This window comes from Canis lupus, chromosome 1 (assembly GCF_003254725.2).
Source record: "Canis lupus dingo isolate Sandy chromosome 1, ASM325472v2, whole genome shotgun sequence".
Taxonomy (NCBI): domain Eukaryota; kingdom Metazoa; phylum Chordata; class Mammalia; order Carnivora; family Canidae; genus Canis; species Canis lupus.
Window position 1 is genome coordinate 57,921,405 of NC_064243.1, and position 573,131 is coordinate 58,494,535.

The window sequence follows — 573,131 nt, forward strand, 5'->3', positions numbered from 1 at the left end:
AATTTCTGGCTTTGTTTTTTTTTTAGGAAGTATGACATCACTGAAGTGATTTCCTTGATGGAAGAGAGCAGAGGGGAATGTTTTTTAAGTTAAGGGAGGGGTGGGGGGGGTGGGGTAGCAGGAGAGATCGCCCAAGTAAAGAAGTTGGCAGCCAAGGAAACTTGAATGCTGCTGCCCTCAGGTTGAGTGGGGTGAGGGATTGGAGTTGGTTTTAGCTGGATTTAAAGACCGAAAGTGGGTATTTCTGACACCCCCATGTAAATGTGTGGACTGAGAGTCACAATCACTTCTGATGTTTGTTGATGTTTCTTCACTGTAAGAGCGGACACACGATGGGGAGAGGCCTGACACCAGCGCTTTAAACTAACTGCATGGTTATTTATGGATTTAAATTTTGGTGTGTCTAATTTAAATTGGTTGTTTGTAGAAATCTGTATAAAACCTATTAAATTGTGTTAGGTAGAATTAGTTCCAGAAGAATTTTTGATGCTTGCACCAGACTTAATATTCCGTTTCATAATTATTTTCCAATACATGAAATGCTGAAAAAAAAAAAAAGGCCAGAACAAATGAGTTCTTGCTAATTTCATTTGCTATTTTTAGCTATCAGAATATAGTGTTTATTGGACTTAGGAGATAAAAATGTTACAAACATTTTTGAGTTTGAGATAAAATCTTAGTAAAATGAACAAAAATAATGATATACTCCATGCCTCATTCTTACTTTTATTGCTTTTTCCAATAAGAAAAAAAAAAAGGAGAGGCATTGGCAAAAGCATACACTTTGGTAAAAGAGTCAAGAATTCATAGAATGACTTCCACCATTGTATCAACTGGAGTTTTGAAGTAAAAATGTCTCCCTATCCCACAAAACAGAAAGCTGTTTCAAATAAATGTATAGAGAAAAAAAAAGGATTGTATTGGTCTCTTTTGGACAAGAAAGCTACGAGAATAACCGATTTACTGTGCTTCAGTGTAATTCCTTAGTTAACTGCAATACCATGTAAAAATTATGATAATAAACATGGTTGCTCAAGAAAAAAGGGAAGAAAAAGATTCTACCTGGGACCTCAGCAATCAGGTCACTCGACTCCTTTTTCAAGACACCCCCACCCCCAACGCTTCTCCTGCAGGTTTGAACAAATGGATCAGATCTCCCCAGCCAGCCTCTCCAACATTGATCCCTCTCTTCTCACCTCCATCCTTTGTCTGGTCCTCACACTTACTAACTTCTAGAGCCTCATTCAGGCGAGTCAAGCACCCTGAAAAACGAATGAGTAAACAAAAAGCAAATCTGCTGGAGGTAGTCAAAGTATGCATTATTTTCAGCAGACAAATTTCCCAATAGCTTTCGCCTGGATCCATTCAGGCTCTGACTCGTGTGGTAGCGTCTAGTTCATTCTGTCAAATGACTGAATATAATTGAGAACTTAGTGTGGGAAGCAGATTAACACAGGCTGCTTTGCCATTATTCTCCAAGGTGAGTGAAAATGACCTGTTTGGCTGTGCAGCTAATCCTCTGAGGAGAATTAAAGGGTTCATAATGTATCTGTTTGATGAATTTTAGCAGTAATATCTGTGGGCCAGATATTTCATGGTGTTTAGAGACGAGACAGTGGATTGTGAGCTTGGGGCAAATTTATTTGTTATTGAATTCTTTCTCTCTCAGCTCATCAATCCTCATGAGCAGACGTGTAGTTTTCAAAAATAGCCTGTCAACAACTTCGGAATCCCCCAGTCGGGTAGGTCCTTGGAGAGGAGATACATTTTCTTGATTAAACAATACACTGTCGCCAGGGCTAGACTTGAAAGGGAGGGGAGAAATGTTGGTGTTGATCATTCTCAACGCTTTTTGCAAAATGCAATTTCTACTTCAGCAAAGCAAATCATTTCTCTTTGCTTACATAACCCAAGTGGCCTGTAAACTCTACTGACCTTTGGGTCATGCCTGAGAACTCAGGTCTGTGAAGATTCCATAGGGCCCACTTCCTTCTCCCAGCTGTCCGTGCATGGTGGGCAGAGGTGAGGCCAAGCTTCGGTCATTTTTCCTGGAGACTTTATGTTATGACTCCTTAGAGCTCTCCCAGAGCACATCCTGCCTCCTGCGCTTCAAGTTCTCAAAAGAAAATATAAGACCTACCAAATTGCTGTACGAGTTCTAGCAATCTTTGGGGGGGGGGGGGGGACTTTTGGGTTTTCTATGTAGAGTATCATGTCATCGGCGAAGAGGGAGAGTTTGACTTCTTCTTTGCCAATTTGAATGCCTTTAATGTCTTTTTGTTGCCTGATTGCTGAGGCTAGGACTTCTAGTACTATGTTGAATAGCAGTGGTGAGAGTGGACATTCCTGTCTTGTTCCTGATCTTAGGGGAAAGGCTCCCAGTGCTTCCCCTTTGAGAATGATATTTGCTGTGGGCTTTTCGTAGATGGCTTTTAAGATGTCGAGGAATGTTCCCTCTATCCCTACACTCTGAAGAGTTTTGATCAGGAATGGATTCTGTATTTTGTCAAATGCTTTCTCTGCATCTAATGAGAGGAGCATATGGTTCTTGGTTTTTCTCTTGCTGATATGATGAATCACATTGATTGTTTTACGAGTGTTGAACCAGCCTTGTGTCCCGGGGATAAATCCTACTTGGTCATGGTGAATAATTTTCTTAATGTACTGTTGGATCTTATTGGCTAGTATTTGGTAGCATGGCAGGATACAAAATCAATGCCCAGAAATCAGTGGCATTTCTATACACTAACAATGAGACTGAAGAAAGAGAAATTAAGGAGTCAATCTCATTTACAATTGCACCCAAAAGCATAAGATACCTAAGAATAAACCTAACCAAAGAGGTAAAGGATCTATACCCTCAAAACTATAGAACACTTCTGAAAGAAATTGAGGAAGACACAAAGAGATGGAAAAATATTCCATGCTCATGGATTGGCAGAATTAATATTGTGAAAATGTCAATGTTACCCAGGGCACTTTACACATTTAATGCAATCCCTATCAAAATACCATGGACTTTCTTCAGAGAGTTAGAACAAATTATTTTAAGATTTGTGTGGAATCAGAAAAGACCCCGAATAGCCAGGGGAATTTTAAAAAAGAAAACCATATCTGGGGGCATCACAATGCCAGATTTCAGGTTGTACTACAAAGCTGTGGTCATCAAGACAGTGTGGTACTGGCACAAAAACAGACACATAGATCAATGGAACAGAGTAGAGAACCCAGAAGTGGACCCTGAACTTTATGGTCAACTAATATTCGATAAAGGAGGAAAGACTATCCATTGGAAGAAAGACAGTCTCTTCAATAAATGGTGCTGGGAAAATTGGACATCCACATGCAGAAGAATGAAACTAGACCACTCTCTTTCACCATACACAAAGATAAACTCAAAATGGATGAAGGATCTCAATGTAAGACAAGATTCCATCAAAATCCTAGAGGAGAACACAGGCAACACCCTTTTTGAACTCGGCTACAGTAACTTCTTGCAAGATACATCCACAAAGGCAAAAGAAACAAAAGCAAAAATGAACTATTGGGACTTCATCAAGATAAGAAGCTTTTGCACAGCAAAGGATACAGTCAACAAAACTAAAAGACAACCTACAGAATGGGAGAAGATAGTTGCAAATGACGTATCAGATAAAGGGCTAGTTTCCAAGATCTATAAAGAACTTATTAAACTCAACACCAAAGAAACAAACAATCCAATCATGCAATGGGCAAAAGACATGAAGAGAAATCTCACAGAGGAAGGCCTAGACATGGCCAACACGCACATGAGAAAATGCTCTGCATCACTGGCCATCAGGGAAATACAAATCAAAACCACAATGAGATACCACCTCACACCAGTGAGAATGGGGAAAATTAACAAGGCAGGAAACCACAAATGTTGGAGAGGATGCAGAGAAAAGGGAACCCTCTTACACTGTTGGTGGGAACGTGAACTGGTGCAGCCACTCTGGAAAACTGTGTGGAGGTTCCTCAAAGAGTTAAAAACAGATCTTCCCTATGACCCAGCAATTGCACTGCTGGGGATTTACCCCAAAGATACAGATGCAATGGAACGCCGGGACACCTGCACCCCGATGTTTCTAGCAGCAATGTCCACAATAGCCAAAATGTGGAAGGAGCCTCGGTGTCCATCGAAAGATGAATGGATAAAGAAGATGTGGTTTATGTATACAATGGAATATTCCTCAGCCATTAGAAACGACAAATACCCACCATTTGCTTCGACGTGGATGGAACTGGAGGGTATTATGCTGAGTGAAGTAAGTCAGTCGGAGAAGGACAAACATTATATGGTCTCATTCATTTGGGGAATATAAAGAATAGTGAAAGGGAATAGAGGGGAAGGGAGAAGAAATGGGTAGGAAATATCAGAAAGGGAGACAGAACATGGAAGACTCCTAACTCTGGGAAATGAACTAGGGGTGGTGGAAAGGGAGGAGGGTGGGGGATGGGGGTGACTCGGTGGTGGGCACTGAGGGGGGCACTTGAGGGGATGAGCACTGGGTGTTATTCTGTATGTTGGCAAATTGAACACCAATAAAAAATAAATTTATTATAAAACAAAAAAAAAAAAACAAAAAAAATAAAAACACTGGGGGGACCTTTACGGATTAAAGAGGCAAAGAGATATGATATTACAATACAATATGGGATCAATCTTTACTAGAAGAAAAACAATACTATAAAAAAAGACATCATAAACTGACTAAATGAAACACAGACACACACACAAAAAAAGAAAATATAAGACGGTGTGTAAACCACAGAAATGTATATTAATGAGATGACGAAAACAAACACAAGATGGTCCATTAAAAGCGTTCATCATTTCCTCCAGAGAGTCAATAAAATGCCTATCGGGCACCTCCAGGGTGCTGAGTACTTGGTTAGGATGAACAAGCCATTTACTGGGCATTCGGCAATGGCATATATACAACAGTAAATAATAGGAGTCAAACATAGCAAGATAGAAGACAGTCAGGGACCACGGGAATCAAAAGGATGGTGATCAAGAGAACCGAGATCAGCAGCAAAACCTTGAAGTCTTCAAAGATGAGGACCAGTTGCCTAGCAGCCAAAGCCTTCATTGTTTTCCTTATGGAGCCAACACGATAGCTTCCTGTTTTTGTTTTTGTTTTTTTTTGTCAGCCGACAGTCCATGCCCTTGGAAATGGGATCATTTAGGCCATAGCAGGCTCCCTCTGCAGAGGTCGAAGTCCTCCTGAGTTCTCCTAAGTACCTGGGCCTCCAGGAATTTGCAGTGTGTGGTCAGGCTAATGAACTATCCAGTCTCCTTTTTGCCTTCAAATCTAGACTCCGGTTTCTTAGGAGGCAACATGACCATTTCTTACCAACGCTCTGCTTAGAATCTACAAAGGACCGATTGCCACAGGACTCCTCAGTGTGCTGTGTCCACACATCTCAGGATGGGGGCGGGAGGCCACTGTCCCAATCCCCAGTGCTCCTAGGAAGCCACTACCCTGGCACGCTCGTGGACAAGAGCCTTTCTCTGAGGGCTTGGAGCTTTTAGCTCTCTCTTCTTCACAGTTGTCAGAGCTGATCGCTCTTCCACACAGTAAGGGCTGCAGCTCACTGCCCCTCTCTTTCCCTTTCCTTCTCTTTCTTCCTTCCCCTCTCTTTCTCTCTGTCTTTCTTCTACAAAAAGCTTTATTGTTTCCATTTGGCTCAAGACTTGGGAGGGGATTCCCAGGTGGTCAAAAAGCTGCCTGGTGGCTGCAGGGCGAGGCTTACCCACAAGCCCCGGCACCAGGAGGATGCCACAGGGGTCCCTCAAAGGCTGCTGGGCTTCAGAGGCTCCCTGTCATGCTCAGGTGAGCCTTTGGAAGAGGTACTTGCCCAGGCCAGCCTGGGGGCCGGCCAGCCTGTGGAGGTTAGTCAGGTGGTCGCTCATCTCCTTGATGAGTTTCACCTCCTCATCCAGGAAGTGGTTCTCCCGAAGTCAGAGCTGCGGGTCTGTGTAGTCAGAACCTGGGGCATGCAGATCCAGAAGGGCCTGGTTCAGGTTCTTCTTCAGAACCAGAGTGGCTTCCATGGCCTCCAGGGTTTTACCCCCTAGCTGTCTTGGGATAGCTTCTGCACAGCTTGGGAGAGGGCACAGCTGCTGCTCTGGTTTTGCATCTTCAAGAGATGCTTAGTATCCTCAGGCTTCTCAATCAACTCTCCGAAGAAGTGGCCCATACCCCAACCCTCATCTCCAGCGACATCCTTGCAGTAGAAATGGAAGCGCAGATGGAGGTAGGTGTGGGAGGCCCGCAGATGCATGTTGACCAGGGGGTCGACAGTGGCCTCCAACTTAATGGAATAATACTGACAAATCTGGGAGCTCACTGTTGGTGGGTAATTAGGAGCTAAGCTCAAAATAGGAGGTTGGCTGGTCTCACAGGCAGAGGGTGATGCAGAAGATAGCTCTGTAGGCTGCGACTGGAAAAAAGATTGGAGGGTGGTCAGGGGCTGGAAGAAGGGGCATCCTTGGGTCTGTTCTATCCACACACTGTTGAAGCAAGAGACAGATCCGCGGGACCTCTGGGCTCATTGGCGCACTGTGGCCCTCTTCATCTCAAGCCCCACCATAATTGAAGGAGCATAGGCTTTGGAATCAAAGAGAACTGGCTTTGAAACACAGCTCAACCCACTACCAAGTGTAGTTGCAAAACTTCTTCATCCATCAACCTCCCTGGCACGCAGCCACTTTGAGCTTTGGACTACCTCACCGCATTTGGAATTGTTCCTCCAGCAAAATCCGAAAGATCTATATTTTCCCCATGACCTTTTTCTAATACTCTAGCTCTCTTACTTTTATTTTTTTTTTAAATATTTAACTTATTTATTCATGAGAGACACAGCGGGAGAGGCAGGCCCCATGCAGGGAGCCTGACATGGGACTCGATCTCCAGACCAGGGATCATGCCCTGAGCCAAAGGCAGATGCTCAACCACTGAGTCACCCAGGCGTCCCTCTAGCTCTCTTACTTTTACACACCTGTTTTATACCTGTTGTGCCTGTTCTCCGATTTGCCTTGCTCCTCCATCTCTCCTTGTTCTCCTTCCTCTCCCTTCCCGTGTCTCAAAGTATAGACACCATCATGTCATTGATAACGTTCTTTGACAGCTTCCTTGCTTCCTTGTCTTTACAGCAAAATTCTACTGCTAAATCCAACCGGGTGATTGCCCCTTCTGGTTTTATACGCGCTCTCTAGAGATCTATTAGGAAAACAAGATTAAACTTTGGTGAGGGGGATGCCTGGATGCCTCAGCAGTTGAGCGTCTGCCTTCAGCTCAGGTCCTGATCCTGGAGACCCAGGATCGAGTCCTGCACTGGGCTCCCTGCATGGAGCCTGCTTCTCCCCCTGCCTAGGTCTCTCTCTCTCTCTCTCTCTCTCTCTCTCTCTCTCATAAATAAAATAAAATCTTTAAAAAATATATAAATAAACTTTGGTGAGTATCCACAAGTACACATTCCCCAGCCTGGCTCGTCACACTTTGACCTACAACATTCTCCTTGCGTTGCCTACACATCGCATCCCCGAGAGCCCCCAGCTGAAGCTCCAGCCAACCTCCCTCACTTCCTGCTGCACCCCCTTTCTCAGTCCTTTCCCGGGTTCTCCCCCAATAATTGCATAGCTCCACATGGTAGAAGGTTCTGCGTCTCATCTCCTATTTGCTTAAGGATGGCATCCTGTTGTCCATCTCTGCTCTCTCCTGTTGCTTTACCCTTCCTCCACCTGCCCACTTTCTCTCTCAAAATATGAGCGTGTTCAGGGTCTTCTCTGCTTCCTATGCTCCCCTTCCCCAGACACTGCTGCCTCTCAGCTTGAGACATTCGTCCTGGTGTTTGCTGTTATAAAGCTCCAGCCTCTCCTTCTTTCTCCTCACTGCCCCCTCCTCCGCCTTCATCTTCGGACCTATGAACAACTCACAGGGCTCTGTATCCTCGACCCTTTCCTATTGTCATCCCGGATCCTCTCCTATGGAGGAATATTAACAACTGGCATGGGTGGGCACTGACAGGTGGGAGCGGATTCTGACCACAGGTCTGTGACAGAGCCATGCCACAGCCTAGCGTGCCATCCACAATCACTTGTGCCCCGGATCTGTGCCACCACCCCACACCTCTTTCATAAATCAAAGTGGACACATTCCCCAGGATGTAGCACGGGCACCATAAATTTGCCATTTGCCAACCTGAGCTCTTCTTTTCCTCCTCTCTCCAAACGTTTCTCCACCTGCACTGCTTGTATGGCCCTATTCTATCTTGAGGACAACCGTTTGACCACCGTGATCTTAGCCTCACTATCTTTGCTGCAGTGAGAAGAATACACGTCTTCAACTGGGAGCGTCCCTGCTAAAATCCTACAATGGCTTTGTACTGCTTTTGGGATCAAAGTCACGCTCCTTAGGGCATACAAGGCTCTTCAGGACATGGCTTCTGCCTGCATCTCTAACCTGACTGGCTTCTCAGCACTTCTCTCATCCCCCCTTAACCCTTTGCACCCTCCACTCTGTGCTAGGTGGAACCCCAAATATCAGCCCCCGAAGTTTCTGCTAGTTTCTGCCTCGTGTCTTTCCACAGCATCTCTTGGCTACCTGGGCCCTCATTGTTACCACCACCTTGCTCTGACCTGCTTGTTAGAATAGCTCCTGCTTCCTTTAAAAAACCTAGTCCCCCCCCCAAAAAAATAAAAAAATAAAAATAAAAATAAAAAACCTAGTCCCCCCTCCCCTGCAAACAAACAAACAAACAAACAAACAACCCTAATCAGAGATGTTATTTCTTTTAGGAAGACTTCTTGAGCTCCCCAGTGCCCAGTCGGGGATAAGCACACTACCCCCTGCACTCCTTATGCCTCATGGTTTCCTCTTCCACTTCGCTTCTCAGAACCGATTGCATCTGTCTCTTTGCCTGCCTAGCTCTTGCCTGCAATCCGAAGTCTCTAAAGGCAGTCAGGTTAGTGGTTGGTGCACAGTAGGAGCTCGAGTTTATGGGTTGAAGGGCTGATTGCACCAAGCCGGAAGATCATAAATGATGAACACCAACACATCGCATCTGTTCACTGTCAGTATATGGGTTTGCTTATCATTTGAAAAAGCTTGAAATTAGCGAAGCAGATAATACTGTCTGGTCTTTGTTCAGTGTTTGGAGAAACTATCAAGACACACCAAGTGTCCCTCAGGAGTTTCTGAGAATCTACCGCTGATGAGAGGGCTCTGTGAGCACCTGCTGCCTCCCTGTGGACACTGTGAGTGCCTAATGAATCCTGACTGACTAGCTCTACCTCACTCCGTGCTTTGCCAAACAGACCCATAATGCTTGAGGTTAGTTTCATTTGCCACCGTCCTCCTTTCTAGATTTTTCTTTCATAGAGTAGAGATGAACATGCCAAATGGACATAAGTAACATTCTCAAATCACCTTGCTTTGTATTTTGGGTGCTCTTTCAAATCCTGCCTCTATAGTAATCATATCAGTAGGAGTAAATAATTTATCTTTGAATGTTGGTCTGTTGCCCTGTAATTTTGTTACATCAAAGCGTGTTCCAGACGCAAATTGTGATTTAGCATGTGTTGTACTGGATCTTGTATTGCCTGCAGCCATTTGATTTAAAATTCAAGAGGGAGATGTTGCACTTACTAGGGGCTAAGTGACCATGTCTGAGGAGGGGTGGTATCCATGTGGGGAAAATGCAAGTTTCATTGTGAGCAGTGAGGAAGCGGTCACCTTTAGTCATTGGAGCAAAGTAATTGGGAGTTAATTAATTGCACAATAATAAAAGACTCTTTCTTTAGAGTTAACTTTTAAATTGTTGTCCAAATTGTGGTTAAACATTCCCTCACTTGGGATCCCTGGGTGGCTCAGTGGTTGAGCAGCTGCCTTTGGCTCAGGTCGTGACCCCGGAGTCCTGTGATCGAGTCTCACATCCAGCTCCCTGCACGGAGCCTGTTTCTCCCTCTGCCTTTTTCTCTGTGTCTCTCATGAATAAATAAGTAAAATCTTTAAAAAAAAATTTAGAATAAAACATTCCCTCACTTGCCCTTCATTCACAACTCTTAGTGCCCCCCCATGGGAGATTAGCAAAAGGTGGATATAATTAATTTCTCAAGTTCTTAAGAGAGAAATTCAAGCCTATTATATTAGAGCATTTTATCCTTCTTGTGCTAATGCTGTTGATGATAATTTGAACTTTGCTTATGATTGAAATGCAAAGTAAACTTCTTCCATCACATGATCCTTGCTGGGGCTTCCTGGTCTTACTGTCTATCTCAGAACATTCTCAGTGTCTCTCTTTCCAAAGCTAACCATCACCGGGGCTTGTGCTGTGTTGTGAATGTCCAAATGGCAAGGCTGGTGTTTATTAATTCCACATTAGCATTAAGGAATGTAAGGGAATTAGCATTTATTGATCACACACAATGTACTAGAACAGTGCTGGGTGTTTACAGATGGTATCTCACTTAATTCTCACCATAATCTAGTTGTGAAGAGATTATTTTCATCCTGTTAGATAAGTACTTTGGGGTTCCGAGGGCTTAAGCAGTTTGATTTGACCAACAGAGCACAGAATGTAGGGGAGCCTGGACTTGAATCTAGTTATGGTTGATTCTGAAAGCTCTTTATCGTTCTGTCATACAGGCTACATCCCGTTATGACTAGGGAGTATCACAGATTTAGCATTTAGTTTCTCTGTTATTAAGTCTTTCTCTGAAAAATTTCATTGTGATTCCCAGTGAATTCTCTATGTCTCTATAAAGTGCTGCAGAGGATACCATGCGCACACATACACATACGTGGGGATGCGTTAGAAAAGTAGAGATGGTTTTGTTTATACATTAGGGTATTTAGCCAATAACACTCACACTGAGAATTCTTCCCTTTTCTCTGCTTCACAATATGAGAGTTTTATAAAAATGGTCTATAACTTACAAAATCAAGGTGTGGATCAACAAATGATTTGTCTGCACAAACTTCGGAGTAGTTGACGCAGTCTGGATTCCTTCGCTCTTCTTCATCTGTCCTCACTGCCTCTGACTTCATTTTCATCTACCTGTGTTGTGTTCCCTTGGGACTTGGTCTCAGTTGATACCAATTCCTAGCGGCCTACTCCACCCCTCTCTCCCCTTCTCTTTTTCTGGGCTTGTCTGTATCCTTTTCTATGAAACCTTTCTCTGTCAACCTTTGTCTTTGATTTTTTTCTCAGTCCAGAACCACCCAGTTGAAGCAATGAGAGAAAGGCTAAATTATTGTTAGCAGTATTTCTACAATTAGATTAAAACAGCAAGGATATTGGTTAATGACTTCTTTTTTCTTTTTAAAACTCATCCACAGTGGTTGGACAATGCTGGTATATGGTGAGCCCTCAACATATATTTCCAGGTTGTTGGTCAGGGCTGCCTATGAGGTGATGCAAACATGGGGGCTACACAAAATGCCATATATATGTTTTTTCTTTTCTTTCTTTCTTTCTTTCTTTCTTTCTTTCTTTCTTTCTTTCTTTCTTCTTCTTTTTAAGAGAGGGAGTGAGGGGGTGGGGAGGAGCAGAGACAGAGGGAGAGAAAATCTCCAGCAGACTCCCTGCTGAGTGCAGAGCTGAGGCTGGATCTCACAACCCTGAGAACATGGCCTGAGCTGAAATCAAGAGTCAGTTGCTTAACAGACTGAACCACCCAGGTGCCCCCCAAATGACATGTTTTAACCGTTGTTGGTTTCCATGTCATGCACTTTGAAAGTGACGAACCCAGTGAATGGGGTGAGGTCTACCGTCTGTCAGGTACATGTAGAGTCAAAATCTTCAGTGAGGAAAGGCTCCTTAATATAAGGAATACTTCGGTATTATTTAAGTACCAAGTTAATTAGATTATGTGATATAAATCATAAAGAGGGGCTCACATTACCCAGTCTTTCCAGCCTTGTTGTTCTTCTGTTCTAAACAAACCTAGTGCTTTGGCCTCCTAACACCTGCTTTGTGCCATCAGCCCCAGTCACAGTCTTTTCTCTATTATCAGTTGCTGAAATTGCTCAAGGCCTCCGTGTGCTCCCAGAGCATGCCATCTTCTGCTGGCAAAGCACTTACAACAGTTTAAATGATGTGTGAGGCTGGGTAATATATCATAAACCCCCTGTGAGGCTATTATATGCTCATTGCTTCAGAGGAACAATGTGGAGAGCAGAAAGCAAAATGCTCCTTTAACATCTTGGAGGGAGAAGGGCTTCCCCCTGTGGCGGAATTTGCTATCATGCTCCCTAAAACCTTTCTTTTTTCTCTTGGACACACGGCTAGATGACATTTCTGACTCCCTTGTAGTCAGATGAGACCATAACTAAGTGTGACCCCTGGACTGTTGACAGAAATGATCTCTGCTCTTCCATACCTGGACCTAGAGGCCCCCAGTAATTCCTCCACTGTCTGTCTTTTCCACTGCTGGCTGCATGGAGAGGACACTAAGGACACAGAGGACAGAGGAGCCACAGAATGGAAGGGAAGTAGGTCTCTGCATCTCCATATGGAAGGTTTCGGGCTAAACACTTTCAACAAACTGTTTAGTGACAGAATGGGGATGGGTGGCAGAAAGACCTGATACAGACAGGTTTGTGGAATCTGAGAAAAGATGTGGAGATCCAGGTCGGCAGCAGAACTCTAGCTGAACTCTAGCTGAACAGGTATGGAGTGAGTCTAGGATCCCAGAACACTATGCGCCAGAATAATTCCTATTCCCACAAGCACAGATCGGGCACAGGATACAGAGCTGCTGGACACAATGGTCTGCACAGATGGGTCGGGGTCACATCTCAGTGGTGATCGCATAAGCTGATATCAAGCACCAGATGGAATACTGGATGTCTCAGCAGATGCAAGTGCTCAGTAGCCTCAGGTGGCCTCAAGAGACATTGTTGCCCTTCCTAATCCCTCCCCAAGAGCTCCTCAACACTTTGTAAGACCCATCTCCAAAATTATATGCTACCCATGGTAAGAAGAGGTCTCTAATGGGCTGAGATGATGTTTCTGTTACTCTGGGGGAATGGGAGCTTGACATGGAAAGTAGATTAAGTTATAAAAAAAAATCAAGAAATATATGTATATATACGCCACTGAGTATGAGGAGCAAGATTCATCTCCACTACCTCCACTGCTTATCTGTCTTCCCTATGAGTTCTATGAGGCAGGGCCTGTCCAGTTCACCAGGTTGTCGCCAATGCCCTGCACATGGCAGGCACTCAATGACTATGAATGTGTGAATAAATGAATGGTCTGGGACCAAAGGGCGGTTCCATTTCTGCCTATCAGTGGTGGCTGTGGAAATAACTTCACATCAGCAAGCACAGAAAACCAGGTTGGGAGAGTCTTCTGTTGGAGATTTTGTCCTTTTCTTCTAAAGGTCAAAAAGCTAAATGTCACTGAATCTATTTCCTGAGAGACAACATTAGCTGCTGGGTCTTAAAATAATAATTAACAATGCCAGAACCCTGTCCCCTTTGTGAAGGCTTACTCTCATCCATGTTAGGGTGTTAAGCTCAGAAGATAATAAGCAGCTGTTTAATGGCAGGCTTTCACTGTGATAGACGTTTTTTATAAAACATGGGCTTATATGTATATTATGTCTTCATAACTTTGATTTCAACCATAATAAGCGCAAGCAGGTATCAATAATGTTTTTATATGAGCTGGAAATAATACATTTGTTCATAATTTGAGAGGGGCTATTTTTAATATACAATGATGTAAGATCATTTCAATACTGGGTTTTCATTTTTTATGACAATTATAATCACAAAAATGATTATCGGCATTGTCATGATGGGGCACCATTGGCTGAGTGCTTACTTGGAGTATCAGTTGTTTTAAAATTAATTTTGAACCTATGGCTCAATTAACCTATGGTTAGTTGGTTTTTAACCTATGCCTAGAGAAGAAGCAGGTGTCCTTCTCCTGTGCCCCTTGGGATCACATCATGAGAGGCACATGGGAGCAGCAGAAAGTCCCAGAGTGGTCTAGAGGAATCAGAGTATTGGAGGCTAGAGTCTCGCTTTCCTGATCATAGCCCAGGAGGGTGCCAAGCTTAAGAAAAGCTTTTAGCTCAGCATGGTAGAGGGTCGAATTATAGGCCCCAAGGGATATGTCCACCCAGAACCTCATAATGTGACCTTAGGTGAAATAAAGTTCTTTCTGATGCAATTAAGGTAAGGATCTTGAGGTGATATCATCCAGGATTAGGTTGGACCCTAAATCCAATGATGAGCATCCTTATTAGAAACAGGAGAGAGGTACAGGGAGAAGAAGGCCTGTGAAGAGGGAGGCAGAAACTGGAGTTATGCAGCCTTAAGCCAAAGAATGCCAAGAGTTGTCAGTGGCCACCAGAAGCTTTGAGATTCTTCCTTAGATCCTCCAGAAGGAGCCAAGCCTGCAATGCCTCGATTTCATATTTCTGGCCTCCAGGACTGTGAAAGGATAAATTTATGTTGTTTTAAGCTCCCCAGTTTATTATAATGTGTTATGGCAGCCCTAGGAAACTAACACCAGAGCAGCAATAGCTAGGCATGGGCCTGTGGGTGCTCTTCAGTCACATCCTGCACATCAGAGCACAGACGGCCCCTAAGTGTCCCAGCCCAATGGGTGCTACTCCAGCAGAGAGCTGGAGCAGCCCAGATGAGGCCTCAGGCCAGCATTGGGGAGGAAAAGAGTGTGGAAGCCCAGGGGCAATGGCTTGGACTCCCTCATTTTTAGTGACAGAAACCTGATGTAGAAGCAGCTGGTCTACTCCGCAGGGCAACTGGTAAGAACCCAGTATAGCAGGTGGCTGCCCAGCTGCCAGGAAGAGTGAAGGACATTGGAGGAAATCCTCAGGACCTGAGAGAAAGCACGTAGCCCAGGAACTTCTGTGTCCACGGCCAAAGCGTGGTGTGAGCTGTCTTTGATGTTTTGTTAACCAGGAAAAGGAGAAGAGATGAGAGAGGAAAGAAAGATTTTCTTAATATTTTCTTTCCCCTGGCTTACTTTATAGTAGGAATACAGTGTTTAGTATATATAATGTATAAAATATGTGTTAACTGTTTACAGCAAGGCTTCCAGTCAACAGAAGGCCATCATTGGTAGTTGGGTTTTGGGGGAGTCAAAAGTTACATGTAGGTCTTCAGCTGTGTGAGTGTCAGTGCTTGTTGCATTCAAGGGTCAGCTATATTTATCCAAAAGAGACCAAGTGTTTACCCAAGGACACTATTTTATACTGGCAAGGAGAATTACTTTTAACTGACATGTTTAACTTTTTCCCTGGTATTTGTCACATAGGAGGCTGGAGGAAATGGTGAGTTACAGAGAACAATTTACTTTTTTTTGCACATCTGAATTGTTTGCACAAATTCAAGAGTAGTATATTTCATCTCCCTCTTATTTGGGATGAGGTCTTCCTCACCAGACTCCTGTGCTTCTCTTGCAAGAACTTGGTGGTTCCAACCCCACCCCAGAAGGCTTCCACATGGCTCATGGCTTAGTGTGGGACCCCAGCAGGAACCCAGCATAAACTCCAGATAACATCTTGCCTAATGTGTATCATACTCAACAGGTGTGAGCTCTTTTCTTTTCTTTTTCTTTTCCCTCCCTGACTTTTGATCATGAAAATTTCAAATATGCAAAAGAGTTGAGAGTAGTTCAATGGACAGTCTCATACTTACCACTCTCTTAGATTCAACAACTGCTAAGATTTCCTCCCTCTTCATATATATATACATATTCATATATAGGCTTTTTTGAAGTATAATTGGCCAACAATAAACACATTTATTTTTTATTCTTTTTTTTAATTTTTAAAGATTTGTTTGAGAGAGAGTGTGAATGGGGGGAAGGGGCAGACAGAAGGAGAGGAGGAGAGACTCCCTAGTAGGCTCCACGCTGAGCATGGAGCCTGATGCTGGGCTTGGTCCCACAACCCTGAGATCATGACCTGAGCTGAAACCAAGAGTCAGATGCTTAACTGACTGAGCCACCCAGGTGCTTTTAGCGCATATTAAAAGTACACAATTTGATCAAGTTTTGCCATGTGTATATACCAATGAAACCATCATCACAGTTATGATAAGACCATAACCTTCACCTAAAAGTTTATTTCTGCCTCTTTCTGATACCTCCCTCCTCCACTCTCATTTCTTGCCATTCATACCCAGGCAGCCCTTGATCTAATTTCTGTCACTATAGATTAATTTACATTTTCTAGAGTTTTATATAAATGAACTCATACAAAATATACTCTTTACTGGAGGGGCTTCTTTCACTCAGCATAACAATTTTGAGATTCATCCAAGTTGCTGCATGTCTCACTAGTTTATTTCTGTTAGTCCCAATGTCCTATTGTATGTAAACCAAAATCCGCTTTTCCATTCACCTGTGGGGGGAAATTTTCATTGTTTCCATCAAATAAAACTACTGTGAGCATTCCTATAGGGATCTTTGTGTGGACATATGCTTTCATTTCTTTTGGGTGCATATTTGGGAGTGGGATACTAGGTCATGTTACCGTCTGTGTATGTTTAACATTTTAACAAACCACCAAGTTGTTTTCCAAAGTGGTAATACCAAGTTACATAACCACCAGTAGTGTAGGAGCCTTCCAGTTGCCCCTAATCCTTGCCGCCATTTGTTATGTTTAAGCTTTATAATATTAGCCATGCTAGGAGGTGTGTAGAGGATTCTCATGATTTTGATTCGGGTTCCTCTAATGTCTGACAATGTTGAGCATCTTTTCAGGTTCTTCCTTACTTCTTTCATACATTTGCTTTGGTGATATGTCTGTCCAAATCTTATGCGCTCTTTAAAAATTGGGTCAATTGTCAAATTATTAAGTTGTAAAAGTTCTTGATATATTGTAGAAAAAATCCTCTATTAGATATATGTTTTGGAAATATTTTCTCCGAGTGTGTGGCTTGCCTTTTCATCTTTCATAACTGTGTCTTTAGAAGAATGAAAAGTATAGAATTTTGCTGATGGTGAGACATGGAGATAGATCCAGGAGGTGCACTCTGACTCTGGACCCAATCATTGCAGAAGCGGTGGTTTCTTGGTCCCCGCATCATACCTAAGGAAGGAGATTCCTGGAGCTAAGGGCCACAGCAGCCGTTTACTGATCCCACAATCATTGGCCTCTTTGCTTCTGCTCCACCCTGGCTTCCTGTGCTCTGTGTGCAGGCGCAAGGTCCCTTTGTAGACTCCCTTCCCAATGGGTGCCTGGTTATGTTTGGCCAAGGTGGCAATGTCAGGAGACTGGGCAGTGTGGGAATAGAGAAGTGATTTTTTTTCCTTCTTTCAGCGTTTGGAGGAAGAGCAGTGGGGACCGCAGTGGCTGACACTGTAGAGACAGGAGCTGGAGCACCTGATCTGGTTTCCTCACCCACAGCTCAGGTCTGTGAGAATTGAGATTCTGGTTGGTTCTGCAGGTTGGTTCTGGCCTGTGGGAGTGCTGTTTTCCCTTTCAGCTCCTCCAGCTCTGGCCAGTTGGGGTTTCCCACAGTTACAGATCTTTGGGGAACATTATTTTTCTTCTTTTTTCCTTTCAGCTGTTCCAACACCCTTGCAACTAATGCCTATGTTAAATTTCCTCTGTTTGAAATTGAGAGAAGTATTTGTTTTGTTTTCTGATTGAACCTGATTGATGCATCTTAACTTCTGAGTGTGGCAGAGAATCCTATCCACTAGCAGGCTGGCTCTGAAGAATTGTTGTAGGAAGGATTCCTGAAGGCTCCACCTAAAGACTCTCCCCCTGCCCTTCTCAATTATTCAGGAAGCACCAAATTTCCTACCTTAAAACTCTTTCTGATTAAAACAGCCAAAGTGATTTCCATTCTCTGTAATAGAAACAACAAGATTCTGGAGTTCAAAGCCTTTAGTCGTCTTTTGAAAACTATGTGTTTAAAACATCTGCACACCCATCTCTCTGGCCTAGCTTCAGGCCATGGTCAGTGAGCCACACATACATTCTGGTGACTAGAGATCCAGAATCTCTGAGTGTCCTGAGTGACTGCTGATTGCTGGCGAGGACACAGGGCCGACAGGTCGGGGGTGTTTGTGGATTTCACTTTGTTGGGTATTTGTGTCCACAGTGATCAGTTATATGATGTTCGTTGTAGGTGTTTTGGTTATTGTCGTTTTTTTCTTTTTTTTCACACAATGACATTAAAAGAAAGGGTAGCAGATATGCACACATTCTAGTCAGACAGATCTGAGTGAATTGAGCTCTTCCAACCTGTGGCCTGCAGGATAATTTCATGTAGCCTCAGTTTTCTCACTGGGATGGGGGTAAAATGTCAGCAACAACCTTATATGATTTTTGTACAGGATTAGGTGAGATAAACTGTGTATATATGTGTAAAGTGCTTAGCTAAGATTGGCAGGAATATAGAAAGTATTCGATTAAAAAATAGCTATTATATTCCAGAATTTGTACATGGTTTTACCTATAGGTAAACCTCTTAAGGACATGAAGGTACAAATTACCAATTTAAGCAAATCCACCGACTTGAGAGACCACCATGCTGTGTCACTGGATGCTGTGCTTGCTTCTTCTGAGACATGAATCCAGAGGGCTGCTTTGAGGACTAGATGAGAACACGGCCACTTACTCCTGCCAGCCACGGTGATGGCTGATTGTTCTGGCTGAGAGTGTGAGAGAAGCACTTTAGGAGGAGCCAGAGGAATCTGCTAGCTGGTTTCATCCACAGACCTTTCCCAGTAGGCAAATGTAGTCACCACCATTTCATAGCATACTGCAAAAGGCTGCTGATAAATGTGCTCCCCTTCTCAGTAGAGTGCAAGTTTTGAGTTTGGGGACGATTTTGGGGGGAAGTCTTAATTCATCAACAATTTTTAAAGAAAGTCTCTCTGAAACTCAAGATGTTTCTGGGGGATATGCCTCCAGACACCCAAGAATGATTCTTGACAGGGAACCTGTAGAGAGAATTTTGGACATCAGGGTAGTCAAAGGGCTGCCATGTCCACTAATGTGGGTACCTTATTTTCTATGTTACACATTGAGGATAGCCTAGTTGGTAGTCGACCCTCCTCTCCTTGCTAAAGGAATCCAATTTTGTTTGGACTGCAGCTTGCCCAGCTTCAGGAGACCAGTCATGACTGAAATAAGTCAATCATAGCAATCTTGTTCCCCTTTGCTAATGATTGGTTTAGAGGTTTAGCCAATGACTTAAGTCAGCTAGGGGATTCTAGAAAAGATCTTCCTTCCGGCTACAGGAGACTTACTTTATCCTTCCTGCTTTGGAACTTGTCAATGTTGTGAGACATTGTGATACTTGGTGCTGCTGCAGCCATCTTGCAACCATAAGGTCAAGAGAACCACAGAGACGCACAGGTAGCACTCTTCTGTTATGACCCCACCCCAAAAGTGCCTATCCCCAGATTTGTGTTTAATGAGATCATACTCAGAGGCCTAGTCTGTTGTATTGCTTTGACCCTGATTCAGTCTGGGTGCAGTATGATGTCCGGGTCGGAATTTGAGAAGATAGTTTAGTACAAGATCCGGTTGGTAATGTTTACTTGGGTGTCCCTCCCAAATTGTTCTTATTATACTTTCCATACTAGACTGTGCTTTAAAATATATGGCATAAGAGTCTGCCTCCATTGATAATTTTCTGTCTCTGAATCAGTCTGGTACAAAGGAAGATAATGTAGAGTGGCTGTTCCTCAGCCTAGTGTGTGTCTGGTAAATAAGCTCACTCACGCAATTGTGTGGGAACAGCAGAGAGTTCCATACTGAGAGGTCTTTAGTTATATCATTGCTAGTTGGTGTAGATGGAGTCATGCCTGCTATCATAGCCTCAATAATTGATTCTACAAATAATGTTCCCTACCCATTTCACCCCCCAAACCCAACAACATATTCCTAATAGTTCTTTATTTTTTATATTGGCTCTTTATAGCATTTTTTGACATCCTGAGGTTTTTTTTTTTTTAAAGATCTGCTGCGTGCTTGGCACAAAAACTGTGTTTTGCTTGCCCCAGTGGCTAATTACTTGAAGTGGGAAAAAAATCTCAACTGCAGACTAACAACATAAGCTTGGAAGTTACCACCCACATGTAAAGCCACTCTTCTTCAAAGAAAATATTTCATAGGATTACATGGATCCACAAAGAAGCTTACACCATACATTTTGGGAGAAGAGGAAGCGGGCTTCCTGTAGAAAGACCTTGTGACCTCTATTTAATCACAATAAAGACCTTGTTATATGTTTATAGCCCTGATTGTGGAGTCAAGAACATGCAATGAAACTGCTAGAAATTTTGGTCTGATAACCTGACTGGATGTACACTATAATAAGAAGTTTTAGAAGAAGTTATTATTCTAACAATTTCCATAAGATACAATATTTATGCATAATATCACTTCAATAACATCATGTAGACTTGAAAAGGATCATCCCTTCTTTTAAGGGAGATATCTTGGTTTTGTTTTGATTACAAAAGTAGCATATGTTCTGTGACAAAAATGCAAACTATGTATTCAAATGTTCAAATGTATAGTGCGGAGGTTCCCTGTAAGCTCATCTCCCAGAGACAACCACAACTATTTAGTGCACAGACTTCCAGTTTTTCATGCATACATAATATATTTATATAAATAGGATCTTACTCAACATACAGTTTTATAAACTGCTTTTGTCACTTAAAATATATATCTTGAACATTTTTTCAACTTAAAAGTTACATACTTCATCTTTTAAAACAGATGCAATAGTTCAATGGGTAGACATCCTTTATTTTATTTAATCAAACAACTACACATTTAAAAACTTTTTTTTTTTTTTACTATTTTAAACAAATATACAGGTAACACCTACATACCTGCATTCTCACATAGTTTGATGATTTTTCTGAGGATATATTCCAAAAAATGGAATGACTTTATCAAAGGATAGTGGCTTAAAATCTTATTACTTTTGCAAATTTCTTTTGAAAATTTATTTCAATTTGCACCCTTGTACACAATGAATGAACACAGCCCCTCTCCCAATATCTGTACCATTGCCAGTGGTAGCAACTGTTTGAATGTTTGTCAATCCGAAAGCAAATATCACTGATGTTTGGTCTCTATTTAATTAATGAGTAGTAAGGTTGAAGATCTTTTCATTGGTTTATTGGCCACTGGTATTTCATACTTTGTTAATCGCTTGAGCATATCTTTTGCCTATCATCAGTCGGAGGAGGGGGTAATCTTTTACATTTGAGAGTTTTTATATATTAAAGACCTCAGTTATTTTTGTTTATAGAAGCTAATTGTTTATTGAAGATTATTTATCCAGCATCTGGAAGGTTGTTCACTCACAAAGTCCCAGTCTTCCTGGGGAAGCAAGTTGAGTTAAATGATGCGCCCCCCCCCCCATTTTTTTTTTTTGATGGCACTTGAGATGTGCATTTACTAGAGTACTTGTCACTCAGTACTGAGTGCCCGGAGGGCTGAATCCTTCCTTAGACATGCAGCTCTGAGAGGCAGGGAAAATCTTTGTTCATCTCTGTGTCTTAGTACAAACAGGACACTCTGAGACATTGAGAGTGGTACCAGCAGCAGAACCAGTTGGTGTCCTTTTTTCTCTGTCTTCCACAGTACAGCCCAGGCTGAGTCTGCAGAGTGGTAAGGGAGCAGCTGTGCTATCATCAGCCCAGTTTGAGGCACTTTCGGTGTGTCAGCATTATAGCAGAGGCAGGTGATGTTTACAAAAGAAGAACTAGACCCTCTTGGTCATTTGCCTGGTTTTCAATTCAAGGGAACTCTCCCCCAAATTGAAAGTAAGGGCCAAAATGAAAAGGCCTCTGTCTGCATATGTGGTACTGTGTATGAATGGAGACCATTAAAGCAGAATGATTTAGCCTTACAAATGCCTCCAAAATGATACATATAGAAAGGACAATGACTATATTTTGATATTTATGCATTTATTTCTAGATGCAAATGTGTATCTAGCTTGTGTAAATTCATTTTGCAACTTATTCTCTTTTTTAGTGATCATGCTAATAACTGAAATTTCTGAAGAGCTGTTGCTAAGCAATATAACTTGAAGCATGTAATGAAGCTTTCTGGTGACTACTTAAATGTAAGAAAGTACTATCTTAAGTTTACTACTTCATTATCCATCTACTTTTAATGTTTGTGTGATTGCATCCTTCCTCCTTTCTTAATTAAAAAAAATTTTACAGTCATCTAAAACTGATAGAATGATCTAACCAAAGACGAAGGGGGAAATCTCTTTCAGGGAAAAAGGGTTTATATAGTGACAAGGAGACAAGACTTTGGTATTCAACCTTGGATTATCTGTCATTATCTAGCTGGGGGACTTGGAGCATGTTCCTCCCTCTTTCTAACCCAAACTTTACTGGAAGTCCCAACCAATGTGGTAAGACAAAGGACATGGAGCAAAAGCAAGGGGAATTTTCTAATTGTACTCTATTGTATACATTGAAAATTTCCAAATGACTTTACAAATTATTAGATATAATAAAATAGTTCAGGGGATCACCGGGTGGCTCAATGGTTTAGCGCTGCCTTCAGCCCAGGGCATGATCCTGGAGACTCGGTATCGAGTCCCATGTTGGGCTCCCTGCATGGAGCCTGCTTCTCCCTCTGCCTGTGTCTCTGCCTTTCTCTCTCTGTCTCTGTCTCTCATGAATAAATAAAAAATAAATAAAATTTAAAAAAATACAGCAAGTTTGCTGTATAAAAATCGACATACAAAAATCATTTGTATTGCCATATCAGCCATAAACAAGTAAAAATATAAACTGAGGAAAAGATGCCATTCTAAGAGCAACAAAAGACAGAAGGTAATCTAGAAATAACTATGTATGAGTTATCCACGGAGAATATTAAAATGCATTACTGAAGAACCTAAGGAAAAAACCTGAACAAGTAGAGGTATATACTATGTTAATAGACGAAAATAATTGATTTTGTTGTCATGAAGATACTCGATGTCATTTCTTCCCCACAAAACTTACAAACTCAACAACATTCCTATAAAATCTCAATAGGGTTTTTTGTGGAACTTGACAAATTGATCCTGAAATTCATATAGAAAAAGGCCAAGAGGCCTCTCATATAAGGGCCAGGAGGAGCTAAAACAATTCTGAAGGAGGGGAGGGGAGGGGAGGCCTCCAGATATGAAGATAAATTATAGCACTATGGGAACACAAGGTGGTGCTTTTTTTCCAGAGATAAACAGGAAGATTAATGAACAGGTTGGTACAAAATAGAGATCAACAAAAACCCATACTCATATGAGCATTTGATACATGACAGAGGCACCACCACAAATCAGTAGAAAAAGCATAGGCCTTATTAAATAGTGACAGTACAATTTAATAGCGTTAGATAAATTTAAAGATAAATTCCAGGCAGATTAGAGATTTAAATATGAAGGACAGAATTTTAAAACTCTTAGAAGAGAATACAGGTGACTCTCTTCATAATCTCTGTTAGGAAAGTATTTCTTAAATATGAAGTCAAAAAAAGCATAAACAAAAAGTTTGATAAATTTGGTTATATTAATGCTGAAAAGCTCTGCCTTTATAAGAAATATTTAAGAGACTCATTTACAACCTACAGACTGGGAAAAATAATAAAAATAAATATAATCAGGCACCTGGCTGACTCAGTCAGTAGGGCATGGGACTCTTGATCTCTGGGTCATGAGTTTGAGCCCCATGTTGGGGAAGGAGATTACTTACAAAATAATGATAATAATTTTAAAAATGAAACTAGCAGTTATTAAAGAAAAGGAAATAAGTATAACTGACAGAATTGGTATCTAGGATATGTAGAAAACATTTATGAATCAATAAAAAACAGGCAAACAGCCTAATAAAAAAATGGGCAAAAGATACATACAAACAGTCAATCATAGTAGAAGAGAACACCTAAGTGGCCAATGAACATATGGAAAACATGAAAAACAGCTCAACTTCTAGGAAAGTGAAAATAAAAACATTAGTGAAACATCTGACATACAGAAGGTTGGCAGAAATGGAAAAGCTTGATAGTAGCAAGTTTTGCAAGTCTTTGGGGAAATGAGAACTCTCTTCTATGACCTTTGGAGCCCAAAGAGATGGGAACTTAGTGTTTACAAGTGTGGACTCTGGAGCTGTGTGACATTATCAAGCTATTTCAAATACCCAAGCCTCTACTTCCTTGTCTGTGAAACACAAATCATAAAAATAGCCAAACTTAAGTAGAGCATCATGGGACCAGGCCCTGTTCTGAGGTACCTCAGAGGGTTTGTGTGAAGATTCTGTGAAAACAGTGGCTCCTCACAGAGTCCACACTGTACAAGTGTCAGGTATTTTCATTTGTTAGCATCTAGTAAAGCTATAGCTGTCCATTCACTTCTATCTGATAATTCCATTTGGAAGTGCAAATTCTTGAAAAACTCTTGCTACATTCGTTCAGGGGAACTTTATAACAATAATGTATTGCTGTGATGTTTATTACAGCAAAAAGTGAAACTACCCAAACAAGTAGGAGGGAAATGGATAAGTAAATTGTGATATTTTCATTCAATTGTGTAAGAGCTACACATAACAGCATGGATAAATGTCAAAATAGAATGTTAAATAAAAAGCAACACCTAGATTGGTATATATGATAAGGTACCATTTATTTAAAGTTTAAACACATGCATAACAACATGATATGCATAACAACATGATACCCATGATTTATGGGTAAATATAATGTATAAAAATATAAAAACAGTTATGAAGGACTTTACGAACTTCAAGATAATGGCTACATGAAGATAAGAGAGGGACATCAGGAATCAGGGATCTAGGCTGATGGGAGCAGAGTCGTATCATCTAGAATATACAACTTCATCTGTTGCTGCAGAAGCAGACAAGTAAGACAGGAGGAGCACTAAAGGGGCTTTCTCTGACCCCTGCCCAGAAATGACACAGGTCGTTTCTGCTCACATTTCATTGGCTAGAAAAACTTACATGATCCCATCCATCTGTAAAGGAACTGGGAAGGGCATTCTTTTGAGGAGCGCTTGTGATGTTTCCCCACACTTGGTCTGCAAACTAAATGTAGACAGACCACACTTAGATCCAGAATATATAACCTTATATTGGTCTGAAGCTCCTCAATAATTCAGTGTCTCTGGATCCCTTGATCATTGGAGCTTCAAGGAATAGATCTGCCATCAAAGCCTTGAATGCCTTCATAGATACCAACTGTTCGTTTTACAGAATCATCAGATGGGATTACCAGGGGTTACCAGGATTTTCTCCCCCAGCGAGTCAAAAGGAAAGTCTGGAGTGGGTCCACATCTTTTGCAGGTTTTGTACAAGTGTCTAGAATATCGTGGGTCAAAAAAGTAAATGTCAAATAGGAATTGTTTGTAATTATTCTTTAAAAAAATTAGGATTATCCCTTAGTGACTTAATAAGGCTCTTTGATTGGAGTTTTTGAATGAGGTGCATGCTGACTGTAGATCTTCCACGAGCTTGGGAGGCTTGGAAAGGCTCATTCATCAAAGCCAGCAGTTTTGGCAAACTCTAAGCCACAGCTTTAATTAGCATTATGTTGCTTTCTTCAGTTTGGATTTTGCATAAGTTAAAGCAGCCAGGGAAATATTTTCCTCAAATCCACCTGCTCGCTCAGCATCACCTACCCCTTTGGTCTTCCATAAATAGCTCAGGATGAAGAGTTGACAGTCTATTTGTTTCTGTACTCACAGCTTGGGTGCCTCAATTGAACATATGGAGAGGTAGGGTTCGGGGGCTTTGTGACTCTTCTTGAGCCAGGGAAGTGAGCACCTGAAGCTGTTTTCTTAGTGCCCTCCTGGATCCCCATATGGCTCTTAGATTTGGAGCTGGCTTTAAAATTAAGCCAGAGCTCTAACTGGCTTTGATGTTGCCCTGGTGTGATCTCCTACTTTTTCTGACTATCTTTAGAAACCAGCACTCTCAGAGCTGCCCAGATCCTTGATGTAGGCACCTGTGTCAATCTGACTTCTAATTAAGTATCAGTGATAAGTAATTTGGGCCTATTATTAAGCCAATTTCTATAAATATAGAAATGAAAGAGAACAAAGACTACTCGGCAGGATATACTGCATTTTGCAGTTAGTTCTCCCTATTATTGGTATATTGTTCACTCACTTCCGTTTGAATAGTGCATGAGGTCTCAGCATTTATCTTCAGTCCTGGAGGCAAGAGGAAGAGGAGCATGGATGAAGGTGCGCCCGTTGTGATGGGGTTAGCTATTCACCATGGTTAGAAACAGCTTAATGCATCATGGCAGTTTGGGCTGATTCTCTTTGTTCTCCTCTGTTTCCAGAAATAGATACCTGACTACAGAGAGAGAACCCATATCTTACTGATCCCTTTTGAACCCATTGAGCCCTTTCAGTGCCTTCAAGGATAAAAAGGGAAGTGGATCTTTTCTTTCTATATTCCATATTCTTCTATGAGCAGATGAGTACAACTGGGTTCACTATAAGTAAGCAAGAGCATGTTGAACACCCCCAGATTCTTTACAGTGGAGTATTTATTACCAGCTATATACAGAGAGCCTCTCACTGCTCCTTTGGCCTCAGCTGCCTCACACAAGGGCTCAACTGGGCAAGATGCGGATGTAGAGACCCGGACACTCGGGTCTGATATGGGCCAATTCTGATGGGCAACATCTGCTCCTGAGGTCCTCATGAGATCTGCTGAGGCTTTATCATGCTTGCATCACAGACATTTCCCTCCTCTCAATACTGCTTCTTTCCTCTTCCTTTCATAGGTGCTGATCCTTCATAATTCCCTTTATGCCAACTCTGTCTCAGCATCTGCTTGTGGATAACCCAACTTGCAACACAAGGCAAAGCTCTTTCCTTTCCAGCCAACCACATATGCCAAGCTCAGCTGTAACTTCTCTATATCCAAGAGCAGCAGCCTATGGTGGTGGTGGTGGGGAAGGGTACAGAACCCGTGGGGCCCTAAAATTATGGATTCCAAAGATATTGAGAACCAAGGATGTGGGTCCTTTGAGTTCATCGAGTCCAGATTTTCAAAAATTACATTTTGAGGAAGATGTTAAGAGAGCACTCCCCCCAACAAAGTTCCCAAGACGAAAACACTTAGGAACGACAGCACACTACATTCTCTTTGGAGGTTTGTTATGCATATTCATGAGAAATTCTGTTGTAAAGAACATAATTTAACTTTAGCTTAATGATCATTATCCCAATTTATTTGATTTTGGAATCCTTCTATTCCCATGAAACAACCATTAGTAGCTCACAGTGCTAGAATTCTTTTCATAGCCCTTTGGGAAGCTTCAATTGAGACATATGTAGAAATTGAGTCTCAAATAGACAAAGTAACTCCCAAAGCCAGCAGAATTAGCTCTTGGTAGAATCAGGACTAGAATGTGGGGCTCTTGATTTTTTTCTAGTTCTTCCTGCGAGGTCTAGCTGCCTCTCTCAGATAATCCTAAGAAGATGTTAAAATAAAAATTTTTTGACCTCATTTTCAGCTGAAGCTCAAAGACAATAAGAGCAAACTACTCCAGGTTCCAAAAAAGTGATGCTAGACCTCTGAGCAAGGTTCCCCAATGGTGAGGTCGACCACCAGGAAGCAGCTCTCACCAGGAGGCTGAAGCCGGAAACTGGACAGTTGTCTTAAGAGAGTGGTTGTTGTGCTGATATAATGGGATGGAAGGAGGTTTGCCTCTCCCTTCCAGCAAAGTGGCAGTGGCCTCCAGGGGCTACCCCCAAAGACTGGTGCACATTTCCTGCCAGAGGGAGGCTGGAAATCAGCCTTGCATGTACAGATCAAAAAGCCATGCTTTAGAAATCCCTGCACTCCCACCAGTGATGGGACAAAAGTGACTTTTTTTTTTTCCATGTGGCCTTGAGAGAGAGCTCACCTGGAGTCCTAAAAAAAAAAAAAAAAAAAAAAAAGAAGAAGGCTTGACTCAAGAGAGCTGCCTAGAGTGCAGAACAAAACAGAAAAATAGGTTTTGTGAAGGTAGGTTTTTGAGATTCAGAGCCAAAGAGGGGTTTTAAAAAGCCATGTGTGTCACTCAGCAATTGGGGGTTCTCCAAGGCATCACAGAGGTCTGGCCCAGAGACCAAGTGGGCTTTGAACAGCAGTGTGGCCAGGGCGAGCTAATGTGGGCTCAGTGTAGGACGGAAGGCCCCCCAGCTCTCCCTTACCTGATTTCTTTTTCCTTCCAAATCACCATCACTAGCTAGTGGGGAAGCTGGAGGACCTCGCAGGCCTAGCAAAGAGGCAGCAGACTGCCCCCCGCCGCCCCAGCTCAGTGCCTGCAGCAGCCGCAAGCTGGGAAGTGCTAGGTGCTAGGAGCTTCCCGGTTGGAGTTTCCCAAGTTACTATTACATTGTACTTCATCGACTATTTCCTTCATAGTGGCTGTTCTGACGCCTCTGAAGTTCCTGGAAGCCCTTTATTCTCTAGGAGAAAGGCTGTGAAACCTGCCCAGGATTTCCTTCAGGGAGGAGGGGTCAGGGTTATGCATAGAAAGGAGCTGACAACAGGTTTGCAGAGGCAGCCCTGGGAAAGAAAAGGCACCATAGGAACCCATGAGACCAGCGTGGTGGTGAAGAGACTGTGGAGCAGGATCACCTCTGTTCACATCCTGCATGTCACTGTTCCTAAGATCCTTAAACTCTGTCCCTCTGTTTCCTGATCTGTAAAATGGGAATAAAAACCTACCTCCTACAGCTATTATGAGAATTCAACTGGCTGACCCATAACAAACTCACAGAATAGTGCCAGATGCCATAATAAATGCTTTATGAATAGTGGCTGTCATGAAGCTAGCACTTTTGTAACTTGTCACATGCGCATGTATGAAGCTCCCAAGAATGACTGTCCCAGAATTGATGGTAAAGCAAGACACAAGTTATTAAGTGAATTTTCTCCCATCTCAAACTAGGAAGGACTGGGCTGTGTCCCATGATCAAGAGGTAAGCCCTTCATCATTCTATTGATAGTTCTACAGATTTCCTTTCTCTCGAGGAAAAGGTATGATGTATGCACAGCTGGCTGTGTAGACACTGGCATAACTCCCTAGTAGGCACTGCTAAGTGCTGTTCTATTTATGAACATGGAAAACTTCACGTCTTCCCCGAGGCCCCTGCACCAGGCCTTGCTGTCCAAGGAAGATGTCATTGGCTCCTTGGCAGGAGGTGCAGTCCTGGTGCAAATCTAATGGGACTGGCACATGCCTGGCAGCATTCGGACCTCGTGCTCTAACGTCAATATTTAGCGTCATCTGAAAAAGATTTCAAGTCTATTTTGTGGATTCATATAGTCTGTAAGTTCCAGCGTCTCCTTAATAGAAAATCTTTTTCGGTTCCTTGCCCATGACTTCAACCTGTACCTCTGCAAAGGAGGGAGGAGTAAAAACTCAGATTTTTTTTCCCCCAATATCTTGGAAAATGAGATGTTTGAAGTTGGGAATCTGTCTTGTGGTTTCTGGGTAGTCAAAGCAGAATTTAAAACAGGAAATTTAAGAGAATTTGACATTTAATTTCTATATTAATGAGTCATGTTGCTTGTTCTTAACTATGATCTATATCCTTAGCAGTTAAAACCAGCAATCCAGTTTGCACCATATGCAGCTGAGTTAAATAGTCACATATGAACAAGGTCAAAGATGTATTTTTTTTACTTTTGTGTTCCCAGTTTGCTTGACTCCGTTTTGTAGTTGCCACATAAATGATCTGAAACACGATTTTCTGGCACTAAGAAAATGACTGAGTCTCTACCAACATAATGACTTTATATATGAATATAACTAAAATATTAAGAATACAGAACAGATATCACCTTGTCAACGCGGAACATATAGACACACATAAATTAACTGGAGGTACATTATTTCGATTTCTTATGTATCTTCATCTGTGAGTTCTTTGAGTTCTTAAAAATATGACTGAAGCTGATGACTGTTAATTCCGTGCCCCCCCCCCCCATGGGCCTTTGGAACAAAGAGCCATTTAATTAGTTCTGTCTTTGTAGGATCCTTGTCACTTCACCTGAGACAGTGAGGGAGGTTTGGCCTGGTTGGGGTATGTCGGAAACCATGCTTCAGCCAACTGTCATCTGGAACGACTGTGCTACTCTGCAAGGTAAATTTTCTGGCAGTTTCTTTCATAGTTTGCCATGTACCTGTTGGGAGGAGCGACTTGTCTGAAGTTCCATTTCCAAAAGGAGAGTGTTTGCAGTAGAGCAGTGACCGAGCACTCAGGGGCTCTATGACGTGGGTTTTATAATATTGACTTCTACATACAGAGAGAAAGCACGTAGAATGTGTGTTTCCTTTACAGTGAATTTGAGGAAATGTGTTTTCGAAAACTCCGCATCTCTTATACACATTAAATAGTAAAATCCAAATAGCTCTTACTGATCATACATATTCTAGGTATGAGAGAGACCCCAAGCAATCTACTGGTTTCAGAAGAAACAATCATCAATCATGTGATTTAACATAGTATAATTGTACCTGAACCTAGCAGCAGACCTACCCTGACCTAAAATATAAGACGTTTAGCCTATTCTTGGTAATAGGTGTTTTTTTTGTTTTGTTTTGTTTTTGTTTCTAAAATAAGCTCTTTGGGCACATCTCAACCAGAAATGGAGCTAATTGGTGAGTCAACTGCTGTAGATTCGAACACACTTCTCAAGGGAGAGTGAAGTCTGATAGGAATGTTGCTAGCCCAAGGGATGAACCCTTAGGCAGAAGAGGCCTGGAGGAAATTCACTCTGTGGGGCTTGGTAGGATTTAAATCAGTCCCAGTTAAATGTGTGGATTCGATTGTGCATCCGCAAGAAACCAGAGCTACCACAGAGACCCGTGGCTCTATGGAGTAGGAAGATGTTGCTTTTCCATTATTGTCTAGTAAGTTTTTCATTAAAACCAGAGAGGGTGACCAGACCGAGAGCTTTATAACCACTGAGGACAACAGGGTAGAAAGAAGTTGTGAAACTAAGGAAGATTCTCTTTGAATTTGGAGGACAACTGAAAACTCACTTGTGGTTTTGTTTGTTTTTTTCATCTTTTCTTTCCTCGGTTCTCCTGATTATTCTGTGAGTTCTGTGCATAGATACAGTGCAATGAACACTGGTGGTAATAGACTCTGTGTAAATGCTAGGGTTGCTATCGATTTTGATTTAAGATATTGTTTGAAGTGGAGTCCCAGGTTGTTGCTGAGGATTTACTTGGTATTTTTAGAGGATTCTCTAGCATTTTGATTTAATTACTGACAGACAATGAAACAGCAACAATTCTGAATGGTGGCTTATGTGTAGAGGTTATAAATTCATTAGAAAGTGAGAAAGATTTATTCCTGAACGTTTCAATGAGGTTTACGTTAATCTTAGTTATAGCAACTCCTTAGGAATTCACTGGGGATTAGTTATTGGCAACTCATTAACAACCCACAGAAGACATTAAATAAAGTCTCAGTGATCAAAAATATACCTACCTCATTCTACTTGTAAATTATAATATGAAAAATAATTCATCCAGTTTTGGTGAATTTTCCATTTATTACCTATTATTACCTGTTTTTTTTCAGATTGGTCCTGAATGCAGTAAAGGTAAAATGTATTCAGTTCATAAGTGGTAAAAAGAACTAAATAAATGGTGAAAAGAGAACTATATTTGTGCATATCAAAAGTGCTCCTGGGTCAGGCTACATGTGTGATATCACAGTTGAGCCTAGGACTGTGCTGTCACATGGGAGAAAGTGTGACAGTGTGACATACTGATCTCGATTTAGGCAGACCCCTTGGGGAAAACTTCAAAACCATTGGAATTTTATGAATCAAGGCGTGAGTGAGGGTTGGAGAGATGGTACCGGGTCATGCTGTTTGGCCCAGGCCCAACTTTCTTCAAGGGCTTTTTCAGATTTTGATGTTGTTTCCAAATCAGCCTGCTGAATATCACAGAGATACAGTTACAGTATTGAAAGATGACATTTATTACCATCTCCCACTTGTGTTCCATTCCCAGACCCCATTGACTATAGTGGACTATGAATTAATATTCTGTTGTATTTTCTATTAAAGAGCTTATTTACTAAAGGTAAACGTTCAAAATGTACAGAAAATTTGTAACATTTTATTTTTAATATAAAGGTAGCCTTGTAAAAAAAAATGGAAGTAGCTTGGTCTCTGTTACATTGTATGTAATTTACAGTCCACTTACAAGTGATTATTTAGCATTTGAAAATTACTAATCAAGAGTCAAAAGTCCAGAGGTAGCAGCTAGTTTAAATCTGCATCAGACGTTTTGTTATAGAGCCAAAGGGATGTTAAAAATAATTGTTCATTGGAGAAATGAGTTATATATATATAAAAGGGACCCAGCAAACAGTCAGTAAATATAGCAGCATAAAATGTATGGAGTAACATCTTAGTTCTAGAACTTCCTTTGATCATGTGTGTCTCCCATCATGGAAACTGAAAGGCTTATTGATCCTATCTTCAAACTTTTGTTAGATCTGCTTTGGAATCTCCTACAGGATGTTTTTTAGAGCCAAGAGTTGTCCTAGTCAGTTGTCTATAGCAGACACTTATTTCTCACAATTCTAGAGGCTAAGAAGTCTGAGGTCAGGTTGCCATCATGGCTGAGTTCCATTGAGAACCCTCTTCTTGACTTGTAGATAGTTGCCTTCTTGCAGCATCCTCACATGGTGGAGACACACACACATACACACACACACATGGGCAGAGAGAGAGAAAGACACAGAGAGAGGTAGAGAGAGGCAGAGAGAGCACACAGACACTCTGGTGTCTCTTCTTAATGAGGGTACTCATTCCATCATGGTGGGGTCGCTCTCATGACTTTAGTAAAGCCTAATTACCTCCCAAAGGCACCACCTTTAAGTGCCATCACACTGGGTGTTAGGGCTTAAATTATGAATTTTGGAAGGGCACAAATATCCGGTCCGTGACAGGGGCACTTTGAGGGAGGACTCTATTAAGCTCATAGGAACTGGTTGTCTGTTTCTTCACCTGCTTGTAAAGACAGGTTTGCATTTGTGGCACAATTCAGTTGACTTATATCCATATCACATACAGTCTGGCAGCCAGGTGGTAGGGAGGAGACCCGTAGTCCTCAGTTCTCTAATTGTCACTGTCAACCTCGGGAGGCCCTGCTCTGAATACAACAACTTCATTCTGTATCTTTCATTAGTCTTTCAAGCTGGAGGAGCAGGTCTCAACTGAATTATATTTTTTCACCAACAAATCCAAACCATGTAAATAGTGTGAAAGTCTATTAATGAACTATGTATGCAAAGAACTTCAGACATGATTTTGAGATATTTCTTCTTGCAAAGAAATCATTCTTTATTACTCTGAGTCCTGAACCGAAGGGATTCTGGTTCAAGGATGATCACAACAGAAAGGTGTGAGGCACTGAACACTGTCGTTAGTGGTATGTAGAAGGCATGAGGACAATCGATTGTTTAATTCTCAGTGACTCAGATTCTTCCATTAACTGTGGAAGTCTATGTAACTTTTTATATTCCTAGCCTACAAGTTGGAAAGGCATTCTTTTTACTTAATTTGAAAAAATAATTTTAATTCAAGTATAGTTGACATACAGTGTTACTTTAGTTTCAGGTGTAGAAAGGCATTTTTTTAGTGTAAGTATTGCAAAGCCTTAAAAAAAAACTATTTATCTGGAACTTTTATCTTTTTTTTCCCCAGTATTAATTAAGCTATTCCATAAGTGTTATTTACAGATTTATGATTTTAAAAGGGGGACAATTTTGAATTTCTTTGCATGGGTACCAGTGTGGATTTTTTTTTTTTTTTAGAACCATTGCAGATATTTTATTGACACTCTTGGCTCAAGGATGAGGTATTTGGAGTGTGGAATGTGAAGTAGAAATTCAAAAAATGAAAGAGAGAATGAACAGATAAAAGATTCCAGGTACAAATTGGTGACAAATTAGTATAATATGACTTAGGGATTTGCTTATGCTAGATTAAGAGTCTTATCCGTTAAAGTCACTGTGTATATGGAGCCTAGTAAATGTGCCATTAGGAGCTAATAAATTCTTACTTGACCAGTGTTTGGAATAATATCTTAAAGTGCCCCAAGGCATTAAATCAGTCAGGCAGGAACTTGCTGAACAAAAAACAGGTTCCCTCTTCCCACATATGGATGTTTGTTCGAGTATCCATCCAGAGACTCTACCTGCCAGTAAGAAAATGAGACCCATTGACTTTAGAACTCAAGGTCTCTCCTGCAATCTTTCATGCGGATGAATCCTAAAGGCAAGCCATCAGACCCCCAACCATGAGGTCCTATGGAATAGAAGTTTCATTTTGTCAATAATTCCACAAACTCTTGAATTTCTTCAAAAGTTTAGCACAGATTATTATTATTATTTTATCTCTAACTTACTTCCTAGTGTCTTTTGATTAGGTGTAGAATATCAGTGTGTTTATTATTATTATCCAGTGTAATATCTTAGATCTCTCTGCTTCAAAAGACAATTTGAAAGTGGAAATCTTCCTTTTTCCAAAGTAAAGACCAAAAAAGATATCAAATGAATCTGCTTTAAAATAACTGAATGGTTTTCATGTTCAAGGCACCGTGCTAAATGCTCTAAACAACAACCAAAGACACATTCCTTTTGCCTTTAAATCTACTGAATACAGCTTTTGCTCTGTGATTATGAAGTGTTCCCTCAGAATTTGAACCCAGTTATCTCTCTTTGAAATTTTAAAAATGCATTTTTACTCCTTTGTCAGGTTGTCCTAAAATTCCTTCTTTTGGTTTCTGCACAATTTCTGGTTTGCCCTTAATTTCTAGTTTGAATTTGCTTCTTCTCCTCTCTTTAGCCATCTTTCTGTTTTAAAAGGATGCTTTCTTCTTTATAATACTCCTCCACCCCAGCCCCCGGATCTCACTATTTTGTGCCGTGGCCCATACATATTAGAGGGCTTTGGGAAGTTGTATTAAGTTATCTCCCGGCTTCTTGGGGGCTTCAGAAGGCTCCTGTTCTAAAGTTAATTATTTGCCCTTTACTAATTTGTTTTTATATCTTTTATGATGAGATAAAATTCTCCATTATTATCTGACCTATTACTTTTTCAATGTTATATAGTTTAGCAGATCAGTTTTCCAATCCAAGTTAATTTTGTCAAGCACAGAACCACCCACAGAGGTTCTGTAGTTTCTTTTTGGCCCAGCAAGTTGTTTTTGCAACATTTCCACATTTTTTTTTCTTAGATACAGTCTATTTTATTTCCCTTTCTTAAAAGGTTTATTTGAGAGAGAGAGAATGCAAGGGGGAGGAGCAGTGGGAGAGGGAGAGAGAATCTCAAGTAGATTCTGTGCTGAGTGCAGAGCCCAATGTGGGGCTTGATTTCACAACCCTGACAATCATGACCTGAGCAGAACCAAGAGTTGACCTAACTGACTGTGACACCCAGATGCCCCTTTAAACCCCCGTTTAAATGAATCTGTGTCCTTTAGTTAGAATTCTTGGCTCCATCAAATTCCATTGGCTGTCCTCATGTCTTCAAGGTGCTAAGATGCTGTTTTAATCACCTTGACTGTTTAGTCACCTTGAGCGGCTGTAACAAAATACCCGGAGGGTATTTTGACTGAGAGGTTAAACAACAGACAATTATTTCTCATAGTTTGAGAGGCTAGGAAATCTACGATCAAGGTGCTAGCAGATTCAGTGTCCGGAAAGGGAATTCTTTCTGGTCTGCAAACACCTGTCTTCTTGCTATATTCTCACATAGCAGAGAAAGTTCAAAAGGGAAGAGTCCCTTTCCTACGAGGGCACTAACCCCATTCTGAAGGCTCTATCTACCTCCATGACTTTATCTAAAACCTAATTACCTCCCAAAGGTTTCACCTCCAGATATCATCACATTGGAGATGAAGGCTTCAATGAACAAATTTGGGGGGAGCAGAAACATTCAGTGCATTGCAAATGCCTATTATATGAAAACTCTGGATTGTTTTTTTCTACAGAAAGCTTTAGGAACACACACACACACACACACACACACACACACACTGTTTGTTTTTTATAAGAAAATTTTATGAAGAAAAATAATCCGGGGTGCCTGGGTGGTTTAGTTGGTAAAGCATCTGCCTTTGGCTTAGGTCATGATCCCAGGGTCCTGGGATGGGGTCTCACATTGGGCTCTCTGCTCAGTGGGGAGTCTGCTTCTGCCTCTCCCCTCCCCCACTCATGCTCTCTCTCTCTCTCTCTCTCTCTCTCGTAAATATATAAATAAATAAATAAATAAAACCTTTTAAAAAAAGGAAAACCAATCTGATTGTGATAATCATTAATATTGGGCAAGATCATATGTCATAAACTTCAAGGTAAAAATTACCTTAAAATAAGACATCTGATCAGTAGATCTTTGGAAGTAAGAGATCATTGCAGTGTATGTGTGCTGATTCTATGAGGATCGCTCTGTAATATAAATTTAATCAATATTTAATTATCTCTTAAATGGAATGAATTATTTGTTCTCCTGTGGTTAAATTTATTAAAAAAAAAATCAAGGTTTTAGCGGTGATATTTGAAACACAAACTGGAGTCAGAAGCTGTCAGTGAATTTACATATTGTTGCTGCATTTATTTCCTATGGGGACACAAACACCTTGCGATGGGGCAGAAAGAAGCAACACTTGTATTTCCTGCCAAGCACAGTCAAATGCAATGTCTTTTTTTCAAAGACAATATGTGTTCATGCCTGATATTACGAAGTTATGAAGAAAACTGAGCCTTTGATTGTTTAAAAATATTAGAAATGATGGCACAAAACATAAGGCTTTCTGCTGTTGACTTTTATAAACCTTTAAAAAATACTTAATAAATAAGAAAATATACTCTTTTGGGTGACATTTCTAACACCATATGTTTTAGTTTGAAAAAAATGTAATTCAGCATCATAAGGAGTAACAATATAAATAACCAAAATATATCAGGAAACAAATTCTTGAGTATTTCTCCTATCAAGTTATTTTCTGAGAAAATTCTCTTTTTTTGATATAGAGATTCACTCTTTCTGTAGATGGCTCTGTTCTCTGCTTCCTGATTAGAACTAGGCTGTCTTATTAGGTGATGGTGATATTCTAATATTAACATGTAATGACTCAAAACCAAATATGTTTTACTGGGGTTTGTAAACTCTTCATTTGTGTGATTTTATCTACATAGAGTTCTGGTCAAGAAGTCATTCAAACAACATTATCCACAAAATCAGCAAAAATAAATGAAACAGAGTTTGCCTTCATTCAATAAATTTTTATTGAGTTCCTACTGTGTGCTAGGTGCTGTTCTAACACAATAAGCCAAACAAACCTCCTTGACCTCAAGAAGTTTAGCTTCTAGTAGGGAAGACACACAAAAATAAATAAATATGTAACTATATGTATATATAGAAAGGTCTAGAATAGTGGTTGGCAAATAATAGGCATTCAGTAGCTTTTACAAAAATCGTTTTTATTGAAGTAAAATTCACATAAAATGTAGTAGGCAATACAATGTCTCCCCTCCCCCCACCGAAGATTTCCGTGTCCTAATCCCTGGAATGTGTGAATGTTACTGGACAAGGAATTAAGATATAGATGAGATTAAGATTGCTTAAAGTAATTATTTTGCGGGATCCCTGGGTGACGCAGCGGTTTAGTGCCTGCCTTTGGCCCAGGGCGTGATCCTGGAGACCCGGGACCGAGTCCCACGTCGGGCTCCCGGTGCATGGAGCCTGCTTCTCCCTCTGCCTGTGTCTCTGCCTCTCTCTCTCTCTCTCTCTCTGTGACTATCATAAATAAATAAATAAAAAAAAAAGTAATTATTTTGCTTTAAGGGAAGGAAATTATCCTGGATCATCAGGATTGATCCAATGTAATCACAATGATCCTTTAGGTGTGAAAGAGAGCCAGTGTCAGAGTGACTCATTGTTAGAAGGACTTAAATGAAAGGGAAGCAGGAGCCGAGGAATGTCAGCAGCCAGGCCCAAGCACCTGGAAAAGGCAAAAAAAAAAAAAAAAGGATTTTCCCTTAGAGCCTCCAGAAAGAACCAGCCTTGCTCACAACTTGATTTCAGACCAGTGAGACATATTTAGGGCTTCTGACCTTCAGAATTATCATTTCCAGAGTTCTTCATTTCTTCTTGTAGGTCTGACTTTCCATGTAGAATTTCCCTTTAATGTAAAGGAGCTTCCCTTCAGCAATTTCTAATATAAAGTTCTGGTTGCAGAAAGGTTCCCTTACTTTTATTTTATCTGAAAAAAAAATCTTATTTCATCCTTATTTTTGAAGCATATTTTTACTTGATATAGAATTAGAGTGTTTGATAGGTCTATAAAGCTGCCTTTTGCTATGGGTTAATTTGCATGTCTCTCCATCCCACAACAAATCCTAATCCCCATTACCCCAGAATGTGGCCTTATTTGGAGATAGGGTCTTAACAGAGGTAATCAAGTTAAAATGAGGTCACTAGGGGGCCCTAATCTAATATTAGAAAAAGATAAAATGTGGATACAGAGCCCTACATCCAGGGAAGACAACGTGAAGAGGCATAGTGAGAAGACAGCCATCTACAAGCCAACAGATTCCCTCATAGTCTTCAGAAGGACACAGTTCTCTCAGGACCTTAGATTTTGGACTTCCAACTTTTAGTACTGTGGGACAATAAATTTGTGTTATTCATCCAGCTAATCCATGGTGTTTTGTTATGGCAGCCCTAGCAAACTAATACACTTCTTATAACATTAAAGATTTGTTTCATTTTCTTCAATTTTTTTTTCTAATGAGAAGTTAGTTGTCATTCTTATGATTACTCTCCTATATGTAACGTGTCTCTTTTTTTCTGAATATTTGAAAGATCTTTCTTTATCTTTTATTTTCAGTAGTTTGAAAATGATGGGCTCAGTGTGGTTATCTTTGTATTTATCCTTCTTGGGGTCATCTGAACATCTTGGATGTACGAATTAATATTTTAAAATCAAATTTGGGAACATTTCTTCCATTACTTTTTAAAAGATTGTTTTTTCTAAGTCATTCTATTTTTACTCCCATGGATGTCAATCATCCAAGGAAATTATATTGTTCCATAGATTATTGAGGCCCTGTTCATTTTTTCCCAATTTTTTCCTTTTTATTCTGCAATTTGAGTAATTTTTATTGATCTGTCTTTATGTTCACTGATTCTTCTGTCACCAAAAAAACCTGATTTTAAACTAACTCAAAATTTTAAATTACAGATTTTGCATTTCTTTAGGTTTCAGATTTCCATTTAGTTCTTTTTATATTTTTCATTTCTCTGCTGAGCTTCCTCATCTGTTTATTCATTCATCGTGCATAATTTCTTGAACAAATTTACAATGCTTTTGAGAGTTTATTTCTTAAATCCAACATCTGGATAATATTGGGGTCTGTAGTTGTTACCTGACTATTTTTTTTTAATTATGGATCGCATTTTCCTGCCCCTTCCCTTGCATGTCTAGTATTATTTTATTTTATTTTTATTTTATTTATTTTATTTTATGCTGGATATCATTTTGGATGATAAATTGTGAGGAGTCAGGACTATTCTGAGTTTTGTTCTGGCAAGCAAATCAAATTAATGGTAAATCCTCTTGACAGTGTCTGGATTGGTTTTAGGCTTTACTGAGTCATATATTTTGGTTTTGTCATCATTCTAGGTCATGACTGCTATTCTTGGGATGGCTACTTACTCTGAGACATGGCCGTTCTGGGTTATCTTTGAATTCACAGTAATCAGCAAGGTCTTTCAACTCTGGCATTGCTGTGACACCAACTCCTCCCAGGACAGCCTGACTTGAGCATCTTTCTTCAGCTCTTTGCCACCCAGGAGCTGCTCTCTGCTATACCCTTGTAGTCTTGTGTTGCTTATGTTTAGTCCAGCACTCAGACCAGTACCCCAGGGTAACCACCACACAGATCTGGGGACCCATCTGCATTGTTTTCTCTTAGCTATACCGTGATATGTGAGTTTCAGTCACTTCAGTAGCCCCAACTTTCTCTGCCCCCTCAGATCACTAAGATCATTGCTCTTCTCCTGGGTTCCATATCCCTGAGTCGCCAGGAAAGTGTTCCAAGAAAGAGAATGGCAGTGTATGTGTAGCTCACTTTGTATTCTTTTAATCATCAGAGCCAGTGCTCTCAGTTGTTCAATGCCTGACAAAATTTTTCATTTATTGTCTGTCCAGTTTCATAGCTGTTTTTTTAGTGAAAGAATAAATCCAATACCACTTACTGCATCATGGCCCAAAGTGGAAGTCCAATTTTCAATACATTTTTATGCATAAATGTTTGCATTGAGTTCATGTTTCTCGTGTTAAATATAAAACCTGGCACAGTTGGGGTATAATAAATGTTTGTTGGATAAACTTCTAAGATTTCAAAGAAATCCTGCCTTCATATTTCATTATAAAAGTGGAAGATAGGAAAGTAGGAGTAGAGGAAAGTATTAGATTTTAATATGACACTTTTTTCTTATTTCAGTTATCTTTTATTTCATGCAAATAGAAATGTTTCCATATCCAGAACTGTTTTATTGATAAACTCTATAGAGGAGATCAAGGCACATAGGCACAATGATTACTTTCTAGCTAGAGAGAAAATTGACATGTATAGCAGACTTGGCTGGGAAGAAATAACCATGTTGTTGAGACCAAAAGAAGTACACATGACCTTCTGTAAGGTGAAAGAAAAAGGTGTCTTGTGAAGAGATTCATATTTTATTTGATTGTGGATGTCATGATCAGCTTTTCAAGGAGCTATGTAAAGGACAAACTTCTCCCCTTTTCAGTAATTTTCACCTTGTTTTCTGAGGGATTTTTTTGTGGTTTCACACCAGGCCCAGGTGGGTCTAAGCAAAATCAGCTAGGGGATCCTGCTTTGGGGTCTTCAAGTTCACTCCACATCACCCACTAGGGTGGGAGTTGTCGGTGTCAAGCTTAATCCTCAGTGCAGCGACTGCCACCACCCACAGCATGTGATGCCTCACCTTTATGCTAACAGAATAGAATGTTAATGCTTCAAGTTTTCATAATGACAGTGCTTTCGCTTCTTTTCAAACTGGGACTCCCTCTAGAATAACTGTTAGGGGAACCAGCTGGGATTCACTGTCATAGCTTGATGCCCACTCTTTTTCTTTAACCCTTTTACTCCAGTTCTCTGCACATTATATGTAGATACAAATCTCTGTTCTTGTTTCCTACAGAAACAAAGAGGCAGCAGAGTTAAAATTTGCTAGTAAATCATGTGACCATCTGTAGTACAAATTTTATTGAAAAACGGACTAGAATCATGCAGATCTCCCTAGCTGCCTGAGTCCTGACATTTCTTCCTTCAGAGAATTAATTTGATTCAAGACTCTGGAAGGCAAGAAGATGAATAAGATATTAATAAGATTGATTTATGCAAAGGAAGCCACAACAATGAATATATTGTGCATTATGCAAACCGGAGGCAATGCACTTCAGAACCAGAGTCACTTGAAATCTTAATTACAATGGCTATATATTGAGGTGCACAGCAATGACAATGGCCCACATTAAACATTTAACCTCAGAGCTATCAAATAGAAAACATGGATTTGAAAGAAAATTTTTAAAAAGCAATTAAAAATCACAGCACCTAAACTGTTATGCATTTATATGTATCTGTTGACTTAACAAGTATGACAAGATGACAAGTGATAAGACACATCTGACGTGTGACTTTCTGCTCCACAACACACCTTATATGCCTAATGAGGCTATAACCTTTTCTGTTATAATACGGCTCACATCCCACTGGGGAGTGAGATGGCCATTAATGTGCAGCTGTTAGCTTCTGTGTGTAATAGATGGATATGGAAGGAAACAACCTCTATTTAGCTGTTGCCTTTTTGTGAAGCAGCAGCGAAATTTCCTACAATAATAGTAATAATAATCCCTTACGTTTATGCAGTGACTTACAGCTTACTAAGTGTTTGAAGAGAAAGGATAACAATGGCTATCATTTACTCAGGGTCGTGTGTCTATGGTTCAGGCACTTTCTTAAGTGCATTGCATGTACTTTGTTGGTTTAACTCTTACAATAACTGTCCGGTAGCCGTTGTTTTTCACATTTTCCAGATGAGGAACCGAGCTTTGAGAGATTAGGTGACTTCACTGAAATCATGTAACTAGGGAGAGGTCAGAGCTGAGATCCGCGTGACCAGAGCCAATTGTCAAAAATGCTGCTAAACTGCCTCGTTCGGTGTCACAGCAAATACATTCTTGGGTTAAATAATTATAGCCGCTCCCTACCATGCTTCCAAAGTGTTGCATACTGGTATGATTTGAAAAATAATGTATTTACATAAAAGGAAAAAAATGGAAAAAGCTGTTGCCTGGCTAAATTTTTTCCCTTCATTTGCATAATTATCCTCCATATTTTCTACAGCTTCATATATTAACACCTCAGACACAGCTTGCCATTCTTTAGCCTGTCGCCTGCTGTCCCCTATCCTGGAAATCCTCCTGGCTCCCCGGTCATGAGACAAGCTGCGTTCAATAGGGGACTCTGTTCTTCCATTACAAATACTCCCCTGTGTGTGTGTGTGTTTGTGTGTGTGTGTGTGTGTGTGTGAGAGAGAGAGAGAGAGAAAGAGAGAGAGAGAGAGAGAGAGAGGAGAAAGACATACAAAGGAAGCAATGGGATTTTCTGTGGCAAAGGTGGTAGCTCCCATGCACTACTTCTGAGGTTTTCCTGAGTCATGCCTGGATATTATTCACATTCACTCACTCACTCACTCACTCACTCACTCATTCATTCATTCAATGAATAATATTTGAGCATTAGCTCTACACCAGGCTTTGTGCTAGACGCTGTGCAGTTACATGTACAGTAACAGATGTATTCCTTGCCCTCAGGGAGCTTATCGTCCAGCTAGGAAAATAGCTATTACCCATTTCAATATATATGAAGGGGGTTTTGCAAATGGTAACAAGGCCTAAGTCAGAGGCCAGCAAAAAACCAAAGTAGCTTTTGGGAATGAAGGAGCGCTGCCTCTGAACTCCTGATGTTTCCCTCTTGACTGGGGGCCATGAATTAGTACAACATCCAGCATTTTTCAGTTTGTATTTCATCCTCTGGATGTCACTCTTCTTTGTCTTCACTTTTGCTGGTCACCCTTTTCCATTCAATCGCACCTGCTTGGTGAATTTGGGAGGAGGACTCAGACACATAGAGCTCCACCCCTTCCATTCCCCTTCTCTTTGGAGCTCCATGCCTTTGCTCCTCCAAGCTCCAGCTCTGCCTTCTGGGAAGGCTTCTGGATTTCAGCCCAGTCTGACTGATGGTGAGTCTGTCTCGTTCCGTGGTGCAGCACTAGAAACACACTGCTGCTGAACATTGAAGCCACATTCTCCCATAACAACTTAAAGAATAATAATGGTGATATTTTCACCCCAGTGCATCTTACTCTCTGGTGTTATTTCTCAAATGGCTCAAGAAACACTTGAGCAGGGAGAGACGGATGTAAATTAAGTTCTGTACAGATCATAGCAAGTATCTTCTAAGACGTCTCTACTTTAGAGGAAGACTAAGAAACATGGAATTATTCTTCTAACCCGACTGTCAAAATGATTACTGCCTGTTATTTTATTTCCTTCAGCAATGTCATTCCTACAGCAATTTTTGAATAAAAGTAGTGCTGGAGTGAAAAGTCAAAAAATTGTCCTGTGTTCAATTATTGATCTCTGATTCCTTTTTGACCTTTACTACTTATATAATTATTCATGGTAAATTTAACTTGTGACTTCTTAAGAATGAGTTTTCCTTATTCTGTAATATGAAACCATGAGATTCATTTCATTTTTTATCATTATATAACATTTTTACAGAAAAGTTTACAAAATATAAATGCCTACCAGCCCATGAGTTGAATTATTGAATTCTTTCAGTTATTGCTGGGCATCCACTGTTCAAAGTGCAAATTCTAATGGGGAAAATGATATGACAGTTTTGTTTTTAAATTTTTTGATTTCTTCACTTGTCAATGAATCCAGGAAGGTCTGACATCAACTAACGTTCTGGTTCTTTATTCTCATCTGAGCAGCGCAGCGCTCAGCAGGCGGTCGGTGACCAGGACTCGGCCTCCCAATGTGTGAATTGCCTCTCACTGACCATGTGGGTGCTGTGAAAACTGCTATTTCCTCTTACCTTATCAGCATCTGTCATCATGATGTGTAAGTGTAGAAGGTTCATAGAAAGAAGCTGTCAAACAGGTAATATTACTACATTTCCTTAGGGACTTAGGAAGGTTAGAGGGAAAAAAAAGGGAAAATTTAATCATCTTTTCTTTTTTTTTTCATTTTAAGTGATAGGAGTTATATTTTCATAGATGAATCCTCCAGTTCATTTAACTGAGAGCTGCTGCTTTGCTTGATTAACTCTAGTCCAAATACAATCAACTCTTCCTCTAAACCATATGCATGTGCGATTTTGACCATACAAATTTGCATTTGCTGGCTGTCGTTCTTGTGTTCATTCAATCATTTATTTAATGCTTGGTAAAGCCTTTGCTAGGTTGGGAGGGCAAAAATAAATAGGAAACAGAATTATCACAAAGGAACAAGCTGTAGAGAAAATTTAGGGAATAGATGTGGGAGGGAGCATGGAGGAGAAAGTGCCTAATACTAGATTGGAGTCAAGAGAGAGGACTTCACTATAAAGAGAGTAGGAAAAAACACTCTGGAAGGAGAAGTTCATATAGAGGATTTGGGGGTTCAGAGGGCACAATGGAACAGGCAGAGGTAAAATTCAGAGGTAAGGAGATATGACCATGGAAGTTTGGCTAGGAGAAATGAGGGTAGGGAAAAAGATGGATGATCTCAAAGGTTTGCATTTTGGAGGACCATGCAGAGTGATGTGAGGAAAATTAACTGGCTTCAAGGTTCCAAAATGAGCTATGTTGGAGATGCCTGGACTTCAGCTATTTTTTAAAAATACTCCTATTTTTAAAATATACTCCAGCTATTGGGGTCAATACTGCTTGCTGTCAATTAGAAAGGAGAAATACTGGAGGGCAAGGATGGCAAGAAAGAGTCTATAGTTCAGAAAATGCTTTTCTGAAATACCTGGGTTGTGATAATGAGAACTATCCTCTTACAGTATATGAATGTGACCTTAAATTCTTTCACATGCTTGTGTCCCTGTGATCTTTTTTTTTTCTAAGTAATATGGAAGCTGTCACATTTCAGGAATCATACCTCTAATTTCTGAATCTACTTCCCCATCCCTCACTACATAGTACAGAATTTTATATATTTTGTTGTACGTCTTAGGTACATGACATAATTTCTTTTGGTTATAAACTTCTTCAAAGCTGGAATTTTAATCATTCTTAGTTATTAGCTTATATTTAGTGATCACTTACTAAATGTTTCTTGAGCTATAAAAACAGAGATTTATTTATTTATTTATTTATTTATTTATTTATTTATTTTCAGAGCTCAATTTAATGGTGGAAGCTGAGAGATTGCTGTCTTCCATGAGCCTAAGGAAGGCCAAGGAACAATGCATTATTTCCTGGCATGGAAACCAAACAAGTCTGCATGACTGTTACTCTTATTACCTTGACCTGTAGACATCCAACATAGATGCTCAACATCTACTTCCACCCCAGGGAGAATATTCTCTGTGAAATAACAGAATATGCCAAGAACTATCAAAGCTAAGAGCCTTAAATATTAATAATTTTTCTCCCCCTTTTCCACCTAGTAATCCTAACTTAGACTTGAAGATAGAAATGAGAGAAGTTTTTCCTTTTCTTGTCTTATTGATGTGGAGGAGGAAAATTGAAACTAAGTATTTAAAAACTAAGTATTTTATGTTTTTTTTGTTAGGACACTTGCCTCTAGGATATTTCAATTTCTGTGAAAACTCTGTATTGATCTCCACATCCCAGAGGGATATTTTTAATGAACAGAGAAGGAAGCAATATGATGGTGAGTGCCAATTACCTGACAGTGATTTTCAGCTCTTTTCTGATTTTTCAAATATGCATTTAAATTTTAAAATAGTTATAGGTTGACAGAAAAATTGCACAGATAGTACAGAGTTCCCATATCCTTCTCACCCAGTACCTCTTATTATAATCTTAACATGGTACATTTGTCAGAGTTAAGGAACCACTATAGAGGTATTATAATTAATTAAAGTACATACTTTATTTGGAATTCCTTAGTTTTCCTCCACTGTCCTTTTCCTTTCCAGAATGTCATTCTTAAAGGTAATGACACTACCTTACATTTAATCATCATGTCTCCTTAGGCTACTTTTAAAAGTTGGACATGTGGTATCAAATAATAGAAGCTACTGTGAGTAAGCCTGTAGTGGGTGGATTTATGTTAATTGGGCTGGAAGTTGGACTATATTAGTGTCTGCTGTTTCTACAGGTGTCAGAGCCTTAAAATTCCTCTAATGGTCTTGGTTTTGTCTCCTTTCTTGACTTGAGACTTCCCTAAGTACTCCCTGCCCCCCTAGAAAGGGCCTGAAGTTTTCAGCCACAAGCCGTTGTTATTATACGGGAGTCCCGTTGGTATTGTGATAAAGTGTGGAAGTGAAATAGCATTCTATCATCTTATGATTAAATCTCAGGCTTTTTTTTTTTTTAAGATTTTATTTATTTATTTGAGAGAGAAAGAGAGCCAGAGAGAACGCATGAGCAGAGTGAAGGGGCAGAGGCAGAGACAAATGATTCCCCACTAAACAGGAAGCCTGACATGGGGCTTGAACCCAGGACCCTGGGATCATGACCTGAGTTGCAGGCAGACGCTTCCCACAGAGCCACCCAGGCATCCCTAGTCTCAATCTTTTAGTGGGCCCATGTCTTGGGGTTGTGACCTTCCTAAATATTTCTCCAGTGGTTTAACTTTCCCCTCTTGCTCCCTACTCCTTCCTCTCCCTGCTCTATTGCCAATCTATACTTTTGAAGCCTTAATTTCCAGTGACTATACATTTCCCCCTTCGGTGTGTACATTCAACAAATATTTCTTTAGAATCTACTATGTTTCAGGTACTGCTCTGGCACTGGGCAATACTTTTAGTATTGAGAAAAAAAAAGATGTTGCAGGGGAAATTGAGGATGATTTCTGGAATGATGTCCTTGATTAGGAGCTAAAGGATGTGATTCAGTTTACAAGTGGAGAGACTGGCTTTAGATAGTAGCTCATATAGTTGATCATGAGAGCTGGTAACAGGAAAGAAGACAATAATTTGACCCAGATGCAAATAGCTTGGTTGATTTGTCTTCAGGAGGGACCGAAGCCAGGAAAGTCATCAGAAACAGACAGCTATTCATTGTCTCTCTTTCTCTCTGTCATTTTTTAACTTCATGGTTTCTTGTAACTCTGCCTGTTTGCTTCATTCTTTATTGTCTAAAGGCTGACATCCAGTGCTTAAGCAGGGCTGTGATAAGAAATGGCTCCACCAAAATTCTCTCAGGTCATTGCCTTCAGAGCGTAGAGCTGCTGTGTCTCAATTTGAAACTTCTGGAAGAGAGAACTACATGATTTTCCCATCTGAGGTTGGGTGTCTATCACTTTTTCAGTTATCAATAGCCAGTAATTTGCCCCACTGCTCACTTTGCAAGGATTGAAGAACAGATATGAGCAGTTCCGTAAGAGTATGAGGAGTTGAGGAAATGATTTCAATTTCTAGCTGTGTGTGTGTGTGTGTGTGTGTGTGTGTGTGCACGCAGGCTAGGTATATTTCATTTCACATCCTTAAAAATATATCTCTGCTCAAGTGAATTTAAGATTTTATTTTGGAACTCAAGAATAGGGCAGCCCAGGTGGCTCAGCAATTTAGCGCTGCCTTCGACCCAGGGTGTGATCCTGGAGACCCGGGATCAAGTCCCACATTGGGCCCCTGCATGGAGCCTGCTTCTCCCTCTGCCTGTGTCTCTGACTCTCTCTGTGTCTCTCATGAATAAATTAATAAAATCTTTAAAAAAAAAAAGAACTCGAGAATAGGGAAATTACAGTTTAAATTGTTGGTATATATTTTCTTACTATGTTTGGGTCCCTTACTCAAAAATATAATTAAATACACATTGCCAGGTGGATTCTACAGTATGGAGATGAACGGTGGCCCTGTAGGTACAAACGTGATTAGTCCTCTATTTCCCATCCTTTTACCCCAAAATGTCTTTTTAAAGCTAGTCTTTCAGCCCAGACGGAATCCGCTGTTATGCTGAATGAGCACTTATGATAAAAACGAACATTTCTTTGTTGTAACACTTTCAAACACCAGCTGAATTATTTAGACAGTCAAACAATATCGGGACTATTTCTGAAAAAACAGGGCTTTGTCCCTTTGGCAAACAGCAAAATTGCTAAAGCAGTAAAATGCCATAGGAAAAAATTATTTTGGGGTTTTATGAATATTAATATTTCTTTAATTATTAAGTATTATAATTGCACAGTCCATCCAGAAAACAATGAGTCTTAAACTTAGAAAACTGCTTTCATTTGGAAAGAGCCCTAAATGAGAACAGAAGTGAGGAAATAGGTATCTTTCTTTCTGTCAGTATGGTTTGTTTGTTTGTTTTTTAAAGATTTTATTTATTCATTCATGAGAGACACACATAGAGAGAGAGGCAGAGACACAGGCAGAGGGAGAAGCAGGCTCCCTGCGGGGAGCCTGATCCGGGACTGATCCCGGGACTCCAAGATCATGCCCTGGGCCAAAGGAGATGGTGCTAAACCCCTGAGCCACCCAGGCATCCCTGTTTAGGTTTTTTTTTTTTTTTTTTTTTTTAAGATTTTATTTATTTATTTGAGAGAGAAAGCATGAGCAGGGGAACAGGTAGCAGGAGAGAGAGAAGCAGACTCCCTGCTGAGCAATGTGGGGCTCGATCCCCGAACCCCAAGATCAAGACCTGAGCCAAAGGCAGACACCTAACCGACTGAGCCAACCTCTGTCATTATGTTTTACTGGCACATGAGGCTTACCAGTTGTCCCTCAGAATCTAGCCTCCCCTTCTTCCTTACTGACAGAACCCTTTGTTTTTATCGAGGCACAGGCAATAGAAAGACTACATTTTTTATTCTTATTCCTTATAGTTGGATGTGTCTATAACTTACAGGTTTCCTTAAAAAAGAGCATTTGTCTCTTTTTTCACCCTTGTTGGTTTCCCACTGGCTGAGATGTGTGCATTTGGATGTGATGGTTCAGCAGCACTATTAGATGATAAAATAGAAGTCACAAATTGAGGATCAAACCTACAGAATACAAGGAACTTGGGTCTCTAATACTTCTGAGCTTTCACGCTTGCGCAGACTGCTTTGTTCCTATATTGGTTCTCTATTGCCACAATAATGCTAAAGAAGAAATGTTCACAAAACTTCAGCAGTCTACAAAAATACTTATTTCTTGCACAGCTGTGGAGTTGAGCTCATCAGGGCTCTCTCCTGCTTCTAGAGGTCAACTGAGATTTGATGGGTCTAGGCTGGGTTCAAATGGGTCCACTGGTATGACCCAGCTCTGCTCCATGTGTCTTTCATCCTCCAGCAGAGCGGTTGAGCACATCCCTCTCTTGTAACGACAGAGGCACAAAAGAACAAGTGGACACATGAAGACCCCTTAGGTTTTTTTTAAATAATAAATTTATTTTTTTATTGGTGTTCAATTTGCCAACATACAGAATAACACCCAGTGCTCATCCCGTCAAGTGCCCCCCTCAGTGCCCGTCACCCCCACCCCCCACCCTCCTCCCCTTCCACCACCCCTAGTTCGTTTCCCAGAGTTAGGAGTCTTTATGTTCTGTCTCCCTTTCTGATATTTCCTACCCATTTCTTCCCCCTTCCCTTCTATTCCCTTTCACTATTATTTATATTCTCCAAATAAATAAGAACATATAATGTTTGTCCTTCTCCGATTGACTTACTTCACTCAGCATAATACCCTCCAGTTCCATCCACGTCGAAGCAAATGGTGGGTATTTGTCATTTCTAATGGCTGAGGAATATTCCATTGTATACAGAGACCACATCTTCTTTATCCATTCATCTTTCGTTGGACACCGAGGCTCCTTCCACAGTTTGGCTATCGTGGACATTGCTGCTAGAAACATCGGGGTGCAGGTGTCCCGGCGTTTCATTGTATCTGTATCTTTGGAGTAAATCCCCAGCAGTGCAATTGCTGGGTCGTAGGGCAGGTCTATTTTTAACCCTTTGAGGAACCTCCACACAGCTTTCCAGAGTGGCTGCACCAGTTCACATTCCCACCAACAGTGCAAGAGGGTTCCCTTTTCTCCGCATCCTCTCCAACATTTGTGGTTTCCTGCCTTGTTAATTTTCCCCATTCTCACTGGTGTGAGGTGGTATCTCATCGTGGTTTTGATTTGTATTTCCCCGATGGCAAGTGATGCGGAACATTTTCTCATGTGCGTGTTGGCCAAGTCTATGTCTTCCTCTGTGAGATTTCTCTTCATGTCTTTTGCCCATTTCATGATTGGATTGTTTGTTTCTTTGCTGTTGAGTTTAATAACTTCTTTATAGATCTTGGGAACTAGCCCTTTATCTGATATGTCATTTGCAAATATCTTCTCCCATTCTGTAGGTTGTCTTTTAGTTTTGTTGACTGTATCCTTTGCCGTGCAAAAGCTTCTTATCTTGATGAAGTCAGGGTTTAAGGTTGGAACTGGAACACCAGCACTTCTGTCCCATTCTATTGGCCAAGGCAAGTCACAAGGCCAGCTCAGATTCAAGATATGGATTCCACCTCTTCAGTGAGAGGAACTACCGGTTACATAACAAAGGGGATGATATAGAAAAGGGGGAAGAATAAGGCTATTTTTGCAATCTTTCTCTTTTTTGGACTTCTTTTACGTAAGAGACAAACTTCTGTCTTGTTGAGGCTACTGAAATGCAGTTTAGCTCAGTTTTGTTTTGTTATGTGTAGCTGACCCTAATCCTAATTGACTTACTGAGCTCCCGTTGGAATATAATTCCATGAGGACAAGGATTTTTGCCTTTTTAAATTCACAGCTGTATGTGCAGAATGGAGCAGTGCTTGTTCCATAGTAGGCTTTCCGTGTTTATTAATAGAATAAATAAATGATATGGCAATTAAGTTTAATATTTTAAAAAAGAACCCGTCTGTAGAAAGAATACAAACATGAAGAAGAGCAACACCCCCAAACAGACAAACAGGATGATGAATAGCTTTAGAGCCAAATTAGACTGCTCTAAAATAAATATTTTTTCAACTGCGGATATGTCTTAAAATAATTTGGTGACTGCAGCAAATACTATAATTTGGCTCAGGTCCCATTCCAATCACTTTTATCTTGACGTCTAGAACCATGAAGACTATAAAACTAAAACCTACATTTCTACATTCCCTAGCAACTATGGTGTTTCAAGAAATCTGGTTTTCTCCAAGTCGACCCGCCTAGAGTTGGTTTAGAGGTAGCAGTGTGCAACACGGAGTGGATGGTAGAGGTGCCTGGTCCTTCCATGTTACCACAATGAGGTGTCTGGCTTGGGGTCACAAGTATCGAGTAATGGGGGCAGTACAGTTGTGTTTTGTTTTTCAAAAGTAGTGTCTTTCAGCTTTTCCCCGTCTGCTCTCTTTTGGCTGTGTGGTAGTCAAACCCAGGACTTGAATGGTTTAAGATAATCTCTAAACTACATACTCTTTCTAAAAGAACTTTTTATTGGCAACCAGCTAGAGGGAGTTCTGTTGTCTGCAATTACTTCCAGAAACAACCAAAGAGTTCATCATGTATGTTACTACCATACTTGCTAGAGTGGCAGTTTTTGGATCTTCAGTTAAAATGTTGTGGAAACTTAATTTTGCTTAAGGATAGAGGTGGGGAAACATCATAAATAGATACATATTGAAGATACATCTTTGACTTTCTGTTTATTTAAAAAATATTTCTTTGGCCAGCAAAAAGAATGTGACATTACCAAATGGAATATAGAATTAAAACATCAAGAAGTGGAAATTATTAATACTCCAAATGGGTTTTACGAAATTGTTTTCTATATCCATGAAGTATAAAGATCAACCTTTATTTTAATTCTTGTTCTGGGGATCCCTGGGGGCTCAGTGGTTTAGCACCTGCCTTTGACCCAGGGTGTGATCCTGGAATCCTGGGATCCAGTCCCACATCAGGCTCCCTGCATGGAGCCTGCTTCTCCCTCTGCCTGTGTCTCTGCCTTTCTCTCTGTGTGTGTCTCTCATGAATAAATAAATAAAATCTTAAAAAAAAAATTCTTGTTCCTTTTTTCTATGTGCCCTTTCTTATATCCTTGAACAGATTTTTAATCGCATGCAGAACACTGATAAACATGAAAATGTTAGAAATAATGCATTTACTTTCAACGATCTTTTTGGTATGGTAAGTGCTTCTAGACAAAGTAAACTGATTTTTTTTAAAGATTTTTGTTTATTTTGAAGAAGTGGACATAAATCTACAGGTAATGCAGAGTTAGAGAAACAAATACAAATTTACACGTGTAAACTTACACCTGGCTCTCTTAACCTCATCATTAATGATGTTTTGCTCTGGGCAATCCTCTGCTATGGGAGGCTGTTGGGGGAATTGTAAGATGTTTAGCAGCATCCCTGGCCCCTACACCCTAGCTGCCAATAGCACACATCTTCCCAAGCTGTGACCATCAACAATTTCTCTGGGCATTGCCAAATGTTGTCCACAGGGCAAAATTACATCCCTCCCCACACACAACCTGTTGAGAACCACTGACTTACACAGATACATAAAACACAGAAGCAGTTTCTAATGGAGCATTTAACAATATTTTTCACAATTTGAAGAACAACATCTTAACGCATGAAATATGCACCCCACATAGCATCTTAGTATCATATTAAGGCTCGTAATGAAATCGATGCATCTTTCCACTTTTTCAACTTTATTGCACTAAAGATACAAAATGGTGTTCTGCACCTCAGATCTAAATGAGCAAACTGTCAACTTGATAAAGACAAAAAAGCCAGACATGTATACAATGGAAAAAGAAAACACAAAGCTAGAGGCACCTAGTAATTACCTGTGATTCATTTTTGAGTCTGTGGTATTTTTATTTTAATTCCTGGGAATAGTCTTAACAGTTGGAATCTGGTCCTGGGGGTGGAATGAAAAATTATATTCTTCTTTTTCCAGCAGCTGAAAAGAAAAATGACTATTTATCTGAGTTCTGTTCTCAAACATGTCGGGTGGCCCTTGGGCTGTCTTGTCACCATTGTTTGTTTACGTGTTCTATGATCCCGGTCTGGGGGTGCTTCAGGGCTGCTGGAGCAGTTCTGAGACCTCAGAAATAATAATTAATTTTTAAACACCCTGTCAAAATAAAAATTTTCTTTGTGGCTCAACGAACATTTGTTTCAAACTCAACATCAAGGATTTTCTATGAGAATGAAAGTTTCAATATTTAAGACTCATAGGGAAAGATTTTTTAAGTATTATGCCAGAATGACAAACAAATGAAAGATGTGGTTATAAACATAGACCTTTGGCTTGGTTGGGTAAATTAGATAAACGACCTTACTTTTAAAAGTACATGTGATTTAACAGAAATTTAGGAGATCCAAATTTTCATCCTGCTTCTGAAACAAGCTAGATCTATGATTTTGAGAAGCGGAAGAGGAGAGGAATCTTTTTAAAAATGACTCTGTGGGCCAGGGGCTCAACATATGTTCTCTGAGATACCTTACTCCTCTACGTCTGAATCCCTCGCCTCCAAATTAGGTTGCTGGTTCTGGCCAGGTTTCTTTTTTTAAAAAATTAAATTAAGTTTTTAAATATTATTATTTTTTCATTTGAGTATAGTTTACATACAATGTTACATCATTTCAGGTGTACAATATAGTGATTGAACAAGTTTATACATCATGCTGGGCTCACTCCAAGTGGAGCTACTGTCTGTCACCATAATCACTATTAGGATCACTATTAGGATATCACTGCCTATATTCCTTATGCTGTGCCTTTTATTCCTGATTTATTCATTACATGATTGGAAGCCTATATCTCTTGCTCTCCTTTACCCCTTTTGTCCAAACCCTACCTTTCTCCCCCTGGCAACCATCAGTTTGTTGTCCATATTTATAGGTCTGATTCTGCTTTTTGTTTGCTTAGTTTAGATTCCACAGATGAGTGAAATCGTGTGGTATTTGTCTTTCTCAGTCTGACTTATTTCACCTAGCAAAATACCCTCTAGGTCCATCCACGTTGTTACACATGCTGGCCAGGGTTTCTAAGGTAAGAATCCATGCACGGGATTCAGGGCAGTCTGTGAATTCCCTAGAATTGCCTGAAGAGTTTTGGGTATGCATGTTCGTGCGATATTCTGTGGGAGATGGTTCAGGGTGCCCATCGGTTTCTCAAGGGATTCAGATCCTAAAAAATCATCAATTCACTTAAAACAAGCTAGGATTGCCCGTGGGAGTAGGCAAATCCAGGAGATATGCTGACATGGAAAGCTCTAAGTACATCTATTTGTGTTCCTTAACTTTTTTTGTATATTATGTGCCAAAATGGATCTGCCTGAGAGAATATGAGTATGAAAGCCCATGTGAGGGCGGCTGGTTCTTCTATCCTATCTCCTCCTTCATAACCTCTGTTTTTCATTTCATAGAGGAAAGGTTTCCTTCCAGTATGGTGCATTGCCACCATGGTGTTAAAAATCCCCACCGTGCCAAACATGGATATTTCAAAGTATTAGTGTTGGGGTTAAGGAATTAAATGACTTAAATGTTTGGATAGTAATTCCTTTGCTTCTTCCAAGGTTTTCATTCAACCAAATTGAAAGAGGACTTAAAATATGAGCTGATAGGGATGGCTAGGTGACTCAGTGGTTGAGCATCTGCCTTCGGCTCAGGGCGTGGTCCTGGGGTCCTGGGATCGAGTCCCACATCAGACTTCTCATGGGGAGCCTGCTTCTCCCTCTGCCTGTGTCTCTGCCTCTCATGAATAAATAAATAAAATATTTTTAAAAAAATACAAGCTGATAAATCATTACATTTTTTGATGATTTGTTCCAGGAATTTTCTCTACACTGTATGTGTATCTTTCTCGATTTCATTCATTTCTGCTCTTATCTCTATTATTTCTCTCCTATTTCCTTTGGATTTACTATGCCATTTTTCCCCTTGTTTCTTGGGGTAACTATTTCAATAATTGATTTTTTTAGTCTTTTTAAATCTGATAAATATACCAAGGCTGCAAATTTCCTTCTAAGCTTCAATTGATGTCCACGAATTTTGAGGGGCACTATTTCATTATCATTCAATTGTGAAGTTTTTCTTATTTCCAATATGATGTTTTTTGAGCATGAATTATTCAGAAGTGCATTGCTTAATTTCCAAACCTTGGTTTGGGAGATTATTTTGGTTATCAACTTCTAGATTATTTACACCATGTCTATAAAACATATCATGAATGATTTCAATTATTTAACATGTTTTATGACAATCTTTTTTTTAAAGATTTTATTTATTTATTCATGAGAAACACACAGAGAGAGGCAGAGACATAGGCAGAGGGAGAAGCAGGCTCCCTGCAGGGAGCCCAATGTGGGACTCGATCCCAGAACCCCAGGATCACACCCTGAGCCAAAGGCAGATGCTCAACTGCTGAGCCACCCATTTTATGACAATCTTAACAAATGTCCCATGAAACCTTATAAAGGACATGGAACTTACAGTTTGAACTGACAGCAATTTTTGTCTTCCCCACTTCCCTCCCTGCTTTCCCTTATGGGCCTCAACCATATAATTATTTTGTGTGGTTAATCTAGTCTTGGTATCTGCTTCTTAGAGGACCTGGACTAAGAGCCCATTTACCCCCTACTGCCTTTTGTGCTGTTGTTGCAATATATTTACTTGCACATATACTTTAAATCTCAGAAGATGTTGTCTTTTATAAGTAAATATTTATTTGAATTTATCCACATAACTTTTTTCTTAGTCTTAGTCTTAGTCTTTAACTCTTCCTACATTTTCATGGTCCTGTTCTCATAAAACCGGGATCACATTTTTATTCTGTGTTCAGAATTTCCTTGATATTTTCTTTAGTGCTGGTTTCCTGCTGATGAATTTTTTTCCTGTTTTGTTCACCTAAACACAGTTTTATCTTGCCTTTATTTCTTAAAGATATCTTTGCTGGATATAAAATTTTAGGTCTTCTTTCTCCATTGAAACTGTGGCAAGCTAATTTGTTAGCTTGCAAGTAGGATACAATGTCAGATCCTTCACAGTTCTTAACAATTATTACCTGAAATTGTATTTTTATTTACTGGCTTGTATGTCATCTGTCTTCTCTAGAATTTAAGTTCTTTGAGGGGAAGGACTTTGTCTCTTTCTACCCTACATCTCCAACACATAAAACAGTTCTTGGCACATAGCAGATACTCAATAAATATTTGCTGACTGAATAAATGAATAAATAAAGATCTTTTCTAGCATAACTTTTTGGAAATCGATAGAGTCATCCCTCATTATATCCTAATACCAAACAGAATCTGTTTTCTCAAAGTTTCTGCTGCCTTGGTAATTTTTCTCCCCGATGGGACTATTACTTCTAGTCTTTTCTCAGGCTACTCATGTTATTTACCATTTCCTCCAAATCACATTACATTTGTTCCTACTGTAGGAGTTTAGCAATGTGGGGAATACAGAAGAGTATGGAGGGTGTAGACTTTAGAGTAAAATTGCTTCTTGGCTTAGTGCTGGCTTCACTCCTATCTAGCAGTGTATTCTTGAGTAGTTAAACTTGTTAGACCTTAGTTTATTCATCTTTAAAATAGGGATAACAATGATGCCTAATTCATATTGTTGACTATAAGCAGAGTACTTGACATAGTCAGTGAGCTGAGTTGTCCATGGAATGTGGATATGGTTATTCCTCCCTGTGATGCTGCTAGTGCCAATTCTATGTATATGCTGTTTGGTGCCTGCTGAGGGAAATTACCCAGCCAGGGAACGATTGGCTCATAACTGTAGAGCTCTTGGATGTACTACTAAATTTTCACTGTTTTTTATTGGCTGTGGATGATCTGAGAACCTGTCTCCAGAGCAAAAGAGGAGCAGAACAACTGGGCAAATCTTGTAAACATTCCAGAAAGTCAGAAGTGATGCATTTTGGTTTCGATCTGCATTTCTTTATTTATGGCAGTTGAAATTTTAATGCGTTTCCTTTCACAGAATTTCCTGATAGTCTCAGGGCTCTGCTTTATTAAAATCAGAGAATAACAATGTAGTTCAAGTCTCATTTTATAAGAGAGGCAACCTGAGATGTGGCGAAATGACAAAAACCTAATAATGGAGATGCAGAGTCTGGCTGGATTGATATTCGTGAATCTACAGCCCAACTTTAGGTATAAAGACCTGAGTTGAGTATGTGGGATTATTGTGTAAAATAGCAGATTATCATTGTGCTGCTAGGTAAGAGAGTCACCATGTAATTCTGATATTATTATTATTATTATTTTGACTGCAAAGACTATCTGAGAAAAGTTTCTGACCAAGCAGAAACTTTGAAGATGGCAAATGCTTCTTTTGTGAGGTGGCACAGAGACTCAGCAAAGACTTGGATTCATCTTTCCCCAAGGCTGGCAGCCAGCAGTCATGGGCAACTTCCAGCTCACACAAAGTCACGGTTCCTCATGAACTCCATGTCAACACCGGTGCAAGCAGTTGCTAACAAATAGACTGAAGAGTTAGTGGTTATGGGTGGATTTCTTGAAATAGATGAACTTCAACAAACAGAAACAGAAAAGGCTTGACATTCTCAGATGGTGTTATATTTACGAGTAGCTCTAGCAAATGAAATTGAACGCTGGTGACAAAGCATTCACCACCAGAAAATAAATAAGTAACAGGAACAGTGCCCCAGGCCTGTGACTGAGGATGGCATTTTGCTGCATCAGGCAGAAATAGGTAAGGCTAAACCTAAACAGTGTGAGACACAATGAATATAAACAGCAGCTTCACAGACACAGAGTTTGTGACAGATGCCAAACGCAGAAACCCATCACCTTTTCCTCAAAGAACATTTTTATGGTCCTCGTTACTATCAGAACCCCGTGTGGGCACTAGGTTGACCATACACCCTACATTCTGGTTTGTCTGGGCAATACTGGTTTATACCTGTTGTTGTTGTGACCCTGCCTGCTAGGATTCCCTTTCACTCTCACAAATGTCCTGGTTTGGGCAATACATTATATGGTCACTCTGTGCATGGCACACTTTTAGGCATTTGGAGGTTAACCAAGAAAAGCTGAGGCACCTGGACTTACTGGTCTTTCTTTTTCTCCTTTGTGGGCATGAAGCGTGTCTCTTGCAGAAGATCAGGGGGTAGGGGGCAAGGGCATGTAGCCTCTGGGCTCCTATAAGACTTAATAGTTGGGTAGGTTGGTTGAATTAACAACTTAACTACTCCAGAGTTTCTTGGGTTTGGGTGAATAATTCATCAGTGCTGAAGTTTCCGTGGCATTTAAAGAATTCTGTAGTCCAGTCAAAGAGAAGTTGTGTTCAGCTTTACCTATTGGAAAACAACCACGCCACAGTTTTTTGGCTGGAAGGCTGACTCTTCCAGCATCAGCAGACCAGCCCTTCTCTTTATGCCAAGAAGTGAGTAGAGGGAGCTAATCCTTTCTATTGTCTGGATGAAAACGTCCCAGGCATGTGCTTTCCAGGGTTAATGAACTTGCAAAGCTACTACTTAAACCTGTGTGTGGACTGAGCATCCATTTGCTACTTATCAGGGAAAGTAATCAATCACCTGGGTCTTGAATTGAATTTATTGTTCGGAGATTTTTAAAAAGATTTTTAAAAGATTTTATTTGTTTATTTATTTTAGAGAGAGAACATGGGATGAGGGGGACAGAGGAAGAAAGAATCTCAAGCAGATTTTGAATTATGAGCCTGACACAGGGCTTGATCCCACAACCCTGAGATCACAACCTGAATGGAAACCAAGAATGCATCACTTAACTGACTGTGCCAGCCAGGCATCCCTGTTTGGGGATGTTTAAGTTCCCAAAGTATCACTCCAGAAATAGAGTTGAGACTACCTTTTTAAATGAGTAATCTATTCCTTGTAGGCATTAATAATAAAATAAAATAATATTTAAGGTTTAAGCAGCATCTTAGATTTTTAAATAGCACCTGACTACAAGACACTCAAAGAAGAAGATTTCTCAAAATGAATTCTCACATTTCGATGAAGAAAGAAATAGATATGAATATCTCCGATCTCTGTAAAGAACAGGCATTACTACCTGTTTAGTTGAGAGGGGGAAGCAAAACATGTTTCAAATATGCATATATCAGTGGTGAAATAATGACATTTCGTTGAGTTTTACATTAAGGAAAATGAATAAAAATGATTAAATCTTTATCTTGTTATGATGATAAGGATGTACATTGAGATCAGGGGCTCAGAGCCCATGCTGTAAAGAAAGATTAAAGAATTTTCTGGCAAATTTATTCCAAACCTTACTCTTAGTTGAATTATCCTGGGTTATCTGTCAGCTGAAAATAATTAATCAGAGTCATTTATCATTCGGAATCAGTTATTGCTCATCTAAACACATACATCAGTTCTAAAGAATGCATTCATTCGTTCAACGTAGATTTATTTACCACCTGTTATGTGCCCGTCAGTTTTCTGAGGGCCGAGGTGAACAAGACCGATGAGACTTTGCTGAACTTTTGTGATTGATGAAAGACAGATGTAAATCTCAAGAAACGGGATGACTCCAGACAGGGTTAAGTACTAATGCACGATGAACTAGAGGCTGGTATAAGCTTTTGGGATTTAGACTAAAAATTTCAGCATGGTGAAATTTAAGCAAATGCAAGGCCAGGGACAGAAAATGTGGCGTAAGAAATATCACTGGAAGAAAATCAGGTATTAGGAGTAATTTCTCTTTTGCTCGCTGCCTTCCTTCAGTGGCAGATGCCTCTCAGTTTTCCTGCAGTTAGGCTGTTTGCTGCTCCCTGCCCAGCTCTTACATTGAGCTCCTCTGTGACCCAAGGACTCTGTGAATCCTCCACCTCACCCAGAATCAGTTTGCAATCCGAATGTGCTCTTCTCGCACATATTTTCTTTGATGCGGTCAACTTTGGCAGATGTGCCCCCAGTTCAGTCCTCTAAGCCTGGCGATGTTATTGTTGGCCTGGTTCCTTTCTGGGAATTGGCCAGGTGCACAGAGGAGAAGGCGGCCCTAGCACCTTGCTCTCCTGGGGCCCGGGACAGCCGATCATCATTACTGGTGAGTGCTGCGGTTGCTGTTTGGTTTTTATTTAGGTTGTTGTTGATGTTGTTATTCTATTTTATTCTACTTTTCAAAACAGATTTTATATATTTATTTGAGAGAGGGAGAGAAAGACAGCATGAGTAGAGGGAAGGCGCAGAGGGAGAGGGAGAAGCAGGCTCTTCGGTGAGCAGGGAGCCTGATGCTGGACCCGATCCTAGGACCCCAGGGTCATGACCTGAGTGGAAGGCAGATGCTTAACTGACTAAGCCACCCACCCAGGCTCCCTGTTCCTTATTATTTTAATAGCTCCCTGTCTAAGTTGTCTGCTCCAGTGAATCCTCCACAGTTACCCAGAGATTGTTTTTGTTCCTCCCTTTTCAGGAACAAAATCTAATAGTTGTCCAGGTTGTGCTCCTGTACTCCCTGCTAAAAATTTCGTGTGGACACACTTAGACCTGGCTTGTTAATTGGCTCTCTTATAGTCACTGTATGGACATAGGACATTTTGTTTGTCTATTCTCTTATTACTGGCCTTTTAGCTTATTTCAACATTGTTTCTAATATTGCAAAGGACATTTATGCAGATCTTCTTCAGGACCAATGAAAGAGAAACTGGTACCAAAATAATTTTGGAATGTTTGAAGTGCATATTTTCAGTAACAGAAATTGCTAAATACACAAAGTGGTAATACAAATTTATCCTCTCTTTGGTGCTTTATGAGCATTCCCATATTCCCATATCATCTCAATACTCCGGTAAAATTTTTGCCAATTTGATCGGGGCGGGAGAGGTAGCATTGAATTGTTTTAATTTACATCTCCCTGATTATAATAAAGTCAAGCATTTGAAATGTTTATCATAATAGGAATTCCCTTTCATATCCTCTACCCATTTTCATTTTGGTTTGTTTTTTTTCTTCTGTTGATTTTTAAGAATCTTGTGTATACTTAATAAATCTTTATGTGTTTTATTGCGTGAGTGCATTGCAAAAATTTCTCCATTCTGAGACTTGCCTTGAAGTCTTGAATTTTGACATAATTAAGAATATTAGTCATTTTTCTTTATTATTTATGACTTCAGCACTTTTTGAAGAAATCCTTCTCTAAGGTCATGAAGACATTCACCCATAATTTTTTCTAAAATATTTTAAGTTTTATTTTCATTTAGGTCTTTAATTCATCTGGGTTTCATTTTTCTAAATGGTATAAGAAGATCTAAGATACTTTTTTCTTTCAGATGGATAACTTTCATCCAAACACTCCTTACTTGGTAGATAAGCCCATATTTTCCTTGTGAACTCATAATGTGACATCTGTCAAATAAGATCTTAGGTATGCATGCATGTATTCTGGGCTCTCTAGTCTGCTCCACTGACCTATTTGAGTCTATCTGTGCCAACACTATGGAGTTTTAATGGGTATTACTTCATGTTAAATCTTGATAACTGACAAAGCAATTCCCCTTTTTATGTACCTCAAAATTATTTTAGCAATTCTTGGCTATTCCACTGGAACAAGTTTATAGAAGTCTGACAAACTTTTTTGGACTTTGACTGGAATTGTATTTAATATAGACTAAATCCGACAGTACTCAGTTCTTTTAAATACTGATTTTTCCTTCCACAAATATGCTATATCTTTCCATTTATTCAGATCTTCTTTTATATCCCTCAGTAAAATTTTATAAATTTTTTGACAATAACCCTGTGTATCTTTTATTAAGTTCGTTTTTTCATAGTTTATCATTTTTCTTATTATTCTATCAAGGACCTTTAATACAATATTGAATTTCAGTGGTGATAGTGGGAATTCTTGTTTTGTTTTTGATTTTAAAAGAATGCTTTTTAAAAAATAAAAAAAAAGTTGAAAGAATGCTTTTAAATTTTCACTGTTAAGTATAAGATTTACTCTGTGGTAGATACCCTTTACTGAGTTAACAAAGAATCATTCTTTTCTTCATTTTATTTAAGTCATGAATGTGTGTTGAATTTTGCCAAGTGCTTTTTTTTTTGTATCAATTAATATCACCAAATGTTTTCTCCTTTAATTTTTTGTTGCGGTAAATAATTCTAATATCTAGGTCAAAACGTGATAGATGTGTCTTGTCTCTTATAAATAGAATGTAATGGGATTTTTAAAAATTCATATATGGCTACTTCCTTACCTTCTAGCACTTTAAGATGCCCTAGACTCATATGTTCCCTACTCCTAGAAGTAGCCATTTCTTCAAGGACTCTGTTTCTTTTTATTGGAGAATGGCCTTTAGAAAGTAGGACTGGACATGAGGTGTGCTCATTGCTGTTGGCGTATTCTAGCCCCCTCAGTGGACAGAAGGAGGAAGTATGTAACTATTTATCTATGCTGATACTGAGTTTTAATTTCTAAATTTGTGGTTTTAACTTCATGCAGGTGGTGAAAAATTGAGCTTAATATCCAGACATGACTTTTAGTTTCAGTTTCTTGAGGGAAGCTCTTTTTCCATTCATCATTCAATGCTGCCAACATGCTTGCCATGATGTGTTCTTGGGCCAGTGAGCATAAATCTTTCCCTCCTTTTCACAAACCAGACTCTTCTTTCTGGCTCCTATATTTAAGCAGTTCCAATGTTCCATGAAACACAGAGTTTGCAGCCTTAGTCATAATCTTCTCAGGCATAAGATTTTTACCGCCTTTCTTCCCGTCTCCTGACACTCCTATTTAGCTTTTGATATGGCTTCAATTTTAGGTTTCTTCATGGTTTCTGGTACCTATGGGTATCTTTTTCTTATTTGGAACTCTAGTAAGGATGAGAAGAGATATTTGATATATTGTATCTAGTATTTTCTTGTGGGATGTGTATGTGTGTGTGTGTGTCTTCTCATTGGCTTCGCATGCTGTGTTGAATAGAAATTATGTCTATGTACAGCTAAGGAAACAAACACTAGAAAATTTCTGTGACCCAAAATCAGATAGAAACTTAGTGCCAGACTATCTGCCCTCTCATCTCTGGTCTTCCCACATTACACTGTTGTCCCTGTGGTAACTACAATAGTTTCACAGAGTTTTAAAACTTTTCATATATGACTCTTACTTTCCCCAAACTAATTCATTTCTAAAAAACTTCCAAAGGGGACACCTGGGTGGCTCAGCAGTTGAGCATCTGTCTTTGGCTCAGGGCATGATTCTGGGGTCCTAGGATTGAGTCTCACATCAGGCTCCCTGCATGGAGCCTGCTTCTCCCTCTGCCTGTGTCTCTGCCTCTCTCTCTGTGTCTCTCATGAATAAATAAATAAAATCTTAAAAAAAATTTTTTTTTAAATAAAAAACTTCCAGAGTTCTCTACCAACTTCACTTGAAATGTTACCATAGAGCTGATGGGGGGGCGGGGCAGAAAAACACAATAGATGGAGAATGGATTCCTCTTCATTCTAGGACAATCTGAAATATATTTAATTTGTCAGCCTAATTATAGAATGCAACAGTGCTTGGGAAACACAAATACCCCCCAAATTGCAGAATTCATCTAGAATCTAGAACTCGAATATTAGTCATGTGTAAAGTCATTGATTTGTTGGAATTTATATAGACAATATTTATGGCCCCTTATTTTAAAAGTATTTTAAATGATTAGATGTAGTGTCTAGATTTAGAGGTAAAATTCTGGACTTTCTCTTGGTAAGGAGGATGCTGATATGGGGTATATAAAAATGGGAGTAAATGTTTGCATTATGGTTAAAAAGCTCTCCCTTCATTGTGCTTCATCGATTTTTCCTTATTGCATACATTGTAACTGTTGATTGCCTATTTATGACTGTCTCATTGTTTAAAAAGTACTAATACTAAGAAAACATTTACATAATCAAATGCTTTCAAAATTAAAAGTCTTTATTGATAGGATAAATTATATAAAATAATATGTTAAGCGTAAGCTTATAATTTTTGTGGAGAAACAAGCAAAGGCAAAACAAACTAACAGAATAACCTCCTCCTGACTTCTAACTAAACTCCTCTATTGATACCAGATGGATATCAGATATAAAACATGACTGATACTTCATTACTCATATTATTTTTAAACAGAAGAAATGACCCTATCAAATGCATTCTAAATAATTCACTGCTGGGATGTGAGAATCACTTAACTAGATTTCTTTCCTTAATCTGACACTGACATAAATGATGTATAATGCTAATTAAAATTCAAGAGTCAGTTATGCTTGGGTAAACCACAGAAGTGGCTTTTTAAGCCTAAATTCTCCAATTTTTTTTTATAGCAAATATCACGTATGGCATCTACTTGTGGGCTTCTCAAAAGTAAATCTTGGGGTACCTGAGTGATTCAGTTGGCTGAGCTTCTGACTCATGATTTTGGCTCAGGTCCCAATCTCATGGGTGATGAGATCAAGACCTGTGTTGGTCTCCACACTCAGTGGGGAGTCTGCTTGAGAGTCTCTCTCCCCCCTTCTCTCTGCTCCTCCCCTAACTCATGTGTGTGCACTTTCTCTCTAAAATCAAAGTCTTAAAAAAAGTAAATAGTAAGTTAAAAGTGTATTTGTTTGTTTTGTGGAAAATTATTAAGTCTTTCAAAATATATTTATTAAGATATAGCCACTGGAGCTATATTTCAGTTGATTCATCCTAAGACCCAAAATGCAATGTACAACCAGAGGATTTTTATTCACCATCATTTGTTATGACTGAATATCAAAGTCTGATTAATGTTAGCTGGAGATGACCGAGTCCATTGAGTGTCAATATTTATACAATTAAAAAATTTTTACTCATCCACATAACCTGGCAAATGTTAATGGAAGTTGCTATTAGGCATGATGTTCTCCTTCTGGAAAAAAACTTAAGTAACCTAAGTGGAAGAGAGAGAATCCCAATCACAATTGTGGAAGAGAGAGAGAGCCCAAATCCAAGACTATTAGCTGTCATTGACTACGAGCTCTTTTATCTTTCATATGAAAAGAGAATGAGATATAAATTAAATAAATTAAATAAATTAAATTAAATAAATTAAATAAAGTATTAATCTGTGGTAGTTGTTCCAAAGATACTTACGCAATAATCAATGAGAGACAGTTTGGAGGTCCAAGAACCGTGTGCACAACTGATGAACTAATGTCTCAAATGACATCATGGGCGTGATGAAATCCCAGTAGTTCAGATTATCTCCTCTACTTTGGGATTCAGGCAGTTTAAGGCCAGGGACCTAAATTCACAAAGAGAGAGCCATCACCTCTGGAATGAAAATTCCTGCTAGAACTTACTTGTTATTTATGCTCACATCTTTACTGGACAGATCAAAGCCTTGTGCTGTGCAACCATCGTCTGTTCTAACAGTACACTCTTTTACATTCCCCCCCCTCCTGCTTTCAGAAACTTTGACAGCAATTTATTAGAAAATAGCATCCATTCCCATAGCAGCCACCATTGTGAACAGATGACTTCCAGGGTGCTTTCCCTACAGGGGTGGGTGGCCTGTACCTGCAGTCAGGCCGGCAGCAGCATTGTGTGCACAGGGTGGCGTGTGTGCCCTATCCAGAGCTCTGCTCAGGCACCTGTATTCATGGCCTTCTGCAGACGCAAACCGTAATGTTCTTGAAAAGAAAGGAGTAAAGTATTTTCATTGTTCTTTTTTACCCTTTGCCTTCTTCTGGTTCTGTCATGAACATGTGTTTTCTCTAAGGAAAGAGGTCACCATCTGACCCTTTGATTTATCCTATAATTCCCAATTGTGCTTCACAGAACAAAAAGCCTTTTCAGGAGGACAGTGGGAACATTTTTCATTACTCTTTCTAAGAAAAAGAAAACTAGCGTAACATAATAGAGTGGTGGTTCTATAGCATTAGAGGTCTACCTGTCTCTTTTACTCATTTCTTTCTGGAAGTTCTAAAAGCAGAGCTTTCTACTTGCTTCTGGTGGGGGGGGGAAAGGATGGGGGGGAGGGTAAATGTGCACACACGTGTGTGTGTGTGTGGTGTTAAATAAGATGAAACAGTTAAATAATTGGAGAAAAAATAAGCCACTTTTTATCCTCCCCACTCCCCTTTGACTAAACATGTCCACGCTAACCAGCTTTGCTAAACATCCCAGCACGTGTCCTTACTGACCTCATCAGACAGCAAGGCCAACACCTAATAATACTCTTTGGTCAACAAACAGGTATTTAGTATTTGGGAAAAAAATCCCTTTGAAAAGATTTGACTTTTCCCTCTTAAAAAACAACCGAGTTATTTAAAAAATAGTGGCACATTAGCAATTGCAATTGTCCCCACCCCCCATGGGATCCCTCCTGCCTGCTTTTGAGGAAGAGTAGCTTCCTCTACACTGAACTTGGTGTTCTCGCTGGAGCGGTGCCCCCACTGCTGCTTAGTTAGGTGACCTGTCTTCAGTTTATTTATGTTTTCTAGATGCTCTTGACGAGTAAACCATGGTGATGTGGGAAGAGGCTTGCCACTTTGACAAGATGATAGCACCCTTTGATGCTGGTGAGACCCCACAGGGAAGAACGGATATTTTGTAGAAGTCTTTTGTGAAGTAAGTGGTAGCCATGTGTGAGATATTGGAAATTGATTGATGTCCAGTTATCAGTACTTAGTGGGCAGTAGCAAGGATGCTGAACACCCTGCAGAGCATGGGATAGCCTTATAAAAGGAAGAAATGTCCCATCAAAATGTTAGAAATGCCCCTGGAGAAAAACCCTGGGTCTAATGTGTTTTGAGAAGGGAAGAGGGGCGCCTGGGTGGCTCAATTAGTGAAGGATCTGCCTTTGGCCCAGGTCATGATCTCAGGGTCCTGAGATCGAGTCCTGCGCTGGGCTCTCTGCTCAGTTAGGACTCTGCTTCTCCCTCTCCTTCTGTGCTCTCACTGTCTCAAATAAATAAAATCTGAGAGAGAGGGGGAGAGAGAGAGAGAGGAAGAGAGAGAGAGAGGGACGGAGGGAGGGAGGTAGAAGGGAAGAATGTTGTCTTAAGTTCTTCTTAAACTCTCCATCTGACAGTTCCTCCTTTGTGTCATACGCACCCTTGTTGCTTCCCATTCCACGATGGGCCACTAGTCACCCTGCTTCTAGTCACTTTCTGACATTCCTTTCAGAACCTGTTGCTCCCCGTCCAGGACAACCAACATCGGGACCAGCTCCACTGTGCCTGTACTCTTCCCAATTCCTCTGTGTTTTGTATTTGATCCAACTGAGATTTTGGCATAAGCAAAGGGAATGACCTTGTAACCTGGAAAATATTTAGAATTTTATATTAAGAATGCTTTTTTCCAGAGTTCAAGGGTGATCTCTCAAGGGAGATCAAAGCACTGACGTTTGTGATCTTGTTAACCATTCTTAAATCTGAGATGCAAGTCTGAGATGCTTCAGTAGAACATTCTCTTCTTTTCATCTCTGACATGTGAACCTATCTTCCAGAAACTTCGTGCCATACCCATCAAATTATCTACCAGCTTTCTCAGCAGCACATTTCCTGAGGTCTTGGGTAAGTCTATCTAGAAACACAAACACACGCGCGCACACACACACACATGCATGCACGCACGCACACACACATACACACATGGTAATGGTATATTACAGCCTCTGGCACTAGTAGGGATTCAATCAAGACTTGTTGAATGAATGAATAAATGGATGAATGAATGAAAAAGCCCCTCTCTCCTCCCTTTGTATTTCTTTTCCTCCTCCTTTTTCTTTTTGCTAGGGTAGTTAGATTTGGTTTCCATTGCTTGAAGTTAATAATCCTGATGGATATTGAATTGAATTGCTTTTTTTTTTTTAATTTATCTTCTGAGAGGCAAAATTTAATCCAAACCCAGTATTTGCCAACGGATAGAGTTTATCAGTTACCCTCTGTTCAACTCTGCCCTTGGGCATTAGATAAAAGTCCTTCTCAGAAATACAGTTGGATAATACCTGATTCATGACCCCATTTCAAATGTTTAGCGGTTTCTTCTGGTGCAGCTCTGTTGAACTGAAATGAGGTCTCCTAGCCTTGCTTTCTGGCTTTCTAGCACTCTGAGTAAATCACATGCACCAGAATTTCCATCCCCATGAATGCTGTCATTAGCTCTTCCTGACACCCTCACCTGAACCTTTCTGAGGACCAAGCCTTCACATATATCACCCCTTCTCTCTTTGTGCCCAGTTGCTTTCTGCGGGTAGCCATCTCTGTGACAAGAGAAAGAGATTCTGAGGGAGAGGGAGAAGGGGGTAGGGGAAGGGACTCTGACTTCTCAAAAAGCATCACTCATATGGTAAGTTGCCCACTTTTTGGATTGCAATTTTTCTGACCCAGTGATTAAACAGTGAGGAGTGGTAAAGTGGTCTTGCTCCTCATTTTCATGTGGGTATCACACAGCTGCTCTGTCTGCTTTGTCTTAGCTGTTAGAGGAAATTCCTCTCAAATTCTACAGATCAACTGAGTATCATTTTTAAGTGGCAGCCTTGGAAATGTATACATCCTTTTTTGGATTTGTTACAAACATTTTAGTAGAAGTTTGGAGAGATCATGTTAGAGCTTAACCTAGAGGCCTCGTGTTTATTTATGTACAAATGATTTTTTAAGTATTTTTTAGTTTGTCCAAATATGACACATACACTCATGGATGATCAAACTAGGACTTGCATTCACACACTTCATGTTTCACTAATGTGATTCTCCAACTGGGAGGTATAATTTCAAGCTCTGAGCTTTCACCATTGCCAGTGTTGAGACTCTGGTCCCTTGATCTTTATTATAAACCCTTCTAGCCATCAAAAAGGTATGAAAAGGCTCAGCAGTTAAGTTGTCGAAATATGCCTCCTACTTTGAGGCCCTCTATTCACTGTTGGACCATTGTTTCCGATGATTCTGGTAACCCTGACATGACTTTCAAAGTTTATCTGAAGCCTTATCGAAGGCAGGCACAACTTTCATTTTCCTCACTAATGAATGCTCTTGAAGTTCTTCTAATTCATTAAAATTAAATGCTTTGAATGTGGGAGTCATGCCTATAATTTGTAAGCATCCCGGAGACCACTTATACACTCTGTGTCTTGCACAGAGGTGATACTTAGTGGCTATTGGTTGATTTGATTACCATCAAGGCTGTGGTTGTTAGGTGTCAAGTGGTAGGCTCACAGATGGGGATATTGAATCTCAGGTCTACCAGTCTTTAGAAAACCATTATGTGAATGGAAGCATTACAATACATATTACATGTATTTATTGGCATTTTCTGTTTGTAGTAAGCACTTCCTATGTGCTGTCTCATCTAATTCACTCATTTATTTATTTAAAAATGTATTATTGAAGTACAGTTGACACACAACATTATATTAGTTTCAGGTTATAGCACGGTGATTCAATATCCAAATGCCTTACAAAGTGATGACTACAATAAGCGTAGCAACCATCTGTCACTATAGAATGTTATGGCAATACCGTTGATCGTGTTCCCTAGGCCGTACTTTCACCTCCATGGCTTATTTATTTTATAACTGGAAGTTTGTTCCTTTTAATCCTCTTCAGCTATTTTGCCCATCCCCTCACCCTCCTTCCTTCTGCAAACCACCAGTTTATTCTCAGTATTTATGACTCTGTTTCTGTTTTTTTTTTGTTCATTTGTTTTATTTTTTAGACTCCACACATAAGTGAAATCATATGGTAATTCTCCTTCTCTATCTGACTTATTTCACTTAGCAAAAACCCCTCTAATTCCATCCAAGTTGTCACAAACAGCAAGATCTAATTCTTTTTTGATGGCTGAGTAATATTTCATTGGGTGTATATACCACATCTTCTCTATCCATTCATCTACTAGCGGATACTTGGGTTGTTTCCACACCTTGGTTATTTTAAATAGTGCACCAATAGACATAGGGATGCCTGTATCTTTTCAAATCAGTGTTTTCATCATTTAATTTACTCTTTGCTGCAGATATTTATTCCATTTGTACCAACAGGAAAGTGCAGGCTCAGAAGAAGTGATTACATGGTCATAGTAACTAGAACAATAGCACCTACGTAAAATTACATGCTGGGAGCTAAAAAGGAAAAATCAGAAGATGATATATTTGGGAGAAATTTTTAAAGTGTGACGAAGCGTAAGCAAATATATCTGCTAGGGAGATAGCCTGGCTCAGAGACATAGCTGGCACTCAGTGGAGACTTGGGGTTCTAGAAGCATAGACTTCAGTAGCTGGAACTTTCACTTATGGGCATTGTCAAGTTTTCTTTTTCCTTTTTGTAATTTATATTCTGAAGAGCTACAGCAGAGAATTTGAGTGATAGCATAAAGGAATTTGGAATTTCTTTGAATGCTTAGCATTTTACGTTATTAATCGTGCTTAAGTTAGGCATCCAAAGGTCCTATCAGACCAGTAGCCCATTCCTGATTAGGGAAAGCCATGTTTCCCCTATTACTGGAGGCCTTGTCCTCTAACTGTCCTTAGGAGGGAAATGTTTCCCGTTCTGTATTTTCAGCTTAACAATCTTCCCCTTGAGGCACTGTAGTTTGATAGCGTAAGACCCAGCCAGTAGATGGATATTTGTCTAGTGCAGCACAGTCCAATGAAATTTTCTGTAACGATGGATATGTCCTCTATCTGTTCGACTACTGTAAGACCCAAGCCACACGAGGCTATTGAGCATTTGAAATGTGGCTAGCATGACTAAGGCATTGAAAATTTTATTTTATTTAATTTTAATTAACTTACAGTTAAATTTAAATGACCACATGTAACTAGCATTTGCCATGTTGGATGACACAGCTTAGCGTCTGGGAAAAAAAAAAGAAATGAATCAGTAATCAGTTTCAGGTTGCCCTCAGTCTGCTCTTCCTACCGAATTCTTGCCTCCACAGAGCTTTTTCCTGTATATGATCGTGTGATTCCTTCCTGTTCTCACCTCACTCAACTAACTTTCTCTCTAATCACTTGTTTCTCAGCATTTTAAAACAATTATCTGCTTGCTTCCAGCAGGAATTTCAAGATTGCTTTATTGGACAATCTTTTCATAGAAGCATTGTTTTCCTCATTTCTCCCAATATTTGGAAAATAAAACTAATAGTTTGCCAAAGCTGTTCCTTTTCATATTACTTATTAATGCAGCGAGGTATTTCCCAAAGTGTGGAGCATGTGCCCCCAGTGGCATGAAAGACAATTTTAGGTGATACGATACTACACATTTATATGACTTTATTACTTATTTTTATTCTAACGACTATTGGGGAAATGTGATTAGTACCTCAAATGTGTAATTTCATGGATATTATTGCTTAACATGAAGCTAAAGTAGACGTTTATATTTTACAAAGAGAGTCATTTACAACAATATTAAGTAAATAGTAGTACAGGTGGTATGCAGATATGGCAAAACTCATTAATTTATTTAAAAAATGTGAACTCTGAGAAATGCAGTTGTTAAATAAACTTTCTGTATTGACTCCATTCCCTGCTGTTCCCTGCACGTTCTCTGAGCTCCAGCCCAGTGCCCAATCACCTGCGAACACATTGAGCATTTCTCCATCAGGCCTTTGTTGATTTGGTTACCCTTCCAAGGCTGCCCTTCTGTCCTGGACCTCTCATTCTTCACTAGGTGAAATTCTGCACAGCCATCGAGGCCAGATCAAATCTTTGTAGAAACCGTCCATGCCACCCTCTTCTTCCTTGACTCCTCCATAAAGTAAAACTCACCTACCTTCTTAACCTCATGGCATGTTATTCATTCTTCCAGCGTAGCGCTTACTTTTGATGGTTGAGTTGGCTTATGTGTGGATCTGTTTTACTCCCTGGGATTGAGAATTCCTTGAAAGGAGAGACATTGTCATAATCATCTTTAAACCTTAGTGCAATCACAGTGCCTGGCACATAGCCAGTGTTTGTAAAATATTTATTAGGGGACAAACTGTGTTTTTAAATCAAACTGAGTTATGTGAAGCCAATTATAAGCACCCTTGCCCCTTTCTGCTTATAGTCAATACATTTGCAGGCAGCCGTTGGCTACACTAGGCTAGTCGATGCTCAGAATGGCAGGTTACATGTAGTATTAGCCAAAAGGAAACACATAAGGATTTAAATCTGAGAGGAAAATGGCAAAGCTTTGCAAAACTAAAACAAATGACTTTGTAAAAATAACTCACACTGCTGCTACCAAAGAGATTTTAGACTGAGAATTTAATTTATTCAAATAATGCAGGCTAACATGCTCTGCTTTATTTCGAGGAAAAAAAAAACATCTTTTTGGTTTCAATTTCAATTATGCACCTTGTCTATGCTGATTTCTGTCATCATTGCTTAATGCTTCTTTTCACTTTGTTTAGCAAGCTGTATTGCAAATATAACATTACATAGCTCTTTGCTATTGAGGTCAGATAAGATATATACAGAGAATATCTGAATACAGTACATTTTCTGCAAACGTCCTTATGTGAATGAGTCATTTACTTATGTCTAGGACAAAGTATTCAAGAGAGCCAGTATTTATAGAAACCATTTCTGTTTGAATAAAAAGTTTACTACACTACTTTCTAGAAAGCTCTTGGACTTTTCTTAAAGTGTTTTTTTTTTTTTTTGGTTTAAATATGCAATATATTTGTTTAGAAAATATTTCCTTTCATATGAGCTTTCCTCCAACTTTAAATAAAGTCTAGTAGCTAAGAGCTTATTCCATCTATATATTTTGTTAACAGAATCTGATTTTTGACAATGTGTGGGACAGATTCCTAAGTCTATTTCTTCATTGTCAGTTAATCATTTGACAAATACTATTATTTGCTGGACTCTGTACCAAGTAGTGGCATAGAAGCTGAATAAGACATGAAGCTTTTAGTCTCCAGAGAACCATATAGGAAGATGATGCTGTGTTTGGTGCACACAAAGAGTGCTGTGATTGTATGAGGACATCTAACTGGATGATGGGGTCAGGAAAGCTTCTCGGAGGAGGCGACTCCTGAGGTAGTTTTTAAACAGTAAGTAGGTCAGCTGGTCCAGGAAAGAAGGGAAGAACAGTCAGATCGAGTGGTATGTGGGAAGGCCCCTAGGCATGAAACAATCCCTGACAGTAGGGAAACAGAGCATTCTTTGTGGCTGTGCAAAGGGTGCTCTCACTGGGGAAAAGAAGGAAATGAGGCCAAAGGGGTTGACATATGGTCAGAATATGAATGGACCTTCCACTAAGCTAATGAATTTGAATTTTGTCCTGATTGCTGGTGGAGCCCTTGATGGGTTCATAGCAGGGAAGTGACGAGTTAGATTTGTATTTTGGATAAGGGCACTCTGGCAGCTTGATGAAGTGTGTACTGAAGTAGGGCCAGACTGGGATAAAACACCCAATTAAAAATGGGTGTTTTATCACATCCACTGATGTGATCCCAGTCACTGTAGTGACTGTACTAAGATGAAAAAAAGCCTGGGCAAGGCTTAGTGATACGAGTGAATGGGGAAGGGCAGGAGGGGATTTTAGGAGATGACACTGTAAGACTTTGTGCCTGTAGGGTGAGTGGGAGTTGCAGTGTTGATGATACCTCCCAGGCTTTGCTTGAGCACCTGGGTCTGATATAATGTTATTCATGGAGCCAGGTGTCATAGCCGGAGGAGGAGGTGGGTCAGTGGGGTTTGAAACACAGTGTTTATAATGCACCTCTGAGACATCAAGTGTCGGGATTCAAGATTATCTGAAAGTTCTGAGGAAGAAAGAGAGGTCAGAGAACAATTGAAAGTACCAAGAGATAGCCAAAGCCAAATATGTGGCTAAGATTATCCAGGGATCATGTTCTGAATAAGAAAAGCAAAGAGCCAAGGTTGAGGCTCTGGACAAAACCAACAGTTAAGAGGCAATTGGTAATGGATGTTATATGTGGTAATTGGTGTTCATTAGGCTTATTGTGGTGACCATTTTATAATATATACAAATACTGAATCATTATGTAGTGCACCTAAATTAACATAATGTTTTATGTTTATTATATCTCAGTAAAATTTAACAAACAAAATAAAAAATAATAAAAGAGAAAGGAATAATAAAAAAATTGAGTCTGTAACTTCAGAAAACTAGATGAAATAACAAATTTAGGCAAAAGCCTGACATTTTCCTGCTATGAGTCCAAATGTGTTAAAAAAAAGAACAATAGTCCAGAAACCAGTCACAAAAGGACAAATATTGTTATAATTTTACTTATAAGAAGTACCTAGAGTAGTTGAATTTATAAAAACAGAAATTAGAATGATGGTTTCCAAGGGCTAAAGGGAGGGGTGAAAGGAATGGGGAAATTTCTGTTTAATTGGAGGAGAGTTTCTGTTTGAGAGGATGAAAAAGTTCTAGAGATGGATAGTGGTGATGGTTGCATAACACTGTGAATATACTTAATGCCATGGAAGTGTACACATGGCTTGTTTGATTTTATGCTGTGTATTTTACCACAAGAAGAAAGAGTGAATAAGTTTTGTATTTATAGAAGATATTTAGAGAAATGGTATGTTTCTCAAATTTCACCAGTTAAAAGAATAAAAAAAAGTAAAATAAAAAGAGAAAGGAAGGAAGGAAGAGAAAGAAGAAAGAAAGAAAAAGAAAGAAAGAAAGAAAGAAAGAAGAAAGAAAGAAAGAAAGAAAGAAAGAAAGAAAGAAGAAAAGAAAAAAAAAAAGAACAGACAATTGGTGGAGAAAGAAGCCTATAGCATAAATGGAGAACCAGAGGTGGGCAACAACAAAAGAAGCATTCTTCTAGAAGCAGGAAGAGTAGAAAGTCAACAGTGTCAAATGCCACAGAGTGTGCAGGTAAAATAAGAACAGAGTGAAGTCCATGGGCTCTGGAAAATGCAGGAGATATGGAAGTTTTTGTTGACCTTAGTAAATGTTGTTTCAGTGGCAGGGTGGGACAGAAACCATGTTTGAGCAAATTAAAGAGTGAATATAGAGCAGAATGGAATTATAGACAAGAATTCAAAGCTCTTCTATATTGAGTGTTTAGAAGACTACTTGGGACGAGAGACATCTTAGTTTTGTTTTGCTTTTAAAGATGAAGGTTCTTCAAACATGTTTGTATGCAGAAAGATAATAAGTGGGATGGAATCCAAGCATGGGAAGAGAAATCAGCCTTAGGTGAGAATGAGGGAGATACATGTACTAGGCAGAAAAGGAGGAAAAAATGTTTTTAAAGAAAGATATTTGTAGGGCAGAAAGAAAGTTGAGGAAATTTTCACTGGATAATGTTCATTGACTCATTGAGGAATGAGAAAAGAGAAGGTGACAGGGGGTTTGAAGAGAGGCAAAGTTCTGTGCATCTTTTTCAGGCTTATGGTGACCGGAGGGAAGGAACAGAGAATTTGAAGGATTGAGCTGATTAGGCCAGGAATTTTGTCGGATACTGTAATTGGAGAACAAAGGAGAGCAAGGAATAATTTAAAAGAATGATTGAAATGATAGTCTAATGGACAGAAGCTATTTAGGGAATTTCAAAATGTTGCAATAAATGGGAAGAAATATGACAATTTACCAAGATTTGTTTATTTTTAAAAAATTTTATTTAAATTCAATTTGCCGACATATAGTAGAACATGCCGTGCTTATCTCATCATTTAAAAGGTAAGCAGGGATCCCTGGGTGGCACAGCGGTTTGGCGCCTGCCTTTGGCCCAGGGCGCGATCCTGGAGACCCAGGATCGAATCCCACATCAGGCTCCCGGTGCATGGAGCCAGCTTCTCCCTCTGCCTATGTCTCTGCCTCTCTCTCTCTCTCTCTCTCTCTCTCTCTGTGACTATCATAAATAAATAAAAATTAAAAAAAATAAAAAAAAAATTAAAAGGTAAGCAACATCTAGGGAGAGGGGGGTATGAGCAAGTTTCCATGAAGAGAGTACTATGTAAGAATCCTGGAAGTGAAGGAGAACGTGTGTTGGGTTCCATTCAGGGGCCTCATCCCTTTGAAGACAGCAGGCTGTAGTAGGGAGGAGGCAGTGGGAGTGGAGTGAATGGATTCAGGAGACATTCTGGTGCTTGAATGAGATGTTGAAGGTGGGAGAGAAATGTTGCCATTAAAATGATTCCTGGGCCCACTTCTAACATATGTGCGGAGGGGCGCTTCCCCAATCACCATCGAGCAATTTCAGACAACAGTAAGATGTCTGAGAATTCAACTAAATTCTGACAGAGGTTAAGGGTTCAGTCCTATAAGAACCCTCCCAGCACCCCTAACACCCACACAACTTCAAAAGCCAGTCATAAATCCCAGGCTGTTACTGTGCTTCTGATGGACAGACTCAGATTGGAGGTTACCACGACCCTCTCTTTAGACTTTAGATGTAAGTCACAAGTCCATATTGTTCTTTATACTTCTGACTGGCTGTAAATCAGAGGTTCCCACAACCGCCTTCTCCTTATGTTTGTTTAATTTGCTAGAGCAGCTCTCAGAACGCAGAGAAACATTTTACTTACTAGATTACTGGTTTGTGATGAAAGGGTATAACTTAGAAACAGCCAGATGGAAGGGATGCATAGGGCAAGGATGGGGAAAGGGCACAGAACTTCCATGCCCTCTAGCTACGCTACTCTCTAGCACTTCCACTTACTTGTTCACTCACCCAGAAGCTCTTCAAACCCAGTCCTTTTGGGTTTTAATGGGGGATTCATTACATAATCATGATTAATCATTAGTGATCATTAATGATTGAACTCAATCTCCAGCCCATCTTCTCCCCATAGATTAGGAGGGTGGGGCTGAAGGTTCTAACTCTCTAATTACAGGGTTGTTTCTTCTGGGAACCAGTCTCCATCTTTAGGTATGGTTCAAAAGTCACCTCATATATACACCAAAAGGCATCTTTAGTGGTCTCATTACTTAGGAAATTCCAAGGGGTTTAGGAGCTGGGAGTCAGGAACCATGGACAAAGATGAAATATATGAGAAATATATTTCTTATGTTAACCTTAAAAATACAATATTTTACTAGCAAAAAATGGGTTTATTTGGGAATAGCAGAGAATTGCAATTCAGGACATGCAAGCTATGGAAGAACCATAGGGAAGACTGGAGAGTCAGTTTTAGGAGGAAACTCAAAGGATTGTTTTGAACAAAAGATCACTGAATAAGAGTCTCGGATTGTGGCAGTTTCTTACTCGCTGTAGGCGATGCTGATTAGTGTATTGTTGCTGGGACAGGGAGGGATCTTCCTTCTTTCTTTCAGGAGATGAATTTCTGTGTGAAAAATGTCCTCCTGTGTCAAGATAAAAACTATTTTCCTCCTCCCTGCTGGTTATGCAGGCTGCAACGAATCGAATGTTCATGAGAGCTCCTCCTTCAAGGGCTTCCATACTCTATTTATAAATCATAATATCGCAGCCATTCATTGGATTAGTGAAGAAGTCATTTCAGGAGAAGAATACTGAGTTCAGTTTTAGCATCTGGGGTTTGAGATGTTCGTGGGATACATAAGTGGAGATGTTCAGTAGGGAGTAATTTATACTAGTCAGAAGCTCTGGAAAAAGACTTTGACCTACATAGAAATTTTAAAATCATGAGCTTATAAATAACAACTTAAGCCATAGAAATAGATGAGATTGCCTACAGAGAACTTGTGGAGCAAAAGAGGATCACAACTAAGGGACACATGGAGAAAAAGGTTCTTGCAAAAGAAATAGAGAAGGAACAGTCAGAGTAAAAAATCCAAGAGTACTGAAACTGAAGAAAGTTTCAGGACAGTCATCTGGGTTATATGTTGTATACATTAAAAATATGAGTCAATAAATAAAGACCGAGAGAAGCGTCTGTAGGATTTAGCAACTAGGAGGTCCTTGGTAACTTTGGAAAAAGCAATTTCTGTGAAGTGGTGAGTGGGAGCAGTGTGGGCAGAAACCTCGCTGCATAAAATTGATGAGTGGGTGGAGGTTAGGAGAAAGAGACAGCAAGTGTAGACAACATTGTCAGAAGCTTCACTGAAAAGGAGAGAAAATGCCTTTAACTAGAAGGTATTCATTTCCTCTGACATAAACTCAGAGGTAGCATTATTATTTTTTCTCTTTTCAGAAGAGAAAGGTTTGAACATGTCTGAATGCTTACAATAAGGAGACAGAAGAAGGGAGAGGATAAAATACAGGAGAGGCAGCAGTACTTCCTTGATCAGGTTCCTTCAAAAAGCAAGAGGCCACAGGATCCAGCACATAGGTGAAGAGCATAGCCTTAGGAAGGGTGGAGGATACCTCCTTTATGAAAGGTGAGAAGGAACAAAAGAGGTAAATTTGTACCATCGGTTGTGGGAAACTGAAGGTGTTCTCAATGGCTTCTATTTTCTCTGGGAAGTAGGCAGATAATGAAAGAAGAGGTGGTGGAGATGGTACAGGTGATGGTGATGATATATACTTTGATATACATATTTTAGAAGGCACTCAGCTTTTTGTGATGATAAGGATCATGGGAGTGAAGAGTTAAAGAAAAGATCCTTTTCTTTACGCCTGGGTGGCTCAGTCGTTGAGCGTCTGCCTTTGGCTCAGGTCATGATCCCAGGTCCTGGGATTGAGTCCTGCATTGGGCTCCCCGCAGGGAGCCTGCTTCTCCCTCTGTGTGTCCACCTCAATCTCTGCGTCTCTCATAAATAAATAAATAAAATATTGAAAAGATCCTTGAAACTAAGGAACAGAGCTCTTGAGGCATTTGGTGGCTCGTTTATTCGAATATTTAAATGAAAGTAGTCATGGGAATAGAAAGAAGGAGAAACAGTGAGTCAGACACTAAAATGATCAGTTAATGAGAGGGATTGGCAGCAGATCTGTAGATGACAGCAATAAGAAGGGGTAGCAGGTCGTCAAGTGTGATGTCCTTTAAAGAAAAGATGTCATTTTTTTAGAAGTGGGAGGAGAAATGTTGTGAAAGCAGCAACAGGAAGCAGGTGGTGCCTACCCTACTTCTGGGACCAAAGGTGAGCAGGATGTAAGGGAAAAGGCAGCATTCACTTGAAAGAGCTGCAAGGAAAGAGATGTCATAAGGGGATATTCAAATTTCAATTAGGCCAAAAACGTGAAGATGCTGAGGATGAAAAGAGTAGTTTTCTGCTAACATATCACAAGTTCTAGAAGACGTAGAGAAAAAGTGAAGGGTGTGGGAAAGGTGGAAGATGATCTCAGAATAAAGGTTATACAGATATCATTGTACCTGGGTGATGGTTGATGATTTAGGAAGCTTGGGGTTTTGAAGGTAACAAATAATCAGATGTGAGACTTGATGGCATACAGATGATAAGTAAAATCATGGGCATGGTGAGCTTATCTTGGACATATAGAGTTACAAGGAAGGGCTCTAGAGACTGAGACTTGAGATATTCTGACACTTGATGGCTGGGTATAGAAATATAGGAGAAGGAGCTTAGAGAGAAGGCCAGGAAGGAATCACAAGGTTAGAGGACAATCAGGAATACGTGGGTCATGATGAGATTCACTGGGAAAATATGTTTTCCAAAGAAAGGATTAGTTAATATTGGCAAAGGTTCAAAGGAGGAATAAATACCCCATTATAACACAGAGATCATTGATAATCTCAGTGAGTTTTGTGTAAAGTCACTGCACAAAAGCCAGATTGATCGAGGAGAAGTGAGAAAACCAGAATAATGAATTAGCAAGTTCAACATTTGGCTTTAAGGGGATGATGAGAAATGAGGGGGGCGGCTCCGGAGCTAGAGAAGGCATGTGTTTTTATGATAGGAGAAACTTGAGTATGTTTGAAAATCTATAAGACAAGGAAGAAGTTTTATGTACAGGAGAAAGAATAGTGATGAGGAAAGTTTCCAAGAAATGGAGAAGCATGATACAATTGGTTTTTGTTGTTGTTGTTTGTTTGTTTTCCCCTCAGAGAACACACTGGGAAATTGGGTTGGGAGGTCAAAGAGTAGAATAACAGAAGAAAGAGTCTGGGAGATAGTTAGTGGTCTTTGTGTGACTCCTTGAACCTTTAATCTCAGATGTTTAGTTTTAGCCAATCATGGTAATGTCACTCCCTTGCCTCAATAGTCCAGGACTGGTATTTGACCCAATCATGGCCAATGGGTAAGAGAGAAGTCTGCTCATGGGTTTCTGGAAAGGAAGACATGGCTCCTTTCTTCTCCTGGATGATGGTGTATTTGGATATGACACCCCAAAATGCAATATACTGGCAGCCCTGAGGGGAACCGAGCTGAGGGCATAACCAATTCATTGAGGCTCCATAGAGAAAGATGGAAAGAAGCTAGGTTTATGATCATATCTTTAAGACACTGTTAACTCTTCTTTTTAAAAAATATTTTATTTATTTATTCATGAGAGACCAAGAGAGGCAGAGACACAGGCAGAGGGAGAAGCAGGCTCCATGCAGGGAGCCCAACATGGGACTTGATCCCGGGTCTCCAGGATCACACCCTGGTCTGAAGGCAGTGGTAAACCGCTGAGCCACCTGGGCTGCCCACTAATTCTGACTCCTACCCAATCCCTGGACTTCTTTTTATACAAAGCAATAAATTTCCTATTGTGTGAGCCAATTTGAGTTAGAGTTTTCAGCTACTAGCAGTTGGATATATCCGGACAAATGCAGTAGGATTAGTCGTTCTCAAGACTTAGTACTGATGCAAGTGTGCTGGCTGACTTATAAGGCTAGGTAATATTCATATTTTGAGATCCCATCAGAAATATGTGGCCTTTATACTGGTTCTAAATAGAACTTTGATGCTATTTATTGTTTCTGGATTGTATAAACCTCAGTGCAGGGTGACAGAGACATTATTTTAGGACTGAATCAATACATAAATAGCTAATGCTCACAGGGTCTTATGATCTTGCAAAGTTCAGCTCTAACTGAATTTACCATGGAAAAAATTGGCCTTCTGTAAGGTTTTTGGCCTTTATGAAACTTATTAATAAGCAAACAATATGGCATGTTCAAGTCTGAGTCACAAAACAAGAAACTGGCATTAGGTACAAAATTAGGAGCTCACTTGGGTTTCCAGGTAAACAAAAATATCACATCCCTATTTTCATATATTTTTAAGGAAGTATAAGTAGAAAGGCTTTAAAAATAGAGTTTAGAAATAGAAGAAAAGTTGTTACTGGGGCTGGAGGTAGACTATTTGCCTTTTCAATATTTGACAATTCGATGTTGAAAGATAGCCAATGTGAGATAACTTACTCTCATTGACTTTAAACAACTATTGACTTGTACAACTACTGCAGGGAAAAGGAAAATGTAGTGCATCCAATTGGATGAAAAACTCAAATATGTTCAACTTTTGATTTGAAAAGTGAGAAAAAAAGCATATTTACTATCTTCCTTCCCTCCCAACTTTGATGCCAAAGTATGTTGACTAGAAAATGATGTCTCACTGCTTATTAATTTTCTACTTCTTTATGTCAACGTAAGACAAGAAAATGTTGAATTGTGGCTGAATTCATCTGTTGGGAAATTGAAGGTTTATCAATGAGGAAATGATAGATATCTCGAGAGAATGGAAGCACAGTTATCAAATTAAAGAATCTGCCTGTAGGTTTACTAGTTATTTGTTAGTTTAAGTAAGAAACTGTTGCAGCTCTTGGTGGCCTCTAGTCTTCCGCCTTAGCTGCAATCTGCTCAGGAAGATGTCTTGACAACACCAAGAACTCAGTTGAGAAAAAAAATGTGTCAGGGTTACACTTCTATATTTTCCTTTCTTTTTGAAACAAAATATTTTTTGATCAAATTTATACCTGCACATGGTTTAAAGAGTCATATCTATAAGGTTTTGTTAAGTAAAACAGTAGTGCTCCTCCTCCCTCTCCACAATTTTTCCCTTCACCATAGGCAATCACTTTCCATTCTTTTTTTTTAAGATTTTTAAAAATTTATCCATTTACGAAAGAGAGAGAGAGAGAGAGAGAGAGAGAGAGAGAGAATGGCAGAGACACAGGCAGAGAGAGAAGTAGGCTTCATGCTGGAAGCCCGATGTGGGACTCGATCTCGGGTCTCCAGGATCACACCCTGGGCCAAAGGCAGGCACTAAACTGAGGAGCCACCCCGGGATCCCCCTCACTTTCCATTTTTTTAGTTGATTCTTATATTGATTTCTCACCATGGAAACAGCAGTTTTAGCTTTCTTTTTTCCTGTCCCCATATATATGTGTATCATTTCATTCTCTCATCAATCAAATGTAGTTATAAATACATTTAGATAAAAATTCAGTGTCTATATGGTTATGGCTCAGAAATACTGTTCAGATCAGTTAGAGAGCTATAATTACTTTTCATCTCCTGCCTCAACAACTATTGGTTATTGCTGAAGTTAATAATTGCCATTTTCTTAAAATTCCTTTTTACTCATTAAATTCAGTTACAACTTCTCTACCAGTTGTCTAAATTTACACTCAAGAGGTTAAGATGCATTAGGGTTTTTTTTTTTTATGCATTAGGTTTTGCTTGTTGGTTTCTTTGTTTGTTTTATCAATTTCATCTTGAAAAGACACTCTCTCTTGGCATTTTCCAATGTGGACTATTTGTCCTCAATGACTTGCGCACACCTATAGTTTTGAGATCTCCTATCATCATCATCACAGGTATTCCCTTTGCTTCTCTCCTGTGTTGGATCTCTTTATTCCTATTTCTCCTTCTTCATGGAATACCTCAACATGGAACACATGCTGGAATACATGTATTTGGTGGAATTCATCAACAAGTACCTTCCTGATAAAAGGTGCATGGGAGGTAAATACTGTGAGTCCTTCTATGTCTGAATGGATTTTTACCTATACTCAAGAAGATTGATAATTTGGCTGGATATAAAATCCAAGAATGAAAATAATTTTCCTCCAGAATTCTGAAGACGGTTGAACTGTCTTCTAATTTCCATTGTTATTACTAAGGAGACCCAAACCACTCTGGATTTTATTTCTCCTCCAGAAGCTAAAATTCTTTATCCCCAAATTATTTGATTTTCATGATAACATACTTGGTATACTCTATTGTGTTTGGCCTTTTTAGACTATTAACTCATGTTTTTGCAGTTTTAAGAAATTATTGCATTATTTCACTGAAATTTCCTCCCAATTTCTCTGTTCTCTTACAAGGAACACCTATTTTTCAAATGCTGACCCCCCTTAACTGACTTTCTGATTTTCTTAACATTTTTATCTTTTTCCACTTTTTTTTTAAATTTCAAAGTGAATTCATTAGATTTATCTTGCATGCCATCTGTTGGGTTTTTCATTCCTCCTTCAAATATTTTAATTTCTAAAAGTTGATTTTGTTTTTTGTATGTGTGTCATTCTGTTTCTACTTGAAGTTTTCAAAATCTTCTCTTACTTTTTGAGGATATAGGTGATGTTTTTTAACTTTATTAAGGCATATTTTGCATATCATAAAATTCACCTATATCGTGCTTACAAATCAATGATTTTTAGTAAATTTATCTAATTGTTCAATAATCATCATAAATAAGTTTTATTTTATTATGTATTGTTTATTTATTATTTGCCGTTTTTTCCCCCAACTTTAAAATTTTTCTCTTGCTCTTTTTTGTTGGGTGCTTTGTTTGTTCAAGTCTGAGATTTGGAAATGTTGATTCTTCGTTAACAAGAGCCAGCAGGAAATATAGGATTCCTTCTCTCCCCTGGCCTGTCTCCGCTGAAGCCACCACCATACCTTGTTGGCTGGGCACTAGAAGAATCTTCCATGTGTGTGGATACTGGATGACAAGGGCAACCTCCTTCTGTGGTTGCAGGGCTTATGAACGCTACAGTATCTTTCGGCTTTACACATCTCTAAAGTATTTTTAAACTATTTTGTGTACATGGCTCAGTGCACTCCTCCCTTTGCTTGCTTTTATAGTTTTCCACCTGATGTGAGGGGTGTATAAACAACATCTTCCATGACTATGATTTTTTCTTGTCATTTACAGTCTCTAAAGTTCTTGTGTATGGTCTGGAAGAGCTGCAGGCTCTTTAGGGAGACACCAGCACTGGGCCTAGCTCAGCTTCTTTTCTTTTCCTGTCTGTGCTTGCTGGCAAGCTTATTAACATTGAGTGCAGTTAGGTTTCTTGTTCCATTATTAATTATCTCCACTTCTAAAACATACTGTAAATTTATGAGCAAGAAGATGTCTGCATGGTTGGGCTTTCCACTGGAAGAGAAACGTTTTAAAGCTAGCATTTCAGACTAGTAGTGGAAGGTTACCATTCACCAAGCAGCTGAGGCTCCTGTCACCTCCCTCAGGATGCCTGGCTCCCAGTGCTTCAGTACTCCACCCAGTGCAGCCACCATCTTGGGAGAGCAGCCTACTATTTGCTATTAATCCTCCCTTCCCAAACTTGTCCCAGGCAACCACTACTTTACATTCTATCTCCATAGATTTGCCTGTTCTGAACATTTGATATAAGTAGAATCAAATGTTCTGTGCTCCTTGTGTCTGCCTTCCTTCACTTAGGAGAATATTTGAGGTTCATCCATCTCAGCATGTGTGTATCAGTCGGTGATTCCTTTTTACTGGTGAGTAATATTTTTCTTATAGCACATTTTTGTCTATCCATTGATCAGTTGATTGACTTTTAGGTTTTTTCCAATTTGGGGCTATTATGAATAATGATTCTAGAAACATTTATATGCAAGTTTCTGTGTGGGTATATAACATATGCATTTCTCTTGGGTAGATACCTGGAAGTGGAATATCTAAGTCAAGTGGTAACTTTATGTTTAACTTTTTAAGAAACTTCCAAACTGTTTTCCAAAGTGGTTCACCATTTTATATTCCTAGTAACAATGTATCAGTGTTTCTGTTCTTCACATCTTGCCAACATTAGTGATTGTCTTTTTTATTATAGCCATCCTAGTGGGTGTGAAATGATATCTCATTGTGGTTTTAATTTACAGTTTCCTACTGACTAATGATGTTTACATGCTTATTAGCTATTCATACATCTTCTTTGGTGAAATGTTTATTCAAATCTTTTGCTTATTTTTGAATGGTTTGCTTGCTTCCTATTGAGTTGTAACAATCCTTTATATACTCTGCAACTGTTTATCTGTATATCCTTCATCAGATGTGTGTTTTACAAATATTTTCCTCCTGATCTGTTGCTTGTATTTCCATTTCTTTTTTTAAAGATTTTATTTATTTATTTATTTGTTTGTTTATTTATTTATTTATTTATTTATTTATTTATTTATTTATTTATTTTAGAAAGAGGGAATGGGAGGAGCAGCAGAAGGGGAGGAAGAGAGAGGGAGAAAGAATCTCAGGAAGATTCTGTGTCAAGCACAGAGCCTGTTATGGGACTCAGTCCTGTGATCCTGAGATCATGACCTGAGCTGAAATCAAGAGTCTGACCCTTAATCAATTGAGCCACTCAGGCACCTCCATATTCTCATGTCTTAATGATATATTTTAAAGCAGTTTTGAATTTTGATGAGGTTTACTTCAACTTTTTTGTTTATGGACCATGCTTTTAGTGTCATATCAAAAACTGCTTAATTCAAAGTCTCAAAGATTTTATCCTATGTGTTCATATAAAAGTTGTATTGTTTTTGATTATGCATTTAATTAATTAATTAATTAATATTTTATTTATTTATTTGAGAGAGAGGGAGAGAGACCACAAGCAGGGAGAGCGTCAGAGGGAGAAGGAAAAGCAAGCTCCCCGAGGAGCAGGACGTGAGGGGCAGGAAGCCCGACGTGGGGCTCTATCCCAGGACCCTAGGATCATGACCCAATCTGAAGGCAGGCACTTAACTGACTGAGCCACCCGGGTGCCCTTAGATTGCCCATTTAAATATGTCATCCAGGTCTGGATGCCTGGATGCACAGTCAATTGGGCACCTGTCTCTTGATTTTGACTTAGATCATGATTTCAAGATCATGAGATGGAGCTCTGCATCTAGCTCTGCACTCATGAGGAGTCTGCTGAGGATTCTTTTTCCCTCTGCCCCTCTCCCAGCTCAAGTTCTCTTCTCTCAAATAAATAATAAATAAATAAAATATTTTAAAAAAATGTCATCCACCTTGAGTTAATTTTTGTGTATGGTGTGAGGCAAAAGTCTACGTTCATCTTTTGCAAATGGATATCCAATTGTCCCAGCACCATTTACAGGAAAGATTCTCCTCAATGAGTTTTTTGGGCAAATCACTCAATTGATCATAAATATAAGGACTTATTTCTGGACTCTCAGTTCTGTTTCATTGATTTCTGTGTCTTTCCTTAAGCCAGTATCATACTGTCTTGATAACTGTAGTTTGATAGTAAATTTGAAAGTGGGAAGTGAAAATCCTCCAAGTTCATTCTTCAAAACTGTTTAGAGTATAAAAGTGAGATATTTTGCATTTCCATAATAAATTTGTAGATCAGCTTGTCAGCTCTTGTAAAAAAAAAAAAGCCTGGATGGATTTTTATAGGGATTATATTAAATCTGTAGATAAATTTGAGGAGTATTGCTGTCTTAACCATATTATGTCTCCTGATTCATGAACATGGGATGGCTTTCCAGTTCCTTAGATCTTCAATTTATTTCAATAATCTTTTTACCACTTTTCAGGTATACATCTTGTACTACTTTTGTTGGATCTATTCCCTAAGTATTTTATTTATTTTTGATCTATTTTAATGGAATTGTTTAATTTCATTTTCAGACTGTTCATGACTAGTGTATAGAAATACAATTAATTTGTGTATAGCGATCTGATATTCTGCAACCTTGCTATATTTGTGTGTCATTTGTGTGTTAGTTGTAATAGTGATTTTTAATAGATTCCTTAAGATATTCTACATATAAAATTATGCCATCTGTGAATAGAGATAGATTTATTTTTTTATTTCCTATCTGGATGCCTTTAAATACCTTTTCTTGCTGATTGAATTGGCTAGATCCTCTAATACAACATTGAGTAAAAATGGTGAGAACAGATATTCTTGGCTTATTCCTGAACTTGGGGGCATTTGGTCTTTAAATACTAAATACGGTTTTTACTGTAGTTATTTTTAGGTGTTCTTTCAGATTCAGGAAATTCCCTTCTATAACTCATTTTAAAAATATTTTTATTGTGCATGGGTATTGGATTTTGTCAAATGCTCATGAAAATGTGTTCTTTATTTGATTCATATGGTCTATGACATGAATTGATTTTCAGATGTGAAGCCAGCCTTGTGTTCCTAGGATAAATCCTACTTGGTCATGGCATATAATCTTTTTTTTTTTTTTGTATGTTGTTGGAGTTGCTTTTCTAATATTCTGTTGAGGATTTTTGCATCTATGTTTATGACTAATATTTGTCTCTTTTTATACAGCCCCGAGCCTAGAATAGGTCTTACATTTTTAATTGGATAAAAAAAGGAATATTTCTTGACATGTGAAAATTATATGAAACTTAAATTTCAGTGCTTAGGTATAAAGTTTTATAGAAACACAGCCATATTCATTCATTTACCTATTGTCAGTGGCTGCGTTCACACTGCGACAGCAGAGTAGTTGCAAAAGAGACCATATAGCCTACAAAGCCTACAATATTTATTGCTTCCTCTTTTAGCAGAGAACATTTCTAACCCCTGCTATGGATTATTAGTAACTTTTTTTTCCTGCTCCTTTGTATATGTAGTAATTTTTAGTTACTTGTCGAATGTTGTGAGTATAGGCAATACAGATCTTGGATGATGGTATTTTTCTCAACAGAACATTAAATTTTAATCAGGAAGGCAAACATTGCCTCTATCATGTTGAGGTTTGATTTTTGGCTCTCTTAGGGAAGGTCTATCATTGTCCTTAGTCGTAGGGCATAGCTCTTACTGCTATGACATGGTCCTTATACTTAGGGTATGGCCTTTGAGTCTTCACCCGAAGCCTTGGGAGTTCACCAAATACTCTCTGTAATCACTGGGCATAAATCCCAACCTCTGCCCTCCCAACAGTGCTCCATCTAAAATCTCTGTCCTGCTCTACCGCTTTCTTTGCTGGGCCTCCCAGAACTGTGCTGTGCACACGTATTTTTCAAGAGTTGGCTCTGAGTGCAATTTTCACACGACATTTTTAGGCTCCTTCTCCCAGGTCCCTCCTTTCTAAAACCCTCCCCAGAAAATCCCAGTGGTATTTGCAGTTCTAAACTCTAGGATCTGTCTCCTCTACCACTCTCTGATTGGGTACTATTTCTCTGAACATGGACATGCCCTCAAGGTGAAGCTGAGATGAATATGGGGCTCATCTAATGTGTTAATATGTTTCATTTTTTTATGTTTCTTTTCTCTAGAGGATCATGATCTTACATTGGTTACTGTCTAATATTTAATACAGCTTTTAGAATTATTCATGGGGACAGTTAATTCTAATGCCATCCACCCCATCGTATTCAAATCCAGATCAATTGTTTTTTTGAATACCTTTTATGCCAGATTCTTTATATGCATTATTGCTAGTCTATGTGCGTCCTGCAAAGTATACATTATTATCCTCATTTTTATTGATTAGAAAACTGATGCTTAGAAAGTTTTAAGAACTAAAATTAACCCAGCTAAGTCAGTGGAGCTGGATTTGGAACCGAGATTTCTTTGGCTTCAATTTCTACTCTAACATAGTTTCTTCCCAGGTAGTCACTGGCAAGTCAGTATATAAATTCCACACGAATCACTACAATTTTATCAAAACTTTGCATTAATATTTTTGTGAATTAAAATGTTTAGAGGGAGAGGTTATTGGTGTCATCAGTTAAAAATGATAAATGAGGTTTATACAAGGATTTTGCTGCCCTATTCAGAGAGAATTGATATCTATATTTAAAATAGTGTTTGTAACTGATCATTTTAAAATATTTTACATGTTTGAATAAACCTTGTACTTCCTCTAAGAAATATTATTTCTTTTCATAATTCCTACGCAAATTTTGAATTTATAATGCTACTAAATGCCTAGATAAGAGATTACTGAAGTCACATAAAATCCTCTTGCAAATGGTAAACTTAAGAATTTTCTTTGTTCTTTTTTCTCCGTGTCTTATATGATAGAGAATGCACTTAGAATCCAATTCATATCTTAACAGTTAAGAATATTTTCTGTGTTTTTTTTACATCAGCCTTCTAAAGAAATTATTGTTGAGGGGGGGTGTCATTAGCTCTGTCTCTTCTTAATGTGGAATTTAAAGTTGCAATGAAACTTCTCTATAATATTTTCTTAAAACCACATATAAATTTTACGTAGTAGGGATGCCTGGGTGGCTCAGTGTTTGCGCGTCTGCCTTCAGCCCAGGGCCTGATCCCGGACTCCCGGGATCGAATCCCACATCGGGCTGCCTGCATGGAGCCTGCTTCTCCCTCGGCCTCTCTCTCTCTCTCTCTCTCTGTCTCTCATGAATAAATAAATAAAATCTTTAAAATATTTTATGTAGTAATACTCCAACAAACCAAAATAATAAATTATCCTATATATTGCCAAAAAAGTTAAAACAGTGAATGTTTCTGGGGCATTCCTATGAAATGAATGTCTTTGTCCCCTCCTCCCTCTCCACCAATTTATATGTTGAAACCCCAATCCCCAGTGTGATAGTATTCAAGGGTGGGTCTTTGGGAGGTAATTAGATAATGAGGGTAAAGCCCCCATGAATGGTATTAGTACCCTTATAAGAGACATGAGAGAGATGATCTTTCTCCACCATGTGAGAATACAGCAAGAAGGTGGCCATTTGCAAACCAGGAAGTAGGCTCTCACCAGACACTGAATCTGTTGGTGCCTTGATTTTGGACTTCTGGCCTCCAGAACTAAGAAATACATGTGTGTTGAGTCTGTGGCATTTTGTTATAGCAGCCTAACCTGACTAAGACAGAAATCATTTACATATTTTTTTGGCTAATGTCCTGAGATATCAGGATGACCATGAGGAAACTGGTACTACTGGATCATGCCATTGCCAAATATGGCAAGATTTTTGTTGTCGGGCACTTATCATGTCACTATGAGAGATAGGCCATTTTATGCCTTCAGAAATGGAATACTTGGCAAATAATACTTAGAAATTTTTTTTTTTTACTTAGAAATTTTTAACCTATCATAATGTAATCTGACCCTGGAAAATTAGCCCTTATTCCCAACTAATAACACCAATCTCCTTCTCTGAGCACTCCATGTCTCTTATCAGGAAAGGTTATTTATAAACCTGCAAACAGTGTTCAGAGTTTCCCCCCAAAGAACTGTTTCCCAAACACAAAAGAAAGAGTCAGTGTGAACAGTCTTTGAAGCCTGTAGCTCATTGTCTGTTTCCTTGCTCTGTGCATCTTTCTTATATCCACCAATACCCTCTACAGACTGTCTTTAACAATGAGGAGCCTTGCTGAAGTTCTGCCAGTTTGATCTCCCAATTATTTTATCCGTTGCTTGGATCTAAATGTAAAGACCTACCCATTCTACTTCTTTCCCTTTCCTTCTGTAAGTTTCCAACCAGCTTTGTTTTCTTCTCTCCTGTGTGAATTCAATCATGTGAATCAAAACTCTGATGCTCTATCATTCTAGCTGCCATGTGTTTATTAGCGTGTTTTGAGTAGATTCAGCAAGATTTAAGAGAGAAAGAAAAAGAGTAAGAGAATGGTACAGATGGGCCACTGGGCACTTGGAGCAACACAAGCAATTCCAGGCGACTATTCAGCAATTTGGAGAGAATAATCAGTCACTTCAGGAGCATGACTGTGAACCTTTTATCCAATACAACACACCAGTACAGTCTATGTGAAACAGAGGAGTCAAAATGCCTGGTGACTCTGAGGACTGAAACACAGGCTAGATCCTACTCTTCCCTACATGAGTGGAAATGTCTTCAAAATGAGCACCATTAAAGAAGGTGGAGCTGAGAGTTAACTGCTACCTCCTAAAGGAATCCAACAAAGCTAGCACTGGGTTAAGTGAAAATCAGATGATGTAATAGTGAGAGTGGAATGGAAATTTTGCCATGGTGTGGCATCATTAACTACACCTGGTCAAAGAGGGGTGAACTGAGCAATGTGATCTTGGAATCCACATGCTTCGGCTATGAAAATATATACAGATCCACAGTCTATTGCCTTTAATCCCCTTTTCTTTTTTCCCAAGCTCATGGAAGATAGATTTTGAGGCCAAAGAGGCAGAGAGAAGGGAAATAGGCCTTCCCCACATCTCTTTTGTTTCATTCCATGTCAGACTCACCATGTGACACATGTGCACTTTTAACACCTGTTTTCTTATCTCTCAAATGCTATTTTGCAGCTTCTTAGGAGATGAGCATGAAGCATGGAATTGGAGGGTAAGAATGGATAGGGCTATATAAATCCGATGCTCCCCTTTACTGGGAAGAATAATGAAAACATAAGGCTTGCGACTGCATTAGGTCTTTTCTTAACAGCAGGACAGAAATTTTACATCTCTCATCTTGTTCCTCTCCCATCCCGGGCTTCTTCCTTCCCGACTCAGGGGAGATTTAGATAATTTGGGTTCAGTGGTCCATCCGGAGAAATGACCAGACACAAATGCAGACCCTGTAGTGCAGACACAGCCCTGAGTCTGAGTTGTGATGTGCCAAAAAAACGTTCAAAAGGAAACAAGCCAAATGTGAAGGAAGAGGACCCTTCCAGTCATTACAAGGAAGACACATGAAATGACCACAAATGTTTTAACAGAGAGATTCCCACTATGATTTACTGCCAGGTTGAGATGAAGTGCATTTTGTTAATATCTCCTACATTTTGTGGGTCCCCCAAGGGTAGACTCATTGTGATCTATTAGAATTTTAATGCCCACGAGGTGACAAGCTTTGGTCCTGTTTGCAACAATTCTTCAGGGTGTCTTGTACAAATCTGAGGCGGAAAAATCTCAGAGCAAAAGGTTCTTGAGAAAGCACAGATTAATTATAAATGGGAAAATGTTCTAATTTGGGTTAAGTTTTGTAGAAAAAAAAAGACCTCAGGGCTATTTCAGGCACTAACCGGGTTTTCTATAAATTGAAATATAGATGGAGGATTTCTTTGGACAGCTGTTTCTTCAAATTTTTAATAGTCAAAGAAAGGGTGCCCCAATATTGTTAAAGGGATGGCATCTTCTTAACCAAACAATGAATCTCATCTTGTCATCCTCTCCTCTCCCTTTTGTTAATCACACATAGCACATTCCTTTCTGGAATGTCATTTTTTTTCCCCCAACCCCATTCTCCTTGGCAAATCACCAGTATTTTTTTATTTGTGCATTTGGCCTCAGTGGCGGTCTTAGCAGGCCTTCCTGTAAGCACGCTTATTTATTTTATTTTATTTATTTATTTATTTATTTATTTATTTATTTATTTAGCATGCTTACGTTTTAACCACGTTCAGGGCAAGTAATTCTACACGCTGCACCAACATGGAGAAAAAGAAATAAATAAAAAATGCCTGTCATTTTTCACAGTCGGATCCCTATCCAGGCAATCTAGATAAAAGAAAATGTGAAAAAAAATACAACTCTCTTAAGAGTCAGTTATTTAACTGGAATCTGGAGCAATTGGCGTCGGAGATGCCCGAGCCGGGAAATCAGTTTCCTTCGAGAGAAATACGGTCTTGTGTTAGGTCTAAGTTTTTTGTGCCAGATTCTCAGGGGTTTGTCTCCCTTTGGGGAGTGGAGCTGCTCTGGTCGGAGCCCCAGTGAAGAAGCCATCAGGGCCCCCTGCTGGGTGGTTTGCCTCCTTTAACTCTTACACCACCACGGGCGAGAAAGGCGCGCGTGGCCTCCGTGCACAAAGGAGACTGTGTCTCAGCGCGTTAAGCGCCAGGTCGCCGCGGGAGGGTCCGCCGGCAAGTTTCAGAGGCGCAGCTGGAAGGCGCATCTGCCTACGTTCCCTGCAGGGCGCTGCAAACACCGAGCCGAGCGATGCGTCGGCCTGGCGTGCTTTCTCTCCAGTTTCTAGAATGAATTCTTCGTGCGAAGTTGTTTCTCCTCCCACTTCCCCCGGGCCCGTTAAGGTGAGCGACGGGGCAGTAAGTTAGGGTACTCGAGCCCGGGGGTTTAATTCGGGGCGGGCGGGGCCCTGGCGCTGTCCCGGGAAGGGGGTGCTAAGGTTCCGCGGGGCGGCGGGAGCGCGGAGCCCCCGCAAACCAGAGAGGGAGGGTCTCCCCCCAAGCCTCACGGCAGCAATGAATGAATGAATGAATGAATGAAAGAACGGACGAACGAACGAAGCAATCGCCGCAACCGCGCGCTAGGGCCTCGGGCGGACCTGCGGGGAGGGTCGCGGCCAGGAGGCGCCTCGGGAGCGCCCTCTGGCGAGGACGGAGCGCGCGTGTCCCCGCCCCGGCCCCCCTTCCCGCCGCCGCGGCGCCCCCGCCCGGCTCTCCGGGTTCACTCTCGGTCTCTCACTCCGGGAGACACAGACGGCAGCCGCCCGGGCGTGCGGGGACCGGGGCGCCGAGGGAGCGACGCGAAGCCCGGAGCCCCAGCCGCGGTCTCCGCGCGGGTGGGCTGAGCCGACCCCCTCCCCGGCCACTTGGCGGGCGCGCCAGGACTTGGGGACGCGGCTCGGGAGGAGCCGGGGCGGCGGCGGCCGAGACAGGGGCGCGCACCCGGACGGGAGCGGAGTGAGCGGCGGGCTGGGCGGCGGCGGCCGCAGCGGCGGGTCCCCGGTGCCCCCCCGCGCCCCCCGCGCCCCCCAGCCTCGCCGCCGCGCGGGCAGCGCCGCCTCCCCGGGCCGCGGCCGCCCGGCCGGCTCCCCTGCGCGTTCCCGGGCTCCGAGCCGGCGCACGATGCGCCCGGCCGCGTTCTGATCGCCGCCGCCGCCGCCTCCGCCGCGATGATCCCCGCCGAGCCGCCGCCGCAGCCGCTGCAGCCGCCGCCGCCGGCCCCGCCGAACCATGTGGTGAGCACCATCGAGAACCTGCCGGCCGAGGGCGGCGGCGGCGGCGGCGGCAGCCTGTCCGCCTCCTCCCGCGCCGGCGTCCGCCAGAGGATCCGCAAAGTGCTGAACAGGTGAGCGGGGGCGCGGGGCGCGGGGCGCGGGGCGCGGGGCGCGGGCTGCGGCTCCCCCTCCCCGGCCCCGAGGCCCCTCGGGACGGGGTCGCAGGGCACGCGGCGACGGTGCGCGCGGAGCCCGCGGGGAGGCCGTGGCAGCTCGTCCCGGAGCGGAGCGCGGCGGGTCCGGGGCGGGAGTTCGCCGAGAGGCGGGTCCGCACTCGCGCCGCGTCCCCGCGCGTGCACATCGCGTTACCCGCTCGACCCCGGCTCTGCGCCCCCGGGACCGCGGGGCGAGGGATGGACGGACCCCCCAGGGGCCCGGGCGCAGGCGGGAAGGCGCGGTCTCCCGCCTCCACGCGGGGCACGGGGTCGCGGCGGCGGCCGGGCGGGGGCCCCGCTGCTCGCCGTCCGACGCTCCGGTGGCCGCTCGCCCGCGCGCACGCGGGGACCCGGGAGCGCGGAGCTGGAGGCCGGGGGGACCCAGGCGGGGCGCGAGGAGCCTGCGAGGAAGGTGCGCGCGGGGGCGGCCCGGAGCCCGGGGAGGCGAGCGCAGACCGCGCTGGGACCTGCGCAGTGGACGCGCCAAGGACGAGGCGTTCTAGGAGGGGAACCCGGGTTGGCGCGTAGACGCGGGCCCTGGCGCAACTGTTGGGTGAAAGGCACTTTTTCTACTTAAGTAACTTGAAATGGTCGGAGAGCTGACGCTTAAAAAAAAAAAAAAAAAAAGAAAAATCGGGTAATTGGTTTTGCGTGTTTTTATTCGAGTGCGTGTGTGCCTTCTGGATGCATCCGTGCGGGGGACTCCTAAGGTCGCCCTGGTCGTCCAGGTTTCTGCGCGGCGGTGCTCTGCGTAGGACTCCGCGGGGCTGCAAGCTGTAGTGGGAGCAAAAAATATGTACAGAAGTGGAAGCTTGGAGCATGGTTTAAATCAGGTATAACAAATCCCAAACCGTTCGAGTCGCCTAGTGAAGACTTGACGTGTATGCGAGCTTTCAGTAGGTTTCCATGTACTAGCACACCACAAGAAATTCACGTTGGAGGAGATTATGAGCTGGTAATAGGAAGTCAAGCCTCTACTTTCCTCCAAGTTGTAGCTTAGGACAACACCTTCCAGAATATTACATTTTAAAAGCGACCAGAGTAAATCAAGAAGATGCTGGCTTGGTACATAGTATGTGGGTTTCCTAGTCCTCATGAACACCTCTGGGTTTTTTTTTTTTTTTTTTTTTGAATTGTAAATATCTTGGCATTGGATGTTTAGATTTTTAAGCAGAGTATGTTAAATATCACTGTCCGTCATCAAACTGGAAGGAAAAAAAAAACCTGGTGCAAGCGTTCATTTTTCTTTCCTTGAGTATAAGTTATTCTTGATTCCGTGCAGATTGTTTCTTGGTATTTAATGAGTCTTAGAGTCCGGAATAAAAAGATCACCGAGGAGACTTGGTTGTCATCATTTCTCAGCAGCCAGTAACTAGCCACGTGGCTCCCGGGCAGAGCTGCGCATCTCCCTGGGTCTCGGTTTCTGCATTTGTAAAATGTGTTTTATAATACCTGTCTTCCTGCTCTTGTCATGAGATAATACTAAAGAAAATACTTGGGCGAGTATAAAGCTCTGCATGAATTCATGCATTCAGTGGATTTTTGTTGCCTGAGGTGGGTCTGTGGGAGCATCGCAAGCAAATGAAGTCCTAAGTACATCAAGAGTAGAACTTTGTGTTTTACTAAGCCTTCAGTGATCTGCGTGACATGAGCTGTACTAGTCCCAATTTTTAGAGGAAGACTTTAGATGGAAAGATTGGGTCAATGACATGTCATCACAGGCGCGTCTGTGAATGGGAACCTACCTAGGGTAGTAGCCTTCCCACTTCAACTAAAACGTTTAGTTGTCTTTCAGAATTCTTGAGAATTTTCAGCATAGTATTTTGTATTGAGTTAATGGTCTTTCCTTATCCTTCAAGGGAGAGAAGAAAAGATTTCTTTTGAGAAGGAGCATCTTTGGTACGGAGACTGAAAAAAAGATTAAATATAGAAATCTCAATGGAATAATTTCATTAGCATGCTGATGAGGTTGGCTTCTGCGCCTTGATTATGTCAACAGGAGGCCATTGGTAGTGGCTGCTGAGTGACTGGGCTCTACAAGCAACAGCGTGGGAGGAAACTGGAATTTTGGAGATCTTGTGCCAGCATTTAGCTGTGGCTCCCCTCTAGTTTGAACCCTCCAAGTATGATGGATCTAGCCAGTAATAGTTATCAGGCTGGGCCACTGGGGCCAAATCATAAGCATTGTCCATTTTCTCAAAACTTATGATCATTTTATCACCCTTCTTTTTCTTCTTCTTTTACTCTTCATTTTTCCTTAATATTTCTGTAGCCTTTACCTGCACTGCCCTATCAACTTACTGTCCTCTGGGTTTCAGTTGCTTTTTTTCATTTGCTTCTGGCATGCAGCAAGTTAGCTGTTAGCAGAAAGTGAGGTTGCAAATCTGGAAGTTTAGAGCCAATATAAAAAAATATCCCTCCAACTTTTGGCATGCAGATTTATGGTTGGCAGCATTCTATTGCTGTGAGCTGGCCAGTAGTCTCTTCAGTGACAGAATGGGACATTGCACCACTGTGAGTTAGCTCTTAGCATCCCATTGGGCCAAAGGGGCAGTGCTGACAGTCTGAGGATGGTGCAGTGAGATGGAGAGCATTAGACAGACTATGAGCAACGTAAGCCCCACGATTTGCTTGCCACTGGTGGCAGTCTGTAACAATAGCTACCTGCCAACTCAGAGGAAGAAATGCAAACACATATGCTATCTATATCTACCCAGCGATAGGTAAAAAGAAAAGTACTGATTAATAATTAATTGTAGGAACTTATTCTCAAGAAGCGTAGAATGAAAATGTAGTGTTACCTTAGTGAAATCTGCCTGACGTTGTCCTGCATCATTTTACTTTCCTCAGTATAGCTCCTTAGCATCCCCCCCCCCAATTTTTATAAGCTTGTAGAATTGGATTGCTGCATTTTGTACATGACAATTGGGTATCTCATTGATAACTCACTTTCTGTAAAGCAATTAGATTAGGATCTAATAGTATCCAAGATTTTGATGAAAAAGGAGGTGCCAGGTAATTTTTAAAAATCAGTTAATGGGATGTGTCACATTCTTCTCCCTGTGGTATTCAAAATTGTTTTGGCAGTAGGACACAGGAAATCCAAGATGATTCCAATGCTGAGATAATTGTTATTTCTTTCATTCTCAAGGGTTTAGAATAATGTATCAGTTCAAGCAAGGAAAACATATGGCAAATTCTTCCTCATTTATTTCTTAGCAGGGAATAATATTTATTACCCTGTCATGGGCAAGCAGTATATGACAAAAAAAGAAAACATCTCAAGGGCAACAGTTGACACTTTCACAAGAACTGCTGAATCCTGGTAGATTTCTTAGAAAGATAGAGGAGTAGACACTAGTCTATAGAGTAGCCAGAGATTTACTCTTCTAAAATGATCACTTAATGAAATGTTTGTGAAAAACAAGTAGTTGCTTGTTTTGTGTTTTGCATGTGTATGGTTTTATTTATCTTTTCCCAGTTGAATATTATTTTCAGATCTTAACAAAAATGACTGTGAATTTCTAGTTTTGACCCACTTTCTTCCCCACAAGACATTCATTGTGTTGTCTCAAGTTACAAAGGGGTTTCTGCCTTTTCGAGTCTTGTAGTAGGGATATCTAATCACTAAAATGGATCCACTAGTGTGACGCTGGGTCATCCATTCGTTTGATTTGGAACCGATTTCCAATTTACGTTTTGATTCATTTTATTAATTTTAAAACGTCTGAAGAATTTTTGAATTGAAAACCAAGAAACATTAAGGAGGATACATAGAGAGTTGGTAGCAAGCCTAAATAAAATCAACATGGGAAGTTACCTGTGTAAGATAGGACAATATGTGCATATCACATATATCATGAGTCATTAAATAAGGTGGACAGAATATGGTAAACTAACAGAATGGCTGCCAAGGAACAGGATGATGCTTGAACTAAGTAATAGGTACAGTTGATGAAGACATAATTTAGATGATCCTTTATCAAGTCAGAAAGCTCTTGTTGAAAAATTGATAGTGAGGCTCTTTCTTAAGCTGCTGCTTCTAACAGATGTCAAAACAAAAGGGAAGACCAACTAGTAATGAGTATAACTGATATACAATATTACAAATGGAACCGGGTGGTGTGATCAAAAACAGACATTTCTAAGATCAGTAGTAAACAAAAGATGTCGAAGGATGCATTTATTTTTAACCAGAGGACAAAATTATGAAAATAAAAGATCATCCCGTATGCTTATTTTTTATACAGAGGGCTTGGAGAAATGAGCATTTATATTAAAGGAATATTTGGTTTATGTGGGATAGAGATGATACATTTCCAAGTAATGTGTAAGAAAATGGACGTCTCTTTGCATAATTTTCCTTTCAAGATCTTCAACGTCTCAGGGTCATCATAATAGAAGTCTATTTTTACCAAACACTGCTGTACATGCAGATGATATAGGAAATTGAGTTGGCTGCTCATATAGTTCTAAGGTTATCTAATGCAAGAGCTGATTTATTATTTAATTGCCATTTCTCATAAAAGTAGAATGCAGAATGTGAGAATACCACCACCAGGTTTTAGCTTAGCTTTCTCATTTGTTTGAGTTCAGGCCAGTGAGCATTCACTGTACATTTTTCAAGCACATTAATTCTTGATTATGTTTCTAAAAAAAGTATTCTTAGGAAGTTAAACTCCAGTAGCCACGTGGAGAAATACCTCACAAATATTTTGCCTATTTCTTGACTGAGGCGCAAACACATACAAGTATACATTCGTTTATTCTTATCTTTAATGGCCAAACCACATGACATGAAATTTACCATCTTAACCTTTTTTTAAAAATTTTTATTTATTTATGATAGTCACAGAGAGAGAGAGAGAGAGAGAGAGAGAGAGAGAGAGGCAGAGACACAGGCAGAGGGAGAAGCAGGCTCCACGCACCGGGAGCCCAATGTGGGATTTGATCCCGGGTCTCCAGGATCGCGCCCCGGGCCAAAGGCAGGCGCCAAACCGCTGCGCCACCCAGGGATCCCCATCTTAACCATTTTTATGTGTACAGTAGTGTTATTTGTATACACATTGTCATGCAGCACACATCTAGAATTTTATCATCTTGAAACTGAAACTGAATCCATTAAACACCCCTTTTTCCCTTCCCACACTGACCCTGGCAACCACCTTTATACTTTTTGTTTCTAAGAGTTTGACTGTTTTGGATGCCTCATATAAATGGAATCATGTAGTATTTGTCTTTTTATGACAGGCTTGATTCACTTAACATAATGTCTTCAAGGTTCATCCACGTTGTACCACCGTGTGAGAAGATTTCTTACCTTTTTTAGTCTGAATAATATTCCACCGTATGTATATACCACATTTACTTTATCCATGTATCCGTTGATGGACATTTAGCTTGCTTCCATCCCATGGCAGTTGTGAATAAAGCTGCAATGAACATGAGTGTGAAAATGTATCTTCAAGATCCTCTTTTCAATTTTTTGGGATATGTACCCAGAAGTGGGATTGCTGGATCCTATGGTGATTCTATTTTTATTTCTTGGATTTTTTCATAGCAGTGGCACCATTTCATAGCAGTGGCACCACTTTACATTCTCACAGTGTATAAGAGTTCCAATTTCTCCACGTACTTGCCAATACTTGTTACTTTGTGTGTGTGTGTGTGTTTTGATATTGGCCATCCTAATGGATGTGAAATAATGTCTCATCGTGGTTCTGATTTGTGTTTCCCTAATGATTAATGATATTGAGCAGCTTTTCTTATGCTTTTTGGCCATTTGTATGTCTTCTTTGGAGAAATGTTGATTTAAGTCCTTTGCTCATTTTTAAATTGGATTATTTGGTTTTTTTGTTTGTTTGTTTGTTTTAGTTGTTGAGTTGTAGGAGTTCTTTATATATTCTGGGTATTAACCCCTTATTAGATATATGATTTACCAATATTTTCTTCCATTCCATTGACTGCTTTTATACCCAGTTGATGTTTCTGTGCTTATTTGTTCTTAATCTCTTACTGAGTGTTGAGCCCTCTTCTGGAGGACACATACATGACAAAATATTATTCTTGGCCTGAGGGACCTCAGAATCTAACTGGGTAACATGACACGTGTTCTGCTACTGAGAGTTAATCATTATAATCTATAACCTGAATTTTTATGAGTAATGTCTAATTATATGTTTCCAGATGCCTAGATACTAAAGTCCTATAAATAAATTGTTCACTCTGCAATCCATGCTGAACTTCTCATTCTATCGTTTTGACCTTATACAGGGACTACTTGAATGCACAATAGTTAGGAAGAAATTTCATAGGAAATGCCAAGGAAAACAATAAAAATAAATATGTTTTAGAAGATATTTTCTTAGAAAAATGTCATGCTCCAGTCAATGGCAATAAATGTAATTTGTTTAAGAATACTCATTAAAATTTTTTAAATATTGTTTTCTACTGGATTTAAATTCTAAACTTTCTCTAATGATAATTTATGTATATGACTCTGTGATGCTTGAAAAAGTACCATTTTGCAAGTTCTGATATTATATACCAAAAATTCTTGCCATTTAAACAAATTAATTAGGGAAACCTACGATGAACTGAATAAACATGGGATTTTACAAAAACCACATCAATCTAATTATGTCAATATTTAGAATTACAGGGCTACAATTCCTAAATCATCCCTGATTTTGAGCTAGTGAAAGTACTGATCTATTGTATAAGACAAATACTTTACTGATTTCTCATTCATTCATTCATTTATTCAATGAATATTTATTGAGTTCTTCCTATAAGTTGGGCACTGCAGGATCAAGGTAGTGAACCAGATAGGTATGGGCTGAAGAGGACTCTTGGGTACCATTGGTAGAGTTTCTAACTGTTATTACCCTTTCAAGATAATTTATCAAGGGAACAATTTAAGTAAAGTAGAAATAACAGTAACATACATCACCTATCAAAAATGATTAGATTTTCAAGCTGATCTAACAGAGGTGTACAAAAACCCCCCCATAATTTAGCTGTTTCACCTCTAGGCAGACTACTCAAGAGGAAGACTGAACCCATAATAAAATTACTTGAAGTGTACACAGAGTCCAGAGGTCGATCTTTCTTGATGAATACAATACAATTTGTTTCATCTAAGACTTTAAAAAAATCAGGAATAGCCATTAATGTTTATCAACCTTAAGAATGTTAGGGGAAAAAGGAGAATAGATTTGAATTTCATTCTGCCATTACAGGATGAGCCTATCAAAGGTCAATACCATATAAATCAGGAAAATAGAATTTCCTAAAAATAAGCAAACAAACAAAAAAAGAAAAGAGAGTTTCCTGACAATATTAACATTCTGACAGATGCATACGCAGGTTTGAGGGACCTTGGATACATGTTCATGTGTTGCAGGTAAGAGAGATTTAAAATATGACAACAGCATGGGGATGAGTTAGTGGAAGGACTGCATGCTTTCTTATATAATTTGATACAATCTATTGAGAGTATTTGAGTTAAAATCAGCATGTAGACAATGGATCAAATTCTTAAATTTTACATTATAAAGTATATATTTTTATATTATAAAATTTATATCACATTATTCTTATAATAATAAAAGTAGTTATATTATCATCCTGTTAGAGAGAGAGAGAAAAACCAATATTTGTGGTCATATAGTTTAGTGCTTTTATAGGACTACAGAGGACAGAGAGCCCACACTAGACTGGTAACAGGGTGGGAAGGTTCAGGGATGGCATTTACCTTTGGCATTGAGAGATAATGTCTTCTGGGGCTGCTATAACAAGATACCATAGATTAGGTGGCTTAAACAATAGTCTTTTATGCCTCACAGTTCTGGAGGCTGGGAAGTCTGAGATCAGAGTGTCAGCCGATTTAGTGTCTGGGGGTGGCCTTCTTGACCTGCAGACAGCCATCTTCTCATATCTTTGATTTGTAGAGCAAGAGAGCAATCCCTCTCCTGTGTCTTTTTATAAGGGCACTAATTCCATCATGGGGGCTCCACCTTTGTGACTTCATCTAAATCCAATTACCTTCTGAAGGTCCCACCTCCAAATACCATCACATTGGGAATTTGGGCTTCAATTCATGAACTTTGAGGGGACATAAACTTTCAATACACATAACAGATGGATAGGAAAGAACCATGTGGAAGAAGAGGGGTAGTAGAAGGGATGAAACCAAATATCGGGTGAGATAGTAAGTGTCCAGTTTGACAATATTATGTGGGGGTAAAGAAGGTCTAGAGTGAAGTAAGGTTGGAATGGTAGGATGGAGTCAGACAATGGGCACCCTTAGGTGCTCCGATAAGGAGTTAGACTTCACTCTGTGGATTATTACCATTGCAGGTTATTGAGTAGAGAAAGGACATGATCAGAGATGTGCCTAAACATGATATTCTGAACCCAGTCTGTAGGACTGATGAAGAGGGGAGGGGTTGGGTGTGGGGGACAAGTTATGAGCTACCATAGCCATTTAGGGGCGAGGAGAAAAGAGTCTAAATGGGATGGAGGCAGGGAGAAGGAAGTTCTGTGGTTTGGACAGAATCTGGTCCAAGAACAGGAAAAGGAAGATTAGATTATTTTGGAGAAAGTACCCAACAGTGTCTGCAACATTGTGGTTATTTAGTATTTGTTTTATGAAAGGTTATTTAAAAGTTGCCTCAAGGAAGGGATCTGCTCATCAGGGCAGAAGAGACACAAGGTGTTGCGTGAACTAGACACACAGCCAGGAGGACAGCAGCCAGCTACTCAGACTGTGGTCCCAGGACCTGCGCTGATTCAGAAACTGTGTAACCAGAATGCAGACATGAACATGAAATCGAGAGTGAGCATTTAGAAATATTCATAGATATGTGATGGAACTTTTATGTCTTTCCTTGTAATATTAAAAATGGGGTCATGTATTCTGATAAGTTTTTGTTTTTTGTCATTTTATTTTTCCAGCAGTTGGTTTTTAAAATTGCATTTTTCAAAAGTATTACCTGCAAGGAATTGAAAGAAGCAACTGGTACCTTATGGTAGAAAGTTTGAGAGGCACTGGTCCCAGCCCAATATCCAAGAGGGGACAACAGTGAGTCTGGATTCAACAGTGAGTCTGGAAGTATATCTGATCATGGAGAAGGGGTTCCTCATAGTGGTGGCATGAGGCTGGTGCTGGTCGTGGCCTTGGAAATCTGGTGATGTGGAGACACTGATGAGAGCTACATTAAGTATCAAGGGCTTAACCCAAACAGCCTGGGTTGAGGCTCCCACCTTAAATGCTGGGCAGGATAACTTTTTAAAGTGAGGGGTGGTACAGCACAGCATCCCGGAATGGGGTATGAGTGGAGATGCTACTTTTCAGGGATCACAAAGTGAAAAAGAGCATATTCTAGGTCTAAGTAACAGAAGGGAGGGTAACTAGCCTGAGTGGCAGAGCCACTGGTAGGGCTTCCCTTCAAGCTCTGAGGAGCACAGACTAGGAGCTGTGCCACCATTCAACAAATAATTATCGAGCCAGGTAAGAGGCATCATGTGGATAATGGGGATACTGCAGGGAGCAAGGCATAAGAGATCTTCACTCTTCTGGTGACAACATTGGAGTTGGGGCAGGCAATGAACAAATACTAAGAAAGATATCCAGTTGTGCTAGATACCACACAGAGGATTAAAGTGGAGGGAGGTGACAGAGAGCCGGTGGGTGGTGCTTTAACTTGAGGGATCAGAAGAGGCCTCTCTCTCTCTCTCTGGTGACATTGAAGCTAAGATCGGAATGGCCAGGAGGAACTGGCCACACGAAGGTCACTCCAGGCAGAGATGCTAAGATGAGACAAGCAGGAATAGTGTGCTGAAAGAGAGGAAGACAGGAGTGCAGGATGGCAGTGAGCAGAGGAGGGGAAGAGCTCCTGGGGAACGGACTCATAAGATCTTTTAGGGCCTCAGGGGTCAGGAGATGAGCTTGGGCTGTATTCTAAGTGGGATGGGGGAGCAACTGGAAGGTATTCAGTGAAAGAGTAGTCTGGTTAATGTTTTAAAGACCAGCTAGAATGGATTGTGGGAGAGGTGAGTGGTTCCTGGAGGAAAGGGATGTTGGAGGCTGGACCAGAGGGTAGCAATGGTGGTAGAGAGAAACAATTGTGTCTTGGAGTGACCTGCGTTGGGAGATGGAGTCCATGGGACTAGATGAGTGACTTGATGAGGCTGCACAGGGAAAAACAAAGAAAAATTATAGCTTGGGGAGCTTGAGAAACCAGGTGAGTGAAGGTGCTACTGCCATGGTCTAAGATGGGAAAGACAGGGGGAGTAACAAATATGGGAGAAAGTCAGGAATTGACTTCCAGCAAGTTCAGTTAGAAACGTTTAGCGGAAATGTGCAGTGACAGCTGGAGTCTGGGATTCTGGGGAGAACGCAGGGGCTGGGGATTTGCATTTGGGAGTCACGAGGGTGGTCCCGGATGAGATCATCTGGAGACAAAGTGTAGAGAGAGGACAAGAGGCAGCCCACGGTCAAACTGGGCAGTGCATCAGCCTCTGAGTCAGAGGAGGAGGACCCAGCAAAGGAACTGGAGGAGGAGTGGTCTGAAGTAGGTGAGAAAACAGGAGGGTGTAGTGTTCGGAAGCCTAAGGGAAGGAAGGAGGGAGGGAGGAAATAAGTGGTGCCCTGTGCTGAGGTAATTAAGGGAAGGACAGAGAAATGGGCAGCGAGTGGCTCAGCAATGTGGAAACCTTGGGGGCCCTGAAAGGCAGAGGTTCAGAGTGGAGGTGCACAGGGAAGCCTGGATGGAATGGCTGGTGAGGGAAAGTGAGGTGAGGGCTACAGAACATAATTTTTGGGAAGTTTTGCCCTAATGAGGGGCAAAGGGAGAGTCTCTTAATAGAGGAGATAACACAAAAGGTCTGTGCGCTGACGGGAAAGATATGCTGTTAAGGGAAAATTGCATATGAGGGAAGGAGGGAACACCTTGAGAAGGTAAGATGGCGGGATCCAAGGGGGAGAGGTTGGCCTTGGAGAGGACCAGGACACTGTCCATGATACGAGAGCGGAGCTGCACCTGTGGGCATGAAGGAAGGAGATTTGGTAGGTTTGGTGATGGGAATAGAAGTCAGTTCCTGGCTGGCTGCTTCGCTTTCTCTGAGAGCTCTGAGGCAAGGATGTCCATTGGGAACGGAGGAGCTGGGTGGGGGGAGGCCTGCAGGGCATTTGTGCAGAGGGAAACGGGCAGCAGTCATTCTGAAGAGTCAGAAGGGGAATATACGAAAGGAGGATAGTAGGATTGAGGGGCAGCGCTGTGTGCCTGATGTTTGTAGAAGGGATGAGGTGGGGGGTGTGATGGGCAGAAAGAAGTCTGCCTTGGGTAGGGTGGACTCAGCGACGGATCTGGGCCCGAGTGACGCGGCCGGCAACAACCATCTGTGAGTTCAGCTTTGAAGAAGTCAGGATATTGGTACGGGACATATTTGGGGGAGCTCAGTAGGATTTGGGTCCTGATTACATTGGGTAATAAGGTGGGAGAGACAGAAGAGGGGATTAAAAGTCACTCAGAGATTTTTGTGTCTGGGCCACTGGCGTGATGGTGTCCCCTTCAGAATGTGACTGATACATGCTCCGTCTGAGGCAACTGACGTAAGTTTGGGGCCTCAACTTCCTCACTTGGAAACTAGTTAAAATAATCCTAGGCCTTCGTTTCCCATTGCATTTTGTGGGGGGGGATTTTTAAATGAAGTAACATCCGGGCTGCGGGCTGGGAATGCTGGCCAGGCGCCACGCCGTGGTCTATCCCGGTCACAAAATCCAAAGGCGAGCAGGCTCTCCAGGGCTCGGCCGGCGTCAGGCCGGTGATAGATGCTGCCCGCCGCCTCCCGCGTGTGAGGACCGGAGTGCAGGCCGCGCGGGCCCTGCTGGATTTCCTCCTGAGCCTTGTCAGTCAGAATCTGAAGGGGAAGCCACCCGTCTGTGAACAAAGCGCAAGTCTGTTTACTTCAATGGGTACTCTTTGTTGAAAGCTAGATATAATTAAAAATATATATATTTTTTGTTCTGTTTTAAGAAAGCCTCTTCTTGTAAGACCGACTTGGCAGGCGGCGTCTGTCCCGCTGTCTGGCCGCGCCTCTCAGAGTGAGACTGCTCCGGAGGTACCTGTGGTTTGTGAAGGGGCTTGACAGGCTCCGGGAAGGGGTTAGTGCCTCTTGAACTGGGGAGGTTTCTAAATGAGCGTGGGCCTAAAAGGCTCCATAGAGGCCGTCAGTGGGACAGACAGAGCGGCTCTGAGGGAAGGGACAGAGCAGCTTTAATGTGCTAATGAGGGGAAGCCCAGATGCCAGCGGGATCAGAGGAGCTCTTTGTGACACTGGGTTCCCGGGGATGGCTGGAGTCTCTGTCCCTATCTGTATCCCGCTGTAGGCAGGAGAAACACTGCGCTCTCAGAGAGGGCCCTTTCCTCAACAGATAGCCTCACAGGCGGCTCTGAAGGCCGCTGGGTGGTGAGGGGCTTCGGAAGATCCCAGGGTCAGGTGACTGCTTGCAAACAGGGAGGCTGTGAGGTGGGGGCAGGTGTGTGTGGGAGGACAGAGGAAGGGGGGTGGGGGGTGGGGGGGAGGCGGATCTGTTCTGGGCCGTGTGTGTCCTCACAGAGAGCTAGGAGGGATCCTTGCAGCTCCACAAAATTAACTGTTGCCCCTCCAGGGCTGCCAGGCTTGGCCGGTGGGATTCAAGCCGGTCTGATAGGAGGGGATCCGTCTTTGAAAATAGCGCAAGGCGGTTTTGAGCTAGTTATGGAGCAAACCAACCAAACACAAGCTACCACCAGCACCCAGTGAGCGCTGGAGTGACATTCGTGGTCTGGTGACTTCATTCAGTGGTTGCTCTGGAATTGCTGGTGGAGAGGGTTGGGAGGCAGGGTCAGGGGACTCGTCTTGAAGCTGACTTTGCAGAGCAAGAACACAATAATTATTAAGATTGAGTGTTTATCGGTAGAGACCCCAGCTATTGATGGAGGGATTGGGTAACCAAAGCTCCCCCAGTCACCTCTTAAGGCTGCTTCTAGATCTCAGCATAATGTCTAGGGTGGTTAATGTCTGGCAAAATGAGTTCCCAGATAAGACAAACAAATGAAATGAAGATGGGATCAATCCATGGTATCCTGACCCTATCTTGGTCTCCTACTTTTCCTTTCTGAATCTTTCTGGGGTATATAAATATCGAACATAATATACTATGTATCTTGCTCTGCAGGTAATGTATATTAGATATTATTTGCAATCAGTCATTGTCTATCCATCTGTCTGTCTCTTTCTGTCTTGCTCTGCTGTTTTTTTTTTATGATAACACACATACAAACCAATTGGTAGATGATCGTTTTCTATTAGAATAGTTTAAAAACAGTCCTCAGATATCCTTACCATGTCCCCCCCCCCTTTTTTTTTGGCTGAGAGTTGGTTGAAGAAGATTTTGGAGCCATACTGAATTGATATCATCTAAGAAAATAAAAATATTCAGTGTGGAATTACCTATGAGCTAGCTGTATATGAAAAGGGTGAATGTGCCTATAGAACAGCCACCCCATAAGAATTCTTCCCCACGCATCCCACATTTCCCCTAGCCATGGATAGTTTTATTACCACACTCCGTGCTCCGGGTGATAATGAGTTGGGTGACTTTAAAAATTTACCTTTATCTCCCTACTGTGATTCTAATAGTTTGTGTGATTTGTGTCTTTCAGGTGAAATTCTTCTCCTCCTCCTCCTGCCCTCTTCCTCCTCCTTGTCCTTCCTTTTGAAAACAATCCTTTTTACCTTGATGCTTCCCATTATTTCCTGGGCCTGATGGGATACATGCATTTTGGATTGACTTCCCTACTGAAAGCTGGGTGCTCTTGATCCTAAAGGAGTATATAGGCAGTGAGGTGCTTGCTTGCGCTGCTTTTAGAAGATTGATCATTTGTAACTCTAATGCTGATAAATGGACTCATTTATGTCCAATGCAAAGAGACCATAATTATTACCTCCCTAGCCTCAAAGTTAATTGCAACCTGAGAGTATGCCTTTGACTATGACAGAAGAAAAGCACCATTTAAAGCATTTATAGCAATGGGTATCAGATCACTCATTTTGGATATCAATTTGTCAAAAGTGGTGATTATATAAAGTATGCAAAAGGGAATGGATGCAGCACGGGCTGCTGTGCCAGGACTGCAGTTTGTTGGGCTATGGGTTGGTGAATTGAGATACAAGACAAAACTCTTCTTCTTTTTTAAAGATTTCGTTTATTATTTAAGAGAGAAAGAGATGGTGAGAGAGAGCACAAGCAGAGGGGAGAGGGAGCCTAACCGACTGAGCCACCTAGGCACCCCACAAAAACCTTTTCTTACCAGATTGTTATCTCCTGTTTCCCTTTGTCACAACCAGACAACAGTTCATTGGGTTTAACAGTTCATTGGGTTTAATGGAGGAGAACCTGAGGGTTCTCCTCCATTTTGGTTGCAACTGGGGAAGCAGATAAAGGGCCAGAGTCTACAGGGCACTCTTGCTAAAAAAGGAATTTCTTCAGGCTGATGCATTCTACCACAAACTCTTCCAAAAGGTGGTTGGGGAAGAAAGACATATACAAAGAACAAAAGATTTTTACAGTGAAATACATAAGGAAATAGAATGCTGGTGGTGGAGTGGAGGGTGAAGGGAAGGCTTGCAGAGAATTAGCCTTGCATTTCTAATACTGCTGTGCTATCTTAACCATTAAAGTAATTGGCTTCATGAGGCATAGAACGTTGATTCTGGCCTCTCTTAAGGAAATGCTAGCAAGTGAACAAGGGAAAAAAGGCACAGAAGACATGTGATGTATTAATGAATCAAAGACACCCTCATTCCATGTCAAATTCCTCATTTTGGTGAATCACTAACTTTCTCTGTGAAACTGTTTTGATCTTAGGAAATGAATAAAGCAAAGCAATGAATGATAGTGCCTGGCACAGAATAGGTACTCAATGGATTTTAGTTTTAGTTTTTTTTTTTTTAATTGACCTGTGGGATGGTAGGGGATATAGAAAAGGATAGAAAGATAATTTGAGTGATGCCAGAGTTAGGAAAGTACCGAGGTGCGCTGCTTCTCATAATTTAAAATTCAACACATGTCTATCAGTGCTTTTCTCCTAAAATTTTTAATTCTGTCTGCCAAGAAATATCCTGTGTGGTAATCAGTTGTAAAATTAAAACGTAAGTCACTTAAAGGTTGTTTTAAGCAACAGAGGTTAAGAAGAGGGCTAGTCAAAACAAAACAAAACAAAACAAAACAAAACAAAACAAAACAAAAAACAAAAAAAGGGCTAGTCTACTTCCTTTAGCATCTTAGTGTTCTGATCTTGAGGACCTTAGTTTCTTATCTGCTCACAAGTTCTGTTGAGGACTAAAAGAAATATATACATATATATATATATATATTATATATATATATTTATATAGACTCAGGGTAATTTGACAAGTTATCTGCACTAGAATAGAATGGGAATTAGCATAATATTTTTCCTAAAAGTGTCAGCTTAGTTGGCTTTTAAATTTCTGCTGTAGACACATAGATGTGACCCATTGAGGAGCAGGACAATGCCAGAGGGTTACTAACTGTAACAGCCTTTCCCCACCCCCTCTAGCCTTTGTTGCATCACTTTTTTGCATCACGTATATATAATACTAATATATAATATATATTATTATAATTATTATATATAATAAATATATATAAATATATTATTATATAACTATATAATTATATATTATATATAATATGTTATATATAATATATACTAGTATTATATATAAGACGTATATATATGAAGCACTTAGAACAGCATTTGACATATAGAAAGTCCTACTCAAAGTTATTATTATTATCATCATCATCATCATACTGGCAGGTATAAAGCCTGGGGGAAAAAAATAGCAAAGAACAAGACCGATTGCCAAGGAAACTGCATGAGAGTAGAGCCCATGCCTGGCTGGTTTACTGCTTTCTGCCCAGTGCTCTGCAGAGCCCTTGAACATAATGGATGTTGGTAATACTTGTTTGATGAATTAATGGTGTACTTATAGTGGTCTGGGAAGGAACAGTAAGAAGGATATATGGTAGTTGGAAGTCCTAGCTCAAAGTAGGCTAGGAGAAAGGAGAACAACATTTTTTATTCCCATCCCCAAATATTTTCCTAAATAATTTCTACCAGTCAGAAATTAATTTGAAATAGATTTCTTCTTCAGATACATCACCCTGGGATAATTAAACAGGATTAGATTTATATCCTTTGGATGTCTGCTGTGGGGAAAGCATAGTCCTAAGTGTGGTTAGGAGATGCAAACATGTAAGATTAGGTCTCTAATCTCAAGTATACTTTAATCTAGTTAATCAGTTATTATTTCAGTCAATCAATTAAGCTGCTTTCCTCTTAAGAGCTGAAGTCAGTCAGAAGGAAGGATAGGATCATTACTTGAAGGTATCTTTGGAACGTGGGACATTGGGCATGCAAGAAGGTCTGGTTGGATTTTTATAGTGTGGGAAGTTGTGCAACTAGAGGGCTATAAGCATTTTTGGTTGGAGGAGAAGAACCCACAAGCATGGGAGAGCACCAGCGATCAACTTTGCTGTTTTTGGAGTTTGTCCAGGGCTCTCCACCAGTATGGTCAAGCATCACCTCCCAGGTTTTCAAAGGCATACTGGTGAATAAATGTTGGAGAATGTATCTGTGCACCAGCTCTAAGAATGTTGACATGTCATTTGAAATCCGTGGTCACTAAATCCCTGTACAGCTCTTATGGTGTATGATGATACTTGACAGTAAAACCCAAAGACCTTCTGACAAATCAAACGAAATTTATTTTTAAAGCATATATGTAGTCTTTCTTCTTTGTGTGCTGGTACCTCCAAATAAAATGACAGGCCAGCCATTTTAAGAGTGGTTCATGTGTGCTTGTGTCCTGGGGGCAAAGAGCCCATATAGACAGTTAAGTTGAATTAGAGAATGATTTGTTACCTCAGCATATTTAGATAAACCCTGCCTGCAAAGGTGGACTCAGGATAATTTGACAAGTTATCTGCACTTGAATAGAATGGAAATTAGCATAATATTTTTCCTAAAAGTGTCAGCTTAGTTGGCTTTTAAATTTCTGCTGTAGAACACACAGATGTGACCCATCGAGGAGCAGGACAGTGCCAGAGGGTTACTAACTGTAACAGCCTTTTTTCCCTCCTCTCTCCAGCCTTTGTTGCATCACTAAGGCGGGACGTTTTATTCACCGTGGAGTGATGAGACTTCTGCTTTATGACATTATCAAAGATCTGCGTACATAAAAAAGAGTAATGAAGTCATTTGGCTTGCATTCTTGCTGTCATTTGTATTGCCTCTGCGCAGGGTTGAGTGAAGCAGTTTCTGTCGCTGCTGTAAGCAATAAGCCTCGAAATGTTAAATGCTGACTCAACATAAGCATGTCTGCAGAAGAAGATGATTAACTTGGAGAGAAGCTAGTGTCAGCAAGAAGAAATACAACCACACATTCAAAAGGGATATGGAGTATTTACATGTGACATCTTCGGGAGCCGTTGCAAATAGAAAGAGAAAAATACAGTGGTGTTAGATGCAAAGAAGTGTACTCCTTTGCTTCTATCCTTGGCAACAGAGACTTTTTCCTCCAAAGTGTCTTGTTGGTTCCATCACTAGTGCATCCATTTTGCCCCAGATGGTTCTTATAAGCCAATTAGTTTTTGGTATTCATCTAGATTCTGGGGCTGGAAGATTGTTGTTTGTCTTGGGGCAGGCACAGGCCCAATCAGATTGAAGGGAAGCACTTACATTTGATGGTGGGGGAAGAGATTTTTCTTTCTCTGTTGGATGTGATCAGGAAATATCCGTCTTGCTACTGGCTCTTACGGTCAGCCACCTTATGACCGTGAAGGAAACCAGCCTTAGGATGTCACCAACACTGAGGACAGCAGAGTGGAGACAGGGAAGGTGCCTGTATCCTTGAAAACAGTGTGGAGCAACTAACTGAAGTGCCACCTGCTTAGAGATTATTGCTCTATCGCTGGACTTCCATTATGTGGCATAATAAATATCTTAATGGTTTAGGCCAGCCTAAGTTGAAATTTGTTTTACTTGCAGTTGAGAACTTTTTTGACTGATACACACCTCTCTCACTCTGCCCTGAAACCAACGACTTTCTATCAATACTAGCCAAGGCCTTTTCATCTCTTTCAGTATGGACGCCTGTGCCAAAGAAGAGCAGAGGCCATCTGCTCCAGTGTGTAGTACGGAGGGTTAATCTTCTAGGATACAGTTGTACAGAGTAGAAGGAAGGGGCTCCTGTGACTGGTGGAGGTCATGGACATCCATACCAGTCTGTGGCACCTTTGGTAGTCCTGAGCTGGCTCAGATTAGACAAATACATTGAGGAGATTGGAGTGTTGGATGATAGACTCCCCATCACATCAGCCATTTATTCATTTGTTTGATAAGCATTTATTTTGAGCCTGCTTTGTGCCAGGCTGGTGCGAGGCACCACGTGTAGGAAAGATCTCACAGGGTATAGTGGAGAAGCATGGAGTGCCTGATATGAGGGATTAGGGAAGGCATCTGAGCATGTGACAGTTAAACTGGTAACTGGAGGATGAGGAAGACTTAGCCAGAAGAGAGAGGAATATGTGTGTGTGTGTGTGTGTGTGTGTGTCAGGGTTTTATAGGGAATGGTGTTTTAGAGTAAACGACACCTCAGAAGAGTGTGCGGGTGAAAGCATGGTGCATTCTGGGGGATGGAAGCAGTTCAGATGGCTGAGGCTCCACATGTTGGGGAGAACGATGGTGGAGTAGGTAGGGGCCAGATCATGGGGGGCTTGGGAAGTTTGTTCAGTTGGGTGTGTTTTACCTTAAGAGCACTGAGCACTATTGAGGCTCCAAGCAGAAGAATGACATGACCAATTTGCATTTTCATAGGCTCTGGCTGCCAGCAGTATACACTGGATTTGAACACAGCAAGATTATTGCACCCTGGGAGGTGACAGTTCCAGAGGAGAAATGACGAGTTATGATGCACTCCTCATCTCTCCCTCTTTCTCTCTCTCTCTTTAAAGATTTTTATCTGTTTGAGAGAGAGAGAGAGAGAGAGAGAGAGAGCACACAAGCAGTGGAGAGGGGCAAAGGGGGAGGAAAAAGCAGATTCCTCGCTGAGCAGGGAGTCCAGATGCAGGACTTGATCCCAGGACCCTGAGATCATGACCTTCACCTGAAGGCAGACGCTTAATCGTCTGAGCCACCTGGGTGCCCTCTAACTGCTCTTTTCTGAAGCCATGGGTCTTGATTGTAATTGCTACTTAGGTGAATTGGGCTTATGGGGTGTTTGATTTTATTTGGCATAATAATGGCATGACCTCGGGCAAGTCACCTATATTCTCTGAATTTTGGTTTCATCATCTGTGAAATTACAACAAAAACACCTACCTCATAGGGTCATTGGGAAGAGTTAAGATAATGTATTTATAGCTCTTGGCACCATGCCTGGAACATGTTAGCCATTATAATTATCAATACTTGAGCTAATAAATATGTAAGGAAGGGGCACAAGAATGAAGGCAGAAAAGTTTTCTGAGTTCCTTTGTAGTCTGGGAGTTGAGAGTCACACGAACATCTTATTTTCTTTGGGAGCAGGACTGGTATTTATTGTATGGGCAGTTTCCAATAGTACTTGCTCCTAGAAGGTAAAGAAATAGAAATCAAGACAAAAAATGATAATGGAAGGCATGCTGAGTTTTGGGTAAGAAAAAGAGGAGAGAAGGGATGTTGAACTCACAGGGCAGGGAGAGGAGGCCCAGACCCAAGAGATGCTGGGAGCAAGGGCTTCCAAAAACCTGTGGCTTCTCTGTAGTGACAGCATTCTTCCCAGACACACCTTGAAGCTCCAGATGAAGGGAAGGAACAGGTGTATTTGTTTTATGGCAGGGGCTTTTGTTTGTTTTTTTAAATCCTGTAGAACAGCTGTCATGTAGTAGATAATCATATTCAACAAATATTTGTTGAATAAATGACTACCGAGAGATGCACGGGCTTCCTCCGAGCTTTGAGTTCTGGGGGCAGAATTTTTGCCTGAGGCATAGGCACATGCTGGGTTGGGTTCCCTTCTTTTGCCACCTACAAAGCAGCCTTGTATTTCTCTTGCAATTAATAGAGAAGCTAATGAGAGAGATTAATCAATGGCTGATGAACTGATTCGTGGAGAGAGATTTCTCAAGCCAGAGTTTGAAAGAGAAGAATGGATTCTTCCCTTGGGCTACGGAGGCGGCTGTGTTTAGTCAGCAGGTGTGGCAGCTTTTAAGAGGCCTTTGGCAGGGTTTCCTTCTGCTTCCATTGCATCCCAGATATGTAACTTTCATTCTTTTCATCCAGGAACATGCTGCTTTATGGGTGTTTGCTGAGTAGAAAAGGGGATTGTGGGAAAGAATAATCAAGAGAAAAATAGATGAAGTGCCTTGCACGGCCTCATCGTAAGTGGGCAGTAAAGAAGAGAGAAGATGGAAATGCCATCCACGGAGTGTGGGTGGAGGAAGGAGATGGCAGGTGGATGCTGCTCCCTGCTGAACGTGGAGGAGATTTCTCTGCATCACTGGAGATGATGCGTTGCTTTCAGCTTCCTTAGTCTGAATCCATTTCTGTACCCAGAGCCTTGGATTATAATTCAAGATGTCCATACTTATGAGTCAGGAAAGAGCCAATCAGTTTTCTTTGTGCATTGCTTAAAAACAAACAAATCCCCTCCAAATGAATTGGGAAAAACACCATGACTTAAAGCTTTACACAGTTCTGAGATGAGAACCGGGCCTCTGGAGCAGTTATTTCCCATGTAAATTTCTAATCACACCTTAGATCCATGCCAGAGACTGAGGAAGTGGGAGCCACCAATAGCAGTTTGCTCTTTGTTCACACGTCCCACTGTGAGATACCATACTTAGGTCTTGGATGAAGACAGCCTAGAAATTTCTTGCTTCTTGGAGAACAGTAGTGGAAGTCAATCAAATATACCAGTGGCTTACTTCAGTGAGCTGTACATTGCCTGCCATTCTGGATCACTTCTGACCACTACCACCAAGGGGTTGGGGAGCACCTAGACAAGTCATGATTATATAAATCAGGAGAGATGTGTGTGTGTGTTTGTGTGTGTATAAATATATATGTCTATATATGAAATAAAAGTATTTTAATACACTATATATTAAATGTATTTTTATGTATCATACATATAAATATCTTATATGTATATATGTTATGTATATGCATATATATGTATATTTATATATGTATAAATATATGTGTATGTGTGTATATATATATATATAGAGAGAGAGAGAGAGAGAGAGAGAGGAAGAGAGAGAAGGAATGAGAAAGAGAGAGAGGGAGAGAGAATTTATTTTAATGAGTCAGCTCACGCAGTCATGGGATCAGGCAAGTCCAAAATCTCTAGGGCAGTACAACAGGCTGGAAATTCAGACAGATTTCTGTTACAGTCTTGAGGCAAAATTATTTTTCCAAGAAACCTCAGTGTTTACTCTGAAAGCCGTCAGTTGATTGGATGAGACCCACCCTCATTATCCAGGGTAATCAGCTTTACTTAAAGTCAACTGATTGTAAATGCCAATCACCTCTATAAATACGCTGGTAGCAACCTTCAGACTAGTGCCTGACCCGATAACTGGGCGTGATAACCTCGCTGAGCTGACACATCAAATTGACTGTCACAGTGATGGTGATGATGATGGCGATAGAGATGTTGGCAGCACTGAGGTGCCCCGGCATCCCTACGTTATCAGTCACTGTGCCAAGTGCCTCACATAGATGATCATGTTCAATCCTCTGAAACCTTCATCTCCATTTTAAAGATGAAGCTATTGAGTCGGAAAGGTGGCTCCCTTGCTCAAAGTCACACAGACCTGGAGTGACATTGCTAGAGCTTGGTCTTGAAGCCTACGCTCTTCTGTGGCATCTGTACAGCGGAGAGAAGTAGATGCCACTCTGTTTCCTCCCAGGGACAGAAACCTAACTCAAGCTGGGCTGTAGCTTATTGTCCCATGTTTTTAAAAAATTTTTTATTTATTTTTAGTTTTGTTTAAATTCAATTTATTGTCCCATGTTTTGGGGAAGTCTAAGGTGACTAGCTTTAGGCACAGCTGGATCCAGGGGGTAAAAGGATGTCATCAGGACTCTGCCTTTTGCTCCACCACATGGGCCTACTTATTTCCTTTAAGTTTTACTCTGTAGACAGGCTTTCTCCATGAGGAAGGCAGCATTTACATCCTCCAACTCAGCGAGCACAGTGGAAAGGGACTTTGCTTTTCTGCGGCCTTAGAGCAATTCCAGAAAATGACTTGGGCCTGGCATGGGTGATATGCTTATTCCTGGTCTAATTCCTAGATCCAAAACCTTCACCTCTGTGTTTGGTACTGCCTGGTTTAACCCTGGGTAGGAAGGCATCATGATGAAAAGTTACACTAGAACAAGCAGGATGAGGGAGGGCACCGCCACCCTCAGGCCTCCTGCCACTGACAGCTCCCTGCAAAGGAGACTACCCAGTGGAAACCTCCTGGGATGGACTGTGTGTGACAGTTTCATGTTCCCCAGGGGTGGAAGTTCATTGAAGCCATTTTTGTGTTTTAAGTGTCTTGGCCTGTTTGAAGGGAAAGTCAGCCCTAAACTATATAGAATTTAAATATAGAAATCTACATTTTTTTCTCTGATTGGAAGCATAGGACCTAAGCAAACTTCTTTTCTAAGCTTTAATGCTAAATTAGCCTCCCAGTAGGTACCCAAACATCAAAGGCTCTCTTTGGGAAGGTAATGGTGCAACCTAATGCTCGTATCCCTTCATCCTTTCTAATTGCAGATCACAGACCCCCTTGAAATATGGTTGTTTGTATTCTAATCTGATCTTTCTTCAATTGTGAGCAATTAGGGGGCAGGGCCCAATCTTTTTTCTTTTAGTAACTCTGGGGTTCGTGGCACAGATTTCTGTCGCAGTGGGCGCTCAGAAAGTGCTTCTGAGAAAGTGAATGGATCTAAATCATTATGGAGTAAAATAATCCCTTGTGCGCTGCACTCAGAGTTCTTCAGGGTACATTTTTAAAGGGGCATAGCACAGAACAGGAGCTAGGGGCACTGATCTGGGTCAGAATGCTTGGGTTTGAATAATTTACCCTGGCTTTTTGTAAACCTCCATACTCCACCTATCAAAAATAGATTATGTTAGGGGCACCTGGGTGGCTCAGTGGTTGAGCATCTGCCTTTGGCTCAGGACGTGATCCCAGGGTCCTGGGATTGAGTCCTGCATTGGGCTCCCCACAGGGAGCCTGCTTCTCCTTCTGCTTTTGTCTCTGCCTCTCTCTCTGTGTCTCTCATGAATAAATTTTAAAAAATGAGAGAGATTATGATAGTATTGGCCATACAGAGATCTTATGAGATCTAATGTAAGCACTTGCACCATGGTTAGTATTTAGTAAGCATTAGCCAACAGAACTATCATTGTTATTTGGTTGTTTTTGATGCCAGAAGGTCACCGGGCCCTGTTTGAACGCAGCAAGCATTTGATTTGTTAACGCTTGTAATTGCACCTCTATCAAGGGTCCGAATTTAAGTCTATTCTAGTCTGCATTGCAAAAAAAAGAAGTATCTTCCAAGACACAGCTTCCCTTTCTCTTTTATTAAAAAATACTACTAGTGTATGACCCGATCAAGCTGTAACAAAACACACACACACAAACAAGACACAAACAGGTGTACAGGTGGTTGTTCTTGGAGGCTCTGGGCCTCAGGACTTTAGTATGGAAAAGCTGTGGCTGATTCACTTGGTCAGGCCCCGAGATACTCTTCTTCCAGGTGCCATATCTGTTTACACGGTGAACGTGGCCCATTTGTAAGTGAGTGGTCGACTAGTGGCTTTAACTCCATCATGTTTACTTTTGTATGATTCAGTCATAGCCTGGAGCATCATTTGATAATATTTTCATCCCAAACGTGTCCAAGTCACCCTGAAGGTGTTTTCACCTTGCCTGGAGATTCAGTGAATGGTGGGAGTGAGGGAAGGTAGGGTGGAGTGTGCCCAGGTCTTCTTGGAATCCTCTCTGGATTTCCACAGTGGGGAGACTGAGACCTACCTGCAGAGATCTTCCCCCTTGCTACATACAGTCCAGACAAAGAAACTACAGGGGCACTTATCTCCTTCATTGTTGCCATTGGTTTCTGAGAAACTGTGGATAAAGAGATGCCCCTAGATGGAGGTGGAAAAAATACTTGTGTTGCTTTTACTATTGTTGCCTAAAACAGTTTCAGTTTTTTTTCAACTGTTGCTATCGCTGTCTCTTAGGAAAGGAAACCAAGGCATAAAAAGTTTAAGAAGAACAGAGCAAGTAGCCAAGCTGAGATTTGAATTTTGAAGTTGGCTTTGGAGTCTGTTATCTTAACCACCACACTACCTACAAATTTGTCAGAAAAGAACACCTTGAAAAGCCTCTCGTGGTCTCTACCCAGATAAATTCACAATCCAAGATGAAAAATGCTAAATGAACCAAATCTCAGGCAGATTGAGGATTGTCTTTTCGAAAGACCAAGACAATTCAAACCCTCCATTTCTAAAAATTCACTTTGTTGTATAACTTACTGCTGTGTGAGCTGTGTCTTTTTAAGGATTATATGAAATGTTGCGGACATGAACATCATTGGGACTTTCAGAAATTGGAGTAGATATTCAGTCCACATTTTCCACAGGAGGCAGTTGGAAAATGAGAACGTGGGGAGGCTCTTCTGAATGTATGTGATTCGGATTCCTGGGCCGGGCAAGCCAGCAGTGTGCCCGTGGTCCTTCCTCTGCACTTACTGTCCTTCCTGCTGGGCTTCTCAGAAGGTGCTGCGCAGAAAGCCAGTGGTAGCAAAACCAATTTCTTATGTTGATTTCGCCTAAGGACAAGCGTAGAACCTGTTTGATTTCTGCCTTTTGTGCTTCATAACTAAGAATTGCACAGACTTCTCCTGATCCTTGTGAAATGAATATGATGCATTATTAAGATATGTCGCAGATGGGGATACGGCACTCATAATGATAGTCAATCCTTCTCTTCCACTTTCCCACTCCTCCTAATGCCCTTGCACCTGATACACTGTTAGTACTTATAAACCTTGTATATTTATATCTGAAGTTATTTCTCCATGCATAAATGGAGTCAGTATTTAGACTCCTATTCCTCGTTTTTCTCCCTTCCAACAAAAGCAAGCGCTATGAAACACTCCAAGTTTTATTGTTTAGAGTAGCAAATTATCTTTAAAACATCATACTTCAAGGCCTCCCATCTTCTTTTAAGCATGTATTTTTTTTTTTTAAAGAAGGTATATCACACTCACAATATTTCTGAGGAAGCATAGATGTCTTGTGATATAGTGGTTGCCATGGTAATTAATCACCTCCCAAAAAGAATAGTAGAGAATATAAATCTATGTAAATTACCCAGAACACTAGTTAGAACAGCCCCCTGGGCACCTCAGTTTATGAGGAATTTCAGAAAAAAAAAGAAAAAAAGAAAGAAAGGATGTTTTCCTCTTTTTTCTTTCATGGAAAGAGGGCTAGAGAAAGCTGCTTTTGTACTCTGATGCCCGACCCTCTCCCTTCCCATTGGTGAGTGCCAGAAGGTTACAAAGCAAGGAGGCAGTCACTCTAGCTGACAGAGAGGGCTCTTGTGATAACAAATTGCAAAATACACTTGGGCATGGCAGGGTCCGTGACTTTATGAATATTCTGCATTCAGATTCTACATCATCTGTGCACTTTCTGGGACCCTGTGAGAACTCAGAGCTCAGTGCTCACTCCTTTGGCTCGTGTTCTGCTGCTTGTCTTGACCTAGGTCTTTCCAATCGAAATGGAATTTGCCATGGACTTCTATTCAATATGAATAACAGAAGTGGAAATTATTTTAGAAGTTGAGTGTTGAACAGAGGTCTTCTGAGACAGAAACTGCCTGCAGCCTCCAGGAACGCTGCTAGATCTGGGAGACTGGGAGACTATGCAGCTTGGAAAACCACGTGTTTTTTCAACTGGTTTTAAAACAGGCTAATAGATTAGGTACCTCTGCAATAGGTAGCAGAGCTTTTTGACTAATCTCAAATGAGAATAGTGGTTTTTATGACCTAATGTAAATGTACACAACATGGGGAAACTAGGCTCCACAGAGTGCAGGAATTTAATTTTTTAACATGTTTCTTATCTGGTGAATGGCTTTACTCTGTGTTTCTTTTCTCAGCTTGACCTATTTTGTGCCATCTAATCCTTCATTGAGCTATACCAGCTCTCTAATTCAGTTCAACACAGGATCATAACTGATTCGGTGTTAGCTACACTGAAGTTAAGAGAGATGAGGTGAGTTGAACACAAAATTGGCAGTCAGGAATTCCAAATGGTGTTCCTAATTGCTGCTCTGACTTTGGAAAAATCACTTATTTAAGATTATTATTTTTAGCCAAATGGGATAATACAGTTTCCCTCTTTAAAGCTCTTTTGCTTTTTGTTTTTTTTTCTCTTTCCAGCCTCCTCCTTGAACTGTTAAGTCCTGGGACTTCAAAGTGCTCTCTTCCAGAGGAGGGCAATATTTATTTCCCAGAGGTGACACCGGCCAGTACGTTCCATGAATCACTATAGGACTTTTGTTTTTTCTTTGGTCTTTTTCTGTTTCTCTGACATTACCTGCCCCTTCCTCATTGGGCCTGTAATGCTTTTGCAGTCACCACTTAAAAAAAATACATAAGTGGTGATCAGAGAAGTCTGTAAAAATTAGATGTATGTCTAGATAATTATTTGGAGGACATTACTTAATAATGATCAAGCTGTGTCCCATGTCTTTCACATGTATTTATTGTCATATTTTTTGTATTTAATTTTTTGTCTTTATTTTTTATCATATATCTATGACTGTAAGTTCTTTTGGAGTGGATATATGAGTGGTAAACTTTCAAAGTCCTTGCATTAAAAAATGTCCTTTTGTCCCCTTGAATGCTAGTTTGACTGAGTCTAGGTTTTATGCTCAAATTTATTTTCCATAAGAACTTTGATGATACTGTTCCATTTTCTTTTAGCATCTATTGTTGCTCTTGAGAATTCTGAAGTTAAAATGAAGTGTCCATTTTGCTATTCAGTATACTTATTCACTTTTAATTTCTACAATCATACATTTCCTTCTAAGAATCTCAGATTATTTCTTATACAATGTAATATTAGTCTTGAATGCAGTAGCCTGTCTTATTCACATGAGGATATCTATTGTACAATCTGTTTTCATTATTCACAGTAGTTATGCTCTATAAATTCAGCATGAATTAGTAAATTAGCAAATACTGAATTAGGGAATATTGAACCATTGTTCATAGGGGAAATACAGGACCAGGTGCCTGTGAGTTTCTGGTCATATTTTCATCAACTGATCAATAAATAACTTTCTTTTCTGTATGTTTTTGTTGAAGACCCCTTATTTAATAGGTATTATTGACTCATAAACATTGAACTTCTAGCCAACAGCACTATGACTCATATCTTAATGAAGTTTATTGAACACATGCGTTTCATGTGCATGTCACAGCCTTCTGGTGCTTAGGAACACTAGACAGCACTCCAGTGCTGCACTATGGGGGCCATTTTTAAACAGAGGAATCACCAACAAAAAGCACAAAACTGTGAAAAACGTGGCACTCAATACACAACAAAAAAGACACTTGTTTACAGTATGAAAGCTGAAACAAGAACGTAGAGCTTGCCTTGCTTTCACCTAGCTGGAATGTGTACATCAGGTGACTCAGAAATTTCACCACTCTCTATATATGTCTGTCAGTGACTTTGAAAGTGCCACCAGTATTGATTTGGGGATTACAAATAAATTTTATACAACAGGCAAATTCACAGATATGGGATCCATACGTGTGAGGATCAACTATACTTTTTTCAAAGTCACCTTCTCTTTGTTCTATTAAGTTGTTTCTTTAGATATTTGTGGTTCTTTATCCAGTTTGGTATCTTCTCTCATGGGGTTGGTTTTCTTAAAGTATTTGGTAATTCTTGTGTGTGTTCATTTTTATATTTGAGATTGCTTGCTTCCTTATCTGTAAGTAATGTTTCTCTTACCAGAATTTTCCTCCCTTGCTAGAGAGAGAGAGCTGGGATATGCTGCCAGACGTGGTGTTCAAATGCTCCTCATCTGGATATGGAGACTCTGTATTCTTTTTGGGCATTGGCAATCCAAGTCCCTTTCCACTCTGCTCTCTTCACAAGCCTAGGGATAGGTACTAATGTTTGTTGAAAGATAGGAGAGTTAGATATGCTGAAGCATCACTAGCCAATTACTGAGGCACTTTCCTCAGGATTCCTTCCTGACACCTTGTTTGTCATCTCTGAGTTGTGAGTGTCCCACCATTGCTCTTACCTTTGCAGCTGATTGCTTGTCCATACCATCTGGGTTGTAGTTTTTCCTATCCGTAAGATCGTCAGTCTTTCATTTCTGAAAATGTCTGTTCATCAATTCTATTCGTTATTTTCCAGCACTGTTGTGAATTTACTCTTTTTAAAAACAGATTTTTTTTTCTGGTATTTTTAGGAAATTGAGGTGGGAGTAGATAGGCATAAAGGCTTAGTCTGTCATTTTGATCTAAATCCATACTACTTTAATTAGAAAAAAAATGACAGTTATTTTTAAAAGAAAATTTATATTTTTCAAGTGTTCCAGATGAAGATGTTTCAATTCTGGGTTTCAAGCCATGATTGTATAGAATTCTTTGTTGATGGCTTATGTGGGGATCTATAAGGGCATGCCAGTAGATTCTAATTTATAATAGTTACCATTGTATTTATTATTGTATGGATTATTTTTATCTTCATAATTATTTAAAGATACTTTACTAATTACATTTTTATATGGGTACCTTCTGTACTCCAATATATTTGTATCATAACAGTAATGCCAGGCACTTTATGGCTCATTATCTCACTAAATTTTCACAGAACTCCTATATGGTAGTGGTTATCATTTTCATTTTTGAGATGAGGAAGCAGGTTCACTGACTTGGATTTCCCAATGGGCCCCAAATATGTAGTGAGTCTGCATCTGACCCATTAGCTTTCTGGCTCTAAGTTCATCAACGTATCACACTCTTATGGAAGATTGGCACTTGTTCCAGAATGCTAATTATTAGCTCACTGTGTATGTGCTCATGCTCAGAAAAATCAGGAAGATGCATAATGCATTATGAGAAATTGGATCTTCATTGGAGGAACTGTGTGGCAAACATTTAGACATATGCTACAGCCTTCTGTTATTGGATGCTTCTTCATGTTAGAATGAATAACTGTTTAAAAGTTCATCTTTCTAAAAGCAAATTAATGATCAGTTTAGTGTCATTATTGACCATTAAAAAATTCCTTTCCAATTTAAGGCATAACAATCAATCATTTAATTAAGGAAAATAATTTTCCTCTCCCCAGGATTTTTTCCTTGGAAAAAACAGAGAATAAATCAAGAAATACTATCCATAGCAAGTCTTCAGCTCAGAACAGCTCAGAAATTCTTCAATACAAATGTATTGCAAAAACTTAGAGGGGTTACCTAATTTTAAGTTGGAAAAGTCCTGCAGCTTTCATCTATAGAGATAGTGAGTACATTGGGTAAAAGCAAGAATGCCTCAATTTCTAACTTTTCCACTTTGAGCTGTTCAGACTCGAGAGTAAACTCAAATTTAGGAATGTTCCCTGAAAACATGGACTGAACATTCCTCATGCTCCAGCCTGTCCTTTCCTCTCACTCTAGCTTCCGATGGCCCTGATTCAAAGAGTTAGATCTTACACACATGCTTTGGAGACATAATTTCCTCTCTGTGGGTCACTAAACCATTCTTAGAGACTAGTCCAATTATCTATCACATAAAGAGACATAAAAATGAAATATAAGCCTATAGAAATCAGGCTTTGGGCAACAGGCCTAAAAACAAACCTGTGTTCCCTGACTCCCTTATCTCTTTAACCCCCCCCCCCCCTTTTTTTTTGGTGGAGTTAGGGAGAGGATGATTTGTTGAAATTTAAAGGTTTATATCTGTGCCAAATATTAGCTGCTAATCCGTTAGTTTAAATCCTCTGAGATACATTACACAGAAATAAATCTCACTGGAATCAAGTTGGATAAATTTGTTTCACAGGACCAGAAAAAGTTGTCAATGCTCATGATTTTGGTGAATACTACTCCATTACATCATGTTTACATTAATAACTAAATCCCACTCTTCTAAGTCTCAGTGTGTTCCAACAGAAGTTCCAGGCTTTTCCAATAAGCCCTGGAGAGTTGCCTCGCATGCCTCAGCATCAGTCAGGACTTCCCCGCCGGCCTCTTTGTCCATTCTGCACAGGGCATCATGCCCCCCTCTGCCGGCCTTACTTCCCCCACTGACATCCACCCAGCTGGAGGAGCAGATTCCTGCTGAGTCCTTGAGGCTTCTGACAAGCTTCAACTTGCTCCGACAGCTCGGTCAACTCTTGGGAAGCAGGAGGGAAGATGTTTCCTCTCCTTGAAGGTCCCAGAACAAACCATAGCTGAGTTTAGTGCAATGGCTTTGCCAGGTCACACATAAATTCTTTTCTAGCCTGGGATTTGTGCATATTACCAGGTAGCTTTGTCTGAATGGATTTAAGTGCCATCTTACTGAGTGCTGCACTCATACTTGCCTCTTCTCCCAACCTTCAGATGCTTTGGCTTCTTGTTAGATAACTTTTGCCCTTAATATGGATTTTCTTCTGTGGATAGTCCCCCCTGTCCTCTCTGCACCCTAGCCTCCATTCTTTTTACTTCCAAAATTCTGTCAGAAGTACTTATATTGGCCTGGATGTTATTTTTTATTTTATTTTATTTTATTTTATTTTATTTTATTTTATTTTATTTTATTTTATTTTATTTATTTTATTTTATTTTATTTTTTTGGCCTGGACTTTAAATGGAGACAGTACCCTCAAGGCCCCTCAGCCCTAATGTAAATCAGTGGATGCAAATAGGTACTTTTAAGAACAAGTGTCACTTAGCTCTACTTCCTAGACAGATCCGAGTCTCACTTGAGCCCAGCCAAGTACTGCATGTAATTTACTGCATTTATATTTTGTCCCCATGAGCTCTTCTGCTTGTATTTTTATGTTTAAATAGCACGTTACCGCATGCTAAGATCCTGTGAGCATTCTGGACCTTGATCTTCTACAGCGATGAATGTTGCTTCATGGGTCCCCCAGCCCATGGTCCAGTCCAGCATGAAAGGGAGAATGAGCTAAGAGGAACGAACATGCACCATCTCAGTTGTCTTCAGGCCAGGCCAGGAGCTCACAGTGGGCTCTCTTTTAAGTCTACTTTTCCTTGCTCTCTACTGATTAAAGAGCCCTTCTGGTAATTAGCCATGGCAATTTAACCAAGTATGATGGTGGGCATTGGCATGGAGGAAGTATACAGGGAAATCAGTTTTCATTTGAAAATGAGCACAGTAGGGGGAGAGAAATACATAAGGGTAAATAGCTGTTTCCTAGGCTCATTGCTTTTGATCTCTTATAAATCGATTTGCTGAATACCCAGTGAGACAAAAAAGAAGTAATACCGTCTTTATTAACCATCAGAAGAAGCACTAGTCACTTTCTGTTGATGTGTTAGTGGAGGATAGAGTTTTCTTTTATCTCTCAGGGTCATCTGGGACATTTCATCTATACTAAGACTGTCTCTGTGTATTGCCTTTGTGTTTTTTTTAAGATTATGTCTCAGCATCTGAAACTCTTCTTAGAAATACAGTAATGGCAACTGCATTTGTGCCCATATGGTGCTCACTGACCTGAAGGCATCGCATCAAATTTGATCCCTGGTCACAATTTCCTACCTTCAATATTTTAAGACCTAGTAGCCACATGCTGGCTATGCTGTTTATATTTGGTTCTAAGAATTGAGACATGTCTTTCTGATTTATAAATTCCATATTTAAAGAAAGTGTTTCCTAAAACAAAACAAAAGCTCCAGTACCTCTTGAGAAAATCAGTACTTAGAATCAATTATTTTTAGGTTTTTATGCTTCAAATGAGAAAACATATTGGAAAGATTTTCTGCTATTTTAAAATGTTTAGAAGCAAATTAGTCTTACCACATTGTTTACATTCAAGGTAAAGATCTAAATGTCTCATTCTTCTGTTTCCATGATCAAGGCAAGAAGGTTTATAGAATAAAAACAACATCCTTGATGAAACCCTGAAGTCAAAACCAAACAATAACATTAGCAAAACCAGTAACAACTACCATAATAATGACTTTTCAAGTAAATCAAGAATCATGAAGATGTCAAGGGCAGCTCATCTGGTTGTGAAACGCCCACTTACCTTTACGCCAGTGACCTTTTCTTTTCTTTTCTTTTCTTTTCTTTTCTTTTCTTTTCTTTTCTTTCTTTCTTTCTTTCTTTCTTTCTTTCTTTCTTTCTTTCTTTCTTCTTTCTTTCTTTCTTTCTTCTTTCTTTTTCTTTCTTTCTTTCTTTTCTTTTCTCTTTCTTTCTTTCTTTTTTTCTTTCTTTCTCTTTTTTTCTTCTTTCTTTCTTTCTTTCTTTCTTTCTTTCTTTCTTTCTTTCTTCTTTCTTTCTTTCTGATTTTATTTATTTATTCATGAGAGACACACAGAGAGAGAGAGCAAAGACAGGCAGAGGGAAAAGCAGGCTCCATGCAGGGAGCCCAATGTGGGACTCGATCTCAGGACTCCAGGACCACTCCCTGAGCCGAAGGCAGACACTTAACCACTGAGCCACCCAGGCGTCCCTATGGCAATGACTTTCATTCTTTTCTTTCATACAGTAGTCTATTTGCCCTTGGAAATTATTGATTCTATCACCCATAATGCAATAGATTAGCTTTCAATTCAGAAACAAACTTATTCTATGGAGTGAGTTATTCAGATACCATTGAAGATTTGAGGCTGTCTTTAAGCAGCCTGTTTCTTGTTTATTAGAGGCTTTTCTGAATGAAAACAGCCTTTTTTTTTTCATTGGGATCTCTCATTTGTATCTGGCAAACGCTCATAAAATGAGCGCGATTCAGTAGTTATTATCGATCCCCCAGGAGTTAGCTTAGCACATTTTCTTCTTCGTCATCATATCATCATTTGCATAATAGTTACCTTTCATTTGAATACCTACTGTGTACCAGACACACCTCTTTCTCAAGATCATAAACATTATCATCAAGGAGAAGAATAAAGTGGTATAAGTGCCAATATGTGTGTTTTATATGATTATCATTTAATCCTGTCAACAGCACTTTGAAGTATCATTTCTTTTTGTAGATGTTGGTACTTGCCAAAGTGCCTGACTCATTTAGGATTACATGAATGCTGTGGTGAGGGCTTTGAACTCAAGTCTCATTGACAACAAAGCCCTTGCTCTCATTATGGGATTTGGACCTAGTTCTATTGTTGTTGCAGAATATGAATATGCAGTATGAATTATGTAAATACTATGAGCTTACATATTGTTAATGTCCAGGAAGAAGGAAGAGGAAGAACAATTTTTTTTATATTTGTAGTCAAGAGATCAAAACTAGTTGGATACAGAATGTTTTGATGCTGAGTATGTTTATGACTCATGTTTAAATTAAAATTTTTAATATCACCAGTCAATTTTAGTCTTTTTTAGAAGTAGCCTCCATTCTACACAGAACAGCCCATTACATTTTTAGTCTATTTTTATTTTATTGAAATTAATTTAATTGTATCACTTATATTTTGTATAATTTTTTAATTTTGTATAGTTTTTAAGACAATGACAATATATGTTCAGCTTTCTGTCATATATTAACATGTAAATGATTTTAGCCTTTGTCATTGAAGTTTTCCTTTTATGAAGTCCAAATTTCTTGGTCTAATATTGGCATGATTGAAATTTTATCAGGAAGATTTAATTCTTTCCTTAATGATAGGCCATTGCCAGTTTGTGTTGGTTACATCTACTAAGTCTGATTTTCCAAGATCAGTTTAGTAGTTGTCATTGTCATTAGCCAGAGGACGTGTGTAGTTTTAGCTATTGTAAATTTTCTTGTATGTTGGTTATTTTTACCAGTATTACATTAATTTAGAAACAAATAAAATCCTAATAGTTTCCATTTCTTTCTTAGCCAATCCATGAGAAAATTTTGATAGGTTTCTTTTAGTCCACAATTTACGGTCTGTCAAAATACCTTGCCAGTCTCAAGTTCTTTTAATTCTCACATAATCAATAGTCAAGTGCCTCTGAGACAACTTTTCTGTCAAATGCACTAATCTTGTTATTGATCCATTTGGATTGAGTCTTATAGATCTTGTTAATGGATTTCTAAAATACACTATACTGTATTTCAAATTCCATTTGATTTTGATATATGTATCTGAAACCAAATTGTTTGGTAGATCATTACAGCTAAATGATATTTTATGTTGGGACTAGATCTGTGGAGGTAACCAAAAACACGTTTTCTGAACCAATTTAAAAGTAGGGTTTTTTTTTTTTAAGATTTTATTTATTTATTTTAGAGAGAGACAAAGCGAGAGCATGATGGAGAGGAGGGACAGAGGGAGAGGAAAAAGCAGGCTCCTTGCTGATATGAGGCTCCACTCCAGGACCCTGGTATCATGACCTGACCTGAAGGCAGACGCTTAATCAACTAAGCCACCTAGGCACCCCTAAAAGTGGTTTTATGTTGTACACTGAAACTAATATAATGTTCTATGTCAATTATACCTCAATAAAAAGTGGTGTAGTTTTTCTAACATACTAATTTACTAAGGTCTCCAGTGAAGCCCTAGTGTATAAATTGGAATCTAGGCAAATGACACAATTATCTCCTCTGCATGAGCAAAATACATGTTATCAGATGCACCGTTAACACTCCCTGCTCTAACTTTCACTGGATTAAAAAAAAAAAAAAGGAGAAATTTAATGTCAGGGAAAATTGAACAGATTGAATTAATGCCACTTGTTAAGACTGTGGACATTGATGTCAGTGTGAAATTCTGTGAAAGTTCTTTATGGGTTTAAGCATACATCAGTAGTAGATCAGAGATAATAGAAATCATCTTATAATGAAAATTACCTAAATCTTTGCCAAAAGAGTTGGCTGTATTTTTAAATGTCCCATCAAGGAGAAATCTTTTCATCCCATTGTTACAATGAACGTGAAGACTAGTAGTTTGACCAAACACAATAAAAGCTTCCCATATTTGTAGATCTAAACACTTTCTTGAACCTCAGTTTGTGTCGAATCATTGATTTTATGGGTACTAGAAGTCCCTTTAGCGCTGCATCCCTTCTTGGCATCCAATTTGCTTTTAGCTGTTTTCCTTTCACCTCTTTCTCATATCGTCTGCTGCACACAAATGCGAAATGACAACGGTGTTTCAAACTTCATAAGCATCAGTAATGGGAGCACAAACAGGCGACAGCGCCTCCATGATATGGTTTCTCACCATCCACAGATCCAGTCCCTTCATGGAGATGTGAAGTCTAGCTTTGCAGGTGCAAGCGATGCAAAAAAAAGAGGAAGCTTTCATTGTTGTTTATTTTTGAAGAGGAGAATAAATGGCCATCACAAGATAATTTTCTGCAATTATATTTGATAGTCTGTTGTTCTGTATTTGTGCTTGCTATTCAAAAACAAAACATGAACAATTATGGAGAATTATTTCTATGATTGAACTTCGTCCAGTTCTCTTATTTGTTGTCACTTTGCTTACTATGTGCTCTCTATGCACATTATTGACAGTTCAAAAGCCATTAGTAAAAAAGGTAAAGGACCTGGGTGAGGGAAGGCACAAATCATCTCGGAGGTCAAAGTTGTCAAAGATATCCTACCTCATTGCCAAACTTAACATAAATCCTGTTGTTGGGCTCAGAAATTGAGTCATGCTGCAATTGGAAAATGCTATGAACAGCTGAAAAGTTCAAAATGTAGTGAAAAAATACTGAGTAAATTTAATATACTAACAGACTAATTATTATTTTTATTTTATTTTCTGAAAAGAGTTTTTGACTTTGTTTTGTGAGCTCCACCTCCCCCAACATATCCACACATAAACACACACGCTGCAGAAATATATTCTAAAATGTAAGCACATGATAAGTATTTGTTGATTTGTTTTGACTTACTTTACTGCCATCTTTATGGATGCATCTGTTCTAGGGAAAGAACGCCTGCATATAAACAAGGCACATTTAACTAAACTTTACAGGATTCCAGTTTTAAAGAGTCATTTGTAAGCAGTTTTTGAGATGTGATTCTTATTTCTGTATGAAATCATTCTTACTCTTCGTTTCAGTTATGCTGTGGAATCTGAGTGCTTTTACTCTACTCCTCAATGGCCTGGATTCCTACAAAAATGTGGCTGGATCTGCCTTTGACTAAGTATAGCAGGTTTGCAGGTTGGAAGGCAGAGTTGGGAAATCCCTTCTTGCAGGGCACTTGGAAGAGCTGTTGGAGTTCTGAGGGCCTGTGCTGTTCCCTTCCGTAGGTCATAGGTCGTTTGGCACTTGCCCTGTCTCTCCTTAACGCTGTCCCTCCCACTCGGAGTATACGATCTCTTTACCTTATGTTTCATACAGACAGGGTGGCCCCACAGGGAAGGATCTGCTACAACAGAGGGTATGTTTCTTTTTCATTAGAATTTTTTTTTTCACACATAGCACAAATTTACTCCTGTTTATTTAGTACTTGCTGTATTCGTTATATCGCTTAATCCTCATAATATCCTGCAAGGGAAGCAGTATTGATTACCCCATTTTATGAGGTAGACTTATTTATGAGGAGATGTGGGGAGACTCATTTAGGGAAAGTAACTCATTTTATATGTCTGTGTACATATATATTTGTGTATAGATGGACACACACAGTTTAAAATATTTTTTCTGAAATATAAAAGTTAATTGCTAATGATGACTGTTTTAGATGAGATTGGGCACATTCAGGGTGGTATAGCCATAGACAATGATGACTATTTTAGAGAGTATTGGAAAAAGTGTAAGTTGTCCAATACTATGGTTCTTCAGGCTATAACTTTAGAGATAGACCTCAGAAGAGCTAAGGACAGAAACATGACAAGGAGAAAGACCAAGGTCCTAAGAGAAAGTGATAGTCGCTAAAATGAGCCTTTTCTATGAGTTGCAAAAAGTTTTGAAATGAATTGCAGTTTGTGTTGTTAGTGTAGAATTGAAGGAAAAAAAAAGTCTTACTCTTGCTTTGTGCTCCATCATTCTGACCAGACTTTCCTGGAAATAAATAAATATATAAATAAATAAAAGGAAAATGAACTGGATGGTTTTCTCAGTAACACTTCCCTCCATTCTCCTCACACCTAACTTCCAAGTCCCAACTCTTTTCCAGACCTTTTTGGGACAAGGTTGAGGATAGAATAGGAGGAGAAAATAGTCAAAGTGGGTTGGCACCGAATCCTAAAGTGTATTTATTTATTTGAGAAAAAGAGAGCATGAGTGAGGTTGGAAGGAGAAGGAGAGAGGGAATCTCTCAAGCCAACTCCACACTGAACTCAGAGCCTGATGCAGGGACCCTGAGGTCATGACCTGAGCAGAAACAAAGAGATGTATGGTCAACTGACTGAGCCACCCAAGCACCTTTAAAATTATTACTTTAATGAGATGGCATACTTACAAATAAAATGATGACTATGTAAGCAATCTGCAAATTGCCATTCAAATATAATCCTCACAACAGGTCTAAGATAGTAGAAGGGCTGATATTGTGCTTCTTAATTCAACTATAGGTCAACTGAGATTTCGAGAGATTGATGCCTCTCCTCACAGAGCTCCTAAGGTGTAGAGCTTGGATAAGATCGCAGGCAACATGACATCCCATTCTGTCTTCTTCAGTTCGCTCTTACTTTCCCATTTCAAGCTAAGTTTTCTGTTATTGGTATGAAAGACCATAGAATATATCCCTTTTAAGGTGCCTGTAGCATGGTCCTTTCCAACCTTTGTGTAAGCTCTTATAAGTGATTTGACCTAGAGTAAAAACATTTGTACCTAAATGGAAATATTGTGCTTTGTAACATTACAGAGAAGTAAGGACAAATATCCTTAGAAAAATATTGACCTTTTTTGTGCACTAAGTTTATTTAGGTTACATGATATTGAATTTCAACCATTGCAGACATTTTAAAGCAGTTATAGAATAGTACCATTTGCTTTTATTTTTAAAAACCTGGTCTGGAAGTAGGAAAGCTGGCTACCAACTTGGTTCATTCATTCATTTAAGTATTTATTTATCTTTATTTATTTTTATTATTTTTAAAATTTTTAAAAAAATTTTTTATTTATGATAGTCACAGAGAGAGAGAGAGAGAGAGAGAGGCAGAGACATAGGCAGAGGGAGAAGCAGGCTCCATGCACCGGGAGCCCGATGTGGGATTCGATCCCGGGTCTCCAGGATCGTGCCCTGGGCCAAAGGCAGGTGCCAAACCACTGTGCCACCCAGGGATCCCTCATTTAAGTATTTATTGAGTGCCTCCTCTGTGCCAAGCACATTTTTAGGTTTTGGAGAAACAACAGTGGACAGAGTAGACAGCAATCTGCTTTTATAGAGTTTGAGAAAACCTGAAAGTAGAGAGGTGATGTGAAGTATGGTTGACATTTTAGATAAGGTGGTCAGGGAAGACCTGTCCGAGAAGATGACTTTTGAGGAACTATCTGGCAGAGATGAGGGAAGAGCTATTTGGATGTCTGGAGAAGAGCTTTCCAGACAGAGAGAATCATCAAGTACAAATGCTGAGACTATTGGTGCCTGGGGCTGCTTAATAAATAGCAAGAGGCCAAGGAGGCTGGAGAGGTTGGGCAAGAGTAGAATTAGGAAGACCATTTAGGAGGTGACATCAGCAATCCAGATGCAAGATAATGGCAGCAATATCGATTATAAAAGGTCGCAGGATTCTGGATATATTTTGAATGTAGAGCAATTGGGATTTCTAGACTGATTGGATGTGGCGTGTGAGAGAAAGAGAGGGGTTAAAGATGACATCAAGGCCCTTGCGCCTGAGAAGCTGGGAAGATGGAATTGCAGTCGACTATGATAGGGAGGCTGTAGTGAGTGAGCAGGGGTGAGGCAAAGATCAGAGGTCCAGTGTTGTATTTAGAATGTTTGTTATGTATTAATGTCAGTTGTTGAGTGGGCATTTGGGTCTAGGAATCTGGAACAAGGGAAACGTCTGGCTGGGCAAATACATTTGAGAGTCATTACATAATTGATATTTAAAACTGTGAAACTGGATGGGATCCCTAAAGAAGTGATATAGATGAAGGACAGAAAAGGACCAAAGACTGAGCCCTGGGGCACTCTTACATTATGAGCTCAAGGGGAAGGAGGAGCCAACAAAAAGAGCTAAGGAGCAGTAATTATTCATGAGGCATAAGTAAACACCATGTCTTAGTAGCTTTATTTGTTTCAGTATTTCTTATAATTGTGAAATCAATGGCAGTAACAGAATCTGAGAAAAAGTGTCCAGCGATGTGGGGAAAAAAACAGGAGGATGTTCATAAATGACAGGGCCTTACCCAAGACAAATCCTAACTGGGTTAAGTAGCAGAACTAAGTCTGCATGGAGGTTGAGGATGAAGAATCAGTAACATTCTTTTTTTTTTTTTTTTTTCTCAGCCGTTGCTTGGGAGACGTACCAGTTATAATTAATTTGGGTTTGATCTGGTACTGAAAGATAATTTAGGCTTTAATATCCTGGATACTAGGTAAACAGCACCCACTCCTTTACATTATTTGGAACTTGGGTCCATTGCCCTCTAAATTGTTTTCGTATACTTCTTAAAAGGATTGGTTAAATTTTCTCTCTGATTTGATTCTCAATTACATACTTTTCTTCTGCTGCTCGAGTTTAAGAGCATCCTGGGTTCTGCTGGAGGGTCTAGACTTGTCTTCGTGACCTATATTCCTTTATTTAGCAAACACTTTTCAGAATCTATTGCATAGCAAACTTTGCACTTGACATTGGGGATACCCCTATCGCCCACATAAATTAGTTCTCCCTCCTGGAAGAGTTCCCATTCTAGCGTGAATGGGCAATTATAGTGTAGTGTGATATGTGATAGTGGAGATGAGTGTTGAGGAGAGATTTGTTGAAAGAACTTAAAGGAGAGAGCAATGAACTTCCTGGCAAGAGTTGAAGAGCGCTTCTTGGAAGAGGTAATACACACACTTAGTTCTGAGAGATCAGTGAGTTCTCCAGCAGACAAGAAGGGAAAGGAGAGTCTAAGCAGAGAAGCAGTATACTGTGAGCAGAATAGTAAAAGAAGAGGTGCGGAGTTGAGAAGGCATATGGGGGTAAAGGCAGAAGGGTTCGCAGGAGCTGGGTTTTATTTTGTCCTGTGCTAGACACCATTCTTACTACTTTTTGTGTATTCACCCCCTGAATTCTTACAACTTTGTGTGGTGATGCAGTATTAACACCCTTTTTGCAGATGTGTGTCATAAGGCACAGAGGGATTGAATGTTTTTTCAAGGTCATGCAAGCTATTAAGTAGTGCTGTTAAATATGAGCATCTGATGCTAAAAGTGCTGGTTGGTCAATTCTAACACTTTTCCTCATCGTTTTCTTCTTGGAATTGTTAGGAACCTCTGCCGTTACGGTTTTGTTTGTTCTTCTCCATGGCACACCTGCTGTCCTCCATCATACTAGATTTGACATCATACCAGATTTCTGATTATTTCTTTCTCCTCTTTCCCCAAATTTGAATTTAAAATCTCTTTATTAGATTGGCAAGCCTCCTGTCAGGCTTGGTGTATGGGAGATGCTGTCAGATCCCCACCCGGAGCCCGTGATCCCAGCATTGGGAACCACAGCTCAGAAAAAAAACTTTCTTTCTTTAACACAATCCATGGAACCTATTGTTCTCACCTCATATCCTCATTTCCCTCATGTAATTATCACCATCAGGTTGGACAAGGTTTGAAAATATCATCTGTTCACTTGTGTCCCTGAGGTTTGCAGTTTCTTAACCTGTCACTGTACATTTCTACTGAGTGAGTTGTGAAAGGTAACGTGGGTGGCATGTGTCTGGGAAAGTGGTGCATCTCCTCATTAGCCATGGATTTACAGTGTTTACTTTTAGTAATGTATTTCTCTCTCTGGAGGATAATTGAGGTCCTTGCACTTGAGAATGCATCCTCTTTACCGTTCTGCAGAATGAAGTGCTTCTCCTTCAGTAGATCTGGGTCCCCCTTCTTGGTTGGGCAGTATCTCACATTTTTGAGTAATTGTCTTGCCATGGCTTTTTCTTCTGTATTTCAGCCTCCTATTCACAGCTCTTCAACTAAGTCTTGATTTCGTGTGACCCATTTTCTTCTTTTTTTCCTCTGAGTGTTGTTTCTGCCTGGGATTATTCATCCTTTCTAGTGATCTAGTAGAGAGGTATTCTTCAAACTGTCTCGCATTCCTTCCTGGCAAAGAGGAATATTGCAATATAGCTTGCAATACTGAGATTAGGGGCCACACATCTGCCAGAGGCATGACTGGATGCTTTCTGAGGTTGTCTGATTGCAGAGCTCATACTGCCTTGCAAGAGGCTTGAACCTTCATCAGTTAGACTCTACAGCAGAGCTCTTGGTTACCATTTTGCTGTCTCTCCAGTGCTTCACATTACGGACTATTGGTTTTGCTAGTTTTGTCCAAGAAACATTTACCAAGCACCACATATTGAGTGTTCTGTGCCAGATACCATGTAAGATCCTTGGCATATAAAGGTCTCTTCTTTCAAGGGTGCTGGTTCGCTCTATAGTCCAAAGACTAATATGCATGACTCTGGTCACTGATTATTTCAAACATTCCTGGCACATATAGGTGTAAATTCAAGTGAAACAGAGCACTTCCATTACAAAACGAAGATTGTGGATATAGGGAATTCATCAGATATAATTTAAAAAATTTAAATGAATATTAAACATTAGCAATGAACATGTTTAAGGCCTTTGATTTGAAAACATTCAGTATTGGAATTATAATTCCCTAAATTACAATGAAGGCACAGAAGGAAGCAGGTGTTGAGACATCAATGTTGATAAATAAGGAACTTTTAAATAGTCTAAGTCATTCCTCAGAAAGGGAAAGGATTTTTTAAAATTCTCTAACATATAGTCAAAGAATACATTCTTAAATATGTCTAAACTAAAATAAAAATCACAGACAGGCACCGCTGAATGAATTATTTTTTATTCACTTATGTCTGGATGTTCTATTCTTAGACCTGAACAAGAACATTTCTCTTCATAAGGAATTTATTTCAGTAGCATGAATGTGATCTATGAAAAAGATGTTTTGTAGAGTTAGTGCAGAGCCCAGAATCTTTACAGAAGGAACCGAGGGAGCTTTAGAGTAAGGCTGGAAAAGTTTAAAGATTTAGGGATGAAATGCAGTTCCCAGAAGGAAGGATTTAATCAGTCTGCTCTTTTTCGAGGAGAAAAACAACAGAAAAAGAGAGTCATAGTAGAATGAGTGAAGAGTTCTCTGCTGCGTTTGAGGTTGAAAGTCTTCATTATACGTCCTGATAACAATCTAGCCATAAAACAGTTCTCGAGATGGAAAAACAGGCCTCATTTACTAGAAATTTAGCAACGTGGTTTTATTTTACAAAGGAAAATGAGCAAAGTGGAATTTAGTGAATCCAGTGGAATTAAATGACCTGGGGCAAATTTGGAATGTGTGTAAGACACAATATCAAATAACAAAGGGAACCGAAAAAACGACAAAAGAAGAAAAAGGAAAAGGAAGCATTTCAGCAAGTGGAAGGCATGATCTAATTTCTCTTTTGAAAAAAAAAAAATTCTGGCTTCTTTGAAAGAATAGTTAACAAGTTTGCTTCTTTGTGCTGTGTAGGTCAAGGAATACGCTAGCAATAGGACTGGGAAGAGACCCCCGTTCAAACCCAGGGCCGCGCTCAGGGACCCCACACTGATGCGCTTTTTGCCGGGCACCTGCCCCTTGCCAGGCAGTGACGGTGGTGCGGGGAAGGGGGTGGAAGGCCAGGCCGCCGGGGTATGGCAAGGGATTCCGTCCTGATTGCCGATGGGCTGTGCCTGAAGTTGTCCATTAAGTCCAAGGGATTCCCTGCAAAGCGTCTGCCGGTGCAATGCAGAGCTTCTGAAAGGAACCTTGAAGTGCAGCTGGGAGTGAACATTGCGGTGCCGGCGGCTGCCAGCCGGTGGCCCGCCCCACGCTGCGCCCTTCTGCAGAGCAGCCATCTGCTGCAGCTTTAATGAATGAATCTCTCTCGGGCCTTTTTTTTTCTTTTTCTTTTTTTTTAAGAGAACAATAGCTTCTCTGGTGTGATCTGCATTCCGATGGAGGGATTGAGTCCTTTGCTCACGCTTCTGTGTGAGTGTTGTGGGGGGTGTGCGTTGGGGCAGAGAGGCAGGGTGTGTCTGAGGCCTCTAGGTGGGGAGATGGGGAATGCCTTCGAGAAGGTAATGCTTCAGGTTTGCTTCGAATTGCAATGTTCAATGGACTCTTCCCTGGGAGACTTGGACAATTGGGCTGCTACTCTTTGCCGCTACATGTCCTTCCTCCTGCTTGTTTTGTCCCCTGAATGCGGATGGATGGATTCTCGCCTTTCAGAAATGCTAACAAAGTACAAGCCTATGGGAGAAAATATTTAGCTAGACTTTTTTTCCATTTAAAAATAAAAATAACCCTGTCATTCACTTGGGTTGATGAGTCTCCGTCCCTCTTGCTTGGCTGGTGTCTGTGAGTCTGTGTGGCTGTCCTCTGTGGGGTACACTGGAGGAGACCCGCAGCCCCCATCAATAACTCTTTTCCCTGTGGTGCTCATCAGCCCAGAGGCTGGTTCTTCTTAATTACAAAGGAGAGGAAGAAAACACCCCAAAAGACAAATCAAAAACTTTACTGGGAGAGGATTGATTTGGTCTTGGGTTTAAACAGTAAAAAAATCTTATTTTGCCTGTCAGTAATGGTCCTGTGGTTATAATCATTAGCTTACCAGAACTGAAGGGAAAGCTGATTTGGAGAAAACCTTTTGGAGATTGGCTCTTTTTCTTATGGAGTTTATTGAGTTTCAGGTTTTCAGGAAAAATCATACTCAGAACCTTCACACATGAACCAGGTGCGTTTGTAGCTGCTCTGGGTGAACAGGGGAGGAGTGGGCATGATGGAGACACAGCTGTACACACCTGTACGCAGGTGGCCCATGGTCACAGGGCTCTGTTGGAGTGTGTAAAGCTACTCATCAAGGATATTTATTTGTTTTGGGGTAGAGTTCCACCAAATCATAGTTTGGAGTAGTTTTTATTATTTATTTGTATTTTTGTTGCTATCCTGTCTTTATTAGCAGAAGTGCTATTTTATATCCTTTATTGGTATCCATCCTCTCATCAGTTTGGGCTCCATAAGGCAGAGGATGGAAGTAAAAATCTCACCCGGTCTAAAATTCAAAGGCAAATGGAAAATTTTCACTTTTACTTTTTTGTTGATATATGCTGAAATTGTTTTTCATAGCTGTCACATGACCTCCTTGCCATTTAGTATTTTATTACTGTAAAAACTATGCTTTAATTTTTATTGAACTTATTTTATCTAGGTAGCTATTTATATGCATACATGCCATGCCCATCTATGTATTTATTTATATACACGTACATATACACAGAAGACATATGAGCATAATTCTTACACAGTTCACTCTGATAGACACACCTGTCTCCAGTGGTACAGCATCCTTGAAATTCCTTTTTACAAACCTATTTACCAGACCCTAGGAAAATATATATAGGCATCAAGAAAGTCTCCTCAAACATATAAGTTGTTGCTGCTGCTTATTTAAGGGTCAGCCAGGAGCTAGACTAAGGAAGCCAGCAATTATGGTCGTTGGCTTTATATGTGAATATTTGAGTTTATATGTGGTCCTGGGACCCCAGTCAGTGTGTGTGGGGGGTAGAGATTCACATCTCTGCTGGGCCCTATATGAAGACCCAGTGAGTGGGTAACTTGCCTTTCTCTGGTGGCATAAAGCAGATAATTTATTTATTCATTTTTAAATTATCTTGCATTTTTTATTCAGATAATTTATTTATTCATTTTTAAATTATCTTGCATTTTTTAAAGCTGATAATTTATTGTTAAAATTGGGTCATTTTGAGAATGAAAGCGAACACTGATTGGGACACTGGAACAGCAGGTTTCAACCAGGGTATGTGGTCACCCTACTAGATCTTGATATCTGCTAGGCTTCTGTGGATGCAGAGGATCTGTAGCCTTCAGTCATATAAGCAATTATGAAGAAGTTCTCAACAACTCAAGACAAGAAAAATTACAAATTAACAAAATTGAATTTTGTTAAAGCAGATTTTGATGCTCTACAGTAATCTTCATAGGTCACAGTGGCTTTAACTTGGTCACAGATTATGACCATGGTGCAGTAAGTGAGCCAGTTGAACAACCATCGGTAATAACCGTGGTGACCAAGAAGGCTTTTTTTAGGGAGGCACCAAAATAATGTTGCTCAAGCTAGAGAGGCAGAGTCAGGAGATCTCAAGTGACGAGTAGGTGTGGAGATGGCAGGTAGGAATGGTTTTCTCGGCTGGCTGTATGTTCTGTTGCACCCCAACATCTGAGTATACATGATACAGACTTTGTCTTCAGCTGGCCTGGTAGCGAGCGCCTTGCCACAGGCTGTCTGTCTGTCCGTGCCTCAGTTTTCTCATCTATGCAAGTGGTTAAATATGCAAGAAATATAGCGATGACTGTAAGGTTTTCTTATTCGTTGAATATTAATGGATATTCAGTATAAAATTTGGAATGTTAAGCATATTTTATCATATTGTAATTCTTTGAAAATATTAACTCATTTATAATTTATTTTGAACTGTCCATTAGCCTTAATATTAAATTAAGCTTCACAATCCATTCTTTGACTATTCCCAATACCTAGGAGCTCATACTTCATTTTAAAAATTTATCATGAGAAAGTTCTGTCTTATGGATAATACGTTTTTTAGCATTAAGTTGACTAACATCTGAACATGACATTTATGCCACTTAATCTATTGTAGAATCCCTGTGCTGTCTCCTATATCTGGTCCCATATCTCCTGGTTTTTAAGTGATTTTTAAATTGCTATTGCCAGAAGAAGCACCTTTTAGGAATAGCAAGCAAAATTACTACTTGAACTACATTTTGTAATACTCATTCCTTCCCGAAGCTAGAGGCTTGGAACTTGTTGCACAGTGTAACAAGTGGTGGGAGAAATGGACTACATTTTGGAGTCAGGACTGTCCCAACTACTGATTACCACACACAGAGGCTGACATCTGGCAAGAGCTTTGCACTCGGTGGTCACCCTCTGCAACTTTTGGAGTGCAGGATTGTTATTGTATTTGGCTTCAAGATTTTTATTGCTTCTTTGGATCTTGAGGGGAATCTTGATGCTCCATGGGCAACGATTATGAACAAGACTTCTCCACTGCCAGAGCTGTTCCAAGAGCTTTCCTCACCTCTCCACTTCACCAGAGACCCAAGGAAAGGAAAGGGATTAGTCAGGAATAGAGAGGATGAGAGAACAGGTGAGATGGTGAGGATTCAGCAAGGTGGAACCCCGATCTAGAGTTAACCACGTTGTCATTCATGCCTGTGTTGACTCAGTTACTACCTTTGTTACCTTGCTCAGTTGAAAGTTGCATACCTGAAGTCAAGTGCAGGCACCCCACCCTGCTTGGGAGTAACAAACAGCAGATATGATAGCATAGAGCTAAGGATGGGGAGCCATATGTGCAGGCATTTTATAACCATGGAAGTTCATCTGCCAGTGCCAACCATAGTCATTCAGAGAAATGGGGTGAAGGATCAAAACTGTGCTGGCTTAAGCTACGAGCTGTACTCTGGCCTGCGGGGGGAGAGCAGTGCTGGGACACTTGGGAGGAGCCTCCAGCCAGAGCTGAATACAGTCTCTGCTTCCAAGGCCCACCAGTACGTGTCCCTCCTGCATCTGCGTGGATGCCTCTGGGTAGTTCACAGACCCCTGTTCTTCCATTCACAACCTGGGCGTCTCCCTGGCTGACAGAATGGAGCACCTCAAGCTCTTTGTCTCCAGTGGGTGACTGGCATGAGTGTACTGTCCCTCCAAACAGGAGTGGGGTGGAGCACTGTGGGCACCAGGCTTTTCCAGAAGATGATGAGGCACTGGCCCGTTTGCCTTGCCCAGCCAGAGAGAACAGCAGGGTGATGGTACTATCTTTTGATGTGCTGTTGGGCTGCCTTGTGCAGTGAAAGATTCTGGCCCCTTCCATTGTGGATGGCAAACTGTGATTAAACCTTCAATGAGCGCTCCTTCACTAGGCAACGGAGGGACAGTGCCTGGAATCTAGTCAGTTCATTGATAAAACTCGAGGTTGAAAGCATGACTATTTCTTTGTGTGAGTGCATCCAGGCCTCATTAGCGGGCTACTGTCCAACTCTGCCGTCTGAACCAGCTGCTGAGTAATCGGAGGCCTTGCAGAGCCCATTTTAAAGCACCCACAAGTGAAGCTTTTAATTTCTCATTGGAAAATTTTGGGACTTGCCAACTGTCACTAACGACCCCGGGTGACAGGTTAGGATTCGAGCAGAGGCCATGGAAGGTTAAGATTGCAGCAGATCTCGAGCAGACAGGGAAACCTCATTCTTTTTAGTGCACATATTTGCTTTTTTCTTTTCTTTCTTTTTTTCTATAAGCAAACATCTGACTTCAAAGCCAGGCATTTGTTAGAACTCTTACCATCCATATGAAAGCTGAAAAAGGAAGGAAGATGAATGAGGAATCTACCCACTGTTGTCCATGGAACAATATTCTAAGCTCGCAGAAATGACTTTCTTCTTGGCCCCGGTGAGGGAGGTTTTTCTCTTGAGATATGTTTCGTGAGCAGCCCTCCTCGTGACTCAGATACCCTACATGATTTATGACTTTGCCTCTGCATTGTGTTCATTGCTTTCCCTTCCATCTTCTCCAGACATGTTTCTGGGTAAAAATGAACATTTATCAAAAGAAAGAACGACCCCAGTTGCCCTTGTGAATATTGGAATGTTTCTTGAATCTAACTTCTTTTATGGTCATTCTGCATCTCTGGTAGAAATACCTTTGTCACCATTCAGTTTTCGTAGGCTACAAGCCTAGAACTGTACAACCCTGGGCCCCTGCTTTGAAGAAAGCCATAAGAATTATAGTAAAAAAAGAGAGCATCAAAGTGTAAAGCATGGTCATAGTACTTAGTATGGATTAGAATTTTTAATTAGGTTCTACCAGCAGTATCTGAAGTGGCTTGAATTTTGGATGGGAGCTTTGATAAGAGCACCTGAAAAATTGTTTTGTTGTATCATCCATTACTGTTTTAGATTAACATTTTTATTCTCATCTTTTGGACACCTTTTAGTAACAAAGAGTGCATAGGTGAAAGATGATGGTAAAATATCCGTTTATTTGGTAGAACTTGACATTTTTAGAATTTCTGTTCCCTGACTAACTTGTCACTCCTACTTTGGCAACAAAGTTTAGTGGAATTAGAGCATGGACTTCAGAAGCAGGTGACTTGGTTCAGATCATGACTTCTCTACTTGCTTGTTGTATGATCCTAGGTAAATCATTTAAGTTTTATGTGTTTGTTCCTTCATCCACAAAATGGGGATATTCATAGGGCTTTTCTGAGATTTTTTGAGCTGATCTAAATAATGTAGTAGAACAGTGTGGCACATGATGAACACTGTTGATGTTCACTATTTCTTTTGACATCCTAAGTCCTGGAGATGGGTATAGTAAGGTACTCTGAGTGGGATAAGGAATTGCAAGCTTCGCGGGGGGCAGGAGACTAAGGCAGCCTCATAGCTCTTTGATAGGGCTGTGTTTGAGAGTTGAGTACCCTGCTCTTTTGAGCACCCTGTACCAAAGCTGTCCTCCAGGTCCACGACTTATAAATGAGACTTCCCTGTAACAAGGACCTCTTGACATGTCAGTAACTAAACCTGTCTGTGGGGTGGAGGCAAATTCCCCCCAATGCTCAGGATGGTTCTACAGCAAATGATTTTCCATCTAAAGCTGTGTCATATCTGAGGGGAGAAAATAATTCTAGCATCTGGAAATAGATATACTTTGCCATACCTGAGGAAATATAAATAAAACATGTTTCTACATAAATTCATAGATATAAAAATAGGACTCAGTAAACAAACTTTGTGGCTAAATAATACATGGAATAAGAATGAACTAGTATGATAGCATTTGAAATTCTCTCTTCTGTGTATAGTTGAAAGAGTTTGCTGAACTAAGAGGTTCGTAAGAGCTATTATTAGGATAGATTCAAAGTCCATATAATACCTGACATATATAATTGAATAAATAATCATAAATTGAAACAATTTTTTGATCACCTATGTGCTAAACACTTTGGCAAAGCTGCCTCAGTTAATATGCCGACAGATGTAGGAGTCACCCATTATCATTTTTATTTTCGAAGCATAAAACTGAAGTTGTGAGTGATTTACTTGAGGTTATATATAGCTAATAATTGACAAGGCAGCATTCAAATCCAGGTATTTCTGACTCTGAATCCACATGCTTTCCATTACAGTCTTACTGTCTTTCAAGGATAATTTGGAGGAAAAGTAACTGAGCCCCCATTGTGTGCAAAGCACCAAGGAGGGTACTGGGGACCCAAGGCAAACCAGACAGGCATGTTTCCTGCCTTTGAGAAACTGACAGTGTAGATGGAATGACAATTAGCAACCACTTGCTTCTCTCCTTCTTTTATGCATTCCTAGATGTCTACCTTGAGTAGATATGTCGCTACCTGGAGTACAGCGTAGACAGTTCATAAGGCATTGTGTTCTCTTAAAGATACTATTTTTAAATGTCCTTTTTTGTGCAAACATATACATCCTGAATTATCACCCCTACCTAACATTGCCACCTGACATGCTAGTTTTCAGATAAGATTATGCACAGTGTAAGCTTATCATCACCTTCAAGTGTAGGTTACTTTGAAGGATCAGTGGGAGAAATATAATTTAGCAAGTTATGATGTATCTCATGTTAAAATAAGAAATGTGATCATAACCGATTTCTGTCTGCCCATGTGATACAACTAACACTGACGTAGATTTGTCCTGATGCTGTGGAGCTCACTTCGAAAAGGGAAGCGAGGAGCAGGAAAGCAATCTCTCTGGCATATCTCCAAGGAAAGTGGATGGGTGTGGATGAACCTTTGCAGGAAAGAAAAGTTGTGTGACAGTAGGTGCTTGGTGGAGAAGGGATGGATTATTAGCTCAGGCATTTGGGAGACCAAAGTTAGGTGACCAGAGAAAATAGGGGGAAAATATGAGGACTAATGGGGTGCTTTGGAGCTTATTTTAGGAAAGGTTACATTATTTGTTTCTTACCTCTCCATAACTATATGACATTTTTTGTGTGACAGACTTCACACCTTAGGATCTGCTCTTCACTTTTGCTTTAAGAACTCAGGAAGAGAAAGATGTGTGCCACGTGGCACCCTGCTTCCAGTCAGTCATCTTTGACTAACTTGGCACCACCTAATCCTGATAGATCATTACAACATCTGCTTAAGGTCTACACATGAGAAAAAACAAATGGAAAGAGAATTAAAAGGAGAATTGGAATGTGTTTCATTTCTTTTAGGAACTGTGAATTGCAAATTTCCTTTAGGTTTAGCATGTTTTCTTTTCTTTCTTTCTTTCTTTCTTTCTTTCTTTCTTTCTTTCTTTCTTTCTTTTTCTAAGTACTTGGGTGGCTGCTCATTTATAATGGGAAATCCTATAAGGAACTTCATGAAAAACTTGGAAATGAGACAACTGAATCTTGATGAATGGATAACTAAAGAATGTCTGGCAGATTCAATTATTCTGACAACGCTTTTACTCTGCTTTATCACTGAAGCTATTCAGAAAGCTGGGACACTTGCAGGCAGGACACCAAGACTGGTCATCTCCACAGGATGAGAACATTTAATAAAACCAAATGGAAAACTTGTGATCTCTTCCTTCCCAGCTGACACTCAGGCCGTCTGGACAAAGGACTGATTAATAGAAGAGAGCCCAGCCTCAAGCCTCAGAGTTTGGTCCTATCCAGAAGGGAAGTGATTTCCAGGGCTTCTCGATCTTTGTGTCAGACCTCTTCATTCCCCGCTGGTTCTCTCTGTTGGGCCTTGTGCTCTGTCAGCATGAGGCACAGATACCGTATTTCCTGAGGGATACCACTGTCACTTTTCTTGATTCCACTACTGGTCTTTAAGAAATTTTTTAATTATTATTTTATTTATTTATTTATTTATTTATTTATTTAATTTATTTATTTTTTATTTTTTTATTATTATTTTAGAAGATTTTATTTATTTATTTGACAGAGAGAAAAAGGGAGGAGGGAGAGAGCATGAGCTAGGGAGAGGGGCAGAGAGAGGGAAAAGCAGGCTTCCCACTGAGCAGGGAGCTGGATGTGGGGCTCGATCCTGGGATCCTGGGATCACAACCTGAGCTGAAAGCAGATGCTTAACCACTGGAGCCACCCAGGTGTCCCACTATTGGTCTTTTTAATTTGAATACTAGTCTAAAATCTCATGTAAGGTATACAAGCACAACATATAGAAATTTAATCTTTCCCACTACATCTACTGTAAAATGAACAATTTCTTTCCAGTACTGAACATCTCATTTGCTGTACTTTTTATTCGACACAACTAAATCCATATCCCTTCTTTACATTTATGTCTCCCTTGTAAGGCCCCGTCTTACAGATTATAGGTAAATGTATGTGAATAAAGGTCTTGGCCAGTGTAAGATAAGGCTGTGATCCAGAATACAATTTGCAAATAAAGTAAATGCCTGTGGTGACCGTTACTCATGTGTGTGAGGACCTGTGTCTGGTGATACTATTGAGGGTGCTGTAGTTGTCTTTCTAACATGTGGATGTTTACTAACACTTGGATTATGGACTGAATCACTCAGTTTCCATTTAGACGTTTGAAAAGGTCCTCGACATATATTTCTTTAGAGTTCAGGATCAATCCACTGCCAGGCCAGCATGTAACCATGGACAGGAGTCCAGGCAGGCAGGGGCCCCACTTTCCCCTCCCATCCACCGATCTCCACTCTTCACGCCTTGGGTAATGGATGAGGAAGCACAGTCATGAAATATTCCCCGCAGTATTTTAATACCAAAAAACAGAGCGCAGGTGTAATGTTTTTGTGAGACAATGAGAATTATTTATTTTTTTCCCTCACTTATTAAAAATCCCCATTGTTTGTGTAGATCTCTCAGCACGTTTATATTTTGAAATGACCCCCCCCCTCAACACTTGCTTTTTGAAAATGCAAAACCTTGAACACCGGCACACACACACACACAAAAGGTTTTAAGATTCACTCGTCTTTGATATAAAACCATGGGGTATCGTATAATCATCTGCTCCCTGGGAGAGCAGATGCTGCTCTCTTTCTCTGCAAACAAAGCTCACATGAAAAGGGCAACAAAGCAGGGAAGACGTTCACGCCCACCACCCCTCTCCCACCGACAGGCCTGGACTTCTCTGAGGGCCCGCCAGCCCCTGTTAGCTGTTCCACAGAGGGTGTTCCCGAGTGATCAAAGAAGAAAGGGTCTTCAGAGTATAATGTGAGGAAATTTTGAAAAATGCAAATTAGCCAGGGCACTCTTTAACCGTAATGGGCTGCTCTGCCCACTTTTCATCCTGCTGGAAAGCACTGCCTTGAATGTGGGGAGCACAAGTGGGAGAGAGAGAGCCTGAGCTGGGGCCCCCTAGAGACACCTGGGCTCAAAGCTTGGCCTCACCTCTTCTGGCAATGTGATCTGGACCAATGGCTTAAAATCTTAGAGCCTCAGTTTCTTTAACCTCTCCTTCCCCCCCACCTTGTGCTGGTAAACTGCCTCTGGGGTCTGGGTGGAGGGAGCAGTGAGGGGAGAAACCCCTGGCTTTGGCGTGTGCCAATTTCCATGGTACAGCTGCTTCCACCAAGGCTATTTAGTCAAGCTGTCAAGGGTTGTGGCTCAGAGTCTCACAAAACTTCTATTTAATAACCAGCAGTGGCATTATCATTGCTCATCTGTTAAATGGGTGTTCTAGAATTTACCTCGTAGGGTTGTGGTAAAGATTAGGACACAGTGTATGCAAAGCTCTTTGCACGCTAAATTCTGAAAAATGGTAGATACTTAGCAAATACTATTTTCATCATTTCTAGTTGCGTACCACTTTTAGGGAGTCTGTGATTCTAACCCTGGCTTTCGAGTATCAAATGCTGCAAAAATGCTATGGTTTAAGACACACATTCAGAGGATAAAATGAATCTTCATGTATTTTTACATCTTAAAATAATTAAGTGTACTACACAACATTTTAGAGGGAAAAGAAGGATGTTAAAAAACGTGATTCTGATTCAGAACTTCTTCTCCCCTCTCCTCCCCCATGACCTAACAGGCTTGGAAGCAAGGAGGGCTGGACCCTCTTCTCCTGTTTACACCCGCACCCTTCTCTGTTGTAGGTGAGCCCCTCCAGTGTGGAGGGTGGGGAGGGGGTGGGAGAGAGGGTGATGTTTCACCCTGCAGCCCAGTGATTCCAGGTCCCTTTTGCCATTTCTTTGGCTAAAGGGCTTCGGAGCTGTCCCCACCTTTCCCTGACATGGAGGTTTGGGCTCTGGCTTGACCAGCTTCTCCCCACTCACTGCAGTCACCAGCCCACTCACTGCAGTCACCGCAGAGGCTGTGGGGTGCCAGCAAGAGTGCAAGTGCAGCAGCCTCCAGTGAAGTACACACAACCCACGGACGGTTCATGAATTCTTGCTGTGCCAAGCGCCAGGAGCAAACTGTAAGCCTCCCAGCAAGCCTTTTGTCAGCCTTACCATCTCTCTTCAGTTCTCATAAACTCTGCTTGGATAGGCAGAGATAGGCAAGGCTGCTGCCAGCAGAGGTCCAACTGGGGAACCAAATACTGGTTTCCTAGTCTTTATATACTCATCTTTTTGAATACCCATCTCTGCAGGCCCTCCTACTTGTCTTAGGGAGGGAGATATACCCTCCTTCCCTCCCCCATGGGATCCTCTATCCTGAGCCCTGCTCTCCCCACGCAGCCCCGGCCTCCTATTATTCCCTCCCCACAACTGGGGAGTAGATCATGGTAGATGCAGTGGTTTGCTATGGCTGCCACAAGGAAGTACCATGGATGGGGTGGTTTAAACAACAGAAATTTATTTTCCCCCAGTCTGGAGGCTGGGAGTCTGAGATCAGGAGTCAGCAAGGTTGGTTTCTTCTTCCAGATTCTCTCACCAATCATACTGGATTAAAGCCTACCTTAATGACTTTAGTTTAATGACCTCTTTAAAAGTTCTGTCTTGGGGCATCTAGGTGGCACAGTGGTTGAGCATCTGCCTTCGGCCCAGGGCGTGATCCCGGAGTCCCAGGATTGAGTCCCATGTCAGGCTCCCTACATGGAGCCTGCTTCTTCCTCTGCCTGTGTCTCTGCCTCTCTCTCTCTCTGTCTCTCATGAATAAATAAATAAAATCTTTAAAAATAAATAAATAAAAGTCCTGTATCCAAACACAGTCATGTTGTAAGGTACTAGGAATTAGGACTTCAGCATATGAATTTTGAGGAGACACAGTTCAGCCCATAACAGTAGAGTAGGGTTGTTTCTGTTGGCCCCAGGTGTCACTGATGCTGCTCTTTAGACAATTTGATATTTTCGGTTTGTTTTAGCTTTGAGATGTTTCAGTTTCTGAGATGACAGGAAAAAGCCCACTTATATTCATTGGCAATACAAATAGGTAACACTGACTACTTACTATTTTTGGAACTTTACTTTGTCCACATCATCCAAATAGTTGAAAGTATGAAATGTACAAAATAAGAAGTCACTAGAGTACATGGCAGAAGGAGCTGAAGAAAATGAGAGTTATGAAATATAGGAAAACAACTGGAAAAATGGATGCAAAGTATCAGAAAAAAAGGGAAAAAATCAAAAATCTATTTTAAGACCACAGAAGAAAACCTACAATGTGTTTCTACAAAGTGTTCTTTGGGAATAATTATGCATGTAGTGCAATCAGAAAACTCTACTGAAGAGACTGTGTTATGAATCTAAGTCATCTCTGGAAATGCTACTGTTATTGCCTGTCAAAAATTTGGAAGTTAGTAAACTATGCTTACTGACACTTGTGTTCTCATCCATTTTTATGATTTAGTTAACTAGTACTTTGGCCTTTTGGGGGGACTCTTAACACCTCAAGATACTGTTTGTTCAATTTGACAAACCGACCCATTATGCTACCGTTTACTCTTGTCTCCAAAACTAATTGATGGCTTTCCAGCAATTTCTGAGTGCTAAGGACTGTTAATGTTCATTTAAATAAACAAGTCACTGAGAGCAGAAAGATCAGCCAGGCAGTCTTACACAGTGAGTGAGTTAATGAAAGTTAGCTCAATAAATCTGCTCCAGGATAGAGGCTGGTACGAAAAATTTAGTTGCCTTAAGCCTGTGCAAAGAAAAGAGCTATGTGTGGTTGAGGGGAGCCCTTTCAACCAGATAGGAACAACATTTAAAAAATAAGTATTTGTATTCCAAAACCTCTTTTATTCTTAGTTCTTTGAATTCTTAGTTATAGCGTCGGAGAAATGGATGCGTGTGTGTGCCTGTGTGTGAGAGAAATAATGAAATATTGTATAGAAGGAAGATGTTAAATATTTTCCCAGAGTTTTTATTTCTATTTTATTTCATTTCTGAAATAACTGGCAGAGAGATTAGCATACTTTTTGGCAGTCATTCAGCATCATGTGTTTGTTTGAATTGTACTTGGGTTCTTCACCCTAGTGGACCTCTCTTGTTTGCTTAGAGTCTGACAGAAATGCACTTACAATGTATGTGTGTGCTTCAGACAGGACCCATTCACTCTTCATCCCTGCTCTGAATCATATTCCCATTTTCCTAAGGAAAATGAGAACCTTATTTTAATTTGTAAAAATAGTTAAGTCTCACCAAATTAGCTGATGTTGGCTTCCTCACTGAGAATAGTCTTACATATTAGTGCTGAATTTTATCCATTCTTTGCCTGAAATGATCTTATTTGGTAGTATCAGGAATCATGAGATGTTAGGTATATGCAAGTGAAAGGCGTGTCATCATTAAGATTACTTTTGGATTAATCCAATCCAGAAGTAGTAGTGAGTGATAGAAAAGAAATTGGAGAGAGGTAAAAGAATGCTAGAAAAATGATTTGGGGAATGCCAAAACGGCCAATATTTCATTTCAACTACCTGAAGGAAAATTATGTACCAGAATAACTAGTGAAGTATATATTGCTTATCTTTGTAAATCTAGTGAGATTTGTATTGACAGTGGTAGACCAGAAATCTAATATTCAACCCTTTGCATATTTTAAAGACTGTTGAAAACTATGGCCCACAGTCTACCTGAATCCGAAACATCTAAGACACCCACTGAGCCTACTAGTCCCGGTCCCTTGAGATTCTGATCTGTATGGTGACATTCAAAGGCCTGAATTTGTACAGGGCTCTCCAGATGGTTCTGATGCACAAAGAGGTTTGAGAACAACTGTTTTGGGAAATAACTCTGTTCACAGACAATTTATTTTGGCAGCACTGATGTCTGCTTGTCTATTAATCTTTTTTCCCTTTCTTTTTGTTGTACAATGGGTCCACCAACTACCCATTTTGCTCCAGAGAGGTATTAGGTGATGAGCCTTTTATATGGGTAAGCCTATATAGTTCAGGAAATGTTTTTTAGCGACTTAAAGTGATTTCATAATTTCTTGCCATGTGTCTCTTAGTGTCATGTCAGATGGATGTGTTTTAGTGACATAAACAAACTGAGAAAGGTGGTCTTTCTGAAGTGAGAAACAAGTACTTTCATTATAAAACATATTCACATTCTCACAAATTTCTCTGTAATATAGTTCAAAATTTTCACCTGTAGGATGAAACAACTTTGTTTAAAAAACATATTCTTTATGTCTTTTAAATTTTATGAAAGGACAAACTGAAACATGAAGATACCCAGAGATTTTGCCCAGTTTGTGATCAAAACTCCAGCGACATAGTTAACCTTGTAAGAAAGAAAACATTTATTTTTTATTTGCTGATCCATAAAAGTAATATATTGCCTTTGTGGAACTTTTGAACTATAAACAGAAAGTATTAGAAATCACCTTTAATTTCTAAACTCAGAGGAAAACATTTTTAACATTTTGGTGTATTTTTCTCTTTTTCAAAATCCATGGAACTGTTGTTAATTGTATATACAAATCTGGTCATTCCTTTAGGATAAATTCCTGGAAATGTAGCTCTTGCCAAAAGAGACATATTTAGGGCTTTGGGTAACTAATTGCTAAATAGCTTCACAGAAAAGTTGAGCTAGTTGTATTCTAACAGTTGAAGGAATAATCAGACTTCTCTGGTTCAGATTGGTGTCTTTTGTTTTTTAACTTGTAAAGACAATACTGTACATTTTTAGCAAGTTCACAAATCTTTTGTGATTTAGTCTGAATTTTGTGACTTTTGCTTTACTCTTTGGAGCTGAAGTTATTGTAATCCGTCGACTGAATGAAGTAGTTATTAGACACCCTCTGTCTTGCCAATGACTCTGTTAACTGCAGTGTCTAAAGTTGAACATCTATAATGCCCTGTCTCTAAAATGCTATTTCTCTCAGGAGCTCTTGTGACTGTAATGATGGCAAGAGCTACTACCATCAATGTAGCAAGTATGACCTTATTGCCCTTCACATTAGCTCATAATGTTCCCAATACCACCCTCTTTTAATATTCTAGAATATAACAGATGTATATGACTTTGGAGTTCTCTCTATATTTTTTCAATAGCATTCTATAGGTTAGTCTTTTTTCCTCTAGCTTTTCCTTGTCAGTGACTTTAGGACAAGAAAGCTTGAGCACAACCTATAATTCTTGTTGATAACCCTTGTAGACCCTCACTGTGGACTTAGGGATACTTCTGGCTTTCTTCTTAGACAAATATCCAGATATCATGATTTACTAAATTTACAAATGTTACAATCGATGCCAAAACTATGGAATTAAAAAAAAGGTGCATAATGTGAGAGAGACAGGCTGATGTACTAGTCTGCCAGGGCTCTCATAACAAAATATCACAGACTGGGTGGCTTAAATAACAGAAATCTATTTTCTCATAGTTCTGGAGGCTGAGAGTTCAAGAAGGAGCTGGTAGGTTTGGTATCTTCTGAGGCTTGTCTCCTTGGTTTGTAAGTGGCAGTCTTCTTGCAATGTCCTCACTTGGTCTTTCCTCTGTGCATGCACAGCCCTGGTGTCTCTTTCTCTTTTTATAAGGTCATACTGGATTGGGGCCCACTTAATATATGGTAATATCGGATTGGGGCCCACCTAATATATGGTCATATCGGATTGGGGCCCTCCTAATATATGGTCATATTGGATTGGGGCCCTCCTAATATATAGTCATATTGGAGTGGGGTCCACCTAATATATGGTCATACTAGATTAGGCCAGCCTAATATATGGTCATATTGGATTAGGCCAACCTAATATATGACTTCATTTAACTTTACTTACCTCTTTAAAAGCCATATCTTCAAATACAGATACATTCTTAGGTATACAGAGAGTCAGGACTTTAACATGAGAATTTGGGTGTCGGGGGAGATATAATTCAGTCCATACAGGCGATTCATGTATATATGTATATATGTATGTATCTAACAATGGATGTCACTGAATATGCACTGATTATCTTACCCAGACCTGGTTTGCTGGTGGTATATTTTCTGGCCTCTCTCCACATTTCAACGTCAAGACTTATTTTATAGAAACTAGGGATTTAGGATTAATGGTCATATTAGGACTATTTCTTCACAACCTTTATAACCATGAACAAGTTAAGGTGACCAGAATTCCAGTGAGTCTTCTTTTTTAATCCAATCTGCAGAATCTAGGAATAAATGATAAACTTGAAGGGATTTCTTCTAGCTCTAACAAGATAAACTAACTCCAACAAATCTTGACATTGCTTTGGATTTTACTTTGTCATGTGCAGTTAGTTTGTGTATCTACTTCCAAGACCTTGCTGGATGGTGCAGGTTACACTGTAGACATTATTTGCACAGATTCTGCTAGTTTAAATCCTGTCTCTGCTGCTATTAGATCTTTAACATGGACAAACTGCTTAATAGCTCCACACCCCAGTTTCATTTTCTGTAAAAACAAGAATAATAATACTAATACATACATAGAGTCATTATTAGGAACAGACTAGTTATGCTAATAAGCTCTTAAAATTGTGTTTACCACATACATTTACTTAATAAATGTTAGGTCTTAGTGTTTAGAAGCAGCCACATATTTTTTTTTTTTTTCGGGCTGTTAGGATATCACTGTATTCCCCCAGACTAGCAATTTATCAAACATATTGTATGTGTACATGACACATTGTGATACTGTGATTTATAATATGAAATATTATAAATTAATATCTGGCCCAGAGCTCCTAAATACCCTGGAATTTCCTAAGTGAAGAAAGGGATAAAGAAGCCTTTTGTTATGTTAATGAGGTGACTTTTGACCATACCTATGATTAAGGACAGGTTGGCAGTGGAGCCAACCCTGTGATCAGAGAGTTGAACTTTCAGGCCCACACCCAATGATGGGGAAGGTGAGAGAGACTGGAGGTTGGGTTCAATCCAACTCTGAGTTAATCAAACATGGCCAGTGAGTTAATCAATCATGCCTTTTTTGGAAGTCTCCATGAAAACCTCAAAGGATAGGTTAGGAGAGCTTCCCTTTGGTAAATGCATGGACATTGGGAGAGAGTCACACTCTCGGAGAACATGGAAGCTCTGGATCCTTTCCCCATGTCTTGCCCTATGCAGCTCTTCTATCTGGCTGTTCCTGACTTATGCTTTTATAACAAACCAGTAATCTAGTTAAATTGTTTCTCTGAGTTCTGTGAGCTGCTCTAGCAAATTAAGCACACCCAAGGATGAGGTCATGGAAATCTTTAATTTATAGCAGGTTAGTCAGAAGAAGCACAGATCACCTGAGCTTATGACTGACGTCTCAAGTGTATTCGTATGTGTGGTGGAGGACAGTCTTCTAGCTCTGAGCCTTTAACCTGTGGAATCTGATGCTATCTATCTTCAGGGTAGGTTGGGGTCAGAATGGAGTTGAATCCTTGGATGTCCTATTGATGTTGGAGAATTGCTTAGTTCTATGTGTGGGGAACTCCTCCCGACCCCTGCCACACATCGGAATTGGACTCAGAACACCAAAAAGATAAGCACTCAGTAAATTTTTATTGAATGGCTGCATGCATGATATTTGAAAATTCCTTATTACTTAGGTCTGCACTGAAGTGAAATTTAATTTGGACTCCGAGTAGCATAAAGTCAAACAAAAATGCCTTTCAACTCTGTAGCAAAGCAGAAGCTTGCTGTGATTGTGAAAATTCAGAAGGGTGTTCTGGAACCTCTGAGTTCAACATTAATATAACTTTTTAATGCTGAGGCAAATGTCCGGCTTAACAGAAGACAGATTGATTCACATACCTGCTTCTGCATCGTTCAGTGGCAAGATTTGCAGTGGGTGCTTGTAAGAGAATGAGAGGGAAAAAGGCAAATCACGTTTTAGTGTGATTATGAAAATACCTTTGAGTGTGTGGACCTCCTGAAAGGACTGTAGGTACTCCCAAAGGCCCCCAGACCACGCTGTGAGGTTACTTGACAAAAACAGAAAATGTGATTAGCGTAACTACATTGTAAGTGCCTTTCTCAAATTTAGAGCCCTCTAGCTGGGAATGTCAGTTAAGCTTTGGCCTGGGGTTGGTAGGAAGCATCCCAGGAAGTCTGGCAGTGTTGTTGAAATAAAGGTAGGTATAGCATCTAGAGTCTTGAGAAATTATTTTCACTTTAATATGATCTTCCCACTAATTGTGTATCTCTAGACACACTAGTTGTGTATCTCAGTCTGTCAGCCAAATGTGATTTTTCTGTAGTAAGGTTGCAATAAGGAATCCCCAAATCAGAGTGATGGGAAGTGTTGTCTTTCCTAGTAGATAGTATCATTTCAATGGAAAGACGAATGCATTCTGTCCCACATGTGCTTTGTACTGTGCTGAACGTGTCATAGTCTCTGTTCTAAGTGATCTTTAATAATTTGATTCTGTTCCCAGCCTAATAAGTTGGTTTTATCATGTTTCTTTTTAAGGTACTGATTTATCAGTCTTTAAATTAAGAATTTACAGCAGTGACTATCTTCTCTCACTTCAGAAAGGCTTGGCTCCTTTTTGGGACATTTTTCCATGTGAGCACAATTGAGTGTATTTGCCCCCAAGGGGATTCTCATGTGCTCCGCTCTGATAAGCCTCACAAGTCATGGCAGCAGTACAAGAGAACATTCATGTTGCTTCATGCATTTTGAGACAAGGTGACTCTCTATGGAATGTCAAGCACTTTCCTATACAAATGCCTTGCATGTTGAAAGCCTAAAATAATCAGGAATTCTGGGATGATTTTACTTCGAGGAGTATGGTATCTATCTGTCTGGTAGCACAATTGTGTGTTTTCTCCCATGGTAGATAATCCAGTAGAATCTTTTTCAGTTCCAAATGTATTTTTAAAATTTCATCCTGTGCTCACAAGAGGGCGCTAATTCATATTCATGCCTAAAGTGGTAACAATAAATTTACTGAAATCTTTTATGGTCAAACTGGAGAAATCTTGGGCACAAGAAAACTGCTAGTTGGCTTCTTTTTCTTTTAGCAGAATAATTTCAAATTTTACAAATCTTAGGAAAATATTTGCTACATATCAAAAGAAAAAATGCAACATGTCACATACTTGTCAGAAAAATTGCAAACTCAGTTTTGAGGGGAAAATTAATTTAGGGAGTAAAGATTTTGGTTTTTTGTTCAGTTGTAATTCTTGTTCCTTTTTTTATTGTACTGTTGTCATGACAGTAAATAATGGTAGTACTTATGATAATCTATAAATATAAACCTACAAATACAAGTATTTAAATAAATGCTGAGGTGTGTGGGCTTAAGCCTCATGCATATTCTTAGATTAATCCATATTTCTGTTTTCTTTGTTATAGTAAAACAAATCTTTTTAGCTAAAGCTAGTTCTCATTTTTTTCCTGATTGACAAAGAAGTACATATTTATTGTAGAAGCCTCAGAAAATATAAGAAGAAAATTTAAAAGGAAACAACAATTACTCTTAATTTCACAACATGATTAATCATAGTTGATATTTTGGTTTATTTCCTTCTCTTTTCATATATGATTGTGATAATGCTATATATGGAGATATAAACAGTTTTGTGTGCTACTTTGTAAAGCTTAATGTTGTATCAGTTATTTTCAAGGGCCATTTAAATTGCTTTAGGTGCAGTTTTAATGACCAGTACTCTGAGGCACCCAGGTGGCCCAGTGGTTGAGCATCTGCCTTTGGCTCAGGTCATGATCCTGGGATCCTGGGATCGAGTCCCGCATCAGGGTCCCCTCAGGGAACCTGCTTCTCCCTCTTCCTATGTCTCTGCCTCTCTCTCTGTGTCTCTCATGAATAAATAAATAAAATCTTTTAAAAAATGACCAGTATTCCATTTTAATTATTATCCCATTAATAAACACATATACTCTTTTTTTCTACTATAAATAATAGTATGATATCTTTGTTCATAAATTGTTGAAAATATACTTGATGATTTCCTTAGGATAGATTCCTACCAGTGGGATTCTTAGGTGGAAGAATGTGATCATTTTTAAGGCCTTTGACATATACTGCTGAATAACTTTCTAGAAAGGTTTTCACCAGTTTATACCATAGGAGAGTATCTAATGCTCACAAATCACCATTAATGTTGAACATTTTAATTTAAAAAAATAGCTAATTTAATAGGTGAAAATGTTAGCTAATGGTTAATATAATTAGGATTTCCTTGATTGCTAGAGAACTTAACTATTTTCTGTTATTCACTAGCCATTTTTGTTTCTTTTTCTAGGAGTTATCTTTTCATGACTTTCGTTCATTTTCCTACATGGTGTGTAAGATTTTCCTGTCTTCACCTGCTGTGTTTGGGGTATTTCCTAGTTTATACTTTACCATTTAATTGCTGATACACATACACAGTAGAGCAGTTTTAAGGTTTGATGCGTTTAAATCTTTTGGAGACCCATATGGTTTCTGTCTCTGATTTTCTTTCAATGTGTAGAATATTCAGAGAATTCTATATCAACATATTTTTTTTATGATAGAGAAAAGTTTTCAGAGGCTGTGACTTTTATTTTAGCTTTATTTGTTAAAAGATTTACAGGAGAAACAAGCAGCTAAAGTAGTAAATATTGAGAAGGAAAAAATACGTAATTTATTATTGTGTTAACTTAAGAATAGATTAGAATTTTACTTGAGTTTTAGGAAGATTTTGCTCCATATTACCTCATAGCTTTTCCTGGGAGGCTAATAAAAGCATTCATTATAGTCTTCCTCATTTTTCTTGTATGATAGGAAAATGACTTCACCTCAAGCCCTTTTTTATTTCACAGCTTCTTTTAAAGTGTTGGTTGCGTCATCTAAAGGTGCCAAGTCACCAGTAACTTTAGTGAGTTACTTGTCACTAAGATTTTTGTTGTTTTATGAGGCACAGTGCCTGGAATGTAATAAGTGCTTGGAGGTATTTGTGGAGTGAATGAATAAATGAATGATTTCATATTTCTTATTTTTTCAGAATAAATTCATTGTTTTATCTCTTTAGGTGTACTTACTTAGATTGAACTTGATTTTTTGGTTTCGTTGGGTTTATTTTCTCTTCCCCAAGCATTAAAAGAGGAACCTCATTTTTTCATGCTTTAGACATACCCAATAACAGACATAAAGGCCTAGCTCCTCTTAGGTTCCATTTCTAAGACATGTGCCTATGGAGAATGAGTCCTGTTCTCTCTTGCTCTCTGTCTGCCTGTCTCCCCCTCCAGTTTGCCAACATACCCTACCTTGCCAGATGACCAAATGTTGGGGGCGGGGGCATGTCCCAGAAGCCAGCTCTGCTTTACCCAGCGTTTCTCTTCTGGATGGATTAGCTGCTCCTTTCCATCTGCATCATGATGAGCAATGATGCCTGCAATTTTAGGATTATTTTCTACAGTAGTACATACTTGCTTCTGACAAAGATTTGAACTTCTCCCCTCACAGGATTTTCTTCTCAGGCCCTCTCCTTTGTCTCCCATCTCAGTTCAGACCTTGGTCATCTCACCTTGGATAGAACCTGTGGCATCTTGGCAAGACAGCTGAACACTATGCTTTTTGTTTGTTTGTTTGTTTGTTTGTTTGTTTTAAGATTTTATTTATTTATTCATGAGAGACACACAAAGAGAGGCAGAGACATAGGCAGAGGGAGAAGCAGTCTTCCTACAGGGAGCCTGATATGAAACTTGATCCCAGGACCCTGGGATCATGACCTGAGCCAAAGGCAGACACTCAACCACTGGGCCACCCAGGTGCCCCCCAATACCATGCTTTTAGCAGAATTCTTCTCCTGTGACAACTCACTACTGGACTCTTCTATAAGAAACCTGTCTCGTTGGGGTGTTATGGAACTGGGTCTCCACTGTCACTCTCATCTTAGGCCCTCTTTCTCACTAAGGCTTCATTTCCCTCATTTGAGGTTGCCAGACTTAGCAAATAAAAACACAAGATCCCTATGAAATTTGAATTTCAGATAAACAAAGATTACTTTTTTCCCCGTGTAAGTATGTTCCATGCCATATTTGGGACATACATATACTCCATAAGGTGTAAAAAGGGTGTCCTACGTTTTATCTGGCAGTCCCGCCCTCTTTCTGTCGCTCATTTCATGGCTCCTTTTACCTCTTCCTGGGTCTGGAGGTGGAGCTCTGCCCCATTCACCGTACCTCCTGTTTGTACACCTCTCAACCTGGTCCCCACTCTGGCTTGCCTTGACCTCTTCCCTGCACACCTGGTGTTATTAATTCTTCTACATAAGGTGCATACATTTGTTTCGGTTTACTCTGTGCTTATTGTCCGACTCACTTATATATCAGTTGATGCTTTTGTGGTCAGGCTAGGTGGAAGGCCACCTGAGAGCAGAAGCCCCACTCACTCATGCCCGGGACTCAACTCCTTTCTCAGCATCGTCTCCCTCGTCAACAGGCTCCAACTGTTTCCAATTCCAAAAGCTGGCTGTGGAACCGGGACTCAGGTCGCTAAGTTCTACATTGTGCAGGCCATAAAAGTCACAACCTTCCATTACCCTAGGAGAAGATTTCCTTATGAGGCACGTGTTAGTTCCTGGTCCCTTGAAAACTGTTAAGATTTTATTGGGTGTGTAGAGCAGATAGCAGCAGATACAGCTTAAGGATTGGTTCCACCTCACAGTGCTTTTCTTCTTTCTAATAGAACTAGATGTCGGATGCATTCATTTCACCTATCTGCATCTAGAAAGTATTAATAGCTCTCTTTCTTTCACTAACACAGCTTGTTCTCTAGCAATCAGCATGCTGGTGTGTTCCCAATCCTGCTGTGTCCTGCCTTTATACCAAAAAGAGAAAATCTTTTTTAAATTACTCTTTTTGAAGCGCAGAGGCATTAAAATTCTATTATGATTTCTATTCTTTTCTTAGGCTCTTAGCACAAGGTCACACGCGAGGGTCTGTGGTAGAACAGAAGAGAATCCAGCTCTGTCTCCGTGGGCACGTGCTGCGTGATCATCATTTTGTGGTCCTTTAACTTGTAGCCAGTGAATCCAGCTGATGCAGTTTCCAGCATTGGAGTCTTTTGTTTCCCAGCATGATGGGATGATGGAGCTTCTCGTCCATCTCGGCGGGAACGTTTGATTCATGTTTCTCTTAGCTCTGGCAGCAAAAAATTACTGATCAGGATTTTTTTCCCCCTTCACAGTGGTAACAAGTTGCTGTTAGCACAGTTCTGAAACTCTTTCTACCCCTGGGTTGACACTGGGGTTTAAGATCCTTTTTCACTTTCCAGATGGGTTTCTGTTTGTGCATGTGTATGGCAGCTATGGAGCCAATTGCCCTCCATACTTGTCCAAAACCTCACACATGTGTGCGTTTGTAGTGGCAAGGCCGTGTCTCTCTGTGACACACTCTCGCCATCTTTGTTGATTTTAAAACAACGTGTAAGGGAAGCATCAGAAATACCTGCATGACTAAACCTTCCTACCAAGGTGCGGCTGGTCAGATGGACTGGATGGCCTCCCAGCCCCCTGCTAAGTCTGGGATTCTTCATTAAAGAAATATGGGAGACCGTGGGAGTTGCAGGCACCCTTGATCATTCTAAATATTAGGAGAGTCTATAATGAAGAGTGCCTGCTTATTGCCATGTCATGAGACCCTGATGACCTTGTGGAATTACAAGAACTGGGTTGAGGAGTGCCTGGGTGGCTCAGCCAGTTAAGCATCTGCTATTGGCTCAGATCATGATCCCAGGGTTCTGGGATCGAGCCCCATGCGAGCTCCCTGCTCAAGTGGGAGCCTGCTTCTCCCTCTCCCTCTGCCCTTCCCCCCACTCATATGCTCTCACTCTGCTTTCAAATAAAATCTTTTTTTTTTTTAATTAAAGAACTGAGTCGAACATCTAGTTCTAATGTTGTGTATGTTGAGGTGTCTAATTCAACAATTGTATACACCTCAGTAGAGGATTTCCATTTTCTAGAAATATCACAAATGGGATTCAGGAAAAAAAGCAAAGGTGGAACAGAGAGAAATTTGTTTCTGTTTTCCTTCCTTTCCTGATCAGACAGTTGTTGAATATACCCTCGGCCTGGTACTATGTTGGTTGTTGTCCCTCTGGCTTTAGGGAGCTCAAGGTTTAAAAAGGTGATACACATGAAAAAAAAAATCAGAGTACATTGTAGTAAAAGGCTGACTAGAAATATTTACAGAGTGTCAAATGAGTACTGAAGGGTCCATCACTTAATGATGCATGGGGGCCATTTGGTTTTTCAAAGTTGGTGACATTTGAGTTGAACCTTGATGGAAGAGAAAAAGTTCAGCAGGTTGACCTAGAGGATATTCAAGGTTGTAGGAGGGATATGAATGAAGACACAGGGACAGGTGAGGAGTTTAGAGTTATCCCGTGGTAACAGGAAAGCCTAGATGATTGTGGCAAAAGAAAAGCGATAAAGGGACAGCACCACTCCTGAATTCTGGAAACAAAAGAAGATAGAAAGACTAGTTGTGGCTATGCTAAAAGCATAGAGGCCATGGCAGCGAGAAAAGAGAAGAGGTAAATTTGAGACAGCTTTGGTTGAGAGGAAGAGGAGGAGGTGCCCCAGTTCAACGTAGCCAGATGTTTTGAGTTGCCATTAAGTAAGATAGGAAACGGAGGATGAGAAGGTTTGGAAGAAGGGGAAGGAAGTGTATTTGTCCTGTTTGGCTGTGTTGAGTAAACAGTGGAACATCCAGATGGAGATACTGGAAGTACCCACCTGGAGTGCCTGAGAGAGGCGGTGCTGCAGGTAGAGGTATGGTCTTTATAAGAGCACAGGTGATGGCTGGAGCTGCAGCATCAGAGGACAGCTGCCAGAGACCATGAAATGTGTAAAACTGAGAACAGGATCCTTTGAACACTGAAGGCAGGGAAGGGAGTAAGAGAAAGACTGCAGGAAAGGCTCCCATCTGGGTGGTGGTAACGTTGCATGAAGAGGGGTGGGGGTGGGGGGCTGAAGTGTGTGGGCTCCCAGCTTGACTTAGCAGTGATGAAAAAGAAAATAGGCTACCTGAAGTGGATGATGGTTAATGGTTATTGATTTATTTTAAGAATCTCACCTTAAGATTTATATTTTCTAAACTTTGCTAAAGAATGTGACAGTGGTTGGATAAACGTTTATATGTTCACACTACCACCGGATACTACTCTCTTATAACTCCAACCCGTAGAGTAGTTGTCAGTATTGGTTTTACTTTGCTTTCTTTTGTTTTTTCTTTTTCTCAAAGAGGTAATTTTTTAGGGCAGGTAGGACTTTCTGGTGTCTGTGCTGCCTGATGGGTGTAAAGGATACTGGCGTGGGTCTGTCAAGTTATGCATTGCATTATCTGCATTTATCAGGCTCACGGCTCTGGGTTCATGCTTTTAAAGATATAACAAAATACCAGATTCATATGTAAGCTGTGAACTGTTGCAATCCCTAAGTGTATTTTCCCAATTTTATATTTATAATATATTTATTTGAGGTTTCTGTTTTCTTTGTGAATAGGCTTTTCTGATACCTTTTCATATTAACATCATCTGTCTCTTAAAAGTCAGATACAAGGAAGTTATTCTGATCCTAACTTTACATGGAGAGTTCCCGACATATATTTCTTACGAGCTTTGTCTTCTGAGATGATGAGTATCTTGAAAGTTACTGAAATGCAAAATGTAGGATAGGAGACCAAAAAGTCAATATTTAATGAAGATTTGGATTAGCATCGAAATCTTCATCTTCAAGAAATAAAAACTCCTATGATTTTAGGAAATGACAAGGTCTTTCTTTCTGGTCTTCACTCTCCTACACATAAACATTATAAAAATAAGAAGGGCAGAAACTATTTCAGTTTTTCTTGACCACAGCACCCAAAATATTAGCCATAGTGAATAATGTGGAATAATGATCTGACATTAAATTGGAACAGAATTCACATATGGATGGACAAAGGGAACCTCTGAGGAACTGACCTGAGAATAGGTTTCTCTCTGATTGGAAGGTGTTCTCAGTTGGCAGCATTATATGAATGTTACCAATATGAACTTCTCAGAAGGGAGAGCAATGGGGATGTGGTCTAGTGCTTGGGGGTACTAATGCTCAAAGAGAATGAATATGGAACTGAGACAAAAACTGATTTAAAAAATGAGCAAGGTAAACATCCCAACTCTGGGACATTACCTGGGAGACACTCTACAAATACATTCATTAACTTTTCTGCATCTTCAGGCTCTTCACTACATGATCTTAATTATCCAGCATTACCCCCTTATTGAGGTGGTGGCATTTAAATTTCACCTCTTCTCCATCTACCTACTTTTCTTGATTCCATTCATTAAACTGGAGAAGCCTGGACTGGGATGCTTGGTTTAAAAGAAATGAAACTATAATTTTTCCCCTAGCTGTCCTTCTGTCAGCAGACTTATCATTGTATTCCCTTGGTCTCAGAGGGCAGCCAGCAATGGCGTGGTAAGAAATGAGTCTAAGACCTTGAAAACCAATCCCAAGCACATGTTTTTTGATAAGCGGCTGGTGCTCAGTCCTTTCTAGATGAAGAATTGTCAGTTTTTAATTACAAATGTGAACTGCGCTCATCCAACATGGGAAAGCGCCTTTAAAAGTGGATTTCCGGGATCCCTGGGTGGCGCAGCGGTTTGGCGCCTGCCTTCGGCCTAGGGCGCGATCCTGGAGACCCGGGATCAAATCCCACATCGGGCTCCCAGTGCATGGAGCCTGCTTCTCCCTCTGCCTGTTTCTCTGCCTCTCTCTCTCTCTCTCTCTCTATGACTATCATAAATAAATAAAAAAAAATTAAAAAAAAAAAGTGGATTTCCTTAAGTCCCAATTGGTTACTCGGTTCACCTGCTATAGGAAATTCAGAAGCAGTCATAAATCCAGGCCATGCTTTTTAGATAGGCAAGGAACTTTTTTTCTGGTCCATAAAACTTTTAGCATTCTGACCTCCTGAACTAGAACTAGAAAGGTCTTTAAAGATAAAATAGTTAAAGCCCATTTATTGTAGAGATGAAAAGGCAAAGCAGAATGGGTTATTTCTATGTTTAATTAAAATCCATATTGATCCCTTATTTCTGTCCACGACTGGTCTGATTTTTTGAATGTCAGATAGGTAGGTGCGTCTAAACTTGGGAGTCAGGGGTGCCATCTGGAATGGACTAGCCAATGTAGGAGGCTGCGCTGGGAAGATGGGGCTTCTCTGCTCCTTCTTGAACCCTCGAAGCAGGTGTATTCTCTTATCTCATGAGAAACATCCAAAATTCCTGTTCTAATCTGCCCTCCAACTACAATTCCTATCGCAGGAATAAAAAGTAACAAAATTTACTCCAAAAACCACTTCTTTATCTATTTCACAGTAATGCTATCCCTCCCCTGGTTTCAGTTATTGTTATTATTGGCAATACGAATAATGATTTTCCAGGTTTTCTGGGAGGCAGGCTCACTGCCTATTTTTGTACGAGCCACAGGCCAAAAATCATTTTTACATTTTGACATGGTTGAAAAAAATTAAAATAATTATAGCTCGTGATATATGAAAATGACGTCAAGTTCCAATTTTAGTGTCCAGAAGTGAAGTTGTAGAGCATGGCCACGCCCATCTGTTTGCACATTGTCTGAGGACGCTACCGCAGCAGAATCGAGTAGTTGCTGTAAACACTGGCTTACCTGCCAACCTGAAAATGTTTACCATCTGGTCCTGTTCAGAAAAACTTGGCCAACCTCTATAGCACATACTCTACATATGGTAGCTCACTTAATCCGCGTTAACAATGCCACTCAGTATGCACCTTTATTGTTCCCTTTCTACGGATGAGTAAACTGAGGCTCGAAAGGATGTGAGTTGACCAGAGTGACAGAGCTGTGAGAGTGACCCATGCCTGTCTGATGTGGAAGGGTAGCCCTTTGCCCTACACCCAGTTGCCTCCACTGTTGACTAACAACTCAGTCCTTTTTATAACCATGTTGCTGTCTTCACTGCTTCTTGATTCTATCTTCACTAAATTGAAGAGTCAATGAATGCACACTTAACGCTAAGGCACAGTAGAGCCAAGCATAATATAGATCACATTTTTAAAAAAGATTTTATTTACTTATGAGAGACAGAGAGAGCAAGGGGAGGAACCGAGGGAAAGGAACAAGCAGACTCTAGGCTGACTGCAGAGCCCGACGTGGGATGCGATCCCACAACCCTGAGATCATGACTTGAGCCAAAACCAAGAGTGGGACACTTAACTGAATGAGCCCCTATAGATCACAATTTGCTAAATCTTTCCCTTAAGTGAATAAGGAATCCATCAAATTCTGCAGTTGACTGAGCCATTGGAAGAACATATGTCAGAATAAAAATAATGTGTTTTCTCCCCAACCTCTCGGTACGTATTGATGAACTTCCTGAGTAAATGGTGAGCCAACAAACTGATGTGAGTATAGGCTAGAATTCAAAGAGCAGTTGAACCACAGGAAGAGTAGATCATGAGTAAAAGTAGTGCTTTGAATTTTATGCCTGTGTGACTTGAGCTTTTTAAATGAGCCCTGATTGTAATCATTTGGGTTTCTCTATTTTTGATGGTAGTGCTTAGCTAAAAACAAACATGAGACAAATCACAATTCGCTTGTAATGGGCACATGGAGGGAGAAAGTGTTTCAGAAACACTATCTGAATTTATAATTCAACTTGTATGCAGAGATGTTTGTCACGTAGAAAAATGCAACAATTAAAAAGTCATTATATTATACATTTCAAATTGGAATATCTCCGGGTGTTCATTAAACAGTGCAAAAGAACATCTGAGGCCATTGAATACCTGTATTTGAGTAGCATAAATGTCTCTCTCTATATATACTCTTAAGCCATATGTTCCATATGTTAAAATATCTTCAAAGAAACTGAATAGTACCTCTATCCATTGACTCCTTTCCTTTTGACTTTCAAGGCTTTCAATTAGTGAACAAAGAAAATGGTTCATAAAATTACCTCAGTGTTGGAATGCCTGGGTGGCTCAGTAGGTTAAGCATCTGCCTTTGGCTCAGGTCATGATCCCAGGGTGCTGAGATCAAGTCCCACATCAAGCTCCCTGCCCAGCAGGGAGTCTGCTTCTCCCTCTGCTCATGCTCTCTCTGTCTCTCTCTCACTTGCTTACTCTCTCTCTCTCAAATAAATAAGTAAAAATTTTTTAAATTACTTTAATTTTTTTTTTCTTAATGCATCTTTAAATTTGTAGGAAAATTAAAGCCAACGTGCCTGCACTTATATGAGGCATCTGTCTTAAAGTTAGGTTTCCTTTGTTTGGAAGGTGCAGTTGCAGAAATATCACTAGCTTGAATGAAAAGGGAAATTTATTGTAAGCATGGACATGATCCAGGGCTAGCTCATGAAAACCAAAGACAGTGTGGAAGGGCAATACAAAGGACTGGGCAGGGCTAGAAATGTTTGAAGGCAGGTGGCTGTGTTGTGGTCTCATTCTCCCCCTGTCAAGCCACATGGTCTCTTGTATCAGATTCTTTCTAGTGGCCACTTTAGGCTTCTCTTTTTGCAGACCAGTCTTTTCTGCGTCTCCATTCATATTTTGGAATATGGCCTTTCCATAGCCACCAGAGACTAACCAGTGTCCCAGTTCCTATTCCTAGGAGACAAAATCTGTTGGACTTAGCTTGGCTGTGGGACCATTCAGTTGTGGCCAGGGATACAGGTTTCATGGTTTATTTATTTATTTATTTATTTATTTATTTATTAGATTTTATTTATTCATGAGAGACACAGGGAGAAAGAGAAGCAGAGACACAGGCAGAAGGAGAAGCAGGCTCCATGTGGGGAACCTGATGTGGGGTTTGATCCCGGGTCTCCAGGATCACACCCTGGGCTGAAGGCAGGTGCTAAACCGCTGAGCCCCCCAGGGATCCCAGGTATCATAGTTTAAACAGGACCATCAGCATCCATTCTTAGGCTGAGGAGAATTTTCAGGAAACTGGGCTGAGTCTCAGAAATGTATCTACTACTTATCCCAATTGCCCATGTCAGACCAAAAATAATGGACTGCTTATTTATTACCTTTACTATTTCTTGCTTAACTCTGAAGGGCTTGCTGAGATTATATTTGTGTATTTTTTTTTTTGTATGTTCTGTTTATTTTCTACAAGTGCTCGAGTCTGCTGGGATGTTGGGCTGTTTGAAGCTGAATGTTAGAAAAGCTTGCTGATTGCTGTTCCTGGTCACATCTACCACTTGGCTTCGGAGGGCAATCTGCCTCTATATGGCTGACCCCAACTCTGCATAGCATGTCTGATCTTCCAACTTCACTAGTGGGAAATTGTTAGTGTTTCCCTTCCGCCCTGGAGAGTTTTGAAAGATGAGGAATCTCTATTTTTACCCCATTTTATTTAAAGATGACAAAAAAGGTCAAATATTTCTAAGGTGCCATTGCTCTCCAGAAGCTCTGAAGAGCTTTTGTTCTTCACAACCATGGCGGCTTTTACTATTGGGGATGATTTCCAGCAGCCTGTGTTGGACCTCTTATGCTCAATTTAGGTCCTCACCTACTCTACTACATAGCAGACAATACATCATGTGCTGCGGAGACAGACACACAAAGCATTGATTCTCACAGTTAAGTAGGTATAGAGATTTAAAAAAATATACAGGGTCCCAAGGAGCACCAAGGAAGGGCATTCAGATGAACGTCTGGGTCTGAAGTGAGGTTTCTTGAGAAAGTCCTATTAAAGAGCAAAACTGTGTCCCATGCTTAACTACTTTCTCAGTTTCAGTTTCTTCCTATTCTAGGGAACACAACTGTTGTACATCGGAGCCATATGTATATGTGGGTCTGTTTCTGGGTCCTATGCATTCATCTGTCTCTGCTTATGTCCATATTGTCTTAAGTATTGCAACTTTTTTTTTAATTTATTTTTTATTGGTGTTCAATTTACTAACATACAGAATAACCCCCGTGCCCGTCACCCATTCACTCCCACCCCCCGCCCTCCTCCCCTTCCACCACCCCTGGTTCGTTTCCCAGAGTTAGCAGTCTTTACGTTCTGTCTCCCTGATATTTCCCACACATTTCTTCCCCCTTCCCTTATATTCCCTTTCACTATTATTTATATTCCCCAAATGAATGAGAACATATAATGTTTGTCCTTCTCCGACTGGCTTACTTCACTCAGCATGATACCCTCCAGTTCCATCCACGTTGAAGCAAATGGTGGGTATTTGTCATTTCTAATAGCTGAGTAATATTCCATTGTATACAGTATTGCAACTTTTAAAAAAGATTTTATTTATTTTATTTGAGAGAGAGAGGGAAAGAGAGAGATAGTATAAGCGAGGGGCAGGGAGAGGGAGAAGCAGGGAGACTGTCGTGGGACTTTATCCCTGGACCCTGGGATCATGATCTGAACCAAAGGCGGATGCTTAACCCACTGAGCCACCCAGGGGCCCCAGTATTGCAACTTTATAGCATGTTTGCTCTCAAGGAATGTCTCAGCTTTCTTGTTCTGAAACAAGAAAGCTCCTTTCTCATGCTCCTCCTCATGCTTTCTCATGCTCCTCCTCCTTCATTTGCATATCAGTTTTAGAATCAGCCTTTCGCTTTCCACCAAGAATTCTAGTGGGATTTTGACTGGGATTGCTTTGAATCTGTAACTCAATTTTGAAGAACCAATGCCTTTACAGTATTGTCTTCCAATTCATTTAGTCTTTTAAAAAGTTTTCAATGAAGTTATGTTATTTTTAGCGGTAGGGTCTTGGATACATTTCATTAGATTTATTCTTAAATATTTAATGGTTTTGATATTATCATAAATGGTATTTTTGTTAAACTTTATTTCCTATCTGCTGCCAGTATAGACATAAAACTCATTATTTTGTATTTCGATCTGTAGTGACCTTGATGCATTCATTCATTAATTCTGTTTCTAAGTAGATTCTTTTGGATTTTCCACATCCACAAGAGATGTCTTCCAGTGCAATTCAAGACATCCAGCCTATCTCTCTGCATGGATTTAGGATTTTATCAGAGCTTTGAATTTGAGCTTATTTCATTTTTCATTTCAGTCTCTCAAGCAAGGCATCACAAAGCCTGCTTAAAAATAGAGTGGGAGTAGGGTAAAAGAGAAAAGGTATGAATCTAAAAAGAACAAAGTCAAATTAATACTCCATTAATTATTGTGCCCTGCAGATATAAGCCCCTTGGATAGTAAAGTACCATTCTCTCCCAGAAATATAGTTTAAGCTTGTGAATCATTTTCTGCCAAAACATTTCTCTAAAACACATCATTTTATGTCTTTTAAGTAACTAAAAATTTTCATTGGCTATACAAATTTTTAAGTTCTGCAGTCCAAGCAGTACACTTTCTAAAGCTGGGGAAAAAAAACACTTTTCTTTCAGGTGACTTGAAGCTCAGGGTGCACAGTCAGAGCCCACTGGTGGCGGGAATTCAGAAAGGAATGGTCAGGCTGTCCATCTCCATAGAGAGGAGAACCCTGCAAGGCTCCATTCCTCCTCTCAGGACAGTCAGGAAGACACACATCATTCCCCCAGAGCTCCCTGAAGCCAGGAATCACGTTGGCTTGATGACTGCGGAGTTCCCAGCCCCTAGCAAAGTACAGGGCACAGCAGGTGCCCCAGCAGTTTATTAAGTGAATGACCAAGGTGAAGGACAATGAGTATCTTGTGTGTGAATCACTCAGAGCTACAATATTATTTTATCCCCAGGTGGGAGGCAAGATGGTGGGTTTTCTATTTGTTGTCATTTCATATCTGACCCAGGGCAGCAAGACAATCTAGGCTGATAGAATATCATAATCCATTCTCTGTTTCTTAATTTAGTACACAGCAGAAGTTTAAGGATAGAACCCTAGAAGACCTCACTTAAGAAAAACCAGTAGGGAAATCTAATTAGAATAAAGTGAAACTCAAATATCCCAGCTCTATTTGTGACTGTGCAGAGTTAAATAACAGAATTCTCAGCCCTAGAGCCTCAACTGGGCTGAGGCTTCTTTCAAGAGAAGCACTGGATGTGAAAATTGTTTCAGTGATATTATTTGGGGATCAGAGATGTATCTATCAACAACAGTCTCCAGTTGGACTGTAGCTCGGATTTCCTTTATGATACAGAGAGATGTGCCAGCGCAAAGGGTTTCCCTTGGAAGAAATAAATACTGTAGCTTTGTAATGCGGAATAAAGTTGGTTTCTTTCTTTTTTTAAAATTTTAATTCCAGTATAATTGACATATGGTGTTAAATTAGTTTCAGGGAAACAAAGTTGGTTTCCTTCTATTTATTATCAAAGTCCTCTTTAAGGCCAAGAGGTGGAGGAAATGAAGAGTTAGTTTTAAATGGCGACAGGTTGAGTGTGGGAAGATGAAAAGTTTCTGGAGATGGGTAGCAGTGATTGTTGTGTGACCATGTGAATATATTTACTGAATTGTAAACTTGAAAATGGTTAAAGGGTGCCTGGATGGCTCAGTTGTTTAGTGTGTGACTCTTGGTTTAGGGTTCTGAGATGGAGCCCCTTGTCAAGCTCCACACTCAGAGGGGAGTCTGCTTGGATTTCTCTCTTTCCCCCTGCCCCTCCCCACCATTTCCATTCTCTCTCTCTCTCTCTTTCTCAGTCTTAAATCAATAAATAAATCTTAAAAAAATAAAATAAAATAAATTCTTAAAAATGGTTAAGATGGTAAATTTTATGTTGCATATATTTTACCGCAACAAAAATGTCCTATTTTGTGAGTTTCTGGAGGAGATTTCTGGATATTTCAAGGCACTTAATACTATCTCTGTAGCAAGATGGGCAGTAAAAGAGTTCATACTATACAAGTAGCTGATGTGGACCAAAGTCCTAGGTGATTCATGGTTAGTGACCTCTCATAGGTCATCTCTGGAGGGGTCACTGCATCCAGGGACCCACTCTCTCTACCCCCCTCCCCAACTCCAGCAACTCCAGCATGGCTTTGTGGTAAATAACCAGCCTCTGTCTCTAGACAGAACAGTTACAGGAACAGCATCCTTGTACCATTTTTAGCTGAACACAGTTTATTCATTTTCCTGTCCCCAAGCGGGAGACCTTCTCTGTACTGTCAAACCATGCACTGTGCTTTCTGAAAGACTGTCAGCAGTGGGGGATGTGCTTTCCACTTGTAGCCTGTCAGATCATTTGGGATTCCTCTGCATGTAGAGTGGCATTTCTGAGGAAAAAAGGCCTCCTATTCAAAATAAGTTTTGGTCTGATTGTCACATGTACTTTTTATTTTGAGGAGATTTTTATCTCAGGCATTTAATTTGGGGACATTCTGAGGCCTCTTTGCTTTTATTAGAGGGGTTTAAAAAATGGAAATTGGATTGTAATTTCTGACCTTACAAATGACTTGCATTTTTTTTGTTAATTAAAAATTAAAAAGAAAAACTCATAAGTACAGTATTTAAAAACTAGGTATCCTAAACTGGGAACAATTACTAAACTTAATGTTGGGTTTAATTCATTTCCTCGGTGACTATGGATACAGGTTTGTAGTGGTTTATAGGTAGAATGAAGTAAAGCAATAAATATTAAGGGCACTAACAAAGCTTCTGTATGCTTTAAGGAAAGGAAAGGAACAGTGACGATGACTAGAACAAAGCTTTTAACTTGATTTTCTTGCAAAGCTTCCATTAGAAACATTGAGTTCATTGGCCTGACAAATGACAGTGGTTTTCCATTTTACAAGCCATTTTGTTCTACTTGTTGTGGCAGTGTTTTTTTTTTCTTTTTTTTTTTTAAATTTTTCATAGCAGAGTTGAGTCCAATTTAGCATATAATTGTGACAGGGAAGCTCTTGTATTTGGGGTTTTCTTTCTGCCTGAGTATCTGATTCAGAGTGGCAGCTGATAGTTATAATTTCCCTTGGTTAGAAATGGTTAAGTGGATAGCTTCCATTTTTGGGGCACTTGAATTATTTAAGAACATTTTTTTTAAGCCATCAGGTGAGATTTTTTCTCCCAAGTACCTCTACTGATAGATATTTAGTGAAGGACTAGAATTTTGAATCATACAGTTTGGAGTCAGGATTATTTTGTCTAGAAAGTAACAAAATGTACATATTAAAGGTACTTCTGGATTATTCTGGAGGTCACTAGGAAGTATGAATAGTCTTATAAGAGTCTCACGCTTGGGTGAGTTTGTGCCATATGCTTCTTCTCTCCCCTTGGGGTGAAATGTCTTCTTTAGTTTATTCAGCAGTAAATTTCCAGTACAAGTCACTAGGTAACAGAAGAAGTATATTATTTCAATAATTTTAAAATTCAGAAAAGAAATAGGACATTTTGGTGTAGGAAATAGTGCAGCTATGACTTGCTTGGATTTACATCCCATTTGGAGTTTACAGAGGGATTGTGTGTATATCAGCTCACTGGTTCTTCAAATTAATCTGTGAGTAAGTGCCTACTGTGTGCTGAGCTCTGCTGGGCATCAGAGGACATATAAAAGAAGATGAAGAGATAGCTTTTGTCCTTTTAAAACCTGTGTTCTTGCTTTTCACGGAGAGTTAGAAGCTAGTGACATTAATAGAAGAGAGTTACACGAGGGCAGGGTCTGGAAGCCCAGACCAAGCTGGGGTAGCTGTGCCTGTATATTAGCTGAAGTTGGGGTGTCCGTCCCAACCACCCAGTCTGCTGGTGGTTCTGCTCTACGTCTTCAAAAATGACCAGGACTTGGGAGCACTTGGGTGTCTCAGTAGTTGAGTGTCTGCCTTCGGCTCAGATTGGAATCCTGGGATCTTGGGATCCAGTCATGCATCAGGCTCCCTGCAGGGACCCTTCTCCTTCTGCCTATGTCTTTGCCTCTCTCTGTGTCTCTCATGAATAAATAACTAAAATCTTAAAAAAAAATAACTAGGACTTGGTGAGATTTGGTCAACTTGTGGGTGTTATTGATATTGTCCCCCAAATATAAAAAATAGAGTATAAAGTTATCAAGTAAATGGTTTGGTGACTCAATTAATTTTTTTCTGATTATAAAATTAGGTGGACATTCTAATTGTAGACACGATTGAAAATGTAGGAAAATATAAGGAGGAAAATAAAAATCATTTGTAACTAGGACCAGATCAAGACATTCAGGGCAAATCAAGACATTAGCAAAGAAGAGAAGAATAAAGTCCCTTCAATACATGTTTGTATTTCAAAGTGAAAATGCTACTAAACCGTGAAGTAAATATAAGGAAGTCCAACCATGTTCTGATTTTTCTCATAACTAATTCATTGCTTTTTCTTTTTTAATCATGAAGTTCTTTCAGAAAAAAAAAAAATTGTTGCTTTTGCTTTGCTGGTGCCCTAGTCCTCCTGCTAGCCCTCCCTCCTATAACCCCAAAATAATACCTCTTCTTAGTTTCATGTATATTCTTCTAGAATTTTCTTATATAGATACAAGCAAATTTTATACTTAAGTTTGGGTACTGAACATGTAGTTTTAAAAATTTTGAGTTTTCACTTACTACATCATAAGGCTATTTTCATGCCATTAAGAAATCTCTGAAGACACTTTCAGTGTCTGAGCCATAGCTATATTTAACCAGTCTGTGAATGTTTCTGGTTTTATATGCTTAAATAAAGTTCTATGAACAGCTTGCTACATACATTTTTTAATCCATCTCTGATTTTTATTAGTTGTCTGGATCCGGTTTATGTGTCTGCCAGCAAATCTGTCTTGGTACCCTTAACAATCCAGAGTGGTATTATTTTTAAAAGGAATAATAAACAACTTTTCCCATTTGATAGAAAAAAAATAGTATCTTTTATCTTACACTTATTTGATTAGTAAGCAGAATAAATTTTTGCATGTATTTACAGGCTGTTTTAAAATTTGTCTATGTCTATTGACCATTTTTCTCTCACGACATCAAAAATTTTAGAAGAATTATGTGAAGGATACAAAACTTTGGAAGATATTTGTTGGAAATATTTTATCTCTGTTTTCTTTGCCTTTTAATTTAATGGCATATTTAGTATAGAAAGATTTAAGTTAATTTGGCTAAATATATCATTATGGTCTTCTGAATTTGTTCATTATTTAGAAAACCCTTCCTCGTCCTAAGGACTGATATCCGAGTAGATATTTTTTCTAGGCTTAATGTTTTTCCCTCTTTTTAACTTCTTGTACATCTTCTGACTAATATTTTGCACAAAGTATTTTTTATTTCTATCAGTGATACGACATCATTGTATTTGAAACGTTAAATTCTTGAGTTTGGGAGTTGAGAGAGAATGATCCAAAATGGCAACCCAATGAGTCATCATTCCTAGTCTTCTTATTAATATTCTGAAATCTTCTTCTGTATATGAAGCAGGTGTGAACAAGGCAACCACACCTTAACTTTTCCTCTTCCTTTCCCCTTTCTTTGCATTTATATCCCTCATTGCCTCTTCTCTTCCCCTAATTATGTGATGAAAACAAAATCTATCTTCTTTCTTCTCTGCTAGAAACCTGTGAAGACCTGGTCACAGAGAAGTCAAAGTTAGAAATCTGATTACTTTGCACATAATATGCCTTTCTGATGGGCAGAAATTACTCACTTTTGTAGCTGAGATATTTGCTATTTAGCTCTACTTATTTTCTGGTGAGAGAGATTTTTTTTCCATGGGCTGGCTTAAAGTTTTGTGGTTTTTTTTTTTTTTTTTTTTTAATGCAACCAAGAGGCCATCAGAAGTGAAAGATTTTTAAAGCTAGAATGGTGCAGAGTAAAATTCAATTTCTTATTTTGAGATTAATTGATAGTCTTTCTAGGAGTCATCTGTGTTTCTGAAGAGTATTTTAGTTTCATTAGCTTGATCCCTCTACAATCTATATCAGAAAGATTAGAATTTTTGCAGATGGCAGTGGGCCATGCTTCATTTCTGGTCAAATCACATCATAATGATACCACTTATTCATCCATAAAAGCTTGTGGAAGTGCACTGAACATCTGCACATAATGCAGCCATTCATGCAAAGAAAGCCGAGGACCCTGTTTATCACAAGGGATCTGCGAGCTTTCTCTTCCTGTTCAGTCTGTCTCAGGAGTTTCAACTGTCCTGGGAGAGAAGTGCCAACAGCCCATTAGCCTGATGAGCCAATCCATAGAAACATGCTCTCTGTGCCCTCGCAGATGCCTGGCCAGAGCTGGGACGCAGCCAATATGCATTTCGTTCTGGACCCCATCAGCATCATCTTCCTTCTTTATCCCTTTACTCCCCAAACACTGACTGCTTGGACATATGGCTTCCTATGGTAATGTTTAGTGTTAATCATCCGTTCTGCATAAACTTAGCCAAAACAAATTTGAAATTTTTGAGATTAGCGCAATTCCTTAAACAGATGCTGTTACAGAAGTACTAGTTCAGGGATCCCTGGGTGGCGCAGCGGTTTGGCGCCTGCCTTTGGCCCAGGGCGCGATCCTGGAGACCCGGGATCGAATCCCACATCGGGCTCCCGGTGCATGGAGCCTGCTTCTTCCTCTGCCTGTGTCTCTACCTCTCTCTCTCTCTCTGTGACTATCATAAATAAATAAAAATTAAAAAAAAATTTAAAAAAAAGAAGTACTAGTTCAATGCAAAGCATAATAATAGTTCTCTATCTTATTAAATGTATCTGCTTGCTGTAAATATGCTTTCATTTGTCCAGTTAATTGATTTTTATTGAGCAGATACTGTGTACCAGGTAATATGGATATAGCAGTGAATGAGGAAGAAGTTGTTTTATATCCTCCAGTATAATTCAAGTACAAGAAAAGACTCTCGACTAATCCTTTGAGAACTTTTCTTTATTATTTGCTGAGAGAACAGTTCAGCTTTTAAGCTTTCACCTGTTTGTAATTATTGCATAATTTAGATCAGAGCCTTAGGAAAAATCTGGAAATCTGAGAAGTGTCCCTTCTGACAGTGTCTTGAACTCATTCAGTTTTAAATAGCTTTCTTGTTTTCGTAACTGAAATGTATTTTACATTGACCCATAACACACTCCCTAATCCATGTTTGTTGTAAATAATGGTGATGCAGTGGGTAGGTATTTACAGTTCTAGGATAAGTCCAAATGTAAGTGTATTAGTTTTTGTTTAAATCCAAGCATATTTGACACATACCATTATATTAATTTCAAGCATATAATGTATTCATTTTCTATTGCTGCTGTAAGAAATTATCATAGATTTAGTGGCTTAAAAACAACAAATATGTTCTTTCACACTTCTGTGGGTTAGAAGTCTGAGTAGACTTGTCCAGTTTCTCTGCACTGGGTTTCATGAAGCAAAGATTAAGATGTCAAACGGCCTGACTCTTGTCTGGAGGAGCTATGCTTATTCAGATTTTTGGCAGAATTCCGTGACTGTGGTTGTAGGACTGAGGTCCCAGTTTCTCTTCCTCTCTCAGCTCTCAAAGACCACCTGCCTCCCTTGTCACATTTTTTGCTTCCATCTTCAAACCAGCAATCTTGTATCTCTTGCAACTTTACATTTTTAATCTCTCTGACTTTCCCTTCTGCTGCATCTTTCTCATTCCAGCCAGAGAAAGCTCTCTTAAAGACTCATGTGGTTAGATTGGTTCTACCTGGACAATCCAGGATAATCTCCCAATTTCAAAACCTGTATTAATTTCATCTAGAAAGTCCCTTTTTTTCCATGTAATACAACATTTTGATGGGTTCCAGGGATTAGGATATGAACATATTTGTGGAGCCATTTTGCCTTCTACAGCTTTCGAGGACCTCCTCGGAAGAACTCTTTTTGACTCTTCAGATCCTCACCACAGTGCTCTGAGATGGGTACTATGTAGCCCACTTTTGTAGGTGAGGAAGCTGAAGTTCAGAGAGGGAGGGTACTTGCTTAAAGCCTTGCAACTATTAATGTTGCCATTGGAATTTGAATTCTGTCTCCAAAGCTACTGTGTTTCATCTGTGAAAATAAAGTAGTGTAAAATATTTTTGATTCATCAGGTACTTGTCCATTGATATAATTAAATGATTTGGTAAAGGGAAACTTCATTAGAATGTTTTGGACTCTGCAAAAAGCTAAGATGGATGAGAAGACATATGCGTCTTCTTGAATAATTTCTGCATCAGACATTTACATTTCTTGTTTTTTTTTTTTTTCAATTTTCAGGCAAACCATTAATACAACTTAAAACATTATTATGGAATGAATACTAATGCCTTGCCAGTGGTATATTTGTCTTCTTAGTAGATGGTCTAGTCTGTAAGTCAAATTTGATAACATCAGCACTCTTTGAATTAGTACACTTTGAATGTAGCACCTGTGACATTTTACCTAATGTGGGAGTCGGCTAGGCAGTATTTCCAACTCTCCAGCCTCCTCCAGCCTGAGATTCCTTTCACAACTAGGATATAACAGTGTCACAGAATTTGCTATTTTTTTCAAGGCAGTCGTGTTTACCAGTGGATAGCTTTAATAGTCATTTATTTTTTCATGAAATAAAAATCTTGCTTCTGCCCTTTTCCACCACTGATCTTTATTATGAAGTTTGGGAAAAATTTCTGAGATAGTTCCCATTAGGAAGACAATCAGACAAATATATCCAAATGTTTTGCTAAATACCAGTGATGGCCTTTGGGAATTTCATTCAAATTCAGTTCATTGAGGGTAAGGGTGTTGTCTTGTGTACCCAGTATGTAGGGGTTGACACGTGGAAGTGCTAAATAAATATTTATTAAATGAATGAAGTGACAGAGGGATGATGATTTACATTTTTCACATATACCAAGGGGAAATATATTTAAGTTCTGTTTAAGAAATGAGCAGATACCTTTTATTTGGACATTTTGATAGATTGGGTGGATTGCATTGTATAGAAAGAGTGTATGTAATTTTTATTTTTCACAAAAGGAGACAACTTATTGTTGAATAAATTTTAAAAGAAATAAAACCTCAGTAGGGGGGATTCCTTAATGCCATGTCCTATATGTAGAGAAACAAGTGTCCTCCATGGCTAAGGCAACATTGCAAAGACTAGTGTGGACATTTATAGTGTATGAATAATCGCCTGTTCGACATGATTTTTTCTGAAATCCCCATAGGTAAAAACATGAAAACTCTACACTTATACTTTTTAAATGAAAATTCAAAGAAAACATTGCAGTGTTAAGATTCTACAATGATTTTAGCATGGATTTTTGAAACCCAACGGCATTAGAGTAGTGCAAAAGCAAACATTTGCACGATTGTGCTAAATAAGAAGAATTTCTTTTTTTCCAGTTTAAATAATGGCTTTTCCAGATCTTATTAGACCATGTCTCAGGTGACTATTTGGTATGAGAGACAATGTCTAGACACATGCAGAAACTTAACCTTTTTCATGATGTGAGAATTTTCAAACCGTCTGGAAGAAAAGTCATAAGAGTTAAGAAAAAAGTAATATCAGAAATAAGATACCCAAAATTATTTTTGAGAACTTCAAACAAATTTGGCAGCCGTTCCTACAACTCTAGACATGCTATTATTAGATCAGTTTTATATTTTCCAGTAATGTATGCATTTTGGAGGTTGCTTCATCTCTTTGCACCATAGCTGTGAAGCCAGTCTTAAACATTGTTGACATTTCTGCACACAATATCCAGATTCTGCTAGTAAATCAACTAGCAGACATACTGCAAACGAATTTGCTTAGGACACAGAACCATGGTGAAATGCAATGAGGTTGTCTGCAATTAGGTTTGGTTATAAAATTATCCATGGAATTTCAGTGTAAAATAGAGTAGGATACATGTATGATCTTTCAAGGCTCCACCACATTAAAATTCCCTTTGCTGTGGGATGACTAAGTCCCTGTATGTGTGAGAAGGTTAAGATAGCTCTTCCAATAAACCCAGAATAATGAAGCCCCCCTCCAAAAATAACAAAAAGAAGATTGTTATATGGTCCCAAATTCCGTAGACTTAGTTAATTCTGTAGTTACCATGGTAATGTCATGGAATGCACAGGCCCAGGTGCAGGAAGTTCCTGTTGGTCCTGGACCTAGCTCCTGTGGCAACCTACAGGCTCTGGTGTCTGGATGGGTTTCATCCATGAGGGTGAGTGATTCAGGTGGATTGTCCTTCATGTGGTGCTATCCCACTTAGAGGTCTGGGCCCTGGTGTGCCTCTCTTTATTCTGGGTATGAGCTATGGGCATGCTGTTCAGATGTTGAGACAGAATCATAGAGAGAGAAAATCTAAATAACTCAGTTTTCTCATCTGTAAAATGGAGGTAATCACAGTGCCTATCCCATGAAGATGAAATGAATTAATACATGTAAATCCCTGAAGTTATGCTTCATGCCTAACTTTATATTAATGATTTTACATTTTTTTCTTAAAGAAGGCACTCCAAGTTGTATAAAGCATCAGGTCCCACAGAATCTGGATCTGCCTTGCCTGGTGGGCAGAGGCAAGAAGGACAAAGTCACTGTTCCCATAAAAGAGGAGAGAGCCATGACTTGCTCAGCCTCGGTATCTTCATTCATAAAATGAGGATAATGACACCTGGCTACCTCGCAGGGATATTGTCAGGCTCCAATAAAGAATGTCTGTGAAAGTAACTTAAAAATATAAATTATCAAGCTATTATTATTATTTACAGCTTTTGTATGCAAGTCCTGTATTTTGCAAACAGAGTAAGCAATCTGGATATTTATACAGCAGGTCACCTTCTTTTTGTTATATTTTTGCTAAGCATTCATTTCTTTTTGAAAGACGGTGATTGCACAAGATAATTTAGGTGTCTGGAGAACGTTATTTTGAAGTTATTATTTTGTTCACTAAGAAATCTTGAAATTGAGTGATCCTTCTAAATGCTCTTATGGAGATAATATCAGCAGAAACTTTCAGGGTTCCATTTGGCATCCAGAGTTTCTATTTTATCACAGAGTTTTAGCACTGATTGAAAGTGCTTAGTTCAATTGTGAATATTTTGCTTATCATCTGAGACTTAAATCCTTAGGACACATGCTAAGCATTTGGGACACAAAGTTCTAATCATACTATAGAGTCCTACCATCACCTAAAAGTCCGGTAAACTCAATTCAAAATTCTTTCAACAAATTTTATTGAGTGTGTGCTATGTCTCAGGGATGGGTCTAGTTGGTGAGCATATAAAATGAAAGAACATACAGCCCTTGCTCTCAGGGGGCTCAAAGTCTAGGGTGGAGAAACAGACAAGCACGTAACAATTAAGCAACTTGATGGATGTTGTGGCAGAGGTATTCTCAGGTGTTAGAATATGACAAGAGAAGACTCATCTGACTTAGACTGGTGGGTCTGAGAAGGGTTTCCAAAGAAGGAGACACAGAGAGACATTTGAAGTCTGAGCAGAGGATGGTGAGACAGAGAAGGGGAGGAAATGCCTGGAGGAGTGGAAGGGCCCCCTGTTTTCAGAGGACTTCCGGTAGCATGGTCCCAATATGTACATGCCTGTTCACAAGCACGGTTGTGCAGCAGAGAGAAAATAGGCCTCAAGAAGCCTTCAGTGGGATGCTTAGGAATTTGACTATTACTCTAGAAATCATGGAAGCCACTGAAAGCTGTATTCCCTATCCCTGTTGACAAAACCACTTTTCCCCCCAGTCACATAGATTTGAAACTACTGTGTCTTCTTCTCTGTTCTTCTCCAAGCCATTTAATAACTCTCCTTTTAATCCATCCTTCATGGTATCTCTAGACATTCCCTAGTCTTACTATTTAGCCCTGTTTTGGGCTCATCTTCCCTTGTGTGGGACCACTGCGGGTCCCCCTGAAGGCTCTCCCTGCCTCCCTGTTTTCGTGTCTTCCAGCCTGTTCAGTATACCTACCCACTGACAAATTAGTCTACTTCAACCACTTGGGCTTCTGAAGCCTTTAGCAATTTTCTGTAACTCATGGTATTCCTCCAAATACAATAAGTAAATAATTGACTTGGATTGGAACGAACTAAAAACTTCTTCACTTGGCCCGCCAAGCCCATAATGCAGCATCAGCCAGCCATCATCCACCATTGACTCCACTGCCCTTCTCTCCCATTCACACCCTCTGATCCAGCCAGGTTGGCTCCCCATGCTCCTCCCAGCTCTGTCACCACACTGTCCCTGTGCCTCGCTCCCTGAGGATCATTTCTTCCTCTCAGTTTCACTTGCTGCCTCTGCCACACGCAGCCCAACACATCTTGGCTCATACATGCTGCCTAAAAATATTAATTATTACTGTAAGTTACTATTTTATAATTACTTTTGATTTCTTCAAATAAATTTCAAATTCCTTGAGGGGGATGTTTGCAAGGTCATCCATCATGCACTTAGGACATTGCATGGCACATGGAAGACTCAATAAATTGTAATTCTTATCCTTAGTATCATTTTTGGGGTTTGTTTTTTGGGATATTGCTTCTTTGCAACCCTAGAACAACTAGTAAAAGAGGCCCTCAAAGAGATGTGCTGTCCCAACTGAGCAGCTTGCTCGTCATGACTATGAATGTCTGGCAAATTGTCGAGAGTTAAATAATGAAAAGGTTTCCCTCCTGCAGTCTGAACGTTTTTAAAGTGTCTGATTTCAGGCATGGTCTTAGAACATTTTTATTGTTAGAGTGCATCTTTTATTATTAAAAATTTGATACTCGTTGCAAAAATTTCCAAAGATGTGAAGTATACACAATAAAAACCAAATATTCTTCTGGATCCACTCCCCTGAATTCACTCCCAGAGGTAACTCCTGAAATGAGCAGTGCTCCAACCATTCTGCTACATGTATGGTACAGAATAGTAACTTTTTTTTTTAAGATTTTAAAATTTACTTTAGAGAGAGAAAGCACGCACATGCATGCACGGGTAGGGGGAGGGGCAGAGGGAGAGAGAATCTCAAGCACACTCCCTGCTGAGCTTGGAGCCCAACGTGGGGCTTAGTCTTGCACCCTGAGATCATGACCTGACCTGAGCCAAAATCAGGGACCCTTAGGGACCCTAAGAGTGGGGCCCTTAACTGCCTGAGCCATGCAGGTGCTTTGGTACACATAAGGCACTGTAGATTTCTGAAGTATATACTCAGTCATCAAATAAATATGTTCACTATTTTTTTAATTCCCATGGGTGTAGTGACTTTATAGTAGCCCCATTCATTATTTGATGGCTGTGTCCCATAGCAAGTATAACTGAGTATTAAAGGACAGTTCAACCATTGTAGCCTGGAACCCATGTGAATTTAACTTCTCCAGCACTCTACTATTCACATGATTTCATAAGTGTGCTCATGATTCTTTCCTCTTTGTATGAGATTGCTACTGGTGAGTAACAAATGACCATGAGATTAGTGACTTAAAACAGCACCCATTTATTATCTTGCATTCCTGTGGGTCAGGAGTCCAGACAGGTTTTAAGTGGGTTCTCTTCTCAGGATCTCACTAGGTCAGGCTGCAATTCTCGATGGGAGCGTATAGTCCTCTTCTCAGATCACATTGGGGAATTCAGTTCCTTGTGGTTTTAGGATTGATGTCCCTGTTTACTCTTGCCAGTTGTTGGCCAGAGGCCCCTTCAGAAACAGGAGACCCACTGCAGCTCCTGTGGTCAACACATGCCTTTTCACCACAGAGATGGTTTCTCTCTTTCAGGGTAGCAGGAGAGCATCTCTCTGACTCCCAGGCCCTTCTGGCCTGCTGACAGTCATAACCATAACCTAGTAGGGTGATGACTGTCCCATCAGATGCATGGGCTCCTCCTGCACTCAAGGGAAGAGGGTCATGTAGTGCCTGCATATCAGGGAGCTAGAATTTGAGGGGGGATTTTGGAATTCCCCGATGTATGACATCGGGATATTGGTGTCAATATTTAAGTTAAGGGATCCCTGGGTCACTCAGTGGTTTAGCGCCTGCCTTCAGCCCAGGACCTGATCCTGGAGACCCAGGATCAAATACCACATCAGGCTCCCTACATGGAGCCTGCTTCTCCCTCTGCCTCTCTCTCTCTCTCTCTCTGTCTCTCATGAATAAATAAAATCTTAAAAAAAATATTTAAGTTAATTGCAGGTTCGACATTAAAAACAAAGCAGAGGCTGGGCCATGAGGAGGTTTACTACCAGAGGTAGAGTATGTGCCCACCTTCCTTATGTGGCACTCATGGGTGGTGGTTGTGAGCTGGGCCAGCAGCCTGACCTTATGGGAGCACTTTAATGCTTTTGCTGAAATAGTCCAAGGATGAAAACTTAGCTCACAGTTCAGAAAAGGGTAAGAGAACCTTTTCTGGAATTTACTTAAGAGGAGCAGAATTTAAACTTACATTCAATGCTAGCAATAGACCAGATTAGGCCTAAGCAGATGGCCAGTGACAAGTGCAGATGGTAGCAGCCTCCGATTGAAAAGTCTGTCTATTGCTTCGGGGAATAACAATCTTTAATATTTTTCTTCCACTGTCCAAATTCCCTCTGGAGTTGCTTTCTTTGTACCTTTCCTCCGAATCTGGCTCTTCTGCTCATGTTTTCATTTCTGTTAGTAGAAACTAAAGACCTATCTGAAGAATTTCAGATGGCAGTGTCATAGTTACTGAGCATACCACATTGGAGATCTTAAAATACTGATAGCCCTTAAAAATATGTGTTGTCACAGCACTTATGTGCTGCCCCGAGTGCCATTTATCACTTCCTGTGTGTGTAGTCAGTTAACAAACAACAAATCAAGGGATACATACATGGTGTTTGGATTTGATGCACAGAAATATTTCTTTATCCTACAAATATTTTCTGAGTGCCTGTCGTGTGCCAGGCACTGTGCTCATGGTCGGGATGCCTCAGAGAACAGGACAGATCTGGCTCCTACCTTCAAGGGTAAGGGGTAGAGAGATTGGGCAGGCTAATGAGAGCCTAAAGATCCTTGTGTTCTTTTATTCTCTAAAATTAGACATTTTGCTTAAGTGTTACAGATGGTGAAATGAGAGTGTATCAAGGAATCCAGGATACTTGTGGTTAGGTAATGGGCAGAGTCACATGAGTAATGAAATTCCATCTCTCCATTTTTGAATCTAAGGAAAACTCAAAGGAACTATTTTAAGAAAATAAAATAGGTATGAAGACTATTAAAATCACTGATCTGCTCTTCTTTTTCATTCCTGTGCCCTGCACTAATGTAATTAGACAGTTTTGCCCAGGTTCACAGAGCTGATTAGAGGCAAGGCAGCAATTTGACTCCTCCTAGTCCAATCATCTTTTGACTATAGCTCCATTAAATACTTTAACATCCTCCATTCATTCTTCTTTGCCATTTTCTAGAGCTCTTATAATTATTCACTTGGTAAAACCACGTTTAATACAACAACCTCAATTCCTCAGTATAAATTTTATTCTCATTTTCTTTCAAGATTGGTAATCCAAATTGCGCCAGCCATATTTTTGGATGTTTTCTTTTAGATTTATGTTCCATCTTTGTCTACTCAAGGGTAAATCATCCTAGCATCCAGCTGCCAGACAAAGGAATTTTGTTGTTTTATTGAGAAGGAAGTTTGCATGGTGGAGGAGTGAGCATTTGGAAATTTATTGACTGCGTATTTCACAGTTGACCCCTGAAGGTAGAAACTGTTACCAAACTAAACCTAAGATCGGCTCTCTGTTGCTCAAAAGACCAATGTTCAAGAGACAAATGTTGGCAGAAAGGAGTATGAGCTTTACTCAGGAGGCTGGGGAGAAGGTGGACTCTTGTCCAAGGGGATACTCCAATGTTTCTGCCTGGCCGAGGAGTTTTTAAAGGAATTTAGTCAGTTAAGGGAGTGCAGTGGTCTGTGACATTTCTTGATTACGTGCAGATTGATGATGCCAGCTCTAGATGTGATCTCAGCACTCAGAGGTTGTGGAAGAAGTTCTAGTTCCTTGGTGCCCAGGGGGATTTGCAAGAATGTCTGGTTCCTTGGTACCCATGGGTTGTGCAAGAGTACTCTGTTCTTTTTGCAAAGGAGGGCAAGATCTACAGATGCGCAAAGGGAGGTCAGTAAAGTCATTTGTGTGACCTTAAAAAAGAAAAACATTTTGCTAGAAGATTGCTGGGCTAATCAGAAAGCGGAAGGGTCTTCAAATAGACTTGCCTGGCCCCTGTGGTCTGGGAACATTCTGGTCCTTCATTCCCCAAGGTCAGTGGTCTGCAAATTTCAAAGAAAGTAAATTAGTTCTATTACAGATCAAGGTCCTTAAGTCAGCAAGTGAGGAGTGTGTCAACTGGAAGCAAGTTAACCCTTAGGACCAGCTGGCGTGTTGTTACACAACCATATATGTACGGGATGCTTATGCTCTTATTTGGGATTCTTTTAAAAATAAGATTCACTTTTTATAGGTGGAAATTATCTAAAAAGAAAATCCTTCCTAACTAAAATTAATTTTGATAGGACAGAGAAGAGTGCTAATTCCACAGTTGGACATAGAAAATTTTTCCTCTGTGGTCCAAGAGGGTTTTTGTATCCTGGACCTAGATGTTTTGATATAAATCTTCTATTTAAGTGCTTCTTATTAGTTTGTATTATTTCCAAATAGCAATGCCACTTGTCTGTATCTCTGCCTCCTCAGTAATAGATGACAATGATTTGTTCAGTATTAATGCACTGTAAGGATTAATTAATTTTTTGTGCAATGCTCTTAAACATATTTCTAGAGCTGACTAGTACACACTTGTGGTCAAGACAAGAGAGTATAAAAGTGATTTCTAATATTTCAAGAATTAACTCTTACTATTTTTTAAAGATTTTATTTACTTATTCATGAGAAAGACATATAGAGAGAGGCAGAGACACAGGCAGAGGGAGAAGCAGGCTCTCCATGGGGAGCCCGATGTGGGACTCGATCCCAGGACCTCGGACCTTGATCTGAATCAAAGGCAGACGCTCAACTGCTGAGCCACCCAGGCACCCTGAACTCTTATTTAAAATTATTATTATTATTTTTTTTTTTTACCATTTATTAGGCCATATCAATAAGTAAATGCCAAAAAACATTAGCCTGTTAACATCTACAAAAGTTCAAAAATGCCTATGGTTCTGTTAGGTTCAGCCCCCTCCTGTTGTATAAAACATGTTACTCTTCAGTGCTTTTGTTACTGTTTTTTTGGGTTTTATTTCTCCTCCAAGAAACTCAGAATCCTTTAACCAATCTTGTGATGTTCACAGCAATTCTCTCAAGACCAATGTGAGGTGAGCAGACGTTATTAAAGAAAATAATCTCTCACCTCACTGATCCCCAGCTTCAAGAATGACATGTGAAAAACTCAAAATAACTTCCATTTTTCCCCAAGGCACGCAAACACCTGGATGACCAAGCAGTATGTTCTCAGGGAGTTCTTGTTTGGAGCTGATTTGGGCTCCCCATGGGACATTTGGCAGTGTCTGGAGACCTTCCTGGTTATTAGAACCAGGAGAGGGATTGCTATTGGCATCTAGTGGGTAGAGGCCAGCGGTGCAGCAAACATCTTCCAATGCACGGGACAGCCTGCACAACATAGAATGATCTGGCCCACAGTGTCAATAGCACTGTGTTTGAGAAACTTTGATATAGGCAAAAAAGCACTGAGCCAAGAGCCAAGAGATAACGGATATCTCTATTTGGTCTCTGCTTTTTATAAGCCCATCAAAAAAAAAAAAAAAAAAAAAAAAGAAAGAAAAGAAAAAAGAAAAAAAAGAAAGAACAAATTACTTTGCATTTTTGAAGTGAGCACTTTTTTCATAGCATGAGGTCTTAAAAAATGATGTTCGTATTGTAATGTTAACAACAGTCCACAGCATGCATGGACTTTTAAGAAAAAGTAAGGAATCTGGAAGGAAGGGATTTCCATAATATTATATGTCTCAGTATTATCAGAAGTAATATCCTATTACTTCTAACATCCATGACCAAGATGGGGAGGAAGAAGCAGCAGAGGCCAAAGAAAAGGAGAGGAAAACAAGGAGGAAATGTGTAGTTATTCATTTACATAGTGAGACTTGTGATACTTTTTGCCTCGTACGAAACTTAGCAACTGTCATTTCAAGGATCTTCCTCCTAAATTGGAAGCTCTCACAGGAGACAGCAGGTGGGGACAGGAAAACAACAAGAGAAAAAAAAGTAAATAGAAGAAAAGACCCTCTGGCTCCATGACTGCGAGAGTCTTCATGGCAACTGCAACGGAAGGATTGGCAGGCTGTTGGCCAACCTTTCCCAGTCTTGTCCTAATCTGGCAAACCTTAGCTGAGATGCCATGCTTGGCGTGGGGGCCCAGCGTCACTGGAGGATCCTGCTGCTCCTGTACTTACTTGGACTTGCTAACTTGCTAAGTGGTTCCTGGCAAATCGCTTAACCTCCCTGAAGTGAGATGCAGCTTCACCTCATTAGTTGTCTGTAATTGCACAAGAATGGTGAGATCTGGCAGGAATGCGGAATTTGGAGGTAGCTGCCATTTTACAGGTGTTTTTACTCCATATCATCACTCATTAATAACATGTCCAACTGCCAGAATGGAAGTGAGTGCTGCTGTTCCAAACTGTCAAGCACCCCACTTACGTGTAAAATCTTCTATGTTGTTCACAGTAGAAGCTGCAAGTTTTGTATGTAGCATCTTTAGCCAAAGCCAGCCTCCTCTGGTGGTTACTTAGAATTTGGATAGATGTGATTTTTTTCTTTAAATTTTTTGAGCAGTTAGTTCATTTAGTGCCACGGTAATCATGAAAATAGGCCAGACCCTTCTTGGAGTTGGGTTCTTTTTTTTTTTTTTTTTTTTTTTTTGGGTTCTTAATGTCTCCTCCACCCCCTCATCCAAGAACAGCACTTAAATATTAATAACATCACTGGGAAAGCATGGCAGCTATTTCCCTGTTTTCTGCAGCTCAATGAAGAGCTGTTCAGTGCGGACCCCACTGCTCACCCTTCATGAATGGATGTGATTGTGAAGAAACCATCTCCTACTAAGCCAAGACGTGACAGTGTGAACAAAGGGTGATTTTTTGCCTGATGTGATGAGCTCACCCCAGGGCCCATGTGGGGACTTTGAAGCTCATCCAGGTGCCAGCTTTCTGTGTATATGACATTCTTGGGAGAGCTTTGGAGACTGGGCAGCAGGCCTTGGAACACTGATCTGCAGTGTATGCATTGCAAGGTCAGATGGGGTAAGATGTCATAATTTCTATTTAGGCTGAATTTCCCTGAGAGGAGACATACTTCCTTTATCCTGAGTGGAGGAAAACCACAACATTTTCAGTTCAGTCAAATCAATAAAATGGCAAGATGTTAAATAAATTTGTATAATTATTTTCTGGGGTGGCTATGTCTATAGAGAAGAAAATGCATTTCTCCCTTTCTGTACCTGCTGCATCTTCTGTGAGGTTGTGCTAATGCCTAGAAGAAATGCAACCAAGAAACCAAGTTCCGCATAGCCGCTTGAAGCTCTCATGGAATCAGGTTTGATTCACATGATATCTTAGAACCACTTTGATCACTATGTATAACACACAGGAACAAAGCAGACACTCAGTATACCTTACCCACTATTATGAAGATCTCAAAACATGCACTACAGGGGATCCCTGGGTGGCTCAGCGGTTTAGCGCCTGCCTTTAGCCCAGGGTGCGATCCTGGAGTCCCGGGATCTAGTCCCATGTGGGGCTCCCGACATGGAGCCTGCTTCTCCCTCTTCCTGTATCTCTGCCTCTGTATCTCTCTATGTCTATCATAAATAAATAAATAAATCTTTAAAAAAACAAAACAAAACATGCACTACAGTTGGAGGGCTATCAGGATTCCCAGAAGGGTGTCCTCCTTGTGGGCTAGAGTGTTTTGGGAGGATTTCATTGGTGTACACCTAACATTGAGCTCTTAATGGCCTATGAGAAGTGGTGGGCCCTAAATGTACAATAAATCCACAGGATGCTAATCGTGGTAATGTTTTGAAAACAAGAATTGGGAAACACAGAGATGGTATACTGGGAATAATTGAGACACGCAGATTTTGAAACCCACACTCAACACTTGTCACTTCTCATGTCATCTCCTTAAAACCCAGTTGTCATTAGCTATCTTTTGGGGTGGGTGTCATCAGGACAGGAAGCAGCATTGGATTTCCCTTGAGGCTGGGGCTGTGGAGGGCTGTGGGAGCAGACGTTGAGGCCAGCTGAGAGCTGCAGGAGCTGCTGTGTCCCTCTCAGGGAGATTCAGAGTGACACAGAATCTGAAGGAAGCAGAAATGGATATGTAGGCACATGTCACAGAGCAACTGTTCAGACCCAGAGAGGTGGTAAAAATGGACTAAGAATCAGTGAGAGGGTATCTTGGTTTCCTCAGGCACCAGCCTCCCTGTGAGGCCCATGCCTATGGGCTGGAGGGTATGGGATAATCAGGGAGATCAGACTGGCTTAAAGACCAAATCGTAGGACAGACACTTGCCTAGAAATTCTGGCACTAAGACTGGAGACTTTCCATGTCCTGGTCGATCCACAGGCTGACTTTCTCTACTTTTAGTTCTCCCTGCTTCTTTTCACCCATTCACACCAGCTGAGCTTGTGTTCTCAGTGTTCTCCAGAAACATGGTTTTCTAATTTCTAGTCTTTTATTTATAGCCAGCATTGAGCTCAAGGGTCCACCCAAATGAAAAGTCCTTGTTTCCCCAGTAGGAAATAATAACACCCCACCTCTGAATTCCTTTAAGACAATCCCCCCACCCCATTCCCACACTTCTCTGTTAGATCAAAAACTCCTTAAGGGCCAGGACTATATACTAGTACATTTTCGCCTATGGCAAGGGTTTTCAGATATAGTCGATGGCTCTCAGAGAGCCCTGAGCACCTAGGAAATCCAGGTACTTGCTAAATAAGTCTGTATGTACTTTTTGGGAAGATGATTTACAAAAACGAATCTAATTCCCTGAAGATGCTTTTATCAAGGAAACCACCACATGCATGGTCACCCCTGCCTTTTGAGATCTATGTGACATCAAAAACACGTACCCACTCTCCTGTTTCCTATTCAGTGAGTTCTACTACTTGAGAATCAAGTTTTCTTTAAGATTTTATTTATTTATTCATGAGAGACAGAGAGAGGTAGAGACATAGGCAGAGGAAGAAGCAGGCTCGCTGTGGGGGTCCCGATGTGGGACTTGATCCCCGGATCCCGGGATCACATCCTGAGCCAAAGGCAGATGCTCAACCACTGAGCCACCCAGGCATCCCGAGATCCCAGTTCTTCCCTGGCACTTTCCCACACCTTACTCTTGGAATCCCTGCATTTTGTAGGAGCCATTCTGTAACCCCAGCCTTCACATTTTCTCCCTAAGTCAGCCTCAGCACATCAGGCCTCCAGGCCCCTGTGTCTGGCTGAGTGTTTTTATAGCTATGACCATCACCATTCCTGCTTCTTTTATGTCATTTCACTGCTTGGAGTCCGGGTGTGCCTAGCGTTTACTGTTCCATGCTGACTACAAGGAAAACAGTCATTCATTATGTAATATTACTTCCCACAGAACTGCTAATGTAAGTAAAGGCTAGGGAATCTGAATTCTGTAAGAAGCCCATTACACATTTAAAAATGTTATTTTGTTCAGTCTGGTTGATCAGAAAAGGTGGGAGGATGAAATAACACAATTTATGTCCTATTCTTTTTAAATGGAATAGAATTCATTTCTTAAATCAACATTTTAGGGTTAAACTGCAAATATTCTTTGTTCAAGAACTTCTGTTTTTATAGAATGACATAGGTTCCAAGCCATTGTGTGACGATGATTGGTGGCGTCAGTGCCTGCACCATGTCTGGTGGTTAATATTTGCTTAGTGCTTGAATTAATCAGCATTGGATTCTTTGCTGGTGTCCTGGGTTCTCATCCCTGAGAGATTTTTTTTTTTTTAAGACTTACAATAGTGTTTTCAAGGCTAAAAGGCGTGCCTTCTAATGAATATTTTCAAAAAGAAAAGGCTCCAAACTGTTCCTCCACAATCCCCCACCTCAAAATTTCTACCTTTATCATTATTAACAACAAAGAAATCCCCCAACCCCAGACCACGCTTGTGGTGAAGCTGCAAAGTTGTTTTTAATGTGACGGTGGTTCAAGATACCAGATGGCAGCTGACTTTGTCTCCTCGCCCCCGTGTGAAACCTAGAAGCTCACAGGCTTGCTTAGATGATGGGATTTGTGGAATACCTCCTTCCCTCCCACTGTCTTTCCTTCCTTGGAATATTTCTAGAAAAGTTAAAGTAGCTTCAAGAGCCCATCCAGGAGAGAGAATAGAGACTCGATGTCTTGCTTGGGGATCCTTGGGTGGCGCAGCGGTTTGGCACCTGCCTTTGGCCCAGGGCGCGATCCTGGAGACCGGGGATTGAATCCCACGTCGGGCTCCCGGTGCATGGAGCCTGCTTCTCCCTCTGCCTGTGTCTCTGCCTCTCTGTCTCTCTCTCTGTGTGTGACTATCATAAAAAAAAAAAAAAAAAAAAAAAAAATTTAAAAAACGATGTCTTGCTTTGTTTGACTCACTCTAGAATGAACAGAAACTGTTAGTATTCTTCTGAATGTTGTCTGACGTGGGCGTAGGCTACATCCAATGGCCACTGCAGGAGGAGTCTCCGGGGCCTTTTTCCCTGAGCCTGGAGCCAAACTGCAAGCAGGATGTGATCTAGGGTGTGGACAGAGGGCAGGCAAGTCCATACTTGACTGGGTGCCATTGTCTTGGTGCTCAATTTCCCAAAAAGAAACAATTCTCCTCTTTTCCCCTTTTTCCTTTTTCCTTTTTCCTTTTTTTTTTTTTTTTTTTTTTTTGGTGTGTGTTACATTCAACATCAAAAGCAACCCAGGGTAGGGAATGTGGCTTCTCACTGGGGACCTCTCAGCAGCGCTTCCCTGGAATTCGTAGCAGGTTCATCTGTTCTTGGGCTACCATTCTTTAGCTACTGGTGACTGTGGTAGTCAGTGGGTAGCAAAAGCTCAACTTGAAATAGAGAGTGCTCTTCTAAATAATATAGCAACTTGGCAACTGCATGAGCTCGTACTAATTATGTTTCTGTCACTCATCTGTGGTAGATCTTTTGTGGCTCTTGTATAAAATAGCTCCAGGGTATTATTTCTGCACACTTATGTAAGCTCTGCTCATTAAATAAAGTGCTTGAAGTTAAGTTCCCTTTTTATTTTGTTTTCTAAGATCATCATAATAAGAGAGGGACTGGACTGTAGTGAGCTCTTCTTGTTGAGTAGTTAATGGCAACTTGATATAAGATCAATTTTTAAAAATGCATAAAGAAGTCAATGGGGCTTATCATTACACTTTGCTTTTCAAGTCCTCCAGCATTAGCCCAAAGAGCCACAGTGGCAGTTCATACCATGCTTCATAAGTGGTCATTATCAGAATCTGGATTCTTTAAGTGGAAGGAGTATTAGACTTGTAATCAAAGGACAGACTTTATCATTTACTAGCTGTATAAATCCTTCAATTTCTCTGAGCTTCTCTTCATCATTTGAAACTGGGCATAATAGTTTTTACCTTACAGGGTTATTATGAGAATAAATGACTCTTTTGTGTATGTTGATTCCTTTGTGTCTATCCAGAGCACTTTGTAGATTGGCAGATTATACACATCTCTGTTGTTGTTGTTGTTGTTGTTGTTGTTGTTGTTGATGATGATGCCAAACTGCTTTGGATAGGGATATTTTAAACATGCCTTTCTATGTAAACTAAGGCTTTCATGTTTTGGGATATAGACATATGGTTTTATAGGAACCTTTGGATGTTCCTCTTAATAAAAATAATGATAATGAGCAACAGTGTAAAGCAAAATCTCCTCCAGAAAGTCTCATGCTCTCTTACTGACCCCATGGAGCTAGCTGGTGATGTGTGGCTAATGGGCCCCGTTGCAGCTGCATGGTGTCCAAATGTGTATTGTTAAGCTATGCTACACACATCCTAGTTTGATTGACCTTTACTGACTCCTTCTCAACTTGGGCAGTTTTGAGGACATTCCAATTCACATGCCACGGCAGAGAATTCCAATTTGCTTTGTAACAATAGCACTTGATGAGGACTGTCACAGCAGACATAAAATCATTTAAAACAATTTCAGTTGAATGTGTCAGGTCAAACAAAACCAATGGAATTGCTGCCTCCACGTATCTTATTTCTTACCATGAAAGACAATGGTTTTCATCTTTTGCATGTATAAATTTATAACATAGCTTCCATAATGTGAAACTGACCAAGGTTTGTTACTCCCCAGTACTGGATTTGAGCAAATACAGTTTGATATTAGAATGGATATATTGAAATATATGGTGCATTTGGTATTTTACATTGTCAGTACATCATTTTATCCATAGGTACATATATTTTTAATATAATAAGTACATAAATCCTTAGCTGATATTTTCAGTGCCAAATAACACAACATGTTTGTAGTGTGACCATTTAAATGCATCTCCTGTATATATGTTAGTAAAGAGTAATAAGATATAAATATAGAAATTGATAGTTGAAGCAAGTTAGATTTCTTTTTACTCTGAAGAGTTGTATTGAATTGGTACCATCAGAAAATAATTAGCACCTATTATGTGTTGAAACATTCTTATACATATATTATGGATTGGAGAAAGGAGAGAAAGTTCTGAAAATTTAATATTACTTTTAGGCACAAATTACTCTTTTATACATCTTTCCAATAGCTCCATAGTTCTTGATTCATATTCTGTAATGCACAGAATAATATATTATCCTAAGTGACTCTAACCTCATCCATTTTAAGTCCCTTATTTCAGATGGAATCCCTTGGGCAACACTAGTGGGGAAAATGTAGGTGTATTTTTATGTAATAGTTGGATGGTGGTGATATTGTCCGATTTGGTTACTATTTGTCTTCCGTGAAGAGTCATTTGAAGAAAACACTCATCCTATTTGTATTGTAACCTTTATCATGATGGATTTAGCTCACTATAATGTATTTTTTTTCCATTGGAGAGTGTTTTTAAAACTGTTAGACAAATATCACAGCATTTGAAACAATATCAGAGACTGGCCTCTGGCACATTTGAAGATTGAATGAAAGCAGACATATTTCTTTGTCTTTTAAACTAGCCCTAATGAGTCCTTATAGTGTCTCAATTTTTGGTCCCTTTCTTGGAGACATCATCTTATTAGGACATATCATGCTATAATTATTATATTGAACTAAAACTCAACACCAATTGCCTCCTATAGGCTGCACAGTCAGTGTGCTATCTGCTTCTAACCACTGGGCTGCAAGTTGGACTCTTCTGACTACTAATTATGTGCCAAGTGTTACAGGGTTACCTGAACAAGATGTGACGTGGTGCCTAACCTCCCAAAATACACCAGATGATTGGAAAGTAAAGGAAAATGACCACATAGGAAACATTGAGAACATAAGTGTTGGACCAGGATAGAGGAGGTCGAGCCCAGGGAAAAGGGGATGGATCTGGATTAGAGTATTGAATTACTGAATTTTCAAATGTGCCAGCTAGAAATTTCAGTCCCCTCTGAGTATAGATGCAGACACTGAAGTCATTCATCTGGCTATAAACAGCTACTTTGGGTAGAGCAAGGATTAGCATCATGTCTCTAATTTAGGGTCAGGAGTTACGGATGTAGAACTTGAGTTGGTTCCAGAAGAAAAGATTAATAGAGAGTAGAGCATAGATGAACTCGTGTCCATAACTGACAGAGGGCAGAGGTAGGGGGAATATGATTGAGCCCTTTCTGTGTAAGCTGAGAATATTGAACTAGTATGGTGAAGAGGCTGTACACAAAGAAATACTACAGGTTTCCACCACTGTTGGAGAGTAGAGCATCACTCTGAAACCTTTCTGAGATGAAATGGCATAACATCATGAAGCAATTACCATTCATTTATATGGCAAAATTCTTTTTTTTTTTTTAAATTTTTATTTATTTATGATAGTCACACAGAGAGAGAGAGAGAGGCAGAGACACAGGCAGAGGGAGAAGCAGGCTCCATGCACCGGGAACCCGACGTGGGATTCGATCCCGGGTCTCCAGGATCGCGCCCTGGGCCAAAGGCAGGCGCCAAACCGCTGCGCCACCCAGGGATCCCTATATGGCAAAATTCTTGAGCATTCCCAGACCTCCCCAAAAAAATCTATTTTAGGCTTTTCTGATACCTTTGGACATATCTTGCTAATGAATGCACAAAATAAATCAAGATGAAGCACAGATGCTCACAGACATAGTTCAAAGCTAGGGTAGCTTGATGCTGATACAGAGTGTAGTTCCAGGAGAAGGAGCTTGGCGGTGGCCGCTCTTACTGCTCAAGGTGTGCACTGCCTCTGTATATTGAATGCTGAATGATATTTTCGCCACTCAATTCTTTTCCTAAAAGCAGAAGTCCTCCTTGGATATCTTTTGGTTAGTGAAAATAGGTGCTAGTGTAGTTCTTCCTCAAAGTGAAGTGACATAACTCATGCTTTCAAAAAGTGCCAGATGTCTAGCCTAGGAAATAAATTTGGATAGGCCTGTGAGGAGGAATTGCTGGGAATCCTTGACAGTAAAATAGAAACTATTGACTTCATGAAGTGGAAAATAGATGATTATTACAGACGTGTGTGTGTGAGAGAGAGAGAGAGAGAGAGAGAGAGAGAAATAACAGGAGACTCATTAAGAAAATCAGTCTGAGTGCTGTACTTAAAAATATTTGGAGAGCACAAGGATAGGGCCTGGAGACTAGCTGAGGAATTGCTGCTATAATTTAGTTAGAGACCTAGATTCAGGAGAAGTGGTGGCATTGGGGATTGAGGTGAAAGGACAAATCTGAGATTTGTTTTTGAAACAAACAGTTATTGGATTGTAGAGAAATTGAGTATGGAGGATAACGTGGAGGAAAGGATCAAAGATGACTCATAGTGTCGTACTTCAGGATGCTGTGGATGGGATGTCAAAAAGAGAGAACCGTTTTAGAATCTGTGAGCAGCTAAAACCTTCTATCCAGCACATGGAAAGGAATTTCTGCAGCAATCAGCATAGAGAGTCCTGCGTAAATCAGAAACCTGCACCCCCTCCCCCATGACCTCTGGAGGCTGAGTTCAGAGCTCCCACAGTATCATACTTCTGCCACATTCTGTTGGTCAAAGCAAGTCACAAGCCTGGCCCGCAGTTGAGGGGGGGGGGGAAGAAGTAGACTCCCCTCTTGAGGGGAGGGGAAGATTGACAAAACCGTATTGCAAAAAAGCATACATATAGGGGTGGGAAGAACCTGTGGCATTTTTGTTTTCCATGTGTTATAGAACATGATCAGATTTTTAAATAAAATCTTTATGACTACAGCATGAAAATGCTTTTGATGATCATGAAGAAAATTTAGACTGGAAACATGGGGACCAATTAGGATGTTATCATGGTAAACTAAGAGCATAGTTATGGGTATATTAATTAAAGCAATGGCAAGAGGAATAAATAAATAATAACAAGCATAAATAAACAAGCATGAAGAGATGCAAATAAATATTAATATTAATAAATATTAAGATGGCAACACCTGAAAATGAAGTTGGTGTGGAGGAAGGTCAAGGACCGTGTTTCTTGTTTGGACAATGAAAGGAAAGTGATGGTAGTCACTGAAGCAGGGAATACTGGATGAGCAGCAGGCTTGAACACGAAGGTGAAGACCGCTATTTGGGTAATGTTGAGTCTGAGAAACCTGGAGGACATCTATGAAGAAACAGGCAAGGGTCTCACCTGAGGATGAGAGGGAAGAGTGATAGAATTTTAAGGAAACTGGTGAAACAGCTGTTGTTGAGAAGGGAGGGGGAGAGGACTGGGAAATATGGGATCATGGCCAATATTGGGCAGAAAATGGAAAACAGGAATGTGGGTGGCTCAAAGCTACCAGGTTGGACAATTTTTTCTAATAATACTCAGCCATTTTTATAGAGGCATATTCCTATAGGGAATTTTGTGGATCAGTCATAACATCCAGCAGGCAGTTGGTTAAATGTCTTTACTCAATGTGAGGAATAGAATGAAGTTAGAGATTTCTGAAGATCCAAATGAGAGATGTTGAAAGCAGTGGTCAGAACCAGCAACAAAATATGCTGGACTCAATGCAAAATAAGAATGTGGAACCACTTGTTCAAAAACTATGAAGCTCAGGGATGCCTGGGTGGCTCAGTGGTTGAGGGTCTGCCTTTGGTTCAGGGCATGATCGTGGAGATCTGGGATTGAGTCCCACATCAGGCTCCCTGCATAGAGCCTGCTTCTCCCTCTGCCTGTGTCTCTGCCTCTGTGTGTGTGTGTCTCTCATGAATAAATAAATGAAATCTTAAAAAAAAAAACCTATGAAGTTCAAATGATGACAAGAAAGCTATAAGCTGGGGCACTGGGGTGGCTCAATGGTTGACCATCTGCCTTTGGCTCCGGTTATGATCCTGGGGTTCTGGGATCAAATCCCGCATCAGGCTCCCCATAGGGAGCCTGCTTCTCCCTCTGCCTGTGTCTCTGCCTCTCTGTGTGTCTCTCATGAATAAATAAAACCTTAAAAAAAAAAAGAAAGCCGTAGCCAACCTGGGTGTCCTTCTGAGTGTGTCACCCTGTATGACTGCACATGTCACATGCTCATGAAGCTGGCCTGGCAATGAGGAGAATCTAGAGACTGAGGAGAACACAGTTCACTGAGTAAAAATTTTTCCTCCTCTTCTTTTGTCACACACATAAATAACTAAGGTAATACAAGTGATGGTTGCTAGGGAGGTGGTGGGCATAGAAGGAATGTGGGGGCATGATATATTTAAGGGCTGACCCTCACTATATGAATATGGACAGGCTGATCTCTGCTGTCTCAAGTCCTGTATCAGAGTATCTGGTCTGTGACAGCCTTGGTGAGTTCTCAGGCAATATTAATATTAAGCTTATTATCTTAAGCATAGTTTTTCTACAATTCTGTTTTCTATCAAACATATTAAGCTTTCCCCCTCATCCTTTTTCCTTCTCTCTGAATCTTTCTGAATTCTGGAGTCGTGCTACGGAGAGGCTGCTCTCTAGTTTTGGAAGACTTTTCCCAGAAAGAAGGGAGTAGGAAAAAAATTTCAAAATCAAAGTTGAGTTAGGAGTGCTGGCCCCAATGAGTCATCTCTTGTGCAGGACAATTTCTGGCTCAGAGATAGGAACTCCCATTCCTATTTCTGTGAATTTCAAAGTCGGCCCTCAATTGAGGGGCTGCGGGGTTACTGGGGAATCACGCTCGCCATACTTATTTGAAAGGCAAATTGTGAAATTAATACTCAGACTTTAGAGTTTTTTATAGCTAGAGTGAGTTTAGAGGTAAGTGATTGTGAATTATAATGTTTTCATTTTATAAATGAGAAATCTGAGGCCCAGAGCTGTGATTTGCTCCAGATCAGTCAGCGAGGAGATGACTTGAGAAGTCCTAGAGGATCACTCGTACAGCAGCTGAGCAGGCTCCACTGTCTTCCTTCCTATAAAACAACCAGCCAAACAGAAAAACAACCCTTCCCCAGTCCTTTTGACTACACTATCTCCAATACAGATATAATTTATTCAAGAAAGCTCATTAATGTAAAAAAATAGCTTACAATTTTAGCAATGGAAAATGCCTAAAACCTTAACAGCATCAAATTTCTTTTCAGTTTATTTTAGGAGAGTGGTGAAAATTAAGAACATAAAGCATTTTTTTTCTAATAGCCCAATATAGTGTCTCTTTATTTGGAATGGGGAAAAATAAAAGAGAAATCAATCATTTCTTCAAGTGAAATTTGTTTTTGATAAAGCTGACTACAGGGTGAATTTCTGTAAATAAAGTCCTACATTTTTCACTGGCTTTCAACATAAAGTTGTATTACCCCTTGATGAACTTAAGGGAAAGGAAATAATATGCAGTAAGTTTAAAATTATGCATTTAAAAACAAGAATCTTAGAGTAAATATTAAAACTGCTAACTTTATTTGTATTTGAAAGTTTCATCTGCAACAATTACTCTGAGCTAAAATGTGTCCAGGGATGTGTTTCTCTGTAGGACAAATCTCCTGTGATATCACTTATCTCTTTATTGCCTAGAAATATTTCTTGTTTTCAGGATAACTTTTTAACATTTGAAATTTGTGTATTTAAAAAATAAATAAACTTCTAACTTCAGACAGTTTTAGCTTTCCAGAGAAATTGCAAAGATGGGTTCCCATTTGCTCCACACTCAGATTCCCCTATTGTTGACATCCTACATTAGTATGCTACAGTTAATGAACCAGCAATTGTACATCGTTATGAACTAAACTCTATCTTTTATTCAGATTTCCTTGGTTTTCCTTAATGTCCATTTTCTGTTCCAGACTCCTGTCCAAAATGGGATATAATTGTAGTTGTCATGTCTCCTCAGACTCCTCTCAGTTGTGGCAGTTTCTTAGACTTCAGTACTTATTTCTGATGATCTTGACAATTTTAAGGAGCACTGGCCAGGTATTTTGTGGAAGGCTTTTTACTCTGATTTGTCTGATGTTTCTCTCATGTTTAGATTGGGGTTGTGTGTTTTGGAGAGGAAATGTGCCATTCTCATCACATTATATCAAAGGTACATACTATCAATGTGACTTGTCATCCTTGATCTTAATCTTCATCAGTTGGCTGAGGTGGTGTCAGATTTCTTCCTCTCCTGTGTCCATACAGTACTCTTTGGAAGGAAATCACTCTGAACAGGCTACTTTAGGAGTAGGAGTTATGTTCTACCTCCTTGAGGGTGGAGTATCTATATAAATTATTTGGAGTTCCCCTGCATGGGAGTGTCTGTTGTCTTCCATTTATTTACTCAATCATATAATTGTGTCAGTATGGACTCATGGATATGTATTTTATATTTTTGGTTGTAATCTATATTGCTTTATTTATTTTGTTGCTCAGTGTTTTAGCTTTGGCCGTTGGGAATTTCAGTTAAATTTGTGTATAGTTAACCTAATAATTTTCAAACAAGTATGATGCACTTTTAATAGACACCAGAATATATCTTCTAGTTAGAGTGAGTGTATTACCTTGAAATAAAATAGAGGTCAGTAAAATTTTCAAATGGGCCATTTCCTGTGATTGCACCAAATTTTCTATGAGAGCACCAAATGAAGTCTAAATTTAATTTTTCAGTCATTCAACACATGTTTATTGGGTACCTGTTTTTTCAAGGCCCTCTGCATGGTGCTGTGGGAGGTGGTATGACTCACACACAGGCTCCAGCCTCCAGCAGCTTGTAAGGCAGTAGGTGAATTATGTCAGTACCCATTTAAATATAGTAAAGAAATTTAGAAAGTGTAAGAGAGAAGCAGATAAAGGGCAATGGCAGTTTGTGAAATGCAGAGAACACTTTCAGTCCTGAGGATGTTTGAAAGGATCCTGAACTTCCTAGTGTCTGAGATGGACCTTGGAAGGCAGAAAGAATTCTTATTTCAGATGTGATGAGCTGGAGGATGGCAAGACCTGTGCGGAGAGTGCAATGATCAGGACGTGGAGGCGGGAAAAATCACCCTGGGGCCCGGCAAGTGTTCAGTGCAACTGCTAATTTCAGTGTGGATTTATAGATAGTTTTTTAGTTTAAGTGGGCAGTTATACTTCTCTTATAGATGGAGTTCAATTTTAGCTTGTGATTTTTTTTAAAGGGAAGAAGTCTATCCGACTTTAGGAGGTATTATTAGGAATATGGACATCATTCTTGGTGACCTTGCTCAATTTCTTGTTTTGTTAAAAATCTCATTGTGGGTCCTGGGGTTGTTGAAATTTTGTATTGTAAATTTGTACTCCTGTTTTTGCAGCAGGAAACTTTCAGACTCAGTCTTAACCTTGTTTTTATTATTTGCAAGATTTAAAAGTGTGTCATTAAGCCGATACTGAGAAATTATTTTCAGTCTGAAAATGGTTGGGGAGAAAAGTTAACAGAGAAGTTGAGATAAGAAAAATAAAATATTTGCTTTCTCTTTTCTGTTTTTTTTTTTTAAGTCTTGATTTCTTTAAAGTTAGGTTTGTGAAGGTATAACTTATATGCAAGAAAATTCACCCTTTTTAGGTAAGCTGTTTAATGAGTTTTGACAAATGCATCCAGTTGTGTGACCATCACCATAGTTGGGAGATATACTACATCTGATCACTCTAGAAAGTTTTCTGGTGCCCTTTTAGTCAATCCCTTTTCCTACCACCAGCCCCTGGCAACTCCTGATTTGATTTCTGTCTTTGCTTTATCTAGAATGAAATAGAGTATACATAGCATCATACAGTATGTAGCCTTCTATGTCTGGCTTGTCTTAGCCTAAAGCTTTGAGATTCATCCTTGTTGACACATGAATCAGCAGGTTCTTTCTTTTTATCACAGAGATTTTTGTTCTGTTGTCCACCCTTTCACCAGGTGATGGACATTTGTGGGTTTCTAGCTTTCAGCAGCTGTGTGAAAGTTGCTGTAAGCATTCATATGTGGGCCTTTGCCTGGACATATTTCCTTTCATCTGTGGTAAATACATAGGAGTGGAATTGCTGTGTCATATGGTAAATGTTTAAGTTGGTAAGAAACTGCCATACTGCTTTTCATGGTGGCTGTACTCTTTTGTGCTCACGAGCATGTATGAGAGTTCTAGTTCCTCTACATCTTACCATGTACTCTTGGTGTGGTCAATCTTTGTAATTTTCACCCTTCTTGTAGGTGTGCCGTGGTATTTCATTGTAGTCTTACTTTGTTGGGGATGCCTGGGTGGCTCAGTTGGTAGTCTTACTTTGCTTTTCCCTAATAAGTTAATGATATTAAACAGCTTTACATTGGCTGATTGACCATCTATATCTCTTTTTTGTCAAGGTGGCTGTCAAATATTTTGCCCTCCTTTTTGTTTTATAATTAAATTTGGGTTATTTGTCTCCTTATTGATTGGACTGTAAGAGTTTTTTATATATTCTAGATACAAGTTCTTTTCCACATATGTGTTCTGCAGTTTTTTTCTTCCCAGTCTGTGGTTTGTCCTTTTAATCTCTTAACAATGATTTCTTTAAAAGAGCAAAAGCTTTTTGATTTGATAAAGTACAATTTATATTTTTTTCTTTTATGGTTCACACTCTGTGCCTTTAAGAATTCTTTGCCCAACCCAAGCACATCACAGATTTTCTCTTATATTTTCTTCTGGAAGTTTTATTTTTAGGTTTAAGATTTATGTTTAGGAGGGGCAAGATGGTGGAAGAGTAGGGTCTCCAAATCACCTGTTCCCACCAAATTACCTAGAAAACCTTCAAATTATCCTGAAAATCTACGAATTCGGCCTGAGGTTTAAAGAGAGAACAGCTGAAACGCTACAATGAGAAGAGTTCACGCTTCTATCGAGGTAGGAAGACGGGGAAAAGAAATAAAGGAACAAAAGGCCTCCAAGGGGAGGGGCCCCGCGAGGAGCCGGGCTGAGGCCGGGGCGAGTGTCCCCAGGACAGGAGAGCCCCGTCCCGGAGGAGCAGGAGCTGCACCGACCTTCCCGGGCGGAAAGGGGCTCGCGGGGAGGTGGAGCAGGACCCAGGAGGGCGGGGATGCCCTCGGGCTCCCGGGGACACTAACAGACACCTGCGCCCCGGGAGAGTGCGCCGAGCTCCCTAAGGGCTGCAGCGCGCACGGCGGGACCCGAGCAGCTCGGAGGGGCTCGGGCGGAGGAAGAGGCTCCGTGCGGAGGGGGCTGCGCGGTTCCAGGAGCAGCTGGGGGGGGCTCGGGCGGCGGCTCCGCGGAGGGGGCTGCGGGGCGGGAGCGCGAATCCAACAGCGCAGGCTCCGGAGCACAGGGCGCCGGGACACAGCCCAGGATCCGGCCTCCCCCGGGACAGGCAGAGGCCGGGAGGGCCCAGGACAGCGAGGACGCTCCTGCCCCAGCTGAGCAGATCAGCGGCCCCGCCCTGGAGCCTCCAGGCCCTGCAGACGGAGAGCTCCGGAGTTCCTGCGGGGGCTGAATCCAGGTTTCCAGAGCTGGCCCCGCCACTGGGGCTGTTGCTCCTGGGGCCTCACGGGGTAAACAACCCCCACTGAGCCCTGCACCAGGCAGGGGCACAGCAGCTCCCCCAACTGCTAACACCTGAAAATCAGCACAACAGGCCCCTCCCCCAGAAGACCAGCTAGACGGACAAGTTCCAGGGGAAGTCAAGGGACTTAAAGTACACAGAATCAGAAGATACTCCCCCGTGTTCTTTTTTTTTTTTCTTTTTGATATGTTTCCTTCCCCCACTCTTTTTTTTCCTTTCTTTTTCTTTCTTTTTTTCTTCCCTTTTTTTTCTCTTTTCTTTCCTTCTTTCTCTCCTCTCTTTCTCCTTTTCCCAATACAACTTGCTTTTGGCCACTCTGCACTGAGCAAAATGAATAGAAGGAAAACCTCACCTCAAAAGAAAGAATCAGAAACAGTCCTCTCTCCCACAGAGTTACAAAATCTGGATTACAATTCAGTGTCAGAAAGCCAATTCAGAAGCACTATTATACAGCTACTGGTGGCTCTAGAAAAAAGCATAAAGGACTCAAGAGACTTCATGACTGCAGAATTTAGATCTAATCAGGCAGAAATTAAAAATCAATTGAATGAGATGCAATCCAAACTAGAAGTCCTAACGACGAGGGTTAACGAGGTGGAAGAACGAGTGAGTGACATAGAAGACAAGTTGATGGCAAAGAGGGAAACTGAGGAAAAAAGAGACAATTAAAAGACCATGAAGATAGATTAAGGGAAATAAACGACAGCCTGAGGAAGAAAAACCTACGTTTAATTGGGGTTCCCGAGGGCACCGAAAGGGCCAGAGGGCCAGAATATGTATTTGAACAAATCCTAGCTGAAAACTTTCCTAATCTGGGAAGGGAAACAGGCATTCAGATCCAGGAAATAGAGAAATCCCCCCCTAAAATCAATAAAAACCGTTCAACACCTTGACATTTAATAGTTAAGCTTGCAAATTCCAAAGATAAAGAGAAGATCCTTAAAGCAGCAAGAGACAAGAAATCCCTCCCTTTTATGGGGAGGAGTATTAGGGTAACAGCAGACCTCTCCACAGAGACCTGGCAGGCCAGAAAGGGCAGGCAGGATATATTCAGGGTCCTAAATGAGAAGAACATGCAACCAAGAATACTTTATCCAGCAAGGCTCTCATACAAAATGGAAGGAGAGATAAAGAGCTTCCAAGACAGGCAGGAACTGAAAGAATATGTGACCTCCAAACCAGCTCTGCAAAAAATTTTAAGGGGGACTCTTAAAATCCCCCTTTAAGAAGAAGTTCAGTGGAACAATCCACAAAAACAAGGACTGAATAGATATCATGGTGACACTAAACTCATATCTCTCAATAGTAACTTTGAACGTGAATGGGCTTAATGACCCCATCAAAAGGCGCAGGGTGTCAGACTGGATAAAAAAGCAGGACCCATCTATTTGCTGTCTACAAGAGACCCATTTTAGACAGAAGGACACCTAAGCCTGAAAATAAAAGGTTGGAGAACCATTTACCATTCAAATGGTCCTCAAAAGAAAGCAGGGGTAGCCATCCTTATATCAGATGAACTAAAATTTACCCCAAAGACTGTAGTGAGAGATGAAGAGGGACACTATATCATACTTAAAGGATCTATTCAACAAGAGGACTTAACAATCCTCAATATATATGCCCCGAATGTGGGAGCTGCCAAATATATAAATAAATTAATAACCAAAGTGAAGAAATACTTAGATAATAATACACTTATACTTGGTGACTTCAATCTAGCTCTTTCTATACTCAATAGGTCTTCTAAGCACAGCATCTCCAAAGAAACGAGAGCTTTAAATGATACGCTGGACAGGATGGATTTCACAGATATCTACAGAACTTTACATCCAAACTCAACTGAATACACATTCTTCTCAAGTGCACATGGAACTTTCTCCAGAATAGACCACATACTGGGTCACAAATCGGGTCTGAACCGATACCAAAAGATTGGGATCGTCCCCTGCATATTCTCAGACCATAATGCCTTGAAATTAGAACTAAATCACAACAAGAAGTTTGGAAGGACCTCAAACACGTGGAGGTTAAGGACCATCCTGCTAAAACATGAAAGGGTCAACCAGGAAATTAAGGAAGGATTAAAAAGATTCATGGAAACTAATGAGAATGAAGATACAACCGTTCAAAATCTTTGGGATGCAGCAAAAGCAGTCCTAAGGGGGAAATACATTGCAATACAAGCATCCATTCAAAAACTGGAAAGAACTCAAATACAAAAGCTAACCTTACACATAAAGGAGCTAGAGAAAAAACAGCAAATGGATCCTACACCCAGGAGAAGAAGAGAGTTAATAAAGATTCGAGCAGAACTCAACGAAATCGAGACCAGAACTGTGGAACAGATCAACAGAACCAGGAGTTGGTTCTTTGAAAGAATTAATAAGATAGATAAACCATTAGCCAGCCTTATTAAAAAGAAGAGAGAGAAGACTCAAATTAATAAAATTATGAATGAGAAAGGAGAGATCACTACCAGCACCAAGGAAATACAAACGATTTTAAAAACATATTATGAACAGCTATACGCCAATAAATTAGGCAATCTAGAAGAAATGGACGCATTCCTGGAAAGCCACAAACTACCAAAACTGGAACAGGAAGAAATAGAAAACCTGAACAGTCCAATAACCAGGGAGGAAATTGAAGCAGTCATCAAAAACCTCCCAAGACACAAGAGTCCAGGGCCAGATGGCTTCCCAGGGGAATTCTATCAAACGTTTAAAGAAGAAACCATACCTATTCTCCTAAAGCTGTTTGGAAAGATAGAAAGAGATGGAGTACTTCCAAATTCGTTCTATGAGGCCAGCATCACCTTAATTCCAAAACCAGACAAAGACCCCACCAAAAAGGAGAATTACAGACCAATATCCCTGATGAACATGGATGCAAAAATTCTCAACAAGATACTAGTCAATAGGATCCAACAGTACATTAAGAAAATTATTCACCATGACCAAGTAGGATTTATCCCCGGGACACAAGGCTGGTTCAACACCCGTAAAACAATGTGATTCATCATATCAACAAGAGAAAAACCAAGAACCATATGATCCTCTCATTAGATGCAGAGAAAGCATTTGACAAAATACAGCATCCATTCCTGATCAAAACTCTTCAGAGTGTAGGGATAGAGGGAACATTCCTCAACATCTTAAAAGCCATCTACGAAAAGCCCACAGCAAATATCATTCTCAATGGGGAAGCACTGGGAACCTTTCCCCTATGATCAGGAGGAACAAGACAGGGATGTCCACTCTCCCCACTGCTCTTCAACATAGTACTGGAAGTCCTAGCCTCAGCAATCAGACAACAAAAAGACATTAAAGGCATTCAAATTGGCAAAGAAGAAGTCAAACTCTCCCTCTTCACCGATGACATGATACTCTACATAGAAAACCCAAAAGTCTCCACCCCAAGATTGCTAGAACTCATACAGCAATTTGGTAGCGTGGCAGGATACAAAATCAATGCCCAGAAATCAATGGCATTTCTATACACTAACAATGAGACTGAAGAAAGAGAAATTAAGGAGTCAATCCCATTTACAATTGCACCCAAAAGCCTAAGATACCTAGGAATAAACCTAACCGAAGAGGTAAAGGATCTACACCCTAAAAACTATAGAATACTTCTGAAAGAAATTGAGGAAGACACAAAGAGATGGAAAAATATTCCATGCTCATGGATTGGCAGAATTAATATTGTGAAAATGTCAATGTTACCCAGGGCAATTTACACGTTTAATGCAATCCCTATCAAAATACCATGGACTTTCTTCAGAGAGTTAGAACAAATTATTTTAAGATTTGTGTGGAATCAGAAAAGACCCTGAATAGCCAGGGGAATTTTAAAAAAGAAAACCATAGCTGGGAGCATCACAATGCCAGATTTCAGGTTGTACTACAAAGACAGTGTGGTACTGGCACAAAAACAGACACATAGATCAATGGAACAGAATAGAGAACCCAGAAGTGGACCCTAAACTTTATGGTCAACTAATATTCGATAAAGGAAGGAAGACTATCCATTGGAAGAAAGACAGTCTCTTCAATAAATGGTGCTGGGAAAATTGGACATCCACATGCAGAAGAATGAAACTAGACCATTCTCTTTCACCATACACAAAGATAAACTCAAAATGGATGAAAGATCTAAATGTGAGACAAGATTCCATCAAAATCCTAGAGGAGAACACAGGCAACACCCTTTTTGAACTCGGCCACAGTAACTTCTTGCAAGATACATCCACGAAGGCAAAAGAAACAAAAGCAAAAATGAACTATTGGGACTTCATCAAGATAAGAAGCTTTTGCACAGCAAAGGATACAGTCAACAAAACTAAAAGACAACCTACAGAATGGGAGAAGATATTTGCAAATGACATACCAGATAAAGGGCTAGTTTCCAAGATCTATAAAGAACTTCTTTAACTCAACACCAAAGAAACAAACAATCCAATCATGAAATGGGCAAAAGACATGAAGAGAAATCTCACAGAGGAAGACCTAGACATGGCCAACATGCACATGAGAAAATGCTCCGCATCACTTGCCATCAGGGAAATACAAATCAAAACCACAATGAGATACCACCTCACACCAGTGAGAATGGGGAAAATTAACAAGGCAGGAAACAACAAATGTTGGAGAGGATGCGGAGAAAAGGGAACCCTCTTACACTGTTGGTGGGAATGTGAACTGGTGCAGCCACTCTGGAAAACTGTGTGGAGGTTCCTCAAAGAGTTAAAAATAGACCTGCCCTACGACCCAGCAATTGCACTGCTGGGGATTTACCCCAAAGGTACAGATGCAATGAAACGCCGGGACACCTGCACCCCAATGTTTCTAGCAGCGATGTTCACAATAGCCAAACTGTGGAAGGAGCCTCGGTGTCCATCGAAAGATGAATGGATAAAGAAGATGTGGTTTATGTATACCATGGAATATTCCTCAGCCATTAGAAATGACAAATACCCACCATTTGCTTCAATGTGGATGGAACTGGAGGGTATTATGCTGAGTGAAATAAGTCAATCAGAGAAGGACAAATATTATATGTTCTCATTCATTTGGGGAATTTAAATAATAGTGAAAGGAAATATAAGGGAGGGGAGAAGAAATGTGTGCTAAATATCAGAAAGGGAGACAGAACATAAAGACTCCTAACTCTGGGAAACGAACTAGGGGTGGTAGAAGGGGAGGAGGGCGGGGGGTGGGAGTGAATGGGTGACAGGCACTGGGGGTTATTCTGTATGTTGGTAAATTGAACACCAATAAAAAATAAATTTAAAAAAAGATTTATGTTTAGCTTTGTGGTACATTTTGAGTTAATTTTGTTTAATGTGTTACAAAGTTAGTTTTATTAAAAATTATTTTAATTCCCAGGTTTTGTTTCAAATGTAAATCCCAAGATATGCCCTGGAACTTTAAATTTTCTTATATACAACAGCTGGCTCTATGGTTTTAATGCATATAGTAGAGTTTGACTGTAATATACCAACTGGGAGACAAAACTCCTTAAAAGATAAATGTTTCTGTTTCCTCTGTGTCCTATATGCTTTTTTTCTTTTTCCTTACTGTAATCAACATCAATGAAACTTTCTCTGTAAAATTGTTTCTATTTTTCATTTTCAGTCTTTTCCAAAAGACTGGGAAGCTCTGGAGAGAGTCTAGTGAGATCAGTGAAAATAAGTCAGTGGAGAGATAGCAGGGGGTGCATGGAAAACTGAAGGAAGTAGAGACGACTCACACAGTAGAATAAGCAGGTAGATGCAGGAATGAAGCATGTATCTTGAGAAGTCTGGCTGGGATACATAGGACAAATGAGGAAGGAGGAATGGTTGGTAGCAGAGTCGCCACACTGAGGCAGGGGGTTGGCTAGTGTTGTTTTTATATTCCACAGGTGGAAGAAAAGAAGAGGGATGGGAAGGGGGCCAAAGAACAAAGTCGCCATCTGAGAGAATGTGCAAAGGATGAGAACAGTGATGAGGGTGAGGGAGGATGTAAAGGGAAAAAAAAACAGCATACATGATGGATAAATTCCAACATTACAAGTCTGGTGGACAGGGAAACGGTATGTCTAGTGGCAGAAGTAAAGGAGTTTGGGATGAAAATACACTTTAAGATGATGAGGATATGGGGTTTTTTTTAAAAGCTATATTCTTTTGCAAAAGGTAGGCACTGACCCTATCTAAGTTTATCTTTGGAAATATAATTTAGGGTTTGAGTTAGAGTCTTGAAGATAATTACAGAAGTAAAACCTGAAAATACAAGATTGGGGCACCTGGGTGGCTTAGTAGGGGATCGAGCCATGTGCTGGGTTCCTTGCTCATGGGGGAGCCTGCTGGAGATTCTCCCTCTGTCTCAGCCCCTCTCCTCACAAAATAAAAGCATAAATTAAAAAAAAAAGAAAATATGAGTCTCTCCAAGGAGAAGAAAAGTGAAAGAAGAAAAATAAGAATTTAACTTCAGGAGGTGCGTACAATTAAAAATTAAAGGACAGATAAGAGAGAACTGAGGGGAAACAGAAGGAGTGTTCAGAGAACTAGCAGAGGCAACAAAGCAGGTGGTAACTAAGTGGATGGAGATGCTTCAGGAAGAACTTAGATATACAGGGTAGAGATCAAGTAAGAATGAGGATGCACAAAAGGCAGTTATATTTGTTTATGACTTTGGTGACCTTGAAGAATCATGAGGATAAAGTAAAAAGAATAAAGGAAAAAGGAACACCATCTTTTAGTGTTTCCCAGTTTGTATGTTTTGACAGCTATTAATAAATGTTACAAGAGTAAATATTATGTTTACAAAAGTTAAAGTCAAAAACACTTCCTTACTGACAAAGTTTAAAATGCCTCTTTTTTATGATACCTGGCAGCCTCCACCTGCTAGTGCCAATCACTGAGCTCTGAAGAAGAGAACTGTAACATGCAGCTTTTCCTGTGTACTGCATACTGGGCTTTGTATCCCTCTCCCTTTTGTCCCTTCTAGTGAGGGAAGAGAGAAAATAAATACGTTTATAGCATACATCAAGTGTGATGTATTACGTATAAAAGTAAAGGAAGGGGATACATGTGTTTAGAGGCCAATTTTAAGGGTATTCAGGGGAAGATGATGTATTAAAAAATTAGAAAGAGGTAAAGAAGCAAAACCAGGCTTCCCTCTGGGGTCTCGCATTCCAAATGCAAAGCTGCAGAGGCTGGAGCAGCCTCACGTGTTTGTAGGACAAGAAGGGCAGTATGGAGAGAAGGGAACAGTCATAGGAGATGGTGTAAAAGGTGTATATCTGGGATTCTTTCTGGCAGTGCTTTGGCAGCGTGCAATAGCTGGGGCTGATGTATTGACTTGAATGATCCAGACTGGGTCTCCTGTCAGTGCCAGCAGATCTTCCACTGCTCCTCCTGATTTCTACCTGTGGTTCATTGCCACAGGAAGAGACTTGGCCAGAATGCTTTCTACTCTGACCCATTCATTTTTGTGGCTTCAGAGAAATAAGTAGAAGCCAAGGAGAGCATACCACAGTTTGGCTAAGGATGTCCAAAACAGGAGAGGGTTGTTGAGGTTCATCCAGGAGTCTGGGAGCAATAAATGAAGAATGTGAAGAGAAGGTGGGTGGAAAAAACAACCATCCCCTATATTGATGAGTTACACATCAAACAGCCTAATTGCCAGAGATGTTTCCCAACTAGGCCTTATAAAATTATATATTCCTGTCATACTTTTGAAGCTTTCTTCCTGTCTGTATTTTAAGAAGCAGTCTGTTATCTTTAATAACAGTGTTACTCCCTGTCTCACTCTTGGAAAATGTTTGTCCTCTAAGTAGGTCTTAACTTTTTCCATGATAGCATGTAAAACATTCAAGTCCTTAGAAGTTATTTATTTATTTGCTTTATTTCTTTCTTACTCTCTCTTTTAGAGCAGTTTTAGATTCACTACAAACCAAGCAGAAACTATAGAGTATTCCCATATATCCCTGGTTGCCCACACACTCACAACTTTTCCCACTATTAACCCAGAGTGGTACATTTGTTACAATCAGTGTGGAATTTATTTTTAAATAGGGTGAAATGAGAAGTGAAAAGTTAGTATGTTTTTGAGACAAGTGTGATACAGAATGCATCTGTTCACACACTTATGATTTTTTTGGAAAAGTCAGGTTTTTTCCCCCTGCATTTAACACTTCGTGGTAATTTTTAAGTAAATATATGTCTTAAATTAGAAGTTATTTTTGCATAAAATATTACTTCTTGGGCCAGGTATGAGGTCTACTATAATGTTAGCTAATTTACAGATTATTACTTTTAGCAGAGGATTCACACAGTTCTGAGGTAGAGGGGATTCCAAGTTCCTGATTGTTTGGATGGACCTGCTGGGAGGTCCTGCTGGAGCAAAAAATTATTATAATAATTGGCTAGTCTAAGGCTGTTTCAAATGGGTACATGATGAATGAATATGTTAAAATCTTATAAAGCATGGTTGGAGTTTTTATCTAAATAGCTATTTGGGAGGAAGTATTTGAGTGTGTGTGTGTGCATGTGTGTGTGTGTGTGTGTGTGTGTGTAAACTGTTTCACAGTCTATTAAAAATGGGTACTTAATTTAACTCAATAAACCAGAGACATTTTGTTTCTTCCATTATTCATCTTTGTAATTCATCTGAGCAAAAGTTTTTATTAATATTTTAAGGTCTGATTTCTATAACATGGGAAAAAAATGAAAGAGGATAGAAGGAAGAGTAACAGCAGGGTCAGTTTACAGCTGTAATGACCAGAGCAAAGAATAGATGTCCATTTTTTGTTAATTTAATCACTCTATTTCAGAAGCCTTGATTAATGATCTCTATATGTCAGACACTGTGCTTGGGGCTGGACACATGAAAGTGTCACAATCTCTGTGCTCAAGAAAGTGGAGTGAGAATAGATGTCTCAGCTTCAAACATCTCTATCCTTTCTGTCCTGCTGTTTTTCTTCTCTTCTCCTCTGACTGGAGAAGTAATAATAGGAATCAGACCTTAAACAGTCTATATACAATATGGGTTGTTTCTCTCCCAGCCTGATTTAACTGTTACAAGTGATCCCAGTGTAATAAAAATGATTGTTAGGAAGGCTGTTGTTGATGTTTTTTAAAAAAGCTATTTGAGATTATTCAGTCTTTTCCCTAGGCTGTAATTTGTCATCCTGTGCTCCTATAACACAGAAGAACTATTGGCTTTAAAGGTCTCTACTTATTAAATACCTTTCATGAGCCAACTCAAGTTTCTCGACTTTGATTCCTTCAATCTGTATTTTAGGCATTTTAAATCCTTTCCCTTCAATTAAGTTCTTGTGTCTTACAACCATTCCTGGTTGGCTTTTCTCACCTTTTTCAAATTTGTCCATTTCCCCCTGGGAACTGGGGTTTGCAGGTAATACACCATTAATCTTCTTTATCTCCTCTCTTTGGTGACATCTCTGCAACTCAAGTCACTGATTATTTTGGTCACCATGTTGTTTATGAACATGATTATATTATTCAGCACTCTCATATACATGTTCCCTCTGTTGGGTCTTCCCTCCACCAATTTTTTTTTATCTGATGAGGTAAATAATAGATTCCAACCACTTTATCTAGAAAATACTCTCGGTTGCATTTTGTTGAGTAACATTGCATTTTTTTTTTTACCTGTAATAATGCTGGTCTCCACTCCTTGTGACAATCTTTCTTACACCTTCTGCATTTAGATCCCAAATAATTATCACTGGCTAAGTAAATGTTAGCTAATGCTTTTTTAACACACATTAAGCTGCATATCCTTTGGACTTGGAGATTTTTACATTAACTTGAAAATAGGCAGTTATTTTTGGATGCATTAACAAAACCGCCCAGGCATTATCTTTCCCTAATGTTCAACTGTGTTCGTTTTATTTTAAATATGAGATTTAAGAAGGAGTTTCAATTTGAGAGAAGGATTAACAATTTTGAAACATCCAACTGAGGAAGACAGAAGACTGCAATAAAATCTTACATTTGCATCCTATACATTCACATTAATTTTTTCATTTTTTATCACGAGGTGTGTTATCTTTGATTTAGAATGGTGAGAAATCTCAGGTCCAGAGAAGCATGGAATCCAGTGCAGAGTGCAAAGTAAGCTCTAGCAGCAAAAAGTTGAGGAAGATGTGCTAGGCTGATGTAATCATCATTCCCCACATGGCCTGGATAAAACTATGCTGGAATCATTGAGCCATTCATTGAATAAACATTGAGACCTCTTCTGTAGAACCTATAGGCTCATTGAGGGCTAGGTTGCCTATCCTGTCCATCATTATATTGTAGATATAATGGTAAAGTGACTCACACATTAAGGCTCACCTACATACTTATTGAATAAATGAATGAATCAGATGCTAAGCAAAGGGTAGAGAACAGAAGGACTGGCATGTGTCTGGGTCTCTGAGCATTTTGCATAGCCACTCCTCCCGAGAGTGGAATAATAAAATTGCTTATTGTCATAAACCTGTTAGACTAACAAGAATAACAGACTTTTTGTGCAAAGGCCAAAGAGTAAATATTTTAGGCTTTGCAGGCCACACATAGATGATGTTAGTTTTTTTTTTTTTTTAAACAACATTTTTAAAATGTAAAAACTGTTCCTTAGCCTGCAGGCAATACAAAAACAGGCCTGAACTGGATCTGACCTGTGGGCTGTAGTATCTCTTCTTTGGAACAAAATGATTAGAAAATCATCTAGAGAATATGTTGATACTATGATACTATATGTTTCACCCAAGGCTGTATTATAATCAGGTCCTCCGAGGTCTCTCTGTAGCAAAAATCATTTGTGTATGGTCCAAGATTTTGTCACAAGAGTGTGTAGTTATAGGACTCCACTTTTTTATTTTAATCTTACAAATTCATTAGGATATAATTTATTATCTTCTTTTTCAGATTTTGTAGTGGGGTATACTGGCCTTTTAAAAAGAGTTGATCAATATCTCATACTTTCTTATTTTCTGAGCAAGTTGGTGTAAGATTGGCATTATTTCTTCCCTGAATGTTGCTTAGAATTTGTTGGTAAAACCAGTTGGGCCTGAAGTTCTCTTTGGGGAACAATTTGTGATAAGGAATTCAATTTCTTTAATAGATTCAAGGCTATTCAGTTTCTGTTTCTTCTTGTGTCTGCTTTGCTGAGTTGTAACTTTCAAGAAATCTGTCCATTTCATCTGAGTTGTAAAATTGGTTGGCATAAATTTTCTTAGTATTCTTTCATCATCTTATAATGTCTGTAAGATGTGTGTTGACACATCTTTCCCACTGATGCTTTCTCTTCTCCCTCCTTTTCCTTATTCAGTGCAGCTAGAAATTTGTCAATTTTGTTGATCTTTTCAAAGAGCCAATTCTTGGCTTTGTTGATTTTCTCTATTGTTTCCCTATTTTCTGTTCGATTTATTTCTGCTCTTACCTTTGTTACTTCCTTATTTTGAATTTACTTTACTCTTATTTTTTCTAGCTTCTTAAGGTAGAATCTTAAGTTATTTATTTTAGTTTTTTTTTCTAATATCAGTATGTAAGTTTTCCTTAAAGCACAACTTTAGCTATATCCCATAAATTTTTTTTTTTTGTCATTTAGTTAAAAATATCCTATGATTTCCCTTATGATCTCTATCCACCATTTAGAAATGTGGTTTAGGGTACCTGGGTGGCTCAGTGGTTGAGCGTCTGCCTTTGGTTCAGGCAGTGATCCCGGGGTCCTGGGATCAAGTCCCACATCGGGCTCTCTGCATGGAGCCTGCTTCTCCCTCTGCCTCTCTCTCTGTGTCTCTCATGAATAGATAAATAAAATCTTAAAAAAAAAAAAAGAAAGAAAGAAATGTGGTTTAATTTCTAGATATTTGAGGTTTCATAATACTGATTTTGATTAAATTTGATTGTGGTCAGAGAGCATATTTTATATGATTTTTATCTTTTCAAATTCTTAAGAGTTGTTTTAAATCCTAGCCTATGGTCTTTCTTGGTAAATGCATATACGCATTTGAAAAAAAGGGTATATTCTGCTATTGTAGGATGTAGTAGTCTATAAACATCAGTTAAGTCAAGTTGATTAGTGTTGTTCAGATCTTTTATGTCTTGATGATTTTTTTTTTTTTTTTTTTCTGTCTGGTTGTTTTATCACTTGCTGGAAGGAGGTGATAGGCCTCTGTCTATAATTTCCGAATGGCCTGATTATCATTTTAATTGTTAATTTTTGTTTCATGCAGATGAAGCTCTATTATCAAGTACTTACATATTTATAATTGTTTCCTGATGAATTCTGCTTATATCACTATGAAACATCTCTTTTTATGTCTGGTAATATCTTTTGTCTTAAGTCTATTTTATCTGATATTAATATACCACCTTCAGCCTTTGTATAATTAATCTTTAAATATTATATACTTTTCCATCCTTTATCTTTCAGCCTTTATGTATTTTAATATTTAAAGTATGTCTTTTCAGAGTATATATTTGAATTTTGCTCTCCATCCACTCTGTCAATCTCTATCTTTTAATTGGAGAGTTTAGACCATTAGCACTGAACATAATCTTAGACATTTTTGTGGTATTGTTTTACCTTTTATCAGTTTTTTTTTCTGTGTGTTCCCTGCTCTTTGTTCCTTTGTTCTTCCTTTCCTGCCTTCTTTTGGATTATTTCAACATGTTTTAGTGTTTGCTTTTAAATTATTTATTGGCTTTTGGTTATATGTCTTTGATTTTTTTTTCCAGTCTACTTAGAATTAATATTGTACCACTTTAGGCAAAATAGAGAAATTTGCAGCCAAATAGATTCCATCATCATGCCCCCCTGCTATTTTTTCATATTACGGTTGCTATATGTATTCCATCTACATATATTGAAAGCTTACTCGAAAATGTCACATTTTTTAATTAAAGCAGTTAGACCATTTTAAAGAATTTAAGTGGCTAAGTCTATATAGTCTTTTATATGTTCAAAGATATTTCCCATTTCTTATATTCTTTCTTTATTGTTAAAGACCAGATTTCTCTCTAATATTATTTCTCTTCTGCCTGAATAACTTTCTTTAGTATTTCTTGTAAAGCAAGGCTCAGAGCAAAAATTTCTTTAGTTTTCCTTTATCTGAAAATGTTAAGATTATTTGAATCTATAGGCCAATTTGAAGAGTACTGCATTTAACACTTATTAAGTCTTCCAAAGAGGGTGGGATGTCTTTACATTTATTTAGGTCTTCTTCAATTTCTTTTAAAAATGCTTTATAGTTTTCAGTCTACAGTATTTTCTTTTGATAAATTTGGTCCTAAATATGGTATTCTTTTTGAATCTATTGTAAATGGAACTGTTTTCTTTTCTTTTCTTTTCTTTTTCTTTTTCTTTTTCTTTTTCTTTTTCTTTTTCTTTTCTTTTCTTCTTCTTCTTTTTTCTTTTTAAGATTTTATTTATTCATGAGAGACACACAGAGAGAGAGAGGCAGAGACACAGGCAGAGGGAGAAGCAGGCTCCATGCATGGAGCCTGATGTGGAACTCGATCCCAGGACTCCAGGATCACACTCTGAGCCACCCAGGTGTCCCTGGAACTGTTTTCTTAATTTCATTTTTGAATTACTCTTTTTAGTATATAGGAAAAAATTGTTATGCCTTGTTGTATCCTGCAACCTTGCTGAACTAATTAGCTGTAATATATATTTTTTTAGATTCCTTAGGCTGCTCTAGAAAATTATTTTCTTTTGCCTTTATTCCTGAATGATATATTTGTTGTGCATGGAATTTTAGCTTGACAGCATTTTATTTCAGCACTTTAAAAATGTTGTTCTACTGTCTTCTGACCTTCATAATATTTTATGGGAATTCCATGATTAATCACATATTTATTCCATGTATGCAATGTGTCACTTTTCTCTAGATCTTTTCAAGATTTCTTTATCTTTAGTTTTTAGCAGCTTTATTATGATGTATCTAAACATAGTATCTTTTAATTTATTGTTTATTCACTGAGTTTCATGAATCCATGTCTGTATCAATACTTAATTTGAGATGTCTTCAGCCATTTTTCCTGCCTCATTATCTTTCCCGTCTATTTCTCCAATTAAAAATAGCTTTGATGTTTTATATTGTCTCAAATGTCTCTGAGATTTTTTTGTCCATGCTTTGGTTTTTTTCATTCCACATTCTCTCTGTTCTTCAGATGGGATCATTTCCATTGATCTATTTTCAAGTTTCTCTGCTTTTTTCTTCTGCTGTTAAGTCTATCAGTAATTTAAGATTTTTTTTTCAGATGTTGTATTTATAAATTAAAAAATATTCAGTTGGTTCTTTTTATAGTTTTTATTTTTCTGTTGTGGGTTTTTTTCATTTTTTTTCAAGTTTATTTTCCTTTTCTTTATGTAGCGGAATTATAGCACCTACTTTAGTATCTTTGATATGATATCTGAGTCATCTTGGGATTGGCTTCTGTTGATTGCTTTTTCTGTTCAGACTCAGTTTCATATTCTTCTTCCTTTGTATGTCAAGTAATTATTGATTGTACTATGTACATTGTGAATGTTACCCTGTAGAGATTGATGGTTCTGTTATCACCCTTTGAAGAATGTTTTGGTTTCAGTGGGCAATCAATTTGATTACTTCTATCTTGCTCCTTCTCTGTCTTTTTACCCTCCGGGATTCCTTCCCCTGTCTCTGATTCCTGGGGCTCCTTTCTCTGTATCTCTAACTAGAAAGGAGGTAGAGTTTCTATTTGAGTTTTAGCTGTCTACATTGAGCAGCTGCTCTGTGGCTGGGGTCTACCCTCAGGGCAAGGTTGCAAAAGAAAAATATACTTGGGAAGCTAATCTCCATGCTAATTGCTCTTCTTTGTCCTCCTTCTCTAGTTTATTTTTCAGAGTTCTCAGGTTGGTTGTTGCAGAGTTTATAGGCATAATCAATGTGGAGGGATTGATTGTACTAAATTACATTGCCATGGCAGATCTGGAAATTATGCAGTATACTTTTATTTTTTTAATTGTTTTTGTTTAAATTCAGTTTGCCAACATATAGCATAACACCCAGTTCTCATCATATCATATCAAGTGCCCTCCTTAATGCCCTTCACTCAGTTACCCCCCCCCCCACATCCCCTTCTACAACCTACTTTTATTAATAAAGAAGAAAGTTACTTTTATAAAGAACAAAACAATGATAGGGCAGTATGAGTATCCACCATAGTTCTAGAAGCATTTAAGTATTTTTATCATGACAGTAGACAATGTTTTCATAATCCAAGGCATCAGCACAGGATAAAATCTTAGAAATTTGGGGCTGAAGGACATTAAAGGTTATTAATCTAAGCTCATCATTTTACATATTTTTGCCCCAAAGTGAAATGTATGACCTAAATTAACTCAGTCCACCTTTCAAATTAATCATATGGCTTGCATCTATGTCCTGAGTATGTATGTTACATTTCCATAAGCCCAAAATCTAAAAATTAGACAAAATTATCTGATGGAGGGAATCTAACCCATTATGAGTATACATATTTGTTTTACTAAATTTAACCATCTAAGACTATTTTAAATTCTACTTATTTTGGTTCAGGGGTATAAATACAAGTTGAATTTAGTTGCTATTCTTTTTCTGGTGTTATGAAAATATGAAAGGCCTTAAATAAGTATGCTCTGTGTTTATTTTTTAAAGATTCTATTTTTTAAAGTAATCTCTACACCCAACATGGGCTCACACTCAAAACCCTGAGATCAAGAGTCTCATGCTCCACTGAATGAGCCAACCAGACACCCCTGCTCTGTGCTTTTGTAAGAATAATAGAGTACTAACTAAATTTAGAAAAATTAGTGGTAATCTAATTAATCTAGAATCTAGAATCTAGATTAATTTAGAATCTACAAAACTTGGTGATGATTATAGTGGTGGAAGTAACTGAATTAACTTCAACAAAAATCAAGTAAATTAATAAATACAAGTATCTGAGAGTGGTGACATGTATGAAAGAATAAAGCAGGGTGTTCTAATAAAGAGGATGAGCCTAAAGCCCATCAGAGAGGGGGCCAGCGAAAGGTCTCTTTGAACAGATTGTATTTTATCTTAACATTAACTGCCCTTCAAGGATCTTGCAAGCAAAGGGAACAGTAATGGAAAAAGTCCTCAAGGGAGAAATGAGGTTGGTGTTTCAGAGAGACAACTGAGGCAGACTGGGTAAATTGGAGTCAGGGACTGGGAAATCAGGGAGTTAGAGTAGTCACATATAAGTAATTGGTACCTTATCGGCTATGATAAAATCATTAGATTTTATTCATGGTCCCTTGCTCCAACCAAACAGACCTTCTGCCTTTTTTTTTTTTTTTAATCAGTTTTACTTAAAGTGTGAGCCCTTGGTCCCATAGTTATCCCCACATGGATGGATACTCTCTGTCTCATTTCTTCCTCTTATCCAACTTTTATCCCATTTCTGAAAATGAAGTTCAAATCCAATATCATCCATGAGGTCTTTCTTGACTGCTCTGATAAGATGTATTTTTTTCTGTTTTCTATCCGTCATCCACTCATTCTTTTAATTGAGTACTCACTATGTACCAGGCACTGTGCTATGCCCTAGGACTACAAAGAAAAATAAGAAATTGTCTTTCTCTCTCTACACAGCCCACTCTTTGGTGAAGAAAATAGCCATAGGAATAGATAATTATGATTAAGCATGATGAATGGTTTAACCAGTGAAAAGTGAAGCATTTGATTGGGCACACAGAAGAAACAGCTATCTCTACACAAGTAGAATTTCAAAGGATGAGTAGGAGTTTGCTGTGTGGGGGTGTTGAGGAAGGCTAGTTCAGACCTTATGTCTTAATATGCAAAGACATGAAGACATAAGTAAGCATTGTGAGTCTGAGTAATGGTGGAGGGTTTGGCATTACCAAATAACTTGGGTATTAAGTTTCAGGAGCTTATTCACAACCTTCCATGCCTTGCTAAAGAGTTTGGACTTTATAACAAGGAAAAGAAATTTAGAATGTTACTTGGTGGCAGTATAGAGGATGACCTTAGATGGGTGACCCATAGAAGATGGGAGGTCATATTGGTCTGTTGGAATAGTCCAAATGAAATAATAAAGACCCGAATTTAGTCAGTGACAGACTGAATGAACAGCAGAGGCTGGATTTAAGGGATAATTCTGCTTAGAAACTACCAGTGTTGGTGACCAGTTGAGTGGGGAACATATGGGAAAATCATATAGGAAAATCAGAACTTTGGAAGAGCTAGTTTGGGTGAAAGTTGCCACCTTTAACTGAAGTAGTAAGCAGAGGAGAGGAGCATGGTTAAAGGAGAGACTATCAGTTCCATTTTGAATAGGTTATCCTGAAAGTTACTTCAGCATACCCAAGATACCTATTTCCCTTATTGAGTTTATAACTGAATTGGCAGCTACTGCTGTGTATCCTGTGTGGCTAGTATTCTATTTTATAAGGATGCCCCATCTCACTAGGTAGAATGTTGGCCATAAAATAACAGAAACAGCATTTCACTTTTCCAGATGCTTCTTAGTGGTACACACATGCTCTGTTCCTAACAGATGCTCAATAAATATATATTAAAGTATAAATAAATGGAATTGTAGCATTGATGATTCTTGTTTTTTTTACAAGTTGCTTAACTATTCCTTTGAGCCTCTGTGCACTAACAGAATGTTAACTAAGCTCATTGGTTAAGTGCCAGCCTGGCTTTCTGCATGTGTTCACCTTCACCCGTAAGCTAGGATGAGTGGGTAAATCTTAACAACAACTCTCTTACCGAAGAGAGTTTTGAATAGGACTTTACATTTTCCTTAAATGGATTCTTCTCACAGTTTGTATAGCAGAAGGTGATGACACTTTGTGGCATTTAAGTGATACCTCTTTAAGATTTGAAGTAGAAAAAGGAGAATGGAGCTATGTCTATCTTATTTTCAACTGTCTACTGGGTATCTAGAGCTGTGATTAGTACTTAGTAAAATTTCAATAAATACTTAACAGATGAATGAACGAATATAGATTTCCCTGTATTCTTATATTTTATTGGGTATTTCTATACAGATTTGGGATTGAGGGTGTTAGACATAGTCCCTCACATTAAGCCTTTCTGTTCTAAAAGTACTTAAAATGTATTGCACACCTATGTATTTTTAGAAAATTAAACTCTCTGACCCTTGTCAGCTTTATCAGGTAGGCAGTGTGAAGAAGAATCCTAAAGTCCTTTGCTCAAGTCTACAGAAAAAATAATTGTTTTTCCCTCTGCCACTGCTTTAAGAATTGTTTTTACGTCAGGCTTTTTAGGGGAATTTGATTTTCTCTACTGTCTGTCCAGGATATGACCTATTCGCCTCAGCTCTGACAAGTCCGCAGTGATTACTGATGGAAGAGGGCAAAGGGGACTGTCAGGGATCTCTTGATTGACCCAAGTGTGGTGAACTGGCCTCACTGACTGATGCCAGGATGGCCCCCACAGTGTTCTGGCCAGCGCCTGCAGGGAGGTGAAAGGAAAGCACTTGGCAGCCACAAAACAAGTGCCCCCTTCAGTTCAGTCTTGAAGCTTCAAGTGCATGTGGCTCATGTGGGTTCTCACTTTGCTTGTCATTCTTAGCCATGATGGCCTGCTTACCTATTTGTTAGGACCCTCCTCTGCACTAGAGTTTCTGTCAAGGGCATTCTCTCTTCAACCTTATGCCCTTCCCTACCACCTGATCTCTTCTTTTCCTTGTGCTTAAGCAATTTTTTTTCTCTCTCTTTGTTTTTCTTTCTTTCTCTGAACAACTTACATCCATTAGACTAGTTTGAAATTCTTCTCCAGGACTTTTTCCTTTGGATCTGGGGAGGTGTTATTGGAATCACCAACAGCTGAGTGGCTCCAAGGGGAAATCTGGCAGCATTTCTGTTTCTCTCCATCCCTATCATGTTCAGATGTACCTGGTTCAGCCTCACGAGGCAGTGTCTCCAGTTGTGCAGTTGAATAGCCAAACTAATGACCAGTTAATGGCCAAAAGAATTGAGAATTATCTAGGCCTTTTGAAGTGTTTTGAAGGTGAAAAATACATAGCCCACAGCTGCATTTATAAAATCCCCTTTCTCCTCGTGTCCACTGTCCTCACACCTTAAACTCTTCTCCTCCCTAATCCAGTTACACACCTTTTATTCCTCAGTCTCTCCATTTTCCTTTTTAGGACTTCATCACATAGCAGAGTTGATCTCTCTCCACATGATGTAATCCTTCTAATTTAGGAAGGAGAAGAGATTAGACACTATAGGGAAAAGGAAGTTTGTGAACATTCTTCATGTGATAATTTTTGTACTATTATGTTACATGTACAAAAATCTGTTCTAAATAAACCCTTCAAGATTAACTCTTGCATATAGCAGTAGATATGAAGAGAATTTTTGAAGGAGACAATTTTAAATTATTTTATTATGCCATTTTTTAAGAGCAAAATATGAACTCTCAGGGGATAACTTCAAATTTATTTGAAGTTTATTTAGGCAAATTTATTTTTAAATGATTGATTTTGTGATGTCAGAATTGATGAAATTTCACATTCTAGGATTGTGTTGTACATCAAAGGCTGCATTACTTTTAGTGGAGAGATTTTGAACTAAGACATGCTTTGCTACTAGAAAGGAAAAACATACAAGAAAATGTTCTTAGGCTGCTAGTCATAAACATAACCATTTGTCAGTTGTCTCAGTTAAGAAAGTCTAAGATCAAGTTCACTAGATATATGCCTTTTATGGGGAGGAGTGTCTCAAGGGCACGGCACGGAGCCTGGCTTATAAGAAACTCTTGATGGATATTGCATGAATTGAACTGATATAGAAGCTTTGAAGTCCAGAAATTTACTTTTGGGCATTTACTTCCCACAGCTATTTGTCTTAATTTCTGAAGCTAACTGTTACCTTCCTCCTTCCCTTCTCAATCACACACCCGCCCACCTTACTCCCATATCTTTGGAATTTACTGAGTATTTCCTGCCTGTGACTGTGTAAGATTGTGAGCTTCTAGAAGGAAGGTAGAAGGGACAGTGTCTAAGTGCAGCATAGATACGTGCTTTTAGCTGATGTTAATGGCTTTATTCAGTAAGACTGAATAATGGGTAAATGGAAGAAGGATCCTAGAGTATTCTTACATGACTTTTCTCCTTCTCTTGACATTGTCATAATTTGTTCATTTCTCCAAATATTGGTTATCTCTGGGCTGACTCTGAGACTCTGGGTTGTCTCTGAGGTAGGTAGACAGGCACAGGACCTTTTTCATGAAGTTGTGACTCAACCAGATGGTTATAAACCTGCTATATTATAAACTACTTCAATTAGTTGAAGCCAAATACTTAACACATACAGGCATTTAAAAAAAATCTGTGAATTCTTTCCTTAAGTAATACAGGGATCTACAGACAGTTGTCCTTTTGGAAAGTGAATTGGCTTTGTAAGCAAGGTCTGACATCTTTAACACTAGACTAACTTAACACCTTTTCATATACTGTTCATTACAAAGTAAAATTTGGCTTGTCTCAGATCTGACCCAACTCAAAATTCAGTAATGACCATAGCATATCACCAATAGAGCTATGATAGCTTTATCACCAAAAAGTTCATCACCAAAAAAGTTCATGGTACCATGAAGCCAATATGCACTCTATTAATGAGGCTCCTTTACTTTCTTGTCTATCCTTACTTTCTGGAAATAAGAAATTAATTAGATGATGTTTCGGATGTGAAGTTCATTATGTTAGTACTTATTACAAAGTGCCTTTTCAAAGCGTAGCGGAGAGATTTGGGCATGGGCTATGAAGTTGAATGGCTTGGGTTTGAATTTCAGGCACAGCATCTCACAGCTGTGTGAATGTAGATGCATAGCTAAGCCTCTCTAGCTTCAGTTTCCTTATCTAAAAAAGAAACACTAAAGACTTCTCCCATTTACCCAGTAGAAGTCTTACTGAATAAAGCCATTAACATCAGCGAAAAGCATGTATCTGTGCTACACTTAGATACTGTCCCTTCTACCTTCCTTCTAGAAGCTCACAGTCTTACACAGTCACAGGCAGGAAATACTCAGTTTCCTTATCTCTCAAATTTGTGAGTGTTAAATAAGAAAATATATTTAAAAATAGATTTTTGAGAGAGGAAAGAAATCATATTTTGTTTTCTAATCTCATTGCAGAGAATTTCTATCCGTGTTCCTTAGTTTCTTCTCCTGTAGGTTCCCAGAGCTTCATCTCATCTCTCACTGCCCTGCCTCAGAGGCTGGCCAGCTGACCCTTCTCCTTTTTTCTGCTCCTAATCAGTGGCATCCTGTCCGGGAATGTAAAGGGAGAGATGTGTATTTGTGTGCTAAATAGACAACTCCTTGCATGTGTCTTAGCTAACTAATACTCTCTCCCAAGCTTCATCCACTTGAAATCCTAATGAAGAGGAGGACACTGGAATGGATGAAGACAAGAAAATAGGTGGGAGCATCAGCCTACAAGGAAATCCTGTGATGGGGGGCATTTACCCAAGGCGAAATCAGGCATCTTAGAGTACAGGAGTAGGGGCTATAAGTTTTGAACTCTAGCCTAGGTTGAAGTTTGATCTAATTGGGCAAGTCATTGCTTCTGTTTGTGCTGAGTGGCCTCCTTCATAAAATTAAGAAGGTTGCTCTGGTTCTTGGATTCAAAGTTCAGAAGTGTGACATTTCATTTGAATGGACACAGTGGGCAAAGGGATAAGTGCTTGTGTAGATGTGCTATGAGTGGTGGGATCTGTGGGGTCTTGGAGAGCTGCATGTATTTAGTTCCAAGCATTGCTGACCCCAGGAGAGGGGCCAAGATTCATCCAAAAGCCAATTCTGAGATAGGAATTTGGGTATAGGCAGTTTATTTGGGAGTGGGTCCCAGGAAGTATGGTGAAGGAAAGGGGAAGTGATGAAAGGCAGTGGTGTATTAACACAAGATTTTTAGGGCAGTAAAACTTCTCTGATGATACTATATTAGTAGATAGATGTTGTTAGACATTTGTCCAAACCCATAGAGTGTACAGCGTTAAGAGTGAACCGTAATGTAAACTCTGGGTGATGATAATGTGTCAGTGTAGATTAATCAATTATTTTTTTAAAGATTTTATTTATTTATTCATGAGATACACAGAGAGAGGGAGGGGGGAGAAAGAGAGAGAAAGAGGCAGAGACACAGGCAGAGGGAGAAGCAGGCTCCACGCAGGGAGCCCGACATGGGACTCAATCCCAGGTCTCTAGGATCACGCCCTGACCAAAGGTGGTGCTAAATCACCAAGCCACCCAGGCTGCCCAAATTCATCAACTATGAGTAATGTACTACTGTGGTAGAGGATGTCAATAATAGGGGACCATGGATGTGTGGGAGCAGGGGTTTTGGGAATTGTATGTGCCTTCTGCTCAATTTTGCTTTGAACTTTTTAATATAGTCCTTTTTTTTTTTTTTTTTTTAAAGAAAGACTCATTAATGGGTGTGGGCAACTGATGCCAATCACCTTTGAGAGCCTCCTGAGAGACTTTTTAGAGCATGCCCCAGATCCATGCTTCTGAGGGCCTAGGAAGCTGACAATGGCAGCTAGGTAGCTTTGGGTTCATAAGGTCCTTCCATGCTGTGGGGAGTGCAGTGGGGGATGTGCTTGGACACCAGCTAACTGTATCCACTGCCCAACCTCTTGCTTTTTCAAGAAGTCAGAAATCTCACTTTTTATGGGAACCTTCCCAACTTTTAAATTGGCAACTGAATCAATTTTTTATAGATCTGAAAAGATCAAATAAAAGATGTTTTTGGTCCATTGATCACCTGGGCCAGACACAATGCTAAGTGTTTTACTTGCTATTCATTTCTCAAAGGTACAAGAAAGCCATGAGTGCCATTACGATCCACATTTTATATATAAGGATCCTGAAAGCACATAGAATCTGTGACTTATCCACAGCCAAATACTGGCTAATTGGTTGACCTAGAATCTAAATCTAAGTGGCTGGCTCTGAGCCACTAGCTTATTGCCCTGAGTTTCACTGAGTGTACCCAAACCTAGGTGCACAGGGAAGGACAAACCCAAATCCTACTAGCAGCATGCTTTGCCCCACCTAAAAATTTAACTTTTGGATCACTTAAATTTCTGGCTCTTTATGAAATGGTTGCCAAAATAAAATTTTAGACACTGAACAACACTTTTCCCTGATATCATTTTTATTTTCAAGGGATTTCATTCATGTTAGAGCAATTGGGACCTAGGGAAAAGTAATTTATTAAACTAACTCTGGCGACTTGAAAGTATTTCTCTAGGGAAGCTTTGAAAAAATCCAGGAAAAGATATACTCTCAGAGATTCCAATAATTATTACACACATGTATTTTTTTCAGCTGAACAGAGGAAGATGAGACGCTTTGAAAAAAAAAAGTTCTATTTTAGTTACTGAAAGTCTCTGCTGTTTTGCTATCCCATCAATTCAGACTGATGAGTAGTTCTATTGTAGACATGTCAAGGTGGGATGTGGCAATTTTTCGTCTATTGTTCTTATCTTTACAAATGTTAGGTACAAAGAATTTATAACATCCTCTCCAAATTCAAAGGGGAATTATGTTTGTAGACATAAAATCTAGTGCATTCATCTCACAAATTTGGTGCTCTGTGTATTGGCTTTGAGCCCTTGAAGGATGACTGCAATTACTAAGTATTTCTAGGGTATTAGGTTTTCTTTGAAGCATTTTAGCAATTTTTAGTAGATATGAACTTTTTGTAGTTGGCTTTGTGCTCTCATGGATAAATACTAAAGTTGAGTGAGCAAACTTCATAAAGCATCTCTACAAAGATTGAGCTGTGCCTCTGTGAAAGCAAATGTTTCTTTTTTTCCTAGACTTTATTAATAAATACGCACGATGTCTTCCACTCTAATGTTCATCTTTGCAATGAATGGAGCTTACGTACTTTAATAACCTTATCTGTGGTCAACTCTAATCATCAAAATTTACAACTGGCACTGGAAATAATAGCAACACACAAAATGGTACCTGTCCTCAAGGAATTCATGACTTCGTGGAGGGATTAAGACAAACCAAACCAAACCAAACCAAACCAAACCAAAAACCGATATTTTATTACAGTGCAGTAAGTGCAGCAGAAGTCCAGAGACAATGAGGGCCCCAAAGAGGGGCAGCTAACAACCCTGGCTGTGAGCGGGAGGCACAGGACCTGAGAATACTTGAAGTGATAGCTGTGGAAGAACAGAGATTATCAGGAAAAGGAAGAAAGGGGAGGAAGAGTGTTTCATTTATTTATTTTTAAAGATTTTATTTATTTATTCATGAGAGACACAGAGAGGCAGAGACATAGGCATAAGAGTGTTTTAGACAGAAGGAACAAAACATTTAAAGGGTTGGGGAAAAGTAAGCATAAGGCTTGAGACACTGAAAGAAATTCTCTCTGGAACACTAGGTGGGAGAGGGGTTAGTGTAGCGGAAGCCAAGGAAGAAGGTGGGGACAGACCCGGCCATGTTTTGTGGCCGACTGTTTTGGAGCTTAGCCTTCATCCTAAGAAGAGTAGACAGGCATTAGGGGATATTGTAGACAGTATTGCTGTTATTCCTGGTTGACCTTGACTGAAGAGACGCGAGAGAGAACACAATGAGTAGGGGACTCCTGGCAACTGTAGGGTAGAGACAAGATCTTGAATGGATTAAACCTCTGTGAAATAGATGTCCCTCAGCATATAAGCAACTGTAAAGATGAATATATTGACATCTAGATGATTTTCCCCTTCTACAATCAAATAAAATTATAGAAAAAATGTATGTGTTTCATTAAAGGACTTTTTTATGTTAATTTGTGCATTCTAGGGTAAAAATCTACCCCCGAATCAGTTTCTCGGTTAGCTGGTTTGTCAACTTCTTACCATCTGTAAAGTATTGCCTATTTAAAAATTGTACCTATTTAATTATCATTCTAAGTCAATTTCTCTTAAGAACGTGTTATTTAATTTTCTCAGAAAGAAGCTTTGAGTGTATTTCTCTTTGTTCCTCTCTTCATTGTGCATCAGTTCTTACCAAGTATCAGTTGCAGAACCAGCCCTGTCAACAGCTTGGTACTTGACTGTTGCTCGGTACCTCACTGAATAATTGAGTCAATTTCTAATTATACATGTAATGAGTGTGATGCTTGTGTGTGTGTGTTTTTTTTTTTTTAAGAAGATAAATAAGAGAAAATTTCAACTGTGGTAGTTAGAAGGAAACTAAGTTATTAAAAAGTAAAAAAAAAATTTCAGTCATCCACTGTACAGCCATCGCTTTGCATTTCTGGCAGGGGGTCACAAAAAATATAAAATATATAATTCTTACTCCCTTGCAATTTGCAATATTGGTGAGGAACCAGATCATAAATAAAAAGGAAAGAAGAGCGGGGAATAATGCAAGGCAAATATTGTTAAGAGCTCAGAGTTATGGTTGAAAGGACAAAGTGCAATAGGATTGCAGAGGGGGGATTTCAGTAAGAGCCAGCATAATAAAATTAAATGTACAAGAGAGATGCTAGAGCCTGGCTGGCAAGTGGACTTTGGTTGTTGCTGGCTTATCTTGCTGCAGAAGGTTTTATGTGTGAAAATAATTTTGGTGCTTATCATGGTGATAACCAAAAACTGCATGGCCTCAGTGTCCTACTTTTACAGGAACAAGATCTAATGTTACTGCTTTGCCATGATTTAGTTCCAAACTATCTTCCTAGTCTTACTGAGATCCTGTCACTTACCAGGGTTGTCTCCAGTCAGCCATACTTTGGACACCAAGAGATATATCCTGCCTTAACTCATCTCACATCTCCTTAAGCCATTTGTCTAGTAGAGAATGCCCTTTCTACTCTATATATGATGGTCAGAAATGACAGGGACCACTTGCAACCAACTCCCTTCATCATTACTTAAAGCCATTTAGTAACAAAACATTACCTGTAAACCACCCATTACACAAAAAGTAACATTAGCTCCTGTAGATGTTGTTCACACACAGTCTCAAGCCACCAAAAGAATAAAAACAGAATTTAATTAAAAAGATTTAAAACAGAATTCCCTAAATAGTAATAGGAGCCTAAGGAAATTAAGCGAAGTCTCTGATCTGAACTTTTACTACCCCTCTGACTCTGCCTTAAAAGAAAAAAAAAAAAAAAAAACGGAAAAAAGATAGAAAAGAAAAGACTGCTTCACTTCCTGAGGTATACCTAAGTGCAATACCTGGTTACTATTGCATAGGGGTGCTCTGAGACGAAGTAAGTTTTAGATAGGAACTACATGAAAAAGTCAATTTAAAAGAAGCCTCAAAAATATAAAATATAAATGGAAACCAGTAGAGAATTTTAATATGCATTATTAGCTAGCATTATCAGACATTATCGCCTTCTTTTCAAATTACTCTCAGACCTGATCAGTGAGGAAAGCAAAAATAAAGTTTATGGAAAAACTTTGGCCTTATCAATAAGATATATTATTTTCTATACATTATTGTTTTAATTTGGTAGAAAAGGTATTTAGTTGTAAAAACAAATAAACAAACAAACCCAGAAACTGAGGACTTAAATTTAAGGTTATTTTCATTTTATGAGAAAATGGTGAATGTTGGATTAATGCAAAATATCAGTGAATGTGTTCTCTGGAAAATGTAGAGATTCCTTCCCTATTACGTATTTGTCATGAAGAGAACATTTAAATAAGGTAATGCTTTCCATAAACTCTCTGTTGAAATCTCTGTTATGTTCAAAGATTCTTTGCCCTTCCCTCAAAGCACCTGTCTAAATCAATGGTGTACAAAAATAATTACCACTAACTTTGCTACAGCATTCTGGATTGATCGGGCAATATAAAGGATTTGTGTCAATATTGTGAAGAAACTTCATTTTGCAAAGGAAATTTATCTGAGAGGAAAACTTACCCAGAGAAAATTTCATTTTAGGACTCCAAACAAGCTGAAATATTGGTAATATTAGATTTTTAAAGAACTAGCAATGCAGTTTATGAAATTCCACTGCTCTCTGGCATTCCTAAGAGAGAATCATTACTTTACTACTTCTTAGACAAGATGAGATTGAAGAGGGGTAAGAAATCTACATTATTGTCTAAAATTGAGGGCATGTAATGATCCTATAGAGAGCTGGGTCAGTGCTCAGAGTGACACAGAGATGAATAAGATATTGCCTTGGGCTTTAAGACCATAACTCAAATGTCTGGGGAGGAGAAAGATATCTTTGTTATCTCCAAAATCCTTACTTTAAGTTATAAAAATAGTATTATGATGATATTTATGCTTAAGGTCATTAAGCAAATCCTCCCTAATCCTATTATCCTAATACATTTATTACACTTAAAAATATTTCTTCTTTTTTTGTCCCTATCCACATGTATATTTCATCAATTATAATCACAATGAGTATATAACAATATTTATTTTCACCCAATAGTGTATGGTTAACATTTTCATGTTGTTTTTATATTGTTCATTTTCATAATGTTTACTGGCTGTATGATATGCTCTTGAACCAAAGCATCAGCATTTACTTAGACACTCCCCTATTTTTGGTGTCTTTATTTTTCATATTATAGGCCTTTATATAGTAAGTGTCTTCATGAACATATTATTTTTATACTTGAGAGTTTTTTTAGGATAAATTCTAAAATTCCTGGGTCAAAGAGCAAGATCACTTCTGAGATTCTGGATATATATTACTATATTACTTACCAAAAGAGTAGACTCTAGTAAATACATCGGTATTAGCAGTATATTTCTGTCTTATGCCACATCGATAGCATTGAAAATTTTCACTATTTTTCTAATTTAATATATGCCAAATGGTCCTTTATTGTTGTTTTAATGTACATTTCTTCGATAATTAGTAATGCTAATTAGTAATTGGAAAATTATTCCAATGTTTGTTGAATATTTGTCCTTCCTTGTCTTTGGAGATTTGACTTCCTTTCACTGATTTCTCTTTTGGAGTCTTGATTTCTTTCTTGCAGTCATCATAACTCTTTGCAATTGGTTAGCAATGAGCAAGGCTTTTTGGGCAGAAGAAGTACTTTCTAGACAATGAGGCATTCAGAGAGAGGGAGCCCTGGGAACAAAATTTATTTGGCTGGAGTAAGATGGCATGGTAATAGAGTTCTTTCCTATAAATGTCTGTCCATTGTATGAACGGAGATAAAAAGGATACTGTTTTAGTCACATATCATACTGCAATTTCAGAATCCTTAAAGAATGTGTTTTGACTGTGTGATTGAAATGTTTTACTTAGGGATAACTTATAAAGGTTCTTTTTCTTCTAGGAATATAATTCCCTGCTCCTGGCATAATTACAACCTGAGCTTAGAGAGAGGACATTATTTTTTAGTCTCACATTCTCTGTATGGTATTTTGGTACTAAAGGTGGTGTGAATTTCACAGGAGTTGTTTCCCATGTACCTCTGCTATTTCACATTACTTGTCACCTCATTCCCTCTCTGGAACTAATTCAGCCTATTCTGTTAGAACTGATGGGTGGCAGATTTGACATTCCAGCTAGCTCCATTTTCCCAACTGTGTGAGCGAAGCCTGCTGCTGGGTTGGTTGTATGAATCAATCTCTCATTCTTTTCAATGGATGAATATGTCTGGATATTGAAAGGATGTTTAGATATTGACATCTAGTGTAGACTGTTAGTAGAGGTTACTTTTTCCTTGTTTGGAAATTTATTTGTCCTTAGATACTACTTTAAAATTGAAGAGGTGGAAACATTCTTGAGGATGTCATATTTAAAGAATGAGCCATGAAGCACCTTAATGTAGTTGTGCTTGATTTATCAGTGGCTTCACTGATTAAATATTTACAGTACAAGCATTGTCTTTCATTCTTAGTAACCTTTTTTATGTAGATAGATTTTGATTTAAGGTACCTGGTTTTGGTAGTATAGTGAATATTTAGAAGAAAAGCCTCTTTGAAATTGGATGTCTCTGAAAGTCATTGTCATTGGCCTCCCATGTGTACTCAAAGACAGGAATTTTTCATTTTAGGAAGGAACCTATTATTAAAATGACCAATTATTTTTACTTTTTCAAGTTAATCTGAAAACCACAACATGAATCATAATAATACTTGGCTATCTTGTAAAAGTGCTGGGAGATATCTTAAGTTATTCTTGGAAACATTACTGATAGTTTGGGTGGTAAGGCATCAGATTATTAGATACTGAACCATAACTACGGATTGTGAGGGTATGGTTGAAATGATAAGCACAGGAAGAGTTAGAGGTATATTATGGACAAGGCCTGAGCCAAAAAATATTTGGGTAAGAAGGCCTCTGGAGACAGCAGTTCCTTGGTCATTGGCTGGCACCCATGATCAAACCAGGTAGGCTGAGGAATGATCCCAAGCAAAAGGTCAAGGTTGCCTTTGCATCCATGACAGGCTGGACTTTGGTTCAGAGTCAGAAGTCAGAGGCCATTCTGTAGCTTCTAAAGAAAGAGTTGTGTGGCATTTTCCTCTGTCCTGGCTCTGCTCCTCCCCTTCAGCTTTGTCCCTGGGATTATCCTTGACATTAAAGATCTCAAAGTGAGTCCTAATCCCCTGGGTGTGTAGCTGGGTCCTCGGTTATTCTAGGCCTTTTCTTTTCTGTCTGAGGTCTTGTTCCAAATGGGAAGGAGCTTAGACAATGCAAGGAGGGGACATACCTCCCTTATTCCATAAAATCTGCAAAGTGAGGAGATGGGAGATCAGGAAACTACTCCAGGGCAAAGCCCACCGAAAGCCCTAGCTGATATAACTGAAGTGCCAATCTGTAGGGTGGAAACTGGGTGCGGAATTGACAGATTTTGCATCTACCAAACCGGGACAAGAAGAACTAGAACATGCAATGGCAGGCAGACACTGGAGAAAATGCCTAAGGTGTTGACTTAAGAACGCTTTCAAGCATGTCTGGGGTTGATCTTTGGTTGGGCAGCAAGACATTAAGGATTTTCAGTCAATTCAGACAATGTTAGGTAGTATTGATATTACGTCTTTTGTCTTTAGCGTGTATAATTATCTATAGGGTTATTTTATTATTAAAATGCCCTTGGCTTAAAATACAATTTAAATATATAATTTTAAGTTTGATGTCATTCTTAAAAATAATTTTGTGTTCTTCTAACTATAACATCACTTCCCTATTTTCTTTAAAAATTAATACCATTTCTTCTGAGAAGTAAATCTTGACTCAGTATGGACAGATTAATATACATCTCAAAAGCAAGGCTAGCTTCATAACATCTATTCAGTATTTCAGATTACAGAAACATAAAAAATAGGGCATTTTGATGCTTCAGCTCAATTGATCACAGGTTTCCAGAGGAAAGCAGTCCTCTTTGATATTCTAGATAGTGCTTTGAATCTATGAATATTCAGCCAACACTAAATCAATCTATAAAGGCTTGATAGAGGCTAGTTTTGCAACTCAAATCTGATTGCATTCTCAGGCAGACAAAATAACCACAGTCAACTTTATTATAATAAGTGGTGAAGTTGATATCTTGTATTCTAGATCAATGAAGCTCAGAAGAGTGTGTGTATTCAAGTGTAGAAGAGCAAAACGGTTTGTATTTATATGAAGACTTTTTATGGGAATTTCCTTGAGCTTGATAATCACTATCTTGATAATTAATGCCCTGGGGTAGTGGAGAATCGGTCTTTATCATGTATCACATCGCATTTTGGAAAACTGAAAACAAAAACAAATGATTTGCCCTTGTTTTGCTTATTAGACCATGTTGTTTGACAGCACTGACTATATTCTTTTTACCTTGTCAGTAATCACTGTTTAAAGAGAACAAGCAAACAAAGATAGTAAGAAATTAAGGGTGAAAAGTGTGCTAGTCCTAATTTAGTTCTCCACGTATAGATTTGGTGGTAATGAGTTAATTGCATTTGGGAGTGATTACCTCTGCCTCATGTAAATTTAAACTCCAGAGTCTATGAGAAGGCTGCCTTTAAGGTTGCCACATCACATGAGCCATTTAGCAGGGGCAAATGAAATTAAGCACTGAATTAGTTTGATTAGTGTTTACTGCACTGTTGTACCAATGTCATGCTAGAGACGTTTACAACTTGCTGTTCAAACGTTTGCCTTAATATGGGCTTTAATAGTGAAATTATTGCATGGGCCTGAGATGCTACCTGGACAGATACACACTTGGGCCCATCTCAGAGGATACTTCTGAAGGCAGCAGTGACTTTGATGGCCTGGAGCAAGAGGAGGCAGTGCTATGGAATTCTAAGGATAATATTGAACGCTGTATGATTTTTGTGGATGAGTTCTACAGCAGAAATTTAAAGACCTAATATAAGTTAACCATCTAAGAAGGTATAATAAAAAGAAAAACAATTTCTCTTCCTAATTTGATATGAGATTAACCTGCCAAAAAGCTATCACTTTAATCTTTGACTTGTATATTTTGTCAAATAAGGTTTTGGAATGCTGTGAGAAGTTGCTATGGTGGAAGTAAAATACTGGAAAAATTCTGATTTCAAGGGTTCTGGGAAAAGTCAAGAGCAGATGAGGTCTGGTGGTTGTATTCAGTATCTTGTGTTGGTAGAACAAGTTAATGATTCCTCACAGGAAAGTCTTTGAGAAATGGAGACAGCCAGGTACTAGAGCAGGAAGAGAAATTTGAGGTTTGGGTTTCTGTTGTTTAGAGGGAAGTGACTTGCAAAATACAAAGTATGGAAACGTTTGGGTCAAAGGCAGGCAGTGATGCTTGGGGAGGGAGACGGAAGAGATTCTTCATCAGTAGGCAATGTTAGGAAGACATCATTGTGCTTTCCTATCACATTGAGTGGGAGTGGAATGGGGAAAATGATTCCCTGGGGCACAGGAACAATATAATACACTTTTGATTATTTTATGTTGCCTTTTTCATGTATTTTATATTGTATATAGTACATTGGCATAGATTTATGCATATATAAATCCATGAATAGATACACAGCTGTACTGGGGGTCCATTTCCAATTTTTGGAATGTGGTAAAGAATGTAAGAAGTTTGGAGCTCCAAAGGATCAGGTCCTTTTTCTTGCAATAACAGCCTGGCTTCTCCAAAGATGCTCCGTAAATCAGAGACCCAAGGAATTGATTCGTTTTCATTATATAGGGTCTGTGCACATTGGAAATTGTTGTTTTAACTTAAGGACTGAACTGATCTGTATCTTATTTCCAGACATTTGTATTTCATAGACTGGAGGTCCTCATTTCTTTTTTAAATCCCATTGATCTATACACATTCCTTCAGATCACCTTGAGATTTTTATGGAACAAGGTGGGGAATATAGAAAGAAAAGTGTACTTAGAGAATTAGCTATTAGGACTTTCCAAAGCAACTTCACAGTTACTAAGTGGATATTTCAATTGTGGGATCCCTAAGTAGCTTGAAATAGTCAACTTATTAAAAGTGCTATTTGTCTCAATAATCATATTTTTCTTTCTAATAAATAGTTACTTTGCTCTTTTTCTATTGGCCTCTGACATTACAATAAGCTGGAATTGGAAGAATCGTTCTTAAAATAGAATGCAATTCTTTTTCTATAATAAGATCAGCTTTAATTTAGGTTCAGTGCAATGAAAATATAATGAAAATTTCAACTTCAGAACATAGAATCTGGAGAAATGTGCTGTCAGTACCAAAAGCTATTCATAACCTTTTTGAGATATAACAATATTTCATTTCTCACTGAAATTGTTTGTGGGGGCTTTAAAAATATTCTTCTGGTAATAAAAGATGTCACGACGTTAACCTCAGTGAGATGATTTTATTGCAATTCATAGTTATAAGAATAATTTAATTAGTAATTCAGGTTGTGAGAAGGCATATACCATAATATTAAATCACTGAGCCCAGTAAAAATGCATTCCACACGTTTCAGTTACCTCGGATATTCACTGTGACAGAACAGAGTGCACCTTAGCTAGCTAGTACTCTTGTCAACCCTGGATTCTCTTATAAGAAAAAGTAAATATCAGATCTGTTATTTGGTACACTGAAGCAACTTAGGAGAGTGGCTTCTGTATTGTCAGCTGAAACTTCCCACCCTTACCCAAGTCATGCCTTGGCAGCACAAAAGGGAAAATGGCTGAAGAATACAGTTTAAGGAAGACGAAGTCTAATGGTATGGGCTAGGGTTAGTTATTATCTAGATTCACCCCAAAACATTCAGAAGCCTTAAGTGTCTTTCTCATTAGATGAGATTTGGTAAGTAAAAGATGCTGAATATAAAATCAGACAGTATGAAGTGGATGGATGGGTGAATGAATGAAAAAGACCAACATTTTTTGAAATAAGATACAATTCTGTATCATTTTGCCCCTTGAATTGGAGATATTTATTAAAACAGAGATGATAGATAACATGCATTAACACATTTAACCCTTATAACAAGACAGGTGCTGCTCTTTTCTGCATTTTATAGATGTGGACACTAAATTAAGTAACTTATCCATGATCACACAATCCAGGGTTGAAACCAGACAATGTGGTCCCTAAGCCCAAGCTCAAGCACCATATTTCAGTCATTCATTTGTTCATTTGTTCATTCATTCATTTTCCTTCTCTCTCTCTTTAGTTACATCATTTGCATATCACAATTCCAAATATATTCTGAATCCTCTTGATAAACTTACGGGCGAGTTCAAACCAAGTAACAGAATGGACAGTCGCTAGTAGTTTTACTGCCTTCCATACTAAGGAAGACATGAAAAGGAGCACGAGGGACCATCTACTCCCCAGGGAGGCTGGAGGCCACCATCGTGGACTTGAAATTGCTTTTTACATGCATCAATTGAAATGGCCTCCGCATAGCAATTAGATTTAATGAAGGGAAGCTGCTGATAAGTAAGACAGGCTGCCAGGCCTTCTGTTGGTTATTTTTAGAGGAAATAGATTATACAACCTGTTTGGCCCCAATTCCTATCCCTCTAAAATTGCTTTTTCTTGATGGGTTTTGCTTCTTTTTCTGAATTCAAATCAAGAATGAACTAAAGATAGATTAGTTGATCGCTTCAAACAAATGCTATCACTAGAAAAATGGACACATGGAGATGCTCATAGACCTATTATATAGAGATATAAAGACTTTACACATTATATACATACAAACATATATATTAAATTTATGTATATACAGTTGACCTTTGAACAACATGGATTTGAACTGTGTGGGTCCATTTTAGGTGTGGATTTTTTTTTTTTGATATTACAGTTTTGTAAATGTATTTTGTCTGATGATTTTCTTAACATTTTCTTTTCTCTAGCTTCTTTTATTGTAAGAATACAACATACAGGGGCATCTGGATGGCTCAGTCACTAAGCGTCCAACATCTGACTTCAGCTTAGGTCATGTCATACTCTCAGGGTCCTGGGATTGAGCCCCACATTGTCCCCACTCTTCTTCTCCCTCTACCCCTCTCCTCTCTCTCTCTCTTTCTCTGACTTTCTCAAATAAATAAATAAGTAAATCTTTTTTTTTAAAAAAAGGATACAGTATACAATATATACAATGTGCAAAATATGTGTCAATTGACTTTACCTTATTGATAAGATTACTGGTCAACAGTAAGCGATTGGTAGTTAAGTTTTTGGAGAGTCAGAAGTTACACTTAGATTTTCAACTGTGTGGGGTTTGGTGCCTCTAACCCTTATTGCTGTACTAGGGTCAACTGTATATGTGTTTGGTATCTTCTTTGATGTTATTTAACTGTTTGTATAACATGGGACCTTTCTCCATTGTTTAAATCATAGTTAAACTACAGTTTTATGCATTTTCCACTACATTTACACTTAATTTTTTTCTTATTTTTAGAAAAAGTAACTAGAAGTAAAGAATCCATATATCAGCTCAGAGGGGTTTTTTTCATGACTGAGCTTCCTACCAGTGATTTAAGTGTCTGCAGAATCTGTTACGTTAGGAAGGTGCACAAACTTCAGTTAGAAGACCTTTAAAGTTTTAAGAAAGAAAACCTGTTGTTAGTGTTAACAGAGGGCTGATCCGCTATTATTTCCTGAGCTCATATATACTCAGAATGAGATCTAAAAGAGACCAACTTAAATGGGATTGTAAAATGCCTTTTATTTGCATCTATATCATGTTATTGCCCTAGCAGAATATTAAATTGACTGTTCTAAATTGAGCAAAGTGTGTCGTCTTTAAAGTAATGGTGGTAGAGCCCTTGAAATCTTAAGGGAGATATTTTTTATTTGTATTATTATTATTTTTTAAGATTTTATTTATTTATTCATGAGAGACACAGAGAGAGAGAGAGAGGCAGAGACACAGGCAGAGGGAGAAGCAGGCTCCACACAGGGAGCCCGATGTGGAATTGGATCCTGGGACCCCAGGATCAGGCCCTCCACTGAAGGTGGCGCTAAACTGCTGAGTCACCCGGCCTCCCTTATTTTTTTAATAATAAAATCAGAATGAGGTTTTTGAAAAAAAAAAAAAATTTAAACCTGAAAATATATGCTTTTAAAATGAAACACACACACACAAAAGAAATGCAGTCATACCAAATGAAAACACCTTATAAGACACTGAGAGAGAAACCTCACCTTATAAGAAAATCATATAAGAGATGTTCTAGTTTTAATTAAGGAAGATGTTGATTGCTCATGATGTTCAAATAATTGGTAACAAGTGAAAAAGAAAAACCACTAAGTCCTTAAGTTTCACTACATCAATATATTTGGTATTGTCCTTAATTTGTAATTATTTTTAGGGAGCATGAAGGTTTGTTTCTTAAAGATATCTTCTAGTACATGGATTTAGGGGATATGACATATGATTCTTCTGTATCTCGTATTTCTATTATAGAAAAAAAACAGCTAAGTTTTAATGTCGCATCGTCATGTTATTACTAGAAGATTGGAGAGCTACAGTCCATAGTCAGGGGAGAAGGAATCCTCTTTGGGTAAAACCTACCATTTCTTTTGTTTTATACTTTCCCATAAATTTTCATATTTAATTTGTCATCAGATGTCTGTGGAAATATTCTAAGTTTTTTTCACTATAAATTTTCAGTGAAGTAAGATTTATTGCTCCATTGTAGACAATTTTGAAAACAAAGGAGACAAAAATCTTAATTAACAAAAAGATTTCATTTCTTTCCTTTCTGTATATGCTACTCTCCTCACCCAGTCTGATGCCTCTCAAAGACTCCTCTCTGGGTTAAGAACCTGACAATACGGCAAAATGTCCTAAAAGAAATTAGGTAATGTGTATGAATTTTTTTCTCCGTATTTTTGTTGACATATTTTTTAAATTATTCACTGCATAAAAGGCTGATTGTTTCTGAAAATCAGAAATGGGTCAAAAGCCATCCTCCATCACCGTGCCACCTTCCTTCACCCCCCAATCAAAGCTCTGTATACTGCTGGCGCAACATTCCCATACAGTGAAGCCATTCTTCCTTCTCAATAATCACTGAGGACTGACTATTGTGAGTAAATGATGCACGTAACTGTGTACTTTTTAAAACTGCACCCAAGAGAGGGAACTGTGGTCTGGTGCTTCCAGTATTTTTGTCTCTACTCTGAAACCAGATGTTGTTTCAGACAAATGCCTGAAAAGAAACTTGGAATAATCAGGAATAATTTTATTGAAAACTTGGTATCAACTTTTTAAAAGAATTGCATTAAACGTGATAAATACACAGGAGTGACATGATTAAATCATGTAAAGAAAGTGCCTAGACTGAAGAAAGCAAACCTATCAGGCCCTTTGCAGGTTTTAATCATTTTAATTTAATGGCTCTTGCAGAACTGGAGATTCCTTTTGCATCATAGCCTGACACAGATGGCAAATCATAAGTTCAAACCATAACACACCAACCATGGCCATCACACCTTGAAATACTCCTTAGAATTGTTCAGGGTCCCATGTATTTGGTAGCCCTGGTATATTGTGCAGGTGACTAGAGGACATCTGAAAGTCAAATGTGAATAACCAAGCTGGACTTTGGCAGATGAACGAGTGCATAGTTAATGCTTCTCTTAGGAAGTCTTGGATCTTCCTGGACTCTGCCAGCCATCTGCTGTGCCTAGAAATTTCAGACCTTATTTCCTTAGAATAATAAGCAATAGTGTCAAATTCTGAACATGTATTCTGAACTTTGTAACAGCTCTGAGGAATTTTCTACATTATACCACATGCAGATTGGTTATCTGTTGTCATACCTTTTCTCTTTCCAGCTGCTGAGGGCTGCTGTCTTGTACATATTTTCATCCCCCTTAGTGTCTCATCCTTTTTGGCTACTGGAGATAGTGTGTTGAATTGAATTACTCAAAGCACAGGGAACCAATGAAAGGTTATACCACTGATTGATGTATTAGGGAACAATCACTCAGCTAATCTAGATAATTTGGGATGGAAGTGGTGAGGAAGGTCACCGTATTATATGAATTAACTGGATTTACTGTGGGGAAAAATCCTAGAGGTCAATAAAGGAATACAAAAAGAAAGACATAAAATCCTGTGCCTCGAGTTTCTATGCTTACTAGATGTGACCACACAGAGCTTCCCAGGGAGGCAGAGCAAGAATCAATCAATCAATCAATCAATCAATCAATCAATCTTGCTTATGGATGTTTTGGTGCAGGACAGTAAACTAAGAATATGAATTTATATTCCAATAATCTGTAATTTGCTTTCTGTAAAAGCTAAGAGATACTAGAAGATGGACAGGGCTAGATTAATTTTTAACATGATTTTATAGACTTTTTCTCTTTCTGATGTTTGGTGGTTGATAGATTTATATTGCATTGTGTTGCATCACTCAGGCCATGCTCCCATCAAAAATACACTCTGAATATGAAATGGAAAACTGTAGAAATTAAAATATTGCTGTTGAGCAAAGGAAAGATGGAATTTGTTCCTTATTGAATGATTTACATAAAACTGGTTGAAATTTTTCAGCTAATTAAATTTAGTGGAATTCTACTGTAACAATTCAGATTAATTTCATAAATATTAGGGTAATGATCTATCACCATGGAATGTTAGATTTGTAAAATTATACCGTTGATTTGAACTATTCATTATTGCATAATTTTGAAAGTAGATAAATCATCACTAGCGTCATTGAAAGGTTTTTTTCCTCTTGCGTGTAATTTTATAAACTCTGTTCAAAGAGTTGGTTTACAATCTAAAATAAGACACTTTAACCTACATGCATTTATTTTCATTACATCCTATAACATAGTGATTACCAAATCATTATCCTTAGGTTAGGTGCTTGTTAAAAATGAAGATTTACTGAAAAAGAAATCTGGTAATAGAGTTCTAGAATGTGCACTTTAAAACATCTCTTAGAGTCTCATACACAGACTTTGCAAATAATATTTTCTGTAACATTGGGATTTAGCTTTCTCCAATATTTAAATCATTTAACTATCATGAAATTCAGTTGAAATCTAGATTCACACCATCTTCAAAAAGAAAGATCTCCTTTATTTGATATCAGTAGGGCATTTATCTAAAGGAGAAAGACAGAATTTCCTCTTTTTATCAGTGCTTGAAAAGCAAGTAGCAGAGAATTGCAGGACCTCTAAAACCTGAAGGCAAGCTCCAGCCTTTGGTCAGTGAGAAGCCAGTATCCTCGATCATACATCACAAGGAAATGAATCCTGGCAGGAACCTAAAGGAGCTTGGAAGTAGATCTGCCCTAGTTGAGCCTCCACACGAGAACACAGCCCAGCCAACACCTTAACTGCAGCCTTGAGAGACCCTGAGTAGAGAAGCCAGCCCAGCCGTATCTGGGCTTTTGACCCACAGAAAGTCGGGGATCATATATGTATATTGTTTTAAGTCACTAATTTGTTTTGCAGCAGGAGAAAGACTATTATGCAGGCCAAGGAATAGAGTTCAAGTCCACAGTGAAAACCAACCTAGGGCAGTAGTCCTTAAAATTTGGTAGCATAAAAACCACCTAGGTTATTTACTTAAAATGTGAATTCTCAGACCCCTGGCCCCACAACAGTCTAATTCAGGTAAATCTTGATTGGATTCCAGGAATTTTGACAAGTTCCATGGGTGATTCTGGTGATTTTGGTGATTTTGACAAGTACCATACATGATTCCTACTGTTTGAAATTACACTTTGAGAAACACTGAAGTAGAGCTTATAGGCATTGACAGGAAAAAGAGCAAAAGGGATAAAGTTAAAGATATTTTAAAAATAGAAATGATTAGTGAGCACTTGTTTGTGAAACATAAGGGTGAAAGAGGATCAAAGATGACTCAGCCATGCGATGGCTGATCAGGGCATAAGAGGAGATGTGTAAGAGAAGGAGCGGGTTTGTTGGGGTAAAAGTGGGCTGGGACAGGGGTACAGGTTGAATCTCAGGCCCCCCTGGGAACAGCGGTAGATACATAGAAGGCAATTTGGAATTTAGAACTGGAGCACAGGAGAGGCTGGTGCTGGAGGTAGAGACTGGGAGTCATTAGTATTTGTTTGAAGGATGACTTGAGGGTAGGTATAGTGAGTGATGGGGGATGAGTTCAGATTATAGTAGAACGACAAACTGGAGGTGAGGAAGTGGAGGCAGGCAGGTGTGCAGACTTCAGCAGGAGAAGCACCTGGAGGGCTTGCTAAAGCACAGAATGCTGAGCACCACTCCTGGAGCATCTGGTTTAGTATGTCCTGGGTGTGACCCAAACAATTTCATTTCTTACAACTTCTTAATGGTTTTCTTCGTTTATGGTGCAATGGAGTGCTACACACTTGGTGTTTTGAAATGACAGATATTTAGTATTGGACAGCTCTGGAGGCCTTAGGGGAGAATATAGTTCCTTGCCTTTTATCTTCTAGAGACCTCTCACATTCCTTGCCTTGTCCCCGCCCCCCCCCCCCCCCCCCCCCGCCCCCGTCCTCCATCTTTAAAGCCAGCACTTTTGCATCTCTTTGACCATTTTTTCCATTGTCCTGTCTCGTCTCCTTCTCTCTTCACTCTGGGAAGGCTTCTCTGATTTGAAGGATTCATGTGACTAGGTTGGGCTCCCCTGGATAATCCAAGGTATCTCAAGGTCCTTAACCTTAGTTACAAATCTTTCTCCACTTTAATCCTTCTTCAACTTGGCAAACAGAGTCTGATCTTTGCCAGTAAAAAAGCATCTGCTGGCAGTGCATTTGGCACTTCTCAGGAGAAGGAAAGGTGAGGGAAACGATATTTATTCAGAGAAACTTTCTTTTTGTTATCTCCTTCAGGACGATTGGAGAAAATCATATGCAAAGGGAAAATACACCATTGAAAATGATCTTTAGTGAGTAAACACCTGCCATGTGTTAAGTATTCTCTGGATACTATCTTATTCAACCCCCTGCCATCTTACAAGGAAAATATCTTTATTTGTTTTGTATACCTTAGGAAACTGAGACTCAGAAAAACTAACTTGAGTTATGGAACATTGTCGGTAAGTTCTGGGGCTAGCGTTTAAAAACAGGTTGGTTTGGCCTTAATTGCAAACATTACTCTTTTACCATACTTTGTAGAGTTTATAGAGGAGTGATACAAATATCACTAAATAAAAACCAATTTCATTATTTTTCTCATAGAACAAGGCCTCTAGTATTTCAGTTTAAAAGTAAATCAATTAAAAGAAACATATTCAGTTAGCAGTAGATATATAGTATATGGCAAAGTCATAAATGTACTAACGTGACCAAAAGTTGTTAAATATTCAAGAAACAATTTTGACTCCCTAAGTCAAATTGAGACAGATAAGAGGATAAAAAGATGACATGAAATGGATTCATTTGAGAAGGTTAGCCATGATTTCAAGTACATGAACATGAAGCCTTTATATGTGGTTATTTATCATGTATACTAGAGGCCATTTAATATTTGTAGATATTGTACAATATTAATTATATAATTATATATGCATCATTGCATCACATATAACTCTTCCTTTGATTCTACTCATTCTGTTTGTGACAATTTCCCTATCATGTCAAGGTAACATTAAATTCTCCTTGCAGGACAGATCTGATCTAAAGCCTTCACATGAAGTTCAGAACCTATCTTGAGAATGACCAAGGACATCAAGGAAGCTTTTTGCCTCTTTTCATCAGGAAAACAGTTTTTCTTTCAACATGAGGTGGGTGGGGGAAAAGAAAGGAATCAGATGACTTATCAGCTTTTTTTTTTTTTTTTTTTTTCCACAGCCTCCTTCCCCCTGTAATATCTAGGCCCAGAGAGAGAACATGCTTTCCATTAACATTTCCTTCCTACTAAAATCTCCTAGGCTAGTCAGAGTTATTCTCAAAGCTTTAGCTTGCCACTCAGCTTTGTCTGTTATGAGACACATCTAAAAATAAAGCAGAAGATTGTAATAGCAATGATTAGCAGGCCTCATTGTTGATTTCTCTAGCCAATATCTAACCTATTTAACTTTTTATTGCAGCGGGAATAATTATATTTACCAGTTCTGAGCAATTGAGGAAGTATAGTTTACCTAATATAAAGCACTTAAAATGAACTCTGTCCCTTCCGTGTCTGAACAATCATATTCCCAGTACTCAGCTGCTTACTCAAGATGAGATCATTTAGGCAGGAATATTCATTTAATTAAAGATAACTTAATTGGTGCATAATATATTATGCAGTGAAAGCTAAGGAAATCTAAGACCAGGTGAAAAAGGCAAATTGCTTCTCTCTTCTCTCTTCCGATAGAGGTTAGAACTTAAATTTTCAGAGAAACAGCAGCCTGTAATAAATCTTATCAACAGAGTTTTATTTCCAACTGGCATTTATGTTTCTTCTGTGGCACAGTAGGTATGAAAACATAAATCTTGCATCAAGAAGCTGAAGTCTACTTTAAACAATGACAGTAAGCTCTACACTCTTGGATAGGAGTTAAGCACAGTAACTACACAAGTCTCTTAAAAAGAAGTATGCACATACACGTACCTACTTAAACATGTGCCATGTACATATTTTAAAAATGGAATAGTATCAAGATTTTATAATTCCTTCCTATTGCACCATATCCCACCCCACTACCACCCAGTCCCACTTCCCACGTTATCTATTTTAAACTGTTATAGCTGCTTCTTCTGGCGGTTACCTTAGTTTCTCTAAATAATATGCCTTTCCTGCTATTTCCTTTTTAAAAAATTTTTAGACATTTAAAAATTTAAACATCTACTTCCTTCTTGTTATGATAGGTGAGGACTTAGAATTTTTAACACCCGCCTATCTTACATACCAACATAGTAATATTACCCTTTTTAAAAATTGATCATTATGCTTACAAAGTAGCAACAGTGTATTCAAAACAGCAATCTTGTGTATATATGGTCCACACAGTAGTGTACTATGGTAACATTTCCTTTCCTGTATGACCTTTGGCTTTCCTGGAGTTTCTAATTCCTCTTTTTTCTTTCCTGTTCTCTTTTCCCATTATTGTATCCCTACTTTTCCCCAAAGGCTTCATCATATTGGGCATTTTTTAAGTCCTTTTTCCTTTACTGGATCCTACTGTCTTTTAGCCCTGATCAGGGTTACTCCTCTCCAGTCTCTGCTGCACGTCATCCCAGAAATTTTGGATCTTCTATCTTTTTCATCCTCTTCTGTGGTTCACTCTTTCTCAGAAAAAAGGTAAATTTCCAGAGCTCCTCCCATGGCTGAAAAACCTCTTGATTTCACCTTCAAGTTGATAAGTTTGGCTCTGGCTAGTATTACATGGTAAGAGCAATTTTTCATAATTATATCTAAAGGATTCTTCATTGTCTTTTAAGCATCTGCTGTTGTTAAGGATTCTGATGCTACCTGATTCTCATTCCATTTCAGTAACCTCCACCCCTTTCCCCGAGAAAGTGTCTTGTTATTTTATCTTTTGACCAGGATTCTGGAATTTCACAGGGATGCCACTTGCTGTGGATCCTCCCCTCTCTTCACGGGCATTTCAACTTGGAGACTCATACTGTTTAGCTCTGAGATATTTTTCTATATTGTTTCTTTGTGAATTTCTTCTTCTCCATTTTATCTTATACCTATTTCTGGAATTCTATTATCCAGATGCTTGACCTGATTCTTTATATCTCCTATATCATCTCTTGAATTTTTTATGTCTTTATCTTTTTATTTTGGGAGATTTCTTTGATTGTCTCCTTAATTTTTTTAAAATTGGGAATACATAGAGATTTATGTTTAATTCCCAAGACCACTGTCTTTTTCTTTGCCCCCTTTTTGGAGATAATATTTTCTCAAATCTCTCTGAGTGTGGAATTAGAGGTTTTCTTTTTTCTTAACTCCTTTTTAATTCTCTTCCTTAATTATCTTTCCTCAAATAATTTTTCCTTTATTGTGTTCTAATATTGGAGACCTCTTTGAATGTCCAAGTATATTTAGAAAAAGGCATTAGAAAGCTAATTGTGAGCTCTCTTTATGTAGATTGAGTGTGTTAATTGGAGGGTTTTTATTTGAAGTGTTTAAGAGTTGACTATTTCATTAAAAACCCGATATCCTAGATTATAGATTCCTTCCCACTCCCATTTTCAGTTTTTCTTCAGAAGAAATATTGCCTGGGATGGGTAAATGCATAGCTATCAGACATTCTTTATATGGAAGAAGGGGGAAACCAAGGTTCCATATCTTCTGCATGCTAAAAGCCTCCTCTGACCTGCTATCATAGTAGCTACTCCTCCATGTAATTTCTGTCCTCCAGAAATGTGTTCATATTCCCTGTTCACTGAAGGCCCCTCTCCTGCTTGCTCAAGTTATGACTTTATACATTTTAAATTCCTTTACTGTCATTTAAGTGATGTCTCTGGAGGGAGGAAAGATGGATGCTTTTTGTTAAACCTTCACATGTAATTCAAAGTCTTGAACTCTGATTTAAATAAGGTTCTCAGGAGGATTTTTGCTCACTAACATTTGTGAACCACTGACCTAAGGTATGGAGGACACATTGATAAACAGTGGTTCAGGGAAGAGGGAAACACAAAATAGAAGCACTTAATTGCACCTCTGAGTTTTATCCTCTATGGAGAAGACTAAAATATAACCCAGAGTTTAAGAGTTCTGGCTTTGGACTCAGATAAACTAAATTTGAGTCCTTCTCACTGCTGGTCTTAAGTGAATGATCTTTGGAAATTGTTGAAACTCACAAAATTCAATCGCTCATCTTTAAATTTGGCATACATAAAGTAACCACTTCTTAGGATGATAATGAAAATCAAATATAATGCTTGCCAAAGGGCTTAGTATTGTGCTTGGCATATAGTAAGCACTTAATAATTATTCACTGTTTTTAGTTAATATTAAAATAGCCCTTCCCCTTGGAATTGCAAAGAACAATAAACAAAATGCCATTCATAATTTATATATAACATGAGTCCATCAGTTATAAATTCCAACAGGTTTAGTTATATAACCTAAAATCAAAATGAGTCATATGTGAGGTTTTGTCACATAATTGAACAACTGTGTGTCAGTGTTATTTTCAATGTCATTATTTGAAAAGAATTTCCTGCCATTATTATTTAACTAATGAGTAATATATATTTTTACTTATAGCCTCATCTTGTGTTTTAAGAACACCATTTATAGGGCAACCCAAGTGGCTCAGTGGCTTAGCACTGCCTTCAACCAGGGTGTGATCCTGGAGACCTGGGATTGAGTCCCATGTCGGGCTCCCTTCATGGAGCCTGCTTCTCCCTCTACCTGTCTCTCTCTGTGTCCCTCATGAATAAATAAATAAAATCTAAAAAAGAAAAGAACACCATTTATGACCTAATGATTTATCTAACATAAGGCAAATTAGTCTTTTTTTTTTTGTTAAATTGGCCCACACATTTGAAATTGATTTATAATATAAATGACACTAAAATCATTTATCATATTAAAATTTAAGAAAAGAAATATGGCCCATTTAAAAAAAAATTGTTCTGATGTCAGCAAATCCAGAGAAAAAATCCTTGTTAAAATTGAAAAATATTTCCTGCTGATTATATAAATCCAATTACTTTAGCTTTTCCCCATAGAGTATGGTGGGTTTTTTTTTTTTTCATTTATTGTAGCATGTTTTTATAATTATGCCCTACAGTGGAGAAGCAGCATTGTTCTCTAAGTTGGTAAACGTAGGTTCTACTCCAGTCTCTGTTGCAGACTGCAAGTGTGTCCTTTCTGTTCCTTGAAATGTGTATAGCCTTGCGTAAATGCAAGGCAGAGATGCTTTGTTCAGATTCACAACTGGGATACCCAGGTGCTCAGTGGTTGAGTGTCTGCTTTTGGTTCCGGGTGTGGTCCCAGGGTCCTGGGATTGAGTTCCGTGTTGTGCTCCCCACAGGGAGCCTACTTCTCCCTATGCCCATGTCTCTGCCTCTCTCTCTGTATCTTTCATGAATAAATAAATAAAATCTTTTTTAAAAATCACAACAATTGTCCAAAGCTTGCACAGGATCCATTCCTACTGGTTGGAAAGAAGTAGGGTAATATGGATTGTGCAGTGCATTGCTGTTGTGTTCCAGCAAAGAGAATTAACTGAATTTCTCTTATTTAGCCTGTCAGATCTTTTCTGTAAATGTCTCTGTTCTTGGACGCAACCTCCTCAAAAGCACACCATAAGTATGACTTACCTGATATGATTCATTCTCATTGATGATAAGTATCATCCAGCATTCTCTTAGTCTCAGTTCAGGATCTTCAAGATTGAAATGTAAGTTTGAGGTTCTGGAGGTTTGGCATAGTGCAGAGTAGTGATTTGCTAACTATCCAGTTACTCAGAGACATATAGATTTAGGATGGAGATATTTGGAAGGCTGCGGGCTTCAACTCTGCTAAGTACCAAAGCTTTACTTGCCAACACATTGTCCACACAGCCCTTTCTCTATGTGTGCCGTCTCAATGAATGACAATGAAGCCATGTTCTGTGTTAGAACATGGTGCTTGTTTAGTGAGAATTTTGGTTCTTTAAAAGTTTGGTTTAATTAGTCCATTGAATTCTTGAACCTGTGGTCAAGATCTTATTTATGTTGGTCAGAATATAAATGGTCAGAAAATAAAGCCTTGCTACTCATTTCTCACTTCTAATTATAATTTAGGGGATGTTTAGTTTCTTCAGTGGTTTTGCATTAATTGTCACAGTATATTAATAGCAATGCAATAAGAGCTTAAATCTACATGATAAATGGAAACTAGTGTTGTTTCCAAAAGAAAACCTATTATTAATTTTATATTGGCATCTTTTTAGCATTACTAAGTAGTTTATCAGATTTTGTGATCACACATCCAGTTTTTTTTTCTTCTAGAAACATTTTATAACAGCAAACCAAGATGCACTAGCAGCCTAATGCAAAGATTAAGATGACAAATATTGTAATTAGAAGCACAAACAGCGGTAAAGCTCTGACTAATATCATATTTAAAACTGCATTTGTATTTGTGTTTGTACATTAGTCTTCGAGTTATACAAATGCAGTATTTTTGATCTGTTATCACTAATTTTAGTGAGAGTGATTCTTGGAAACCAACTAGTTGGTGTTTGGAACTGATTGTGGCTCTTAATGTATATAGACTTTAAAACATACATTTTCTTTAGATTACTCATAATAAACACAGAAGGTGGTAACCCATATTCAACTTCAACAAAGCAATATATAATCTAAATGCTGGGATAGCAGATTGAGGATAAGGTAGTTTTATTTCAAAGCTTTGTCAGCATATGGGATGCACTGCAGTGTATGGCTGCCCCTGGAGGTTCCTATGACAGACAGATCATGAGACTGAGAAATAAATTAACCACATTTAGTGGTGAGGGAGAGAATTCCCAGAAAACTCTGAAATAGCAAGAAATCACACTCTAAAGACCTTCACATCCAACCATAAATGTATTACTTAGCCCATTTTTCACCTAGTCTGGCTGTGTTTTAATTTTCTAGCTCACTAAGTTTTCTCAGTAGAGGGTTAAACTTGCCATTGGTAGTCAATTTAAGTTCTGCCTTTTGGGAAATTAAAAAAAAAAATGTGAAAAGGCAAGTGTCTCTCTTTAATTGATGTCCTGCACAGACTAAAGCAATGGAACCTATTTTGTTTGTTTGTTTTTAATGGCTTCTCGTTTCACTGATGTTACCTCAAAGGCATGGCATACTTGGTGGGAGTATTTTTAGAATTATTTTTTAAGTTTATGGATGAGAGAAATACTCAAAGCTCATTCTTTCTATATTTCTATTCAGAGTTTATATTAAAAAAATGTAAGGCAAAAACTATGTACCCATGTAGAGATGGCTCAAGCTGAAGGTAGTGAAATCAGAAAGAGATGGAAAATCTTGTAGGCCACTAATAAAAAGAAGAATGAGTAGCATTTCGAGGCAGCAGTTCAGAAACAGGAATGAACTCAACTATTTTGTTTTTGTTGTGTAGGATGGTAAAAATCTTTAAAAGAATATGTGTACTGGAAGCTAAAAGAGAAAGAATTAGTAATACGTACTGTATCACTATGTCACACTGAGGACCAGAGTACTCACACACCAGTTCTGTAGGAGACTGGAGCGTGCATAAAAAAAATAAATAAATAAAGTAAAAAATTTATACAGCTGGCCTCATCCTGACCTGTCTTCACGGTTCATCCATGTTGTAGCATGTGTCAGAATTTCACTGCTTTTTATGACTGAATATTATTCCATTGTATGTATATGTGTTCTGCATTTTATTTATCCACTCCTCTATCCACTCATCTGTCAACAACTTGGGTTGTTTCTACCTTTTCGCTATTATGAATAATGCTGCTATGAATACAGGTGTAAGAGTACCTGAGTCCCTGCTCTCAGTTCCTCTGGGTATATACCTCAGAGTGGAATTGCTGAGAGGGGGTCCACATTTCATCTTAGAGATTTTTTGGTTTCCGTTGGAGATCTGAGACGTTTTGGCTGCTTACTCCATACTTTGCTGAGGTGTATGAGGCTGTCCTCAAGTCTATTTGTCTAGACATTTTTCCTCATTGTTTTTTTATTGTACTGCCCTGGTGCTGGCTGAATGTGGGGACTTAAATGTTGCTGAGCTGTTCCCTGGACAAAGGAACATCTTCCCCTTCTCTCTGATTCCCTCTAACCCCTGTGGTTTGAGGTTTCAGCCCTGAGAGAGGGTGATCCAGGACACTTACATGGGATCACTTGACCTCCACACCCTCTCCTTTGTCTTGTGCACCAGTAACAGGACTTTCTACTTCCCCTTCTTGTCAAGGATTTTCCCCTCACCATAGCCTCTTGCCTTCTACGTTAAGGCTTATAGTTAAGCATGCTCATCTTCTCAATTTGCCTTTTAATATGTAAAGCAATTCTTTTGGAATTTAGAAAGCCTCTTATTTTCAGCAAAGCCAGTCTTTCAAAACTGTTATCTCACTCTGAACATTAAAACATTTAGCTTGAAACTCAAAATTGAGCTCTAGTTTCTTTCTTCCTAGATGGTATCCACCAAGTCCTGAAGTAAGTAATAAGTGCCATCAATTTGAGAAATGGGGGAATGGCAGGGAAGCAAAAAGTACATCAGTGAAATGTATCAAAACGACTATCACCACTACATTAGCAACACCATTTATTCTGTCGGTTTCTGGTCAGCTTCTCTTTTTGTGCTCTGCTCCTACGTCCTTCAACCTCAACTCTGGTTTTGATGAAGCCACACTGCTGTGTGAGGCCAGTTGGGATCACATTTGGCTTGACGAGTTCTGGAAGGAGGCTTTAAATGTCTTATTAGCATATGCATGTAGGATCTGTTTTCAGATATGGTGAGTGTTATCAGATCATAACACACTCTAGTGAAAGCTTTAATTCACGTGTCTTCATATAAAAAGGTGAAGAATGATAAATTGGCATGGTTATAAAAAGAACTGCAGAAGTTCAGACCACTATTTCATATGATTATTGATTTCTAATGGCTTTGCTGTGACCTTAATTGGGCTATTAGGGGCTAAGCCAGGTTTGAGATAAAATGAAAGTGCTCGTAGCATATGCAGGGGCTCTTCTAGATTGATTGAAATAGTGACTGGGAAAACAGTGGGAGTCCTTACTGATGTGCTTGGGCGTCCAGTGGCTACAGAGCTAAAATGCATCATCACCTTGCAGGGAAACAGTGAGCATTTCTATCGCCTTCAGCCTAAGTGTGAGGCAGAAAAAACTGATAACAGTCAATAAAGAGAGAAAGCGCTAATGAAGAAATCAGCAGTGATCCTAATAGCACATCAGTACCATTCTACTTATTTTGCCAGTGTCTACCTGGGAATGGTAACTCCCAGTCTCCTTGACCTTTTTATTGTGTATGCTGTTTTCCTTTCTAAGAACCCTTGACTAAACCTGAGAAACTGAAGAGTCAAGGTCCTCTGCTCTATTTCTTTGTGGCTAATTCAGAAGCTCAGAGCTTCAGACAAAAGCTTCTCTGTAATCCTCTCTTTTACCCTCATTTACTTCCATTTGGTCTAGGGAGTACTCATTGAAGTTTTCAGTAATAGAAGGACAAATTCCTCCTGTAAATAGCACTTTGTATTTAGGACATACCTTATAGAGATGTTGGAGCAATACTTGAACACATTCACAAATGCACAGAGAAAAGACCAGAATGCTGAAACCTATAGTTGTAAACTTTAGTGGCTTTAAGTTCATGTTTTCTTTAAAATGACCTGATCTGTTTTTGTTTTGTGGATGGTATGATTTGGCCCATTCTTTCCACCGAGTCTGTCCATGCTGAACACATGTCCTTGTGCAAGTAAATGCTGGTCAGTACCAAGCCTTCCAAATTTCATGAATTCTCAGCTTGTGTTTATCCTCCAAAGGCTCTTTGCTCTGTGTCTACAAAATGGCTGTGAACTCAGATTCACTAAGGGTGACTTGGCCCCTCATTAAATCTAGTAGTTCTTAAGTCAAAGTGGCCATCAGAATCATCCGGGGAGCCATTAAAATTTCTAAAAGATCCATTAAATCAAAATACCCAAGAATTTAAGTATCTACGTTTTTAAAGACCTCTCCATGATTTTGCTCATTAAGCAGATTTAGGACCCAGTTGACCTAATCCATTCCTCTTCTTTAAAGAAGGTACCTGCCTAGAATAGTTACATGTGATTGCTAAGCCAGGAATACATATATGAAACATAAAGCTTTTAAAAATACATTTCAGGGTTCCAACCTCTGAAATTTAATAATAGCTCATTGAGATTGGGATCTTAGGCAATTGTAATTTTCTTTAAAATGGAATAGGTAATTCTAATTTATATCCTAATACCAAGTAACACTCACTGATCTAAACTATTCTGTACAGATAAGAACAAAGCCTAGTTTTAAAGATGCCCAAAGGAGATGTACTGATTTAAACTATGTGTATGTCTTTATTATAAGATGCTAGTGGCTAGTGATAGAAGTAATTGAAATTTGAAGGGCTTGGGGAAGAATTTTAGAAAAGAGTAGAAACAAATGACCTGGAGTTTATTCCTGATAGAAAACGAGAATTTAGGAAATTAAGGTAGCAGTGATTGTAAGATGAAACTATCATGCTTCTCCTTTCCTTAAGCAATTGTAATCAGGTCTCTTTTAGTTACACATAACAGAAACTCAATTTTAAAGAGCAAACAAGATTTTTTTTTTTTTCACTTAGGGAGATGAAAAACTGGGATTTCAGGGACCACTGGATCCAGAAACTCAAAAAACAAAATGGAAGAGCTCTGTCTCTTTGTCTTTCAGCTCTGTTTTTCTCTTTATGTTAGTTTTATTCTCAAGCAAGCACTTTCCAAAGGGCAAGAAAAGAAATGGCCACTGGAAGTCCCAAACTTATTCCTTGACATAATCGAAAAGGAAGGAATCCCTTACTCTTATAATGTCCATAGTCCAAATCTCAAGGAAAGCTCTGATTGGCCTTGCCTGAATCACCTGCCTATCCCTGTATCTGTTACAATGGCCTGGGGTAAAGGACTCTGAATAATCAGCCTACGTGACACATATCCTCTTTGAAGCTGGGGATACAAACATATCCCCCAGGATCACTGAAGGCAGAGTAGAGTAACTCCCCCAAAAAGGGAAGGGAAGGGAAAGAACTGCTGGACAAGAAAAAAGCAACCTGTCTTCTAAAATACCAATTGAATGATTTTGCTTTGTCTGCCCAAAACTCTAGTAGTCATTAAGCTTTGTAATCTGTTGGGAGTTACACATCAGACACTTTTATGGAGTGGAGAATAAGTTTCTTCTCTGGCTGTGTTCAAACTGAATTGATGAAGTAAACAAATGTGCAGACAGATATTCAAACAGGCATTTTATGAACCTTTCCAAGATAAGTGGGCTGACCTAAATGGTAAAGTAATAAGGATTTTGCTTTCCCAATGTATTTTATGCAGGTGTGTTCCTGTATTGAGAATATGGCCTTGAACTCAAGCTGCCCATTTCTAAAACCTGTTTAGTGATGCTTGTAAGAAAAAAATGATGAGGAAATGTTAAGGTAAAATACACATAATTCAAAAATCATTAATATCATCTCTGAGGTACTTTCCTCTCAGATATTAAAAGTAAATAAGGAAATCACTTTTACTAAATCCAGGATTGCTTTTATGTCACTTCTATGAAGTCAAGGTCAAAAAATAATCTTGTACCTGGTTTTCTGCTGTATGATGTGCCCTTAAAAAAATGTTCTGTGGTTGATCTTGATTGGTACTTGGCAGTCTGTTTGGCTTCTGGCTACAGACAAACAATAATTTTCAATTTAGCTATTTTAATTAATTAGTTAATTAGTTAATCAGCATCATTTAAAGGCAGTTGTTTATTGCCGCTTCACATTATGAAAGACACCTTTCTCAGCTTCATAAATACAAGCTCTCTTTGCTGTAGATTTAATTATTTACACTGAGGTCATTTTTAAAATATATATATTTAAATTCAATTAATTAACATATATTGTATTATTAGTTTCAGAGGCAGAGTTTAGTGATTCATTGGTTGCGTATAACATCCAGTGCTCATTACATCACATGCCCTCCTTAATGTTCATTGTCCAGCTTTCCCATCCTCCTACCCACCACCCCTCCAGAAACCCTTAGTTTATTTCCTAGAGTTCAGAGTCTCTTATACTTTGTCTCCCTCTCTGATTTCATCTTATTTTATTTTTCTCTCTCATCCCCTATGATCCTCTTTTGTTTCTTAAATTCCACATATGAGTGAAATCATAGGATAATTGTCTTTCTCAGATTGACTTATTTCACTTAGCATAATACCCTCTAGTTCCATCCATGTTGTTACAAATGGTTAAGATTTCATATTTAATGGCTGAGTAATATTCCATTGTCTATATATAGACATTGGCTATTGTGGACATTGCTGCTCTAAACATGGTGGTGCAGGTGCCCCTTTGGATCACTATGTTTGTTTCCTTTGGGTAAATCCCTAGTAGTGCAATTGGGTCATAGGGTAGCTCTATTTTTAACTTTTTGAGGAACCTCCGTACTGTTTTCCAGAGTAGCTGCACCTGCTTGCATTCCCACCAGCAGTATAAGAGGGCTCCCCTTTCTCCACATTTTGACCAACATCTGTTGTTTCCTGACTTGTTAATTTTAGTCATTCTGACTGGCATGAGGTGGTGTTTCATTGTGGCTTGGTTTGCATTTCCCTGATGCTGAGTGATGTTGAGCATTTTTTCATGTGTCTGTTGGCCATTTGTATGTCTTCTTTGGAGAAATGTCTGTTCATGTCTTCTGCCCATTTCTTGACTGGATTATTTGTTACACTGAGGTCATTTGAATGGAATTTTGAGCCTTGGACATTTGCTATCTCTCCACACATGGACACATCATGATAACATTTTTTGAGCACCAGCTGTGTGATAGATACTATTCTAAATCTTTTATACATCTATTTTGTTTAATTCTCATAACAGCCAGATGTGATGGATTCCTTGATTCCCCACTTTGTCTGTGAAGAAGCTTAGTCTTAGGGAGTTCAGGTAACCTGCCCAGGGTCACACAGCTAAGTTCCAGCATCAGGATTCCAGCCCAGTTTTATCTGGCCTCAAAGCCCAGATCCTTTCCTCTTTTTCTGTTTATGACCCATAACTTAATGGAAAAAGAAGAAGAAGGAAAAAGAAGTGGCAGAGGAGGAGGAAGAGGAAGAGGAGAAGAAGAAGAAAGGAAGAAGAAGCTTAAAGTTCATAAATTAAGTGAAGGAATCCAGTCATATAAATGACATATACTTCCCCAATCTATTTTCTATATGGAGCTGGACTAGATATTTGAAAAGATGTAATAGGTGCTGATTCTTGTTTTAGCTGTAGTTTTACACGTAAATATTCACAGACATTTCTAAAAGGTTCTAAATAATACGAGGCTATTCTCTGAATTTCTCTCATCCCCACTTTGTTTATGTGTCAAAAGAAATACAGAATAGTTTAAACAGTATTTGCTTGTGAATGCATTACTGTCTTATTAGTCAACTTTGGCTGCTATAACAAAATACCGTAAACAACAAAAATTTGTCATAGTTCTAGAGGCTGGAAGGTCCAAGATCAGGATACCAATCTGGTTGGGTTCTGGCAGGAGCCCTCTTCCCAGCTTGTAGACAGCTGCCTTCTTGTTATCCTCACCTGGTGGAGAGAGAGAGAGGTCTGGTGTCGCTTTATCCTCTTAAAAGGCTGCTGCTATCATCTTGGGGCCCCATCCTCATGACCTCATGTAAGTCTAATTACCTTCCAAAGGCCCCATCTCCTAATACTATCACAGTGGGTGCAGCTTCCACATATAAATTAAGGAGGGATACATCGAGTCCATAACAACTTCTAGTGGGGGAGATGAGGTAGACATAAAGATAACTACTAAGAAGTACAGTGTGTTTCAAGTGACATGAAAGTAGTAATACTTATAGAAATATACAGGCTTCTAGGGTAAGTTATCCTGCTTCTGGATCAGGTAATGAGGAAGACCAAATGCAGAAGTCATTTAAAGGATTGACAGATTATTAAAAGATTTAGGGCAGGAGTTAGAGGTGAGCAGTGTGCTGGGGGTGGGAAGTGAAGCAATTTATCCTTCCTCCAGTAGTCACTGAATGATCCCATAGACCCAGGGAACTCAGCAGCCTGCCTTCCAGGGACTTTGAAGTCTCATTGCCACTATCTCTAATTTTATGGATGTCTCTGCCTAATTTTTCTATCTTGTGTGTCATCTTTAATTTCATTTCATAGAACAACAGCCCCACCCTAACCTGGTTATATGTACAGAGGAGGTTAATAAGAATAATCATAAAAAGAAAATGTAAGTTGAAAATACAGTTCTAGGAAGACAAACAAAGAGCCTTTGGAGTTTATGCCTCTCCCTGTCCTCAGCCAGTATTACATTAACTGGGAGCCATTTATTAAGCATCTCTATGCTTTGATTTGTTTAATCAGCCCCTCTTCCAATTGTAGGCATCATGAGAGATGGGGTCCATGTTTGGAGCCGAGACTGGGTTGGTCAGAACATAGGCAGCAAGATTCTCACTGCCATTCTTCCCTGCATGCCCCAGCCTTTCTCCTCAGGAGTCACCAGGACTTTCCTAGAAATTCAAGCCTACATCTAAGATCCCAAGGAATTGGTTCTCCCTTGGAAGAGGCCTCCTCTGATCTAGGAAATTCCTTTACAAGGCTGTTGCTAAAGTGGCCTACTTTCAGGGCTGCCAGCTGGTTCTGACAGATTTAGGGCCAACCTGTTCCAGTTTGAACCAAATTTCTTGAGTTCTTCCCGATGAAATGAAAATTATTATTGTTTAACATGTTTAATATCCTTCTCACAAATCCATGAGTTAATGTTCTCTATGTAAAGGCTATTTCAACTAGTTACAAATTTAACTAAGTGTACAATCATCCAGCCTATAGTTCTCTATCTTATCTTCAAGTTACACCATGCTGAATACTAATACACTGACCTTACAACTTGCCCCAGATGGATTTCTGTGGTTATGTCCAATATGATTATGTAAATGAGCTGCCTTAAAAGGTAATGAGTTTTTGACCATTGGAGGTGTTCAAATGTGAGTTGGATCAGAAACCTGTGAGAATTTAAATAACATTTGGTGGATTTGGAGGCCGAGTTACCTGAAAGACCCCTTTTAATTCTGAAATTCTGCAATTCTTTATTTTTCCCATATATGTCTATACTTCTAATAATCAAATTTCTCCTTCATAAATGTTCATGGTTCTTCCATTGGAGGATTTTCCCCTGAGATTAATTTCCAACTGTCCATTTTGTAGTTTGTAGATGTCTCTTTCTTCCTTTTGGTGCAAACTAGGCCAGCATATGCCCGTCTCCTTGTCTACTTCTTCCATTCTCTGTGCTCTCTCAGAAGTTGGCGTCAGCAATTCTGACACTCATTTGCAAGTTCTGCAGTTACCTTGAGATGTGATTTATTGAGGTCAGGATACTTGAACTCACTAAGAGCAGCCATGTGCTCTTTTATCATCCTTCCCCTCCCTTGCATGTCAATTCCTTCTTACCAAGCCTCATTCCTGTCTCTTCATTCAGAATCTCCTTGCTGACAAAGACTGAAGCAGAAAAAGAATGGAAGGTTCTCCTTGCAGCTATTGTTTGAGAATATTAGAGCATAAGATCAGCCCAGGTCCTGGCCTCCCCTGGTCTTTGGGCATCAGCTCTAATTTAGGAAGCTCTCATTATTTGCCCACTTAATTTTTCAAAGCCTCACTTCACCATGCTCTTTAATCTTCCTGAGGTTTCTGACTTGTTTGTGTCTGTTAGATACTTTCCCTTGATTATATGCCCTTCTCTCTATTTTGTGCATGTCCTAGAAAAGACAGGCTCATCAGGGAGCCTGCCCATGCAACTCCTTTGGCCCCCTTTTCCTTATCAGGCTCACTCAGAATTATATGATCTTGGAATATGTATCATGCCTGCCTCTATTCTGACCTTTCTGCTATGCATAAAACCTATTCATAAAGCCTCATCTCCATGTCCAACTATATTGTCCCTTCTCCATTAATCTGCTCAGGCTGCCATAACAACACCCCACAGACCAAGGGAGGCTTACACAATAGGAATTTAGTTTCTGGAGGCTACAAGTCTGAGATCAAGTTGTCAGCAGGGTTGGTTTCTTCTAAGTCTTCTCTTCTTGGCTTGTAGGTCATCATCTTCTTCTTGTGTCTTCACATGGTCTTTCATCTGTCACCCTCTGTGTCCAAATTTCCTCTTCTTATGAGGACACTGATTAGATTGGATTTGCCACTACTCAAATGACCTCATCTTAACTTAATTTCCTCTTTAAAGATCCTACTCCAGATACACATTGTGAAGTACTAGGGGCTAGGACTTTACCATATTAACTTCTGGGGGACACAGTTGAGCCCATAATAGGCCCCCTTTCCACCTCAAGCAGCTGGTACTAACAGGTCAGAGTTAGATCCATAGTAACAGTTGCGGGTTGTTGCTGTTGTGGCCTCTCTATTTTGTAGAGATGCAATGCCAGCAAACAGTCAGGATCATCTTTGCTAATCTGCTCTTGGCTAGGCTCAGCCCAGCATTCTGGGACTGAATTTGCTTGACTCTCCTCTCCCCATCTTCCTAGAAAGCAGAGTGAAAACACATCTTCTGTGCCTTTGCTCCAGATCCTTCTATCAGCACCCTAACCATCCATCAAGCACAGCTCAGATACTACCCCGTTTTCCTGGTCTGTGCTGCCATAGACCTCTGTCTGTATAATAACACTTATAGTTATTTATTGTTTGTATTGTGTTAGTGTTATTTATACATAGCCCTTCTTGCTCCTATATGATAGTGAGCACCTTGTGGAAACTTTCTGTCATCATGTTCATCTTTATTCACCCTAAAGCACCAAGCATTTGGTTTGTACCCAACAACCATTCAACAAATACTTATTGGTTTGAATCTTAGCAGATTTAAGTGGTATTCAAAGCAATAAATATTTAGGAACACCTGGGTGGCTCAGCGGTTGAGAGTCTGCCTTCGACTCAGGGTGTGATCCCGGCATCCGGAATCAAGTTCCACATCGGGCTCCCTGTGAGGAACCTGCTTCTCCCTCTGCCTATGTCTCTGCCTCTCTCTGTCTCTCATGAATAAATAAATAAATCCTTTTTTTAAAAAGCAATAAATATTTAAATTGCACTTTATATTACATATATTCTTAAAGATACTATATGACAAATTATTGATATGGTGAATATAATCATTAGATTATTTTAATAGTTGCTTTTAATGGTTACTTAAAGTATTTAGCCTAATTAAAGTGTGTATCTTTTCATAAATTTTTCATGGTGATCTTGCCTTCTGAACTCCCAAAGCACCATTTGTTCCTAGCACAAATTTTACATTTATTATTTATGATGGAGTACCCTTTAAACATTGTCCAGTCCCTTATATTTAAATGTAGTCCCTTGGTAAAGAGGCAATGGCTTGTAAATGTTTCCATTTCTGACACTCCTGTAGTAAATAGATAATTCAAGGTAAGCCACAGGGTTACTTTCATCAGCTGCATAGGATTGCCATCTGCTTACAGCCACAAAAGTAGTTTCTTGGGAAAGAATCCATTTGAAAGAACTGTTGAGTCCAGCAACCAGGCAGTTTTCCCCTTAGTGTATCTCTCTACCTATTTTTTCCCACTGTGCCTCATCCATGGAGTAAATATTGAACACTCATCCATCATTTTTCCATATTGGAATATTTAATCAGCACTACTTATAATAAATCTGATTTTGGAAATAAAAAGGATGTCTTGACAGAGACTAATGTGGGGACGGGGCAGGGGGACAAAACTACTACATTTGCAGTTATACTCTGAAAAGGGCATCCAGCCAAAGGGGTGAGGGTGCTGAAGCCATTCTGATAAAACCATGTCATGTACCCTGGCATGTGTTAGCTCAGAGAAAGAAGAGAAAGGAAGGCTTTTTTTTTTTTTTCTAATTAGCATTAAGTTATTATGCACTTACCATGCTTGTTATCTGTAGGATTGTATCCACCCAGAGGGGTCACCATTCTTTATAATTTATATAAAATACCCTGTGGACTAGCAGCAGCCCTGGGGATGAGAGAGATAGACCCACACATACTGCACAGTTTGGAGGCTAGAATGGAAGCAGAGAAATTATTTAACAAGCTATTGTAGAAACCCAGGAAAGAAACGATGATGCAGGCGGTGGAGACAGAACTGATTGACATGTTGATGGACTGATTACAGGGGGTGTGAAAAAGCTGGAAAAGATTGGGAGACTAGAAGAAGACCCCAGAACTCTGGCCTGAGCATTCAGTGATTATCACTACCATTTACTAAGATAGGTAGTAATGACAGAGAACCAGAATGACAGAAAAATGTAATAGCTCTGTTTTGAGGAGTCTCACTGTAGGTGTTGCTTGAGGATTTTCTACTTTATACGTATTTGGAGTCCCCATTTCTCTGTGTGCCCAAAGCCTAAAAGAAACAAAAGAGCCTGGGCTGAGAGTCTAGACAAGTCATTCAACATCTATAGATCCATCTGCCAAAGGAAGTAGATACTCATTACTTCCAAAGTCCTTTCCTGCCATAAAACACTATCATTAATTTCTATTTCCTTCTGCTCATTTTTGTGATATTCTCTGTGCAGGATGCACAGTTCAGGAAGAGAGGGTGGCATTGACACCTAATAGTAAATTAATACAGATTCTCCAAGCTAAAAACAAAATCAACAACACATGTAAGAGGCCACAAGCTGCTCCCTAACTTATTTTTGCAATAGTGCTGGCTCACAGATAGACACTTGGAAGACTTGTGGATCTATTTTCATGCCTGTATTGCTAGTAAAAGACCCCTCTTCTACCATGGATTTGGATCCTAGGGGCATATGTGGATTACAGAGTGTTCTGTTAACAGCTCTCTTCAAAATAACCATTAGCCTGCAATTTGACTTTGCAAAATTGGAAGGAAAGTCCTTTTTCTGTAAGCCAATTTTACAAAAACAAAAAACAATGCTTTGATTCTTGACTTGAAGCCGAAAAAACGGTAATGGTCCCATAAATGATTAAAACAGCAGCTGGTAATGTCTTGAAAACAGATTGATCAGTTGGAATGCCTTAAAATCTGTCTAGATTCTGCATGCCTTTGAGCAGTATGAACTAACTCTGATGTGAGACAAAGAGTGGGTGTTTAGAACTCAAAGATATCAAGATAATTATTAAAGCTCTGGCAGGGACTACATCTCTCTGGGACAACTGCTAGCATATTTTAACCCCAAAGTGGGATATAAATTTTGGAAGCATTTGGAATTATGGAAACTCATGGTGACCTCAGCCAGGATACTCCCAAAAGCCTGTCTTCTGGTATTGTCATTTACTCATAGCAAATGGATTTTGAGTGCCTATGTTGTATCCATCATTGGGATATAGTGGTGAATGAGACAGAGTTCCTGCCCTCATTGAGCTTATATGATGGTAGAAAGAAACAGACAATAACTTAAGAGATAAAGAACATACATAAATTCACATAGCTATAAGAACTATGCTGCAAATAAAGCTGAAGTGGTGAGATGCTACTTTAAATTGAAATATCAGGAAAGCCTTCTCTGAAGAGGTGACATTTGAGTAGACACTTCAATGATGAGAAGAAAAGAGCCAACAATGTAAATTCCTCCAGAAAATTCTGCATGGACAGAAGAAACAGTACATTTCAATGTACTTGAGGTGAGAATAGACTTGGCATAGTTGAACAGTGAGAACAAGGCAGATGGGACTGGAGTCTGGTGAGTGAGGAGAAGAGTAGTAGGAAATAAGGCAAGAAAGATTGACAGAATCCAGATCAACTGTTGCCCTCTTGATCATAAGGAATTCTTTAGTTCTGTGGAAAAAATCAATGGAGGGTTTTAAATAGAGTTTTGTGCAAGAATAGGATTGATTGAATTAAGATTTCTTTTTTTTTTTTTTTGAATTAAGATTTCTAAAAACATCCTTCTAATTGTTATGTGGTGAATGGGCTGTGAGGAGCTTAAACAGAAGGAGAGAGACTAAACAGAAGGCTATTGCAGTTGTCCAGGCAAAAGAATATGGTGGACTTGGATTAGATGGAAGTGGGAAGCTAGTCAGAAGTGGTTAGACGTAGAATAGAATTTGAAGGAGGATATGATATAACTAGGGATTGGATTTGGAGGATGAGGAAAAGAGAAAGAGATAATAGATGATGGGATGAGACAAGTTTTTGCTCTAAGCAGCTGGGTGAATTAATGTTAGCTGGATGAATGTAGTGAGTGTTAAGTGAAATGAAGAGTAGGTTTGGTGAAGGTGGAGGAGGGGTCTAGAATTTAGATTTGGACTTGTTAATGTGAGATGTCTATTGGACATCTAAGGGGCAGTATATAGTGGGTTGTTCAGATTCACTGAATGAGTTACCACGATAGTAAAATAAGCACAGGCGTAGGACCAAATCCTAAAACCTTTCAACATTTAGTGAGAACACAAGAAGAACAAGGTAGGAGAAAGCCAGGATAATGTGAAGGCTGGAAAAGAATACTAAGAGGAAAAATAAGAAGAGGACTGGTAATTGACCATGATATTTGACAAGACAGAGGTCATGGCTGTACTTAACAATAGCAGTTTCAGGAGAGAGCGTGGAAAAGAGCCACAAAAGTCTGAAGTAGATGCAGGGTGGATAGACAAGTCTTTGAAATCTTCCTGTAGAGGAGTTGAAGGAAATCAGGTCATAGCACGGAGGGGATGACCCTCTTTCACACTTCTGTTTTCCAGGTGGCAGTTATAGCATGATTTTATGCTGTTGAGAATGATCAAGAGAAAAAATAGAGATGCAAAAAAAGAGAGCAGGGATATTATCAAGAACAAAATCCTATAGTAACTAAGAGAAGTTGGTGTCCATGGAAGGCTGGATATTGATCACAACAGGGAATGGTGTTCCAGTGACATATTAGGGAAGACAGAGTGTATATAGGATCATATAAACTAGGTTTGTAAAATATGCAATAAGTAGATGATGTATATCTTTTCATTTTATTCATTTTATTCAGTGAAATATTAAGCAGATTATCAGCTGAGAGTGAGGAAGGCAAAGGAAATGGTGTTGAAAGTTTAAGGAAAGAGAGAAGGCAAATTTTCCAGGGAAATAGGGTCAGAATACTGGGTAGTACTTAATGCTCTCAAGAGGTCTGTGGTCATTAATCTGAGTTTATGCTCTTCTTCTCAGTAAGGGTCAGCATTGAATATCTCAGTGAAAAGAGTAAAGGACAGGAGGGCGCAGAGAGGTAGAGGTTAGCTGTATAACCTTGAGCACTTTATTACATTTCCAGAGCCTCATGTTCTTTATGTGTAAAATGGAGATGCTAGTTCCTACCCAAAGGGAGAACTGTGCATATCAAATTAGACAACACATTGGATGAGTTTTTTGCTTCAAAAAACTTGCTTTTAGTCTTCTTTAGCCAGTTTATCACTGGGTGAAGAGCTGTGGAGATCAGTGACCAGTATGTTCTGTGCAGGTTGTGGATGTTGCCTTCAGTGAGCCCTGAAATGTTATCATATGTGGGAAAGGAACCTCAGGGGGAGTCTCTGACCAAACTGGGCATAACTATCAGGGCACTCTGGGGCTCAAGATGAAGTGGAGCTGCTAAATGGCTAAGATGGTGTGCAGATGGAGTTGCAGTTAGAAAGAAGGAACCAAGAGGGAAAAGAGAAAGGGAGTAGCAAGGCCGGAGTGGTGGGATGTGGTTGTGGGCCAGAGGAAGGTCATGCACATATTTCAGTGTTTCCTTTTAGGATTGAGATGGCTCTTTTTAGTCTTAGCCTCATTATTACCAATTGAGTACCAAACCCTAGACCTGTATCTCCAATTTACATATTTTACTCTGACAAAGAAGTATTGTGAGAATTTGGGCCTCGGGAGAAGCATGGTCTTGAGTGGCTCCGTACTCTCTTAGAAGTAGGGAAAAAGAAGGAAGTAAATCAATAAAAGATTGGAATATTGCTGCTGAGTCCTGCTCCTCTGAACTTTCTCTGTCCCAGTCTCAACCTTTTCTTTCCTTTAATCAAGCAAGTTGCAGATTCAGGACTTAGCTTGCATTTGGCAAATGTTGAAGAAATAAAAATAATGAAATACTAAGATATGTGAGGAATATGGTCACAGATATTTTTAGGTAAGCCTTGGTGAAACTTGGCCTAAAAAATGTGCACCCTATGGCTGAATCCACATGGTTCCTTTAGTTAAGGCATAGCAGAAGGCAGTGAATGTGAGTTGTAAAGAATAAAACCTCTAGTGAAACAAATCTTTGTAGACATACTGCCTCTTTTAACTACCTCAGATCTTTTTTGGAAAAGGCTAGGCTATAAATAAATAATCAGTTCTCTGACTTTCCAAAGTGATTGGGCATTCAGTTTTGACTAGCTACATACTGAGCAGCCCCTGGTCACTTGGGCGTTGTAAAATCTCCTTTAAATGCACAATAGGTGTGCCTTCATTATTTTTCAAAATCCTAAGGGTTGACTGTTGGGGATCACACTTCATCTCTTCTTGTTCTCATTCTACGACTTTCCTACTGAGAAACTTTCAATGAGCTAAGGAAGATACACCACTCTCCTTCCCTCTTTGCATGTTTGTTCATTCAATGTCTAACTGTAGACATGAGGTAACACTACTGGAAAATGCAGAACCATGAAAGGAAACATATTCTATTATTCATGGTATCCCTCTCTCCTACTACAAATCTGCTCTTTTTTCACAATGCCTTGGCTCAAGTGGAATTCTCCTTTTACTTTTATTCCACACGCAGTATTGATCCTGAATGTTACCAGTTTTGCCTCCTTAGCGTCTGGAGGATCTATTCCCTCTTCTTCATCTTGTCTACCTCAGTTTAGGATCTCAGAAATCTCTCACTCTCAGCTATTACTGGCCTCTTTCCCTTTCTTTAATCTTCTTTTGGCGTTTTCTCATTGCAGCCCAGAGGATCTTTCCCAAAGTCAAAACTATGACCCCTCTCTTAAAAATGCACATAGCTGCTTCCAGGTACCTCCAGATAAGGCCACACTCTGAAGATAACTCACACCATCTCCCTCATGGACCCCTGCATCCCTTTTTGGCTTCATACCTTTCCACCTTTCTTTTGTTCTATGCCCAGGCCACACTCTGGTTCTATACCACTATGTCACTGAAGGAAGGAAGGAAAGCCTGCTTCTGAGGGGAAGAGAAGGAGGTCCTAGGCGAAGAGGATTTGCCTCTTCCTTTTATTTTTTATTTTTTTTTATTAATTAATTAATTTATTTATGATAGTCACAGAGAGAGAGAGAGAGGCAGAGACACAGGCAGAGGGAGAAACAGGCTCCATGCACCGGGAGCCCGATGTAGGATTTGATCCCGGGTCTCCAGGATCACGCCCTGGGCCAAAGGCAGGCACCAAACCGCTGTGCCACCCAGGGATCCCTGCCTCTTCCTTTTAAACAACTTCAGCCCCATTTCGAATTTCTTGAGCCAGAGCATTAAAGACCTTGTTTTTCTTCTCTTGTGGGAGGTTTCTAGTCACTTAGGTCTTGGGGGGTGTACATTTATCTCTGTCTCTTTTCTTGTTGGACCCAGAGGGCAATGGAAGCCATTTTGGTCTAAAAGTCAGCTGTCACAACGGGATGTTTGAGTGCACAGCCAGAGCTGACTCTGACAGACTGATATTTTTCTGTGAAGATTGCTTTATACGGGAGAGTGTATTCAAATCACAGATCTCATTTAGAGAATTATTTTGCTGCCAACACCAGCCGCAACAGCTGATAATGCCACAGTGCTCATTCTTCGTACCAATAAAACAAAGTACACTAATCTATTAAAAACAGCATTGAGCTTAAATCTGTAATAATCATCCAAGACAATTACCAGTTACCTGGTAATTATTATAGAATGAAGTTTTCAGTCTTGCTAAGTGAGTAGGTATGGTTTAGGTATTCCTTAACCATCTCATATCTATTTCTAAATAGATTTATTTCCAAGTATCATGTGTCTCTTTTCTAAAAATAAGACAACTATGTCTATATATCTCCTGTGTGCTGGGCTCTAACACAATGTGAATAGAAAATTAACACTGATGCCAGTACTCTTAAATAATAACAAGAGTACTTTGGTTCGTTCCAATAAATGTTTGAATGTCTATTATGTGCCAGCACAGTTCTAGGTGCTGGGAATACAACAAACAAATCAAAAATCTCCATGTTCATGAGCTTTATGTTATTACTTCAGAATTATGCTATTACTTACTTCACAATTGTATAAGACGTCGATTACAAAGCATTTTCATATTCATGCCTACCTTTGATCCTCATAATAACCTTTTGAGATAGATAAGTCTATTATCCTCCTCCTGAATTAAGAAAACCTAAGTTCAGAATGTCTTGATGACTTCAACAAGAGCATATAATCACTAAGTCATAAAGCTAGGATCAGAATCAAAGTCATCTGAGGCTAGTACTAGTGTGATTTTTCAGTTTCATCTTTCCCATGACATTCCAATTCCTTGAGCCAGTAAGCCCTGTGCATTGTACACTGGGATTGAAGATAGCTAAAGTACCCCACTGCAAGGAGAACCACTGTTTTTCTCTTAGCTTCCCTTTCTTTATACCTCTGATGACTTTTTACTTCTTTGTCTGACTCCTGTTTTGTGTCTTCCTCTACATTCTTCTCTGTATCCAGATAGCATTCTCCACTGGCTTTCAGCTCAAGGTTGGTTTTCCTCATTGCCTCTATTCTCTCCAATATATTCCTTATTGGATGACTAATGTATTCAATAATACACCCTTGAATAAAATGACTAGAGATAAAATTTTACTTGTACTAATCAAGTCAAAGGGTATTATTGATGTAGAGAAATAAGACTGTGTTTATTCTTATATTTTATTCATAACACATATGAAGAGTAGAAGGGAAAGATTCCTTGTCTGTATTCAGTGTGACCCTTCATGGTTCCCTCCATTTTCTCACCACTGGGTTTGGCTTCTTCTATAGGGTTCCTGCCTCATGCAGCCTCTAAGTCTGTCTGTGGATGTTGAGTGATGGCTTGAAATGGACCATGAATCAAGGGAGAAAACAGCATCAGGAAATGTACCTCTGGTAGGGAAGTTGGACAGAGGAAAGTTCAGAGGGAAGTATGTTCATGGTGTGAGGGACAGAACTGTGTACCCTAGAGTTTAGAGAAGATTTCAGCAGATTGGTGGTGAGGGTGGCAGTGCCACAAAGACAAAGATTTTCTGATCTGAGGGCAACTCCACATATTATGACAAAATCATTTAGAAAAGGGACTCTCAAACTTGAGCATCAGAATCGCTGGGAAATATTGTTAAAGTAGGTGGTTGGAGGGGCACCTGGGTGAATCCATCAGTTAAGTATCCAACTTTTAGTTTTGGCTTAGGTCATGATCTCAGGGTTGTGAGATCAAGCCCCACACTGGGCTCTGGTATTGGAATCTGCTTGGGATTCTCTCCCTCTTCCTCTTCCTTGCTCTCTGCCTCTCCCCCTACTTGCTCTCTCTCTCTCTCTCTCTCTCTCTCTCTCTCATTCAAATAAATAAATAAAATCTTTAAAAAAATAGATTGTTGGATTTCACCCCTAGAGTTTCTGATTCAGTAGGTCTGATACTGCTAGTTGGGGACCTTTGCTTTGAGAAGTACTGATTTAGATGCTATACATGTCAAATAGGGAGTGTATATAATAACCAAGGAGAGTACATGCACTTCCTTCTCTCTCTCCCCTTACTTCCCAACAGAATCCCTTTACTTAGTGGTTATAGATGACCCTTGGAGCCTGAAATGCTCAGTCATGCAGTTTCTCATTTAGATAGAACTGGCTGCCAAGGGGCTGACAGGAGTGACCCCCAAGGCTGAAAATAACCCAGTGTCCATGGGCACATCCAAGGTCAGCCATGAATTAAGACTGCTAGTGTCATCTGTACCTGCACATTCCCACCCTGTTACAGCTTGCATTGGAAAAAGATACTCTGTGAGTGGCTATGGTTCACAGTCACACATGAGTGGATTAGAGAGGAATTCACACATATTCCTCTAGCAAGCAATAAAATAGCTTTTGGTTAAATGGTTAGAATCTATAATTTGATACCTTAGTAAATAAAAGACAAAATACATTGGTATTACTTGCTTCTTGGTTAATGTTAATAGGAAAAAAATAATGTATTCGTTTGCATATAAAAAGTAACATTTATGAGCACTTATGAGAATTATACATGTATAACATATTTATCCTCACAACAACCCAGTGTGGTAGGTATTGCTATTATTATGCTCTCTCTCTCTTTTTTTTTTTTTTTAAGTAAATGAAGAAACTGAAGCACAGAGAGCTTTAATAACTTGCCCAAAGTCATTCACACTGTAAGTAAAGGCAGAATTTGGACCAAAGCTGTCATATGTCAAAATCTGGACTTGCTTTTAACTTATATCAGACAATTTTGTGTTTATCACCTGAGCACGGGCCTTTCATACACCTTAACAAAATGGTTTCTAAGTTTTAAACCAAGTAGATCACTGAGAAAGCTACTTAGAGTTAGCCAAACTCAAGGTCAGGGGCACAGCCCTCCATAAGACTACTCTAACTTCAGATACCAGCCAGGACCAGTTAAGGAGTCTCCAGAGCCCCCGTCACTTCAGACTAGCTGACTAGTCTGGGAGTCTTTATGAAATCCCTTAGTTTCAATAATTCAGTAGAATGATTCACAGAACTCAAGAAAATACTCCACTTAACAATTAGTTTTATTATAACAAAAGCATACAGATTAGAACCAGCTGAAAGAAGAGGCAATGAGGGAGAAGTCTAGGAGGGTTTCAGATGTAAAGCTTTCATCATCTTCAGGGATGTGCAATCCTCTCCATATCAAAATAGAAAATTCTCAAGAGTTTTGCCCAACCAGGCCAGTTCACTCAAACTTTGGTGTCCAGAGTTTTCATTGGTGTTTCTTTATTTGGGTATGATGGATCAAATCATTGGCCAGATGATTAGATTCAATCTCTAGTCCTCCTCCCTTCCCTGGAGGTAGGGCTAATATCATGTTACTCAAATCCTCAACCCTCTCTAATCTCCTACTTGGTCTTTCTGATGTGGCCACCACCCTGTCTGAGCCACCTCATTAGCATAAAATATCAGGTGTGGTCCAGGGACCCACCATGAATAACAAAGACACTCCATTCACTCTGGAAATTTCAAGGGTTTAGAGGTTACCTCCCAGGAACTGGGGACAAAGGCCTGCTAAATTCTTTATTACACAAAAGCACAGCAGAGGGTGTTAGAATAAGGATGCCTGCTCAGAAGTGAATTTTATGACATCTTTTAGGTCAGCGCCACTATTTCTGTGCCAGGCTGACTTTGCAGTGTCACAGAAAGGGAAATAATTCTATACTGGAATTTCTTCAAATCCTCAAGCACTAAATCAGGAAAGGTGACACTGGAGAGAGCCTCTAAATTAGGAGAAAGCTAGAGAGCTCTAAGTGGTGGAGGCTGCTGGTGAGCACAACACAGCAATTTGCAATGAACTCACTGGCAGACAAACCAAACACAAACTCCATAGCAAGGGAGTGAGTATCTGCTGTGCGAATTGAAGGCCACAGGACTCTGCAGTTGAGAAGCTTTTATGTACCCAACATGTAAATTACAGTGCTTGTGAATTGGGGTTGGTTCACATGTAAATGAGAAAATGCTTGAGTTAACCAAGTCTGCCTTTGAAAAGAATGGATATCTAGGAACTAAAGACTGTACTGAAGAACTTACAAATAATAGAGAGGGAGAGAGCTGTTGTAATTCCAAGGGACTTCTAGAATGAAAAATAATGAGGGGCGGCTGGGGGAGGGGAGAGCAAAACATCAGAAGAAGCAATCTTCCATAAAATCTGCTTGTATGTCATTAATGTGTGTCTCTCCAAATAAGAGCAAGCAAATGAGAAAATAGCAAGGAGGTATAAAGGCTGGGATGAGCTCTGAAGGAAGCATGTTATGCATGGATGGAGACCTTTATTTTAAAGGGCTGGCTGTTCTTAAAAAAAAAAAAAAAAAGGAACATTGCACACTTGTGTTTACAATTCACTCAAAACATGGGATATGTTTATTATGTTTGAGTCCTCTTTTCTCTGAAATTGAAGCCCCTCAAATCTGAATGAAATCAGGATTTGCAGTAGGAAGGAGAAGGTGAAGGAATGCTTAATTTTGCTTGCCCATATGCATCTGAGTATCTTGGAGGTCTGTCGGATTGATTGGGTTTGCTCTTGCTGGCATACACCCTTTACTTTTCACTCACTACCTGGAAGTCTGAGAGGAAGGGGATTTTATGATCACTCTGACAGCTTTTAAACTGCTACGCTCCTCCCTTTAGGTCCAGTGCTACTGTTGAGGAGGAAGAATTTATACTGCCCTTCAAGGTCCTTCTAGCTGGACTAAGAATCAAATTGACATGAGACAGATTAACAGGAGAAAATCAAATTTAATTTTGTAGGTACAGGGAATTCACACAGACATGGAAATTCCAAAGACAGCTAGGCAAAATGAAATATATCAAAATCTGGACTTCCTTTTAACTTATATCAGACAATTTTGTGTTTATCACCTGAGCACGGGCTCAGTATGATACGTATCATACTGAACTAAGGAGAACAGGTTAGTTGGTCTGGGGCTTCAAGAGAAAGGAATGAAACTCACAGGATATGAAAAAGTAAACTTTGGCACACAAATGTTTGCTGGCCACACAGAAACAATAGGACATAGAGGGCTTTGATCAAACAGGCCTTGCTAGGCTCCTCCCTGTCTCCCATACTTAGTCCACAGTATAATGTAGTTGTCTATGGTGAGAGCCCTCTTCCTGGAGTAGGTTCTTTATCTAAGTTATTTTGTCAGGCAGTTGAGGGGGAGGTAAAGAGTTTTTCTTGAATCTGCTGGGTTTTGATTGCTTTTTAACTCAAAATACTCTTCATGCCAAAGTGGCCCATCTTGGGGTGGCCTGCCCTTGGCCCCTACACTGCTGGTTTAAGCAACATAAACTGGTCCACAATAACAATTTATACACACACACACACACACACACACACAAATATATAAATTTTTATTTATTTATTTGAGAAAGGATTTAGGAGATGGACAAGCAGACTTTGCACTGAGTGTGGAGCCCTATACAGGGCTCCATTTCATGACTCTGAGATCATGACCTGAGCTAAAGTCAAGAGTTAGATGCCTAACTAAATGAGCTACCTGGACACCTTGGCACGATAACAATTTAAAGAAAGGGCTTTTTCCTTTTTTTTTTTTTTTTTTTTTTTAAGAATAAAAAAAAAAAAAGGAATGGGTTGATATTCAGATGCAACAACAGCTTTGTTTAGAAGGCGACAGTTCTGGGTGATGAAGAATTCAAGATGTCCATGGATGCTGAGTGACACTTTTATATCATGGCACAGCACACAGCAGTCTTTGCTGTGAAATCAGTTGCTTCAGATGTAGAGAAAGCAGCCACTGCTGTGCCTCAAGAGCTCATCCTCCTGTTCTCTTTGAATTCTCCTTTTGAAAATCTGTCCCCATCAGCCAGATGCAAATCCAGTGTTTGGCAGGAAGGACAATATTTCCCTAGGGGGCAAGGGTCTTAATCCAGAAGGAAAGCTGTAAAGGAAGCTCTTATTTAACACAATGAGGTAGCAACAGGAATGGAAAGAAAATGGACTTTTGTATCTGCCCAGACCTACGCTTGTACTTAATACTTTCGCTTTGTACTTAGGAGTCTGGGACAAGTGTTTGTTGTTTTTGTTGTTGTTTACTTTTCTGAACCTTCATTTACCCAGTTGTAAAATTGGGGTGATCACTAGATCTATTAAGGTTGTTTTGGATTAAATAAGTGAACATACCTGTGGTTCCTGAAACCCAGTACAGGCTCCTCCCAAGAATATGTTGACTATCAAGTAAATATATTTCTAGTGCAAAATTGAAGCATGCAAATAATTTTCACTGACTTTAAGAGTTGTTGACTGTCTTGGAAAAACACTCCGTATTTTCCTTTACTCACATACTACTACCACACTTCTGGTATCCAATGGAATGGTTTTCCACACATCAAGAAATTCTGTGATACCAACTGGGTGTCCTGCAATTCGGCTCAGTGCTGACACTACCTGGATTTAGCATCAGATGTCGTAAGTTAAGAGCTCAGTTCCACAACACCATCTCCACATTAGATGCCAGATTGTCACCTACACGTCTTGCTTACCTGCCATAAATCGGGGTTCCCACAATCCGCTTCTTAGGTTCAATTACTTGCTATAATGGCTCACAGGACTCAAGAAAACACTAATGTTTACAGGTTTATGATAAAAAGATACCATAGAAAGCTACAGATGAACATACAGAAAGAAGTATGGAGTAAGATAGAGGGGAAGGGGCTCACAGATTCCATGCTTTTCTGAGTGCATCGTCCTCCCAGCACCTCCATATGCTTTAGCAACCCTAAAGCTCTCCAAACTCTATTTTTGGGGGGTTTTATGGAAGTTTCAGTACATAAGCATGACTGGTCAAACTGTTGGCAACTAGTGATCGATCAACTTCCAGAGCCTCTCCCTTTCTCAGGTGTTGAGGAAGTGGGGAGAGGGTGACACTGAAAGTTAGCCTTCTAAACCCATGGTTGGCTCCCTTAAGTACCCTCCTTTATCCACAGGGCCTCTTCAGTAGTCATTCATTAATAGTGCACCCAGGTATGGTTGAAGGGGACTAGTCATACATAACAACAACAAAAAAAATACTCATTTTATCTTTATTGCTCTGGAGCTATTTCAGGAGCTGGGAACAAAAGCTGACCCTGTAGCTCTTGTCACTTAGAAAATTACAAAGGTTTTAGGTATTACAAAAGTTTTAGGAGTATATACTGGAACCATGGATGAAGACCAGATCTATTTCTTATTATAAATCACACTATTCTAATGCCTAATTTATCTTATGACCTGTCAAATTAGTGACCTGCTGCTTTCGGGAGCATAAGGTCCAGCTGAGTACACTCGTTTATTACTGTTCATTTATTATTACTAGTGCCATTTGGCTGTCCTGCCTTGACACCTGCCTCAATGGAAGGCCAGTTCTGTCAGGGTGGGGAGTGGGTGGCTGTGCCCGCCCAAGCCACTGCCCCATCGCCTGTGCCCAGCCTTGGAAGCCCGAGGGAGCACATTCCATCTACTTGTTGAACCTGCTGTTCCAGAAATGGCGGGGGGGAGGGGGGGGGGCACCACATGGTGCTGAATGAACCCAAACGTGTGTTTGCTCATCTGTGAAAATGCCAGCCGTCTTTGCAAGGGTTGGCAGCTTGTCTGGAGCTGTAAGTGGCCACCTCTCTACCGTTTCCTGTCTCTTTGTGGGAGAGAGTGGACCTTTGAAGGTACAGGTCATAGCCCAATGGGTATGCACTTGCTTTGTTTAGGAGTGCAACTTGTCCAAACTCAGAGGATTGTTTCGGCAGCCTTGAAATGGTTTGGATTTAACATTTCCATTTGCCATGATTCAATTCTGCCAGCAGTTATTTTTAATCAGTAATGCCACATAAAAAAAAAAAAAAGCCTCTGATTACTATGTTTTATCAGCAGATGCCTCCTTTTGAACTTACACTGAAAAAGTAAACATACTGAAATCTTGCGTGTTATGTCACAGAGCTGGGGATGGAGCATTTAAATAGCATGTGTACCAGTTCAGAGTCATGTTAGGTTTTTCTCCTTCCTTCCTTCCTTCCTTCCTTCCTTCCTTCCTTCCTTCCTTCCTTCCTTCCTTTCTCATGTGGGAGCTGGTTAAGCTAAGGTGGTAACAAGTCTTTTCCTTTCCAAATTCAGATTAATAGAAGAAAGACTTCACATTTCTTTAAGTTCTACACAACATAAGAGCTTTTGGAAGGAAATGAAAAAACAGTTAAATCAGTATTTTATACTAAGTTTGATGAAAATTGGACTGTTAGGGAGGAATATGCTAGGGCAAAGAGTATGAGGTAAGCAGAGTAAATCAGAGGAAATTTGGTGAGACCTCTTTGTTTGGATTCTTCCCAGAGCCCCTTTGTCTTCAGAGATATGGCTGCTCCTTTTCTCTGGGTGTAAGGAGGGTACCTCTCACTTAATTTTTTTTTTCTTGTTTCAGTGGATCAGGGGAGGGGGAGATCAGAGTGACCTTCCTGCTTCTGCTGTTTTCTCAAACTCCTTCAGCTTAAAATATTGAGTATGTCAAGGTGCCATAATCTGGGATATCCTGAACCTCATCACTTCCTTCCTTCCTTTTTTTTTTTTTTTTTTATACTTTTAAAGTATTTGAATACTCCAGTGATAGGTTTAGAAATTAAAGTGTGTTTAGCTTCGTTCAATGGCTGTCTGGCTTTGCACTCTAGAATATGATTGACCAGAGATAAATTTACTATTTATTGGCTATAAGGCCCTGGGCAAACTGTTGAACCTCCTTAAGTCTTAGTTACAGCGTCCATGAAATGTAAATAATAATGTTGGGGTCATAGGATTCTTGTGAGCTTTAGATAATCCGTGAAACACAGTGCTACATAAATGTTAGTTACTTTCTTGATTTACTTGTGGAGAAGTTTGTACAGTTTAGTAATAGTATTTGTGATGGTTGTGATTCATTTCTCAGATTCAGCCACTATGGAAGTTGTATCATAACCAAAAAGTATAAAGGGAGACATAATGTAACCCCTAGTAGTATTTTTTAAATAAATAACTGAAAGTAAGAAGAATATAATTTATAAAAACTCTTCAGTATAGCTACTGAAGGCAGGAGCTTCAAAGCTTTGAACCAATGTCACCCAGCTCCTAGTGATCTTTAGTTACTATTTGGCCTAGTGCCCTTTCAAGTTAAAAGGATCCTTCAGGCTGTTCCTTCTCTGTCTAGAGCCTACAGAGTAACTCCTCCCCTCCAAGTCCAGACCTCCTAGTCTCTACCATAGCCATGATGTTCTAAGTATTTTTGTCCTAGACATGGACCTCCTTGCTCCTCCTCCTCTTGATTCCTTCTGTTGTGTCCCTCAGGTCCTTTCTTATCTTTCTTTCCATAGCTTATTCTCAAAGCCTTCCTATATTCCACTTGGCTTTCTCCTCAGGACACTACTTTTCTTATAGTCTTCTCAAAGAGTAGCTGAGTATTATTTCACATCTGTGGCACCTCAGGGTGACACCATAGATCTGTTCCTTTGTTGGTTTCACTGCATCCAACTATAACCCAACCCTTCTTTTGTGGACATGCCATTAATGAATACTGCCCCTTTCCCATCTTCTGGCTATTGTCTCCTCCATAGCCTTGCTCATTCATTAATGATTTTGGTAATCTGTTCAGTCTCCATCCTCATCTCAGTGTCCACATGAGTGACCCATTCAGCATCCTGGACCTCAGTTCCTTCGCCCGTTTATCTCCTCTTCTTTGACTCTTCTATACTCCTGTGTTTGCCCCCTGGAACTTGTCATCACCATTTCCAAAGTAAATAATTTAATTGTTTTACATTCTATGTGAAACCTTCTCTTTTCTACTTTCTTGCTCCATCACTCGCACTATAACCGTTCTTTGGCCTTCTTTCTTCTTCATTAGTCCCTCTAATTCATTGTCCAAGCATCTTATAACAGCATCTTTATCTTATCTTAGAGTCCAATACCCCTAATTTCCTTCCTTCTCATATTTTCATCACACCCATCAGATAAAACTCTAGAGGAACACAACCTTATGCTTAATATGTGCCTATTTCTGACCAGTGGAGTACTGATAAAGAAAAATCATACTAACCTTGAAGATATACTCAACACTACCTGACTACCCTCTTACTTTTTTCTATTCAGCTCACTCTCTGAAACTATAATCTCACATCCCCGTCATCTATCTATCTCTGCTTCCTTGTACTTCACAGACAAAATAATAGCCCATCAGAATATCAGGACTGCAACTAAGTGTTGATAGTACTAATGTTATTAAGCCTGAAAACCTGTAATTTAATACCCATTCTCTCCCTCCCTCTCCCTGTACAATAGAAGAGCAGACTATCCTAAAACTAAGAATGACCCCTGTATACAAGGTTTGTATACTATCTCTCTGCTTTCTCTAGAACCTTAAACTATCAGCTTTCCTTCCTCTCTCATTACAGACAATGCTTTCTTTCAACAGAACCTCATAAATTGCTTGATTCCTCTCTCTACACTAAGCCAAAGGTCTCATTCTCCTAATGACACTACCATCCACCCAGTTGCTCATGACAAAGTCCTCAGACATCCTTGTATCTTTTCTTTCACAGCCATACAATCTGTCAGTGAATCCTGTTGGCTGTACATCAAGTGTGATCACTCCTCACCATTTCACTGCTATATCTCTCTTACATGTACTATATACTAGTAGTTATCTAACTGGTTTTACTTTGTTGTTGTTGTTTGATCTCCTATAATCCATCTCCACACAACAGAAAGGCTAATTGTTTTAAAGTATGAATAAAATCATTCCACTCACCACTCTGTTGAAAACTCTATAATACATTCCTATTGTGATTAGAATAAAATTCAAAGTCCTTTTTATGGCTGTTGGGCTATTCCCAACTCTTAGATTTTATTTTCTACCACTTCCCCTCATTTATTACATTCACTGGCTATCATTTAGCCCTATAGACACATCCAAGTTATGTGTCCCTACCTTAGCGATCCCTCTGCTTTGTATGCTCTTGCCTCATATTGTTTCATGACTATATTTTCTCATCATTTCAGACTCTACTGAAATGTCACCTCCCCACAGAGGCCTTTCATAACTACTCTGTATAAATAACACCACACCCCTCAGCATCACTTTGTACCATCTTCTTCACAGCATTTATCACCAACTAATACTAATGTTATTTGCTTGTTGTTTATTGGTTTTCCACAAATAGATGGCAAGCTTAGTAAGGATGGGAATCTAGCCTGTCTTCTTTGTTAGTCTTCTATAATGCTTTGAACAATTCTGGTATACTCAAGAAATGTTTGTTAAATGAGAGAATGGATGGACCAAAAACATTAGATTTTTCCTATTAATATTTAAAGTTGCTTAAGTGGGATCCCTGGGTGGCGCAGCGGTTTAGCGCCTGCTTTGGCCCAGGGCGCGATCCTGGAGACCTGGGATCGAATCCCACATCGGGCTCCCGGTGCATGGAGCCTGCTTCTCCCTCTGCCTATGTCTCTGCCTCTCTCTCTCTCTCTCTCTCTCTGATGACTATCATAAATAAATTAATTAATTAATTAAAAAAAATTTAAAGTTGCTTAAGTTTGTGCCTTCTCAAAGGAAAACAAACAAGCAAGCAAAAAACTTCACTGCCTGCTTTCTAATAATTCCCTCCATTACTGCTCTATTCTCTGTTCCTTGTTCTAAATCCTGCATTTTCAACTTCCAAACCCTTTCCTCCCATTGTCATATGGCTGAATATATACTCAGTACTGCCTAGGGAGAGAATTGGAAAGCATGTATAAATATTTTTTTCCTTAACTATTTGTCCCTCAAGTGGAATCCTTTATCAGGAAAGTTTTTTCATTATCCAAGAAAGTTAGAAAAATGAACACATAGCCTGTCAATGTTGGATTCTGTCTTTTTCCTTGGGGCAACATTTTAGAAGGATCCTAGTTCTAAGAAGAATGGAATAGAGACCAAACCAATTTTTCTTCATATAAAATTTTCAAAATAATATTGGGCACTTTTTGACTCACAGAGACATGTAGACATACACATATATGCATGGGCAAAGTGTGTGTGTGTGTTTGTGTATGTGATGTGTGTGTGTGTGATCAGAATTGTCAGTTTTGGTCAATGGAGATAGTAATATGGATGGTGTGGGGATCAGGGAAAAATTATAGATATTTTCAGAGTCCAACAAATCTCTAAGCATTCCCTCAAATTACAGCAAATTCTACCCTGCCTAAAGTTTTATCAGTAGAAGGTCTTCATATGCCCCCAGTTCTCACACTGTTCTGGCACAGTGAGAGCTTCAGATCTTACCCTGAGGGCTGTGATGGGTTAAAATGCTTTCTGAATCATTCGAGAAAGAATGAGCAGTGTAAAATTTTAGTGTACAATCTACATAATTATTTGGAGATTGTTAGCCTGTGTTTGGTATACATTGTATGCAGCTCAGATATTTGATTCATTAAAAAATGCTGCTGCTGCCAAGTAGCAAAGAATTCATTGTTTTGCCAGGCCAGTCCAATATCCCTCTGTAGTTTGATATTTAACTGTACCAGTGTACTGGTTCCATAGTTCTTCTATAATTAAAGTATGATTATCAGGACTTGTTTGTCACAATCATCCTGCTAATGCCAGTGCCTAAGCTACTTCTTGGTAAATTGCTTTAAGAATCTGAAGGAGTCACTGTGGACTTTTTAAACGATGATTTATCACTATCTGAGGCCTTGGGTCAGTCTGCCTGTATATCTGTAGTCTCCTGTGGTGAGAGAAGTCAGAAAACTCTTTAAGAAGTGGAGGACCCTCCAAAATGCTAAAAGTGCTAGGAGGTCCTTGTTTGCAGATACTTTTTTGTTTATTTATAGATACTTTTTAGTGTACATGTGTAAAAATATCTTTGATATCTGATTAAAAGAAAGAAAATTACTTGAAGTTTTTTTTTCTCAAGAATAGTCTTTTCCTAAAATATCTTGTCTGTTCCTGCACTGTTATTACTAGAGCATGGGTTGAGGAATTGTTTTGGAGCCCATTTATACTGTGTTTTTCCCATGCTGAAAATGATCAGTCAACTACTATCCATTAAATTCTTTTTCTTATCAAGCTATAGATGGAGAAATGAGTTTAGCTTCTTATGTTTCAGTGACATTTTATGGGTATATTGTTTTCTCGCACTGGAAAAATTAAACTTCTTGTAAGATTAAATTGCAATACTTATTGCTTTTCTTTGTTTTGAATCATTCTAAAGTCCTCTATGACTATCCTTCTTTGAAGTCGTTCCTGCTGGATAAATTATAACAGTTTCAAGTCAAAGAAACTTAGAAAACATAGTAAAAGTTAATGAAGAAGAGTATCAAAGGAGCAGATTAATTTAAAATGCAACTTCACATGTAGGAACAACTTCCTCATTACTGGGAATCATAGTAGAGGGAAGATGAGATTCAGATAAGAAACAGTAAGGCAAAGCTTTATGATAATATCTCAATGTTTGAAGTAAATGGATTTAAGGAATTCATCTACTTATAATAGAAATGGATGATACAAACGTATATGGAGCATATGAAAAAACGTAGATGTCCAAAGGTTTGTAATGGTGCCAGGTCACTGACCATAGTCATGGAAGCTGGGAGTGGAAAGACTACAGAATACTAGCTCTCAAAATCCCAAAGGCATTGACTGGTACCTCTGTGGGGTTTTCCTTGTGTTTATTCTTTCCAATGCCAGAGGTACAATAGCCTTCTGTTTGAGGCTCATACATCAACTTTCCCCTCAGTACCTAAAAAAGAAAGTGCCATAATCTGAGTAAACAATGCTCAGGATTAAGCCCTCAGTTGGATATGAAGCCTTTATTAGAGTTTCAACACCTAGCAATTAGAATGTAAGAACTTTGGAGAACATATAAATCTTTACTGGTTGGGGGCAGGTGAGAAGTTGTGGTAGAAAGAGGGGTTATTCTGAGTTAACTTGTCTTACAGTAAGAATTAATCATGTAAATTAGAAAGACCTGTAATACATTAGCAAACAGAACACCAGCAACCCACACATAGGTGATAATTCACCAAATATTTATTGAATGAATGAAGACAATAATTGTAAGGGATAAAAAACTAAACTTCTGTTGAGATGTAAGAATTAAGTTTTTCTTAGTCCATATGAGGAAGTGAACTGATTGTCAGGATGTCCTAAGGGAAATGCACAAAAATCAGAGAGGAATCTGTGAGGAACACTGAGAAACTAGTAGATCTGTGCTTTCACTTCCTGACAGGAGAACCCAGAAACCATGCTAAACATACTAAAATCTGGGCCGCTTTTAAAAACCTATGGGAAAGGAGATTTCACAACCTGGCTTAGTGATCCAATCCAGGCCATTAATAACCTTCAGAAAACTTTTCTTTATACCTAACATTACCCTTATCTTTAGTCTTTCATTCAACATATAATTATTAAGGGCCTTCTCTCTGTGGGGAACTATGTTAGCCACTGGGGATATACTAGAGAACACACCAATAGGGCTCCTATATAATAACAGAGGATTAAAGCCAAAAGAGCTGCACATCTCAAACCTTCTTTATGGAATTTCTAGAGACACCCAAAGACAATAGAGGAGATAAAAGTAAGGACATTGGAGGAAATTTTAGCCTCTGACACTATAGCAAGGGCCAACGGTAAACACATCTAACTCCTAGCCAGATAAACATCTAAATCTAAAGTCTCTCTACTTCAGATATTTTTTTTCTGTTACATCATGTCTAGCTTTCAACAAAAAATTTTCAGGATGTGAAAAACTAAACAGCAACAACAAAACACCATATGCAGAAAGAAAGTAAGCATTATGACCAGATTTAAACAAGGCAGAGATTTGGGAATTAACAGACTGGGAATTTTAAATAACTATGATTCACATGCTAAGGACTGTAATGGAAAAAGTGGACAATATGTAAGAATAAGTTGGTAATATAAGCAGAGAAATGGAAACTCTAAGGAGGGATTGAAAGGAAGTACTAGAAAGCAAAAGCCCCAGAATATACATGAAGAATACCTTCAGTGGATTCATTAATGGTCTGGAAATGACCAGGAAGAAAATCTGTGAGCTTGAAGATACATCAATAGAAACTTCCAAAACTGAAATGCAAAGAGATTTAAAAAAGAGTGAAAAAGATGGAACAGAATATCCAAGAACTGTAGAGTAATTGTAAGAGGTGTAACATACATGTAATGTGAATACTGGAAGGAAAAGAAAAGGCACAAAATAAATCCTTGAAATAATAATGGCTGATAATTTTCCAAAATTAATGGCAGACACTAAACCACAGATCAAGTAAGTTTGGAGATTTGAGAACACCAAGCAGAAAAAAATACAAAAAAAGAAAGAAAGAAAGAAAGGAAGGAAGGAAGAAAGAAAGAAAGAAAGAAAGAAAGAAAGAAAGAAAGAAAGAAAGAAAGAAAGGAAGAAAGGAAGAAAGGAAGAAAGAAAGGAATCTACACCTAGGCATATCATATTCAAACTACAGAAAAACAAAGACAGAGAGAAAATCTGGAGAGAAGCCAGAAGAGAAGGGGGAGACACCTTATCTATAAAGGAGCAAATATAAGATTCACATTAGACTTCTTTTCAGAAACTATGACTGCAAGAAGAAAGGGGAGGGAGATGTTAAAAGTGTTGAAAGAAAAAATAAACCCCGGGATACTAGAATTCATATCCAGTGAAATTATCCTTCAACAGTGAAGGATTAATAAAAACTTTATCAAGCAAAACCTGAGGGAATTGGAATGCCTGGGTGGCTCGGCAGTTGAGCATCTGCTGGCTCAGGGTGATCCCAGTCCAGGGATTGATTCCAACATCAGGCTCCCTGTGAGGAGCCTGCTTCTCCCTCTTTCCTTGTCTTTGCCTCTATCTCTGTGTCTCTCATGAATAGATAAATAAAATCTTTAAAAACAAAAACAAAAAAATACCTGAGGGAATTTGTTGCCGGTAGACTTGCCATATATGAAATGTTAAACGGAGTTCTACAGAGACACAGAAAATAATATAGGTCAGAAACTTGGATCCACATAAAGGAAGAGCACTAGGGAAGGAATACATGAAAGCAAAGTAGCATATTTTATTTTTCTCGCTCTTAATTTATCTAACAGATAACAGTTTGTTCAAAATAATAACCATATATTTGGCGATTAGAGGTTATGAATTAGTGAAATGAATAACAGCAATGTTGTAAGGTAGAAGAGGAAGGAATTGGGAATACTCTGTTATAAGGTACCTGTATGACCAAGAAGCAGGACAGTGTTATTAGACAGTGAACTTGGATTAGTCATAAATGCATATTGCAAACTACAGAGAAACCAAAAAGTGTTTTAAAAAAATGTAATCAATATGCTAAGACAAAAGAAAAAATAGAATCATATAAAAAGCTCAATTAGATCCAGAGAATGCAAAAAAAAAAAAAAAGTGGAAGACAAAAAAGGAAGCAAAGAACAAAGGCAACAAATAGAAAACAGTTACAAATATGATTGATATTAATCCAGCTATATCAATGATCACTTTAAATGTGAATGTTATAAATACAGCAATTAAAAGAAGAGACTTTCAGAATGAATAGGAAAATAAGACCCAAATATACAATCTACAAGAAACCTGTTTTAAATTAAAAGACACAGGGCCACCTGGGTGGCTCAGCGGTTAAGCATTTGCCTTTGGCTCAGGTCATGATCCGGGGTCCGGAGATCAAGTCCCACATTGGGCTCCCTGTAGGGAGCCTGCTTCTCCCTCTGTCTATGTCTCTGAATCTTTCTCTGTGTCTTTCATGAATAGTGCTCTGTCCCTTCTCTATAAAGTATTATTCCATTCAGTATTTGACTGTGTCATGTTTTCCATGGTGATTCCATTGCATCTTTGTATTGGAATCACCATGGAAAACATGACGCAAATACTGAATGGAATAGTACTTTATAGAGAAGGAACAGAGCAAGATCCTCTTCAGTAGTGGATATCAGCCCACTGTGGCCAGTGCATCTTTCCCTGTGGCCAACAGAGGGCAGTTGACCTACATACTCTCTTTTAGTTTCACAATGAAAGAAACCCTATCCTCTCCTTGTGGAGGACAGGTGTAACAATATGATGCCATGTGATGCACATGCTTTATCAGTGACAGGAGTGACCATTGAGCCTGAAATAAGTAAAGATATTCCCATACAAGGTGATAAACCAAGCACAGGCTGTGTGGACTCTTTATGTCTTGGTAAGAAAGTGTTCCAGGCCCAAGGCCCATTGTTTGTTTTAAGATTTTATTTATTTATTCATGAGAGACACACAGAGAGAGGCAGAGACCCAGGCAGAGAAAGAACTAAGCTCCCCGAAGGGAGCCCGATGTGGGACTCAATCCTGGGACCATGGGATTACACCCTGAGCTGAAGGCAGATGCTCAACCACTGAGACACCCAGGCATTCTTAAGGCCCATTCTTATGTGGGCCAGTGGAGGTTGAAAGACTGGACCCAGGAGACTGCCTTTCCCATGAGATAATTAACTATGTTTCTCACTCTCCTTCCTAAATCCTTCATATTTTAGAGCCCAGAATTATAAATTAGTTGTCCAATACCATTTTATAATGCTGTACAATTTTCCTTATTTAAAAAGCATATTGTCTCTCTTCTATGCTATAGCTCTTAAGATACTATAGTGTCAGTGTCATCTGTTAAATGATGTGTCAGCAGTGTTCAGTGACTTGTATACTTGTCTTTACTCAGCATAGTCTAATACATAATGCTACAAACAATGAAGCAAAAATACTTTTAAGTATTAGCTAACTTAAACCAAGCCTTTCTATCTGTAGTATATCATTTAGTCATCATAAGAGATAGGTACTGGTTTTATTTCCAGTTGTACCAATGGGGAAACCAAGCTTCAGAGAGGAACCGTAAAACTCAGGCAAGGTTGTTAAGTGGCAAAGATGGGGCTTGAACTTGGCAATGTTGAACCCTAGAGCCCAAATACTTAACCACTACCGTTTTACTTCTTTCCTTATAAACACTATTTTATCAAGATAATGTTTCCATTTACTTCATGCATTTAGTCCATGTTCTTGGAATAGTTCAGCCCCCAAGCGAATTATTGTTTTCTCTACCCTGGTTTCTTATCTCTCACATTGACTGTAGTTGTGTTCTTTAGCTTCACCCCAAAGATGTTTGGTCTCCTCAGTTTCTTCCAATGTTTCAAGCTCTCATTCCTTCCACTATACCAATCAGTTGAAGTCTTTTTCTTATAGCCTTTTACTGTGATTCAGTCTCACATGATTTAGGTTTGGAAAGGGTAATCTTGTTATTTTGAATTGGAATCATGAACAAATAAGGGAAGAGAGTTTAACATATCCATTGCCTTCATTAAATGTAAGCAAACCTCTACATTTTTAAAAGTAGAGTAGCTTAAAAGACACATAATCTGCTGCACTTAATAACCATGCAAATCTAATACAGAGTATATGTAGAAGCCACTTGGCACAGAAGGCGTTTGTTTTAGATATTTCTAATTTGATATCCAGACTGCTGTTCCCAAACAGTTGCACTGAGTTATTGGTTGACTTTTAAGTCACTGTTCTGTTTTAGGAACTCTCCCAGTTCTTGCCTCAGATAATACTGAGCATCAATCAACTGATTTTACTACCAGCACACCTCTGAATTGATATGATAGGAACTAATAGTATTTACAGTGTGCTACTTTTTCTGGCAGGTGCTTTGCTGATGTCTTCTAATCAAGCAATGGATTATAACTGGAAGTGCATTTCTATATAATTGCAGCACACTGTGGGTGCCATTATAAGAAATTACATTTTTAACCACAAAAGAGTAAAATGACTGTTTAGAGAAGCAGCATCTAGGATATCATTGCTTTTGTGAAATAGAATTACAGTGTATGTGCAATTAAAGAAGCTAGCCTTGACCTTCAGCGTCTCCATCAAGGTTATTATCTGTTGTGTTCAGAGACACAGCTTTGTTTCAAACCTTGTAGCTGTTCCAGCTGAGTCTGTCAGGTGCAACTGTGTCCATAATTCCACATTGATGTGCTTGTCACAGCGACCCAGGAAGAATGATTCATGCTTGGTGTGTCAAAGCTAGCCATCAACTATCAGCAGAGACAGGAGATAAAGAGAAGATTTGTAGAGGTGAAGAGGGTCCTAAAGCTGCTAGAAAGGAGGAAGGTGCACTGACCAGATAGCGGGTGTGTACTGAGCACTTGTTGGTTGACAAAAGGAAGTAGAAGAAAACCAACAGTACCAACCAAGAGAAAAGATGAGGTGATAAGAGAAAGCAAGGATGAAGTGTTTTTGTTGATTATACCATATTCTCTTCTATTTCTTCTAGAATAAAAATACTTGTATTCATAGTATTTTACAGTTCATACAACATGTAACATTAGTTGTTTCTTTGAGGCTTCACCAGCAGAATTTTAAAGTGGGTGGTACATTTTACAGACACTGAAACTGGCCAGCAGGACGTGCTCTTGGCACCACACCAGGTGTTGCTTTTCTTCAAAGTGGTCATTGTGTATGATTGCTGAGACCAATCATGCAGTTTGATTTTACCTCTGAAATTTTTTTCTCACACTTTACCCCACTACAACATAACTCTGCTAAGCTTAGTATAAGTCTTTTAGATAAGAAGAAATAAATGAGCAAAGAATTGGTTGACAAAATGACAGCAAGCCAACTTCTACCCAGGTAGAAAATGAATATGGATTTCCTACACCCAGTAAATATCTGGCTAAGGTTAATAAAACTGTTAATATTAAAAATATTAGAAAGTTAGTAAACTGTTTCTTATTCAGGTCTGTAAAAAGAAAACATGAAACATCAATTTATCTCTAATAGTTTTGTTTTGTTTTGTTTTGTTTTGTTTTTTGGAGAGCTAATGTTGAATGGCTAGAAGTAAACATGAAAATTTCCCCTTCCTCCTTGAGATAATCCAGATATGCAGCTGAGAGACAGATGTGGTGCCTTGATAAAGGAACACTTGGGAAACACAATATTTCAAACTGTCCCTTTTTGTATTGTCCTCAAGTACTCTTTATACCCCAAGGCTCTCTCTGCCACCATACTGAAATGTGGAATGGGTGAGAGGCATGCACATCTTCTGTGAAGTGGAAGAGAGGACATGACTAAACAGAGGAGAAAGGACTGTGACATGACCATCAACTATCGATTCTCAGGCAGATCCAGTTAGGAAAGCATATATAGGGAAAGCTGTTGGTCTTCAGTTGATGTCTTCAAACTGGCCTTGCTTACAAACATTTATAGAGTTTCTGTGGGTACACATAGCCCAGTTTGATGACCATTGAATTATAAAATGAATACAGGAGTGGTCAACATTTTACAACTTTGCAGTAAGTAATAATCTTGAAAGTATTTCTAGGAATAAAATCCATTTTCTGGGGGAATTAAAGATGTACTGCTTAAATATACTGCCTATAACTATATTATATTATATATTATATTAAGTAGTGCTTTAATATCTATCTCATATTAAATGAAAAAGATAAATATATTATTATATTAATCCTTTCTAAATTGTTACTTTAATATAAATTATGGCTCTGAAGACTTTCTTTTTTTAAAAGAGAGAGCATGAGCCAGGGGAAGGGGCAGAGGGAGAATCTCAAGTAGACCCCACACACAGCATGGGCCTCTATCTCTAGACCCCAAGATCATTACCTGAATCTAAATCAAGAGTTGACGCTCAACCAACTGAGCCACCCAGGCGCCCTGCTCTGAAGACTATTTTAAAAACAAAAAGAGACTCCTAACTCTGGGAAACAAACTAGGGGTGGTGGAAGAGGAGGAGGGCGGGGGGTGGGGGTGAATGGGTGACGGGCACTGAGGGGGGCACTTGATGGGATGAGCACTGGGCGTTATTCTGTATGTTGGCAAATTGAACACCAATAAAAAATAAATTTATTATTAAAAAAAAGAGAAAAGAGAAATTTCAAGATGTGTCAAACAGTACAACAAAAAATGCAATAAAAAGATTGAAGAAAGTGGAGGTCAAAAACCTGTGATGGTTTATATATTATAAAGGAACAGTGACTTAGGATAGTTAATTCATTTACATTCCTGTGGTTTTTCACAGAACAGTTTTCCTTATTGGGCTTGTGGTAGCTCTCAGTTTTGTTTTGTTTTGTTTTGTTTTCCCTCTCAGGTCACCTCTGATTGTATTTACTGAGTCCCTGCTTTATGCTTGTTAATACTGCTGGGTGCAGACCACATGGTGGGGAACATGACCATCTTGTGAGAAGCTCACTGCTCTGTCTCCCGCTCTGTCCCCTACATCAGGCTCTACACACAGAAGAGCCAGAGTTCAAAAGAAGAGAGGATGGTTTGGTAATAGAAGACCTCGTTCACATCCCAGTATCACCATAGGAGCCTTGTAACCAAGTCTTTCATTGTACCTAAGCCTCAGTTTCCTAATCTTAAATTAGGAGATAATGATGCTCTGCAGAATTGTTGCAGCAATTAAATAAAACCGTGTCTATAAAAAGCCTTCATAAAATGCCATCAAATGTTGGTTGCTGTTGACATTATTTCCATTCTTCTTTATAAGACATCTTGGTAAAGCTGTCTTGCTTTACCACATCACTAAACCTTTCTAGTTTCACTGAGTCTTCAGAGTTTACTATGTTAATGCCGCTTTTTTCTACTGCTGGAATTCTCTCTTCTTTGATTGTTAGCTGAGAATGTACTAAACCTTACTCTTAACCCTGGAGCACCTACTGTCTGCCCTTTTTGTATCTGAGCTGCCAGGGGAGACATAAAACATGTGAGTAACCCATCTAAGATGTTTAATTTTATGTTGACACTTACGTGTGCTCAAAGATCCTCTCATTCATCCACTCTCCACTGTATGTTTCTCTATACCTTTTCTCCTCTCTTCCTCCTTTTCAAAAGACCTTGCCTCCTACTTTACTGAAAAAGTAGAAATCATTTAGTGACTTTACTTTATGTACAGGAACCTACACTGTATCTTCTCATTTCTTTTCTCTCTGTCACTTCAGTGCTCACTTTTCAACTTGCTTCTTTCCTGTTATCTTTGAAACCCATGTTCTTAAAAGGGAGGTGCTCCTTAGACCCTGCTGAGACCTTATGAAATGCACCACTGTTTTCTTATTTTCTTCCTCCTCTTTGTGGCCAACTTCTCGAACTGGCTCAAGGAAGCAGTCTTTGATCACTAGCTCAGTCCCTGTGCAATCTAGCTTTTTAACCCATAACTTTGGTGAAACTGCAGATAAGAAGGTCATTAATGGTTTAATTGAGTAATAGAATCTCAGCGTCAAGTGAGACCTAGAGGTCACACTGTCTCACCTCATACCTGATGCTGGGATAACATCTATAACATTTGCACAAATGTTTATTCAACCTCTGCTTTATTATCTGTAGCGAGGGGAGCTCACTATTTCACAAGGCAGCCCATTCGAATTTCAAACAGTCGTAGATTTGAGGTTTATTTTTGTGTATATACAAGCGGTATAACTTCCAAAAATGACCCCAGTTCTGCTATCTGAGGCCTCATGTAGGTCTCACTCTTCTTTTTTTACTGGAAAGAGATGGTCATTCTCAGACCTGCCGCAGGTGAGAGGTTAGTAATTTACACCTTGCTGTACCAACAGCCCTATTTGCATATACTTGATTCTAATCAAGTTATCAATGCAAACATTTTCAAAACAGAGTCTTGTTAGGAAGTTTTACTATATTTTCCAAAGTCAAGGGAATATTCATTTTTGTGTTTACTTTCCTGGTGGTACTATAGTTATTGCTTATGACATAGAACAATACATGGACATTTGCAGCAACTGCATTCTGAAAACAAAAGTAGAAAGAAAGGGAATGGCTTGTTTTGTGGGAGCAGTCATGGAATGAGAAGGCTTCTGAGATTATCAGCGTTGATTTTCTAGGTAGCAAGGGTCAATAATTTGGAGTAAGTTTTATCACTTTATCACAAACAGGAATCCAGAAAAAAATTTTCATTGACTTTTTTTCACAGATGTTAAGTATACAGTTTGATAAATTTTGGTAACTATATATAATTGTGCAACTATCACCAAACTAAAGATACAGAGTATTTCCATCACCCTAAAGATTCCTCATGCCCTTTGAAGAAAATCCCCTCCTCAAATTCCCCAAGCTGAAGCAACCATTGACTGCCTTCTGTCAGTATGGTTTTGTCTTATCTAGAATTTTCTATAAATGTAGTCCCACAGTGCATTCTGCTTTGTGTTTGGCTTCTTTCACAAGGTGTAACGTTTAAGATTCATCCATGTTATTGCATGTATTCATATCTCATAATTTTTTATTGCTGAATATTGTTCTGTGGTATGGATATAGCACAATTTGTTTATTTATTCGCCAATAGAGAGAGCTTAAAGTTGCTTCCAGTTTCTTGCTGTTATGAATAATGCTGCTCCAAACATTCGCATATACATTTTTGTGCAACATATGTTTTCATTTCCTATTGGATAAATATCTAGCAATGCAAATTGCTGATTCACTCAGGAAATGTATGTTTATGACATTTTCCAAACTGGCTATACCATTTTGAATTTCCATCAGCAGCATATTAGAATTCCAGTTGCTCTGAATCCTCATCAACACTTGGTGTCATCAGTCATTTTAACTTTAGCCATTCTAATGGAGTTGTGGTGGTATTTCATTATGGTTTTAATTTGCATTTCTCTGAGGACTAGTGCAGTACAGCGTCTTTTCATATGCTTCTTAACCATTCACGTATCTTGATTGGTTAATGTATCTTGACGAGGAGTCTCCTCAAATTTTTTTGTTCACTTTTAAATTGTGTTGTCCTCAAAACAGATTTTTGAAAGAATCCAGGAGGCTTTGAGTTCTCATGAATGCCTTCTTATGTGAAGGAAGTAACAAATCTGGTAGGTAAACAGAGCGGAATTCATTTCAGGAAGGGGCAGCCCTGGGAGCTAATGAGCCTCTTTCCCAGTATAGCTGAATGGTGTGCTGCTGTGGACTGCACACCAATGATTTATTGATACCCATGGCAAGATGCAAATGAAAGACTCTGTGATGAAAATGGCAGCTTCTAGGGATAGATATGCTTTGCATTTTTGCTACAGGGTTCGGGCATGGATTCTTCTTGAGCTAAGAAATAATAAACCATTCTTTTTTTTAACAGAACTTCCTCTAAAATAGCATAAGGTAACTTTCAGACTATACTGGAGTAAGAGATGTTGACAAAGCTGTATGGCAACAGATCCCAAAGCACAGAGGGTTTAAAATAAGATAAGTATTTCTCAATGGTCATTAAATCTTATGTTCAAAGACAAGAAATGTAGCATAAGTATTCTGTTTTTTAAAAGATTTTGTAAAAGAATGCTTACATACAAGATGATGTAAAGTAATTCAACAGTAACAATATTTTCTTATTTAAAAATCAAAAAGATTTATACCTCATTGGCTCATCTACAATAATGCTGTCTCGTACACATTTTTAGTCATTATCACATAATGTTTGTTCAGCACCATTGTGTATATTGTAAGGTACCCTTTAGAATTACCCAGTATAAGCTCAGTAATCCTGGAAGCTTATCTTAAAATGTGTAGGAAATATATAATATTATGCTCCTTTTTACAGGATGAAATGATAGGCATGCAGTTTTTTGAGGGACATTCAGACCACTGTAGCTTATCTTTTGTAGATACTCAATTGAAATGAAATAAGTAACTTACATTTTTTCACTACTGAGCTTAATAAGTTGAGCATACAACAGATAAAACAAGAGATAAAATGAATTAGGAGTCAAACATGATGAGAGTCTTTGTGAAAATAGTAAGGTTACATATTGAAAGGGATAATCTTGGAAATGGAAACCTGAAAGACAAATAGCATAAAAAAAGAGGAACTTCCGAACACAATACCAACAAAAACTTACTCCAGCCTCTAGGTTTAAGTTGGGTCAGATGAACCTCAATTCAAAGGTATGTTCTCATTTCTTCTGGGTTAATTTGACACCTATAATACACATACAGATGGTTTCCCACAGTGCTTGGCATGGAATAGGCAATTGGTACAATTTGATGAGCTATTTAGAAATTCTCAAGAATCTAAGGAACTATATACACAACAAAACTTTTCTTAAATCTTTTATGTCTGGTTTCAAGCAATGATGCTACAAAATAACCTTAGCTGAGACCAGGCTAATACAGCCTGCACCATCTGAGTAATTCCCGATCATCTGCTTGGCTTTTGTAGATTTTGCAAATATCACCTCTTTAAGAGTCACTGCAGCTAGCCACCAACTCATCACTCAGAATCAAATTTCCCTAATTCACAGATGAAGCAAGAACTTATTTTATATTATTAGGGATAGCCCCATCATTCCCTTACAGCTGCATACTGATGCTTAAAATACTCTCAGAGTTAGGAGTTCCCTTTATATCTAAAGGGGTAAACGTAGGAGGGAACAATTTGGCCATTTGATCCTTAACAGTTTACCAACCCTTTCTCTACATAGTTCTTATGAACATAAGTTTGTTGGATTGTGTCTTTCCTATTTTCTCAAGATAATTCAGAATAATGAGAACCGAAGGCTCAAACTCTTAATTCATTATACATTGTAGGAGTACATTAAAATTGATGATGGAGGGTGATGAGTGAGTTGAAGCCTCATGAAAGCCCCATGAAAGCAACCACCCCTTGCAGGGTTCTACACTACAGCGACACTGACCCAATTCCATTAAGGTTCTACGTATGTAATGATAAAAACAGCTCTCTGCCTTGGCTGCCAGAACTCTCCATATAAAGCTTAAGCCTCAATTGTAGTAAACTCAATGGTTATTACTAATTCCTAGCCTGCTGATCTTTTCCTTTAACTGCTGCCATTTAAACTCTTTTGAGTTTAAATGTTTGTTTGTTTGTTTGTTTGTTTGTTTTTTTTGAGTTTAAATGTTTAACAGTTTGGGGTACCGTGGCTCAGTAGGTTAAGCCTTCCACTCAGGTCATGACCTCAGGGTAGTGAGATCCTGAGCTCTTCACCCTATGGGGGACTGCTTCTCTCCTTCTCCCTTGTCTTCTGCCCCTCCCCCTCATTGCTTTCTCTCTCTGTAAGATAAATAAATAAATCTTTAAATATTTAACAGTTCTACCAGAAATATGTAATATATAGCTTTTTGCTTAATTTTTACTTTAAGTGATCTCAAAGGTTTCTTGAAAGTAAATAGGGGAGCAGTTAAAAGTAGATTAAAATAATAACAAATCAAAAGAGGTTTAGCATTGTGAGCTATCAAAAAGCCAAGAATTAGGAAAAAATTGATTTGCTTTAGCAGCTGTTTCTTGTGTTTATTTTCTGATTTAGCATCATAAGCATCAGTGTGGAGATTCACTGCTTTATCTTATTAGGCATTCAAGAGTTGCTCTTTAGAGGTATAAATTAGAATCTGTGGTACTACTCTATTTTCAGAAAGTTGAAAGGGACCTTAATAAAAATAACTTACTTTCTGAAAATATATTATGATATAGCTACCATGGTAAGGATTTTTTTTTAAATATAGATCTAATTTAACCTTCACAAAATTGTACATTTTCATGATCATCATTTTAAAGTTGAGAAAATTGAAGCCCATGAACATTATGTATGTTGCTCAAGGTGACAGCAGTAGAGTGTTGCAGGACAGGGATTTAAATCCAGTGCTATCTGGATATATTCTTCTGCACTGTACAAATAAACCACCTCCTTAAGGATCATTTCAGCCAACCACCCTCCCATCTCACAGAATCAGATTTTAAATTATCCATGTAAATGAGAAATTATTTTGTCTTCAAAGACAGCCCTACCATTCCCTTAGAGATGCATTCTGATGCTTTACATTCCCCTCAGAGGTATGAAATTCTTCGTATCTAAATTTATCTTTTATATGGTCTCTCACGTTCTTTCTCTTTTGTCTTTCTCAGTTGAAGGGAAGACCCTCAGACACTGACACACTCTGGTAGACACAAGGGAAAATAATAATTCTCAGATCTTTAAGATACTAATAAAGTAAAAATTACTTGATGACTTAATAACAGTGCATTTGGGGATTTCATAATAAGTTCTTCATGCACCCTGTTTGAATAGCTGTCCTAATCTTTCAGAATCAAATGTTGCCATTAAGTCCTGTAAGAAATCTCCCCATTTCAAAGTTGCATTTTCTCAAAAAAGTGAAATTACCTTCAGAAAAAGGAAAGTTGATAAAATGAACTCTCCCTTTACTTGTAAAATGCAATTCAGGACCCAGTGATACCTTATTTTTATATCCTAATTGATGTAAAATTTTTCTTTCTTTCATTTTATTAAGAAAAAAATGAAGTACAACAAAAACATAAATTCCATTGTTAACTAGAACCATTGCATCTTGGCTGTCCTGAGCTTTCAACAATGTGGTAGCTTGATTTCCAATGGCTGATTGCCCTGTGCTTGCTGATCTGAAAGGACTCAGTACCAAGCAAAACTGCTCATTAAACAAGCTTTTGCCAAGTTAGAGAAACTTTATTTTTTCCTGCCATAATATAAGGTACCAAGTGCAATTCTGGCAGCTTCCAATTTAACACCAGCAAAGGGAATCTGGGAGAGCTTGGATAAATGAGATATACATGATAAAGAAAGTTTACTATTATTGTGTGCTTTTAATACACTGCCTTGCCAAACTTTTAACCAGAGCTGCCAACAAATAACAAAATGAACTGATGTGAGTCTCCAGGCTTTTATCCCTACCCTACTCCTGCCCCTCATTCCCTCATGAAGGAACTAACAAGCTGTGCTGTGGCCAAAAGGCAGGCAGCAGAAAAGAAACAGAGAGAGAGCAGAGTCAAGTTAATTCCAGACCCTGGCTAATTGGCATCCAAATAATTAAGAGCTGGCTTTAAAATAAAATACTCAACACTTAACAGAGGCTTAGCAATGAATAGGGCACAGGGAAGAGCATTGAAAATTTTGGAACATTTGTCAACTAGTAGGAGTCCAGGCTATGGGCTAAAGCAGGAAGTTAGATAGAAAATAGACCCCAATAGGAGAGAGGAAATTAGACAGCTAGCTGGCAGCAGAAAACTCATCTAATAGCTAGGAAAAAGATCATTTTTCACTTTCAGTGATGAGATGATGGGTAATTGGTAGTTTGAGTAGGATTTATTCTCAAAAGGCCTTTTTTTAAAAAAAGAAAAAGCTTGCTTTATGTTCCATTTATGTTGTGTAATAAATACCTATCTACAAACTAAAGATAAAATCCTGAGAGAAACACTTCTCTGGCTATGTCTCCAGGTTCAATTAAAATGGAGGGTTAAGGCAATTGCCCAGAAGATTTAAAGTAAAACAATTTCACTTTTGCCTGAATTAATAGGCAAATTCAACCCAAAGCTTATGCTTTGCTTTAACTCCAACACTTGACTGTTGGGTAGAATTGATGATCAAAGGTAAAATATTTGGTAGGTATTATAAGGCCATTCTTAGAAATTCAATAACATATGACAGTTTTTTTTTTACTGTTACCATGGAGATGGGTTCTAAATAAACAGATAAGGTATTTAATAAATGACAAGGAAAGAAATTGCCTATGTGCACTTTGAGGTGACTCCCTTCTGTGCCTTGCTGTTCTACATGTTAATGCTTTGGAAGTGCCATTTTTGGAGTCATTGAATCTCTGCAACCCCCAGTCTTCCCTCAAAAGAATAAGACTCCCAGGCTTAAAATAGAAACATTTCTGAATTGACATCTTACAGACTCCAGTGAGTGCCTATCAGTGTCAAGACATCCCACCATACTCTGAAATAGAACTGAAGTCCACTTTTACTACCATAGTGAGAGGCTTTGGAAACTCTGGATCAAAATGGTGGTTCTGGAAGCCTTCACTTTTAAGTGAGGTAGTCATTCTCTTTTTCTGAACTGCACTTTCACAGCTGAGAGCTCAAGAGTCTCTTCTATGTTATCAGACATACATATCCCTATCCCTCGTTAGAGAAGAAAGAAATAAAATATTAACAACCTATACCCATACTGGAAGGAAGGAGATAACCTCCACTGTCTTCCCCCAGTTGAGGCCTCAGGTCTCTGTATTCTTACTGAGCCCCAATCCAGGCTGACTTATCCTTCTTTCAGTGGCATCCCAAGGTCACCTGTCATGACGACTTGCAGGTTCTAAACACCTAATGAAAGCCCCTTTTACTTTTTCTACAAATCCTTTGCTCCCTTCCTCTTGGTTAGGACCCAAGTAAGTGCATGTGATCAAATCTAGTCTCAGGAATACATAAAAAAATTCTATATATTCTCAAGGTATCACTTAAAACCTAAACTAAAAATGACTGACAGTTACAATTATAAATGCTACTCTTTATGGCGTCTGACCTATTTCTACAACTCAATATTCTTTACAATGTGCAAAATAGATGACAGCAGGATGAATGAACAGTAAATCATAATGAAGCAAAACTTGATCAACCAGGGACTGTGGACAAAAGAAATGCTGGAACAGGGTATCATGCAGCTCAGCTTCTCATATTTATTCTCACATTCTAGAATCTTGACTGGATAAGCAATAATTTGCACAAGTTTATGGGTCTTTAGATATATAGACCTAGAAGTAGGTACTTGCAGATATATGTGTTAAGAGAAAAATCAACAACACATTCATTTACAGGAAAAAAAGAAGAAAATGGTATTCTCAGAATTAAGTTAAAACTAAAACTTAGTTTTTATTTCTGGTCCCTAATTTAAAACTACTAGCTAAAGTCTATTGTTATGGGGAGTAATATGTCACTCTTACCACTATGCTATCTTAATTTTACACCATTATTTGGGAAGAGATAGCAATTACATACATCTATATATAAATTTGGACCACATTTTAAAAAATAAATTTACGTTTTGATCACATTCTTACCATAGATGTAGTACATTTACATAGGATTTATAGTTATTCATTGGCATTTTTCTAAAAGGTGAGAATGAGCAAATTTTGACCTTGAGAAGCTTTAGGGGGGAGCAGGAATCAGACTCTGACTGAGTTTCTTTATTTCTGAGTATTGGTGAACTTACCTGGGCAGTATGAGTTAAGCCTCAGAACCTGTTCCTCCAGAGCTACTGGAGCTACTCCCTTTTATTAGCATTCATAGAATATGAGGACTTTCCCAGATATCTAGTGGGTGGACAGTCTCATAGCTAGAACCTCAAGCTGATTCTGCTTTTTCATGTTTCTAAGATGAGGGGGTTGCCAATGCACCAGAGATGGAGCAAGCCGGGCCACAGGACATCTGTGACTTTGATGAGATTTTGGGGGGAAAAGGTATGTTTATTACATGACCTTGTTAATATCATTACATCCACTCTCAGCCAGCCACACCAGTGATGAGAAGGGTTGGCAAGTCCATGGCCTGGAGAGGCTTTGGGGCTACTGCCTGTGGATAATCTCTATTCTTTTTTCCCACTTGTTTGGCTTAATTCCTAGAGCAGTAGACATTTCTGTTAGCATTTGGCCATGGAAATACTGCTGACTTAAAAATGATACTGGATCAGAAAATTTAAAATAAGTGTAGGATATGTACAGTCAGAATTTTACCATGAGAAGCAGAATAGTTAGTGGTTAAGGCTTCAAAGATGACAGCCCCAATGCACCCCTCACTAACAAGCTACTACTGACATTTCTGTGCTTGGTGTCTCATCTGTAAAAGGATACAAATAGCCTCTCCTGAGAGGTCTGTTGTTAGGATTAGATGAATTAATCCATGTAAAATATTTAGAAAAGAGCCTGCCACATAATATGTACTGCATTAGACTGTATATTCCCTCCCCTCACCGCAGAATGTCAGTGCAAAACTTAGGGTATTGCATGCATATAAATGATTAAGTAATGTGCACTCAACACATTCATTGCTCCCTTTCTAATATTTCACAAGATCGTTATTGATTCATTCATCAACTATTTATTAAGAGTCTTCCATGTGAGAGGCAAGGTGCCTGGGAGGCAAGATACAAAGTACACAGGGGATACCCAACCCCTTCCCTCAGGGAGCTGACAGTCTAATGGGGAAGATACATGATAAGTAAGCAAATGAATCGATCAAATAATTGTAAATTATGATTAGTGCTTTAGAGGAGTGCATTAGGAACAGTGATGAAGAATAATAATAGCAAGGTCTTCAGTTAGGTGGGGAGATGAGAGGAAGCTTCTCTGAGGAAATGCTACTTGGGCTGATGTCCAAAGATTGAGAAGAGCTGAGGGAAGAGCATAATGAGCAGTGGAAATAAGAAAAAGGCATTGCCTAGAAGAAGAGTGCGGAGGGAAGAAATAAGTCGGAACATCAAAGGCCTTTTTGCTTTTTTTTTTTAAGATTTTATTTATTCATTTATTTGAGGGAGAGAACATGTGGCAGACAGAGGGAGAGAGAGAAGCAGACTCCCTGCCGAGCAGGGAGACCAATGTGGGGCTTAATCCCAGGACCCTGAGATCACGACCCAAGCCAAAGGTCAAACGCCTAACTGACTGAGCCACCAGCCATCCCCATCAAAGGCTTCTTAAACCAAGTTGTCAAGATCTGTGATTTACATTTCCCAAGGTTCCTTTAGCTGAGTTTCCTAAAGGTAGATTGAAGGGGGTGGGCAATTAAGGGAGCAAAGAGAGCAGGAGCAGCACAGAGAGGGGATGGGGGGCTTGGACTAGGAGGTTGGCAGTTGTGGTGGGAATACGGATGGGTTCCAGAGATGTTTTGGAAACCAGATCAGCAGGACTTGCTGCAGATAGATTGGGCCTGGAATGTGAGGGATAGGGAAGAATCAGGGATAGGAAATGAAATTCTCTACCTTAATTTTGGTGAGAAATATGGCGAGTACTAAGTCAAGATGCCAATCGAACAGTCTTGACATATTTAAGAGATCATTTATCTATAATGTAAATATAGGATCTTATACCCTGTGTTACGGGACAAAAGATAATAGATGGAAAAGCCTTTTGATGCTTTAGGGATTTCTTCACTGAATATAAGAACTTTGGGTAAGTTTCATATATTTTTCTTTTTGTAAGGTTGCCTGTTGCCTCAGATATATCACCATTAAACTTCCAGACTCTCTATCCCCCTACCTGTACTATAGGTTATTTATAAAAACACTTTATAATTCTAAAATATAGGAATTACAGGAAATTTGAGATATTTATATTTTTAATTTGAAACCTGGGGCAAAGTATTAACCTTTCTTTGGTGGTTTTTCTTCTATAAACTGGAATTTGACAGTAGTATCTTTCTCAGTGGGATGTTGTGAAGACCAAATAACATAGTACCTATAAAATGCTATGCAATGTCAGAGAGTATGATTTCAATACATTTTAGTTCCTTTTATTAGTCTAGACAGACTTCTTAGGATATGTGTGCTTCGGTTTCATCATCTGCAAAATAAAGATGGTTTCCTTCTCGGAAACCAATAGAGAGTTTAGTTTACTATAGAAGGCTGTATCTCTCTAAAGGAGCTATAATTTAGCAAGGTGTAAGTAGTTTTTTAGGGTATCTCACACCAAATATATAGCACATGGCTAGTCATATTACAGTATGCCAAATGTTCAGAAGTGTGGAAAAAATACACTAAGCTTAAGGCAGCAATATTTTTTTTTCAGTTTTATCTGCAGTTTTGTATGCAGAGAATGGCCACTACTTGTTATGCATGAAGCACTATTATTATTTCTTACCTATTTATAGTGTGCTACAGTCAGAAAGGATTTGAGGTGGATTACAATGAAGGGCTCAGAGATCATAAATCATTTAAGTACAAGTAACAGAACCAAAGCCAATATAGGAAAGGGAAACGTATGTAAAGATTTTATAAATATTTTATGTTTTCTATAACTAGGAATTTTTTTCAGGCAATCACTTCAGGTAACTTCACGATCTTCTGATTAATCTTCATAAATATGGGGATGGAAAGCTAGCAAACATTGCCCTCATGCCACAAATGTGAAATGTCACTGTTTTGCTGAAGTTCAAGGCTGAAAGTAGTCAGTATATGTGCTGGTTGTTCCAATATTACATTTACCCCAAAGACACACGCTTTTTTTTTAAATCAATAATATTATGTCCTGCAATTTAAAGTTACTCAGTGATTAACTTACTAGAGAGAACAGATTCAAAAGTAAGAATTTTTTTATTCATCCATGAAAGTTGGAACATACACCAAAAGAAAACAAGAGAAAAAAAAACAGCTGTCAAAATGCATTAAATAATTTTATGCAATTGTGGTCAAAGCATAGAAGCAATTTTTATTACAGAGATTTTCACTTGGTATTATATTTTAAGCATTTTATATCTTCTATAATCACTTAGCAATGATATGAAATTGCTGCCCACTATTCAATCAAGTTGATGCACTGTAACTTAATGAACCATTAAGTTATAATAACATTTAGGTCCTTTCCAAGTTTTTGTCATTATGAATAAAAATCACGATGCAAGTCTAGTTTTTCCATCCTTTGGATAACTTCCTTATAATAAATTCTCAAATAGATTGCTGAAGTGTTGAAGAATATGAATATTATTGTATCTTGGTATATACTGCTATCAGTAATGTAGGAGATGTTGTGCCCAATCTTTAAACATGTATGCTCTTACCTTTCCTACTTTAATGAGGATAAGTAGATGAAATTTTTGCATACTGATGTAGTAACTCTAAATTTTGCATTCAAAGACAGGTAAATTTACTCATCTTATACTTATATTGTTATACTATTATATGCTATATAATATTTACACACATACCCATATGTAAATATATAAACATATACTGATTTAAGTAATGTATATCACCCTACTGTGAATTATTTCATCCTCTTGCTAAAAGATCAATATTTTTTTCTTAAACTTTTGTTAGAAATAAGTAACAGCACATAAATATGATTCTTTTGTTAAGAGAACTCTGTAAACTCCCTAAGTGTCAGACAGAGAATCCATGCTTTATGCTACTATTTTTAAGGACCTCAAGAAATGGATATATGGATTTAGCAAATAACTTAAAGGATGAACCTTACTTTTCAGAAGCTGTTATTGCAAGAAACACAAGCAGATAGATCCAAGTCTTTCAGAATGGATTATACCTCCTTTCTTCTTCCCCAGCTTCCCCAGCCTCTGGGGGTGATCAGAGTGATGAAAATGTTTTAACAGTGAAGCACTTGATCAGAGTGATGGAAATGTTCTAACAGTGAAGACGTAGTGGGGGAAAATATATGAGAAAGAAAATTAATGCAGTAAAATGAAGAAGTGATATAAAAAGGCAGTGTTCATGCACACATGTATGGTATATGTAGATGGTTGTCTGGGAATGGCAATATTTGTGGTTTGTGGTTGAGAACTCAGACACTGGAACTCGGTTGAGTTTGAATTACATTCCTATCACTTGCTAGCTGTGTAATAATTTTGGGCAAGTTACGTAACCACTCTGTGCCTCTGTTTCATTTTCTGTAAAATGGACACAATGAAAATACTTATGTCATGGGGTTGTTGTAAGATTAATCCCCGTAAAGTGTTTAGAGTGCCTGGCACATAGTAAGTGCTTAATAAATGCTAGTTATGATGGTTATTTTTATTATTGTCACTACATGGTAAGAACTGAAATCTCCAGAATAACTTGTTCTCCTCAGTGAAGAATGATTGAATAGAGACATTTTATTCTCTTATTTGTGACACATCTTCTTAGCCACCCTGAGCTATTTGCCTGTAGGGTGCAATTTAAGCAGCAACTGAAAGGCTCTGTCCTCAAATGTGTCTTCCACCAAATTGTCTAGTTCCACTATTACTGCCATTTCTCTTTATTGGGTTTTACCCTACTCCTTTTACTATCTTCTGAAATGCTGAGGACGTGAAGTATTACTTCACTGTCTCCTTGCATTGTTGGTAGGGTTATCAGGATTTCTTGAGGGGCCAAGACAACATAGGAGCAAGGCATGGATATAGAAAAGGAAGGGCTGAGAAGGGACTGTGAGGCTGAATGTGGTTCTTTCAGTAAAGGGAGGGAAGAGGTGGACATATGACTCCATATGTTTCCCTCTATGTTGTATCTGGGTAAGATGTACAACTGGGATGGACTTGAATGCCTGGAAAGGATAATCCAGGAGTTATGTGATGTATCTGAATGAAAGTTCTCTGCATACACTTGAAGTGAAGTTTTCCTAGAATTAATAACCTATGATTTGCCCCTAGATCCAAGAGAAGGGTCTGGCCCATAGAGTTTTCAGGCAGGACCTTGCTGATGGCAAAGAAAAAGAAATGAATGAAAGAATAAAAAATGAAACCTACCTACAAAAGCACACATTACTAGTGCTGTGAATGAGCAGAACACTGTTGCCTTGATTTAGGTTTTTTTCAAAATTAAGTGGCAGAACTATTTTTAGGTTCTAAAAAAAATGTCATTTATTTCCACTAAAACTAGTTTTTAGATGCATAAATGGTAACAGTTCTGGCCAGAAAAAAAATGAATTTCTGCACAGAACTAGTTTATAGAAAGGTTAATCATATTAACAGAATAAAATAGGCTAATTTTCACCGCAAAGTAATATTTCAATGTGCAGAATTTCCAGAGGGAAGGACATTTTCTCTCGATTTCCATTTTGGAGTTAAATTTACAGAAAACAGACTTCAGTTTCAAGGAAAAATAGTTGTGATTTTTTTCTCTTTTCTTCTTATGCAGAGATCCAGGACACTGTTTTATTATTGTTGTTGTTGCTTATAGAGTTGTTTTAAATATGAATAATAGTGGATTATTCAATTTACTGATGGTCTACTTAACTTCTAGGTATGACCATGCACATCTGCTCTGACCTCTCTCATCACAGTCTCTGCACCTAAGTCTTTATAACTGTCACTCATGGGATACCCAGTGGCTGCATGGCATGGCCATGTTGAATAATTTAGTGCTCTGCTTTTTGGAAGATTGGCCTTTCTGTCCATAGCAAGCCTTCTTGATTAGTGCTGGTCCATCCTTTCCTTGCATCGTTATCGTTTCCCCTACATGTCTCTGAGACCATCGAGGCAGTCTTAATGTGAGCGTCATATATTTGAGTGTCTCCATCTATCTATCTCCTTTCTGGAAGATGAAACACAACGCACTTTTGAAAGTTTAGATACCAGGGTGCCTGAGTGGCTCAGTCACTTGAGCATCCAACTCATGATTTTGGCTCAGGTCATGATCTCAGGGTCATGAGATGGAGCCCAGCATCTGGCTCTGTGCTCAGTGGGGAGTCTGCTTGAGATTCTGTCCCTCCGTCCCTCTCCTGACTTGTGTACTTGCCCTCTCTCTCTTTCTATCTCTTTGTGTCTCCCTCCCTTTTTTTTTCTCTCTCTCTCAAACAAATAAATAAATCTTAAAAAAAAAAGTTCAGATCCATATAAAATCTGGGTAATAAAGATATATCAGTAAAAGGAATAGATTACAGCATCATCAGAAAAAGAAGAGTGCCTGTGCAGGCCTGGCTTTGTACCGCATTCAGAAATGAAATGCTTAAGGTGAGTGCTAGGCCTTAAGAAGAACACAATGTGAGACAAGGTCTAACAGGAAGTTTAGGAATACCTTGTCTTGCTTCAGAGAGGAAAGCAGTTTGCTTGTATCTTATAATCTGTTATCTCATTACATTACTTACTATGAAAGTCTCCTCCCTGTATTTGGGACGTTTGCTTTATCACATGTCAAGTCCAGTTGGAGGCAGGGAATTAGACATGTTGTTGGCTGCCTCCAGTACTCTGGGGGCATAAGAACCAGGAGAAATGTGTTGCTCCACAATCAAGCTGCTTACAGTGGCAAGGAGTTGATGAAAGGGGGTCAGTAAACAGTACTGAGTCTCAGAATGATCCCATACATGAGGCAGAGTTTATTAAGAGAATCCCAAGATGAATTTAAGGCAGAGACTTGGGTGGAGGTGGCGTGATGTGGGTAGCAACACATAGGAAGTTCATTCTGTTTTGTGTCAGCTTTCAGAGTACGACTCTGTGATGAGGCCTCTCCTGGGATGTGGAGCCAGGGATTAAAAAAATCTAATGATACATGAAAAAGCATCCTTCAACACCTGGGCAGTGGCTTATAAATGAGCTATACAGTTTTAGAGACCTGCAGTCACTTACCCTCCATGAAACAGAGGAGGCAAACATCAGAATCTTCTTCCTCTACTTCTCCTTCTCTTCCTTTCTCTTCTTTCTCCTCCTGTTACCCTTCCTCTTCCTCCTTTTTTCTTCTTTGAGTTTTGTCTTTCATATTGTCAAACTGGGAATTAAAATTTGAGTGCTGATCTCCTGTTCTGTCTGTTAAAATGAAGGACAAAGTTGGAAAGCTTACGTCTTAACAAAGACTAAATCAGTAGACAGAGAAGGTCAAGTAGGTAGAGATTAAGAACAAGAATGTCATCTCTCTATGGACTTATGAGTAAACAATCCCCCTTTTTATTATTATGTGTATTTCCAAAAGTGGAAAAGCTGGAGCACACTAGGCACGTTGAAAAGCATCCTGCCACACACCCCCATCTTTAGTGTATAAGCTTACTTGGGACACAAGTTTATCACAGAGTCATTAAAACTCACAATACTCAAAATTCAAATATGGCTCTTGCCTACTAACGTGCTAGTAAACTAAGAAGTTATTATTATCACTTTAATTTTATTTATTTTTATTTGGTTTTTTTTTCCTTTTTAAAAATTCTTATTAAAATTCTAGTTTGTGAGCATACAGTGCAATATCGGTTTCAGGAGTAGAATTCAGTGACTCATCATTTATATACAGCACCCAGTGCTTATCATAACAAGTGTCCTCCTTAATATTCATCATCCATCTAGCCCCTACCCCATCCACATCCCTTTGTCAACTCTGGGCTTGTGCTGTAAGAGTCTCTTACGGTTTATTTCCTTCTTTCTTTTTTCCCCCTCCCATATGTTCATCTGTTTTGTTTCTTAAATCCCACGTATGGAGTGAAATCATAGGGTGTTTGTCTTTCTCTGTATGACTTATTTTGCTTAGCATAATGTATTCTAGCTCCATCCGTGTCATTGCAAATGGCAAGACTTAATTTTTTTGATAGCTGAGTAATATTCCATTATATATATCATATCTATTATTATATATAATAATATATATTCCTTCCTTATCCATTCATCAGACAATGGAAATTTGGGCTCTCTGCATAGTTTAGCTATTGTTAATAATGCTCCTGTAAACATGGGCATGCATATACCCCTTCGAAGCTGTATTTTTGCATCCTTTGGTAAATACCTAATACCTAGGAGTATACTTGCTGGATTGTAGGGGATTCTATTTTTAGTTTTTCAATGAGCCTCCATACTGTTCTCCTGAGTGGCTGCACCAGTTTGCATTCCCACCAACAGTGCAAGAGGGTTTCCCTTTTTCTGCATCCTTCCCAACACCTGTAGCTTCATGTGTTGTTAATTTTAGCCACTCTCCCAGGTGTAAGGTGCTATCTCATTATGTTTTTTTTTTAAGATTTTATTTATTTATTCATGAGAGACACAGGAGAGAGAGAGAGAGAGAGGCAGAGACACAGGCAGAGGGAGAAGCAGGCTCCATGCAGGGAGCCCGATGCGGGACTCAGTCCTGTGTCTCCAGGGTCCTGGGCTGAAGGCAGCGCTAAACGGCTGAGCCACCCGGGCTGCCCCTCATTATGTTTTTTTTTTTTTTTTTGAAAGATTCTTATTTATTTATTCAGAGGAGGGGGGCAGAGGCACAGGAGGAGGGAGAAGCAGGCTCCATGCAGGGAGCCCGACATGGGACTCGATCCTGGTACTCCAGGATCACGCCCTGGGCCAAAGGCAGATGCTTAACCGCTGAACCACCCAGGCTTCCCTTCATTATGGTTTTGATGTGTATTTCCCTGATAATGAGTGATGTTGAGCACCTTGTCATGTGTCTGTTAGCCATCTGGATGTCTTCTTTGGAAAAGTGTCTATTCATGTCTGTCTGTCTGCCCATTTCTTAACTGGATTATTTGTTTTTGGGGTGTCGAGTTGGTAAGTTCTTTTCAGATTTTGCATACTAACTCTTTATCAAACATGTTATCTTCTCCCATTATGTAGGATGCCTTTTAGTTTTGTTGCTTTTTTCTGTCACTGTGCAAAAGCTTTTTATCTTGATGAAGTCCCAATAGTTCAGTTTCGCTTTTGTTTCCTTTATGTCTGGCCACATGTCTAATAAGAAGTTGCTGAGGCCGAGGTCAATGACATTGCTGCCTGTGTTCTCTAGGATTTTGATGGATTCCTGTCTCACATTTAGGTCTTTCATCCACTTTGATTTTATTTTTGTCTATGGTGTAAGAAGGCGATCCAGTCTCATTCTTCTGCATGTGGCTGTCCAGTTTTCCCAGCACCATTTGTTGAAGGGATTATCTTTTTCCCATTGGATATTTTATGCTTTGTTGAAGATTAGTTGACCATATAGTTATGGGTCCTTTCTGGATTTTCATTCTGTTTTATTGATCCATGTGTCTGTGTTTGTGCCGGCACCAAATTGTGTTGATGACTACAGTTTTGTAATGTAGCTGGAAGTCTGGAATCATGATGCCTCCAGTTTTGTTTTTCTTTGTCATGATTGCCTTTGGCTATTTTTGTGGTTCCATACAAATTTTAAGATTGTTTCTTCTAGCTCTGTGAAGAATGCTGGTGGTATTTTGATAGGGATTGCATTAGATGTATAGATTGCTTTGAGTAGTATAGATATTTTAACAGTATTTGTTTTTCTAATCCATGAGCATGAAATGCTTTTCTATTTCTTTGTGTCCTCTTCAATTTCTTTCATAAGTGTTGTATAGTTTTACCTCTTTGGTTAGGTTTATTCCTAGGTATATTACTGTTTTTTTGGTGCAATTGCAAATGGGATTGATTTCTTGATTTCTTTTTCTGTTGTTTCAATATTGATGTCTAGAAATGCAACAGATTTCTGTAAGTTGATTTTATGTCTTGTGACTTGGCTGAATTTATATATTAGTTCTATCAATTTTTTGGTGGAGTCTTTTAGGTTTTCTACCTAAACTATAATGTTGTCCACAAATAATGAAAGTTTGACTTCTTCCTTGCTGATTTGGATGCCTTTTTTTCTTTTTGTTGTCTACAGAGGCTAAGACTTCCAGTACTATGTAAATAGTAATGGTGAGAGTGGGACATCCTTGTCTTGTTCCTGACCATGAAGGAACGGCTCTCAGTTTTTCTCCATTAAGGATGATGTTAATGTGGTTCTTTCATAAATGGCTATTATGATATTGAGGTATGTTCCATCTATCCCTAACTTGTTGAGGGTTTTTATCAAGAGTGGATGCTGTATTTTGTCAAATGCTTTTTCTGCATCTATTGAGAGGATCATATGGTTCTTATCCTTTCTTTTATTAATGTGGTGTACCACATTGATTGATTTGTGAATATTGAACCAGCCCTGAAGCCCAGGAATAAATCACACTCAATCATAATGAATAATTCTTTTAATGTACTGTTGAATTTGATTTGGTAGTATCTTGTTGAGAATGTTTGCATCTGTGTTCATCAGGGATATTGGCCGGTAATTCTTTTTAGTGGGGTCTTTGTTTGGTTTTGGAATCAAAGTAATGCTAGCCTCATAGAATGAATTTGGAAGTTGTCCTTCCATTTCTATTTTTTTGGAACAGTCTGAGAAGAGTAAGTATTAACTCTTCTTTAAATGTCTAGTAGAATGTCCCTGGGAAGCCATCAGGCCCTGGACTTTTGTTTATTGGTAGGTTTTTGATTACTTTTTCAATTTCTTTGCTGGTTATGGGTCTGTTCAAATTTTCAATTTGTTCCTGTTTCAGTTCAAGTAGATTGTATGTTTTTAGAAATTTTTCTGTTTCTTCCAGATTGCCCAGTTTGTTGGCATACGATTTTTCATAATATTCTCTTGTAATTGTTTGTATTTCTGTGGTATTGGTTGTGATCGCTTCCCTTCCATTCATGATTTTATTTATTTGGGTCCTTTCTCTTTTCTTTTTGTTAAGTCTGGCTAGGGGTTTATCAATTTTATTAGTTCTTTCAAAGAACCAGCTCTTAGTTTTGTTGATCTGTTCTCTTGGTTTTTTGTTTGTTTGTTTCTATATCATTTATTTCTGCTTTAAGCTTTATTATTTTCCTTCTTCTGTTGGCTTTAGGCTTTATTTGTTGTTCTCTTTCTACCTCCTTTAGATGTAAGCTTATGTTGTGTATTTGACTTTTCTTGCTGCTTGAGGTAGGCCTGTATTGCAATATACTTCCCTCTTAGGACTGCCCTTGCTGCATCCCAAAGGTTTTGGACTGATGTGTTTTCATTTTCGTTTGCTTCCATGTACTTTGTTATTTCATCTTTAATTTCCTGGTTAACCCATTTATTCTTAAATAGGATGTTCTTTGACCTCTGTGTATTTGTGGTCTTTCCAATTTTTTTTCTTGTGGTTGACTTCAAGTTTCATAGTGTTGTGATCTGCAAATATGCAAATATGCATATGTACTTGTTGAAGTCTGATTTGCGACCCAGTATGTGATCTATTCTAGAGAATGTTCCATGTATGCTTGAAAAGAATGTGTATCTTGCTACTTTAGGATGAAATGTTCTGAATATATCTCTTAAATCCATCTGATCCAGTGTGTCTTTCAAAACTATTGTTTCTTGGTTGATTTTCTGCTTAGCTGATCTGTCCATTGCTGTAAATGAGATATTAAAGCCCCTTACTATTTTTGTATTGTTATCAATGAGTTTCTTTTTGTTTGTTATTAATTGGTTTATATATTTTGGTGCTCCCAAGCTGGGGGCATAAATATTTATAATTGGTAGATCTTTTTGATGGATAGACCCCTTAATTAGCACATAATGCCCATCATCATCTCGTTACAGTCTTTGTTTTATTTATTTTATTTTTTTCTTTAAAAAAATTTTTTTTATGATAGTCACACAGAGAGAGAGAGAGAGAGAGAGAGAGAGAGAGAGGCAGAGACATAGGCAGAGGAAGAAGCAGGCTCCATGCACCGGGAGCCCGACGTAGGATTCGATCCCAGGTCTCCAGGATCACGCCCTGGGCCAAAGGCAGGCGCTAAACTGCTGCGCCACCCAGGGATCCCCTGCAGTCTTTGTTTTAAAATAAGTTTGTCTGATGTAAGTATGGCTACTCTGGTTCTCTTTTGATGTCCATTAGCATGATAGGTGGTTCACCATCCCCTCACTTTCCATCTGCTAATGTCTTTAGATCTAAAATGAGTCTCTTGTAGACAGTATATGGATGGATCTTTTTTTTTAAACCATTCTGATACCCTGTGCCTTTGATGGAGCCTTTAGTCCATTTACATTCAGAATGATTATTGAAAGATATGAATTTAATGGCATTGTGTTACATAAAGCTGGTGTTTCTGGGGATGTTCTCTGTTCCTTTCTAGTCTTTGTTGTTTTTGATCCCCCACTCGAAGAGTTCCTCTTAATATTTCTTGCAGAGCTGGTTTAGTGGTCATCAACTCATTTAGTTTCTTTGATCTGGGAAATTCTTTCTCTCCTATTCTGAATGACAGGCTTGCTGGATGAGGTATTCTTGGCTCTATATTTTTCCCATCCAGGACATTGAATATATCCTGCCATTATCTTCTGGTCTGCCAAGTTTCCATGGACAGATCTGCTACCCACCTGATTTGGCTTCCCTTGGTTAAAGTCTTTTTTCTCTTTGCTTTCAGGATTCTTCTCTTATGTATTTTGTGAATTTGATTATAATATGCCTTGATAATGGCCACTTTTTGTCAGATTTAATGGAGTTCTCTGTGCTTCCTGGATTTTGATATCTCAGTCCTTCCCCAGATTAGGGAAGTTTTGAGCTATAATTTGCTCAAATAAACCTTCTGTCCCTTTTACTCTCTCTTCATCTTCTGGGACTCCTATGACACAAATATTATTCTGTTTTAATAGGTTGCTGAGTTCCCTAAGTCTACTTCATGATTGTTACCTTTGTTTCCCTCTTCTTTACAGCTTCATTATTTTTCATAATTTTCTCTTCTATATCACCAATACTTTCCTCTGCTTTGTTCATCCCCATTGTTATGACATCTACTTGGGATTCCATCTCGGTTATAGCACTTTTAATTTTGAATTCAGGTTTTTTTTTAAGATTTTATTTATTTATTCATGAGAGACACAGAGAGAGAGAGATGCATAGACACAGGCAGAGGGAGAAGCAGGCTCCATGCAGAGAGCCCGATGCGGAACTCGATCCCGGGACTCCAGGATCACACTCTGGGCTGCAGGCGGCGCTAAACGGCTGCGCCACCGGGGCTGCCCAGCACTTTTAATTTTGAACTGACTGTATTTCAGCTCTTTTATTTCTTCATTAAGGAATTCTCCAATGTCTTTTATGCTTTTTTCAAGCCCAGCTAGTATCCTTATAATTGTTTTAAATTATAGTTCTGATATCTGACTTGTGTCTGTATTGATTAAATCCCTGGCCTTCATTTCTTCCTGTTCTTTCTTTTGGGGGGAACTTTTCTTTCTCGCCATTTTGGAAAAGAAAGGGAAAAAAAGGTAAAATAAAATGAACAAGCTAGATCCTAGGTGTGTTTTAGTCTGCCTGTTATGAGAAGCTTAACAGGAAAAAAAAAGAAAAAATCATTAAACATTAATTTTAAAAATACTACTAATAAAAAAATTCCTCTTTCTGTATCCAAAACAAAAAAACAAAAATAACAAAACAACAAACAAAAAAACCCAAGGAAGCTAGATTCTGTTTCCCCTAGAGCTGAAGTTTTGCAGCACTCTATGATCAGTAGACTTATTGCATGGGAAGGATTTGTGCGGGCCTTTTGGGGGAGGGTCCTGCTGCTCTGATTCTCAGGTGTACCTGCCCTGGTGGAGATGAGCCTGCAGGACTCAGGTGGGTGGGGCTTGGTGTAGCAGCTTCGTTCTCCACCTAGTGGTGCTGTTTAGGTCACTGGAGTCAATCAATGCTGCTGGGTGAGGGGTGAAAATGGTTGCACCCCATTCCTTTGTCTCCAGAGTTGAACACTCACACCCACCACTCTTCCATATGCCCTCACAGATTGTCAGTGACTCCTCTTGTGTTCTTGCTTTCTATCAGATCCCCGCTTCACCCTTTCTGTGTGTGAGCCACTTACCTGTCAAACAATGCAGTACTCCTGTTTTATCACAGGGGAGGCTGCATTTCAAAACCTCACACTTTAGTAGCCACCACATCTTGGATTCACTCTCATCATCTGAAGGAGGGTCTTTCTACACTCCTGTGGGTGCTGACTTATCACAGAAAACTGTCGCACAACTGGGCAGTGGTTCAGTTTATGGTAACTTGCAACACACAGCTGGCATCAGGGTTTGCTGCCCTCAGCCAGTTTGTTTGTTCCTGTACTGGTGAATAGGGCCACTCAATGGCACTGCAGGGTCTTTTGCCAGCAGAGTGGGGTATCCCCTCTACTAAATGTACTCTAAGCAGGGAGTACTTCTTGCTATGGGACCGAGGGGATCTTCAGACCATGCTGTGGTGCTCTGGGGACTCTGTGTAGCTTCGCACCTAAGAACCACTCAACATTCCAGGCATGACCCTATGGTGCTGACCCTCCAAAACCTCAGACTGTGCTCTGTTGTTAATTTAAAAAAAAAACAAAAACAAAAACAAACAAAAAACTGTCAGTATTGAAATCCTCTCCTTTTTTACAGTCAAGGATTTGGGGAATAGTTTTCTTGTGCAGTCCCCTGCGTGTGTTTTCACTCTTTTTTTTCCCACTCATTCTTCTCACTACTGTCTCCCCATCACATGTCCTCCTCACCTCCACAACCCTCAGCTTTTTTCTCCCACAAATCAAACTCTCAATAGTTCCTACCTTTCATGAGTCATTTTTCTGGTTTGTAGATACGCAGCTTTGTTCTCAGAGACTTCTGATCAATTTCTTGGGTGTTCAGAATGATTTGATATTTATCTAGCTGTGTTCAAGGGAGCAGTCAAATTTAGGGTCACTCTACTCCTCTGCCATTTCCATAATCCTTCTATCTTTCAAAATTATTCTCCAGTTTATAAATTCTTTCTCAATCATAGCATTCTCTCTAAAGTTCATTCATAAAATTTCAGCGCCACTTGAACTCTATATTATGTTTCTACAGTGGAAAGATTGTTTATGTTGCTTAGCAAAAAGATGCATCTAAAATAAAGGGAGGATTAGGGACACTTGGGTGGCTCAGCAGTTCAGCATCTGCCTTCTGCTCAGGGTGTGATCCTGGAGTTCCATGTCAGGCTCCTTGCATGGAGCCTGCTTCTCCCTCTGCCTATATCTCTGTCTCTGTCTCTGTCTCTCTCTCTCTCTGTGTCTCATAAATAAATAAATAAAATATTTTAAAAAAGAATAAACTATAAAAAATAAAAAATAAAGGGAGGATTGAAGCATTATGAAGTCCACCTTTGGAAGCATTTAGATGGAGGGTACTGGAGCCATCTGTGCTGGTTGTTGTGTAGGACCCTGCCCAGGCCCTTAATTTGGCTTGGCTGTTTTGCAGGCCTGCTGAACCTCCCACTTGCTGCACAGTCCAGTTGGATTTCAGCATCTGTCTCTGTGTGCACACAGATTTAACACCTGCTGGTTTCTAAACATTCTGAAGACCTCTGCTGCTCATGGAGTAAAGGGAGGTTGGAGCTTGAACAGCAACATTTGGGTGATTTCTGATACTCGCTACAATTAAATATACTGTACAAAATTCATATTATCTCCAGCATAATTCCCTCACCAATTCTCCTCAAAATATTTCTGTAGAGGAAAAATAGAACCAGGTGTTGAGCACCTGTTTCAGATAGTTGGGGGATGGATCTTCAATCACATCTTCCTCATAGGCCCAGAAGCCAGATACTCACTTTTGCCAGAGATCCTGTAAAAGACTGACTGCCTGGGTTCTCCCTCCATGCACTGGGCTGTAGGGATACTAGGACACAGAGGATCAGAAACTTTTAGACTATTGCCATCATGGGACTTTGGGGGCTGGCACTGACAAACAAGCACCACCATGGAAAGACAGTCTGTCTTACAATACTTTACCTGTTATGCTCCACTGTGAGCATGTAGTGTCTTTTCCTCATTGTCTGCCCTTAGCTGACCATGTTGTACTATAAATTAGCATTTTTAAATAGTTCTTTGGGTGTTAGCAATGGTCTACCTTTACTGTAGAATAATTGTGATGAATTCAGGTGTTTCTCTACCATTGTCTTGTCTGTAATCTATAATTAATTAACACATTAAACACACTGTTCTGTCTGTATCTGCTCCATCTTTGAAAATGTAGACAGAATTTTCCCCATAGCGCTGAAACATTTAACATACTGATTAAAAAGTACCCTCTGGTTTATTTAAGTGCCTTCATTTGGGATTTTTAGGTCTCTGTGCATGCCTTGGTGGGAATAACATTTTTTTCTTTTAGTTTCTAGCTTTTTTAGAGTTGAAGCACAGTATTTCTATCTAGAAGGAATTTTTGTACTAGTAGAGGGTGGAGCCCTGTTTCTCCCTCATTAACCCATCCACTCCCACTCCCTCCTTTTTTGTTCTTAAAGATTCCCAAAGCGATTTTTTATTATATTTATTAGTTATAGTAAATATTTCCATAAATATGAAATAAGAACATGTTTGCAGATGTGCCTGGATTTTATCAACTGAACCAAAAGTTTATGTGCCTAATATGAAAAGGTGAGTTAGTGAGATAACTGGTACTTTTTATGTCTCTCACTGATATGTCTCAGGGAATGCCCAGAAGAGTGTTTCATAGAAAACATTTTATGAAATATGTATCATAGCAGCCATCATGTTCTAGTCTTCAAAGGACCTCATTTCTCACCTCAGATTGGCTGTGAAACTGGAATATGGATTAGGTAGTATCACTTCATGGTTAGGTAACTTTCACAGTTTCTTAACCTAGTCTTCTTTGATTTTGTATGTCATTGTTCTAGAAAAATTAGCAATTGTCATATGAATAGCTCTATTTTTCTAAATATTATTACACATGCCATCTTACTATTTCATTTATTCTTTAGCACATCATTTAAGTGTTCTTTAGCTTTGTAAACTTTTCTTTTTTGCCTCTATTCCATCCCCTCATATTTCACTCATCACCCTCCCCCCAAGTCAGAGAAACTATAATCCTTGCCCATGAAAAAATTCCAAGCATTTTTCAAAGGAGTAGGGAAAAAGAGGAGATTTGGGGGTAAGTAAGATGCTTTACTCATGAATGACTTCTTAGCTAACAAAATGGAAATGAACTCTTTCAAGAGTGGAAGAGAGACCTTCTGTTCCAGATTTACACAAAACAACTTAAATCTGCTTTCACGTTCTCTTGGCCTAGACTCAGAGGAAAGTCTCTCTCAGCCATTTGGGAAGGGTGTTCCCACTCCTGACTCCCACTTTACCCCAGATCCTTCTATTCCACTTCTTCTAGCCCCACCCATTTCAGGCCAAACAGAGGGCTCTGGATCATATGCATATCAAAACATACTGGACTGGGGCAGCTGGGTGGTTAAGTTCCACTCTTGGTTTCAGCTCAGGCTATGATCTCAGGGTCGTGAGATTGAGCCCTGCATCAGCTCTGGGCTCAGTGCAGAGTCTGCTTGAGATTCTCTCTCTCTCTCTCCCCCCACCCTCCCTGCTAGTGCTATCAAATAAATAAATCTTTAAAAAAATAATAAAGTACTGGACTACCAGTGTACATATTTTCCAAGTCTGCATTGTCCCTTGAAATCCAGAGGCTTTGTGGGGTTTATGCCATCCCTAAACACAGAAATCGATACAAGCTGGAAGCCCTGGTTCCTGCGATACAGTTTACTTAATTGGTCGACCAAGTCATTCCACCTTGATGTTTGTAACCTGACCCTTCCTAGGGTGCATGAGGGGTTGGGTCTCTATCTCTTTCACTTGTAGAACCTGCCCTACTTTTAAGAAATTTTCCCGGGATCCCTGGGTGGCGCAGCGGTTTGGCGCCTGCCTTTGGCCCAGGGCGCGATCCTGGAGACTCGGGATCGAATCCCACATCGGGCTCCCGGTGCATGGAGCCTGCTTCTCCCTCTGCCTGTGTCTCTGCCTCTCTCTCTCTCTCTCTCTGTGACTATCATAAATAAATAAAAATTAAAAAAAAAAAAAAAAAGAAATTTTCCCCCAACTTGATACTGCTGTGTCCTCTGCCTTTCCTACCCCTAACCTAATCCTTTTCCATGGAATCAGAAACAAAAGAATCATTTGTTTTAGTCCTCTGTTTTCCTTCTTAATAAAAACTGTCCTAATGCCAGGGGACTCAAAACCTAAAGGAAAAAAATATTATGGGAAAAACTACATAACTAAATGCCTCAGTAAATTATTTTTGTATCAATGTAAAGAAAATCCTAAGCTCATCTTAGCCAGTTTTTCTGAATTTAATGTAATATCTGTCTCACTTAAGGAAGAAATGACTCAAGGTCTATCTGACCTCTTATTCACTCTGAGAGAAGATATCAGCAACCAAGTCATTAAATAAAACCCATTCTGCCTTTTTCACTCATAGAACTTCATTAGGTGAAGTTCTAAAATGTGCTTGAAAAATAATCTAATTTATCTTGCTCCAAGGAATTTAATTAGAACTCAATTAAATTCAGCAGAATGCATACATCATTTTACATGTTGTACCTTGATTCATTTTATTTGCTATCTTTACATTAAAGATGCAATGAAATTATTTGGTCCTGCAGTATTCTATCCAGAATAATCCACTTCATGCATACAGTAATTGGTCCTCAGAAGCACTATGGGAAACAAAATATGTACATCATTATGCATGCCACGTACAACTCATTTGAATTTAATCCCTTTGGCAATGTGTGCATTGGCGAGACAGGTACTTCAGGTATCAGTTTACCTGTGCTTCCAAAAAAGATATCTTTTTGGCACCTCTCTTGCATCTCATTAGACACATACATAGATGAATCAATACAGGAAAAGAAATGATATTTAGCCTTTATTCAGGTCACCTCACAGTCACTATTAAAACTTTAAGTTGTCAATCCAAAAGCACAGGTGACAAAAGCAAAAAGAAACAAATGAGATTACATCAAACTGAAAGGCTTCTACATTACAAAGGAAACAACAAAATGAAAAGACAGCCTACAGAATGGGAGGAAATATTTGCAAAACCAGGTAGCTGATAAAGGTGGGTAATATCCAAAATATATAACAAATTCATACAACCCAGTAGTAAATTGTGATTTTTTTTAAAATGTGAGCAAAGGACCTGAATAGACATTTTTCCAGAGTAGACTTACAAATAGCCAACAGGTATATGGAAAGGTGCTTGACATCACTAATCATCAAGGAAATGCATATCAAAAGTACAATGAGATAACACCTCACATCTGTTAGAATATCTGTTATCAAAAAGACAAAGATAGCAAGAATATGGAGAAAGAGAACCCTTCCGCACTACTGATGGGGAATGTAACTTGGGGCAGCCACTATGGGAAACAGTGTGAAGAATCCTCAAAAGATTAAAAGCAGAACTACCATGTGATTCAGCAATCCCACTTCCAGGTATATATCCAAAGGAAATAAAATCACTATCTCAAAGAAGTATCTACATTCTCGTGTTCATTGCAGCACATTTCACAATAGCACAATATGAAAACACCTAAGTATCCATCAGTGGATGAATGAATAAAGAAGATGTAGCATGTGTGTTTTTATATGCAATGAAAGATTATTCTGCCATAAAAGCTAAAATTATTCTGCATTTGACCTAAAAAAGTTGAACTCATAGGGCCTGAGAGTAGAACAGTGGTTGCCCAGGGGCTGGAGGGTAGAAGTGGGGAGATGTTGGTCAAAGAGCAATAACTTTTACTTATAAATTGAATAAGTTCTGGGGATCTAATGTATAGCATGGTGATTTTTGTTAATACTGCACTGTGTACTTGAAATTTGCTAAGAGAATAGATTTTAAGTGTTCTGACCACACATACCAAAAAGTGGTAACTGTATGAAGTGATGGATCTGTTAATTGAGTTGATTGTGGTAATCATTTCACAACATATATATATATTAATGTACATATATTAAATCATCACATTGTACATCTTTAAGACATCACGTCATACAATCTAAATATATATAATTTTTGTCAATAATACCTCCAATAAAGCTGGAAAAATAAGCAATTAGAGTGCCAAAAGAACCAAGGATGGAGTTTGAAACTCTGTTCTTTAGAGGTATTTCAAAAATACTAACATGTCTAAAAATTGTTTTGTTGTCATTGCTAAGGAATAGATGTGCCACACTGTAATACAGTTGGCCTAACAAGGGCTTGGTATCACATGAGTACTACTACAGAAGCACCACTGGGAGAATGCTTTGAGTTGTTTATTGGCCTTGATGGACTTAATACAGTAGAAACCCCCCAAGGCTATATATTTATGTGATTCAAGAAACAAGATGGAAAGCAAGTGTCTTTTCCCTATAGTTTCTTGATCTCAAATTGCCTCTAGCTGAGGCCTTCACAAGTAGAAGGTAAGCCCATTGCTCTCTTGGTTTACCAATGTGCTGAAGCTATCCTAGTGCCTTAGCCTTGTTCTCAATCACCAGGCAGCTGTTGTATCAAAGGAGCATAGACAGGTGCAACAACGTAGGTACAGTGTGGAGGAGGGGCAGGTAGATAGAAAATGTACCTTTAGTAAAAAATATTGTTAGAATTAAATTGGAGTGTTTATTGTTCAGCCCTTGAGGTCTTATTCATTTCCCCTTTGGAGAAACTTTACAAGTTGAATGAGGCTTTTCTTCTTTCTTAAATTTGAAAGACAAAATCTTAATGTTCTCTTTTGGTACTTTGCCACATACTCACTGGATGCCCTCTGCGTTTTGGACAGTTTGGAAACATCGTTGCAGTCCTAAATAGGTAAGCAGGTGAGCTAGGTGAAGTGTGTCAAACCTCTGAAATTACTTGGATTTACCCACATCTTGACATAATAGAAAAGGAAAGAAAGGTGGTTTGTAAATGTTTTCCACTGGAGGCTAGTAAGGGAATGGCTTTCCCAGCAGTCTACATCGTGAAAGGGTGGCTGTAACAAGGCAGACCAGAGTGAAGCCCTGGTCCAAGTTAAGAAGGCACTGGACCACGTCCCTTCTCACTCTGGGGACTGCATTGCACTAAGTCAGGTACACTAGAACTTACCCTATTATGTTAACAGATTATTGCATTAATTTGCTCAAGTAGGAGAATGGTGAGCGTAAAACTGAGGTTTACTAAAGCAACCCTTCATTGTTCTTTTCTTCCTTCTTAAAAAAAAAAAGCATCAGTGGGTCCCCACAACTTGAGAACTAGACACTGGTCTTGAGTCATAGCCTTGGCAGCAGCTCAACTTATATGAACAAGCTCATCTCTTTTACGAAGAATGTGAATTTAATGAGAATGTTCCTTTTCCAAATAAAAAATCACTTTGGCACCTTTCATTCATAATCTGCATGATTTTTTTTTTTTTTTGGCCTGATGTTTTTACCACAATGCTTATTCTTGGTAGCTTTTAAAAAGTTAGAGCATTTTGTACTTCATGAACCAACCTGAGTTGTCTTTTAACAGATTCATCAATTTAATTTTGTTTTTGTTTTTGTTTTTTTCTTTACCAGCCCTCATCGCCACCCCTTTGCCCTCTCCCAGAGTCTTTAAAAATCCTCCTTAGGCTGCCCCGTCTCACAAGCTCTCTCTCCCATGTGCCTTTCTATCCTTTTCCATCTTAAAAGCAGCTGAGAACCTTATGGGATTTCCCAATTAAAGACATCCCTTCTGGGACGCCTGGGTGGCTCAATGGTTAAGCCTCTGCCTTTGGCTCAGGGTGTGATCCCTGATCTGGGATCGAGTCTTGCATTGGGCTCCTTGCAGGGAGCCTGCTTCTCCCTCTGCCTGTGTCTCTGCCTCTCTCTGTCTCTCATGAATAAATAAATAAATAAAATCTTAAAAAAAAAGACATCCCTTCCTTCAAACTGTATTTTCCTCTAACCCTAAAGCAAGAGTGGCAATAATAGATTTTTTTTTCCTGTTAGAATCATTCCTACAGTAGAAATTTCAACAAGTTGAATTTCTTTTTGGTCATTATAATACTTAATTATGATAAATATCCAATTTTTATTCTTACAGAAAACCTTTCCCTCTCAAATAAATTGTGTCTAGCTCATGATGCAAAAATTAGATTTTAGTGTAATTTTGAGTTGTTTGACACGGCAGTCTATCAGAGATACAGAGACTTTATCCCCGATCCTTGTAAAGGGGCAATTGGAGTCATCTTGTGATGTAAAGAATTATGAAGAAAAATGTCTGCTAGCTTCCACTCTCAGAATCCTTTTATGACTTGAAAGCAAAAGCTAGATATATTTGTCTTCTACAATGAGGCCTGGGTTCTCTACCTTTTTATTCTGAGTTCCCTGAATATTCTTCCAAGTAAAAAGCATAATTGATGATCTCAGTTGATTATACATTTTTCAAGCAGGTTTTAATTGTGTGCAGAGAAGTTCAGCACTAATTTTCCCACTTCAAATATACTATACTGCATGCATACAAATTTGGTAAATATGTAACAAAATAATGGGATTTGACATGAGTCTTTATTTTTAAAAAAAGTGAGTCACCAGTCCACTTGTATACTTTTTTTGTTTTTATTTATTCAGTAGATTTTAAAGTTAAGTGTTTGCCATTTGATGGTTCACTAACATAATTAAAAATGCAAAGTTAAAAGCATTTTGTAATGAAAAATGTCAGTCACTTAAGAATGCATAAAGGAAAAAAATCAGTAACATAGTTGGCCTAAAACTATCACAATCTTTTTTCTATTCTCCAAGAAGGTGTTAGCAAGTGTGAGAAGGTCAAGTGAAAATTCCTACTAAAAATAAGATCTGTTAGTTTCATAATAGTCATGTCAGGTAAGACTCTCTAAATATTCTCATTTCTTTTTTGTTTTTCTTCCCCAATTTCTAAAGGTCGGGAATCCTTTAAATTTTCCAAATTTGGGAATAAAAGTATTAGTCAAAATTTGTGAAAATAAATCTGAGATGCATGTTAGCAACATTTTCTCTAGTTTTCTCTAAATGTATCATAATGCAATCTTATAGATTTAAGTAGTAAGAGTATAGGTACCTCTAAAATGTACCAAAATGTAATAAGAGCTATTATTCTGAGCATTTACCATGAGCCAGATATTGTAGTAGAGAGACAGTTAACAAAAACTATCTCATTTAAGCCCTTATGACAACCCTGTGAGGTACATATTATTATCCCCATCTTATAGATGAACATAATGAGTTCAGTGATTATTGGGAGAGGCAAGATCCAAATCCATTTTCAAAACATGTTCTCATTTTATGGCACCATGCTGATTCTCTGGAGGAAGATGACAGATGTCCTTACCTTCCAAGCTAATGATTGAAAACTTATCTTTTAAGTCAATAAAAGTGAGAGTACACATTTCAAGAGATAATATGAGATGATTCCCTTAGATCCAGGAAGAAAACGTTATCATCATGTTATATTTAAAAGAAAAAAAATAAGAAAATAATTAAGCTTGATTAATTTTTAATGTATAAATATACCCTGGTGTAATCATTCAATTTGTAGATGAATGGTTGAACTTTTTTTTTAACCTGCTGTGTAATTTTTTCTTATCTTTATATTTTTTACTTTTATTTTACTTCTTTCTTTCTTTCTTTCTTTCTTTCTTTCTTTCTTTCTTTCTTTTCTTTCTTTCAACAGCTTTATTGAGATGTAATTCACATACCATGCAACCCACTTATTTAAAGTGTACAATTCAGTGATTTTTAGTATATCCATATTTAGTATACAGGGATGTGCAACTAACAGCACAGTCAATTTTAGAACATTTCATCACCTCAAGCAGAAACTCCATACCCTTTAGCTGAAAACTCCCTATCTCCCCATCCTCCCAACCCTAAGCAACCAGCTCTCTATTTTCTCTCTGTAAACTTGGCTATTCTGGACATTTGATATAAAAGGAATCATATGATATGTGGCCTTTTGTGACTGACTTCTTTAGATGGTCAACTTTTTTAAGGTGAATGAGATTCTTTGACAAAAGAGTGGATGTTCTGCTTTCAGAGGAGTTTCGTGATAGCCCCCTGACTTCACTTAGCTTATGTGGGCCTAGTTAAAGGATTTAGTGATTATACCACTCAGTTACTAAATTTCACAAATAAACTGATTCCTATACAAAACCTAAGAGTGAGAGATAATACAAAAATGTGCCAGAAGCAAATAACAAGTGAAATTTGTTCAATTGAAACTTCTTTTTCTTAATCTGACCCTTCTTCATCAGCCATATTGCAAAATAAAACAAACATAATGAAATCTAATCATATGAAACAAAAATATCTACTAAAATTTGTAATTTCAATAAGATAATTTCAGATATGAATTTGCTTGTGCATTTATTAAAGATGGGCTGCACTCTAAGTGTAAATTATACCTTAGGATATTACCTGACCCAACGTTAGCAATCAAGTAACAATTAAACACCCACAAGATAAATATAACTTTTGCAGTTTAGTGGGGGGATTATGTTAAAGTCATCGATCCATTACTCTTAAATATTCCATTAAATGTAATAATAATTGTTTAATTAGCCTCGATTGGTATTTCTTACTTATGTAAATAAATGATCAAAATCCCTATGCTACTGGAGAAATTCTTCTTCCTGTCACTGTAGAAATAGTAATAATACACAAGAAAAACAAGTGGCAATGCACTAAAACAGATTCTTCTGTCAGCAAATAGTATTGAATAATGCATACAAAGCCATGTTGATGATTTGAAGATGCAAGTATTACAAGACTGTAGCTTTGCAATGTTAAGATGAAAGGTGTGTATAGCATGCCTAGATCAGATGTGGATATATTATGAAGCTAGTGAAGTTTCAGTATATCATACTTGCACAAAGAGCTCTGGTGCTTCAATCTTGCCTCTTACTGAAATTTTTCCTCCATAATATCAGGATTTGGTCCTCACTAAGGAAATGGGGAGAGAAACTTGGGGCATTGTAGCAAGAGCTTATTTCATTTCTCTTGCTCAGAAATTCCAAAAAACAATTCCTACTGAATTAAAACTCAGCCACATGCAGTAGGTTTCTCTGCTGCTTACCCATCTTTATCCATCTCTGGTACTACGAGTCTCATTGATCAGCCAAGTGATTCCATGTGTCACTCACAGCATTCTTTTTCCTGGGATGGCATGCCAATTTCTCAGTACTAAATTACATCTCTTCTGTTATTTAAAACAAACAAAAAGACTCAAAACTATGTTCTCCATGAAACCCTTCCAGATTTGCTTTGTCTCATTTTAAGACTAAAATGATCCCAATAACTTTGAGCAATTTTATATAAACCTACTTGAATATATAGGTATATTTATGTTCTCTATTCAGATAGTTTCACTTATTTATGTTCCATGTCTCTAAGCTTCTTGGAGGCAGGGGCCAAACATTCCTTTCTCATAACTTGCATTTAGATGCTTTGGCAAATGCTACTGACTGATTTATTTCTTAGTGGCTAATCCTGTAACTCACAGAGTTTGTGCATAGTAAATGAGCAAAAATTGCTGATAACTCAGCTACCAAAGAATTTAATGAAATACACAAAAGAAATGGACTTTAAAATCAAAGATACCAGTTTCAAGTTGATGATTATACACCAGCATCTTCTAAAAGTAAGTCAGAATTATGGAGTAGAAGGAAATATAAAGCTAATTAGCTTAGCCTGAGTTACCCAGAAAGCAGAGGTTTATATGCTGCTACTTTTTTTCAAGGCCGCAATCCCGGGGAGCAGGTATGAGGAAGGGATGGAGGCAGAGACAATACAAGGGCACAAAGTACCCAAGAGAGCATCTTGTGAGGCAGGATGGAACAAGTGGCTTTTTCTCAGGACAGTCTGTCTGGGGATAAAGAAGAATTTATCTGCTGTAGTTTCCTAGTGGTGAAGTGCTGTAATTCTCCTGAACTTCCCAGTTGCTGGTGAGTAGGCACTAAGGAGATGCTCATGGGGTCTGGCCCTCAGCATCAAGGTGGAATCCCCAAGGTAGAAGGTACAAGGTATATAGAATGGGCATTAGGCATTGGGCTGCTGAGCTCAGCTCCCATAATGTTGGGTGTAGTCTGTGCACAGTTGGTGGAGCCCACCACTGGAGCTAGAGTAAGTGATCACAGACCTTGGAGGTAGGTAAAACCAAGAAGATTTGAAGAGAGAGTGTAAGAGATGTCTTAGTCACCAATTATAAAATACTTACTTTGTATAAGAAGGAACTGAAGCCCAATGTAGAAGATGCCCAAGATTATGGGGCTTAGTTAGTGGAACTCAAGAGTCAGGAGCTTCCAAATCCCTATTTATTGCTTTTTTCACTCTTCTGTGCCACTTCTTTAGATATACAATATACAACTTACATGTGCAGTTGTGACCTATCCTCTCACACTAGAGTTTCACATGTCTCCTTCACTTAGTGCCTCAAAGACTCACTGAAATATTGTTTAGGAGGCCTTTTTGTGGCTTATTTGGTTTCCTCTAAAGAAAAAACAAAAACAAAACAAAACAAAAAACCTGATACCACAGAATCAGAGAACAGATTAAATTAATGAATATAGAATCTGAAGCAAATACACCCAGTTTTGTGGCTATGTGTATTTGCTTCTAGCCTAATGATCTTTCTACATAGAAGTCTAATTAATACTTAAATGTGATAAAACCTTTCTTCAAGAGCTTTAAGAAGCCAATGTCCTAACCTCTGAAAACATGAACCTTTTCAAAGAACATAGTAGAACACATGTTTCTCCCATGTTCAAGTGGAATTGTTTCTAGTTAAGGGAGTTTACTTAAGGGTTCTCTGTGTATATATATCTGAATTCATATGCTGACCCAAATCTAACATGGCTTGCCTGAATATAGTTACCAGAATGAAGATTACTCTACAGAAAGGTTGATGTGCGCAATACAAGCATCCCTCAAAAAATTGGAAAAAACTCAAATACACAAGCTAACCTCACACCTAAAGGAACTGGAGGAAGAACAGGAAATAAAACCTCCACCAAGCAGAAGAAAAGAGTTAATAAATATTCGAGCAGAACTCAATGAAATAGAGACCAGGAGAACTATAGAACAAATAAAAAAAAACAGGAGTTGATTCTTTGAAAGAATTAGTAAGATAGATAAACCATTAGCCAGCCTTATTAAGAAGAAAAGAGAAAAGACTCAATAAAATCATGAATGAAAAAGGAGAGATCACAACCAATACCAAGGAAATACAAATGATTTTAAAAACATTATGAGCAGCTATACGCCAATAAATTAGGCAATCTAGAAGAAATGGACACATTTCTGGAAACCACAAACTATGAAAACTGGAACAGGAAGAAATAGAAAACCTGAACAGGCCAATAACCAGGGAGGAAATTCAAGCAGTCATCAAAAACCTCCCAAGACACAAAAGTCCAGGGCCAGATGGCTTCCCAGGGGATTTCTATCAAACATGTAAAGAAGAAACCATGCCTATTTTACTAAAGCTGTTCCAAAAGACAGAAAGGGACAGAATACTTCCAAACTCATTTTATAAGACCAGCATCACCTTAATTCCAAAACCAAACAAAGACCCCACCAAAAAGGAGAATTATAGACCAATATCCCTGATGAACATAGATGCAAAAATTCTCAACAAGATACTAGCCAATAGGATCCAACAGTACATTAAGAAGATTATTCACCGGGATCCCTGGGTGGCGCAGAGGTTTAGCGCCTGCCTTTGGCCCAGGGCGCGATCCTGGAGACCCGGGATCGAGTCCCACGTCGGGCTCCTGGTGCATGGAGTCTGCTTCTCCCTCTGCCTATGTCTCTGCCTCTCTCTCTCTCTCTCTCTCTCTCTCTCTCTGTGACTATCATAAATAAATAAAAACTAAAAAAAAAAAAAAAAAAGAAGATTATTCACCATGACCAAGTAGGATTTATCCCTGGGACGCAAGGCTGGTTCAACACTTGTAAGGCAATCAATGTGATTGATCATATGAGCAAGAGAAAAAACAATAACCATATGATCCTCTCATTAGATGCAGAGAAAGCATTTGACAAAATACAGCATCCATTCCTGATCAAAACTCTTCCGTGTAGGGATAGAGGGAACATTCCTCAGCATCTTAAAAGCCATCTACGAAAAGCCCACAGCAAATATCATTCTCAGTGGGGAAACACTGGGAGCCTTTCCTCTAAGATCAGGAACAAGACAGGGATGTCCACTCTCACCACTGCTATTCAACATAATACTAGAAGTCCTAGCCTCAGCAATCAGACAACAAAAAGAAATAAAAGGCATTCAAATTGGCAAAGAAGAAGTCAAAGTCTCCCTCTTTGCAGATGACATGATACTCTACATAGAAAACCCAAAAGACTCCACCCCAAGATCGCTAGAACTCATACAGCAATTCGGCAGTATGGCAGGATACAAAATCAATGCCCAGAAATCAATGGCATTTCTATACACTAACAATGAGACTGAAGAAAGAGAAATGAAGGAATCAATCCCATTTACAATTGCACCCAAAAGCATAAGATACCTAGGAATAAACCTAACCAAAGAGGTAAAGGATCTATGCCCTAAAAACTAAAGAACACTTCTGAAAGAAATTGAGGAAGACACAAAGAGATGGAAAAATATTCCATGCTCATGGATTGGAAAAATTAATATTGTGAAAATATCAATGCTACCCAGGGCACTTTACACATTTAATGCAATCCCTATCTAAATACCATGGACTTTCTTCAGAGTTGGAACAAGTCATCTTAAGATTTGTGTGGAAAGACCCCGAATAGCCAAGGGAATATTAAAAAAGAAAACCATAGCTGGGGGCATCACAATGCCAGATTTCAGGTTGTACTACAAAGGTGTGGTCATCAAGACAGTGTGGTACTGGCACAAAAACCGACACATAGATCATTGGAACAGAATTGAGAACCCAGAAATGGGCCCTCAACTCTATGGTCAACTAACATTCAACAAAGCAGGAAAGACTATATCCACAGAAAAAGGACAGTCTCTTCAATAAATGGTGCTGGGAAAATTGTACAGCCACATGCAGAAGAATGAAACTAGACTATTCTCTTACACCATACACAAAGATAAACTCAAAATGGATGAAAGATCTAAGTGTGAGACAAGATTCCGTCAAAATCCTAGAGGCTAACACAGGCAACACCCTTTTTGAACTTGGCCACGGCAACTTCTTGCAAGATACATCTATGAAGGCAAGGGAAAAAAAGCAAAAATGAACTACTGGAACTTAATCAAGATAAAAAGCTTCTACACAGGGCAGCCTGGGTGGCTCAGTGGTTTAGCACTACCTTCATTCCAGGGCCTGAACCTGGAGACCTGGGATTGAGTCCCACGTCGGGCTCCCTGCATGGAGCCTGCTTCTCCCTCTGCCTGTCTCTGCCTCTCTGTCTCTCTGTCTCTCTTTCTCTGTGTGTCTCTCATGAAAAAATAAAAAAATAAAAAAATCTTAAAAAATAAAAAAAGCTTCTGCACAGCAAAAGAAATAGTCAACAAAACTAAAAGACAACCTACAGAATGGGGGAAGATATTTGCAAATGATGTATCAGGTAAAAGGCTAGTATCCAAGATCTATAAAGAACTTATGAAACTCAATAGCAAAGAAACAATCCAATCATGAAATGGGCAAAAGACGTGAACAGAAATTTCACAGAGAAAGACAGACATGGCCAACAAGCACATGAGAAAACCCTCTGCATCACTTGCCATCAGGGAAATATAATCACAACCACAATGAGATACCACCTTACCCCAGCGAGAATGGTGAAAATTAACAAGATAGGAAACAACAAATGTTGGAGAGGATGTGGAGAAAGGAGAACCCTCTTGCACTGGTGGTGGGAATGTGAACTGGTGCAGCCACTCTGGAAAACTGTGTGGAGGTTCCTCAAAGAGTTAAAAATAGAGCTACCCTACAACCCAACAATTGGACTGCTGGGGATTTACCCCAAAGATACAGATGCAGTAAACTGGCAGGACACCTGCACCCCAATTTTATAGCAGTGATGTCCATAATAGCCAAACTGTGGAAGGAACCTCGCTGTCCATCGAAAGATGAATGCATAAAGAAGCTGTGGTCTATGTACTTAATGGAATATTACTCAGCGATTAGAAATGACAAATACCCACCATTTGCTTCAACGTGGATGGAACTGGAGGGTATTATGCTGAGTGAAGGAAGTCAGTAGGAGAAGGACAAACATTATATGGTTTCACTCATTTGGGGAATATAAGAAATAATGAAAGGGAATAGAGGGGAAAGGAGAGAAAATGAGTGGGAAATATCAGAGAGGGTGAGAGAACATGAGAGACTCCTAACTCTGGGAAATGAACAAGGGGTAGTGGAAGGGAGGTGGGTAAGGGGTTGGGGTGACTGGATGATGGGCACTGAGGCGGGCACTTGACAGGATGAGCACTGGGTATTATGCTATATGTTGGCATATCAAACTCCAATAAAAAATATACCAAAAAAAAAGAAAGGTTGACGTGCTTTGATTCAAAATGATAACATAATTGTTTCACTCTCATGCCAAAGAATTACAAAGCAATATGATTATATAACACTATGTTGAAATTTTTCATACCCTTTTAAAAGAATGTATTCTTATATTGAGAGAGGAAAACAAGATTCAATTCATGTTTTATTTTAAATCTTATTATTTTGAATATCTAATTTGTAACAGGCTTATTCACAAGGTTCTAAAGTCTATTTCTTTAACAGAATAAAGTGCTTGTGGTAATGGTTATGTCAGTCTTTATGAATATAAGCTGTATTATAATAGGTATTCAGCTCCCAGCAGCACTACTTTTCCTGAGACTCATGCATTTTTCATTGTCTAGTCATTTTGAATTTAAAGTGGATAGGATGTCCTTTTAAATGCATAAACAAAGAAGATGAAAGTGTATATCATAGTTTCCTCTCAATTTCTGCTACTAAAATTATAGGACCTATGTTTCCTATGTTAGAATGCATCTGGAGTGTTATTCTATATATTGCATGAATAACCAACAGCTCTCTGTGCAGAATTCCACCCAACACCATATTTAGCATCATTCTTGCAAGATAGTACCTAACCAGGCTTGTTCAAAAAAGCAACAGAATATAGCTTATTAACTCAGTGTCTAACTGGAAGATGGAATACAGTAAAAACAAGGTTGGTTTTGTCTTTCAAAACTAGTAGTTTTTCAAGGTAAGATAAGCAGTTATCTTTCAAATCTTCTAAGACTTTGCCCTTTCTCATTTATAAATATTAGTTCACTCATAAACATGTTTATTCATTCATTCTGTATTTATTGAGCATCTATTTCTTTTCCATCCAGCAATCCTCAAGGCACCAGGAACATAGAAATGAATAGAATATATTCCCTTTCTTTCAGGAGCTATGAGTTACAGACCTTGGTGAGTAGGAATAGAGATAGGAGCATACAAATGAGGGCACTTAACTCAGCCTTGGAGAGCAGGGAGTGGCCAAAACGAGGCTTTCTGGAGAAAATGGGTCTTCAGATTATAAAGAGTTAGATAAAGGGACACAGATCTACTGTGGTGGTTACCTATGCAAAAAAACAAAACAAACAAAACAAAACACCATAGTTCAGAGTGATAAGGCAATAATAAGTGAATTGAAAAAATCCTAAAATAGAGAGAGTGGTAAAGAGGTCATTCTGTGAAACAGATTACCAAAAGAATTTGTCCAGTGCTTAAAGACAACAAAAGAGAATTTGATGAGAAGAAGATGGCATGGCTGGGGAGGCAGAACTAGCAGAGTTTGCTATCTAAGTCAACATCCAGGTTTATTTATATTTTTATTTATTTACTTATTTTGCTTTGGTGACTCTAGTAGCTTAGTTTAGATGAGTAGACCACAATAGCTACAGAATCTAGCTTTCTATGATTCGCAAAGAACTCATGAACTCATCTGATAAAAGGCTCCTTTCAATCCTTCCTGTTTTACAAATCATTTTTATTATCATGACAGATAAAACAATAATTTGCATTTTGTATCAAATCATACCAAAGCAGCTAAATGACATGGTCACTAATTAAAAGCAGAAATTAATTACTGAAGATTTGCTGTTTTTTTTAGCTGAAGAAACTAGAATTAGACTGTGTTGATCTCCTGTTAGAAGACATACATGACAGAGGTCTTGGTGGAAGAATTTTCATTAGTCAATCTAGATGGCTTTTTTTATCTTTACCATCTCCAGAATACTTCTAAAACACAGCAAATGTGATTTCTAACACTGTGCTCTGTGCCTTTGTGAGGGCAAAGAGCCCCCCCCCCCCTTTTTTTGGCAGCCTAATACTGGTAAAGCATAGTAATAAGAAGTTGGGATTTGGACTTTTACCACCTAGTTTTCATCTAAACTCTTCCCCATGCTAGCTCTGTGATCTTGAGCTAGTTGCTTAACCCCTCTAAGCATCAATTTACTTATCTATAAAAATTTAATTCTCAATAAAATAGTAATATCTGTTATAAACTGTTTTATGTAAATCTAATGACAACCACAAAGCAAAAGCCTATAGTAAATATAAAGATAAAGATAAAGAGAGAGGAATATAAGCTAACCACTATAGAAGGTCATCAAATCACAAAGAAAGAGAGCAAAAGAAGAAGAAGGAAATGGAAAAGAGCTACAAAAACAGCCAGTAAACAATTAACAAAATGGCGATAAATACGTAACTATCAATAATCATGTTAAATGTAAATAGACTAAATTCTCCAATCAAAAGACATTGGGTGGCTGATTGGATGAAAAAACAAGACCCATTTTTATGTTGCCTACGAGGGACTCACTTTAGATATAAGGGCACACACATACTGAGAGTAAAAAGACAGACAAAGATATTCAGTGCAAATGGAAACCACAAGAAAGCTGGAGTGCCTATGCTTAATATCAGACAAAATAGAATTTAAACCAAAAACTAGAATGAGACCCAAAAATGAGCATTACATGATAATAAAGTGGTCAATTCAACAAGAAGTTATAGCATTTGTAAATAAATATTTTTGCATCCAACATAGGAGTGCCTAAATATATGAAATAAATATGAATAGACCTAAAGGGAGAAATAGACAACAGTACAATAATAGTAAATGATTTTAGTACCCCACTTACATCAATGGATCATCCAGAGAGAAAATCAGTAAGAAAATATTAATTTGAAGAAACACATTAGATCAGATGGACTTAACAGTTGTATATATGGAACATTCCATCCAAAAAATGGCAGAATACATACTATTCCCCAGCACAATTAGAACAGTTTCCAGGATAGATGATATGCTAGGCCACAAAACAGGTCTTAATAAATTTAAGAGGACTGAAATTCTATCAAGCATCTTTGCGGACCACATTAGTATGAAACTAGAAATTATTTATATGAATTAAACTGGAAAATTCACAAATATGTGTAGATTAAACAAGATGCTGCCAAACAACCAATGGATCAATGAATAAATATAAAGAGAAGCAAAAAAATACCTTGAAGCAAATGAAAAAAAAAATAGATAAATGCCTACCTCAAAAAAACTTTTCAAAAAAGAAAAGTTTCAAATAAACAACCTAACTTTATACCTGAAGAACCAGAAAAGAAACAAACTTGAAAGAAGTGAGAGAAGGAGAGGAAGGTAATAAAGATTAGAACAGAAATAAATGAAATGGAGACTAAAAAGGCAATAGAGAAAAATCAAAGAAACTAAGAGTTTGTTCTTTGAGAAGATAAACAAAATTGACAAGGCTTTACTTTTATTCATGAAGAAAAAAGGACAGAGGACTTAAATAAAGTTAGACATGAAAGAGATTTTATAACTGATACTACAGAAATACAAAGGATCAAAGAGACTGCTATGAACAATTATGTGCCAACAAATTGGACAAACTAGAACACTGGATAAATTCCTAGTAACATACACCCTACCAAGACGGAATCATGATGAAATAGAAAATCTGAACAAGACAATTACTAGTAAGGACATTGAATCAGTAATCAAAAACCTCCCAATAAACAAAAGTCCAGGACCAGATGGCCTCACTGGTAAATTGAATTAAACATTCAAAGAAGAATTAAACCAACCCTTACTCAAGCTCTTCCAAAAAAAAATAGAAGAGGAGGGAACTCTTCCAAATTCATTTTATGAAGGCAGCATTATCTTCATATCAAACCAGACAAGGACATACAAGAAAAAAAAATATGGGCCAATATCCCTGATTAACATAGATGCGGAAATCCTCAACAAAATGTTAGCAAACCAAATTTAACGATACATTAAAAAGATCATACACTATGATCAAGTGGGATTTATTCCAGGGATTCAGAGATGGCTCAACACCTGAAAATCAGTCATTGTGATATACCACATTAACAAAATGAAGGAGAAAAATCATATGATCATCTTAATTGATGCAGAAAAAGAATTAGACAAAATTCAGCATCCTTTTATGATAAAAGCTGTAAACAAAAACATCCCTTTATGACAAAAACAAAGTGGGTATCATCAACATAATAAAATCCATATGTGAGGATCCCTGGGTGGCTCAACGGTTTGGTGCCTGCCTTTGGCCCAGGGCGCGATACTGGAGTCCCGGGATCGAGTCCCACATCGGGCTCCCGGCATGGAGCCTGCTTTTCCCTCCTCCTGTGTCTCTGCCTCTCTCTCTCTCTCTCTCTCTCTCTCTCATAAATAAATAAATAAATAAATAAATAAATAAATAAATCTTTAAAAAAATTAAAATTAAATTAAAAAAATAAAATCCATATGTGACGAGCCCATAGCTAACATCATACTCAATGGTGAAAAGCTAAAAGAATTTCTTCTAAGATGAAGAACAAGATAAGGATACCTATTCTCGCCACTTTTATTCAACACAGTATTGGAAGTCCTAGCCAAAGTAATTAGTCAAGAAAAGAAATAAAATGAATCCCTGGGTGGCTCAGCGGTTGAACATCTATCTGCCTTTGGCTCAGGGCGTGATCCCGGAGTCCAGAGATGGAGTCCATTATTGGACCTCCTACATGGAGCCTGCTTCTCCCTCTGCCTATGTCTCTGCCTCTCTCTGTGTGTCTCTCATGAATAAATAAGTAAAATCTTAAAAAAAAAAAGAAAGAAAAGAAGAGGTAAAACTGTCATTATTTGCAGATAACAATATTATGTACAGAAAACATTAAAAACTACATCAAAAACTGTTGGAACTAATAAAGGAGTTCAGTAAAGTTGCAGGCTACAAAATCAATACTCAGATATCTGTTGCATTTCTTTATATTAGTAACAAACTAGCAGGGATTAAAGAAAACAATCTCATTCACAATTGCATCAAAAACAATAAAATACTTAGGAATAAACTTGACCAAAGAGTTGAGAGACTTGTATTGAAAACTATAAGACGTTAATGAAATTGAAGAAGAAGACATAAATGGAAAGATATTTTGTGCTCATGGGTTGGAAGTATTGTTAAAATGTTCATACTGTCCAAGGCAATCTACAGGTGCGATACATTCTCTATCAAAATTCCAATGATATTTTTCAAAGAAATGGAATGAATATTTTTAAAATTTGTATAGAACCAAAAACAAAAACAAAACCAATAGCCAAAGCAATCTGGAGAAAGAACAAGGCTAGAGGCATCATGCTTCCTGATTTAAAACTATTACAAAGCTATAGTAATTAACAAGGTATAGTGTTGGCATAAAAACAAATACATAGATCAGTGGAACAGAATAGAAAGCCCGGAAATAAATCAATGCATATATGGTCAATTAATATATAACAAAGGAGCCAAGAATATACAATGGGGAAAGGGCAATCTCTTCAATAAATGGTGCTGGGAAAATTGGACAGCCAAATGCAAAAGAATGAAATTTGACCACTATCTCATACAAAAATTAGCTCAAAATCCATTAAAGCCTTGAACATATATCCTGAAACCATAAAACTCCTAGAGGAAAACATAGGTCTTGGTGATGATTTTTTTCAACCTGACACCAAAAGCAGAAGCAGCAAAAGCAAAAAGGAGTGAGACTATATTATACTAAAAAGCTTCCACACAACAAATAAAAATATCAACAAAATGAAAACAACTACTAAATGAGAGAAAATATTTGCAAATCATGGATATGATAAGGGGCTAATATCCAAAATATATAAAGAATTCATACAAGCCGATGCCAAAAACAAAAACAAAATAAACAAACTCAATGACAAAGGTACAAACAATCCAATTTTAAAAAGGACAGAGGATCAAAATATACACTTTTCCAAAGACATAAAGATGGCCAAAAGGTACATGAAAAGATGTTTGGCATCATTATCAGGGAAATACAAATCAAAACCATAATGACATATCACCGCACACCCTATTGGAATGGTTATTATAAAAAAAGTAAAAAAATAAGTGTTGGCAAAGATGTGGAAAAGAGGAAACCTCTCTGTACTATTGGTTGTAATGTAAATTGGTGCAGCCACTATGAAAAACAGTATGGAAGTTTTCAAACAAATTAAAAATTAAAAAATAGAACTACCATATGATTCAGCAATTCCACTTTTGGGTATTTATATGAAGAAAATAAAAACACTAACTAGAAGAGATTTCTGCACCCCCATATTTGTGTTTGTTACAGTGTTATTTACAATAGCCAAGATAGGAAACAACCATAATCCATCAATTAATGAGTGGATCCAGAAATTGTGGTGCATATAGGGTGGTGTGTATATTATTATTCAGCCATAAAAAGAATGAATTCTTGCCATTTGCAACAACATAGATGGATCTAAAGGCATTATGCTAATGAAATAAGTCTGACAGAGAAAGACAAATACTGTATGATCTCTTTTATATTGCTCTGGTACTCTCCACTCTACCAAAACTGGTCTTTCAAAGGCTAGCAGTGACTACAAATCATCTTCCATCAGTCCTCATTCACTCTCTTCTCTAAGCAACATTAAATATCACTCCATTTTTTTTCTTATTAAAAAAAACAAGCAGATAGATAAATAGAACATATTGGTCATTGTCAGAGCTGTGGAGATTGGGGGTTGGGAGAAACGGGTGAAAGGGGTCAAAAAGTAATGAGATAAAAAAAAAAAAAAGAAAGAAACCAGACAAGTTGAGAGGGAGAACCTTTTGTGTGTACCTATAATCACTTTAGTCCCTCTTTTTGAACAAAGGGCCCTACATTGTCATTTTTCACTAGGACCTGTAGTTATGTAGCCAGCTCTGTTCCTACTTGAAACTGAGTTCCTTAGCATCTGTGCACATGCTTATTCATCATACTAGTCATCATACTATTCTGTGTCTAGTATAATATCTGACATTTATTAGGTAATAAAAAATTATTTTTGAGATAATTTTTATTAATTTGATTTATAGTATATACATGTGTATCTGTAAAACATTTAAATATTTGCATATTTATTTATACAGTTATATAGTATAAATTAGTAGAAATATATACTGTGAATGTATAATGATAAATACAGTAGATAGGTATAAAATATTTGGAAAATAGATTTCTAAATATTTTGGTCTTCCAGTTATTCTGTATTGAGACTACTGCTTTAGTCTCTTTGAATTTAAACAGTCACTAATGTAATCAATACTATATTTTTAAAACTCCAGAAAGTAGATTAATATCTGGTAAGCAGATTGCACCATAAGCTTTCAGAATGTGCCCACAATGTGTCAGCACATTTCTATAAGAAATAAATACAAAAGTAGTACCTGCCTTGTAGGTTATTATGAGGATTAAATAAGATAGTATATATAAGATTAAGCCCAGGACTTGGCATAGAGTGAGAACTTATTAAATATGAATTATTATTGTTATTTCACCTTAACCGGCCTCATTTTGTAGTAAGTTATTTGGGAACTCAGCTCCAAAATCTCAGTTAGTAGCTCCCCAAAGGCAAGGACCATTTCTTTTTCATCCTTGCATATATAGTGCCTGACGTATAGATGGCTGTTTTATAGTATATTGGTACATATACATCAGAAGGACTAAAATTCTTTTCTCTTACATGACTGATCAGTCATTTTTGGTGGCTTGATTTTGTTCAAGAAAGGTATAGGATATTGCCAAGGTTTTGAATACCATGTTGTAATTTAAGCTACTGCAGGAATTAGCATGTTTTTGACCTTCTTTCCCAAGGAAATTTACTCCATACCCAGTATTTTCCAGTGGACATTCTCAGCATTGGGAGCAACCAATTAGTTGTAACTCTCCCCATTTCTCTTCCACTTAAGGACATAACTTATTATGCAAGTAATCAAGAATGACCCAGTGAGAGGATAATCATGAATCTACTCTAAGTAAAATTTTTAAATCATTTTATACATTATTATTTTAGCAATTATTGTAATGATGGTGTTTTGTGGGGACTAGATCAAACTTCTTCAAAGAGCTCTTTGAAGAATTCAAAACTCTTCAAAGTCAACACTTTTATATCTTACCACTTCCTGCCTACTTATCACAGCTACCTATTCAAAATTCTTCAAAGTCAACACTTTTATATCTTACCACTTCCTGCCTACTTATCACAGCTAACTATTCCCTCTGTGAAATTCTCTGTTCCCTTGGTTTCCATGATACCAGTATTGCTCTGGTACTCTCCACTCTGCCAAAACTGGTCTTTCAAAAGCTAGCAGTGACTACAAATTATCTTCCCTCAGTCCTCATTCTCTCTACCCTCTTAGCAACATTCAGTATCACAACCACTTCCTCCCTTGACAGTCTCTGCTTCCTTGGTTTCCCTGATAGCAAGAACTATCCTGATTTTGCCCTTAGCCTTCTAAACATTCCTGACTCCAATGATGTGCCTCTTCTTTCTCCCTTAACCCCAATCTGGGGATTCCTCAAGGATTTTTCCTAGGCCCTCTTATTCTCTCTCCCTTCCTTGGTGATAATCATCCATTTCTACTACTTTACTCATCACTCTTAGGTGTGTCACTTCTGCATATGTATCTCCTGGTTGATCTCCCTATCCAATTCTTATCTCTTGTTTCTAATACTGCTGGATCATTTGGAAGTTCATCTGGCAGCTCAAATTCAATATACCAAAAATATTTGTTATCTTTCCACTAAAACCAGATCCTTATCATGATTTTTGTTAGTGAATATCACACTTCTGTTAGTGTGACTTAAAAACCGTTTTTTTAATATGTATAATTTCTTATTGGAGTTCGATTTGCCAACATATAGCATAACATCCAGTACTCATCCCATCAAGTGCCCCCCTCAGTGCCTATCATCCATTCACCCCATCCCCCCTTCCACTACCTCTTGTTCGTTTCCCAGAGTTAGGAGTCTCTCATGGTTTGTCACCCTCTTTGATATTTCCCACTCATTTTCCCTCCTTTCCCCTATAATCCCTTTCACTATTTCTTATATTCCCCGTATGAGTGAAACCATATAGTGATTGTCCTTCTCCCCATTTTACTTACTCCACTCAGCATAATACCCTCCAGTTCCATCCACATTGAAGCAAATGGTGGGTATTTGTCATTTCTGATAGCTAAGTAATATTCCCTTGTATGTATAATTCTAGTACTTCTCTTTACCTCTGCCTTTCTTTTTTATCACCTTTCAATTCAGTAAAACTGCTCAGGGTTGCCTAGCCCTATCTCTGCACTGTCTTTGAATTCCTTCATTTTCTTCTTCCCCTGAATGGTATTGCCCAGCTATAGATACAGTGAAGCACATCATACAGACTTCACAGTCTGGCAGAAGATAAAAGGGGGTAAAATCAGTAATTATAATACAATGCTAGAGATGTAAAGGAGAAACATCCCAGGGAAAAGAGGACAGGTAAGACTTCTTAAAGGGGGTAACATCTAAGCCAAATCTTAAAAGATGAATAGGAATCAGATAGATCAAGGCAGGATGAACATTCTAGAATAATAATAACAAATGCAAAGGAATGCCAGCAAAGAAGACCATGACTCATTGTTGAGGTGTAAGTAGCTCTGTAGACTGGAGCTCTGGCTTCATGGGGAAGGCAGAAGGTAAAGCTCTAGAGGTAATGAGAGTGAAGGGAGGGCATTTAGGGCCTTGTTTTCAGTTACCTGTTGGCTCCATAACTAACCACTGCAAATGTCATGTCCTAAAATAACAGCCATTGATTGTTTCTCATAATTCTCCAGTTGGGCAGCCATCTCTGGGAATGGCTTATCTCTGTTCCATGTGGCACAGGCTGGTACTGCTCCACTGGGGCAGGAGAATCCAGGATCCTCACTCACAAGTCTGGTGCTTCAGCTGGGGTGGCATTGGCTGAGTCTCCTTTTCTTTTCATGTGGCCTCTCAATAGTCAGTTGCCTGAGTTCTTTATGTGCAAGCTGTATCTGAAGAGAGCAAAAAAATGGAAGCTACAGAGCTTCTTATGGATTAGCCCAAAGGTCACATGACATCCTTTCCCCTACATAGTTGGTCAAAGTAAGTCACAAGATAAACTGAGTTAGAAAAGGAGAAATTGATGAGAGGAACAGCATGAACGCACAGGGATAGGAGGAAATGTTGGAAGCCGTCTATGTAGACGATGTACCTACAGGCCTTCTAGATCACTATATTTTATGGGGTACCATTATAGGATTTTAAGCAGCAGGCTGACATTTTAAACATATGTGTTTTAAAATATCTCTTTGGTTCCTTAATAAAGATTGAATTCAGGGGTCAGGGCCAATACCTGTAAACAGGGCAACCAGTGAGAAGCCTCTACCAGCATTTTACAGGTTAATCTCAGGAAAGAAAGCCTTCTGCATGGGCCCTCATGTCTTGCCACAATTTTCCTCCCATGGAAACAAATGGAATGACCAAAATGTGAAGGATGCCTTTTAATTTTTTCTTTTTTTTTTTTTTAAGCAAGACATGATGCAGATACCTGCTCAGGACTCTGTGCCCCTTCCAGAAAGATGGGTTCACATTACTGTGGGGGAGGAAATATGTAACATTGCAAGTCCTCTGACTAATGCTTTTTGTTTAGAAATACTACTGCTTGCTTATTTTACATTTCTGTTTCTAAAAATAAAGCAGGAAAGTCAGATGGGACTTTCGGGGAAGGCAAAAGCCTGCTTTATTTCCAGGGGCTCTTCCTGAATCAGACGATGCAGGTTTATATGATCATAAAACCCATATGGGCACTTTATTTCTCTGCAAAGTGAACCCCTTGACTCTGGCCTTTAGTCCCTACTACAATGGTCAACAATGCCTATGAAAAAGCCACAGAAAATATTTACAGAATTTGAAATGTTTTATTATACCACCTCAGTAACTAAATTTCCTTCACAAATAGCAGTTTTACTGTGCAAGCGATTGTAACTTGTGTAGAGGAGCAGAGATCAGTGCTTATTAGTGCTTGTTAGGGCAAATTATGATCCAAAATCTGGAAATGGAAAGGAGATGGTCCCTCTGGATTGTCGGGGGTTTGTACACCCCCTTCCCCTAAGTGTTCCTGGATCCAAGATTTCAGTCTTTTAAAAAAAAAAAAAAGAGGCTGTCTTTATTGGAATGAGAACCTGAGGATAAGATTACAATATAGTGCTTCTTTGTCAGTGTGCCGGTGTTCTCTCAGGTTTCTGAATGCTTAATGAACGCAATGGTGGGCATCAGGGATGAGGTTAATTTCCCCCCACAGGCTCCAGAGTGCCATGGCTAGAAGCCAGGATTACTTGGAGAGATTTGGTCTCAAATCCCAGCTTTGCCATTTCCTAGTTATGTGACAGTGAGCAAATTCCTTAACCCCTCTAAACTTTGTTTTTTTCCCTCTATAAAACCTCACTAATAATTGCACCTTGCTTGTAGGATTGCTGTGATGGATGAAAAAAAGTACTACTTATTGCATTGAACCTAGTGACTGGCGCAAGTGCCCAATAAATTTTAACTGTTAGTGTTTTAATGGACTTCCTGCTGATCTTTGCTGTTTCTCTTTATTTTTCAGGGAGATGTTAATCTCTGTGGCTCTGGGCCAGGTGTTATCTCTTCTTATTTGTGGAATTGGCTTGACCAGCAAGTACCTGTCAGAAGATTTCCATGCCAATACACCAGTCTTTCAGAGTTTCCTCAATTACATCCTTCTCTTCTTGGTCTATACCACCACACTAGCTGTCAGACAAGGTAAGCATGCAAAAATGCATATGTAGCTTGGAATGTAGCTCAATTTATTTTTTACAAACATCTAGAAGAATGATGAGCCATGACTCAATTAACTTTTTTTCACATACAGCATCATAAGACAATTCAAGACCTCAAATCTCACTTTTCTATTTTGCAATAATAAAGCAAACAGAATGAACAAATAAATCACAAAGAAGCATAAATTGTGTGAATTCAGCGGGAAGTAGGAAATGCATGTATAGGCAAAATGTACAATTGCTCACTATCTGAATTTCTGTTAACATTCCTTGTACCCCTCAGTGAATCTAAATAGAGTGCTTCCCTGGATGCTGGAAAGGCCTGAAACATCTGTCCTCACTAATGCTGGTCCTGAGAAATCCAAGGGAATTACAGACAAATGTATATTCTTTAGGAAAGTGTCACAAGAAACATAAATATAGTAAACACAAACAACTCTCATAATAATAAAGGGGAAAAAAGGAAAGAAAACTACCACAAATGGTCAGGTGAGATCTTCTGTCTAAATTTAAAATAGCTAAAGCGAGAAAAGAAGTCCTCCAAGAATCAATACAAGAAAAACTTTTTAATTGGCAACTGAAGTTGAAATCCTTGGGATGTATCTCTGGGGAGTGTAATTCAGAACCTTTTGACTATAATGCTGACCCTGGTATAAAAGCTCTTTTCTCTGGCTCAGAAATAGCCAACAGTTCGCCCCTAGGAGCTGTTGGCTATGAAATATGCATTGAAAAATAATCATTAATAGGTTTAAAGACAATTATATACCTGAATAATAAATAAGGATACATGAATAGCTTTATTCATCAATCCTAACAGTCATACTTCTCTGAAACTTTGTAACAACTGTATCAAGTATCTCATTTTTACTCTAATTATTTAAATGGCCATCCAGAATAATATTGCTAAATTAAAACAATGTGTCCAAAACTAGATTTTATTCCATTGGGACTGAATTCCAATTTAACTTTGGATTTGTTTAAAGTATTGGAAAAGCTAGTTTCATTTACTTCTCAAAAAATTGTATTATTGGTGTTTGTTTCTTAAAGTTTAACCACAGTAGACATAATTAATTTAAGAATAAAATTTCAATGCAAAACTCAAGACTACAAAAGTTGTAGACATTGAGTCTCAGCTATATTTCCTCAGCATGATCTGGAAGCTAATAGTTTGAACACTACAAATGCCAAAAAGAAAGCCCACAAAACTACAGGAAAGTGGTGAATTTATCTTCTCCAATTTTTAGGACTAAATAGTCTAGGCTATGAGATGGTGACCTGTAATTAGTCCTCACTAATGGGTTCTTGTCCATCTTACTTTCCAGGAATCCAGAAATTTAACAAAAACCTTCATGAGGAAAAAAATAAAATCGAGTCATTCTAAGAAAGAGAAAATTTCAGTCAGTAAAGCTTTGAAAACTAAATGTAGCAAAAGACCTAATATTTATAACAATACCTTTTATCAAGATTCTATAATACGCCAGACACTATGTATGTAAGTTATCTCTCTTATTCCTTCAGTCCAAGGAAATAAGTATTATTACCCAAAATTTTATAAATTAGGATACCAGTTCCTTTGCCTGCCTGTGCCTCTCTGGACTCCCTGTATCCCATGTAGGTCCTAGGGAAGGCCGCAGGAGGAAAAGAAGATACTTTTGAATAAAAGGAAGGGGTTTTGCTTGAATTTTAAAACCCTGAATAAGAAACCAGCCCTGGTGCAAGGTCTATTGAGGCACAGCAATGAAGTTAAGAGGATATAGTCCCAGATATGGGGATACAGGGTAATGGGAGAGAGCACAGCTGACGAAAGACCAGGGACTAGGACAAGAAATTTGGAGGCTCTTTGGAAACAAGATTGAAGAGCGCCTGGGAAATTCTGTTTATCCCAGTCAGTGATGGAGAGATTCAATTTCTAAAATGTCCTCTCTGGACATTTCTGCCATTCCCTCAGATTATCACTAGATTCACTTGACATGTCTTTATGTGGGTGTTTACTCAGAATGTTTGTTTTAATCTTCATCTTTAGAAGTTTTAATAGGCTGGCATTAAGCTAACATCTGGAAATCAACATAGTAATTACATTAATTTTGTATAGGCTGATTCAGTACTATGTTCTAGAGATATAATAACCTCTTTCATTGTGTACCTCAAGATTTGAGAGGGAATGAACAGCAGAGCAAAGAGGATGAGAGGATGGAAAGTCTGGTGTGTGCAGGGGAGGTGCTCTCATAGTCACGATTCCTTCCCCTTTCCTGGTGCTTCTTGACCACTCCTCCCAGAGGCCTGCAGATTAGGACTGAGCAAAATTACTGTCTTTCCAGTTCTCCCAGAGCAGACGTCACCTATCCCGCCAAGCCACCATTTAATTTGACATTACCTTAGGCCACCTTAACTGCAGGAAGTTAGTCTCCGGAGCATTTTTTAAACAAATATTTCTTTTTCATTTTAACTGTACAACTTTTAAAAGGTTATAATTGTCACATGTGAATAGAATGTGATAAATCCCAGAAGCTCTTCAGAAGTGTTCCTGGTGACATGACAAAAGCCTTGTGGACATTGGACTTCAAAGTTAAACTGCCTTCTCTTTACCAGATTTGCACTGAACCAGTGACCAAAGACTTTGAAACAACAGATTCCAATAGAAATTCCAATATAACTCCAGTTCAAGCTGGGGTTCTGAATTGTCCCTAATTATTAATTGGTTCCTACAAAAATTTGACCACCATCCTCCTTAAGAAATGTGTATCTTGTTGAACAGGCTTAAATCTAACCCTTTCATTGATTGATGCTATGTTTTTATTCCAGATAGTTCTAAAATTCAAAAAGATTTTGCTGTTCATAACAAAGAACTTCAGTAGTACAACTTTACAGGGGGAAAAATGTACTTCAAACAAGTAGTTCCACTGAGAATTTAGCCATAACTTCGATGGGTTAATAGTAACCATTTTTTAAGAAATTATTCAGGCAAATAAAATGTACTCATTGAAGTAAAGTCTGAAATCCAAACTCATGCTGTATGTAGGTAGTAGGGCTTCAGGAATTATAAAGAAAAGCTCAGCTCTCTTCCTGTGTATCTTTCCTTTACTCTCACTCTATCACACTTTTATCTCACACTTGTATCACACTTAGAACACTTTTGTCACCAGATATGTGGTGTTTTTCATACCAAGCAATTCTGTGGCACCAGCTGGTTGTCCTACACTTGAACTCAGTTCTGACACTGTCTTCCTAGACATAGCTAGCATAAGATCCCACAGGCTAAGAACTAAGTCTCATATGATTGCCCCTTTCACTTCAGATGCCAATTGCGGTCTGGGTTGTAACCTCTGCTTCTGACTGATAGACTGTAAATCAGAGACTCCTAGGACTTCCTTCTGGGGTTTGATTAATTACTTGCTGGAGTGGTTCACAGGACTCAGGAAAATGGTTTACTTACTGTTTATCAGTTTATTATAAAAGGATATGTTAAATAATATAGTGAACATCCAGATGAAAGACATGAGTAGGGCAAAGTATGTGGGAAGGGGCACAGAGTTCCCATACCTCTCTGGGAACGCCACTCTTTCTGCACCTCTATGTGTTCATCAACCCTGAAGTTTTCTGAATCCTCTACTTCAGAGATTTTTATGGAAAGTTCATTATATAGGCATGATTGATCATTAACTCCATTTCTAGCCCCTCCCCCTTCTCCAGAGAATTAACAGGTGAGACTGAGAATTCCACATTTCTAATCATAGCTTGCACTTTGTGGTAACCAGTCCCTATCCTGGAACCCACCAAAAGTCACCTCATTAGGACAAAAGACATTGCCATCACCCTGGAAACTCCAAGGGATTTAGGAGTACTATGTCAGGAATCAAGGTCTCAGACCAGATATTGGGATATAAAGATGATCTTACGTACTCTTACTACTTTGGGAAATTATAAGAGTTGTAGGAGCTCTGTGCCACAAACTGGGGGCAGAGACCAATATATATATTTTCCTATTGTTTCACAAGAATATAACTACAAAAGTACAGTGAAACTTCCAAAAACTTATGGATTTGCCTAGGAAATTCTCAAAAGATTCTTCCTCATATCTACTTTTTTTCTTAAAATTCCATGTAATGCTAGCTGAAATCAGGAAGCAGAGAAAAACAAAAGGCAAAGACTCTAAACAAGAAGAAAGAACAGAGTGGGGTCTAACTGAAGCCCAGCCAGTTCTTGCATTTATGTTGTAGAAATAAGAAATGTGACAGCCTATTAAAAACAAAAGTGAAGATAGGATATCAAGAAAAAGATATGTCATCACACTTTTTGCCCATAAACTTCTTTTATCAATTATTATAAGAATCCTGCTGCTTCCCAGAACTAGTTTCAGCAGTTCTTAAATAATAGATACCCATGGTTCCTCTCCTGGCAATTTTTAACTTCTGAGTGTAGATAAACCATAGTTTTTAAACATTAGTTTTTTCTTCATCTGCCAGTTTTTCTCAGTTCTTGTCTTCCTAATTCCTCTTTATTTTTCCATTCACAGTTTACTCTGTGATAGAGGAGGAAAAGATTGTGGGGCAAAGGCAGGATTCTGAGGGGAAAAATAAAAGCCTTTCAATCTTTGTTTTCCTCCTTAAGGCATGGTGATAAAAAAAGAAATGGGTATCGGTAATGAAAGAACAAATAAGGAAGTGTCTGCTTGATTTCATATACAGACCCTGGAAAGAAAATAAAATGTCACCATTGATCTTCATTAGATATATTCCTGGTGACTCATTCTAGAAGTTTTGCTTTTTCATTGAAATATATTTTTATAAACTCTTCCAATTTTAAATAAAAGACAAGTTTCCAGCTAAAAGCAATTTGATGGGTAGTGTATATATTTTGCTTTTCAGCAAATTCTTGAAACATGGACATTAAAGTATTTACTGAGTCATTTATATATTTCTTTGTGTTAGCATGAAAATGAAACAGGTTTCTAAGAGTACTAACAGAGCACTCTAAACACATCACCATGTGTAATCCCCTTGATTTTTTCTGAAGAGAAAATACTGAAAAGTAAACACAAGATATACTCTTCATGAAAATACCCTCATCTTGAGCATTAAACTCCAGAAGACAGAAATCCTAGTTCAAATTTCAGTTATAAGTGGGGAGGCCATGAACTCTGTTCAGTCATTTTAAGCACTCACTCTCCCTGCCTGCCCTACCCACCATCAACATTTTCCTACCCAGGGCACTGATGTAGGGCAGGACAGGGAGAGAGTAATACATAAAATGAGAGAAATACATAAAAACGACAGCTTTTCCTGCACACAACAGCTAGATGCAACTCAATAGCCCAATGGTCCGGTCCCATAGCCCGCAGCATTTTCAATGAATGCTCTTCTCAGAAGATAATGCCAAAAAAGCATTTCTCCTTTTGGTGGTAGCTAGGGAAACATTAATCAGTAAGTAATTGCTACCTCTTCCCACACTAGACAAGCTTCATATTTGTTCTCTGCAGAAACACTGCACCTCTTACATACAATTACATAGGCTAAATTCTCAATTACCAATGTTGCAAGATTAAAAATATCCATGTAAATAGAAGAAATGTAGGACTTCAGGTAAAATAATATAGACCTCTCAGAAGCTACAATGACATCTTGGAAACTTAGGTATCTATCAGATCCTAGAGGCCCCTTGAAGATCTTGTCTCCCAAGTTCTGTTAATCATATACTGTATTTAGATTCTACTGAGATAGTCCTCCTATGAAATTCAATCCTCTTTTAAAATCCCGGTTATTATATTATCTGGATATGTAGTTTTAAAGAGTCCACTAGTCACTGTGATTTAAAATAATCCTTTTCTATTTTCTAAATTGAGTTGATCTTATTTTTTTAAGTATGACTTAAGAAACTGATCCTTTTTTAAAAAATCCTCTGTGAATCTTTGCGCCTTGCCTTTCTTAGAATGTTCTTTGACTGGTACCATAGGAAGTTGAAAAACACAAGCCAGAGCAGTGAAAAGAGTTAAAGCAGGATCCAAGATTTTCTCAGAGCAAAAACCCAAGTTATGCTCACACAAAGCTCAGTTTCCAGCTCTCTGGATAACCTTGACTAAGTCACTGAGGAGGACTGTTAGTGGATTACCAGTATAAGAAAGCACTTGGCAAGTGTAAATACTGAATTATAACAACCTTGAGAGTTGTGGGTGGAAATATTATTGTCACTTACCTAAGTCTGGTGAGGTAATATTCATGGGAGCCTCTTAAAAATTCTCCCTTGTGGGAAATTACCTGGCAAACCTCCATTCCTATTCCTTGTTAAGTTGCCTTTGTTTTTATTTAAGTATGATTGCAAAATTCTAGCCTCCATAGTATAGGAAGGTTGTAGTTCAGGAATTGAGGTACTCAGATGAATCCTTAGTAGACACTCCATGGGAATTATGCTTATGTTGTTGGGGACAGGAGAAGAAAACATGGGGCATGGGCAAGAGGGGAATATACACAAACCATACCAGGAAATTATTAGAGAAAATCACAAGAGAAAACTAGAGTCCAATTCTACTGAAACAATCTGCCAGCATATGGAGCAACTGAAACTCTCATGGACTGTTGCTTGGAATGCAAAATGATACCACCACTTTGGAAAATAGCTTAGCAATTTCTCATAAAGTTAAACATACACCTACCATATGACCCATCAGTCATACTCTTCTAGGAGAAATGAGAACATGATGTCCACACAGAGAATTCTATACAAATGTCCATTGCAGCTTTATTCATAATAGCCAAAAACTGTAAACAACCCAACTGCTTACCAATTTGTGAAAGGATAAACAAATTGCGGTGAATTCATACAGGGAGTACCACTCAGCCATAAAGAGGAATAAGCTACTGATACATGCAACGATACGGAATAATCTCAAAAGCATTATGCTAAGTTCAAGAAGCCAGACATGAAAGCTTTCATACTATGTAATTATATGCTGAATTATAATATGATGTTCTGCAAAAGGCAAAACTATAAGGTGAGGAAATAGATATGTGGTTGCCAGAGCCTGGAAGTGAGACAGATTGACTGCAAAGGAGCACAAGGGAACTTTCAGGGTAATGGAAATGTTCTATAGATCTGGATTGTTGTAGAGGTTACAGGGCTGTATATATTTGTTAAAACTCTTCAAGCTCCACACTAGAAGAGATGGATTTTATCACATGTAAATTATACTTTAATACACCTGACCAAAGGCAAAAAAAAAAAAAAAAAGTTAATTGTCTATTATCTCTCTATTGTTACCGTGTTAAAATAATGTCTCATTAGGCTCAGAGTTTCCAACAGGGAAACTATAGTAGCTATTCCCTCAGTCCCTTATGGATATTAGGAAGTCACAATTAAAACTTCCCACTTCATATGACATGCTTTTAGACTACAAGAATGAATATAGTTTCCAAGAAAAAAAAAAAAAAACCTACTCCAAGGACCTTGCTTATTGACATGAACTATGATTTATCAAGTTTATAATCCATTAAATAACGTGAAAACACAAGCACTCCATACATATGCAGTGCTTACAGAGTGAATCTGCACCAAATCAAGTCTTCCACAGTCTTAATCAAAGTGAAGAGTATCCAACAGAGCATGTCCCATTTGTGCTAAAGTGGATGAATCTCAAATAGACTGATACCTTACACAGAACTTTCAATATCACTTAAATCATCTTTAGATTAAAGGAAAATGACATATGCAACGCTATCTTGTCTTCTTAATGAATCTTTATATAAACATACACACACACACACACACACACAAACATACACACATGCACACACACACACTATACATCAGACCGTCCCTCATTCCCCATGCCAAATGCTTCTCTTAAGGGATGGCCTTAAGTGAATTCTTTCATTCCAAACAGCTTACAAGCTTGGAGGATGGATTGTCTCTCTGTCTTATCTGGAGTCCTTGTTGACTGTTAATTTGGGAAATCTTTAAGCATTCACCTATCCATGCTGAGAGCTGGCATAGAGCAACACTCATTCTTGGCACGAAGCTTCAGTGTTCATGTGGGAGATTGAAGGGTGGTTACAAGATGATAACTGTATTGCCTGAAGGAGATAAGTCCCCTTCTGCCAAAATAGTGCTTTGTATGTAATTAGTGTAAAAATTCAGAGGAATAGAGCTTATCCTTACAATCATCTTTCTCATTAAAAAAGAATCATAATGGAAGAACAAAGCAGTCCCTGCAGTGAGTTGAATTGCTTTCCCTAAGTTTTCATTAAATCAAAGACTCAGCAGTTAGCCATCCTGTAGACACTATTGCAGTCTGCTACATGAGTTTTGCAGGGGAAAAAATGAAGCAAACATTTTTTTTTCCTTCACAGGATTAGAATTGCATTGTGGTTACTTTAGATCAGAATTCCCTGTCTATGCATTTTTTGAGTATCTGGTTTCATTGATTTTCGCTTCTGAGATTTTTGAGGACCAGAAAGAAGATCATGTAACTCACCAAATTTAAATGTGGTATTTGCAAATGGTGGGTTCTGACTACAAGTTGGAATGACTGGGCCCCTTCAGTGACCTATAAGAGGAAAAACATAAAGGAAATGCCTTGCAAATAAAAGAGAACATGATGAGGCGTCTGCCTTTGGCCCAGGGCGTGATCCTGGAGTCCCAGGATCGAGTCCCACGTCAGGCTCTCTGCTTGGAGCCTGCTTCTCCCTCTCCCTGTGTCTCTGCCTCTCTTTCTGTGTCTCTCATGAATAAATAAATAAAATCTTTAAAAAAAAAAAAAAGAGAGAGAGAACATGATCAGAATTTATGTTTCTGACTACTTTTTGTTTTACTATTTGACATTTCTATAAAGTAACATAAATGTTACTTTTTTACCTTAAAGTCTCTAATTAGCCATGTCTAAAATATTTATGTTTAAGAACCATATTTAGGAACACTACTTAAGTCTACTAAATTAAAATATAATTTTAAACAATTAGGATGTGGACTTTTTCTGTTTCTTAATTCAATCCAAATTTAAGAGCCATTGTGTCATTTCAGTAAGTTTCCATAACTTTTCTGGGTTGTTTTTCTTCATTTCATATGTCAAGGTAATAATAGCAACTGCCTCACAGATTTCCTGTGGACTAAATAAGGTGATATATGGAAAGCTTGTAGCACAAGGTCAGGCATATAGAAGTATTGAATGCATATGATCTGCCATCATCGGCATTAGATTGACATAATAAATACTGATTCTCCTCCCTACCAGGTTGGATTTTACACATGTAACCCTTAATTTGAATACATTCCACCATGAGGACCCTGAAATTCATTAGCCATATTCCAGCAGTTGTCTTCTCCTTAACTCGTCACTGGATGTCACAGTAGGCACTGATATGATTCATAGAAGGATCAAAAAGAAGAGACATTTTAGATGTGTCCTCACCATTGTGGTGACCAATACGAGTCAGGGAACTCACTGATAGAATTATTACATTGGCACATGACTCATTCTGAAATGCACTAGCCCAAGTCCTTGTCTCCCAGGGTGTACAGTGGGGGTTCTTTTGCCTAAGAAAGCCAAGCCAAGGGGAGCAGTGAGCACCCAGAATCTGTCCAGAGGGAGCCAGAGCCACCCTTCAACTTTCAGGCATTGCTGCACCCAAACTATAAAAGATCCTAAAAGGGAAGGGAGCATTGCCAAAGGACGAATCAAAAGAACAATTCCCTAGGTCAGTGCTTGTCCCCAGAAATAAAAGAGTTCTTTGCTCTACAGCTTTGTTTTTGACCATAAAATCTCAAGGCAAAATTGTTTCCCACCCTTTCTTTTCCTCTTGTGTGTATGTATGTTTCCTTTCTCTTCTCCCATTTCCTCTCTTTGCCCAGCTTTTTCCTACTTCTGTAATCATAACTGATACACAAAGGGAGGAAATGGTAAGAGAAACATTCTCATTCACTTTACTGAGACACAACTGTCACTGCAAATTTAGATATTACAGAGAAGATCCAGATTCGGTTTAAGCCATGCCTGCAAATTACTACTCCAAGTTACTATTCTTTGCTCAAGAAAAGGTTTGGAAGCACAAAGACACCAATTAAGATCTGCATGTTGCAAACTACGTTTGATTACCTTTTTCCCTGAATGTTTTTTCTTCCACAACACACACAGAATGCATCTGTGAACTGCAACCAAGTAAATATGCATATGGAAAGCAAAACAGATCCAAAGCAGCTGGGAAAATCACATTCCTATTTGGCCTGCTGACCAAGGCATATGCCAGCTGGAGAAGTTGAGGACAAAGAAGTGTGGTTTGAGCAAAGCCAAGAAGGGATGGCATTTCTGTCCAAGATAATTTCCAGCAAGGGATCAGTTCTTGGGTAATGGCCATAGATGCTTTAGAAGACCTATCATTACAACAGTAGGGATTCCTCAGATGTATTCCTGAGGGGGAGGGAGTGGGGGGGGGTGTCACTAGATTATAATCAGAATCCCAAATCTCACTAGTTATTTGGAATAAACAGTGAGCAGCATGTACCTTTTAAGGGCGTTTCAATGGAAGCCATAGTACAAAAATCTATAAGCAGAGATCAGTCATACTAATGAACTATGACACAAACAAGAATTGTCCTTGAATGAGCTCATTAAAAGGAATCTTGCTTCCATTTTTTGACAGGTAGGAACGTTTGTTCTATTTTAAAGTTGAAAAATAAAATCAGGGTGGGGAGAGGAAAAAAAATAAAAATAATCCAAGATGAAAAAGAGCTGTAAAATGCCCTGAGAGAGCACAAAGCTCTGGGGGCTCCATAGCCAGTGAAATGGCCACCAGTGTGTCATCCTCTCGCTGAGAAGAAGGGAAGGCCATGCCGTCAAGATCATGGAGCTCTCATTCACCCATCTTTCAGCAGGAAGAGCATGTCACAGACAAACTCAATGGACTACCAGGGTCTCACCAAATTCAAAGCATCTGGTTCTGTACCTACAAGCATATTTCAACTTTTGGCTTAGTAGATGTCATTCGCTGAGGTCGAAATTTCCAGCTGTGCTGTGTTAAATTCAGGGCCATTATAGCACAGCTTTAAGCAAGCCATTGATTTTAAACTTTTGTCAAACTAAAAGAAACTAAGTTAGATCATTCAGAAGCAAACAAAGAACTCAACTTCTAAAAATAAAGTTAAGGAACTTGGTAACTTCTTTTTAACAGAAATGTGTGGGCAGATCTTATGTAAGTGGCATAAATGTACAGGTCTCTGCACTGTTAAAAATTGCAAGTTATTTACTATATGGAAACTTAATAGATCCCAACTCCTAGTTTCTGTTAGATAACTGGCCTCAGATACGCTTAGTAATTTAGATACACACCAGGAAAGTGTATTCCTATACTCAAAGTGTCTCTCAAAAAAAGGAGTCAGCCTGATACAAGCCAAGGATGCAACTGCTCCTCAGCCTAATGAGTTTTATAGTTTTAGTTCTGCCCATGTTTACTTCATACAAGATCTTCTAGAAGACTCTGACCTTATTACATCTTGCTCAAATATCTCTTACCTAAATTTAATTTCTCTTGCCTTCCTCAGTCACACATTTCTTCCTTCATATATTCGTCCATCTATTATTCCATTCATTTATTCAGCAAATGTTTTTTGAGGGCCTTCCTCTTTTAGGCACTGTACAACCAGGTGTGAAGGATGCCTCACTGAGAAAAGATGATCTCCTTTCTTCCACTCCTTCTAAGGCAAGGAGAGGAGAGTGACTAGGAAAGAGTCCCTGTAATTGCAGGAGGCCCAATCTGAGGGCCTCAGTTTCCCTCCTCTCCACCACATCTTCATATAAAAGAATTTGCTTCTCTTCTGTCATCTATTTCCATGACTCTTTTCTCCATCGGCTGCCAGTTTTCCCTTTCCCAATTATTCACAACAGAAGACTTTATTACAAGCAGTTATAATCAATACGTTGCTATTTTGTGGCCTCCTCTTGACCCATGCACATACCCTTTGTTCTAGAATCCTGACTTTACACTAAAAGAGCATCAGTTGTTCCTCCAGTCCCCGTACCACCCACCTACACTGTTGTTCCAAGAGAATACAGCACAGATATCATCTGTCCTTTATTTAGACTTAACTGTGGTGACTTCTTGGCTGCTAAGCTTCTATGAGCTAGAGCAGTTGGCTAATCTCATGAATATTAGTGACTTCCAAGACTCTCAAAGTTGTCCTGTCCTCTTATAAGCAGCTGTATATGGATCACAGGTCTCTGTCACTTTGCCTGGCTGGTGACCCCTTTGGGTAGTGGCAAACTGTCTTTTCCTTTTTCAGCTTTATCCATTTAGGAAGCCCTTTTACCCCTATGTGTCATTTGGGGATGTACTTTCAGCACTTGCTGGTTATATGAACTTAAGCTCCTTTCAAATTTCAACAACTCCTGTAAAATATTAGAAACCACAATAATTTAGTGTTATAAAGTGAAAAGCAACAGCACAGTAAAGAATATCAAAGCTCACTAGCTTTATCTCAGTACCTGACAGGGGAGAACCAACCTGGGACCACTCACTGGGACTATTAGCAGCTGTGAAGCAGCAGGAAGGAAAACCAGAACATCAACTTCTTGCTTTTGACCATTTTCTCATTTTCTTACTGTACAGCATGCTCTGTTCAGCAAATATTCATCACTTCTCCTTCAGAGTAGGTTACCATTTCATGGTATTCTGGAGGAAGAAATTAATGGTGCCTTTGATAACCAGTATCACAATATGTACAATATCCAGTAGTCCCAATTGTTTTCAGAAAGTGGCACAGATAAATATCTAACTAAATGCAGCAATGATTATGATCCCTTTGAAAAAAAAAAAAAACCATTATTGCATCCTACTAATCTTGTACCAAAATTCCTAATCTAATCTATTCATGGTTTCACCTGAAAACCAGAAAAAGAGTATCTCTCCCTAGCAAGTGTGTCTCTAGCCACAGGTACCCCCTTGTGTAACTATGCAGTTCCCATTGCTAAAGTTTAAACACACCTAACAGACTAACTTAGAAAACTCCCATCATCTGTGGGGTTGAAGTTATATTTGGTTGTGGGATATATTGACTGATGCAAAGTTGTCTTCAGTTAAATTTCACAATTTATTGAGCCCACTGTGTACCAGGTACTATGTGAGTGCCTTTCAGATGTCCTCTCTCTGTCTCCATTTGCTCTAGCATGCCTAAGCTAAGCCACCTATTGCCTCCTACCTGAACTGCGACCACTCCTGAGCTGTGCTCTCTCTGACACCTGCCACCACTTCATACACCCTTTTTTAAACCTTTTTTTGTTCTAAGCTAAAGAGCATTAGTCAATCAGTCTTTGGATAATTATATAAATCCTTCTTTATTTTTTATTTATATCAAATTCAGTATTTTAAAAAAGTAGTTGAGGGAAGGAACTGGTGATTTTTTTCCATACCCATCAAAATCAACACATACTTCTCAGCTTTATTCATTGAACCAAAATAAGATCTTTCAATAAGGTTCAAGAAGCTCAAAATCAAGATACTAGAATGTTGTTGTTCCTACTTTCCAATTAACCTGCTGACTTGAGGAAAGGAAGTCAAAGATGTAATATTCTAATTATTGTTCTCTGAGCAGGGTGTCTTCTAAAGTGCAGACTAAGTTGCTTTGGATTTCAGAGTGAAAATATTGATCCAAATGTAAAAAAAAACATAAAAATTTAATATTTTAGGTATGAGTTTCATAAAAAATAACTTTGGGGCAGGGGGTGGCTCAACAGTTTAGCGCCTGCCTTCGGCCTAGGGCATGATCCTGGAGTCCCAGGATCAAGTCCTGCATCAGACTCCCTGCATGGAGCCTGCTTCTCCCTCTGCCTGTGTCTCTGCCTCTCTCTCTCTCTCTCTTTCTCTCAAGAATAAATAAATAATATCTTAAAAAAATAAAATAACTTTGGGACCACTGGGTGGTTTACTTGGTTGAATGTCAGACTCCATTTTATAAGAAACATCCTTGTAAATATATTTTAAATATATGTAAGAATATTTTGTAGTTTAGATTCCTAAAAACTTAAATGCTGAGTCAAGAGCATGTTAAATATTGATAAATATCACTAAATCTCCCCTCTCCAGAAAGTAATATCAGTTCAAAAGCCTATTAACGGTATTTGAGAGTATGTTTCCCCCTTCCTTATCAACATCAGATATTATTGGTAATATTTTTGTCAATCTAAAAGGTGAAAAAACCTCATTGTTTTAAATTTCATTTCCTTAATTACCAGTGAAATGAGCATCCTCTTGTATGTTTATTGACAAGGTTTATAGCTTTTGAATCCTAATAAAAACATGAAATGATAATGACCCCTTACACAGTCTGTTCTTGGTATAAGACTAAGTCCCATGGACTCCTTTCCTTCTTTCTCTCACTCAGTCTGTTGTCTTTATCTCCTCATGAATTAGTGCAAAGAGGGGAAAACAAATGAGCCTTGTGTTATGTTCCTCTGGAAGAATGCCACTGCCAGAGTATTGAAGTAATAATACAGAAATTTATATCGTCCATAAACCTTTTATAGTAGTGTAATTAGCAGGGCTATTAATATTACCTAAGCCTAGCTTTCTTTATTGCTGTAAACACAGCTTGTGATCATATAAATGACATCAGTATTAATCCTTTAGGGCATCATGTAAACCAAAGCACATGAGTCAGTTAGTTTAGCTAGAGTTTAATCAGAATCTCCATTCAAAAAAAAGGATAATTTTTTATTAGAAAGCAGAAGGATAACCTTTGGGCATTTTCCAACTTTGGGTTCCAGGAAAGGTTTACTGGTGTAAACGTGCCTGGGAAGAATGGAGTGGAGAGAAATAGAGAAATTTTAACCTGTATCAGTGTAGAATTATGACAATTAGCTAAATATATTTTGGCTATTCTATGGTTCAGTGTTATTTACATTTGGTTTTCTTCTCTCTTGTGCATCTTTATCAATATTTAATTCAAAGAATGAAGTGAGTTTAATGCATATACTTCATATCTCTTTTTCAAAAAACAATGAACGTGACATGCAAGTACGTTCCAGGGATTGCAAATCAGTGTAAATTAGCAATATGGTTTAGATGACTGGTGTGGAAATCAGGACAGTAAAATTACACTGAAGGATGGTCTCAACTATGAATATGTTTCTTCCTTAAGCAAGTCAGCTTCATATCTCTTTGACTCAGATTTCTTGGCTGAAGAAAAACAATGAGGGTAACTATCCAATAAAAATTGTTTATTAACATATATTGATCATTTTATTGGCTCAAAGATGATGTCATTAAAATGTTAATCTATTTGATATTTGAGGGACATACTCAATTTATGTGGCTTTTTAAATGTCAGCTATTATACTCAAGCCTTAGCTCCAAATAAAACCTGCATATTTCAGAATGAGTAAGATTTTCTGAAACAATAGGTGCAAAGTCAATCCATTCAACTTGGATGATCTTTGATAAAGAGAAGAGCACAAGTAAAGAAGGGAGAAAGAAATAATGCACAGTGAGTTTGTTTGATTCTATGAACACACTATACACCATTTCAAGTACCACTTCAAAGGAGAAAAAGAAAGGAAATGAAAATGTACAATATAGCTACTACATACTTAAGCATTATATAGGTCATTTTATATATGAAAAAACTGAGGTTTAGAGAGATTGACTTATCAAAAATTATATAGTGACTTCCTTTTAGGATATAATTAGTTGCAAAGGATAATCACCCTCACTCCAACAACAGTAACATATAAAATCATATATTTTTTCTGAACTCATCAGAAAGCTGAGAAAGAAAAAAAATCTAAATGTATAAAATTCCAGAAAATTCCATTTGTAAGACAGAAAAGATTCAGTTTCTTTCATCCATTGCAGAGTGACAAGAGAAGGAATCAATAAAGAGAGAGGCAAGAAAAAAACAGCCAAAACTTTAAGTATTAATGCGCACATGTGAGGTAGTGTGACAGATTATATTCTAAAGGACCTCAGCCACAGAGCGGTTTTATACACAGTTCCAGACTGTGTTCCATGGGTCTTTGCCTAGTGCTGGGCATTTATACCAAAGACTGAGAGGTGGCACAAAACTAAAAGATTCTGCCTAATGTGTGTGGAGACTCCTTACGTGCATGACAGCCATGTTTTGAAAATGGAGAGGAGCAATATGGGAGATCTGAGAGAAACCAACTGGAGGCAATCCAGACTTTCAGATGCCAAGGATTGGCAAAAGAGTTGAGAGAAGGGATCCCTGGGTGGCGCAGCGGTTTGGCGCCTGCCTTTGGCCCAGGGCATGATCCTGGAGACCCGGGATCGAATCTCACATCAGGCTCCTGGTGTATGGAGCCTGCTTCTCCCTCTGCCTGTGTCTCTGCCTCTCTCTCTCTCTCTCTCTCTCTCTCTCTGTGACTATCATAAATAAATAAAAAATTTAAAAAAAAAAGAGAAAAATCCTTCTGAGATGTTCCAGGCAGAGAGAGATTTCTAAAGGTTCAAGAAGTCTACCCTAGGACTAGAAAGCAAAGAGAATTCCCCCAGAAACCCAACTGTAGTCAACTGAATGCAAAGTAAAGGTATATTTTTCATGGTTCAGAAAGTTGGTATCTGGAGATAAAGTGCAGAAATATCCAGAATTTCAGCAGTACTCAGAACTCAAGTCCTGAAGAAGGGTAAGGACTGATCCTGCTTTCAAGATATTTTAAGTCAGTAGTGAACTAACACAAACTGAAGCTGCAGGAAAGCCTCATCTCAGTGATCAAGTTGACTCCACTCACAGCCAAGCAGCCAAACACTGTTTTGAAAGTAAATATGTTTTTCATTCAGTCCTTACTGCTACTATATACAAAATACCTGAGTACAATAAAAAAGTGATGAGGCAAGAAAATGTGACACATGGTCAAGAGAGAAAATAATCAATAGAAGCGGACCTAAGAATGTCATAGATGTTAGAATTATCAGACGAGAACTTAACTATAATCATAATCCCAAGTTCAGGTGGATGATCTTGACAATACTCATGAAGAAATGTGGAATTTCATCAAAGACAAAGAAACAATTCTAAAAATAGTCAAATAGGAATGATAGAAATAAAAAAATTAAAAATGAAGAATATAGGATTCAGTAGAGAAAAGAATCTGTGAATTTGAAGATAGGTCAATTCAAAGTATCCATTTGAAGCACAGAAATAAATGAGTGGAAAAAGAAAAGAAAAACAGAATATCTGGGACAATATGAAATTATCCAAAAGGCATGTTTTTGAACTTACAGAACAAGAAGAGAGAGACAGTGAGGCAGAATAAATATTTGAAGAGATAATAGTTAAGAAGTTTCCAAATTTGTTGAAAGACATCTAATAAATCCAAGAAGTCTGGGAAATCCCAAACAAGGTAAATACAAAGAAAACTACATCTGGGTATATCATAGTCAAACTGCTAAAAACCAAAGACAAAGAGAAAATCTTGAAAACAGCAAAAGAAAGAAAAGATATGGGGCACCTAGGTGGTTGAGCATCTGCCTTTGGCTCAGGATCTGCCTTTGGCTCAAGATCCCTGGGATCCAGCCCTGCATGGGACTCCTTACTCAGCAGGGAGCCTGCTTCTCCCTCTCCCTCTGCCTGCTGCTCCCTCTGCTTGTGCTCAGATGCTCGCTCTCTCTCTCTCTCTCTCTCTCAAATCAGTAAATAAAATCGAAAGAAAAAGAAAGAAGAAAGAAAGAAAGAAAGAAAGAAAGAAAGAAAGAAAGAAAGAAAGAAAGAAAGGAGAGAGAGAGAGAAAGAAAGAAAGAAAGAAAGAAAGAAAGAAAGAAAGAAAGAAAGAAAGAAAGAAAGAAGAAAAGAAGAAAGAAAGAAAGAAAGAAAGAAAGAAAGAAAGAAAGAAAGAAAGAAAGAAAGAAAAGAAAAGATACATTATACTAAAGGAAAAACACCTCTCACCAGAAATAGTAGGGACAGGAAGATAATATAACATAGTTAAAGTGCTAAAAGAAAGAAAAAAGATACCTGTCATCATGTAAGTCTATAAACAGTGAAAATATGCTTTAAAAGTGGAGGCAAATAAAAGGCATATAGCTAGTAAGAAGCAGAGCTAAAATTTGAACCAGAACCATATAAATGGGAAGATTGCTTCCCACCACAGTCAGCCCTGCCTATTGTATTTGTGTGTTGGCATATGTCTATGGCGATGCCAGCCATTCAATGTTTAATTTTTATAATTTATTTTTATTGTAAAAATGAATGCCTGGTAAAAATTAAATCAGTAAGAAGTATGGAAAGTAACACCCCATTTTCTACCTCCCATAGAACTCAAATTGGCAAATTAGAGATAAGCTCCATTGAGTAACTCAATATGGCCTGCTTTCCTTGATCTTATTTCTTAGACTTGAAATGTTAAAAGTCATCCAGAATCTTTGTCAGCCTTTCTCTATCTCTAAATCCTCATTGCCAATAAAAATAAGAAATTCAATACTTTATGCAAATTCAGTATATTCCACTTCTTTCTATCTTAAAGCTATTAGAAAGAGCAAAATTTTCTAATCAATTTACCGTAATGGTACTGAGATAATTATTTAAGTTATAAAAGAAAGCACAACATTTTATGTGGTTTCCTGCTGCCTAAGATATCTGATACTCTCTAACTCCGTCTGTCATTGTGCATTGTTTTTAAGCTTAGTTATATGAGACAGATTCAGTTTCACAAACACTGTTTTTGTCATAGGCATACTCATGTATAGTACTAACAGATATGGTTGGCAATTTAAAAAAAATCACCATTTTGCAGTATGTATTCACAATAGCATTCTGGGGCAGATGAGAAGTTATACCTAAAGGTTATGGGCAGTGGCTTCTTTTGACTAAGCACTTCACCTCCACTTGAGAAAGTATCTATAGTCACTACATGGTTCATAGTTAGCTAATCTATTTTCAGATAGAGCCAAAGAAAAAAATAATTTTGTTTCATTTATAGTACTACTGGTGGTGGAGATTTTAAGAGTCACCTACTACAACTGTATAAAATCTCCACTTCTCCAATATCCAGGCCAGGGACTCAGAGTATGCTTAAGTATTCTGAACTCTGTATTTCAGAGAAATACATCCCATCTTGGGCTGCCCTGATTAAATTTCTTTCTTGTAATAAGCCAAAATCTGTTTCCTTTTTTGCTACCCAGTATCGTAAATCTATTCTGGGAGGCCCCATAAAATATTAATTTCCTCTTTATAAGATAGTCATTGAGGGGCCCTGGGTGGCTCAGTCAGTTAAGCTGTGAGCTCTTCATTTGGGCTCAGGTCCTGATCTCAGGGTTGTGAGATCAAACCCAGCATGGAGCCTGATTAAGATTCTCTCTCACTCCCTCCTCTCAACTCTCCCAGCTTGTGCCTTCTCTCAAAAAAAACTTTAAAAAAGAAAAAATAGTCATTGAAATACTTGGAAAAAACCCTCATGCACACATTTCCCTCTAGGCTAAGCGTCTCTAGTCCCTCAAAACTCATCCCTTCTCTATTCTGATTACTCTCCTCTCAACCTCTCTATTTAGTGCATATTCTTTTGAGAGATGATTATCCACTTTTCTGCTTTTCATAGTGAAAGAAGAATGATCACTTCCCTCTTTCTAAATATGGCACTCTTATTTATAAAGTTTAAACTTGAATTTGATCTGGGTTTTTTTTTTTTTTTTTTTTTGTACTCAGAGCTCAGCTAACCTTCAACAATCCCAAATAAAAAAGTAATTGATGGATTTTTCTTAGTATCTTTATTATAGGAAGGCATTTTCCACTAGTTAATTCCATAAATTTTAACTTGTTAAAGTTATTTTTTCTGATACCTGACCAGAATTTCTTCTGCTGTATTATAAACTCACTTCTTTCTAATTATCTTTTGTATCCCTCAAAGTCACCTTAAGTTATATTAAATCACCAAAACCTTTTCATCTCTGATTAAGGACTACTGCATACTTTTTAAAGCTTTCTTTATAAGTCCTATTCTCTATGCTTATCATAGCTTTCACTGTATCCCTTCATACTCTCTTTGATCTCTCCACACTCCCTAAAAATGTGAAACTCTAAATTACATACTCTTAAATATAGTATAACTGACAAAAGTTCATCTTCTCTGAGCAAGCTTCCCTATCTTTGTGCTGCCTTAGATGAATTTTATCTTGTCATATTGCTTCTATTAAATCAAAACTTACTGTAATTGTTAAGAAAGTATACAAGATAAGTCCACTGATGTCTTTTACAGTTGCAGCATGGAAGACTTGTATGTTTCATTGTGAAAACTCAGAATGAAAGGAATGGAGTGCATTTCTTTAAGAATTTTCCTCTTGAGTTTAAAAGGGAAAATGCCAGAACTTTGGAGAGGGAATGATCTCTTTTCTAGTCTGGTCCAGCCTCTTCTTTTTATTGTCCCCTAACCTGCTCTTCTTACTGGGTTTGTGACAAATTGGTTACAAATTACAGAGAATTTGTGTCTCTTCTTTAAATAATCAATACTGGGGTGGCCCGGGTGGCTCAGCAGTTGAGCATCTGCCTTCGGCCCAGGGCGTGATCCTGGAGACCTGGGATCGAGTCCCAGGATCGAGTCCCACATCGGGCTCCCTGCACAGAGCCTGCTTCTCCCTCTGCCTGTGTCTCTGCCTCTCTCTCTCTCTCTGTCCCTCATGAATAAATAAATAAAATCTTTTTTAAAAAGTAAATAATCAATACTAATACTTTAAGCAGAATCTTCCTCAGTCATAGTTCCATTGTTCCAGGTAATGATCTTTTTAATTTGCTACTACTTATAGGTTGCTAGTTGCTTTGGCATCTCTTATCACTGTCACATTCAAGGCTAATGGGTACATAGATCCTTTGGTAGGAAGGAAACATCTAAATTAAATGCTGCTCATTGGCCTTTGGCAGGAAGGAAACATCTATATTAAATGCTGCTCATAAAGGCATTCCCCATTCCTCTTTATTTCTTAGCTTCCTGTTTCACACTGTTAAACATCTTTTTGTAACAGTATTGGGGCAGGTGGGTGTTGAATTATCTCAAGCTTACTTTTGTAAGATGTGAAATACTCCTCTACTACAACAGTAACCTTCCCAACCTTGCAAATGAAGTAGCCCAAAAGCTGAATACCACAGCTAGTGAGATCTCCATCATTGCTTCTCATCTTTTCTGTTCAGATCCCTTAGATATTTATACTACTCAATATCAACACCTCCTAGGATGTGGTGATTTGGATTTTTGGCCCTTCTCTGAAAGATGCCATCTCTTCTGTCCCCTTCTCTTCCTTCATTTTCTACCTGGAATATCCCACTTCTCTTCCTTCTCTAAACCTCTCTTGTCAGAATGCATTGTTTTTAGTGGCCAGTTGTTTGCCCATGTGTGGGAGGATATGGTTAACTTTGGACATTGCGTTCCTATAGTTACTTTTTAAAAAAAGATAATTTATTTGAGAAAGAGAGAAAGAAAATGGGGGAGGGGCAGATGGAGAGAAAGAATCTCAAGTAGACTCCCTCCTGAGTGTAGAGCCAGACATAGGGCTCAATCTCACAACCTTGAGATCAAAATCAACCTGAGCCAAAATCAAGAGTCAGACTTAACTGACTGAGCCACCCAGTAGTTTCTCTATAGTTCATTTTTTTAAAGTCTTCATGTCCTTCCACTTTTGTATTCAATTTGGCTGACAGTTTTATTTACAAGAATTTTTTACTGAAGTTATCTTTTTAACATTTAAAGTGACTTTTTAGAATTTTAGATAAAATTTAGATAGATTTTTCTTGTGATACTTTTTCCACATCACTTGCTTTTAAAGGGGAGAATAATGGGTAGCTTAAGGAGAATCATAAAGAAAGCCCAGATGCCTTTTTTATTCCACTGTACCATAGATAAAGAAAAAATTCCCTACGTTAAGCTTCAGTGAAGATCTATCCTAACTATGGTCAAGAAGGAGCTGACAATATTGTAAGGAAATCCAGACAGTCACAAGACAGATAGAAGATTTATCCCAAAGGTAACTTTCTTATCTTGTTCCCGGGATTTTTCAGTATCTCTGTGAGTAGATTTATACTCTAAAAATCTGGTCTATGATTGACATATAATCGGATTCAGTCATGGTGGTTCTGCAACTCAATCTCTTAAAACTAAATTTAGGTAATAGTCAAATAATTCTGAACACTCTCCTTAAAAATATTTTCATGAGGTGCCATAATAAAAAGGCTATGTCCAAATTGCTAAAAATTTTAATGACTTTTTAATGCAGAATATACATGACAGAATTTATTCATTTCTTTTCTAAACAGAGATTAAAGTAATTTTCCCTGTTGTTTAAATCCCTGTTTACCCTTTCCCATACCTGGGGACTGAAGAGAAGCTTGCTGTAGCCAGGTTTATGTCAGAGGTTTATGGGACAGGGGTATGGCTATGCTTCTCCTCTACACATAAATCTAGTGGTCAGGACCCTTATCAGAGCCTCTCCTCTAAGCCCTTTTGGGGGTTGAGAAAGTGGTTTTATTGAAATAGTTAAATGATTGATTTCAAGAATTCCATAGCCTGTAAATAAATCAGTCCTCTATTTTTTGTTCTTTATTCAGTATATTTTGCCAAGGCAGGACTCCAGTATCATTTTATGTTACTGGGATCCAAACAATGAGTACTTTCCAGAATATCATGTTAAGTTTTCTAATTTTTTCATTTATAAATATGATATAGAGTATATATTTTGAGAAATCTTTCCCATTATATAGGATTTATTCTAGGTCCCTGGTCCTACAGTTCATACTTGTGTTCCAGGCCTTTCCTTCTGAATAAATCCTATGTGGAAAAACTATTCTGTTAGAACAGAATCAATAGAAATAAATTCTCCCCTGAGATTTCTGTCCACAAACCTACATGCATGCATATTTGGGGCCAGATGTCATATTATTTGCATGAATTCAAAAGCACTGAGGCTAAAACGTAATTTTAAGTAGTCTCAGATTACTAGTTTCTGTAGGTGCCTGGCATAGACAATTACAGATTCTCTGAGGGAATGCACTTTAAGATCTCATCTCAAGAATTCCCATAGAGGGCAGCCCGGGTGGCTCAGCGGTTTAGAGCCGCCTCTGGCCCAGGGCGTGATCCTGGAGTCCCAGGATCCAGTCCCAGGATCCAGTCCCACATTGGGCTCCCTGCACGGAGCCTGCTTCTCCCTCTGCCTGTGTCTCTGCCTCTCTCTCTCTGTGTCTCTCATGAATAAATAAATAAATAAAATCTTCCAAAAAAAAAGAATTCCCAAAGAATTCCCATAGAGAATGTTCTAAGGAATATGAGCTAATATATTTTTAAATTTTTTTTTAATATTAAACAAACTGAGGAAGCAAACTGCTCTGAGTAACAACCAGTATAACAATAAACTACAGAAACAGAACTGTGAAGATTACAGATACTTGAATTTCCAGAGAAAGAATTTAATGTAAATGTGTGTAATATGTTTAAGAGATAAAAGAGGATTTTCATTGTATGACAAAAGAGAAAGATTACCAGAAATTGATCACGTAGATCCAAAAAAAAAAAAAGAATCAAATAAGATTCCTAGAAATGAAAAATATAATTAAAATTGGAAAATTAGTGTTGAGGTTAAACAAAGGAGTCAATCCTCATAAAGAAAGAATAAGTAAAATGAAAGTTCTTAAGAATTTATGTAGGAGACAAAAATATGAAACCAAATGTTAATAGAGAGTAGAGAATGGGCAACATGAACTTGAGGTCTAGAAGAAAATTATGGGAGGAAAGGGAGAGAAGCACCAAAGAGATAATGACAAAAGAGTTTCCAGAGTTGATGAAAGAACCAAATCCCTCGGTGCTGAAAGTCTAGTGAAACCCATGCAAGGTAATAGAAATAAAACCACATCTAGATACATCAAAATAAAGCTACAGAATACCAAAGAGAAGAGAAGATCTTAAACATCACAAAAGAGGAGATAAGGACTATCCACAAAAATAACAATTTGATGAGCTACAGTGACATACAGAAAGTAAGTGTTCAGAGAAAATAAAACCTATCATATTATCTGCATGAATTCAAAAGCACTGAGGCTAAAATTATATTTTACATATACAATAAAATAATCTATAAAAAAGAGAGTATACTAAAGCTATTTTCTCATATAAAGTATATCCTTTAGGAAAATAAATGTGATCTTAGAAATGTCTAAGAAGAAAGAATGATGAATAAAGAAAATGATAAACGTGAAGGCATGTCGATGCAAATATTAAATGTGCAAAATACAGTGTTGTTTATTTGTGAGATTTAAATTTTGAAAAGAAAATTAAAACCACAAATGACAATAGCATTTACGTCAGGAAGTGATGGTAGGGGTTAAAACATCCCAAGGTCCTTTTATTGATTTGAAGAGAGGCAAAATTAACTTTAAGCACTGGGATATAACATGTCTTAAGAAACCACTGCAAGAATAGAAATAGAACACAAATTTAACAGTGATTAGAGGGCAGACTGTGAAATGAGGAAGCAAAATTCAATAAATGCAAGAGAAGGAAAGACGTACAGCAAGGAGAAGAAACAATACATGAGACAAATCAGTCCAAAAATAATGGCAAAAACTAATAGAGATAGATCAGAAATCACACTGTAAATGCACAGACCTTTCCACTTTACAGGTTTAATTTTATTTATTTATTTGTTTGTTTGTTTATTTGAGAGAGAGAATGAACAGGCAGGTGGAGTAACAGAGAGAGAAGGACAAGCAGACTCTGTACTGAGTGCAAAGCCCCATACAGGGCTTGATCTCACAATTCTGAGATCACAACTGAGCTAAAATCAAGAGTCAGACACTTAACTGACTAAGTCACCCAGGCGCCCCTGAAATTTCCACTTTAAAAAAACGGTCATCCAAATGAACTTTCTAAAAAATTTCTAGCTATATGATAATTACAAATGATACACCTAAAAATGGAAAGATTAAAACAAAAAGTTGAAAGTAAAAAGTGGAAAAACAAACTGGAAAGCCACTAAATAATAAAAAAAAAAAGTCTCTGGATATATTTGATAAAAATTTTAAGACAAAAATTTTTCTTACTGATGAGAAAGCCTACTACCTATGGTTAAAGGTTTAGTTAATAAAAAAGTTAAAGAATCTTAAGCATGTAAACACCTCATAATGTAGATTCAAGATATAGAACATAAAAATTGATCCATTGAAATGGGAGATTTTAAGGGACTCAGTAATTGATAGATCAAGAAATACTGTAAAAAGTAGGTTTGCTAATTTTATTTTTCTAAAAAAAATTTTTGACTTGGATGAAACTTCTTATATATCTTTGCTTTCTATTTCATTATCTTCTGCAGTTGTCCTTTATTATTTTCCCTTTCTTATTCTTTCTTGGCCTTACAAATTTCAATAGAGTACAGAATAAACCCAAGGCATTAATAAACCCAAGCAATGAAAACCAATGTGTAAGCAGTTAAGAGATAAATAGATGTAGGTGCTCTATATTTGTTGTTATGAAATGACACTGTTGTTTTCATATACATAATAAGCACTATGCACAAAAACATTTGTAACAGAATTATACTTTTATAGGCTTAATCACCTTGATGGTACTTGTTCATGACCAAATTTAATTCTTAAAGATCATTACGTGAACCTTAGGTAATTCTCATGATTCTTCTGTTCAGATGAATGAACTAAAGTCTCTCACTGGTGTTTTGTTTTGTCTAATGCTCATCCTGGAAGGATTTCTCTTTGGTCTGATTCTAAAACTTTAAACACCTTTCTCAAAATCTATTTCGAAGTAAGAGAAACTACATGGTGGAGATTGCTATAATCCATCATGGGAACTCCAGATGTCTTGAAATACCACCAGCAGTGAAGATCTTTATTTTCTGAAGCTTACTAGGGGGCTTTGAAACCCATGACACATAGCAAATGATTGTATGACATGTGTTTGTGTATTTTGTGGTTGCAATTTAAGCTAAAATTCCACTCTGAAGTGAAGGTTAGAGGTGAATTCCACCTGGATAGTTGAGAGCCGTTATTGATGACAGAGGGTGGCAGTGTCAGAGCAAAATTTTTCATGGTGTTAAGACATGCACGGAAGAAGAAATTGGTTTTTTAGAGAAAAACTGGATAGATCCCATGAAATAACAACACTAAGAGTAGAAAGCAGTGCTCAATAGTGGCCAGCAAGAAACATTCATTTCAAAATATATTCTTGGAACCCAAAGCATGTTCTTTCTGATAAGCTCTCATTACCTAGAATCCCAACCTAGTTAACTCGAGAAGAGCCAGCCTAGCTAGAGATGTTCTCCTGGAATAGGGCTCAGTAGGCCTAATGTCTACAAATGACTCTAATTAGTTTAATATTAACAGAAGCATCTTACAGATTATTGTAAACCTATCTTCTCTTCGTATTCTTCCGTTTCTTTTCTTTTATGGGTTTTTAAAAATAATTTATTTGAATTCCTTCTTTCAAGGAGCGGTAAAAATATTCCCTATTCTTTGTGCTTTCATTCCTTTTCCTGATCTTTCAATAATCAGGAAGCAGAAAGAAATGTATTGCTCTCTCACTTATCTTAGAACCATGCATCTTTCAGCAAAGACCTTTGTAGAATTGCTAGTGGACAAGCATATGGCTTATCATAGTTACTGGTTCCAACCCCTCTGGGTTATTTAGAAATCACCAATTACTTTTTTCTTTTTTTTTTTCTTTCTTTCTTTTTTTTTTGAAATCACCAATTTCTAGCAGTTTTCTAGGATGTGATGTATTCTCAACAAAGTAGTGAACAGCCATGATGTAACATATACCATGAGAGGATCACCCCATAGTAAGTGTAACATGACCATAGATCCCAGCTTGCTGATACTGTGGCACATTATATCCCATGTCCTGGAATAATTACTAAGAACATGACCTTCAAAAGTGTTTCTAGATCATGGGGTACCTGGCTCTAACATGCATGGATCAGACTTTCTGGAAATCCAGTCCAAGGAGTTTCCCAGGCTTTACCACAGCTTGGAAATGCTCCCTGCTACTCTGTAAAAGGGGAGTAACATATCAAGTGAAGTCTTCTCTTATCAGTACCCAGAGACTACTCTGAGGAGTCAACAAATGTGCCAAGTCCACTCTTGCTGGTTCTCTCCATTAGTCCTTCCATGGAAAGAGTATTCTGCGTGAGAATTTCTAGGAAAATATACAGCAGGAATTGTTTTTAGAGCCTCTCAGGGTCAGGATATAATGAATATGTGCCATATCTGTATTTTTACAAAAAGAAGGAGGGGTTCCAAAGGACTTTAGATAAAAACATGGACACTTGTCATATGATATTATAACTAAAACCTGTTTTGGGTTTGAATTACAATCCACATTCTCAGATTTGGAAGAAATAATTCATCTTCGTATTTTCTGTGACTGAAACTATTTTAACTTTAGCTACCATGATGGGGAAGAAAGAAAACCTTACCTTGATTGTAACTTGACGGCCTTCTCATACCCTTAGGGCTATGCCATGGTTCTAAGATCTTTTCCACTGTCAGACAGGCACAGAGGTTCTATGGTCATAGTCATTGGTAACCAGGAGATATGGTTTCCAGTGAATTACCTGTTGTCCTGTCTGCATGGCTCTTCCTTGGCCAGCAGCTCTTGGCAGCTTCTGATGCCATGCTTGGAGTACAGTTATATTCTTTCAGTTGCTTGCAGACCCCTCTGTCTAGATGCACCAGGGATAACACTAGCAAGAGGCAGAACTGGGGTTCTCACTGCTCTGAAACCCAGTGCTGTTTCTTTTTTTTGCCTACTTCTTCCCAGCCTGGGAGGAACTTCTTTCTTTCTTGGGGCAGGAAATAGGTGCTACTTTTTTGGTTATCCACGACTCTGCATCTACTAAAAAAATTCCTTCTTCCTTTTGCCTCTTAGGCAAATTATGTCTACTAAAGTTTAAAGCTTTGGGTAAATAAAAGCCAAAATGATTCGCAAGCTAATTCTAAATTGGCCCTACCACTTTCCCCCTGCTCCAAGGCAATAAAACAAATAGCATAAGTGGAAAGAATAAGAAAAGATACAGGGAGAGAAAAAAGGATCTCAAAAGAGTAGCTAAAACCACAAAAGCCAACAAGAAATGAAAATCAAATAATGTAAGCGCCTGCTTCATATAGTAAGTTTGATATAGATGCTTCAGGACAGGATTCCTTCGTTACTAAAGGTGCCCCCTTTATGGCTTCAGTTAGTACCCTGGTTCTTTTTGTCAGTGATCTACTAGAATTGTTTAACATGGAAGTGACACACTGGCAGACTGCAGGCCATATCTAGACGGTAGATGGTATTGTGTTTGGCCCACACAATGTTTATAAAAATTTGAATTCATTGGAAACATTTTAAAAAGGGATAACAGTTCACATAAAAGTGTGGATTTCCAGCTTCTTTTGAAAATCAGACCTGGCAACAGGGGGTTGGCTTGGCTGACAGCAACAATCCCATAACTTAACCCAAGTTTGTCTGTCCTTGGCACAGAAAAGCCAGTCTCAGAAAAGACTGAGGTGCATATTAGGTATCTAAGGAAAGGATTTATTCAAGAAATAGCCGAATGAGGAGATGGGAGAGCAAGCCTCAAATTCACCTTCCTGAAGGAGGAGGGAAATTTAAGGGCAAATGAAAAGAGGTCTGGATAAAAAGCTGCTGTTGTGCTTATTGGTCCTGTTAACCCCTTGATTACCAGTTTCAATCACCACTATCTTTTGATCATTTCTCATTCTTGAGGGAACTGGGATGATGGCCACTCTAGTTGCTTCTGTCGAGATGGGCAGGAATCAGGGTTAGAGGAATGAACCTCACTGTACTCATCTAGAAATATTCTTTAGTTCCATGTTGCAAATCAGCATTCCACATCACCAGGATTTTTGTACCTTGGTTAATAGTTCTTGTGCAACATTTTATAATCCTAGTAAGAGTGACCTAATTCCTCAGGGAATCCTAAAAACCAGTCTGAGTCTAGGGGCCAAGGGGAGCTTTGCTGTAACCAAGTATCTTATTGTCTCATCTTGTAATATATGTGCAGTATGATGAATTAGCTACTGCACAAACATCTCCTTGTTCTGCTAAAATATAATCTAAAGCAATTGTATTATCCAAAACTACCCTGGCCAGAATGCCTAAGGCCTCTTATTATGTTCAAGCCATTTAAACGTTCATATTTCCAAGGGAAATATTTATATGGGTCACAGGTTTTTTTTTTTTTTAATTGAATTTTGTGGCCCATCTTTCCTAAATAGTAGTTGCAGGTCTGTCAGAGACCCGCTGGTCTGAGCCAGGTTCTGTTCTTTTTGATTTTCTTCTTGGTGACAGGTGTAGGAGACCTCTGGATTCCTATGGAACCAGCTTAATTTGAGTGTGGTGAATCCATGGCTTAATTCCCTTTAGTTTCACTGAAGAATGAGTGATGAGTATTAGTACCTCATAAGGTCATATCTAATGAGGTTGGAGTTTGTCCTCTAGGTGCCTACTCCTCTAGATCTTTAATAACACTCGGTCTCCAGGATTCAGGTGGTATTGGGGCACATCTGTGGGGTACATCAACCTGCGGGAAGCAAACTTAGAGTATTTCCCAAAGATCGAACACAGCAAAGTATCCAGTTCCCTAATGTGATCACCATCAGAAACTCCTATAATTCATGAAAAAAGCATAGAAATGATCTTCCATATAGTATTTCATAGAGGCTTAGACCAAGTCTACTTCTAGGAGTCATTCTTACCCAAAGCAAGGCAACCAGCAAGGCTTTTTCTCAAGTTAAGTTGGCTGATTGAAAGTGTTTTTGACAACTACGAGGCCTTCTCTGAATGGCATGGAAATCTTCAAATCAACTTGTAAACGTATCTACAAATACTGGCATATAATGGAAGATTACACATTCTGGCATATGATAAAGTCTGTCTGCCAGTCTTCACTACATTTGGTGCCTCTAGTTTGTCTACCTTTGAGAACCGGTGTGGGCCCAGCCTTAGGATTGTTTTAGCATAGATGTCACATTTTTTGAACAGTTCTCTGAAGATTGGAACCCATGATATATTTCTGGATCCACTGAGGAGGGGCATCTTAGTCATAATGGGTGCTTTGGTGAATATGACTAGTTATTTTTTTCTATAAGATGTTCTGGGATAAGGATTATTTCTTGTTCATTATATTTCCAGCCAACTTTAGTGCCAGCATGGTGTCCAAATCTCCTTTCTTTAGCTCTTCACAGTGTCTGGTACCAGTCATTCCAGAGGGTTTTAGAGTCTTTGTAGTGTGGGTCCTGTTCCCTTGGGCAAACAGTTCCAATTTCTGATGTCCTCAGCAGTGGACAATAGCTGATGAGTCACCACTACATCCAGCAATTTCTTGTCCTGATTCATAAAACAGCTCCTGTCCAGACCAGCTCAAGGTCTGAATTTTCCAGTGGCAGATCCATCAAATGAGAAAGGCTAGAATAAAACTTGTTGGGCAGCCCCAGTGGCGCAGCGGTTTGGCGCCGCCTGCAGTCTGGGGTGTGATCCTAGAGACCTGGGATGGAGTCCCACATCGGGCTCCCTGCGTGGAGCCTGCTTCTTCCTCTGCCTGTGTCTCTGCCTCTTTCTCTCTCTCTCTGTGTCTATGAATAAATAAATAAAATCTTAAAAAAAAATTTGTTCCGCTGATCTTTTTCAGTGGCCCATACAATGAGAGGCAAACATGAGCTATCTTGGCAATTTTCTCTGAAGTTTACATCAAGTTCTCTAGCTTCAGTTTGCAGGGCTTTGGGGGAAAAAGAACAGTTTTAGGTCTCAATAATTTCAAGTCAAGAGACTGGGAGAAAATTAGAAACCTTAGTCTGGAGACCCTTAGCCAGATATATGGGGAAATCAGAAAAATTCAGGAACCAGACCAGTTTTATAGATGGACAACAAATACTCAAAGACAGTAGATCAGGAGTAGAATCTAATGTTCACAAAAGGAGTTGCTGAAACATCATCTCTCTAAAATCACCCTTATTTCCACCAAATATAGCCAAATTAATACTAATTCACTTATGAAATAAGTCCAGTTTTAACAAACTTGGCCTCATTATTTATATAAATGCAGCAAGAATAAGGATTGGTTGTATAGGGTTTTTTTTTTTTCTTTTTTTTTTTTTTTCAGTCTGCTTTGCCAGAACTTTTCATAAGGCATTTTGGATTGAACTTTTAACAGTTCATAGCTAAGAAGCTAAGCCAAATACTTGCCATCAGACTTTACCTACAAAACCTATAGATTTGGGTAATTCTTCTCTTTTTGAGGTCTCCAGAGTATCCTGAGGTACCTGCACCTGCCAGGAAGGGACTTTTTTTTGCTCATCTGGTAAGGCTACTGGGAACCCCATAAGCAAGGTCCCAGGCTAGTTTTTCCAAGGGGCTTCATTGACTCCATAACGTCAATCTTAGTTCCTTAAAGTTGTTCAGTCATATCTGATTCTGTGCATGTCTCCCTTAAATAGGACATTGCAATCAAAGCCTTGGTAATATAACCAGTGTTTCCACTTGTGTCCTAAGGAGAGTAGATTCTCATTGAACTTGTGCAAATAAATACCTTGCCACAAAGATATAAGGATATTCGCTGAGAGTTTCTGCACTCTGGAGGGATCAGGTGGGGAGAAAAAGATAAATGTTTCATATTTGTTTACCAAGGATTATTTAAGTCACAGAGAGCTTAAGAGAAAAAGCTGCCTTAAATCTTGAAGAGCAAATGTTAAAGAACTAGGAGAGTTTCAAACACAAGTCATAAAAAATTATAATCATCTTCCTCAATTCATTCAGTCTCATGTTACTGATTCTTGCTCTGTTTGAATGCAGTTTTCCCATTAGCTCGGAAAATTCTTCGTTTGATGATCATAAACGTATCAGTGACTTGTATTTGTCATTACCATGCAATTGACAACTGAACCAAACAGCTTCCTAGTCAACCTTTCTTTATGTGCCAGAAAAGGAGGCTAAGGGAACCAAACTTCCTTATTTGGAGGAAACTTATTTGGCGGAAGAAATCTAAGAGAGCCAAAGCAAATGGAGGAAGAAAGAAGCTCACCTGCCATTACACATGAAGCACTCACCAAGAGACATCTGTCCAAATCCAAACCAAAACCCATTTCCTTACTGAAAGAGTTAAATTAAGCACTAAAGTTTTGTGGCATCCAGTCGGCGTGGGCCCTGGGGACAGTCCCTGGGACAGAGAGCCTAGGCAGTTGCTTGGACTCATCACGGGACTCCCATTACCAGCTGGCATGGATGAACCACAGGAAAACGGCTCCTGGCTCGTTCCCCAAATTTGTAATTTAAATCATATTTGTCTGCCCAACATGAAGCAGAGCCAATCACTTAGACACACTGAGTATGCAGCAAGGAATGGGTTTATTCAAGAGGAAGCCAAACGAGGAAAGGAGAGAGGAAGCCTCAAGTCTGCCTTCCTGAAGGAAGGAAGAAAGTCAGGGAAATGTAAAAGCAAACAAAAAGAGGTCAGGGTAAAAAGTTTCAGTGGTACTTAGGAGTCTGGCTGGCCTCAATAGCCCCATTAATCCTTTGCTTACCAGTTTAATCCCAAGAGTGAACTGTGGCTCGCCCCCTAGACAAGATGGCCACAATCTATCTGCTACTTATTCGATGCACATTTGAGTATGTGAGCCCTGCTCCCAGTTGTTATGTTTTAAGTTCTGGGGCGTCAAAGATAGGGTCTCTTGTTCATTATGACAAACACAGTGTCTAGCAAGTATTAGGACTCAACACGTATGTCTAGAATGAATAGATTCAAATCCTGCCTCCCTCCAGGTAAGCCCATAGCATTTAATTTGTATTCTACTCTGCTTTATTCCCCACTCCACAAAAAAGTATTTGATATGTTTACATGACAACTTCATACTGCCACTATCTGCAAGATATAATGCCAGTCGGCATAAGTTTTATCTTCAGGGGTCTCATGCTAGAGTACATAAGACAAAGGATATAGTCACATGGCCTTCTTGGCTCCTCCCTGAGTCACCCTATCCAGAGCCAGAATTGCTCCTTGAACACACACACACTCTACCACCACGACCATCACCATCACCATCACCACCACCACCACCACCACCACCACCACCACCATCATATGCCTCGGCTATATCTGGAGTTACTTTCAATGCATGTTTAATGTTTCTCTCTCCATCTAGAATCTGAGCTCCAGGAGAGGAGAAAAAATTCTTATTCCATTGTATTCTCAAGCCCAACACAGAAAAAGGCACTCAATATATATGAATGGAAACGAAAGGGCAACAGCTATTCTTATTTAAATCCCAGATAATTCTCAGAACTACAGTTCCAGGGCATCAAAATATACTTTGCTTTAGCTTCTTTTATCTTACCCAGTGCCTGAAGCTACTTTGCAAAAGCACTTGTTCCTGCTGTACCATTGATGTCACTCTCTTTTTCCCCTCTTGCCAGTCTCCCGCTTTCTTTTTTTTTAACTTTTCCTAAGAAAATAGAAGTATCTCATAGTAATTAAGTGGACTGTGAAAGAGTCTGCCCAGTGTTCAAATGATAAATATTTATGGCATTAATTCAATGAACACTTGTTGAGCTGCTTTTATTGGCAAGGTACCAAGCAAGGTGCCAGGGGTAGAAAGGTGATCGAGACGGGCAGCCCACATTCTCTGAAGGAGACCACAGTGGTCTATCTCGGGGGACCTGATGAACTCGGGGAACTCTCCCCACAACTTTTCCTGTCTGGTGAACTGCTAAGGGCTTATGACAAGTTTCCTAGACAACTTGAACCAGAGCCAGCTTCCCAGGGCTGGGGGCTATCTTCTAACACTGGCATGGGCACAGTTTTTCTATAGACTCCCATTTCCCTCCAGACATCCCCCTCTTTTCCCATATCAGTCCCATTATTTCTATCCAGCTGTCTCTCTCCTTCCATCTCAACCAGCTGCCTTTGGGAAAGATCTCATTTTCTCCTGAGGTGTACAAGTTGGGATTTGTTCCCTGCCCACGCTCTCTGTCACTGAGCAAAATCTGTTAAATGAGATAACTTATGTACAGACACCCTGCACAAGGCAGGCACGTGAACGTTACCTCTCTTCTCTCTCCTTCCTCAAAATGCCAAGACTGAAAATGCTTTTCTGTCAAATGGTGCACTCGCATTCTGAGAGTCTGTTTTTGTTTCCATTTCTTTCTCCCTCTCCATCTTTGCTGAGACTGACAAGTGTTCCAATTAATGCCAAACGCCTTCCCCTAGATAAGAAAAAAAAAAAAAAGAAGAGGCCTGGAAACTATAACTAACCCATGAAGTCAGTTTTATGAGCATATAAAAGAAACAACAGAAAGGAAGCTGAATTTTGTCTGTAGTATTCCACCTTTTTGGTCACAAAGCCTTTCTTCAGTGATAAGAGAGTTTGCATTTTGCTCAGTTGGGGATGGGGGGAGTGGGGGGGGTTTCCTTGACGGCTCCTACATCAGATTTCCCCTAGTTATCCCCATGGGTGACCTGGGGACTTCTCCAGAGGCTGAGATGAAACTGCTCTCTGAGGAGAGATGTGTGAACCAAGCCCACCGCCCATTCAAAGTACAGATCCTGATGAGTCATTTCAATTTTAGGCAGCATATTAATCTAAAAGGTGCCTGAGCCAGAAAACAGAATTTTCTCAGCTGAGAGAGTTAAAAATAGTCTTTGTTCCAGACAAGAGAGAAACTCTTCTCCTCCTGGCATGTAAATCATTCGCCACCTCCACACAGGGAAGACACCTACTCAAGAGCACTGTGCCTGGCCCTTGCCAGAGACAGAGCTGCTTCAAGAGTAATGGCATAGATTCCTACTGCCCAGTGCCCCTGGGACCACGAGGTAATGTGTGTAACGCACACTCCATCCAGTCTTTGGTCAGCTCTTAACAAAGAATTTGATGCTGGATCTGATTGCTTCATTGAGTGTGACTCTCCTGTAGCAATAATGCTACAGTATCACTTAGAACTTGAGGCAGAAGATGAATGGATAAAGAAGATGTGGTTTATGTATACAATGGAATATTCCTCAGCCATTAGAAACGACAAATACCCACCATTTGCTTCGACGTGGCTGGAACTGGGGGGTATTATTCTGAGTGAAATAAGTCAATCGGAGAAGGACAAACATTATATGGTCTCATTCATTTGGGGAATATAAAAAATAGTGAAAGGGAATAAAGAGGAAAGGAGAGAAAATGAGTGGGAAATATCAGAAAGGGAGACAGACATGAGAGACTCCTAACTGGAAAACGAACTAGGGGTGGTGGAAGGGGAGGTGGGCAGGGGTGGGGGTGAATGGATGACGGGCACTGAGGGGGGCACTTGATGGGATGAGCACTGGGTGTTATTCTATATGTTGGCAAATTGAACACCAATAAAAAATAAATTTATTAAAAGAAAAAAAACTTGAGGCAGACTCACAGATTCAGGGGGGGAAGTGGGCTGCTGTGGACACCAGCTGGCTCTCAAGAAAATGATTAAATCTCTCCTGGGGATGGCACTTCTGAGTCGCCAGCAGATTCCTTTCCCATTTGTTATGTTTCTACTGTCTCTCAACCTGTCTTCATTTATTAAAATCCAGCCGAAGAAAATCGTAATACAGACAAAACTATACTTCCGGTTGAAACCCCGTAGGTAATTGGAGCACTGGCAACTCAGTAGAGATAGAAGAGTTCTCAGCAGGGCCTTAGTTATTTTGCCTAGTTGTTCAGTCAGCTATTTGCCCTACCCGCCCCCCTCTTTTTTCCTTTTCCTTTCTTTACTTTTCTTCCCCTTCTTTCCTTCCTTTTCTTTTCATTGGGAACTAACCTAAGATAGATCTTTGACTTTCCAAGTGTCTGCAAACTAAATCATAGGAGAAGCCTATAATGTTAGAATCTTGCTCTTTAAAAAAAAAAAAAAATCAGTGAGCTTTTGTGCTGCCTTGATAGCAAAATACATGAATGAAAGGAGGTTTTACCTTATTATGAAGTTATTTTTCCCACGTTGCGTTTAGGAAGTACAGAGGATCAGACCAACTCCACTATCTCTGGGATTAAGTCAAAGATTCCCTATCTGATCCTGGTATTATATTAATAGGGTGAAAGAGGATTCGGGAAAATATAGAACTCTGAGCTTATAAAAATCAATCTCCCGAGGCTTTGGCCTGAATAAAGACCATGGCCTGAGGCCCAAACTGTACTCAGCCCTTAGAAATGCCCTTGTAACAATTCAGGGTTGAATTTTAAGACTTTAAGTTGTCTGCTTTCAGAGGGAAGAAGGCAGGGGAAAAAAAACCCTACTTTACATTTGAAAAGCTCACTTTCTGAAACGGCTGGTTCCCCACTGGGAGAGCCTTAGATGGGGCTGGCAGTGGATTTGTAAAGGCATCACTCTAATAAACTTGCAGACAAGATAAATGCTGCTTTAAATCTGAAGACTCTTCTTTATCTTAAAATCCGTAAGTTGTTTGCAGTTATGTAAAATTTACCGAGAAAAGAAAATTTCCTTTTATTTGTTTTTAATAAGCAATTCTTACAGATATTCTTGCTCTGAAACACTTGCCCTTATTCAACTGACTTGAGGACTTTTAGCCCTGTGGTAAGTGTAAATGGCAAGAAATCCTGTAATCATCTTCCGTATTCATTCGGACTATAACATCAGCTTGAAGTTCAATTGCGCAATCTGTGAAGGCAAGCATCTTTTCGTTTTTTTGCAAGAATATCCTTCTGGATTAGATGAAATTCAGATTTCGAACCAGGTGAATTATGCAATTGCTCACAGGTATTCTAGTTTCTCCTTATACTGCTTACTTCTTGCACTGAAACATGGTATGTTTCAAATCTTGGGATTTTTTATCACAGAAGTAAAAGAAGCAAAATTTTTTTTTCATTCAAACCAGAGACAGTTTCGAGAATGAAAGGGGGCCCCATTATGCACATGGATACAGCAGGCAGAAAACAAGACTGTCCCGACCTAATTTATATGAGGGATTGAGTTTTTAATTCTGAAAATAAATTAGTACAAGATAAAAATGTTCTTGCTTATCCACTGCATTTTTTAAACATGCATTTTCCTCACGTAGATATAATTTATTTTAGAAAAATGAGAAAATACAAATGTATTTTCTATGTAAGCATAGAAAGAATTAAATAGAGTTCCATCCCCCAAAATAATCCCTGTTTTTACCTTGATGTCTATTATTCCAGAGCTGGAATATATATATACATATCCATCACAAGGTACCATATTTTGGGGTAGTGTTTCCTGAATGCCATCCATATATACTGATACACATTCACTTACACATACATATGTACATATATACCTACATTTTTATTTACATTTTTATAGAAGGTGAACTCATACTGTGCATATGGTTCTGCAACTTGACTTATTCTGTGTCAATAAATATTCTTTCATAGCAACAACTTTTAAGGCTATGTAGCATTTCGTTATATGAATGTGCCATAATTTATTTAACCAATTGCCACATTAAAGGATATATTTTAAAGAATATAAAATTCTGATTCCCATACAAATTTTAAATGAACCCCTGTCAAAGATTGTATCTCATCAATTCATGAAAAACCTATAAAATATTACAACTAGTTCAGAAAGACCTCAAATTATCTCACATTTTGAGTATAAAGTATACTAAAATAAATTTACAAATGAATACAAAACTGTCAGGATCCTGCAGTGAAATAGTCACTTGCATTCCCCCAGACACAATGTATATTTCTATGGACAGGAATTATTTGCATTTCTATCCATTTTCTACAAGTGCACTTCTATACAGAGTCGTTACACAAACGCAAATAATGGCACACATAGCTAGTCAGGACACCTGGTTCTTACAATCCCATTGTTGAGTCAAAATCAAATAATAAATTATACTGTGAACACATCTAGACTACTAAGTCCTTGTTTTCCTTAATTTTAAAGTTTAGAATGAATTGCTAAAAATGTAATGACTGGGTCAAAAAACACAGTTTTGTGATTGGTGAGGTAAAGAATTACTATCATTTTAAAACGTTGGATGCATTGTGTCAAACTGCCCTTCAGAAAGATTGTACCACTCACACTCTCACAGTGTAGGTGAGTGCCAAATCATCTCCAAAAGTTATATTTTTATAAATTGCTTCAATTCGTGATGATGACTGTGTTTAAAATGTCTCATAAAATATGTCTGTTCAGACTCTTTCTCATCCAACATCTCTTTTATAGCACTCTGGAACCACACCTCCAATGTGCCTTTTCTGTTTTGAAAGTCCGTTGGACAGTAAGAGCTCCGGCTTGCTATTGCTAGATATGATCTTTCTATTTTCTTCTGCGTCAATTTTAATTCCCCCCTAGGACTTCTGGGCATCTTCTTTGCTGTTAGGTTAAAACAGTTCCTGGCTGTTTTTTAATCTGTAGATTAAAACTTGGGAAGTTAAAAAAAATAATAAAAATAAAAAAAATAAAGCTTGGGAAGTGGAGCACAGGGACTTTGTTCATGGTGCAAGTGGCTATAACCTTGGTGCCACTTGCCCTGGCAATACTTTTCTCTACCATGTTCCTCCTCTTCTCTTGGCTCTTCAGTGGTTACACAGGTCTAAATACCTGCAACCTGTGAAAGTGTAACAGAATTGTCCTAGTTTATTTAATTCCACCATTTCTTGTTTCTGTGTGATTGGAGGATTTGGGGGCTTGGCATTAAGTGCAGAAATTATGATAGGAAGCAATTCTCCATTTTCTCCACAAATGAATGGATACCAGGGCCACTGCTTTTGTTTATTTCTTGGTTGTTGTTTTTTTTTCTTTCTTTCTTCCTCAAATGCTTGATAACATTTCATGGCAACTTGACCTTCCTAATGTGGGCTTATTTGAACAAATGTCAAAATTCTTTTGCGACCCCTGAGTTAGAATCCATCCTGGTGTCTTTCATTATCTAATGTGATAAAATGAATGGAACCAGGTTTAAATTACTATCAAAGTTAGTCTTAAAGCGGTAAAGAAGGAAAAGCAAAATGGGAGAGTTAATTAGAAGAGGAGTTTAGTTGACTCCTTTAAGGTGGGTCATCAGGAAAGTCCTCTCCAAGGAGACCTGAATGATGAGTTCTAGAGAAAATGCTAGTGCAGAGGCCCTGAGGATTTACAATTCTATTACAAATACTACAAAGGAACACAATGAAGTAAAAACTTTGAACTAACTTCCTTGAAGAAAGGGAGACCATTGTTCCCACCTGCAGCTAATTGATTTCTGGCAAACTGTATTCAACAAAAGGCAGCCCAGCTGCTCCTACATAGTAGCCAGGATCTCTCGACAGGGTTGAGTTTTCATGCTCACTGCTGTTCACTTCTGAGCTTGCCATGTCTCCAAGCACCCTTTCACCCTATTTATGCAAGAGCCAACTGTTGTCTGAAATTCACAGGACTCTGAGGACAGTGATTATCTAGAGTAAAGCACAGCTCCTTGGGAGCAGTGCCCTCCTAGGTGTTAGCACTCTGCTATCAAAACTCATCTGAATGAATGAATGAATGAACGAAGCCAAATGCACAAGATGCCCCACCTTAGAGCTGCCTCTCTGGAAGTCAAGGTAGGATCTTAAAAACTGAGGCCCTACACAACCTTTGCTGTATGTGGATTGCCCAAGTCTCTTTCCTTCACTCCATTCTCTCATCTTTCAGAAGGATCCCTCAAATCCTCTTGGTGCTTTAGTGTAACCATTTGCCTCTGAGGACTATTTGCGTTCGACAAACATCTGAGGTCATTGGAGTGAAGCCTTGCTCTGTGAAGGTGAGGGAACCATGCTGTTGAGAGAGATATGTCTGTTTCCTGCCAAGACTCATAGCCTCTTCAAAGAGAGATGTTTGAAGAGAAATAACTGCAAACTCTCTGGTACTCCTAACTGAATAACCATGTAATTCAGATGGTGCTCTGGAAACCATACTATGGGAAAACATGCTGTTTCTATCCAATTAATTTAAAGCCATTCATATCTTCATTCATTTGTGTAGCAAATAAGCATTTATGCAACAGGAATAGCTTTGAACAGTGCAAGTGATAGGGCAATGTAGTAGCAAGCAGGATTGACAAGGTCCCTGTCTTCATGCAGGATTATATGCCAGTGGGGAACACAAGTCAGCAAGATAAAGGCTAATAGTAGTAAACATCATAAAGGAAATAAACTTGGAGATGGTATGGAGAGTGACAATGGGAACAGAGGGTCTACTGTACATAAGATGGCTAGAGGAGATGTCGTTGAAGAAGTGACACTTGAGATGAAGCTCAAGGTGTCAGGGAGCGAATCAGGGGACAGGCAGGGAAGAACAATTCAGCAGAGGGATTGGTGGATGCAAAGGTGAGGAGGGGAGGGCGGCTGGGTGGACTTGAGGGGCAGAGCTGTTTTACTGCAGCATTGTAAGCCAGGGAACTAGGGGAACAAGATGAAGATGCAGAGGTAGGCAGGGGCCAGATCACATGAAGCCTCTTGGGCAAGAATAAAGGGTCATGGAAGTTGTGGAAGCTTTTTATTTGGGAGGAAGATATGATCAAATTTGCCTTTTGGAAAAAGTCACTCTGCCTTATGATAATAGCTGGACAAATGAAGCATATTCTCAGTTCTTAACTGCTAGAAAATTTCTATTTTCATTTTCTAAAATATTCAGGAACTTTTAGGCTTGAGCCCAGATGTGCCCTCAGAAGTGACTTAACGACTTAATAAATAGTCATGAAGCTATTGAATCTGTTGAGTGGGCAGAGACATTCCTCTGATGCATAATGATGAGCACTTCTTCATATGTTTGAACTGACTAACATTAGTTCATATGTTTGAACTAACTAATAGGCATTTCTTTCATGAAATGAAAGCCTTTTGTCCATTTTTCTATTGGATTTTTTTCCATGTCTTATTGATTTGTAGTTCTTTACATATTGTGAGTACACGCCTATGTCACGTTATCTATTCCTAAATAAGAAACTACCTCAAACGTTAGTGGCTTAAAACAATGAGTATGCTATTTGCTTGTGATTCTGTGGGTTAGTGACGGGCTGAGCACTCCTGTGCTTGATATTGTGGCTGAAGATATCCTAAAGCTCCACAGGAGCTGGACAGTCTGAGATAGGCCACCTTGCCTATCTGAATGTTGGCTGGAGCACCTCTATTCTCTTTTGTGGTCTTTCCAGTGGGCTAACTTAGGTTGTTCATATCGCAAATTCAAGGTTCTAAACACAGACAAAAAAGTGCAAACCCCAATATTTATACCCTTACTTGTATCATATTTGCAAATGACCCATTGGCCAAGGCAAATCCCCCAACTAGTCAAGAGCCAATGTTGAAGGGACTATGTAAGAATGCACACAAGAAAGTGTGAGTCTTTGGGGGCTGTTAGTGAAACAATATACCACAACCTACCACCAAGTCCTTGGTCTCCTTTCAAAATGCAGAGTTAGAAGAATCTTTTCATTATAGCCATTGACTGGCTGAATGAAGGCTCCTTGAGAACCAAGGACAAAAGGGAAGAGGGTCTGAAGAACAAAGGATCTCATGAATAGAATGAGGCTGACAGACAGCCACCCTGGAGCACCGGTAGAGAGGAGCTTGATAAGAGGCTAGTCTCTCTCCTCTGCTTCTTTGGTCAGAGTTTCTTTGGCTTCTGCAGTATCCAGGGAGCCCCAGGAGATGTTCTCCTTATGTAGCTTTACCTGCACTCCCTGTGCTTCAAAAAGGACGAACATCTCCGGGGAGGGAGCTCAGAGGACACTGCAAACCCATGTTCATCCGGAGTTCATCCGGAGGGCGTGAGCTGATGGACAACTTCAGGTAGTGGAAGGTGCCTATGCTATTAGCTGGAGGTAATTCAACACTTTAAAAAACCACCACCCACAACAACAAAAACCAATTCAAAGATGGGCAAAGGACTTGAGTAGACATTTCTCTAAAGAAAATTCACAGCCAATAAGCGCATGAAAAGATGTAACTCATTAATCATTAGGGGAATGCAAATCAAAACCATGGAGAATTACCACTTTACACCTACGAGAATGGCTATAATAAAACAAAACAAAAAAATAACAAGTGCTGGCAAGGTTATGAATACAATGGAACCCCCACATGCTGCTGGTAGGACAATAAAATGGTGTAGCCACTGTGGGAAATAGCTGTTCCTCAGGAAGTTGAACATAGAATTATCATATAATTCATCAATTCTACTCCTAGGTATATATCCAAGAGAATTAAAAGCAGAGATTCAAACAGATATCTGTATGCCAGTGTTCATAGTAGCATCATTCATAATAACCAAAGGTGGAAACTACTCAAGTGTCCATCAACAGGTGAATGGAGAAACAAAATGTGGTATAATCCACACATGGTATAATTCCATAAATGGAATATTACTCAGTGATAAAAATAAATTTTGATATATGCTAAAACAGGGATGGACCTTGAAGACATCATAATAAATGAAAGATGCCAGACACAAAAAGACAAATATTTTCTGATTCCACTTAAATTTTTAGGTACCTAGAATAGGCAAATTCATGGATACAACTAGTAGAATAGAAGTTTCCAGGGACTGGAGGGAGAGGAGAATGGATAGGTACTATTTAATAGGTACAGATCTTATGTAGGGAATGATGATGAAGTTTTGGGTATAGTTGGTAGTGATGGTTCCACAACGTCATGAATGTATTTAATGCCATTTAAGGAATAAGGAATTGTGCACTTTAACAAATGCTTAAAATATTGATAGTATGTTGTCTATATTTTACCACAATAAAAAAAAAAAAAACAACTCTTTCCTGCACCCACCCAACTCTTTGATCCTTTTTCTTTATATTTAATGGCCTGGCTTTTATGCTGTTTTCTGTAACATTTTTTTGGTCATTTTATGTAAACATGCTATCTTTAAAAACATTTTTGACAAGGGGGCTAATAATTTTGGCAAAAGTACTTAGGGGCCATGCTCTTTATACTTACTTCTGCTACCTGTGGCTTATCCCTGGAAAGCATCACCTAAGCACATGGATAGTGTAGAGCCAGACAACATTTTGACATGAAATCAAATTGTGAAGTTATGAATTCTCATTATTCATACATAATAAATAAATATATTACATTCAATAATGAATATATCATTCTATTCGAAGTCATAGAAAGTCTTTCTGGATTCCTATATCACATGTAAGAATGATGTGAGTATTCTAACCTTAGATTTCTATATGTCTTTACAACACACACACAAAAATCCAACAAGCTTTGAAAATCCTGTGATCAGCTGTGGCAGTTGTGCCACTTAAGAGCAGGGGACATTCCACCTTTTGTGTCAAAGAAGCTGTCTTGTGAACAAACCAAATGTCCTTTGTTCTTCATGGGGGACCAGGAGGCAAACTGAACTAGCGATAGTGTGAACTGGAGGGATCATCACATTTACACACAGACATTTATTTTCCCTATTGAAGCTCTTAGTGTATAGAAGGTTCAAGAATTTCATTGCTTGTCACAACTGAGAAGCTGATACTCTGAACAACTTTTTGACTTATTGTCTTTAAAAAGTTAAAAAATAACTCTCAAGTGATTAATATAACAAATTCTGACGTGTGGTTAATCAAAGGCTAACCTTCACTTAATAAATCAAAATTTCTTAATTGAGAAAATCAAAATGGAAGAGCTCCAGTGTGGCTTTCAGCCAGCCTGGGTTATTTCATACTCTTCACAGGATCCCTTGCTCTTTGGGCCCTCTTCCCTTTTTGCCTTTGATTTAGGTGAAACACATGGGTAAACTGAGAAAAATACTTGAATCTATGTTTTCATTAAGGATAAGCCTAGGCAAAAGTATGTTGTAAAAGTAAGGATTCGGAATGTATGACCATAAAATTTAAACACAGACCTCAGAAGGGACCTTGAAAAGCATTTGCTTCCTTTTCTAAGAAAGGAATGATTGGACCAATTAATCCAAGTAAAAATTCCTAAATTATATGTTAGACTAAAAGGACACATTTGAAATAAATCAGTTACTGAGGATTAGTGTATGAGTCAGAGTTTGGTTGGTTGGTTAGTTGATTGATTTTAAGAAATAATTCCTTTCAAATATTTATATATAATACATTACAAGGAGATATGTTCTCCAGAATATGACTTAGAATTCTTTCTTGGAGTTCTGAGCAGCTATGACACATGAATACCAAACCACAAAGACAGTATTTCTCTAGACACCCATGAAGTATATACCATTCTACTCAAAGGCAGCAAAACTCAAGCAGGGATGATGGCCCAGGGATGGGGAGAAAACTGTGAAGTCCAGAGTAAGAAGAAAATTGAAAGACAATATCAGAAGACCTTCCTGGGCACTCCACAAACACTGAAGCTGTTATCATTTTTCCATATTGGAGACCTAATCTGCTTTCAGGGACAAGGAGTTATTTCTCCTGACAACCTCTCCCATCCCTTGCATCTAAACTACCTGCTGCCCATCACCTAGAATCCCCTTGAATGGAGATTTAAAAAAAAAAAAAAGTTTCCCCATTGTTAGACACAAACACCATTAACATTTAAGTATTTAATAGTTAACCAATGAATAGAATTTAGTAAATTGAAAGGATAATAGCAAATCATGCCTTTTTGAGTCATTGTGATGATTTCTGTCCTGAGTAAAAAGCTGGAAAGCCCAGGACCCCTAAATAGGGGCAACAGATTCCTTAGAAGAAAAAAATGAAAGCATCAAGGGAGGGAGTTTCACACACACAATAAATCACAACCTACATGACCTGCCAGTACCTTCCGTTTAGTCCGGCCATGATGAGATCTCCAGTTCTTTATGTTCCACTCATATGTGACCCTGGGAAGTAATTTTCTCTCTCTAATTCAGAAGCACCTGGTAATGAAATGAGAGCCTACCACAGAGTGTGAGCAATGCTCATAAAATAATGACAAATGACTTTTCAATTTCCTTTGACCAAGGCATTTATTGTTTGGTTTTGTGGATTAAATCATTCCCTGATTTCTTTATAAATCTTTGCTAAATTATGTGGATTCAAACTTGTGAAGAGAAATTTATTTTAAAATAACCCTTTTATTATTTAGACTGCACCAACTTGTATGTAATCATAAGTGCTTTTTAATTATGAAAGCAATTCATGCTTATTAAAGAGAAATTGGAAAATACATGTAACTAGAAGGAAAAAAATACCCATTGTGCCATCACTCAATCTCAAGCACCTCTGTTAATATTTTGATGTCATTTTTAGAGGCTTTTAATACTTAACTATTTGTACTTTTATTTTATGTAATTGAAGTCATGCTGCGTTTACAATGTTCACACCTGATTTTTGTACCCTTAAGATTCCATCACAGGCATTTTTACATTGTTTGACAAAGCTTTTTTACAAGTACTTTTTAAAAACTATTAAATATTCTAACAAGTAGATGTATTGAAATTTACCTCTATAGTGTTTAGATGCTCAGAATTTTGAAAACAGTCTTAAATAATAATAATATTGTAGGAGCCAGAACCCACTCCAACCCTCCTCCCCCACTCTTTGGTACCCATGATATTTTAGAAGTCTTGATAATTAAAAAAAGAAAAAACACTGACCCTTGGTCAACAGAATAATAAAATTGCATTAAATCACCTTAAAGAGTTTATAAACTCATCATGTCCCTGGTTCTATGAGAGTCCAGCAATGTCCTATCCTAGTTTTCACAAATATTTTATTATATTAAACATTATGCTAACTTACCCAGACTCTTCTCAACTATACCCCAGCACAATCCATATGACATAAAAGAACAGAAGTGATTTCTGGTTGTATTTTTCCGAAGATTTTATCTGTACCTTTGCTATGCTAAACTAAGTAATAGCAATGACAATTTCAGTAGCCTGCTGTAATACTAACTTAAATTTATGTTTTATATCAGTGGAAACAGTAACAGCAGTATTCTAAGACACTTGGTTAGAACAAGTAAAAGAATAAAAGGAACCCAATTATGCAAATATGTGCTCTTCCACCTTGAGGAGGTTGGCTGAACATGGGAGAAAATGGCAGGCTTATAGTTTTCTGCCTGAGTTATTAGTTCTCCTTGTAATTAAAATCAGACCTAATTATGATTATTATTATTCCTCAACAATTTTCAACAATTAAAAATTATCCACAGATATATTCAAATGTTCATATCCCTCATTTTCTAATCCCTTTTGAAGACTTTTTTCCCTGTTAAGATGTTACCACCTGATTTATGGTAAGTCATGTTTGGAGTACTTACCAATAGGAACTCTTATGGTGACAAGTGACCAAAACAAACAAAACTGGAGAAATTGAAAGGTGGTGCTAGTTTCACATAGCTTGACCTGGTTCAAATTGGGCATTAGGATCCAGTTTTCCATTCTACATCTCTTCACTCTGGCTTCCCCTGGGGTTATGACCCATGCTCAAATGCATTTTTTTCTCTCTCCTTGTGATTATAAGGAATCTACCTCAATTCCAGATTCCAGCCTTCAAATTTTCAGGTTCAGGCATTTGGGGGAAGAGCAATGCTTCCTCCTGGCCACTCAAGTAGAAATCTAGTATATTTCTTTGGTTCTGTGGGTTATGTATGCAACCCTTATTCAAGCATTTTGGCATATGTAAAGTTACATGCTGATTATTCCATACCTCTGTCAGAAGAGCCCCAACCTCATGCTGTCCTCCCTCATGAATCTATCCCTTACCACCTGTTACGGGTTGAACTGACCACCCCCCCTTTCATATTTTGAAATCTTCAGTACTTCAGAAACTGACTGCATTTAAAGTAGGGTCTTTAAAGATGGAATTAAGCTAAAATGAAGTCATACGGGTGGGTGAATTCAACTTTACTGGTGTCCTTATGATCAGAAGGGATTAGGACACAGGGGAAAAGACCATGGGGAGAATACAGCCATTACAAGCCAGTTAGAGAGGCCTCAGGAGAAAGTATCCCTACTGACACCTTGATCTCAGATTCTGGCCTCCAGAACTGTGAGAAAAGAAATATCTGTTATTTAAGCCACTCAGTCTATGGTATTTTGATATGGTAGCAAACTAACACACACCCAAGTCAGAAGAAAGTTCTTTTTCTTCTGAATTTCTGTTGCCTTTTTTGGTCTTTCTTACTTCTGTCTTGCATTACAACTATGCATGTGTTGATGTTTCATATTTCTCTTCCCAGACCAGAAGATCTTTGTGTGCAAGACCTAAGTGTAATGCATTTCTCAAATGCCCACAGCATACTCAGTAGTTTATCAAATATTATCATGTGCCTCCTATAAGCCCTGAGAGTAGCACAGTCTTACTAGGCACTCGATAAATATTTGCTAAATAAATAAATATGACCCCAAAGAGGCAGGTAACTGACATAAATCATTATGAAATGTCAGTTCTCAAAGAATGCATGATCAATTGAAGAACTAGGAACATACAGACCCTTTCAAAGTAGTGCCAAGATCATGTCATACTCACTGCAGTATTTCAGTTATTTTCATGTTACTTATTCCTGCAGGACGAGGAGCTTAAGTGGTGTTAACAGGTCATTGTTATAATAAATTCCTTGTCTGAACTTAGCCAGAACTGTGCACAGCTAAGTGGAAAGGAGTTTGAGAACTTAGTTGATACATTACCTAAATAATTGGATTTCTCAGGTAAGGGCATTAACTGTTTATTTTCTCACAATAAATTTAAAACAGAGGCATCCACAGATTAGAAAAAGGAAACAGAACTGTATATATAGTAAAACCTTCTGGGGTGGGCATTGTTGTTTTTGGCCAGCTAGCATCCACTCACCCTGTTTCCAAAAGATTTATCAGGGGATCTATCCTACCCCATAGCCAGGCCAGGGGGTACTCAGGCTGCTCCAGTTTCATTGAAGGGGTGGATGCCTGACCAAAATGAAGCCCATGGGACATTCTCTCCTGGGACCTTGAGCCTTGGGCTGTGTCATGAAAGGATACAACACAAAACCTAACAGAGTTGGAAGCGCCACATTCCATTCACGGTGACCTAATGAAAAGACCAAGTATTTCATGTTGCCCTAGTTCTTAACGATCTGATTATCCAATAATTCACCAGTCTCGGGAAGTGGATTATTCCAGAGGCATGGACCACAGAAGAATACTCGCCAGAGCACCCATTCTACTGGGGCTACATAGCAAAATGGACATGGTACATTCTCCCCTGGAGAAAAACCAGGGACTATAGAGAACAAGGAACAAGAGAAGCCTTCTCCAACCAGAAATGTGGCAAACTACATTGGCTGAACAAAAGTATTTTACTGCCAAGGCAGAAAGTTCTCCACTTTCTCAAGTGAGAGTTTTAGTATAATTTTCTCGCTCTTCATCATTGCATAACTCAGTGTACTGGGGTGGATAACTTATCATTCAGAGAAAGGTTGCAGACCTTTAAGAATTGTGAGTCTCAATTTCACTAAGAAGACTGCTCATTACTCAGGGACGTTTGACCTAGATCTAAATGTATACTCCAAGTTTAACACATGCCACAGTAATTTCAGCATTAGACTTTAAAGAAAACTGTACCCTGATAACTAGATGAGACATTATAGTAGCTTCCTCTGTGAGGAGAGAGGGAATGAATTTTATTTAGATGCAGACATTTCGGTAATTGTAAAAAAGCAAAGAGGATATGTAAGGATAGATGAGTATTGAGCAGCTATGAAGGTAGGTGACAATAGACATGTGAGATTCAGTCCCAGCATCAAATAATCCTCCTCAATTCTCCTCCTCTCTCAGCGTATTCAGGAAAAGTAGTCTAGCACTAGAAAATGCACAGGAGCCAAGTGGCTCAGAATGGGAAAGGAGAAGTCAGTCAGGAGACTAGCACAATAGTTTAGGTGAGAAGCAGTAAAAGACTTGAGTGGAGTCAACATATGACACTTATAGAGGCAGTGATTAGAGCAGAGGAAATGAAGAGAAGGGATTCAAAATTGACAAGCCAAGAAAGAAGGAAGAGTCAAAGATGGTTCTGAAATTTTGCTGGCACCATTAGCAAGAATTGGGAGTGTAATAGGAAGAAGATGTTTTTAGGACAAGAGATAATTGAGTTCAGTTTTGGAAAAAAAAAAAAAAATTCCGGGATGCCTGCCTTTGGCTCAGAGCGTGATCCCGGGATCAAGTCCCACATTGGGTTCCTTGTGTGTGTGTGTGTTTGGGGGGGGGGAGGGGCTGCTTCTCCCTCTGTCTGTCTCTATCTCTCTCTCTCTATGTCTCTCATGAATAAATAAATTAATTAAAAAGATCCATTTGTTTACAACACATCCTTTTGGATATTGAGAAGGCAGTTGGTTATGTTGAGGGGGATGGCTAATGCAATTTGTTGGAAACACACAGAACTACTCAAACTGTAGGTTCAAGCTTTGTGCAAGCCCTTTGGAGCACAGTGGCCATGTCTGTGGTGTTGGTCATTCCTGGCATATGGTAGACATTAAATATATATATTTGTTCAACTCACATGTAGCAGATATTTGCTCCATGCCAGTCAATATCCACTGTCCTCCATTTTAGCCAGATTGTCTCTTATTTTCTTCAGAGAAATAAGCTCTTTTTCCTATGTATGCATTTTTTTTTTGTGTAACTTTATGCAAAGCACCCTCTCTTCCTCCGACCAAGAGCTAGGCATGTGATCCAAGTGTTGTAGGCTGGTGTTTCTTTTTCTCCCAGGTTTTGACTCTTAAGTGGAACAAGGCAAAATGTTAAAATAGTTGATCTTAATTTGCTCCAGCAGTGAAATATTAGAAAGACTGTTTGTCCCAGAAGTCCTGGTTCCTTAAGGACTTGTTTTAAACCTGGCTCCCCAGCCTTCTAACAATTGCCTTTTCTACTTGCAACCACAGTTGGGGTCTTTAAATTGTAAAAATCTTGACACAGAAATCATCATGTAGCTAGCAGATTATCGATACCCTTCCAACAGCAGTATTCAAAAGCATTTAAGACAGTAATTAATCTAGTTTTCTTAGAGAAGTAGATACCCTGTGTTACCTTGGGAAGTCTCATGTTCAAACACCATTTACTTTAGGAAGCAATTCATAGCTAACCTGGATCTCACCTATAAAAACTTAAAACCGTGAGTACTCAAGAAAACACTTAAAGGTTGGATACTCTACCACATTATTATAAACACACTAGGGCAAGTTAAGGCAAGTCAGATGCATCTGGGCATCTGTTTTAAATTCAGTAATGCATAAGGATGCACTCCAGTTCTGATCAAGTGATCACTTCTCAGCTCTCAGCCCTTTATCTCACTTACCTCTTCATTAGAATCCACTGTATGAAAATCAGCAAGTCTACACCATATTATGATTGTTGGCACTGTACTGGCACTGATTTCAGGACTGTTGAATTTCAGTGTCTTGATCACAAAACAGAAAACTGAAGGGAGATTACCCTCCTTGTCTTTTGTGAGGTAAGCATCCAGGATGGATTTGTCTAGCTTGTGTTGTCAAGAAGGGAGAAAAAGAACTTCCCATGCTGCTGATGGAGTAGAAATTGGTATCAACACTTTGGGAGTTTATTTGGCTGTGGCTAGGAATGTAAAAAATTCTTACATTCTATGAATCATGAAGTTTGGAAACTGGTTTTACGCAGGCACAGAAACATGTTTATTGCAGCATTGTTTATCATAGCAAGAATTGGAAGTAAACTATGATCCAGGAATGGGGAAACAGATAAATAAAAAGTCACATGCTATTCAGCAGATTTTTCTTTAATGGCCAGAATTATTTGTGTGTAACATGGATAGCTCACAATCAACATGATGAATGGAAAAAAAGCTAGTTGCAAAATAATATATAGACTATGATACCGGTATTATCAATCTTATAAAACTCTTACCAAAACAAGTTATTACAGATATGCACACATACGTATATACATGTGTATAAAAGCAGAAATAGATTGTGAGCCAATTCATAAATGCCCTCTCCTTCCCTCTGAGGATGAGGGAAGTAGTATTGAGTATGAAGGAAAGTAAAGACGTCGACCTTGTATGGAGTATTTTATTTTTTATTTCACTTTGTTCTTAAAAATGGTGTGCAGATATTTCAAAAAGTGTTAAAAATTACCACTTCTCTATTGTAGCTACATTGGTGTAGCCAACTGTTTTTCTGTATTTTTCAAAACTAAAATTTTCTTAAGTTCACTGCTAAGACACATGATGCTTGATTCATTCATTCAGTTTTCAACAAACGTATATTACTTGCTTGCTATATATAAGACACTATGGTTGGTACAATAGAAAATAACAAAGCTGTATAAAACATAGTTCTACCCTCAAGGATCTTGGAGCTTTAGAATTTAAAAGTCCTTTTTGGAAAAAAAAAAAGTGTGTGTGGGCTCAGGCATGCCTCAGTGTGGAAATATTTTCAGTAGGCTTGGGATATGAAATTATTTCAAGTATCATGAAATTACATGTGGGTAGGCTGCACACTAGGAAAACATAACAAGAAAATCACCACTTACAAAAGATTAAATTAGGATGTGAGTGGCACTTTCAAAGGGAATGATTCCCTTTTTTAAAAAATTATTCATTTGTAAGCCTTTTCCCTGAACATGTAAAAGGTGATGGTATTTACAAAAAGTTTCTTTACATCCACTTATTTGGGCAACACATCCATTATGCAAAATAAGGAACAGCAGTATAGGACAAAGACAGTTTCACCTGGAGAGCGCTGCTCTGCTCAAGTCAAGCACACGCAGACACATGGAGCTGAAGAGCCTTGTAGTAGCACCATGCCCAGCTCTGCAGTCCAGGTGGATAAATTAGATCAAACTTGGCTGGAAATACAATGGAAAAGCATCATCTGGGATGTCTCTCCATTGTAGCTGCCACGGGAGCTTTAGGCTGCTCTAGTCAGGATGATGAGTAGAACGTGCAAATGATGGCAGTTGCCAACAGTGGGAAAAGATGGTGAAGAATGAGTCATAAGGCAGAAAGCTGTCTTAATAGATATTGAAGAATCACACCTCTGCTCTGACAAGAAAGGGAATGGTGTATCAGTTTGGGAAGACAGGGCAAAAATCCAAAGCACACTCTGTATTTTTCACAGAGAGAACTGGAAAGGACAAAATCATCAGTGGGGAAAAAAAAAAAGAATTGATATGGGCTCTAGATGAGACTAGGAATTCCAAGACTACTGACGAGACAGACTGCCCAGCAAGGTCTCTACCTCAGTTAAAAACTCAGTAAATGTGTGTTGATTGATGGAGGTTCTGACTACATATTAAATGCATCCTATGTGCATGGATCCTCCAGGGTATCGAAAGGAATTTAATGCAGTGTATATAGCCTACTAACTCAGATGGTAAAGGCGGAGACAAGGAGCTCGCAAGGGCATTGCCTTTAAAGGATGGTTCAACACTCATTGTACTGAATTCCTTTTCTCCACTAATACAATGGCTCTGACATGCTTTAGTGCTCTCTCCTCTCTGTGCCTCCTTTTCCCTGAACAGCCAGGTTCAATGTGGAAAAACCCCTGGTAACTGCAAAGAGAGAAGAAAAAAAAATAGCATGTTCTTTGTGTGTGTGTGTGTGTGTGTGTGTGTGTGTGTAAAAGAGATGGAATAAAAGAGAGATTGAAAGAGATTGAGAGAGGGAGGGAAAGAGAAAGAAAATGGGACAGAAACATAAAGGGGAGGGGAGACAGCGAATCAATGACACACATAGTCCTTTTTATGAATGTATGACTTTTTTGCTTATTAGTTTTTGCTGCTTCTCCCTCACTTTTCTTAAAAGTGATCAAGTGATAATTGGCAGGCAGTGCCTCGCTATTCTGGTGAACAATATATGTCCAAAGACCTTTCTCCAGGGGACATGGTTATACTACTCTCCCTGGAATCTGGAGGCAGAGAACCCTAGCCTCTCTCCGGGGTCTGCTCACTGGCCTTGGCTAAAGCAAAGTGGAATTTGAGGTAGGAATCACTGCGAGACTGGGAAAAAAGCTGTCAGCTACAGTGTGCTTTGGCATTCAGACATGTTCTGTTCCTTGGGGATTTCTATATTTGGCCAGACTGCAAGGTATTGAGGTAGATGAAACAGAAGAGATCCGAAAACTGCACTGTGAATTTCCCCTTGCAGTCTTACATTTCAAAAAAAAAAAAAAAAAGCAATTTAAAATGCATGTGAGAAAAGGGTATTTTTGAAAGTTTTCAAAAATAAAAGAAAGACCAAGAAGTGCTTTGAACTAATACGTATTAAAGGTTATTTGCCTGCATAGATAAGATGGTCTTGTTGCTAGGCAACAGAGACACCGAGACAATGGTGGACCAAGAAGGTAGAGGAACTTACTAGTATTTTAGTGTGAATTCTTGTCACGGTAGGAATCAGGCTGACAAGCCTCCCCATAATGGGAAATGGCAGAAATGAAGATACGATGGACTGGCAGGTGAGGCATCTTGATTTGTTTGCTGCCTAATACACGCATTTCTTGTGTGATGGTGTTAATATTTTGAATACCAAATAAACTGTTTATCCTAGTGGAGATTTTTCCAACTTTCTAGCTTGTATTTGGTGATTCTCCTAATGGAAGAGGTTGTAGGATATCAGAGTATATTAGGCAGCTATCGTAGGTAGAAGCAAAGCTTGGTTATCCAAGCAGTGAGAATATGGTGTATTCTGAATTAGAAACAAGGACTCAGTTCCTCACTCACCTATCAAAGGAATTTGGCTGTCACTCAAAAGTGAAATTTATTTGATAGATGGCAGATGTGAAAGTATATTTCCTATCCTGGTCTTTTTTTTTTTTTAAAGATTTTATTTAATCATGGGAGACACACACACAGGGAGAGAGAGAGAGGCAGAGACACAGGCAGAGGGAGAAGCAGGCTCCATGCAGGGAGCCCGATGTGGGACTAGATCCAGGGTCTCCAGGATCAGGCCCTGGGCTGAAGGCGCTAAACCACTGAGCCACCTGGGCTGTCCTATCCTAGTCTTTCTGTAGAAGTATGAACATTTTCACTTCAGGAATCCTATAGATTTTGGATATCTGGTGTGCATGGTTTTTATTCTAGATCCCCATAGTTTTTAGGATTTGTATTTTGTCTTTCTTACTACTAAACAGTTGAATGGGAGACAAAGAAAACTAGTAATCCCCCCCCCCCCCAAAAAAAGGAATATTGTTGGAGAAAGTGAACAGAGGACTTTAAAATTAGTTTAAGGTGAAAGAGCAAAAGCAGTCAGGGAATGGTTGACATTAATTGTGTCAGAGACATCTGACAATTGCAATCTGCAACAATTTATTTATAATAAAGTACAGGTCATAAGAATTGATGAAGGCTAGTTATCAGGTGTCAATAATATATTTACTGCATAGGAATTATCACCTTATTGTCTATTTGAAGAGCTCAAAATACTGAACATGGAGTAGCATTTTATTATAGTCATGACTTTAGAGGCTCATAAGATTGTGAAAAGTACCACATTTTATGTGAAGTGAAATATATATATAGTAGAACTTCAGTCCAAAAATAGCAGTTAGCCAGGTTCCCCATAGAGTATGAATTTAATAATGTATAAGTTCTACTCCTATGCTTATCCTCATTTTCAGAGAGTGGCCTTAAAATGAGTTAGATTCCAAAGTGATTCAAACTGAGTAATCATCTAACTGGCCTGAAGATCCACTGATTTGGAAGACCCAATGTGGATGACTACCAAGAAGGACCAAAACAAGGGAAAAAGAGTAAAGTTCCCCATAGTAACTTTATTAATTATGTAACCTCACCTGTGACTCTCAGAATTTATAAAAGATTGTCCCCTCAATTCCACTTCTGTGTATATGCCCTAAATAATTGGAAGTAGGAATCTGAACAGATACTTGTACACCAGTGTTCATAGCAGCATCATTTGCAGTAGCCAAAAGGTGGAAACATCACAACCATGAGCATATGAGTGGATAAACAAAATGTGGTATATACACAGTGGAATGTTACTCAGCCTTAAAGAGGACTGAAATTCTAATACTTGCTACAACATAGATGAACCTTGAAAACTTTCTGCTGGGTGAAATAAGCAGACACAAAAGGACAAATGTATGATTCTACTTGTATAAAGATTCTAGAGTAGTTAAATTCAGAGACAGGAAATAGAACAATGGTTACCAGTGGCTGAAGAAGAGGGGAATGGGGAATTATTGTTAAAGGGGTTCATTCTGGAGATGCCTGGACGTGATGGTTGTGCAAGAATGTGAATGCATTTAATTCCTCTGAACTGTAGGCTTAAAAATGGTTAAAATGGTAAATGTTATATATATTTTGCCACACGCACACAAAATAATAACCATGAAAAAAATTGTACTTTCATCCTAACTCAACACTTGGATTATTCCTTGCTGAAATTGCACTCTTTTGCTTATTTCTTTCCCAACCTCAGGTTCAAAAGTACAGCAGTGGCATCACTATGTGCCTTAATTTAAACTCTGGTGGGCTATCACAAGGTCAGTTTAGTAATTTCGTCTCCTGGAAATGTTTCTTTATGTGTTTTCTTGAAGCATTACTTATTTATCTGCTTACTTGCTGAGGCCAGCCACATGCTTGGGGCAGTGCTGAGATGTCAAAAGGGAAGTCCAGTTCCTCCTGGCCTGATTGGAGCTTGTAGGACAGATGGTGTGGTACAGACAGCAGGTCCACAGACTAGACAGATGGCCCAATCTTTATTCTGAAGTAGAATGCAAGTCCTGGGGTTTTGATTCAGTTTTATCAGACTATGTGGAGTTTCCGTTTCTGTTATCAAGGAGGAAATGAGAGTTACAGAGACCTCTTAGGAAAACAGGTAAGCAAGGAGAATGGAAGAAGTGTGCTTATAGACATGGTGCACCCAGAAGATCAGGGGAAAGAAGTACTCTATATATCCTTTGACACTATATTTGTTTACATTCAAGTTTCTTTTTTTTTAGGATTGTATTCATTCATTCATTCATTCATTCGTGAGAGACACATAGAGAGGCAGAGACATAGGCAGAGGGAGAGACAGGCTTCCAGCAGGGAGCCTGATGTGTGGAACTCTATCCCAGAACCCTGGGATAACGAACTGAGCCAAACAAAGGCAGATGCTCAACCACTGAGCCACTCAGGCGTCCCCACATTCAAGTTTCCTATTAAGAGGTTAGCAGCTTCATTTCTCAGCTAGGTGAATATCCGTGGCCTTCTGGCACCCTTCAGACTTCAGCCATAACCTTCACAAAAGATCACTCTGTTTCATTTGAAGTCAGATCTAAAAATAGACTGGATCTAGTGGGTGCAGAGGTGGGTACTTTAACTGTAGTATTTGGATTAGATCTAAGCTGTAAGAAGTGAAGAGGGCAAAAAGGTTGATGGACCTGCTTTGGAGAAGAGCTTGAATTGTCTTCCAGGTTTGCATTAGAAATCCTAATCTTAGCCAATGCCTTCCTCTTACCGCCTGTTGTGACTACTAATCTGAAAGCTAAAGTTTTCTCTCATTCACCTTTAAGCTCCTAATTTTTCCCTATATCCTAAGAAATCCACAGACAAATGGCACATTACGTTAGAAGTTACCATGTAGCCCTGGATTTCTGGAACACATTCTGTTCAATTTCAGTTCCTAAGAGGTCACTTCCCTTTAGTAATTAGCCTTAAGTCATAAGAATGTGTGGATGGACTCTTGCTGAACAATACAGGCCACCTGCTGGGCCTCAGAGACAGACACCCTTCAGGGACACTCATCCTTCACTTTTCAGAGGCTTGTATTCCTTCAATGGACACGTATCCAAGAATACATATCCACTCTTCAAGAAAGACAGTATAGGTCATTAGGGTTTGTATTTGTTGTGTTTTTTTTTTTTAAAAAAGCTATTATATTATAAAATTGACCTTTTACTTTAGGGTATACAATCCCATGAATTTTATCTTAGGTCATTAGGTTTTATTAATACTGGCAGTGCACATGAGCTGAATCACTAGCACCATAGTTGATACATAATAAATGAATGAATAAAATTTAGGAAAGTTAAAATCTAAAATATAATGTGTAAATGTAGTAGATGATAAAAAACAGAGACCTTTGGTTCTATATTATATGTGTTTGAGGATTTATTTGTGTTAGAAGGTCAACAAATATGTGTTAAGCAGATAATGATGTATGTTCATAAGAGTGTAACAGAAAAGAACTACAGGGGCCCCTGGGTGGCACAGTCAATGTGACAAACCCAGTGCACAGTCCAAGCATCTGACTCTTGGTTTCGGCTCAGGTCATGATCTCAGGATCACGGGGAGTCTGCTTGAGATCCTCTCTCCCTCTGCCTCTGCCCCTCTCCTGTGCGCTCTCTCTCTCTCTCTCAAATAAATGAATAAATCAAAAGAAAGAAAAAAAGAAAACAGAAAAAGAAAGAAAGGAAGGAAGGAAGGAAGGAAGGAAGGAAGGAAGGAAGGAAGGAAGGAAGGAAGGAAGGAAGGAAGAAAGAAAGAAAAAGAAAGAAAGAAAGAAAGAAAGAAAGAGAAAAAGAAAGAAAGAAAGAAAAGAAAAGAAAGAAAGAAAGAAAGAAAGAAAGAAAGAAAGAAAAAAAGAAAGAAAGAAAGAAAGAAAGAAAGAAAGAAAGAAAGAAAGAGAAAGAAAGAAAGACTATAAAACAGAGGCTTTGCTTTCCCTACATTTACTACTATTTCAGGACAGAAGAAATACACACATGTAATATTTTAAAAATATAATATAGGTTGATTAAGTTACTAAAACAATAGAACAATGTATAAGGACTGTAAGAAATCAGAGGAAAAGTCAATGTGGGTCAAAATGGAGAAGTTTCTTTGAAAAGGTAGAATTTGGGGCAAGGCTTAGAATAGTGCGTTTGTCCATAAATAGCCCTGCCACTCTGTTGGGCTCCGACGGGCTTGGAACAGATAGCAGATTAATCCTGTACTACGGACAAGCCTGTCAGATGGTTCTGGTCACCTGCTAGTCTAATTGGTTGTCTCTTTCTTTGTAATGATAGGAAGTAATAAGTCACCCATGCCTCAGGGAGGAATAGTCCAATTTATTTATTAGTTTAAATCAAGGTTGCTAAAATGTAATGAAATCAGCAACAAGCAGCATTGTAGTCTCCAGGATACTTTTTAAAATACAGATGCCCGAGCCCCAACCCACACCTGCTGAGTGAGAATATCTGAGGCACAACTCAGAAATCGGTGGTCTGGAAAGCTCCCCAAGTGATGCTAAAGCACACTCAAGTGTAAGAACCGGATTAGAGCAAGCTGAGGGGAAAATAGTAAATATCTGATTCCATCAAGAAATAAACATTTATACAACATTATAAACAACTGACTCGCTAGCTGTTTTGTTTTCTTGCTTCCCAAATATTTTAGCATTGTTTAACGACTCATTCTAGGCCTCTGTATGTGGTAAAGGCTGATAACATCCTTGGGTCTGCAATAACTGTGTGATATCCGAGGCTCAGAATGGATTCGCCACCCAACACAGGAGGCTTCACTTAGGATGGATGTTAGCTTATTATTTGCCACCTTTTCCTTTCCTGGTTCTTGGCAGTCACAGTTCAAATCACACCATCTCTTATCACTGAGTTAGATTTTACCTTAATGGTATCTAGTTTTTTGGGTTGTTTTCTTTTTTCTTTTTTTTTTTAAGATTTTATTTATTTATTTGAGGGAGAGAACATAAGCAGGGGGAGGGGCAGAAGGAGAGAGACAAGCAGACTCCCCACTGGGCAGGGGACCCTGACACAGGGCTCCATCCCAGGACCCTGAGAACAGGACCAAGCTGGAGTCAGAAGCTCAAACAACTGAGGTACCCAGATGCCTCTTAATGGTATCCACTTAACTGAGCACAGCACTACTAACCCTTGAGAGGAGTGATTTCTCCACCAGCAGCTTTACGAAGCTTCAGTAGTTGGTACAGATGCTACAATGCACCAACAGAAGATTCCCTGTGAGGGCTTGGGAGTCCCAGCAGAGACAGGCTGATCTGTAAATAAAGCAACAAGAGGAGGCAATATCTTGGCCATTAGCACAAGGACAAGGCACATACATCCACAAACAGAATGTAGGGACGCGAGCAACAGAGGTTCTTAGTTATTAAGAACTTGTCAAAACCTGTGCTGGAAGAGTTGCCAAGTATTCCTCTCAACCTCCAAGACGGAAATGAGGACATGGAAGTAATAGAATTCAAACTTCTGCATTCTCTGGCTGCTAAAGAGAATATCACCTACAAGTCAAGGACACTGTACGGAGGAATGTGACTACACCAGTAAAATACTTAAAGAAGTCTGCAGACATAGAGGTGCTGTCGATACTCAAGCTGTTCTGGCCAAGGCTATTCCATTAGCTAAATTTCCTCTTCGCAGTCGAACCTCTTCTTCTTTGTGCCTTTCTTATTCTGAAAACTTTCAAACATACAGAAAAGTAGACAGAACCATATAATGAACATGCATGTGCCAATATATCAGCTTCAATAAATTTCAAATCATGGTCAGCCTTATTTATTCTTATCCTCACCACTTTCCCCTTCTTGTATTATCTTAAATGAAATCTCAGACATTATATCGATTTATCTATAACTAGTTCAGGATGTATTTCTAAAAGATAAGAGTTTAAAAATAACATAACCATGATACCTTGTTCACATTTAAAATGAAGAATAAGGGATGCCTGGGTGGCTTAGCAGTTGAGCGTCTGACTTCGGCTCAGGGCGTGATCCCGAAGTCCTGGGATTGAGTCCCGTATCAGGCTCCCTCCAGGGAGCCTGCTTCTCCCTCTGCCTATGTCTCTGCCTATCTCTGTGTGTCTCACATGAATAAATAAATAAAATCTTTTTTTTTTAAAGATTTTATTTATTTATTCATGATAGTCACACAGAGAGAGACAGAGAGGCAGAGACACAGGCAGAGGGAGAAGCAGGCTCCATGCTGGGAGCCCGATGTGGGATTCAATCCCGGGTCTCCAGGATCGCGCCCCGGGCCAAAGGCAGGCGCCAAACCGCTGCGCCACCCAGGGATCCCAATAAATAAAATCTTTAAAAAATAAAATTAACAATAATTCTAAATATCCTGTCAATCTTCAAATCTCCAATTGTCTCATAGATATATATTTTTTTACAGTTTGTCTGAGTCAGGATGTGAATGTGATCTGCACCTGCAGGCGATTGGTATTTTTCTTAGGTTCTTTTAACCTATAGATTTTCTTCTCTTATTATTACTGCAGTTTATTTCTTGACAAAACTGCCATGGGTCTTATACAATCACTGCTTCTCAAGCTGTAATGCATGCAAATTCTCTGGCCCTTGAGCAAATGCAGACTTTGAGTTAGTAGGTTTGGGGTCAGCCTAAGAGTCTGCATTTCTAACAAACCTTTATTTGCTGCTGTGGCTACTGCCATCCAACCGACCAAATGTAGTAGCCAGATTAGAGCAGTTTTTGCAATCTGGGTTTTGCTGATTGAATCTTCCTAATGTGTTTTAACATGCTTCTCTAACCTCTGAATTCTCTAAATTAGTAGTTGAGTCCAGAAACTTTATCAGATTTAGGTTTTTTTCTATAAGTAGCATTTTTTTCTTCCATCAGGAAACACGTAAGACATAATGCTTGATGGTCTCTTCCTTGTCATGTTAGTAGCTTAACTTTCAAGGCCAATATCCATTAATTCATCCTGGGGTACAAAATTATATTTAATTTTCGCATTTCTTTATCATGGTGTTAGTTAGAATATTACCATAAAGACCAATCTCCCTCCACCCCCCCAACTACTATTTAGTTACCTAGTGGTAGAGTTCATATGAGAATCCCAGGGGACAAAGACTTGATTTTTTTCCTCCCTTGATTTACCAGCTTCCAAAATGAATTGGTTTACTAATATCTTCTAATGATGGCCAATTAGGGTTGTGTTTTTTTTATTTGTTTGGCAGTAATTGTTGCTGCTGTTGCTTTCAAATTCTTCTGCATTTATGGATCTAAGCATATCTGATGCATTTCGATCCATTTCAGTTGTTATCTTCATGTGGAAGACCCTTTAAGTTGCCTCTGTGTCCTTTTGACACAACCCTAGTTGTATACACAACCCTAGTAACCCTTCAATTACTTTCTTGCTCTTTTGTATGACAAGATGTCCCAGACTTGACTTGTATTACTTGATTTCTGATCAAATCAGAAAACCATTATTTCTTTTGGTGGAAAACAATATTTTAAGATGGTTATCTGGGTACTAGAGTGCTCATTGCCACTAGGTTAGTATAGTGGGAGCTTTTTAATTCCCAAAATATATTCTTTAATATTTTCATGTGGGAACATATATATGCATTTCCAGAAATACTGATACTATTCTTGCATTACTCAGAAAACACTGCCTTGTTTCTACTGAAACTAATTTCAGAAAGATCACATAAATAAAAATATTTCTGATTTGTTTCATACAACATACCATGTAAACAAAAAGCAGCATTCTTCAAACAGTGAATATTTTCCAATAAAAAGTCAGGACCGACCTTAGACAAATTATTTAACTTCTAAATCCAATTTCATGCTCTGAAAAATACTTTCTTCATAGGGCTATTAATAACAAAGCTATCATTTGCTAAGTATTTCCTGGAAGCCAGATACTTTACATGTATTTTTTCATTTAATTCACATAGCATATTTTCAAATAAGTAGTGTTTGACTCATTTTACGAATGAGTAAACTTTCCCAAGGTGACACAGCCAGTTAAGTGGCAGAGTCAGTACCTCAACACAGGTCTTTTTGGCTCTATGCTTTTAACCTAGAGTGGAGGGTGGCAAGTAAATGAGAGAATGAATATATAGTGTCAGTGCCTGACAAATGGTGTTCAATGAAAAATAGATGTCAGGTAGCAGACATGGCCTTGGGTAAATCTGTGCTTGGCATTTGGGCTGGAAGGTGGGAGGGTGGACAGGGGAGAGGAGGCTGACCAGCTTTCTGCCTTACCAGAATTTCTGTCCTGTTGACACTTCTTTTGCTAATTTCTCATGTTGGTTATAACCTATATGTCCACCATGACAGATGTTCTCATGTCAGAGCTCAAGGTCAGCCCTCAAGAGTTTAGGCTGGCACCTTCTGTCATGTTGTCTTTTGAATATGCTCAGCAAGTAGCAGGAGTCCAGAGGCAAGCCCGCTTTGGCCTCTTCCCCTTACATCATGTGTCATTAGCTGCTACACAGCTCTTTATTCGAAACAAAATTCATAAAACTGACAGATTCATCTGCTAATGTCAAGAGGCATCAGAGCCAATTACAGGAAACCTCCAAAAGGCAAGTAGGGTCACTTTTCACAAAATGGGATGAAGGAAAGGAAAATAGTCTTGTCATTAAAAAGGACAAATACATTTTCCTCTCAGCGGGCTCACCCAGGAAAATAGAGAGATTTATATTAGCACATAGTTTTATTATGATTGCTTTGAATAATTTCAAATCACAGCATTTGCCCCCACACACAGCCAACCTATCATTAACCATTTTAAGCTTGTGAGCAGTATTTCCCATTGTAAGCGATCTCCTTATAATGACAGAAAATTTAGGGATAAAGCACAAAGTTTTTATATTCTTTTTTAAGATAAAAATCATATGCAATGTTTAACATCATCTGGAAAGGAGACTAGTTGTTTGTTTTAGTTTGAATTCAGACCTGGAGGATTCTGGCATCTGGTTATTCTGAGATACACCTAACATGTACTCAAGTTCTTGAGCAAGAGAGAGACACATTAGGTTGTGTTTGAGGAAAGTCTCCTGCAGAGATTTAGGGGCACAGCCACAACATGACCCTTACCTCACACCAACTGTGAGAGTTTAAACCAAGTGAGAAAGTTTAGGGTTCACATAGGACTACCCTCTCTGCTGACACCAACTGCAAGTTCATAGGTGAGAAGTATCCCCAGAACCATGCTCGGGTTCAGTAATGTACTAAGAGCTCACTGCAAGCTGCTATAGGCATGGTAATAGTCATTATAAGGAAAGCATACGGATTAACAATCAACCAAGGGAGGAAGCACATAGAGCAGAGTCCAGGAGAAGTAACCAAGCCAAGAGCTTCCATTGTACTCTCCATGTGAAGTCAGGATGTGTTACTTTCCCAGAACCAATGTGTGAGAATATGGACAAAATATCACCAACCAGGGAAACTCACTAGACCCTCTGCATTGAGGGTTTTTACTGGGACTCGACGACGTAGGCGTGATTCATTGCCCATGTGGCTGATCTCAATCTCCAGTCTCTGAGGGTGACCCAAATTCCCCACACTGAATCACATTGTTGGCCCTTCTGTCCCAGCCAGCCCCTACCCTAAATTATATTGTTAGCCTAGGACAAATACCAGACCTCTTTTAAGGCAAGGTTAAATTCTTTACTATACAACTACATTATGTAGGGAGTTGGGCATGAGGAAAGAAAGACCCACTATGATAAAAATCAAGATAATAATAACATGAGCTACTTGCTAGGCACCATGCCTTTTGCAAATATCTCATTTAGTCCTAACAAATATTCAAGAAGGCAGGACCACCTAGTAGCTCTAATGTGGAGATGAGGAAAATTGAGGTTTAGAGCGACTAAGTTTCAGAACAACATCATACGGCAAATGCATAGGCAAGACTGGCTTAGAGCCCACTGCTGAAAGGCTCCAGTGCTCTCCCTACGTTGCCCTCCGAAGGGAAGGTGTGACTGCCATATACACGACTTCAAAGGCCACCATTCTTGTTGAGTTCTCTGAGAAGTCTGCCTCCTGGAACTGAATAGCCCAGCAGCCCCAAGGGAAAGGCCCAGCCTCATAGACTCACTACCTAAGTCAAAAGGGAAGAATTGTTGGTGAGACTTTTCAGAGCAAGAACCTGCACACATGGGTAACTGCAAAAGATACACAAAGTTAAACTGGTCCCCAAGGGGTACATACTCCATACAAGGTATAAACTAGACAGGAGGTTAGGGGAGAAAGATGGGCTTGGTTTTAATGGGTTACATTTTTGTGTGTGGCCATGCAGCAACTTCCCATTTGTAAGGTTTTCAGAGTCTCCTTTCAGTTATTCATAATGACTGTTTAGCCATTCAAGTGCATTTATTCTTGCATACAGTACTCTGTCCAAGAATGTAAAATGCATGCTGAACTGTATACATGTTTTAAAGGATACTTTACGTTCTGGATGGGATTTGTCTAGGGGAGGTGCTCAGATCTCATGCACTATTTTCTAAGAGGTAAAGCAACCCATAACACACAGGTATTGGTTGACAGAATTTAATAGTTGGTACGGAGTTTTTGTATATGGGTTTTTAGATATCCTATAGAGTTCTTTGTTTATCTGCCTATGTGTTTTAACTATCTGTATGATAAAAGTTAGGCAAATATGCCACCAATTTTTATATTGCTATGAAGAAGAAAATGGTAAGAATTGTGTTTTCTGAGACACATCAAGACAACAGGAAGTTTGGATATTTTGGAAATTTGGATATTTTGGTATAAATGTGCCACATAAAATCATATATCTTAGCTTCATAAAAGATGACAGTTGGGTTGCCTGGGTGGCTCAGGTGGTTAAGTGTCTGCCTCTGGTTCAGGTCATGAACCTGGGGTCCTGGGATCGAGTCCTGCATCAGACTCCTCTGCCTGTCTCTCTCTCTCTTTCTCTCTCTCTCTGTCTTTCATGGATAAGTAAATAAAATCTTTAAAATAAATAAATAAAATCTTAAAAAAACAAGATGACAGCTGAAAAAAAAAAAAACCAGAAAGATAAGTTTTCTAAGATTTAAATCATTTGGTACATGTTAAAAATAGTAACATACACTGAGACTTTTATTTTCATATTACAGTGTGTAAACATTTTTATCTCAGAAGAGGTAATAGATTGAGCTCATAATTAGAGCTAGAATGTTGTATTTTAATTATCAATGCCAAAAACATAACTTTGAAAGAAATAAAATGAATTTCTTGTTAATAAGCCTATCCTGTGTGTAATCAATTCCACACATCTAGGCTTTTTTTTTTTTTTCTTCTCATTTTCATCTGAAAGTAACAGCTACCAGAACCTGATGTGATTATTATTCATTTTTAGCTGCTTTTCGATATTTTTCCAAAATTTTATTAGACATTTCTGGAAAACAGCCAGATGACTGAGCAGATTTTAAAGGTGTTATTCATACACTGACTAACTTGTCTAACTCACTGTGTGAGGCACAGGTGAGGATATGTAAACAAGAGAGGGGCTGAGGGGGACAGGGATGCCGTGGTAGAGAACTGGTGCAGTCTCAGAGCCTCCACTCTCCAGTCAAGTGATGTGATCCAAAGGATCAAGACACGGGTTTGTTCCAGGCTAGAGGTGTCAAAGACAAGACCCTCAGCCTGCCTGTAGTTTGGACAAATGTCCTACATCATATGCTGGCTCCAGTGTGATCCAGGGGAAGAGACAGAGAGGGATGTGTGGCCAGCGCCCTAATGAATAATGATGAGGGTTCACTTTCCTGGGCTTCTTCTATGCAGCATCTACCCCACATAGTGAGCTAGCACGTTGTGGATGGCTAGAAGGATTACAAGGCTTTCCGAACCCTGTCAATAGCTGTCATGTTTGGTGCACGTACCTTATATTAGATACTCGCTTATATACGTTACTCATGCTACCTTTAATCTATAATACCCCATGAGATTGTTGTTATAACCCCTATTTTGTAGTAGAGGGATTGCAGTTTAGAGCCATTTACCAAGTTACCTAGTACCACATAGCAGAAAGCTGTCTGTGCTCAAACCCAAGTCTGCTTGCTACCGAGACAAAACATTGTCTTTTGTGCTCTTTCTAATCTCACTGTTTGTAATAGCAAAAATGACTAAAAGCATACAAACAAAATGGGATCTTATTATCTATCTTTTTTGTGTTTTGTATATTGGGTTCATATTATCAAGTGAAACTGGTTGCAATCCTTTCTGTGAACAATTTATATTTTCATTTCCTTATTAGTGCATTTATTTTGCTCACTTTTCTCACTAAAGAGAATTGCTTTAAGCTCTACATCCTAATACTAAATTTTAGCTTTTAAAGGTGAGTGATTAACAGTCATTTGTTTTTTCTGGTTTCACTGATTAATACTTAAAACACTTCCCTTTAGAGCTCTGGTAAAGAAAGACAGTTTTATGGCTCCAAATTGTGAGACAAGGGGGTATCCGTTCAAGGATAAGGGTCTCCCCTCCTGTGTAGGGGCTTTGCGCTTGCTGCAGACTCTCTGCGCAAAGCGTACTGGGTTCTGTTCTTGCCTAAGAACACCATGAAGGATCACACCACCCATGAGAGCCCTTAATGAAAATGTCCCAAGAATAATGCTGCTTCTTGTTCCTGGAGCTGAATTTACCTCCCGTGTGGTCTTACAGTACTATTATTCTTTACTCAGATGACCACTGGGGGTGGGTGAACAAGAACACTGTGGATCAAAGATCTTCAGTCTTCCAGGCACTGCCATGAATATGAACCATGTTTCAGTTTTTATGCAAGTTTTCTCCTCCTTCATTCAGCACGTATTCATCACCACCACCTTCCCCCCACCCCATGTGTGACCATTGTTCCCATGCCTGCAGCTTTAGTAAGCAGTACAACATAAAACGGTAATTCTTGTCATTAGAGTTTTTTTAAGCCATAGAATTGATTTTAAAGCTTATTTTACATTTCACAATGTAAAATTTCACAAGGGAAATTCTGTCATGGACTAAGATTAGGCAGGGAGACACCAAATCCTTGATACTGATTTGATGGTGATGGTACACATCTTGATCCCTAAGGTGCTTCAGGAGCTACATCATTGGGCACTGGCAACTCCAGGGGGGGTGCCACACACATGGGCTTCAATGTGATGGGCCCCCCGTGGAGTTAGCAGAGGGGCATCCAGCAGGTGTCTGGACAGGTAGGTCATGAGAGGGCCTTTATTAATAAATGTGTGACTCCTGAGGACAATGCCACATTTACAAACCAGGGAGGCAAGATTATACAGTACTTATGAGTATGAAGCCTAGTGCCCAATTGTCATGAGTCCAGATCCTGCCTTAACTGTGTGACCTTTGGGGCAAGTTCCTCAACTCCTCCATGCCTTGGTCTTGTCTTCTGCAGATAGGGTTAATGGCAATGTCTACTATATCCGATTATTATGGGGATTAGGTAAGTTAGTATTTGTAAAGCATGCAGATATGGCCTGATACAAAGTATCATAGAAGTTACTTGTTACAAAAATTCGAAAACACTTTTGATTGATCATGCTGTCGGTGCTTAGTAAAATTATATATAAATGACATGATCAAGACTGTCAGTAATTTCTTTCCCTATTCTTAATTGTTGATGTGGTTATTGTCACTGGAATGCTGTTGCTTCAAACTAAGGTAACTTTCTTTGCTGCACTGTTCCTAACAGAGAAAAATTGAAAACAACTTAGATGTCTGTTAGTGCGAGACTGGATGAATTGTGGCATAATCATAAATATGATAATATGCAATGTTTAAAATAAATGGGTTAGCTTTACTTGAAACAATAGGGATGCATTTCTAAGACAATGTTAAGCATTAAAAAAAAAAAAAAATCCAGAGGGACATCTACAGTATATACAGTAAACTTTCATTCAAAGTCTAAAAACACACCAAAGGAAGTTATATACTATTTCAGATACAAATACAAATATATGTAGAAAATGTATAATAAAAACACAAGCATGAAGAATCCACAATATCAAGACAGCAATTTGAGGAAGGAGGAAAAGGAATGGAATCAGGCAAGAGCAGAAAAGGAGCTTTGGTTTTTGTCTGTAACATTTTCTTCCTCAAAAAAAGAAAACCCCAAATTTCTGAAGCAAAATGTGGCAAAATGTTGACATTTATTAAATCAGGCTGGAGGTTACCTTATTATTCTCTAAAATTTTTATTTATATTTGAACATATGGATAATAAAAATAATTAACAGAATGCATTTAAATGGGAAACTGTAATTCTAAAGTTTCTTCCCATGGATTTTATTATTCCTTCTAGTTAATTAAAAAAAAAAAAAAAAGAATTTCAAAACATTAACATACCACCAATTGTGCTGGTGTTTCTTATGGATGGCCCTATTTTATGAGATTTAGGGAGCAGTTTGGCACAAAGGCTGTAAAGAATGCATTTTCATTATTCTAGAAAGAATTTTAATGGCCTATTGTACATCAGTGTTAATGAGAGTCATGTAGATAAATCCCTAAGCAGTCCTTTTAAGGGCTGGATTTTTTGCTTAGCTGAAAATACAAAAGTGCTCTCTTGCTATCCTGGATAATTCTGCTATGCAAGAATGTCGTATGTTTTCTGGTGCTTCCGATGAAACAATATGGAACAACATGGAACATTTATTTAGGGTGTTTTGCTTTGCAGACTTCTTCAGCAGAACTGCAAGGCAACTAATCATTCCTTTAAATCTGTGTAATGAATTACACTTTGAATATGTTATTGATTGGTAGAACAAACACAGGACCATGACCCAGATTTTCAGTCTTACATCATTGAGATGTGGCTGGTACCCTCTGAGTTTGGCAATTCTCTGTTCATCGTGTAAATTAACTGGGACAATGACCTGTAACTATAGAATTGCAGCTTTGCAGTTTAAATATGCCATCGACCTTTTTATGTCCTATGTATAGTATGTCATGTGTAAAATGGTCACCAAATTAATTGTGTCAGATGCTGCCTACATTCTAACTAGAAAACAATTTTCATTGTCTGAAACATGAATGTTTATAGTAGATATATTTTAAGTGCCTCAATTTCAATCTACTTAGCATTGCTGAGATTATTAAACATGAAATTTATTCATACATTTCATATTATTTATTGACCACTCACCATTTACTGTTAGATCTTAGAGATAAAGTGATCACCAAAGCAATGCCACTCTCTTCAAATTGTTAATAATCTAATGAGTAATAGAGTCAAGAGAACAGGTAATTATAATATAGTGAGATAAGTAGTATATGTGGGATAGGCAAAGGGTGTTAAAGAAACACATTACAGGGAAACCCAGGCCTAGGAAGACTTCCTGGTGGTACTGTCTATGCTGATTCTTCATTTAGAGACTGAAGGAAGAATAGTCTAAGTAGAGGAATCAGCACAAGAAAAAACCCAGGTACAAGACAAGGGAAAGCATACTTCAGGACAGATGTGCAGATGTTTCTTTTGTATGAAGAGCCTTCAGTACTCTGTGGTTATATCTCTTTGGAATTCCTACTTCAGGTCATCCTGAGGATAACCATTGGACATCAGTCATTTGAAAGTCAAAGATTTGATCCTCAACCCAATGCCCAGACTCCACCCAAAGCCAATCACATCAGAATTTTGGGCGGCTGTTCCCAGACATTGAGATTTTTAAAAATCTCTCAAGAAGACATGACTATTCAATCAGGTTACAAATAACTAATTTACAAGATAAATAATGAAAGGTCTGTTGATTGATCAGATGCAAAGGCAAGTAAGAAAGGCAGAAATGCTGTGCAGGGGCATTGCCAAAATGAGCTGGCTGTAAAGAAATAACCTTAGGGATCACATCCACCAGCTATGAATCTCAGTGCAAAACACTGAGAAGTGTGACTCATATTCTAGAGCTGACTCTTGACATATTCAGAGAACTAGCTCTTCATGTTTTTTTCAGTTCAATTATTTACTCATTCCAAGACACTTAGCTAATCCTTACTATATGTCAGTATACTAAGAACTATGGATACATGTATGAGTAAGACATTGATGTCTTATCATCCCCAAACTCCCAGTTTAGTGAAGAGACAATTGCTAAGTAATCACGTTCATATGAAAGGACAATACAGAGCTGGATAAACATTGCCCAGGGGCAATGGCATCAGACAAAATGACAGAGAATAGCTAAATTTTGAAGGATGAACAGGAATTAGCAATTCACTGAGTCAGAGAGATTTTTAGTGTACGTGGAGCAAAGGATATGAAAAGTGTGGCATCCAAAAGAAGCTTGAAAACTGGATTAGCTACAGAAGGTCCCGAGACCTCTCCCTTCTTGTTGCAGCTGGAAAGCTTTGCTTTATAAGTCTCCATAAGGTTGACAAAGCCTTCACCTCCTGTCATGGCCACTGGAGTAAGGCCAGGGGTAGAAATTAGGAGTCCAAAGTTCTGAGAATGCCTCAGAGACAGGTGAGGATGTGGAATCTGTTAAGGTTCTTGCAGACCAGCTTAAGCACAGCCATAGTACTAATGGTGTGTGTCACTGGGTAGCCAACTTCCAAGATGGGCTCCAGTTATCTCTGCCTCCTGGTATTCACATCCTTACAAAATTCTTTCCCTTGAATGTGGGTTGAATTTATTAACCCTCTTCTAAAGAAGAGAATAAGGGAGAGTTCCCATTTCTGATAATAGGTTATAAAAGAGGTTATAGTTTCCATCTCCGTCTATTATATCTATCTATCTATCTATCTATCTATCATCTATCTATCTATCTATCTATCTATCTATCTATCTATCATCTTCCTCTTTCTCTCTCATTGCTTATTCTGGCTGAAACCAACATCCATGTTTTCAGGCAGGCCTCTCTGGTGAGAACTGGGACCTGCCAATAGCCATGCTGAGTGAGCTTAGAAGCAGATCCCACCCTGGTCAATACTTCAGATGTGACCACATCCATGGCTGACAATTTAGCTGCAACTTCTTGAGAGACCTTGAAACAGAACCTGTTTCACTTAAGCTGTGTCTAGATCCTTGACCCACAAAACTATGAGATAATAAACATTTGTTGTTTTAAGCAGCAGTGTTTTAGGATAATTTGTCATGCAGCAGTACATAATGAATACAGTCACCCTTCTTTCAGGGTTTCTGCATATTCTGGATCCTCTATAAACACCGCACAGGTTGGCTCCGAAGAGCTATTATTATTAACAATCATGAATTCCCGTTGAGAAATGAGATTTATTTCAAGCTTAAAATATGTAAAGATATGGATAAAAAAAAGGGATTCAAAATCGGTTCTGATGCTATATAAGCTTAAGAGGCAAGATGGTGAAGATGATGGTGTGGGGCAATATTGAGACCATGGTCCTATGGTTCTTGTCCATCTGAGACTAACCCCCTACTTCCTTTCTTTTCCCGTCACCCACACACCACCAGAGTAGAATGTTTAAAGTGTTGTAACGTTCAAGATTGAGCAAGGGCTCAGGATGGCATCTTGGAGTCTCACTGCAGATCTGCTGTCAAGCATAGGCTTTTGCCCATTGGACTACCCTCATTACATTTCTTTCTATTTTACCACAACTCTTAAGTTTAGAATAATTTGGACTTTATGTGTGTTTATTCAGTCTTTCTGTCATATCTTTCTTTTTATTTTTACATGCATAATTTTTTTTCGTCACATGTTAATGAGAAAATGCCTTTCATGGTGAACTAAAAACCTGCTCAGTCTTACTCTGGCATAGAAACCAACTTGAAAGGCCAAAATCTACAATAAAGACTATTAGCTAAGTAAAAGCATGTCAATCTTTGACACAATTCATTTGTTTAATTAAACATTTGTTAAGGAACAGTAAAAAATATATAGTACAACAATATTTTAGAATCCTTTTAAATATATAGTTTATTATGTATTCAGTACCTAACCCACTTCTCGCTTTCATAACGTAGGAGAAGAAAACCTCCTGGCAATTTTACGACGAAGATGGTGGAAGTATATGATCCTGGGACTCATTGACCTGGAAGCAAATTACCTGGTGGTCAAGGCCTACCAGTATACGACTCTGACCAGTATCCAGGTACTAGTGGTTTTTTTTATCCTTCTCAACCTCCTTAGTTTCCAGATATAGATTACTTTCAGTTTAGTCACCTGGGAATCTAAATATTCTATAGGTTTTACAACAAGAGGGAAATTGAGTGTATAAAAACTAAAGCTTAAAAAAATAAAAATAAAAAATAAAGCTTTATTTCTCTGTCTTATTAATTTTTCTTAATTCAAATGTATTTGGATGTCTTTCTCCTCTTTGTTCATAATAGACTGTAACTATTGACAATGTAGGAAAATATTTTCTAGCTATGGAAACTATCAACCAATCATATGTCGTCAGTAGGAGAGTTATTAATAAGCATAAAAACAGCTATTTTAAACACAACTTATAACATTTTAGAACATGTTAATGGACTTTGACTAAGTAATCAAGGTGCTTAATAATAATCTTTTCTTTAAGCTTTCTTTAATGAGGAGATTTTGCAGCCTGAAGGGACAGAATTTTTCCTAAAAGAACAAGATATAAATTCCTAAATAGTGTTATTTATGAAGACATCCACTGTCCTCCCTTCCTCCCTCTCATTTTCTTTTATGCACATGCCTGTACACACACACACAATTACACAAGTTTAAATTTAGATTTTCACGATTTTCACCAGACGCCATTTACATTCTTCATTACACCATAAATAATAAGCTTGACCATTTTTGTTTCACTTCCATTTCTCCTTTTATGGCAATATTGTGAATTTTATACCCAATGCTCTGGGATGAAGACAAAATATTATTCGTGTATATTATGTCTTACTTAGACTTGATACCACAACAACATTCCTGACATTCTAATAATTTGCTAAGAAACAACAATAACAAAAATGAAGAATCAAACAGGCAAACCAATCACCTAAACATATTTAGGTTATATAGATTGAATTGGGAAGCTGTCTAAGCTGGAATTAGATGGGGCTACAGGCTTCTTACATGCCCAGTGAGAGATAGCAAAGATGCTTGTCTATACCCACTGAAGAAAAGTCCAGAGCTCCATTCTGATTGGACCACAATGACAGTATGGGAAGATTGTGAGCTAATTGGCATAAAAATTGAACTCCTCAAAAAAAATAATAAAAATAAAAATAAAAATAAATTGGAGTCCTCAACCCAATACAGGATGAGATTTCTGATTGATTTGGACTTAGGTTTTTCAATAGGAATACTATTGGCATCTGAGGTGAGACAATTTTTCATGATTTAGGTCCCTTTCCTACTCTATTGGTCATTTAATATTCCTAGCCCTTGTCCACTTAATGCCAACAACATCTTTTTCAGCCTTGTAACAACCAAATGCCCTCTGGCAGGAAGGTCCCATCCTTGCTTGAGGATCACTGGCTCACCAGTCAGCACTCACTCATGGAGTCAGGATGAGATCAACCCCACTAATCATATACCTGTCACCTGCTGCAGAGAGGAGAGGTGAATGGATACTGGGAAATCTGCTGCAGCACCTCCACACTCAGCTTCACTCTCCCTCACTGCAATGAGCCCCATGACAAAACATATCTCTCTCTTCTGTGCTCCCATGGCACTTTGTTAGCTCTGTCTACACAGTCTGTATTACCTAAGAATGATGTTTGAATATGCCCACCTACTCCACCCTACTGTGAGTACTTTCACAGCAAGGGTGATTTCTTGTTCACCTTTGCATCTCTTGTGCCTAGTAGAAAACTTAGCACATGCCAAGTACTCAATAAATGTTTAAAGAAGTTAATGCAATTGCATTGATTTCCACTATTTGGGGGACAGAAATTCCCAGCAGTTCTTTACCTAAATGTAGAGGCCTCCAGGATGTCTACACAGATATGGTAGGAGAAGGAAGAGACAAATATTAGCTTTGTGGCAGAACTGAGCCCATTAGCCCGGAGCTAAAAACTATGAATGAGTGTAGGGGAGAGTGAGGAAGAGACTTCCTTCTTTGAAAATACTTTTGTCTTTTGTTTTTGGTTTTTTTTCTTATAAGCATTGACAAGTCACAACCAATTATTGGTTTCTTAGGTTCTATGAAGCTTTTTCCAAAAATTTTTTTCAATTTTTTCTGAACAGTAGCAATTAATTCTTAAGGCTAGTCCCCTGGTATGACTGGCTCAACCCATGGCATACACCACCATCCTAATCCATCTTGCTACTTCTCTCAAATTAGCTGTTCAATGCCTAATTTAATGTTCCATTTTATGAAAAGGTTTATTTTAATTCTATGGTGAGAAAGGAAAATAATAATTCTACTGAGATACCAGTTGGTCTTCATTGTAATTTACTGAGCAAGAAATAGTGGAAAGTAAAATAAAAAAAAAAAAAAGATTCTTTTTTTTTTTTCTTTTTGTGCCACCTTAGGATTTCTTTTTTTTTAAATAAATTAATTTTTTATTGGTGTTCAATTTACCAACATACAGAATAACACCCAGTGCTCATCCCATCAAGTGTCCCCCTCAGTGCGTGTCACCCACTCATCCCCACCCCCCGCCCTCCTCCCCTTCCACCACCCCTAGTTCGTTTCCCAGAGTTAGAAGTCTTTATGTTCTGTCTCCCTTTCTGATATTTCCCACACATTTCTTCTCCCTTCCCTTATATTCCCTTTCACTATTATTTATATTCCCCAAATGAATGAGAACATATAATGTTTGTCCTTCTCCGATTGACTCACTTCACTCAGCATAATACCCTCCAGTTCCATCCACGTTGAAGCAAATGGTGGGTATTTGTCATTTCTAATGACTGAGGAATATCCCATTGTATACATAAACCACATCTTCTTTATCCATTCATGTTTCGATGGACACCAAGGCTCCTTCCACAGTTTGGCTATTGTGGACATTGCTGCTAGAAACATCGGGGTGCAGGTGTCCTGGCGTTTCATTGCATCTGAATCTTTGGGGTAAATCCCCAACAGTGCAATTCCTGGGTCATAGGGCAGGTCTATTTTTAACTCTTTGAGGAACCTCCACACAGTTTTCCAGAGTGGCTGCACCAGTTCACATTCCCACCAAGTGTAAGAGGGTTCCCTTTTCTCCGCATCCTCTCCAACATTTGTGGTTTCCTGCCTTGTTAATTTTCCCCATTCTCACTGGTGTGAGGTGGTATCTCATTGTGGTTTTGATTTGTATTTCCCTGATGGCAAGTGATGCAGAGCATTTTCTCATGTGCATGTTGGCCATGTCTATGTCTTCCTCTGTGAGATTTCTCTTCATGTCTTTTGCCCATTTCATGATTGGATTGTTTGTTTCTTTGGTGTTGAGTTTAAGAAGTTCTTTATAGATCTTGGAAACTAGCCCTTTATCTGATACGTTATTTGCAAATATCTTCTCCCATTCTGTAGGTTGTCTTTTAGTTTTGTTGACTGTATCCTTTGCTGTGCAAAAGCTTCTTATCTTGATGAAGTCCCAGTAGTTCATTTTTGCTTTTGTTTCTTTTGCCTTTGTGGATGTATCTTGCAAGAAGTTACTGTGGCCAAGTTCAAAAAGGGTGTTGCCTGTGTTCTCCTCTAGGATTTTGATGGAATCTTGTCTCACATTTAGATCTTTCATCCATTTTGAGTTTATCATTGTGTATGGTGAAAGAGAGTGGTCTAGTTTCATTCTTCTGCATGTGGATGTACAATTTTCCCAGCACCATTTATTGAAGAGACTGAGGGGCATTCAAATTGGCAAAGAAGAAGTCAAACTCTCCCTCTTCACCGATGACATAATACTCTACATAGAAAACCCAAAAGCCTCCACCCCAAGATTGCTAGAACTCATACAGCAGTTTGGTAGCGTGGCAGGATACAAAATCAATGCCCAGAAATCAATGGCATTTCTATACACTAACAATGAGACTGAAGAAAGAGAAATTAAGGAGTCAATCCCATTTACAATTGCACCCAAAAGCATAAGATACCTAGGAATAAACCTAACCAAAGAGGTAAAGGATCTATACCCTAAAAACTATAGAACACTTCTGAAAGAAATTGAGGAAGATACAAAGAGATGGAAAAATATTCCATGCTCCTGGATTGGCAGAATTAATATTGTGAAAATGTCAATGTTACCCAGGGCAATATACACGTTTAATGCAATCCCTATCAAAATACCATGGACTTTCTTCAGAGTTGGAACAAATTATTTTAAGATTTGTGTGGAATCAGAAAAGACCCCGAATAGCCAGGGGAATTTTAAAAAAGAAAACCATATCTGGGGGCATCACAATGCCAGATTTCAGGTTGTACTACAAAGCTGTGGTCATCAAGACAGTGTGGTACTGGCACAAAAGCAGACACATAGATCAATGGAACAGAATAGAGAACCCAGAAGTGGACCCTGAACTTTATGGTCAACTAATATTCGATAAAGGAGGAAAGACTATCCATTGGAAGAAAAAAACTGATTCTAACATTTCTAGAATTACTTTGCCACCTACAACAAATAAACCTATTAAATAATAATAATTGGTCAGAACAGAAGGCGTTTGCTCTGGGAACCATGTATGTGCTGCTGTTTAGTAATTTAATTTTGTTTACTCATTGCAAATCAGTGGAGCTAACAAGTTCCCTTTATTTCTATATAAATTCCCTTTATTTCTATAAAAATCAATTCAGCTTCTAATATAGGCTCTGCCATTAACTTTTACTCATATTAATCAATAAGGAAAATATATTAATTAAGCATCTGAGAAATGAGCTAGTTATTGCAGGTGATTTAAAGTGAAATGAATAAGCCTTGCCCTCCAGAAACATAGGAATTGATAAAGAGCAAGAAGCAAGGTCTATTGATAGCAACACCAAGTATGGCAAGAAAACAGATGCCTAAGTGCTACAGTTTCCAGAGGCAGAGACAATGTTTATTTCCAAAGGCAAGAAGGTATCCATTCATATGAGTCTATAATATTGGATAAGACATAGAGAGGATAAAATGTGGGGTATAGCTTTGCACATGGAAGGAAGAGCATGACAGAAGCATGGGGGCAGGAAACCCAATGAATGTGACTGGAGAGCAATTATTCTAGTTTGATTCATCCAGTCACTTAAAAAATGATTACTGACTACATCTACATTCAAGACATTGTATTAAGTGGTGAACAAAGTTGCAAGCAGAAATAGATACTATCTATATTTTCATGGAGCTTTCAGTCAAATAATCAAATGGATGGAAGTATAGTTATAATGACGGATAGATGTTCTAAAGAAAAGGAACACAGTTCTGTGAGATCAGTTCTCAAAACAACTTGACCTCAACTAGGGGGTTGGGTAAGATTTTCCCAAAGAATTGACAGTGGAGCTGAAATCTTAAAGATGAGTGGAAAGAGATTCAAGCAAAGAAGACAAATGTACTTAAGGCCCTGCATGGGAAGGACTATGACAAGGAGAGGTCATTTGGCTGGGCATAGAGAAAGAAGAGTGGTACAAGATGACCTGGAAAAGGAGTCAGGGACCAGACACTATGAGTCTTAATGGCCAGATCAGAGGTTTGAGTCTTTAGGCTAAGTGCCATGGGAAGCCAAATTTGAGTTTTAAGGAAAACTCGGGCTCTGGCGTAGAGAACAGATTGAAGCAATAGATTCTCTTAAAGCAATAGAGGAAGATGCAGCTGAAAAGTTAAATTGGGGCCATACTGTAGGAGATTTTCAATGTCAGTATGAAGAGTGTGACTTAATTTTATAAGTAAAAGAGAGCCATGAAAGTTTGAGGAAAGAAATGTTAAGATGCAACCCAGTAACCCTTTTTCAAAGCACTTCTTCACTAATTGGATAATGTATACATTCCCTACAAGTCAACAGACAATTCACAAAGACAATCTTCACTAATTGTTGGACAGCACCAAATACTTGTGTTTCATGATTCTCTTAAAAACAGAGATGTAAAACAAAAAGACAGAAAGAGCCTCTCCTTGCTTTTTCTTCCTATTGGCCTATTCACCAAATTTAGGGTTAGAGATCACAAACAACTGATACATGAAACTTAAGAGGAAAAATGTTTTTTCCTTTCTTTTCTTTTTTTTGGAAATATATATTTTTGAAATGATTATAGACTCACAGAGAATTACAAAAATATAGAGAGTTGTTTGCACCATTTATGCAAATTTCCCCAATGGTGACATTTTATATGACTTTAGTGTAATGCCAAAACCAGGATATTGATATTATTACAATACTGTTAACTAGACTACAGACCTTTTTCAGTTTTCTACCCCTTTTCCTTCCATCAAGTGTGCATGGTGTGTAGTTCTGTATCATTTGATCTCACATGTAAATTTGTCTAAACGCTACCACAGTCAGAATACAGAACTGCCCCATTCCCACAGCAGAACTCCCTGTGTTACCTCATTTATTTAACATAACATCTTTAAGTGCATCCAGGGTGTTACATATATCAATACTCTATTCCTTTGTATTGCTGTCTAATAGTCCATGGTCTAGAAGTACTGGAGTATGTTTAACCATCCACCTGTGGAAAGACATTTGGGTCGTTTCCACCTTGGGCTTTTACAGATAAAAGTGTTATGAACATCCATTTGCAAGTTTTTTGTGTTAACATAAGATTTCATTTCTCTGGGATAAATGCTCAAAAGTACAATTGCTGGATCATATGGAAAGTGCCTGTTTGGTTTTACAAACTGGCAAACAGCTTTCCAGGACAGCTATACCATTTTACATTCCGAGCAGCAATGAATGAGAGACCCAGTTGTTCCCTAGCCTCACCAGTATTTGGTGTTATTATCTTTTATTTTAGCCATTCTAAAACATACATAGTGATATTTCATTATGGTTTTAATTTGTAGATCCCTAGGGGCTAATAATGTTGAACATCTTTGGGGGGGACTTTTTTTTTTAACTTTGCCTTTATAGTTGGAAGCTCAAGAAAGTTAACAATGGCAAAAGAGATAACATATTAAGGAAAAAGATGATGGAGAAGAGACATTGAAGAAATCCAACTGTTTCCTTTATTAGAAAATGAAGAGATTTATAAGGATTTATAAGGATTGTATTCTAAAGACACATTTGTGAATTTGTATTTGTTGACTTGTAGGGAATGAATACATTGTGCCTGTGACTTTGAGGTAGATTAGCAATGACATTTGGATAAATTCTAAAAGCTATGCTATTTTTATAACTGTGCTATATGAACCATTTCAGTAGAAATATCAGCTTTACAACTTCTCGCCTAAAGATTATCCATCTTTTTTCACCCATGTAGTACTAAAATGCAAACAGATGAAACTAGTGCTTCTGTGAAATAAGAAGAAAGCTGGTCTCTTCAAACGTGGTATTTGGTAACTAAAATTACCTCACGGTGGAAACGATTTGCAGTACTCTTGCTGATAACCATGCTGTGGGGTCTGTACCTCTAACACACCTCCTCCTCAGAGCACTTTCCATTCTTCAGGTAGTTTCCGTCAGGAGCAAAGGACAAGAAAGAAATCCCTCTGGCCCTGGTTATTTTCTTTCTGTCCTGCTCCTCTGACTCAGGCATGTTAGGGCAGGTTGATGCAGAATGCAAGCCAGCCTCCCCAATGCACAGTGTGCTATGCAATCGTGAGTACAAATTCTACAAGGCATACACATCCAACATCTACAGGTAACATACACAATATGACATGACTTACACATCCAACAGTTTTTCCTCATTGCTTGACATAATTCTCAGGCCTTTCTGGGTCTTCTCTTTGTCAATTTTCAGTAGGTTATGAGTTAAATAAATCAAATACAGAGGAAGGCTGGGTAGTTTGTACCTTATTATGTCTACATTTTAAGCCGTATGAATAGACTTGTGCTACAGATGTGTTTATTAATTTAAAAATGCCAGTGCTGCAGCTAGGGGCTGGAGATACAACTCCTGACCAGACCCAAGCCCTGCTGTGGGACAGAGGGCATCTATGTTACCAGGTAGGATACAATATAGTAGTGTGATGAAGAAAGTATGTGTTGCTTAGTGGAGACAGGAGAGAGGTACCACTCCTCCCCAGGGGTCATGTACCCATAGTATCATAGTCAAGAAGTTATGATACATGAGAGAAAAATCACTAAACTTCTTATTTGTAGCCACCTTGCATTTCCACCAGTGCAGATGAGCCTAGAGAAAAAACCCACCTATGCACATTAGAAACAGGTCCATGGGCTTGAGTTTACGATTACAAGCTCAGCTTTAAGACTGTAATTCCTTCTTTACCCTTGCTATTTTTATCTTTCCCTGGTGCAGGACTGAGGCAGTTTGTGACCATTCCAGAGATATTTTAAAGTACATTGAAAAAGCAAAGCTTTTAAAGCAGACAAAGTTCTTACCCTTAAAGGGAATATGATATTCTGAATGTCTTTCAGATTTCTTAGATCTGGATTTTTTATTCTCATGGTTGTAGAAATAACTTAAATATGTAGCAGTTCAAATCTAAATATTTGATTGAGCACTGCAGGTTATCTGTCAGCCTTTTATCCTGAGAGAGAATATAGGCCCTTGCTTATCATCAAAGGAACATACAAAAACTATCTTCAGCCTCTCCTTAGTTCCATTACTATGCCCATCCCTAAGCCTGTCTTTGTTTTTTTAAAAAAAGATTTTATCTATTTATTCATGAGAGACACAGAAAGAGGCAGAGACATAGGCAGAGGGAGAAGCAGGCTCCCTGCAGGGAGCCCAATGCAGGACTTGATTCCGGGACTCCAGGATCATGATCTGAACCAAAGGCAGATGCTCAACCACTGAGCCACCCAGACATCCCCATTTTTTTTTTTGAGATTTTTATTTATTCATTTAAGAGAGAGAGGAATAGAGAGCATGAGCAGGGGACTGGGACAGACGCAGAGGGACAAGCAGACTCGCTGCTGAGCAGGGAGCCCAATGTGGGACTTGATCCTGGATCATGACCTGAGCTGAAGTCAGATGTTTAACTGACTGAGCCACTCAGGTGCCCCCCCCACCCAAGCCTGTTTAAATGTGTTCTATAGAACCGCCTTCTACATAGGAAAGCTTTCATATTCTACTTCCGTTGACTCAAAGCCCATGGGCTGCTCCCCCAGATGCCAGAGGTAAAGCCATTGGAAAGGAAGAGGAGCACCTCTCTCCCTCCTTTCCACTGTACTCTGTAACAACCATGCTTGGAGGACAGGAAAACAAGCCCTGGATCCAGTCTTTACTCTGTTTCTTTATCTTCACTTTTCTTATGGTCACTGTCATTTCCTACTTTTCATGATAGTTTTTTTTTTTTTTTTTTTTTTACATACTTCCTCCCTCCTGCCTATCTGTAAGGACCTTGAAGGTGGGACTTGTGTACCTGGTACACAGTAAGCACTGAATAAATTTCTGGTGCTTGAATAAATGAACAAACAGTTCATCTTTGTTTCCTTCACAAGGTCATGTATGCATAGATGCCAAAAATGTATGTAATATTTGAATAAGTAAGTTAATAAATGAAAGGATGAATTTCTAAAGGTGAGTTGTATATGGGGTAAGACAACACAGTGACCTTTAGTAGTTTTATCATCAGTAAGCTCATTTATTCACACAGGACTCAGATATGGAATTCTAAACACCTTTTGAGTATTCTACTATGCTCTGGGGATGTAAGGATGATGAAAAACTGTCCCAGCTCTCAGGAAGCTCAATTGTTACAGGCATTGCCTCAATACAGATTCAGTAATGCTATACTTAGATGTTCAAGACATCTACACCTTCTTTATATCCTACAGTTTATCAAATATTTCTAGTGAACCTTCCCCGAAAATGCCCACAAACTGGCTGAATAGCAGTAGGTAGAGGGAAAGGTCTGATCTGATATAAAAATTACAATTTCTTCCAGTTACAAATTTTCTATGAATAGTTCAGCGGCTTTTGGACAAATGCTCAGCCTCTCAGAAGTCCCTTCCTCCATACTCACTTCTGAGATGGTGTGTGGGTGGGTCTGTAGTGTGACCTTGGGACTATGTTGGTCCTTTGGCTGCTCTCCACTGTAGGACAATCCTCCTGTTGTTGGGTGTGCACTTGCTAGATATGGAGCTCCTGCCCCTATTCTGGGCCTGGCGCTCTGATGTTCACTCTGCCACCCGTGGTCTCCCTCTCCTTGCTGACTGGCCCTCTGGTGCTCCTTGATGCTGTGGCCTCCAGGTATTTGTTGGCCCCTGCCACTTGAAACCCCTTACCCAACCCCAGGTAAGCCAGCCTGCACCCCTTTGCAGAGCACTCAGACGTCTGGCAAAACAGGAGCCAAAAAGGATTCTGGGGAACTAGAGTGCTCTCTGCCAATGACACTTTACCTCTCATTGTTCTCTGATGTGGCCTCTTCAGGTTGGTGTGGCCATCCCAAAAGGAAACCAGCACTTTGCTTGCTTCCTTTCTATCTAGCCTTCTCTCTCCCCCTGGGACTTTAATCCAGAGAGGGCACCTCTGGGCACACGTGACTCAGCGCTCACTTCTCCGATGTTAATTTCCTTTCCTCTTCCCACAGTCCATGGTGAGAGAGACAAACATGTCCCTCCATCTTCTCTCTAGCATGGACTTCCTTGTGTCACATCCTCCTTCCAGGACACCAGGCCTCCTGGTTGGGTCCTTAGGTAGGAAAGAGCAACCTCCCACATTCTGGAAGACACTCTGATGTCATTGGCAATATTAATTCTTGATATGGTGGAAGAAGAATTACAGAATTTATCCCTTCTCTGTCATTGAAGCTGGCTCTAGACCTTTCTTTACTGAAGAAGTCAGGAAAGGCAGCTTGGTGTTTGAAAGCTGATGAATGACCTCTCTGTTCTATAAAGGACCTAAGACATGCTCTCTTTTTCCTCATGGCTCCGTTTAATGGGTAGAAGGCTGTATGGGGCATGATTGAATGGATGGGAAATTGAATTTCCAAAAAACTTTATCCTGTTTTTCTGGAATACAGATGTATACACAGATTCCAGTGTAGAGTGAACAGTAATAAAATGGAGCTATATTAAGAGAGGAGGGGCTGAATCCACAGTGACAGAAAGGACTCTCCAGAGTAGACATTTGGTGGGATCTATAAACCTAGACTTTACTGACAGCGTGAATCCCACAGCAAGGCAGGGCCACTTGGTTCCCTGGTGATTGTCAGCTCCAATGGTTCATGTAGACAGGTTATAAATAAGTGAGAACCCCTTGTACGTTTGCTTTCTGTCTGAACATCAGTTTTCCTGCTTCTAAGAATTTAGAAAACCTGCCTTCTGGTGTGGTCCTAGGTATGCAAATGTAACATCAGGTGCAGTGGTCCTTGTTTCCCCACAGCCTGAGGCAAAAATAGTGGCACAAACAATAGCACATCATATTGTTCTGATCCTGCCACCACCTCCGACACCTTCCTCAGTCAAGTTTCTCCGTCCTTCCTGCAGGTGGAACTTTCACTGGTCTTCCAGCATTCCCAGACTTGTCTGAGATTGGTGTGACAGTTAGTCAGCCAAGCTAGGACACCCACTCCTATAGCCATGCCTCCAACATGTGGTAGGTGCTCAAAAGATACCACCTCCCTTTTATTCACATATCTTCCACTTGGTGTGTTCTTTCCATTGATCCAATTTAGGAAAAAAATTAAAAAGACACCTGTCACCCAAACCAGTCCATTCTCTCACACACTCTCACTCTTGGACAGCAAATTGACAATGAAAAATTGTACAGTTGCACACAAACTGATGTAGGTGGAAGACCTTGCTTGAGACACAAGGCAAATGTTAGGAAACCCACATTCCAATTAGCTTTGCCACTGATTGATTACTGTGTTACCTCATGTAAGACCATTTGCCAGTCAATAGAGGTGAAATCTCATAAAGATTAATGAGATCGCTCCTGGTTCCAAACAAAATTCTTCCAGCCCACTCTGTTTGGGAGTGAAAATATCAAGGGAAATTGCACAAGCAAATACGGTAGTGTCCTACTTGGAATCATGTTTTCACAGTACCAGGGGCTAAACAAACCTTAAAACCATGGAATGCTGTTGCTGAACATGTAAAAAAATCAAGGAAATTTTCTTCTGTGGTACAGATGCACCATCTTTTTTTTTTTTTTTTTTTTTTTGCAATGAACATGTTCCTGAAATACTGTTTCCAAATAAATTTTTGTAAATGATTTTATATTTTTAACACACTGGGAAATGTACAAGGTATTTCTTATAAATGATTTCTTAGAAGCCGTTTTGGACCATGAGCAGTAACTATATTTGTTTCTATAGGTATTCTTTCCATACACTGAGTTTGTGAAAGACGAAACACTCCTTAGTCCAATATTATACTGCACACAAGGATTTGTATTTTCAGAGTTAGTGGCCAAAATGCCTAGCCTGGTGTATTTGGTGGATAAGAGTGAACAGGGCAGAGGGAAGATACAGGTGGCCCAGCCTTGGATATCCCAAGGTCTGTCTCTGTGCTCCACAGATTAATCTGTTAACCGCTGACTGCCTTACACCTTCCAAATGTACATGCCCTCTACAGAATACAATCAGTGAAATTATGGGCAAATGGACACGTTTAATCAGTGTTCCCATTCATGTAAGTAGGGACTTGCAATAGATTTAGTGAGCACCTCTAAATGTGTGTGTGTGTCTGTATGTGCAAAAGGGAAAAGAGAGATGGAGAAAATGAGACTGAGACAGCATAGTAATAAAACAAAATCTTCTAATGTCCAAGTAAATAAAATTTCAAAACTCAAAGTTTTCTTTACTTTGGAAATTTATGACTTCTAAGTCTTAATAGAAACTAACTAATTAAATGTTTGAAAGTCAGAATGTTCCAGTATGATTCAGTAGTTCTACTACTGGACATCTACCCAAAGAAAACAAAAACATTGATTTGGAAAGATATATGCATCATTATGTTCACCACAGCATTATTTACCATAGCCACAATATAGAAGTGATGTAAGTGTCTATCAATAGGTGACTAGATAAAGAAGATGTGATACACACACACACACACACACACACACACACACGAACACTGGAATATTACTTACCCATAAAAAAGTGAGATCTTGCTATCTGCGACATGTATGGATCTCAAGGGTATTATGCTAAGTGAAATAAGTCAGACAGAGAAAGACAAATACTATGTGCTTTCATTTATATGTGGACCCTAAAATACAAAACAAATAAACAAACAAATGAAAAAAAAAAAAAAAACCAGAACCAGAATCATAAATACAGAGAACCAACCAGTGGTTGCCAAAGGGGAGGAGGTTGGGTGATGTGTTAAATAGGTAAAGAGGGGGATCCCTGGGTGGCGCAGCGGTTTGGCGCCTGCCTTTGGCCCAGGGCGCCATCCTGGAGACCCGGGATCGAATCCCACGTTGGGCTCCCAGTGCATGGAGCCTGCTTCTCCCTCTGCCTGTGTCTCTGCCTCTCTCTTTCTCTCTGTGTGACTATCATAAATAAATAAAAGAAAAAAAATAGGTAAAGAGGATTGAGAGATACAAAATTCCAGTTATAAAATAAATAAGTCACAGGATTAAAAGTATGGACTGGGGATATAGTCAGTAATATTGTAATAATGTTGTATGGTGACTATACATACCGGAGTGAGCTTTATGTATAGAATTGTACTTTATGTATAGAATATGATTCACTGTGTTGTACACTTGAAAGTAATTTAAGGATGTTTATCAGCTATACTTAATTAGAAAAAAAAAAAAAGTATTCCTTGGGGCACCTGGGTGGCTTAGCCAGTTAAGCATCTGCCTTGGGCTCAGGTCATGATCCTGGGGTCCTGGGATCAAGCCCTGCATCAGGCTCTCTGTGCAGTGGGGACCCCGCTTCTCCTTCTCCCTCTGCCTGCTGCTCCCCCTGCTTGTGCTCCCTCTCTTGCTGTCAAATAAATAAAATCTTTATTTTTTTTTTTAAAGTGTTCCAATTAGCAATGCTTTAAAATCCTGCCAATTAAGGTATGCTCATTGCCCAAATGTGTTCATTTGGCCTTTAAGTGATTTTTATACATATGAAATCTTTTGATAGAAGTTTAATCATGTTTTTATTTCAAATCATCCTCCCTGCCTTTCTCTAAGCAAAATTCTATAAATAGAATTTTATCTATAAATGTAAATTATTGATAATTTCTCATAGTTTTCTCCAGGTAATTACTTCCCTGGTTTCTTGGAACATTAAAGATTATTAATAAAATAAAAGAGAAAGTAAAAGATTTTATGTATTGGTTAACAAGAGTTGAGAATTTTTTAAACCAGTGATCTAGTTTGGGTTCATTTAAAAAACAATCCTATATCCTATAAAGGATTTAATTAGGGGATACAATATGAAAAGATAATGGACTTGAAAAGAGCTAGTTTGCAAGAAGTAGCTTCCCTAATTAGACAGTGTAACATGAGAATTAAGAGTCAGCAAACACCAAGTGGTTTCATTAGAAACATCTTTCTATATAAGAATTCTCTTTCTTTTCAAATAAAAATGTTCTGGAAGTAATAATAATATTTTACTGTATAAGTTATAAACAAAGGAGTTTAGTAAACATAGCCAAATTTATACTTTCAAATTAATATTATTCTTCAAAGGGCTTCTTATTGTACACTTATTTAGATGTGTCTACCATTGTTCAAAATATTGTAGAATTTCCTTCATATCTTCAGAGCCAATTTTAAGTCATGCAAATTTCTTTATAATTTATCCTTCCTTTAGATCCCAAAAATATTATCTAGCTTAATCCAGCATTTGTGTTCTTTCCAAAAAATAAAACATACTCTTGAAGAATGAGCAGTTACTTCCACTAAGGATATTCCAGTGAGAGCTCTCAAGGTGATTTCAGAAAGTTCAAAATGTTTTTGAGCAATGAGAACTTCATTAAAATACACCTGTGACCTTCCAGCGTGACTACCTTGAATGACACCCATGTCCAGATCGAGCAAATTCCAATATGTTAAAGAAGATTAGATATGTAAACACCTGCACACCTTGTTCAATAAGTGGCAGTTTTCTTTCCCTTAAAAAAAATCCTCCTTATTGTCAAGGCACACCTTTAATTATGTATGAACATAGCTGTGGTACGCAAAACGATGGCCCTCCAAAGATGTCAGTGTTCTAATCCCCATAATATGCTACTTTATTAGACAAAGGGACTCTCAGATGTGATTAAATTAATGAAGCTAAAATGAGGAAATTATCCTAGATTATCTGAGTGACCTCAAATATAATCACAAAGGTCCTTTGAATAGAGGAGCCAGAGTCAGAGTGGGAGAAGATGTGGCAATGGAAGCAGAGATCAGAGAGTCAGAGAGATACCTGAATTTTCTACCCTCTTGGCTTTGAAGATGGAGGAAGAAGGCACAAACCAAGGAATGCAGGTGTCCCTAGAAGCTGAAAAAGACAAAAAAGGAGATTCCCCCCCACCCAGAGCTACCAGAAGGTACACAGCTCTGTGAACACCTTGATTTTAGGACATCTGACCTCCAGAACTGTACAATAATGAATTTGTATTGTTTGAAGCCACTAAGTTTGTGGTCATTTGTTACAGCAGCACTAGGAAACTAATACAATTGAAGACAGTATTTAATTCACCCCCCAGCCCAGGTAGATTTGAAGGTGCTGACCTTTTGAGGGCCTTCAAAAGGAACCAGGAACACAGGGGTACAAGAACAAGCTTCCCTGGTTTGTCTGTGTTGGTGTTTCCATTCCTTGAGAAAATGATTCTCCCCAAGATCTATTTCCCCTCCGTGGCCACTAAGATGCCAATGCTCCCAGTGCCGCCTACGTGGACTCCTTAGAGGGCCACTTTGGTGATCTGCCATGGATAAAACATACAGGAAAACACTCCTGCATCATGACTGGTTGCCTTTACAGAAGTGCTCATTTGGATTCAATCACTACACAAAATTCACCTGTAATAAGTGCTTAAAGTAGGAGGGTGTACTTGCACTATAAAAAAGAAAAAACGTGCATAACCTACTGACCTTAGCAATACTTTTGAAGGGGTGTGTTTGTTAATAAAACATAAATCAGTAAAAGTCTCCGAGGTGCCTTAAGACACTCCTAAGTAAATAAATAAATAAGATATTTAAAAAGGGTTTGTTTGGGACACTCAATTGGTTGAGCGCCCCACTCTTGGTTTTTCGTCAGGTTATGATCTCAAAGTCGAGAGATGGAGCCCTGTATCAGGCTCCCAAGCTAATGGGGAGTCTGCTTCTTTCTCTCTCTCCCCCTCTGCCTCCCCCTGCTTAAGCATGCTTTCTCTCTCTCTCTCTCTCTCTTTTTTTTTTTTTTACTTTTTTTCTCTCTAATTAATTAAATCTTTTTTTAAAAAAAGCTTCTAGGACTTTTTAAGACTTAGACCATGAGAATTCATAAACACCAAAGTATAAGAAAATAGCAGGAATTATTTCTGTCCTCCTTCCTGTCCTCCCTCTTATTTAGATCTTTGGGGTCAAGGGCCATTTCCAAATCAAGACCCCTTGAACAGAAAGACAGAATGTAGCTGAGCATTTTCTGGAGCCATCAAGTGGGGGCCTCTGTGGTCACTTTAGGAGTTGTGACACCCTCTGGGCCAGAGAATGAATATAGGAAGTAGGAACTGCACAGAGCGCTCACCTTCAGCTCCTTTGGCCAAAGTCATCTCAATAAGCAGCTTGAGGGAATACTAGTTACCTCAGTGACAGCAAATCTCCATGAATGGTTCAGAGAAGCAGAAATTTTTCATCATTCAGCATCTTTTACCTGCCAGACAATGAGATAAGCACCTCTGGACCTTGCTCAGACGTCACCTTCTCAATGAGTCTTTCCCTGACCACGCTGTTTAAAATCGCAATCTCCTGCTCCACCCGGCACTCCCTCCCCTCTCCTCTGCTTTATTTTTCTCCATGGTTTTTATCTCCATTGGCATACTATATATTTGATTTGATTGTCACTTCCTACATAAGATTACAAACTCCATAAAGGTAGAGAATTTTTTATCATTACCTAGATTTCTTATTTCCTAGGATAGTGCCAGGCACCTAGTAGATGCTCCGCAAATACTTTTTAGTGAATTAATAAAATATTTAAGGAGCCCTACTGTGTACCACGCATCATTTAGCTCTTCAGAAAGTAAAACTGAATGCAAGGAGGAGAAAAATTCCTTTCTTTATAAAAGGTAATTGGGTTTTACCATAGTAAGTACAATTTGGTGATACTAAGATCAATGAGAGCCCCTGAAGGGGCACTTAATTTGGATTTAAGAAGCCAAAGAGGGCTTCCTGGAGGAAGTGTTGTCTCAACTGAGTTCTGAAAGATAAGTCTGAGCGGGCCAGGCAAGTGGTAGTGAGAGAGATGGACATGGGAACTCCAGGCAGAAGGAACAGCAGGTGCAAAGAAATGAGTCAAGAAGAACCCATGATACATTAAAGGAACTAAAAATGCTTCTACATGGAGTTTGAAGGAGGAATGGTCAAAGAAGAGAATGAAGGGGCAGCTGATGACATCACAAAGGGACTTATAAACCATGTTAAGGATTTGGGCTTAATCCTGAGAGTTTCTAGAATAGCAATGATATGATGAAATTTGCAAGTTAAAGAGTTCATTTGCATGGCCTGATAAGGAAGGGGCAGACAGAAGGGGGCAAGTAAAGAGGTTCTAGAGAAAGATAGGTGCCTAAAATGACAGGATCCGGTGACTTATTTGATGTGTGGGTAAAGAAGGATCAATCCATGTTTTATTCACCCATATGTGTAACAAATATTTATTGAGCATAATGCTATATACCTTTCAATGAGTTCTAGACATAGAACATAAAGAAGATCATGTTCGTGCCCTCATGAAGCTTCTCTTCCAAGTTATACTTAGTTTTAATTTCCTCCTCTCCCATCAGAACATGAGGAAGTGAGCTGTGCAAAGATTTGAGGAAGAGAGGTTTTTTTTTTTTTAATTTTTATTTATTTATGATAGTTACACAGAGAGAGAGAGAGAGAGAGAAAGGCAGAGACATAGGCAGAGGGAGAAGCAGGCTCCACGCACCGGGAGCCCGACGTGGGACTCGATCCCGGGTCTCCAAGATCGCGCCCTGGGCCAAAGGCAGGCGCTAAACCACCGCGCCACCCAGGGATCCCTAGGAAGAGAGTTTTAAGCAAAGGGAACAGTATAAGGGTGGCGGCCCTGAGCATGGCATGCTCAAGACACAGAAAGAGTGAGTGAAGTTACTGGCAGTAAGAGATGCCACTAAAGAGGAGGTAGGGGCTAGATTACGTAAGACTAGTATATATTATTTTATATAAAACTATTACATAAGATCAAGGAAAGCAGTTTGGATTTGTTCTAAGAAAAACCATTAGAATGTGCAGAGCAGCTACTTGATTTGTCCTAATTGGTATCTTTGGATCACTGTGGCTGCTGGCTGCTCGTGGAGAGTTTACTCTAGAGGAGCAAGAGTGGCCGTGGTGAGAGTTAGGACATCACTAAGTGAAGGATGTGATGACTTAACCCCACATGCTAACTGTGGAGGTGGCTAGAGCTGTGGGATACATTTATAAGATAAAGCCAATAGGATTTTCTGAGGATTTGTATAGGGGAAGTTTGAGAGAAAAAGAAGAGTTGGGAATGATTCCTTGGTTATTGGCCTGAACCACAGGGTGAAATGAGGAACATGGGGGAAGAGCAAATGTGGAGCAGAAAATCAAGATTCTGCTTTGACCACATAGACTTGGGCTTCCTGTTAGACATCCAGGCAGAGCTTGCTACAGGTGGCTGGGGATATGTATCCGGAGGTCAGGAGAGAGGTAGGAGCTAGGAGTATTAATTTGGAATCATTTTCAAATAAATGACGCTGAAAGTTATGCTCTGATTACATCACCCATGTGGTGAGAATGGAGAAGAGAATGGAAACTGAAAGCTGAGCCCTGAGACCTGCCCATGTTCAGAGACTGGAGGGAAAGTAGGCTAAGGAGAGGCCACTGTGGTAAGAGGAGAACCAGAAAAATGTGATGGACCCTGGAAGCAAGTCAAGGAAGTGTTTCAGGAGGGAAGGCGTGATCCCTGGATGTCAGGGTTCAGGGTTCAAACCTGAGCAACTATGTCTCCAGTCGTCCCATTAAGTTGGGGAAGAACCACGTGAGGAGGAACAGTTTGGAGACAAGGATATGAGTTATGTTTGAGCCATGCTGAACTGTAGGTATTTTTGGTACATGCACACCAGATCAGCAGACCCTGAAGTTTAAGAGACAGGTCCAAATTTGAGATGTAGATTTGAAAGCCAACAGTGGAGAGATGATTTTTAAAGCCAAAACTGTGGATGACATCATTCGGGGTAAGTGTGGAGAGATGAGAAGACACACTATGGCAAAGTCCCAAAAGCACAGCATATGAGAAACTAGAGTGGATCCAGGAGCCCACAGCCCAGGAATTCATAAAGGAGTCTGACAGGGAGGCTTAAAAGATGAAGTGATGGACGGGGAGCCTGGCAGGTAAGAGCACCAGCAGGAAGGAGTGTCAGATGCTGTGCTGAGTAAAATAAGGATTAACATGTCTCTGCTGGGTTCAAAAACAAGGAGTATATTTTTGAGCAGTTTTGATGATGCTTGGGATACAGAACCCAGATTGCACTGAGAGGCTGAATGAAGCTGAGGGAGATGGAAGCAGCGGCTGAATGCAACTCTTTTCAAGAAGTTTGGCAGGAAAGGAAATAAGAGGTGGGTGACAGCCAGAGAATGGCATATGGAGAATGTGAAAATGAGAGTGCCGAGGACTGAGCCCTCAGATATGACAACTTTGAGGGACAAAAAGAACAAAATGAGTCCACCCCCCTCCAAAAAAAAAAAAAAAAGAAACAAATAAAACCAGAAGGAAGAGCCAGAGAGGAAAGAGGAAAGAAAAAAGATATAAATCAGGGGAGGAGAGAATTCAATGGGAAAAGGATATTAGTAATGCCAACTGCTGCAGAAGGTTTAGTCAAAAACAGCAGCACAATGTAGCTTTGGTGATCATGGCAAAGAGAAGTGTCAGCATTACTGTATCTTGAGGAATGAATGGGGCCAAGATACTAGAGGCAGTGACTGTAAATTAAACTTTCCGGAAGCTGGCTATGAAGAGGGGAAAATAAATAGCTACAGAGAAATTGGACATCAAGGATTAAATCAGCATTTGCTATTTATTTGCTATCTAGCAAAGGAAAATAGCCCAACAGAGAAGAAGGGATCAAGAGGGATGTGGGATAGATGCTGGAAGCAAAGTCCCTTGGGCAGTAGACTGGGATGGTCCAAAAGAACAGAGGACAGAATCACCTTCAGGGCCAGACAAGTTCTAGGAGAAAAATGGCTGTGAAGTTCAGGAAAGAAATGTGTGTTCATTGGCATCTGTCCACCTGGACCAAGATGTAGAATGTCTTGTTCACTTTGGTATCTGCTGCATCTGTACCAATGCTGAATATGCAGTGGGCATTCAATAAACACCTGCTGAATAGATAAATAAGTGACAAGTATAAGGCAGTGAAAATCTGATTTCATCTTTTTTTTTAATAAAACCTGGAATAGTTGATTTGAGTTAAACCTAGAAATAGAGCCCCCAAAAGTACAAGATGTTCTCCTGTAGGTTTTGAAATTGTTTCTCCCTGCTGTTTTAATGCTGGGAGGAATCAAAAGTAATGCAAAATTAATGTTGAATTAATATTTCATCAGAAAACTTTCATTTCCTTCAATATGTGCTTTGAAATGTGTGCTTTCTTTAATGTTATTGTCGATGTTCTTATGTTCGATGAATTTTATAAATAAGAAATACAAGTTAGTAGTGCTTGGTTGACGTAAGGCAACCACCTCTCCAAAAACACTCAAAGTAGCCACACGGTATCAAAGGCCCGTGGCTAAGACGAAACTATTCTAATTCCTTTTTATTCCTTCGATGAAAATGCTGGATATGTAAGAAAAAAAATTAGGTGTGTGATTGTCTTCCTGGGAAGAGGTATTATGTTACAGAGTGGATGTTGATGAATGGATGTTTTCAGCAAAATAGAACCATAGTTTATGCTGTAATGATTGGAAAGGCAGCAGTCTCCATTCTTATGGTATGATTCTAATTCTCGTATACTTTTTCTTATAATCTGCACCTTATTTAATATAGAAAAATGCAGGCAACCAGTGATTATTTTTTCAATGCTCTGAAATACTCTGAGTTCTCTCAGTGTAAGAAAGAGCACACAAGGGACACCTGGGTGGCTCAACAGTTGAGCCTCTGCCTTTGGCCCAGGGTGTGATCCCAAAGTCTAGGGATCGAGTCCCACATTGGGCTTCCCGCAGGGAGCCTGCTTCTCCCTCTGCCTATGTCTCTGCTTTTCTCCCTGTCTCTCATGAATAAATAAATGAGTATCTTTAAAAATAGAAGAAAGAAAGAAAGAAAGAAAGAAAGAAAGAAAGAAAGAAAGAAAGAAAGAAAGAAAAAAGAAAAAGAAAGAAGAAAGAAAGAAAGAAAGAAAGAAAGAAAGAAAGAAAGAAAGAAAAAAGAAGAAAGAAGAAAGAAAGAAAGAAAGAAAGAAAGAAGAAAGAAAGAAAGAAAGAAAGAAAGAAAGAAAGAAAGAAAGAAGAAAGAAAGAAAGAAAGAAAGAAAGAAAGAAAGAAAGAAAGAAAGAAAGAAAGGGCATACAAGCCTACTAGATTGAGTTGAGGCTGACCCAACCTAGGCCATGTTGTTATGCCACCTGACCTTGACTGCTTACACTCACTTTGTATAAGAAGAGTGGGAGACCTGGGATCACCTCTGGCTCTGACACTTACTACTGTGTGACTTAAACTAAGTTACCTATTATCTTCAGTACTCTGTTCTAGCATCTGTAAAATGGGAAACATAAGAAGTTAGCATTCTGCATATTACATGGCAGACATTCAGTAAATGTACCTCCTTGCTCTCTACTTTTAAAATCTGGTTTACTGACAATCAGAGCTTGTTTTTAAACCTGATTAAAGTGCTAGTGATGCTCACCCAGAAAGAATTTGTCCTCTGGAACAGCTCTGCTCTCACCTGAGGCAGATTTCCCTGTAGCAGAGCTAGAGAGTGTGTGTCTCCTAATTAACTGTCTTCCAGTGGTCACCTAGATGTCTAGGTACTTGTCCCAGATTTTCAGTGCATGGTAATGTCTTTTTCTCCTTTCTTTCTTTCTTTCTTTCTTTCTTTCTTTCTTTCTTTCTTTCTTTCTTTCTTTCTTTCTTTCTTTTTCTGTCTGTCTGTCTGTCTGTCTGTCTTTGAGAGTTGAAGCCAAAGAAGCAAAGTGAATATATTTCAACAACTAGGAAGTTCTGATGGACAGGCACAAGGGGATATAGAAGGCTTACACGTTTAAATCCTTACCAGTAGTAACAAGAGAAGTAGTTTGGTGAAAATCTTTCTCTAAGTCCTGGAAATAGGACATTTCCTGGAAAATGGCTGTCACATAACCAGCATAATGACACATTTTATTAGTTTGGCTCTCTTGGGCAACATGATGGAAACATGGCTTCCTCCAATATGAATATTTTAAGACAATAAAACCTAAACATTAAGTCCTACGTTATGAGGTTGGTGTGGGTGGAGGTGTTATGAATAACTCCAAGAGGAAAAAATATCCGGAGAGGTGGAGGGAATGAGGTTGTCTACTAGGAAAGTCTGTTCCTGATGAAAGATATTCCCAATTGGATTTTCAGATTCCTCTGGGATGGGTACATGTCCAGGCCACTGAATTAAAGTGGTTCTTGATTGCATGTGAATGTGCATTTCCCAAATTATATTCCACTCTCTTCAGCTGGACTGTCTGCCAAAAAAGGACTTTTGTTGTGTCTGTGATACTGAAGATTGTCCTTTTTAAATATCTTTCCCTGTGAATGCTTCAGTTTTACTCACCGGAGATGAATTTCTAATATATATCACTTTTAGTAACACGGGAGAATTGCCAATTAGAAGCAAGAGGAGGGAACTTAGGGAAATGTTCTCTTGCCTGGAATCACCTACTAGTTGCCTCAGGTTTAGCCTCTGACAGCTGGGCCATGTGAGGGGAGCTTTTTCCCTGTGAATAGCCGGAGGGGAGCACTAATGAGGAGCTCAAGGCTGGCGGAGGAGTCTCTTTTTGGCAGACAATTAGAAAGAGGGATGAGATCACCTCCTCATTATGCTCTACTGGAATGGGAGCAGTTGGGTAGCGGGTTTTTTGTTTTGTTCAATTTTTTTACAAACCATCTGCTTCTCTTGAGAAAGACTGATCTGACTCTTGTAGGTTTTTTACACTCTCATAACATGTGTTGTTGTATATATTTTGAAAGCAGTATATACTCAAGAGAGGGAATTTGGAAACCACAGAGGATTTGGGCAGTGGGGTTGTGATGATTCAGTTATTTCATCCAATGACCATTGTTAACATTTTATTCTTATAGATTCTGATTTTCTCCTTCCAGAGATTTTTATGACTGATATTATGATATGTAGATCTTTCATCAAGCTATGAACATTCATGTGAACATATATGTCAGCCAAACCAAGCATGGAACACTTCTTTTCCCCTGATACCACTGAGGCCCAGGGGAATATCCATTTCCTTCCAAACACTAAGAGAATGGAAGAAAACTCTCCTTTTCCTCCATTTCTTCTTCTTTCATCCCAAAGAAGAAATAGCTAATTCAATATCCAATGGGGAACTTTACCACTTGGGAGGGGGTTGTTATGTCTTAATAGGAAAGAAAAAGGAGGGCAGCCCTGGTGGCGCAGCGATTTAGTGCCAGGGTATGATCCTGGAGACCCAGGATCGAGTCCCGCGTGGGCCTCCCTGCATGGAGCCTGCTTCTCCCTCTGCCTGTGTCTCTGCCTCTCTCTCTCTCTCTGTGTCTCTCATGAATAAATAAATAAAATCTTTAAAAAAAAAAAAAAAAAGGAAAGAAAAAGGAGGAAAAAAATTCATCCAAGTGTTTCATTTCTGCCTGCCTTATGGGTTGGTAAGACCATTGCTCGAAGGACCCCTGAGACAGAGGCCTCAGTTTGATGACTGTTTTCCCCAGTCTATCTGCCTGGGGAAAAGAAAGACTAGGCTAAGTTAAAACTGAAGTGGGAAGTAGGAGGCAACACTGTCTTCTGCAAACCAGATCTAATGTTAATACAGCTGGCATCTGATTCTGTTTGGTTCTTTGGGTCTCTTAGGTGACCAAGTGGAATTATCAACTTCCAACCAGTTTGACCTACAAAAATAGCCAGTCCAAGTGGATCAAGGTACTATTTTGTGCCAGATAGAATCTGGAAGAGAGCAGAAGTGGTTGGAACCACAAATATGCAACATTAAAGAAAACAGTACCAGTAGCTTTTTAGCCACAAAAGACAGCCTCTAAATATAGACATTTTATCAGAGTGACTCAGTTTTTCTGAAGATATTTAAGGCCCATAAGTTGGAGCTAAAGGACAAGCTATGTTGAGTCTTTTAAGTCTGTAAGAACAAAATGGAAAGGCTAGGGAGATTTCCTGAAATGCCTGTTTTTGATTTGCAGAGCAATTTTCCCATCCAGGTTCCCTACACTGCTTTGTCATCTTCATCATGTTACAAAACTTGTAAGCACAAAAATCAGAAAACATAAAATAGCATGATAGGCTAACTTTTTATCACCCTTATGATGCTCTGGTGTTTGTTCCTTTTCATAAATTAAAGTAACTCTTTGAGAGGGATAAAATCTAAATCACAAATTTGATCTTTTAGAAGAAATCACTTCTCACGAGAAGAAGTAGTCTCCTGGTCTTTTGCTGTACTTCTAAACAAAGTTACTCATTCTTTTTTTGAAATAAAATGAATTTTGTTTGTACTTTGGATTAATTTGGTGAAACTGTATAACTAACTCAAAGAAATTACAATAGCCTAAAATGCACCATTTACTCTAAGTGCTATTTGACTGTCTACCTTTTCTCTTTTGATTAAAACAAAAATACTAGAAGTGCCTGTGTGGCTCAGTCAGTTGATTGGCCAACTCTTGATTTTGGTTCAGGTCATGATCTCATAGTTCTGGGATTGAGTCCCACATCAGGCTTTGTGCTCAGCAGGGAGTCTACTTGAGGATTGTCTCTCCCTCTGCCCCTTCATCTACTTGCATGCACCTCTTTCTCTCTCTCTTTCTATCTGTCTCTATGAAATAAATCTTGAAACAAACAAAAATACTCTACCATACTTATCTGAAATCAATGTCACAGTGCCCTTTTTAAAAAGTATAACTTATCTCCAACTGATATTTTCCAGCAACCATAATAAATGCAGATATCTAAATTCAAAATTTCATTTAAAGCTCTGTAAGAGTTTGGAAAAAGATATGGATTTGCCCTAAAAGGCTTAGATCAATATTACCCCAAGTCCAAGAACAAATGTAGGAGATATTGGGCCCTTTTACATTAAGCACATTTTTCTGGATTTAGTCTAATAAAACTTGAATTTCTTCATCAACCAATACCAAAGGAAGTCTCTTGTCTAGATGTTTTATTGGAAGTACCAACTGTATAAAGATGGGATAGAACTAGAGAGACAGAGAGAGAGGATGCAGTAATCCCATGGGAAGTGTGATATTGGCAGGCCACTATGATATATCATACCACAAGTGAGGTTGTTGTACTTTGCATGGTTATGAGATATGTCATGGGGGTAGGATTTATATTATTATTTTCCTTATTTAATCATTTTGCGTTAATTTTGAGTGTCCTGTAGCACAATTACATTTAACCATCACAATCTTATAATAACCTGCTGGTGATTGTACAGTGGAATTCTACGTAAGTCAGCAGTGTATCATCATAATCATCCAAGTGTCAGTTGGCCTCAGCTAGTCCTGTAGCGGCTCTGAGTTCTACCACTTAAGTTTATTCACAAAGAATTGTAGAGCTAAATATACACACAGATAAAGACATAGACATATCAAATAAAGTTGAAGGGATAAAATTCGTATTTTGTACAGGAAATAAATTAGATAAAATTAGTGGAATGACAAGCAAGAAAGTCATGGAAGCAGCAAAATTAGAGACAGAGTAAAGCCAGAAAAAGTTCATTTTTTTAAAAATTCAGCAATAATTTACTGGGCATCTACTAAATGCAGGTTCTGGGATTTAGAAAACATACCACATTTAGAAAATACAGTGAAAGAGGAATGACCATGTTAGAGGAAGAGGGGGACATACAAGTGAGCATGAAAACTCAGATTGGCTGTGTCTGATCCAGAGAGAGGTGGTCTGGGAAGTGTTGGCAAATGGAGTTAGCCTAAGAAGGAAGAGAGAAGCTTGAGGGAGTATTGGCAAGAAGTGGGGTTTGGGGTGTGTGTGTGTGTGTGTGTGTGTGTGTGTGTGTGTGTTTGGAAGAGAGCATAACCAAGTGTGATTGAAGACTGCAGGGAAAGATCCAATGGTAAGATATTGGCTGAATCTGAAAAGACAGAGAGGGAGAAAGAGGAACAAAAAGTTGAATGATGCTGCAAGCCTCCATTGTGTACTTTAAAAAAAAAAATAATGTTGACTTGCATTGTTCTAAAAGCAATGCCAACACAGACTTTTTTTTTTAGTTATTATTAAATAACTCTTGGAAGCTGCCCTTGAACTCTGCAGAGTATAGGAGTCCAGACACTAGTATTTTAGCCCCTGGAAGCTGCCCTTGAACTCTGCAGAGTATAGAAGTCCAGACACTAGTATTTTAGCCCCAACTCTGAGACTAACTTGCTTTATTATTGGAGACTCAGTTTCCTTACCTATAAAATGGACATAATCATAACTCCCTTCAAGTGCTATTTTTGGAGATAAAGTAAAAATAATGTGTTTTGCAAACTATAAATTTACAATAAATAAACAAATACAAACTATATATAAATACAAACAATAAATAACACTTGCAATCTACTGTAAATGTTATTTAAAGCTACCAAATTTAAATAATCCTGGAGCTATCACCTAGGCTTCAGAGAATGTACCCCTGCCATTGAGCATGGTATGCCTCAGTGCCTCCATCAATAAAATGAGACAACTTGGGATCGTAGACCTCTCTGGCAGGTAGTGTCTAAAGACTAATGACATGGCAAAATTAGTTTAAATCTTTAGGAGAAAAAAGATGTAAATCTAAGGTTGTAATGAACATTTTTATTTCCACAGCATTATTAATACTTTGAGATTTTTCAGAGCATAAGAAGAATGAAATCTTTCCATTTGCAACAACATGGATGGGGCTAGAGAGTATAATGCTAAGCAAAATATGTCAGTCAGAGAAAGACAAAGACATATGTTTTACTCATATGTGGAATTTAAGAAATGAAACAAATGAGCAAAGAGAAAAAGAGAGAGGCAAACCAGGAATCCGACTCTTGGTTACCAGAGGGGAGATGAATGGGAGGATGGGTTAAATGGGTGATGGGGACTCAAGAATACGCTTGCTGTGATGAGTGTTGATATATGCAAGTATTGGATCACTGTATTGTACATCTGAAACTAATATAACGCTGTATGTTAACTAACTGCAATTTAAATAAAAACTTTAAAAAATACACAGAAAAGGGAAAAAAGATAATTATGAAATAACATTCATTTGTTTTTTAGTGTCGGTATTTTATCATTTCTCTTTGGATATAGAAATATATGCAAAGAAAGGTAAATCTAACTAAGGTTAATGACAGAATCAGAAGGGGTTTTCTTCCTTGTCTTTTTTAACAGTCCCAGTTGTGGGCATCTGTTACCATGCTTCGCTCTCTTTTATTTACTCCAACGACCACTTTACTAAGGAGTTAAGCCAGCAGAAAACTATTGGAAAATTATTTTGTCAGTATGTTTCATGCTATATGACCACAGGGGAAAGGCTGGAGCCAAAAATCACTTAAAAGTAATAGCCTGTTTACTAACAGAAGCTCCCAAATGCTTATTTTCTTCTGTAGTTACAGATGCAGTGATGAGACCTCTACCTGTGGCAATTCCTATCATTGACCTTCATTAAAATATTGTTTTAAAAAAAACAAACAAACCATGATAGGACTCCCCATGACAGGACTCCCACTGATACCAATGGTTTGAGTGACCTTGAGCATATCACTTCATCTCTTGAAACTTCTGAGTCCCCAGCTTTTCATAAAGGGGGTAGACAAAGTCTACTTAATTCAAAACTGAGGGGCACTTATAAATGTATATGAGCATTTTTTTAGTGGCCAGTGCCCAACGATGCTTAATGCCCTGCAGAGAGCATGGGGCAATCCTGCACAAAGCACCGCCCCGCCATTCAAACTGCCAGCAGCAGCCTGAATTAGCACTGACATCGCTGCCTATAATCAGTGATACCAAGTCAAGTATCTGTCCATTCATTAATTCATTCAACCACCCATTATTGATCCCCTACTGTAGGCTGGGCACCAAGCTTCCCTAGCTGAATATTCCAGAAACCTTGACTTGAATCGTATCCTTCTTTAGCCTTTCCCCTTCCTTTTAAAGGGTTTATTCATCCACAGGACCACCTGACAGGTATGAATAAGGATTTTGCAGCTCAGCCCATGAAAGGACTGGATCCTAGGACTCATCCAGTGCTTTGGGGTTTCTAATGACATTGAGAACCAAAAAGGTCCACTCAGTCCTCCCCAAAGTTGGAATGATGACCACCTGGTTTGCTTTTAATAATTCAGAAATGGAAGCCTTCAGCTCCATGGACCAAGGGCTTCCACCTAGACAGTGAAATCCAAATTGTGGAGCATGTAACTAATATTCAACTGTTGATTCAATCATTTCTCATCGTTAAAACAAAACACCAACTGTTTTATGCCAAGTGAACAATTTTCACTGGCAAACTCAAATTTCCTACTATACTTAAATGGCATTTGAGGCCAGTTGTACTAACTGCCTTAGAGCATTTTATCATATCAAGTAGGATCATTAACTTGCTAATTAACTGTGCAGTGAGTAACCCTGTGCTATCATGCAGTCCTAGCAGCCACCACCCAAATACATAGTCCCTCTGGGAGTGCTGTGACCTCTAGATGTTACTCAGCATTCACATGCCCTTCATCACCTGTTGTCTCACAGCACCCCAGGGAAAGCTTACGATTCTGATTGCTTGTGTTGCAAAGGAGACCAATGCACAGAGAATCGTGAAAGTCCTACAGATAAGAAAAAACTTTTGGGATGGGGGGATTCTGAGTACTGTTTACAATCCCAGAAGTCATGCTGATGGTCAGGCATGCTTTGTAAATACACAAACATTTTTAATTTAAACTTTAATGAATCTTGGATATTACTGATCATTAAAAATCCTGTATGTACTGGTTCAGCCACTATCATTGGCTACTTCTCCTGAACACAGCAGGGTCTGAGTACTAAGAATGTAGTCCTGCTCTCATAGACCTCTGGACACTTGGGGAAGTCAGACATCGTGCCAGTAATTCAGTACTCATTACCTATTATTGCAATTGACACTATAAAGGACACAGAACACAAGGAAAGCATTGATGGACCTGACCTAGCCTGGAGACCCAAGAGGCTTCTTTGAGAGAGCAGTATATAAGTGCAGGCCTGAAGGAAAAGGAGTTTACAGGAGTTCAGGAATTCAGGTGAGACATTCTAGATAGAGCGGGGTGCATGATTGAAGACCCTGAGGCAGAAAGGAAAGACTGACTCCAGGTGGGAGAGGATGCCAGCTTTGTTCAGGTGGCAAAAATGGGAGAGGGTGGCATGAATGAATATGAGGTGTTTAGAGGATGGAATTGATGGAACTTAGTGCCAACAGGATGTAGGGAGTAAGAGTGGAGGCATATACTGGCCTGCATCTGACTGCTGGGTGGTAAAGTCACTTGTTTAGGATTCTAACAGAGGCGTGGTACTGGGCAATGGGTCAGGACCACCAGTTTTTCATTTGGTACATAGAATTTGAAGTCCAGTGGGACATAGTTTGTCTAGTGGAGACATGGAGTATCCAAAGGTCACTGTATCTTAATAGGGTGTAGTAGAAACAACCTGTTCTGTGGAGCACAGAGCCTGTGTTTGGAAGCATGGCTATAGACCAGCATTGAGGCTCTTGTAATTTATAAAATGTGTTCTCATGTGTCATTTCTAAGCTTCACAGTGATCTTTGGGGGAAGTCAATGGGTAATTATCTTCATTATACTAGCAGGAAATTGAAGCTTCCTGAGTTTGTGATCTGCCTACGGTCACACTACTATAAGTAAGGATTTGGTACTCAAATTCAAATCTTCTGACTCCAGGCACAAAGGTCTCCTCATTTCACCACCTTCACTTGCCACATGATTGGGGCCAACTCTCTACCGACTCCCGGGGCTTCCATGTCAAGTGGAATCTCACTATTAGCACAAAATACGTAAGAAGTGAAATCAAGGATTTTTTTTTCTATACTCTGTTTATTCTTCCTCTCTCTCTTTTTTACTCTTTTTTTTTTTACAACAGTATGTTTAAAGTATTGTAAACTTGAGAGTCATATTTGTGTTTAAGGCTAGAGCATATATTTTTACAAGCAGTGAGAAGACAGTTGTCTGGAAGAAATTAAGTTCAACTTTTGTCTAAATTCTAATAATTTATATAACATGATAAGACCTCAACCTTCTCGCCTCCCATCCCCAGATGTACTCCTAAAATAGTAGAACCATCTACAGTGGCTCCGTGTATCCTCCCCTCCTGTGAGCTTTTCCTGTGGAGTCTGGGCACTGGGGCAGGAGACTCTTCACTACCAGCCTTATCCTGTCCATTGGCCTTCTCTCCTTTCACTCAAAGCTTGGAAGATGTTTCAGTAAATTTAGTTTGTGCTTGTTTCAGAGTCTGTTTAACTGAATCAGTTCTGGGTCTACACAGAAACTCGGGTTCAGGGAAGTACCTTCTCTATAGGGCTGTTATTTTTCTTTATCATGTGGGAAGCTTCCCCCTGAATCTCTTGTTTCTGTTTACCTCCCTCTTTCCCTATAGCTCTTGGACTGCTTTGTGATCCCGGTGGTGATTTTGCTGTCCTGGTTCTTCCTGCTGATCCGGTACAAGGCTGTGCATTTCCTCGGCATCGTGGTCTGCATCCTGGGCATGGGCTGCATGGCAGGAGCGGATGTGCTTGTGGGAAGGCATCAGGGAGCAGGTGAGTCCCTAGCTGTTCACCACCGTGGTGGGGTAGAAACAACAAATTTGGTCTTCCCAGTGTCTGCATCTTACTCCTGTTTGTTCCTCAACACCTAGAATAGTGGTGCATAGAAGGTGCTTCATCCCTGTTTTCTGAGTGAATGGAGGAAGCAAAATACAAACTTACTGCCCTTTCTACATGTATTCAGAAACATTCAGATGGTGTTTAAAACTGAGGGTCAGGACCCATTTGGAGGATATTTTGGAGGCCATTGCTCCTGCCTAAACCAGCTGGTTAGAAATGATGTCAGTGATCCTCTCCTGGACCACAGTGGCCTTCTCCACACCCCACCCTCAAACTCTTGCTTTCTCAAGTCAGAGAAAGACTGAGCTTTCAAACCACTGGATGGAGGTTGGTTATATAAGCTAAGAGTGGATATTTTAAATTCGAAGACTATATTGGGAATAATGAATATTTTTATGTGGGGGAGCTATGTTTAGTCTCCTTGTGCATGGTATTTTGTTTGTTTATATTTTTGGTGGGGAGGATTTCTGGTTATCAGTCACTGCTTATAGACCTGTAAGGTAAAGCTTCAAGATTTACTCATCAAATTGTTATGAATCTGATGGGGATCCCTGATTCAGCAGGATTTCCAGAGGATCCTTTTTTTTAAGCTTTGGAGTTCTTTAAAATATATAAAAATTCTTATGCTACCTAAGATTAGGGGGCACAGAAAAAAATGACCTCTTTTGTGAACCTCAAGAATGGAATGGAAAATATTCACATCTCAATAGCTCTTGGAATTGACCTTCCTCCTATGGAATTTGATGATAGTCAAAATTGGAACATTTCTCATAATGAGGCTAGGTTGTAGGAAGTACCCGAAATAAATATAATTTATCTTTTTAAGTTGCATCGTAGAACATTATAGCTGAAACAGACCTTGTTCAGCAACTTTATATGTGACACACAAGAACACTAAGATACAGGGAAGCCAAGTGAATTCCCAAGGTCACAGAACTATAAGAGCAGAGTCTAGAATAGAACTCAAGGCTCTTAAACTCTGGGGCAGGCTTTTTTCTCTGCCCCACATCTCTAGGAGCTAAAGACAACACGGAGCAAAAGAGAGACAGCCTTGGCCCTCACAACACTGCCTACACCACATAATCAATCCCACCTCAACAGAGAGACTAAAAATACACACACCAGCTTTTCCCACCAACTTTTCTATGAAACACTGGTTCCATGGTGTATCAATAGATGTCATATGAAAGGGCCAGCTTTATGCTCTAAACTCATAGTGGTCCTGATACGGATAATCTCTTTGGATCAATCAGATAGTTCTTTTTGTCTGATATAATGTGGCTAGTTGTTCTAAAGTCATAATTTAATTACAGTTTCTCAGCTTTAGTTGAATGGTGTAAACACTGACTAAGGAGAAGCATGTACCCTTCTTTATGAAAATTATGCTTTGCTGAACCTTAATCACTGACCTCTAGCCATCATCTTGCATTTCCTAGTCAAGGAAGACAATTACCCTCATAAATCTGAATGTTTAAGCCTAGAATGGTAAGCTACATTAAACTGGTTTCACTAGGCTCTATCCATCTCTTCTGGGGGGTAAAAAAAATGTTTTCTTGATTTCAAATGCAGTGTTAGGAGAGGAGTAATACTATTAGAGAAAAAAAAAGTAAGTCCATTTGAGAGTCTTTCAAAAGCAATAACTTTTAAAAACAACGCAGAGTGGTTCAAACATACTAGAGTAGACTTTATCTGTTTAAGATTCACAGCAGCATCCTTCTTGTGACAAATGACGTCCTCGTGTTAACAATTAAAATTTATCATCAGGGAGTACCTTCAATGCTAGAGTAATGGTGCCCAAGTGCATGATATGATGTTCTAAAGGCAGCCCAAATATAGGATCCAAGGGCTTATTTTATAAAATAAATTAGACAGCCATTTAAGCTGTCATATAAAATGTTTTGAAAAAAAGAAAGAAACACACTCTGGTTTTAAGGACAGTATAATCTTAAAATTGGCGTGCATAATTATGGAAAATATTCCATTTGTTTTCACCTTGACAGTAGAATTGGTTCAATGTTATTACTTAGCCAGGGAGAGAACTTTTCGAACATACTTCACTCACCAGAACTTCATCAGCCTATCAAGAGCTTTTCATAGGAGAAGAGAATGTCTGATTTGAACCATTTTATGTTGCTTAATCCATGGATCACCTTAGCTTGGGATCTTGAAAATTCTTTCCTCAAGCATGATGATAAGGGCCTGTTCAAAGTTACTTTGACTTCATTATAATTAAAGTAATTACTCTAATTCTCTTTGTTAGAATGTTTCTTCCTCATTTTGATTTAAGTCTTGCTGAAGGAACTGTTGCAGATGGCCGCAGGCTCTCCAGATACGAAATGTCTGTATCAGGGCACACGGCGATGTGCCAGGAGTTGTGCTTCTGATGAAACTTTGCCAGCAGATTAGCCCACCTCAGACAGAAGTGGAGAGAAGGCATCTGCAGTCTGTGGCACTGGAGGCTCTGCCTCGGAGCCTGTGGAGTGCACTGCACAAAGTGGGAAGAAGCCCTAAGACTGAGATAAAACTCAATTAAAACTGCTCCTTGTTATAAAATGTATTTCCTGCTCCCCAAAATATCATCTTTCTACCATAATGCATTGATTACATCTAGTTTATTTATTCAAGATGTTAGATATCTGTAACAACATTTTTTCTTATTGCTAGACATAATTTTATAGTTATTTCAAGGAAGAGAAAACATTTTCAAGGAGCTAGATAATTAAACACAATCCAAAAAAGAGTGATAATTTTTTTTTGGTGCCAGGCACTTTCCCATGCATTATCTCATTTAAGTCCTCCTAACTATGCAAAGAAGGTTTTCTTATACTCACTTTTGCAGCTAAAGAGATCAAGTCTAAGGGAGATCAGGAGCGTGTGCAAGGACACACCAGTACTAAATGGTGTGGCCTAAATGTGAATCTAGCCAGTATTCTTTCTGCTACACCACTTAATGCTTATTTTTCTATAATGGTGGCCCTTAAAAGAAATGCACAACTGTTCTACTATAGTAGATGAGGAGAAAGGACTGTCCCAGATTGCTCAGGATGAAGAGGTTTCCTCAGGTGAGGGAATTTGGTGCTAAAACCAAGAGAGTCCCAGGAAAACAGGACAGTTAGTCACATTTAAAACTCAAAAGTGCTCAATGGGAGGGGTCCATTTTCATAAATTATATTAATAGTCTTTAAACACTCCAGAATAGTAGAATTCACCATTTATTTCTTAGTCTACTGGTAAGTAGCAGTTTTCCCAGGAAGCTGACTCCAGGAAGTTCTCCTGGCTTTCAGGGTCTCTTCTCTTTCCGATCCTTACCAGGAGTGGGAATTTGCCATAGGAAAAGTGACACCTTTAGAGTACAGCTGACCCTTGAATGGCATGCTTTTGAAATGCACAGGCCCACTTAGACATAGAGTTTTTTCTTTGATAAATACGGTACAGTACTGTAAGTGTATTTTCTCCTCTTGAGTTTCTTGACACTTTCTTTTCTCTAGCTTACTTTATTGTAAGAATACAGGCACCTGGATAGGGGCGCCTGGATGTCTCAGTCGATTAAGCATCTGCCTTAGGCTCAGATCATGATCCCAGGATCCTGAGATCAAGTCCCACATTGGGCTCTCTTGCAGTGGGAAGTCTGCTTTTCCTTTTCCTTCTTCCTGCTGCCCCCTCTGCTTGTACTCTCTCCCTCCCTCTCTCTGTCAAATAAATAAATAAAATCTTTAATTAAAAAAAAGCAGTAGATTATATATATATATGTATATATATATATAACATACAAAATATGTGTTAAGTGTTTGTATTATTGGTAATATTTCTGGTAAATGTTAGGCTATTAGTAGTTAAATCTTTGGGGAGTCAAAATTTCAATGCAGATTTTTGACTACATAGGGATCAGCACCCCTAAGCCCTGCATTGTTCAAGGGGCACCTGTAAATACAGAATCTGCCAAGGTGACCAAAAAGGAATGAATGAAGAACCCTTTCCCCAAGCCTAGCGCAGATTCTTTTATGTGAAGGCATTTCCTAGAGAATGCTCAGTGCTCCTAGATGAACACTGAGAATCTGGTTTCTACAGTTTTAGATTATTCCAGCTAATCTGGGAATCCAAGGCCACTCTATGATGTGTGCCCCCTTCCTAGAATTATGCTGGAGAGAGCACCCTTCCCATCTGGGATCTCTTGTGCCCCAGAACTACATGCCTGCCACACTCCCAGGTGCTGACCTGTACAAGAGCTGGAGACTGCGAAGGTACAAGCCCACAGGGGCTGCTAACTTCCACACTCATTCCCTGGCTTCATACTTCCTAGGGCCTAATTATAGGAAATAGCAGGGTAGAGCACTTATTAAGAATTGGACAAACCCAAACCAACCAAAATTGATTTTAAAACAAATAGACATTTTTATGAAAACAAAATGTTAATATAATGGTGAATTACATATATTTTCACTCATACATTACTTACTGTAGAGAAGTTGAAAATTTCAGCCCATAATCCCTTTCACTCTCATTTTCTAAGCAAGTACATATTTTGCCCATAGTCAAAATAAAGCGTCTCGACTAATTCTGTTATAGCTTCCCTCCCTGTGTAGCAGAGGGTGGAAATTCAGACTGACTCTGTTTGTTCTACACCATGTTCACCAAGCTGTTGGAAAGCATCCTGCAGCAAATATAACACGTACATGTATTAGCATATATTCCTAGACATATATATAGACAGAAGACATGGGGCTTTGTAGAGAGAGTGCAATCTAGAAGCGACTGGTCCCTTTTTTCAGTTAAGGAAGATTTCTGGTTGGGCAGACGTCGGCAACCTTTTTATACCAGAATATATCTGGAGTGCAGATAAACAGACTTTACTAAATTTCAGTTGGCAAATGACTGGACTTCTGTAAAAACATCGGAATAGAATAGACAAAGGAAGTTCAATTTGCTGGTGCCAGATTCTCATTAAGAACATTTTAATGAAGCTGCGTTTGTGTTTTTGGTTCCTAGGGGAAAATAAGCTGGTAGGGGACCTTCTGGTCTTAGGAGGAGCCACATTATACGGTATCTCTAACGTCTGGGAAGAATACATCATCCGAACCCTGAGTCGAGTGGAATTTCTGGGAATGATTGGACTCTTCGGGGCTTTCTTCAGCGGAATTCAATTGTGAGTAAAAAAATAAGAAGAAATTCAGACAATAGAGACTCTTAGGGCTTATTTTAATTATTCTCATTAGGGTAAGGTTGGTCGCTTTACTTTATAAAAACCAAGGCTGGAAACGTTTCACTAACTTCCTACATGAAATCTGAAAACTCAGTATCTTTCTTGCTTAAGCATCTTCAAAACTAAAGAAGTTTATGATCAATTATTAGAAAACCGCTTAGTGGACTTTGTACACAATTTACAAAAACAACAACAACAACAACAACAACAACAACAACAGTAGAAGTACATTGATCCTCCTAAACCAGCCGTGGTTTTACTTAGAGAAGTAGAATACCTAAGTGTAAATGCCATGATTTAATACACTTCCAAAAAGGGACATCTGTTCACTAGTGACAACAACTACTAAGAAGCTTACAGTATAAGTTTGTCCTTTCATAAATTTATTCTTCTATTGCCCATGGATTTGCCTGAAGGAACCATATTTTCAATTCATCTCTTAGAAGTTTGGTGTTCCTATTTTCCTTGAACAGTTGAAGATAAAACACAGACACTCACCAAGCATCAGAAAGTCCAAAACACCAATTTTGTAATGGTCCTGCATTGGAGCGTAGAAGTCATCACTGACTAGTGCCTCAGAATTGTTGTAAGAATAAGTGTCAAACAAACCATACTTTTCCATCGATAAAGACCATATGTTTTAAACATTTCATGTAAGGGATGAAGAATGATAGTACAGCCTCCAGTCTAATTTCACCAAATCCTTTTCTACAAAGCAAATAATTCTAATTTCACCAAATCCCTGTCTATAAGGCAAGTAGTTTGTAATTGTTTTAGTTCAGTATCTGATTATTTATGGAAGATATTTTGGCATCACCTTAAATAGTTTTTACCAATAGGCTGTTTCCAAGAATCCTCCAAATTTTGGTATCTGGAGATAGAAGTAAAACTCCATGGCAAACAAGGCACAGAGATGGGGAGAGTCTCTGAGAAGGATTTATTTTTGATTCATTTTGAAAGTGGGATGGCATTTCAAAGCTCCTAAATTTGGTGCTTCAACTTTGTGAGAGGAAAAGAAATTGCCTAGTTCAACTATTCATAACCAGCATTCTGTAGATAGATGGCTCATTTTATGGATTATTATTCTTGAATCCAAAGAGTAGAATCAGATCCGGCACTCATTTGCCTCAGTTACAGTCCATTCAAGCTAACTGAGCCCTTTAGGACCACTGCTGCCAAAATAATGGAAGTGGCACATGGTTGTCTTTGGCAACAGAGTACATTGAGGGTGGAGCGGTGCCAGCTTCACCTCCTGGTCCTCTTCCAGAGCAGTGGTTCTCAAAATGAGCTTCTCTGACCAGCAGCACTGATACCACATGAGAACTTAGCAGATACACATCTCGGGGCCCCAGCCACATCTACTGAATGCGGATCTCTAGGGATGGGGCTCAAGAAATTGTTTCAATGTGCTCTCCAGATGGAGTATCTTTGAATTAGAACCACTGCCCTTGAGAATCCTCAATCAGAAAACTGACTCCAAACACAAAGCAAAACAAATTTCTGCGAGCACAGATATTTTCCTCACCTTACCATTGACTTTTTGGACTTCATCTAAGCAAGAAGAAATCAAGGTGGCAGGTGGACTGTTTGGTGAAAAGGCCAGTGGAAGGATTGGGCACCACCGTATGCCCACTGACCACACCTTCAGGGGGATTCTCAGACTGAAAATTAGACTTCCCTATCCTTGGCCCAAAGTTATTTTTGAAATTCAGTTGGTTGTTTCATGACTTCTATAAATCTGGTAAATGAAAAAAGAAAAGAGAAAAGAAGTAGGACACATTATAATCTTGCTCATGAGGTCCACTTTCTTTGAATTTGCAGAGCGATCATGGAGCACAAGGAGCTGCTAAAGGTGCCCTGGGATTGGCAGATCGGTAAGGGGTTTGCTTTTCTAAAAATGCTGTGTTTCGTAAACCTGAAGGATGTGTTTGAAGGGCGACGTGGGCGGGAGTGGGCCACGAACCATGAAAGCGTCCAGAATGCAGGGGACAAAGGAAAATGAAATCCCTGGTCATTTTAGGAATTCTTGTACCCGGTGAGAGACTAAACTGTGTGATTCATAATGTTTCCTAATTGAGCTTCTGCCCATTATCATCATCAGGATGCCATTAGTGTAGACACAGAAGTATGTTATTAGGTTAAAAGACCAACAAGAAGGAAAAAATGCCCAGAGGCAGTGGTAAGGCATAAATGACAGCTATTTTCTCTAGCCAAGAAACACAGAACTGATGGGATCATTAAAAAGTGGCACTTTAGTGGGGGGAGGGGGGAGGAATGAACAAAAAGGCATACAAGAAAACAATGTAATGGGCATTTTGAGCCGATAAAAACCTTTTCAGAAGGGAGCATAAGAAATGGTTAAATGATCTCCAAGTGGACTTGGTGAAAAATACCAGACACGCTTCGAGCTAGTTAACAGTCATCCAGGGTATCTCACATTCCACCTGTTTCGAAAATCACTTTTCTCTAAAAGAAATATTTATTTTATTTTTTAAATTTATTTTATTTTCTATTTTTTAAATAGAGCTTATATATATATAAGCTTATATATATATTATATATATATATATTCACCTTTTACAGAATTAAATTCAAAACAATTCAACAGAAAGCTTTAATAGGTCTCTCCTAAAGTCATATTTACTTGTTCTCAAGGGTTTTCAAAATTTTTGAAAAGGCAAAAATACTACTTTCAAAAATGGACTGTTTTTTAAATCATAGCTGTGATTAACCTAAGAAATACCATTCATTGGTAAAAGCATTAGAATCATTGTAGGCTGCCTCTGTCTTTTTTTTATCCATTTGTTTTTATTGAAGTTCGATTTGCCAGCATAAAAATAAAATTAAAACAAGGATTTAAGGGATCCCTGGGTGACGCAGCGGTTTAGCGCCTGCCTTTGGCCCAGGGCGCGATCCTGGAGACCCGGGATCGAATCCCACATCGGGCTCCCGGTGCATGGAGCCTGCTTCTCCCTCTGCCTATGTCTCTGCCTCTCTCTCTCTCTCTCTCTCTCTCTGTATGACTATCATAAATAAATAAAAATTAAAAAAAAAAGGATTTAAGGTCTGAGATATTGCTATAGTGATCTCACAGCAAGCCCCAGAAGGAAATGGCATTTAAAACCCTCTGCCTCGCTGTCCCTTCAGTGTCCAGACCAAGTTGCACGGGGGGCCAGCGGTGAGCGCAGTGCTCGGCTCCTAAGGGTGCTTGGAAAATGTGTGCACCCGGACTGCAAATGCGAGGTGAAGCCAGATGGCCCACACCAAAGCTGGCTGCCCCAGCCACCTCCTGCTTCTGTGAGTTTTGATGAGATTGACAGCTTTGGTCAAATTTTGCCTCCACCAACAAGAACAACAATGATATAGCTTCGCTGCACCACTTTACCTACCCCCCAGGCCCAGAAGCATCCAAGGCCAGCTCACCACTGCTGACACAGTTCCCTCTGGTGGCCCCCCAGAGCTACAGGATTATGCAGGACTCCCCCTGGGGGTAATCCCAAGTGACTTCAAGGGCTGACCAGCTCTTGTGTCTGTCACAGAATCCTGCCATTTATTTCCTATTGAGTCTTGCTATCAAATGTTACAATTAGATGAAAAAATCACCAGAAGGGGGAGGGGGGTGCAGGGAGGAGTGGGGGGGGGAGGAGGAAAGGAAACCAGCTTCAGGTTACAGATGTGTTTACCTTTGTGACTCAGAGCCAGGAAACCAAATGTGACCCGTGCTTGGTAACACTTCACACGCAGTGGTGTAAATTTGTTTTATGCTAATAGTCACAGCAATGATAAAAAAAATATTAATAATAATATGTCCTGTAATTATGTGGATGTCACAAGCATGTCCACCGAGGTTCTTTTATAATCCAGTGTTAGTTAAATGTGGCGTCAGTAGGTGGTTTTACTCTTAACTCGCCTGTTGCCATTAAAATGTCAATCCCCTGTAGTCCAAGGTGATGAAAGGCGGCATAAAAGGACTACATTATAGAGCCATCATTTTCATTCCTGGTTGGAAAAGAGGCTAAAATGGGCAAAAAAAGGGAACCAGATATTCATCCTTTTCTTTCCAAAGCATCAGTAGGGTTGTGTTTGAGGTTGTTTTTTGTTTTTTGTTTTTTTTAACACAAGGGCTACCTCTATCCCCATTACCTCATCCTGACCAACTACATGGTGTCGTCGTTTAGCTCAGTTCTGTGTACATAACATTGAGTGAATAAATGTTTACTAAATGAGTGAATGAGTGAATGACAAGCAAGGGAGATGGGGCCTGTTTTGCCCTCTGTCATCTTTCAAAGTAGAGATAACAGGGAAGGGATGGGGCAATGGCAGGAGGTCTAGGCTTGACATTGCTCTTTCTGGAGAACCAAGAGATGGCCTACTAGCTCCGGGGACTCGAGAGGCAAGGAGCTATCAGGCTGGGGGGTCAGCCTCCTCTCAAAGCATCCTTGCACTCCTTAGGAAATCACCCAAGAGTGCCGAGTTCTGATTGCAGGGTCTGCTGGAAAGCTCACAGCATCTTAGTTAGGAGACCAAAATCCAAGACTGTCTTCATCTCTCACCATCTGTCAAAGCATTTCTCTCTCCCTCCCCTGTCCCCACATCAGCAATCCCCCTCATACGGTCTCTTGGACAGCTCATATGGTTGACATTTTATCAAAGTAAGAAGATATTTTTTTCCTATGGAGCAAGGGCATAATAAATGTATTTTATATTTTCTGCACTTGGAAGGCATTTTCTTTTTTAAACAGACTCCGTTATTTCCTAGAACATTTGCAAGATCCAGAGAGTAATTCAAAGCAAGAAGACCACTGGTATTGCTGGGTGTTTTCTTTCTTTATTTTACCCTACCCAACAGAGAGCATGGGTCTGGTTATATAATCATTAAATTTGGGGAAAATGTACAACCTAAAGGCGCTCAAATGTCCTGGGGAGCAGGTGTGTTCAAATAACTCTCAGAAATCTAATAAATGGCTTCAACCTTCCCTTTATCCCATTTGCCATATTGTGTTAAAGGACATGTGAACAAATACAAACTGATATGAGAACCAAAACTGATGTGAGAACCAAACTGATGTGAGAACCAAACATCAAAGGAAAGAAAAAGTGTGCTGTGTGTCAGGGAGCACAGGTTCATGGTATGCAGGGGGTTTCTCCTCTGCTCTTGTGGGTGATGATCGTTTTGGTTTTGGTTTGGGTTTCCTCTTGGAGGCCAAAACAAGAGATCTGGCTTTTCCCTGAAGATGGAGTAATGGGACGATGGAGCAGGGAGGAACTTAAAGATAACTAAGAATGCACCCTTTTTACTGAGGCTGAATCAGAGGCCTGGGAGGTGAGGCCACGGGAGGAAGCACATGGTGGCCTGCAAGGGTGGGGGCAGCGGGTATGGACGTGCCCTCTCAGAGTGAGTCCCCCTTGGCAGACTTAGCCTGATGCATATGTGCTAAGAAACCTTCTTTAAGAATTAAAAATGTTGGGCAGCCCCGGTGGCTCAACGGTTTAGTGCTGCCTTCAGCCCAGGGTGTGATCCTGGAGACCCAGGATCAAGTCCCATGTCAGGCTCCCTGCACAAAGCCTGCTTCTCCCTCTGCCTGTGTCTCTGCCTCTATCTCTCTCTCTCTATGTCTCTCATGAATAAATAAATAAAATATTTTTTAAAAAAATTAAAAACGTTTTAAAAATCTGGTATATTCAAAGGAAAGTGAAAGACAAAACACTGGAGCCCAAAGGAATGAGATAAAACCTATTCAGCACACACGGACACATACTACACATACACGTGTGTATCGTGTCTATCATACCTGAAGGTACATCATATATCATGTGTTTATCATATATGTACTATATATAAGATGACACGCTCATTAGAATCATGTCGGATGCTCCATCAAAGCCCCATTTCTCTTCATAATAATTAAACAATATAGATATAGAATAATTAAACAGTAATTCTGAGCACACCTGAGATGTGCTCAGAATTTAAAGTCCAGCAGCGTGTGTCCTGAGGGCAAGTTACCCTCTGTGCGCTGGTGTTTCCTGTTTATTCACAGATCTATCTGTTTCTTACCCTTCCTCTGCTCTGCATTGCACAGGCTGACTCATGCAACTACACGTCCCAGGCTGTCCTTTAAGTGGCTTCCTGCTAGATTTGGCCAACGGGAGACAGGAGGGGGTTGGAGGGTGGGAAGAAGAAAGAAACCAGGGTGTGTCCCCTGTTTCTCTCTGTTTTGGAGTCAGGTCTCTAGAAATGGCTGAGTGCCCTCTGTGATTGTACCTTTCTGTGCTTTCCTGCCTTCTGACTCCTGGTAACAAGGTCTCCTCCCTGGATCTCTGTGGCTCCGGGAGTGTGAGGACGTCACTGCTGTTGCTAATCTCCAAGGCGCCTCATCATCCCATTTTCCCCTGTCACCCACTCAAGCACCTTTTAAATTAAATTTACCCAAATTAAATTAAATTTGCCCCAAATTAAATTTCCTGTATTAAACCTGTGGTGTGGTTGGGGTTTCTTAACTGATATACTCATTAGCCTCTTTCCTTCTCTGTATAAAGGGGGGTAATAATAGTAGTGGTGTTCTGCTGTTGTAGATATTAATTAATGTATGTAAAGTACATGGCATGTGACAAGCACACAATCAGTCTTAACCAATAGTATTCTTTCCAATTTCTTTTTTTTTTTTAAGATTTTATTTATTTATTCATGAGAGACACACAGAGAGAGAGAAGCAGAGACACAGGCCGAGGAAGAAGCAGGATCCCCACAAGGAGCCTGATGCAGGACTTAATCCCGGATCCTGGGATCACGCCCTGGGCCAAAGGCAGACGCTCAACCACTGAGCCACCCAGGGGTCCCTCTAATTTCTTTAACTTAAGTCTCTTTAGGGCATGAGGACACAAGCTACCAAATGCTTCTGTCTTTTGTGAGGGAGAAAACATTGCAAATAAGAAATGCCTATACACATGCCTTGTCTATCAATGAGATTGTGGCAGCCGTGGTATAGTTGTCAGTCAAAAAAAATTATTCAGTTAATTTGTTTGATCACACTGATTGATTGTTTGAAAACCCTGCACGGACAGCACAATGGGTCTTCAGATGTGTTGTGAACAGCCATTGACAAGCTAATGTCCACCTACAGACAGCACATCAGCAAATTGCAGCCATTCTCATTCCCACTTCAATGGAATCATAAGTTCATCTGGCGGACCATGCGTTGCTGACCAAACAGGATGTTCACACACAAAAACATTGGTTGACCTAAAAAAGTGATGAACTCTGATGGTGTAGATCTTCCATTCCCGCCTCTCTAATTTCTGCAGTTTTTAGAGATAGGTTTAGAGTGTTTAAGCTTGAAGCACACCTGATGTAACCTGACGAATAGAGCAAAACTCCACTGTGTGTCTGTTTCCCTACTCTCCGTGGCTCACCAAGGGTACAGTTACCTCTTCTCGGAGCCTGCTAATTATATATCCAGCTCCCTCCTGGACAGATCTGGGGCATGAGCATCTAAAACTAACATGTTCAAAATGGAGCTTTTTTATTTCCCCTGAAAATCTGTCCTCTCTTCAATTCTCTCCATCTCGGTAAAGGGGCCATAATTCTAAATTAACCAGAAAGTCATGGGTTCTCACAAGAACCCATGGTATCCTTGAGGGCCCCTTTCTCCAGTCTGCTACCAGGGCTTGCTGCATCTCCACAGACCCAGCCACTGTCCTTCATCTCCCCTGCCATCCTGAGCAAAGCCGCCAGCATCTCTTGCCTGGACTAGGCCACTGCACCTCTCCTGGACTGCCATGCTTTCTCCTGCCAGCCCCACCTCCACACACACAGCAGCCAGAGCCATCTTTTAAAGATGTGCATCAGGTGTGAGCCACCTGCTACCAGCTCCTCAATGGCTTCCTGTTACCACCAGAATAAGATGTCCATTTCCTTCCTAGACTACAAGGCCCCGCAAAATCCATCTTCTGCCTAATTTTCCACCATCATCCCTTCCCACTGCCCCATTCTGTTCATTCTGCACAGATGTCTTGGCCCCTGGCAGCTCCTGGAACACCTCAGGCCCTGTCATCAGGGTTTTTCACTTGCAGATCTCCCTGCCTAAAATGTCCTTGCCCTGGCTCCTCCCTGGCCATCTCCTCTCAGTCCTCTTACACAAGGAAGCCTTAGCTAGTCACCCTTCCTGAAGCAAGCCCTCTACCATTCCCGAAAGGGAACCCTTTTTTCCTTTCTTTGCACTAAAGCAACTCTAAGTTTTTCCTCTATTCTGTTTTCCATTGCTTTGCTAGCCGAGGGTAGAGTAGTACCGAGTGACTACGTGGTTGAATAATTGAGTGAATATTAAACAACAGATCCCACATGTAAGACAGGCAAGATGATGGAAGGGTTTGAATCTGGAGCTTCCTGGCTCAATCATATTTAATCTAAATCAGTGATGCTATCAAAAAAAGTAAATAAAAAAGGCTCTGGTGCCTTGACTATGTTGTGACCTAGTTTGATTATTTTTAGTGGAATTTTAGTAGATTAGCATAAGGAGATAGCTTGTTCCTTAGTCTTTTAATCCCAGATTTTTTGATGGAATACTGAATTAATTTTATGTCTCTTCCTGTATTGATCCTAAATTATTTAGTATTGTACTTTTAGTAACTTGGTTAAAAGGAAAACGAATTATCAGTAGTATAAAACCCAATTACGAGAAAATTGACTGCTTTGAGGGAATTAAAACTTCTGATGGAGAGTCAAAAGCCATCTGATATCACTGTGACGGAATATCCATAAGAGGACTTGTATTTTACCGAATAAGGAAGGTAGTTCTGGTTTCCTCTTAGGGCATCTCCACCACACTAGAGGGGGCTGTTGTACTGAATTTGCTTACTTAATGTTCAAAATAATCTTTTTCTATAGATTTGACGAGGCTGTCCTTAAATTGAGAATCAGAAATGTATAGAATGATGATTTATGCCCTCATATACTTCTCATATGGGGCAACCAAATTTCCCTTCAGAGGGTCACTAGTCTTCATAGGCAAAGGGACTAGGTGTCCAGTACCTACCAAATCCTCCCAAATTCGCAAGAGTCAGACAAAGCAATCATCCCACAGCCTACACTGGACACTTTTAATCAAGGATTCCTTTGGAAAAGTTGGATACTTTTATTATATTAAAACGCCCAAAGATCCACTGAATTACATTACTTATGTTTGTTCTATGCTTTATTGTGTCGAGGTAGAGAATGAACATTATTTTTGTACATTTGTAGTCTATCACCACCTAGTAAAAAGGTGAACCAAGTTCTACATTTAGCCATAAACTCCTGCTGGGACCCAGCAAAATTGTGTATTTATGGAATTAGTATTAGCAATCGTAAATCTAGCTATAATGAGAGAGAATTTTAGAGGATGGGAGGCTGACCATATAACATTTGAAGGACTTGTTAAAAATCTTCTGTTTTACAAAACTTAGTTCTCTGATGGTCTATGAAGCATTTACCTAACAACTTCTAAGAGAACAGAGCCTACATGTGAGAACCCACAGTATGCTAGGGAAGGCGATGGGGACGTAGGACTCTGTTTGCTGGGGTATAGGACTAAACAGGATGCACAAATCTGGAAAAAACTCACAGGTCATCTTGCACTCAGAAAATGAAGTGGTCCGCCCAAGGTCACACAGCTAGGATTCCAGTTCTGACTGAGTCCACCCACATCTCTGTGCTGTGTAAGCGCTTCCATTTTGAGGACTACATCGTTATTCGTCACTGTGAGCAATACATGGAACCAAGTATTTTGTTCCTGCTTTGCAAACAAAAAAAAGATACAAGAAAAAAATCTTTTAAAGACATAGGGGGAAAAAAAGGGAAAGACCTAGATAGTAAAAGTATTCCTTTGGAATAGAATTAAGAAGCCTTGACCCCATATTCTGACTCTAGCCACTAAGAGGCACTCCTTCCCAGAAGAAGCAAAGTATCAGCTCTGTGGTGTGAAGCAGAAAGTTCGTTTTCCACATGAAGATTTTTACTTTTTATTTTATGGCTTAACTGTATATGACCCAATAATAAAATCAGTTAGCAAAACGAGGAAAAACTCCCTGTGCGAGTGGTAAACGCTGTGCAGTGGCCCCCTGCTTCCACACACTGTGGGTACCCAGAGCCCCGGGCAAGGCCGTCATGTCACCTCTCTTTCCTGTCCCCCCAGGACTGCTCTACGTTGGCTTTAGTGCCTGCATGTTCGGTCTCTACAGCTTCATGCCAGTCGTCATAAAGAAAACCAGCGCCACTTCGGTCAACCTCTCCTTGCTCACAGCAGATTTGTACAGCCTGTTCTGCGGATTGTTTCTCTTCCACTACAAGGTAAGTGGAGTCAATGCTCCTTTGTGAAGATGACACCTGGTGAGAAATAACACATAGAGGTGGGAATGCCCTGCTATGGAGTGCAACTCGGTGTGCCCACCCCGGGGATCTGGGTATTCACACCTCTGCTAGGACAGAGGCAACATTTTGTCACAAGAGACTAATGACTACAGGCACTTGATAGTGAAAGATAAACTACCATGGAGAGAAGGGCTTTAGGATAGTAGGAGGCACTTTTTCTGATACTGTGCACCCCAGAAGCTACTCTTTTTTCCAGCTTAAAGCTAAGAAGATTTGCACAGTTCCCAAACTCTCACCACAAAATGGATTCTACCAAAGAGAAAAGATCCAGTTCCTGCAATTTCTGTTTTGCAGACATTTTCATAGCAAGCAGGAATGGAAAATGCTAACAGACTCGGAATAATGTTTCTTTACTGAAAGCTTAGGGCTTGGAGTAAATGAATGCAGAGATCTTGTGAAACATTTGCAGTTCAGCTATCAGCCCCAAGAAAAGAAGGAAGTATGCCCACCCACGGCACACAGGACTCATCGGTTATGGCACCCTGAAGTCAGATGCTATCCTGTAAACAATGTACTCACCTCCGACATTGAACAATCCATGAGGATTGAGATAGGAGAAGAGACCCATTTCCCATCCCTTCACTAGTCCTACAAGATAAGGGTCAGGGGAGACTATGAGCAGGGTGAGAAAGGATGAGTATGAAGTATCCAAACCAGAAAAGACCAAAATAGGAGCAGGAAAAGAAGAGACAGAAGGAAGCGATATTACTCTGACCATTTTTAGCCAAGGGCTTCACCAGTGATATTACAGGTAACACCACTGGCCCATGGGTGGGGCCCACTGATGTGGCCTCTTGGTGGGCAGGCTTCAACCAGGTCAAACTGGTTTTGGAAATTCCCTGAGAAATGCTGAGCTAGAAAGAGTATGTGCTTGAGAGGACCAGAGGCAAAGCAGCTGAAGTGAATAATCAGAAATACTACTGGAGGGGCGCCTGGGTGGCTCAGTGGTTGAGGGTCTGCCTTTGGCTCAGGGCATGATCCCAGGGTCCAGGGATCGAGTCCCACATCGGGCTCCCTGCAAGGAGCCTGCTTCTCCCTCTGCCTGTGTCTCTGCCTCTCTGTGTGTGTGTCTCGTGAATGAATAAATTTAAAAATCTTAAAAAGAAAAAAAGAAATATAACTGGATAAGCCAAAGTCATAGCCAAGAAACAGACTGAGTAGGGCAGACGGGGTGGAAGAGAGGTCACAAACAAGGTTAGCACAGAGGCCCAGAAGCGCACCTGGAAGAGGAGAGGTGGAGAGACTGGCTGTGGCAATGACAGAGATAAAGTGCTGAGTCCCTGTTTTACGAGGAGCCCTGTGCCCAGTGCGGTGGCCAAAATGACAGCTGAAAGGACTGGACAGCCTTTCTACACTGTCTGTAATTTGTTTTGTCTAGATGGTACAATCTCGGTGTCCTGAGCACACCCTGGCCCTCACTAGGGCAAAAAGTAAAGTCACAGTCTGGTCCCCCCTGTCCCCCATTGCATGGTTGGGAAGACTGGCTCCCCTGAGAGCCCCCTGCAACACACCCAATTCTTTTCCAGAGCTCTGGGGACCACCTGGCCCTGGTCTTGGGTCGGAGCCAGTGGCTGTCATTTTTCTTCTCGACTCTACAGCTAGGCATCCGCATCTAGCACCTTCCCAAGTGGGACTTGGATTCCCAGCAGTTATTCCTGTGGTGGTTTTTATAAGCTCCTGAACTAGACAGATCACTTTAATCCTCCTTCAGGAAAGATCCTTAGAACCTCTTGCTCTGACTCAGGACTGGAGCAAGTTTTCCGGGCAGCCCAGATCTAGTCTGGCCCTCCGTGTCCCCACCGCAGTATCCCTGCAAGTCTACCTTCACTGGGGGATTTGCAAACAGTGCAGATCCATGGGTCACCTCAGAGCCACAGAACCAGTATGGGGGGATGTGTCTGGGGGAGTCTACACTCTTGATAGGCTCCCTGGTGAAGCCCATGTTGTCTGACTTTGAGAACAAACAGCTGAGAGGGCTGCCTGAAGGGTGCCCATCCCTGTATGAATGTCACTCCTTCCGCCTGCACTGACTTTTGGCTAGACTCTGGGGCTCTCCTCGTGACCGAGCATCAGAAATTAAGAAGCTGATGCCTCAGGTCAGAGGGTACTAACCCCCCAGCATCTGTGTGTTAGGATAAGGAAGTTTGCAGAAGAGGAAACCATGTAGTAACCCTTCATCAAGCCATCAGACGACAGGCTATCGTATCTGAAAATTGAATTCTTGCATTCATCAGTTTGGAGGTGTAATTGGTGTTTTTACCTCTTAAAACAATGTTTCCCTATATACACATATTTTGTTACTATCTAACAGGTAAATTTCTTTAATGCAACAATTGATTCAATACAATAAGTATTTTCTCTAGTTAAAATTGATTCCTTAATTTTTTTAATTAAATTTCCAAGGTAAGAATAGGTTCATATGTAGTTTTAAGAAATAATACAGAGAGATCCCATTTACCCTCTACTTAGCTTCCCCCATTGGTAACATCTTGCGAAACTATAGCATAGTCAGGATATCAACACTGAGGCCAACAGTATTCGAAGCAATTTCACCCCCACCAGGGAAGCTCCTGTTGTCTTTCACAGCCATGCCTATGCCTACCTACGCTCACCCACCTCCATAATGCTGCCAAACCTTGCTTCTATTCCCCATTTTTCTAAATTTGTCACTTCAAGAATGGTATATAAATGGAACTATAAATGGAACTGATGTGTAACCCTTTGGGTTGGACTTTTTTTCACTCAGCATAATTCTCTAGAGATTCATCTAGATTGTTTCATATATCGTTAGCCCATTCCTTTTCATTGCTGAGCACTAGTCCATGATATGGATGTCCCACGATTTATTTAACCATTCCTTCCATGAAGGACATCCGGGTTTTCTCTATTTGGGACTATTATAAATAAAGCTGCTCTGAACATCCATGTACAGGTTCGTGTATGAACAGTTGTCATTGCCCTGAAATAAACACCCAAGAGTCCAATGGCCAGACGTACAGTTGTTTAGTACACACTTTAGTACAGAGGATTGACCAATCACCCCTGAGCTCTCATTGAGTTTTTCTACAGTCTGCACTTATAGTTTATTCCTTCACTTAATCATGATATCTTTACTCTAAATAATCTTCTGGTCTGGTTATAAATATCTGCAAGTTGAAAGGGGAGGGCTATTTGCTCACAGATGTTGCTTACCCAGGCAGAACTCAATGATTAAATGAACCTCTCCGGCCCAACATTGATTATTTGCTTTTTCTCGCTTTCCACCCTTGGAAAAAAATCCATTCCCTTCCCACCCATCAGTCCACTGTCTGCACCTTCTCTGCAAAAGATGCATTGTGTTGACTGGACAATAAAGCCCCGTGTCCCAGGGAGGCAAATGACTAGATTCTGCATTAGTCAGCCTGCATGGGATAGCGCTCTTACAAACTCTATTTTACAAGGCTTTTGAGAGATTGTTACATATTTCTGTTCTTATTACCTGATGATAGTACTAAATCCAGAACACTAAATCTATAGCAATCGATGGAAAGTATAGGAAGTGAGTTTTATTGGGCCTCAGAGATCCCCCAAAGCCTGAAACTCAGGAAGGGATTTACATGAGAGCTTTACAATTTGATGATGTGTTGGCTTTTCAAGGTTAGAGCTCAATCAGTTATAAACTCTATCCCCTTATATTAAATGCACAAACAGGACACTTTTGAAACAGAAAGGATTAGATTCCTATGGCTACTCTCACAAATTACCACCTAGTGACTTACACCACCACAGATTTATTATCGTGCAGCAATGGAGGTCAGAAGTCTCACTGGGCTAAAACTGCTAACAGAGCTATGTGGCTTCTGGAGGCTTTAGGGAAAGAATCTGTTTCCTCGCCCCTTCTAGCTTCTAGAGGCTGTCTGCAGTCCCTGGCTTGTGGCCCCTTCCTCTATCTGGAAAGCCAGCGGTATCACATCTTCAAATCTGACCCTGTGTGATCATATTGGGTACACCCAGATAATCCAGGATAATCTCCCCTGATTTAATCGCATCTGCAGTGTCCCTTTTACCACAGAAAGTAACATATTCACAGGTGCCGGGGATTAGGATGCAAACACCTTTGAGGGCCATTATTCCACCTACCACAAGAGGAGTGTTCATAATTACACCAAGATAAGTGAGGGTACATTGGCTCCAAGCCTGGCCAGCTGAGACATGAGGCTGAGCTCTCTAGAAGCTGCAACTGGCCAATAAAGACACATTCTCCATCTAGACAGGCACTGTGCTCTGTTGAATTTCCCAACTGATTTTTAAAGTCGTTGTGGTTACCTGCTCGTATGTGACTTTAACAAAGAGAACAACACTCAGTCATGCGTGGAGAAAAAGGTTTGGGGCAGGAGGGCTACTGGATGCCTCCTGGGTGAAGTATGAACTCAGCCTCCTGGTGTGGGAAGCAGAGCACGGCCTGCCAAGTCGAGGGAGATTTAAAGTGCGCCTTCTTTTTACTCTTTAAGTACTTTGGACCAGTTATTTATTCTTTTCCAGTTTCAAGGCGATGAGACGTGGCTTATGGAGTGTTTGGAGGGAGTAGATAATTTATAAATAGTGACCAGTAGTGATGCATTTCTCTGATTAAATGCATGCCTCTGGATTGGTCATCCCTAACTCATTCCATTTTTTTTTCAAGACTTTGTAACGAGGTGTACCTTTTAACAATTTTTTCGTTGAGTTTTACTCTTACTCCTTGTTTGAAAAGGCAAAACTGGATCTCATGCATACAAATGTACCAGTCATTGTCAGCTGAGTTCCTTGATTCTCTCATTGCTTACAATAGACTTTTTACGTGGTAGCCATAAATACCAAACATTTGGGGGCTGTTAAGATAAAATACCAATAAATTCTTTTACAGTATGCCATCCTATGCTGAACATTCTTCAGGAAAATAGCAGCCGATGTTGAGTATGCAGAATATTCCCTTTTGCTTGACATTTAAAACAGAAAATGGCTTACTCCGCACATTTTGCTATTACTTTTTCAAGCCTTAATATGCCACAGAATAGCTACAATAAAGTTGGGAGTAGTTTCATAAGAAGCGATTATGTTTGTAGCTGTATCAAAACAAACATGAAATTGATAGAGAAGACATGAACATTATAAATTCTCTCCAAGTTCCCTTTAAATGCTCCCCTTACGCCACTGGCTTATATGGTTCCCCACACCGACAGCCTGAAACCGCAGCTGATCCTGTTGGAAAAGTAACATTTTAGGAAAGGAAGGCCTCCCACAACTTACAGTCTTCCATCGGGAAAATTTTTTTTGTCATCCAAATATTCACTACTAAAAAAGAGGGGGAGAGAAATGTCAAAATCATGCATCCAACTAGGCTACTTCAGCTACTCCGGGTGCTGTGATTCAAGGGGAATATTTTGGAATTTCATCTGCATGTGTTCATTAGAAAGTGTGCTGCATGGTGTTGCCTCATCTTTGTACCCCATACATTTTTTTTTTTGTAATTACTGTGAGTTGCTTTTGACAAATAATCATAAACTTTTCTTGCATTGTCAACTACCTATTGCAGCAATCCAGATTACACCCTACGAGGACAGGTGTAGAGTCCCATGATCCTCCCTGACCCCTTCGGTCAGCCACTAAAAATTTGATCCCACGCGTGCCAGTTGGACTTACTGGTTTTGTTGTTCTCGTTGTTGTTGTTGTTATAAGAGATTTGGCAAGAAAAGTTTAATCACCCAGGATGTGGAGATAATTTAATAATATAGGATTACACACAAAATTTAAAAGGACTTCATTCAGCAAATATTTATTTATTCTATGCCGGCTCTGTGCCAGGTACTGTTTTGGTGCTTAACTTTTCATTTATAAATAAAGATGACAAGAACACCAAAAATCACCAAGTGGATTAATGCAAAGGCTCAGAGTCCAAACTACTGAAACTTGAATAGCCCAGCAATCTCAAGCATCCTTAACATCTGAGCACCAATGCCAGAGAGTTTGCAGAGATTGCGTTAACAGTGGAATCTTTCATTAGCTGTGGATCAGAATCTGGAGCCAAGCAACCGTGTTGATCCTCTGCAGTGCTGAGCAATTTGAGTAATGGAACTTCACTTGAAAAGCTAGGCCAGGCAGCCTCAGCCTGTGGCAGCCGATGAGCATAAAAGCGGTAGTGCACATCTTACTTACAAAAGTACCCTCATGAGCAGCTTGTTATATTTCTTTTTTGTGAGAATGGCATCTTCAAAGGCTATGATTTTTAAGTTAATAGTACTAAAGTGTAATTATAAATGGGAGACTTTAAAATTAACACTTAGCCTTTATGACTCTTTTCATATTTTTTAAACTGTCTCTGGTTAGTAGAGAATTGGGGAAATTGGCATCATTGAGGCCCCCAAAGCATTTCACATGAAATACCGAGGTAATAGAGCAATGAACGTTTGAACCTGGTTTCCCCCAGCCTGGAAACTCAGTACAGTGCCTTTTAAGGTCTCCATCTTGCTAAATTAGTAAGGGTAAGTGTTGCTACCTTCTGTGGGTGGAAGAAAGTGCTTTCCGTGCAACCATTCAGAAACCTGGACTCCTTCCATCTTGTGGCTCTGCCATCCTCTAGGGATTAACAAACTGTGATCTGTGACCTAGCCCCTTGTTTTTGTGAATATAGTTTTATTGGCGTACACCCATGCCCATTTCTTTTATGTTAACTGTGGCTGCTTTTGCTCTACAACAACAGCACTGAATAGTCATGACAGAGGCCATGTAATGCACAAGCCACAATGCACAAAACATTTAATCTCTGGCCCTGTAAGAAAAAGTTTGCCAGCCCCTAGGCTAGGTTTTTGAAGTCCTTTGCAGAGCTGTCTGTTTAGACAGCCTGGAGACCTTTATGGCTGTGTCTAGAGTAGTATACATAACCTCCTCATCATTGTTTTAGCCAGAACTCAGTCTCTTGGCCCCACCTAATTGCAAGGGAATCTGGGAAATGTAGTTAAGTTATTTGTCCAGGAAGAAAAAAAAATAGGTTTAGTGGACACATAGCCAATCTCTGCTACATCAGCAATTTCCATTTACTAGGAATATTGGAAGGATTAAAGAAATTGGAGATACATTGTGAGGCAAGTCCAGAATTATGGGCAGAAGTCAAAACTTCTTTTACGTAAATCTATTCATAAACTCCACATCACAAACAAATACTGTGAACTCACGTCATCAGGACAAGCTAGCTGTAGGGAAAAATGGAACGAGCTAGAGGAGTTGCAGAAGCCTCAAGTGGAAAGGCTTGTGGTTGCACTGGAGTGGAGCCAGGAAAAACCAGCTATTGTCTCCCAAGAGAATGCATGGGATGTGTTTGTCACCAGATGCAGAGTCCAGCCTCTTCTTACATACTCAGATACCTAATTTTGTCACCAGACCCATGTGTGTCCATCTCCTGTGGACTAGAATATTAATGACACAAGCTCACAGAAATCAGAGCATCAGCTTGCTGAGATGAAGAACAAAGGTTGGCTCAAACATAAAGGCTGAAGCAGAGCCACCACCCTTCACATCTTCAGGGGCTACTGTGGATAGACTTGTTTTCAACTCTATATTTAAAGTGTTGAGAGTTTTTATGTACTGCCTTCTATGAAAGGTAATACTGTCCCTCCCTCATTTCCTGACTTCTTTATACTGTTTTTATATTAGCAATGATTTTAGAGTCAATTTTTATCTGTATAAGCCCTAGGGATTTTAAGCCCATTCCCCTGAAATGCAGGCTCTTCTTTTCTGAATTCTTTATTTTACTTTATCTCTTAGTTGGCTGGATTTCATCACTACTGATAGTGTCAGAAAGCAATGGTATGGTTGCACAGGCTGTCCACAGTGCAATTTGTTCATCTCTAGGGAATATTTTCCCACAGATGGTAGTCAAGTGCCTTGAAGAAAGGGAGACTTCATAGTCACTGAAAAAATGCCATCGGGCTGGTGGTGGGTCTGTTAGGAACTGTTCATAGGGCCAGTATCTCCCAAGTCTTTGCTTCCTTGAAAACATGTATTTATTCATATTCAAAAGATAATTTTCCTAGGTTACATTTTGTTTTTTCGGAACTTTATAGTTATTGGGATTTGTTTTGTTTTGTTTTTTGAAAACCTAAGCACTGCTCCCAAGTCCTTCTCAGTCGTTTGAGTTACTGGATTCTGTCATTCAGTCGTTTGAGAGTTTCCCCAGAAAGAGCCTACAAGGGGCTCTTTTTGTTTGAGAATATCTCTTATGTCTTTACACTTGTAGGTCAGGTTGGCCTATGACCTATTGCACTCCCAGGGGTGCAATTCCTTGGTCGCCTTGAAATACCCCCTCCCCCTACTGCAGTTCTCCAAAGAGCCCCAGATAACGGTAGATTCCAATCCTCTCCCACTCTTGCCTCTTTGAGAATATGAGGTAGTGGGAAAGGGTTTTTGTTCCTGAGAATGTTTCCTTGGCTTTTTCCTAAGTTTGCCTAATCACCACTTAGCCTATTCTCTCCAAATTCGAGAGAGATCTGAAAGTATATTCACCAAAATGTGAACATGAGTCCAGCGGCAGACGGAATGGCAGAGTGGTTGTGTGCCTGAGCCCAAGCTCCAGGGTCAGACCACCCAGGTGCTAATTTCAATTCCCTCTCTACCAGTAGGTCCCTAACTTTTCTGTGCTATGGGCCCCTGTATTGGTCTGGTAAAGCCTAGAGATCCCTTTCACAATGTTTTTAAATGTCTAAAATAAAATACGTAGCATTACAAAGCAGGCTGGTTATATTAAAATAGAGTCATCAAAATATTATTAAATGTGATGATATAGTGATATACAAATCACAGGATCCAGCACACCTAATAACTACTGTCATTTCAAAGCAGTGATGAGTACAGATCTGGAAAGATCTGCAGCAGTTGTAATGTGATATGTGATATGAAAATATATGTGATTTACGTTGGCTCAAAGTCTAAAGTGCTGCTAATACTAATGTAGCTCATTGCTTACATTTATAACGAAGAAATGCTGTCGGTTAGAGATCAGTGAAAATAAAAATCCAGGGTTTATGCCTAGGTTTACAGCACCCCTGAATTCTATGCAGGAACCCCTGATGCTACCAGTTATACAGCCTTGTGCAAAAGTTACTTAACTTCTCTCTTCTATAATTTCACCATCAGCAAATAAGAATCGCAAGAGTAGATACTGTGTAACTGGTGGCCTCAGGGCTCCCTGTATAGAAAAGTAAATCACTTACTGCTGTATCTGGCACAGTGAACATTCAATAAATAATGCCATTATTAAGGATGGTAGAATTTTGAGTGCTTATATTTTATGTTCTGCACATTTTTAAGTATCGCATAAATTACATATTGGTGAAATAATATGCATACAGTAGTCTTACAATCATAAAACAATGAAGTTATTTTTACTTTGAAACTGCATAAAGCTAGCAATACCCTTCTAATAAAAAGGGATCTAAATATAAATCTCTGCCATTCAAAAATGGGCCCAAATTGCAACCAGAGACTTCGAAGGTTCTAAATGGTTTATTATTAGTTTTAATGGACATACAGGAGCACAAAGGGATAGCACTTCTTTGGGTCTGTTTTCCTCATTATTTTCACATAACTAAAACTCTTTACTCATTCTATCACTAAGCCCTAACTTAGTCATATGTCTAGTCTCTTTCCCGTTTAAATCTATTTGGGGATGTGGTTTTATTTTAAAAATAAATGCATTGTAAACCATTCTGTGGAGTATCAAATTTAGCAAGGTAACTCAGTTGAATTTGAATGTAAATTTGGTTAGCGGTTTCACATCCAGGGCCTTCTGGATGCTGCGTGGAACCAGGCATTAATGTGCAGGAGCGTAGCTGCTTCCCACTGCTCTGTGGGGATCTGTCTCAGCAGTTATTGATTGTACTGGTATTTCCTTTGTGTACTAACCAGTCCTGCCTTTAGATAATAGGACTGACCTTATGTAAGAAGTAAGTAGTAAGCTCTGGATGACAGAGGGCAGGGCATGTCTCCTTCCCTGCTGGATCCTTGGGATCTAGTACAGTGCCTGACACAGTAAGTATTCAGCAACGATTTATTCAATGAAAGGCTTATTTCTACAAGAAACATTAAAGGTTAGACTTCACTTTTCAAGACTGAACATTAGGAATTTTCACATAAGAAGCAAAAAAGCTGTTGATTGATATGGATGCTTTACCTCTCAAGTTGATGCAACCAGCTGAAAAACTTTTTACAAAAACTAAAAATAAAAATAGATTCCACACTAGTAGGCCACTATTTTGATTCATCCTTTGGTTGAATTGATGGATTGCTTAGAGAACATCTTAAGGGGACATGGAGATTAGAAAAACCAGTTCAATGTCATAGTAGCTATTACAGTATCATGGGGGAGTGGGGGAGTGTAAGAGTGGAGCTCACATCAGGGGTTGAACACTTGCTGAAAAACTTATTCTATTCATAGGAAAAATCATATCTAACATTCGGCTTTATTATTCATAAGCCATTCCACAGTAAAATTGTGAATTGAGTCATCATCACATACTATATTTCCATGTCTATATTTATATTGTTGATGTGTCTACATGCACAGAGCTCAGCAAACTGGTCTGTAAGGGATCAGATTATACGTATTTCAGGCCTTACAAACCAAGCAGTCTCTGTCACAGCCATTCAGTGCTTCCATGGACATGGCTATCTTCCAATAAAACTTTACAAAACCAAGCAGCTGCCACATTTGTTGGTTTACTAACCCCCAAGGTAAACTATGCCTGTCCTTGCAAACTTTTCACTAATCTTCAGCACCCGGAAACAACCATTTCCTCTGCAAAGTGTGTCATTAATAAAGCTGTAAACCAAATGTTATGAAACTCTTTGCCCTTCAAGTGGACAGACTTGCTTTTATGGCTAATTGTAGTCATTTCTATCTCATTATTATAGAATAAGTGGTGTATGTGCTTTCTTGGTGGCATCGAAGGCTGTATCTGTTAGTTTTGTTATAAGGCTATCCACGGTATGCATGCAGTCTTCAGCTTATTGGTTTATTGTTTTCATTTTACAGAGAGGAATGAGTGGGGTCCCAATGCAAGACAGTAGCCCTGAGAGAGGATGTGAAAAGGAAAGGATATTAAAGCCATCTCTTACAGAGCAGGGTGGAGCAAAGGTATCTGTAGACATGGAGTGCCTTCCAAATGTTATATGTGTATAGTGTGCCTCAGAAGAACCAGCAATATCAGATAATGACAATAATATCATCAAATTAACTTTCCCAGATTCACGTGTCTAGAGAAAAGAGGCCCTTATATGCACAAGTTAATCTGACAGTAAAGAAGAACATTTCAAGTGACAGATCTCTCTACAGTTTGGGGGTGTCTACCATTCCCATCTCCCTCAAAGTTACAGAGAGAGAGACATCATGGATGGTTGTGGTTCTGTCAGTTGAGGAACACCAAATTTAGGGGACACCTCTAGATTCTGACTTCTTAAAACATGTTCCTATAATAGTAACAAACTCAAAGTTCAAAATGTTCTTAACTCCTAATGCAATTTTATTTTTATAACAAGTATAAATTTTAATTTAAAGAGGGAATAAGAGGGGCATCTGGGTGGCTCAGTCATCTGCCTTCAGCACAGGTCATGATCCCGGGGTCCTGGGATCAAGCCCCAAATTGGGCTCCCTGCTGAGTGAGTAGTCTGCTTCTGCCCCTGTGTCCCTACCCATTCATGCTGTGCACGCACACTCTCTCTCTAATATAAATAAATAAAATCTTTAAAAAAAAGAGGAAATAAGAAACTAACAATGTTGTTGAATGTCACATTTCTAATAGCACTTCATGAATTTTGAGGACTATAGAATACTGTAGAAATGTAGTGATAATGATGTTGTAAGATTTTATTGCAGAAAAACCAAATATTCTGGGAGCAATGCCAGTATTTCTTAGTGATATTCTGGAATTAGGAAGTGTTGAGGGTTATTTAGGAGAGAGTGTCAGCTATTCATCAGATAATAATTTTTTATTTAGAAAAAGAATTGATTAATTATTAAAACCGTTATATGACTTCCCATGTGACAGATGGGGATACTCGTGATACACATCAATTAGTCATCCATTTATTTCATTTTTCTCTTAATTTCTTCTGCCATTACCAGGTACATGTGAGAGAAGGAAAAAAAGAATTCCAATATGATTGTAGGAGAGCTCATTTTTCTTTCTGTCAAAGGTTTCCCCTCCCATAGGCATGATAATATTTCTTGTTGATTGTTCATTTCTATAAATTGAGAAAGAACAGCATCCAGCTTTATCAATAATCCATTAAGGTTGTTCCATGATCTGTTGAATTAACGTTGAGTTCTTGTGCAATGCAATAGAGACATGGATTGCTCTTAGAAGCTGGAAAATAAGGAATGAAAGAACAAAAAGAATTACTATTAATTGAAATTCAATTAATGAAGCAATTGGGAGATGAGAAGAGAATTAAGTAGAGGGTCAAGGCTTTGGGTACTATGTCAGCTGTCACTGATAAGACCATGCCCTAAGCACTCTACTGCACCTGCCTTGCCTCCCGCTTCCTCAACTTCAGGATGTTCATCATAGTGCTTTGTACTTCTGTGAAGGGTTGGTTTTTTAAAAAATGATAAGAGATGAAAATACTTTGGAGGAAGTTGACAGTAGCTCTCTTTGCTAAGATTATCATACTTAATTAGTATTGTTATTAATTGCTTTCCTAAATATGGTTCCTTTCTTAGAATACTTCTCAGGTTGCAAGAATGGAGACCAACGGGGCACCTGGATGGCTCAGTCAGTTAAGCAACTGCCTTCAGCTCAGGTCATGATCTCAGGGTCCTAGGATCAAGTTCCACGATGGGGTCCCTGCTTGATGGGGAGCCTGCTTCTCCCTCACCTGCTCCCCTTGCTTGTGCTTTCTCTCTCTCTGGGTCAAATAAACAAAATCTGGAAAAAAAAAAAAAAGAATGAAGACCAATGGAGAAATGGGAGAACTTTTTAGAATAAATATTGGCAAGAATTATACCTACAACAGCACACACAGTTTATGTTAGTACCATAGATGATGTTACGTGTAGATCTTCTCTGTTTATATGTGAAAATAAGGGAATAAATGCACCATGTGAAATGCTTAGAAAAGAATCACATAAAAAAAAAAAAGAATCACATGCCTCAGAACAGTCAACTTAGTCATTGAGATTCAGTCTTAATTTCTGTCTTTTGATCCTCCACTAAAATGCATTATTTTCTATTTCTACTGCCATCATCTTAGTTCAGACCACCATCACCTCCCATGCAGAAACCTGCAATAGTCTCTTGGTCTGCCTATGTCCCCTTATTCCTCTTTACAACTAATCACCCACCAGCAGCCTGAGTGATCCTTTCAAAAGACCAATTAGATTACACTCTCTTCTGCTGAACACCTTCTTTCTCATTGCATTTGGAGCAAATTTCAAGTGCCCTGCTGACCTCTAGTGCCCTGCTGGCCTCCACACTGTTTCTGAGTGCCTATGCTCTATGGCTCCAACCTCCACTCTTGACACTTGCCCTCCATACTGTTTCCTTGTCTTTCTCTTAGAAAGGGGAAAATAATTGCAGCTTCCTCAGAGGTTATCAGGAAGGTGAATAGTGTAAATCCCATTAAACAGTGCCTGGCACAGAGGATACATGCACTCAACTACGAATTACTACTAAGTGTTAGACATCAGCGACATTGGCTGCCCTTGCAGTTCTAGAACTAGCTGTGCCCTTTCCTCCTTGGGACCTTTGCTTTTCATGTCTCTCTGCCTGGACTGCTCTTTTCCAGCTCCTCTCATGGCTGCTTCAGTCTCAACTTCAGTCATCATCTGCAAAGAACACTTCCCTCACTCTCTAAGTAGCTTCCACCAGACTCTCACATCTCCCTGCCGCCTGTTTGTCTCCTTCATGGGGCTTCCCGAAGTCATATTACAGATTAATTCCTTCAGCTGTTTTCAGGCTGTCTCCCACACCAGACAGAGTAGAGTTGTATCCATCTTATTTATCACTGCATCCCCAGCTCCTGAAACAGTAGAATCTCAGTGTTTCTTGATGGACAGGAAGGTGATAACAAGGTTCTGGGCTCACAGTTAAGCTCAGTTATTGAATGAAGTCATCACGGAGTCTATGAGCTCTATGGCTCCTGTAACAGATCACCACAAGCTTGGTGGCTTAAGACAACAGAAATTTATTCCTTCACAGTTCAGAGGACCAGAAGTCCAACATCTGTTTCACGGGAGAATGCAACTGCACTCCAGCAGACTCTATGCCTAGAGTGCGTGATGGTTCAGTGAGGCCAAAGAAAAGACCCGGAGATAGCGATCAAGATGTAGGTTTACTTATGCACAGGGAGCATCTGCTGCTGAGACCTACGTGCAGCCAGTTTCTGTATCATAGCAATTTAACCTAGCAGCTCCCAGTAGCCCTTCCCCTCCTTGCATGGCCAGCATTTCCAGAAAATCAAGGCCTGCCACAAGAACACTCTTCATTATGAAGGAGACACTCCAGGTTGGCCACCCCAGAGCCCCTGACCTTGAACACTGAATAATATGTTCTGCTGTGCATCCTGCCTGATAGGAATACCAATGGAGCATAAAATTTCTACATTTTCAAGATAGTGGTTAACAGGGACATTCAGCGTATGCTTGCACCAACGAGCTATCCAGCATGTACCGTACACCGAGCTAGAATTCAGCAAAGCCATGCTCCACCCACAGTCTCTAGGGGAGAATCTTCTCCCTGCCTCTACCAGCTGCTGTGGCTGCCAGCATTCCTTGGTTTATAGCTTTATCAGTCTTCAAATCTCCCTCTGCTCCATCTTCACCTACCCTTCTTCTATGTGTGTCTAACATCTCCTTCTGCCTCCCTCTAATAAGATACCTGTGATTGCATTTAGGGTCCACGTAGCCTGTGTCAGGCTACCATAACAAAATACCACAAGCTAAGTGGCTTAAGCAGCAGAAATTTATTTTTCTCACATCTGGAGGCTGCAAGTCCCAGATCAGGGTCCAGCGGTTCAGTTCAGCAAGGTTCAAGCTCTCTTCCTGGCATGATCACTATGTCCTCACTTGGGCTTTTCTCCATGTGTGTACATGGAGGTGGGAGATGTGGAAGAGAGAGCTCTCTCATGTCTCATGGAGGACATTGATCCACCTTTATGACCTCATTTAACCTTAATTTCTTCCATGGAGGTTCCATCTATAAATATAAGACACACTGGGAGTCATAGCTTCAAAATACATATTTAGCGTGGGGTAGACACAACTCAGTCCACAGGATAATCTGTCATCTCAAAATGTTTAGCCTAATCATATCTGCAAAGACCCTTTTTTCAAATGAAATAATTAATATTCAGAGGTTCTAGGTATTAGGATGTGGATGTATTGGGGGGAGCCACTTTTCAGCCTATGACATCAAGGAAGCAAAATGAGTTGCTAAACTTAAATAGACTCGTGGATTCTCAAAGATCGTTTGTGCTGCCAGCGGGGGGATGGAGGGTGGTGGCGGGTAGTTGGTCTACATTAATAAAACAAAGCAGAATAGGGACTTATGAGGATTCCTGTGACTTACGTAAGTATGCATCATTGCAAGAAAATTCAACATAAAAATAAGTTCAAACTATAAACCAAGAGTTTGTTATTTGCATTGACGAAAAGCCTTCCGCTCCAGATGGATTGATTGTTGTACCCTTCATTTAAGTTGCCAATTCTATAAATGCATTTGCAGTTCAATTTGATTCGTGCTGAACTTTTCAGAAAGAACTATTAAGGAAAGTTTTCAAATCTATCCGTGCTTTAGCATTTACTCTTTGTGATGTAAAGCTAACAATAGCTGACATTTACTGAATATTTACTATGTGCCAAGCACTGCATCAAAAGTTTGACACACACACACCCCTGAAGGATCTGAGCCATGAGTAGCTCTGCCTGGATTGGGTTGTTGACATTTCCCATTGACTATAATCACAGGGCATGGTAATACTAAGGAATGCCTAGGGATCTCCTGTATTCTAGGTCTATTATTCCTTACCTCTATCATGAAGGAGGAGCCCAATTCCCCTTGGTAACCAAGATCAGTCAACCCAGCCAGCACAGTGACAAGAGCTGCCTTCTTTGTTAATTGAGAAGCATGAGCCAAAAGCAGCTAAATGGCAGACTTCACTTTCAGCTCAATGGAATCACTGTTGGGTCTCTTCGTAGAAACATTCCTGCCTTTTTTAAAAGACTTTTATTTATTTGAGAGAGGGAGAGCACACAAGTGAGGGTGAGTGGGAGGAGGGAGAGGACAAGAGAATCTCAAGCAGACTATACCCTAAGCAAGGAGCCCCATGAAGGGCTTGATCCCACAACCCTGAGATCATGACCTGAGCTGAAATCAGGAGGAGCTTAACCAACTGAGCCATCCAGAAGCCCCTGAAGCATTCCTCCCTTTGGAACTAAGGCCAGCAGAGCATTGTGGTAACGGGACGCAAAAATTTTAAAAATTTTACTAGTGGATCCCTCAGGGAAAGAGGACGTTGTGCCACTCCCATTTCTGCCTCTTGATTCCATTGTAATCACTGGCTTTAACATTCAGTCTCCTGCAAAATCCCAGCCCAGTGTGCACCTCTGTGTTGTGTGGAGAGAAAATGGATCATCTGATTATGCAAGAGTCGGAACGGGGCTGGGCCACTGCTCAGCGTCCCTCACATGCAAAGTCATCCCTTTTGTGATTAGTGATAAGAAGGAAGCACAGAAAGGTGACATAGATGAGCCATCTGATGGCCTTTGTGGCAACTGAGCCTATAACTAAACACTCCCACAGAGTAGGCCCCTTTGATTCCACTTCTGGTTGGCTGTCCTGATCTTCCTTTGCTGGACTGCAGAGAATAGAAATCTGCATGAATGAGGAGTTCTATCAATTCATCAAACCAAGTGAAAATGTCTGTTTGTCATATAAAAGATAATGTCAGAAATCCATTTTTAGCTCCCCGTTGCTGTACTCATGTGTGAAATTACTCACAGGGGAAGATGTTTGCCCGTAAAAGAGCCCTTATTGGCCTTGGATGTGATTGGCTACACAAATTATACTGCTAGATAAATTGGTTTTGCAAATCAAACAGAAGGCCTCGTAAACCGAACTGGGATTGCAGTGGGGGGCACAGCCTGGCCCTGTGACAGTGTCAGGGCCCTTCTGTTTGCTACTTCTCTCCTTAACAACATGATGTCTCCAGGCTAAGGTATTCACCGAGTATTTAAATTTTTGTAATTCATCAGTTTACTGATACAGATCAAGAGACCATTTGGCGTTTTGACTGAAGCACTCACCGATTTATTTATTTATCTGTCTTGATTATATTAGCAAGAGTTTGGGATTATTTTCTATCTCTTTTGGAGAAAGAATGGGGAGGGAGGGATTCAGGTCAGTACTGTGGGTCTCTGAAGATGACTGATTTTGGTGTTTGCGAGTAGATTTTGTGCCATGGTTGCCTTTGGTATTTTCCCATTCTATGACTTATGACTTAGAAGAAATAAATATTAGTATTTAGTATTTAGCCAGAGAGATGTAGCCCTTTCATTTTAATTAAAAAAAGAAAAGGAATGAGGAGGAATACAAGGAGGCAAGAGTAGGAGACAGAACAACAATAAGGCAGTTCTAAAGAATTTGAAAAAGCTCTGGCCTCTCCAGACAATTTATTTCCAGTTCAGTAAACTCAGGAGCCAAACTTTTGCATTTTTAAAACTCTTAATAATAATAAAAATGATCTTGTTAGTTTAGCGCAGAGCCAAAATTAGGAGGTCAAGCATCAACTTGTTTATGTTGGCATTTCTGTGGAGCCAAGTCTGTCTAGGGGCCCTGCCCTGAATAGAATTGGCTCAGACCCAGCAGCGATAGATCAGGACCAGCGGAGAGCCTTTCCTCATAGGCCCCCAAGCAGCCCATGGCTTACAGCCTGCCCAGCAAGGACCAGCCTCCCCTGTCTGGGCTCCCTACCACTGCACTCTCAAGCTCCAGGTGTGGTCCACAACCTGCTGAGACACACACCGCTACTGAGAGATGAGTTGTCATTGGTGAACTGTCCTCTCCCTTTCACCCCAGGACACTTGGCAGATTGGTTGTTACCCAAAGGGTCCACTCTAATTCACATATCAAATGGGATGCCCAAGAGAGTTCCCCTTTTAGTTATTAAAGCCAATTTTATCAACCCATAATATTTAGCTTTAAAAACTCCACTATGGTAGCATGATATTTAATTATGATTCACTCTTAATTGGCATTTTGCATTACTTAGTCACTGATGAGTCTTTAAACTATTATACTGAGGACCTCCAAACTGCATCACCTGGTTTTCTGTTGGGGACAGAATTGGCTTATTTACTTGTTCTCAGTCTAGAAATCATGGTTAGATGTGTCAGTTGATTTGCCTTTATATGTGCACTTTATATCACAGTGTATGGAAATATAGGGGAAAGGACACTGTTTTACATTGTAGATCACTCAGGATAGTTTTCACAAACTTAATTAAAAGTCTGATTTTCCCCAGCCATAACTTGCTACTGAGATTGCCGAACCGATCTCCCTGCATAGAAATTCCTCCTGACAGCTTTTGAACCTCACATTTACCAGCCTGTGCCATCTAACCTTGGGAATGACCAGCCACTGCCCTTTATTGTTCTACTTACCCATGGCTGCACTGACCTTTGAAGCAAAGCTAAGTTTGCAAATTCCCAGACTCTATCCTCCTAGGTATTTTCTGCTAAAGAGTGAAAAATGTGGAATGGTTTAATTACATCTGTGTCTGTTTAAAAGAATAAACTTGAATAAGAACAAGAAAGGAAATCATTATTGTAGCCACGTATCTTTTGTTACCCTTTGTGTATTTGGAAAGCCATGCGTAAGAGCACTTAGAAATGTCCTTGAATTCATTTCTAAGCAGCTTCTTGATGCGATGCAGAAGCCATTTTCAATGATTACCATTATCAAGATTCCTAATGGAACACCTCTTTCAACAGCGGACTTGCATCCAATAGAGCACCTTTGCTGGAGCAAGACAGCGTATTTTTTAAATTTTAGCAATAATGCCTTCAAGATGAAGCATGACCTGAGATACTGCTCTGTCCTTCCTCCACACTTTATAAATAGCCTTGGGAGCACATGAGGGTTTGAAAATGTTGTCTTTTGCTCACCTGCCATATGTGAGAAGGCTTCAGGAATCGTGTTCTCTCACCTACTCAGCTTCTCTCAAATTCAGAATGCAGGTCCTATCAGGTCAGCAATAGTGACTTAAAGGTGTGTGTGTATGTGTGTGTGTACACACACACAAAAAAAATGAGAGATGGAGAGAGAAAAGAATACATGCTACGTGATTAATTTAGAGAATTACTCCTTTTCTGCATATCCAGTTATGCAGTCCCCTCTCCTCGTGGATGTTGAGGAACTTTCTTTACCTGTATCTATTTTCTTTCTAATTTGACCTTGTTTTCTCTCCTTCCAAATGCATTTTTTCTGAGGTTCCTTGGTCCTCCAAGTTGATCACAATTGAATCTAAATTAATATCTCCTTTGTTGTAAAGTAACTCCAGGAGCTTTAACCAAACCTCATTCCCCTGTACCCTGGTTTCCTAGGAAACTTCACCAGCTACTCTTTTCCAGATCTTCTTCTACATGTCACAAGTGACATAATTTCTTTTTTCCATTGACTCTTTTTTTTCTGGAGATAGAACTGCCATACATCTCCCTTTAAGAGCTAAAAGAATCTTTTAACTGAGCATTATTTGTGAAATAAAAACTATCTCTGATCATTTATAGGCCCAAGTGCAATCACTGAGCAAAAATGACCAAGGCATTCCATTTTTTCTGGAGATAGAACTGCCATACATCTCCCTTTAAGAGCTAAAAGAATCTTTTAACTGAGCATTATTTATGAAATAAAAATTATCTCTGATCATTTATAGGCCCAAGTGCAATCACTGAGCAAAAATGACCAAAGCCCAACATCAGGAGCTTTATAAAAGCCATATTATACAGAAGCATGCACCAAAAGTGCACTCCCCAGGAAAGAAGGTAAAAGCAGGCCCATCATATAGAAGCAGTTGGGACATAAATTCAGTAAAAACAGAGCTTTAACCCAAAGTCACTTCATCCTTGAAACCTTATGCCTATTTGAGGATTGTCCACATTCTTCTATGCTCACCCCTGCCATCTTTTTGGTCAAGCTAGCAAAGGAAAGATGCCATTGAAAATTGCCCTCTTCCTCACATATTCCAGTTGGTTTACTTATAAATGTACTTTGAAATGGCTTACAAACCATGGGGTTTTCTTCTTGTATAGGCTTAAGGCTCACTAAAGTCATTAGTTTATTAAAACTCTGCTTAGATGTTTAATACCAAAGCCAAAATGAACATTTGTTCTGTCCTTAACTGATGTGCTAAATGTCTCATTAGCTAAATAGTAATCATATTGAGATGCCAGCTGGCTAGACCTAGGTTTAATCCCTAGCTTAGAGGTTGAGGAACTTTGCACAGTCTTAGCATCAGTCTCCCCAGCCACTCCCTCCTGGACAATGGCTTGTGTCCCAGTCAAATTGCTTTAAGCAACACGCAGGCATTCTCATTATACACCATGAGTGCTTTCTGACCCTTGTTAGCAAAGAGACCCATCAGGATGGAAAAAGCAGCAAAGTAAACACTGTGGACAGCACGGGAGTATTAAGGCGGGCACATCCTTCCTCAGCATCTCAAAGCTCCAGGTCAGATAAAATGTAGGCAAAAGTGTGTGTGCGGCACAGAACATGAAGTGTCTTCTGATGGGCTGCTGTTGACTGGGGAGGACCACAGAGCACATATCAGACAGCAGCCTGTGCCCTGCAGTGGGGACAGCAGGCCTCCACCTGACCTTGCCTTGTGTGTCACAGGCATGGCTTTAAGGCTTCCTCTAGTACCCGGAGGATTCCTTGTTCTCTTTGCTTAGGCAACTAGGCATGAGTATTTCTTTGCAGTAAATGAGTTAAGCAGCCTAGAATATAAAGAATTTTTGAAAAGAAAAAAAAAAGAATTTTTGTTTGGTTGATTGGAGTTTTGTTTTTGTTTTTGTTTTTTAAAGAATGCTCTATCAGGATAAGTGCAGCATCCAAAACTGGGAATCATCCTATTAGGAACCCTGATTCAATTTTCTTTCTTTTCTTTTTTCTTTCTTTCTTTCTTTCTTTCTTTCTTTCTTTCTTTCTTTCTTTCTTTCTTTCTTTCTTTTTTTTTTGTCAATCTATAAAGAGAAAAAAAATCAAAACTTTCTGTCATTATTTCTAATATTCAGCATTTATCCAGATTAATCATAATGCATGCCTTTCTGTTCCCTTTTGGGCTTGTGTGCTAAATAAGACTGTCCATACAATGACAAAGGTATAGATTTACAAAGATGAATTTTAAAATATTTGTCATCTACGCCAAGTCAGACTATGGGAGCCAAAACCAGAAATTGAGAGGAATTCAAATCCTTTTTTGCAGGATACCCTACATGAGGTCCTCTTCTGTCCCACTCCCTTCATTGCCAAATCCTGTCCATCCTGAGTTTATGAAATGTCCTGTGTCAATCTGATCTATCCAGACTCCTGCATCCTCCCTCCCAATTTGTTGTCTTGTCATTCTCCTTTGACTGACCCCAGGTTTGTAGATGACTTTTAAAGTTAATGATTAAGGATCAATACTATGACTTCCCTTTCAATGAGTTTTTGTTTGCCATTTGATGTATGAGAAATGATACTGGATTATCAAGGTTTCTTTTTTTTTAAGATTTTATTTATTTATTCATGAGAGACAGAGAGAGAGAGGCAGAGACACAGGCAGAGAGAGAAGCAGGCTCCATGCAGGGAGCCCGATGTGGGACTTGATCCCAGGACTCCAGGATCATGCCCAAGGCAGATGCTCAACCATTAAGCCACCCGGGCGTCCCTCAAGTTTAAAGCTAAAAAATTTGAAGTACATTGCTGTCACAGGATGACTTTTTACTGTTTATTTCTTTAATCTGAAGCGTCTCCATAATTTAATCCATCCATTCATTCAAAATAAAAACAAAGAACAAAGAACACTTAGTAGATGTCGACAATGTGCCAGGCTCTCTACTTGACACTGGTCAAGAAAGACACAGTCCCATAGTTAAGGGAGCAAGGCAATTTAATCAACGATTACCTAAGAGTGTTTCATATATGATCATTGATTATAAGATAGTGGTATAAACAATAATGACAAAACAGTAATCATGATAACAAAGGTAACATGAGTTGAATGCTTGTTGCAAGGTAGGCATCGGATAAGTGCTTTACATGCTTTATCAAGTTTAATCTTTACAGCCACGCTCTCTATAGCTACCTGTACGTAGGTAACAATTGTTAGCCTCACTTCACTAATAAGGGAACTTGGACCTGAGGAGGACAACATACTTATCCAAAATGACAGCTAGAAAGTAAGGGGAGCTAGGATTTGAATCCAGCATGTGGTTAGAAGGCAGTTCTAACCTTGAGGCCCCATTTGTAATCTCCTGGCCCCCAGCTGCTGCAGCAGAGGCCCGCTCACCCTTGCAACCTGCAAAGCTCTTCACTTGAAACTAGGGACGTGTCAGAGGAGTTTGAAGATGAAAGTCATTAATAAAATTTTTGAAATTAATCGGATGTTGGGGACAAACCCATCTTGTTCTCCAGAGTTTCAGGCAAACACTGCAGCTCTCCAATATAGAATTTCAGGAATCAAGTGTGGGGGGTAAATTGGTTTTCTGCGATCACCTACCATAGTGCTGAGTGGTCTTCTCCTCCCATTTCATTTTACCAACAAATTCATGAATCAAAGAATAAAGCACACGTCTTTTCATTGGGAAAAACCGAATTGGTCGTTTCAAGTTCTTTAAGTGAAGCTATTACAAGCTGAGTCTAATCTATAAATCCCCCTCAGGAAGGACTATCCCATGGTTTGAATATGAAGAAGAAAGGAATTGAAAGGCAAGATGAAGAATGATCTAGAAAGAAAATCGGAATATGATCTTTAGTTTTAGCTACCTTGCTGCTGCTAAAGAGAGAGAGAAGGAGGAAGATGTAGAAGGAAGGAGGGAGAGAGAAGGAGGAGAAGAAGGCGGAGAAGAGGGAGAGGGGGAGGAGGAGCAGTAGCAGGGGAGAGGAAAAGAAAAAAGAAAAAGAAAAAACCACCACCATAGCGGGGCTCTTCACCTCAGAGATGTCTTTTCTACTGTAGCTGTCTTTGAACTCTTACAGCCTTGCAACTTCCTTTATAGACTCTCGGGATCCTCTTCTTGTCTTTCTAGCAGTTTTTCGTTCTTTTAGAGTATGAGCATGAAAAATAAAATAGGAAAATCCTATCAAATTGGTCTTCTGTTTGCCCGTGGATGCCGCACGCGGTGAAGGCTGGGACGACAGCTCTTGACTAAAGTGAGATTTGGCATATCACAAGATAGCCACAAAAGTCAGTAACAGTTCCTACGGGGAAGACAAGTAGTGTCTGAATCAGATTAAGGCACAACAAGAGCACCCAGTGCAGCTGTGTCGGGGAGGGGTTTGGTATTGATGGCTTCATTACCACCCTTGTTTCTCCTGGGCTTAACAAAGCCACAACCAACCAACTCTTTGTTGAGAGATGTTGGAGGGGGGTGGTTTTGTTGTGTGTGTGAGGGGGGGGGTTGTTTTAGTTTTGCTTTTAACTTGACGTATTTTAATTGGTGCTTCACTAGCTCTCCCACGTCAAGTACTCAGACTGGCACTTTTGGGGACATTAGCTAATGTTCTTCAGGGTTCACCACAGAGCCAAGAAAAAAGATAAGGAAAATCAATAAGACCAAGCTAGTGTAGGAAGAGAACATTCCCTCTCCATCAAGGGCCTTGGCCAACCTGTCAAGCTGCCGGCTCCTCTGGGACATGCTCGGCTCTGGTGCCTGTGTGCCTCCTTCACGCCCAAGTGGCCCTGCTGGGACCCGCCCATTGACCTCGCTGTTGTGTTGTTCAGTTTTCAGGCCTTTATCTCCTGTCTTTCTTCACCATCCTCATCGGGCTGGTGCTCTACTCGTCCACCTCCACGTACGTAGCCCAGGACCCCCGTGTGTACAAGCAGTTCCGCAATCCTTCAGGACCTGTTGTGGACTTACCGGCCACGGCTCAAGTGGAGCCCTCGGTCACCTACACCAGCCTGGGCCAGGAGACCGAAGAGGAGCCCCACGTGCGCGTGGCCTAGGGGGTGGCCCTCCCAGCCCATTGAAGTCCACGCCGTGGCCACGTGCTTGCCCTCCATCTCTGTATTGTACATAGAGAAAGGTATTTATTAGGTGCGGTTTGCACAGGTGGACTGCAAGGTAGCAAATCTGAAAGCCTGTAAGGGGCATGCGCTCACCATCGCCGGAGACGCAGGCCCCGAGCCACCTGACTTAGAGAGACGCCTAGCTAGTATGTATCCTGATCACAGCCCTCCTGCATTAATTACTGTGAAGACTTTTGAATTAAAAGCAAGTGTTATTATTATTTGTATTATTATTGTTACTCTTATTACACTAACGTTCAGGAGGCTGTTTTGTACTCCTGATGAGAACTATTTGCCAGACCCACATGTAGTTAACACAAATCCCACTTTTCTATGGCAAGTCACTTTTTAAGAATCATACTTTATTTTTTTGCACAGTCTGTATGAGTGCTGCACGCCACAGGAGCTCCACCCCTGAGACGTTTCCTTATCCTAGGGACCTGGTGGCTAATGGTTTCCTCTGTTACCTGTTGGATTGCCTGCTCAATAATATTTTGTGCTGTGACCCTTGTGGGGAGGGGCAACTGACCATATAATTCTCTATTCTAGGAATAGATATAAAACAAACACTTGAGCCTTTTTATATTTCAATCTCTGATTACTCCAGGCCATTGCCTTTCTGTTGTGCCACGTGATTCTGCTGATGAAGTCCCTGTTATAACAGGATAAGGAATGTTTCCTTTCTGTGGCTTATAGGAAACTCCAGAAATAATATCATGTATGTTTAGGGTAATATATATATATATATATATATATATATATATATATATATATATATAAAATCTTTCTGCCCCTCCCTATATCTTCTCTTCCAAAAATTTATTTGATCTTACCTTTAATTCCTAGATTTCTTTAGTGATACTATGGAAATTACTCAAGTCATTGGAAAAAGCCATGGCCCTCTTGCCCTCTTAAATTGTGTGACACCCTTTTTAAAATACACCAGCATGGAAATTACCTTTATTGTGGAGTATCATTGGTTGTGTAGCCTCCCAACAAAGTCAAGGTGCTGATGTGGAGCAATCTCTGACAATAGCTTGATGGATCTGACCACCTCGTAGTGATAAAGATGTCGTGAATGAAAAAGTTTGGCATTTTGGTCATATTGGGCCTCCCTTCAATAGCAGAATATAGCCACACCATCTTCTTAGGGACACAGAGAACAGTGCAGGGTCCTACTAAGGCATTGAGGGATATGTCACTAGTCTAATTTTGTTGCCCTTAATGTAACTTTTTTCAAACACATACGAAAAAAAAAAAATCCAGCAACACCACAGACCTCGACAATCTGGAATAGATTCTATGTGTCAGTATGTGAAATAGTCTTTAAGGTTGGCTGGCTTCAATGCCTTTCAGAAAGATCCGCCATGGGGTCCAGGGTTTGTAAAGGAAGAATAAATGCTTATGAAACTGTAGGCAGTTCAGATCAACACATCTTAAGCAAACAAAGCAAAACACCAGAGGGGTCCGTGTGAAGTAGGACAGGTTGCAGCCCCATGGGGATTCCCATAGAGCCTGCACAGGCCTAAATCCCAGGCAGGGGAGGGAGCATGGCGTGCTGGTAGTCAGCACCAGATGGCCTCTCCACCCGCCTTCTACCCAGGGGGTGTGGTCCTGCCCCTGGAGAGGGGGAAGAAAAACTATCTCCTCGGATATAAAGATTTGATGGTCATCACTGTTTAGCCCCCTCAGAAATGTGTTTTCTTTTCGGAGGAAAAAAAGAAAACAAGAACTATGTTAAAGCTATATCAAGTCAAAACAACCTGCCAGTGTCTGCTCTCTGCTACCTTTAAACCAATTAAATACCTTTCTCTGACTATTTTGTCCATTCAGATCTGAAGACCTTTAAAGACTGTGGTTTTATTTTTGTGTTTACATTCCTTCGGTTGGCATAATTTGCTTGATTTATTGCATCCTTAGTATTTATTTTAAAGCCAAATGTTTTAGACTTTTTTTATTCATTTTTATGACACTAATTTGTAGACGCTTAGTAAAGTCTTATGAGAAATAAGTGGATGAAGCTATTCCAAGTCAACTCAGTGGACTGGGAATGTTTTTTTAAAAATTTTAATTTCAAAAAAGGTTTGCAATCAGCGGATGGCCAAGAGCAGCCATCTGGCTTATTTTCTAGGCTATTTTAATTGACTCCATTGTATGGAATCCCAGTGTGAATGTTAAGGTGAACTCACCCTACACCCTCTATCATCCCGAGTCCTTGTGCACAAGACTTTCATGTCACTGGGGTACTTCACTGTGTTCATCCGTCTCCAGGTAGAAAGGCTGGTAACATAGTGACCTGTCCGAGATCAAGTGTTCCAGATTGAACAGGGTGGGGGTAGGAGGGTGGGAAATAGCACAGAACAGATTCTTCTGTGTTAAAACACTGGTCCTGCGGGAGTGGGGTGGGAAGTGGGATGTACGACAACATTATCTCTAGCTCTTTTCATTTTGGAAATCTCACAACCTCAGTAGACACCAGCCAACAGCTCCTCCTTTCACCCCTCCGCACCTCCCACACCCCCTACCAGCGCGACTTCAGCAACTTGTACACAATTGGATCCTGTGATCAAACCATAGGCCACTGACGGTAAATGCAGGTTCTCACTTCCTCCCTGAAAACCTGCCCCTCGGAGGGGGCGGGTCCGGGGGGGGGGGGGGTGTGGAGACAGTGCTCGCCTGGGTCACACCTTCCCACTGCTCCAGACTCTGTAATACACAACCAGGTAGACCAAGCAATGGAAGAATTTGCACCACTGTGTCCCCCGAAAACCTTTCAATGTTTAGTTTAGATATTGCTAACTTGTGCTATTAACCTTTTGACAGGCGTGTAGTATTGTTTGTTTTGGGTTTGGTTTTGAGTTATAACCACTTAGGAGTCCCCAGCTAGCTACCAGGACAGATTTTACCCCATGGGTAGGATTCTATTGTCAAGCCACACCACAAAGCACACTAATCCAGACACCACAAATGGAAAATACGAACCCCCCCTCAACAAAAAAGTAAAAGATTTACACCAATAAGTCGAACAAACTTTCCATTTTTGATATTTGCATGCTCCCCCATGGACTGGCTGTGGCAATGTAATGCCTGTATAATGTTTTCAAATAAAAATAAATGCTTTATGAAAGCACGGAGTTCTTGGTTTTCTTGAGTGTTTGTCTGCACTATGGCGACCAGGGAAGGAGCTCCCATGGGATGCCGAAAATAGCCACCAAAGTAGATAGCCGGGTCCATGTCAAAATAAACACCAGAAAGAAAATATTTCCAAATTAGGAAGGGCACAGTTGGTCTCAGAGCTGAAGCTTTGAGAAGCCAAATTGAGCAGGGTTGTAATTTGCAAAATTAATTTTTTAACTGACCACTGAAGGCGGCTCTGGGTCTACAGCCTCCAAGCCCAAGTTTAAAACATACGTAGGACAATAGAAATCCACTCCCCAAGAAACAGGTCTTATAAAGGAGAAAGTTCCGCGTCCACTGCCCTTGACACAGTGCCGGACCGAAAAGATGAGCCCCCTTCCAGAACACAGCATTTTTTAAGCAGGACTGTCTATGTTTCTGCCCTGGACCCACAACAACACCTTATCGGTGTCCTTCCTCCACTAACTGCAGCCACCAGCAACCCCTTAAGGACTTGGAGATGATGTGTATGAACTCACATGCTCTCTCCATGTACGTTCACCATCACACCTCAAAAATTAAACGAGCTGCAGAGACTGTGTACCTGGGTTATATATTTAAAATATTTTTAAAAAGAAAACACATTTTTTAGGAGACTAGGAATAACTGCACACTGATCCTTTATAGAGTATTCATAAGTTGAAATCCATTAGGATCTACCTTTATAATGACAACAGTATGTACTGAACACTAATAGTTTGCTTGAAAAATATGACTCAGCTTAAAAGAAAGTTTTTTTCCTTGAAAAAAATATAAATATTTCTCTCGTGTGTTGTTTATTTAGGAAGTTCTTTCATCGAAGATGAAATACTTTTGAACTTCAACCCCAGCCTATGTCCAAATGCCCAGTAATTTTAGATAATTGGAGTCCAAAGAGGATACGCAATAAACGCACAGGACATGTTTACTCTGTGTCCCCAATGAATTCTAATTTTCTTAAAAGAAGGAACTTGGTTTCTCAAACGCTTGGAAGTTCTTGCAAAGGTAAGATAAGGCAGCACTTGAATGATTTTTGTGACTATTAGCATGAAGAAAAAAGAGAAACAAGTAAACCTCAGCAGGAGAGCTGTAATTTATTATATTGTCTCAGTGTTCCATAGGAAAACAAATTGTAATGTCGAAATAACAGGATCTGAAACCAGATCCATTTTCAGGGAAACATCTTGCACAGGGAAAGCACTTGTACATCTTTTTTTTTTTTTTTCTAATGGAATCTAACGTCTAAACTCAAAATAGAAAATACAAGAGTAAGTTTTCTATTACAAAATGTTCCCTTTTTTCTTCCACTACTTGAGAGTACTTTTTTCTATAAAATTCCTGTTCTTGGAAAGGAAGAAATCACTGGTCCACTTAAAACGCACCCTTCTGGGGAGTTTATTTTTATAAACCCTTACAATGTTTACCCCTTCAGGTTGGCCCTGGGATAAAAAGGCAACGAAGTGAAGTTCTTTTTTTTCCTTGCAAATAGTGTTTTTGAATTTATAACACTGCTTCTTAATTATGTACACTGTTCTTTTTTGCTTCCTTTCTTGCTTTTTCTTTGAATTCCTTTTATTTTTTTCTTTTTCTGTCTCTTTCTGCAAGCCTAAACAGAGGGATCACTATGGGCCACCTAGGCGGTGTCTCTGCCCTTTATTGTCTATGTGGTCAAAAATGTTTAATTCAAAAAAATTATAATACAGCTGGGAAATCCCACACCTACCAGATGGCCTTACATCAGTGCCTGAAAGGACAAGCCATTGTGTGTCACTTTTCAGACAGCCAGACAAGTCGCGTCCAAACACGACTGCAGCCTGATTAACAAGGAAAACTAATGATCAGAGGGAGCAGGTCTCTGGGAATAGACTAAAATTAGCGGCTTCCATCTGGATAGACAAAGGCCTGGTGTGGGTAAGACTAAAATCTATCAAATGAGCTTGTTCACCCAGCCTTAGCGTTAGAGCTGGAAACAATCCCATAATGCTTGAAGGATAATTTCAGGATAGATAAAGATAAATATTACTTTACACAATGGGGAGTAATCTTCTTGAACTCATTACCCCAAAGTGATGTGTTAAGTCACCTAATAGATGGGGGAACTACAATAAGGCATTAAGTAGGCTGTGTAATTCATTATCCAATCTGTTAACGCTTTCAAGAGTGGAAGCAGACACTATTAATAATGACGCCTGGACAATAGATATGGGCCCAGTCTGTCCCAGGCGGATCTGAATGTGCGTTCACCCTGGCTGTAAGAGATAACACTGGCACGTCCCTCACAGTAGGAAGCTGGCAGCGCAGTGGATGGCCATGTCTTCTTGCCACTAGATGTCACTGAGGTAGAGCATCAGGGTGAAGCCATCCACCTGCCCAGGGGGGCCAGGCTGTTCTTGGATTCCTACTCCTGGAAGGCAGCACATGAGGCTAACCCAGGCCGTAGAACTACTCAGAAGCAAATTCCATTGGAAGCTGACACCTCCATACATTTCAAGAAGTGCTGTGCGACAAATAAATTCATGCCTGAATGGATGCATACCCCACCTGGGAGGAAGAGGTAGATTCCTAGATGCAGAGGAACCAATGCCTCGTGACAGTGGATCAGAACCCTTCAGCAGGTCTGCACCAACGCGTTCTCCAACAGCGTCCACCAGGGTCATTTCTGCCATGTTTTAACAAGGTTGGGTCTCGTTCGTGCCTTTCTTGGCCTTGTCTTGGCAGGCAAGGAGAGTAATTGCCATAGCACCTGAAGAGGTTTGATAAATTTTAAGTAATAGTAATAATTGCAGTGTCACAGATGGTTGGCCACTTGCCAATTTCCCAGCAAAGGAGAAAAGCAATAAAGAAAATCTACTTGTTCTTAAAATGACTACTTTTCCAAATGAAATTACCAAAGAGAGAGGAAATGGGCTAATCACTGGAATAATCAAAACAGTCTCATTATGGGACTCCCTGTGAGCTTTTGTTTGAATTCTCTAATGTAGTTTTTGGCATTAAATAGGATTTTAAAAGCTAAATAGGTCACACATGCATACAAATGGTTGAGTGAACCACGTAACTGCTTTATGCGCCCCAAGATTATGCCTATCAGGCTGCATTTTAATTAAAAGGAAAATTGTCAGGGATAGAGGACAACTTAATGTGGGGGAGTTTGGTGTCACAGTTGAAGGCTGAGACTTGACTTGGCATTTAGTTTTCAACTCATAATCATGACCTCCAAACAACAATGGAATTCATTTTCATTTTAGCCAAAAGCTTAGATGCAGAATTGGAGACCTGGAAGGAACAGTGGAAGTCATTTTGTTCAAAATCTCAAGTCGTTTTCTGACATGTAAAGGTGGGGAAGGAAAGATGGTTTAGCCTGGAGAAGCTACATAGCCTTGTTCACCACTGGCGAGCAGAGAAGCTGTACAGCAGCACAGAATTGGCATCCCCAGTTAAAGAGGCTGCCCTGGGATCATTGGAAACCAGAGTCACAGGGTTAATGCAGATCCTTCCCATTCAGGGCTCAGGCAACCTGGTCCTTAGGAAGATCCCTGTTTCCACCCAAGTGCAATCCCAAAGTGAAAAGAAAGGAAAAGAGTTTGTGCCCAAGGTAAATGCCTTTGCCCTTCTGTAGTGAATCTATTAAGGAAAATGCGCAGATAGGAAATTGTTTCTCTGCTAATTGTTTCTCTGCTACCTCAAAACTCAAGTGTAAGAGGGGTCTTTGGGATGAGCATTGTCCATGAGACTCCCAAAAGCAGACGAGCTACTAAAAGCTGCAATGGTCCATCTGTAAGTGCTGTCCTAGGCTTAAGCGCTCACTGTTTTTATGGGGAAACATCTCCCTCCAGAAACTCACTAGCCATCGCTCCTATATTCTCCGATGACCTATGGTAGATTAGCATCACTAGGAGGGCTGCTGCCCTTGAGAAGCAAGTCATCCATCCTTGAATAAAGACCAGACTTGACTCTAAAGTGAAGGAGCTTCTACGTTCCTCCTGACTACTGGAGCAACATAAATCACTCGGGTGACTAGACCTCATGAGGCAAGGATGGGGTGAAATAAAACTCATCAAGCAAGAGATCATGATATTAGAGCTTTGAAATTTTTATTTTTTTATTTTTTTAAGATTTTATTTATTTACTCATGAGAGACCAGAGAGAGAGAGAGGCAGAGACACAGGCAGAGCGAGAAGCAGGCTCCATGCAGGGAGCCCAACATGGGACTTGATCCCGGGTCTCCAGGATCACAACCTCGACTGAAGGCAGCACTAAACTGCTGAGCCACCTGGGCTACCTGAGCTTTGAAATTTTTAAAAGTAAAAGTTGCCCCTGCCTTCCCTGAGTGCATGTTGCTCTCATGCAGGAACCACAGTCTCTTAGAGCCCTGGCGGTTCTATGGGCCCACCAGCTCCTACTCCTGGGTTACCAGGGGGTTTTAGTGAAAGTGCCCTTCTACTATTTCTCTCTTGGTTGATTGAATGCATTGCTTCTGTTTGTAATAGTCTTTTCTTGATTCTTTTTTTTTTTATTTTTTAAAAAGTAATCTCTATGCCCCATGTGGGGCTCAAACTCATAGCCCTGAGATTAAGAGTCACATGCTCTACTGACTAAACCAGCCAGGTGCCCTTTGATTCTTGACATTGTAGAGAAATGGACTTTTTATGTACTAATGCAATGCTATGAACAGAACAACATTATCATGATAAAGTAGACTATCTTCCACAAGGTACAGCATAAGTCCCATGTATTTCAAATGAGAAGGTAGTAGCATCTGCTTTTTGCAAAAATATTATTTCTATCTACTCCCCTTGAAATGATTGTCCCAGCTTCATGGCGGCATTCCATGTTTGCTGCCATCTTCTCAGCTTGATTTTTCTACTACACTAGTTCATTTTTGATGACTGCTTCTTGGAGCATTTCAGAAAAAAAATTTTTTTTTCTTTAGGACTTAACTATATTGGATCTTTAAAAAAAAACTGTTTAAGAAGAGGAGCATGCATGATCATATCTCAGATGGTGTGTCTAGGCTATGTGCACATTTGTTTTTTAAAAAAAGAATAGAATTAGACTTTTTAATATGACACTGCATATTTATTAAAACACTCTGGGTCCTAAATAACAGTTACTTTAAAATCAAATCATGGTTTTAAAAAATTAAAAATCATTATATTTCCAACATCTTTACCTGTCAACACTATGCTTCAAGATTCCCACATTAGTGAAACACTGTGAAATGAAATGCCTTGCTGCTGGTGAGGCTGGTTCATGCCATCCATCCTGCGGAATAAGCCAATTTTTCTTCAATGGGGTTATTAGCTAATTTAAATTTTCTTTCTCTCACATTTTTATTTCCAAAGTTGCAAAAAAAATTGTTTTTATACCATTCTTCCATTCATCCAAAGAAACATTCTTGAGAAGAAGTTACAACCAGCTAGAATAATGTGGTAATAATAATATATAGCAAATTATTCACTGCTACCTTGATTACAATGAACCAAAAGCTTTTCTTTTTTTCTTAAGTGCTTTATACTTAGAATAGACTAATAAATAAAAGTATTAATTTTAGAGATGAAAGTCTGAAAAATAAGGCATTAACATTAAGCTCCCAAATAAAACTAAAGAGAAGTTTTGGTTACAGTCAGATGTTTTGCAACAACCAGCTTCTGCCCTTGACTGGCCCACTTACAGCAAATGGACAGGTGTAGACCAGAGTCTTAACTCAGTTCAGCTCACATGGTCAGTCAATGTGGTAAAACAGGTGTTGGCAAAGCTATGCACCCACACAGAGGCAAAGTCAAGATGTGAGAAGAGAATTCGAGTCAAGTGAAATTATCCAGGACACCTTATATTAGCCATGGACACTGGTTATAATACTCCTATTTGGACTCACTGCAGAAGATTCTAAACCCTACCTTCATGAGAGAATTCGAGACTATCATTCAGTTATTTGCTTACAGATTAAGTTCCATTTGAGTTATGTACACTAGATGACAATTTTCTGCAGGATCGGAAATTCAAAAAATCTTCCACTTCTACTCCTTTGCAACTTGATCTACTAGCTATGTCTATTTTTACCTTAAAGGGATTTGTTTCTCTTCATGTTCATCACTTGAACATCTTCTTCCACCTGTCAATCTCCAGCAAAGTTGTGAACTCAGGGCTTCAAGGTTTTTCTGGGAGGCCCAAGGGCAACTATTAACAAGACCAAAGACATTGACTTTGTCCACCATCCCATGGCACATGTGGTTCAGAATGAGATGAGTGCCTGAGAACAGAACAGTCAGATTACATTTCTCCTTCCTGAACACAGCTAGGACTATACTTAGGATTTGATTCCACTGAATGACCTTTTCAGCTGGACAAATGAAGCCTTGGAACATGCCAAACCTAACTTTTCCATTTGCATCTCCAGTTGCTCTCTTGATTAAATCAAGCTCTGGTCCTCTGATATTGACAATTGGCAATGGATGGAGACCCTCCCATCACTCAGGGATGATGTGGAGCTGCACTAATTAGTGTTAAATCTTTAAGGGGAGGATGAAGTTCAACGACGACCATCAGACCTCAAAGTCTCTTCCTTTAGATACTCTTTGCTCATTGTCAATCTCAGAGCATATTCATCTGAATTTTTAGGAGAGTCAAAGCATTTTCTTTGAATCTATTACAGATTGCTATGTAGCTACAGTTACAACCACTGTCATTTGTTGTACTGTGTGTTAGGCACTGAGCCTTGTAGCGATTGTCTCATTTGATCCTTGAAACAAGCCCATGGCATGAAGTGTAAAGTGTATTTTAGTTATTTTGAGGAGTGAATAGAGGCATAGATGGATTACATAAAATGGCCAAGTTTGTACAACGAGCAAGTGATTATGAGGCCAAGATTCAAATCCAGGTGTATCAGACACCAAAGACGTCAGAATACACGATTGTACAAGATGTCTCATGATACCTCAGAGAAGGATTTAGTTGACCAAACCTTTGAGGAGCTGAACTCAAAAATAGAGTGATGAGAAGCATGTGGGAGAGATATGAAGTGACTGTGTATCCAAAGAGAGAAACAGTTATATTGTAATGATTACGTTAGTAAGAAACCAATGCCAATGACACTCATAGCTCATCGTTTTTATGGGAAATGACAAGCAGATTCTCTTTTGTGCAGTACCCACAGCAACAGATGGCCTGAAGGAAAGAAATAATTCTACCCGCCAACAGGAGAAATTCTGACTTGCTCTGGAAGTAGGAAGATGCAGTCGGGGCAATGTCTCAGACTTCTGCAGCAGGCTCCATTTCCACCTGCCCAAGGAGCAAATGTCCCTCCTCATGCCCTCCCCCACACAGACATTTTACCCAGGCCACATCCTACAATTATTGCTTTATCTGCCTGCTGCTTAGCTTTGCAGCAGCATTTGGCACAGCCAACCACATCCTCCTTCTTGAAACACTTCTTTCCCCTAAAGTTCATGGAACCACATTCACCTGGCATTCCTGTACCTCATAGACCACTCCTTCTTGGTGTCATTTCCTCGATCCTCCTTCTCTTCCATGATTGTAAACATCGGTGCTCTCCATGGCTCTGCTCCTCCTCTGCATGTCCGTTAATCAACACTCGGTAATCATAGCTTTAGATACTGCTTCACGCCGATGGCACACTTGTATCTCCAGCCCAGACCTCTCCCTGCCTGCTCCACAATTCTACTTGGACGTCCACTGGGCCTCTCAAACCTAACTTCTCCAAAGCAGAGCTCATGATTCCCCCCATATCTGCTTCTGCTCCAGTCCTCCCCACCTCACTTAAGGGCACCATCATCTATCTGGTTACTTGAGCCAAACATCCCAGATTCATGCTCGATTTCATCCTCTCCATCAGCATCCACATCCAATCCATCAGCCAGTCTTATCCTATGGCTTGTGTTCTGAATCTGACTACTTGCCCAGTGTTTTGGCCACCCTGGTCCAGCCCACCTTCCTCTCTATCCTGAACTATGGGAACTGCCACCTTGCTCTCCCATTTCTACCACTCTACAACCCAGTCTCTGCACAGCAAGGTCTATACTAAAATGTACATTATATCTTGTCATTTCCCTGCTCAAACCCCTCCAATCTCTTCCCATGGATGTTAGAATAAAATTCAAATGCCTTATCATAGTTCTCCAGTCTCATGAGATGTGGATCCCACGAAGCTTTACAACTGCACTTTTTCTACCCTCTTCTCACTCACTGACCACACAGGTACCACATCCTCCTCCCACGGACAGAGTAAGGCCTCGGTGATCATCGGCCTAGGATGCACATCCCCTCAATCAGCACAGCTCTGGTGCATCTCATTTGGTTTCAGTTCAGATGCTACCTCCCCAAAGGGCGTTAGCCTCACCTCGGGGCTTACTCTGCTTTTGTTTTCTTCATGGCCTTCCTGCTATTTAAAATAACCTCTTAATGTATTTGTTTCATTACCATATTCCCCACTAGAGCACCCACTCTGTAAGACTGGAAGGAATATTAGATAGTTATTTTTGTTTGAAGCAACAGAAACTGGCTCTGAGCAGATTAAGGAGAAAGAGAATTCATTGAGAAGACTCTGACTCTTTAAGGTAGAATTTGAATAGTGTTCATATTCCTAGTACCACCTGAATATCTTTGAAAGACAAAACAAGGCATATAATCACCAACAAGCACTTAAAAAAAAAAAAAACGTAAATAGCATTTTAAAAAATATTCAGTCCAGGGCCTGTGTGGCTCAGCTGGTTAAGCATCCAACTCTTGGTTTTGGCTCAGGTAATGATCTCAAGGTTGTGAGACTGAGCCCTGCACTGGGCTCTGGGATCAGCACAGAGTCTGCTTGGATTCTCTCCCTCTCCCTCTTCCTTGCCCTCTGCCTGTCCCCCTGCTTGCTCTCTTTCTCACTCTCTGCCTCTCTCAAATAAATAAAATCAAAAAAAAAAAAAAAAAAAAAAAGGTTGTCAGAATCCACTCCTAGAGTTTCTGATTCAATAAGATCAAGCCCCAAGTTGGGCTATACTCAGTTCGGAGTCTGCTTTAGATTCTCTCTCTTTCTTTATCTCATTCACTCACTCTCTCTCTCTCTCAAATAAATAAATGAAATCTTAAAAAAAAAAAATTCAGTCCCTTCACAAATATATGGGGGAGGGAGGTATATGAGTGACTTTGGACCTGGGAAGACTCATGGCCATTTATCTAAATATGGGCAAAAAAAGAATCCTTAGAGAAGGTAAAAATTCCTGTGTAAAAAATATGAAGTAAGACAACAATAATGAATCTTTTCTCTTAAATAAATTATTCAGCTAGAAAATTAGACACCAAAATAAAAGAAAATCAGAAAATTATTTATTTGGGGCCTGGTGGCAGTGGACTCTAAGCTTTGGTTTAATAAAACATGAACTCACCCTTGATATTGTAGGGGAAGAAAGAGTTTTTCTTGACTCCCTTATGAACCCTGGCTGGGTGTGAAAGTTAAGCAGACAAAGACAGGTTAACAAGAGAAAAGTATGCAAATTTATTTAATATAAGTTTTAAAAAAATAAGTTTTATGTGACACAGGAGCCTCCTTAAAGAAATGAAGAGTCAAAAAAATGGTTACACCTGAGTGTTTTCATGCCAGGTTAGATGAAGAGTGGACAGTCATGGAGAAAAGGATAGAATAAATTAGGTATAAACTAAACGTAATAAGTGGGAGGAATTCAGTAAGGCTTGTTTATTTGGATCCTTTTCCCTCAATCTGAGAGACAAGGCTGCTCCTTTCTTCCACGTACAGCGAGGGCACTTCTCACGTGAGAGTCTTGCAAACTACTTCAGGGGGAAAGGGCAGGTGAAGGTCAGAGAGACTTTACTGCTTCTGACCTTTTCTCAAACTTCTTCAGCTTAAAATATTCAATATATCAAGGTGCCATATTTTGAGGTAACATGTTCTGAACCCTGTCAGTAACGAACTTGCAATTTATTTTCAAATAAAAAATGCAAAATTTAACTGAAATGATAAAGGTCTTTCCTGAACAGCATATGAAATTTCCTTATTTAATAATAGCTCTTTCCAGATGCTCTTGATATTCAACACAATATACTTTCTGGAAACAATAATGACTGAAACACAAAGAGTCTTTTGTGCTAAAGACCAATTATTACAGTCCTGCCATAAGAGGTTTGAGATCAAGTAGGCTGGGACTGAATCTTTTCCCTACGTGACAAAGTCTGGGAAAAACTCAAAGAAACAAGATTTCCTAGTTTTATGAACCAAATTTGATTACCTTCTAGCAGTGCTGATGAAAACCAGTGAAAAGAGATGTCAGCTTGACTTTCATTATGAAATAAACACACCCTTTACATGGAAAACAAGATTCTGCAAAATAGTTAATAAACATTCAAAAATACAAATTTTGAAAAGCATTTTCATTGCCATGTGATTCATCAGTTTTTACTCCCAGAGACTCTGGCATCATGCCAGGAGATAATCATCTCCCAGAATTAAAGGAAAAGTAATGAATGTCAGGAAAACAGGAATGCGTGGAGATAAATAATGGGCAACCCATTCATCATTTCAAATATCCTTCATAATGTCCTCATGTTCTGACTTTGGGATCCTTCAAGAATTTTCAAAATTAGAATATCAAAGTGATGCTTCACTTTCTGTCATCTGAGATATGGGATGTGAATTGTTCAGAAGGAGTGAAACACTAAACATTTCATGTTAGTCAATAACTCCAGGCTTTCCCTCCCAAGATATTTTTCCAGAGAGTCTAGTAAGCAGCAAAGTTGGCTGATTCGGGTTTTGATTCCTCTCCCTTCTTCAGCTCACCCCTGACAGCTTCTAGAGATCAGGAAATGCACACGGGCGGTCTGCAGTCAAGAGCTGTCTGTAATTTCCTCATCCTTTTCTGCCTCTTGAGAGAATACTTGAAGGAACACTTCATATTGCATATTAAGACATCAGATATTGCAATTTCCTCTGGAAAAAAAATGAATGTCGGTGCACATTATAGTCAATCTCCTTTAAGAGTTACTTCCAAGGTAAAGAAAAAATATGACCTGGGGACAGAGGAGAAACAGAGCCAGGTAACACCATGCCTAAAAGTCAAAAAGGGATTGGGCTCATAAATAATGGAAAACAAAATAATAGTGGTAGGTTGGCATTAAATTCTAAAATGCTTGAGATACTGAAAGAATTTCCTTCTGTGCATAAATATGAAGAACCTCTAAAATAAACAACCATAGAAATAAAAAGCTAACAGAAATTTATTTTTAATGCTGTAAATAAAACAGGAATGGGAGCCTTTAGAAAATAAGGACATAGGAGCTTTCCCTTCTGTTTTACCATGTAGGGAGTTGAGAATGAAAAGCCTCCACTGGGGATGAAGGCAGGATGAGCTACCAGCTTCCAAGGCTCTGTCCCTTCCTGGCAGTGGGGACCGTGGAGAGGGAGAAGAGCCACCTCCAGTAGCCACCAAACTACTGTTTGATCCCAAATAGCCAACACCAGCTCCAGGCAGTTCTCAGGCCAGCATAAATGCCAACAGACAGCATCCTGTGCTCACATGGAAGCCTGGGCCTGTGGGACCAAATGGTGTAGTAGTGAGTGGACTAGGAGCCCCTCCAAAAGATACATTCACCCATGACCTGTGAATGTGAACTTATTGGGAGAAAGGGTCTTCGCAGATGTAACAAAATGAAGGATCTTGAGATGCAGTTATCCTGGGCTACCCAAGTAGGCCCTACATCCAATGACAAATGTCCTCACAGGAGACAGAAGAGGAGAGGGCAAAGGAGAGGACCACGTGAAAGTGGAGTCTCCGGCTGGAGTCACAGCCACAGCCATCTTTGTAAAGATTGCATGTAAGTTCCTAGAAGTTCAGGCCTAAGTTTATATTTGGTAGGATTGTCCAGTCAGCTTCACAAATTAAGACCAACTAGCATAGATGCTATGATTTTCAGAGGAGGAGAAGTATCTTTTTTCTTTACCCGTCTATGTTCTTGACTGGGACCCCTGTAACAAAAGATTAACAAGAGAAAAAAACATACAAATGTATTTAATATAAATTTTACATGACACAGAAAACTTCAAAAGGAAATAAAGACCCAAAGAAACAGCTCAAGCTGAGTATTTTTAATATTATGTTTCATGATAAGTGAAGAGTATTTCTCACATGAGGGTTTTGTGACTTGCTTCAGGCAAAGGTCACAAAACACTTCCTGCACAAGCCATTTCTCAAATTCCTTCAGCTTGAAATATCCACTATGCCAAGGTGCCATATTTTGTGGATAGCATGTCTCGAATGCCATCAGAGTCTTCAGATGCTTGGTTTCTAGTCCAGGATTTTCTACTTGATTAGTAAACTCAAGCTAAGTGTAATCTCCTGGAGGACAAGTTTCTGCCCCTGAAAGGTGTTCAAGGACCACTGTCAATGTGGACTCTGATTTTGATCATTTGTTCTGCCTCTATCAGCTCTACTAATGTGGGCCTCTCAAATTATATACAGAGTAGAAGATATCCAATTTTCTGAAGGTCCATAAATTAAAGACCTACTGGCTAACTAAATGTTCTATCTCAAATGTCCCTTGCCCTGTTACAAAGATTAGATATCTCTGGCCTGTGTGGTATGACCGGCAAGAGTAGTTTGGTACAAACTCCTGGATCATGGCTGACCTCTGTATCACTTTCTGGAGAAGTTGGTCCAGACTAAAGTAACCTTTTCCTTAGGTTTTAGTCCACAAAGAAGAGTCAGTTTTGGCCTATAGCCTCAGGATTCTTTATTATAACCTGGCTCCTTTAAGCAAAAAAGGATTTATTGGGGGGAAAAATTAGGTAACTCAGAAGCTCAATAAGAAAGCTGGAGAAGTAGGCTTGTAAAACAGGGAAACCCCAAGATAAAGACATTGTCAGAAAGCAGCTACTGCTGTCATTGCTTCTCTGGCCCCTTGACTCAGCCGCCACTGGACACTGTCACCAGTTACAGACAATGCTGCTCACCACCAACACAACTCTTGAGAACCAAATCTTATGCTCCCTCCATCTACATACCACATACTTAGATTTAAAGTTTGATTTGCAGGGGGCAAGCGAGGCCTATCTGATGGGCCTCTTTGAAGACATCAACCAGTGTGCTGTTCGTGCCAAACCTGTAACAATTAAGCCAAAAGACATCCAGCTAGCACGCCACATCAGTGGCAAACATGCTTAAGAATCCATTGTGATGGAAAAGATTGCATTCTTTTAAAAAAATTTCTTTTCTTCCTGTTATTGGTAGTTCTCAACATTAGATATATTTTCTCCATGGAATCAAAAGGTACTTGAATATATGATTGCAAGTGGAAAAACAGGGGACAGAAATCAGCTATTGGCAGTTTTTCCATTTTCATATGTGTGCATTTTTAATATAAATGCAGGAACATAAAGCATTCATGTAAGTCAAAATGTTTCAGTGGACACATTTCAGCAGTTCAACTTTATAATAATTATAAATAAACCTGTTAAGTTTTCTGAACAATGCCAGCATTTGGATTTTTTTAAGACAAGAAAATTTCTTGTTGATGGCAACTAAATGGTGTTTGTAGCATTTTTATCATACGATAGATTCCATCCACGCACTATACTTTTCTGAGTTGTCCTACGTGCAAGTACATGTTTTTAATGTTGTCTGTCTTCTGTGCTGTTCCTGTAAGTTTGCTATTAAAATACATTAAACTCTACAACATGAATTTAAGATATTAACGTGTGAATGTACACTTAGCCAAATCATGTGCAAGGAAAGAATGGAGCTCTCCAAACTCATGGATTCTCCAATGGTTCCTGTCACCCACCAGTACTCACACAGTGAGGGAGTTCCCCACACCCGAATTTCGACAGCCAAAAATCATAACAAATGAGCTAATCTTTATGGGTTCTATAGAGACTCTGGTCATTTCTGTCTTCTGGAACTTTAAATAGCACTTATATTGAGGTGCAGGTTGGAAGAAATAGATTAGATAAATACTTCCATTGAGTTATAAAGCCATATGATCTGGTTCTCCTTTTAGCTTATGCTTAACATCACTGTAAAAAGAGTACATCACACCACTAGGCCTTCCCACTTCCATAAACAGAGCTGAGCAGTCTCTTAGGGCTTCACCATCACAAACTAAAGTCCTAAACAATACTTTCTTACTTTTCGCACGACGCAGACACAGGTAGACAATGTTAACATTTCTAAGACATATTTAGGTAAATAGATGGCAATCATTGGGTTGTAGGCATTCAATCTGGGATGTTCCCTGATACTCCAGTGGTGTGAGGCCACCTTAACAACTGTGCATATCTACATTTTAGTTCGCCTTACTTCATCCTAGGCCCTCTAAAACCTCTCCTTGGACTGGCCTGGCTAGTAAAGACCTGGGCACCAGAACCACACTTCTGTGTTTTTTTCTTTTTCTATTTTATTTTTAATTTTTTATTTAAATTTGGTTAATTAGCATATACTTTTTAATTTCATTTAAATTCAGTTAATTAGCACATAATGTATTATTGGTTTCAGAGGTAGAAGTGATTCATCAGTCTTATATAACACCCAGTGCTCATTACATCACATGCCCTCCTTAATGCCCATCACCCAGTCACCCCATCCCCCTACCTACCTCTCCTCCAGAGACCCTGAGCTGGTTTCCTATGATTATTTGAATTCAATTAATCAGCATATAGTGTATTAATAGTTTCAGAGATAGAGTTTAGTGATTCATCAGTTGCATGTAACACCCAGTGCTCATTACATCAAGTGCCCTTAATGCCCATCCCCAAGGTACCCCATCCCCTCCAGTGACCCTCAGTTTGTTTCCCATGATTAAGAGTCTCTTATGATTTGTCTCCCTCTCTGATTTCATTTTGTTTTATTTTTTCCTCTCTTCCCCAATGATCCTCTGTTTTATTTCTTAAATTCCACATGAATGAGATCATATAATAACTGTCTTTCTCTACTTGACTTATTTCACTTAGCATAACATTCTCTAGTTCCATCCATGTCATTGCAAATGGCAAGATTTCTTTTTTTTTTTTTTTTTTTGATGGCTGAGTAGTAATCCATGGAACCACACTATTTTTACTGAACTGATCTTTCAGGCTATGCACATTAGTATTTCTTGAAGGTTATTAATAAGAGACAGTTCATAATGATTCATTACTGTATAGCTGTCCAGATGGCTGTTGTTCATTAAACCACACATATCGTCTCAATTACAGGCCAAAGGAGAACTTTCTGATCTCAGTGTCAAGAAAAGCTGTGTGCTCTGGAGCACCTATTTTTTTTTTTTTTTTTGTTTATGTCACAGACAGGATACTCTAAATCTTGTAATTGTTTAAATTTCTCTGGTAACCTGGCTCTGGGTGGGTTAGAATAAAATTTGAAGCCTCTGTCTAACATGTTTATAGGACTCCAAGGCATGTATTTTTCTGTACTAACCTCACAGGGCTCCACCTCATTTTCCTATCCTTAGGCAACCTGACAAATTTTCATTTATTTCAGCCTGCTGTATTATATATATTCTGTAATTCACTTTAGATCATTTTAGAAACAGAATGGAAATGGAAGGAGGGAAAGAAGGAAGAAAAGGAAAAAAGGAAGGAAGGAAGACAAGTAGACTGCCTTAAAATTCTTGACTGATTATATGTTCAGCTAGGTCACACCTAGAAGGTAAGTTCTCCAACGTGCAAACTATAACTTACTTATATATACACTCAAACTTACGGCTCTCAATTTGTAAGTTATTTTAGATAAAAATCTTATCACAACAATATGACTAAATGTTACTAAATTGATACTTGAAAATGGTTAAAATGTTAAATGTTATGTTTATTTTACCACAATAAAATATCTTTAAAGCCATCTGTTAGGATTAGAAAAAAAGACTCTCTAGTTCTACTAAATCTGAAGCTTCTTAAAGGAAATAACTGTCTTATTTATCTTTGTGATAAATTGTAGGTCCCATCAGGGTCTACAATAATAAAATGCATACATCTGGTTTGATATGTTTCTTGAATTGTGTTTCTTGAAGATATAAGTAGACTTTACATGTAGGCAGTTGCTTATGAGTGTGATTTGGGATTCCTGAAGGTTCTGGTAAGTATCCCTCCATCATTTGTGCTAACTGAACTTCCTACCATTCCTTTGAGTTATGCCCATAGTAAAAGGCAAATATCTTATCCAAAAAGAGAGGAATATTTTTTGAATGCATAATTTTTAAAGCTATCTTCCTAAGAATGTGGCTCTGGGGAAGGGAGCTGCAAAACAGGTAAATTTGGGTTGAGGATAAAGTTAAGAAGAGAAATGAAGACAGACAAAAAGGGTACATTCTAGAAGATAGCAAGCCTACAAGGTCTGGTGGGAGGGAGAATCCATATACCTTAGGGGAAAGCCATGAGCTTGTAAAGATTTTCTTTACATGTTTTAAAGCAATTACACTTAACTTGGGGCTCAAGCTCACAACCCCGAGATCCAGAGTCACACACTGCACCCACTGAGCCATCCAGGGGCTCCAAGCCATAAGCTTCTAGAAGCATAGTAAAAGTTTTCACAGTGTGACCTTGGGAGAAAGGGACATTCCAAAAAATGGGAGAGGAATGTTCTGAAATTCTGGAAAGTTTGTATCATGAATATAAAGACAAAGCTACTTTCTGCCCAGAGTAGCCTAGAATCACACAGATCATAGGATTCAGAGCCAGAAGAAATCTTAAATATCACTTAATCCCATACTCCTCTCCTAGAACTACGAAAGTAGAGATACACAGAGGAGTAGTTGGTGGCCTAACCAGGAGAAAACTCAAATCCCAAGTTGGTACCATTGCCACTGTACCCCATAACTTGCTTATCTTGAGTAGAAAATTTTTATTTCCTGACTTGTGCCTGATTATTTGATTCTAGCAGCTGGAACACCAATGATTTCTCAGAGCAATGGAGTGCTTAATGCACAGGAGGTTGTAAAAACCCATGATGATGGGTAGAATTCAAATTGCAAATTGCAGAAGGTGAAAATCCCACATTGACTCGGGAATAATATGTGTTAATCTTTCCCTGATGAAGGAGGATGATTTGTTTACATCTTAGAAAATACTTGGCAGCCCTTACTGCCATTTTGCCAAGAAAAATCTCCTTCCAACATTATTTCCACTTGGGCATTCATCATTCCAACCCCACAGCCTAAAAATATAAAGGCATCACGGGAGGGAGGAGTGGGAGAGGGGGCAAGCGTATGCCTTGCTGCGTATGCTACCATCTTATTAGCAACTCTGTCTCCCAGCATCCCAAACTGGTTTAAGCCACTTCACCAAATAGTCCCCTTGCCCAGCTTTGGTACTCATCTTACCTTTTATTGATCCTCTTCTGATCATTTTCCTCTTTCCTGCCTCCTGAAAGTGTTTTATGCATCTCTCTAACCATCTGGTTCATTTTCACTAGGCAGAGTTGCCTCTCCCTTCTTCCTCTCTTTCGATTTCCCTCTTTGGGAAACACATTAAACAGTCACCGGTGAATCACATACACTCACTGTGTACATAGTTCTAGAATCAGAAATCCAAACTCAAGGTTATTCAGAAATACTGCCGCACTGGGGAATACTTCCAACCTAAACTCCTCTAAAGATCTGAAGTTGCAGATAATAAATTCACATGGAAATTACGACTGCTGTAAAATCTTTAGCTATAGATGTGGGTATAGCACTTACTATATTCCATAAAAACATTTGCGCTGCTTTCAGTTATTAACTCACTTAATAATCATAACAATACGACAAGGCAGATACTATTATTATCCCCATTTCCCAGAAGAGGAAACCATTGCATAGAGATGTTGTATAACTTGCCAATGAACTTGGCCAGTAATTGGTGGAGCTGGTTATTCAGCTAGACACTTCAGCTCCAAAGTCTGTTCCATTAGCCCTTACCCTATGCCATTACCACACCTACACAAGTAGGGGGAACATGATGCTTTTCCTTGCTCAACTACACCAGCTCTAATCACATTTTAAACATTAGATTCCATTGCCTTGAGGATTTAGAAATAGATATTTGTTGGCAAATGAAGGGCACCTGGGTGGCTCAGTGGTTGAGCATCTGCCTTTGGCTCAGGTCATGGATCCTGGGGTCCTGGGATGGGGTCCACATCGGGCTTCCTGCGGGAAGTCTGCTTCTCCCTCTGCCTATGTCCCTACCTCTCTGTGTCTCTCATGAATAAATAATAAAAATAAATAAAATAAAATAAAATAAAATAAAATAAAATAAAATAAAATAAAATAAAATAAAAAGAAAGAAATTAGTTGGCAAATGAGCATTCTCTGTATAGGTTAAATGACCAGTACCAGCCCATCCCTAGGTGGGAGAGTGGTGCTTCATCCTTCTCTCCAAGGCCCCAGCACTCACTCTCTTAGCACTCACTCTCTTTTCCTTTCTCATGAGACAACTTATGGCCATCTCCAACACCAGTCCCCTGAGACTCTGGGTTTGAGAGAAGAGTGTAAAAAAAAAAAAAGTTAACAATTATTGAATGCTTCTTACATGGTAGGCACTAGCCTAATTATATATTATCTCATTAAATTCTCAAAATCATCCTATGAGGCAGGCATTTTTTATCCCCACTGGATAGATAGGAAAGCAGAGAAGACTATGTGACTTCTGAAGACCTTACTGCCTACTGGAGCTAAAGGCTGGCTCCAGTGTCTGGACTTCTATCCACTAGCCATTGCAACAGGGCTGCTGCAGGGAATCATATTGCCCCTCCCCACACCAGATCTGTCACACAGTCCCTGCCACTGTGTCCCAGGGCTGGAGAATAATGCAGGAACTCCTCCCCCAGAGTCATTCCATGAGTCCCTCTAATTGTCTGCTGCAGGTCATCTAATGCAGTGTGAGGGGAGCTTGGAAACGGCTATGGATACTGTATTGAAAATGCAGTTCCTCCCTCCTTTGTGTCATTCACGCCACTCAGCATGTCTTGAGGCCCTAGGAGTCTATGATGAAAAGATTCAGGAAGTAGCTTCCTTACAGGTCATCCAAAATCCAACCCTCACTTTAGAAGCTAAGTGATGTTGTTGCCTCCCTCTCTCTGTGTCTCTTTCTCTCTCTCTTCTTTTTCCGTTTTGTGACTATATTTTTCTTTCCTTAATAAATCCAAATGCCTTAAACATATTTTCACCTTTAGGGGGATGTTAGCTGCAGTAAGTCCAAAAAAAAAAGGACTATCTCACTCTGTCACTACTTAAGGAATAAAATTTACAAATAAATTTTATGGAGGTAATCTCAATTGAATATTACACAGCCAATCCAATTAACCTAACATAGAATTAGCAGGGGACATGGTTCTTCTCTGAGCTGAAGAGAAAGATTAGAAAGCGCTACAAGGGAGATTAGCTAGATTTACAGCCTCTGACAGCTCGCTAGCATATCTTGATGTGCCTCGCCAAGAAAATGAGAGTATTGGGCTGGTTTTACATTTGTTGATATTATTTTACTCTTAGGCAAACTATCTAAATTGTACTCATTCCTTGATAGAGAAGGAGTGGGAGCAATATGATTGCCACTGAAACTTCCTTCACTGAAATTGAATTGATAACAGTAGGAAAATCTTCTTGGCCTGAATCTATCTATTATCACCCTATTACCTTCTGTCAATTGAGGATGTTAGGACACACCGTGGTGCCAAATCCTTCATGTTAAAGTTAACTCTTAGAAGGCAAGCAAAGCACAAGGCTAGAGATATTTCACTTACACTGTTCTAGTGCTTCCTACTTCTGCATATTGTGGTGAGATTTTCGACCACAGGAACTTAGGATTTTAATAATGTGACAAAGAAAGAGAAACACCAAATGAATGGCCAGTTTGAATTCAAAAGTGAGTTGAGGATGTTATGCTATATGTTGGCAAATTGAACTCCAATAAAAAAAAAATTTTTTTAAAGTGAGTTGATAAGAATGTCTGTGCTAAAGTTCAGTTTGAGGCCAATGTAGAGAGAAATAATTGCATTAAATATCCTGTCTGGTGGGAAGTCGTTGAACAAAGTTATCTCGGGAGATCCTAAAAATACTGCTCAAATGGAGAGAGAAAAATCGGTCCAGCTGACAATGTCCCATGTGGTAGCAGTAGATATCATCCAAATATGGAGCAGTGCCTCTAGGATGAAAGTCAGTATCCCATCCATTATGAGTGCCAAATGCACAAGCCAAGGCAACACCACAACTGGAGTTTCCTCAGGAAAGTTCAACGCATGTTTTTCCTCACTGCGCCAATGTTTAGTCAATGGGGGTGATTGAAGCACTGAAGCAATTTGGGTGATTTTTTTCACTGTAATAAAATATACATAACATAAAATTTGCTATTTTAACCATTTTTAAAGATACAGTTAAGTGAATTCAGTGGCATTGAGAATATTCACAATGCTGGACAATCATCACCACTACTGATTTCTAGAATTTTTTCATCATCACAAACAGAAACTCTGTACCCTCTAAACAACAACTCCTTATTTCCCCTGACCCCATAACCCCTAGTAACCCCTATTCTACTTTGTCTCTATGAATTTGCCTATTGTAGGTACATCATATAAGTAGATTCATACAATATTTGTCCTTTTGTGTCTGGCTTATTTCACGTAGCATAGTGTTGTCCAAGTTCCTCTATGTGGCAGCATGTGTCAGAATTTCATTCCTTTTTAAGGCTGACTAATAACCCATTATGGATGAATACACCACATTTTGTTTATCCAGTTCATCAGCTGATGGACATTTGTTTCCACCTTTTGGCCATTGGGAATAGTGTTGCTATAAACATTGGTGTAACCACTGAAGCATTTTAAGCAAAGGAGTAACATGATCTGATTTCTATTTTAGGAAAATCACCCCTTATATCAGTCAGGGCGTAGTCAGAAAACAGAAATCACACCAGTTATACAATAAAGACGATATGCTGTGAAGAATTAGTGACCAGGGAAATGAAAAGTCGGGGACAGAACAACACATTATCACAGGGGCAGAAACCGAGGAAAGGAGCTGTTACCCCTGGGGATCAGGTGTAGAGAGAGAGGCTGGGGTTGCTGAGATGAAAAGCTTTAGAAGGAGAGTAGAGATGGGGCCCCATGGGGTTGAAACTCAAAAACTCTCTTGAGAGCTGAAGCTCTCCTGGTGGCAAGAGTGACCAGCTGAGCAGCTGGTTCTGATGCCCAGGAGCTCAGAGGGGAGGTTCCAGGGGCTGAAAGCCCAAACTCTGAGAAGAGGTTGCTGTTTGACCAGTGCTGATGTCTCTGGGCTTTGGTGGGGGACCCTCTGGTACCAGACCCCCTAACATTGAGGAGGGCTGCTGCTCAGCTAGTGTTGGTGTCTCCAAGTTCAGAGAAGAGGGCCCATGTGGCTGGAACTCCATGCTCCGCTGGGGGCATTGCTTGGCTGTTGCCAGTGTCTCTGAGGGGGCGTGATGAGACCAGTTCTGGGAGTGTTGGAAAGACTACAAACGGACTCAAGAGCTGCTGAGAGAATGAACTGCCACTGTGGGGTGAAGAAGCAAGCCGGGGGAGTCATGCTGACAAAAACAGGAAGCTGCCAGGAAGGAGCAAATCCCTTCTCCCGCCTCCAACCTTGGTGCTTCTTCTGGTGCCCCCGTTGCCAGGGCCTGACAGGGATCCACCTAGCAGAGCAGAAATGTGGTTTGCAGGGGCCCAGCCCCAGGGTCACACGACAGAGTGTGGAAAAGATAATAATACTACAGTAGTCCTATAGCAATGGGGGAGGCAAGACTGGAGTCAGGAATAAAGTACACGTTGGGCATATTCTCAGTGGTAGACAGTCCTTGGAGGTGACCGGCTCAGTTTGCTCTCTACATTGGGAATGATCCCCAAAAGTATTGCCTGTCTTATATAATTCCATCCACTGACCATAACCGATTTATACAGGGTGACCACCTAACCCAAGCTGAATTCTGAGTCTCTTTCTGATCTTTGAAATTTGGAAAAGATACACCTGAAATCTGGGATCAAAGATCTGAGTCTAGTAATCTATCTGCAGGCTCCTGCTACAGAGGTCACTAAACACTCACCTGTTCCTTCCCTTTCCGTGTTCCTGACTGTTCGGTTCCAACTTTGATTCCATAAGATAATTCAGAAACCTTCCAATAAATTCTCGCTGTTCCTTAAGCTAGCCAGAGCCACTTTCTGTCGCTCCGTATTTCCTCTAATGTCCCAGAGCTTACATTCCAAGGGAGTTTGAGAAATCTAAACAACGTCAACACTTAGGGTTGCTAAGTGTTCAAAGACCAAGAATTCTTGGAGAGTGAGTGAACTGTGTTAGCACCGAGCAGAGAAGAAGCAGGAATGGGGTGAGGGGTGGGGTCAAATATTCCAGAATGTCAAAAGCCCACAGGCAAAAGAAAGCATAGCACGTTGGAGCAAATGAAAGCAGCCCAGAATGTTTCACAGAGAAGTAGGTAAAACAGGAGGACATGATTACAACAGCTCATTGATGAAGGCCTATTTTGTACCAGATTTATCTCATGCCAAGCCATCCTAGGTGGTACCCGATTCAGCCCTCCCAGTGACCCATTGAGGAGGTAATGTGGTTGGGAGACACTTCGCTCTGGGAAGATGGAGACAGATTACTAAATCATTCTTTGTCTGTTATAATAAAGATACTGTTTCCTGCCTGAGCCAAGTTCAGACAGATGTGCTCATGGCCCGTCTAAAAAGAGTTGGAATTCCCAAGCTCAGGGTTTGCCAGCCATGATTCAAACCCCCTGTTTGTGCAACATCTATCTGGCCTTGCACCCTCCGTCACCTGGGGGATCCTGGTGACAAGAGGACAAGAGGAAATGATGCGGACATGAAGTCTACACCATCTGCTGCGCTGAGAGTAACAGCATCCTTTTTCTCTGAGCAGAGCCTCCTGCCACTTAAGTGTGGCAGGCTGGCTTTCAAGCAGAGTGAAATTTCAGACCCTTCAGAACTCTTGACGAATGCGATCTCCTTCTTCTAGAGGGGAAATGGAGACTCAGAGAAGGTAAGTGCCTTACCCAAGCACCTAGTAAGAGAGCTAGAATATGGACACATGTGGATAAACTCTAGAGCCTATAATGTTAACCACAATGATGAAGCTGAAGAAGCAAGAGGGAACTAAATCACTCAGGACCTTGTGAGCCATGTTACAGAGTTTAAAATTTTATCAAATAAGTAATAAGTAGTCTATTCATTTGGGTAGGCTACTTACTGTGCCAGTTAGACCTCAAATATTTATATATACTTACACTTAACAGAAAATTATTCCTTGCTCATATGATTATTTGAAGGAGAAGGTTCTGGTCAGTGGGCAGCTCCCTTATACATGGTGATTCAGGAACTCAGGCTCCTTCTGTCCTGTGGCTCCATCAACCCCAGGGTCTTCCTTGCTTCCGCCAAAAGGGATGAGAAGAGAGCATGACAAACCACGCTGACTTCTTCAAACCCATGGTCTGGAGATGACCTACATCATTTTTGCTAACATTCCATTGGCAAGAGCTAACCACATGGTCACACCCAGAAACAAGGGAGCCTGTCAAACATAGTCCCTGTTTCCTAATGACAATCTCCATCCTATGGAAGGAGGCATGAACTTTGGAGCAGAGGCAGCCACTCAGAGATTTAAACAAGTGGCATAACAGGTCAGATTTACACTGCAGATCCCGGGCTGTAATATGGACGTTTGTTTAGAAGGGATAAGACAGGAGACAGGAAATAAGCCAGAGAAGCACCGTAGTAATATAGGCGAGGCGGGCGGACTCCAACAGGCCAGAGAAAATGACAAGAAAGGAGGGAGGGAGGTAAAACCAGGAACCATTCAGAAATGAAATCCATAGGATGCTCTCTGTGTAAAGTACAGCCCTCCTCTGACCCAACCATGTATTTCTGGCCTATTTCCACTCTGTCCCTGACCCTATGTCTCTGTTTATATTCACTGCATAATAATAAATGTTAAAGGAGGCAGGAGGGAAGAGATAGGACTAACATTTTTTTAAAAAAAAAAGAAAGTTCAAAATGAACACTTTTATGCAGATTGACACACTCTCAGAGACACATGCCAGCCCCCAGGCTCTCCTCTCTCCACGGCCCCCCTGCGGGTGGAACAGCAAAGTAGGGTGCGGCAAATAATGCATTTGTGAAAAATTATTTGTGAATAATAATTATTTGTGAATAATCTTTGTTTGCCTAAGGAATACATTCTGTGGGTGGGTGTGTGAAAGGTTCTGTGTGCTAGGCTTTAGATTCACACATAAAGACTATATAGACTACAAAGACTGCACACAAGTTTCCCAGGAAACTAACACAGAGATGGAGCTTGATGCACACAAAAGTTTATTTGGGGAGCTGTCCTTAAGAGGCATCTCCTATAGAGGCATGCAAAGCAACAGAGCCTCCATCAATCCTATAGGAAAGTCTGGAACTTGGATGATATATTAGGTTTTTCAAAGAAATAAAACCAATGAAGAACTGGCTCATACAATTATAAAGCTGGGTGGTCCCACAGTCTGCAGTCTGGAAGCTGGAGACCCAGGAAAGCCCCCCAAATCAAATGCCAAGCTCTTCCAGAAACACCCACAGGCATACCCGAAAATAACCAGTTATCTGGGCTTCCCTTGGCCCAGTTTTGCTGAGGCAAAATTCAGGTAACCTCCTGATCTAGATTTTGGGTCCTTTTCCCACTCCCCTATGTCTATTTCCTTTTATAAGTGAATATTTAGTCTCCTTGGGTTCTATTTTTAACTTTTTGAGAAACCTCCATACTATTTTCCAGAGTGGCTGCACCAGTTTGCATTCCTACCAACAGTGTAAGAGGGCTCCCCTTTCTCCGCATCCTCACCAATGTCTGTCATTTCCTGAGTTGTTAATTTTAGCCATCCTGACCAGTGTGAGGCAGTATCTCATTGTGGTTTTGATTTGTTTTTTCCTGATGCCGAGTGACGTTGGCCATCTTTTCATATGTCTGTTGGCCATTTGTATGTCTTCTTTGGAGAAATGTCTGTTCATGTCTTCTGCCCATTTTTTGACTGGATTGCTTATTTTGGGGGTATTGAGCTTGATAAGTTATTTATAGGTTTTGAATACTAGCCCTTTACTGATAAGACATTTGCAAATGTCTTCTCCCACTCAGTACGTTGTCTTTTAGTTTTGTCGACTATTTCCTTTGTTGTGCAAAAGCTTTTTATCCTGATGAAGTCCCAATAGTTCATTTTTGCTTTTGTTTCTCTTGCCTTTGGAGACATGTCTAGCAAGAAGTTGCTGTGGCCAATGTCAAAGAGGTTGCTGCCTGTGTTCTCCTCTAGGATTGTGAGGGATTCCTTGTCTCACACTTAGGTCTTTCATCCATTTGGGGTTTATTTTTGTGTATAGTGTAAGAAAGTGGTCCAGGTTCACTCTTCTGCAGGTGGCTGTCCAATTTTCCCAACACCACTTGTTAAAGAGACTGTCTTCTTTCCACTGGATATTCTTTCCTGCTTTGTCAAAGATTAGTTGACCGTTGAGTTGAGGGTCCATTTCTGGGTTTTCTATTTAGGATTTCTTTAAAGATTTATTTATTTATTTTAGAGAGAGAATGCTCAAGCAGAGGGAGGGAGGAAGAGAGAGAGGGACAGAGACAAGTCCTCAAGCAGACTCCATGCTGCAAATGTAGCCTGATGCAGGCTCAATCCCACAACCCTGAGATCATGACCTGAGCTAAAGTCAAGAGTCAACTACTCAACTAACTAAGCTACCCAGATGCTCTGAGTTAGAATTGATACAGACTTTTATAAACTAGTGTAACATTAAGGCAAGGACACCTAAAATACACATGTTCATCTTCTGGGAAAGTGTCTGCAAGGAGGATGAAACATCAAGAGAATGAATGGAAAGGAGAGAGGACAAAGAGGCTGATCCTTGTATAAATCCAGCTCATGTCCACCATGAAAAATTCCCAGATCTTTTCTCACAGATGAATTTTAGTGTTATAAAGTATATCACACACCCAACAGTGCAGGGCGCTCCAAGGAACAGAGTAGGGACTGAGGTTAGAATATGTGGGTTCACACCTGCTAGCAGCTGGGTGTTTGGTGGTAAGCTAGTAGCCTCTCTGGATGGTAGACTCCCCACCTGGGAGATGAAAGTGTGTTTTTCCTCTATTTTCTATGAGCCAGTCTTGTGCTAGGCCCTGGAGGTACAAAGATAAAATATGATAAAGTCTCTCAAATAGACAAAGGCTAGAAATGTCTCAAGAAAGAGTGTCACCTGAGGCTAAAGCAAGGGGAAAGCAAAGGTGTGTGTGTGTGTGTGTGTGTGTGTCTCCTCTCTTTACCTTGGTAAGTGAGATTGCGGGAGTGACTGACTTTGCTGCGATGCTGGGATCTGTAGGCTGAGGAGCAGGGAGCAGGGTCCCAGATGCAAGGAGTCCTCTGAGCATCCCTCGGGCAGTGGGTCTTCACACATATATCCAGCACCACCTACATGCCAGGCCTTGTGCTTCCTCTGGAATTCAAGGGTGAGAAAGATGCTGGCCCCTAGTTCTTCAAGGTCCAGCAGGGGAGATAAGAATGTCATAGGAAAGGGAGCAGTGGCATCAGGGAAGAGTGGGCCACGGAGGAGGAGCACCTGGGGCCCAAGGACGGGGACCTGGAAGGCCTCCCGAGCAGCTGATGCTGAGCCGAGCCCTGAAGCCAAGAGCATGCTGGCCAGGTGGCAGGGACAGGGAAAGTGATGGAAAGAAGAGAGGATGGCTGGCATGGCAGGAGGGCCGGTGAAAGTGAGCAAGCCTCAAGGGATGGGGCCCTGGGTGAGAATGCAGGAGCCAGGGCAAGAAAAGACCTCTCTCTGGTGGGGACCGGGGAGGCATGTTAAGGTGTCTGCTATCAATTCATCATGAAAGTTGTAAGAAGCCTTTAAAGGTGTCTCAGCAGGTGTCTGGCACAAAGGAGCACCAGCGCAGGCACACACAGCAGAGAGGAGCAAGGATTAGAGAGGGAGGAGGAAGACCATTTTGAGGCCTCTGTGACATTCAGGTGAGAAATGACAGAAGCCTGAAGCAAGGCATTGACGGAGGCGAGGAGGGGATTACACAGACGTGAGAGTGGGATCCACAGGGCCTGGGACTTTTGGCAGCCAGGGGTGTGCAAAATAGATCCTCCACGCAGGAGGCTCAGGTTTTCCAGGGAGGCAGAAGGTAAATAGCAAAGCACAGACATCAAAGGGCAGAGTTAGATTGGAAAGTGAGTGGAAATGGTCTCTGTCCAAAGCTGTGAAGACATAAAGGAAGATTTGGTAAAATCCTTCAGTCAGGGCAACGGAGAGGCCCTGTTTGACCTCAGGGCGGGTGGCTGCCTCTCCTGAAATCTGCTGCGGGATGAGAATTCTGGGAAGAAAAGCATGCAGAGCTCAGCCACTAACTCAAAAGCTTGACAATGTTTAGCTCTTGGGGGGAAAAAATAGATATAATGGTCCTGATTCACCCAGATACTCAGGCCCAGTTCTCATTAATAACCACATTCTTGTTAAGCTGTGATTTGATTAAGTGATTTGTGATTTGATTAAGTAATTTAAAAGACAGTTTATTTAATTTGGAGTCCTCTGGACTTCAGAGTGCAATGCATTTGAAACTGTGCTGTTTCTTGTCAAAATTTTACAGCATCTCTGCCTACTTACAATTAGAAATTAGAATTAAAAACTGGAAAGAATTCATTTCACTAAAAAGGGAAAAAAAAGTTTGCTGTGTCTTAAGAGCTCGCCTTCTCTGGTGGTTGAGCGGCTACAGTTTCATTTTCTGGCTGGTCCAAAGATAATGAGGGGGTGGCCTGTAGTAGAAATTTGAGAAAGCAATTGAATTAGAGAATTTAACTTGTCATTTGTGGTTATTCAAAACCCAGAGGATACAGTTCCCTAAGAAGCCTGTCCTGGGGATACCTCTATCCCACAGAATCGTGGTCCCTGAAAATTCAGAGAAAGTCTTACAGATGGAAGAGTCAAATTTGCATTTAGCATTCAGAGGGCTGAATCTGCTTACAGTCAGCATGACGTGGGTTAAATGAGCCGCCAGTGGCTGTGGAAAGGCAGTGCCCATATCCAGGCCAACATGGCCCTTCCCAGAACCAACATGGTGAGCCCCAGTGGTAGAGACATGAGGACAAGGGTAAGGAAGGGGTGGGAGCGGTGGGGGGGGGGGGGGGGGGGAGGGTGTCCAGAAAAGAACGTGGGCTCTGTAGGCAGGCAGGCCTGGGTTTGAGACCTGCTTCTGCCATCTGCTAACCTGCTAGCTGGGCCATATTACCCCACCTTGCTAAGCTTCAATGGAACCATCCTTTAGTGAAAATGGAGCTAATACTTCCTTACTAAGAAAAGATCTGGTCCCTTTTTCTTACAAGCCCACCCAAACTGATACATGTGCTAGTCTCTTTCAAGTCAGAAGCAATCTGGTCTAGTTAGAAATCCCACCTTACAGACAGCATTTTAGGTAACAAATTCTACCAAAGAAGATTTTCTCTTCCAACAGGTAGGAAGCCCTTGGGAATTCTAATCCTAGTTGATCTACTCTCTGCTTTCACATCAAAACATCACTAAATAAATTGGAAAAAATCACTGGTGTGTCCTGTTTAAAGAGAGGAGATAAAGGAATGGTTCTAATCCCAGGAGATTCTAAGAGGGTTACAATTTGAAAACTGTTACCATAAATATAGTCTTATGCTTCTCCCCAGCCACATCCAAGATGAAGAAACATAAAATTATGGCACATTCAAGATATAAAACCTCAGTAGCACACACATCGTAAGTAGATGGGCTTTGTTTATCTGTATTTATAAACTTTATCCTGGGTCAGTTTCAAAAACTCATTAGGAATCTACAGCGCACTCTAAGTTGTAGGCTGTGTCGCTTAAGTGTCAAAACAAAGGGCAGATTTAATGACCATAAACAAATCAGCTAAACATCACAGACTATACACAGACCGTGTCCCAACAAAGGTACAGCTGGCCAACTGAGGTTTTCTTTTTACTTATTCAGGAGTTACAGAGACAGACAGGCTCCTACAGTTTCTACCAAATAGGCAAAAATATTCAGGGTTTGAAATTCAGCTTCCTACTATGCTTTTGATGAACTATGATCTCAGTGATCTTTCTCTTTCTGGACCAGCTACTGAATATGGTTCTTGGTTGTAAAGCACAGAGCCCGCCATAATGAGTTTGAGCAGAAATGCAGCTCCTTAAAGGGTATTAGGTAACGTTCCAGAATTCCTAGAGAGATGAGGGAATGGGAACTACGCAGACTGAGTCCAGGGTACAGTCCAGGGTACAGGGCCCCACTGGTAGGGGCACGGCCACCAAGGCTCTAAAAGCTGCTGTCTCCTTCCTTGATGGAAAGTAATCCCACACCTTAGCTCCTTCAAATGGAAGGTTTGTGTGAATGGGTTCCTTGGTAGAGGTTGGGTCCGATGCTGCCATCCTAGTTCAAGAAAGGCTGAGAAACAGAATCTGAATTCCCATATTAGGGAGGCAGGACCCAAGTGGGAACATCCTCAAATATAAAATGACTACTTCAAAAGCAATGGACTGCTAAAATATGACATGTGTATTCGCAACACTATAAAGTACATCCTCTGCTTCACCTTTATTTTTGGAAGACCTTTGGTCATAACAAGACCAAGTTCACAAGGATAATGGCAGCAAGGTAGCTGCTAGTTTTGAACTGATTTAGGACTATAGCATGAACTCAAAGTTCAAATAAATGTGTATGTCATTAACAATCATTTTCCTAATAGCCTGCGGAAATGGATCAGATCACCAGAGATGATGGGCTTTGTAGTGCTATGAATTAAGCAGCTTAAAAATGATGTTACTTATTATTTTTTCAGATTTTATTTATTTATTTGAGAAGGAGAGATAGCAAGATAACTAGAAAGAGCACAAGCAGTGGGGAGAAAGAGAAGCAGGCTCCCCACTGAGCAAGAAGTCTGACTTGGGGCTTGATATCAGGACCCTGGGATCATGACCTGAGCCAAAGGCAGACACTTAACCGACTGAGCCCACCCAGGCACCCCAACTGTTATTTATTCTTTCCGTTAGCTTGAGTAACTTCACCTGGGTACATCCCATGAGACTTTATTTATAGCAAATAAAACAGAAATCTTCTTCCTTTGCCCAGTAGTTTACATTTTGTATTTCATGAATATCTACTTTACATATATGTCCTTTTTTCCCTCGAAAAGCATGTTTTTAAAAACTGTGCTCAGAAATGAGGTCAGCCTATAAATCAAGGGAAGAGCCCTTGCAGAGATTCAAAAATCCATCAGGTGTCTGGATCAAACTGGCAGTGGATGAAATTTAACTGAATCACCTCCAGCATTCCAATAAAATGCCCATGAATTAAATTATAGCTATAGCAATCCACAAGCCATTATTAGGTTAAATAAGAAAACACTGGAAGTATTCCCATTACCATCAGGGACCTCTATATCACCACTGCTACTTAACATTGTTCTGGAGGTTGAGAGCTAGTAGAATATAAATGTTAGATCTATATATTTATATAGATATATATAATATCTATAAAACTATAGATATTATATATATCTATATATATAGATATCTATAAAAATATAGATATTAGATAAATAGGTACAGATTTTAGATAAATAGACGAGTGGATGGATAGATAAAACACAGATACAAAAATTGAAAGAATCAGCACTTGCTGATGATGTCATTATATCTCAAAAAAATCAACTTGCAAATAATAAGGAAACTTACTAATAGATTAATAAGACTAATAAATCAATGGTTTTAGCATACACAAGAGAACTGAGTAGGACATATCACAGGGTGAAAAAGTCTTCATTTATAATAGTATAAAATAAGATAATGAGAATTTAAAAAGATAAAAAGAAGTAAAGAGGTTATGTATAAAAATCTTTAAGAAGGAAATTTTAAAACATTCCTGAGGAACACAAAGGAAGACTTGGATGAGTGAAAGTCATGCCATGCTTGGGACACCTGGGTGGGCTCAGCTGGTTGAGGATCCAACTTCTGGATTTTGGTTCAGGTCATGATCTCAGGGTCCTGGGATTGAGCCCCATGTTGGGCACTGCACTCAGCAGGGAGGTTGCTTGAGGATTCTCTCTCTCTCCCCTCTGCCCCTCCCCCTGCTCTCTCTTCCTCTCTCTCAAATAAAAAAAAAAAAAACCAAATCTAAAAGAAGGAAGAAAGAAAGAAAGAAAGAAAGAAAGAAAGAAAGAAAGAAAGAAAGAAAGAAAAAAGGAAAATCATGCCATGCTCTTGGCATCTATATAATTAAAGTGATCTCAATGCAAATACTTCCAGGATCTCCTTAACCAGAAAAGGTAATTCTAAGAAAAATTCACAAGCCAGAATATCCTGGGAAGTTCCTCAGATGAAGAATAATGACGTAATGATGGAGTGGGTGGTGGGGATGGAAGCAATGATTAACTGTTGGAACAGAAAGATAATCTCAGTGATAAAAAGTGAAATCAGAAATCACATAGTTGCTGTGCCTGGGTGGCTCAGTTGGTTGAGCATCTGCCTTCGGCTCAGGTTGTGGTCCCCAGGTCCTAGGATTGAGCCCCACGTCAGGCTGGCTCAGGCAGGGGTCTGCTTCTCCCTCTTCCTCCCCCTGCCCATGCTTGTGCTCTCTTTCTCTCAAATAAATAAATAACATCTTTAGAATAAAGAAGAAATAACATAGCGACAAAATAAATATGACTCGAATTAAAAATAACAAGATAGAGAAATATATAGCAAATCCTTTTCCTTTTGTTTACAAAAGAGGAGGCCTGCAAACAAAACTAAAAAGGATAATGACTCTATAACAATGAGTGTGGGTAGTTTACAATTATAAAGGGTACACTGTGCCCAATCTAATGCTAAACATTTTAATATCTTGATGAAAAGGAGTGTTTCATGGAAAATGTAAATCACCAATGGTGAATCCAGACAGGAAACTTGAACCAGCCAATGACAAAGAGAGAAAAGGAGATCAAAGCATTACTCCTCAGAAGCTCCAGGCTATGGTCATTTTACAGGCAACTTCTTCCAAACTTTCACAAAATCACTAGTTCCCATGCCATATCTGACAGAGGGCAAACAAAAGGATGAAAACCTATCCAGCACATAGCATGAAACTAGCGTATCTGGATTCTAAAACCTGGGATTGATCTAGGATTTTTTTTGTAGTGTGTAATCTTTCACGATTTTGAACTAGATGTAGAAATATCTTTAACAAGTTACTAGGTAAGCAAATGCAAAAATACATTTAAAAAAATAACAATCTAAAATCAAGTAGTATTTATCCTGGAGAGGATAAGCACTTAAGAGACATATTAATTCATCATCTCACAAGTGACATAAGATAAAACATAGTTGGTTTGATTAATTTATCTTAAGCATTCTAAATTATGTAGAAAGACACCAACACTCATTCTTAATTAAAAAAAACTCCTAATAAGAAGCAATAAAAATATTATCTTAACGACATAAAAAGATATAAACAGCCAACATTTCAAATGACAATGAAACACTAAAGACATGGCATTAAAAAGGAGAAGCAGGACAAGGATGCCCCCTCTCATTATGTTTATTTTAATGCGTTGTGGAAACTTTAGTCCACACAAATAAAAGAGAAACCAGAAATAAGAAATAATAAACAGTTATTAGATACAAGGATGGAACATCACAATTGTTTATAAATTAGGAGTAGCTACTTATTATATCTGAGATCAACAAAAAACTGAACTAACTAAAAAGTTCAGTAAAACAGTTAAATTAGGGGGATCCCTGGGTGGCTCAGTGGTTTAGTGCCTGCCTTCAGCCCAGGGCCTGATCCAGGAGACCCAGGATCAACTCTTGCATCAGGCTCCCTGCATGGAGCCTGCTTCTCCCTCTGCCTGTGTCTCTGCCTCTCTCTCTCTCTCTCTCTCTCTCTCATGAATAACTAAATGAAATCTTTGAAAACAAAAACAGCTAAGTTAAAAAAAAAGCTTCCCTTTATAACAGTAAAAATTAAATACTATACACACAGACACACACAGAAAAAAGACACTATTCAAAATAACTATACATGAAAGACTAGAGATGCACTTCAACTCTATATGTACTGGTCCCATATGGAGACAAGTACAAAACATTTCACTATTAGACAAATCAGTTCCTTATGTAACAAAATTTAAAGATAAACACAAAACATAAAAAATTAGGGGAAAAGCTGAATATTTCCTTTTTAAACAAAAATAAAGTTTACAATTATAAGGGAAAGAGTAAAATGGTTTACTATTTAAAATTTTTTCAACTTTAATATGCTTAAAATGTTAAACATAACAGCAAAACAAGAAAATATTTGCAACTCATTTGGCAGCTCCTTGATATTTTCAGCATAAAATAGCTTTTATAAATTAAGAGATAACCCAGAAGAAATTGGCAAAGGACAGAAAAAAAAGTATACATGGCCAAAAGTAAATGAAAAAAAGAACAACCTTACCAAAACGTACAGAATTAAAAATTAACAAAACAAAATGAATGCCATTTTCTTCTGTTAACTTGGCAAAGGATTTGCAAGTGAATGACATCAAGACTCCTGGCCCTCTGATGCATGTGAAAATTTGCAAAAACTTCATAGAAAGAAGTTCAGCGACTTGATTTGCATCTTGAAATAAAATCCATACCCATTGACCAAATGATTTGAGTGCTAATGCTATTTACTCAGGAAATAACTTTGTGGTAATAAGCGAGGCTACAGCAAGAGGGAAGAAAAATGTAGGATAATGGGAAGTAGCCGTGACTGTCAACAAAGAGAGCAAGAGTGAGACACCCCCTGTCACATTATGTCACACACTACATAATATAGGAGGTTTTGGAGAGTAGGTGAGTGAATGACTGTGGAAGGCCCGGATGTGCTGATGAGTCCCTGCAATGCCAGGGGCACTATCTCTTGGTATTCCACACTTTGTCTCCCTACAGACAAAGCAGGCAGAGTAAAAACTGTGAAAGTTTCAACCTGTTACAGATCTGTATAATCAAAATCTGAATTTTGATTAGTTGCTTATTAACAACTGGGGGTTACCTGCAACAAGAAAGCCCAGTTGCCAGACCAGCATGGGATAATGGACAACAAACAACTCAGATAAGGCTTGTTGACTTAGAGTCCAATGAAATTTTAAAAGTAATCTTTATTGGGCAATTATCCTATAATTTCTCTATCTGTGTCCCATCCCAAAGCCTCTATCTGAACCATCAAACCCTTGCTGCCATTCCCAGTGACAAGTTGGGATTTTCTAATTAAGTGAAAAATAGAGTGTAAGAGAAGAAACTAGCTGAACAGAGAAACCATACCTTAGACAATGTCTCACTGGCCAGAGAGAGGAACCTTGGCTGAAAATCAACGTATTGCAACTGTTGTTATTAGTTTAAAATTCCTAAAACACTTGTGATGATTTTTAACATACGTAAAATTGATAGTCCCAAATGTACCAAACACTCGTTATACAGCCTGTGGACACAGACCTACAGCCTGGCTCTGGTTCAGCTTTAGGTCTTTCTCATTCTTACTCATTACACTAGATCCACACTGGCCCTCTTTTAGTTCTTCAAATACGTTAAGCTTATTCCTTCCTCAGTATTAAAGTATATACTGATCCCGCCTCCAGAAGTGCCATTCCCTGCAGTCCTTGGATACTTACTAATACTTCAGGTCTCAGACTAGAGGAGACCTTTCTTGATCTCGAAGTTACCTTCAATTAGCCTGAATAATCAGTTCTCAACCTTATATATACATTGCAGTCATCTGGGAATATTTTAAAGTGTTGATGTCTTTGTCCCATCCCAAAGATTCCGATTTAATTTGCCTGGGAGTATAACCTTGGCATTTGAGATACATTAAAAGCCTCTGAGGTGATCCTAATTTGCATGAAAGATTGAGAACCACTGGCCTAGATCTCATCACCATGTTTATTTCCTTCATAGCACTTCGCAGCTATAATAGTGACATACACTTGTTTATTTATTGGTTGTCTGCCATAAAGGTGGGACCGATGCCGATTTTATTCATCACCAAAAGCATTTGATAACTGAATGGATAATAGAAAGGAAACCTGTTTCATATTCTATATTAAAATATCACAATACCCTAAACCAGTGCTTCTCAAATTTTATTAAAATGTGGATTCAGACTCATTTTGCCTTGGGACAAGGTTGAGATTCTACACCTCTAACAAGCTCCCACGTTTTCAGTAGCAAATGCCTGTTGGAGTGTTTGCCTAAACTTTCCGGAAAATTAGGATCACCTGGAGCTTCTAAGGAACTAAGAACAGATTACTAGTCCTCAATTCAGACCTACTGAATCAAAATTTCTATGGGGAGGGACGCCTGAGTGACTCAGTGGTTGATCATCTGCCTTTGGCTCAGGGCATGATCCTGGGCTCCTGGAGTCCTCCATTGGGGTCCCCACAGGAAGCCCGCTTCTCCCTGTGCCTGTGTCTCTGCCTCTCTGTGTGTGTGTCTCATGAATAAATGAAAAAAATCTTTAAAAAAAAAGTTCTATGATGATAATCTGCATATATAATGGGCATCGTGTTGAGTATTACCTTTAAGGAGATTTGGTAAACCAAGGAGTAACTCAGACACTATTTCTTACCGTGTCTCTATTCAAAGTAATGAGAGAATTATAAAGTAAGGTCTTATCAGACTGACTCTTCCTCATATAACTATAACCCTGGACAAAATAGAACAAATAACCACTTGAAGATTCTGGAGAATAACAAAAGCAAGTAGAATCTAGAGGAGAGTTGACATTTACAACTAAATGGGGCTATTTTTCATTGTATGGCATTTAGCTTCAGATCACTAGCTGATAGTGAAATCAGCACTGTGCAGGGCAGCTAAACTCTCCTAAAAAACCCGGAAGTCAAAAAAAAAACAAAAAACAAAACAGAAGTCATAGAGCACAGAGTTCAGGGCAACCACAGCCACTAGAATGTGAAAGGAGAGAATGATAGGAAGTAGAGACCTAGAGAGAAAGAGCCACAAGTCCTATGTACAAACTTCTGTTCAAATCTCTGGCTAAGACCTGAACCGTGCATGGGTAGGGGTGTCTGCAAGCAGACCAGCCAAGGATAAAAGGACTGAATAAAAACTGGAGTGGCTGCCAAGAGGCAGAGTTGGAAATTTAAGTCAAATCAAGCAAATTAGCAGTTAGGACAAAATTGTCAACATCCATTAGATGACCAAAATAGAATCCAGATTCACAACAAAATATTCACAGTATCCAGGAGAGAGTCCAAAGTTAGACACAAAAGAGCAGAAATTGTATAATTCCCCTCTATGAGATATCTAGAACAGGTAGATTTGTAAAGACAGAAAATAGAGAATTACCAGGGGCTAATTCTGGTAAAAGGAAAATGAAGTTATTACTTCATGGGTACAGCGTGTCTGCTGGAAGGATGAAAAAATTCTGGAAATTGATAATGGGTGATGATTATATAACATTGTGAAATACATCACTGAAATACATACTTAAAATAGTTAAAATGCTAAGTTTTACACAATAAAACTCAGTAGAAAATAAACCCAATGTAATAGAAATGAAAAATGCCTTCATCAGTCTCAGTAGAGTAGTAGAGTAGCCGTAACTAAGAAATGAATTGGTGAGCTTGAAGATATGTCCATAGGAACTTCCCAAACTGAAAAGCAAAGATATATAAAAAAAAAAGGAATGGAAAATAAAAGGGTTGTGGGACAATAACATGCATGTAATGTGTATACCAGAAGGAAAAGAAAAAGAAAAAAACACAGAAATATTTAATTTAATAATGACTAAGTTTTTCAAGATTAGTGACAGACATCAAAACACAGATACAGGTAGCTCAGAGAATAACAAACAAGGAGAAATATAAAAAATCCTCACCTAGGAATATCATTAAAATGAAAATCAACACAAAGAGAATATTTTGAAAAACTCCAGAGAATAAATACACCTTACTTCTAGAGAAATAAGAGCTGTATCAGACTTATCTTCAGAAAACATGCAGCAAGAAGAGTGTGGAGTGAAATTAAAAATGTTTAAAGGGTAAGAACACCAAACTAGAATTCTGAATCTAGTGAAATTATGCTTCAAAAATGAAGTAATAAAGATGGTCTCAGGGACATCTGGGTGGCTCAGCTATTGAGCATCTGCCTTTGGCTCAGGGCGTGATCCTGGTCCTGGGATGGAGTCCCACATCAGGCTCCTTGCATGGAGCCTGTTTCTGCCTCTGTCTGTGTCTCTGCCTTTCTCTCTGTGTCTCTCATGAATAAATAAATAACATCTTTTAAAAAATAAAAAATAAAGATGGTCTGAGGCAAACAAAAATTGAGGGAATCTGTTGCCAGTAGACCTCCTTGCATGAAATGTGAAGAAAATTTAAAAATTCTTCGGAGAGAATAAACATGATATAAGTCATAATTCAGATCTACATTTAAAAAAGAACATTAGAAAAGGAATAAATAAAGGTAAAATATTTTTTTTAATTCTTAAGTAATCGACAGATAAGTTTGCTCAAGAATAGTACAGACAATATATGGTAACTGTAGCTTATGGAGAGGTTAAATGAATGACAGCAATGTAATATGGGGTGGGAAGGAGGAGTTAGAACAGTCAGTGATAAGGGACCTGCACTAACTCTGAAACATATAGTGATATTTGAAAGTGGAATTGAATTAGCTATAAATATATTCCGCTAACCCTAGGGCATCCCAGAAAGTTTAAAAAAGAAAAAGTATAATTTATATGCTAAGAAAGGAGAGAAAATAGAATCACATAAAATGCTTATTTAAAACCCAAGAAGGCAGAAAAGACGGGAAGACCAAACAAAAAAGAAACAAAGGCAGCAAATAGAAAGCAGATACAAATATGGTTGATATTAATCCAATCCAAATGAAACTATATCAAAAATCACTTTAAATGTAAATGTATAAAAACATCAATTAAAATAGGTTACCAGAATGGATAGGAAAAAAAAAGACTCAATTATATGTTGTCTGAAAGAAGTCCACTTGAAATATGAAGACGCAGATAGATTAAAAGTAAAGGAATGGAGAAAGATATGCCATGCTAACACCAATCAAAAGAAAGTAGCTGTATTAATTTCAGACAAAGCAGATTTCAGAGCAAGGAAAATTATTAGGGAAGCATTATATAATGACAAAGGAGCCAATTCTCAAAGAAAACATAACAATCCTTGCTATGAATGTATCTAATAACAGAATGTCAAAATAAATGAGACAAAAACTGATAGAACTACAATGAGAAATAAAAGAATCCACTCTTAACAGTCAGAGACTTCAACACTCCTAGTTGAGGTCCAACAGTCAGAAAATCAGTAAAGATACGGTTGGACCAATCACACCATCAATTAGCTGGATCTAAATGACATGTATAGACTACTCCATCCACCACCAGCAGATTACAAACTCTTCTCACTTGGAACATTCACCAAGATAGACCACACTCTGGACCATAAAACAAACTTCCACAAATTTAGAAGTAACAAATCATACAAAGTTTGCTCTCAGTCCACAATGGAAGTAAACTAGAAATCAGGAACAAAAAGATATCAGGAAAACCACAAAGTATTTGGAGGTTAACGTAATTCTAAATAACAAACAGGCTAAAGCACTCTCAAAATGAAAGTTTAAAATATTTTGAACTAAAAATACAAGCTGTCAGTTGGTGGGATGCCATAAAAACAGTGCTTACAAGAAAATTTATAGTGTTGGATGCATATATTAGAAGAAAGATCTAAAATCAATAATCTCAGCTCCCACCTTAGGAGACTAGAGAAGGAAGAGCAATAAAAACCTAAAGCAAGCAGAGAAGAAAAATAATAAAAATTAGAGCAGAAATCAATGGAATTACAAAGAGGAAAACAAGAGAGAAAAATCAATGAAACTCAAAGCTATTTCTCTGCAAAAATAAAAAAATAAAATGACAAACCTCTAGACAGGCTAACCCTCTGAATTACAGAAAATCTGACTTGCTCAAAGTCCTACAACTAGGAAATGATCTATGTTCTCGGGATGTGAGCCCTGGCACCTGGCCCCGGCATTCACCAGTCACCACCACAGCTCACTGCAGCTCCCCAGGGGTGCTGGATCTCCCTTGTACAGTGGCCTCCTCCTCCCTTGGCACTGCTTCCCTCTTACCTTCGCAGTAAAGGGCTTTGGTTAAGGCCCTCTTCCTTACTGAGTCTGGAGACAATGTCAAAACTTCTTTTCACACAGAACCGTATCAACTGAGAGAAGTTGGCATGCAAGTTGAAACCAGTGTGTCCCCCCTGATCAGGTCTCCATTTGCCCCCAAGAACACACTTTCACTCTATAATCTCTCAAAAGCTATTTGCTGTGCTCCTACTATTTGCCAGACACTTCTTTTACCCCAAAGTTATTTTGATTAGGATCTAGAAAAGAGACAGAGACAGAGACATGGAAGGAAAGATGGGAGGAAGGGAGGGAGGAAAGGAGGGAGGGAGGGAGAGAGAAGGATCTTTAGTCTTTCAGAGGCAAGGACTCTTCCATTTGTCTTCCCAGGGCAACCACAGCCTCAGCCCTCTCCTGTGAAGTTGTATCCCTGAAGATCTGCCTTCCAATCTCTCAAAGAAAATATGAGAAAGAGGAGACTGATCTCAGAAGCCTTGCCCTGTCTAGACAAGGAGTATGAGACAGCAGCTCACTTCGGTATTGATACTAAACTCTACCGTCTCACGTCTATATTCAGCAGCTAATAAACCTCTCTAGCCTTCACTGAGCCTGCTCTAAGGCGCTGAAGAAGAAAAACTCGTCATTGGAACGTTTACAAGTGACTGAGCCCACAAAGTGAGTTATGATTTGATTCACAAGTTAGATTCCTCACCCCCCATCCCCGCCTTTAGCACATAATGACTGTGTCACCAATAGTAGGGAAGCTAGGCCAGTTTTTTCGGCCTTATCCCAAACATTACACATGGAAAAAGAGATCAGATCGTCTTAAGTGCAAATAAAAGTGAATTGTACCAAGAGATACATTTGTAAAACTGTAAGTATTAGTTAAGCAAGTGGCATGAAATATTTGGTTGGACACAGGCTTTCCAAGCACAGGATGTAGACCTAATGTGGTGATTTGTACAGAGGGTACAGAAGGAAAAGTGTTAAGCCAGCTCTCTGCAAAAATTGAGATTTGAGAGAAGGTCAAGTGTGGCTCCCAGAGGGAGACTGTTGAGCCTGAGTTCGAGACGGTTAGAGAAACGAGGTCTGGGAAAGCTTCTGGCAGCTTTTCCTGAATCGCACCGAGTGTTCTGGCCACCCCCCTCATAAAGATGGTGTTGCAGATGGTGCACCACTTAATTAGAAACTATTCCATCAATGGTTTCAAAATTCCCTGTCTTATCCTCTAATTAACACACAGAGAAATCATTGATGAAAACTCAGGCTCCTGATCAAACCTGCAACTGTTCTCACATGAATTGGAACGTATTCAACCAAAGGAAACCAGAAAAGTGTTCTCCAGGAAATCCCTGGCGATTTGGGGGCCCAATGTGGGGTATCCTGTCCTGAGGTCAGCTGGACAGCTACTAGCTGTACGGCATTCTGCTAAAAATTCTATAAGTAATAATCACAATCCATACAACATCTTTATGTGATGTACTAATAATCCCTGTTTTGCAGATGTGCAAATTGAGGTCAAGGGAATTTAAATTATTTTCATGACTTAGTCTGCAATGGAATAAGTGGTAAAGATTGAATGGGACCCCACTTAGTCTTATTTCAAAGCCTCTGCTTTCGCTCCTCTCTACCTCCTTGTCATTCTCTCCCTCTCTGTCCTTTCCTCCCTCTCTCTCTTTTTCTCTTTCTGCATAAAAAAAAATCTTAACTGAAGTGTAACTATATACAAAAAAATGGCACATGTTTAATGCATACAATTTGAGGGACTTGGAACACAATCATACACTCATGAAACCACCACCACAAAGTAATAAACATATCCTCACCTGCAGAAAGCTTCCTTCTGCCCCCCCTCTCGTGTATGTGTGTGGTAAGAACATTTAATTTGAGATAGTCTCTCAACAAATTTCTCAGTGTACAGTAGAGTGCTAACTATAGGCTCTGCATCGACAGCGGATCTCTAGAATTTATCTTGCATCACTGAAACTTTGCACACGTTGACCTCACACCTGTTAGGATGGCTGTAATCAATAAAACAAAACAAAAGATAACAAGCGTTGGTGAGGATTTGGAGAAACTGGAACCAATTGGGCCAATTGCAGTGGGACATTGGAGTCACTGCTCTGTGAAGTCTCCCATGTCCTGCCTCCCATCTTTGCATGACTGGCTCCTGAAGCTTCAGAGTATCACCTCCTCATGGAGGCATTCCTCACCCTCCAAGTAAATGTGCCCTCTCCCATTCCAGTCACTCTCCACCACCTCACCCTACCTTATGTTCTTTGTCACAATTTTCGCTTTCTAAAACCACTTAGCTCTTTTTTTTTTAAGATGTATTTATTTATTAGAGAGAGAGAAAGCATGAGGGTAGGGAGGGAGCCAGGGGGTGGCACAGAGAGAGATGGAGAGAGAATCTTAAGCAGACTCCACGCTGAGCGCTGAGCACAGAGCCGGACTCGGAGCTTGGTCTCACCACCCTCAGATCACCACCTGAGCTGAAAGCAAGAGTCAGATGCTTAATCGACTGTGCCACCCGGGCACCTCCTTAGTTCATTTTTATTTACTTGTCTCTTTCCCGTCTCCTCCCACTAGAACATAAGCTCCTTAAGAGTAAGAACCTTAAAAAGAGGGAAAAAAAAGAGTAAGAACCTTGCTTTTCTGTTCTGCTGGGAGCTGTGCCTGGCACAGAGCCGGAGCCAATAGATGTATCTATCAAATACAGGGGAGAATTAATCCTGGAATCATAAGGTGCCCTCCTGGGATCTGAAGCATGCCTTTTGATGTTCTCAAGGAAACTTTGATTCGTGCAGCAGCCAATTCTGAGCAACTTCTGGGAGCAGTCTCCTTCCAGTCTTTAAATTCCCATTTTCTTTTTCTCTATGTAGAACTGAAATATGGTAACATCAGATCTGAAAGGCTCATATCTTAAGGGTACCACTGGGACAGTTTTGAGCAGTCCAGGTGAAGACACAGAACATTTCCATCACCCCAGACAGTCCCTCTGTGCCCCTCCCCAGTCACCTTTCACCTCTGCCCCAGACAAATGCTGGTCTGATTTTGTCACTATCACTTTGTTTTGCCTAGAATTTCACTTAAATGGAATCATCCTCTTTTGTGTCCAACTCTTACTCAACATGTTCTGGGGATCCCTCCATATTGTTGCATGTACCATAGTTCATTTCTTTTTGTTTCTGAGTAGTATTCATGGCATGGATGTGCCACTATTCACCTACCCATTCTCCTATTGAAGGACATCTAGGCTGTTCCTAGGCTTTAGCTATCATGAGTAAAGCTGCTAGAAACATCCTTATACAATGCTTTTACTGGACAAATATGCTTATTTTTCTTGGATATATACCTAGAAGCCGAATATGGGGGTTATAGGATAGATGTGTCTAGCTTTTTAATAAACTGCCAGAGTTTCCAGAGTGGTCTTCCAGAGTGATTGTACCTTTTAAAATCCACTTTTAGGGATGCCTGGGTGGCTCAGCGGTTGAGTGTCTGCCTTCGGCTCAGGGCATGATCCTGGAGTCCAGGAATCAAGTCCTGCATCGGGCTTCCTGCAAGGGAGCCTGCTTCTGCCTCTGCTTGTATCTCTGCCTCTCTGTGTGTGTGTGTCTCTCATGAATAAATAAAATAAAATCCATTTTTAATTGCTCAAAGTGCATCGTGAAACTATTTGGCAGTCAGATACCTAGAAGTCCTCTGGCGGTATACTCATCAATAAATATAGCATAAAGTACAAAAAGCCAGAGCGCTCAGAAGGAAACACCAATCCCCCAGGCCTCTCCATTCAAGCCCTACTCCCTTGTTCCTCTGGCATTTGGAGAAAGACGGCCTGGATTATCCACTCTGCCAGAGCAGTGGGAAGTCACTGTGCCCTTCCCTTAGTCAACTAATGCTTTAATCTTTTCCACCATGTGCTTTCTGGATGAGTAGAAACTAGAAGCCAATATTCCAAGCAAGATGGCCTGGGTTCTGTTTTGCATTGAGCTTCTTGGCCCATGCTCTTACGTAGATAAAGAGTGGCACATGTCTCGGGCTATTTTAGGCTCTCAGAGAGATGCAGGAAGCTGTCCCTCAGAGAAAAGGAAGCAACCAATCATGTAGCATGCAAACATTTGAGCTTTCAGGGGGAAGGTCTAATCTAAGGAGGGATTTTCCCACCACTAATAGCCCTTTTTTTTTTTTTTAAGATAGATAGTTGATGTTAATGGCAAATGGGTGGCCCTTTGGTTACTTATTTTCCATCAAGATTGAATAGTTTAACTTGGTACAGACCTGAGGAAGTAAGTCTAATGCTCATAGGCCTCTCCAGTCAATAATGTTTAGTCAAGTAATATTCTAATGAATCAACCTACTAAGGCCTTTGGATGGCTTCAAACATTCTTTGGAGTGTTCTCTTTTCTCCTGAATGTTGGGAAGGGTCCAAGAACTGTGGCTGTCAATAACAAAGGTGCAAGTCAACCAGAGTGGACAGCCACGGGAGTGAGTAGCCAGCATCGGAAGTATCTTGGTCCCTGTCAGATCCTTTGATTTTTTTTTTAAAGATTTAGAGAGAGAGAGAGAGAGAGGCAGAGACACAGGCAGAGGGAGAAGCAGGCTCCATGCAGGGAGCCCGCCCGACATGGGACTCGATCCCAGGTCTCCAGGATCACACCCTGGGCTGCAGGCAGTGCTAAACCACTGGGCCTCCGGGGGTGCCTTTTTTTTTTTTTTTTTTTTTTTTTGAGTTCTTTGAATCCAATACCATTCTGGCCTTTTTGGGCCATTATCAATCCCCAGCAGCCCTAAAAGATGCCTAAAGTCATTCTGGAGAAGATGCTCAGTTTCCCAAGAGCCAGAGAAATCCTCAGGAACCAGAAAAGGTAGTGACCACCCAAAACCTTCCTGATGCAAAAATCAACCACCAGAATGATCAAAGGGCAGTCTGGTTTTCTCGGAGTTCCCTACAGTTTAGACCTGGGCTTCTTGGCCATCTCAGAGCTGAAGAAGACCCCGAGACTTTATGAGTCTGAATCCACATTTCCAGGGCTAGTATATGTCCAAGACAATCCAAAAAAATGTTGGGAATGAGGTTTTCCCGCACAGTTGTGGTTAAATCTCCCATCAGTGAAGAATTTGTGGTGGAAGCCATCTGGGATCCTCTGGCACAAGGCATGTGAGGTTTTGATCCCCAAAGCTCTGGCCAGGAGTCACCAAAATCTTTGAGATCAGACATAAGGAAATAATTGCCTACCCTGTTGTTCAGACCAAGGCCCAAGTTCTCAGCTGGGTTGTTAAACTGTTTTTAATCACAGCCTGAATTTTTTGTAACAAGGTTCTCCTTAAAAGCAGGATAGACTCTGCTTTCTAAAGGCACCTTTAGAAAGACTCTGAAAACAGGATAAACATCATATTTTCTTGATAAGGCATTTACTCCATCCTCTGAGCTCCTAAACTTGATGGGTCAGAAAAAAAACAAACCAACCCAGGTGCTGTTCTGGTTTGATATAAGTAGTTATCACATGCTATTTAGAGAGTGTGTGGATGGATTCCTTGGCTCCTTTTGAATCCTGGAATTCTGTTTCCAACAGGCTTTCAGCAGCCGTGGCTCTGAGTCATCTGCCCGGTGACCAGAAGCTGGGATCCAACATCATGTGTTGCCCAGATAATGAGGTCAAATGTGCCAGACCCTCTGGGAGCCTGATAACTGGCTTATTAACATCCCTAAATGATAGCACTTTTGATTAAACCTCACATCTCTGCCTGTTCCCCCTCTCATCCCTTCTAAAATTAGAGCTGGTATTTTGATAGCCATGCCCTTGCTTGAACTTCAGGATGGTTCAAGGATAGTGGAAAATCATGATGTACCTAGACTGTTACTTGCAAGGACAAGGGGGTTTTCTGGGTCACAAAGCCTTAGGCTTTAATTCAAGCCTTGCTGGTCTTCTTTTCCCATGGGAACATACTTATATATTTTTTCTAAAAAGTCAACAAAGTATAAAAGAAAACATAAGATTTATATTTTGGAATCTTGTGCCCTAATAACAGCTTCTGCTCCTAAACTAGGTATGTAGAAAAACAGAAGTCAGTTATCTCAGTGTGCTTCAGTTTTCCTCCTATAAAAAGCAAAGAATGCTACTTCCTAGAACTAGTATAAAGATCACATAGGATAACAGATAAAAATCCCTTGTATTAAATAACTAATACAAACAGTATATGAGTATTATCATAATTATTATTCATTTTCCTACATTTTCTATTTTGCGCGCAGCATTGTTTTGTTTGACAACTATAATTGCCAAAGTCAATCTGTCCCATTTTAATTTCAGTGCTCAACACATAAAATATTATACAAGAATTTAGGAATATCCCCTAAAGTAACCATGGACCTAAGAAATGAAGATGTTCCAGGATGACAGACAGCTCTAGATCTCCATGAATATGAGGAGAAGGCCAAAGCCCGGACTGATGAAAAACAGAGGACAAGTGGACGGTGGATGTCAGTGACCCAGAGTGGTCTTCAATCATGTGGGAGAAAGGGAAAGAGAAAGTCTAGGTCTTCCTGCCATGGAAGAGAGTGTTTGAGGCATCCTGGGATTAGGTTAGATGAATGTGCAAAGCAAAAACTAGAAGTGGGGAGCTCCTTCCAAAGAATACTAAAACAGTTCAGGAGGAAAGCAGCTGGCTTTGGGACATGGATTGAGCACAAGCTGAAGAAGATAGGAAGGGTAGGATAGAAAGTAAAGGATGAACTGAATGAACCCTCTTTAGACTAAAAAAATAAAATGAGGATGAGGATGAGACTCAGGATGTCAGTGTGAGGATCAGCTTGAGACTGTAGCCAACATGGTGGGTGTGGGGGAATGAGGGCTGGGAGGAGAGTAAGATGTGGGAACTTGAACTCTCAGAGGAGGGGAGTTCTTATTGATAGGAGTGCATGCATGGGTTTGGATGGCAGAAATAATGGGGTGGAGACAATGGTCTCTAAAGTGGAGGAAGTCAAGGGCCTATAGGACCAGGGTCTTCCTGAAACCCCACATTATGAGTAGAGTCTCCCAGGATGAAGGTGGGACTTAAGGTTGTGGCATGCAGAAATCAAAGTTTTCCATGAATTTGAAGGAATGACTAAGAGTTTAGAAGATGAGAGTGTCAAGGAAGGGAAGGCAGTGGGACAGCCTGATGACAGGGGCCCATAGATAAGAGGTAAAGAATGTTATTTGGAAGGCCAGCTCAAATCTCACTTCCAATCTCTTCTTCCTTAGACCCAAGAGATGGTGAAGATGAACAGGATAGCAGCCTCCCTGTGACCCTGAAAGGACTACAGATTTGTGATGCTTTTTTTCCGCATTGTCAGGGGTCAGGATAGAAAGAGAAAATAGAAGGAACTGCTCTGACAAAGTGGAAGGTGCTGAGGACTCCGACTCCAATTTGTACAGATGCAAGAGGAGCTGTGGGACGGACTGGGTGGGACAACAGCCAGGGAAAGATGAAATCAGAGGCAGAAGATGGGGTAAATAGAGAGGCTTGCATTTGGGGCTGTGTCAGTGACAAGAATAAGAAGCTAGAGAAGGAACTGACCCCAAAGGGTCTGAGTGGAACTCTAGGTAGGCTCAGAAGTAGGGTCATTTATATGTTCTTCAGGGGACAATGAGTTTGGAGGCCCCATGGCCTCTTTTGCCCCCTTGAGTAGGACATAGTTGCTGAAGAAGGCAGTGACCTTCAGCAAGCACACCGACCAGCATGATATCTGCAGTGGAGTGGCCCGAGGTCAGCTCGCAATTATCTGAGGCCTGACTGAACATGATTCTGACCATGCTGTGACATCTGGCTCTTAGATAACATAATGGTTCTAGGTTGATGCTCTTCATGCTCTTTCATGCTTCCTTCCTCCCTTCCTTTTTCCCACATCTGCAACATCACTGGTGCCACTTAAATGCCAACAATAGGAGAATAGCTAAATAAATTACAGTATATTTGTGCTTTGGAACACCACAAGGCAATTTTTAAAAATGGGGCAAACTTGCAAATATGCACCTAGAAGGATCTCTAAGACAACAATTGGGTTTAAAAAAAAATTTAAAAAGGAATTGGCAAGATAAGGATTAGAGTCATATCACATTATTGGAAGGAAAGCAAAAGAAAGGAAGAAAGGAAGGCAGGGAAATTCATACCTATGTCTACAGTGTGTATTTGAGTATATGTTTAGGTGTCTATGAATGGAGAAGGATTTCTCAAAGATAACGAACTGATGATTCTAGTTACCCCAGAGGTGGGCCTTGGGGCCGTGGGAAGGGCGAGAGGAAGAATTTTTACTACTGACACTCTACCCTTCTGTAATTCTTAAATTGTAACAACTATTATTATGTATTACATTAGTGATTAAAGATGTGATCCTCTAAGTGATTCTATCTAGATCTAGTCTCTACAAGCTGTAGTTTTATTTATTACACACTCAAGTTTTATTCACTTTGGATTTGGGCATAACACAAGCAAGTAGCGAATGTTTACTCACCGAAAGCGCATTGTTTGGGGAAACTTGGAGCAGGGATGATGGAAGCAATTTGCAAAATCATTCAGCAGAAACTGGAGAACGTTGTCAATGAGTTAGAAAATTGTTCTGAACAATTCGTGATGAAGGTTAGCGGCTGGGCCGAAGCCGAGAAATTTGAACTGCCTTGCTTTTGTATGCCATTTGCTATCTTCTCTTTATAAGTGAGAGGGGGAAATTATTAAAGTCTAAAATTTCCTAAGCAGGCAATCTCCCCATTCTTAAATGATGAATTTGAAAGTCACACACAAATAACTGCAGATTATAAGGAGTCGCGTCTGAAACCTCACTATAAATATTTTGAGAAGTGAATTCAATTTCATTTTAAAACACTGAGAGGTGAAATTTTTTAAAAAACACTTTTCACAGTTGATTTGTTTTCATAATTTTCTACCCAAAGGCTGAGTGAGCAACCCTTCCACCCCACTACTTAAAAACCTGTTAGAGTTCACACCAATGACTTCATCTTATATTAGCTCTCTGTCTAAATATAACTCTGAACAAATTACTGCAGACAACCTCAGTGTTAAAGCGGCTTTTTGAGCAAACACAATCTCTCCAACAAGTGTGAATGAGCTGCACTTGAAAATTCATTCCTTGTCATTACTCTCCAAAGTCAAGGACATTTCAACGAAGCCCCCGGCCCTGATCTCAAGAGAGAGAAAGGGCACAGATTGGCAGTGGACGAGGTCTGTCCTCACGGCCCCGCTCTTGCACACTCTCCTCTGCCCCATTTGGCCGGGGAGTTGGTTCAGCCTCTCTGCTCTCCCGCCCACTCGCCAGGCCTGAAATCTCCCAGTGCCTCTGCAAGGGTTTTTTTTTTTCCCTGTGAAATTAGTGCATTTTAAAAACCAGATCCAACAAAGAGTTATTCGGCAAGAACAAGTCTATGCATGTTTTGACATGGGAAAGAGCTAGACTTCACCAAAAAAAAAAAAAAAAAAAAAAAAAAAAAAAGTCCTAGACATTTCAAATTGCAGGGGATTATGAAAATCTTTGAATTCAATTCCCTTCTTTCAAAGCTGAAGAAACCAACTCCCTGGGAGCTATGTGACTGGCCAGGACCAAATGGTAGTTTGTAGTCCGACTCATGGGTAGACAGAAGAAGAACGTCTTCAGTACCCGGATATCTCTGGAACATTTTGGTGACACTGAAAATATGATTATATCAAAAGTGTAGTAAATTCATTAGCATACACCTTACCAGGTAACAACAATATTATAAGTTGCAATTTCTTGGCATCTGGTTTTTATACTAAGACTTAAACGTTCATTGATTGATTCAGCAAATATGCCAGGCACTACTCAGATGCTGGGGAAAGATGGGAACAAGTGGCTGTTGGAGAGTCTTGCACAGAGAGGTGATATGATCTGACTTACAATTTCAAAGGATCACTCAGGTTGCCGTGTTGAAAATAGATCATGAGACAGGGATGAGAGAGGCTGGCAAGAGTAGAGGCAGGAAAACCAGTCAGGAGGCTGTTGCCACACAGAGAAGCAAGCCCGGTGGCTTGCACCAAGGTAGTAGTGGAATGAATGATATTTTGAAGGAAGAGCCAGCAGGACTTGCTAAATGCACTGGATGTGAACGTAAGAGAAAGAGTGGCTCAGGGGTAAGGCTTCCAGAATATTTGGCTTCTTAAAATACAGCAACTGAAAGAATTCAGTTACCGTTAACTGCAATGGGGAAAACCAGGATAAGGATTGAAGGATACAATTCTGGAATTCTGTTTGGGGCATATTGTTTGAAAATTCCAGAAGATATTCATGAGTGATATTAGCCAGCACAATCAGACCTAGGAATGTGCAGTTTCGAGAACATTCTGAGTTGGATATTTTCCATCTTTACTTTTGAAGTGATGGGCTTAATTAGAGCTAGTCATCACCCAGAAGGGCTGGAATATAGCATTTCTCTCTAGAGTGTTAGTAACCATGATGTTTGATCGATCCAATCAGTACTTATTCATGAGGTATCAGGCACCATTAAAGGTTCTGGGGGATAAAAAGATGATTATGGCCCTTGTCCTAGGTGCCTAGATCTAGAGAAGGAGACAGAAAATGAACAACAACAGAACCTACAACACTGTTAAGTGCTGCGAGAATTTGTTCAGGCTGGTAGTGGAAACCCAGAAGCAGAGATCACTCACTGTAGCCGGGAAGGCCAGAGACCGGCTAGAGCAGAGCCCTGAAGGTTGAGAAAGAGTTTTGCGTACAGACGAGGGCGGGTGGGCATTCCAGGCAGAGGACCCAGGCACAGATGCCCGGGGGCAGGGAAGGGCAGAGGCCACCGTGGGACTCACAGAACGCCCTGTGGCCAAGCCCAGGCCTAGAGGGAGGTGGCTGCTAATAGCTGGGATGAAGAGAAAATCGTGGGTGTGGTGTGCGGAAGTCTGATGTGTTGGGTGCTGCGCTGCTTCATGAAGGAAGAGGGGACGAACGTAGGCAGGATGAGTGAAGGCACCTACGTGGGTGCCAAGTGGGGGCCTCTGTGCTCGCCTGAGCTAATCTCCTGGTGGCAGAGGAGATGGCCCGGCTGTCAGGGAGGGAGGGCTACGTGCCAGGAGCTGGCACTGGCTTGAAAGGGTGCCCTTCAGTGGGTTCTCTCCAGTTCCTGAGTCCAGGGCCAGCTGCCGCGGGGCCCGGCCTACCCCAGGGGGTGGGGGGAGGACTCTGCCTCTGCCTGGGAGGCTGGAGAGGCCCTCGCAAGCTCTAACTCCAACAGGGGCACAGTGAGCTTTTCCTGAAGGGTTACTCCTTCCCGGGAGACCTCGGCAGGGAAGGATCCTTCAAGTCTGAGAAGTTCATCTCAGTTTTGTAGCATCATCGATAGATCACAAGCCTGTGCGGAGAGCACTGGGCCGACGTCCCTGACACCACAGACGCCAAAGGCCAACCGCTCCTCTCATTCAAGACCAGCCTGAGAGCGTGAGATTCCGGCCCAGGCTCAGCCTGTGAGAGTCACGAAGGGAAAGCTTTTCCTGAAGATCCTTCAGAAACACGGAGCATCTGCAAATGTTTATCACATTTGAACAAAGTGTTAAGATTCAAACAAACACTGTGTAAAGGCTCATCTGTTAGAAGTATGTTCATTGTGACTTGTGTGTGTGCGTGGGGTGGCACTGGGGGGAGAAAGGAAAAGGAAAAATCTAGGGTTATGAAGAAGAATACTTGCCTCCATCCATGTTCCTGGGGAGCTATTTTTCGTTGGCAGATTGAGGCCTGGGTCCCTGGGAGGGGCGGGTGTGGCTCACACTATACACGAGACACCTCAGGAGATTGTGCACACATGAGCGTGGCGGGCCCCAAACGGGGTACACGGGATGATGATAATGTGGTGCTGATTTTCCAGGGGGAGAGACGTCTTTTCCAGGGTGGCTTTCTGCTACCGGCTTTCAGGGTACAGAGTGAATAGTGTAGCTTGTCATCATTCTTTCTGTCTATTCATCCTGGCTTCGTGTCCTTGAGAAAACAGCTAAAGAACTTGTATCCTCTTGTGCAGGTTTCCAGAAATAACCAGCTGGAACTCCAACTAAGTCATTTCGTTATTCTGGGGGGAGGGTGTAAAGACCATAGACGCCAAAGGCCAACTGCTCCTCTCATTCAAGACCAGTGTACATGTACAAGGGCTACAGATGCACACACACATGCATGCACACGTACATATATGTTCTGGGGATGTGCCTGTATTTTTAAAAACATCCTATGTATGATGCTAGGCCTTTTCCTGGGCCTTATGATCCAATCAAATATCCTGGCTCCACAGTTACGGGGAGTCCAATGGCCTTGCCCAAAGTGATCTGAATTTCTCAGGGTATTAGGTTAATGTGGTGGCCTCTTGATCTGACCTCTTGCTTTAGCTAGACTGTTTTGTTTATGGAGTGAGTCACCGCCCGGAATGTGAGGAACCTGGTCGGCATCAGGGGAGTGATGCCAAACAAACCACTCACCCAGGGTCTTCGGATGTGAAGGCAACTCTACTAAAGGTTTGGTGGAAATGATGGGAAGTTTACATCAAGTTTACCTCTAAAGCTAAATAATCTTTGCCTGTCTCCATAAAAGTCCCTTGGCCTCTCCATTTTAATACTCATCTGTCTTACCTCTTTTTCTGTCTTTTGTATCCTCTTCCTAAGAGCTCGAAGGATTAAAAATAATAATAATAATAATAATAATGCAATGGGGAATTTTTAAAATTTCACATAAAAATTTTTTAATTTTTAAATTAAAAAAATTCCCCATCATATTATGCAGAATAATTCACTATCTCCGTGCCCTTCCTTGAAACTCAGCTTCCAACTACGTTGCTCACGCAACACTCTGAGGAAGCTCCGAGGCCCAGGTCTGGCCCTCCAAGGCCCACTGAGCCAAAGCTGCGGGCAATGGCTAAGAAGCTGGCAGGAGCTATCTCTGCCTCCTAAGATTACAGCTGATGCAATGTTATTCTTTGCACTTTTTCAAAGTTCTCAAATTTTATGCCGTACCATTTATGCAGGCAAAAATAAATAATCCAATGCTTTAAAAATGTTCTGAGAAAATCCAGGTTTTTATGGAAAACCATTTCTTGGGAAACGTTTGTAAAGGCAATTTGACAAAAGCTGAAATTGGTGCTAAGTGTGTGGGTTGGCAAACTTTTTCTATAAAGGGCCAGACAGTAAATTATTTTAGGCTTTGTGGGCCACGCAGTCTCTGTCATAACCCCAGACTCTGCCACTGTTACCAGAAAGCAGCCTAGACAATACACACCAAGGATGTGTTGTAATAAAACCCTGTTTACAAAAACAGGTGGCAAACCATTTTGGTCCACGAGCATCGGAGCATAAGCCCCTGCCACAAGGATGTGACCCACGGTGGTCAAGCTGTGTATGTGCTTGATGAGAACATGAACGAGCATTCTCAAGAAAAGGAAGGCTGAGATGATGTGTTTCTTTTGTTTCTTTTTATAAAATTTGTTTCTTTTAAAAGTATCTTTCAGAAAGTTCAGAAAAAAAAAGTTTGGTCCCTTCAAAAACTCATAGAAGCCTAAAAAGAACTGGGATAGTAAAGTGCTAGATTCAATGAAAAAGTAAGTTGGAATAAAGAAAAAAATAAATCTGGTAGAGAAAAAAAAAACCCTCTAGAATTCCATGAAAGATTATCTCAGAATCTTATGGAGAACTAGGTACCTAGACACTGGGACAGATTTTCCTTTTTTGTCCCTTAATATTTAATAAACCTACTGAGTGCTTCTTGCAGGCCAGGTGGTTACCCCTACCTCATCTTACCTCACACCCCAATAACCATCCCAGCTTTCTCTCTGGGACACATCCAGGTTTAAGATCTAGAGGTTGGGCATCATTATTAAGATCTTTTACAATAAAATGCAGCCTCTCAGAAGTTAAATGACTTACTTGGTGATTCAAGTAATAGCAGGTAGGCCTGAGAGTCAAACTCAAGGCCTGCCATTTCAGGCTCATCCCATGTAATCATAGCTGCGTACCTTCCTTTTTGTTTTTTGTGTTTTTTCTTTTCAGGAAAGGAAAAATTGGACATCAAAAGGCAAATGGGAACTTTCTTCTGAGAGTACAGACAGGAGAAGTCAGTAGGAAGTTTTCAAAGCATTTACTGCAGGTGTATACTACTGGGGGCAATTTTTGATGGCAAGAGTAGATTTAAGGAGAGTTGAAGGAACTTTTTGTACATAGGCCTAAAAACAGAAATTAAGAAGGGGAAAGGACTGGTTGTTGAAAAGACTGTGAAGGAAGATGAAGTCAGTTCCAATCTGTCACTCGAGTGACTGTAAAAGGAGCAAAGGAGAGGGACCTGCAACCTCCTAGAGGTTTATTTCCCACGCCTGGGAAGGCTTCCCTACACCTGCAGCTGTGCTTTCCAAGGACAGGGCCAGCACACCTGGGACAAGCTGTGATTTTCTGAGGGAGGATCGAATTCTGCATTCTTCTGCTGCCTTCTGACCTCTGGTTAGTTCCCTAATGAAGACCAATAGGTCACTTCCGATCCCACAGAAGCCGGCCAGGGTGATGCCTGGCTCAGAAGGAAGTCGATATCATCTTTGAAAATGACTTCAGAAACAGCGGAAGCCAGGGATAACCTTTTGCTTTTGATTACTGACCTTTTGAGTAAAAGAACTGGTTGTTGCTTAGCCGCAGGTTTTTGGTGAGAAACATGTTTTGGCTTTTCTTTCATTTTTGTGTGTGTACGTGTGTGTGCGCGCGCGCACATGCTCGCGTGCGCTTTCTAGTTACAAGACCCCCTTTTTAGGAAAGCAAGAGAGACCATTAGAGGATATTGCATTCTCATTTTGAGCCAGACAATCCTGGTGGATGGAGAGACCTTAGGTGCTGTTGATGTGTTTTTCGGGGGGCATCTGGACAAGGATCTACATAGAAGAAAGGGGGAATGGAAGTGAATCAAGGCAGGATGAACCAAGCAAGTCCATGGGGATGGAAGATGAGTGAAATTGAGCAAGACAACCATCCTTCTCAGCCAACAGAGCCACAAGCCCTGTCCACTATTCTCAACTTCAGACATTCTGCTGATGGTTCTGGGTGAGGTCAGCAGGTCGGTCAGTCCAGCTCATTCTCTCTGCTGTCTCCTCTGTGCCCCCACCATCTTTTTCCATGAAGAATCTCACAGAGGTGATTTGCATTGACAGTTCAAGCAGTTTTACTGGCTGAAATCACCACTGTATCAACCTAAAAAAATTGTATCTGCTTTTAGGAGGCATTTTAGTGGATCTTGCCTGTCAAGTTAGGATGAGGTTTTGAGACTAAAGCCAAGCTGCTTTTTTAATGTTGTGTGTTTTAAGAACTTCAAATCATCATTATACTTTATCAACCATTTCATGATAGAAATCAAGCCAGCAAGAGCATCTCTGAGCTGACTGGGCCAATCAAGGGACATATTTGTATCAGTCACATTAAAAGTATGTATGTATGTATTTATTTATTTTTAAAGAATTCATTCGTCCATTCATGAGAGACCCAGAGAGAGAGGCAGAGACATAGGCAGAGGGAGAAGCAGGCTCCATGCAGGAGGCCTGATATGGGACTTGATCCCAGGACCCCGGGATCACATCCCGAACCGAAGGCAGACGCCCAACCACTGAGCCACCCAGACATCCCACATTAAAAGTATCTAGTCAAAGTGTTTAAAATTGGGAGAGAATGAACAGCTAGCCTAGGTGGGTATATCCCAATGTGGAGAAATGGGGAACTTCTGGTTAGAAGTTGCATTTGGCAAATTGAAAGGGGAAAAGTGATCTGGCCTATTAAAAGGTCCTGCTTTTAATAGTGTCATGGACTCCCCGAGAGGTACTGAGGAAGACACGGAACAAGGAAAGGCATTTAATGCCTTCCTGGAAGCTTTCCAGTCATTTGCTTCCTTTTCAATCCCCCACCACGTTTTCTTCTCACAGACCTCCGTAAAGCTTCTACATTAACACCTCCGTAAAGTTTTCTACATTAACACCCAGGGTCATGCGCTCACTGTCCCTTACTCGCTCTCTCTTCAGGATGCACCTGTAATATAAAGCCAGCTTAGACCCCGTGACCCCCCAAATACCTCCATTTCATCAGATTTCTCCGAGTCTGTTTGGATATCAAGGTGAAATTGGAGAGTAGACTAAACCAAAATTCTCTGAGAAGAATTACTTTCATGGCTCCATTCTCCCTGGCCTTAAAAGAAGCAGCAGAAGAAAAAAGGGATACCAAATGCCATACAATATAGCACCTTTTAGGATAAAGGTAGCTTCTAGTTTTAGTGATGATTCTGTGTTTACAAAACACATTGCTGATATGCAAGCTCTGAAGAAAAGATGATGTGATTGCCCTTAAGCTGTGGTCAAATATTTATAGGCTTATTCTGAAGTGTACTGAATTTCTGGTTACTCCAAAAGGAAAAATTGAAAGAAATAAAATAAATATTTTGACTCAACATTAAAAAAAAAATAGTCTTTACTATCTTGAAAAGTACTAAACCCCCCAGCACTAGAAATGTTCAAGCAAAATGGCAGTCTGGGTTGTATAAATTAGGGAAGGCTAACCAGAAGTAACAAACACACTGGAAAGATTCAGTGACTTAGAGAACAAAGGTATTTTTCATTTCTGTTTTTGTTTCCTCATGTAAGTCCAAAGTAATTATTGAGGAACTCAGGCTAAGGATTATTCTAGCATTCTAGAGCTGTTCTGGACGTCACCATCGAGTGTCCAAGAAAGGTGAAAGAGCATGAAGAACCACACAGAGGAAGTGGCCCACCCCCTTCCCCCAACACTCAGTAGCATTGGCCATAACCGACTGCAAGGAGGGCTGGGACATATGTCCTCCGACACCCTGCTAGGCACAGGCTCACTCAGCACTCCTAACACAGTGAGTGGATAACGAGGAGTGGATTGAGGGGTAGCTGGAAATCTCTGCTATAGCAAATAGAAGGCCTGTACTCAGAGTCAGGCCAACGAAGTTTGAATCATGGTGCATCAATTCAATGGCTGGGATACCTTTAGGTGAATCATTTACCCTCTCTAACATTGTGTTTCCTCATCTGGAAAATGGAGGAAGGCACTGTATAGCAACATCTACCCTACTTATGTAAAAATAAAGGAGAAAAATCAATACATCAGAGAGCACTGGGGTTAGTAGGCCAACTCTGTTGTGGTGGTGGTTGCTGGTGCAGCCAGAATCACAGGTGTGGGTGTACACAAATGGCATCAATAATACCCTCTATGGCTGTGAACAAATGACGAGTCCAATAGATTTAAAATGCAGCATGAGGGTTTTAGATGAGAGAACAGAATGACTTGCACATGGACATTAGAAATTAGAGGTGAAGAGAGGATAGGAATGAGCTATTGAAGAGGACCACAGAGTTTCTGTCTAGATAACCGGAAAAGAAGACGTGACTCTCATTTCCTTGGGAGTGAGTCTGGAAAAAGGACTGAAAAGAGGACTGCACCGGATGATCATTTCTCCAAGTCTTTTCTAGAACTGTTTAATGTTTTACTTTTTCTGACCTGGGCTAATGCGAGCATCTCCAAATAGAAGGCATAGCTGGACATTTTTAACAGGAAAAGTTAAGTTGTTTATCTTTCCTGACTTCACTGTAGCACAGAGGAAAGGAAATAGGCATTAGAGGTTGGAAAGCTGGAGACATTTGTAGACCATGCAAAACATTCATCCGTGGTGCCAAGGTGAGCCCTTGAAGAGAACGGAAATTTTGTGCATGGTGCCTGTATCTTGCTGTTTTTAGTATGGTTTGCAAAAGACATAGAACTCAGTAAATAATTGATTGGCTTGTAAGTAGAGATGGAAAGAAACGGAGAAAGTATGGAAATGTATAGTTTCACATTCATTCATTTGTTCATTCACTAAACAATCATGTCCCTGGCACGAGGAATAGCTAAACACACAAAGAGCTTCTATTACACTTGGTGAGAAATAAGCAGAAATTACGATAAATAAGTTATATATGCCAGAAAGTAGTAAGTGCTCTGGAAAAGAAAATAGTGGGGGACAGTAAGATTTGGGGGTGGTGATGAATAGTTTGTGATTTTTTTAAAGATTTTATTTATTATTCAGGAGAGACACACAGAGGCAGAGACACAGGCAGAGGGAGAAGCAGGCTCCCTGCGAGGAGCCCAATGAGGGACTCGCCCTGATCCCCGGGATCACGACCTGAGCCAAAGGCAGACGCTCAACCACTGAGTCCCCCAGGCGTCCCTAGTTTGTGGTTTTTGAATAGGATGGTCCACACAGCCTCACAGAGAAGGCAACATTGAGCAAAGTCATGAAGGTGAAGGAGCTGGATACATAGACATGTAGAGAAAGCATGTTCTGGGTCGAGGGATCAGCAGGGCAAGGGCCTGAGATGGGGATGTGCTTGTGTCACATCCGCTGGATGTTGGGGGGAGGGTAACTAGATGTGACGCTCTCAGCTATCTCCCCATGGTCATCCTCTTCCCTTGGAGAAGAATGAGAATCAAATGGGAAAAAGAACTAGAAGTTTTTTCTTGGACAAATAAAAAACGAAGAATAAGAATTTTTTTATCAGGATTATCAAACAGTACAAATAGGAATATCTTTAATTTTAGAGTAGAAAAATTCTTCAGCACGTCTTTAAAAATCCCATTTTAGAACTACATTGTATAACAAGAATTAGGTCATTCTGATGTTCATTATATTCTTCCTTGATGGGCCGCAGTGTCTCTCTGAGAGGTAGCATAATGTTATGAAAGCAACCTAGATTGGAGGGGGGGGTGCAGACTTAAATCAGTTCTAATCTTGACCTTTGCACTGATGAGCTGTGTAAATTACTTAACAGCTTTAAGCCTCAATGTCCTGGCTATAAGAGAGGAGCAATCATACTGGACGGAAGAGACAGCATATGGAAGATAAACATCATGGTGTCCACCCCATAGAATGAACCAAAAAAGGTTAGTTTCTCCTTAAAGCAGGAGACCCAGTGGTGACGTGGGATGGCTTCTTTCCGCTGTCCTCGAAAAGGAGCTCTTCTTGTGGAAACACCGGTGCTTATATGTGAAATGCAGTTGGCCAAAGCTGAAAGAGGAAAGTCTGCTTTCCATTCCAGCACATCTGCTTCATTTTGGGGCTCCTTCTGAAAGCTTAGTGACCTTAAGCACCATACCTGTGATGAAGAACTGTCTGTGAGAGTTTGGTACAATGATGAGAAGCATCATCTCACGAAAAGAACTATCCTTGTGATGTCTCCAGCCCTAACTCAATGTCCTGTGGTTGCCAGTAGATCAAATAAAGCCTGGGATAAAAGTAAAATCTCTATGGAGATTTGTTCGTAGAAGCCAACTTGCTAGAAGGCTGTACTTCTCAATGATTTTACAGCCTGGTATTTTTATTGATGGTATTTCAGTTATATACTGTCAATTACAAATTTTTCTAACACCATAGTAATGGCTCAAAGCTCTTCCTAATTATGCAAGATGCTGTGAAGAATCATAAGGGGATTTCAAATGCTTTGATTAAAATGACATTCACAGAATTGACATTTAGATGACTAATTTAGTTCTTCTTCCATATTCTAAGTTCATCTATATTTTGTGTTGTATGTGAAAAGATGTTTGGAGAATTTCAGAAGCAAACCATCACCATCAGCAGCATTCTATTTATAAAATTAAATCTTCACTGTTCAAAGAAAAAGAATCCTGTTGCTATATAGACAACTTTATTTTTAAATGAACATATTATTAGATTGGAGTAAACTACCTCATAACATTCTTTGATATTCTTCTTCATTCCACCATAGCAATGGTGTAAAACTTTGTGTAATGTGGGACAGCAGAGGAAGTGCTTTTTGGAGTTTAAAAGTTGTTGGTTTTATTCTCAGATCAACTGGTTGTTTGATCTTGAACAAAAGAGCCTCAGCTTTCTCAAATGCTACACAAGATAACTCCCAGGATGGTCCTACAGATTTAATATGAACATTTTTAAGAAAACATCTAGTATTGAGATTTGACATAGACATATTGTGAAATGATGACCACAGTAGGTTTAGTTAACATCTATCACTGCACAGAGTTACAATTTTTTTCTTGTAATGAGAATTTTTAAGATTTACTCTCAAGCACCTAGGTGACTCAGTCGGTCAGTGTCTGCCTTCAGCTCAGGTCATGATCCCAGGGTCCTGGGATCAAGTCCCACGTGAGACTCCCCGCTCAACAGGGAGTCTGCTTCTTCATCTCCCTCAGCCCCTATCCCCACCCCCACCCTCACTCATGCTTGCTCTCTCTCTCTCTCTCAAATAAATAAATAAATCTTAAAAAAAAAAGAGTTACTGTCTTAGAAACTTTCAAATATACAACACAGAAATTTTTTTAAGTTTTTGTTTTAATCCCAGTTAGTTAGCATACAGTGTTATTATATTATTATATTAGTTTCAGGTGTACAATATAGGGATTCTACACTTCCTTCACTTCCTTTTTTTTTTTTTTTGGAGATGATTCTACACTTCCATACAGCATCTGGTGCTCATCACAAGTGCACTCCTTAATTCCCATCACCTATTTAACCCATCCTCCTGCCTACCACCCCCTCCAGTAACCATCAGTTTGTTCTCCACAGTTAAGAGTCTATTTATTGACTTGTCTCTCTTTCTCTCTCTTTTTCCCCTTTGTTCATTTGTTTTGTTTCTTAAGTTCCACATATGAGTAAAATCACATGGTATTTGTCTTTTTTTTCTGATTTATTTTGCTTAGCATTATACTCTCTAGCTCCATCCATGCCATTGCAAATGCAAGATTTCATTCTTTTTATGGCTGACTAATATTCCATTCTGTGTATACACACACACACACACACACACACCATCTTCTTTATTCATTCATCATTTTGATGGACACTTGAGCTGTTTCCCTATCTTGGCTATTGTAAATAATGCTGCCATAAACATAGAGGTACATGTATGCCTTTGAATTAATGTTTTTGTATTCTTTGGGTAAATATCCAGTGGTGCAATTGCTAGGTCATAGGGTAGTTCTATTTTTAACTTTTTGAGGAACCTCTGTGCTGTTTTCCACAGTGCCTGCACCAGCCTGCATTCCCACCAACAGTGCTCGAGGGTTCTTTTTCCTCCATACAACACAGTATTGTTAACTACAGTCACCATGCTATACATTAGATCCCCAGGGTTTATTTATTTTATAACTGGAAGTCTGTAACTTTTGACCACCTTTACCCATTTCCGCCACCCTCTACTCCCCACCCCTTGCAACCACCTGTCTGTTCTGTTTCTATGAATGTTTTCTTTCTTTAACTCCACACATAAGTGAGATCAAACAATATTTGTCTTTCTCTGTCTGGTTTATTTCATTTAGCAAAATGCCTTCAAGGTGCATCTGTACTGCCACAGAAGGCCCGGTTTCTCATGCTTGAATAATATTCCTTTGTATACACATACCACATCTTTATCCATTCAACCACTGATGGACACTTAGGTTGTTTCCATGTCCTCATTATTGTAAATGTTTTCATTTCCTTTAGATAAATTCTCAGAGGCAGAGCTGCTGGATCATATGGTAGCTCTGTAGCTCTCTTTTTAAGCTTTTGAGAAGCCTCCATATTGTTTTCCATAGTAGCTGCACTAATTTACATTCCCCCCAACAGTGCACAAAGGTTCCTCTTTCTCCACAATCTTACCAACACTTTCATCTCTTGTCCTTTTGATAACAGGCATTCTAACAAGTGTGAGGTGATATCTCATTGTAGTTCTGATTTGTATTTCCCTGATGATTAGTGATGTTGAGCACCCTTTTCATGTGCCTATTGGCCATCTGAATATCTTCTTTGGAAAAATGTCTATTGGGCCTTTTCTCATTTGTAAATTGGATTATTACTTTTCTTTATTTGCTCTTTAGTTGTATGAGTTCCTTATATATTTTGGATAGTAACCTGTTATCAGATGTGTGGCTTGCAAATATTTTCTCCCATTCCACAGATTGATTACCTTTCCATTTTGTTTTGTTGATTCTCTCTTTTGCTGTATAGAAGCTTTTAATGTAATCCCACTTGTTGATGACATTATTAAAGGAAACCAACCAACAAAGAAGTAAGAGGTCATTTCATGGAGCAATGTTAAGAGTATCATGAACCAGAAATGAGTGATCAAATTCTGAGTGGCTATGGTCCTGTACAAAATAAAAATAAAGAAAAATAGCTAATAAATCATCATTTAAAAAAGAAGTCAAGTAGCATATTAATGAATTTTTCTAATAAGGAGAGGATACAAGTAACATGACAAAAGTGTCAGCTTTACCTTGTTGGTCTGTGGGTAAACTGTCCTAAGGACCTCATATAGCACTTGGCAGACAGACTTCAAGCAAGGATTCAGAGAATAGGTGACAAAAGCAAAAAGTGCCCAGGACATGGGCCTCCTCCCTCACCCTAGTGGGAGATTGACTTACAGCTATGGGCACCCAGGGCAGGGGCTGGACCATTGGACTACTGTGGAGACATTAGTCTATTGCCAATTCCTGCACACACAAATTCTCTAACTAAGAGGACTTTTTCTATTATCAAAATCCAACCCTAGTCCTTCTCTGGGCTGAGAAAGCTTGAAAGTGACCTCCAGACAGGTCTCTTCCACTTCAGTTTACTATAAAACCAGTACCTCATGTTCAATATTCTCTTGCTCAACTTCATGGTTTTACCACAGGTACATATCCTTGAACAAAATGATTTTAATTGCTTCTCTTTACAGTCGACTTATTTATTTTGTTTGTTGTCTCTCTTTCCTTGCCAGAGAGAAGCTCTCAGAGAGCAGAGATTTTTGCCATTTTGTTTACCTCCATATTTCTGGTGCCTTCAACAGTGCCTGCCATGCAGGAGGTTGTTTTGAATCTATTAATGAACTGATAGAAGTGAGTGGAAGTGGTTCTTGATGTCCCTCATTCCTCACAGGCCCACCTGAAGATCTGTGTGAACTCAGCATCTCTGGAGAAAGGACTTCAGGAGGTCATAAGAGTCTCAAATTTTGCTGCCTGTAGTCAAGGATTCACCTATTAATTCATGAAAAAGACTTGCTGCATGGTAGGTATGCACTATTGTTTCCCATTTATTGCTGTGTTATCAAGTGTAAAGCAGGCCTGGCTATAGATGAATCACCAATCCCATAGTAGTAGTACACAGCACCGGCTCTATGACACTTTGTAGTATCTAAATTCATCCATTCCAAAGCCTCTACACACGACCTCCCTTTTTCACGTCTTTTTCACATAAGACAGACCTCCCTTTTTCACGTAAGACAGTGAAAAGGCCATTGTACCAATGGCCTCCTGACATGCATGGGTTTATTGCCTGAATCCTGTGCACCTGGAGGTCCAGGGGCCCCAAAAAGAGTCCTCCCTAGACTGACCTTCTTAAGCTAACTTGAGCAAGAAAGGAAAAGAAAGAAGGAAATAAGCTCACTTGCCCGTTGGTCCCTATGACCTATGAGAAGAGAAAACAAGATTATAGAACTGAATCTGAGGATCACTTGGGTCCTCTCCTGGCACTCTCTTACATAGTTTGATGTAGACCTACCTCCTACATTCTTTTAGATTCTTCTTCCTTGTCCTTGAATTCATAGAATATGAAGTTCCTCTATCAAATGATGGCTCTATCCTCTTTCCTCACATGGCCTCATCTCTCTTTCCTTCCTTTGTCTGGGCTGCACCCAAATGATGCCCAGAGTCCATGAAGGCCAGTTCTGGGTTCATCAAAGAGGAAAGCCCCTACCTTAAGTTGGAGGGAGGCACACTTTTCTCAACCTCATAGCGTTTTCAAAACTGCCATTTTGCAGACTTTGCTGGAATAGCTGAGACAACCCAGAATTGTTAAATAAAAAGTAACTTCCATCTAGACACATTCTTCTGAATAAGGATGCACTAGGATGTACAAGGATAAATTTTTAGTCTCAGAAACAGTCATCTTCTTTCTTACAGCCTGGAATAAAGACCTAATGAACCATGGGGATTTTTAATGCATATTGAACAAGTAAACAGAGATGAGGAGTATTTATAATCCGTCAGATTGAGACAGACAAATTCATTTACACAAGCTAATTGTCCCCTTGTGATAGGGGGGCAGCTTGTTTCATGGGATTGCCATTTTACCCATTTCTAAAGGGGCATCTGCTCTTCAAAAGGATTTTCTAATTTATGAGCCACCTCTTTGTTTCCTCCTGTCTTGGGTGAAGTCACAAAGCTATCTTTATAACTTCATCATCATTTTCCAAGCAACACACTCAGCAGCTATAAACAGAACATTAGGGAAAGTCAAACCCACACAACTGGGAGGGAAATTGGATTTAACATTGGTCTATAATCACAGTCAAAAATGGCCACAGTGAAAATTAATTAAAGAGAAATATTTCTGTTGTCTTTACTGTTATTCGCTGCTTAAAGAATAAGTCTTCCAGATAATAGTACTTGACTCCCTAAGTAAAATGGTGATTTATGAATTTTCTCCCTAAGGAAATTACTGGTTATTAACAGGGGAAAACTCCACACTTTCTAGTTTTCTTGTGAAAATAATTTGGTATAACTTGCAACTCGAGCAGATGCAATCAATGGAAAGAGAGAATTCTCATCTTTCCATTGCATCTCTTGACTCCCAAAGTAAAATGGTGATTTATGAATTTTCTCCCTAAGGAAATTACTGGTTATAAAACAGGGGAAAGCCCCACACTTTCCAGTTTGCTTGTGAAAATCATTTGGTATAACTTGCAACTTGAGTAGATGCAATGGAAAGATGAGAATCCTCTCTAGAACAGAGTTCTCTCTCATTCTCGATTTGGTTTCACTGCACACCTTTCATCCCAACACATGTTAATTATAAACAACTCACTTGACAGCATTAGCTCTTCTATCCCTGAGTCCTTGCAGTTGTTCTCTGAGTCCTTCCAGTCTGTCCATTTGGGCCACAATAATTTGAAGAACAAAGTATCTCAGAAGTAGATCAAACATGAAATGACATCTTTCTGACCTCTTTCTGGCCTTCTCCCTGGAAGGAGAATAGCAGTTGCTTGTCAGCAAGTCTTTGAACTTTTGTATTATCTTTCTTTGAATTTTGAAGTGTCATTGTACAGCAAGTTGCTTTGATTTTTGTTTAATTGACAAACCTATTTGAGTTCTTGGTTTCGACTGGTGATGTGACATTATTATTTTTTTGTTCCTTTACAACTGTATATTTGCTAATTTAATGTGATGTGGTTTGTGTTTGATCTACTGTGGGAATAAATTTTGTATGGATTTTTTTAAGTTTTAAATCTAAAAGAAGATAAATTATGAACAAATTTTATCTCCTATGTCAGTAGTGCTAAACTGGTAGCCAAAGAAAGTGAGTTGCTATGAATTCAGAATACAGCTCTATACTTGACTTTTAAAAATAGAAAAAAGGGGTAAAGCACTTTGTCCTACCAAAAGTAGAACTTGGATAATCTGGTTCTTGATGGGGGCCTTTTAAGTCCAGACAAAAGTGTAAATTCCCCAAGGTAAGGAGTGACCATTGGGTGGATTTGGCAGCAGAATAGCTGGACAATACAAGCTAGGTTATTAAAACCATTATTAAAAACTATATAAACTTGCAATTATATATATCAAAACCAAATGTAATGAACAGTCAAGCCTTGTCACTGTCTAATTGTTTTTACTCTAGTTTCCTATTATCTATGCTCTTGAGGTAATTTACATGTATCACATCTGCATGGTAGAAATACTTTACACTGACATGGTATTGCACACCTCCTCCCAGCTCCAGGTGCTGATATGAGCCTGGTAGCTTGAAATCAGTCTTGTTGGAGAATATATATCACAGAAGTTTGCATACGATACAAATGAACATTTTTTTCTCTGGATCTCCACTTGTTTCAAACATTTACTAGCACACTACTACCTAACAGCATAAGAGTCTTGCTATTTCAAAACATAAGTAAATCTGAAGAATCTACTTCAGAGATTTGCTTGCTCTAAACACTTTTCAGTTTTTTACCCTTTAGCACCCCTTTCCCTTTCATTCTGTACCATCATTCCTTTCTCTGTGGAATTGCATCTTTCTTATTCTATGCAATTGGGCCAAAGGGTAGAAGTCCAAAGACCCCAGCCCTCCCTGGTCTCAGGAGTGGGCTCATGACTTGAGTCAGACCAATCCTAGTATTCCAGAGCACTGGCTTCAATGACTGGTTCTAGCATGAACATGTGAGGCCAGCTGGGACAGAGATCTCCTTAAAATCTAATTGATGGGTGCTGGCTGGGATTAGGAGGCAAATGTAGGCTTGAGGCTGTCACTGGCTACGTTTCCCACATTTGATGATACATAAGCAGAAGCAGGGCCTTGGAGACATTATTTGAAATTTGCTTGAAGCCTGATGCCCCTTGGACTTCTCAGGGACCTGAGGCTTTCTTGTATGACCAATAAGAATTTTTTAAATCTCAACTAACTTTGCTAAAATGCCATATAATATGACATATCCATAGAGAGAGCACCATTGGTACTTTGGGGATATAGTGACAGAGATGCAGAGAGGTTGCAATTTGATCCACATCGTGACCAGATCTGCAGACCAACAGGATGTTCTTAAAAGAGTTCTTACTGTATATATCAACCAGAATTTTATGGAAATTTATGAGATTGTATTTAAAAGACTAAACACAGTCTTTGCTTGAAACTTTGAAGTTCATGAAAGATAAGGAAAAGGCAGAGGCTCTCATTACACCCCCCGGATTGATGCAAGCACCATGTGGTGTATAGTAAGAAATTTCTCAGGAAATCTTTGTTGAGAAAAAGGCTGTCTCCTGAAGACTGTGCATTCAGCTGTACCGTGGCAATGACTCAGCAGCTTCATACAACACCCCACAGCTTTCTTTGTGAGAAAAGCATATGGACAACACTGTTTGATGTGAGGCAGAGTAAGCAGATTCAATAAATAAATTCTAGCTCATCAATATGCTGTTTGACCTTGAGAGTCGAAGTTGTTTCTGTATAAACCAGATTTCCCATTTTTAGGCCTCTGGGCTCAAAATAACCAAGCAAAATACCTTATCTTGTTTTATAACAAGAAAAAAAATAGTTAATTAAAAAAATAAAGTTAATCCACTGGCTACCTGTAAAGTAATTTAAAGCTAAAACTAAGCTTTTGAAGTTTTAGAAATATTTTTCTAATTTATCTCACATCCATCAACAAGGAATCTTTCCTCCAAAACAAGAGCCTTGTCCTCATCACAGTTGGAAGTCGTTGGGGGAGCATCTGCTTCCCCTTTCACATTTCTGTAGAGATGAAGGAGCAGAACTTGGGTGAAAACTCCTGGAGTTTCTCTCTGCCCCTTTATTCACTCTTTGTCATCACTGGAATAAAAACAGATCAGTCTGCCGAGGGATGCCTGGGTGGCTCAGTGGTTGAGCATCTGCCTTCAGCTCAGGGTGTGATCCCGGGATCCTGGGATCGAGTCCTGCATTGGGCTCCCTGCATGGAGCCTGCTTCTCCCTCTGCCTATGTCTCTGCCTCTCTCTCTCTCTCTCTCTCTCTGTGTGTGTGTGTGTGTCTCTCATGAATAAATAAATAAAATCTAAAAAAAAAAAAAAAGAGGATCTATCTGGCAAGACAGTGTATAATCTGACACATATTTACCAAGCAGACCAGGGTGGGGAGGAGGCATAGCATTGAAATGATGACAACATGCTAGTCTCTTTCAGCTAGCTCTCTCTGTTCTGCTGGTCACTGGTTATTAACGTCATAATTCAGGTGGTTGGGGAAAATGCGTGCTCTGTAGAAACAGTTCTCCCTTCAGATAAGGAATAAGGCCCAGAGCAGGAAGAAAGGAGGAAACTCTGACCTTCACTTACTTAAGCCTAAGTTCCACTACCTAACACTGTTTATCAGGGGCTGCCAAGCCAACAAGACTGTCTCTACTGTAGGGTGCATTTGATTTCTTTTTCCCCTGTTCTTTGGTTAAGAACCCAGAAGTAGCATCAGTGAGTGATTAGCACTGTAGGTACTAAATAACAACATAGGAATTTGGGCAAGAAAAACTTAGACAGTATTTGGAGGGCAAGGAACCATATTGGGAGCCGAGCATTTCAGAGTGCCTCCTGCAGTTGGTGCTTTGAGTTTTTGTTTTGTTTTGTTTTGTTTTTTAAGATTTTATTTATTTATCATGAGAGACACAAAAAGACAGAGAGAGGCAGGGACACAGGCAGAGGGAGAAGCAGACTCCATGCAGGGAGCCCAACATGGGACTTGATCCTGGGACTCCAGGATCATGCCCTGGGCCAAAGACGGCGCTAAACCGCTGAGCCACCCGGGCTGCCTGGTGCCCTTGAGTATTAATTACAGCTTTGTCTAGTACTTTAAGGCACAGGCCTGGTTTGTTTAGAGAGGAGAGAATTTGTTTTGAACTCAGGATAAGTTTTTCTAGAACCTAAAACTAGGTGAGAGGAAATGTTCTTGTGTGTAGAGAGATCCACTCCTGTAGTTGAGAGCCGGACTTTCTGTGAGCTTAGACCAGAGTGGTGGCTTGACTTCTTTAGGACAAAAGAAGTCCTTGACCTCGAAGGACAAGGCCCCACTGTATCTTGACAAGGCTTGTCTCAGGGCCATCAGAACCTCTGAAGATAGGCCTAAGTATGAAAAACAATTTTTAATAAAATTCCTTTTAAATTTCATTGGTTAATCAGGAATGCAGCTATAAAACAGATGGTATTTATGGGGCAAATGATAAAGTGGTAGTGTTGCAGTTGTTGGGACTGTTATTTGGGACTTTTACGTCCCAATGCTAGGACTAAGTTCTTTCCACTTTACTTTGAACTATAACCAGGGATGGAGATGAGGTTTTAAGGAAGTAGTCTGAAATGACTTAACCACAGGCATTTAGAATCACTGCTACTCTGTGGTTTCAATATGGCTCTGAAATAATTATAAGCCCTGAATACGATTGTAAACTTTCTGTGGTCAGGACAAAGGTTTTTTATCAATAAAGAAAGAAGCATGGGCCTCTGATGGTAGAGGGTATATACCAACTCTTGAGTTGAAAGTAGTAAAAAAAAAAAAAAAAAAAATACCAGTGAAGCTGTTATATCCCAAAGAGAGATCAAGCCAAACAGGACATTAAGTGTCTTGCCAACAGAGTACACAACCCAAATATCGCTGGCCATACAAGAAACAAGTATCATTTTTCTGAATCTGTGGAAGCCTCACACAAACTCCAGGGCAGGACTCTGATAAAAGCTAGTTTGGAACACACCACATCTATTAGGGCTTAAGTGGGCTTTCTAGTGCTATTGTGAATCCAGTTAAAAGAATTCTGACACTCTCAGGACCTCCTGAAGAGACAGGAGTACAATTTGAAGAGATTTTGAATGCTGTTGTCCCAATCACTGCAAAGAGAAGGACCATCTATCATAGAGTGTGGCCCCATCCAGATGTGCTTATGGCTTGAGGACAGAAAGCAAAGGAGCATCTCTTGTCCTTGGATCCAGAAGTGAAGGGGGGAGAAGAGATACTCTGAACCCAAACAGGTGGAATGAAAGAAAATGAATGGGTAGAGCCTGAATCTTGTTTCTGGGGCCCAGTTCTTCTCCCACCAGCATCTTTGGCTCAAAACTCAACTGATGTCCAGGTGAGGCCAGACCAATGCCTCCTTCTCCTAAGGGGAAGGGGAGAAGAAGATGGAGGGGAGCAAGGTTTCCAATCATAGTAATGTGGGAAGCAAAGGCAAAAGAAAAGTTAAATTTCCTTACAACTTACACTCTCTGACAAGTCCCTGAAACAGGCAGAGTGACATTCCTCTAGGGACTCAGCTGCCTCTATACTAACACTTTGCTAAGGGCAAAAGGCAATCTCAGCCTGACCCCCAGGATCCTATAAATCTTCTTTAACAAAAACATTCCTTTGGAAACTCCCTTTATCTCTACTCCCCAAGATACACGTGTCAGCAATCACCCCACAAACATATATGACTCACTGATACATATCTGAAGGGTCTTATGACTAAGGGTTTACCAAACAGTCATCAATGACATTTTCCAAACAATAGCTAGCTAGCTCTCTCAAGGTCCTAGAAACCTTGCTTCCAAAATTCCTTAGACTTAACACTATCCCTAGCCCCCTCCTAACTTGAAAAGACTATGATGGGCCACTCCTCATGACCCCAGTGCAGGTTTCTGCCCACGGGTCCTGCCCCTGTGCTTTAATAAAACCACCATTTTGCACCAAAGACGTCTCCAGTTTTCTTTCTTGGTGGTTGGCTCCAAAACCCTAACATCTTCCCTACATCAATAGCCATTACCCCACCAAGAAAAGGGGGCAGATCTCTTCTTATGTGGAAATGAGACTCCCAGGAAGTCTTCATGATAGAAAAGGAATTGAATTAGCTGAAAAGACAGAGTTTGAGTGTTTTAACAGAGGAGAACAACAGTCCAGAGCACAAAGACAGGAGAGAGTGACAGATCAGGCAGGTTCCAGTCCCGCCAAATGACCTGCATCCAGGGTGGGGGGACTAGGTGAGAGGACCCAAGCCTGACTTGTGATACAAAGTGTGCAAATGTGGAGGTCATTTGGGAAGGGAAAGAGCAAATGACTCCTGGATACATGGCATTACCACCAGAACTTAAAAACATATTTAGGGCGGCAGAAATAACTTCAAGGCAATCCCCATTCCATAAGCAGAAATTTCCTAAAGTGTCTTATCCGTTGAAAACTAGACAGTTTCCCCAATCATCCCAACCCCCTAAAAATGCGGCCCTTTAGTTAAAAGCATTGTGCAAAAGTATGGCGTTTAGGGAACAATGAGTCCCCAAGTAATTCTCTACAAAGCTGTAGTGCCTCCACAGGAACTGCTCATGGAGTATGAAAAAAATCAACTAAGACTCTAACTTCAATTTGCAATTCATTGTTATACTTCACAGAAGGGGAAAAAAAAAATGCAGAAAACACATTTCTGAGTACCAGACCACAAATTCCAGTTCAGCTCAAGAAGCTGAAAGAATAGGACCCCTGCCTTCCGAGTGATGCAAAACCCAGCAGGGGCTCTGCTTTGAAAATGCTGTTAAGAATAAAGCAGGCACAGCCACAAACAGCCGGGACAGGAACCAGCCAAACTCTTGCCAAAAATTATTGTATTAAATACTAAATTCTACTTTAAGGTAGCAACCACAATTTAGTCTTTTAGAATCCTTCCCAAGTAGAACCTTTGGTTATTTCCTGAGATGGAAGAATTTGTTTGCAAGATGATCAATTCTTTTTGGCAAGAGCCAGAATTTAAACCTGGCATCAATACCTAGCCAACCTACAGCCTGGGAGAAGAAAGCAACACTGGTTATTTTATCTAGAGATGAGCCATTCACATTTTTGATAGATCAATGCCACATTTGCCTGAGAACAACTTAAGGAAATCTGATTGCAAAAATACTTCCTATCCCGTGACTTTCCTTTTTTGAAAAATCTATTTTTAAATTTTTTCATTTTTATTTTTTATTGAATTATAGTTGACATATTATGTCATAAGCACAAAATAGTGCTTGGACAAGTATATACATTACATTACAAAATGCTCGCCACAAAAAGTGTAGTTACCATCTGTCATCATACCAAGTTATGACAATATTATTGACCATGTTCCCTACTCTGTGTCTTGTGACTTTTTACCTGCCTCTGTAAGTGCATGACTGGATAATGTTGGAAATTATTTGGAATAGTCACCAGCGGCTGCTTTCACACGAGCAGCCCAGTTAAGCAGCATTTCCACAATCTTCCTTCTCATAGTGACAAACAGACCCCAGGTCCATGCAGTCTCTGGGAAAAGGAGCACTTCCTTGGAGTTCCACAGGACTGGCCACGTTCAGGCAGAGACTTGCCAAGGAGGGCAGAGAAAAGGTTCTTGTTTGAGAAGAAGAAATTGAGGGGTGGAAATAGTAGAGTCAAGAGAGGTGAGATAGTGTGTTTTTAAACCATTCAATTCCAAATAGGCATGTAGGCTGGGAAGATTCTTCAGGGATACCAAAAATAATGGCACCTAATCTTCACTGCAGAGTGCTTTAAAATGACTAATAAAATAAGAGTTAACTATCTTCCCTTCGACATGTTTTCAAGACTTTCAGTGATGAAACCAGTTGCTTCTTTGTCAATTTCCCATGCTTAGAGCAAAAGTTATAATGCCATTAGCATGGGAATTGTGAACTCTAAGCCACCAAGCACTAAAGCCATGTAAAAATGACATTCGATTTTGAGATTTAACTTTGAGTGGGTGCTCAGTCCTCCTAAAACATCCTCTAATGATCAGACATCTTGATATGTTGATTATGTGTCTATGAAGAAGGTGATAGCCTTATGCAAACACATACCAAGCTGGCATTTTAAGAGAAAAAATAATTGATTATTAAGGGAAAATGAGCTGATATTTGGCATGAGAATCCAGAAAGAAATCTCTACAACTGAAACAAAAGGTGAGAAACAAAATACATTCTGGGAAAAACTTATGGCCAGAGTACCTAGGATTATTCCATGAAGCCACTACCTTTGTTTGCTATTTCTCCTTCATTACATAGCTCCATATGCCCTAATTATATGATATAGCTTATTTATTGTTCTAGTAATACTTTTTTCTCAATTCTTCTTTCAGCAGAGCACTGGAAAAAATATTTTAAAAATATAAAATATGTGCACGTAAACAAATGCTATAATTTATGTTTCTGTATTCCTAGTGAAGATCAGAAAATCAGCCTTTGGGTGATAAACCTCAGTAGCCTTTCTTCCCCATATTCCCAGAGTCTAAAACAGTGACCAGCACATAGTAAGTGCTTGTCCTAAGCTGGAATCCCCAGAAAGCAGAGCTTACCCAGTGACATTATCCACCAAACCCTTTTTCCATACGAAAAGCAAACCCTTTTTCCATACGAACTAAAATGGATAAGGTAAATGGGTCATGATTTTGCATATTCACTGAATCTTTAGCAGGGAGAATCATTTAAAGATCAAAGTTTATGAGGATCCTTGCCACAATCAAAGATTTCTACCACCTGGAGTTTCACAATTATTATTCTGTGCGAGCATCATGACTTTTCTCTCTCAGGTTGATGATTACATTAGCCATGGGCCTCCTGAGCTTTTGCTTCTCTATTCTCTCTCTTACCATCAGGGAGCCACCATGAATTTAATTTTCTCCTTGCAGACTAGAGCAGGGTTCTTTCCAAGTTTGGACATTTAAGATGATGGATGATTCCCCACCCCGGGCTCAGTCCAAACAGAAAAGTGAGAGATGTTGTCCTGGTAGTAGTTTGGAAGTCAGGCTGACAAGCGTCACCTGGCTTTTTTCAGTTTGGAAATACATGATCATTTTTCAAATATTCTACAATTAGCACATACTATTTTCATAAACTTAAAAAAGTATTTTTTAAATAAAATAAATGATTTGTTGACAATGACCGAGTAAGTGTGGTCACTCTTTGTTATGAAATGAAGTGAGTGAAATTTTAAAAACTGTTTGTTTCTTCTTTACCTAAAGAGGGGGGGATGGTAAATCATCTTTCTTTTTTTTTTTTTTTTTTTTTTTTTGTAAGTCATCTTTCTATTTCAGAAAAATGAACAGGTAACCCATTATCCTGGGAATAAGGTATAACTGGACCTTTTTACTTTCTGTGGCTTAGAAGAGGTCCCTTCTCTTCCCTTGGAGCTCTGGGAAGTTGCATATTTTTGAAGGGAAAGCCCCATTGTAAACCTCTTTCCTAAAATACCGAGGTATTTTCTAAATGATTGAGAGGGCTGGAATGGCTCAGACCACAGTCGGCTGGTCAGAGAACATACCACAGACCCCAAAGGGGAATCTGCCTACAGTTCCAGGGATAATGGTACACTGGGCACATCAAGGGCCTGGCAGAGGATGTGCTTGTGGCTGCAAATCCCTCCACACTTGGCCCAACTTGCCAGTGTCCTGCTGGTACGAAGGCAGAACTCACCCTCTCTGAACTAATTCAAATTAGCTCCACATTTCCAGACCAATCCAGAGAAGGAAGAGAGCTCAAAAGGAAGATGCTATACTCTGCTAAAATTTAGCCATTAATAGGGAAAATATATTTGTTCTCTAAGTGGGTGAAATGGATTTAGTTGTCCTTTTCTTTGTGTCTTCTGTAAGCAAGGTGATGAGGTGGTTTTCCTTCAATCAAGTTTTATGCAGTGATTAGGAGCATGGATGTTTGTTGATGATGTTCTGAATAAAGCTTAGCAAATTCCATCTGTGTGCTGACGGCACTAGACATGATAGCTGTGAGTTTGAACATCCTGCTGCATGGGAAAAATACTCAGGAGACCCATGTGCAGTGTCTATTCCTTAGACATGTTTGGAGGCAGGCAGGAGGCAGGAGGGGAGTTGTGGTTCCTGTTTGTATGAAAGCCCTCACTCCGGAGAGAAAGGGAGTTCTTCTATAGCTTCTAGGAAGATTCCACTCAAGAGCCTTCCCAGCTCAGGTACTGACAGGATACCACAAGCCTTCAGTCCTTTGAAACAAATTTCCCAAAGTGCCATTTAAAGCACTGGAATGAAAACCCATTAGCGAATATGTAAACCAGAGTAAAAGGGAGGGATTTCAGGGACCCATTTCCGTAGGCTCCTTTAGTGGATACCCTCTGTAAACATTTAGACCTATATGAAGAAAGAATCCAGAGGAAACAACAAATAGTAATTAATATGTTAATAATAGGAAGTATTATTTCCTCAAAGAGAGCTCTCACACACTCATTGCCTAAGTATCAGTTATACAAGCTGAAAAAAAAGTGAGTCATAAGCTACAAAACTATACAGTCAAAAAATAGATGCCTGGATCAATGGAATAGAATAGAAAATCCAGATATAAAGTCACAACTGTATGGTCAATTAATCTTTGACAAAGGAGAAATGAATACACAATGGGAAAAAGCCTTTTCAACAAATAGCACTGGGAAAACTGGACAGCTACATGCAAAAGAATGAAGCTGGACCACTTTCTTCCACCACACAGAAAAATAAGTTCAAAATTAGAGACCTAAATGTGAGGTCTGAATCTACAAAAATCCTAGAAAAGAGCATAGCAATTTCTCTGATACTGGCCATAGCTGAGTTTTTTCCAGATATGTCCTCTGACATAAGGGAGATAAAAGCAAAAATAAACTACTGAGACTACATCAAAAATAAAAAGTTTCTGTACAGTAAGGGGAACAATCAACAAAACTAAAAGCAACCTATCAAATGGAAGAAGATATTTACAAATGGCATATCTAATAAAGGGTTAGTGTGTAACATATATAAAGAACTAAGACAATTCAATACTCAAAAACCAAATAATCCAATTTTAAAATACAGACATTTCTCCAAAGACGACACACACGGCCAACAAACACATCAAAAGATGTTCAATATCACTCATTATCAGGGAATTGCAAATCAAAACTACAATGAGCTATCACCTCACTGACGTCAGAATGGCTAAAATAAAAAACATAAGAAACAACAAGTGTTGGCAAGGATGTGGAGAGAAATGAACCCTTGTGCACTGTTGGTGGGAATGCAAACTGTGGAAAACAGTATGGAGGTTCCTCAAAAAATTAAAGAGAGAACTACCTTACCACCCAGTAATCACACTACTGGTATTTACCCAACAAAAGATACAAACAGGGCGCCTGGGTGACTTAGTGGTTGAGCATCTGCCTCCAGCACAGGGCGTGATCCCAGGGTCCTGAGATTGAGTTCTGCATCAGGATCCCCGCAGGGAGCCTGCTTCTGCATCTGCCTATGTCTCTGCCTCTCTCTGTCTCTCATGAATAAATAAGTTTTTAAAAATCTTTAAAAAAATACAAAAACACTAAGTAAAAGGGATATATGCACCTTTATGTTTACTGTAGCATTATCTACAACAGCCAAATTATGGAAGCAGCCCAAGTGTCTACTGATACATGAATGGATAAAGAAGATGTGGTATATATATATATATATATATATATATATATATATATATATATATATATATAATGGAATATTACTTGGCCATAGAAAAGAATGAAATCTTGCTATTTGCAACAACATGAATAGAGCCAGAGTATTATACTAAGTGAAATAAGTCAGAGAAAGACAAATACCATATGATTTCATTCATATGTGGAACTTAAGAAATAAAGCAAATGAACAAAGGAAAGAAAAAGAGAGGGACAAACCAGGAAACAGACTCTTCACTATAGAGAACAAACTGACAGTTTACAGTGGGGAGGTTGGGTGGAGGGTTGGGGAAATAGATGGGGATTAAAGAGTACAGAAATAAAATGATAAAAAAAACCCAACTGTACAGTCAATAATAAGGGGAGAAAAATAAAGGAAATGTGCTTCAAGAAAGAGGAGGAGAAGAAGAAAAAAGAGAACCAAGCGAAGATATTCTTCTGAATAAACATATTTTAACATAATATATTTCTGGCTGTATTTTACAAATCTATCACTGTTTCAGTCCTATGTTGTTTTACCTAAGGTATCCTTAGTGATGAAACAAACATCTCATTGTCTAGATTGGGCTCAGGAAGAATTTGTAAAAGTTGTCTGAACCTATAGCCTCAATAATCTTTGAAGTGATATAAATGTCCTATAAGCGAAAGAAAGCTAGCAGCACAGAAAAATTCGTATAAGGAATTCAATAAAAAACTATGCACTATTTAGAGTACATTTTAGGTTACCTGATATAAGCCTGTTTATTGCCCGTGGAGCTATTTACAACTCTTATAAGTTGTAGATAACTGATAATTAAGGCAAAATAATTGTCTATTGACAATTCTTGTCTACCAATATGCAATAAATTCTGACTGGTGAAGGTTCAATTGACTTCCCTTCCCCATGATGAAAAAACGTTTTGCAAATTCATTTCAATACTCCTGATTTATAAGTATGTTTGTTCTTTGGATTCTCTTCTGAATTAGTTATAATAGCTTTTCTGGTTCCTTCATTTAATTAATGAGTTACATAAAATCTCTGATGCATGTTCATTTTATATTTGTAGGATTCATGCTACTTTTTTGAAAATGAACCTTTAACAGATCTATGAAACAAAATAATCTACCATTTTCAGATTGAAAAGCCTTCAATTTTTACTGAATGTTGAATCTAGCCTGAATTTATATATTTCTGTCACATATTTCTGGAATAGTACTCTTGTATGAAGGCAGTAATTCCTGCATAGATGGATTGACACTTCCAGGCTATTAAGCGTACTGTTTTTCCATAGTATTCTCATTTTTCATGCCTTCTGCCTAAAAAAATTTTCAGACCAGCTCTACTCCAGGGTTAAGGAAAAACTGGGATATAGCCATAGAAAATACAAATTTATTTGGCTTGCTTTGTGAATTACCACATCAAAGCTAAGACTGACAGCAGTATAATTCTAAAAATAATTGATGATAATGCAATAGCTATGACATTGGAATAATAACTTCACAATTTACATGTCAGAGAATAAGTGAAGGAGCAGGGAAGGGAATCTATCCTCCAATCCTTTATACAGGGGAGGGAGGCCTAGTTGGACCAAAATTCTGGGTGCAGGTAATCTCCTCACTTCCACACACTCAGATCCCAGGCAAAATTAAGAATAGATTGGAGAGAAAAAAAGAGAGAGAGAAAGAGAGAGAGAGAAAAAAGAATAGATTAGAGAATATGACTTTGGTATATTTTAGCTGTCAACCCATCATGACTGCCTCAATAGCCAATATTCTCTAATCCAGTCTCTGCTGTCAAGAGAAGACTTTATTGAATAATTTTTTCATGCTAAAATATTAGTAACTTTTGGAAACAACAGATGTTGCTGAGGATACAGAGAAGGGGGACTATCTTACACTGCTGGTGGGAATGCAAGTTGGTACGTCCACTCTGGAAAATAGTATAGTGTTTCCTTGAAAAGTTAAAAATAGAGCTATCCTATGACCCAGCAATTGCACTACTAGGGATTTACCTAAAGGATACAGACATAGTGCATGAAAGGGGCACCTGAACCCCAATGTTTATAGCAGCAACATACAAATTATGGAAAAAGCAAAGATGAATGGATCAAGAAGATATGAAATATATATGTATATATGTAAATATATATATCTACACACACACAATGGACTATTACTCAGCCATCAAAAAATGAAATTTTACCACTTGCAGTGACTTGGTTGGAACTAGAAGGTATTATGCTAAGTGAAATAAGTCAATCAGAGAAAGATAATTATCATATGATCTCACACATATGTGGAATTTAAGAAACAAAACAGAGGATCATAAGGGATGGGAAGGAAAAATAATATAAGACCAAATCAGAGAGGGAGACAAAGCATAGGGAGTTAAGAAGGAGACTCTTAACTACAGGAAACAAACAAGGTTGATGGAAGGAAGGGGTAGGCGGATGAGGTAACTGGATGATGGGCATTAAGGAGGGCACTTGATGTAATGAGCACCAGGTGTTATATGCAACCGATGAATCACTAAACTTTACTACTGAAACTAATAATACACTATATGTTAATCTATTTAAGTTAAATAAAAATAAAAACAAAAAATAAAATATTCATAACTTTCAACATGTTTTCTTTCTCAGGGGGGACATTACTTTAAAAAAGAATCACAATCCGTACATACATAGTCAATCAATCTTTAACAAAACAGCAAAGGCAGTTTAATGGAGAAAAGATAGTCCTTTCAACAAACCGTGCTGGAACCATGGGATATCCACATGCAAAAAAATTAAATCTAGATACAGACCTTAAAGCTTTCACAAAAATTAACCCCAAATGGATCACAGATCTAAATGTAAAACACAAAAGTATAAAACTTCTGGAAGATAACATAAAGAATCTACATGACCTTGGGTTTGGAAATGACTTTTTTAGAGAACCTCATCAAAAACATAATCCATTAAAAAAAGTTGAGAAGTTGGACTTCATTATAAACACTTCTGTTTTGAGGAAGACACTGTTAGGAGAATGAAAAGCCATGGCCTGGGAGAAAATGTTTGCCAAATATATATCTGATAAAAGACTTATATTTAAAATATACAAAGAACCCTTAAAACTTAGCAATAAGGGGATCCCTGGTGGCTCAGTGGTTTGATGCCTGCCTTTGGCCCAGGGCGCGATCCTGGAGTCCCGGGATCGAGTCCCGCGCCAGGCTCCCGGCATGGAGCCTGCTTCTCTCTCTGCCTGTGTCTCTGCCTCTCCCTCTCTCTCTCTCTCTCTTTCTCTCTCTGTGTCTATCATGAATAAATAAATAAATCTTAAAAAAAAAAAACTTAGCAATAAGAAACCAAACAACCCAATTAAAAAAAAAAGGCAAAAGATCTGGACACCCCACCAAAGAAGATATACAGATGGCAAGTAAACATATGAGAAGATGCTCAACATCACATATCTTTAGGAAAGTGCACATTAAAGCAATAATGAGATGCCACTCCATACCTATTAGACTGTTTAAGATCCAAAACACTGAAAATACTAATGCTGACAAGGATGTAGAGCAGTACGTAGGAGTACAAAATGGTAAGTTATTTTGGAAAACAGTTTGGCAGTGTTTTATAGCGCTAAACATGGTCTCACCATATAATCCTACAATGGTGCTCCTAAGTACATATCCCAAAGGGTTGAAAACTTGTCTACATAAGAAACCTGCACATGAATGTTTATAGCAGCTTTATTCATAATTTCTAAAACCTGGTTACAACCCATTGTCCTTCAATAAGTGAATGGATAAAATGTGGTACATCCATACGATGGAATAGTCAATGATAGGAAGAAATAAGCTATCAAGCCATGAAAAGATTTGGAGGAATCATACATGCGTACGGCTAAGTAACAGAAGCCAAATCTGAAAAGTTTACATGCAGTATGATTCCAAATATGTGACATTTTGGGAAAGGCAATACTTGAAGACAATAAGGAAAAAAAAAATCAGTGGCTGCCAGGGGTTTGGGGGAAGCGAAGAATAAGGAGAGCACAGAGGACTTTTAGGGCAAATTATTTTGTAAAATACTGCAGTGGTAGATACATGACCCCATATATTTGTCAAAGCTCACAAAGCCATTCAAAGATGAGCCCTAGGGATCCCTGGGTGGCGCAGCGGTTTGGCGCCTGCCTTTGGCCCAGGGCGCGATCCTCGAGACCCGGGATCGAATCCCACATCGGGCTCCCGGTGCATGGAGCCTGCTTCTCCCTCTGCCTATGTCTCTGCCTCTCTCTCTTTCTCTCTCTGTGACTATCATAAAAAAAAAAAAAAAAGATGAGCCCTAATGCAAACTATGAGCTTCAGTTAATAATAATGTATCAATATTAATCAATTATAAGAAATGTACCATACTAATGCAAGACGTTAATAATAGGGGAAACTGCATACAGGTGGAGGGAGAGTAGGTATGTTTTCTATGCTATTTTCCTGTAAACCTGTAAGTGCTCTAAAAATAAAACCTATGAAAAAGAATTGGTGAATAAAATGTCTAAGACAAAAGTATGAATCACTACTTGTGAAATACTGGCAGATATTTTGTCACAAGCAATTTCCCCAACATTGCTTCAATCATAATCATAATCATATTCAATAAAAGCATTCTTCCCATCATATTTTGGCTGAATACTATGGAAAGATTTAGTTTCATTATTTTTTTCTACAGAACCATTCTTTTTGTCTACTCCTGCCCCAGACTCACCAATGGGCAAATATTAGCACTGAGTCTTAAATCCTTACACATTTCACTGCTTCCTTTGCCATTTGCTTATAAAAGGTAATATCACGTTCATTCTGAACTCGAAACCCAGATAAAGACACTTTCTATCCCAACTGGAGCATTCAACAATCCTTGGTGTCCTCCTCATGGTCAGCTTTACATTACACCGCTCTTCATTCTTCACAACAATATTTATTCTAGGCACTTTTTCTAGCTCTGCCCCAGGAGTACCTGACCGTTTTATTAATTGTTTTATACACTACCTGCCACTTGCCAACATGACTTAACTATTGAGGGCAACTGTTCAAGATACAAATACAATTTTTCATCACAGATTTAAATATGGCACAAAGGTTGTATTTATGGAAAGGATTGATAATTATTCTACTTTACACACATTAGGGAACTGGACATTTCAATCTATCTCTGAAAGTTTTAAAACCTGTATCCTTTCAAGTAGACTTTCCATATTTCATCCTCTGGATTCTTAATTAACTAACCTATGTGTATTCTTGATGATTCTTTCATAAAATTACCCAGAGATTTGAGATTAGCATAATTAATAAAGAGTCTAAATGTTTGAAATATTAGGATTTTTAGATACTGGTTACACAGTCTACCTTGTTACTTGAATTAAAATAGGAATTAGTGGATTTAAATTATTCAATTGTTACCAACAGTTTAAAAATTTTAAGAAATTTGTCAATATCAGCTAAGTGAAATAAGTCAACCAGAGAAAGACAATGATGACATGATCTTACTCGTATGTGGAATTTAAAAAACAAAGCAGAGGATAATAGGGGAAGGGAGGGGAAAATAAAACAAGACAAAAATCAGAGAGTGAGACAAACCATAAGAGACCCTTAATCACAGGAAACAAACTGAGGGTTGCTGGAGGAGTGGGGGCTGGGGGGTGGATGGGGTAACTGGATGATGGACATTAAAGAGGGCATGTGATGTAATGAGCACTGGGTATTATATAAGACTGATGATGAATCACTGACCTCTACCTCTGGAACTAATAATACACTATATGTCAACTCATTGAATTTAAATCGAAGAAATTTTTAAAAGAAAATTTTCGATACCATATCTCATAACAGCCTTTGTTTAATTATTATCATCTAGCCAACTTAATGATACAAATAATTCACTAATTTCAGCAATTACTTTAATAATTCAAATACCTGTAGGAAAAATAAAAGACTGACAGTACTCTCCAATTAAAAAGTTTATTTTTGCTTTTCCAGCTGAAATGTTTAGAAAGAGAAATTATTCAAAGCAGATATTCTAGAATCCAACTCTTACTTCCAGAGAAAAACATATTTATTGATTGTGCACTAGGTGTATGCCACTGTGAGGCAAACAAGGGATAAGAAAGATGTGCTTAGACATAATTCTATCTGAATTGAATTTTGAAAATGGGAAATTCATTCTAAAGGAGAAAGAAGCATTAAGTTGGCTGGAAACCATTTGATATTTATTAAGCAGAGCTGAGTGTCTATTTTGACCCATGTATGTACACCAGATTAACAGGAAGGAAAAGCTTGAAAAATAGAGGATAAGGGGGAAAAAAGAACATTGAATGTCACGTTAACAATTTCTTCAGTAGACAATGGAGAATAATTAAAGGTTTTTAAAAAATTTTTTTAATTTTTAATTTTTATTTATTTTTTATTTTATGATAGTCACAGAGAGAGAGAGAGGCAGAGACATAGGCAGAGGGAGAAGCAGGCTCCATGCACCGGGAGCCCGATGTGGGATTCGATCCCTGGGCCAAAGGCAGGCGCCAAACTGCTGCGCCACCCAGGGATCCCTAATTAAAGGTTTTTAAGAACCTGATCAGGGCTGCTATTTTGAAGGTGATTAAAAAGCAGATTCACAGGATTGATTAGAAGGGGGGGAAACTTATTGAAGTAAATATATTAACATTATCAAGAGCCTCAAATTATGTCTTTATTTTTTATATAAAATATTTAGCTCTCAATAAAAAAATGATCAAGCATATAAAGAAATAAAAGCTTATAAAAATAAAGAGAAATAACAGACAGTAGAAATAAACCAACTGAAAATACAAATAATGGGCTTTAAAATAGTCATACTTAATACACTCCAAAAATAAATGACAAAATTGAGAATGATAGCAGAAAAATGAAAAATTCTAAGGAAGGACCAAATGGAAATTCTAGAACTGAAAAATACAATACCAGATATTGTATATCAATGGATGGATTTCACAGATAAAATAGTTAAAAGCAGAAATACTGAATAGAAAGATACACCAGAACTTTCAGAAAAAAGAAAAATAAAGGAGTAGTCAAGAGCATGAGACACAGAGGATAAAAGTTACACATAACTGAGAGTCAAAAATTGAGAGAAGAGAGAAACTGAGGCAGAAATAATATGAAAAGAAATAATAAACTGAGAACTTTCTAAAAAGAAATACATCAACTCACAGATTCAAAGAGCCTATAAAACCTAAACAGGGACAGGGGGCCTGGGTGGCTTAGTTAGTTAAGCATCTGCCTTTGGCTCAGGTCATGGTCTGGGGGTCCTGGTATTGAGCCCCTTATCAGGCTCTCCACTGAGCAGTGGAGTCTGCTTCATCCTCTCCCTCTGTGATCTGTCTTGCTCTTGCTCTCTCTCAAAAAAAAAAAAAAATATATATATATATATATATATATATATATATATAATATAAATATATTTATTTTTATAATTATTTTTATTTATATTTATATTTTATTTATTATTTATATTTATAATTTTTATAATATATAAATATAATAAATATATATATTGTAAATATTTTATTTATTTTTTCATGAGAGACACACAGAGAGAGGCAGAGATATAGGCAGAGGGAGAAGGAGCCCAATGCCTAACTTGATCCCAGGACCCTGGGATCAAGACCTGAGCCAAAGGCAAATGCTCAACCACTGAGCCACCTAGGCATCCCTAAATAAATAAAATCTTAAAAAAAAAACAAACAAAAACATACCGGGACAATATAAGCAAAATCACTCCTAGGAGAATTGTACTACAAAACTATTACTACTACTACTAGGTGGCGGTGGGAGGGCAAGGGGAGGATTATACCCCATGACCAAGGAGGATTTCTTCCTGAGAGGCCAGGATGGCTCAGTATACAGAAGTCAATGTAATGCACCATCCTGAAAAATCTACCATCCAGGTAAATAAATATGAGTTCTTTAAATAGTTCATATTTTTGGGGTGCCTGGGTGGCTCAGTTGGTTAAGCATCTGACTCTTGATTTTTGGCTCAGGTCATGATACCAGATTTGTGGGATCAAGCCCCACACTGGGCTCTGTGCTTAGCACAAGTCTGCTTGAGACTCTCCCTCTGCCTCTCCCTCACTGTCCACCCCCCACTGCTCATGTTCTCTCTTTAAAATACATTAAATCTTTAAAAAAACTTCATATTCTCCATTATCTCAATCTTCTCCTTTCGTAATTGCAATTAAATTTTTAATTAGATCATGTTATTATAGCCTTCTTGTTTTTCAACCTCCTTTTCTGGATGATTTCTTCTTGACCAATATTCCAATTTACAAATTCTCTCTTTGTCTGTATCTAATATGCATTTAATTGTTCCATTTCATTTTTAATTTTATTTTCCCTTTCTAAAAATTCTATTTGATTTTCCCCAAAGTTCCTTGCTCCTTTTTTTAGTGCTAACCTTTTATTTAATTATACATACATATAGAAAAGTACACAAATTATAAGGATACACCTGATGAATTTTCAAAGTGAACATATCTGTGTAAATATTATCCAGATCCAGAAATGGAGCATCCCCTGAAAGCCAGAAGTTCCCTTGTGCCTCTTCAGATCATATCTCATATATGAGTTTTGCATGGTCTAACACTTTAGATAAACTTAATCATATAATATTTTCTATTTGTAACACATAATAATTACATTATCTGAAACATTTAGGCTCTAACTCTTATTTGTTGGTTCTGAATTTGTTTTCCTCGGGTTTTAAAATTTTGAATTTTGAGCTTGCGTTCAGAGAGATGAATCCATGAGAATTCTGTGGGGACTGATTCAAAATGCTTCCCAAGATTTGATTTGTTTTTTTTTTCTTTTTTTTTAATTTTTATTTATTTATGATAGTCACACACACAGAGAGAGAGAGAGAGAGTCAGAGACACAGGCAGAGGGAGAAGCAGGCTCCATGCACCGGGAGCCCGACATGGGATTCAATCCCAGGTCTCCAGGATCGTGCCCTGGGCCAAAGGCAGGCGCCAAACTGCTGCACCACCCAGGGATCCCCAAGATTTGATTTGTTTTGTCCAGGATTCCAGGGAACTATTAATCCAGACTCTTCCAAATTCTGGCCTTGAGATTTCTTGGCCCATATATGTAGCACAAATCCAAATCTTAATCTATATGAATGTAGGACAATAGTTGCAAATTTTCAAGGGGACATATTTTTATCCCCTTGCGTGGAGCTGAGTCCTTAAAAATGAATTTCCTTTTAACTTCCTTTCAATAGAAGTCAGATTTTCCTCCATCTCTTCTTTCACTGAGTATGTGATCTTTTGGGGGATTTGGGCTTTATGTAAAGATCTTGGTTCTAGTTCTTTTTAAGATGTATTTATTTGAGAAAGACAGAGAGAGAGGAGGGGCAGAGGGAGAAGGAGAGAGAGAGGAAGAATCCCAAGCAGAGTCCCCACTGACTGTGGAGCCCAAGGTGGGGCTTAATCCTACAACCCCGAGATCATGACCTGAATTGAAATCAAGAAACAGGGATCCCTGGGTGGCGCAGTTGTTTGGCGCCTGCCTTTGGCCCAGGGCACGATCCTGGAGACCCGGGATCGAATCCCACGTCGGGCTCCCAGTGCATGGAGCCTGCTTCTCCCTCTGCCTATGTCTCTGCCTCTCTCTCTCTGTGTGTGACTGTCATAAAAAAAAAAAAAAAAGAAAAATCAAGAAACAGACACTTAACCAACTGAGTAAGCCAGGTGCCCCACTAATTCCCTACCTTATATGAATGAAAACCTTGTCACCTTCCCTCCATTTGACTGTTAAAATTGAAGGTGATTATTTAGCACAACCACATGATCTAATTAAACATCGCCAATAATGATACAACATGAATTTCCAAATGTGGTGAAAAATACACATCACCCATGTAGCATTTTTGCCAAAAATGTTTGGCCTCAATCTAATCATGAGAAAGAAAAATCCAGATTGTGGCATATTTATAAGATATTGACAAATATTGATGCTCTAAAAATTCAGAAATTCTTCAAAAAGACAATACTTTTTTTTTGAGAAGTTAAACCAGGGGTCTTAAATGTGTTTTCTTAAGCAAATACCTGAGTCATTAATGATATAGCTTAAAAGGAGACTTTGGAGGTTCCAATTTAGTTTTTTTTAAAGCTCAAGTATCTGACATCTATTTTATTGTAGTTTAAGTCTCAACTAAACAGAACAAGCTTGACAGAAATGCAGTACTCAAGACAAATGTGAAAGAATGGAAAAATGGAATCTTAAAGATTTGGCAACTGATTTGTTTAGATGGTGTAGAGATTATAATTGTAATAGCCCTCCTAACGATGTCTACATCATATTTCCTGGAACCTATGAAATTACATGTCAAAGAGGAATTAAAGATACAAACAGAATTAAGATTGCTAATCAACTTTGACCCTAGAATAGAACATTATCCTGGATTCTCTGGGAGGGTCAAATCTAATCTTAGGCTTTCTTAAAAGGGGTAGAGGGCAGCAGAAGAAAACCCAAGAGATGGCAGTATGAGAGGGGGCTGGCCTGACATTGCTGGCTTTGAAGAGAGAATAGGGCCATAAACCAAGAAATGTAATAACCGCTAGAAGTAAAAAAAAAAAAAAAAAAAAAAAAAAAAAAAAAAAAAAAAAAAGCAAAGAAACAGATTCTCCCACAGAGTTTCCAGAAAGGAACACAGCCCTGTCAACACCTCAATTTTAGTCCAGTGAGAGTAATTTTGGAGTTCTGACTTCCAGGACTGTAAGATAATAAATTGACTTGCAGTACACTAGTAAGTTTGTGGAAATTTGTTACAGAAGGAATAGGAAACTAATATAGATGGGTATATAGGGAAGAATCACCAGAAGTGATTCTTGGATTGAAAGTGTAATTTACAGTTATGTAGAAGCTCAACTAGGAAGCAGCTTTGGGAAGGAGTTTAATTTTGAGCACTAAACTACAACAGGAAAAGCCTAGTGTGTAGTTTAGAGGCAGGTTTAGGCGTTAAAGAGGCCTGGTTCTTATTATGGCCCTGCCTCTTACAAGCTGTTCCAATTTGTTAAAGATATTAAACCTTTCTGTGGTTGAATCTTTTGGCCTCACATGGGGATAGTAAGAACACCTACTTCATAGAATATTATAAAGAGAAATAGATAATTCATGCAAGGTCCTTATACTTGGCTGGCATGTGTTCAAATGTTGGTTAGTGAGAACAATGATGATGATGTTGATGATGATAATGATATATAGAACGTCTGTGCATTATTTTTTAATCATCGCAGGCGATTAAACAAGTTTAGCCATTTATTTTATGACTTAAATGATCAGTGTAGGAATATAAAATGTAAATTAAATTACCTTGCTTTCTTGTTTAGAAGAGATTTTGGCTGTATACACCATTTGTTTAAATTATTATTCTCCAGACTTGTGCATATGTGCATTCTTATGCACATATGTGCAAACTTAAAGTCAGATGCAATAGCATTTATTTTCTAAGTTGATATTTTGTTCCTTTTTAAAGTCAGACCTTGGATTTTCCCTTATAAAACCTACACAGCTAATCTAAAGCCTGATGAGATTGCTGTGCTCTAGGAGTGCTGGGGCCGGAAAATAACTGTGTCCAATCCTGTGGCCTGAACCCAGAGAAGGGCCGAAAGGGTATAGTCACAGGGGCAATTGACAAGAGATCCAAGATACAGAGGATAATGGAACTTGGTTAAATAGGATTTATTATCACTTTATCCCCCTTCCATTTATAGCTCTGCACTCACCTAGAATGACCTATGCTTTAAAGACCATGTTTTCTCCTTAGACACGGAGTTCTTCATTGCTGGGACTAACGACAGGTATTTGTACATCTGTTGGCTTATCCCATTGGCTCATTAAACACAAAGTTTAATAAGTCAAGGTGCCTGCCTTAGAAGAACTCAAGTCTGGTGGGAGACCAGCACCCAAACAACAAACAATGGGAAAAAAATTAGTTTCAGGAAGGATGAAACCAAGTACTTTCCACAAATTGTGGAGACGCGTGGAACACACGCGGCAGCATGACAGGACAGTTCCCCAGAAGAAAGGGGAAACAAAAGTGCCTCTGGTGAACAGGTGGTCTGTTTTTCAGATCTAGCTCTCTACTGCCTTGTTGTGTATTAAATTTTACTCTGCTTTCCAAAAAGTATACAGAATATAAGCCACAAGCAGTTAGAACCAGGGATTGTAAAAGAAAGCTGTTTCGAACCGAGAACTCAGTGATTACTAACAGACCCCTGGACTCTTCTCAGTTTTGGGGTTATTATGAATAAAATATGAACACTCATCTACGAGTCCCCTTTTAGGCATATGTTTATATTTATCTCAAATACCCAGAGTAGAACTTCCAGGTTACAAGGTAGGTGTGTGTTTAAACCTTCTATTATGAGGGAATCAGCAGTGATAAAGAAGACAGTGTTTAAGTAATAGTAGGTTGGCTAAAGAGATTTTTCTTTTTGTGATCACATCAAATTTTTGTCAAAACAGTTTTATTTAAATATTTTAGAAATCTTTTATCATAATTTCAGTCATCAAACTGGAACTCCTTTAAATCATGGAGACCGTCTTAACTGACATGATGCTAGAGTGCTATCATTTTTAAGTGCTTGCCCTGCTGGATCCACACTCCATTTTGTGCCGTTACTAACAATGTATCTCACATCTCTTTTAAACGGAGTCCTCTGTGTTTCCACACAGAATGGCTGCTTGGTTGGGGCAAGTTGGCATAAAAAGCAGCTCACACTATTGGCAAAATCACTGAGATTAAACACAAACAAAAGCCCTTTGCTGACTCCCCCCATCAAAAAATTTTAACCGGATCAAAAATAATCCTATCTTTCATTCTAAGGAGAGATCTCCTTACTAATCACCTTAAAAAATATTCTAGGATTTTATCCACTCACTTTTTTAAGACATTTGCTTACAACCTAAATGGTTTGTGATGCATGATTTCTAAAGTGGTCCTTCCCCTGTTAACTAAATCAGATGCCTCACGAAAGACTGACAGCAATGCCAAGTTAGTTGGGCTGCAAACATACTGCTTATCCAAATATTAACCATGTTCCTAGAGACATTGAGGCTATTGCCCCTATGAGTTAGAACAAGGACCAAGGGTGCCATCCACAGGGCACCTCTGGGCCAAGGCTAGTAAACCATTAAAGTTGGGATGTCAAGGCCCCTGTGCAATAACCTTTTAACAATATTTGTGTTATGTTTCAGCAAGATTTCAACCTCTGATGAAAAGGGGGGAAATAAAAAAGATTTAACTTGCCAACTCAACCTTCCAGCAATATGGAAAACTAAAACCAATGCTGCCTGTTGGAAAAGTTGAAAGAAAACTCTTGGTCTAAATAGGGATTTTAAAAACTGAAACACAGGGGATACATAGCACTATTAGCTAAAATAAATGCAGGGATGGCTTTGTATTTATGGCATTTGTCATCAGAAAATCCCAGTGCTCTTCAGGGAAGACTGAGAAAAAGCTCTTCAGTAACTGAGAAGAAATTCTTAG

The 573,131-nt window shown here is 39.3% G+C and overlaps 1 protein-coding gene, 2 long non-coding RNA genes and 2 pseudogenes across 9 annotated transcripts in view; 2 read left to right on the forward strand and 3 right to left on the reverse strand.

Moving 5' to 3' along the window:
• Nucleotides 1-98, forward strand: part of LOC125755237 (uncharacterized) — a 2,111-nt gene extending 2,013 nt beyond the window's left edge. Inside the window, exon 3 of the long non-coding RNA XR_007411129.1 lies at nucleotides 27-98. This is a non-coding gene — a long non-coding RNA (uncharacterized LOC125755237). The remainder of the gene's footprint in view (nucleotides 1-26) is intronic.
• A 5,756-nt stretch (nucleotides 99-5,854) lies between these two features.
• LOC112643474 (ferritin light chain-like) lies at nucleotides 5,855-7,940 on the reverse strand (annotated as a pseudogene).
• A 59,444-nt stretch (nucleotides 7,941-67,384) lies between these two features.
• Nucleotides 67,385-91,430, reverse strand: LOC112643475 (protein LSM12 homolog; annotated as a pseudogene).
• A 2,578-nt stretch (nucleotides 91,431-94,008) lies between these two features.
• Nucleotides 94,009-484,447, forward strand: SLC35F1 (solute carrier family 35 member F1). 6 transcript variants are annotated; one of them, XM_025422848.3, is made up of 9 exons: nucleotides 179,039-179,149; nucleotides 244,031-244,149; nucleotides 338,622-338,797; nucleotides 410,299-410,426; nucleotides 441,214-441,373; nucleotides 446,426-446,582; nucleotides 448,461-448,513; nucleotides 456,812-456,966; nucleotides 481,033-484,447. In XM_025422848.3, exons 2-9 carry the CDS (start codon nucleotides 244,145-244,147, stop codon nucleotides 481,255-481,257), a joined length of 1,059 nt encoding a protein of 352 aa, XP_025278633.1. In that variant the 5' UTR covers nucleotides 179,039-179,149; nucleotides 244,031-244,144; the 3' UTR covers nucleotides 481,258-484,447. The 6 variants fall into 6 exon arrangements, with proteins under 6 accessions (XP_025278632.1, XP_025278633.1, XP_025278634.1 ...); XM_025422847.3 differs by lacking the exons at nucleotides 179,039-179,149; nucleotides 244,031-244,149 and adding an exon at nucleotides 94,009-94,199; XM_025422849.3 differs by lacking the exon at nucleotides 244,031-244,149 and having other exon boundaries at nucleotides 179,046-179,149.
• A 9,501-nt stretch (nucleotides 484,448-493,948) lies between these two features.
• On the reverse strand, nucleotides 493,949-502,203 carry LOC112644476 (uncharacterized). 2 transcript variants are annotated; one of them, XR_004808534.2, is made up of 2 exons: nucleotides 501,796-502,203; nucleotides 493,949-495,498 (listed from the first exon to the last, which is right to left on the reverse strand). It is a non-coding gene; the product is annotated as an uncharacterized LOC112644476 (long non-coding RNA). The 2 variants fall into 2 exon arrangements; XR_004808533.2 differs by lacking the exon at nucleotides 493,949-495,498 and adding an exon at nucleotides 495,688-496,453.
• Between the last annotated feature and the right edge of the window lie 70,928 nt (nucleotides 502,204-573,131).

Bases quoted from the DNA above. Each gene is read 5' to 3' on its own strand.
- SLC35F1 (XM_025422847.3), top strand. From the start codon at position 94,024: ATGATCCCCGCCGAGCCGCCGCCGCAGCCGCTGCAGCCGCCGCCGCCG. The intron at 94,200-338,621 runs GTGAGCGGGGGC...TTTATTTTTCAG, and splicing joins ATCCGCAAAGTGCTGAACAG to GGAGATGTTAATCTCTGTGG. The intron at 338,798-410,298 runs GTAAGCATGCAA...TTCATAACGTAG, and splicing joins CACACTAGCTGTCAGACAAG to GAGAAGAAAACCTCCTGGCA.